This window comes from Diceros bicornis, chromosome 19 (genome assembly GCF_020826845.1).
Source record: "Diceros bicornis minor isolate mBicDic1 chromosome 19, mDicBic1.mat.cur, whole genome shotgun sequence".
Taxonomy (NCBI): Eukaryota; Metazoa; Chordata; class Mammalia; order Perissodactyla; family Rhinocerotidae; genus Diceros; species Diceros bicornis.
In genome coordinates, this window is record NC_080758.1 from 3,748,170 (window position 1) to 4,324,885 (window position 576,716).

Here is a 576,716-nt window from a genome sequence, read left to right on the forward strand (position 1 = left end):
GGGCCCCAATGACTGGGTTCTCCTGGAGCTTGTATCTCTGAGTTGTCCATGCTGAGCCTCCAGCAATTCACCAATGAAAGTTCTGGTTTCCCCACCCAGGTACGGGCTGCCGCCCAGGTTTTTGCTGGTGGGTTTCTGCTCCAGTAAATTGTGTTTCTCTGTATTTGCCTGTTAGTGTCTCCAATTTGGGGGGCAGTGGTTTGCCCTGTAGCCTCACTTCTCTGATAGATCTAAGAAGAGCTATTGATTTTTCACTTTGTCCAGCTTTTTACTTGTTGTTAGGACGGAGTGGCGTCTTCCAGCTTCTTACATGCCGGAATAGGCCAGAAGTCTCTCATTATATTCTTTACATCATATTTTTTATGGTTCCCTCCCATTCATAGCAAGTGTTATTAGTTTTCCACTTAGAAGAGAATTAGGAGGTTTACTTTTTAAGAACATTTATTTTAAGAGAAAAAAAATTTTTTTAATGAAGTAAATAACAGTACCGGGTTACACAAACATGGCAAAGATCTTGAAGGTGGTATTTGAACAACAGAAGTTGGGGAGGCCAGAGATAATGGACATAATGCAGCAGGAACACGGTAAGTGTGCTGTAAATCAGAGCTCTCGTCATTATTATTATTAGTCCCAGTTAGCCGGCCCAGTGTGAGCAAAGGGGTCGGCTTGTGCTAACCCGCTTCCAGCACCACCCTTTGGAAGAGAGATTGGCTCTGAGGGCAATGGGGATAATTAGACCAGGGATCCATGCCACTGTGTCTGGTGATGAATTGCCTGCTCTCCCTGAAACTGCCCAACAACCCCTGCTGATGGTTGTAATCAAACCCCTCAACTTGGGCTTCCCTCCAGCCACAAAATATGCCCCTTAGGGCTCAAACAACTGCTCCTCGGGTTTTAGACTACGGGAAATTAATGGGCTAATTCATCCCCACTCCTCTGAAGAACAATATTTCAACCCTGTCGATAGCCACAAACTCCCCACTGGCAGATAAGACCGCCCACTGCTCAAGAGACCCCAGGAGGCAAATGACATCCTTTGCCTATGATTGTTCAGTGGAGTCCTGGGGTGCTAGACCCAGAGATGGGACAGCAGGCACATTAATTCTCAACCCCATCTCCAGAGTTGTACTTCCCGCCTGACAGTCTCCATCCTAGCCAGTTAAGGCCTGCAGCCCGTAGCCATGTCAGCCACAAGCAGGAGCTAGAGACAACACTCAAAACACACCGGGATGGGGGATCAACACAGCTGGTTCCTGTGGTACAGGAAAACAAAATGGTCTCGTTTACAGGAAAACAAAAGCGAGTGAGGCAGAAGCCAGCAATGTGAACTGTGGCTTGGACTGGGGCTGAAGGATATCCACCCTGATCCGAAATGTCAATATCGCTGCCCATCGTGCTCCTGAGGGAGCTGTGTACCTGGGAGTCTCGAAAGGATCTTTTCAGTAATTTTTAAATGTCTTGGAGTCAGTATCTCTATTATATGAGGACATCATTGAAATGATGAATGGACAGAAAGATAAGAACAAAACTGGGATCCTGGCTGCGAACTGAGAGGAATGGGGACTCTAGTGAGAGAGAAGGAAGCATGGGAGGAGGGTGAAGGAAGGGAGTAAGACGGGGGAAGAAGGAAGAAAAAGGAAAGAGATCAACAATGTATTAGTCAAGACCCTTTTGATTGGAAGTAATGGAAACCAAAATAAACTGAATTAACAAGAAGTAGAGGAATACTGATTCATGGAATGGAAAAATCAAAAGATGTATAGGCTTCAGGCAAAGCTGGAGGCAGGAGTCTAAACAATGTCTCAGCATGCAACCTCTCTCTGTCTCTCCACTCTGCTGTGCTTTGTATCTCCAGTAGGCACCCATGGAGCAAGGCTGGCCACCAACGTTCCAAGGCTCCATCACCCCACAGCCCAGGGACCCAGGGAAGGAGAGAAACCCAGCATCTCTATCAACTCTCTCGAAAGACTCTCATTGGCTTGCTCGGGTCATGTGCTCACCCCTGGACCAATCACTGGGTCTCAGAACAATGGGATACTCTGATTGGCCAGGTTGAGGCCAATCAGATTAACTGTTCCACCAGACCACGGAGAAAAGAGGAGGGACGTTCCCAAAATGACCAATAAGCACTTTGAAATACTTTTTTCCCCCCAACTTTATCTTTATCATAATCCCACCAGGTAGGTATGTATTTTTATCCCGTTGTGTTGATGATAACATTAAAGCAATGTCATACTTCACTGCCTTCAGTTTTGCAGACATATCGGGTACTGGGGTGGGCCAGTTGTGGATGGACTCACGAAGCCGCACCGTCCACCATGCTACCCATGCATAGTCCTGTTCATGAGCCCCCTGGGCTGCTGGCCAGTCAGGCTTCCGCACCTGTCTTGGCCGGTCAGTCAGGCAGCATTCCGGCTCGAATGCAGCCCTTGGAATCATCAAAGGGCCTTTGTTACTCAGCAATCAGCCATCCACTCATTCACTCATCGTGCAAAAGTACCATCTAGGCCGTACCACGTCCCAGGCACTGTGCTAGGTGCCAGAGATAGGCAAATGAAGGAGACAGTCTCAGCCCTCATGGAAAGTCAGACAGTCTGGAAAACTGGAAACAAAGATTTGTAAAAATATTCTAAAGAGGAAAATCTAGGAAGGTCTCAACTGTGGGGAACCCTCCAGAAATATAGTTAATCCAGGAAGTCAAATTTTCTGGATAGCTAAGGCCTTATCTCTTTAAGAATAAAATACGGGAGGCGGGGTGATCTTTGTCATAGCCTCGGCCTTCTGTGGTGGGAATATTTCTTAACTGCAGCACACACACACGTTTCCTGACTACCTGAGCAGTATCTGCTGCTCACAACTGAAATGTCCTTGATGGCTCAAGGTCACCATGATCAACGTGAGTGACGTAATGATTGAGCTGCCTGACAGTGGGCCTGGCAGCTCAGGAGCAAGTACCAGAAGTATTGAAGGTTCTCACCATGTGCGTATCAAATTGCACCACAGTGTGGAGAGGGAGGAGAGGGAGGGGTGTGATGAAGGTAAATCATGGTGCAGAGCAGAAGACAAACTAGACGTCAGACGAGACCCGCACAGGGCACCCGCCACAGCCCAGCACAGAGCCCGGCCCACCCTCCTGCCCACAACCACACAGGGTCCCATTCTAGAGCCCCCCTGTGCCCTGGTGCCCTGTGCCCTGCCTCAACCCTTCTCTCTCTGGGGCCTACCCAAAAGAATATGTGTGCAGGAGCCACTGCTCAGAGGACTGGGTAGCGTGAAGTACCGTGAGGAACATTTCCATCCCAGAGAGTGGAAACCATTTCACACTGGAACATGGAGGATGCACATTTACCTTATCCTGCAGAATAATGTGGCTTTCTTTGCCAAGATGTCCCCATTCCAGGCAACGCCCAGTACTTTGTCCCTGGTGACACAAAGGCCCAGCAAAGTGTTTCCTTAGACAGAACTGCCATCCTGTCAGGCGATGAACTGTCCTTCCACTTCCTAACGCAACCACATGCGTTACGCGCACTTTTAGACCAGGACCTTCTCCTGGGCCTGTTACGCTCTCAGAGCAGATGCTGTGGCTCTCCACTTTCGTGCTGGGAGCAGTTTGGATGACTGAGGCCAGCCTTTTTTCTGGGAGGCTGCCCAAGAAGCTGCTAATCCTCTTGATCTTGGTCACAAATCCATCATCTGCTAGATTGTCCTTCTTGGCAGATATTCAAAAGGTACTAAATTTTAAAACCACTTTCCCTTTGGTGTCCAGGACCTTGTGGGTTTGGGGGAGCCTCTTCAGAAACCAGTTGGGATGGTTTGTTTACTTTCTTTTCTGCTATTGAAACGTGACTTTGAAGTCTGTCCCCAAAGTAGAGATAAAATTCATATGCGTATTATGCTTTTGGCCCGGAGTGATGTGGCTGGGTGGCGGCATGAGCTGTGGGTCCTCATCCTAACACACGTTATAAACTCAAAATTAACCAGATTGCGACCGCATGGAGAGAAAGCTTAAAAGACAATAGTTCTTGGGATTAAATACAATAAGCTTGGCCCTGCCCTTGAAGTGGAGGAGCGCCGGTTTCCCCAGACTGGAGGTCAAGTTCCCATCTCCCTACAAAAAACTTGTACTGTGGAAATGTATATAAGCTGGAACTACATTTCCCAGAATTCTTTTTGCTGTGTGGTTCCAGGTCGGGGCTGGCCATGAGAGAAATCTGTGGGGGATCTGGAAGGTAGAAATGAAGCAGATCCAATAGACTCTGATGGGCTAGGCGATGTTGAAGCTCCTGCTTATTGTTGCTGATAAGGGCCTCACCTGGTTGTCCTGGGGCAGCAGCCAGACCAGCAGCTCCTCCAGCTCCAGAGAGTCTGGACCAGGTGATGAACAGCTTCATGGTGAAGGTCACCAGCTCCTTCGGGTGTGTTGCCGATTTGGAGGTGGTATGAGGCAGATGCAGGTTCTAGTTCGTCCTTGGGGGCTCCAGCTGTCCCCCATGCTCGCCTACGTCCCGTCCAGCTTTCTTCCCCAGCTATCGGCCATGCTGACCTCTGGTAACTTCAGGCTGACCACCCGATGTGGAGGCAACAGCCTCCCACAGACTCCTTCCCTATCGTCCCTCACTGCATAATGTCCAACCCTGTAATAAGTCTCTTATTCCAAACCACTCACAGGGTTCAATCAAGGAAGCAGAACCATTTATCAACATAGCCCTGAACTAGAGGCCTCTAAGACTAATTAAATACGGGGGGTCACAGGGCAATGTGAGAATCACACGAAAGCCTAGAGCTCCCTCACAGACGTGAGCTTGAATGCAAAACGTTTTGCCCGATAGTGGGTGTTAGACCAGTGGGTTCCAAACCTTAATGTGCACACAGATCACCTGGGGGTCTTGGTCCCTTATTGAAATGCAGATGCTGGTGCGGTAGGTTGGGGTGGGACCCAAGATTCTGCATTTCTAACAAGCTCGTGGGTGCTGCTGGCCCACAGACCACACTTTGAGTAGACAGGTGTTAGAGGGCTCATGAACTCCTCTTGAGGAGAGCTCCACGAAGGTCTCTCTTAACTCGAATGTTCCATAGTTTGCCCAATAGTTTGATTGAATAGTTTGCCCAAAGTTGCACACATCAGGAGAGGCACACAAGTCTGAAGAGGCCTCAGCAATTTCCACTGAACCTCCTAAGGAATTTCCACGTCAACCCACGTATGAAGCTGCGATGAGACAGATTGCAGCCAGAACCATGGGACTTTGCGGCTGCTGCAGGACAGCTCACCCAGCTTTGGTCAGCACGGCCTTGCCAGTGGCACCGGTGGGCTGGAAAGGAGATGTTCATCTACCCTGGGCAGAAAGCAAATTCAGACGGAGACCTTGTCAATGTGAACTCCACTCCCCACCATCCACCTACGGTGGAGCAAGGGCTTCACTGTCTTCACCCTCCCATCAAATGCAGAGCCCACCAGACTGTAAGCTTCTTGCCTTCTTGTCATCACTATTCACCCCTTTTCCCCAGCACCTGGTGCTACCTGAAACACATAGTAGATGCTCGATAAATACGTGCAGAATGGATGAATAAACATGCAATTTTCATCATAATCCGTCTTCAGTTGGTCTCCCTTGGCCATCTGGACCTTCTAGGGCTCCCCATCACACCTCCCACTGTTTATCTGTGAGTGTTCAAAGACCACAGACCCACGCCACTGATATCCTCAACACGGTCTAGTTAGAAAAGTGAGCCTGCGGCTCAGAGGGACAGGCACGGCTTTCAGAGGCAAGAAGAAAGGTGAAAGGCAGAGGCTCTCAAATTTCAGCAGGCATGTGAGAATGCAGATCCCTGTGGCCCCAGCCAGGAGCTGCTGAATGAGCCTCTGCAGGTGGGACACTGGGATCTGCATCTTAACAAGCTCCCCACGAGAGTCTGGCGCACCATAGCTCAGGTTCCATCCGTCCTTACGGTCTGCCCTGCAGCCATCTCTTTAGCGTGAATCAGCAAGGGGCTTTTGTTCTTTCATGTGTTACTTCAGCACACACGGATGAAGCGACTACCTCATGCCGGACACTGTGTAAGTGTGGAGACCACAGAGGAGGATAAGACACGGCACTTTTCCATAAAGAGCTCGCCTGTAGCGGAGAGGAAGAGAGACAAGCCAGGGGGAGGTGTACTTCCCCGGTGCCACGCGAGGGGGCGGTGTGAGGAGCTGTGGGGCCAGAGGAGACACCAGACCTGGACCTGCATGCTGGCCGAGGCCATCCCAGCTGGCACCGGCAGGCTGGGAAGGAGGGAGCCAGGAAAATCTCAGCGTGACTGGGATATAGGATTTCAGGCAGGGCGTGGGAGGGCCAGGCTGGAGGGGCACGTCCAGAACCTGGTCTTCCAGCCGAAAACACAACATATGAACTCTGCAGCTCCGGGCTGAACTCTTATGCAAGGGGTGTGAATTGCCCATATTCTGCGAAGAAGGAGTAAGTGCCCTGGGAAGCGTTGGACTATCACCCTCCCCTCAGAACCTAAATGAATATCGCCCATCTGAAGACAGTTTGCAACAAAACAGTCTTTACAGTTATTGAGAGTTTGCCCTGATCCTGCTAACCCCCATGCTTGACTCAAAATCCCTCCATCTGGAATTATTAGCGAAGGGCAGGCAGTTTATTAAAGTAGAGATGGATGGTGTAAGCAAATTTTGATGCTGGCATTCAGAAAAACATGTTATCTCCCTGCCACTCAGCAAAAGTTCTTTAGTCGTGGTTGATTGAAGGTTACCAGCTTTGAATTATTAGTTAATGGCATCTCTGCAAAGGAATGATTTATTGGGCGAGTAAACTTTGCAAACGAACACAGATCCTGAATGGCTGGGTATTTTGTCGAAGCTGAAATGTGCCTTATTTCGACTATCTGTCTTCATGGTGGAAAGAAAATCCAAAGCAGAGGCTGACATTTAGCCTTGATCTCAGATCACCCTGTGCATTCGAGATGTTAAGACAGAAGCCCAAGGCACAATAGAGTCCCCAAATTTTCTGGTTCACCTACGCCCTGGAGAGCAATTTCTCGCAGTGGGCCTTGCCATCTTGGAGCAGCCCCCCCCCCCCCCCCCCCCGGTTATTGATCACCTTCTGGAGTGAAGCATGCTTTCAGCTGTAACTCGGTCACCCTTCACTAGGGCCCTATGCTGAAACACCAGCTGGGGCCAACACCACTCACTGCCCCAGGGGATCCTGGCTGCCACCTCCTCGGTTCACTTGCTTGAGAGCAATCATTGGTTCCAAAGGAAAAGAATGTGCTGCTTTTGTCACATGCCACACTGTGGGGGACACATCCTCCCTCTCTTCCCTCACAGGGGGCCTGGTTCAGCCTCAAATACTCTGAAGGGCAAGGTCTCACGGGCCCATGGGAGGCACCACGCTCCTTCCTGCCATGCTGGTCCCTCTGCCAGGGGTGCTGCCTCCTTCCCGTTCACTACTCAGCTCAAGCACTGACCCCAGATGAGTTCAAACCCCTTGTGACACACTTTCCTATCATCACAAACCTCCCTTCTGTAGTGTGAACATAGTCATGGTTTCATTTGTGTGAAATTGTGTGTAATTATGTGATGAATTCCCATCTCTCCCCTCAAGTCCCTATGTTCCACTAGGACAGAGGTCATTGGTTTTTCTCCCCTTGACATCCCAGTGTTGGCGTTTTAGTGGGTTACTAGGAACCAGCAGAGATTAGAACCAACTGAGAGAGGGAGAGAGGCCTGGGCGAGGTGTGCAGTGGGGGAGGAAGGCGTCAGCTTTATTAGTACGAAGAAGGAGGCTGCCATGGGTATGCCACCCCATGGGCTCACCAGCCCACCCTGCTCCCTAACCACCTGCAGTCTAGACCCTGGGCAGCCCATGCAAGGTCAAGTTCAGGTCTGCTTGCCCAGGCCTGCTGCCTCCTAGGTGGAGAGGAGAGAAAAGAGAATGCCCAGGGCTCCAGGCTTTCGAATAGGAGGAACTATGGGCTGACTGCAGCCACCAGGTCAATTCTACAGAGAGGCATGAGTAAGGCGTGGACAAGAGGCAAAAGGCGCACTACCAAACTAGTAGTGGTCCCCGTTGTGGAGAAGGGAGGAATTGGAGAAAAGTGCTCCCCCATGACCCAGAGCAAGAGGTGGGTGGGTGGGTGGATGGATGGATGGATGGATGGATGGATGAGTGAGTGAATGGCCCACGAGAGAACAGGAGAAAAGGATGCAGCACTCAGCAGATACAGCGCAGGAAAAGTCACAGATAGAGAACAGCCCCGCCTCTGCTGAGAACTATGAGGAACTGGACCATGTCAAACAGGTTCTGAAGAGTCAGCCAGTAGGGAATCGCTCAGGGCCCTATAGGTCATGTCTGAAACTCTGGGCCTACAAAACCTAAATCATACTCTGTTGCTTCTCTACCTAAAACCTTCAAGTGGTTTTTCATGCCCTGAGAACAAACCCCTGACTCCTGCCGAGAGACATCGGCCCCCACCAGCCTCTCTACTTCCCTCCACCCTCTCCCCGAGCCAGTCCCTTCCACCCTCCTAGGCCTCCTTTCTGGTCTGTTCCTTGAGCCAGTCTAGCCCTTTCCCTGTCACACCTCACTGCTGTTCCTCTGCCCAGAAGCCCCATCCCCCAGCTGGTTCCCACACACCCCTCAGTCCCAGCTCAGCGTCGCCCGCTGACATAGAAGGACCGCTCTCCCTCTCTTTGTCATAGAACTCCCACACACGAGCAGCTTGTGTATCTGTGCATGTTTGCTGTCTTTGCCCCTTAGACCTTGAGCTCCTCAGTGCAAGAACATCCCTGCTCTGCCCAGGGAGCCAGATGGAGCCCTGCATAGAGAGGGGCTCATCATTGCCGGGTCAATGAATGGGAACCCCAAAGATACAACAGAGCAGCACTGGCCATTGGGGAGATATAGCAAAGTGTCTGCCATGGAGAGGGGTGAGTACCGAGAGCCTGGAGGACCGGAGCCCCCACGTGAGCTGGGGAGGAAAAGAAGGCTCCATGGACGAAGGCCATCAGGACGGCCACGGAGGCTGGATGGGGTGTCCACAGGTAGGGATGGGTGACAGGACTCCAGGAGGAGGGAACAGCATAAGCAAAGGCCTGGAGGGAGGGCCAGGGAAGTGTTTGGGGTAACGACCTGTAACTGGGAGTTAGTGGAGCTTCTGGCTGGAGAGGGAGGTCACAGTCAGGATATGGATGCCATTAAATGGAAATCCATAGGCCCTGGGCAGCCAATGAAGGTTTCTGAGGCAGGAAGTATGTGACGGGAGACCTCCTGGGGATGTTAGTACCTGATGGATCAGAGGTACCGGAAGCAAGGAGATTTGTCGGGAGGCCAGGAGGAATGTGGCAGAGGGGACAGGCTCTGGGGAGGTGATGCTGACATTCTGTGTGACATGGCAGCTTAAAGTCTGGAGAGAGAAGGAGGAAGCAGAAGTGATGGTGACCAAGGATCAGAGATACACTGCCTTAGTCTGTCCCGGCTGCTATAACAAAATACCGTAGACTAGGTGGCTTACAAACAACAGAAATTTGTTTCTTACAGTTCTGGAGGCTGGAAGTCTAAGATCAAAGCACCAGCAGATTCAATGTCTAGGAAGGGCCTTCTTCCCGGTTCATAGACAGCTGATCGTTGCTGTGTCTTCATGTGGCAGAAGGGGCGAGGGAACTCTCTGGGATGTCTTTTATAAGGGCACTAATTCCATTCACAAGGACTCTGCCTTCATGACCTAATCACCTCCCAAAGATCCGGCCTCCAAATACCATCACATTGGGAGGTAGGATTTAACACCTGAATTGGGGGGGTGGGGCACAAACGTTCAGTCTACAGCACAGACCATCAAACAAATGCACATGAAACACGTGGCCAGTCAGGCTGATGTGTTCTGAGGCCAAGTTCAGTTTGGCCCATAGTGGGAAGCTAGAGAAATTTCTCTTCACCCCCTTTCCCCCCAACTCAGAAATCAATGCCCTCTTAAAACCATAAAGGAAAAGACTGATATATTTGACTACATAATATTTTAAATTTCCACATGGAAAAAGATACCGAAAAACATATGATAAACTGGGAAAATATTTGTAACACGTATGACTGACAGAGATAATATCCTCACATATAAAAACCTCTTACAAATAAATAAAAAGGACCACCAACTCATTAGAAAAACGTGCAAAGAACAAAAACAGGCAGCTCACAGGAAAATAAATGGCTCATAGACATATTTTCCTATGCTCAAGTCATTTCATTTATAATGAAAGACATGGAAATTAAAACTACAATTACACACATTTTCTTAAATTTTACTTAGACTAGTAAAGACTAAAATATTGATAATAAAGACTATTGATGGGAATGTTGGAGAACAATTTGCCAAAAGGTATTGAAATTTAAAGTGTACGTTCCCAAGGGTCTAGGAATTTCACTTTGAGGACTTCATCTGAACAATATATTTGTACACGTGTACAAAGGAATATGAATAAGAATGCTCTCAGCAGTATTGTTTGTTGTGGCAAAAGGCTGGAAATCACCTGAATATTCTCAGAAGGAAACTGCGTAAGTATATTATAATATAATCATACAAAAGAATGGTATGAAACCTCTAAAAAATGAGATAATAATGCATGAGTTGATAGGGTACAATCTCTGAGGTGGTTAGGTGAATAAATGAGGGTGTGGTACACATTTGTATTGAAATTAAAAAGTGATATACATAAAAACCATAGTCACCTCTGGGGAGAAGGACAAAGGACACTTTGGACCTAGGATCAGGGATGGAAAGGAGACTGACTTTTTATAGATTGTTCTTTTGAAGTGTTCAAGTTTTGATCATGTCCTCATCACTCCTCCTCTTAATTGTTGGCATTCTCCTCTCTCCTGAGTCTTCGCCATGGTGCACAGGGCCCCAACCAGCTTCCATCCAACTTCTAACTCCATTAAAATTTACTCTCAGCAGCCATGACTTAGAAATACTTTTGAAAAATCTATTTCACACTAAAGTGTTAATGACTCCCACAAATATCTTACACAGTAACAAGATTAGTGGCAGCATTTCAGGCACCAGTATCCTGCCAGAGAGAAATGTCAATGGATAGAAGAGAGCTACCTACAGTTTTCAAATCTCACTATGTAGGAGACCACCTGCCTGGTTCTTCTAAGAGGGAGGACAGCCAGGCAGGCGTTGGGAGCTTCAGGAAGACCCATCTATCTGCACTGTTGGGGTCACAACAAAGTGGCCTGCTCCAGGGAATGAAGGACTCCCCATCATTCGAAATGGAATGACTGGAGGTCAAAAGTAGTTGGTCAGCTTTCTCAAGGACAGCTTCACAGCACGTAGCTTAGCCACACGTACCAGAGACCTGAGACAAGCCCCCAGCCCAGCCCTTTCCGTGAGAGACAACTCACCATCTGGAGCCCCCTGCCTGGACCACCTCAACCCTGACGGATGGAGCAGCAGTTCTCAGGGGCTGTGGGAAAGGAAGCGAGGGGGACCTGCCATCTCGCTGGGCTTCGGTTCTCAGCCTTCCCGAGCACCAGAACCCTGAGGAAGGCTTGCTAAAACGTGGAGTGCTGGTCTCCACCCCACAGTTTCTGATTCCGTCAGTCTGGGGCAGGGCCTGAGAACGCGCACGTTAACAAGTTCCCTGGGGAGCTGATGGCCCTGGACCGGGGCACTCCACTTTGAGAACCACTGTTCTAGTCTATGAGTCAGAGGCTTCTGGTCCAGGACAAAGGCCACCAGGAGCCCTGGAGAACACCCCACAGGGGATCAAAAGTGTGGCTTCTAGTTCAGTCTCAGGATCCTGGCCCAATCCTACCATCAAAAATAACCAATCCCAGGATCATGACTCGACATTTTTAATCATGGCCTGGAGAGCTGGTGCCATGAGCACTCGGTCCGCTGAACAAGGGCTACCTGCGTGCGCAGCCCTGCGATCACGAGCCCAGGCAGGTTAGCAGAGTGTCCGAGGAGCCCAGGACCAAATCCCCACTCTCCCCTGACGAGCTGTGTGAGCGTGAGCCGCCCTCGGTACCCCTGAGCTTCAGGGTTGTGGTGGGGAGAGCTGAGGCAGCGATGGCCCTGATCGGTGCACCTGCCGTAAGGATTTCAACAGGACAGTGCACGGAGAAGCACTGTGCGTGGTGCCCAGGCCGTGCTGAGCGCTCAATAAAGCAGCTGCCATGAATAATACTGTTAAAGAGATGCCTGACCCGGCTTTGCCCCTAGCAACGTCCCGTCTGCTTGAGGAGACAGGACTTGTGCGTGTCAATTAGTTACATAATAGTCCTGCGTATCTGTGTGATTTCTCCGTCAAGCACCTTGTTCACAGTTTTGGCATTAATCAGCCCCCACCCCCCCAAGGGCTGATAAGAAGGAAGAATTGGGCAGAATTTCTGCCCACAGCCCCCTCCCCAAAGGAAGAGATCCGTTTCCGGCCCATAGCTGTCCCTCCTCGGAAGCAGGCACAGGAAAGCACGATGCTAGCCTCCAAGTTTGTTGAGTTCCACTTGTGACTTGCAGTGATTTCAAGTGGAGCTGCCCAGAGACGGTGCAGGAGCACTCCTGAAGCCCCGTCAGGTTAGGTCCCATGTCTTCATTCCTGGTGAACCGTCGTTAACTTTCCCGGCACAGACTTACAGTCAAGACAGTGACACAGAGAGAGGGCCCCAGCCGCATGGCTCTGAACATCTCTTAAGCTAAGGAGCTGAAAGTGGCGTTTCGTTTGAGCCTGAACGCTAAGGACATCCTGGCAGAAGCTCAGGTCTGTGAGCGGCCAGGGGCTGGCTGACCTTTGTAGCCGCCGGCCAGCCTGGTGCCCATACCCGTTACCATCGGCTCTCACAGAGGCTGCCTCTGGAAAGTAGTTTTCTAATTGTAAGCCCTAGGCCCAGGACCAAGGTATTTTTAGCCACTCTCCGTGGTGGCCAGGGCGCTGACGCTATGAGCAGGGACTTCAAGGACGGGGCCAGAGAACATTCTTGAACTGTGGGTCCCTGCTCTGGGCTGGGCTGGCTCCCACTGCTAATTGAGGACTTGCGTGGTTTCCCTCCTGACCCTTCCCCCAGAGCGCAGAGCTCTTCCTGACACCGAGGACAGAATTTAGCCCTGCAGTTCTGAACATTCGCAGCACATTCTCTTTTCTCCGTTAACAAGAGCAAAGGGACGCCGTTGCCTCCACGTGAAATAGTGTGGCTTTACAGACAAATGGAGACATGCACACTCTGACAAACTTGAAGAGTGGAGCTTGGAGGCTGGAGTGGACAGAGACACACTGGCCCAGGGTTCCGGAATCTTCAGCCCCCCATAGGCTTTCCACCTTCCCCATTTTTACAATTCCTCTTATGCTGAAACGTCATTTACGTGGATTCACGTTCTTAACCTATGCATTTACTTCAGCTGCATCCTAAGAAATACCATATATTATCTCATGGGTTTGACATACTAGTTATCCTTTTTTTCTGATATGCTTTAAAAGAAATTCGATTAAAATTTGTAGAAAAGAGAAAAAGAAACTCTTCCGTGTGCCTTTGATAAGCAGGGAGGAAACCAGTGGAGAGAAAGTCACACTTGAGAAATGTCTATTTACTGCAATCCCCACCGTTCACAGAGGAAGACTCATCACCAGGCCTTTGCACATGTTATTTCTTCTGCCATGTTCTCTCTCTCTCTCTCTCTCTCTCTCTCTCACACACACACACACACACACACACACACACGCTGTCCTGACTCCGTTTGCTGTGGTCCCTCACCTCCCCTTGCAGCCTTCCTGTGGGACCACCCATCATCAGTCCCCTCCTCGCTCATTCACTCAGAGAGCACTCAATGAACACCTCTACTGTTCCAGACACTGTTCCGGGCACTGGCGGTGCCCTGCCAAAGACAACAGGCAGCACCCTCTGGAAGCTTATACTCTTGCTAAGGGGAGCGTATTAAGTTTTCTGTTGCTGCCGTACAAATTACCACAAGTTTAACAGCTTAAAAACAACACAAATTTAACCCAAGAGTTTCTGTAGGTCAGAAGTCGCGGCCCAGTGTGCTCAGCTGGTTCTCTGCTGAGTCTCAGTTAAGGCCAAAGTCAAGGTGTTGGCTGGGCTGTGTCCCTTTCCACAGGTTCTGGGGAAAAACCCTCTTCCAATCTCCTTCAGATTGTTGGCAGAATTCAGTTCCCTGGGGCTGTAGGACTGAGGCTCTTGTTTCCTTGCCGGCTGTCAGCTGAGGGAACATCCTCAGGTTCTAGAGGCCTCCCACATTCCTTGTCTCCGGGTCCCTTCAAAGCAGCAGTGGCAGGTCGAGTCCTTCTCATGCTTCGAGTCTCTCTGAACACCCCCCTGCCTCTGCTCTCTTCTGCTTCCGTTTCCTGCACCGTCTCTCTCTGACTCCCACGAGAGAACACCCTCTGCTCTCCAGGGCTCCTGTGACTACACTGGGCCCACCCACGTGATCCAGGCTAAGCGCTCTATTTCGAAGTCAGCTGGTTGTTATTTAACCTTAATTTCACAAAAAGTCCCTTCCCAGCAATGCCAGATTAGAGTCCAATGGAGTAAACAGGGGTCAGGAATCTGGGGGACATTTCCCGAATTCTGCCATCCACAGGGAAGCAAATAATAAACCCCAGGGCAATAACAAACTCTGGAAGGCGGTTGAGGGAGCAGTTCCTCTGTGGGACTTTGCCTCCAGATTCCGTATCAGAATGGACCCTCGTTTGGGCCATGCCCCATTGCAGTCCTGCGCCTGGCTCTGGCCTCTGCTCACAGTAAAGATTCCACAGAGATTTCCTGCTAAACATGGTTATTGAGCACCATGAGTTCATTTTGCTGGGTTGTGAGCATTCGACATACTATTCTTTCTGCTCCAGGTTTGTTTTGATCAGGGGCAAGCGACGCCTGCCTAATTATCGTTGTTCTATTTTCAGCCCCCTGCAAGCAGTGGCTTGAGAGTGCTTGGATCGAAGGACACCGTCAACCCAGAGTGAAGGTTGGCAGGCCAGGCACTCGAGACAGTGGCAGCCCTGGCCCAGGGTCAGCGCTCTAAACACACATTTTACTCCACTGCTTAATATCACTTCTCTCAGCCCATCTGAGAGAGCAAATTTGTTAAAACAGAGGTCATTACTTCTCGGCATCTGGACAGTATTTAGAGTGGGTCTGCGTGGGACTATGGCAGGTTTCTCAACCTCAGCACTGCTGGCATTCTGGACTGGATCGGTCTCTGTCGTGGGGGCCGTCCTGTGCACCGCAGGACGGTCGGCAGCATCCCTGCCCTCCAGCCACTCCATGCCGGAGCCCCCTCCCCGAGCTGGAATGTCTCCAGACATGGCCCAGTGTCCTTGGGGCAAAACCCCCTGGTTGGAACCACTGGCTTATGGAATGAGCCTGAAAATCTAGCCTCCTGGAGCTCCCAGTTGATGCTGACTTCAAAGTCATTAAATTGGGCTCCTCCCCACAGGGACTGGAGAATATGGAGAGAATTTGAACTGTCGGAGATGGTTCGTTATGACAACGTGCACGAGGGTGACGACAAAATGATTCTTTTTTCTTTTCCCTCAATCAGTTAACGATTTAGTTAAAATGGAGATGCAGTCTCTGGATCCCATGGAAGAGTGGACCTCAGCGATATCGTTTTACAACCTAGGAACTGCCCGCCAACCCCCCCCCAGGGAAGGCCTCCGTCATGTGTTCAGATTTACGTGTGGATTTTCCCCATCGCCTGACGTAACATCCTGGAGAAACCACCTCTTGGTTAACACCAAGACCCTGGTAACACCGCCTCCCCGGGTATGTGCCCTCATTCAGCCACAGAATCCAATGGGCCTGATTTCAAAGTACAAGGCAACAAGTGGAGAATGAAGCTGGTGGTTTTTAAACACACATATTGGGGACTCCAATAGCCAAATGGGCGCCGTTGGCTCGCCTGGTGCAGCTGCACAGGGATGGCCCCGGGCTCAAAGTTTTCACGGGTCCCCTCAGAAACTGCCTCTGACCCAGATCTGAGCCCCGTCTCTCCGTTCACACCTATTCCCAACACAAAAGAGTATCACTGAGGCTCATCACTCACCCGCTTACCCAGGAAGGCCCTGAGTGACTGGCAGTTTCCAAAAATCAAATCCAAACTCAGAAGGATACTGTGTGGCCAAAGAAAAGAACATTTAAAAGGATCTGCCACAAGGTAGTGACAGCCATTTTTGAAAAAAATTTTAGAAATATATTAAACAATAATGCAGCATTATAAGTACAAAATATTCATTGTACAAGTATTTATTTGAATATAATGGAAAAAATCTGTTCAATGAATAAAATTAACCAAAGTAACTACTCTGAAGCGTTTATATGTCAATGTTTTTTGTATTATTATTATTTTTAAGTCATATACTTGGGTTAATTAGTACTAACTTTGGCTGCGAATGACAGAACACAAACCTCCAATACATAGTGACTTGAGTTTATTTTTCTCCCTTGTAAAAGAGTGGTGACCCAGGCTCTTATGGCCTGCCAGTATGAGGGACTAGGCTCCTTCTAACACACTATTCCACGTGGGGAGCCTCCATTCCCAAGTTCACCTTTCCATACACAGTCCAGCCTTCAGGGAGAGGAAAACGGATGGAAAAAGGCATCCCTGCTCTCCTTAAGGACACTTCTTAGAATTTGCTCATATGCTTCTGCTTCTGCAATGGGAGTCCCATGGCCCAGAACTTACTCACCTGGTCACACCTGTTCAAGGAATGCTGGGAAACGTAGTTTTCATCTGGGGAAGCCATAGCCCTAGCCAAAACTCAGGGATTCTATTTCTTAGGAAGAAGCAAAGAAGGGACAATGGGGGCAAGGGAGATAGTAGTCTCTGCTGCTGTCCACCCTTTGGCCACCCTCATGTCCATGCACGTCCTTCTTCTCACACATGGAACCACTGCCCCCTGCCCCCTGCCCCCTACCCCCAAGGATACAACTGCAAAGCCCCAGCCAATTACTGCATCTGGCTCAAAACCCAGGATCCCAGAGTAAAGCACAGTTCTCTCCATCAGTTATGGATGAGGCTCTTCATGGTTTGACAACGTACAAACTAAATAATAAGTTCCCGATCCCCAATACACCAACATAAGGTAGATGAGTAAGAACAGGATGCCTGCAATAAAAACTCCCATATGGAAAAAAGTAAACTGATAAACACAACCATCATTGGTCCATACACATGAGCAAATCCTGGGAGGCAGGACCAGTGAAGGCTCCCTCTGCAGCATCGCCCCCCGTGGCCCCTACCTTGCGTCCTTGCTATTATCTCCCCTGCCACACCTGACAGACGCGGGTATTGGAAGGCACGCCCTTCCTGGAGGCTGCTGGTTTCACAGTTTGCTTCTTGGTTCTCAGGTTGGTGGTTCCAAGGATTGCTTTGGGGTTGAACAATCCCAGGCTTTTTCAGACCAGGCTGTGGTTTCTTTGGCAAACCATTTTTTTCAAACATGGAAAGACTTCTGGTGTATTTGTTTCCAGTCAGCTCCATCTGTCAAGGCATAGTCTATTACCCTGAAGAGTCTGGCCTTTGCTTGTTGGCCTCCATGCTCGGCCGAGGTCTCCAGTCTCTCAGCATAATGGCGCCCACCCACCTTGAGCCATCTAAGCAATGGGCTTGGGTGGAAGGCAACATTCTTCAAAAGACTTTTGACACATGATTCACAAATTGGTAGGATGGGGTACTAGTTTTATTTTCTGCTAAGTGTGCTGCTTTGCACAAAACTACTCCAATAACTGATATCTTTTGAGAGACACAGCAGTTGCTGTTTTCAACCCTGCAAGGTTCTGAATTACCAAGCTCTTGGTCAACTTAGATTGGAGACCGCAGCCAGAGGGTGTCTCCATTAGCACAGCTGTGCTCCCTTTCATTCCTGCTCCCACACTGGCCGGCAGTAGCCTAAGTCCATCTCTCTCGTAGGGCTTGGCTAAAAGCAGTGAAAAGCAGCTGATGCATTTCTACATTATCAATTTCTCCTATCATTTCCTACTTCAATTCTTGCTCAGAACATGGGCTGCTTTTCAAAAAACACCAGGAGACAGTTGCTACCAAATGCTTTGTTTCTGCATGATAAGGGTCACCAGTCCTCCAACCCACAATATTTGAGCGCCCGCCACCTGACCACATGCATTAAGTCAATGCCACATATTTCAGTTCTGCTGCTTGCACCTTGCCTCTCTTGGTTCTATATTTTGTTTAAGATTAGATTTACCCGTGAGTGACAGAAAATTCGAAATAGCAGTGGCTTAAGCAAGATATATCTAATTCTCCCTTATTTTGAGCCCTGAGTAAGGTGGTCCACTGGGGCTCCATGGTGTCAGAGACCTACATGCCTTCTATCCTGTCGATGCACCATGCATCAGCTCTAATGGCAATGTCCAGGATGGCTGCCCCAGTGCCAGCCATTATATTCTCATTCCAGCCGGTTGAAGAAGAAGAAGAGGGGGAAGAGAGAGACACATCTCCACCCTTCAAGGACACCTCCTGGAAATTGCCTTCCATTGGCCAGAACTTAGTCACATGGCCATACCTGGTTGCAAGGGAGGATGGGAAATGTCACTCCCATCTTGGATGGCTGAAAATTCAGGGTTCTTTATTGAGGAAGGAGAAGCAACACATATTGAGGCAATTAGCAGTCACTGCAGCCTCATGCTTGTGTCAGATTTCAGTAACAGTGTCATTGTGCTGGGAAAAGTGAAAGGACTGTGTTTTTCCCTGTTTTTATAGCTTGAGAATTCTTTATCCTCCTCCTCCTTCTTTATGGCAGATTTGTTTGGCCTCCTACACACATTTCAGAGGAGAATGACTAGAGGAGGTCTGCAGTCTTCTGCCCACCTGTCGTCTTTGAGGGGACTGCTGCTACACCAGCTTCACAGGCACATAAAATGAGGTTTCCCGGGTCAGTGTTCCATTTGGGAAAGTTTTAACAAGTGAGGTAGCTTCTGCGGTCAGTAAATCATAAAAGTAAGCAAAATAAACACCTCTGATGAAGAGCTCCATAAAACCAATGAGATTGTTAACGCAAATGGAAAACCAAAATTGATGAAATGCAAAATAAATATTTAACTTACGAGACTGTGGATATTTTTGGACCGCTAAGTAATTTGGAGGCTAATGTTCTTTAAAAAATCACATTTTCCCAAAAATATTTACGGTTTCTGTTTTATTGCCTTCTTCATTGCCATTAGTAAGACTTGGTTTAGGTCACGTGTATACATAAATTCCACTGGAGGCTAACATTTTCACCAAAACCTCCTGATGCTGACATTTCTAATGGAAATCTTTTTAAGCATGTAGAGAGACTTGAGAATGAACTTGTAGGAAGAGCCAGCCAGCGTCCATGAGCGTTCCCTGCAGGCATCAGGTGGGGAAGGTGATAACATATAATATACACTAGCATCTGAAGGGAAAGGCTGATGTATCCTCTGCCAGGTGTGCTTCATAAACATGCCAACAGGGCTATTTTCTCCACTGGACACTAAACCCTGAAGGCCTGAGACCTATGAAAATAGTCACTGAAAAATATATATATTGGCTTCAAAATGCACAAAGGAAACAGCAAAATCTAAATTAATAAATGTCTAATTAAGTATCTACAAAATGTAACATTTTGTTCTCCTCGTTAACTGCTAATTTGGCGTTTATGAATTTTTTATGAATATAGTATTACTTTTGAAAACAGTTAGCTGGAGAGAGTCTCGTAATGCAAGAATTCACAAATCTGCACAACTGCTGAGATTTCATAACCTGTAGTAAATGAAATGAGTTACCCATAGCCAAAAGAAATTTATTTAAAATCTTTCAAAATTTGTATGTGTTTGTTTCTCACACAGGGGGTGGATATATCTTCACATGTTTGATACAATGTGGAGTTTCCAAAAAGAATGCTTTAAACAAGGGATCAGCACCCTTTTTCTGTAAAGGGCTGGCAAGTAAATACGTCCTGACTACTCAGCTCTGCCGTGGCAGCACAAAGCTGTGGTAGACAGCACATAAACAATGTACGAGCCTGGCTGTGCGCCAATAAAACTTTATTTACAAAAACAGATGGTGGGCCACATCTGCCCCATGGCCGTGGTTTTCTGACCCTTGCCTCAGAGTCGGGATGGTCTATTGACCACCTCCTGACTCATGCCAACAATTCAGACTCAAAAAGTATTCTTTTCTAAAAAATTACTTTTATCCTGAATTACCCAGAAAAGGTCCTAGACTCTCCTCTGAATCATGCCAGCACGAGCACAGCTCTTCTACACATTCACGTGTCAGACTGACATTCCAATGCTTTGGAGATGGTCTTTCTTCTTTTTCAGTCACCCAAAGCACTCGAGGATGAGTGAAGTAACTATGTCCAAACACTTGAGATCTCTTTACAGCAAATATTTGCACAGCTTCTTCAGAAAGAAGAGGAAAGTTTGAACCCTGAGTCAGCTAAAACTTACTGTTTAGTATAATACTTCACTGATTCGACAGCAAATGTGTGTTTCTCCTGATTTATCCCAGGGCATAAGAGGGCATTCACAAAAGTTATGCTCATTTGTTATATAAACTTTTTAGAATTTGGATGTAGACTTATAGATATCCAATATATACATTAAAGTATCCTGATAGCACTTAAAATTTTCCTGAGCCAGTCTCTTATCTATTACTCAGACAAGAAAAGTATTTAGAGGACACATGTCCTACTATTTAAATGTTTTTAAGATTTGTAAAAGAAACTAACCCCTCTCCCACACTTACACTAGCAATAAGTGGACAAATAAAAAATCAATTAAAGTTTGTGGTTTTGTTTAAAGATAAAATCTAAGGGGAACTTATTCATTCAAAGGCTAGTAAATTCTTTTACTTACATAATACACGCAAGTTAAATTATGTCCGTTCATTTTTTTAAGTATGCACTGCTTACAAAATTTTAATCCTAATCATGTCTCTCATGATAACATTATTTATTTATCCACTCAAAAAGTGAAACAGGATCGATATTTATTTTTTTAGATACTGATCACAAATGTTTTAGAAAACATTTCCCTATTTACCTGTTTCTTCACTTAAACTGAAGCAGAATCATAATTATAGAAATGTAAATAATCACTAAAAAAATCTATTTTCATTTTTCCCCAATATTACCTATTGTTGCCAAATTGCTGGGTAATCTATGGATTGTATTTTCATTAACCTCAGAGCTGGGCTGCTAATGGAAGCAAGGAATTACACATTTAAATTCACGTTTCTCTAGAAAATCTATCTGATAAGTCAAAATTTAAAATTTGTGTAACCTGCTATTTTGCTTTGGTTCGAAATGTCTGGTCTGAGAATACCAAAGCATTTGATCCAAACTCATACCTTATCCTCATCCTAGGACTAGGTGGTAATTTTGTGTGTGTGTGTGAGGAAGATTAGCCCTGAGCTAACATCTGATGACAATCCTCCTCTTTTTGCTGAGGAAGATTAATCCTGAGCTAACACCCATGCTCATCTTCCTCTACTTTATACGGGACGCGGCCACAGCATGGCTTGACAAGCAGTGAACCCCAGGCCGCAGAAGCAAAGCACACGAACTTAACCGCTACACCTCCGGGCCAGCCCCTAGGAGGTAATTTCTTTAAAAAAGGAAAAAAAAAACAAAGCCCTTGAATAGTGATTCCCCTCCATGAATTAGTCCACTTCTCCAAAATATGCATTTCTTAGGAAGGAACACCTGACTTGGAATATATTTCTTGAAGGGGAGCAGCCTTTGAACCCAAAGAGTCCAGCAAGTCAGACGGCAGCTCCTGTTCCGAGAAGGTCAGAGAACTGAGGGTTTCGGCTATTTCACACTCTCCCTCCTCAGCGTAGATGAGAGGCGGGTAGCCAGTATCATCTTCCAGCACGTCAACACCACAGAGCTTCTGGAGAAAAGCCAGGTAAGAGAAGGTAAAGAGAAGGTAAATGCCAGGTTCTTCGATACATGGTCAGTTTTCTCCAGGATCCATTTGAAGGACGCCTCCATGCAATATTAACGGCAGCAGGCCCTTTGTCCCCGGCTGCAGCAGAAGTTTCTACAGACTGAGAAACAGCATCCCAGCTGAAGGGAAAGATACCACCTTCATACTTTTCAGCTAATTTCTGAGAGGGAACTATGACAATTATGGCGGTACATGTCCTAGGTGGTGTGACGGGAGCCCCTTAAGAAGACTTGTCACCCCGATCTCAGCCTCTTACAATTCATTCTTTGGGGTTAACCCTTCCACCACCTGTGCCCTGATATCTCCCCTCTTGGTCCTTGCACCTGCTGTCCTCTTCTTGAATGACTGTCCCCACCTGCCAACCTCCACTCAGCAAGCTCCAGCTCATCCTTCAGGGCCCAGGTCATCTCTCTGAAGCCTTTTCTGGCCTGAGGAACTCAATAAATGTTGGTTGGATGGATGGATGGATGGATGGATGGATGGATGGATGGATGGATGGATGCGTGGATGCGTGGATGCGTGGATGGATGCATGGATGGATGGATGCATGGATGAATGGATGGATGCATGGGTGAATGCATGGATGGATGCATGGATGGATGGATGGATGGATGGATGGATGGATGGATGGATGGATAGATGGATGGGTGGATGGATGGGTGGGTGGGTGGGTGGATGCATGGATGCATGGATGGATGGATGGATGAATGGATGGATGGATAAATGGATGGATGGATGAGGTTAAAGGGCTTTTGCATATTTACCCTCAAATACCTCTAGGAGGGTGCTGTTGGAAATCTGAGCCAGTTACATCAACCTAGGTGGGGATGGGTTTAGCAAGAGTCTTCTAACCTGTCACTAGCTAACAGAGTTCCTGAGAGGATGAGCTAGGGCATGAAGACATTGAGAATCAAATGTCTCAGAGCCCAAGGAAGCAGGAGGTGAAGGGAAGGCCCGAAAGAAGAAGCTGAGAAGCCCTGGAGACCACCCACATCCCCAAGCTCTCAGCCATGGCCTCCCCCCGACCCCAGCAGACAGCTGTCTCCAACTTCATCTGTCTCGAAGGAGCCCTTCCTAGGCTCTCCATTTATCAGGAAACACTGTCTCCCAGCCCTGTGTCTACTGGTGCCCACAGGTAAGTGTGGGAATGCTCACCCATACACCCGCCCAGTGCCCGGGTCCACTGATTCAGGGACAGTGGTCACTGTGGCCATATACCACGGGGGCGGGGTGGGGGAGGAAAGGAAGCTCTGCCAGCTAACAAATGAATACACAGCTCTGGCCAAGATGTTATGAGTCTGGTCACGTCCCTTCAGTGAGGCTGAATAGATAATTAATGACGGACGTGGCATGCAGAGCCCAACAGTGGAGTGGAGTCTGTGCTGTGGAGGTTCAACTTCAAAACTCCCGAGGCTGACAGCACAGCAGTGGGTTTCTGCATCCTGATTCAGCAATTTTAGAGGCCTCATAAGATCAATAATTCATCATAAACCCCCAACTAAGTTAGAAGGCCCACAAGGGGAAGAGCTAGGCCTTCTAATCTGTTTTTTTCCTCCTCTCACACCACCAAGCACAGAGCTCCAGGCTTGCACTAAATAAATTCTGCCTGCCTGCCTGCCTGCCTGGTGGACAGAGGAGGATGGTCCTCAGCTGGTCCTTTCAGGCAGGGACCTGCATCCCCGTCCACACGGCCCACTTGGCACAGCTGTATGTGGGGGGTGGGGGGTGTGCATATGTGAATATGGATGGGTGAGTCAGATGCTATGTGATAATAACCATGGACTATATTTCTGCAGCCACTTCATCCGCCTGCGCACAGCATCACCCCTGATATGTAGTGGAGCTGTTCCAGTGCTCCTCTACAGATGGGAAACGGGGGCCCTGACGTTGCTCGAAGATCAGGCAGACAGGTTTGCAGTGGGTGACCTGTGCCCAGCCCTGGCTATGCATCCTCGTAGCTTTGCCACTTGGAGAAACTTCCCTGAGCCTCCTTTTCTGCTCTGTCTACCTCATCTGGCTGGAGTGAAGAATGGTTTGTTCATTCATTCATTCTTCAGCCACCACGTGTCAGGCACCAGTAATGACATGGCATTGGCCCCATGGAGGCTAGAGTCTGCTCAGGAAGAGATGGACAGACACTTCTCTCTGCGTGCCTCATTCCATGACTTCCTTACCAGCCGTTGGGCATGATGGAGCGTCTAGCAGCCGCCGTGACTCTGCAGGGTTTGTGGCCCCTTCCCATAGGTGCCTGGATTGTCTGGTTGTAGGGGAGCTTCTAGACTTGCAGAAAACCTCTATGGTGGTTTTTTGCAGCAGCCGCAAGGCATTGTCCGTCCTGCAGGGCTCAGGAGGGACCAAGCCCCTGGTGGCCTTTGGGCCTCACTGAGGCACGGAGCTCCCACCTGGGGGACTGCGACAGGACCCAAAGGGAGCTGGCACAGAGGAGACCCCAGGCAGTGACTCTAGACCCTGCACAGTCTGGTTCTCACTTCCTCAGGCTGCAGTGCCCGCGGCCCTGTCTGTCATCCACTCTGACAGCCAGAGGAGGGGTCGCCCAGGCGTGTCACCGGGTTTCACAAATGGGGCCACAGGAGGCTCTGATGAGCACCCAGACCCACTAGAGCAAGATCTGCAGGCTTGGGGCCTGGGGATTGGTGCTTTTCAACAAGCTCCCCAAGTGATTCTGACGTCCCCAAGCGCCCAGACCTTGGAGCCCAGCTGCCTGTGCTTGAACTCAGTTCTACTACTTTCTACAGCTGTGACCTTGGACGAGTCACAATTTCTTTGTCCCTGGGTTTCCTCATTTTATAATAAGGAAGATAATAGAACCAGCCCCAGTGGGTGGATGCAAGGACTGAGTGAGTTAATACCTTCCAATCCCTTAGGACAGAGTGTGGCACACAGTGGTTATTATACGCCTGTTTGCCAAATAAGATAAGTCTTGGCAGACGGAGCCCACCTAGCACTGATATGTATACTCCTTTGCGCTTATTATTTCACAGGTCTGAGCCCCAACTTTCCTGCAACATATGAGGTTCCTTCACATCAGAAGCGGCATCTGCAGCTTCTGCGTGCATCGCTCCCTGAGTGGGGGTGCACAGAGCTCGCCCCTCCACGGCACGATGTGTGGACTGCTCTGGCTCCTTCCACTTAAACCCCCCATGGGTTTGCCCAACTCCCAAATCACCTTTCTAATCCTCCCAAGAATACATGGTGGCTGTGTTGAGGGGCCCTTCCAGGAGATATCTGATGTTACTGTCCAATAATCCCCTTCAGCGTAGTCAACCCACATCTCTCATAATTTCACAGAAAGAGACCACTCCCTCTTGTCTTAGGTCGTGTTCTGCAGAAACAGCCCCTGGAATGAGGATTCCCATGCAAGTGCTTGCTATGGACTGAGTTGTGCCGTCTCCCCCAAACTCCTATGTCGAACCCCTAAGCCCCAACATGATGTATTTGGAGATGGGGCCACTGGGAGATGATTAGGGTTGGATGAGGTAGGGCCTTTATGATGGGATTAATGCCCTTATGAGAAGACACACCAGAGAACTTGCTCTCTCTTTCTTCCCCGTGAGAACACATCAAGAAGGCAGCTGTCTGCAAACCAGGAAGAGAGTCCTTACCAGAACCCGACCACGCTGGCTCCCTGATCTTAGACCTCTAGCCTCCGGAACTGTGAGAAATCAATATCCATTGTTTCAGCCCCCCAGTCTGTGATCTTTTGTTACTGCAGCCGAGCTGACTGATACAGCAATTTAGGAGGAAGGGTCCCCAGGTCAAGCCTGGGCTCAGGTGGGGAAGCTCAACCCACAGCTGGCGCACCTGACACAGGGAGGCCTTCCTACCTGACTCAGGGTCTCTGCCATCGTTCCTGCCCTCACTTCCAGGGGTCGTCTGGGCACCATGGGATCCAGGTATACCTGTGAAACAAGCAAGCAGAGTCCTCACACCACTGAGGAGCCCTCCTCACGGCTCTCCTGAGTCGGTGGTGTCTGCCGCCCAGCACAGATGGAGGGCCACCCCCCAGAGGGAGAGCTGTCACAGCTTTCATTGAGGGTGAGTCGGGCCAAGGGCAGTTTGCTCAGGCGTCACCTGTTTGTGTGGTGGGAGAGAGGGGAGGCCCAGCAAGGTCACACCTCAGCTGCCCGGGAAGAAGGAAGCCGGAGCAAGCCCAGCCAGCAGCCGGGAGCTAGGGCGTGGTTGCTGGCCGCTGGCAGCCTCCTCTGTGCCTTGTGCTCCCCTGCCTGCATCTCTTCCCGTGGTGTTAATTGCTCTGCCTCCTAACCTCGCACAGAGTCAGCTGCACCTCATGCTCAGCGGTGGGCCTGCTGCCCTTCACTCATTCACTCAGCGGGTGGTCATGGATCTGGGTCTCTGGATACTGGCTAATGAGTAGGGGTACAGCGGTGAGGAAATGGACTCGGTGTCTACCGTGTGGGGTGGCCACCAGGGAGCCCACGAATCCCACAACTGAATCATGTAAGTCAGGGCCACACTGGGTGAGGCAAGCAAGGCGCCCCCGGCACAGAACGTAAGGCGGCCTCACTCCCGGACTCACGCAGGTGCAGGGCCAGCACCCAGGGGCGAGGAGAAATGAGAGTGATGAGCGAGGGATGTGGAAGAGAGACCTCACTTAGTGGGGGCCAGGGAGGCCTCTCAGGGAGAGGAGGAACATGGGAAGGGAGCAGAAGGGCCACGGACGAGGGGGCTTTCCAGGTAGAAAGACCAGCAAAGGCATGCACCTGGAAGGGAGCTCGACGTGTTCCAGCCTGGCTAGAGCCTGGAGAGGGAGGGGGAGGCCAGAGGTGAGCAGAGGCCAGATGACAGAGGACCTCACAGGCCTTAGGGCTGCAGACTTTATCCCCAGTGCTATCGCAAGCTGTTGGGAAGGTTTAAACTGGAGAGCGAGATGGTAACGTTTGTGTTTTAAAACACTGGTGGCTTTTATGGCTGAAGTGACTTCTGATCCTCCCTGGGTTTAGGGATTACTGCAGTCCCAAAGACATATGTAAAAAATTATAAAGTCTGGGACAATTTTACATGTCCTTGAGGCTATATATCTATATACACACATATACATATATACATATACATACACACACCTATCTATACACATATCTATCTGCCTATCTGCCACATCACACCAAGGTGAATTGAACTAAACACACTTAGCCAAAGGGAGCAAGGTTTGGACCACTACAAATACGACTGGGGACCTGCTGCCCAGGTCCCAATGCAGGGACTGTGTGATTGGAGATGCTGTGCCCTCAGTCGGCCATCTGTTTTGGCTCCCACGGCTTCTCAGAGGAAGATCCTGGAGATGCAGGCCCTTCTTACAATGTGGCCCCTGTGCCAGGTGCTCGCTGGTCAGACTCGGTGGTCCTTCCCAGGCTGGCAGAAGACAGTCTCCTCCAGGAAGTGGGGGTGTGGGGGTAGGGGTGTGCGGCGAGGGTGGATTTTGCCTGGAGCCAACTTTAGGTCCTAAGGCACACCGCAGGTGTCAAGAGCACCACTTCCCATCTCCAGGCCTCCCTGCACTGAGGCACTGGCTTCAGACTGTGTCCCCAGGACCTATGACTCCTCAAAGATACTTCAGTGAGAGTATTTGAATTTCATTTTACTTATTTGCAAATTACTTTAATAATAATATTTAATGTTATTTTTATAATATAATGGGAAATGGTTTACATCTTTTTAATTGAGTCCCCCCAACATGTAAATAAAAGCAAAAATTTCAAAATTTGCTCTTATGAAACTTGAATGAAGTTTTTGTCTGTTTGCATAAGCAAAGAGAATCCTGATATTATAAATTGAGCTACCTAAAAACTTAATATTTGAAACTGCTTGCTGGCATAAATTGAAATTTTCTTGATACTTTAAGAACCAATTTACAACAATGTGAGGCAATGAATTAGGTGCTAGGATAACATAATTTTGCAAAATTCATCTACAACATTCAACTTCTATTTCTTTGTTGTCATCAGAATCAATATTTTTATTGATTTCTTTGGTAGTAAGTATACAGTAGTCCCCCCTTATCTGTGGGGGATACATTCCAAGACCCCCAGTGGGTGCCTGAAACCACGGATGGTCCTGAACCCTGTATAGACTATGTTTTTCCCGTACGTACATACCTAAGATAAAGTTTAATTTATAAATTAGGCGCAGGAAGAGATTAACAATGATCACTAATAATAAAATAGAACAATTATAACAATATACTGTAATAAAAGTTACTACAGATCTTAACAACCTCTGCATATGATTGTTTTTCTTTCCTTATTAAGTCAAGAGCTTTCACCTTTTCGCTTAAAGGAAGCACTTTATGGCTTCTCTTTGGCATCTCCGAATTGCCAGCATCACTAGTTTTGCGCTTTGGGGCCATGATGAAGTAGAATGAGGGCTGCACTGCAGTACTGGAAGGACAGCTACTAAGTGACTAACGCTACTCAGAACAGCTCACAATTTAAAACTTACGAACTGCTTATTTCTGGAATTTTCCATTTAATATTTTTGGGCCTCAGTTGACCACAGGTAACTGAAACCATGGAAAGCAAAACCACAGGTAAGGGGTGGTGACCATATGTTATAAATGTCAGTGCACTCAAAATTGGTACTGATAAAAAGCCACTCTAATATGTTTATTTATAATGGCATTCTTTGTAGGCTCTCACTTGAAAAGAAGGATTTTGCTGCTAAAAATGTTTAGGTAGGGCTGGCCTGGTGGCATAGTGGTTAAGTTTGCGTGCTCCGCTTCGGCAGCCGGGGGTTCGTGGGTTTGGATCCCGGGCATGGACCTGCACATCGGTTGTTGGGCCATGCTGTGGTGGGAGATCCACATAAAATAGAGGAAGACTGGCACACATGTTAGCTCAGGGCCAATCTTCCTCACCAAAAAAAAAAAAAAAAAAGGTTTAGGTAAAAAATGGGCTGGATTGGCCTCTCTGGCTCCCTTAGCTCAAAACTTCTAGAAATCTATAAAGAATCGCAGCAGAAGACTATTCAGACCTTGACCAACTTCTTAGCAACTCAGCAGCAAAAGAAATTTTCCAGGGACTGAAAAACTCACACTTTCAAGTCTAGATGTTTATACTTGAATTACTTATTGTTTTCCATATTCATTTTTCCTTTTAGTTTATTTGGATGTTCAGTACATTTTTTACCACCTCCTCCCTTCCAAACTTCCAGCTGTCCGGGCTCTCCACAGCTAAGACAGTGAGGTCACTCTCATGGTAACATCTCCATCTGTACTTACGACGGCAGTGGAGTACTTGTTCCTCACACCTCTTGGCTCAAAAAGCGCACCATAACCCTGAAATTTAAAAAGGATGAAAAAATAAATAAAGCAAAAAGGATGAAGAGTTTATTGGTTTCATATAAATCACCCAGGGATGCAAATAACTAGAAATTCTTGCAATCATATTGCTTTTTATTTCTGCACTAAAGGTATAATAATTCTAATGATAGCAGTGTAGATATTCACAGCAAAAATCCGTGGGCAAGCTTGATAGTTGCTTTGTGGGGATTGAGCAGGAGAATATGGGATTTTCAAGCCCTGTCTTGGGTCCACAAAAGCCAAGTGATACTCACTTTGGGCCATGGGCACAGCCTCAACATTTGTGAATGAGGGACATCGGCCACTAGGAACCAGGACCATCTACAAAATTTGCAAGACTCAGTGCAAAATGAAAATGTGAGACCCTTTGTCCAAATAGTAAGAATTTCAAGACGGTGACAGTAGATCATTAAACTAAGCACAGCCCTCTGTGCAGGGCCCTGTGTAACTGACCAGGTTCCGTGCCCATGAGGCTGGCCCTACCAGGACCAGAGGGATGTATCTATCAATACACAAGCCCTTTCAAGGGTGGACTCATGGCATCATCTTTGTGCAAAAAAGAACAGCACCTTTTTGTCTTAGCTCAAATGCAGCCTGAGAAAAGATAATGAAATTATAGGGATCTTGAATTCTTTTTTAGAAGCTTTCCATCATAAAAACCTTGGCTCTTTGGACCTTGAATATCTCTTTTAGTTCTCATCAGAAAAGTAAATTTTTTGTTAAACTAATAGCTAGTTACACTAGGGAAGTCCAATGAGGTCCGCCTCAGAGACCCGGATTAGTAATGCTGCACCAGAGTCAGTTTTCTGGTTTTGCTAGTGTACTATGGTTATGTAAGATGTTATCCTCGGGGGAAGCTGTGTGAAGGGTACACAGGAACTCTCTGAACTATTTTTACAACTTCTTGTGAGTCTAAAGTTATTTCGGAAAAATCATTTTAAAAAGCAAAGCAATGGTTCTAGAATTTGTACATAAAGTCTGTAAAGACGTGCTGCAGAAGGAAGTCAGGGCACAGCTGGGCAGGAGGGAAGGAGTCGCTGGGCTGGAATTTGGTCAGGGCCAAAGCCACGCGCTCTTCAGCTCATAGATTATCTCTGGTGCCTTAGGTGGACACAAGAAAGGGTATTTATTTGTGAGTGTTCTAAAAAGTGTCATATTTGATCAGGACTATCAAATAACAACTCATCAAATAATAACAACAACAGCTAGATAGAGAAGAAGATTTTCATTGATGATGCGTTTGTTCCACCAGTATCACAGAATCTTCTAGACGGGCTGCCACTCATGGGAAGCAACTGTCAATTATTACTGAGGTTACTGCAGCAGGGAGTGAACTTCCGTGACTCACCGGAGTCCCCAGGACAAAGTGTGCTTGGTCTGACGCACTCGCTGGAGGTGGTGGCATATCATTCATATCCTAGAGGGAAAATGCTGACTTACTCAAAAGATAATGCGTCTCCCTCCACTTGAAAACAAAGCAGGTATGTGTGTCCTTTGCTTGCTCATATGCTCATATGCAAATAAAAATTATCACTATGATGAGGGGGAGGGAAAGTGGGAGTGGAAAAGGAAAGATGGAGAGATGCTAGAAAAAAAAGACTGTATCGAAATGGAACTGTGTGGCCTAGCGCAACCTGAAGATGTGGATTATAACATTCTATCGATAATATTACAGATACCCAGACACTGAACATGCACATAGGCAAGATCTAGAGGTGACACAGACAAACGAAACTGCGTAGATTTAGGGGTGGGATTCTGGGCAATTTCTCCTTTGGCTGTCTATTATCTTAATATGGGCCCTTCAAAAATGAAATAAAATTTCAAAGAAAATAAAGCAGCAATGGACCTTAGCAATGGTTTTATTTGAGACAGTTCATGCCTTGCAGCAGATTTTAAAATAGCGGGTTACCCAATAAATCCTAAGTGATGACTTAACTTAGGGAAGGTGTGTGAATGGCAGTTTATTTAACCAGCCCCCACAGGTGCAATTACTATTTGCAGGATACCGTGAAGGAACTGAGAGAGACACCAAGAAATAGAAGCTGCAGGCCTTGGTTTCCTCTCCTGTAAATGGGGAAACAAGATATCCTCCCCCACGGGTTCTGGTGAAAATTCAGTGGGATTGTGCTTGCAGAGTGTATACGCCATACCCCAGGCCATGGTCAGTAAGTCAGAGCTATTACTGTGCTTATCTGGAGCAATGCTTCTGGCCTCCAGAAGCTTATAGACCAGTAAAGGAGGAAGGAAAGAGAAGGCCACCATCAGCCTACATACCGTCTGTGTGCAAATTGAAAGGGCAGCCCGTCCCCCAGCAGCATGGATTGGTGGACAGAATGCCCACTGGACCTGGCCTTGCTCACCCCCAGCCAGGCACCTGCTCAATAATTTATGGCAGCCCTGGATTAACTTGCTGTTTTCCTAAGTGGGGAAAACCTACCACTTAAAGACAGGAAGATTTAGCCAGTTTGGCAACAGGGTTTTAAATGACATTGAATTGCACAATAATTGTGAGAAAATTATTCCCCTTCTAATTTGTCTTCCATACTCCTACTGACAAGGAGAAAGCCTCTGTCTGGTGCCAGCATGGTTTTGATACTTCTCCCTTGTCACAGAGAGAGAGGCAGGCAGCACTTGCCACCTAGAATTATTGGGTTCTATTTCTATTCTGTCTGTTTTCCATATCTGCTCTTTACACAAGTACAAGTGGTTTTTCATTTACAATCGAAATATAAAATTTCCTATTTAAAGAAATGTGCTTAGTTTGGACGTGAATCCATTTAAAGAAAAAAATATTTTAAAAGTACACTAGTACTAGTGGCGTATGCATACAGCAAAAAGTCATGAAGGTGGTACTGGACAGACTGAAATGTGGGCGCTGAGTCACGTGACATTGTTGCCCTGAGAGGCGAGGGTGTGTTAGGTTGAGTGGAATCATGGGGGCTTTGCAGGTGGGGCCGGGGTGGAGGGAGGTGTGGAGGGGGCTTACAAAGGCACATCACTAGGATGTGGGTCTGGGGAGCAGCCAGGGTGTTCCCTGCCATGGAAGCCACCAGCAAAGCCACCTCTGTGATTAAACCCAAGCAGCAAATATGTTGAGGGTTACCTTAGCACCCAGCGTGGCGCCTGCCTCGGTTGTGTTGATCGACAGGGCTGTCATCTGATCCCCTACATCTGACGTTCCCTGTGGAACCCGGGGAAAGAAATACGACAGGGGCTGAAGTTACAGATGGCAGAAATAGAAGCAGAGAGCAAGGAGTAACATCTCAAACCCGTTGTATCTATGTCATCACAGAAATCACCCAGACTCTAGAAAAGATGCCTATCCTAGAAACCTAGACAACTCATTTGGGGAGGGGATGGTTTTGTAATTGCTGGTCAGGAAGCTGAGTTTCTTGTTGTTCAGCGTTTTGTGTCAAGTGGTGGTAAAAGACCCTCATTTCAATAGGCCTCCGAATCTAGAAGCTCGCCCTCTTCTAAGGCTCGAAATGAAGGCTCTTGGTGTCACCGAGGTTGGCAGTGCTGTGTGCACTGTCTCATTCATTCCTCATTCAACAAATATTCACTGAGGGACTCAAATGTTGACAGGTGCTGGGTTTCTGTTGGCTAAGGGCACACCAGCTTTCCCATGGAGATGGGAGGCATCTATGCAATCCTGTAAACCATCTTGAGTGGAAAGCAGCAGCATATGACAAGGCAGGTGGAATCAACCACGGCATCTTGGGTGAAGGGAGTCTTCCCAAGAGCACAGAATGTCCCCGGTGAGTGTGTGCAGGTTTGTAGGCTGGTACATTCGTGTGAGACAGATGGACGGAGAAGTGTATGCACTTTGAGATGGCATTATTTACCAATGGCTACAAAGACATAATTAGTAATTACTGTTACTAATACTAACATTGGCAGCCACTGTTTATCGCATGCCTGCCAATGCCCTAGCCTGTGTTAAAAACTTTATATGTGTTATTTGATTGAATTGTTCAATAAACCTAAGAGAGAGAACATTATTAATCTCACTTTATATTTGAAAGCCAAAGTTCAGTTAGATTATGTGTCTGATAAACCACAGTTTTGGAATCTAAACCCAGGTTTTTGGATCCCGGTTCTCAGAGCCCTAAAGATACTGTGGCAGAAATGGGGGTATGTCCTGAGATGCAAGTGGGAGATGAGGAGAAGGACATCTTGAAGTACAAGAAGAGGACAGTGACCCCTTGTCCTGGATGGGGCTCTCGTCCCTCTCACAGCTGGTCCTTGACCACTGCCATCTTGCCACCAGATCCCCTCCAACCTACCTGGCCTCAGCCCTGCAATGACCAATCTTCCCTTCCACACACTCTGCTTCTGCAGCTGCTTCCTCCCTCCCGAGAGACAAGCGCTGAGCTGCCGGCCAGGCCAGCAAGAACAGCACCGGGGCCCCAGCACCACCTCTTCTACCCTGGCTGTGCCTGCAGCCAGAGCCTGGGGAGGCGCCTTCCCCACTGGTCTCCTCCAAGCTTGCTAACCTCAGCCCCAGCCCACCAAGGTGGAAGCTAAGCACAGCCTCTGGGCCTAGGAGCTGTTCCTGTTTTCCTGGACGGTTGAGCATTTGAGCAGAGAGGAACTGCCTAAGGCCAGGGATTCTATCTGTTACACAAAACACTGTCGTTTGTCAAGATGGCTTTCTTTTAAAATTACACAAACAAATCAAAACAGCCAGCTGCTGCTCTCATGGCTGGGGCGAGGGGATTCCTTCCGGGGATCCAGCTGTCTAGATAGTTTGGACCATCCTGCCTTCTCATTCCCACCCAGGAGGGGCTCAGAGCAGGCCTGTGTGGTCGTACAGGCATGTACATCTACAACATGACCTAAGGCTGTTAATTCCCTCTTCCTTCACATCAGTAGGGAAGAGACAATGTGGGAAGAATCCTAGGAGTCTTGGTCAACCGCCGGTTTCTCCAACCACCAATCATTTTTTAGAGTATCTCCCTGTTTACTTGAGCATAATACCAAACTTAACCGGACCATCTTCTCCCTAAAGCATCTCACTTGGTGCAATAAGTCTCTTCCTTCCAGGAGAAAACTGTCAGTGGAGGGTCTAAGACAACAGATGAGGCAAGCTGAATCCTCTGTGCACAAAACCTGGTGTTTCCTTTTGTCATTTCTTTGGCTTTCATTTTTGGATCAACCACCCTTAGTTCTGGGTGAAGACAGACAGGAGAGCTCATAATGCTTCCATCCCTTGGCCCTGCTAACCCTAGCCCAGGGTTGCTATGAGGATGACTGAGCTAAGGCAGGGCCAGGGTCAGAAGCAGCAGGTTTGAAAAAGCAGCAGTTACTGGCTGATTACCTCGTGTCGAAGGAAATGTGAGCTGCCTTCATAGGCTTCGTCGTCTTTGATCCACAATCTGTGAGGTTGATTTTATCATCCCTAGTCCACAGATGAGGATGTGGGGTTAAATGACTTGCTCACTACGATGAAGCTAATAATACGCAAAGCCCAGGTCTTGTCCCTGCAAGGCCAGCCTCTGGTGGCAAAGGTGGAGGGGCGGGTTCTGCCTCACTCCACCCAGGCCACGGCCAAGAAGCCAGCATGGACTCATTTGACTAGCGAGAATACACACTTTCCGTTTAGAGAAATGCCACCTAGCAAAAATCATTTTTCCCCTAAACAAGGTTTCTCAACCCTGGCACTGCTGACACTTTGAGCTAGACACTTCTCTGTGGTGGGGCTGTCCTGGGCACTGCAAGAGGTTTAGCCTCATCCCCGGCCTCTACTCACCAGATGCCAAAAGCATCATCATCCCCTCACCATATTCCCACCGAGTGGTGACAATCAAAATTGTCTCCAGACATTGCTACATGTCCCCTGACGGGCAAAATCGCCCCCAGTTGAGAACCACTGACGTAAAACAATAAATAAATTTAGTTGAGTTGGACAACTTTCGCAGGAATTTTTACCCATTTTCTACTCAGATATGAGTGAGAGTAAAGGAATGAGAGGGGACACAATGAAGGAAAACAAATATGCACATGTATCATTGACGTCACTGTCATGAAACATGAAGCATTGTGTTCCACTACCTGGGGAGAAATGGCTTTGCTCTCATCGTTATATGTCATCAAGGTCTGGTGGCCGTCCTCAGATGGGATAGAGCATCTGTGCCTCTCTGCTTCAGACACAAAATAGCATCGCAGCAGGAAAAGCAGAGCCACTGTGAGGAGACAAAGGGAGAAATGGGTTGCACAAGCTCGTCTTTATCCAATGTTGAAACAGGATCATGTTTGTTAACTTAGAACTCAGCCATGAACCGACAAGGTCAAATTGTGTCTTAATCAACTTTGTAAATTTAGCACAGCTCGGGGCAGAAATAGGTGCCAGATACCTATTTGCTGAATTGATTGATTAATACCATGCAACCAGTAACATCGTATTGCTGGTTCAAAAATCTAGCTTCCTTATTAGCCTTCGCCCAGGAGCCCAGGAGCGTAGACATCTGTATATTCCTGCCCCAGCGTTATTACAAACCATAGGGTCATCCTTAGACAGTGTTCCTCTATGGATTCCATGGCTGTTAACTGCTGCTCATTGAGTAGAAGCTGCTTTTGCCAGACGGCAGCATGTCTGACCAGGCTGGCAACCTCTGATCTGAGTCTGGCACTCTGATGAGCCTAGAGGTCCTTCTCCAGGCATCCTACTGATCTCTGCCACCATCTGCTCCCCACCCCAGAGGACTCCACACCCCTGGCTTACAGCCTGGGGAGAAGAGTCACATCCCCAGGACCACTCCCCAGACCACTGACCTGCCAGAGCCATGAACACTGCACAGAGAGGGGCGAGGGGGCCCAGGAGAAGCCCAGCTCCTGCAACTGAGTGCTCCGCACATGTGACTCCACTGTGACAGGAACAGACCCTCACATGGACAGTCTGCTTCTGGGAAAGTCCCTGTTTGTCTCCGATGAAAAGCGGCACTGAGTAGTTACCTCGTGGGAGGCTTCTCAACATTAAAAGCTCAGCTGACCGACCTGCAAAGGGAAAAGGATCTTGCATGCATCAATTCCTCACTTGCTCATCTACTCTGCACACATTCACTAAAGGCCTACCATGTGCCAAGGCTCTGTACGAAAGTTAGCCAACTGTGAAGTTGGAGGGAACAGTCACCAAGATCACCCTCACTTCTGACACCAGCTGCAAGTTCAGGGGTTCCCAAGACCAGGCTTGGGTTTGATAATTTTCTAGGAGCCACAGAACTCACTGAAAGCTATATACTCAGGGCTGTGGTTTATTGCAGCCAAAAGATATGGATTAAAATCAGCCAGGGGAAGAAGCACAGAGGGCAGAGTCCAGAGATGCACCAGACACAGAGCTTCCAGTTCTTCTCTCCAGCAGGGTCAGGACAGCGTTACTTCTCAGCATTGACAAGTGACAACACGCATGGAATACTGCCGACCAGGGAAGCTCCGAGCCTTGCATCCAGAGTCTTTAAGGGGCTTGGTCATGTAAACCTGGTTAGCCGCCCACATGGCTGGCCTCAGTCTCCAGCCCCTCCAGAGATAGACTGATACCCACATGACAAAGGCCCCTCCCTAAATCCCATTGTTCCTATTGATTATCACCCACCCCCGTAAGACCCCCATGTAAATAAAGACACTCCTTCCTATCAGGCAGGACATTCCAAAGGCTTAGAGGTCACCTCCCAGGAGCCAAGGGCAAAGCCCAGAGGTCTTTTGGGGTAAGGTTCAATGCTTTACTACACACTCTGGGTCTGGGAACTGTAAACATGAGTCACAGTTTCAACTAAAAAACACGCTACATTCCCCAGACCCACTGACAGAAGCACAAAGGAGAATGTTGAAGTGGATGCCAGTGGTTCCTCATGGTAATACCACCCCACTTTTCCTTTGGGAGAGCCCACACTTCCTGAACTCTCAGCCCATGTGGATCAGGAGATGCTAAGCCCAGATCCCTACTAGGTCCAGGTGTGGGCTCAGAACCAGCCAACTGGCACATCTGCCCTCTCAACCCTCACCCACAATGATGGGCAGGCGTTTATATCGCCAAGCCACTGGGTGATATAAATCTTCTTGCCAGGTGCCAGGACGAGTCCAGGGCCTCCCAGCAGGCACCTGCTGCTCCCAGCGGAGAGCCTGCCTGAAAGTGAAGGAACCCAGAGGAAGGCAGAGCCAAGGCACCAACAGGCTTCCAGGGATGTCCTCTGAGCACCTAGACCCAGCTCTCCTGGAACACCAGCTTACCTGGCTTCTTTCTCAGTTGCAAAAGCAAATAAATTCCTTTCTTGCCTAAATCTGTTTGAGTCAAGGTTCTGTCATTTTCAGTCCTTTATCCCTGGTCAATACAAATGCTCACCTCTATTTTCCCCCAGTTTCCATGTGTCTTCTGCGTTTCCCCCAGCATCGTCCAATGCAAAGGTAAAGGGGTCCGAGTAGGGCTCCAGGTCGCCATCCTCGGCCTCGATGACGAGGGGCTGGTTCACTGCAGACTCACAGACCTCCACGTACCGGGAACGGGGATGGAGAGTTGGGGCGTTGTCATTGACGTCAGACAGGAAGAGCGTCAGGGTCCCCGTCCCAGTCTGCGGCGGGAGACCTTGTAAGGGGTTCCAGGAAGGATTGCCTATCAATGAGAGAGCCTGGTCCCTGCACACACCCCAGGAAAATGAGCTCTCTCAGCCTCCGAGGAAAAGGACCATTCCACTGAAATACTGAAACCATTTCCCTTTCAAATCCATAAGCTTTACTGTAGGCGCCTGATCTGTTTTCTTGCTTTTTTGAAAATTCAGAATATCTGGCTGGGGTAAGTTAACAAAACACTTGCCACCTCAGATCATGTGTAGAACCAGGTAGAATAAATTAAAACGTCAGTCATGCCAGGTGTTAAGAGGGGGTGGGCCAGGAGGGAAACAGGGCTGATGGGGGTGGAAATGTCCTGCATCCTGACTGTGTCCATGTCAATGTCCTGGTGGTGAGAGGTACCACGGTTTTACGAGGTGTTACCAATGGGGGACACTGGGCACCGGGAACTTGGGATCCCACGATATCATGTCTTAACACTGCATGTGAACCTACAATTCTCTCAAAATAAAAGTTTAACTTTTTAAAAAATGCCAGTTGTGAAACCATCCATAACAGAATCATGGGACCCTGGAAGACAGACCCCACTTTCCTTCTCCTCACTTAAAACTGATTAGGGACACAGATTTAACACCTTCCTAACCAACGTTCTACTAGTTAACTATACAAATGCGAGTATACAGCTACGTATCCTTGGAACCCGGGTTTTAACTCACAGATTTTTCTTAAATATGATTATTAATGTTATTTGAAAGTTTTTATTTATTCAACTTTGTGTTTTGGTAGGTTTAAAAGTTCAGCCTTGGGAGATTGTAGAGGAAAGTGTTGAAACACGGTTATAAAACCACTGATCCTGGTTCATGACAAATTTGTCCCATATAGGCACATTTACCTGAGCTTATAAGCCATTCCAAGTACAGGGAGACTGTGCTAAATATCTATCACACACACTGGCTTTGATGAAGAGCTGAAGGATTATCTTATGAACCGATGAAAAGGACATTGGGTTTGATTGCGACTTCCTCATCAGTTTAGTCGTCTCTTCTGAACAAACACTGCCCTTCTTTCCATGGCATTGGCCCCTCGTTTGCCATTTCAAGAATTATCATCAAAAATAATCACCAGTATGGATGCACAGTGATAAAAAAAGGTTTCTTTTATATTTTTCCCAGTTGTGCTGAAAGACTCTGGTGTTATTTTCACTTAGGAAGCAAGAAAACATATTTTCCCCCCAATTTTGGATAAACACTTACCATCATCAACAGCATGAACGATGATTATGTAAAAGCTATCATTTACATAAGGAGATTCTCGGTCAATTTGCTCTCTGGTGATAACTGCTCCTGAGCACTCATCTATGGTGACCCAATTTGCCGGATCATGAACCAGTTTATATCTTGTAGAAGGAAACACAGGCAATTTTTAAAATTAAAAAGTTACATCAAAAGACAAATCAAAACATATCCTAGCAGATACAATTCCTATCACAAGAGATGTAGGAAATTCTAAGAAGAATTAAGTCAAGAGTGTTTATGAATTTGATGAAGGCACAGGAATGTTTCAGCCCGAAGACTCCATCAGGGTGTCAAATCGATATTCAGTGAATACTGTGTCCAGGCCTTGTGGGGCTTCACCCAACTTTGCCCATCTTAGGGAAAACATTTCACCCTGGAAAAGAACCAAACTTCAGTTGCCTACAGGGCCTGGTAGCTTAGTGTTAAAACCAACCTGCCTTTGAAACAGAAGAGTAGGCCTTGATTACCCCTGGAGCCCAAAGGATTCACACATGGGTAACCCAGTCAGTCTAAGAGGTCTTCTACATCCCCCCTCACCTGTGTGCATGCCTGGTGCCATTTTAATAGGGGGCATGCCAAGCCCTCCAGAATTCCCCCAGACCTGTTGAATCAGATGGCATCCATTGAAACCATGTTGGGCTGCCAAGCACAGCTGCCTGCTGAGAGACCCACAGAGGGAACCTCCTGTACCCAGGGGCAAACAACAGAAAAGGTAGAGACCCCCAAAAGGGCCAGAGAAGGGAAGGTTCCCATGCCTTCTCTTCCTCACTGGGAAAGGCTGTGAAAAGGGTCAGCATCTATCCCTCTCTGATGTTCGACAGGTCACAGTTTTTAAAGGGACCAAAGCTTTTCCATGCACTGCTTCAACTCGCGGAGCAAATTCCAGAAGTGCCTTGGAAGAACAGTGGTTTTGTATGTTTACAAATCAGGGGTAGAAACTCAAGAGTTCTTCTGTGGATCATCTCAGAGCAGAAGACAGCCTCTCCCAGCAAATTGGTGCATGAGAAGTAGCTCCACTGAACGAGACGGAACCGAGCACACTAAACAAAGCCAGCTCACCAGGTCCTGTCTCAGCTCTGTCACAAAGGACACTCAACTCACGTCTTGGAAAAGGTAATATGGGAGGCTAAAGTGAGTAGACTGTTTAGCTCATGACTTCAGTGAAATCCAAGCGTTTTCTGAGATCTACTTATGAGCCAACCATATTAAGAGACAGGAATACAGCAATGGATAAGACACGGGCTCTACATCACTGTTCTCAAAGTGAGGTCGTGGACCAGCAGCATCAGCAACACCTGGGAACTTGTTAGAAATGCAAATCTCAGTCCCCACTGCAGACCTCAGAATCAGAAACCCCAGGAGTGGGGCCCAGCAATGTGCATTTTAACAAGCCCTCATGGCAATTCTGATTCACGCTGTAGTTGGACAACCACTACTTACAGCCTCTGATTTTGAGAGCAAGTGTTGGGAAATTTTTATACTCAATGGCATTGCTGTGATCCCCAAGTACATAATCATTTTTCTAATAATTCATTTTTTAATACTCTATAGAATTATCACTCTGCAGTGAATTGGCAATTAAAAGAAATGAAGTCTGGTTCTTCCCAATGTATAAGTTGAGAAGCTCAAACTCAAGCACTCATGGGGGTCAAGCAGGCGCCAGAAATGAGTGAAGCTGGCCAGATGGGGACTGGGGACAACTGCTGAGCTTGGTCTCTCAAAGGGGCGTGACATACGACCCCCACTGTGCCCTAGATGATCATGGGCCCATGGGACACAGGCCTGGTGATGCCAAATCTTTCTGTTTTTCAAGAACATCCAGATAATTTAGATTGGTAGCACAATCTCTTGATTTTTAAATGCTGGCAACTATATTATTTTTTCTTTTTTTATTGTGGTAAAATACACATAACATGAAATTTATCATCTTAACCATTTTTAAGTGTACAGTTCAGTGGTATTAAATACTTTCACATTGTTGTGCAACAATCATCACCATCCATCCCCATAACTCTTTTCATCTTGTAAAACAGAAACTCTATACCTACTAAACACTAACTCTCCGTTCTCCCCTCCCCCAGCCCCTAGCACCCACCCTTCTACTCTGAATCTGTCTCTATGATTTTGACTACTCTAAGTACCTCATATGAGAGGAATAATATAGTATTTGTCTTTTTGTGACCAGCATATTTCACTTAGCATAATGTCCTCAAGGTTGATCCATGTTGTAGCGTATTGCAAAATTTCCTTCCTTTTTAAGGCTGAATAATATTCCATTACATGTACATACAACATTTTGCTTATCCATTCATCCATTAATGGACACTTGGGTTACTTCCACATTTTAGCTATTGTGAACAATGCAGCTATGAACATGGGTGTACCAATATCTCTTCAGGACCCTGTTTTCAATTCTTTTGGGTATATACCCAGAAGTGGAATTGCTGGATCATATGGTAATTCCATTTGTAATTTTTTGAGGAGCCTGCATACTGTTTTCCACAGCAACTGTACCATTTTACATTCCTACCAACAGAGTACAAGGGTTCCAATGTCTTCACACCCCAACCAACATTTGTTGTTTTCTGTTTTTTTGATTGTACTCATCCTAATGGGTGTGAGGTGGGATTTCACTATAGTTCTGATTTGCATTTCCCTAATGATTAGTGGTGTTGAGCATCCTTTTACATGCTTATTGGCCATTGGTATACCTTCTTTGGAGAAATGTCTATTCAAATCCTTTATTGTTAAATCAGGTTGTTTTTTTGTTGTTGAGTTTTAGAAGTCCTCTATATATTCTGGATATTAATCTCCTATCAAATATATGATTTACAAATATTTTCTCCCATTCTGTGGATTGCCTTTGTACTCTGTGGATAGTGTTTTTGAGGCACAAAATGTTTTAATTTTCATGAAGTCCAATTTCACTATATTTTCTTTTGTGGCGTATGCCTTTGGTGTCATATCCAAGAAATCATTGCCAAATCCAGTATTGTGAAGCTTTTGTCCTATGTTTTCTTCTAAGAGTTTTATTATTTTAGGTTTTACATTTAGGTCCTTGATCTGTTTCAAGTTAACTTTTGTATATGGTGATGGTGTCTTGTTTCTGTCTTTGGAGTTCCAGTGAGTCTCCACAGACAGCATATAGTTGGATCATGTGTTTTTATCCATTCTTGATTGGAGAATTTAATCCATATACATGTAAAGTAATTACTGATGAGAGACTTTCTTCTGTCATTGTAATATTTGTTTTCTACGTGCCCTAACTTTTGTGTTCCTCATTTCCCTCATTACTGCCCTCTTTTGTGTTTAGTTGATTTTCTGTAGTTAAATGTTTAAGTTATTTTCTATTTTCCTTTTGTGTATATTCAACAGCTATTTTCCTTGTGGTTACCTTGGAGATTACGTTTAACATCCTAAAGTTATAACACTCTATAATTTGAATTTATACCAGCTTACTTTCGATAACATACAAAAACCCTGCTCCTTTACAGCTCTGTTCCCACCCCTTTCGATTGTTGGCGTCACAAAATTACATCTTTATACATTGCGTGCCCAGAAACATAAACTAGTAATTCTTTTAAATGCATTAGTCTCCCAAGTTATGTAGAAAACCAGATTTGAAGTTACAAACCAAAGTTACAGTAGTACTAGCTTTTACACTCATAATTTCTTTTTTCTTTAAATGTTTTAGTCTCTTAAATCATGCTCAAAACAAACAAAAAGTACAGTTACAAACCACTCTTATAATAATACTAGCTTTTATAATTGCCCGGGTATTTACCTTCATTGAGATCTTTATTTCTCTATACAGCTTCGAGTTACTGTTTAGTCTCTTTTCTTTTCACCTTACAGGATTCCCTAGAGTATTACTTCCAGGGCAGGTCTAGTGGTCACGAACTCCCTCAAATTTTGTTACCTAGGGATGTCTTAATTTCTCCCTCACTTTTGTGTGTGTGTGGGAAGAAGATTAGCCCTGAGCTAACATCCAATGCCAATCCTCCTTTTTTTGTTTTTTGGTTTTTTTTTTGCTGAGGAAGATTGGCCCTAGGCTAACATCCGTGCCCATCTTCCTCTACTTTATATGGGACACCGCCACAGCATGGCTTGACAAGCAGTGCATCAGTGCGTGCCCAGGATCTAAACCTGCAAACTCCGGGCCACTGAAGCGAAGCATGCAAACTTAACTGCTACGCCACTGGGCCAGCCCCTCTCCCTCACTTTTAAAGGACAGTCTTGCCAGATATAGGATTCTCGGTTGACAGGTTTTTGTCTTTTAGCACTTTGAATATATCAGCGCACTGCCTCCTGGCCTCCAAAGTTTCTGAGGAGAAATCTGGGGATAATCTTATTGAGGATACCATGTATATGATGATTCACTTCCCTCTCACTGCTTTCAAGATTCTCTCTTTTTGTTTGGCTTTTGAAAGTTTGATTATAATATGTCTTGGTGTGCATATTTGAGTTCATCTTACTTGGAGTTCTTTGAGCTTCTTGATGTTTATATTCATGTCTTTCATCAAATTTGGGAAGTTTTCAGCCCCATTATTTCTTCAAATATTCTCTCTGTCCCTTCCTCTCTCTGTTTTCCCTATGAGACTCCCATGATGTGTATTTTGGTCTGCTTGATGGTGTCCCACAGGTCCCTAAGGCTCTGTTCACTTTTCTTCAATCTTTTTTATTTCTGTTCCTCAATCTTGATAATTTCCATTGTCCTATCTTCAAGTTCACTGATTCTTTCTTCTGCCTGCTTAAATCTGCCTTTAAATCCCTCTAGTGAAATTTTCATTTCAGTTATTGCACTTTTTAGCTCCAGAATTTCTTCCTTGTTTTTTTTTAGGTTTTCTATCTCCTTATTGATATTTCCATTTTGTTCACACATTTTCTTAACTTTCTCCATGTCTTCCTTTAGTTCTTTAAGCATCTTTAACACACTTGTTTTCAAGTCTTTGTCTACTAGATCTGCCATTAGGGCTTCTTCAGGGACTGTTTCTGTTGATTTGTTTTTTTCCTCTGAATGGGCTATACTTTCCTCTTTCTTTATATGTGATTTTTTGCTGAACACTGGAAATTTGGATCCAATAATGTGGCAACTCAGGAAATCAGATTCTCTCCCTTCCCCAAGGTTTGCTGTTTTTTCTTATTGTTTTTGTTATTGTTTTTTTGATTGTTGTAGGCTTTCTCAGTGCCAAGGATCAAACTGAGGTGAAAACTTAATATTTTCTCAGATCTTTTCTATTCCTTTCCCTGGGCATGCATGATCACTTTGTAATTTTCCCCACTTATGCAGTCATTTTTGAATGTCCTAGTCTTTAATGGCTGGCTCCTGAAAGGGGAAAGAGTGAAAAATAAAGAGGGGGCGGGGAAAGGCACTGATCCTTTAAATTCACTGGAAGTCACTTCAACCGGAGGGTGAGGGGCTTGCAACAATGGAGGGGAGGTGCAACAACAAGGGCTGCCACCTCTTTGCACCTCTGTGATCGGAAGCAGCAATTAGAGTACAGATCCCAGACATTTGGAGGACAGGGTCCCTTTTGCCCACCCTGGCTCCCACAAACTCTGCAAACTACTCCAGGAACACATGCACAGCTGCCTACTACATGGCTGGAGGTGGGGGATGGGTAGCTGCTAGTGTGCTAAGAGCTGAAATTGACTAAAATTAACTGCAGTTTACCTTCTGAGTCTTCCCTGGAAGTTGCAACCCTTCAACAGACTCCAGAGTTCCAAGGTAGGTACATCAGAGTCTGCTAGAGCAATTGTTGTCTGGGTGGGGAGACCAATTCCTGGTGCTTCCCACGCTGCCAGCTTCATGGGAATTATGGCAACTTTATTTTTAAAAACAAAACTCTAAGCAACTCAAGTATTTTGTTTTTAAAACTAGAGTTGTCATAATCAATCTTCCTGGGGAATATGGCAACTTTATTTTTTAAAACACTAAGCAACCCAAGTGTTCATTGACAGATAAATGAATAAACAAAATGGGGTATATACTTACAGTGAAACATTATTCAGCTTTAAAAAGGAAGGAAATTCTGACATTCTACAGCATAGATGAAACTTAAGGACATTATGCTTAATTAAATAAGCCAGTCACAAAAAATACAAATACTGTATGATTCCACTTATATGAAATACCTAGAGTAGTCAAATTCATAGGGACAGAAAGTAGAATGGTGGTTGCCAGGGGCTGGGGGTGGAGGAAATAAGGGATTGTTGTTTAATGGGTACAGAGTTTCAGTTTTACAAGATGAAAAGAGTTCTGGAGAAGAATGGTGGTGATGATTGCACAACAATGTGAATGTGCTTAATGCCACTGTACTGTGCACTTAAAAATGACAAACTTTATGTATGTATATTTTACCACAATTTAACAAACAACACTTCTGTTGCCCAGAAGCCAGAGGGTTGCCAGTTTACAACCTTTGGTAAAGAGGGAGGTAGAAACACATAACAAATTATTTTCATACAAGAAAAAGACAATAAAAGAGATGTATGCTAAGTGCAGAAGGAAATGAGCAGGTAAATTCCACCTGGTGGGATCAGAGACCACTACAGAAGGAAGAAGGCATTGAACCTGGGCCAGTGGGTATTCTCCTGGTGGCTTCTGGTATTTTCATAACTGAGATCTGAGAAAAACTCAGCCTCATGAGCACATCAAAGGAGCTACTTTTCCAACAGGAATCCTCTTGAGTATGTGGCTAATTCTGCTTAAACAACCCTTCCCCTTCCTCTCTTCTCACCTTATCTGGCTGGCAGTTCTGTCTGGATCCACAGCATTAAATATTCCCAACTGAATTCCAGGCCTGGCGCCATCAACTTCACTGACGATGAAGCTCCTGGGGTGAAAGGCCGGCGGATCGTTGGCATCCGTCACCAGCACACTCACGGTGGCGCTTGCCGCTGCCTTCCTTGGCTTCTGAAGCTTGCCCCCCTCGCAGGAGAAGAGCAGCTCTTCATTTTCCACGGCGACGACAAGGCTTTGCGCTGGGTGGGTTTCATAATCCAAAGGCTGCGAGCCCCAGAGAGAGGATTTCATTAGCACCTGCTGCTCCTCTGGCCGGAGGAAGCTCAGCAGGAATCATCACTGCACACCCAGAGCTTGTGGCTTTTGCACTTCATTTATTATTTACATTGTCTTTGATAATGATCAAAAGACAGTCGTCAGCCCATTTTCAAATCATTTATGGAGTTTTTTTTTCTCCCCCTCTCCCGGTTGAAAAGAGCCACTATCCATCAGAGGGTAATGAAAAATGCAACAAAAACCATAACATAGTGAAACATTAATGTGACAATCCTGCTGCAAAAAAATCAGGGGAGTTCAGGGAAATATAGATATTAATGATCAGAGGTACTCAGGGTACAAAGTGGTCAGTGACTTAAAAGAATTGAAAAGCTAGGAATATTTGGAAAATTCCACCCCAGGCATGTAGTGTAGAGTATCTACAGAGCCTTGCTATCCACAGCACGGTCACAACCCATTGGCATCACCTGGGAGCTTGTTACACTGACAGGCAGAAACTCCGGCCGTGCCCCAGACCGACTAACTCAGGTCTGCCTTTGAACCTGATCCCCAGGTTGAGTCACCTGCACTGCACCAGAGGCTCTGGCCATTCTAGAGGCTAGCTGAGAGCAATTAATACTAAAGACACTGGGGTCAGACTGCCCCAGTCGGAGCCCCTACTCCAGCTGTGTGACTTCGTGAAAATGACTCTCTGGGCTTTGGTTTCCTTATCAGTAAAATGAGAAAATAATACTTTCCCGTAGGGCAAACTCTCCATTAGGCACAGCAGGCAAAGTGCCAGGGGCCCACAATACTTTTACCGGCCCGTGCAAATGTTCTAATTTCTTTTAAACGCAGAAGGAAAAAAATGAACTCTTAGGGTTAGAGAAAATGTTTTAAATATTTTTATCACATCAGAACAAAAGAAACATTTTGCGGCCTATGTAAATCTATTAAATTTTGTCTAAAGCAAAAAAAAAACTAGATGTTGAAGTACTTAAAGTCGTACCAAAAATAATTTTTAATATTGATATTATTTTGGTGGGAGGAGCTACAAAGCAAAAGGGTCAAGGGCCCATGGCAGAAGTCGTGACGCAGCCCTGCCTTCCTCAGTGGGTGCCCTGGGGACTCATGACATACTGCATGCAATGTGCTCAGCACACAGTCAGCATTCACCGAGGCCAGCTCCTGTTTCGTTATTAGGAATCCTGCAGAAAGGGGCCTTAACATCTGTGACCACCTGGCTGGTATGCATTCATTACGGCTGTACCTTGATGACATTTAAAATCCCTTCATTGGTCTCAGGGTCAGTCAAAATGTCAAAATGTCCCTCTTCATTGCCATTCGATATGTTGAACTTTGCTCTCCAAGCTGACGTAAGCGGCGTATCATCATCTTGGACCAGGAGACGCAGCAAGCTCTGGCTGACTTGGCCTTCGGAAATCTGAATCTCATACTGAGAGAGGCAATCATCATTTCCATGTCATAGAGATAAAGAAACACAATTAAAAAAGAAAGCGAAAAAGAGAGAAAATTTCAGCCCATAGCACAACGACCTGATCTTTCTCTTGTTATTGAACTGGACCTCAAGGGATTTGAAAGTCTGCCTGATACAGCAGAACAAGCATCAATAACAAATACCTCATCCCTTTTCCCTGTGACCTCGTGTCTACAGCTGAATGACTTTAAAAGTACTCTTCAATCCAACCCAATGCACTATTTTTCTAAGAATCTTAAAAATAATGATACACATCCCAGTTTATGCTGCCTAAAAAACCTAGCTCTTCTCCTAAAATAGAACTCTTATAGTTATTTAGATTTAGGCGATCATTTTTCTAACACATATAGATCTTTAAAATGGCTTCTCACTCAATACTTTTGGTGACAAGATAATTTCTCTCGACAAGCACATCAAAATAATAGCGTATATTTTTTCCAGCCTACTTTTGAGAGCACAGCTTTTCACCAAGCCAGAGAAGGATTTTGGAACAAGGCTCAAACATAATAAATAGTATTTTTCAGTTATTCTATATTATTTGGTGAAGTACTTTCATTGAAAACATTTCAGCTTTGGTTTATACAATTAAAAATTTTCTTTTAAATGACACTTTTGAAAAATAAGTGTTTGTAGCATTTATTTATTCAACAAAGACTGCTATGTACCAGGTTCCGTTTTAGGTGCTGTGAACGAGACAGGCAAATTCCCACCCCCAGGGAGCTGATGACTGAGTGTGTGTATGTTGAGGGGGTGAGTTGGGGATTTAGCTAGGTTGTCAGGAAAGGCCTCATTGAGAGAGGTCAGGAGAAAGACAGAAATACAATGGATATTTTTCTTTAAAAAATTCATGTGGAATACTAAAAAATAAAACATTGGAGGCAGATCCTGAGTGGCTTTTATCTTCTCTGTTAGCAGTCTAGCATATCTTAAGTGGTGCGGTATTTCCAAACTGGCCTCACACGGTGGATTTCAACACTTTCTTCAAGTCTGGGGGTCTTGCAGAGTGTGAAATCCTATGTGGACCCCCGATATATAAATCAGGTAAGCCGAGGAGGCAAGGCCAGAGCCCACCTGCTCATCTTCCTATGCTAGAGCCCTGAAGGTTGTGTGAAAAGCTCAGGTCTAGACTCTTCACCCAGGGGCGATTCTGCCCCTCAGGGGACATTTGGCAATGTCTGGAGGCATTTTTGGTGTCACAACTGGGGAATACTAGTGAGTAGAGGTCAGGGCTGCACTAAACATCCTATAATACACTGGGCAGCCTCCTCCAACAAAGAATTTTCCAACCCAAATGTCAATAGTGTAGAAGCTGAGAAACCCTGATGCAGAGTGAGCGTGGATTCCCCATCTTCCCTAGGCCTCGGTGTCCTCATCTATAAAACAGAAATCACGTGGTAGTTCCAACAATTAAAAATGAAATAATGCATGTAAAGGTTCTTAGCACAGTTTCTGGCATAAAGTAGTAAAAAATATGAGCTCATGTGACTATTCTCAAATGATTATATATCAATATGGTCAACTTCTTGATTCTAGTTTAAGCTATTTTGCAGAATTACATGTATGTAGGGTCATATGGCGGTTCCCTCAGCAAATGTGAGCCTAGGACTTGGGGGCCATTCATGTCGGGACTGGAATTCGAGGCAGCCCAGGTGCCTTACGTTCTCCTGAGCAAATGTGGGCATGTGGTTGTTGCCATCTTGCACGTTGACATGCACTGTGGCCGTGGATGACAACGGTGGTTCTCCGCAATCCCTCGCTCCAATCAGTAGTGTAAACCGAGGAGCAGTCTATGTGGGGAAAGAAAGGGAAGTTAAGCCCTTCAAATACAGGACAGCGAAATAGTAATAAAGAAATATTCCATTTTACCAATTTCAATAGCAAGTCTAGCCATAGAAGGTTTCTCATTGCAAACGTAAATCCTAAGTCTGAGGCTCAGAGATAGAGAACACATTTCATTTTTTTGAAATAATAAAATCCACATAACCTCATAATCTAAGCATCCTGAGAGTCGTATTTCTCCACTAATACGGTCAATCCGGAAGCCACTTTGTTTCAGTATCGGCGTTTGACAAACAAGGAAATAAAGGACTTGAGAATTTGGAGTATTTTCTTGATCCAAATCAACTGTTAACATCTGAAAAATAGGTTGACCTGGAAAGAATTTTTTTCAATTGTTATTATTGGCCTCAGGCAGCCTATCAAACCAGTAGGAGGATGTTTCTTTGCTAAAGGACATTGGGGCGTACATCAGAATGCATTAAACATTTAAATATAAAATGGAACCTTAGCTATACTCAACAAAATAAAGAGGAATATTTAAGTAGTCATAAGGTCAAGAGGAACTTTCTAACCATGACTGCAAATGCAGAAGACTTAAAGAACAAAATTGATAGATCAGATAGATTTTTAAATGTGTGGCAAAAACTACAGACAAAATCAAAGAGGAAAAGACAAACCAGGAAAACGTATTTGAAATGTAAACGGCAGACACAGACATTCTTAATATAGAATGAGGAGGTTAAAATCAAGGAGAGAAATGGCAAACACGAACAGAAATGGACAAAGAAAGGAAGAAGCAACTGGTAAAAGGAATAGAAATGACCAACAAACCTATAAAAATGTTCAAGCAGTTAATAATCAAAGATGAACAATACACTGGGCCCTCTCACATGTTGCTGGTAGACGAATAAACTGGAATACTTAAATCATGTGTGCAGTTTGAACTAGCAATTCTATTTCTCTGGATTTAGCTAAGTAAATAGTGCTTGAATGGGACACAGATTTAGCTCAAATATATTCACTGAAGCATATTTTGTGAAAATAACAAAATGTGGCAACAAAACATTAATGTCCAACAAAAGGAGATTAGTTAAATACCTTAAAGCAGATCCATAAAATAAAATATTATGCAATAGGGTGCTGTAGGAGAATACTGTTAGGTTACAAACAGTAAAGTTCCGTTTTTTTAAAAAGAAATTTCCTAAACATACACTTATAAAAAAACACGCCCATCTATGTGTAAATATTTCGTATATACATATACACATTTTGTACTCTGATAAAGATGAAAAAAGTATGTAGATACACAAATATGCATTTGTAATTATATATAAAAATCTGTGAATACATACACATATGTAAATATAATATATGGTGTGTGTATACACACATATAAAATGCAAAGAAAATATTGAAAGAATATAAACTAAAACATTGATGGTACTTATCTCTAATTGGTAGTATTGAAGATGCTTTCTATTTCAGTCTTTTCATTTCTTGGAATTTTTCCAAATTATCCAAATACTATTTTACAAAATGAATAATGCTTTTTTGTTATTAAATAGATGCGCATTCTACTAAGAGTGGTTTGGATGTAAAGACTCACAGAATCCGTAACTCAGGAACTTTAGATGCTGTCTTGTTGTCATATTACAGCTGAGAAATTCGCAGAGAGATTCAGGAACTCACCACCCAGCTCTGCCTTTTTCCATCATTGCATTTGGCTTTGTTTTAGATTGGTATTTACATATCAGCTCTTCCAACAGACACAATTTCCACATCATTTTATTGCCAATAGGAGGTGAGGCTTGCAGACCTCAAAGCATTTCGCTCTAAGCCAGGGCCTGTGACCTTTGCGATGTGAACCATGAAATGTCTCCCTGCAGACAACTAGGAGCAAGGGCCCCATCAGTATGGAAGCAGGAAAGCTTTGTGGTACAGAGGGGAAAGGAAACCTGCAGCCCGGCACACACACCTGCAGCGTGGTCCTCTCTCACACTGACGTCAAATTCCTCCTCAGGGAACTGGGGTGCATGGTCATTCACATCACTGATCCTAACGTTGAAAATCAAGGATTTGTCCACAATTTTTCCTGTTAGGCGATTCATCACATCAAAATAAACCTAGGAAGCAGAGAACTATATTAATGTTGCAGAATCATTTACTTGACGACAGATAACCGTTAATGTAATGTAGTGTTTCAGTCTGTCTCCTCCACTAGACTGATAGTTCCTGAGGGCAGGGGTCATATCGCTCTCATTCTCTGTGTGACCCCAGGGATTGAGCACAGTGCTGGCATAGACTAGGTGCTCAATAAACACTTGTAGAACAGAGCAATGCACTGACTTGAATCTCCATTTCTCCACCCGGGTAAACATAAGCCAGTTGCTTACGAGCCTCAGTTTTTTATCTTATTAGTGTTGTAACGAGAAATAAACACACTAATAAATATTGCTGAAACATCACAGACAGCAGAAACTTACAAGTTCTTGGGAAAGTAAATATTTAAAGTAACTAGCACAGCTACAGATACAAGGCGGGTTCTTAAATGGTCACTGCTGTTATTTCTGTCCTTGAATAAGGAAGGTCAATTCATCTCAAACATGCCTGGGAGAAGTCCTTCCTTTCAAAACATCTCAAATCAATAATTTAAGCTTCTATCTTTAGTTTCTTAAGAAAGTTAAAAAAAAAAAAAAAAGAACAAATTAAACTCAGAAGAAAATAATAAAGATAAAAGCATATATCAATAAAATGGAAAATAGCAAAATAGTAAAGTCAATGAAACCACGAGTTGGTTTGCCTTTCCATATAAATTTTAGGATCAGCTTGTGATATCTATAAAAATTTCTGTTAGACTTTTTATTAGGTTTGCACTGAATTTATAGATAAATTTGAGAAGAATTTCCATCTTAATATTTAATCTTTCAATCCATAAACATTTTTCATTCGATTAGGTCTTCTTTGATTGCTTTCACCAGTGTTTTATAGTTTTGAGCAAACAGATCCCACACATATTTTAGATTTATACCTAAGCACTTTGTTTGGTGATACTGTAAATGGCATTGTTTTTAAAATCTTGATTTCGGATTATTCATAGCTGATATACAGAAACACAATTGATTTTTACTTATTAATTTTATTTCCTGTGACCTGTCAAATGTTAAAAATAGGCAAAGGATTTGAACAGACACTTCTTCAAAGAAGATATACAGATGGCAAATAATTCATCATTTGTCATTAGGGAAATCCAAATAAAAACCCCAATGAGATAGTTTTACACATCAATTAGAATGGCTAACATGAAAAACCTGACAAAGATGCAGAGCAATTGGAATTCTTATATGTTGCTAGTGAGAATGCAAAATAGTTCAGTCACTCTGAAAAATAGTTTAGGAGTTTCTGATAAAGTTAAACATAGACTTATCATATGATCCAACAAATGCACTCCTAGGTATTTACCTAAAAGAGAGGAAAACTTATGTTCACATAAAAACCCATATGCTTACATAGCTTTGTTTGTCACCAAAAACTGGGAAGACCTCACATGTCCTTCAACTGATGAGTTGATAAATTGTCATACATCCATAAAATGGAATACTACTCAGCAATAAAAAGGATCAAACTATCAATGCACACAACAACATAGATGAATCTCATATGCATTACGCTAAGTGAAAAAATCCTGACTTAAAAAGTGACATTCTGTGTGCTTCCATTTATATGGCACAGTAAACAAGGTAAAAATGTGGGGATGGAGTACAGTTTACTGGTTATCAAAGGTTAAGGGTTAGAGGAGGGTTTGATTATAAAGGAGAAGCATAAGGAAATATTGGGAGTAACGGAACTGTCCTGTATTTTGATTGTGGTGGTGGTTATACAATGCTGCGCTTGTCAAAACTGGACGCCAAAAGGCATAGATTTTACTTTATGCAAATTTAAAAAATAAAATACTCACAACATGTGGAAGGAGTAAATGCCATTAAGGGTTGCAAAGTCATAGCATTGTCCAAGAAATTATAAAAATACTTTATATTAAATCTGATAAGTGAAGAATGAATGTTGCAATTTCTAGAGTAATCATTAAATGAACAGTAAAAGAATGTATAAGTGACTAATAGAGGAGGAAAAAAATGAATAATAAAAAATAATTAATTTAAAAAAATAAGAAAAGAGAGGGAAAAGAGCCTAGAACAGTTGAACAAAGAGAAAATAAACAATAAGAGGATAAATTTAACACAAATATATCAGTTTTTTTTTTTAATTTAATTTTATGTATTTATTTTCTTCCCCAAAGCCCCAGTAGATAGTTGTATGTCATAGCTGCACATCCTTCTAGTTGCTGTATGTGGGATGCGGCCTCAGCGTGGACGGAGAAGCGGTGCGTCAGTGCGCACCTGGGATCTGAACCCGGGCTGCCAGTAGCGGAGCGTGCGTGCACTTAACCGCTAAGCCATGGGGCCGGCCCTATCAGTTTTTATATTAAACATAAAATACCAAATATACCAATTAAAAAACAAAATTAGACAGAACACAACTATATGCTGCTTACAAGAGATAAGGTCGAAAAGTTGAAGGTAAAAGTATATATATAATGCTTTCTGTATGTATGAGATCCTTTTGGTTAGTCTTTGACGATAGATAGATGATAGATGATAGACAGATAGATAGATTGATTTTCAAAGACTCACCAAAAGAAGCTTATCTAGTTGTCTAGCTACAAATATCAAAATATCAAACTTTAAGGCTAGAAGTCTTACTAGAGATAAATGGGGATGTTTCAAAATCATAAAAAGGGCCGGCCCCATGGCTTAGTGGTTAAGTGCATGTGCTCCGCTACTGGCGGCCCAGGTTCGGATCCCGGGCGCGCACCGTTGCACCGCTTCTCCGGCCATGCTGAGGCCACATCCCACATACAGCAACTAGAAGGATGTGCAACTATGACATACAACTATCTACTGGGGCTTTTGGGGAAAAAAAGGAGGAAGATTGGCAATAGATGTTAGCTCAGAGCTGGTCCTCCTCAGCAAAAAGAGGAGGATTAGCACGGATGTTAGCTCAGGGCTGATCTTTCTCACAAAAAAAAAAAAAGAAAATCATAAAAGGCACAATCTATGAGGAAGATGTGATATAGCAATTCTAAATTTGCATGCACCTGACAATATAGCCTCAACATATATAAAGCTAAAAGGGAACTAAAATGGGAAGTAGAGATTTTAACATACCTCTTTCTGAAACTGATAGAACAAGCAGATAAACAAAAACAGATAATCAGTAAGAATATCAAAGATTTAAACACAATTAACAGATTTGATGTGATTGTTGCCGTAAATAAAAGTGTACTGAACCCTGCAGTGTACACATTCTTTTCAAGAGCATATTGACCATTTACCAAATTGATCATATGCTAGGATACAAAGCAAGTCTTGACAAATTTCAAAAAATCACAACCACATAGAGTATATTAAGCTAGAAATCATTAAGAAAGAGATAACTTAAAACCCCAAGTTAAGTTTGGGGTTCTTACCCCAAATTTAGAAGCAAAACACTTCTAAATAACTTATGGTCAAAAAGAAATCACAATGGAAATCAGGAAACATTTCAAACCAAATGGTAATGAAAACACAGTATATCAAAATACGCTTTGTTCCCATCATTCAAACATCAAATCTAGATATGACGAGCACATTTTGATTCTATGAGGCCTAAGAAGTAAATAAAAGCTTGTGAGATGATAATTTATAGATACCCAATCATTGTTGTATTTGTCAATAACGGATTTTTGAGATTTGCCAAAGCTATGACTCCTAGACCTCAAGTTCCTTGTAGAAAGCATGTTACTAAAAATCTTTTGTCCTGAGAGATATTTCACATATGCAAAATGCTTGGTAATATAAATAAATGTATGATTCCTTTATTTTGTACATGGGCATGAGGAAATAACCAGAAGTCTTTTTAAGTTTGACAGTGTGGTAGTGTAAAAGTTTCTGTTTTGGTAGCTTGCAGGGAGATTTCTGAGTCTCACAAAACTCACCTCATAGTGAATTCGATTCAAGAAATATTTATGGAATGAAAAAGCAGAAAGGAAATGAGCCATGCAATTGCTGTTGACAAAGGAACAATTGTAGTGAAGGCTCTGTTGACGGAGGAATCACGATCACACAAGGCGTTGTTTATGTCCCTTGGTTGTGATCAGAAAGTCACAGAGACCATAACAGAAAGCAGAGAGATAGTGGGCCACATTCATTCTACTTCAGCCAAAACATGACTCTAAGAGATTCAGGAAATGCGTTATCACCCATACTTATACAAAAGAGCCATTATATGTGAAAACAAACAAACAAAAGCTGTCGGAATCACAACAAAAGCCTTGATTGTTTTTTGCAAATAGCAATACCTCGTAGCACTAAGGACTAGTGATTGTTTGCAGAGAAAGAAAAGCGTTCTCTGGAGCTGCTGGAGATGTATCAAAACTGATGCATCTTGAGAGAGCAAGCCTTTCTCACATGATCTCTGCTGCAAAGATGCTTCCATCATTCTGCTCTGAGCAGGTGCTAAAATTGGCGTGCATGCATGCAATGAACGCTGAGATGCCAGTGGGAAACCCAGGGTCATTTTGTCTCCTTGAAAGCCAATTATACCCCCTCATTACCATATATTTTGGTGTGAGGCCATATTTTTTGCAAATGATTATGGGAAGCTACAAGGGCATACAAAAATATTAGAAATAAAAATATATTAGCAAAGGCAACAATCTTAAGTCTACTTCTGAGAATATTCAGAGGCATCTTCTTCAAGTGGATCACTTCATTTCCATCTGTGGGGATGTTTCCATAAGATCACATCAGCACCAGCAATCAGCTCTTTAAGACCAAGATTTTAAGAGGAGAGGCACCACTGTCTCAGTCATTTACCTTAGAGGAGAAGAAACAGCTAAGTCACTCAGTGACCACATCAGAGGGAGCCGAAAATGGCCCTGCTCCTTGGAAAGCGAGCATCTATCTAGGGTTACAAATGCTCATGTCATGTCAGCAGGGGCAACTCAGAGGCTGTCTGTGCAGAGAAATTACTGTTCTTGCACTAGATCAAAATGTTTAAGTTAAATACTTAATTTTCATAAAATTGTAATAAATTTTAAACCTTTATATGTTGGCCATATATAGTAAAAATGCCTGGAAGGATATAGATGTAAGGTGGTCACCTCTGTGGAATCAGACCAGAGGGGAAAGTTGGGGGTGAGGGCAAGGTTTTTAATGCCTGTTTCATAGAACTTTGTATTATTTAAATTTTCGTAAGATGCTTTTATTAATTTTACACCTAAAAAGTGAGATAAGCAACAGAAACTCTCACTCATTGCTGGTGGGAATGCACAATGGTGCAGCCTCTTTGGAAGACAGTTTGGCTGTTTCTTACAAAACTAAACATACTTTTAGCACATGATCCAGCAATAGCACTCTTTAGTATTTACCCAAAGGAGATGAAAACTTATGTCCACACAAAAACCTGCATGTGAATTTTTAAAGGAGCTTATTCATAATTGCCAAAACTTGCAGGCAACCAAGATATCCCTCAGTAGGTGGATGGGTAAACAAATTGTGGTACATCCAGACAACAGTGTATTATACAGCGATAAAAAGACATGCAGGAAACTTCAGTGCATAATGCTAAGAGAAAGCAGCCAATCTGAACATGCTACATATGTAGGATTCCAACCATATGACATTCTGGAAAAGGCAAAACTATGGAGATAGTAAAAGGATCAGCGGTTGCCATGGGCTCAGGGGGAAGGAAGGAATGGATAGGCGGAGCACAGGGGAATTTTAGGACAGTGAAACTATTCTGTACGACAATACAAGTGCGGGCACATGTCTCTACGACAAGCGTGGACACATGTCTCTATACATCTGTCAAAACCCACAGAATGCACAATACCGAGAGTGAACTCTACAGTAAATTATGGGCTTAGTTAATAATATTGTAGCATATTGGCTCATCGATTGTAACAAATGGACTACACTAATGCAAGATGTTAATAATAGGAGAAACTGTGGGGGTAAGTGGGAAACTGTGGGGGTATATAGGAACTCTGTACTTTCCTAAACCTAAAACGATGCTGAAAAATAGTCTATTAATTTTTTTAAAAGTCCCTACTTGTAAAATAAAAAGTGAGCAACTATATACATATTTTTAAAAGTAAGTCTAATCTGACTTGCTATTGAATCTCTCATTGCTTAGGATAAATAGTGATTTTATTTGTTGAAGGCTGAGAAGATTGTGGGGAAAGAGTCCGCAGCCAGGCAGAAGTTCAGAGTTACAGAAAAAGAAGAGAAGGGGATGAATGTTGCCTCAAAGCACTCTCAAGGCAGACGACCCTTTACACTGGGAACGTTGGTTTCTCGGGGGTCAACAGGTTGCCAGGTACAGAGTCCTGCTCAGGTATGCTGAGTAAGCACGAGGTTTATTCCAGGAGCAGAAGCTTCACTGAGGCCCGGGGAAGACACCACGACTGGGCCGAGCCCTTTCTTTCTTGCAGAAGCCCTAGATGGAGGCACCCATATCACTCCGCTCTGCACCACTGAGAGGTTTCATGGCTGTCCAGCTCTCAGCTTGGAGGCAGAGCAGCCTAGATTCAAGTCCTATTAGGTGTAGACTTGGCTGCGCCGTCAGCCAGTTCTTCAGACTTCCCTCTATAGCCACACAGAGCGCAGAGCAGGCAGCTTCACCAGACGGGCATCCCAGGACCTTGATAGCTTCAGGCAGCATCTCTCTACCCCTTTTCCTCAGGGCCCACAAGGTCTTCTCCTCTACTTTGCTGTACACGCCTCCTTGGGCCTCCTTCCCTGCAGACTCGCTGCTCACTCATCGGCATCCACGCTGGTGGTCCCACTAGACATCCTAAAATGGTGGCCTGGCCCCAAGTCTACTCCGGTTCGGCTCTCCCCTCTCCCCCTACAAGACAAAGGATGCTGCAATGCGACTACTACTGAACTGGTCTGCTTTCGGGACTGACTCCAACATACATTTTTAAATTTCTGTGCAAGCAAATTGGCTTTCTCACACACCATTTCTACATGCTCTTCCATAATTTATGACTGTGCTGGCAGCTCTTTGCTCCTTAATCACCCTGACTTTTGGCTCTGAAACCAGGCCAACTGTAATCCTTCCACTTAAAAACAACAACCATATGTTTGTTTTATGTTTATTATTTTATATTCCATTTATTATCTTAAAAGCTACATCTGAGACCTTTAGTTCTGTAAGATGCCTGAGAGGCATAAGTGTTGTTTATTCTTTGGCAAGATGCTAAGAATTTCCAGGGAGCTCAGAATCACAATGGAGAAAGAAAATGTCATGGATATATTCTACAGTTGGAAAGGGTTTTTTAGCATATGGCTATTTGAAATTACATGCGCGAGATCTATACTCTTAAACACAAATGAGCGTACAGAAAGATCCTAAATGCCAAACACAATGCAAAATCACTTATATGCATAGGTTATAAGTAGGCAAAGATGACTGTGTTGGGATAAAGATCAACAAATAATTATTATGAGGAATAAAAAGGATGGATTTTCTTGAGTGTATTTGTATCGTATGAAATTGAGCATATTTTGATATAAATGGATAAGATTGCTATACAGAAAAAAGTCATACATTTTCCCTTTCCAACTCAGTCTTTTTTTTTTTTATTGCTGTAACATTGGTTTATAACAGTGTATAAATTTCAGGTGTACATCATTATGCTTCTATTTCTGCATAGATTACATCATGTTCTCATGTTCACCACCCAGATACTAATTACAATCCTTTACCACACACATGTGCCTAATTATCCCTTTCGCCCTCCTCCCTCCCTACTTCCCCTCTGGTAACCACCAATCCAATCTCTGTCTCTATGTGTTTGTTGTTGTTTTTGTCTACTACTTAATGAGTGAGATCATATGGTATTTGACCTTCTCCCTCTGACTTATTTCACTTAGCATAATACCCTCAATGTCCATCCATGTTGTCACAAATGGCTGGATTTCATCGTTTCTTATGGCTGAGTAATATTCCATTGTGTATATATACCACATCTTCTTTATCCATTCGTCCCTTGATGGGCACTTAGGTTGCTTCCAAGTCTTGGCTATTATGACTAATGTGCAATGAACACAGGGGTGCACGTATCTTTACGCATTGGTGTTTTCACGTTCTTTGGAACTATTCCAGCAGTGGAACAGCTGGATCGTATGGTAGTTCTATCCTTAATTTTTTGAGGAATCTCCATACTGTTTTCCATAGTGGCTGCACCAGTTTGCACTCCCACCAGCAGTGTATGAGAGTTCCCTTCTCTGCACATCCTCTCCAACACTTGTTGTTTCCTGTCTTGTTAATTATAGCCATTCTAACGGGAGTGAGGTGATATCTCATTGTAGTTTTGATTTGCATTTCCCTGATAGTTAATGACGTTGAACAGCTTTTTCATGTGCCTGTTGGTCATCTGTATATCTTCTTTGGAGAAATGTCTGTTCAGATCTTTTGCCCATTTTTTAATTGGGTTGTTGGTTTTTTTGTTGTTGAGATGCATGAGTTCTTTATATATTTTGGAGATTAACCCCTTATCAGATGTATGGTTTGTAAATATCTTCTCCCAATTGTTAGGTTGTCTTTTTGTTTTGTTGATGGTTTCCTTTGCTGTGCAGAAGCTTTTTAGTTTGATGTAGTCACATTTGTTTATTTTTTCTACTGTTTCTCTTGCCCGGTCAGACATGGTGCTTGAAAATATGTTGCTAAGACTGATTCGGAAGAGCATACTGCCTATGTTTTCTTCTAGAAGTTTCACGGTTTCAGCTTGTTAGGAATGCAGAACCTCAGCTGCACCCCCCCCACCCTCACCCACAGACCTACTGAAACAGAATCTGCATTTTAACAAGATCCCTAAGTGATCCGCTTGCTCAATAAAGATTGAGAAGTGCTGCCCCAGGGTTCCACCTATTACCCTTCTTTTTATTCCTTCTTTTTAACAGATCCTGCAAATTCTGGGGAGAGGGGCAAGGGTTTAGTGGATAGAGAAGACCCAGAGAGTCATCTTTGCAAGCCTTTGAGTTTGGGGAGAATTTTTGCCTGCTTAAGAATGAGAGATTCTGAGCCTGTCAGTGAGTTAAGGGTATATATTTTATGATGCACATAAATATTTTGAGATCATTGGAGAAAAGCTATATAAATTATTTCTTTCAGATGTTAAGCAATGTCTTCCCATCCTGAAGGGGTTAATGTATAGCCAAGCAGGCCTGAGAATCAAGCCTAGTTTCCAGCAGAAGTCAAAACAGAACAAAGGCTGACTTGCTAAGAACCCCTGTAAGGCTAGGTTGGTAATGAGATATACCACGTGGTTTGGGGCATTTTCCTTTATAATTTCCTTTCCTGGTTTAGAACCGGAATTTCAGCATAGTAGACCATGGGGTTGGGGTAATGAAATCACAAAGAACCTGGACACACAATAAGAAACTGTCATCAGGTATGTAATTCCTCATTCATCAGTTATTAGGCTACCCATTAAGTCTATTTGTAGTGTCTCTCCATAGGTTCCAACTGTGACTCATCGAAACTAAATAGCCCCTTTTGTAAATATTCTGTAGCTCTATCCCCAAATACTTTCAGACGTCCTTATCGTGTTGCGATATCAAGTCATTAGAAGGAAGCTCATATAGATTGTACAAATCATTACAAAGATTGTAGCAGCTCATATAGATTGTACAAATCATTACAAAGATTGTAGCAGCTCATATAGATTGTACAAATCATTACAAAGTCAAAGTCTAGAACTCTAAAACAACGTTACAAAATTGATCTGTCTCCCATGTGTGCTTCCAAAGCTTGCCACAGTGCATGAGATATCCATCTCCCAGGACCTGGCACACAGCCAGCTTAAATAATGCTTACTGGATACAATATTCCTGCAAGAGCTTTACAGTAAACCCAAGCTTACAATATATCAAATTTTAGGTACCATAAAAGATGGTGTGGTCTCCCGATCCACAGGGCGGTGAACATATATTTTTCCATTCTCATGTTCTTCTAGAGAAAACAAACCAATCTCTGGATATTCATCCACACCAGGTCCACTGATTAAATACATCAACGACATGTTATTAGACATATCATTGAACAGCTGGAAGGAGAAAAAATGAGGATAAAAAGAGGATGAGAGTAAAGCACTGTACATATCAAATACCGAGGCTAAGATTAAAAGGCATTTTTAAAGACTCATACCAAGCAATTGCACATCTGAGGATTTATCCTAAAGAAATAAAGATACGCAAAGATGAAGGAACAAGGAACACGGCTGCAGTTTGCTTTGTAATAGTGAAAAATTGGGAACAACAGAAATGTCCATCAGTATGGAAAGAATCGTATAGTGGTGCCACTCCCTTTGCCTAGCACTGGACTCCAGCCTTCCAGGACTCACAGGGACTGCCCCAGAAAGATAGGCATTGTTAAACAAGAAAGGCTACTGGCAGAAACTCATGCAAGTGTGATCCCACTTACTTAGTACAGACTCACACTAGTAATTCTGCAGAGGAATACCTGAAAGAATACAATCTGACTTGTTGATGTTGGTTATCCCTCCAGGGAAAGAGGAGTAATAATCAAACAGCTAACATCTAGAAAGAGCTGAGAATGAGGCAGCTTATATACGCCTTACCTGCCCTAACCTATTTAATCTTTAAAACCACCCTGTAATAACGTAGGCGCTACCATTGACCCATTGTACGGATAAGGAGACAGAAAGGAGATCTAACTTACAGAGTAAGGATGAGGCACGTCTGGAATATGAACCCACTGAGTCCCCCTGAATCTTGGGATTATACACTTTTAACCACTGAGACTTGAAAACTTTCTGGAGATGTTTTTTATAGTAGGCACGTACTATTTTTATAAATGTTGCAAAAATATGAATTATTTTTTATTTTTTTTCCTAGGAATCATAGAACGTCAATCACTCAGTATATAATTCAAAGGCCCACTGGGGTCAGGAAGGCAGTGGAAATGAACGACATGGGCCAAGTATAAAAACTCTGGCATTCCAACACCACCATGTGACTTCTTTGGTGCCTCAGTTGATACTCAACCTCAGCTGAGGGAGGCAATAGAGAGAGGTGAGAATTATGACGTAACTCAAGCCCCATCTAATTGTTGCCATGTGGGAATGTAGGTTCCATGTAGTCAGGTCTTCCAATTTTTAAAAAGTCTCTAGAAGTGCAGGATTTTACATACAGTCTCGCTTATCTTTTCCAATTTTTTTTATTGTGGTAAAATACACATAACATAAAATTTACCAACTTAACCGTTTTTAAGTGTACAGTTCGGTGGTATTAAGTACATTCATATTGTTATGCAACCATCACCACAATCCATTTCCAGAACTCTTTTCGTCTTGCAAAACTGAAACTCTGTCCCTATTAAACAATAATTCCCCATTCTCCCCTCCCCTTCAGCCTCAGACAACCACTATTCTACTTTCGCTCTCTTTTTTTAAAAATCTCCCTTTTCTCCCACTCTCAGCCTCTGGTAACCGCAATCTTCCTTATTTTTAAATAACGAATTTTTTTTTTTTTTAAACTCTGCATAGGCCAAATAAAACAGGCCTGCAGGCTGGAACCGACCAGCCTGTTGCCATACGTGATTCTGATTTTCTCAGCGCTCACACACACGCAGAAGTGACTTGCCCAAAGTCACATCCTCAGGTGGAGGTAGAGTGGGTTTTAGAACCCAGGCATCTCGAGCCCCAGAGGAGGGTTCCTCCTACCACTTCACTACTGGCCGCACTAGCGCATAGCCTCTCAAGACGTAATCCTCCTGCCAAAAGAGGCACGCTCAATCAGAGACGAGGAGGGGGGCCTTTCCCTGGGAGTAGCTGCCTTACCTCACCAACAAGTTTGGGAAAGCGTCCTGGGTCTTCCTCCTCCAGCTCGAAGGTGGTGAGAACCCATCTTCTCTTGGATCGCTGTAGAGGCCGGTGGCTCTCTCCCTGGAAATTATAGTAGCAGTGAGGAGGAGGAGGATGGGGATGAAGCTAACAGGCACTGTCTAGCACTTGATCCCCTTGTCATCCTCACAACAGTCTCTGGTGCTTAGAAATTGAAAGTCCCTGTTCTGTTAACGACTACAATCTTTCTAAACTGTGGGGCATGTGCCACCCAATGATTTTACATGGCTCATAAGACAATTTTAGGGGCTATGCAGACATAGCATTAAAGATCATTGCCTACTATATGCTAATACCTGTCCTATAGCGAATATGCAAATTGTTGTTGAATGAATGAGAAAGTTATTCCCTCTCTATTTGTTCTCTCATCTTTCTGAAATCGTTGATGAGAAAGTCTCCATTCAGTGCTGATAGGTCTTTAAAAGCTCCCTGTCTACTAATCTCTCTTGTAACAGAGACAGAAAGACTTAAGACTCAGACAGTAGGGTCAGAGATTTGTCAGCAAGAGAATATGGATAGAATTTAACAACATGGTTTTGTTTGTATTACATATATTTTTTACAGTTACCATCTGTTTATTACAAGTGAAGCTGATTTCTAGCCACTGATTTTTATCCACAAAAATGTAAGTTTTTAAAAATTACTTAATTAGAAAGTGAGTTGATCACAAGAACAATAGGAAGGAAATAGTCATAAGGCAGCATGAGGACATGGCAAAACCTCGCGATGGTGGTGGTGCACGACTGCATCCCTGTGCCCTCCCACACTCACACACGGGGAAATATTAAGTCCACCACATTTCAGTTCCATAAAGAAGAAAATAGCATGGGTAAACCTCGAGGCTAGCACTGTAGGTTTGTAGGACTTCTCTGGAAGTCCCTCAAGATTCTAAAAGGCCACATGTAGTTACTAATTTATTTTCTGCCAACCAAACATTGACAGGGCACTAAAAAACTCGAAATGCAATCCAGTCTCTACGTAAAGTGTAGTCTCCCTTGGTTTAATAAGAAACTGACTCCTTGACCCCACCTTTGTTTGATTAGTAAGATCATCATTTCCTTGTTGGAAGCTGTTGACGATGTTGACCTTAAAAATAAAAATGACATTAATTAGTAGGGGATATACTTATCAGAATCAGGTAGAAACTGCCTGAAGTCACACAAATCTTCTAGAATTAGAAAGAAAAATAAAAAAGAACTGCACTTAGTTTTGATAAATACAATTTCTTGTTCTTGGCATCTCAATTCATAATTACCACTTCTCTTCTGTAACTATAGGAGAATTAACCAAAAGAATTCTGATGTAGTATTACCAATGTTAGGGACATTTAAAAGCATAAAATGCTACTGTTATGTTAATTAAGTGGGAAATCAAACTGTCTGTTCAGGATGAGCCTAAATGTATTTGTATGTACACATGTGAAATGGCACCAAACGTTAACTGGTGGTGGGATTCAACTGGGCTTTTTTTCCAGTTTTTTTTCCTTATTTTTAGACTTTATCTTACAATAATCAATAAAAGAATAGAACTTGGTATTTTACATTTATATAATGATTTATACTGAGAACTCTTTACTTATAATTTATAATATATAACTTATAATATATATAACTGTAATTTATATATAAATTATATATAATTATATCTGTAATTTATTATTTCTATATTTATAATTTACATATAAATATATATAATTTATTATTTATATATTTATAATTTATATGTAAATATATAAAAATTATTATTTATATATAAATATATATAAATTATTATTTATAATTTATACATAATTTATATATATGTCAACAACCTTCCTTCCCTTCAAAAAAACACACATGTACAGTAAGATTGTTGAAATAGAAAGAGACAAGCCCTGCAATGTATGTCAAAACTAGCACTAAACACAAGTATGTGTGTGTATGTGTCTGTGTGTGTGTTGACACCTATAATTTTAGTTCATTCATTTTTGCTGCCATAGTGTTTCATTATATGAATAGAGGACAATTTATTTGTCCATTCTCCTGATGATGGTCATTTAGATTATTTCCAGTTGTTTGTTATTACAAAAAAATATGCTGTGGTAATAAACACTCATTATGTATACAGAAAATTTCTCTGGAGCAGCAGTTTTCAAAGTGTGGCTCACCAGGGTCCCTGCCCCTATCAGAGAGTCCACAAGGGCACACACTTTCTTAAGAATACTAAGACATGATTCGCCTATTTTACTGTGTGACATTTGCACTGATGGTTCAAAATACTGGTGGTAAAACTGCTGGTGCCTCAGCACCACGAAGGCAGTGGCCCCACGCTCCACTAGTAGTCATTGTGTTCTTCATCACCAGGCGTGTGCAGGGAAAGAAAAGAAAAAAGAAAGCCTGTTTCATTGAAGAATGAAGTAATTGGTGAATTCACTGAATTACTGAAATCATTTGAGAACTGATGAAGCAGTAAAAATTATTAATTTTATTACCTTGCAACACTCTGAGTGTACATCATTTAAATGCTCTGTGTGACTAGATGAGAAGTGTGTGTGAAACACCACTTCAGAGGAGAAGGTGTGTCTCAAAGAAAAGCACTCGAGTGATTGTAAGAGTTGCCAGCTGAACAGACCACATGTCTATGGAACACGTTTTACTTGAAAGAATGACTGACAAACTATGGCTGTTCAGGATTGGGTATTTGAAAGACAGTTCTTTGATAATGAACAAAGGAAACCTGTCACTTCAAGAAAAACAATGGACCTTGGCCTGTTGCCAATGATAAAATTTAAGCTTTCAAGCAGAAATTAAAATTTTGGAAAACTTGTGTCTGCTACTACAAGTTTGACAGCTTCCCAATACTTAAAGATTTTCCTGATGATATCAGTGGAGATATTAATGACTGTTATTTTTTGATTTCGTAGAATGAAATAGGTCAACATGAAGATCTGCATAACTCAATGATCCAAGAGTTTCCTAATGATTAACATATCACATTCCAAAATCATGCACAGGTGAGAGTCATCCAAGATGCAAGAGAGACCAGGGGTTTTATTGTAACAGTAAGGGCAGTTCACTAATATGCTTTCAGATCCCACATTGCAAGTACCTGTGAAGAAACTACCACTTGCTGAGTTTTAGTGTAATATCAAAGAAGCATATCCACAACGATCTGTTCAAGGCTATGAAAATATTCCTCCCTCTCCATATACATATCCGTGTGAGGCCAGAATTTTCTCATGTACTTTAACCAAACATTTACAACATACTGAATGTAGAATCAGAGAAGAGAATCCGGATATCTTCTTTGAAGCCAGACGTTCAAGAGATTTGCAAAAATATAAAACAATGTCTGTCTTCAAACTAAATGGGATTTTTAAAAATATGGTTATTTTTCATAAAAATATGTGGTTTATATTACGACATAATGGGTTTATTATTGTTATGGTTAACGAATTGAGAAATATGTTTAAAATTTCCCAGTCTTAATTTCTAATATGTAAGTGTCAGTAAATACAACCCACCTAAGCAGAAGGTTTTTGGGTTCGCCATGAGGTTGACAAGTGTAAGGCATCCTGGGAGCACACAATCTGACAACCGCTCTCTAGGATTTATACCCAGAATCTCCGGAGACAAGGCGAGTGGTCGTCAGCCAGATCGCCCTCCTCTGCTGTGGTCACCTCGAACCCGTAAGGCTCTAGCCTCATTCCAGAGCATGTCACTGCACAACGCACTGTGTATCAGATAGTGGTTTCATAGAAAATGAAGAAATGTTCTCCGTATGTTCCTTTCTTGTGGTCAGCCACCCTCACGGTGGGTGGGGAATATTACTGGGTTGTGTTGTTTTGTTAACATCAAAAATAATGACAATATTTTTTTCCTGCCACAGACGACATTTCTACCTATTTACCTAAAGGAAAAGAAGTTTTAAACTCTTTGAGTTCCAAAATCTCAAACATTGATTTATTCATACAACGAATGCTTCTTGATTAATGTTGGTAATTTTAAATTAGAGGCCTAACCAGGTATATAATTTTAAAATGGAGAAAATTGCAGTTCTTGCAAAAGAATGAAGAATTCATTCTGTTTCTAAAGCAGGTGTATTTCCAGTGGCCTAGACCATTAATAAGGAATACATGGAGGTTTCATCTCCTCCCTGGTCTCAGTTTCCCCTTCTGTAAGTAAGGGTATGAGACAAGGTGTCTTGAAGGGCCTTTTTAACACAAAAGCTCTGTAAGTTCATTTGACTCTGAAAGCACATAAATGGTGCAGCTGACAGTCATGTAAGAGCCGGCTAAATTGCTGAAAAAGAGGTTTGAAATGGTGAACGTTTACACTTTGCAGAGAGATGCCTGAAATTCCACACCATTGTGTGTGTGCCTGTGAGTGATTTATCCTCTCTTTATGCACGCCTTAGAAATTAACTCGAGATATCTTGTCTGGGCAACGCAGGAAGACGAGAAACTGTTCTATTTGCTGAAATGATTTGTAAGTATGCTTATTATATTTCTCATCCCCACCAATTTTAGGCAGTTGGTGCAAAGAGGATACCATTCAAAAGATTTACATAATGCTTCGATAATGTGAGGGGGGAGAAAATTTTCTAGAGGCTAGTGTCTCTGGCTGCAGTGTCCACCTCACTATTTTATCGGATCCTGGCAGGTGAGCATTTTATTGTGAGGTCCACCCTGCACATCATTTGACAGACAGTGCTGGACTACGGGGCATGTAACCAGTGTTGTTCAGGCTGGCCTGGTTGAGTAGTCATGGCATCTTTAGGGGAAAATTATCTGAGTAAATGAAGGCTTTGTGTCTATAGAGGGTACTAAAGAACTAAGAAGCCTGTATGGAAATAATTCTTTCCTGAAAATATTTCATTTTTGATTGCAAACTTGCATTCAAGGAGAATTTTTTTAATTGAGGTATAATCGACATACACTGTTATATTAGTTTCAGGTGTACAACATAATAATCTGATATGTGTATATATTGCAAAATCATCACCACAGTAAGTCGAGTTAACATCTGTCACCATAGTTATTTTTTTTCTTGTGATGAAAACTTTTAAGATTTACTCTGTTAGTTATTTTCAAATATTCAATACAGCATTATTAACTATAGCCATCATGTTATACCTTTCTGTTGTTTTAAGCCCCCAGTTTGTGGTGCTTTGTTACAGCAGCCCTGGGAGATGAAGACACTTGCCAAATACATTCTCTACACGGAAGCTTGGGTGATCTCTTAACAGTGCAGATCTCATCATGTCGCAGCATAAAACTGGGTTCCCAGGGCTCTTAGGACAGAGTCCAGTCTGCTCTGCCCCCTGCTGAGTACTCAGTTTCCCCTAGGACCACACTGTCCCTCACCTTGTGCCATCCACCTGCTCTGTTGTCCTTGAACGAGGAGGTTGAGTGAATTAATCAGCAGAGCAGAAACGCTAACAATCTTTTTAAAGATAATTCAGAATTTCCCAGGTTAAAAAACAGCAAAACATAACAGATTTTGCTCACTGTCCAATTTTATTCTCTTCAACTCTCCCTCCTCTCTGGTCTTGGAAGCCACCACAGCCCAAAGCTGAGGATGCACAGGCTCTCAGGACGAGAAATGACCAAAGAGGGGAGCAGGACTCCCCTTCCATGGCTTGTCGTTGAATCTGGAACAAAGCTGTAAACCTGCAGAGGAATCACAACTTTGTTGTTTGCTTCACGTCAGAATGACAAAGCAAGTATGTGGGGATTTCAGAAGAAAACTGTAGCAGACACAATGGCTCTCCAGCAGAATGGGCACCAGTTTTAAATCTGCAGATCAGAGGAGGAGGGAGTGGGCACCTGTTATGGGTGTCAGAGGTGTTTATAAGCCAACTTGGGGGAAAAGGAGAGAAGTGGAAAGTGATTCCTATTGCATCACATTCTCTTCATCCGTCTTGATCCCCTGGAATCTACATAAAGCTACTTTCACCAAACACTGAATTACTATCCAAAGTCCAATCCCCACAGCCCATCCCCACCCAACACACCCTCAGACTTGAACTAACTTGCTTGGGCTCTGTGCTAATACAATGGAGAGGAGAATACACTTCTGTTGTCTCATGAGACCAGTTAGGGGGAAGGGCAGGGGCAAGAGAAAGATGAGGACAGGGTGTGATTTGCAAAATATTCAAATCCAAGCTAACATGGACTACTAAAACAGGATTCTACAGAGTATTGGAGATAAAATGAATGTGCTGTCTGGTTAAGAACATTAACAACTCACTACAGCAAAAAGTGACCAAGAAAATTCTCAAACACCAAGCAACGTGTGAAGCAAGGCATCCACTTTCAGAGGCCGAGTGCTACTAGAGTGCATGTGCTGTGGACGGGGATTTTTCCTATTTTGTTTGCTGTTACATCCCCAGCAGCTATGAAAGTGCCTGGCCCAGAGCAAGCGTCCGATAAATAGTTGCAGTGTGGGCACTGAATGAATGTAGCCGACCATGTCACAGGCCAGAAAAACAGCAGGACGCAGACACAGGACACATTGGCTGAGCCCTTACTGTGCAGGCACTTCTGTGCATTTCCTCTTTCACTCTCAGAACCCCCAGGTCAGGTAAGTACAAATATTAGATCCACTTTCAGGTGAAGAAAATGAGGCTTAAGTTAAAACTCCAATGCCTGGGCCACATGCCCAGATTAGCTCAATCAGAACCTCGGGGGGTGGCATCCAGGCATGGGGATTTCTGCAGCTCCCTAGAAGAGTCCAACTTGAGCCCAAGTGAGGACCAAGGTGGGGTAATGAGCCCAGATCCCCAGCCAGAAGTGGACGAGCCTGGGGCAAGACCTTAAACAACCCAATCCAGATCCACAACCTTTACTCCCAACCACTGCACTGCCTGCTGCCCTCAGCCGGGTTTACAAGAGTGAATGCGACAGCAATATAATAGCCTCATGATTCTCCCCCCCGTCTATAGAAAGCAGATTAAGCGGGTTATAAGCAACAAGCATATGCAACATTAACTCCATCCACTGTTAAGTGCAAAAGGAACAAGCCCGTATTTTTCTAATCTTGATTCCACTGTTGGTATTCCCATTTGAGCAGTGGCAACTGGTGGGGGACAGAGGCATTTAGCACCCACATCCCCATCGGTTTGCTCAAATTGTCTTTGACATACGCAGTTGAGATGTTCTTCATCTTATGTAAAGTGTGAATAGAAGTATCATTAGGAAACGTGTGTGTGTTGATATAAACCTAAATAAGAATGGTGTGTGCTATATAAACCAGTTTTAAGACAAGTTCCCTTATCCTACCCCCATCAGTCCCCCAAACAGATTGTGACCCTAAACCCCTCCTTTGTGTAAATTCTGGAGCCCCTGCTGCCTACACCATCCTGAAGATACCCAGCAGCCTCACTCCCAGCTGCACATGTACCCTCCTCACCAGCCTCACCCAAATTACACTCAATTCCTCTCCTCCCTCCCTTGATCCCAAAAGGAGCAAAGGCTACTTGAGCTGTGCTTTCAGTTCTGAGCACTGGGTGTGCAGATCCCAAGCGCCAAGTTCTGGGCACCAGTCCCGGCTCACCTGCAGCACCAACAGCAGCAGCCCTAGAAGGAGCGGCAGCGAGGTGTGGCCGCTGGAGCTCATGCCCGCACGGGGATGCCCAAGATGCACAGAGAGCCTGCAGGTGATGGCAAGTCCTCCTGGGCTGGTGGTCTCACCCAGAGCCAGGCCCTGTCCTTCCCAGCAGGGCCTTTGCCAGTGACTCGTGGGTCACTTTGTCCCAGACGGTCTCATCTCAACTTTCTCCTCCCCTCTCCTTGGCCGTTCTTGAATTTTTCTGAGTGGGGTTCTTGTGTTCGTCAGAGAGGGGCGGGCTAAGCTTTAAGCTTAACCCCATTAGTGACAAGCAGAGTTCCTAGGAAGGGAGTGGAGGAAGATAAACCACCATAGCTACAAGTGCGCACAGGCTGGGGATGTGACCCCAGCGGATTAGAGCTCAGTCAGAGGAACCTGAAACCAGCCTTTAAGGGAATGTGGAGGTTTTGTTTCTTTATTTGTTTTAGTTCCAAATCGAATGTCCAATGATCTCTCTCTGTAGCAGGATATTTTAACGACTATTTCCTACAACCCCTATCCTTTGAAACAAAAGAACTAGAAAAGGATTCCAGGAAAGAATAACTTCATTAAGGAGGAAAAAAAGAAAGAAAGAAAAAAAAGCACCTTTTACTTTCCAAAGCACTAAGTCTTTATCCCAACCATGTCTCAGGGTTCTGGGGTTTATAGACTTTTTCTACCAAAATCTCTTTTAAGCTTAGACGAATCTGTCTTTTTGAGTTTGAGATTAAAGTAGGAGGGAGGAGAGATGGGAAAGAGACTCCCTCTGGGTAGGAGTCTTTGCATCAGAATTCCAAAAAAAAGGACAAGTTGGGATTCTACCACATCAATACTTCAGGTTGCAATGATCAAGTTTAAAACAAAATCTGAGATGCATTAACCTGATTATCTTAACATGTGGCCTTGTTATCACACTACCTTGTTTAAAACGGTAAGCAGTTCTTTAGCAGATGAAATAGAAGGTAAACTTTCTTGTCTCACTGTACATTTATAGCCCTATGAGATGCTGCTGAACAATTTAATTTGAATAGTTTATTACCTTAATCCAAATTAATAGCTTATTACTGAAAAGAGTAATGAATGCAGTTTGAAGGTCTCTCCGTATTTCCTGTGCATAAAGAGAAACAGAATAATTATTAAATTTACAGCATTGGCTGTAAATATCAAAGCAGATATTTTTGTTCCATGGTAGTCCATTGAAAAACTTGATTAAGTTAGAATCACTAATTCATAATTTAGAGGTCAGGTAAGTGAAACCACTTTGAATGTTTGTGGGGGGGGGAAGATGCAGGTCGAGCACCCCTAATGCTAGAATAATGCTGAGGATGATACTATCAAGCGAGACAGACAGTGTTGAGCTCCAGAGATCTGGAGAGGGGCCGGGGGATGCTAGCGAAGGTTTCCACTTTCCAGTTTGCTTTCAGTTGAAAGAAACTGGTATTTTAATATATTAAACACAACCATATTTTCAACATCCTCATACATTTGAAATAACGGAGCAAGACGCCAGCTTCCCATAAAGCATCCATTCTCAGTTAGGCTGTAGGTCCTCACTCAGCTGGTGACTCTGGCTTCACCTGATACACATCTTAGGTGAGTCTGAGCTGGAAGATGTCACGGGTCCCTTTCTGTTCTGAGTATCTATGACTCCAGTGAAGATGGTCTTGTGTTCCTTTCTGGGTCCTTAAAAGTGCAGTAATACCTTACAGCCACAAGGTGGCAGCGCCAAGCCCAATGGGAACTGGTAAATGAAGAAATGTGATTGCTTGTGAGATAAAAGTTACATGATGACTAAAAGGAAGGTATGAGCAACAATTAATGATCTAGATTCAACAGTCTCACCTTGGGTGTTGAGGGGTGCCCAACTCACCTCAAGTTCTCAGTATTTTTTTTTTTTTTAATTTTTTGTTTATTGCAGTAACATTGGTTTATAACATTGTAAAAGTTTCAGGTGTACATCATTGTACTTCTATTTCTGCATAGATTACATCATGTTCACCACCAAAATACTAATTACAACCCATCACCACACACATGTACCGAATTATCCCTTTCACCCTCCTCCCTCCCCCCTTCCCCTCTGGTAACCACCAATCTCAGTATTTTTTAATAATGATAAACGCATCATGAGTGCTTCTAAGAAAGGATTAATTTGTCTTGAATTATCCCTGTCAACAAAGATTCCTGCAAATGCCAGGCACTCGTTGGGTTTCATTTTCAGGGTTGTTAGTCAAGACACCTTGAACACGTTCATTTGCCATCTTTTCAGGGAAAAGCATGTTGCATTGAAGGTTTCTACATGCCCAGGAATTGGTGAGGAGGGCCCTGAACTGAGAATAAAGAAGCATAAAAATCACGACATTCTAAAAAGAGCCACCAACAATTGGGCCCAGACACCTCAAGACTCCCAAAAATATTGCAGAACTGATCCTGTCATCCCTACCCTGCATTGCAGCCTAGTGTCCCCTCTCCCACCGCCACCTGTCGGTCGGGAGTCCGAGGAGGAAGGGGGTGTCAGCTGCCTTCTGCAGGCCCCATTTGAGTAAGACCTGATCGCCCCCCACCCTGCTGGGGAGGGATGGGGTGCTTTCTTTCCACTGATCCTCACTGATTTGGGAAATCAATGGACTGGACTTTCCCAGTGAGTAGAATGGCCGCATCAAGAGAATCACTGGTAACAGTAATGGTGACTACAAGATGGAGAACCTGGCATCCTATCTGGGCTCTGACTTCTGCCTGGATGATGGTCTGGCTGACCAGGCCCTGTGCCCAGCTGAGAGGAAGGGAATTGTGGTAGACAGCAGGGCTTAGAGAAGAGTAACAGAAAAGTACCCAACACTTCCTCCATTTGGCATGATAAGGAGACCTCATTTCTCAAACAGGCCAAGTAAATGTCAAAGAAGGGAAGTGGTTGTCATGAGCCTTCTTCCTGCCTCCCTAGAGGGATGCTGGGGGGTGGGGAGGTGGACGGCACAGCACAGGCATGGAGAGAGGCACAGCATTTGGACACTTGGACGCCTTCTCCACAGAGGGTGAACCATCCTGAGTGAAATCCTGGAAGAGTGGCCTGTAAGAGAGGAAACACAGATGCTTTTCCCTGACCTTTTTCTCTGTTCCCGGCACTGGAGGATCCAGAGCCTAGAAGAGGGAGGGAGGGGAGGCGTCCCAGTGGTGAACCGCAGCCAGGCCCTCCTCTCTGTGTTGGCATGGGAGGTGGAGAGGAAGGGCAGGCTGAGCCCCGCACTGTTTGCACACTGACCAGGAGGAGAGCTGCCCTGGGAGGGCAGGGAGGAGATCTGATTTAAATCAAGATTGACATTGACATTTTAAACGGGATGGTTTCACTAACTGAAGAGCCTAGGAAATGTATCCAGGATGGAATTTGGGGATGAAGAGCATGGTGGAAAACTCAGATTAGGAAAAACTAAATGGACCATGTTTAGACCTCCACTGGGTTGAGACCTCTCCACGTATGCCCACTCATATAAAATTTATTTTGCAAATGATTCTGAATTCAAGGTCCTGTTTCTTCATAGTCACAAGAAAACTTGAATTTCTCAGAACAGTCTCCAGTAGAGTGAAGGAAAAAAAACCCCAAAAACCTCAAGGAAGGACCGTGCTTCCAGTAATGGGGAAGTGGTTCCCAGAAGCCCAGACCTGCTATACAGAATGGTCACTTTTCAGGAAAATATAAAACTATGACTTGGAGGCACTGGAGTGTGACCAAAGGCAGGCAGAAACCAGAGCGCCAGGTGCCTGGCAGAGGCGGGCGGATCGAGGGAGGGACAGGGCAGAGAGAGCAAGATGCTAACTGTAGGATCTAGACAGTGAGCATGGGGGTAGTCACTGTACAATTCCTTCAACTTTTCTGTATGTTTGAAAATTTTTATAATACAATGTTGGGGAAGAAATCAGAATAGTGAATTTGACTCCAGCAGTGAAAAATCAAAGTTATTATTAAGTGTAGTTTCACCCCAATATTTAACACTGTATAGCTAGTTGTACCCCAATACCTAGTATGTGCAAGCGCTGAAGGTTGTTAGACTTCATGTAAGAATAAAATAATTCATCATTTGTATTTTGATTTATTTCCATGACTAAGAAGTTTTTGTCTCTTCTGTTTGATGCTGTAGCAGTCACGTAGGTTGCTCAGAAAAGGGTGTTTCCTGATGTGTCAGTGTTTTGAGTCAGCCAACAAAAGCTGGCCAGAAAATCTCCTTTGAGAAATTTTAATCTCTTGCCCCTATTTGTTCAACTAGTAGTCGTAGATGAGCAATTAGTAAAAAACGCTGCCAAATATAACAGATTGGAATGTTTCTGCTTTTTGCAAGTATATTCTAATACTGATAACACTGATAGTAGAATTACCAAGCTCTTTCTTCATTTATGTAAATAAACGTTTTCATGCTTTTTTAGAAAAGGAGAAAGAAGATAAGAAGGAGAGAAAGATTTGGGTCTCTTTAGTTTATCTTCCCACATCAAAACCACCCTGTAGAGGTAAAAATATGTATTTCTTTTTTTAATTAGAATACCTTCAATTAAACTTGGCAGATCCTTCATTTCATTATTGTATAAAACCTATAGGTGAAAAGCATTTCATTCTAGTATTTAGAGAATTGAACAACATAGGAAAAAAGCAAAGCCTTCCTTTTCTTTCTCCTCCTTTATTAAGGCAGACATCTCAAGAGAGATGATTTTAAGGAAAAGCTTGGTGACAGGTAGGGTGACCCTTCTAAACCTGGCCAAAATGATGACGTGAGTGAAAAGGTCAGCTGAAGGCAGATGGAGTTTTCCATACCTGGAGGTTAAAAACAGACGATTATGAATGTAAGAAAAATGTGCTCGAGGTGGATGTGCTCTAAGAAACCTAAACTCCTCAGCACTGACTTGTGGCACAGATGACAGAGGCCATAAATCACTCATCTTAGTGACCTCTTCTTGAGGCAAAGAGCCAGTCAAGTGCCTTTAAGCCCTGGAGAAAACAGACAGAGATCAGCAAAGACTTGGTTAGTGGTCAAAGCACAGAGAAGAGACCGGTCTCGCCAGTGAAATGCTGTCAAAGCAGTCAATTCAAACTTGCAGACTTTTAAGAGCCATAAAAGCGGGTTTCTCAAACTTGACTGGACAAGGATCTAGTTGAAATGCAGACTTTAATTCTGTTGGGGAGGCAAACTTTTACCTCACCCCGTTAGGGTTCTTTCTGGCTGGGCCTGAGAATTAAATTGACATAAGACAGATCAACAGGAGAAAAGCATACCGATGTACTGAATACAAGTTTTACATGACCCGGGAGCCTTCATAAGGAATGAAGACCCAAGGAAATGTGGAAACCTACTTGCTTTTGTATGAGGTTGAACAAAGAGAAGCAACTGTAGAAACGTGAACTATGTGGGGGGCTAGAGGAAGATAATTATTTTAACCAATAAAACTTACAGAGAATGCTCTTGGTCTCAACTTCTCATCTTTGATGATAAGAATGTTACTTTCCTTCTGGTCTAGGGAGGGCATCTTTCCTATAATAATTTCATCTCCTCCTTTTAAGAAAAAGAAGAAAGGTAAGACTGTTTTTCTTGTGTTTTCTGTTTTTCAAGTGCCTTTAACTCAAAATAGTCAACATGGCAGAGTGGCACATTTTGGGGTGGCATGTTCTGAACTCCTTCACGTTCAGTAAGTCTGAGGTGGGGCTCACAATTTGAGTAGCAAGGCATAAAACGGTGCTTGCTGGATATAATCTAAAATTAAATATGCCTCATTAGTTTTCTCTAAAATACCATTCAACCTAGAACAGTTATATTCATGACTATCCCATTTTTTAAATTCCATATATATTTTCCAGTGTTATCACTGTTAATTCCTTAAATGTCAAATTGCTGAGCACAGGGATATGCAAATCGTATTTTTTGAAATAAGTGTCTCTGTGAACATTTTAATAAATTAATGATTTATGTTCCTTCGTTGAGCATTATTCTGCTCAACAAAGCAGACTGTTTTATGAAGTTAAAGTAATCAAACAAGGAGACCATTAGATGAGGTGGTAGCCTATGCAAGCAAACCAAAACTTAAACCCGAGTCAACTCCTGTCAATGCGTCAAGGATATGAAGAGGCACCAATCACAAACAGCCAAGTAAGCTTTCCCAAATAAGGCAACCACTTAAGCTACAGCCAATGAAATCACCTACTTGCTTCTGCATCTTCTCTACAAGATCCTTGCCCCCAGCTCCTGTCTGTGGAGTGCTCCTAACCACTTCTGGTTTGGTGCTGCCCAATTCGAATCGATTTTTGCTCAAATAAACTCTAAAATTTTTAATATGCCTCAGTTTATCTTTTAACAATGATAATGGGAGCCTACTCCACAGCACCTGACAACACTGAACAGACCATTTAATTCTCTGACGGCAGAGCGAAGCTCAACAAAGAACGCGCCTTGTGTCTGAAGTCAAACAGTCCTTTTCTCTCCCATTTCTTTTTGATTACAATGAAAACCTTTTCATTTGATTAGAAAGCACTAACAGAACAAGTTCGGCGTTATGTGAAAAGGTTGAGTCGCCACCTCGTGGATAATAAAATAGCAACATCCAAAAACAATCTTCCTTCCATTTTCTATACAAACTAGTGACTTAAAACCTCCAACATGGTTAATTTTCAAACTACCGAAAAATTATTTTTAACCACCCTGCTAAAAACAAGACAACAGGCCCAAAATGGCGCTGCCTATGCTAAGCTCCACTTCACCAAATCGAGACTTACAGTTTCAGCTCTCCCATAGTGAGACTCCCATGGAGTCTTAAACCAGTCAATGGGGAATCTGCTTGATCAGCACTAGTCAGGTAACCTGCCTGATAAGACCCCTGGCTTCTCGTAGAGGAAATAACCTTGCAATATTAACCCACTTTTTTGTCTAGTATAACTTCCTTTTTCCTGCTCCCTTCTGCCTATAAAAGCCTTTAATTTAGTATAGCTCCTCAGAGCTCCTTTCTATCTACTAGATTGGATGCTGCCCGATTCATGAATCATTGAATAAAACCAATCAGATCTTTAAAATTTAATCAGTTGAATTTTGTCTAATACTCTCCAATTATTTTTTAAATTGCAGCTATTTGGTAGACTCAAAAGAACACACCTCATTGTCAGACGTGAGTTTAGAAAGAGGAGCAAAGGGCCTTTCAGAATGTCTGCAGCAGAAGCTGCTCAAAGCTACCATCTCCCAACCAGGTGACTTCCTTGGAAGACACGATGCTCATTTCTGAACATGTAACCTAAGGTTTGAGTTACTTATATCACGTGTTACTTGAATTTTACTGAATTTCATCCTGCTTCCTTAACCACTCAACACCTTTTGGGGGGAATAAGAGGGACTCAAGAAATGTTTGGCCAGCGATGCTTCGCTGATACATCTAGTAATGTTGTCATGGATGTTGCTTAGTAAGAAGAAAGGAGTTGGGACAGAATTTCCTCCTCAGCAGTTCTTTGTAATAACCAGGGAGAAATAAGACAAATTCCAAAAGAGAACTGCATAAAAACTATAACAGAAATATCCAGACAATGGTTTTCTACTGTTTAATTGATCTCAAGGAAAGAAAAATCCAGATTCACAAAAACTTATATGTATTGTTTTATTATATACAAAACCAAGCATACAATAATTATAATAGCAAATAGTGGACATGCTGAATATTTTCAGGCCATTTTGAGTGGTGCTCTGTACATGTACATGAATAAACAATAAATACTGCTTCTCTATTACCTTGAAATACAGTATCACTGAGAGTTTTATATTTTTATGTAACTACTCAGGTAAACAAGCATGAAGGAAACAGGAAATCAGCAATATGTAAATCACGTAAAATAGAAATTTTTATGTCTTTCTGGAAACTAACCTAATAGGCCTAAGAACCACTACAAACCATCTTCCTTTTAGCTATTAGTTATCATAAGATCAAGGATGTCCTCTCCCCCATCTTTTTGTCAAAGGCCACTAATCCCACCTACTCAAGTTAGTTACAAATCTTGTCAGTTTAGTCATTAAAGATTTGAGAAATAGTCTAAACCCAAACAATTGTAGCTAATACTGATATATTTTTATAGTTTATTTTTGTACGTTTTTACAACTTTTCCTACTAACTTATTCTAAGCCTGAAGTTCTTCTTACATTCTCTAAACTTTTGGACTGTTTTAAATACAACATTATGTAAACAATCCCCCAGAAATGAGAGGCACTTCTTAGAAATACAATGACTCATGTCACTAGACTAGGAGGAGACTCAATGGCCCAGACTTGATGGACTGAATGAGTTCATGAATCAACTTTCCAATGTTGTCCACTTTTTCAAGTGGACATTTTCATGGCAAGATTCTTGTCTACAGCATTTAGTGCATTAAGATGTGTTAGATGTGTGTATCAGAAATCATAAAATTAAAAGTGTGCTTGAGAACCTTATGAACCTCTACTATTCATTAGGAGCTTTGATCCAATTACACTAATACTGGGTAAAATAAACCACCAACCTGAGGCAGAAAAGTAAACAAGCAAAGTCACTTTTTCAGGCTTTTAAAACTGACTTAACATGTGATGTTACGACTATTTCCCAAATTAAGCAACTAACTTCAATTCAAAGAGCAAGGAACAAATGTAACATCTGAGGCCTTACCTCTAAATTTCTTAATCATGATTGTTTTCAGCTCAGACATACACAAGGCAAGGAAAAGTAAACCATGTCACCCTTACCCTTCAAGATCTCCCAGAGCACCCACGTGGATGCATTACTAGGAAGGGCAACAATTCGGTGTAAACCCTTCAGAATTAATATCAGGAGTATGTCTACGTAATATAATGTGCTTACAGAGATTTATAGGCCCTGAAACTTCATAAAGAGTTACATGAAAATCTAGCAGAGAAAGAATCACGTGTGAGGTGCCAGCTGTGTTTCAAGGACTAATCCATCAGCACTCACAAGGAGGAGGGCAGGCAAGGAATACATGGGGTGCCACTCAGGAACCACAGGAAGGAAAGGTAAGAGCAGCACTGTTTTCAAAATACAATACATGCACTGAGTACAAAAGTTATAGTATATTGAGAACTACGGAAGTAATACCTACTAGACGTACATCTTTTGTTCCTATAAAAGGTTTAAAATCCTAGTGTAAGAGCATGCCTTCTCCAGTAGGGTGGTGTGAGAGAGAAAGAATGTAAGAGGGAATCTGCAAAAATCTAGAAATAAAGTCTTGGAAGAAAAAGACTCCCATAAAAAATTTTATATGTTGTTTAATATGATTAAAATCACATTTTAAGATGGGACTTTAATATTTAACTTTTGCCCATTATTTCAATTATAAATGCATCTTGTCCTTATGCCGTTAACTTACAAAATGCCTTGGACAATATTGACTGTTGTGTGAAAAATCTGCAAGCTATTATATATTTTCAGATGAAAAGTGCCAAGTTTTTCATTTGCCCCAAAGGTGAAAAAATAGAAACATGTATGTAAAAAAACAAATACAATAATCATTTAAAGGGATAAAATCAGCTATAGTCATTAAAACATACTGCATATCAAGAGGTAGTCAACCAAAAGTTTTAAAGATATTCACATTAATATCCACAGAAATCACACAGCACAACTATGGGAACAAGTAGATGTTACTTAACTGCAGTTAAATAAGCATTTAGGAGAGCCAGGAAGCCATAGGACCAGATGAGGACGTTCAGGAGATATTCAGTAACTTTATTTATATTCCACTCCCCGCTCCAACTTGAAATGTGTCCTCTTCCCCTAACCTCCAGCAAGATTATAAAATCCTGCTCTTGCGAATTAAAACACAACACTATTTGGACTACAGACAGCAGGATCCAGGTCCCAAATCAGTAATGTCGTAACTACTAAATTCAAAGTGGTTCCGTGTGCATCCATCTGATTACAGGCCCTCCTTTACAAACTCTAAAAGATGGTTTTTCCTGTGGCACTTTTTCAGAGAAGCCACACACGCCAGAAACTCTAGGGGGCCAAATATTTCACTCTGACCTCCCAGCCAACAGTAACAATCATGCTGAAACCCACTGCCTTCCGCCTGGACAAAGCCTGCACGCTATTTTAACCTCAGTTTAGAGAACCCCCAAAGTGGACTTCACCACCACCTCTAAATTTAAAATTCTTTCTTTTTTGAACCCATGTTAGGGAAAATGTATGGAAACACTAGATTCCATTGTCTTAAAAGAGCAAGCAGCTTAGTGATAAATGACTTTGCTCCAGATAGATGCTCTGTAACTTGAGGACGAAACTTCCGCTTGAATCACTTATGAGGAGGACACTGAGAGTCCTGTTTCAAACGTCTGGGATTCTACACCATTTATAACAGTACGCACTATTTTATATACTTACGTGCAGCGAAAATGGGGAGCTCCATCCTACATGGGCTGGCTGCTGTTGCAGAAGTTTAGTTCACTCCTCCCCTGGAGAGTTTGCATTTTATTTCTTTATATGGCATAGACCTTTGTTAATTTTCTTCTAAAGGGCTCTCATTTGCTTAAGGCTGTCAATACAAAGGAAGACACTTTTCTTTGAAAATAACCCTAGCGAGGCTGGGGTGGGGTAGGGGTGGACTAAAGAACCAATCAACCACTTAAATGTCAGTAATCATAAAGTTTCTTAAAATTCACAAAACTGTCACTTTTGCAAGAGCTCTAACATTTAGGTATCCGCAGGCCTCTGCAATTCATCATTTCAGTTATTATTTGAATTTATGTGTGTTTTGCTTTACTCCATTTGTTTTGAGTTTTCTCTCACTGGATATAGTGGCATGACCACAGTTATTTGCTTTTCCCTTTTTCTTAAGATTTGCATGTGCTTGTGTTCTGGAGGCCTTGTAGGAGTCCACGGAGCCCAGAATCATCACTGACTGTGTGGGCACTCGGGTGTTGCCACTGCTGTCAATCTTGGGGCTGCTGTCAGCACAGGACAAACCCCAGTGCTGCAGCTTGGAACTCTTATTTGATTTCTTTTTCTTCTCCTCTGTCCTCATGTCAAAGGTTTGCTCCTGAGAACATAATCTGCTACTACTCAGCACCTCCAGGGGCTTGGGGGAAGTCTCCAATGTGTAATTTGATGGATGGACTTCTTCACGGTGCAAGTCTTTCCTTCGTGAAGGGCCTGACTGTGGACCCCCTTCCTGGTGAGCCTTCGACAGAGCACTAGCAACGAGCTTGCTTCTCCCGGGGCTTTTCAGAGCCCCTGACGTCCCAGGGGCAGTGGGGGGCCTTGCTTTGGCCCCCTTTCCTTTTTCGCTCTGTACAGTCTGGATCTGCAGCCACTCGAGCTGAATAAGTCTATCGACATACTTCCCCAGAAGCCCTCCGGTGTGTGGCACGGCTCCGGTTCTATACTCCGTGTTCAGAAGCACAGCCATGTCCCGCAGGTCCCAGGAGTTAAAAGGGGATGGGAGGAAATCAGGATAGTGGTATTCAGGCTTTGCCTGACCCTGACCTGGGTGCAGATCAAAGTAAACTGGATCAATTTCCTCAGCTCGAAGATTAAGATCTGGAGGTGTGAGGGGCGAAGGAGGAATGGGAATTCTTTCCGAATCAGAGAGATCACTGGCACTGTCCTCATCAGCATCTTCTTTAATAATTTTCAGTGACTTAAAGTCGAGAAACAGCTTGTTCCCGGAGGCCCCCTGACATCTGGAACTGAGTGGACTCCTTTCTGGCTTTCCTTTGGGGGAAATGCTTTCTTTATGTTTATCCTCAGTGAGTTGGGAGACACCGACGAGGCTGCCCTTCAGCTGGGAAGAAACATGGGGGACTTGGGGTTCACTCTGCCTTTTTCCAGAAGCATTCTTTGAACGTTGTACTTTATTCCGAGATGGGCCAGCATTCATATTGCTGTGAGAAATGAAACTGCAATTCTTAGTATATATGACAAACACTGGCTCGCTATGATTAAAACAAACAAAAAGAATCCTCCAGTTGTACATTTCAGCTATTACTAGGCATTAGAAAACGTACGGCCTCTCAACTCCTTACACAACAAGCAGTTCTCGTAGAACAAGTGACAGAACAATTTTCCACGTAACACTCTATTAAAGAAACATTATATAATGCAGGTGCCAAAAGTAAATGCCTGGAATCTATTTTATAGCAAATATAAGCATTTAAGAAAAACATTAACATTTCTTAAACTGGTTATATTATAATTTTAGACCAATTGTGTGTACTCTGAAAAACATTAGTTTGGAAAAAATCTGTCATGGAATTCTCAATCTGTTCTGTTAATGATGAGCAGTGTTTAATAACATTAATGAGTAAAATCCACACCTTTCATATGCCTATATTAAATTAAATGTAAATAAGATGTAAAACGCAAGTTTTATAGAACTTAATCACTGATTGGTGATGATTCTGAGCCAACTAAAATCTTAATATGAAAAAGTGTAGCGTATACAACCTGTACCTCAAATCAAAAGCTTATTAAAGCGTTTTCAAATAGGAAACACTGTGTTTAAAAGGATAGAAATAAAATCATATGGTGCCTTCTAACATAATATGAATGAAAAAATAGAGTTAATGCTATCTCATGAATGGCAGCTAAATGGGAATAATGAAGACTCTGCTCATCACTAGCATAGCAACTGATTCTCTCCGGGGTAATTTATCCTGAGGCAGGATCTCATATCACAGTCGAAAATATTTTCTTTTCAATTTATTTATCAGGAACATAGCATTTTACTAAGATTAATAATACTTCTCAGTCACATAAGTCAGGTGGAGTAAAAGAAATGGGTGGTAAACATGCTTTCTGGAAACCTCAGAGGTTCATTTGTCCAGTGGTTTCCACCACACTAAGCAATTATTTGAAAATGTGTTATCTCTTAATTAATAAATATGGAGAATGTTAAATCATTGCCAATAGCATAATGTGTGCTCTATAAAGGTTGAAGAAATGAATGAAGAAATGGATGAAGGAACTGCTATTATTTAGAACTCATAATAACACTTAAAACTTTTGCTTACCTCTAGCTGTCAGTGTGAATCCATAAAAGTTATTATTAGTATCCTTTTTATAGAAAAGGAAACTAACATGGAAAGATGATTAATAAGCTTACCCAAAATTGTAGATTCTATTAAGAGTGCCAGAATTATGACTGCTGTAATATTTACCAACTAGTCAAAGTGGTTTAAAACCACTTTGCCCACTCATTTCTGCTAGATAAAAAATATAAGTGTATATTTCTTACCCACAGTCATATTTTTTTTCCAACCACACATATTCAATCTGGAGAAGTGAGATAATATAATTTTACAAGATAAAGCAATAATACGAAAACTATTTACCTGCTTTTCTGATGAGATTCATTCACCCTATTCCCTTTCTTGAAAAAATCACATGGGTGATCATCATCTAGTGTTTGATGGACTGTCTAAAAACAGACATGCAGTAATAAATACCATGAATACACACACAGGAAACAAAAAAAAAACAGAACAAATCGAAGTAACATTTTCCTTCAGAATTTACATCACCTTTTCTGTAGTGCTTGAAATATTCTTGCTCAATCTGTTGGAGGATGATGACAGCTGGGGAAGTGACTTCTTTATTCCTCTTATATTTGGAAAGGACTCCTCACCACCGGAACTAAAAGCAACAGAACACTGCCCGTAAGGACTGATTGCGAATGGTCCCATCACCAGCACTGGGCTGGTTATATTTGCATAGTATGGAAACATTGGTGGGGGATATTGCCTAGTGTTTACAGTTTAATCTTTTTGGCCTGATTGTTTTTCACAGTGGATACAAGATCACACTAGTGTAAATGCTGCGAATGGATTCCCTCCCTCCCTCCCTCTCTCTCTCTCTCTGCTTACACACACACACACCCTCCTGGGAAATAACACGTTGAGGAAATTTGTGAGGCTAATTACTGTCAGGCATTACTCCAAAGCTCCCATGTCCATTCATTCATTCTTTCATTCATTCACAGTAATCGCAGGAGTGCCTAGAAAATGGCAGGGACGGTGCACATGTCCCTGCTCTCACAGGGTGTAAACTCTGTTGGGGAAGCTCCCTTTCAGTTCTCCTGCCTTCACTACCACATCAAACCATTAGAAGATTACCAATATATTAATACATATCATGTTATCTCTTTGTGAAACTGTTGACTCATACCACAGACCGCTGCTATTCCCCTCTTATTTTCAGTGGCCTACTAAAAGTGCCCGGATTTGAAAGTGCATACTTTTTTCTTCTGGAATATCCCCTGCCTCTGTAAAATGGAAAAGAGGCGGGATTATAGAAGATTCTTATTTTCTTCCTGAAACTTTGCTGTATTATTTTTCACAATGAGCATGTATGACTTTTTAGCCAGTTTACATATGATAGTAATAAAAATCCCATATGGGCTCTCACAATTAATAAATTACACCATAATCAGCAGGCTGGATTCATTTTAGATGTAGAATATGTTCTTTACTTTACCAGCCCTCTTTCATTAGTTTGGTTTTCTTTCTGCTTCGTCCCTCTGGACAGTAAAAAAGAACCCTCTAGAATGCCTGGCCCCAAACTGCTTTCTACAAAGTGCACTTCCCCCTTTTTCACTACATTTCACCTGGCAAGCTTTACACCGCAGGCTGCGGCGCTTCCTCCGCAAAGTTAGTGAAACGAGAGAAGAACGCCTGGAGGCTCCTAAGGATGCAGAGAAGCAGCTCCCGTTTTCCTGATGGTTCAGGCTTGCACCGGAAAAAAGCTAAAAGTCTGAGATTCTGGCTACAAAAAAAGCTTCCCAAGCGCCAGAGGCTTATTAAGGGCAGCTGTATAATTCATCACAGGGTCTTAACTCTCGTTCCCACATTTTTCTCTCTGGCCTGGCGCCCAGAGACAGACAGAAGCAGCACCGCCCCCTCCCCACCCTCCGGGAATTGGCAGGCGGTCCGGGGCGGCAAAGCATTGTGGGTAATGTGTGGCGAAGACGCTTCTCTGCTACCCAGCGAGGCTCCCTCGGTCTGGCCGAGGGTCCAGGCTGCAGTGCATGTGTGTCCAAAGAGCTGGCTAGCCTAGATGCCTAAAATTAGCCTGGGGACCAGCTCCTGGAAAGGCCAGTTTTTGCACCCTCCCCCGGCCCCCATTAACCCAGAAATCCAAGGAGCGGCAGCATGCATTTTCCGCGTCCTCCGTTTGTGCAGACACAGAGCTATGATCGATAGGCGCACGGGCCAGGCAGACGCAGACAGAAATTGATCAGACCTGTTTCGCGATCGTCGAGGACACGTGACGAGGCCGCCGGCCTTCCTTCCCGGCGCCGGGGCGGGGGGGCCGGCCTGCGGCGCGCTGCGGCAGGGGCGCGCGAGGAGGCGGCGCGGCGGCGGCGGCGCGCAGCTCGGCCGGGCTCCCCGGCTGCGCTCGGGCCGGCGGGAGCCCGCGCGCGGGCGGCGTCACGAGGGGCGGGGCGGCGGCTCGCCGGGAAGTTGCGCCCAGAGAAGTTGCAGCCATGTAAGTAACGCCCCGGACCGGGAAGGTGGGAGGGGCCGCGCCAGGAACGCAGCCTTCCCCTAAGAACATCCAAGGAAGGAAAAAGGAGGCGCCGCCCTGCGCTCCCGGGGTGGCCCCGAAAAGCTTCCACTGGGGAAAGCACTCATCTTTTTGGAAACAAGCTCTTTTTACGCTGCAAGAAGCAGAAGACTAGGGCGAGGACTGGAGGACGAGGTGGCAGACTAGGGGAGGGCGCAGCGGGCCCAAAAGTTTCCCGGCAGGCTGCAGTTCCGGCGGAGAGTCGGGGGCTTCTGAGCACTGCCGGGGACACCGAGGTAGCGGACGCGTGGTCCGAAGGCTGCCCCTCGGTTCCACCTCCCCATTGCCCGACGGCCGCCTGGGCCATGTCCAGAGGCCCGGGCTCAGCGGGCCTACCCGGCGCCCCGGGGTCCCGGAGGCCCGCCCCGCGGAGCCTCAGCTGCCTCTCGGACCTGGACGGCGGTGCAGCCCCGGAGCCGCGGCCCGGCCGGCCCCCCGGGAGCCCGGGCCGCGCGCCCCCGCCGCGGGCGGCGCCGTCCGGCTGCGAGCCCCGCCTGCGGCCCATCATCCTGCGGCGGGCGCGCTCGCTGCCCAGCTCGCTCGAGCGCCGCCAGAAGGCCGCGGGCGCGCCGGGCGCTGCGTGCGGGCCGGGCTGCAGCCGGCCGCACCGCGTGCGCTTCGCCGACGCGCTGGGCCTGGAGCTGACGCAGGTCAAGGTGTTCAACGCGGGCGACGACCCGTCCGTGCCGCTGCACGTGCTATCGCGGCTCGCCATCAACTCGGACCTGTGCTGCAGCAGCCAGGACCTGGAGTTCAACCTGCAGTGCCTCGTGCCCGACTTCCTGCCGCCTGTGGAGGCCGCAGACTTCGGGGAGCGCCTGGGGCGGCAGCTTGTGTGCCTGGAGCGCGTCACCTGCTCGGACCTGGGCATCAGCGGTACCGTGCGCGTGCGCAACGTGGCCTTCGAGAAGCACGTGGCGGTGCGCTACACCTTCTCGGACTGGCGCAGCACACACGAGGCGGTGGCGCGGTGGCGCGGGCCGGCGGGCACCGAGGGTACCGAGGACGTGTTCGCCTTTGGCTTCCCAGTGCCGCCCTTCCTGCTGGAGCTCGGCTCCCGCGTGCACTTCGCGCTGCGCTACCGAGTGGCCGGCACCGAGTACTGGGACAACAACGACGGCCGCGACTACAGCCTCACGTGCCGCAGCCACGCGCTGCACATGCCACGTGGCGAGTGCGAAGAGAGCTGGATCCACTTCATCTGAGGCTTCTTCGGAGGGAACCTGGCGCCTCTACTCCTCAGCTGCACCTGCACGCACTTCCTAGCTGGGCTCTCACATCTGGGTGGCTGCTCTTCCCCGCGCCCCACTCCACCCCACCCCTACGGCTCTGACCTCATTTCCCGCTGCAAGGTCCCCTGGCAGTGGCCCATCCTGTCTTCTACTTGAAACGTCTGTGTCACTTGATCTAAAAAGTAGCCTCAGGTGGCCAGAAGGCCGAGTTGTTTAACGTGCTGGGGGAGGGTGCTGGGTGCGTAGATGAGTGGGAGTGTTGGCCCCTCTGGAGAGGGCCCAGGCAGGGGTGTTTTGGAAAGGCCTGCATCCTCCTGCTAGGAAGGCCTGTGGTTTTTGCATGTGTCCTGATTGGGTCTCTGTAAACGTAGTTATTTATTATCATTGTGATGCTGGGACCTTTAATCCTTAGGAGAGGCCTTCTCAGGAACATTCTGCACTTAATAAGCTTTAAAAAAGTCAGTCTTGTGTTTGTGTCCACTGTAAACAGAATATATGGTATGACCCCCATCATGATCCCTTGAGGCGTTCCTGCCCTGGGACAAGGAAAACCTGAGACCATGTTAGCTTGCCAATGTCTGTAGACTTCTAACAGTGGGAAACTATTAATAGGCAAGAAATGTATGCCTCATCAGTCATCACACAACCATTCTTGAGAGTTCAGGCTGCCCTGGTTAGGCTGCGAGTCTCCTACATCAACAGCTGAGAAAGAGGAAAAAGCTTTAAAAGTTTAAACTAGCAAATCAGCCCCTTCTCTGCAGTCTCTCTTCTTGCTTCATCTGTTTCTCTTGTACATGTTTGCTAATTATGTATCTGCACATTATCAGGCCATTCTGTTTAGGTTTGAAACTACCTGACCATTTTCAGAAATTCTGCCTTAAGTTACTTCAATTTTCAGGCAACTCTATAGAATTTCAGGCAACAATGCCCTTTGCAATTACCTTTTGATGATTAAGGTGACTCTTTTTGTGTCTTCTTGAGTATCAGAAGATTCCAGCAGTCATCTTTGAAAGTCAAGTTACCAAGTGGAACTAGAAGGTGTTTTCAGCAACAGCCAGAGCACTGGAGGAAAAATAATTCACAGATATTTATACCCTTTAATTGTTTTAAGTTGTACTTATATATGCCTGGTTTTATCAGCTACCTGCCAAGTTTATTCTTTGTGCCTTTGGATAGGAGAGTTTCTAACATTGTCTGGACTTGTTTCCCAGTTTTAAAATGTTAAATGCCTTTCTTTCCTTTTTTTTAAAATCTCCAACCAAGAAGGCAAGGCCATTGTCCCCTGCAGAGTTCCACAATGACTTAAAACTCCCAGCAAGGTGCTGATGAATTAGGTGCTGAATGGTAGTCTGTCTGACAGCAGGTGCTAGCACTGAGGTCTGAAAACCCAGCCAAGATGGACAAGGCCTCCAACTTGTGAAGTTCAGTTATGATACAATTGAAACCAGTGTGATCTCTTTTGTGATAGCTGTCATCAATGAATTAACTCTAAGTCTTTGAATGTTCGTTGACATTTGTCAGATCAATCCACAAGGATGCATTTTGCCTTTTAAACAATTTGTTATAATTGCAACTTCTGTGTTTTTAAAATTCCAAGAAGAGAGATGGCTTTCTTTGGTACTTTTAGATCTAAAAACACTGAATTTTGATTTAAAATGTGATTACAATGAACGACCTTTGGCTATTAGCTCTGTGCACTACATTGGCATGCAAGAGAGAGAGAAGCCTGGTTGCATTTCCTGCTGTTTAACTGTCCAGTTAGGTCAGCAAGCCTGTGTGGGCCTTGGCTGCTATGCCCTTGGCCCCAGCCCAGAGTGCAAGACAATTGTCCAGAGTATTCAGGTGTACGAGTTAGAGCTACCAAACGTATGTTGTGTAAAGGCGTGTAGAGAACCTGGAATCCATGTGAAAGTCACTTGCCAGAAAGGTTCTGGTCATAGAATATAAAGCAAATGTTATATCTTTGATAGTAAGAGAACCTCAATGTGCCTTTTAAAAAATATCAACGTTTTAAAATTTAAAAACTTAAATATACCTGCCTGGTTGATAAAAGTTCAGCTTAAGGAGAAATTTCAGACCCTAAAACACAATTATATTGCTTAGATGTTAAAATTTTGTAGTGGATTGTGCGATTGTTGGGTTATCTTCCCAAACATATTGTAATGTCTGTCATTTAAGATGATTTCACTCAAGCCTGAATATTAAAGTATATGTGCACAAATTGTTAGCTGGAGTGTGTTTTTCTTGTGGTCTAGTTACAGAAACAAGGCTTTAGAAACATCTTGATGTTTAAATCATTTCACACGTAAGTTTTATCTTTCCTAAAACACTGGAATTTTAGTGCCTTGCCAAAAAAAAAAAAAATGTATGATGGTACCTCAGCTTTGGTGGCACGGTTGTGTGTCTTTGAGAAACTGAAATACGATCTTTTATGCCAGGTCAGTATTACATATGAAGAAAGCTCTAGGGGAATGTGGGGGATGGGACAGTTATTCTGCTTCTCTTACAGTGCTTATTGGATCCCGTGTATGGAGTAATTAGTGTGTGTCTGCCTCCCCGAGGATTGTGACCCTCACCCAAGTACAGAGCCTTGCACACAAGGGAAGGAAACTAGTATTTATTGTGTCCTCTTTTACTTGCTTTCCCACAGTGCTAGATGCTGTACGTATTTGATTTCATTTCATTCTGAAAATCACACTACCTGGTAGATAATATCCCCATTTTCTTAGCTGAAGAGAATGAAGCTCAGAGAGGTTTAAGTAATTCACCTGAAGTCCCACAGCTGGTAAGCAGCAGAGTCCATGCAAACCTACACCGTGCGCTTTGCCATGTGATAGGAGGCTCCCAATGAGTGCTTGTTAAATTTGACTGGAAGCCCAATTCTGACGATGGTTGATAAGGTTTTTAATCTAACACCATGTGGTAGTTTACTGACGTTTAATAAATAATCACTATGCTTTCTGAACATGTGAGATGGTAATAAGGGCTCTAACATTTTTCTTCTCTCTACTAAAAAGTGGCAAGGTGAGAAATCGCTACTTCTAATTTGTGAAGTGCTTGTTTGCTGTGTCATTTCTGAATTGCTTGCAGATTTTACACAACAAGCATCCATCGCTTTTACCATTTAAACTGATACTTTAAATAGAAACATTCTAAAAAGCCTGGGAATACATTGTTGATGATTCTGCTCAGTGCCACGCCTAGATGGCCTCATCTTTCTGTTCCCCGGAGGTCTGGGGTCCTGTCTGATGGGGGCAGCACCAGCTTCAAGGAAACCCGGCGGCTGGGTAGAGGGTTGGGCGTGACGGGGCGTGGCAGTTTGGTGGGCGGGGCCGGGGCGGGGCGAGTCCAGGGAGGGGCGTGGCGAGCCTAGAGAGGGGCGTGGCGTGGCCGCACGCAGCGGGCGCCTCTCTCAACAGAGTGGGACCCTCGAGTCCTCGCAGGTTCGGCCGCGTCCCGGGTCTCTGCGGCCCCGTCCAGCCCTCCCGGGTGGTTGTGGAGAACACGGGGGTCTCTCTGGGCGCGCCGGCGCCCTCCGGCCCTTCCGGCTCGCGTTCTTCGAGCAGGCAGGCCGGGCCCCCTCAGGCTCGGCTGCTCCACAGGAAGGCGGGGCAGGGGAGGGCAGGGCGGGGACGCCGGCCTTCGCGGCGGGGCCTCCGCCCTGGCGAGCTCAGGGGTCGGGGTCGGGGTCGGGTCGCGGCGGGGCGGCAGCGCGCTTACCTGAGGCCCGAGCCTCGGGCGGCCCCGGCGCCGGAGACCGGAGCGAGGGGCGGGGCCTGGCCGCCGGCGGCGCTGATTGGACGCGGCGCTGACCGCACGCGGCGCCGATTGGACGCGCGCTTCCCGCCTTCCGTTGGGCGCCTGAAGCGCGGCGGCGGTGGCTGAGGCTGGGGGACGCGGCGGTGTGGGCGGCCCGGGGCTCGACGCAGAGGCGCCTCCAGCGGGCAGGTTGAGCCGGCGCCGGGCGGGCTTCTCTGACGGCGGGGCGCGGACGGAGGCGGCGGCGTCGGGCGGGCGAGCGGGCGGTCTACCGTTGTGCAAACAGCCGGGCGGCCGCGGCGGCGCTGAGGGGGCGGACTCGGGCCGGGCCGTGCGGGCCCCGCGCCGATCGCGGGCGAGGGGCGGGGGGGCCGGGGGCGGTCAGGAGACGCCGGCCGGGGCGGGGACGGCAGGGCGGCCGACGGGAGCGCGGGCGGCGGTCGCGGTCTCAGAGCCGACGCGGCCGCTCCGCCGGCCCCTCCCGCGCTCCCGGCTCAGCGCTGGACACCGGTCGCCGCCGAGAGGGGGCCGTGGCGTTCGGCCTCGCCGGCGCCCTGCGGCCGTAGGGAGAACTGGGTGCCGCACGTGTGCCCCCGCGGTGTGTGGTCGTCTGCCTGTGTCCCTGCTGCCCGCGGTCCCGGCGCGGCGAGCAGAGTGCGGCGGGTCCGTGCCGAGTCTCAGGGGCGGAGCCGTTACAGGCGTTCGGTGACAGTTGTGTCAACACGTTGGCCGTGGCGGGGGAAGGCGGCGTTGCTGGCGCTGACGCTAGGAGAGGTTAGAGCTCTGAGGGCGCGGAGGGTCTTGGCGCTGATCCTTGCTGCCTGCAGCCGTTCGGCTGCGGGGAAGAAGGGTGCGCCTCCCGGTCCAGCAAGTCCTTGGGTGTCTTGTGAACCGTAGTCGTTTTATCCGCCCGCGTGCACACGGTCTTCTTCCCCGGGGTCTCCGTTTTCCTGTGGTAGACCAGGGCTCCAAGCCTGCTTGGCGGACACGAAACCCCACTCTTCTCGAAGAATCCTCATTGCGTGCTGCTCTCCTGGTCGTTCTCCTGTTCCTTGTTCTGTTGCGGAGGGCTGCATAAGCACGTGTGAACCTGCTCACTCGCGGTGGTGGAAGGATGAGTGTGTCGCCTCTGTTTCCGTCTGGACTTAGCCTTCCCTTTCAGTTGCAAACGTGCGGCTTGTTTCATGGACGGAGCTCAGTTTGGGCTCTCTTGAAGCCAGCCTGCATCCAGCCTTGCAGGGAGGGAGGAGTCGTTGGGTGGCTTCCTTTAAAAAATCTGCCCGTGTAGGTGCCAATTAGTTTTCCTTTTCCTTGGCTGACTTCTTGCACAAAAGTAGGCTAGGAACTAAACCATCTTGTTAGTTCTCTGTGCCTCCTGGCCGTAAGTCAGTCTTCGTGCTCTGTTTCATGTCCCAGAGTACTTGGTAAAATACATTTAAATTCAAATTGTCTTGTTGTGAGGGCAGAAAAGCATAATGTAATAGGCGGGCCTGCCCCACCACATGCTGGCCCTAGGGAAAGAGTACAAACGGAGACCCTACAATGTATTTTCGGTATTTAAACTTTATCAAGTTTTCAAATTGTGAATTAAAATGTTTAGCCTTCAATTTCACAAATATATCTTCATTGCAACAAAATGGAAAAATATGTGTAAAGCTGTTATTTTTATGACTGAGAGTTGGCAGATTATCAAAGATAACTGAGTGCATTTATTGTGGATATTTGATGATGGACTGGTGAATTTTGGATAAATAATAAAATAACCTATTTAATTTATAAATTAGTATATAGTCCATAAAAGTTTTTTTCATTTTAGCAAAATCAGTAAATATATTATAATCAAGACTTTTACTTATTTTGTGTTTTATTGATAGTGTGATTTAATGATTAAAACAATATGTAATTGTATTCCAGATATACTAACGAGCATATATTCATCCAAAACATGAAATAAGTGTAAAAAATAAAGTATTTTTCCTTTAAAATTTTCTGAAATGTTAAAATTCTCTTGAAATTAAGGTAAAATACAAATTATTAATGAATATTAATCTTAAAAACTGTTTTAACAAACTAAAATTATTTATTTTAGAATAATTAGATCTTATTAAATATTTTTATAAAAATGAACTTAGTCACCATTCTAGTATTTGCTTGCCATCTAACTACCATTGTCAAGAGTCCATGTCATGTTCATGCAGTTTATGTCTAGATCTACATATGTACAAATTAAAGAATAATATGTGTTGCCTAGAACTACAGAATGTTCCTCAGTCACCATGTGCAACTGTTGCAAATACTCTGCACTAAATTGAGAGTACTTCCAGAGCCACAAGTTGGAATACAAAGAGAAACAAGAAAATAGACATTTGGCACTATTAGGAAGCAGTTCTTCATTATACAAGGGTCAACTGTATTCTTGCTCTGCTAAAGGAAGGATTTGACAGTTAGTGGCATTGCTCCTACCTGGGCACTTAGATTGCTCAAATTCTACCTCCATTCTGAAGCAGAGACTAAAATGTTTGTATCAGCACAACTTACAACCTTCTCTGCATTGTTTCGGCCTCCCCTTGAATTCTTTAAACTTTTTCTTTTTTTGTGGGAGATTTCTAACATATACAAAATAAACAGAATAGTGTAATTAACTGCAGTTTCCTTTCAAAAGTATATGCAAGGAAAGTGTTTCTCCGGGGTCTGAAGGGTGTGAGTTATGAGAGTGAATGTGTTCACAGTAATAGGATTTGCTGGATCAGTACTGAGTGCTGGATTCTGAGTGAATAGATTCTCATGTGTTCCTTAGTAAAATTATGTGTGTGTGTGTAAGACAGAGAGAGACAATGTACAAAAAGTTCACATCTTTTTATTCTTTGTGCTTTTATGTATTAAATCCCTCTGTATTGCAAAGTCATAGAGATATCCTCCTGTATTTCCTTCTAATAGTTTTTAAACATTTATATTAGGTAGTTAACTCATCTAGAGTTTATTTTTGTGAATGGTAGGAGATAGAGATCTAATCTTATTTTTTTCCATATGATGAATCGATTTTCCCAATGCCACGTATCAACTAATTTACCTTTCCCCCTCTGATCTGCAACATCTTCTTACTCATATATGAACTTCCAATATATGCTAGGGTATGCATTTGGGTTCTGTTTTGTTTTATTGATCCATTTGTCTATTTCCTTTTATTAATACTGGTTTTTTTAGTAATTGTGACTTTGTAATATGTTTTAACATCAAATAGTATGGTTCTTCCCTTTGTTTTCGAATAGTATTTTTGCTGGCTGTGGAATTCCAGTGTGCAGTTTTTTTCTTTCAGCACTTTGTAATTTCTTTTTTGGTAGTGTCCTTGTCTGGCTTTGGTATCAGGGTAATCCTGGCTTGTAAAATGAGTTTGGAAGTGTTCCTTCCTCTTCTACTTTTTGGAAGAGTTTAAGAAGGATCAGTGTTCTTCAAATGTCTAATAGAATTCACCAGTGAAACCATCTGATCCTGGACTTTTCTTTGCTGGGGGGGTTTTGATTAGTGATTCAGTCTCCTTACTAGTAGTTGATCTGTGTAGACTTTCTATTTTTTCATCATTCAGTCTTGGTAGGTTGCATGTTTCCTCTAGGTTCCATTTCTTCTATGTTATCCAATTTGTTGGCGTATAATCATTCTTAGTAGTCTCTTATGATCCTTTGTATTTCTGTGATATCAGTTGTAATGTCTCCTCTTTCATTTATGATTTTATTTAAGTCCTCTCTCTTTTTCTCTTGGTAACTCTACCTAAAGGTTTGTCTGTTTTATCTATCTTTTAAAAAAAACCCGCTCTTAGTTTTATTGATCTTTTCTATTGTCTTTTTAGTCTCTATATCATTTATTTCACTCTGATCTTTGTTAGTTTTTTCCTTCTACTAACTTGGGGCTTAGTTTCTTCTTCTTTTTCTGGTTCCTTGAGGTGTAAAGTTAGGTTGTTTATTTGAGATCTTTCTTTTTTCTTAATGCAGGCATTTATTGCTGTAAACTTCCCTCTTAGAACTTCTGTTGCTGCATGCCATGTGTTTTTGTTTCTATTTTCATTTGTCCCAAGATATTTTTTGATTTGTCCTTTGATCTGTCAGTTGTTTGGGAACATGTTGTTTAGTCTCCACATACTTGTGAATTTTTCGGTTTTCTTCTTGTAATTGACTTCTTTCATACCATTGTGGTTGGAAAAGATGCTTATATGATTTCAGTCTTCTTAAATTCATTAGGACTTATTTTGTGGCCTAACCTATGATCTATCCTGGAGAGTGTTCCATGTCTGCTTGAGAGGAATGTGTAGTTTGCTATTGTTGGATGAAATGTTCTGTATATGTCTGTTAGGTCCATCTGGTCCAATGTGTAGTTTTAAGTCCACTCTTGCAGCACTTTAAAGAAGATATTTTTCTAAGTATTCTGGCTTTTGTAGTTTCTATTGGTCAGCTATCAGTCTTATTGATGCTGCTTTAAAAAGTAACCTGTCTTTTACTCTCTGACAGCTTTTAATATTTTTGTCTTTGATTTTCAGCAGTTTTCTATGGGGCATCTAGGTATGGTTTTCTTTTTCTCCTCCTTCTGGAGCTCATAGAGCTTTTTGAATCTCTAGTTTGCTGTCTTTTATTGGTTTTTGGAAATTCTCAGTCATCATTGCTTAGATATGGCTGCTTCTGCCTCATTCACTGTCTCCTCTCCTGGGATTCCAGTTACACATATATAGGGCTTCATAATTTATCCTCTGTGTTCTTGCTCTCTTCTGATCTCCTCCCCCCGCATATTTTTGTTTCTCTTTGCTTCATTCTGGATATTTTCTTCTGATATAGCTCCTGTTTCTCTAATTTTCACTTCGTCTGTATCTCATCTGCTATAAAGCCCATTCATTTTGTTCTCAATTTTATTATTGACTATTTTTGTTTCTGGAATTATTTGGTTCTTTTTCAAGTTTTCTGTGGCCTTCCTTACCCCCCACCCCAGTTTCCAGTTCTCTGCCAAAATTCTCAGTCTTGTTTTGTAATCTTTATGTACTCAGTACTCATAGTTACTTTAAAACATTTGTCTGATAACTCTACCTTCCGGAGGTCCTGTGGGTTGGTTTCTTTTGGCTAGTTCTGCTGTTTCTCACCTTTTAATAAATTTATCCAAGTCTATGAATTGCACTTTAAGTATTGCTTTGGTTGCGTCCTATAGATTTTTATATGTACACATTTTGTTATTCACTTAAATATTTTGTCATTTCCATCTTTTTATAGCCCACGGACTATTCAAATATATATATTTTAGTTTCCAAATGTATAGGAAGTTTGAAGCTACCTTTGTAGCGGATTTCTACATTTAATGAATTCTGAGAACAGGGTATTGATTATGTTGATTCTTTTGCATGATTTTATTTGTTTTTGTTTTTGCTTTGGTGACTTAAGATTTTCTCTTTTATTCTTATTCAGAAATGTCCTCACAATGTGTCTAGATGTACTTTTTCTTATTTATCTTCTTTGGGATTCAGTGGACTCTTTCAGTTTTGGGATATTTATATTTTAGGAAAGTTTTATTTTAGGAAAGTTTTTGGCTACTATTCAACTTGCCACCTCACTTCTCTTTTTTAGTTTCTGGAAGTTTCTGGAATTCTTATTGGCTAGATGTTGGAATGTCTGCATCTCTCCTTCATATCTCAACTTTTTCTTCTGTATATTTTATCATTTCATTCCTTTGTGATATTCTGGATCATATCCTCAACCTGGTCGTTATATTCTAAGGAATGTTCCCTCCTGAAGACAGCCACCCCTCTAAGCTTTCAGGCCTATGATAGCGGCAGTGGTGGATGCTCAGGGTTCTCTAGTCTACATTGTTCCTATTATGGTTTCTCATTAATACCCCTGTTGGTTGCTGACCTCCAATACTTATTTCTTACCTCCATATTGAATTAATACTTTTCCTTTTTTTTTTCTGTTTTATATCTATGATCAAGCTTTTATATATACATATATATATATATATATATATATATATATATATATATGATGTAACATTCTCAAACAGGACCAGGCTAAACTTCCATCTTCTGAGGTTAATGAAAGGAAGAGTGAAGCCAAGTAGAAAACAGACAAACCCCTTCGTGGGAATTGGGGAGACAAAGAATGGGTCCCTGCATTTCCAGTATTTTCTGGGTCAAATCTCTCTGAGTCAGGCAAAATGATGAAATTACTACCAACTATCTAGAGATCCTGTAATCATTGCTGGTGTACTGGAATTCCCAGCTAGCCACAGATCTAGAATCACCCCTTTAATATTTAAACCAGAACACACAAACACAACCGGATGGGGCAAAAACCACAGCTAGGCCCTGGGTATATTTGGATGGAGCAGCTGGACTCCTAGCTGCCAACTGCAAAGGTTGGCCTTGGTCATTTCATTTCCCTCACAATAACCCAAGCCCACATTTTACTGATGCCATGTTTTAGACCCCACTTACCTGCATTTTGGCAAGAATTTACTGTACTTTTTAGAAGGTATATAAGTATAAATTACAAATAAAACTAAAGTCTCCCTTTGAGAAATAGCCAATTACAGTTCTTTGTAACTCCCTACTCCTCCTCCCCAGTGAGGTGACAAACACTCCAACTTCCTGAGTGGTGTAAGTGAATGTCTCTCTCTCTACACACAGACACATAAATATGTATATACTTATATACACCTAGAGATAGAATCACAGTTTCTTTCTTTCACGTAAATGACGTTATACTGTATCATTTGACATTACGTTTTTAATGACTTAAAATGATTTGACTGCAAATATCTAAAATTCTGGTTCATTTTATTTAACTGTTATGTTCACAAAATTATATACCACATATTATTTATTCATGCTTCACCCTCCCTCCCATTCCCAACTCCCATCTAAGTGCTTTTGAATTTTGCCAAACAACACTGCAAAGACATCTGTAGACTTGGCTCCTTATGCACATAGAGCAAATCTTTCTCTGGGCATCAGATTTTTTTTTCCCCTAGAGTTAATCTTTGGAAATGCAAGAGATTTTTTTTACTCATCCCTTTTGTATGCCTTATATGTATGTCCTCATTGGCAATTAAGTTTCTATACTAGCACGTCTGCAAGAAAGTAGGCTATGAATAATGCTTCTTGTTGTCTTATGGATACACAGTCCTATATTCCTCTTGGATTAATTAATTAATTGCCTCTCTATGTTGGATTCCCTGGTGATTCTTTCACAAAGGTCTTCATAGTACGGATTATTTTTAAATTATACTAGTCATGATGTATAGGAAAGATGGTATTATTTCTTTTCCTTTATAGAGCGAACCTCCAGATTGCATTTGGAAATGTTAATGCTTTTGTTAAGATTGTAGATGGTGCTTAATGTAACCCTATTATTTCCTGTTTCCATTCTCCTCTGAAGGGAAAATGTGCTTAGGTTATCTTTTCCTTGCTCCTTTCATTGCATATTTGTATGTACTCATATATACTGTTTTTGATAATATGCTTGCACATTCTTCCCTTCTTAAATATTGTATTATTAGCCTGAATTTCATTTAGACATTAATTCAAGATTAGTTTTCTTTGTGTTCCCAAAGTTGGAACAAATAGAGCAGGAATGTCTGATGAGGGAGTTCCAGGTTTGTATTCTTTCACTAACTAGTTTTGTGACCTTTTGGCAGGACTTTTGACATTTCTTTAAGTAATCTATGAAAAGAGAAGGCTTGAGTAAATGATCTTCCGGCTTTCCTGCAGAAACTTCTTTGGCCAGATTCAAATGAGTAATTTCATAAACCGTGAGGAACTTGAAGAAACAATATTTATTGCCTTTGGTATAAGCAGCAATGCTTATTTATGTGTAAGATTTTTAAGCTGTAAACATATAGAAAATACAGAAAGTATATGTTTTCTTTTACAGGTGTTTCTTTTGTCCTACTTTTTTAAAATTAAGTCAAAATGCCAATAAGACCAGATCTCCAGGTATGTAGTCCTAGACCAAAAGGAAGTATTTTAATTCCTAAAATCACTTTTTGTTTATTTGTAGGTACTAAGTGCTATACTTTTAAGAAAGACAAAACTTACTTATTTTTATGAAATGGTCAAGAGTAGAATAATTTAAATAAAAATGTTTTCCTTTCATTCTTTTCAATAGATTTGTTTTCAAAAGCTGTATTAAGAATATTTAAAAAGTATTAAAGATGCTGATTATTAGACTTACCTTTTACATAGAAAAGAATTATGCTGTAATTCATGTATAACTTATGCCTGGATATTTTTATATTGAGGTTTAAAATTGTAAGATACTTGCATGTAGGTAAATAGTAAATTTTAATATATCTATTTAACCATGTATACAATTCACCATCAAGTCTGGTGATCAGACTGTAGTATGAAATTCCTTGTTAATGGTGTTGTACTTTAATAACAGGGATGGCATATTTTGTAAAGCTTATAAATATATAATAATAAATTTTATATATGTAGTGCTTAAGTTATATTAGTTGGTATAGTTTCTAAAAAGTGCTTTTACCTGTCTTGATGCATTTTTTTTGTTGTTTTTACTATGTAAACCTCATTAAGATGTTGATAGATATGTTAGGGCTTTATCCATGGTATTAAGTATTAGTTACTATAAAGTTGATTTTACTTCTTTCATTAACAGAATTTTGTTGATTTCGACATAATGATGGCTTTCCAATAAAAGAAATGATGGAGAAAATTAGTAAAATATGTTTTTCCTATATAGAGTCTTGTTATTATCAAAGAAACTTAATCTCTAACTCCATTACTCCAAATTTAATAGTGGACGGATATTTTTTAATAAGTGAATTGATATTTTATAAACTCTTTTGAGAATTTGCATGTGAAAACAATTCTCAAGTTACTAGGATGCATAAGGTGACTAATTTTGGTTTTGATTCAAAATATTTGTCATTAACTATATTTCTCTAGCAGTTGGAAAAATGCATTGATGATGCTTTAAGAAAAAATGATTTCAGACCTTTGAAAACACTTTTACAAATTGATATTTGTGAAGATGTGAAGATTAAGTGCAGCAAACAATTTTTCCACAAGTTGGATGACCTTATGTGCAGGGTAAATATTCATTTTTGTTGAATGATTGTTAAAATTATTAGCTAGCACTCTACTTTCTAGGAAGAAGTATTCCGTTGGAAGAAATAAATAAAAAGGCTTTGGTAAACTCGCTTATAATTATATAAATAAATGCTTATTTCACTGCTTGCTAATTTTTTTTTTTGAAGAGTTCCACGTAAAATATTAGACTTGTTTTCTGAATAAAATATGCAAAAAGCTGTGTTTATGCAGTGTTACCGTTATTAACTGTTTATCTAAACTGGAGAAAAATAGTTTACCTGTTTGAAGTTTAAACAACTTGCTCTATTTTTTAAAAACCTATCAGCATATTCTTTATGTTATGTGGACAATGCTTGGTGCTTGCAAAAATAAAACAAACAAATAAACAAAAATCATCCAAAACGTTGGACTTGATTTATCATATGTAAGGCATTTTTATACATGAGAAAAAGTGATTATTGACAATTTCCTCCAGTATCTGAGATTTGTGATGAATCTAAAAGATTGAGTAAAAATTTCTTGTATTCGTTAGTTGAATACATGGAGCTTTTTAGAATGGAAGGTAACTGATTCATTATATCATAGCCTAAAATTTCTTAAATTTATACAGATCTCCATTTTTGTACTGAGTTTGTCATTCACTGGCTGGGCGGCTTTAGGCAAGTTGTTTTTTTAAACCACACTTTTTTCTTTTGCAATATGGAGATTATGATAACAGCTAACTTTCAGGGTTTGTGAGGATTATAAAGCTCCTAGCACAATGCCAATTCCATACTATTTTGTGTTTACAGTTGTTTAAATGTATACTTTTCATTTCAGGAGCTTAATAAGAGGGATATACAAGCTGTTTCAATAATTTTGGTTACTCTTGGAAGATGTGGCAAAAATATCAGTGTATTGGGGCAAGCTGGACTTCTGGCTATGATAAAACAAGGACTAGTCCAAAAGATAAGTATAGAATATGTACCATATTCATATGAGGGAAATATGATTGAAGGTATACTTTCTAATAAATGATTCAAACTGTTGAAAAATAAATATGAGAACTTTATATAAAACTTTGAGATAAAATAAATATTTTTATAATCTGTGGTATATGTTACAAAGATAAAGATCACAAGGAAACTCTCTACACAGGCTCCTTGATGGTCATGTGAATGTAAGGTCACAAGACTCCTAAGACCTTTAGTTGCTTTATTTTCTCTTTAGCTCATGTTAATCACTATTTAACTTTTTATATTGTTTATTGTCGGTCTCCCATGCTTGAATGTAGGATGTTGATTTTTGTCTGTTTTGTTCATTGTTGTATGCCCAGCACTGAGAACAGTGCCTGGGACATAGTATGCACTCAAATATCTGAGTTAATTAATTCAAGTAAAATAATACCAAAACTTTTCAAATAGTAACGATGCCAGAATAATATAACTTGTGATGATAATTTATTTTCATTTATTATATGAATGTTTCTGAACTAGGAATTTGAAGGGGGAAATAAAGATATTCTACCTGGAATTAGGATTAACATCATCCATTCCCATCTAAACAATGGGAAAATATAGTGAGTTACCAAAAAACAAAAACAATGAAAATGTTTAAAAGCATAAGTTTATTTTAATATAATACTGGAATTTTTATCTTTGGTGTTTCTTTATTCCTAGGTTTACTGTTAATACAAAGATAGATAAATACATTCTTAAAATTATTAAAATTTAATTCAAAGTAACTAATATATACATTTCTTTTTTTTACATGGTTGCTTGGTTTGAAAAATCCAAGGAAATTATTCTGAGTCAAGGAAATTCAAAAGATGAAGCTGTTATAAATATGATAGAAGACTTATTTGATCTTTTGATGGTAAAACTCACATTAATTAACTGATGTTGTAAAGCATGTGTTTATTTAAAAAACAATTTGTATTCTTTATGCCCTGAGCCTAAAAGTCACTAATAGATTGGTTAATCACTTGGTTGAATTAGTCTGTTCAGATTGAATAAAGTATGTATCCTGATTAATATAATTAAATAATTAATAAATAAAAGTTAAATGATAATAATAAATGGTGAGTTAATAAAAGTTAAATGGTGCATTTAAATGTAATCTGTTATATTAATACTATTTGTAATGGTTTATAATATAAGATAGTAAATTATAAATCAGATATTCACTTTCTTTTCAGGTCATACATGACATCAATGATGAAGGTATAATAAACATTTTATTTCTATTGGAACAATAATTTGCTGTTAGAGTTTTAGAATAATTTTGCAATTCTCATAGTATTGTCCTAATATGAGGAATTCATTATCTAATTCAGGAATTGACAAATTTTTTCTGTAAAGGGCCAAACAGTAAAATTTTAGGCTTTGTGGGCCAAGAAAAAAAAAAAAATCGAGGATATTATGTAGGTACTTACATTAACAAGAAAGAAAACAAATTTACACAAATGTTTTATTGACATAATTCAAAATATAATAATTGAGTGCAGTGTTTTTGTAATACAGGTCTACTAATGTGGAGAGTAGCACTCTTTTTTGAGGGGGTGACATTTCACTTAAAGTTCAAAGTTAGTGTTTGCTGTTATCAAAATTGATTGCAAATGTTCTTTTGTTCATGCTTATCTGTAATGAGATTTTATGTATATTGCATTTAAAAATGTCTTTTCATGCAGATAATGCCAAATACTGATATCACTTCATGAGCATGATTTTTAATTGAGCATATTCATCACTTGGAAAGCATTTATGGAATTATATTAGCTTCTTAATATTTGCCTTTTAGAATGTCATTGCATTGCAGATTGATCACTTTCAATTGAAGGTTAGATGGAAGCTCCTCAATTGCACAGTAAAATAGATTTTGAAATATGGAAATTTCCTTTGCACTTACATCCATGTCCAAAAATTCTGCTGGACCTGTAGTTGGAGCTTGGAAAAAAATATATACTTAGTTCCATTAAAGTGACCCCCCCAAAGTATAAGTTTCTCATATAGGCACTATTTTGCCTTGTAATTTTGGATTGAATTCATTAAGAAACATTATCGACTCTGCAGCCCAACCTAATTACCAAAGCCATTCTGTGGTAGCTGATGATGGCTAAATTCATGAGAGTGAATGAAATTCACCTTGACACTTCTGGCTCAATAAAGCATGATAGATTCAAATATTTCCATACAGTACCTGATGATGAATAATACAGCCTTACAGAAATGGGCAGTGGGTCAGATTTGGTTCGTGGGCCATAGTTTGCCAACCCTTAATTTAATGGAATAAAATCTTCAACAATACACTGAGAACATAGAACATGTTACAACTCATCCTTTCGCTGTGTCTAGCCAGTGTCTTGTGCCAAGCAATCAATCCAGGTTATTTTATCTCCTTGTGGGTTGAGGAAGAATTACCTACGAATTGTTTATAAATAAAGGAACAGCTATTTGCTGCCTTCAAAGCCAAAAAATTTTAAAAGATCCATTGCTGTTTATTTCAGTAATAGTTAATGCTACCTTTTCATTGATTTCTTTGGAATTAACATAACAATCGAGTCTAAGTTCTTAAGTTTTTAGAGGAGAAAACAGTCCTAAAGCACCAATGATTATAAAGTGATCCGGCTAGTTTTTTTTTTTTTAAGTAAATCTTTATATCTTTTCACTTAATTGAGTGATTTTTTTTTTCTTTTGATGTAGTCACTTTGGAAAGTTGTACATTTCTGTTGCAGTAGTGCCATTATTTAAAATTATTTTTAAAATTTGCTTTACGTAATAGCATATGGAAAATTCCTCTGAGTATATTTAGTATTGAGAAGGCTTGTCTTTTGAGAATAGGGTTAACTTGTAGAAATAGATAAAGTCATTTACATCTTCATGAGGTTGAGTGGTGTTTGATGGCCATTATGGAATTGTTGAGGTATGACTATAAATTAATGAGACCAGTTTTCGTAAAAACCTCAAAATAGAAGTTTCCACTTTTGGGCTGTATTTATTTCATCCAAAAAAGTAATACTGCCTTATATGCTTGAAAGCTGAAGCTGGATCTGGGGTTATTCTTTTGCCAGAATTAAGATCTCCCACATCTGTTGAATGGTGTGTTTTCAAAGCCATATGGCGTGTTAGTGACAGAACCAGCACTGAATTTCATGCTTCCTGAGCCCAGGCCAGTTAGTGGGACTTCTGAACTGAACTAGTACATCCTTTCCGTTAGCTCATATATGAAGATTGCCATTTAAAAGAATTTAAAATACACATTTATCAATAATTTAACACTTTTATCCAGGTAAAAGACAAGTAGTGGAAAGTTTCGTACCTCGAATTTGTGCCCTGGTTATTGACTCAAGAGTGAATATTTGTATTCAGCAGGAGGTAAAGTCATTTGTTAGATTCTCTTTTAAAATCTAAAAATGAGAAAGTGAAGAAAATTTGGTAGCAATTGATCAAATTGAATAGTTATTTTATTTTGGCATTAAATTATCATACAGTATATTTCTGTTGTCTTAATTTATTACCTGATATAATGAATATATTACCTAAACATTTATTGAAAATTCATAACCATATGGGTTTATGTGTACATATAGTTCATATGAAAATAAATTATAGGGCCGGCCCCGTGGCTTAGCGGTTAAGTGCGCGCGCTCCGCTGCTGGCGGCCTGGGTTCGGATCCCGGGCGCGCACCAATGCACCGCTTGTCCGGCCATGCTGGGGCCGTGTCCCACATACAGCAACTAGAAAGATGTGAAACTATGACATACAACTATCTCCTGGGGCTTTGGGGGAAAAATAAATAAATTAAATTAAATTTAAAAAAAGAAAATATATCATCCAGATATTAGGAGTTCTTAAGTATTTAAATACTAAAAATAACCTGTATTAGTGTATATTTGTGTGTACATGTGTATAACTATAAGAAAAATATTAAAAGGAATATTTTTTTGCTTCCTTAGTTCTTATAATAGAGTAATAATAAACATAGGTCATTGCAAAGAGTATAACTTCTTTAAGTACAGGAATCATAGTATATTCTATTTTTGATAATCCTATGTTTTATGTTTTTTTGTATTCACTATTTTACACTTTGTATTCTTTCATCCATCCTTCTCCATTTCTTGCATAAAATGCTGTGATTAAGAAAAACTAAGGCTTCCAAGTTTATGTACCTACAATATTTCTCTAAATATTTAATGTTTCACTGAATATATAAAGTTAATGGGTTATCTTCTTTTTCTTTTCTAGACTCTAAAAAGAATGAATGCTATGCTTGACAAAATGCCTGAAGATGCCAGGAAAATACTCTGTAACCAAGAAATGTTAATTCTCATGTAATAATTTGTACTATATTGCTTTAATTAGTGGTTCAAGTCAAGAATTTAAAGGATGTTTTATAAGGCAATAAGGCAACCATGAGTTGCATTAATAGTTAAAACTGAGAAACAGTTGTAGGTTTCTAACATGATGTATGGATATATTTTCTGCAAAAGTGATGGTAGCCAATTGTAAATTTTAGTGAAGTTTTTTTCCCCCAAACATATGGGCTTTCTATTTAATTGATACTAGTCTAGTATATAATCTGTTATTTTGATTCACAGGAGTAGTATGGGAGAAAGGATTTTAGATGCTGGAGGTAAGTATGTTTTTCAAAATGTTCGTATTTGAAATTATTCCAAATTTATTAATAGAATATAATATCTCTTTAGTCAAAATAGTATTAACATTGTAATGTAGTGAGATTAGTGAAGGAATTATAAATGGCACAATCAAGCAATTTTAATTACTTTAATAAGTAATTAAATGATAAATATCTGTGGGACTAAAATAATAATTAAGAATGACAATAGGAGTTGTCAAAAATAATTTGTGCCTAATGGTAGATTTATGAATAATAACTTAATTTTCCAATAGTTGTGAATTACTTTTGCTAAGAAATTCTCAAATGGTATTTTATGAAATTATGAGGTTTAATATTCTTGGGATTGAAAGATTCTTTTTAAATAAACGTTTATTAAAAGAACTCAAATTTTCTTTCCTAAGTTTCATATGAGAAAATTTTGATGTAGTGATTTACATATAGAATAAACCACGGGTTTAAAGTTCTTTGGAATAACTGTAAACATCATATTACACAAAAGGAAAACAAAGATTCTGTGATTTATAGACTATTGTATGAGTTATTTTGCAATTCACAACTCTAATAATAGTGGAATGGCAGAGCTTTGAATATTTAGGAGTTTCTTTTAAATATCCTTTTTTAAAAAAATTTTCACTACTTCTATTTTATTAAACTTGTTATTTGGGCTGTATTCATTCCTGTAATGATGAGATATTTCTAATCCATAGGAAGAAAATGGCAAAAAATCAGTAAATTACACTAATATTTTCCTTATTTCTCTTGCTTATTCTAAAACCTTATAAAATATATTGACTTTTATAAACCCTTAATTTTCATAATTTCAAATAATACATTAACAATTTTTTTTTAAGATTATGATTTACAAGTAGGTATCGTAGAAGCTTTATGTAGAATGACCACAGAAAAACAAAGACAAGAACTGGAATGTCAGTGGTTTTCAATGGATTTCATTGCTAATGCATTTAAAGGAATTAAAGACTCTGAATTTGAAACAGTAAGTAGTATAAAAATAAATTCATAACAATTTCTTTAAGTTACTATGCTTTTTTAAAGTCTCTTTTTTTAAATTAGGATTGCAGGATATTTCTCAACCTTGTAAACGGCATGCTTGGAGACAAGAGAAGGTAAATGTAATGCAGCATACAACTATTTACTAATACAGAAATGAGCCCAAGAGGGAGCACACAATGTTGAACCTTTAATAATGTAACTTTATGCTGTTATGTTGGAGCGTAAATGTACATGGATATTGAAAACAATATCTTACCGTAACACCATTTAGTAAATTACTGCACTGGTAGGCTGAAATAATCTTCCACTGGTCGTATTTTGCTTTGTACTTTTTAGAGGAAAAAGTGTATTTTTATTTAATATTAATTAATAACTTTGAATGTCTGAAGTTGGTTTACCATATTTCAGAATTGCATATATGTTATCATAAGTTTAGTCTTTGAAGAATAATAAAAATCTAGGTATAAATATTACTTGAACTACCTCCTTTATCCACATACTGGAAAAAAATATATAGCAAATAAAAATCATGTTCTTTTATAATTAACATACTGTATAGATGTTCTTTCTGAGCTCCTTTAATCTCAGGAATGGGCATAAAAGGATGGGTAATGTAAATTTTTATCACTTTTGATAATGCCAAAAGAACAGTATTTGCAGTGCAGTGCCTGGTACCTTATTGATGCTCAGGACACATTGGATGAATGAGTTCACTTTTACTTTACTTACTAAGAAAATAAAAGATAGGGTGAAGGTTAAGTGTAAGCAGTCATACTATTTGGATTTGAATCATAAGTTTCCCTCTTCCTATTCTAACATTGGGCAATTTATTGAACCTTACTTGACTCAGTTTCCCTAGCTGTAAAATAATACTAATAATACCTACCTCATATATTTAGTTGTGAAGATTAAATGAGATAGTTATATGCTGAGTGCTTATAATGGTATCTGACCAAGAAAGCATTCAGTGAACTCAACCATTTTTATTAGCAATATTATTGACTTCTACTCTTTTTTTCCCCAAGTCCTATGGGAATTTCCATTGTACTAATAGTATAAGCTAAATTAGGAATCTCTGCTCGTAGTCAATAGCACAAAAAGTAGTTTGGTACAATCACTTTAGTTAAAATGGTAGGTTGAGTAGTATCCTTAGAGTAATATGCTTTTTCCTACAGAAACAAATTTCCCTTAAACTCTTATTTTTAAAAAATAATAAAGAAGGAGATATGATTTTATCTAAATTGTTATGACCACTGCCTGATTTCCTTTTGATCCTGGGCATGATTTCTGTGGCTAGTCAAGTTTATGCTATAAAGTCTTATTAATTTTTTCTTTAACTCAAGCTATTTTTAATTTCAGGGTCTTTACATTTCCTTGTTTATCAGCATTTCTTGATAAATATGAGGTAAGTTTTAAATTAAACATATGTTGTTTTAGTTATTGGATGAATTTTGGTAGAAGGGTCAAGTGAATTATAAGTTACAAATTGACAAGAACATTAAAAATAGTGATAATTAGATCACAAATACAGCTGGTGTAGTGTTCTGTATCTAAGAAACATTTAATGAAGTGGCATATTTGTAGCCAAGGATAACTGAAATACAAAACTTGTACTTGAAATTTTCTTCTGTTTCCTTAATCAAGCCCATTATTGATTTATCACTCATGAATATATTCCAGGTAATATTTTCAATCTTTATTTGCACTTTAAATATTTCTGATTCCTTGGAGCTAGATAATTTCTGTGTAAAATATTAAAGCAGCATTTATTCTGATTGTTTCTAAATTGACTTAAATGTTATACTTCCCTGTTCTTTATCTTCTCTCACCTTCCAGCTATACTCTTTTCTTTAAAAAAAAACACTTCAATGATGACTATAACATCATTTTTCTCTTGTCACTCTTAAAAGCATAGTGTATGCTTGTTTTATATGTTTATTTTATTAGCTGCAAATACCATCAGATGAAAAACTTGAGGAATTTTGGATAGATTTTAATCTTGGGAGCCGGAGTCTATCATTCTACATTGCTGGAGATAATGATGTAAGTTTTATTCCCTCTGTGCCGTTTTATATGTATGTATATGTATATATAAAATGTCTTAATTCAATTTAAGAATGTAGGCTTCTTTGTATATTTATTTTTCTAGCTGGTTTAGTAGATTTCAGTGTTAGCTCTAGTAGTTTTGATTAGCGTGGTAACCTGTCAAACTAACTGGAAATGAAAATTTTCTGATGTTTTATTGCAGCAGAAAAATTAATGTTAAATTTTAATACTCATTTTTTAACATAAGCTCTTCAGAAATAAATTACATGTTAATGACAGATAAATTTTAACATTCATGTGGACATTCACTTCATTCACATGAAGTGAATTGAATCTAGAAAAGACAACAGTTACTCAAATACAGAGGCACTCAGTTAAAAATAACATTAACAAATAATAACAAATGGTCTTAACTTATTCATTCATAAAACCTTCTGTTTGAAAATAGTGAAGGATTGATTCTTATGATAGTATTTGGAAGTGAATTTTAATTCTTTTCTGTCTGTGCTGTATTATAGCTATATTTAAACCTTCCAACCAGATGGTATATTTTCTACTGACCTCTTTTTAACCTGAGGAAAATTCTTGAGCCATTGTTTCCAAATAGCTACCACTTAATATTTTGTACGTTGGCATACTTCTAGCTCAAACTGTGTAGTGACTTTGCCAAAATCTGAGTAAGAGTTGGCCTTTATTTACTAATCTAATTGTGGTTGGTGATATTATAATGAGGCTTTGGTCTCTTTAGTCTGTCTCTTGTAAAATCCTGCTTTTTTGTTCCAGGTAAACTATAGATGAACATTAACCAAATATCTCTTAGGATTTCTGCATACCTTTATTTATTTTTACTTTAGGATACCTTTTTAGAATGCCTAATTAAAATTGAGTTCCAGATACTCGCGCTGTTTCTCAGGGGCAGTGACAGTTTTCATTAGTGTATTTATTCCTTCAGGGTTTGTAGGAGTATTTTTAACTGGATTTTCTTCAGGAACTGGACTTTCATTTTGGGAGAAGAGGATAGAACACGATTGATGTAGTTCCTGATTTCATTCAGTTTGGTCTAATGGATGATTCAGACAAGAAAATAAGCAATTATAGTATTATAAATGATAGGGATAGTATCAAATGCATTTGTAAATATTAAATGCCTACTATGTTCCAGATACTGATCTAGAAATGCTGGGAGATTCTTCTTCCCAAAAAATGTATTTAATCCCCTGGATTTCCATAGCCGTAATATATTCTCCCTATATTCTCTCTTACTCTCCTAGAAGCCATTCTCCATATGGTGGCTGCTTAAAACCCTTCTTTTGCCTCTTCAATATGGCATATGAGGGTCTTTATGATCTGGCCCCTGGCTGTTTCTCTGACATCTCAGACCATTCTCTATGCTGACTATGTTCCAGCCACATTCAGTTTTTTCTATTCTTCTAACAAAGATCATGCCCATTTCAGGGCTTTTTACTTGCTGGTTATTCTGCCTGGAAACCTCCTGCAGATCTTTGCATCTTTAGTCCTTCCCATTTGGATTTCAGCACAAATATCGCCTCTTTATAGAGTAACCTCCCAGCCACATTATATCACATTGTCCTGTTTTATTTCCTTTATATTAGTTATTGCTACTTAAAATCGTTTTGTTTATTTGTTGTTTGTTGTCTGGTTTCCCCTCACAGAGTATAAGATTTATGAAATCAAGAGCCTGTCTTTTCTCATTTATAGCTATTCAAGGGCTCATATTTATTACAAGAATGAATAAATAGACTATTTAAAGGACTTAAAGATATAGCAGTATGGTTAGTGCATAGAGTGCAAAGGAGATTGGAAAGAAATAAGGCAGTGTGGAGCCAAAGAAGGATTATAAGTAGGAGGTAACATCAATTTAATGAATATTTATTAAGAACTTACTATGTGCCAGATATATGCTAGGCACTGAGGATCACATTCATGTAAAAGATTCTTCTGGTGAGGAGAATGGATTAAAAAGGGACGAGACCAGAGGCAGTTAAGAGACTTTTGCAGTAATGCAGGTCAGAAATGATGGTGGTATGGTTTTGGAAAGTGACGGTGGGGATGGATGGAAATGGATAGATTACAGAAAAACTTGAAAGGAGGTAGAAATGAGCAGACTTGATGATCTGTTTGTAGTAAATAGAGAAAGGATTTATAAAACTTGTGTAACTGGATGAATGGGGGGATGCTGTCACAGGAGATAAGTTTTATATGGGAAAAATGATGAGTTCAGCTTTGAATTTTTTGACTTGGAGATACTTGTAGGTTATTCAGCTGAAGATATCTGGTAGGCAGTTAGATATATTGGTCTGAAGTTCAGGTAAGAGAACTGAGCCATAGATAGAGATTTAGAAGCTATCTGTATATAGATTATAAAGAAAACCATGGGATTTAATGACTGCCTAGATGACAGAACTGTGAAAACACAAATTTATACAGGATAGGTAGACCAGACTCTAGCCTAAAGGATACTTGAAGAATCAGCTAAAAGAGAACAAATTAAAAGGATATCATGTTATGGAGAGCAAAGGAAGGGTGTTTTTATGAGAGGAAATGATCAACACTGTCAAAACAAATGTTAAAATAAAAACTGATGATCCGTGAAAGAGCATTTTGACTTAAGCAGTGAGGGTTTAGGCATTCCTGGAAAGTTGAAATATTTGTAGAGGAACTAAAGACATCAAGTTAAGGGAAAGAGCACAATAGTAGCCAAAGTGAGATGTGAATTCAAGGGAGGGTTTATGTTAGGTACTTTATTTTAAGAATAAGAACTTTTTAAAATTGATGGCTGGGGTGATGGAGAGATTGCATAAAAGATTGAGGTCAAGAGGAAGAGACTATAATGGAGGGAGAGTAGAGGGTGAAGATGAAACAAGATGGACACAATATGTCAGTAACTGTTGAAGCTGGGTAAGGGTATATTTTGGGTTTGCTATACTATGATTTTTTACTTTAAAAAAATCTGTGAAAATTTATATAATATAAAAAATTTTTTAAAAGAAGTGCAGTGAACCAGGTGCCTCCATGGATGAGGAAGAGTCACTTCGAAGTTAGTAGGTGATAACAACCAGTAGGGATAGAGTATGCCAACTGGCATATGCCTCAAGGGAGCAAATTTTTTACACACAGAGAAATGTGAAGCTGCTTAAAGCATTGGGGAGAGAAGAGGATACTAATCCTTCCCTCCTGACCCTGAGGTTTTGAAGTGTGGGAGAATTAGCACCTTAACAGGTGAGGGCTATAGTGGTAGTGGTACCCTCAGAGTATAGTCTTGTTTCAATTAAGGCAAAGAAGTGGAGGGAGTTAGTGAGCAGATTGAGGAGTTAGGGGAATTCCTATGGAATGAGTTGTCCTTAAATAACAAAAGAATTACATCTATTTTCCTCACAAGATTACGGGAAGATTTTAGGATCCTATCTTTTAGAAATGGTGTCTAATTTTTACTATGACTTTTTTGTGAATTCAGTATTATTTTATTCAGTTATACAAATTTTCAATGAAAATACTTGGAAGTGGAAAACGTTTTAGATTATTATTTATGTGCGTTCAATGTTTGAATCTAAGGACAATCAATCAATGAGTGAAAATTAAGGAGTGAGTATGATTTCACAAAACATTTCAAAGGAAGAAATGACAGGATTTGGTAACATTTAAAAAAAGGATATCCTCTAATAAATGGATAGTCATTCTTTTTTTGGTTAAGAATAGGAAACCATAAAATTACTCAATACCACCATTTCCTTTTAAGAGTGAACAAGTAGATTAAATGTGACATGTTTAGTACATTATGCAGTCAATTGATGGAGCAAGAAAAGTGTTATATCAACTGGTTAGTTAGGGATACTTAGTAAAAAATAACCTATATTGTTTGTATAACTTAAAAATGGTATTTAAAGAGACTTTAAAGCAGGGTTAAATTATTATTTATTTATGGTCAAAACCTGTTTTTAAATTTAAGGATCATCAGTGGGAAGCAGTCACTGTGCCTGAGGAAAAAGTACAGTTATACAGCATTGAAGGTATTAAACTTGTTTTCTATAATTCTCTTCTTGATTCTTATATGGAGTATAAGTTGCATGCTCTCAGGGAAAATAAAATAGAGTAATGAAAGCAAAATCAACATTTTCATATGGTCACATTCATAAATTTGATACTTCAAAATCATCAAATTCCCTGACCTCACATTTCCCCCCCATATCCCAGCTCCATCCTATACTTATTTCCTTCTCTATCTAGCCTAAAACCCATGATCAGTCACTTTCTTGTAAATATGTTCAAGACTCTTGCCATCCCATCCTCTTTGTTTGATGAGATCCAAACATCTAGTTTCTCCACTCCTATAGGTGGAATTGCATAACACTGCAGGACAAAATCATACAACTTGGCAGACTGGTACCACTACAAATTCAGATATCAAGACATATTTAGTCAGTTCAGTGGGTATATAGCTTATGATAGGTTTTATATGCATTTTCCTAATGGCCAGTGAAGTTGAACACTTTCTCATATGCTCAGTGGCCATTCATGTGTCTTCCTTTGTGAAGTGTCTGTTTAAATATTTTGTCCATTTTTTACTGGAATGTCTTTTATTATTAAGTTTTTGTGTTCCTACATATCCTGGATACCAATTCTTTGACAGATATGTATTCTGTGAGTATTTTCTCCCAGTCTGTAACTTCCTTATTCATTTTCTTAATGGTATCTTTAATGAGAAGTTTTTAAATTTGAAGTCCACTTGATCAATTTTTTTCTTTTATGGTTATTGCTTTGTGTAACCTAAGAAATTTTTTGCTACTACCAAGTCACAAAAATGTTCTCCTATTTTTTCTTTAAAAACTTTGTGGTTTTAGCTTTTATGTTTAGGATTATGACCCATCTCAAATTAATATTTGGTCATAGTGGATATAGGAGTTGAGGTTCATTTTTTCATATGGATATGCAGTTATTCTAGGACTATTTGATGAAAAGACTTTCCTTTCCCCACTGGATTTCATTGGTTCCCTTGTTGAAAATCAAATAACAGATATAAATACAGGTCTATTTCTTGATGCTGTAGTCCATTCCATTGACCCATTTGCCAGTCCCTGATCCCGTATCACACTCTTTTAATTATTGTAGATTTATAGTTAGTTTTGAAGTCTGGTAGTGTAAGTCTTCCAACACTGTGGTTTTTTCAAGACTGTTTTGGAAATTCTAGATCTTTTTAATTTCTGTATGAATTTTAGAATTGGCTTATCAGTTGCTGCAAAAAGCCTGGTAGAATTATGATTGAGATTGTATTCTGATATGGGGAGAAATAACATTGTAACAATAGTATTTAAGTCCATGAACATGGTATATCTTTCCGTTTATTTAGGTCTTTAATTTCTCTCAACAATGTTTTGTAGTTCTCAGTGTAGAAGTCTTATACATAACTTTGGTGAACTTATTCCCAGGGCTTCAATCTTACATTATATGACTGTAAATAGAATTGATCTTTAATTTCATTTTCCAGATTTTTTCTACTGGTATATAAAAATACAATTGACTTTGAAATACTTGTCTTGTATCCTACAATCTTGCCAAAGTCACTATTTAGTTCTGGTAGTTGTAGTATGGCTTCCTGAGGGTATTCTTGGTAGTCAGTCATGCTGTCTGCAAACAGACATATGGTTTTACTGTTTCTTTTCTGATTTTTATGCCCTCCCTTATTAACTAACTTCCTTCCTTCTTTCTTTCCTTCCTTACTTCCCTTTTCTGTCCTCTCTCCTTTCCTTTATTCTTTCCTCCCTTTATTCTTTCCTCTCTCCCTTCCTTTATTTCTACCTTTGCCTTATTGCAATGGCTAGAACCTCCTGTACAATATTGAATAGAAGTGGCAAAAGTGGTCATCTTTGTCTGCTTTGTAATCTTTGCTTAGGGAAGAACGTTCAATATTTGACCATTAAGCATGATGTTAGCTGTAGGTTTTTTGTAGATACCTTTCATCATACATGAAACCATCATGGCAATCAAGTTAATTAACATATCCATCACCTGCAAGTGTTCTTTTTGCTCTTATTAATCTATCCATCCCTTGTCCTACCCCATCTCCAGGCAATCACTAATGATTTCTCTACCATGGATAAGTTTACATTTTCTAGAATTTATGTAAATGGAGCCATATAGCACGTAGCGATTTTTGTCTGGCTACTTGCTTTCAGCACTGTGTGTGTGTGTGTGTGTGTATTTTAGATTCAGCCATGTTACATATGTCAGTAGTTTATTCCTTTTATTGCTGGGTAGTATTCCTTTATATTTGTTTATCCATTCACCTGCTGATGAGTATTTGCAATGTTCCCAGTTTTTAGCTATTATAAAATGCTGCTGTGAATATCCGTGTGTAATTATCTGTGTGGATATATGCTTTTGTTTCTCTTGGATAAATACTAAGGAGTGTAATGGCTGTGTCATACCATAGATATATGTTTACCTTTTTCAAAAACTTCGAAACTGTTGTCCAAAGTGGTTTTATCGTTTTACATTTTCACCACCAGTGTGTAAGAGTTCCAGTTGTTCTACATCCTTGCCAACACTCCATATCGTCAATCTTAACCTTCTTGCCTTATTGCACTGCTTAGAACTTTCTGTACATTGTTGAATAGAAGAGAGCAGACGTCTTTGCCTAGTTTCTGATGTTAGAGGAGAAAGCATTCATTTTTTTTTGTCACCATGAAGAATTTATGGTGACTGCTTTTCATATATGTCCTCCATCAGATGGAGGAAATTCTCTTTATTCCTGGTTTGCTGCTGAGAGTCCTCCTTGAGCATAACCAATGTTGGATTTGGAGAAATGCTTTTCCTGCATGTATTGATATCATATATGGTTCCTTAATAGAAATATATTGATTTTCAAATGTTAGACAAACTTTGAATTCTTGGGATAAACCCCAGTTGGTTGTGATATATTATCCTTTTATATATGATTGGAGTTAATTAGCAAAATTTAGTTAGGAATTTGGTATTTCTATGTTCTAGAAGGTCTGTAGTTTTCTTGTAATGTCTTTCTTTCTCTCTTTTATAGTTTAAGAATCAGGGCTATGTTGCCCTCATAGAATGAATTGGGAAAGTATTCCCTAGTCTTCAGTTTTCGACAAGAGTGTATATAGAATTTATGTTGTTTCTTAAGTGCTTGACGGTATTTACCAAAGCAGCAGTCTGGGCTTGCACTTTTCTTTGTTGAGAGCTCTTAACTACAAACTCAATTTACTTAATAGATAAGGGATTTTTCAGGTTGTGTATTTCTTCTTGAGTAAACTTTGGTAATTTGTGTCTTTCGAGTAATTTGTCCATTTCATCCATGTTGTCAAATTATTGGCTTTATAAAGTAGTTTATAATGATTCTTTATTCTGTTGTTACTGTCTGTAGACTGTAGTGATGGCCCCTCTGTCACTACTGATATTGATAACTTGTGTCTTATCTTTTTTTCCTGACTAGTCTGATGAGAAGTTTATCAATTTTATCGATATTCTCAAAGAACCAGCCTTTGGTTTCATTCACTTTTCTGTGTTGTTTTTCTATTTTCAATTTAATTGATCTTTGCTCTTATATTTATTATTTATTTTCTTCTGCTTGCTTTAGTTTTAATTTGCTGTTCTGTTTCTAGTGTCTTGGGGTGGAAGCTGAGGTTGTTCATCTGAGACCTTTCTTCTTTTCTAATAAGGGCATTTAGTGCTTTAAATTCTTCTCCTAAGTACTTCCTCAGCAGTATCCTGCAAATTGTGTGTTGTGTTTCCACTTGCATTAATTTGATTTTTAAATTTCTCTTGATTTCTTCCTTTTATATTTAAAAGTGTTTTATTTAGTTTTTATATATTTGATATTTCAGCGATATCTTCCTATTATTGATTTCTACCTTAATTTCATTGTTATCAGAGAGCATACTTTGTTTGATTTGAGAATCCTTTTAAATATATTGACACTTATTTTATGACCCAGAATATGGTCTATCTTGGTAAATGTTCTCTGTGCACTTGAAAGGAATACATATTCTGCTTTTGTTGGGTGGAAGGTTGGGTTGATTGTGTAGTTCAAGTCTTTTATATCCTCACTGATTGTCTGATTACTTGCTCTCTCAGTTATTGAGAGATGGTATTGAACTCACCACTGTAATTGTGCAGTTTTTTCTGTTCTTTCAGTTCTGTCATCTTTTGCTTCAGGTATTTTGAATTTCTATTATTAGTTGTATAAACATTTAGTCATATTATCTTTTTTTGATAAATTGAGCCCTTAATCATTATGAAATGACCCTGTTTTTCCTATGGTAATATTCTTTGCTCTGTAATCTACTTTATGTATTGTTAATATACCCTCTCTAGGTTTCTTTGCTTAGTTATATAGCATGACATATCTTTTCTTTATTTTTAACTTGTTTGTGTCTATATATTTAAACTGAATTTCTTATAGGCATCATATACTGAGTCTTGTTTTTTAAATATAATTTGACAATCTCTGCCTTTTAATTGTGGTGTTTAATGTGATTATTGATATGCTTTAAATTTACCATCTAGTTCTTGTTTTTAATACCTGCCATTCCATCTGCCATGTTTCTTTACTTTTCCTCTTTGTCTTATTTTGTATTAATTGATTTTTCAGTGATTTCATTGTATCTCTTCTCTTGGCTTTATACCCCTTTTTTTAGTGAGTGATTTAGGGTTTATTTTATACATCTTTAACTTAATAGTGGGTGAGTTCAAGTAATATACACCTTTATGTATAATATAAGAACCTTGTAACAGTATACTTCCATATTTGCTTTCCTGGCCTTTGTGCCCTTGCTGTCAATAGTACAAAAAATTTTTTTTGCTTCTGCATGTGTCAGAAGCCTCACAATATGGTATAGTGATTTTTTTCTATATACAGCCAATTAGCTTTAAAAGAGATTTAAAAAGTGGATTAAAAAGTATTTTATATTTACGTACATATTTACCATTTCCAATGTTTATCTTTCCTTTGTGTACACCCAGATTTCCATCTGGTATTATTTTCCTTCTGCCTGAGTGACTTCTCTAATATTTCTTGTGTTGTAGATGCACTGTTGATGGATTCTTTCAGGTTTTATATGTCATAAAATGTTTATTTCATTTTTAGATTTGAAAAGTATTTTTGATACATATAGAATTCTAGATTGCCTATTGTTTTTCTTTCAGTTTACTTTAAAGATGTTACTCGATTGTCTCCTGGCTTGCATTGTTTCTGATGAGAAGTCTACTGTCATTCTCATGTTTGTTCCATTTTATTTAAAGTCTTTTTCCCTCTGGCTGCTGTTAAGATTTTATCTTCATCACTAGTTTTAGACAATTTGATTGTACAGTCATATGCTGCATAATGGTGGTTCGGTCAACAACAGACCACATATATGACAGTGGTCCCATAAGATTAGTACCATATAGCCTGGGTGTGTAGTAGGCTATACCATCTAGGTTTGTGTGAGTACACTCTGTGATGTTTGCACAACAAAATCACCTAACAATGCATTTTTCAAAATGTATCCCCATCTTTAAATGTTACATGACTATAGTGGTTTAGTGTGATTTTCTTCATGTTATTTGTTGGAGTTCATTGAGCTTCTTGGTTCTGTGGGTTTATAGTTTTCATTTATTATTCTTCAAATAATTTTTCCTGCTCCTTCTTTTTTCTTCTCTCCTCTGGAGACTCTGATTAGACATGTACTAAGCTACTTGAAGTTTTCCCACAGCTTAGTGGTTCTCTGGGTTCATCACACTCCCATCCTAGACGTTTTCCCCCTCTCTTTTTGCATTTGAATAGCTTCATGTTGCTGTGTTTCATGCTCCTTAGTATTTTCTTCTGCAGTATCTAATCTGCTTCCAGTCCTATCCAGTATAATGTTTATATTTTTCATCTTTGAAAGTTTGATTTGGATCTTTTTTAAAGATAAACTTTTATATTAGAATAGTTTAATATTACAGAAAACTTGCCAAAATAGTATAGAAAGTTTCCATACACCCCCTTATCCAGTTTCTCCTGTTTTTTTATTGTAATAAAAAATACATAATATAAAATTCATTATCTTAACCATTTTTTTTTAATTTTATTTATTTATTTCCCCCCAAAGCCCCTGTAGATAGTTGTATGTCATAGCTGCACATCCTTCTAGTTGCTGTATGTGGGACGTGGCCGCAGCATGGCCGGAGAAGCAGTGCATCAGTGCGCGCCTGGGATCCGAACCCGGGCCGCCAGCAGCTGAGCGCGCGCACTTAACCGCTAAGCCACGGGGCCGGCCCTATCTTAACCATTTTTAAGTGTATAGGTCCATAGTGTTAAGTATATTCACATTGTTGTGAAACAGATCTCCAGAACTTTGTCATCTTGCAAAATTGAAACTCTATACCCGTTAAACAACTCTCCTTTTCCCCCTCCACCCAGCCCCTGGTAACCACCATTCTACTTTTTGTTTCTATGAATTTGACTAGTTTAAGTGGAATAATACAGTGTATGTCATTTTGTGACTGGTTTATTTCACTTAGCATAATGTCCTCTCCCGTATTTTTAACATCTTACATTTTTATGGTACAGTTGTCACTGCATCCTAAAATGAAAGGCCCGCTGTGATTCTGTGTCTTCCTCTAGCTATCTCACTCTTTTTCCATTCATAGCCAATTTTGAAAGAATAATTTTTACTAAATCTTTCTTTCTCCTGCTATTCATTCCTGTTCTTACTACATTCTGTTTTATATCCCACTCTATTGAAATTTCAGATGTCAAGATAATTATTTTATTATTATCAGTATACACACTTCAGTGCTTATACTGACCCTTCCCCCACATTTGGCAGTACTTACCACACTTTTTTGTGTGTGTGTGTGAGGAAGATTAGCCCTGAGCTAACATCCGATGCCAAGCCGCCTCTTTTTTATTTTTTTATTTTTTTGTATTTTGCTGAGGAAGATTGGCCCTGGGCTAACATCTGTGCCCATCTTCCTCTACTTTATATGGGACGCCACTACAGCATGGCTTGACAGGTGGTGCATCAGTGCACTCCTGGGATCTGAACCTGTGAACCCCGGGCCACCAAAGCGGAGTGCACGCGCTTAAATGCTGCACCACGGGGCCAGCCCCCACACTTGATTTTTTAATCTTTTTTCCTAATTTCTCACCTGAGCTCTCTGCAAATGTGAGTAATAAAGTATTCACTTGGATATTTTTGCAAATATCTGAAACCGAACTCATAGTTATACTCCCAAGAGCTCCTCCTTTATTTCCTATCTCGTCAAATGGTATGGTACCTTCCAGGTTCCCCAAATACAGAAGCCATTCTTTATTGCTTTCTCTCCCCTAGTTAATCATTTTCCATGTTCATTCATTTCTGTCTCTTAAAATCTCTTGAATTTTTTCTCTCTTCCTCTGTTTCACATAATTTCTTGTGTTAATCACTACCATCACTTCCTAACAGAGTTCTGTCTTTTTTGCATCTTGCCAAATATTTTTTCACATAATTGGGCAAAAGAGTTATTTTCATTTTTTTAATAGTATAACTTAAAGTTGATTTTTAAGATTTGTTTTCCAATAGATAACTCATCCTAATTTTATGAGGACACTTTTATTAAAAATTAAATTTTTTATGCATGGATTAAAAGTGATTTTTTTGGAGCTTCCGGGTTGGTACAAGAATGCATCTATGTGCTGGGAGAGTGGCACACTCCAAACTCCACAGGATCAGGAGCTCTTGTGCTCAAGACCCTTCTAGACCTTGCACTGTGTATCTCTTCTGGCTGTTCATTTGTATCCTTTAATATCTTTTGTAATAAAGTGGTAATCTAGTCTCCCTATATGGAACAGGCAAGATCTAAATTTTTACATGAATGGCACTCATGGAAGTTAAAGAAGTGTGGACCCTGGAGATTAAGCAGTATTTCTAGTGAGAAAGAATTTCTGCAGTTGTGGACTGAGGGGATGGGGAAGCAGCAGCATGAAAGAGTACAGTTAGAACATTTTATGTGCAATTTATAGGAACTTATAAAATATAAAGGCTCCATGGACAATTTTTTTTAAAAGTTTTTTTTGAGTGGCTTTGCAGGAGAAAGCATATTATTTTCATGTAGGTATAGTATACTAGAATCCTATTGAAATATCTAGATAACATTATAAGATCCAAATATGTTGATATCTATAAGCACTTGGATATTATAGCAAGCAACAAAATAGGAAGTTTTTTGGTATTTCATTAATATTGCTAACTAACTAAAAAGCAAGCCATGATGTAGTCCAGGAAGTCAAAGCAAATATCAGAAATTTCAGTGAAGCCAGCAATAAAATATAACAAATATCAATAAATTCCTATATAGTCACAATGTATGTGGAGAATAGTTTATACAATCAGGTACAAAGCATTCAGTGAAGAAATAAATTTGAAGTGATACTAAAACTATGTTCATGTAGGCTGTGAAGCAAATATTGCATTTACAAGTTCACAGCAAGCTTCAGAAAAAAAGATCAAATGCACATTGGAGGGATATAACAATCAGCAAAATATTCATAAGGATTATGAATGTTCCGATGTTCATCACCAGAATCTGAAACATTATCATCTTCAAAGTCACCTGCAATTTCATCTTTAAAGCCTGAAAACTTGTTGCTTTTGAAACTTGTGACTCTTTTTTTCCCCCCCAAAAAAGCTGCTGGCACTCTTTGAGTTAGAAACTGTGTCACCACTATCTTCAAGCAATTGATAATTCTTAATACCATTGAAGGACATTACTGTGGAAGTTTCATGAGCACATAGTTGCAAAAGCAAATGAGACATTTTCTACTTGGGCAAGCCTCATAAGAATTGGAGGATTTTATAGTCAATAAGGACATTTGTCCTTTAGGATAGGTTGTGGAGTGGCCATCAGAGCTTTTCCTGATGTAGAGACAAATTTTTCTACTTGGTGTGGTCCTTCTCCCTCAGGATGTTTTCCTCCTGCCCAAAAGTACAGACTGGGGGCAGGTCTGGAGACTTGTTGGTCAACAACAGGAGCACTGCCAGAGGAAGGACAAGACCATAGTGGCCTTTAGTCTGTAATACAGGCACATTAATTGGGTGCCAGGTAATTTTTTGTAACTTTGTGGAGGAAGGGAGGTGACTCTCTCTTATAAACTGGTACTTAGAGTATTTTATTTTCACTGGATTGATAAATTCATTGAGAATTAGCACTGTATCCTTCTTACCTCACAGTTTCCTGGCACTTGAGGTTTTTTTTTTTTTTTTTTGTGAGGAAGATCAGCCCTGAGCTAACATCCATGCTAATCCTCCTCATGTTTTTTTTTTTTTTTTGCTGAGGAAGACCGCCTCTGAGCTAACATCTATTGCCAATCCTCCTCCTTTTTTTTTAACCCCCCCAAAGCCCCAGTAGATAGTTATATGTCATAGTTGCACATCCTTCTAGTTGCTGTATGTGGGACGCGGCCTCAGCATGGCCGGAGAAGCAGTGCGTCAGTGCGCGCCCGGGATCCGAACGCCGGGCCGCCAGCAGCGGAGTGTGCGCACTTAACCGCTAAGCCACGGGGCTGGCCCGGCACTTGAGTTTTTATCGAATGTTTACTATCAACACCTTTGTAAAAACTGTGGATTTAATAGAAATATTTGAATAAATGCTTATGCCTAGAAATATTTATGGAATTAAAGTTGTTTTCTTTGCCTTTTTTTTTTTTTTTATTGATGTTTTAATGGTTTCTAACATTGTGAAATTTTGGGTTGTACATTTTTGTTTGTCCATCACCCCATATATGACTCCCTTCACCCCTTGTGCCCACCCCCCACCCCCACTTCCCGGGTAACCACAGTCCAGTTTTCTCTGTCCATGTGTTGGTTTATATTCCACATATGAGTGAGATCATACAGTGTTTGTCTTTCTCTTTCTGGCTTATTTCACTTAACATAATACACTCCAGGCCCATCCATGTTGTTGCAAATGGGACGATTTTGTCTTTTTTTATGGCTGAGTAGTATTCCATTGTATATATATACCACATTTTCTTAATCCAGTCGTCAGTCGAGGGACACTTAGGTTGCTTCCACTTCTTGGCTATGGTGAATGATGCTGCAATGAACATAGGGGTGCATAAGCCTCTTTGGATTGTTGATTTCAGGTGCGTTGGATAGATTCCCAGTAATGGGATGGCTGGATCATAGGGCATCTCTATTTTTAATTCTTTGAGGAATCTCCATACCGTTTTCCATAGAGGCTGCACCAATTTGCATTCCCACCAGCTGTGTATGAGGGTTCCTGTTTCTCCACATCCTCTCCAACATTTGTTGTTTTTTGTCTTGGTGATTATAGCCATTCTAACAGGCGTGAGGTGGTATCTTAGTGTTGTTTTGATTTGCATTTCCCTGATGATTAGTGATGTTGAGCATCTTTTCATGTGCCTATTGGCCATCTGTATATCTTCCTTGGAGAAGTGTCTGTTCATTTCCTCTGCCCATTTTTTGATCGGGTTGTTTGTTTTTTTGTTGTTCAATTGTGTGAGTTCTTTATATATTATGGAGATCAACCCCTTGTCAGATGTATGTTTTGCAAATATTCTCTCCCAGCTGGTTGGTTGTTTGTTCATCTTGATTCTGGTTTCATTTGTCTTATAAAAGCTCTTTAGTCTGATAAAGTCCCACTTGTTTATTTTTTCTTTAGTTTCCCTAGTCTGGGTAGGCATGTCATCCGAAAAGATTCCTTTAAAACCAATGTCAAATAGTGTGTTGCCTATATTTTCTTCTATGAGTTTTATAGTTTCAGGTCTCACCTTCAGGTCTTTGATCCATTTTGAGTTAATTTTTGTGAATGGCGATAGCACATGGTCCACTTTCATTCTTTTGCATGTGGCTGTCCAGTTTTCCCAACACCATTTATTGAAGAGACTTTCCTTTCTCCATTGCATGTTCTTAGCACCTTTGTCAAAAATTAGCTGTCCGTATATGTGTGGTTTTATTTCTGGGCTTTCAATTCTGTTCCATTGATCTGTGTGTCTGTTTTTGTACCAGTACCATGCTGTTTTGATTACTATTGCTTTGTAGTATGTTTTGAAGTCAGGAATTGTGATGCCTCCTGCTTTGTTCTTTTTCTTTAGGATTTCTTTAGCTATTCGGGGTCTTTTGTTGCCCCATATAAATTTTAGTATTCTTTTTTCTATTTCTGTGAAGAATGTCATTGGGATTCTGATTGGGATTGCATTGAATCTGTAGATTGCTTTAGGTAATATAGACATTTTAACTATGTTTATTCTTCCAATCCACGTGCATGGGATATCTTTCCATTTCTTTATGTCATCGTGGATTTCCCTCAATAATGTCTTGTAGTTCTCATTGTATAGGTCCTTCACCTCCTTGGTAAGATTTATTCCTAGGTATTTTATTCTTTTTGATGCACTTGTAAATGGTATTATCTTTTTGAGCTCTCTTTCTGTTAGTTCATTATTAGCATATAGAAATGCAACTGATTTTTGTAGATTGATTTTGTACCCTGCAACTTTGCTGTAGTTGTTGATTGTTTCTAACAGTTTTCCAACAGATTCTTTAGGGTTTTCTATATATACAATCATGTCATCTGCAAATAGTGAGAGTTTCACTTCTTCGTTACCTATTTGGATTCCTTTTATTCCTTTTTCTTGCCTAATTGCTCTGGCCAAAACCTCCAGTACTATGTTGAAGAGGAGTGGTGAGAGTGGGCAGCCCTGCCTTGTTCCTGTTCTCAGAGGAATGGCTTTCAGGCTTTCCCCGTTGAGTATGATGTTAGCTGTGGGTTTGTCATATATGGCCTTTATTATGTTGAGGTACTTTCCTTCTATTCCCATTTTATTGAGAGTTTTTATCATAAATGGATGTTGTATCTTGTCAAATGCCTTCTCTGCGTCTATTGAGACGATCATGTGGTTTTTATTCTTTGTTTTGTTGATGTGATGTATCACGTTGATTGATTTGCGGATGTTGAACCATCCCTGCGTCTCTGGTATAAATCCCACTTGATCATGGTGTATGATCTTTTTAATATATTGTTGTATTCGGTTTGCCAATATTTTGTTGAGGATTTTTGCATCAATGTTCATCAGCGATATTGGCCTGTAATTTTCTTTCTTTGTATTGTCTTTGTCTGGTTTTGGTATCAGGGTGATGTTGGCCTCATAGAATGATTCAGGAAGTGTTCCATCTTCCTCTATTTTTTGGAATAGTTTGAGAAGGATGGGTATTAAATCTTCTTTGAATGTTTGGTAAAATTCACTGGAGAAGCCATCTGGTCCTGGACTTTTATTTTTTGGGAGGTTTTTGATTACTATTTCAATCTCTTTACTTGTGATTGGTCTATTCAGATTCTCCATTTCTTCTTGGTTCAATTTTGGGAGGTTGTATAAGTCTAAGAATTTATCCATTTCTTCTAGATTGTCCAATTTGTTGGCATATAATTTCTCATAGTATTCTCTTATAATCCTCTGTATTTCCATGGTATCCGTTGTAATTTCTCCTCTTTCATTTCTAATTTTATTTACTTGAGCCTTTTTTCTTTTTTTCTTAGTTAGCCTGGCTAAGGGTTTGTCTATTTTGTTTATCTTCTCGAAGAACCAACTCTTTGTTTCATTAATCCTTTCTACTGTTTTTTTGGTCTCAATATCATTTATTTCTGCTCTGATTTTTATTATTTCTCTCCTTCTGCTGGCTTTGGGCTTTGTTTGTTCTTCTTTTTCTAGTTCTGTTAGGTGTAATTTAAGGTTGCCTATTAGGGCTTTTTCTTGTTTGTTAAGGTGGGCTTGTATCGCTATGAGTTTCCCTCTCAGGACCGCTTTTGCTGCATCCCATATGGTTTGATATGGCATGTTATCATTTTCGTTTGTTTCCAGATAGTGTTTGATTTCTCCTTTAATTTCATCAATGATCCATTGGTTGTTCAGTAGCATGTTGTTTAATCTCCACATTTCTGTCACTTTCCCAGTTTTTTTTTCCTGGTTTATTTCCAGTTTCATAGCCTTATGGTCTGAAAAGATGCTTGTTATGATTTCAATCTTCTTAAATTTATTGAGGCTTGCTTTGTTTCCCAACATATGGTCTATCCTAGAGAATGTTCCATGCGTGCTTGAGAAGAATGTGTAGTCAGCTGTTTTTGGGTGGAGTGCTCTGTGTATGTCTACTAGGTCCATCTCGTCCAGTTTTTCATTTAAGTCTAATATTTCTTTATTAACTTTTTGTCTGGATGATCTATCCATTGCTGTAAGTGGGGTGTTAAGATCCCCTACTATTATTGTGTTGTTGTTGATTTCTCCTTTTAGGTTTGTTAATAGTTGTTTTATGTACATTGGTGCTCCTATGTTGGGTGCATATATATTTATAAGTGATATGTCTTCTTGATGGAGTGTCCCTTTTATCATTATATATTTCCCTTCTTTGTCTTTCTTAACCTGTTTTATCTTGAAGTCTACTTTGTCTGATATGAGTATGGCAACACCTGCTTTCTTTTGTTTGCCATTAGCTTGGAGTATTGTCTTCCATCCTTTCACTCTGAGCCTGTGCTTGTCTTTAGTGCTAAGATGTGTTTCCTGAAGGCAGCATATTGTTGGGTCTTGCTTTTTAATCCATCCTGCCACTCTGTATCTTTTGATTGGAGAGTTCAATCCATTTACATTTAGGGTAATTATTGAAATATGAGGGCTGAATTTTGCTGTTTTGTCACTTATTTTCTGGTTCTTTTGCATTTCCTTTGTTTCTTGTCCCATTTGTTTTGGACTGCCAATTCAGTTTGGTTGTTCTGTCTTATGATTCTTCTAGTTTTCTCTTTGTTTATCATATGTGGTTTTAATTTGATTATTTGTTTAGTGGTTACCTTGAGGTTTGGGCAAAAAATCTTCTGTATGAGATAGTCCATTATCTGATAGCCTCCTATTTCCTTATACTAAGTCAATTCAGTCACTTTCCTCTTCCCCTTCTAAGTTGCTCTTGTTATACCTTATTCTATCTTGTGTTGTGGCTGTGTGTTTACAGTGATGAGGTTAAATTTATTTTTGGTGAATTTCTTCCTTTGATCTTTGAGTTTAGTTTTTAAGTGGTTGCTAACCTATTCCGGTAAAGATCTACTATTTCTCTGATTTTGTCTACCTACTTTTCTCCTTACTCCAAGCTTTGTGTTCCCTTTCTCTTCTTGTTTTCAGGCCTGAGGGCCTTCTTGAGTATTTCTTGTAGTGGGGGTCTCATGGCCATGAACTCCCTTAGCTTTTGTTTATCTGGGAGAGTTACTATTTCTCCATCATATTTGAAGGATATTTTTGCTGGATAGAGTATTCTTGGCTGAAAGTTTTTGTCTTTTAGTATTTTGAATATATCATTCCAGTCTCTTCTAGCCTGTAAAGTTTCTGTTGAGAAATCCGCTGAGAGCCTGATGGGAGTTCCTTTGTACGTTATTTTTTGTTTTTGTCTAGCTGCCCTTAATATTGTTTCTTTGTCGTTGACCCTGGCTAGCCTTACCACTAGGTGTCGTGGTGAAGGCCTTTGTCTGTTAATATATATAGGCGTCCTGTTGGCTTCGCTTACTGGTATTTCCTGCTCCTTCCCCAGATTTGGGAAATTTTCAGCTATTATTTCCTTGAATAGGCTCTCTGTTCCTCTTTCCCTCTCCTCTCCCTCAGGAATACCTATAATTCTTATGTTACATTTTCTAATAGAGTCCGATATTTCTCGGAGTCTTTCTTCATTTCTTTTTAGTCTTAGTTCTCTCTCTTCTTCCATCTGGAGTATATCTGTATTCCTATCCTCTAAAGTACTAATTCTTTCCTCCATATTGTCAGCTCTGTTCTTTAAAGATTCCAGATTCTCCTTTATCTCCTCCATTGTGTTCTTCATCTCCATCAGCACTGATAGGTTTTTCTTTATGATTTCAATCTCTTTTGCGAAGAAACTCCTAATCTCATTTAATTGTTTGTCTGTGTTGTCTCGTATTTCGTTGAGTGTTTTTATGATAGCTATTTTGAAATCTCTGTCATTTAGTTTATGGATTTCTGTGTCTTCGGGGTTGATTTCTGGGTGCTTGTCATTTTGTTTCTGGTCTGGTGATTTCATATATTTTTGCATTGTGGTTCCTGTGTTGGTTTTGTTTTTCCTCATCCTGGAAGTCTCTGGTTGCAATTTCCACCTGCCGCCACTGTCTGGTGGTAAAGGGCTGTGTAGTCTAAGCCCCCTGCGCTCTGCCCCAGTTTTTCTGCTGCGATCCGCAGTTTTGTTTTGTTTTGTTTTGTTTTTTTTCCCCACTGCGATCCACGGGTCCAGTCCAGTTTGATCAGGTCTGCCTCGGACCGCTAGATCTGGTCGAGCTGCAGACTCCGGGTTGCGGGGAGGGGGGAGCTCTCTCTTTTGCCCTCTGGGTCCCTGACGTGGGAGGCTTCTCGTTTGCCCCTCTTTATCCGCTCTCTGGGGTGCTCAGATGTTGATGGTAGCCCTGTGGCTCCTCTGAGCCCTCTGTGCGGGAGTTTCCCACTGGCTGAGAGAGCCCGAAGAGCTACAGTTTCCCGCCAAGGGCCACCCCTCCCCCCTCTCTGGGAGCCGCTTGGACCGGATCGCTGATCTGATGGGGAGGGAGCGGAGTTCTCCTTACCTCTCCCCACTTCCTCTGGGGGCCCAGCACGTTCCGCTCTCAGATGTGCGGCAGTGTGGATCCCTCTGCTCTAGCTTTTCACTGTCTAGGATTCCGTTGTTGGTCTGTGGCTGTTGCTTTTATTGTATCTTGTGGGTGAAGAATTCACGGGAAAGCTCACTCCGCCATGATGCTGACGTCACTCCCACTCCTGGTCTCTTTGCCTCTTTTAAATTAAGAAATTCATTTTTCATATGTATTCAAGGAATATTTATTAAGAACCTCTTAGTGTCCAGAATGTATTCAGGGCCTTAGGTCATTAGTTATTGTATTCCCCTGTAATTTATAGATTAGTAAACTGAGACTCTGGAAAATAAATTGATTTATTTACATAGGTAGTTAGTACTAGAATTAATTAAATATTTTTAAATCCTAAAAGTTAATTTTATTTTAATTCATTTTAATTAATATGCTCCATGCTTTTCTTATTTATAGTGTAGCTATAGAGTATCATAGAAATGAATAGAAACTAATCAGTGTCATGTGTTTGTGTACAGTGAGAGAAGCAAAGAAGATACTGACCATAATTCTGAAAAATACTGTAGAAATTAGTAAAAGAGAAGGGAAAGAATTGTTTTTGTATTTTGATGCATCATTAGACATCACTAATGTGACACAAAAAATTTTTGGTGCAAATAAATACAGGGTAAGTGCTTAAACTCTTTTTAATAAATATTTATTATTTTCATAATTCTGGAAACTTTCAGTTACTTGGGGCTATAAGTTTCATTGATTTTTTTTCTAGTCTTTTTAAATGACATGTAGGTTTTTGGTTCTTTAAATTTGTATTGTAGAATGGCCATCAGATTGTTAGCCATACCCTTTGGGATACCTATTAGAAAGAATCTCAGATGACAAAATCAGCAACGGCTGCTCAAAACATTTAGTGAATTTCTGCCAGGTGTTTAAATAGTGAAATGAGACAAAGCCTTGTTTTCAAGATATTAAACATTGTTTGTGAGAATTACAGAATATACCTCAGAAGAAGTAAATAAGTGGCATAGGAAAAATGAAGTATAAAAGTTAAGGGAAAAGAATGCCCATTAAGAGTCAGATTTGAAGGAAAGGATGTAGAGATGGTGCTTGAAATGGAAGTTGATGGATGAAATTTAGATAAGATGCTTCCTAGGATTGTGGAAGATGTTATGAGTAGCATATTGTTTAACTGGGAATCTAAAGTGACAATTCATGTTATGTTTGGGAGAGATATTCTGTTGACAAGTTTAGATAGTGCATGTCTTAGTCTGTTCTGGCTGCTGTAACAAAAATACCATAGACTGGGTGGCTTAAACGACAAACATTTATTTCTCATAGTTCTGGAGACGGGGAAGTCTAAGATCAAGATACCAGCAGATTTGGTGTCTGGTGAGGGCCCACTTGCTGGGTTCATAGTAGCCATGTTTTCACTGTGTCCTCACATGGCAAAATGGGTGAAGGACCTCTCTGGCGGTCTCTCTCTATCTCTTTTTTTTTGCTGAGGAAGCTTGACCCTGAGCTAACATCTGTTGCCAATCTTCCTCTTTTTGCTTGAGGAAGCTTTGCCCTGAGCTGACATCTGTGCCAGTCTTCCCCTATTTTGTGTGTGGGTCACCTCCGCAGCATGGCCACCGACGAGTGATGTAGGTTCGTGCACAGAAACTGAACCCAGACCGCTGAAGTGGAGTGTGCCAAACTTAACTGGTAGACCATGGGGCCAGCCCCACTGGGGTCTTTTTTTAAAGGGCACTAATCCCATTCGTGAGAGCTCTGCCCTCATGACCCTAATCACCTCCCAAAGGCCCCACCTCCTAATACCATCACCTTGGGAATTAGGTTTCAACATATGAATTTGGTGAGGGACACTTTCAATCTATAGCAGTACAAAAGATTCATGGTAAAGAATAGCAGAGAATAGGTTTGTGAGGAACCCTTACCAAAATGACAATCTAAGAAGACTGGTTCGTGGGGAGTCAAGCCGAGAAGAGTATTTATGTATACAAAATAATGATTTGAGATAATTTGGCAATTTTTGAAGGAAATAGGTAGGAAATAATTGCATTAAAATGGAAAAAACTGGGAGAAAATGACATCCCATTGAATTGATTTAATTTTAGGAATTTACCAGAAAACAAGGTATTTCAGTTGCCAAAACATCTGTGCATATACTTTTTGATGCGAGTGGATCACAGGTATGTGTCTAACTTACTTGATTTTTATCATTAGGCTAAATTTATCCCTAAATAATAGCACAGTAATAAAGTTCATGTTGGAGGGTGAATATCTAAAAAATAAATTGTCTTAATACAGATAGTGCCTCAAGATGTATATGATTTTTTAAATATGTTATTAATGATCATTTATTTTAGTACAGAAGATAGTCGTTAATACCAGTTTTGGTAACTTTAACAATTAGAAGTATATGTCTTTCCAATGATGCCAAAGCTTGTTTTACATCTATTAACATTTTAAGAAGTGGATGCTTCTTCTTGTGTCCTTTTGTAGGACTAAAAATTATAACAGTACGTATAAGACAGAAAGAATTGACCTTTGTAAGTGTGAGATAAATGGGCACTTTATTAAGACATCCAGTGATTTTTGAGAACTTCCGATAGTTTGCAGTTTTAAAAACTTTTTTCCACATTCTTCAACAGATTCTAGTGCCAGAGAGTCAAATCTCACCAGTCGAAGAAGAACTCGTTAGTTTGAAAGAAAAACCTAACCCCCAAAAGGAATTTGCTATACCTCCAAAATATGTCAAAAATAGTAATCAAGGGGACAGAAAAAATAGTCAGCTTGAGGTAAATATGGGATCAATATAGTTGTTTATAAAACAACATAGATCAAATCATTGCTATATAAAATTACATAAAAAAGCATGTAAAATTTATGTGTTAAATGGCCTTCATGGATAACATTTCAGAGCATTTTCTCTGCCCTTTACAAATGCAAAGGATAGTGTTTTAGCAAACTGTTTTTATATGTAAGGTTTAGGGGGTTAGAACAAGGTATACTATACACTTGTAAATTCCAAATTAAAGGTATATAGGAAAGTAACTACCACTTTTTGCATTTATCCTGTCTGTTCTATCTTTGCATTTGGCTGTAATGTAACATTCTGTTTATTTGCATGAGGAAAGAAAGAAAAGTATTAGGTTCTTTTTTGTCTTCCTCTTCCTGCCCCGTTGAAGATCTCCTTTAGGCCACATCCAGGAGAACCATTTCTCAGCCTTCTCTGTATCTTGCTGTGACTCTTGACATTGCTAACAGCCCTCTTTCTCAATGTCCTCTCCTTCTTTGACTTCTATATTAGCATTTTAATTCTCTTTCATCTTCTATTACTACATCAGAGATACTTGAGATTTGCTCTAAAAGCTTGATACACAGCCTTCTGAACAGCTCTATGCCTTCTCCCCTAGAGAGCTTCCTTCATGTGCATAATTTAAGCTTTTAAAATGTACATACCAGACTTCTCTTCAAGTTCTATGTCTCCACTTACTCTTCCATTTCCTTTTGTATGTCTCTTCAAGTCCTTTCCTGAAGTCTAACCTGAAACTCTTTATTTTTTGCCTCAAATTTGCATCTGCCTCCATGCTTCAATAATGCTAACCCATAATTTTTCTGATGATATCCTTGATTCCAGCCTCTTCTCCCGCCCATGCGTAGAACCAAGGTGCTAGTGATTGTTCTTTCGTAGTATATTTCACATCCTTTCCTCCTTGTTCCCTTTACCATTACTCATTTTAGCATAGCTGGGTTAATACAGTAACCTCCTCATTGGTCTTTGATACCATTGCTTCATCCAGCAAGCTACGCTATATGGTATACCACCGATTTTTCTTAATACCGGTATCCTCGTGGCATTCTTCTACTCAGAAAGCTTTGTGATCTCTGTGTTTATCCTACTGAATCTAAATTTGACTCAGCTCTGAGACCTTCTGTAATTTAATTTTACTCTATCAAAATACCCTCACTTGAGTAAGGCCAGTTGCTTTACTGTCTCTTTTTATGTCATGCTCATTCTTGCCTCTATACCTTTATTCATGTTATTTGTTCTTTACCTTTATTCATCTAAAGCATATTTATATTTATCAAGTCTTGGTTCATTTTCACTTTCTTCATGGAGTTTTTTCTGATTATTTCAGTTTTTACTAATCTCTCATCTTTAGGCAACTGTAACTCCACAGGCTCTTCCATACATTTTGGCAGTTTATTTTACTGTTTTTTCCCTTTAGTCTTGTGTCCTTCGTTAAATTTAAAATGTCATCTTATATTTCCCATAAACATTTGATCCTAATAGTTATTTTCTGTGTCTTTATATCAGAATCATAACTTGAGTACTTATTAAAAATGCAGATTCTTAGATGCCCCCATCTTAAACCTATTGAATCATAAACTCTGGGAAAGATTTTAAGCACACTAAATTTGGAAAACATTGCACTATTGTTAAATATCCCTCGTGTTTTCAATAAGGATTAACTTTTTGAAGGATTTATAGGAATAAGTAACTTTTCAGACCCATTCACTATCTACTACTAGGAACGGTAATTTCTTTAAGAAGAATTTACTGGTTTGGTAGCTTGTTTTCTTTGTTAATCTTAGAATTCTCTTGTCTCCTCCCCTACCTTCCCGCCACACCCCATATACATACCTACTCAAAACTCTATCAATATTTTTTTCTGTCTTAGGGCCAGGTCCCTTTTTGAAAACAGCTTTCCTCTGCCTCTTTACAGTTTGTCATCATATACTCCTTTGTATGGCACCCTCTGAAACTCCTGTCCCTTGTAGTCCCTGCCTCTGCTTATCTCTTTCTTTTGCTCTTATCAGTCATTCTAGGATGAAGTTAGAAAATGCAGATATTTATTGGAACCACTAGCTTGTGTGCCACTGAGTCTCTGAATTCCTGTAGCTACCTTTTACTCCAAAGGCAGTTTAGTCTTCACAGAATATTAATACAATTTTTTAAAATGTGTGAAAGTTTTGAAGAATGCTTAACATTATGAAGGCATTCACAGATATACATAAATATGTATCCAAACATCATCTGCATGAAGTAGAATAGGAAATTGTGAGCCATTGGTTAACTAGATGAATCCAGTATCAATAAAATATTTTCAGTTAGTATTTAAAGGTACTGTATTTCATAAGTTGATAGTCTATAAATATTCTTTAAAACATTCCTTACTTGTTTTGGCTACCAATTCAGTACCAAATATTAGGATAAAACCCTTCATGTGAGCCTAAAACACAGACATTTCTGGATATCGTGTTGTTTATATAATAGCATATCTCTTTTGTGTGTAGTCAAGGTAAAATGTTATGAATAAAATTGTAGGATATTTAATTTCAAAAGAGAATGTGTGTTTACTCTGGTTGTTTCTCATGGTTTAAGATAATTACTCCTAGCAAAAGAAAAATGTCTGAAGCATCAATGATTGTTCCTGGTGCAGATAGATACACTGTGAGAAGCCCAATACTTTTAATCAACACATGTAAGTTTTATAGTCTCAAAAGATTTCTAAAATGTATATTATATTTTAAAACAGGCATTTTTTAATTCAGGGATATTCTGGACATAATTTACCTAGAGGATAAGTTGGGGATATAAAAATTGATAAAATATGAATCACAAATGTCTTCTAATTGTCAAGAAATTTCAAATGTCTGAGAAAGGTATAATGGGTATTGACATATAAACAGTATTCAAAATATTAATATTCAGCATTAATAATTTATTATAATTTAAGCAGGAGTCAGCGTAACAGTAGTTAAAACATTGAATTAATCAGGCCTCTTGGGCTTATTTCCCCACTTATAAGTGTGTGCTTCATACGGATTATCCTCTAGCTAAATTTAGAACCAGTTTCCTTTCTATAAAATGGGACTAAAGTGTCTACCTCATCAAATTGTTTAGAGGATTAAATAAAAATCATTCATTCAACAAGGAATGTTGTAAACATTTAGACAGTGCCTGGTACATTCTGAGAGCTAAATAAAAATTAAAAAATAAACTGATACTGTGTACTAGTTGCTATAAAAACACAGTCTTATTTAATCTTTATGGCAATTTAATAGTGACCTTCTGTTCCCAAAATCCAGTTGCCTACTGGGCAATTGTCTAATGTCTGACAGCCTCCCCAAACTTCACAGGTCCAGGATAAATTCATCCTCTACCCTCTGTGCCAACTTTTTCTCCGTTTCTTACCTTGGTAAACGGCATCCATATCTACTTATTAATCTAAACCAGAAACCTGGGCCCGTTCTAGAAGCTTCCTTTTTTATCTTCCTCATCTAAAAAGTACCTCAGTAATAGAAATATGTAATTTTAAAAACCCCACAAATTTAGCAGTCTTTTGTCCTCCTTTTTAGCAACACCACGAAGAGGAAGAGTTAAACCACCACTGCAAATGATGAGTTCTGCAGAAAAACCTGGTGTTTCTAAAACATCAGAAAATGGAGCAGATAATGCTGTATCACTTAAATCGAGACCATCTGAAGGAAGAAATAGAGGAGATAATACAGACAAAGTAACTTTACTTTTAAAGCGTTTTTTAAATAAATTTTTATCAAGTTAGTCAGTGTCTCACTTTGTTTAAAGTATTGCTTTTTTTTTTTTTTTTTTTAAGATATTTACTGTCCTTGAAAGTAAGATCCTTCTGACATATGACTCACTGTGCTAACAATGAAATTTAGGAATATCCATTCAATATAACTCTGATTTATGTGTTCAGTAGGAGAAAGGGACTTGCTATCTTTCTTTAGTTTATCATACAAACTAGGGTCTGCTATGGGGAAACCTCAGGTATAGAAATGTAAGACACAAGTTTAAGTATCTCAAAGTCTAGCATGGGAATTAGACAAATTAATAAGATAATTATAATATTATCTAAGTATTCTCAGATGTACATATAGGATGCAATAGGAACATAGTGGAGGGGCAAGTGCCTAACCCCAGAGCTGGAGGGGAAGGTGACGATCAGGAGATGCTGTTTAAGGAGATGGAGAGTGTGTTGATGTTTGAAGGGTCGATAAAGATTAGTCAAATGGACATCGAGGACAAGGGCATTCATTCAAGGTAGTTGAAGAGATAGAGCAGAAAATAGATAAGAGAAAGTTGTTTCTTAGAGAAATAGGTTGTAATTAGTGGTACAGATAAATGTAGATGAGGAACACCTAGTAGCTTTTGTTTTCTCTGAAGTGTGACGATGGTAAGTTTCTCTTGGGAATGTGTTGAAGTAAAAGGCTCAGGGACACATAAAGTTGAGGAATAGCTACTGAGAGGTAATGAAAAAGGTTAAGAATAAGTATAAGTGTTAGGCAATGTTGAGGGCTCAGTTTAAATTTAAAACTATGAGTTTTGTCATGGCATTAGTTCAGAAATATGTGTAATTTTCTTGAAGCTTAGCAGCCTTGGTGTTACAGTAAAAAAGAATAGATGGTGGACTTAAAGAAAATTTTAAATGGTTATGTGGCAGAAAGATAAAGGGTGTAAGAGTTGAAGACATTAGGAAAAAATAGTCAAAGTAATGGCTCAAATGGTGTAGCTGAGTGTTTGTTTAAATAGGGGAACTATTCTTTAGTTGTGCCTGTTGTAGGAGGATAAGCATTCTGTGCCTGTGCTTACTTATTGTCAAGAGAACCCTTCTGTCATTGTGACAACCAAAAACACACCTGCACGTTTTCATACTGCTCCTCTCCCAGTGTTGAGAACCATTGGCTAGGTTAAGCAGGGAAGATAGCCAGGATGAGGCAAAATATCTTAGTATAGAGGGTATATTTTTCTGGTAGTGATGGCAGATTTTTATTGAATCGAAGTAAGTGTGTATCTGTGGCTATGGAAAGAGGGAAGCTTGCTGTAGGCAAGAAGTTACTTGTATTGTAGTGTATTGTATTTGGTCTTTTGTAAACTTTACAAACTTTAGAAAAGACCAAAACTTTACAAAATCATTTAATATTTCATAATTTTAACTCTTTTATGTATGTTAGGGAAAGACATTCAGAATACATGCAGACTATGAGATCAATGGCAATTGGAGATATGCCTTGGAGGTTCTAGAAACTCAGTTGCAGATGAAAATTGAATTATTATACTAGCTGTAGATGAGATAAGAAAATTTGTAGGATCTTCTGCTTCCTTATCTTCAATGAAAGTTATTTTCTTGTGTTTTAGGATAGGCAGTGTTTTAGAATGAGCATAACCTTTATGAAATACATAGAAATACTATCCAACTTTTAATAGCGAGACAAATTTATTTTAAAAGTTTTAAACTGTAATACTCTGACTTTTAAAAGTTGTTTTCACATAATGTCTAAATTCAAATTTAGATTAACATGTCTCCTGTGTTTATAGCATATCAAAACTGCTAAAGTTGTAGAAAAGACAGAAAATAAGGACATTGAATTCCCAAACCAAAATTTTAGTAAGTACTTCTTGGTTTAATTTCAGTCTCTCTTTTAAAAAAATATATTCTTCTCTCCATACTTCCCTTTAACCCCACTGGCTTTCATTGATTTGCTTTATGCAATGAACTTAGAGGTACAAGGAAATATAATACAGTATCAGTTCCCTAGAAGTTTGGGTCTGAGAGAGGGAAGACAAGATCAATCAATTTCTCCATCCCAATATGTGATCCTTGATCAAACTATACCAACTCCCATTTTACCCTGCCAACTGTACAAAAAAATGAAAATACCATAATTTTTGTTTCATTTAGATGAACTCCAGGATATTGTTCCTGATTCACAGGCAGTGGGAAAAGTAGATAAACCTGTGTAAGTATGAGAAAACCCATCAAGTCATTGAGCGTATATTAATGTTACTTTTAGATGAATGTAACAAATTTAAAGGAAAAGGCCTTTATATATTTAAAATGTAGTATCATCTCTCAAGTATTATTATGATAGCAGAATGAGGAATAGTCTATATATTTTTCCATATCAACCAACATAACTCTTTGTAAATTGAGAGATTTAAAATGAGTGATATTTTTAAAATAATAAAGTATGAATGGGAAGAAATTTAACCAGGTTTAAATACACAGTAGAACATGTAAGATATATGAAGTATATTTAGGTAGATACAAAAATAGTAACAACAATGGAACTTTTTAATAATCTTTAATCCAATCAATTCTGTAGTAAATTTTAACTTTCATCCTGACTTATGAAAATATTTTCATACTTGACTGTTAACAAATTGCTATCAATAAACATTGACTAAATAATAACAATCAACGTCTTACGTCAGAGTCATTGGCTAACGTTTTGTAATATATTAAGCAAATGAATTTATTTTCCAGGCTACCTTGTGTTTTAGACAACATCGATGGAAATAAAATGCACTCCAAATGGTCATGTTGGACACCTGTAACAAATATTAAGCTATGTAATAAACTGATAGCAAGTACTTCATCAGAAGACACATTAAATCAAGGTGGAACATATAATTTTCTCTGTATATATTAGAGTTCAGGGAAACATTCCTTTCTTGAAATGTCTAACAGATATCTTTGGTTTTAACACTTTATGTATTATCAGTTTATTAATTTAATAAGGATTAATTTCTCATTTTCCCACTAGATATTATTATCAACAAAAAACTTACTAAGCAAAAGTCATCCTCTTCAATATCTGGTGATAATTCTGAAGAAACAGAAGGAGTGCAATATAAGAAAGAAATCATGCAGCATAACAAAATAGATAAAGCAGAAGTAGAAGTTTACAAAAGAAACAATCAACGACAGCTAAATCATCCTAAACATTTGGAACAGAAAAATACTGAAAATACGGAGCAGAGTGATTGGCGTATTGAATCTGAAACTACTTTTAAATCAGTTCTCCTAAATAAGACAGTTGAAGAATCTCTAATCTATAGGAAGAAATACATATTGTCAAAAGATGGGGAGACTGCTATTTGTGACCAAAGCCCTTCTCCTAGAAACAATGTGAAAAGTCATAGAAAATCAGGAAAAAGATTGACATCTGAACTTAATTCCCGAGATTTGAAACAAAAAAAAATTGTGAGCTTTCAGTGTGTTTTATTTCTGCATACCCATAATATGCCTACTTAATAACATAAGGAAGTGAAAGAAGCTTGATTGATTGCTGTAAATTTAACATTTGTAGTACCTTGTTCTTTAATTCATTCAACTTTAAACTATTTTCTTTGGAATTTAGAATCATTCCACAGAATTTCCTTGAACTACTAGTGATTCCTTTTTCCTGGGAGCACAGAAGCTTGATCCTCTCTTCTAAGCTGTGCTCTGATTTTTTAAAAATCAACTTTCTGTTTTCAGAAGTTCTCTTCTTTCATAGTGTCACTGCCTGTATTATTACACAGAATTTCCTACCACTTGCATGCATGGATGCCTCTCCTCTAAGGTCATCATCTGTCTGATCCTGTCTTTCTGTTCACTGGATAAACTGAGAGAAATACAACCTCTGTAATTCAATGGTACAGAGTTCCCAAGTGGAATCCAGTTATATACCAGTAGTTCTTAAACCATATACTATTTTAGGGGAGGTTCATTTTTGCTACATTTTTATCAAGCCAAGTAAGCCCTGTCTTCATTCTGGTAATCTCAAGAAGGGATAGTAACTAATAACTTATTATCATTATATATAAAAACATATCAACTTAAAAATGATTAAAATAGTACATTTTATTTTATGTTATATTTGTGGTTATGTTGTATTTTACCATAATTTTAAAAACCCATATGCCTGTTTCCCAGAAAAAAGTAAAACTAAAATCAGGAGTACTCATATCTTTAGAGTATCATTGAAGTTTTCTTTTAACCAAATTATCTAAAATTAATAGATATTTTTTCAGAGCAGTTTCAGGTGTATAGGTGTACAGAGTGTTCCTATATACTCCTTCACCCCACCCCAGTTTCCCCTATCATTAACATCATACATTAGTATGGTCATTTGTTACAAATGGTGAGCCAATATTGATACGTTATTATTAACTAAAGTCCATAGTTTTACATTAGAGTTCACTCTTCATGTTGTATAGTCTGTGTGTCTTGACAGATGTATAGCAACGTGTATCTACCATTACAGTATCATACATAATAGTTTCACTGCCCTAAAATTCCCCTGTGCTCCATCCCTCCCTTTTTCCCTTCCTCCTCTCTAAAATTGTGGCAATCACTGATCTTTTACTGTTTCCATTGTTTTGCGTTTTCCAGAATACTGCATAGCTGGAATCAAACAGTATGTAGTCTTTTCAGTTTGGCTTCTTTCACTAAGCAATGTACATTGAAGGTTCCTCCATGTCTTTTCATGGTTTGACAGCCTATTTCTTTTTACTGCTGAATAGTATCCCGTTGTATGGATTTACCAAGATTTGTTTATTCATTCACCTATTGAAAAACATCTTGGTTGCTTCCACATTTTGACAATTAGGAATAAAGCTTCTATAAACATTCATGTGCAGGTTTTGTGTGGACATAAGCTTTCAACTCATTTCGGAAAATATGCTGGATGCTATGGTAAGAGTATGTTTAGTTTTGTAAGAAACTGCCTGTCTTTCCAAAATTGGAAAAAGTGGCTGTACTGTCTTTGCATTCCAGCATCAATGAATGAGAGAGTTCCTGTTGATCTACATCCTTGCCAGTATTGAATGTTGTCAGTGTTGCGGATTTCAGCTATTGTTATAGGTGCTTAATTGTATCTCGTTGTTTTAATTTGAAATTCCCTAATGATGTGTGATGTTGAGCATCTTTTCATATTTTTATTTACCATCTGTATATCTTCTTTGGTGAGTTGTCTATTCAGATCTTTTGCCCATTTTTTAATTGGGTTCTTTGTTTTCTTATTGTTGAGTTTTAACAGTTCTTTGTGTATTTTGGATACAAATTCTTTATCAGATGTGTGGTTTTTTTTTTATTGATGTTTTAATGGTTTTTAACATTGTGAAATTTTGGGTTGTGCATTTTTGTTTGTCCATCACCATATATATGACTCCCTTCACCCCTTGTGCCCACCCCCCACCCTCACTGCCCCTGGTAACCACAGTACAGTTTTCTCTGTCCATGTGTTGGTTTATATTCCACACATGAGTGAGATCATACAGTGTTTGTCTTTCTCTTTCTGGCTTATTTCACTTAACATAATACACTCCAGGCCCATCCATGTTGTTGCAAATGGGACGATTTTGTCTTTTTTTATGGCTGAGTAGTATTCCATTGTATACATATACCACATTTTCTTAATCCAGTCGTCAGTCGAGGGGCACTTAGGTTGCTTCCACTTCTTGGCTATGGTGAATAATGCTGCAGTGAACATAGGGGTGCATAAGCCTCTTTGGATTGTTGATTTCAGGTTCATTGGATAGATTCCCAGTAGGATGGGATGGGTCATAGGGCATCCCACCCAGTGGGATGGCTGGGTCATAGGGCATCTCTATTTTTAATTCTTTAAGAAATCTCCATACCGTTTTCCATAGAGGCTGCACCAGTTTGCATTCCCACCAGCTGTCTATGAGGGTTCCTGTTTCTCCACATCCTCTCCAACACTTGTTGTTTTTTGTCTTGGTGATTATAGCCATTCTAACGGACGTGAGGTGGTATCTTAGTGTTGCTTTGATTTGCATTTCCCTGATGATTAGTGATGTTGAACATCTTTTCATGTGCCTATTGGCCATCTGTATATCTTTGGAGAAGTGTCTGTTCATTTCCTCTGCACATTTTTTGATCGGGTTGTTTGTTTTTTTGTTGTTCAGTTGTGTGAGTTCTTTATATATTATGGAGATGAACCCCTTGTCAGATGTATGTTTTGCAAATATTCTCTCCCAGCTGGTGGGTTGTCTGTTCATCTTGATTCTGGTTTCGTTTGTCTTATAGAAGCTCTTTAATCTGATAAAGTCCCACTTGTTTATTTTTTCTTTAGTTTCCCTAGTCTGGGTAGGCATGTCATCCGAAAAGATTCCTTTATGACCAATGTCAAATAGTGTGTTGCCTATATTTTCTTCTATGAGTTTTATAGTTTCAGGTCTCACCTTCAGGTCTTTGATCCATTTTGAGTTAATTTTTGTGAATGGCGATAGCAGATGGTCCACTTTCATTCTTTTGCATGTGGCTGTCCAGTTTTCCCAACATCATTTATTGAAGAAACTTTCCTTTCTCCATTGTATGTTCTTAGCACCTTTGTTGAAAATTAGCTGTCCGTATATGTGTGGTTTTATTTCTGGGCTTTCAGTTCTGTTCCATTGATCTATGTGTCTGTTTCTGTACCAGTACCATGCTGTTTTGATTACTATTGCTTTGTAATATGTTTTGAAGTCAGGGATTGTGATGCCTCCTGCTTTGTTCTTTTTTCTTAGGATTTCTTTAACTATTCGGGGTCTTTTGTTGCCCCAAATAAATTTTAGTATTCTTTTTTCTATTTCTGTGAAGAATGTCATTGGGATTCTGATTGGGATTGCATTGAATCTGTAGATTGCTTTAGGTAATATAGACATTTTAACTATGTTTATTCTTCCAATCCACGTGCATGGGATATCTTTCCATTTCTTTATGTCATTATGGATTTCTTTCAATAATGTCTTGTAGTTCTCATTGTATAGGTCCTTCACCTCCTTGGTAAGATTTATTCCTAGGTATTTTATTCTTTTTGATGCAATTGTAAATGGTATTATCTTTTTGAGCTCTCTTTCTGTTAGTTCATTATTAGCATACAGAAATGCAATTGATTTTTGTAGATTGATTATGTACCCTGCAACTTTGCTGTAGTTGTTGATTGTTTCTAATAGTTTTCCAACAGATTCTTTAGGGTTTTCTATATATACAATCATGTCATCTGCAAATAGTGAGAGTTTCACTTCTTGGTTACCTATTTGGATTCCTTTTATTCCTTTTTCTTGCCTAATTGCTCTGGCCAAAACCTCCGGTACTATGTTGAACAGGAGTGGTGAGAGTGGGCAGCCCTGCCTCCTTCCTGTTCTCAGAGGAACGGCTTTCAGTCTTTCCCCATTGAGTATGATGTTGGCTGTGGGTTTGTCATAAATAGCCTTTATTATGTTGAGGTACTGTCCTTCTATTCCCATTTTGTTGAGAGTTTTTATCATAAATGGATGTTGTATCCTGTCAAATGCCTTCTCTGCGTCTATTGAAATGATCATGTGGTTTTTATTCTTTGTTTTGTTGATGTGATGTATCACGTTGATTGATTTGCAGATGTTGAACCATCCCTGTGTCCCTGGTATAAATCCCACTTGATCATGGTCTATGATCTTTTTAATGTATTGTTGTATTTGGTTTGCCAATATTTTGTTGAGGATTTTTGCATCAATGTTCATCAGTGATATTGGCCTGTAATTTTCTTTCTTTGTATTGTCTTTGTCTGTCTTTGGTATCAGGGTGATGTTGGCCTCGTAGAATGATTTAGGAAGTGTTCCATCTTCCTCTATTTTTTGGAATAGTTTGAGAAGGATGGGTATTAAATCTTCTTTGAATGTTTGGTAAAATTCACCAGAGGAGTCATCTGGTCCTGGACTTTTATTTTTTGGGAGGTTTTTGATTACTGTTTCAATCTCTTTACTTGTGATTGGTCTATTCAGATTCTCCATTTCTTCTTGGTTCAGTTTTGGGAGGTTGTATGAGTCTAAGAATTTATCCATTTCTTCTAGATTGTCTAATTTGTTGGCATATAATTTCTCATAGTATTCTCTTACAATCCTCTGTATTTCCGTGGTATCCATTGTAATTTCTCCTCTTTCATTTCTAAATTTATTTACTTGAGCCTTTTCTTTTTTTTTCTTAGTAAGCCTGGCTAAGGGTTTGTCTATTTTGTTTATCTTCTCGAAGAACCAACTCTTTGTTTCATTAATCCTTTCTACTGTTTTTTTGGTCTCAATTTCATTTATTTCTGCTCTGATTTTTATTATTTCTCTCCTTCTGCTGGCTTTGGGCTTTGTTTGTTCTTCTTTTTCTAGTTCTATTAGGTGTAATTTAAGGTTGCCTATTTGGGCTTTTTCTTGTTTGTTAAGGTAGGCTTGTATCACTATGAGTTTCCCTCTCAGGACCGCTTTTGCTGCATCCCATATGGTTTGATATGGCATATTATCATTTTCGTTTGTTTCCAGATAGTTTTTGGTTTCTCCTTTAATTTCATCAATGATCCATTGGTTGTTCAGTAGCATGTTGTTTAATCTCCACATTTCTGTCACTTTCCCAGTTTTTTTTTTTCATGGTTCATTTCCAGTTTCATAGCCTTATGGTCTGAAAAGATGCTTGTTATGATTTCAATCTTCTTAAATTTATTGAGGCTTGCTTTGTTTCCCAACATATGGTCTATCCTAGAGAATGTTCCATGCGCACTTGAGAAGAATGTGTAGTCAGCTATTTTTGGATGGAGTGCTCTGTATACGTCTACTAGGTCCATCTCGTCCAGTTTTTCATTTAAGTCTACTATTTCTTTATTGACTTTTTGTCTGGATGATCTATCCTTTGATGTAAGTGGGGTGTTAAGATCCCCTACTATTATTGTGTTGTTGTTGATTTCTCCTTTTAGGTTTGTTAATAGTTGCTTTATGTACATTGGTGATCCTATGTTGGGTGCATATATATTTATAAGTGATATGTCTTCTTGGTGGAGTGTCCCTTTTATCATTATATATTTCCCTTCTTTGTCTTTCTTAACCTGTTTTATCTTGAAGTCTACTTTGTCTGATATGAGTATGGCAACACCTGCTTTCTTTTGTTTGCCATTAGCTTGGAGTATTGTCTTCCATCCTTTCACTCTGAGCCTGTGCTTGTCTTTAGTGCTAAGATGTGTTTCCTGAAGGCAGCATATTGTTGGGTCTTGCTTTTTAATCCATCCTGCTGCTCTGTATCTTGTGATTGGAGAGTTCAATCCATTTACATTTAGGGTAATTATTGATATATGAGGGCTTAATGTTGCTGTTTTGTCACTTATTTTCTGGTTCTTTTGCGTTTCCTTTGTTTCTTGTCCCATTTGTTTCGGACTGCCAATTCAGTTTGGTTGTTCTGTCTTATGACTCTTCTAGTTTTCCCTTTGTTTATCATGTGTGGTTTTGTTTTGATTATTTGTTTAGTGGTTACCTTGAGGTTTGGGTAAAAAATCTTGTGTATGAGATAGTCCATTATCTGATGGCCTCCTATTTCCTTATACTAAGTCAGTTCAATCACTTTCCTCTTCCCCTTCTAAGTTGTTCTTGTTATACCTTATTCTATCTTGTGTTGTGGCTGTGTGTTTACAGTGATGAGGTTAAATTTATTTTTGGTGAGTTTCTTCCTTTGATCTTTGATTTTAGTATTTAAGTGGTTGCTAACCTATTCTGGTAAAGATCTACTATTTTTCTGAGTTTATCTACCTATTTTTCTGCTTGCTCCAAGCTTTGTATTCCCTTTCTCTTCTTTTTTTCAGGCCTGAGGGCCTTCTTGAGTATTTCTTGTAGTGGGGGTCTTGTGGCCATGAACTCCCTTAGCTTTTGTTTATCTGGGAGAGTTACTATTTCTCCATCATATTTGAAGGATATTTTTGCTGGATAGAGTATTCTTGGCTGAAAGTTTTTGTCTTTCAGTATTTTGAATATATCATTCCAGTCTCTCCTAGCCTGTAAAATTTCTGTTGAGAAATCCGCTGAGAGCCTGATGGGAGTTCCTTTGTACGTTATTTTTTGTTTTTTTCTAGCTGCCCTTAATATTGTTTCTTTGTCATTGACTCTGGCTAGCCTTACCACTAGGTGTCATGGAGAGGGCCTTTGTCTGTTAATATATTTAGGTGACCTCTTGGCTTCGCTTACTGGTATTTCCTGCTCCCTCTCCAGGTTTGGGAAATTCTCAGCTATTATTTCCTTGAATAGGCTCTCTGTTCCTCTTTCCCTCTCTTCTCCCTCAGGCATACCTATAATTCTTATATTACATTTCCTAATAGAGTCAGATATTTCTCAGAGTCTTTCTTCATTTCTTTTTAGTCTTAATTCTCTCTCCTCTTCCATCTGGAGCATATCTGTATTCCTATCCTCTAAAGTGCTATTTCTTTCCTCCATATTGTCAGCTCTGTTCTTTAAAGATTCCAGATTCTCCTTTATCTCCTCCATTGTGTTCTTCATCTCCATCAGCACTGATAGGTTTTTCTTTATGATTTCAATCTCTCTTGTGAAGAAACTCCTGATCTCATTGAATTGTTTTTCTGTGTTGTCTCGTATTTCATTGAGTGTTTTTATGATAGCTATTTTGAAATCTCTGTCATTTAGATTATGGATTTCTGTGTCTTTGGGGTTGATTTCTGGGTGCTTGTCATTTTGCTTCTGGTCTGGTGATTTCATATATCTTTGCATTGTGGTTCCTGTGTTGGTTTTGTTTTTCCTCATCCTGGAAATCTCTGGTTGCAATTTCCACCCTCCGCCACTGTGTGGTGGTAAAGGGCTGTGTAGTCTAAACCCCCTGTGCTCTGCTGTGGTTTTTCTGCTGCGGTTTTTCTGCTGCGATCTGTGTTTTTTTTTTTTTTTTCCACTGCTATCCGAGGGTCGGGTCACTTGATCTGGTCTGCCGCGGATCGCTTGGTCTGGTCTCGTCGGTTGAGCTGCAGGGTCTGGTTTGGGGAAGGGGTGGGCTCTCTCTTTTGCTCTCTGGGTCCCTGACGTGGGGGGCTTCTCATTCGCCACTCGTTATCCGCTCTCTGGGGTGCTCAGATGTTGATGGTAGCCCTGTGGCTCTTCTGAGTCCTCTGTGCGGGAGTTTCCCACTGGCTGAGAGAGCCCGAAGAGCTACCGGTTCCCTGCGGAGGGCCACCCCTCCCCCCTCTTTGGGAGCCGCACAGACTGGGATCGCTGATCTGATGAGGAGGGAGAGGAGTTCTCCTTACCTCTCCCCACTTCCTCCGGGGGCCCAGCACGTTCCACTCTCACATGTGCGGTAGTGTGGATCTTTCCGATCTAGCTTTTCACTGTCTGGGATTCGTTGTTGGTCTGTGACTGTTCTTTTTGTTGTTGTCTTATCAGGAGGAGTTCACGGGAAAGCTCACTCCGCCATGACGCTGACGTCACTCCTCCAGATGTGTGTTTTACAAATATTTTTTCCCAGTCTATGACTTGTCTTTTGATTCTCTAAACACTGTCTTTTGCAGAGCAGAAGTTTTTTATTTTAATGAAGTACTACTTATCATTTTTTTCTTTCATAGATTGTACTTTTGGTGTTGTACATAAAAAGGCATTGCCAATCCAGGTCATCTAGATTTTCTCCTATGTTACCTTCTAGGAGTTTTAAAGTTCTCATTTACATTGAGGTCTATGATCCATTTTGAGTTAATTTTTGTGAAGGGTGTAAGATTGGTGTCTACGTTAATTTTTTTAGCATGCGGATGTCCAGTTGTTCTAACACCATTTGTTGAAAAGACTGTCCTTTCTCCATTGTATTGCGTTTGCTCCTTTGTCAAAGATCAGTTGACTATATTTATGTGGGCCTATTTCTGAGCTCTCTGTTTTGTTCCGTTATTCTATTTTTCTATTCTTTCACCAATACCACACTATGTATAAGTATATATACACTACACTTTAGTAAGTCTTAAAGTAGGGTAATGTCCTCCAACTTTGTTCTTCTTCAATATTGTGTCAGCCATTCTGAGTCATCTCTTGCTTCTCCATGTAAGCTTTAGAATCATTTTGTCAATATCCACAAAATAACTTGCTGGGATTTTTGATTGGAATTATGTTGAATCTATAGATCAAGTTGGAAAGAACTGACATCTTGACAATATTGAGCTTCCTATCCATGAACATGGAATCTCTCTCCATTTATTTAGATGGTATTTGATTTTTTTCATCAGTCATATAGTTTTCCTCGTAGATCTTGTATATGTTTTGTTAGATTTATATCTAAGTATTTCATTTTTGGGGGGCGCTAATGTAAATAGAATGTAATTTCAAATTCCACTTGTTCAGTGCTGGTTTATAAGAAAGAGATTGACTTGTGTATATTAATCTTATATCCTTCAACCATGCTATAGTTGCTTTTTAGTTCCAGTATTTTTGTTGATTCTTTGAGATTTTCTACATAGAAAATGATGTCATCTGTGAACAAAGACAGTTTTATTTCTCCCTTCCCAGTCTGTATACCGTTTGTTTCCTTTTTGTGTCTTATTGCATTAGGACGACTTCCAGTATGATGTTGAATAGGAGTGGTGAGAGCAGACTTCCTTTCCGTTTTTCTGATCTTAGTGGGAAAGCATCTAGCTTCTCTCCATTAAGTATGATCTTAGTTATAATTTTTTTTGGTAGATGTTCTTTATCAAGTTGAGGATGTTCTCTATAGCTTTTTGAGAGATGTTATCATGAATGGGTATTGGATTTTGTCAAATGTTTTTTGTGCATCTATTGATATGATCATACGATTTTTCTCCTTTAGCCTGTTGAAAAGATGGATTACATTAATTGATTTTCAAATGTTGAATCAGCTTTGCATACCTGGAATAAATTCTACTTGGTTGTAGTGCATAATTCTTTTTTGTACATTTTTGGATTCGATTTGCTAATATTTTGTTGAGGATTTTTGCATCTGTGTTCATGAGAGAAATTGATCCTCTAGCGTTCCTTTCTTATGTCTTTGATTTTGGTATTAGGATGGTAGTGGCTTCATAGAATGACTTAGGAAATATTCCCTCTCCTTCTATCTTCTGTAAGATTGTGGAAAATTGGTATAATTCTTCCTGAAGTGTTTATAGAACTCAAGTGAACCCATTTGGGCCTGGTGCTTTCTGTTTGGAAAGGTATTAATTATTGACTCCATTTCTTTAATAGATATAGGCCTATTCAGATGATCTGTTTCTCCCTATGTGAGTTTTGATAGAATTTGTCTTTCAAGAAATTGGTCCATTTAATTGAGATTATCAAATTTGTAGGCACACAGTTGTTCATAATATTCCTTTATTAGCCTTTTAATGTTCATGTGATCAGCAGTAATAGCTTCTCTTTCATTTCTGGTATTAGTAATTTCTTTCTTCTCTTTCTCATTTTGTTTCTTAGTTAACTTGGCTAGAGGCTTATTAATTTTATTGATCTTTTCAAAGAACCAGCTTTTAGTTTCTTTCAGTTTTTTATATGGTTTCTTGTTTGTCCATGGATAGAAACTTTTTTTATCTCTACAGAGCACTCTGCACAGTTCTATATGTTAAAAGACTTATCTGAGTTGTTTTAGTGCCTAACAAAGCTCAAACTTATTAAACAATTTCTGACTCCTTTATCTCTCTTTGTAGCTATACTGTCATGCATCACTTAATGACAGAGATACGTTCTGAGTGATGCGTTGTTAGGTGATTTCGTCAGGTGAACATCTTAGAGTGTACTTACACAAAACTAGGTGGTATGGTTTACTACACGCCTAGGCTAAATGGTACTAATCTTATGGGACGGTCATCATATATGCAGTCTGTTGTTGACTGAAATGTCATTATGTGGCTCATGACTGTACATAGAACCAGGTTTTCTTAAATTTTATTTTCAGCCTTTATTTTCCTTTGAAAGTTAACTGGTAGAGTTTTTAAGTAACTTATAAATTGTTTCAGAGGCAAAAGTCAAAAGGGAAAGGATTTACTGATGCAGCAGAATCCTTGATAAGCGAAATTAATAAGAAATACAAACCAAAGGATGACATAAAGTCTACAAGAAAATTAAAGGAGTCTTTGATTGATGGGTATGTTCTTAAATTTTAGACATAAATATTTTCCTGATAGATACAACTAAATTATTTTACACAGTTTTAAGATTAGTTTTAATCAGGTTTTAAATAATGTAACTTTCTCATAGAAAACGCATAGTTAACTTATGTACTTTTATAAATAGTAGCTGTTTAAATTATACAGGAAGGGAACTAAATTTGAAATTAGTTATTCTAGTATCTGATTACATTTTATTAAGTATCAAAAACACCATATCAATACAGTATACCATTTCAGAAATCTTTAGGATATAGACATTTTAGGATTTTATTTATTGAGCCTAGTAATGAGTAAAACTAAATATGTTTAATGAAATATGAAATTTAAATGAGCTGAAATGAGTTATTTTTATACAGTAAATATGTGTTTCTTGTTGGCAGTCTTTCTGACGGTTAGTTTTTTTCTTATTACAAAATATCTCTTTATAGGCTGCCAGGTGGTTAATTCACATTTAAATTAATTCTGGCCTTATTATAGGGCATGAAAAAAGTTACTCTCATGGCAGAACCATTCATTTTAAATTGCTTGGCACCTCCTGCTGCATGAATGATTCAGCTTAGAATGGACTGTTATTGTTGCTGTTTAGTATGAGTGAAGCTACAAAAATATCAGACTCATGTTATCGTATTTCAGTTATTTATAGCACATTGAATATAGATTTAGTGACCCAAATATGTTTTACCTTATATAAAATGGCTTTTATGAAAAATATTCTGAGATTTAATTGCTTTTTTAATTTTGACAAAATCTTTTTTATAGTGGTCTTTCTAACAAATCTGATCTACAGCTCAGTAAGGTAGGTTTCATTTATTTAACTACACCAAATGTATAGTAAACACTAAAGTAGAATAGTAGTAGGATGGAATTAGATTTAATTTTTTCACTGTTTTGATAAATGGATTAAACAACTGACAAGTGTAGTAGCAATTACTCAAAATAGCCCCCTAACTTTCTGTTCTGCTTTTCAAAGAAAATACTTCTTTTACATTTCTGAGTGTCATATTTTTACTTTTTGGTACATGGTTCAGTTTATCTTCATCTGCATTTTCTTTTGTTCAAAATCCTTATTTGGTCTCTGTTGTTTATCGAATTAAGTGGAGACTTAGGGTAGCTCCCTATTCCCTTTAGAAGTCTGTCTTATTTCCTAATATTATTTCCCTAGACATGTCTTGTTTAGCTGGAACATAATAACGAGATTCCCTGAAGTCTCTTTCCTAGGTGTTTATTCTCTTTTTCTAAGCCCTTTAGAAGGAACTTCAAACTGAGTCAGCAGGCTCTCTCACTCTCTTTTCTGATTGTCAAAACTTTATTCCTTCTTGTAAGCCCTACTTCAGAGTCTGACTTTTTAATGAAAACTTTCCAAGGTGCCCTGACTCAAAATCCAAATGGGCAAGAATTCTGAATCTGCACAATAATTTATTTGTACCTTTCTTTGATATTTTATTCACTATTGCAGTTCTTTTTTTCTGTCTTCTACTAGAGTGTAACTGTTTAGAATTATTTTTATATCCTATATAACACCTTTGCTCACATTTGTATCCTCTTTAATATCTTTGCTCATTTTGTATCGTCTGTAATACCTAGCACACACTGGCATGCAAAAGATAAATTGAACAAATGTATCCAAACACTGTTAAAGATCATATTGGAGCAGCTAGCCTGGTGGCGTAGCGGTTAAGTGAGCGTGCTCCCCTGCGGCGGCCTGGGGTTCGGATCCCGGGTGTGTACCGATGCCCCGCTTGTCAAGCCATGCTATGGCGGTGTCCCGTATAAAGTAGAGGAAGATGGGCACGGATGTTAGCCCACAGCCTATCGTCCTAGGCAAAAAGAGGAGGATTGGCATCCGATGTTAGCTCAGGGCTGATCTTCCTCACAAAAAATAAAAAAAATAAAAAATAAAAATCATATTGGAAAGGATAAGTCACATACGTGATTAGAGGAGTAATATATTAAGGGATAAACTTTTTGGAGTAATGCAAATAATTCTATGTAACATAGCCAAAAGAAATTAAAAAATTGAAGATAAATAATAACTAAAATGAATATTTTAGTTTTAATATTTCTAATTTACTGCCTATTAAATGAGACTTCTGATTATTTCTGATCAGTAATAAATCATTTAGTGATATTAATTATTGGTGTAATTATAGTTAAATTACTTTAATAAAACATAATTATTCATTTAACTTATTAAAATTTATTTAATTTCTTTTCTGCCCTCACCACTTTCTGATTGGGTTGAATATGTTTTGAGCAGTAGGCTATAGGAATAATCTGACACATATTTTTCCCTAACAATACCAGTTGACTGATACAATTGTGACTCTTTCACATGAGATTTTACATAAACCTTAGCCTCTCCCAAAGTTTTTCTATTTAAGAATTTAAAGCATGAGAGTTAGGAAAATAAGTAGAAGCATGCTTGTTTTGTGATTCTAGAATCACTAGAATTCAGTTTGTTCAATACCAGTGAGAAAGTCATTTACCCGTATACAATAATGTTAGTAAATATTAAAGATATAAGAATCTTCTATTTTGTATTTGATTTACAATACTCTCTATTATGTTCTTAGTTAATAGCTGTGTTCAATATTTTTAAAAGTGTGAATGTTTTTTCAATTTACATTAAGGAAATATTACAAATGTAAAATTTGTATTAGTGGAAACACAGCTAGAAAATACATGAAACTTTAATTGCATATGTCATTTGTTTGCCAAGTAGAGTAATGTGCAAGTTTGAATGGTTTTATGTAAACTTCTTTTGTATTTAGGGAAAGGTTCAGAAAAAAAGTTATAGACAACTGAAGACTACTTTTGTTAATGTTACTTCTGAATGCCCATTGTAAGTAATTTTTCATAAATCTTATGGTTTTCTTCATATTTGAAGAAAATAAATTTTTTATTGTATAGTGGAGTTAATATTTCTCTTTTTCTTTTCAGGAATGATGTTTACAATTTTAATGTGAATGGAGCTGATGAGCCTATTATAAAACTTGGAGTAAGCTAGAAATCACTAGTTATTTTGTATTTACCATGCAGTTATTAGCATGTATTTTTTTATTTCCATCCTCTTAAAGATATGCTCTAAAATATTTTTAAATATATTTTTAAATATTTTAAAATTTATTTGATACCAACCTAGATGTATTTAGTTTCTTTTCAAATCCTTTGGACTGAAATAGAGAAAAATAAGTAATTGGAGCATGGGGGAACTCAGACTACTCTATCAAGAAAATCACTCCTTATTGATGCAAGAAATTTAAAACAATTCCTCTTATTTATTTTCTTTTTAGTATATTTTTGTAGTATTAGCTGTCTTCTTAAATATAAAAATATTTTAGTAAATTTAATTTTATTATCACATCTAATGATTATGTGAAGTGATAGAAACTAGATTTTATGTTTCTTTCTTTTAATTTTTGTTTACCTTATTTTGACACTAAGAAAAAATTTTTGATGCTTATTCACAATATAGATCGAGGAGTTTCAAGCTACAACTAGAGAAGCCTGCGTGGATAATTCAATAAAATTGTAGGTGTTTTTATTATAATTAGATGGATCAGATTAAAATACACTTATCTCAGTTGTTCTTTTTCTTAAATATTTCCTCCCAGTTTGTCTGAGAGTTTTTAACATGAAAAGAGTGAATAAAAATGCTGCTGTCATGATTACTCCCATTATGATTCTATTATTTCAGCATTTACTTCTAAAATTAATATGCATATTCTGTGCGCTGTTAATATTAGTTGTATATCTTAGATGATAAAGCTGAAAAATTTAGCAGTCCTTTCATCTAACCTTGTAATTTTATAAATAACTGAGGTCAGAGAGGATAAGTGACTTTGCCAGAATTACATAATGAAGTAGTAAAAGAATAAGGCTGAAAAGTGAGATCTAACTGTACAGTGCATGCTACCTTAAGAAAACAAGTAATTAAAATTAATGCATATTTTTGTTTTAAGGGTAGGTTTAAGGAATCATGATGAATTTGAACCGTCTCTCAAAACAAAAGATAAAAGAGTAAGTTATAATATCCTAATGTGTCTATTAAAAGCAATATTTCTTTTAATAATTTTCCAATTCCAAAGATTATCACATAACTAGAAAAGAAAAATATTTGGATCATTTTTTTTTCCTCTGAGATTATCCATGTTTCCATTATAATTTATGGTCTCTGAGCTATTTGTAATCATCTAGTAATAGAAGATATGACAACTTTACTTACTTTCTTTGATGGCATTAGGTTATGTCTCTATAAAAGTAAGCTGCTTTGATGTAACTTTTAATTAACAACACCACCGATACAGAATACAAATCTCGATCTCTGATCTGGTTTTCCAAGTGACTTTCTTGGGTAGGTCCTTAATGCCAGGTAGATTAGTACGGTAAAAAATGAGAAGTTAGTTTTTCTGTTTTGGGGGGTTTTGGGGGCTTAACTTAGCTTGCATGACATATAATAAGACACATTTCTTCATCTATTACAAGGATTCTTTTTTTTTTTATAGATTGTAACAAATCATAAAAAGAAAAATCTCTTTAGTGATACTGACACAGAATACAGATGTGATGACAGCAAGACTGATATTAGCTGGCTAAGAGAATCAAAATCAAAACCACAGCTAATAGACTATAGCAGAAATAAAAATGTGAAGAAACATAAAAGTGGGAAATCGAGTAAGAAATCACTTTGTGGAGAAATGTTGCAAATGATTTTACCGTTTCAACTATATAAAATGCTTTGTTGGTTAAGTATGTATATTTTTGTATGTAGATAGTGTTTATAACTATATGCCCTCATGAATAGAAAAAAAGAGGCCTACTATTATTCAGTTATTTAGCTAATTATTGTGAATAATGTATTAAATACTAGTGAACTCAACGCCCTAAACAAAATCAAAGTTTAGACAACATCCCATTCCCTGCCACACCCAACATGTATACTTTTTAGGACTTCAAATAGATGCAACAAAAATATACTGAAAGGAAAACAATTTTCTTACAGAAATATTTTTGCCTAAATCTTCTGCAAAATGTTTTCCCAGCATATGGCTTCTGCTTTCTGTAGTGAATCTCTTGAAGTAGTTGGATAAGAGTTTGAGGTATGGGTTTTTGGCTGGACATAATGACCATTTTCATAACTTAATGTCAATTTCGATGTTTACTAAAACGCAAAGATTTTATATATTTTTAAAAGAAGACAACATAACTCTGAGCTTTTAAATTAAATTTATATTTATTTTAAGAGAATCAGCTTTTATTTTATTTCAGGATAAACATAAGCAGTAGTGACCTGTGTGTGTGAGGGGGTATGGTGATGGCTTAAAAAGAAGTAAAAATAGAGAGATGGAAACGAACATTGGCATGTGTTCATAAATGAGGCTGAGTCCTGAGAACAGATGAGAGGCTCCTAACATGCGTGGAAGAGAAGCAGCAGGGCTGGCATATGTAGAAGAGGACTGTACGAAGTAGCACAGTGTGCTCGGAGTGCAGGATTGCGGTAGTTGGGGTATAGGTCAGACTTCAGGGAAAATGTTGAAGGATGCTGCTGGAACGAGTCACAGTGTCTGCACTTTGAAGCAGTGTATTATAAGCCAAGGAGAAACCAGTGAGATTAACATGCTCTCAGGGAGCACACAGTCTAGTGGGAAGATGTACAAATAAAGACATTTATAAAGTAGAAGGTTAGAGATCTTGGGGAAACATTAAAGGTTAGAATACTGTAATCAGTAAATACTTTTAAAATTGAACTTCTGAGTGAATTGTTTTGTTTAAATGGCTGAATGACTACAAGTCAATATATATGAGCCGGTTTATTGCCAGAATTGGAGGACATGTCTTCTAGAACTTCATTGCTTCCTTGGCTTGGATAATCCCATTTCTTAGGCTTCAGAGAATATTTAGAAAGTTGAAATTGTGCTTGAAAGGCAAAAACGGGAACAGGGACTAAAGCTACTCCCAATAATATGGATAGATCTTAGAAATATAATGATGGGTGAAAAATAAAGCAAATCATAGAATATTACATATGACATGATACTATTTTATAAAGTTTATTATATTGCTTAGGGATGCATATCTGTGAAATAAAGCTTTTTTAAAGATCAAGTGAATAAGAAACATGGATTTCAGGATAGTGATTATCTTGGCAGAGGGGATATGGAGGATCATACCAGAGAGCACACATAAGTAGATTCAGCATTATTCATCATCTAGTTCTTAAGTTGAATGGTAGATTCATGGTTGTTAATGTTATAACTCATGTTACATATTCTCTTGTATGTTTAAAAAGTTTTATAATATAAAATTTAAAGGAGGAGAAGAGAAATTGGTAATTCGTATCTTACCAAACACTATACAGTAAAAGTTATCAATGGCAGTTTAGCTTCAAATATATTTCAAGCCTCATCTTGAAATATAAATTTTTGAATGAGTTTAAAGATGTATTCTTATTGTTTTTATGATTTTTAACTTATATGCAGAAATATTCGGAAAAATTTTAATGTCAGTTCTTATTTTCTTGAATTGCAGGACCATCTTTGGAAAGGGAACAACCAAGATCTAAAATGGTAAAACCAAGAAATTTGTGTTCAAACATCCTTTAAAATTAGTTTTCCCCTTGTCATGTAAAAAATTCACTTGTCATTTCATACATAATTTTATCCTTATTATCAGTTACTTGTTTTCCATAATTGTTCCACCCTTTGCGTGCTTACTTCTACCTTCTGCCTTTTTGAATCATATTGGCCTGTAGTAGGTCTATTTTATTCTGTAATTATAGGTATTTTTGATATCTCTCTCTCTCTTCCTCTCTCTCTCTCTCTCTCCCTTTTACTTAAGTTAGATAATATATATCAGTCCTCTCAGAGTGTTAATGATAGGGATAAAAAGGTGATAAGATATTTGGAATGGAAAGATAAAATCCAGCCATTTTAAAATTATTAATCAAGAATCTTTTTATTTCTACAAATATTTTATGTATGTCTTGTCACAGTGCCAATTTTATAGCAAATAGCTTGTATTTCTTGTATCTCAAATATTGATCTAATAATATTCAGGAATTTTTCTCCTAAAGACACCCAACAAAAACATCACCAAAAAGATAAAGGAGACAGTTCCAGTTGGGAGAACCAGACTTCCACGAAGAGCGACAAAAACCAAAAAAAATTATAAAGATCTCTCAAATTCAGAATCAGAGAGTGAGCAAGAATTTTCACATTCATTTAAAGAAAAATTGCTGGTAAAGGTAAATAGAATTCAGATTAGTAATTTCTGTAAATATATTTTTGTAAAAATGTCAAATTTATCTTGTCACTTCTTTTTTAAGATTTAACCTTCTATATGAGAAAACTAATGTTAAAATTTGTAATAAATTGGCATTAGTGTTACAAACAGATGTTTGACTCTAGTAAAATTATAACCAAGATAATATCTTTGAGTTAGAGAAGTACTTGATCTTTCCAAAATTATGCTTCAAGAAGGTACAGACTGTTGGGTATTTGTGGATTTTTCTCTTGAATGAAAGCAAAAATATTGGATCCGAGGTTCTTCCTATATGCTACCCACCTGTGTGCATCCCTGACTTCTTTATGTCTCACAATGTTACTTACAGACATATCCCTAGCCACCTGTGCTTGAAAGCTCTTTTTTTTTTAACAAAGTGAAAAAAGAATATAGTGCTTACTATGTGCCAGGTGCTATTCTAAGTACTTTATGGATTTAACTTCTTAAAATCTCATAAGTACCATAGATGACTAATACTATTATGGATGTCTCATTTTACAAATGAGAAAATTGAGGCTCAAAGAGGTGAAGGAATTTGCCCAGGGTCACACAGCTAGGAAGTGGTAAAACAAAGGTTTGAGCCCAAAGAGTCTGGCACTAAAGGTGGGTCTCTGACCATTCATTACAATGTGCTAATTTTAAATCATTAAACTTCCATCTCCTTTTGTTTGTAAGCTTGTTATCTCTTACCTGGAACACCTTCAGGACTTCATAACTTATCTCCATATTTTCTTGTCACTTCACATATGGTCAGATAAGTCTTCCCAAGCCACCTCTCATCTTATCTTTTTTCAAAGAAAAACCCTGAAAATCTCTGTTTAGTCATTCATTCAAAGCATCAAAGTACCTTGCCAAACTTATTTCCTCTCTTCCCCAGTATACACCCAGGGCTGTAACAGTCAAATAGAATAACCTGTAATGCCCAAACAACACCTGTGTGCTTCTCGACTCCCTTTGCTTGTGTCAGCAGTCCTCCTTATTCTCAGTATGCCTTCCCTTGTCATCTTTTACAAACTCCTGAGCATGTCAAGTCCCATGAAATCTAGGACCTCTTTCTGGTTTCCCTAACCTGGATATAATCTTTGAGTGCTTATGGCATTTTATTTGTATCTCTTATGATATTTATTGTAATCTATGTATTACATTTCCCTGTAAATTTGTCACTTGCCTTCTATTATATTAGAAAGTCTTCCACTAATGATGTTGAGGACCCTGTTATGCCTGTATGTATTAATATAAAACATTTAATAAATATTTCAGTGTAATTGTTTTATGTATCCAAGTATAATTATTTGTATTCAAGTGTAATTTGAAATTTATCAATACATTTAGGAGGAGAATATCCGTTCCAGAAGCAAAACCATGAAGCTGCGGAAGAAGCAACAGAATGCCTTCTCTTCTGAAACACAAAAGGACACATCAAAAGAATGGAAAAACTCATCTCTACTAAAAGATACTGTCAGAGATAATAGCCATGACTTAGCTCCTATATCTTTATCTGGGAGTCCATCATCTATAGAAGTAATGAGATGTCAGTATCATATTTTTTCCTTTAGTTGAATATTCAATGATTTTCTATTATAACTCAAATTATGTGAAAATATAATTCAAAGACTAATTTTGAGGGGTGTATTCAAGATTATAGGTAGTCAAAACTTCACTTTTAAGTTAGTTAATGCTAGTAACTTGGTCTTGGCTGAGTAGACTTGGGAAAAATGTTACTACAACACTGAAGTTTTTCATGTTAGAGAGTTAAAAGACAAAATGCTTCAATATGGAAGATATTTAATGTGTATTTACAAATTATAATGTGAAAACTTGAATAAATGTTTAATTTTAATTTGTTTTTCGAAATATATTTAATAACATGAAAATAATGGTGGGGATTTCTATTTTTTCTTTTTTACATTTCATTGGCAAAAGTCTCCAAGGCACATCAGGGTCATTCTGTTGACCCATTGTGGATTATCTTCATAAACAATAGAGATTTTGCTTTTAAAAATAATTGGCAAAGAAAAATTCATATTCTTTGGGGCTCTGGCATATGTATGTATACTTTTCTAGTATAGAAACTATAAGAATAAGTTTGTACTTTTTATATCTTTTTCAGTTCCTTTTAAGGATATTTTAAAACATTTCTAAGTGTCCACCATTTCAGTTGAAATTCAAGACTTAAATAAGTTAACATACCCTTCCTCTTAAGTAGCTAGTTTGTTCTTTTCTAGAATATTTTCATAATGCTCAGGACCATTGTCATCTCAGATAAGCATATGCTCAGAAGACAGATGCCTATGCCCTGATTTGATCTGAAAATTGTCTGTCTGAAAATTCATTTATACTAAGATTTATTTGAAGAATAAATAAAGAAGGATTTAGACCAGATGATTTCCCAAGCTATTTCCAACCTTAAAATTCTGTGACTTTAGTATGTAACAGTACTGGCTATGATGTCAGAATACTCAAGATAATACTTAGGTTGATCATTATAGTGCAGCTCATACTATGGATATTTTTGTTTGAAAATGTTTTGAAAGTTCTTATGGTTATATTTTAAATTGAATGATTAATATTTTTCAAAGTCATAAAATATTTTAAACATAATTTGGTCTTGATTTATTGAAAGTTTATCCTTTATAAATGCAGCTAAGATTTGAAGATTTGAGAAATTATTATATTCTTAGAATTTAAATTAATCATACTATTTCTAAAGCAGACATCAGTGATAACACCTGCCATCTTTTTGTGTTTCGTGAGGCAATATAGGTATAGAGAAAATAACAGAAAAGAATTTTACTCAGGATGATGACTGTATAACAAAATCCATATCACCTTATCCAAAATCTTCATCACCTGAATCCTTAAACAGTAAATATGGAGCTGGAGGTCCAATAAAGTCACCCAAAAACAGTGAGAAAAATTTACTGTATACAAGAGAAAGTTGCTCACCAATTCCACGATCATACTTTTTGGTAAGAATGTATGTTATTTTTTTCCTTTATCAGATATATCTGAAGGGGGTAAATCATTTGCCTCTAATCTTAATCAAATATACATTGCTTGTCTACTTAAGGTTTGGGGTTTGGTCTGGGGGAAGAGGAGGAACCTACTGATAAGTAAAATAGCCTCAGTGAGCCTAACAGACTGATACATTAGCTACATAGAAGGAAGAATGTGGTGGTAGGAGACGGACGGAGTGCTGATAAGAGTTTTGTAATAGGAATGACCACTTCCAAAGAGGTACTACTTACTCGGAAGAGGTCGACACATCAAAACTACATAGTTTGTTTTCTAAATTTGAACAGGCTTATTCCTACAACACAGGCGCTTCTTTCAGATCTCACCATAACTCAAAGTCTGTAACCTCTAGTTACTAAATCACAAGTTGACAAAGCAAATTGACAAGAATGTAATTGAAAACAATATGACTATAGCATTTGCTTTAGAGTTTTGTAAGGAACTTTAAAATCAGTAGGTATATGGTATGAATATTAAAATGAACAAATTTAATGATATATTTAAAATTCTTTATTCTTCCTCTTTCATATATTGTTATATGTACCAGTCCTTCTTAATATGTAGGTATGCTCAAAGGTCTTTTAAAAAGACAGAAATAGGAATCAATTATGGGTCACAGTGAGGGAGGTAGCTAAAAATGTAATGTCTACAAGGAGTAGTTTTTGTATTTTGAGTTCTGCTTTTTTCTTTTTTTTTTTTTTAAGTTGTGGAAACTTGAGCACCAATTTACAAACCCCACTCCACCTCTACCCCCCTTTTTTGTTTGAGTTGTAGAGATGGCTTAATCTGGAGAATTTTGAAGTAGTAATAAAGTTACAGAACTGATTACCAAGATAATAGTGTTCACTGTAGCTGGGTATAGCTGAAAGAGTTTTGAGTCAGACAGAACTGCACTTAAATCCCAGATCCCCTATTTGCTAGCTTTGTAACGTTTTACAAGTTAATGAATTCCTCTGCACCTCAGTTTTCTCATCTGTAAAATGAGGCTGTGAAAAATTAAATAGGCTGATTATGCAAGCATAATACCTCATACATAGTAAATACTCAAATATATTATTTATATTATTCTCTTGATATGTGTTAACTTCTGTATACAAAGATGGAATTAATAACAGTTCACCACACCTATAGCCAAGATCTAAAACCTCTGATAAAACCAACTTTCTCTCCTACCACTTTGAACTGAATGTTTTTATTCCTAGAGGGTTTTAAGGTCCTTTTATTCTGCTTAACCAGTAGTCTTCACAGAGCATATTTTTCAAACAAAATCTTACATAAAAATGAAACTATGCTGTTTAAAGCAGATAGGAGGACTAAACCCTAGGCTACTCATCCTCCCTCCCTGATAACCCCCAAAGCACCTTTGCCAGACTCTCAGTTTCTACAGTCCACAATTTGAAAACCAATTTCCCACTTGACTATCATCCCATGGTCCTTTGCCAGTATTGCTCTATCATCCTTAGTTTCCCTGAATCCTTTATCCCCTCAGTATCCCATCTTGCAAATCTCCAAACCTAGGTAATCACCATCTACCTTCTTTGATGCTACTCTGTGCTGTATGGAATTTTAATTGTTACATATTATTGGCTGGACATTTTGTTTCCCATTTACTGTTGGCGCTTAATTAGGTATTGGAAATTTGCTATATAAATTGGTTGTACGAGCTCATACTCGCCAATAGTGCTTTGTGACACTGCCCATTTCTCTACATTTTAATTAACTGATTGTTATCAGATGTTTCTATTTTTGCCAATCTGAGGAGTGTAAAGTGTGCCTCATTTTATTTTGCGTTTTCCCGATTAACAGCATCAATGAGTATTTTCATGTGTTTCTTAGCCATTTTGTGAATTGCCTGTTTTCTCCTAATTTTTTAATTGCATTGTTTGATTTTTCTTATACATTTGTAGGAGTTCTTAATATATTTTGGGTATTAATTCTTTATCTATTGTTAATTTATTAATTCTTTACTCGTTATATACAATGCAAACATTGTTTTTCCAGTATGTATCTTGTCTTTTCACTTAGTTAAATGTAAAAGTTTCATATGACAAAAAATATGATGTAATGAAATTTAACAGTCTTTTTTGTTGTTCAAGAAATCCATCCCTCAGCTATTGTCATAAAAATATTTTCCTTTCTTTTCTTGTAAAAATGTAAGTTTTGATTTTAACTTTTAGGTTTTCAATCTTTCTAGGTTTTCTCTTTGCATATGGATAGTGAATTAGTGCAACATCATACATGGGATACCCCTCCTTTCTCCATCATTTCTAATGCTAACTTGGTCAAAGCCTTGGCAACCATATGGGTCAGCTATTGGGCACTATTCTATTTATTGACCCATCTATCTCTGCTAATACCACATTGCTTTAATTAGTGTAGTTTTATACTTACAGGGTGTTTTACCACAGCTACCCCCATCTCATTCTTTTACCTCAAAATTCTCTTGGCCCGTTACTTGTCCATGGAAATGTTAGAATTAGCTTGTCTAAGGGAAGAATTGCCATTTCTCAATATTGATATTGAGCTTTCTCATCTACATATTTCATTTTTCTTTCTACTTTTTGGTCTTATTTCCAACAAAGGTGTGCCAAATCTTCCACAAAGAAAATTATATTTCTCTTTAGATTAGTTCTTGTGTTTTGTGGGTTTTCTTTTTGCTGTATTAAAAAAGAAAAACTTTTAAAAAATTTTCTAGGTTTTTAATTTTTTTGCTTTTATTTAGAAACACAATTGATTTTTATATCTCCAACAACCTTGACCAATTCTGTCATAATTGCCTGCCTAGATTTTCTTGGATTTTGAATATAGACAATCACAAACTGGTATTCATGATAATTTTTGCATTTTTGTTCCAGTCCTTATACTTCATGGTCTTTTTATTGTTAAAGTGACTGTGACCTCTGGAGCAATGTTAAAATAGATACCATATTAGCAGGCATGCTTATCCATAGTTTTTGGTAGATACTTGTTATCAAATTAATGTTCTAATTGTCTAAGGGCTTTTTTTTCCTTTTAATTATGAATGGGTGTTGAATTTTAGCAGCAAATGAATTATTCCCTCAAACTTGGAGTAGTTTTGTTAAAAAATTTTTTGGGGGGCTTTAAATAATTTTCTAACTTCCTCTCGGTTTCTGTATTTCTTATTCATTCATATCAGAGGCATACTCCAGTTAAGAAGAATACTATTGTGAATAGAAAAAACATAAATTCTGTGGTACTTACACAAGAAACACAAAATCGCAACAGCTATTTAGATATAAGTAGTTATAGTTCATAAAAATAGTTTATAGAAATTGAGCCTCCAAATATCAATGAAAATCATATACAAAGCAGAGGAGAGGTATATATGGTAGCATAGCCATCAAATTTTCCTTAAACTAAGATGGTTCTTATGAGAATTGGATTACTGGCCTTTAATAATAATTATAACATTTTAATATTTTTCAACTGTTACTTGCAAATTGGATGTTTAAAGTATATAAGATGGTTTGATCATAGAAAAAAGTTGAAAATTTTAAAATGAGAAGTAATAAGATCTTAAATAGTGAGGCTATAGCTGCTGTTTCTATATATATGCTATATATGCTGACTTACATATTTATAATGTAAATATATTGACTTACATATTTATAATTAGGACTTTCTGGTTTCATGGTTATATAGGAATTTGGTTGAGCTTTTTGCCACTATAAAAGTCCATCGATCCATCAACAAAAATATTTTAATAACCTGTAAAATACAGAAAGTTACAGAATTTTGCAGCTTGGAGAGGACTGGGATTCAACCTAGACCTAAGTGGATCAGTATATGTACAGACTAAGTGGAGAAGGAACAGTAACCTAAGTAAAGGAAGGGAACTGGAAGTAGACACGCATGTTCCTGAAATGGGGAAAAGACTAATTTGACTGGAACAAAGAAACCTGTGTACTGGAACAGTAAAACATAAGGTTAGATGAAAAAGATGTGGATTAAAGATATAGCTTAGAAGAAGAGTTCAGACTTATTTTTTGTGGCTCCCCAATTCCTGACTCAGAAAGAAATCAAAATCCTAATAAGGAAGAATTGAAAAGAAGGAGTAGTCAAAAAAGGCAGCTCAAAACAATTGCTAAAATTTAAGATTGAAGTCAACATAAGAATTTAGTTTAATGCATGGTTAATGTTAGAGATGAAAAGGAAGGGACAGAAACAAAACAATCTGAAAAAAGAATTGACAGCATTTACAATTTACTGGCTTTAGGGTTTGAGAAAGATGGTCAAAGGTGAATCCAAGAGTACTAAAATACTTTTTTTCCAATTTCTAATACATATTTTAGGAAAGTCATTCAGCATCTCCATTATCCATGTCTAGCGAAGGAAGAGAGAAAATATGGTGTGACATGCCCTCTGACTCTACTCATGTATCAGGTTTGTAGTCATAACCTTGCTTTTTTAAAACAAATTATTAATTACTGAAATACTACTATGAAATTTCAAGTAAAGGAATTATATATTTTAAGTCACACTATTATTCAGTTTAGTTAATGTCAAAATGAAAATAAGGGGCTGGGCCCGTGGCCTAGCGGTTAAGTGCGCGCGCTCCGCTACTGGCGGGCTGGGTTTGGATCCCGAGCGCGCACCGACGCACCGCTTCTCCGGCCATGCTGAGGCCGCGTCCCACATACAGCAACTAGAAGGATGTGCAACTACAACAATCAACTATCTACTGGGGCTTTGGGGAGAAAGGGAAAAAAAGGAGGATGGGCAATAGATGTTAGCTCAGAGCCGGTCTTCCTCAGCAAAAAAGAGGAGTATTGGCATGGATGTTAGCTCAGGGCTGATCTTCCTCACACACACACAAAAAAAGAAAAGTAAACTAGATAGGATTTCAGGCACAGTTACCTAAAACAATGCAAATAACTCAAACAAAGGCTTTTTTAAATAAAAGCAAGAAAATATTAGGTATTTGAAATCAAGATTGGAGCACTATTATTTTTTGACTGTTCCTAAGGCCCTACACAACATCTGAGTCGCAAACGAATGCACATAGAAGATAATCTAAGTAATTCCTCCGATGACGTAGAACTGGAAGGGGAAACGCAAGAGAGAGCAGATCTGCTTCCCAAAAAACTATCTAAAACCAAAGATGCAGACCACCACGCTTACAAAGGTAGGTAGGTCAAATGCATGTGTCAAATATGCAATTATTTTGGAAGGTGGTTTCTTGGATCTTGAATGACTCCATCCACAAAACAAATCCCTTTGTAAAGACAACTTTGGATAAGTCCCAGAAGGATGATGGCTTTGTCACAAAGTTCACTTTATGTAAATAATATTGTAGTAAGGGTCTTTTTTACTTTAAATCTCCCTTATTATTCTATCACAGATTACAACATATGTTTTACTAGAGTATGAATTTACTGATTAGTGTGTCACTAAATACTTTGGTTAATAACGTGGAAGTAGTTAAAACCAGTTAAAAAATAATCCAAATATGTTCCATTTTAATGTTACCATTTCTGCTTTAATACTCATGCCAAAAGGTTTTTTTTATAAACCAAAATAGTATTTTTAAATTAAAAAATATGATGAGGTCTGCCTTTGATTTCATAATCCTTAGATTATACATAGAATCTGAAAATTAGATTTTGTTCTCAGCCTCATGACAAGAAGGCTAAATTTGTAATAATGCATATTTTAACTTTAGCTGATTGTCTTCATTTTTTAGTGTCTGAAAGTGTATCTCCATTATCAACAAATGTTTTTTCTATTCCTGGGGAGAACTGGGAAACTGAAATTTCAGGTGTAGGGATGATGTGTGAGCAGCTCAACACAGAATTTAGGAGGAAAATTCAGGTGAGTTAACATTCTTCAAATTATGATTTATACCCAATAATATGATAAATATGCCACACTTTTTACTAGACTATCAGCTTGTTTGATCCTTTGGCAACAAAACACCCATTCATAAATTCAGCTTCCCTCGCCTACTGGTGAAAAACTGGAATGATTCCTAGGTGAAAAACTTTATTATCTCATGAGCTGAGTTTCTCTTCTAAAATCTGTGCATTATCTGTATTCTTTCTTTTTCTACGGGTTCTTTCTCTTTGTCCTATTTTCCTTTTCAATTTTTTTAACATTTAACTCTTCCATGATTTTTCTTTTTTTTTTCCTAAACAGTTTTCTTTTCATGTTTCTTTTCAATACATTTTTTATCTCACAGAGGTGACTGCTGGTGAGGGCACTATAATATAGTATAAAGGATGAGCAACCTCAGTCAGAGAAATCCCATTTCGTTTTGTTTCACCAGCTCTCTACTTACGTATCCTTAGCTACTGAGGCTCCAATGAGGTGATGTTTGTTTGCAAAAATACTTCTAAAACAATTTTTAATTATTATTAATGTGTTTTCTACCCATCTCTTTTTCTCACATGCTTTTATTTAGAATAGGTAGTTCTTTTTGCACTTCTCTTAATAAGAGATGTTTTTCTGCGGGGTTTATTAGCCCCATCTCTTCCTTGCCTTTTTCTTCTATTTGGGGGTAAAATCTGAAATTATTTAAGATTCTGTGTATTTATTTTGTTTTGATTCGATTTATCCAAGGTTAACCTAGTCTAAACAGAGAAGCCCTGATTCATATATTCTGTTATGCATCTATGGCCACATGTGAATATATGTTTTTGTGAAAAATGGTGATAACTGATTCTGAGTGTGACTTTTAGCCTGTGTTCCTGAATTATAATCATTAGCATTTTTGTAAATATTGTAGACTGTGGTTTCCTTAGGAAAATCGTTAATTACCATTTCAACCCTTAGTCAAAGCCTTCTTGATGGAACTTGACACTGCTCTGAGCTTATTTATTAACACTTCAGCTTAAATCACTGAGTTTTAAATTTTTCACTTTTCTAAGTTTTTCTTAGTCATTTACATTTCATGGAAAAGCCTTTGTTTGTAATATAGTCTTGGTTAGATTATTATTTTGTAAAGATTTTTCTGGTTAAAAATGAGTATTTTTCAGATCCGTTACAAAATGATGGATTATTTTACTAAGCAGTCTTGGAAAATAGCTCAACAACATCTGAAAACAATGAACCATCAGATTCAGGAGTATAGGTCTGTAATAAAAATCTCTTCTGAAATCTTTTGAATGCTATATATTCCAAGTGCTCCAGTTTTTAAAAATAGTCTTATTTTTTTTTCTTGAATAGGATCAAAAAACTTGATAAATTCCAATTCATCATCATAGAGGAGCTAGAGAATTTTGAAAAAGATTCACAGTCTTTAAAAGATTTGGAGAAGGAATTTGTGGTTTGTACTTTTACGAATTTAAAAATAATTTTAACTCCTCATTTTTAAAGAACTGCTTCTATTAACCTGCTTTTAGCGCACACTGTAAAGATTTTTGTTCTTTAGAACAGGATTTATTTTTATCTTAGATTTTTATTGAGTTTCATGTACATATACTTAAATTACAGACTTAAGCTTATGATAAATACCTTTTATAAGAAGAGAGAAATCCTTCTTTTGTCACTTTTCATGATATAACAAATCTAATAAACTATAGCATTTCATGTGATTACCAATCTTGAGTAATCGCTTTCCATGAAAATGGCAATTTGGAAATGTGTATCTGGGCTTGAGTTCATTTTGAAATAAAATTAATACCCCCCCCCCCCAAAAAAAAAAAGAAGAGAGAAATCCTGAGATACTTTGCTTTCAATTTTTTTTATCTGAAAGAGTATATGACATCTGGAATATTCTTAGCATGTAGCCAAGTTATTTATTTAAATTATAAATAATAGAAGTATAGTAATTCTACTGTCAAATTTTCATTTTTAATCATATTAAGGTATAACTAGTTTTTGTATTGTAAAATTTAGGACTTTTGGGAAAAGCTATATCAGAAGTTCAATGCCTATCAAAAAAGTGAACAGCAGAGGTTAGTGTGACATCTTTAATGACTTGACTCTATAAAATTAGATTTTTAAGTTAATAAGTTTATATTATAAAAAATTTAAATTATATATGCTACATTTTAGCAATTTAATTTGAATTTCTGATAAATACAAGGGTAATTGTAATTATTTTACTTATTAGGCTTCACCTTTTGAAAGCTTCATTGGACAAAAATGTCTTCTACCACACTGATTATGAAGAAACTATTTTTACATCTGAGGTATAAATTTTATATTTTTATATATAATTTCTCAATATTGGTGAGTCTAACTTGTCTTTAAGCTGTGAAATTTTATAGTAAGTTTCATGGGGGAAATTATTTATTTACAGATGTGTTTGATGAAAGAAAACATGAAAATGCTGCAAGACAGGCTTCTTAAGGAAATGGTAAATCAGCTCTCTAGTTTGGGTTTTTCAAATGGAATAATCAGTCATGCTTTTATATCTTTTAATGGGAAATGCTTTGACAGGTTTTTCTTCTTTCTTTCTTTTAGAGAGGAAGGAATTGTAGCCCAGTGACTTTCAGTTCTTTAAATTAGAATAATGAGAGCAAATTTATAGTAAAATAATAGACGTGATTTAAATAATGAGTCCCTCCTAAGGAAAGAAAGAGAATATCAATTTGCAAATTTAAAAATTAGCTAAAAGAATGATTTCTTTGTACTGTATCTAAGCACTGTGCACTGCAGCAGACCTCTATCCTGCTATACCTTCTGAAGGAGAAGGTATGTCAGGACAGAGCTACCCAGGAAGAATTGTTGTCTATTTTGAACACAAGACTTCATTTAATTAGATTTGGGAATAAAATTAGTTGACTTTCCAAAGGTCTAGTAGACCACCAGCTGCATTCTGGGAAAGGTACACCTGAGGGGGTCTAAAGGCACTGCTCCAAGTGAACATGTGTTTTCTTACAGATGGTAGGCATTTTTATGTACACTTTAGTAAATCTTTGTATACAGGATATATTAATGTACTTATTAAATTTTAATAGAACCTCAATATGCTGAAATAGTAGAGGATCAGGATGTTGTAGCTAAGCCAGTTGAGCTTGAAGCAAGCAAGCTAACTAGATTGATCCTTACTGAGATTTTTTTCTAGATTATATTTAGATTACTTTCTTTCTTTAAATATTAAATCTAAATTTCATTGATTTGGGATTTAAAAGAGTAGAGGTCTTCTCTGAACTGATCATCTAGAATATCAGTGATTATCACAGAATTCTGTAGATATCTAGGAATAGACCCTGGGGGACTGGATAAAATTAGCACTGATACAAAAATCTTCAGGAAAGGGGTTGTTTTAAAATGAATACCTAGTAATAGCTTGATTTTTTTTCTATTTTATTTGATGGTTTTACAGAGATAATTTAAAATCTAAGTGTGAGGTTTTTTTTTTCTCGGCCATAGCAAGAAGAGGAGCTTCTTAATGTACGCAGAGGACTGATGTCATTATTCATGGCTCATGAGAGAAATGTTAATGTGTGACATCTAGTTGTTATCAACGAGTTTTATGTAATTATTCCTTTTTGTGTATAACTAACTGAGGAAATACCAGAATAGCCCTATAAAGAGAAAGATACACATGTCACTCAGGCAAGAGTACCTTTGTAGGAACCTCCACATTCAAAGAAATGTCATCTTATGGATGAGAAAGAACCACTAAAACATGAGTCCAAGCCTAAAAGACTTTCATCTGTACAATACTACTTTTTTGTTATTTTTTTTAGAGAGAAAGTTTTGGGAAACCAAACAGTAAAAGGAATTGGCTTGTTTTTGTAGTAATATTTCCCATTAGACAAATATTACTGAGTTAACTGCACTCACAAAACTAGTTTCTTTAATAAACTAAAATTTATCATATAAAATGTATTTTTAAATGAATACAGTTTGGACTAAATAAAATATTATTAAAATTTGTTTACTAGTTCAGAATATACTACAAGTGATTAAAATTTAGCTATGCTTAGAAGGCAGAGAAGTCTCTGATGTGAAATATTTACCTGAGTGTAAATCAGTACTATTGGAGACTATATTTATTCAGCTATGGCTCCAATGCATTAGAAGTCACTAAATAGCCTAAAATAGTTACTATATTGTCCAAACATTTCTTAACTCATAAGCAGTCTGTTCTGACAAGTACTTTTTAAGCTCCTAGTGTTCATTGTAATAATATTTTGCCAGATGAATTTATAAAAATGAATACATTTAGTTTGCTTTAATTGTATAATAAAATTGAAATAAATGCTATCACTTGGATAAATATTATAAAATTATTTTTATTTTAGAAATCATTGTTTTCCTATTTTAGGAACACTGGATCAAACAAATGATCCTTCTCCAATCAGACATCCAAAGTATAATACCAAACAGCCTCACTCACTATCGCTTGCCTGCTTAATGGTAGCAGGGTATTTGAGTACTACCAGTATTTAAATACAGTGGTAAAAGTGGTTTCTTAGTCTAGATAAGCAAAAGAAAATCCTTCACATCTTAGCTGATGCTAATAATTGAATAAAGCTGACTAAGACTTATTGATAGGGTAACAGGGATTCTATTTCAAGAGACAGTGACAACTCTGCTATGATATTAACTACTACTCAAGAGTTGTAACTCCATGTTGCCCTGTGAGACTTTAGAACTAAATACCATCATGACACACCCCCCTGTTTACCTCAGCCTTGGCCAGACTTACAAGACCCCTAAATCGTATGTCATACGTCTTCCCATACTGCACTGTAGGTGTAACCCAGCCCAAATGCCTACTTCCTCTCTGCTCTTCCAAACCTTTCTGCTATGACCTTGTCATTACCATTACTTGTACCCCTCTGAATCTCAGTTTCCAACCTTATCACCCCAACCTTTCTATCTTTCCAACTTGGTTTGTAGAGTAGTCCAAGGTGTTTGTTTACTCTACCACTGTTGTGCTACGCCTGTTACCCTTCTTGTCCTTCCTTCCTTCCCCATTCTAGATTCCTTAGTCCAAAATAATACTCTCTTGCCCTGTCTCCTCTCCTCGACTTTATCCACTAATTCACACCCCTCATTCCACAACCTGAACATCACTGGAGCAAAATCATATAATCAAGCTTTAAATTTATGACCATATATTTCAAATGGCTACTCAGTGTTGCTGATCCTTACTCTGCTCTGTTTAATTGACTTGACCACATTTCCAGAGTATTATTGCATATTGATACCTTTCTCCTTAATTCTTTACCTTTCAGCTGATGTCTCACCTCATATTTTCCTCATCTCTTCTCCCTAAAATATACCTGCATCAATACTAGAATTTTCTGATTTCTCACATGTTCAAATGGCAGATTTGCCTCTTTATTTAAGGACAATCCCCCTACTAGTGCTCTGAATCCTATTGTGTTTGGCTTCTCTCTACGGGTGTGTATAGCCCACGCTTATATTAAAAAAAAGAAAAAAGGCCCTTGACATCAAGTTCAAGTTCCCCTCTAACTGCCCTGTGTAATTCTCCACTCACCTTTACACAGAATATATTTAAAGAATTTTCTGTAGTTACTGTCTCAACTTACACATTTCCTCTTTGCTCTTTACCTTCCCTCAGTCCAGCTTCTCCCTACTATTTCACTAAAACTGCTTTTATCAAAATCACCAGTAATTTATTTTACCAAATCTAGTCTCCATCTTCTTCTTAGCTTCTCAATGCCATTTCACTCTTAAAACCCTTGGCTGGCACGTATTTTCCACTCCTTGTCTCTTTCCTGGCTTCCCTTTACCTCTTAATGTGGGGCTTATTCCTAGTCTGTCACTTTTCCTCAATCTATACTTTCTCTGTAGGTAATTTCATCTGGTCCCGTGTAATAACTATCTTTGTGCTGACAACTTCCAAATGTATGAAGTTCTGACCTTTACTTTGGACATCAGAGTGTCTCATACACTGCTTTATTGACAGTTCAAATAAGCATCTCAATTCTCAAAACAACTCTTGATTTCTCTCCCTCAGCATTCTTTCTCTCCACCAAAGAAAAGAAAAAATAAACCTTGTTCTTCCATTTCAGTAAAAGTCACTTTTATCCTCCCAACTATTTAAGCCAAAACCTAAAAGTAATTCCTGATTTCTCTTTTTCCCTTGGCCAAACAGTGGATCAACAGGTCCTGCAGATTTTACTGCCAAAATATGTTCACTTGCCGTCACTTCCACTGTCACTACTTTTGACAATGTCAAAGTCCTTTCTCACATAGACGCCTGCAACAGGCTCCTCAATGGCTTTCCAGCATTCATAATTGCCTTTCCACAACGTTTATTTACTTAGAAGCCAATATATTCTTGCTAAATCATAAATCATACCGTGCCATTCCCTTACGTAAAATTTTCCAGTAACGACACTCTTAAATAACCAATGAGTCCAAGAAGAAATCACAAGGGAAATTAGAAAATACTTTGGGACAAATGAAAATGCATCATACTGAAACTTATGTGATGCAGTGAAAACAGTGCTCAGAGGGGAAATTTATAGCCATAAATTTACATATATTGAAGAACGATCTCAAATCAATAACCTAACTTTATACTTTGAACTAGAAAAAGAGCAAACTACACCCAAAGCTGTCATAAGTAAGGAAATAATAAAGATTAGAATGGAGATTTAAAAAAAAAAGAAAAAAACAGAAAATAAAACCAAAAGTTCGTTCTTGGAAGAGATCAAGAAAATTGACAAAGCATTAGTTAGACTGACTAAGAAAAACAGAAGACTAAAATTTCTAGAGTCAGAAATGAAAATTGGGGACATTACTACGGACCTTACAGAAATAGAAAGGATTATTAAAAAATTCTGTGAACAGTTATATGCCAACAAATTAGATATCTCAGATGAAATGGATCAATTCCTAGAAACACAAACTACCAAAACTGACTCAAGAAGAAGCAGAAAATCTGAACAGATCTATAACAAGTGAAGAGATTGAATCAGTAATCAAAAACCTCACAACAAAGAATTCTACCAAACGTTTAAAGAATTAACACCAGTCATTCTTAAACTTTTCCAGAAAATAGAAGAGGGAACATTCCTAACTCATTTTATGAGGCCAGCATTACCTTACCAGCAAAGCCAGATAAAGACATTACAAGAAAAGAAAATTATAGACCAATATCCCTTATGAATATACATGTAAAAATCCTCAAAAAAATACTAGCGAACTGAATCCAGCAGCATATTAAAAGGAATAAATTTAATGAAAGTGGTGCAAGATTTATACACTGAAAACTACAAATCATTACTGAAAGAAATTAAAGAAGACCTAAATAAGTAGAAAGACATCTCAATGCAATCCCTATCAAAATCCCAATGGCCTTTTGGAGAAATGAAAAAGCCTATCCTAAAAATCATACAGAAATGGAAGGGACCCCCACATAAGCAAAACATTCATGAAAAAATAATAATAAAGTTGGAGGACTCAGACTTCCCAACTTCATACTTACTACAAAGCTATGTTATATCAAAACAGTGAGGTACCTATATAAGGATAGACATATAGACCAATGGAATAGAATTAGAGAGTCCAGAAATAAGCCTATTCATCTTTGGTCAATTAAGTTTCAAGGGTGCCAAGACCATTTGGTGGGGAAAAAATAGTCTCTTCAATAAATGTTTGGGGACAACTGGATAGCCACATGCAAAACAATAAAGTTGGACCCTTACCTCATACCATATATAAAAACTAGCTCTAAATGGATCAAAAACCTAAAAGAGCTAAAACTATAGAACTCTTAGGAAAAAAACATGGGAGTCAATCTTCATGACCCTGGATTTGGCAATGGATTCTTAGATATGGCAGCAAAAGGCACCAGCAACAGGAAAAAAAGAAAAAGAAAGGCAAATTGGACTGCATCAAAAAATACTTTCATAACAGTGAGAAAACAACCTATAGAATGGGAGAAAATATTTGCAAATCATATATCTGATTAGGGTCTAGTATCCAGAACATATAAAGAATTTTTACAACTCAACAACAAAATAACAAACAACTCAGTTAAACAAGGGGGCAAAGGACTTGCAGAAACATGTCTCCAGAGGAGACATACAAATGGCCAACAAGCACATGAACATATACTAAACATCATTAGTCATTAGGAAAATGCAAATCAAAACCATAATTAGATGCCATTTCACACCTACTACCATGGCTAGAATCAAAAAACAGAAAATAAGTGTTGGTGAGGATATGCAGGAACTGGAACCCTTGTGCATTTCTAGGCAAATGTAAAATAATGCAGCCACAATGGAAAACAGTTTGGTGGTTCCTCAAAAACTTAAACATGGAATTACCACATGGCTCAACAATTCCACACTTAAAATACCCAAAGCAGGAATTGGCAGACTGTCTTAAAGGGCCATGTGGTATATGTTTTAAGCTTTTTGGGCCAAAAGGTAAATTTGAGGATATCATGTTGGTACTTGTATAAACATGTCAAATGTAAGCATTTAAAAATGTAAGAACTATTCTTAGCTTGCAGGCTATTGGAAAAAAAAAAACAAAGGCAGGCCAGATTTGGTCTGTGGGCTGGAGTTTGCAAGACTCCTAGTTTAGAAGAAAAATTTTAAAGATCAAATCTGTCTTCATTATAAAATTTATTCCTCAATTTATCTTCCTATTTAACAGAAATAATGATTTAAACCAATTTTGCATTAGCCAAAGCTAATGATTTTGTTAATTAACTAATATAGCTAAAACTTCTTGATTTTCCTATTTCAAACACTTTAAAAATAGAGGATCATTGTAGCTAATGACTTATATTTCTTACCTGGACCAAAATTTAACACCATGTTGGTGCAAGTTTACCGCACTTCCTCAACCAAGTGAAGCTGTTAAGTGGTAACTGTTCCAGAAGAATTCATGGAAAAGGACAGAGAGAGAAAATTTTGCAGCATTTGTGTATTCAGGCAGAAACAAATACTAAACTCTACAGACATTACTGCAGAGACCATGATACCATGGACGCCCAGCAGATCCTGTGAGTGGGTAGTAGACTGTGTGGCTTTCATCTAGCATTTAACTCCATGTTAAATTGGCAGTCTATGGTGACACATTCTGCCAACTCTGACTTCAGCCTAGTGTGAAACTCCACCATTGCTGGAGGTAGTTCTTTAGCCATTCTATCACCACCACCCATTAACACTTAATCCAGTCATGGTTATTGTATGTGAATTCATACTTATTTCTAAGTTCCTTAACATATCAAATTAAAAGCTGAAGTGAGCAAGCATAGAAGGAATAATAAATGCTATGAATAAACAACTAAAGTAGAATTTTGAGCAAAATAACATACCAGGAAATAATAGCACAGACAAATCTAACTTGGAATGTAAAAATTGGAGCAAGATGTTAGGTGGTTCCTGAGACTGTGCTTTGTGCCACACCAGGAGTCACTACTATAACCAGGAAGTTCTCTGGTTGGAAAGCAGGGAATACACTGGCTGGTGTATACCAGTCTTTCAGAGCACACACCCATATTGTAGTAACATTTTCAGAACGTGTATCTTTGAAACGGGAGAATAAACTGCATTTAGAAAGTAATGATGCATACATAATATATAATAGCATGTTTTCAACTTTAAAAATTATTAGCATGTATACCATATCCAGATTTCTCTACCATTACTTATTGTCAAGAAATTGTGATTTTTAGAATTTCCATTTGTTCATCCCTTAAGGAGATCTACAGTTGAGTTTAAATACTTAGAAGTTGTTTTTTATTACTCTTAACGTAAAATACCATTCTGTTTTCATAGAGCTATGGAACTGATAAGTGGTAGCTTTCCCATTGTTCATTCTAACAAACACTGTTTGCCTAAATACAAACTAGTGACGCATTCCTAATATCATCAATAAGTTTACAGAAAAATAAATGTAATTTATAGTAATTCACTGTTTAAAAATATTTTCACATATTCAGTGTGAATTTCAATAAATGCAGTTGCTTATGAGCATCTTTGAGATTTTTCTTGTATATGAAAAACTGAAAAAAAAACTCGAAAACAACTGGGTAAATGGGTATTGGAAGCATGTGGGACTAAACCTTATAATTTGAATTTTGCATTTCTGGACTTGAATTTGCTATTGAAGAACTGTGGATATGTAGCTAAAAACTGACTTCCACCTCCTGTATATAATAGAATAAATTTAGACGTGTAATTACCATATAGTTCCACAAGGTGGACCTCTTGATGTTAGGTGTTTTTTTAATCCATGTCAGTTGTCCAAAATTACTCACATAATTTCGAAGTTCCTTTAAATTTTTAAAAATATACTTTTTACAAAGTCATATGATGTACTATTCCTCCTATCAGATTGGCTTAAAACTTGATGCTTCTAGAAGTTATTTAATTTCCTCTCACAAAATTACCAAATTTTTTTAATCTTTTAAACTGTTTAAAAACAATTTAATGACTTAATATTCATTGTTACTTTAATAGTTAATCATACTTTATGAAAATGAGAAAAAGTTATTTGTAAAATCAAAGCATAAAAACTTCATTAATGACTACTACTAGTAATGAAGAATTCCGATAATTCAGATACTATATCTAATTGTTATTGAATAGGAAGGCAGACATTGTTTTTCCTAAGTCTTCAGGCTGTTAAGTATATAAACAAAATTTCTCTTCAAATTTATAACATATGTAAATTTATATACACATGCATATATATCACTGGTACCATGTGATTTATGAATTGCTTTTTAATTTTATTCCTCCAACTAACTAGGATGAGAGATTTGAGACACCATGTCATATACTTATTTAGTGCAGGATTACGTATACTAGTAGATGCAGAGTAAATATGCTTGCTTCACAGTTTTAGTTTATCTCTTAACCTCTATAATATCTGATAAGAACATGAAATATAGAAATACAATTTAGAGTAATAGTTTATGATTGATTAATAAAAACACAATGGTAGAAGTTAGACACTATTGCTAAAAATTCTGATTACAATAAAAATGTCTTCTGGTTTTATATCTAGATCCCTTGAGTCTGGACCAAACCAAACCCTCCTTTGAGTACCTAGCACGTTATCTTAATTTGTAATTGTACTTGCCCGTTAGTTATGGGACTTAGGCAAAAAACCTACACATGTGTCCTACCTACCAGGTTCTCTCTAATCATAGACAGTTATTTTCTAAGCAGTACTGATCCTTCCAGGATGGTTTCTAGAACAGAAGCACCTTATTCCTTTCTTTGTTTCATAGTAAGTATATGGATATTTCTATGTGAGGGAAATTGAAATCTTAGTTTTAAATAATTTGGGCTCCAATTAATATTTTAAATCAAAATATAAAATAGGGAGCTGCTAATATGTAACTTAAAATAGAAAAAAACTAGTTTTTTGGTGGTTGGCCAAAAATAACGGATTATGAATAAAATAGAGTACATATATATATATTAAATATACAATATATATACATACACATAAATGCTTATAAAATTAAGGAACTGGCTTCCAGTTAGAAAGGGTTTAGATATCATCTCAGTTCATAGACAAAGAAATTGAGGCTCAGAGAAGTCAAGAAATTCACAGAAGTTCACATAGCAAGTAAGAGGTAGGGCTGGAATTCTTCTACCATAACAGTGATTTCTTATAAAGACTCTAATTCAACTAGCAGTATGTTTGCTAGCATCTAGGCTTGATCACAAGTCCCTTAGGACAAAGTGCTACCACAGAGCTGAGCAGTTTCCATGGGTGCCCGATCCACTGCAGTCTTAGAAGCAGCAGAACAGGAGAGGCTGTGGGAAGCAGTGAGGTAGCATGTGTGGTAAGAAGCCACAGAGGACAGTCAGCTGCCCTGGGAGCTACCTGGCAACCTTACCAATGGCTAACATTTTTTGGATGCTTAGAATGTGCCAGGCACTGTGCCAGCACTTTAGCTATGTTCTCTCCTTTAGAAATTACAGCACTGTTGTGTGTGAGAGAGATGATCTTCCTACAGAGAAAATAAATATCTTGCTGAATAGCAGAGCTGGGATTTGAACACAGGTTCTGCAAGCTCCTAAAGCCATGCTCCAAGCCACTGTGCTTCCTGCCTCACCACTGTACCAGGGGGGAGGGAAGGAGGGTCGTTTCTGTGAGGACACTTATTCACAGGCCAAGTAAAAAGATCTTTCAGGGAACATTTATTTTTATTTAACTTATTTTCCCCCTTTGTGCCAGGATTACTTTTTACTTTTGTGCCGGGGTAAGTTTCCTGTTTATAATCTTCTCTCCATCTAAACCTTTGTCTCTTATAACCAAGTTTTAATAATGCTTGCAAATGTGAACTTAAAAATTCTCTTAAAGAAGGTGTAATTTTCATCTTGGTAGAATTTTTCAACAAGTTCTTACTTACTTCTGGGTTCATTACTCAATGATAACATAAACTTAAATTAACTTGAAAAAGGTAATTTGATTTTCCAAGGCACAAACCACATATACTAACAGAATTTATAAAACAAAGCACACAAAAAGTTGGCATTCTCTTTTATGTGTTTGGATTCTGATGGCTCAAAAGTAATAAAATTTGACTTATTTCACAGATCCTTATTCTAACAAATCTCTTATCCCAACCCCAAGAAAATGTAAAACCCAGGTTAATTTCCTGCAATAAGTAGTCATTTAATTAAAGGACAAAATTAACAGGAATCAAAATGTTGCAGCTGTATTTTTTTGTTAGACATTATATAAAAAAAGAAAAAGTATAATACAGTAAATCATTTGTATAACATGAACTTAAAGAGTTCTCAAATTAATTGTGATCAGAATAAAAATGTCTTTTCAACATAATACTGAATGACACTGCGTCACACATCCCTCATGTCAGAGGCCTTGGAGTGATGAGCCTGCACATGCACGTTGCCCGTCCTCCGTTACACTGCAGAACCGTAAAGCAAGGTTGAAAGGCAGACAGTTTTCTTCTGGTACAGTTACTTTGGGTCTTAACTGACCCCAACAGTTCACACTCCTCAGACAACAAGAGTGAAGCGTGTCCTCTGGTTTCTCCTCTTACAGGTAAGTGCGGCCAAGATTTCACCTGTGTATGTGATCCTGCTCCTCTCACAAACACAGCAAGTAGTCTTGAGCTGAACTTCAGGAAAGTTCCCTGATGATTGTTCAGTGTTGGTATCAAAAATTAAACACAAATTCTTCTCAGAAGAAAATCTCTATGGCCTGTGGAATCTAGAAATTATAAAAAGACAAGGTTATACGTCTCTAAGTTAAAATTGCCAAAACCTTCCACAAATAAATTGATTGCTATTAAAAGCTTCTCAGAAGTCCAACATGTAGAACATGAGGATGGACCTGCTTTGGTTAAAGTAGTGTAGAGCCACAAAGGGCTCCCAACTCCTCGCCCCTCTCATACCTCAAAAGGAATTATATGATGAATTCTTAAGACTACCTACAATTTAGTTTGAAAGCTGCTAGTTAAGCCCTTGAAGTACAAAGAAAGGCCAGGGCTCTGCTAAATCAGTAGAAGTAATGAACTGATTGATAAAACAAATTATTGGAAATTATAGTAGAGTTATGCTTTTGTTTTTGTAGAATTGGTAATGTATTTGTGGTAATGTTTAATACACTTAAGAAAATCTCGAGCCAGCCCTGATGGCCTAGTGGTTCAAGTTCGGTGCTCACTGCGTCAGCAGCCCAGGTTCGTTTCCTGGTCGTGGAACCATGCCACCTGTCAGTTGCCATGCTGTGGCGGCAGGTTACATAGAAGAACTAGAATGACTTACAACTAGGATATACAACCATGCACTGAGGCTTTGGGGAGGGGGAAAAAAATCTCATATGACTAAAAATATTGTTCTGACTTTAAAAAATTAACATCAAGTGCTAAAATGTGGTGGTATACAAATTTCATTATTATTTCCTGATGTCCAAGTTTTGGACTCACTCTTAAAATTCTGTCATCTAAGAAAGCTATGAAGGACTTACGAGAGAAAATACATATTTTTAGTAAACATCTCTTTTAATAATGTATAATGGGAAAACGTATTAAATATTTTGACATTACCATACATAGAATATGCAGTAATTGTATCTTGTTTCATAGACTATGCAGTAATTGTATCCTGTTTCTTTAACAGGGTGAACATTAAAAATAACTTTGAATGTTTTACTAGAGAATGTTTATTTCCTAAACATTTTTGAGTGTTTTGAACAATCAAAAATAAGATGATCTATTCCTGCCCAAATGTATGCCAGTTATGGCGGGAACCTTAAAAATTTTTTAAACAAACCATTTACTTGTGTCATTTTCTCCTGCCCTTCCAACCTCCGCTTCCTCCCTTGATATATTCATCCTAAAGTGTCTTGTAGGATGGAATTCTGTCTCACCTGGTTTCTCTTCTTCAGCCACACTGAGCTTACAGAGTAAATCTTTTAAATAATAATTGCAGTGGCCACTTTGTGACAAACAGAAAATAAAAGGAATCCATTATTTTAGTTTAAGGCAATTATCTATACTTAGGGGTTCCTTTCTCTTTGTATCTGGGGCTTGAGCATCTTTAGACCAAAGGAGAAATGACAGAGCCACTGCTACAGCTAAAGGCTCACTGAATCACGGTCACCCCCTTAAGGGTCAATGGTCTAGAAGAACTTCAAACACTATGACTTGCCATGGCCACGGAAAAGGAGGAGGGAAAATGCTGCAAGAATATGTAGCCAAATGAGCAAAGAGAAGTAAGTCTTTTCCCATTTCATCATCAGTCAGAAACCCCAAGTTATCTCTGTTTAGGATAACATGGACAGAGAATACAATTCATCTTCACGAGAAAAGTCTTAATTATGGAAGAATCAGCCAATATATTCCTACTGGAATATAAGCTCCATGAAGAAGGGAACCTCCTTTTCTTATTCATAGTTGCATTCTCAGCACCTAGAGTGGTGCATGGCACACAGTTTTTTGCTGAGGAAACAAATGCTCTTTGAGCTTTGGGGAAGCATCAGCTTGTGAATATAAATTTAAATAAAATAGGAAAAAGTAAATGGGAGGGTGGGGAGTAATTTCACAGCACTCCTTTGAGGATAAATAAATTGGGCGCTCTATAAACTGGGAAAGTTCTGAATACCAGAGAAGGAGAGTTAAAAATATAGGTAAATTACTTTCATTGCTTTGAGACTAATTTTCTTAAATATATATTAGCTACTTAAATCAATCAATCACCTGTATAATACTGTTCTACATATCACCTTTCACCAAGCCCTATAAGAAACCATGGGAGCAAACAGCACTTTTTATTGAGGTGCATTCTGTCTGTTCCATACAGTTCTCTGTAGAAATACTGAATTTGTTTATCTGAATACATAGGTCTTTGTGGTGTTTTTCTTTTTCATACCATGTTATAAGTATCATGAAATTCATACAGACAGAAATCTGACCTTGTCAAATGCTTGCTTGATGCATGTACCTCCATTTCATTACTTTTGTATTCATTTAGTTCTTTACGAATTGCTGCCTGAAATTTAAAAACAGGACATTGTTTCTCAGGACATTAAAAAGTTAACAGGAAATTAGTATCATGGTTATGAAGTAACGGCCTTTCCTAATACTTGCTGACTTTTGTTGTTTTGTAATATATTCAAAAAAAAAAAAAACTTTTGTTCAGCATTTAGACTCTTACTCATCTTTATAGTCCTACCAAGCTAGTACATAGCTGGTGTTCTGGAAGTGTTTAGGGAAGTTAGTTGCTGTGCTGGAGTAGGAAGATAACTGCCCTCTGTTCCACGATACAGAGATGGACCAGGCACATGCTTAGGACACTTATAAGATAGGAATACCAAAATAATGAGTAAAGTTCAGCTTTTGGTGAACTTACTTGGAATTTTGCAGTTAGATAATCTAGAAAGAATCATTCTAACTTCAGCATACATTTATATTTTGTGTAATTTGAAAAATTTGATTGTCACTCCATGGGGGTGATTATATTATAGGTGTGTCATTCCATGGGGTGAGGTATGGATCATTGTCCTTTCAGGGCCTCTCACCTGGCCCTCCTCTAGCTTTTCTCTCAGATAAACCCTCCAGGTGGACACAAACAGACACGGCCTCTGGGACAAGGAAGGGCTTTGAGTCAAAAATTTCAGCGGAGTATTATTCCCATACTCAAACAGGTCTGTGGCCAAAGATACTTTTCTTCTCCCCTTATGACTGCACTCCTCTGAGCGCATCGACCGGGGGTAACCAAGAGAGTCAGTCCAACTACAGGAGGTCTGCACCTCCAAGATAACGTAATGCCCACGTGCAGTTATTTATAACCTCACATACTCCTACTTAGCATATAAAGGAGCAAATTCAGCAAACTCACTGGCTGAATGTATTATTTTCTTCTTCCTAAAGGCTTTAAGAGTTCTGAAAATCACTAGAGGCAGGAAGATATGCTAGAAAGACTCTGTAGACAGACACTTCTGGGTTTAAATCCTTGCAGTCAATAGCATTTGACCACAGACAAGAACTGACCCTCTCCAAGCCTTTCCAAGTCATCTGTTCAATAGCATGTCTATAGGGATAATAACACCTCTTTCATAGGGATTTTTTTGAGGACTCAATGAAATAATACCCGACAGGCTGGGTTCACTACAGGGCAGAGTAAGTGCTCAGTGAATGTTAATTCCCTCTGCTTCACCCCTTAGCCTCTGTGACCCACTGCCTCCTTGCTGCCTTCCTGCCTCTCTAACCATTCAGTTCACACTGCTCAGGAGCTTCCCAAAGACACCTCAAACTGGACCAGTCCAGGACAGAATCCAGAGCCACCTCTGTCTATACTGTAGAGGCTTTCCGGAATGCCTGTTGGATCTCTTCCATTCCTCTTTGTCCCCACTGTAGCTCATTTTGTTTAAACCTATGTCGTCTAGTCTCTTTTAGGCCAGCCTTACCTACTTTTGATTCATCCCCCAGACCAAAGTTTCTCAACTTCCACATTCTTGACATTTGGGACTAGATAATTCTCTGTTGCGGGGGCTGTCCTCTGCATTGTGAGATGTTTAGCAGCATCCCTGGGCTCCAGCCACCACATAGTAGTAGCATCCCCATTTGTGACAACCAACAATGCCTCCAAACGTTGCCAAATGTCCCTAGAGGCAAAACTGCCCCTAGCTGAAAACACAGCCCTAACCCTGGATTGTCTTTGCGAAACCAACATCTAGTTAAGGCATAGGCTTAATTTCAATAGCTGACAGCACCCACTGTCTGAGAATAAACTCCCTGGCATGACGGGATCTGCCCTCATTACATGATACTGTCCCCTTGCCCGGCACAGACAGGTCTGTTCTGTACCTTATCTGCTGCTGACAGTCTCGTCCAGGGTTTGTCTGCCCGTCTGTCATAATCTTGTGCTTTCGCCACTTCCACATAATCACTGAATCGTATCAGAATTTTTCTGTCTCTTAGTTCATCAACTGTGGGTCTCTGGTTAAGCTAAAATAAAAGATCATCATAGTTAGGTATGCCAAACAAGCTTTCTTAAAGTACTCTGAACAAACAGCACACTTCTATAAATAAAGATAAAACTCTGAAACTGTGAAATATAACCCTAATGCAAACAATCTGTAATGTAAAGGGCTTAAATTATACACTCTTAATTACAACCCCCTTCCCTTAACATAGTTCATCAGGACACACACCCCCAGTAGCCCAGCAGTGCCCTATATAGAGCACAGACTCGAGGAAAGGTTGATGAATTAACTTAGAGTAAATTTTATGGCAGCAGCTTCTTGGTTTCAACTATCATTAGATAAGCTTTAAAAAAAAGTTACTGATAAAGTTAAAATGCTAACTACTGCTGGTACTCATAAGTCAAACTCAGGAAGGATGAGATTTCATTAATTATTACGGAGCACAGTGGAGACAGGGAACACCAGAACACTTGAATTCAGAGACGGGCAAAGCTTTAAAAGTAGATCAGGTTTATGGAGCTGCTACCTAAAATGGCCATAGGAAACTTAAACTATCTGAGTCCCAGATACAAACCCTTAAGGCTAATAAGGTTTTCAGCAATCTGGAGCCTCTAGACAAACTGAAGGTAATCAGAGTCTGAAAGGTAACCGAAACACTGCTATCCAGCTATGCTTTTCTCAGGCACTGTGTAAAGATCTCAAATAAATGAAGAAAATGCCCAGTCAACATCTGGCTTCCTAGAAATAAACAGAAATGTCATCTGGATTGTCCTGCCACACCACGCTGCTTCTGTGCTGGGTAAGGACCTCATCCCTAGGCATGTCAGAGTCATACCCTGGGATGCGGCAAAAGCACTGCTCTGAGTTGTCTGGTGAGTGAACTCACTGCTGCCCAGGAAATCCTCATTCACGATCACAGAGTGATGTCTTGCATCATCCATTCCAAGTGCTACAGAAGCAGCTTTTCTCTAGTCCACCTTTTTCCCTTTGATATTCAGGAAATAAAATACTTAAATTATAGTACCTTTCTTGTCAATCTTTGCTTGATTTCTCTTCTTTCTTCCTGCTCAGTCTGATCGTTCCTTTCTGTGCAAGATTAAAAAAGAAAAAGAAAGGAAAGAAACAAATTGAGACTCTTCTCTTTGGCATGGAAGTGTACTCAAGATCTCCACATTTGTAGTAGCTGAAGGAGGAATATCAAGGACACATTGTAGGTGACACTTTTTTCCATATAACTTTGTTTTTCTTTACTTTGCCAGTCGCTGCTCAGGACATCATGGTCTCGTTACACAGAAACACTTGTATAAGGGAGCTTTGCCATCATCCCAGCCTGGTTCTCCTTGGCCCTTGTCCATGTCAGAAATAACCTCACATATTGCTGCTGTGCATTTAGATGCAGGAGAAATGGGAAACGGATCTCTCTCTCTCCCTGCTCTAATCAAATATCTCTATCTGTATATTTATATCTAGGAACATAGATGGCAAACAAAAATAGCTTTAGTAGGATAATTTATATTTTATATACATATATATATAAATGAATGTACGAGTATGAATAGAACTGTCACTGTTTGCTTTTTTTTTTTTTTTTCCATTTAATAGGTATACATACTTGTAGCCAACCAACCTAAGACAAGGAACACCCTCTTCAGTTTCTGGGCAATGTATGCTTGCCTAGAATTTATATTTTCAAGGTATACTTCAAATCCAAACATACTCATGAACCCAGCTGACTCTCCATTGCAGAAGCGAGCACACTTACATGACATGCCTTTTAAAGGATCCTGAGTCCCTCGCCAAAATTGGCTTTGCTTGGTGAGTTGTGACTATTAACATTCAAGCTGTGCTCACACCTACACATGGGAGCTAAAAATAGAGCAGAATGCTAAGATGTAGTGTAAAATGTATGCCTTGCCCTGGGATATGAGATAATGGATGTCCTATTTCTGGCTCTCTGTTGCTAAATAAAGCCTCAGGTCCCTGACCTGAACAGAGTTCCAGTCCTAGGAAAGGGACCTCATCCATCAGCACTCCTAGAAGCACTGCCAGCTTCAAGAAAGGGAAATCCTGCCACTTGCAGTTAACATAACTTCACATTATCTGCCTTTATTTAAAACATTCCAAACACTTTTGCATTTGGGGGCTTGGGTATATGGAGTTTAGTACATTAGCGATTGCAGTTTTCAGTAATTTTTTTTTAAAAAAGGAAGATTCATCTTGCATTTAGGTGTTTTAGAAAAGGAAATGAAACCCTGTTATGTTCCTGGTTCTTGATCCAAGTGATAAACAAGAAGAAACCACTTATAAGCTCTAATCAGAAAGCTGGCAATACAATTATAAAAAAAAATTGTGATAGTATCACATATAAGGCCAATCATGAGGGATTTAAATGATATGAAACTAATTCTTTAGATTTCTTAAATATAGGCCATGGACAAATCTCAAGTGCAGCCTCCATGTGAAAACACTGAAAACAAATCAGATCTTTCCTTTTTTTTTTAATCGTGAACAACATCAGCATCATTACCAAGGCCATATGAGCACAGCACGTGCTCTGGAGAGCTGGTCTTTGAAAGTGCCCGGCAGGGTCCTTCTCGACCAGGTGCTCTGTAGGGCACCAATTCCAGGAAGTCCTTCCTCAGAGCCTAAGCCACAGCCTCACTCTCTGAGCTCGACTCAGCAATGGGTTTGTGGATCTCTTATTCCTAGACCCAGAAAACCTGTGCCTTATACAAAATGAGGGAGCCATGATCAGAGCCTCCACACCCAAGTTTTCTGGAAATAACGTCAGTAGCGTGGACAGTCCCACACAAGTCTTCCTAAGTAATCAGAGATGTATTACTGCTCCTAATGCAGCAGTTAGACCATGCACGATGGAGCTAGGCCACCTGGGTGTGAACTTGAGCTCTACCCTCTTGTCAAGATTCATGTTAAAGTCTTCTTACCTCCCTGAGTCTTAGCTTCCTCACTAGGGAAATGCGGACAGCAGGGCAAACCTCACAACCACGTTGTAATGATTAAATGAGGGAAAACAGGCAGGCACTGAGTACAATGCCTGGCACACTGGGTGGGCCTAATGTAGATTTATCATTTTTAGTACCATCATATATAAAGGGGCCACTGTGTCTTATGTTCTTATATCCATGAATACACAGGCCAAATTCTGAGTGTTCCTCAGACATGATGGCAATTAGTCATGAGCTCCTCACTTGAAGGGGGCAAATACAGCGTGATGATATTCTAAGAACTGATTATAGGCAGAAAATGCAATATAGTATGAGCGTTCAAGGCCGGTGTTAAGGGCTTGTGGGTATGATGTTCTACACTGGACTATATTTGGTTACCTATTCTCACCTCCACAGAACAAAACAAAACAAACACCCCCACAAACGAGAAGTGAATTCTCAGATGCTCCCACCCAGGGCGTGAGAAGCTTCCAAGCTAGGACACACCCGACTGGTGCAGTAGTGAAGAAGGGATTGCCACAGCCACAGTGGCGGAAGCCCATTTCTGCCCCTTTGTGCACTGAAGGTGAATGCACACGGTTCAGTCACCCACTTGCCATCTCTATTCACCAAGCACAGATCTATTAAACGGCCTCCACGTTTATTTACAAAGACTAACACAACGAGAAGCACTTGCTGGTGAGAGGACCTGGCCATCCACAATAGCGGGAAAGAGGTCACAACCGACAGGAGAAACGGTTCCCAGGAGAGAAGCCTCTGCCTCCTGTGGGCAGGAGGCCACTCCGGGGTGGCACAGCCTGAGTCTTGAACTTGCCCCATTCACATCTTGGATTACTGCTTTCAGGAGCATCTGTGACTTACAAGCTTTATAAAAATTCAAATATTTGGTAACAAATGGCTTGACTTTTCTATCTGCCCACTTGACGAAGCATGTTATCAATGAAAAGCTTTTCTTTAAATCCTCAGACGGGGCCTGGTTCACATAATATAAAATAGCAGTTGCCCTATCTTAAGTTTAAAAAATAAAATGAAGAATTCTTAATCTTAGGGTTAAATATTTCCAACAGTCCATAAAGAAGGGAATTTTTTAGGCAGTTAACGAAGGCATTGAGATAAAGCAAGGGGAGAGGAATCAGGTAGGACCCAGCACCCAGACCAACCAGAGGCTCCGCGGTCTGCTATCTGACAGGAAGTCAGCCTCGGCGCTGTTGCAACTTTGTAAAAAGATGTTCAAGGAATAAACAACTAAACTCAAAGGATGTCTGCAGTGTTCATCACATAAAGAGAAAAAAAAATTAAAATACTCTAAAAATCCAGGCCCTTAGAAGACACTCTTTAGAAAATGTTTTGAAAACTAAAGCCCATTGGCCAGATATGTAAAAACTATCTGAGAAGGATTTTACCTCCCCAAATCATCAGTGACTCTAATGAGACGGAATGGTGTCCTCCACAGTGTGGAGGCTACTCCTGGACACCAATGCTCAGCATGTGTTTTAATTACACACCAGACTGTGGCAACCCAGGGGTGTGGGGCCGGCAGGGGGGCCCTGGGGTCACAGTTTCCAGCCACAGAAGATGTTCCCACCTTCACTGTTCCTTTGAGCTGTCTGCTTTACTCCTCAGGTGGACCAACCAAGAGGCTGTTCTTCTCTGGTGGGATTCATGACCCCTCCACATCTTGCCTGTGATGTCTGCGCCCATCAGGAGCCCCCACCCAAAGCCGCCAGAGAAACCTGCTTGAAACCCAGCACGCACAAAAAGATATTCATTCATTTCCCTTAGTTCTATAGGGCTGACTACTTAACTCTGAAAATAGGGATTTAATCATGCTAGGGGGAGAGTTTTGTTTTTTTTTTTATTTTAAAGGGGGATATTTCTGGGTGTATCAACTTTCCTCCAGGGGCTTGCTTTCGGAATTCCTCAGTTGCTCAGATGTAATGGGAACACGGAGCGTTCAGCCCGCAGAGGCGGGCTGGGTTTGGAACACGGGAGAAAGGCAGCGAGTTAGCCCCTGCCCCGCACGCCGGGCTCCCGCGCCGGCCTCAGCGCACCCACGTGAGGGGAGCCTCTGGAGGGATCACCAGCTACTCACGTTTCAAGATATTTCTCCTCTCCAGTTCCTCCACAGCAGGTCTTTGGCTCAGCCGTCTGCGGAAAAACACTAGAATTACATTTTGCACCATGGTGGCCGCCTGCAAATTCCACCTAGGGTCTGCGAGGGTCGGAGGTGGCCGGCACACCCCCTAGAGCTCGCTCCCCAAAAGCTGGAGGAGAGGAAGGGGACCTCTGCTGGCCGCCTCTTGCTGGCAAATCGAGTCGGGCCCCCACGCGGGAGGGAGGTGGCCCGCCGTCACGGGGCGGCCGGGGCAGTGCGCGCTCCGCCTCGGGACGTGCGGCTGCAGCTCTTCATCTCCGGCGCCCGCCCGAGCCTGGCCGTCCGGGCGGCGGGTGCAAGCGGCGCGGACGCCCGTTCGCGAGACCGTGTCCCGGCCGCCGGCTGCGGGCGGGTGGGGAGCACCAGCGTCTGCAGCCTCCGCCCGGCGCTCCGGCCGCGCCCCCGGGTGGCCGCACACCACGCCGGCCCCTCCGCTCCTCCGCGGCGCGCCCGCGGCAGGGCAGCGACTGCGAGCTGCCGCCTCTCCTCCCCGCCCCCGCCAGGGAGCCCGCGGCGGGGGGAGCGGAGCCAAACTGGGGGTCTCCTCCCGCACCTCCGCGCACGAGCCCGGCGCCCCCGCGCCTCCCGCCGCCGGCACCGGCCACGACCCAGACACCGCGATTGTGCCATGAAGGCAAATCATTATTCCTTACACATGGCTCCTCCCCGAGGGAGTTGGGGGAGGCAGCCGGAAAAAACACCCGTAAGTAAATAAAAGGCTTGTCAGGAGAGAGAGGCATAATTAGCCAAAATTAATGCCAAGCACCAATTATTATTGTGACTCCAATAATGCTGTCCTTGGGTCAGAGCCAGAAACCTTCCCACTTCCGGATCCCGGAGCCACTGCGGGGAGGCGACAGGCCTGAGCATTTGAATGCCCAGAATTTGGGGCCATAATACTTTGCCCCAAAGAAGATGTTGCCTCTAGAGATATTTGTCTCCTATTTATAATCCCTGTCCCAGCACAAAGCCCAGGGCGTCCCCGGGGCTCAGCTGTTCCTCCCTCCACTCTGAACACTGACAGTGTGCTGTGCGGTTCCCCTCGGGCTTTGTGTGTCTGCTGGCTCTGTGGGTGGTTGCTTCAACATCTTGTCTCCATGTTGGTGAGACTTGAACCTGCCCCCAAGAACTCCTGGCTGGGACCCAGGGGCGAGGGCCTCCCGATCTATCCCAAGCAATGCATGCAAACCCTAGCTCACTGGATGGCGCTCCCTGCAGCCGGGTCAAAATACCCCAAGTGCCATTCATTCACTCACTCAGTAAATGACTATGGAATATTTGCTCTGTGCCAGGCACTGTTCCAAACCCCAGAAAACTGTGGTGAACAAGAGGAGCCTTCCCTGCCCCTGGAGAGCTCACAGTCTAGAGAGGAAAGCAGACAAATGGTAAACAAACGAACAAGATCATTCCAGAGAGCCGTCAATGTCGTGGAGGAAATAAAACGTGGGGATGCGATGGATGAGCGATGGAGCAAGGGAATTTCGGGGAGATCCATTTCCGCTGAGCCCCACTGCATGAAGAGAAGGAGTCAGCCGTGGGAAGACCACACCTCTCTGGACACAGTGTCTCCTAACTGCTTACCTGCTGGGCTTGAGGGCTGAGGGCGAGAGGAGAGGAGGGATCAAGGCAGGCTTCATGGAAGAGGAAACTTTGGGCAGAGTTGTGGGGTAGGGGGGAGGGGAAGCATGTGTGAGAGCCTGGGGATGGAGGGAGATGAAGGAAGAGAACTCTTCAGGAACTCAGAGTAGTCCTGGTGGCTGGGGGGACAGGGGGGGTGATGGGAGCAGGCACACCAGGGGAGAGGGCTGGAAAGAGTTCAGTTAAACCTTGCAGGGCCTTGAAAGACGTGCTACGTGATTACGCTTCGTGTATTTGTGGGTAATGGGGAGCCAGCGAAGGTTCTGAGCAGGGCAATGACATGGTCAGCTCTGCAGTGTCTGGACGTCTGAGCTTTCCCATCCCTGTCTCAGGAAGCCCAGGCCCCCTGCCGGCCTGCTCATAGAAAGGGCCACCCCCAAGGGCATCCAGGGGGTCCTGACCAGGAAGGTGGTGCCACAGAGCGTGAGGGGATGGGACATGGAACCAGGAAGACAAAAGCTTGAGACCTGACTTTGAAACCTGTCATCTTCTAGCTGTGTGTTCTCAGGCAGATTATTTAACATCTCTGAGCCTTGTCTTCTCATGCAAAATGAAGACTAATAATAGATCTTCAGAGTCATGAGAATTAAGTGAGATAACGCACAAAAGCGTTTTATAACCATGTTTGCTTGGAATATAGTAGCTTCTCAAGAAATCATCATCACTACTGTTTCAAGTGTAAGTAAAGGACATCGAGTTTATCTTTTCAAAAGCCTTTCTAGATGTCATGTCTGGTGCCTTCAATCCACACTTGTTCTCTGACATTTACAAGCAAACCCTGTTTTCAGAAAAGCAATCGCGCAGAGATTTGTTCCCTGGCCTGGAGATTGCTCCTCCCTGTGTGCCTTCGCTCTGCGGCCAGGAACTTTCTGCTGTAGCCCATCCACAGCCCTCAAGTCCACTTCCAAGTCCAGGCGCTGCAGGGACCACACGTGACTCAGTGGGGCAGGTTCTGCTCCATCATGAGTGACTGTGGAAAGGCACTGCATCAGTCAGACCCCACCTCTTCTCTCACTTGCGCGCGTCCCAGGCATCCTACCTCTCCCTCTGACCTACTATACACTTGAGGCTGGCACGCCAGTGCAGCTGGTTTTGCAACCTGGCGCCTCAGCTGGCTTTTCTAGGAATTTCACAGGGTTCAGGTATCTGCCGGGATCACACCCTGGCTCCAGTGCTGGCCAACCTTGTGGCTTTGGGTAAGCCACAGAGCCTGATCCGTATATCCTCACTTCCCAGGGGTGCCGTGCAGAGTAATTGAGATGATGCAAGAAAAGGTTCAGCTCAAGGGTTGCGCCGTCGTGACTGCACAGTAAACGTGAGCTGTCTTTACTGCTTTCGTTGTCATCATTATCACCATCGTTATTACGACTACCATTATTATTAGGTTCTCAATAAAAACTGTGGAATCGTACGGAGGCATTTAAAATATACCAGCACGTACTCTCCCAATTCCACGTATGAAAACCCGGGAAGGGCAGATAAACACTGGTGTGGGAAGACCTGTCAGGTCTCACCTTCAGAACTGGGCACCCAGGGGTTAGATCCTCAATGAATCCGAGTCTCCATAAAACGGGAACAGCAAGAGAGCCTACATGGGCCAGGGCCAGGTTAAACGAAATCAAAGCCTTTACTCAGCACACCCTGCCTTTCACACGCTCGTTGTCCCTGCTGCCACCCGTCCGCTGTCTTCCTCAGCCCTGGTCTCTGCTGCTTCACCTCAGTGTCCACCAGACACACACACCCACACGGACACACACCCACTCACACCTACGCTAGCACACTGCCTCACACACAGAGCCTGGTGCCTAGTGACCGCCGGCTGCTCAGCCGGGGCGCCCGCAGGGATCGCAGAGGGAGGGGGCCACGCACTTCCTCAAACCTGAAAAGCACCCCAGACCTCCTGCGACACTGCCCGGCAGAGGCCGCTTCTCCGTGAAGCCTTGTCTTTTCCTCCAAAATGAGGACTAGAATAGACCTTCTTCAGGTGTGAGAACTGAATGAGATGATGCACAGAAGTGTCTACACCAGTGCTGGCCTGGAATACAGTCACGTCTCAAGAAACATCTCGAGAAAACCCAACCTGGGAGTTGGTCATGGGCTGAATTCCCAGAAGGGCATTTCATCTAATTCACGTGTCTCAGGAAAGCGTGGACATCTCGCCACCAAAATCTACACCATCGGCCCGAAGGGTGAAGGCGGTGGGTCCTCCCACTCCCCTCAGGGCCTCGCCGGCTGCTAGTGTCCCAGAAGGCTGTCAGGTTGGGAGCCAAAGCCGGCCCCAGGGAGCCTCTGAATGAACTAGAACAGGCAGTCCTCTGGGTGGACGCAGCCCCGCAGGCACACAGCTGCGAGCAGAACACAGTGCAGCCTGCTGGCCTGTCACTCACCTACCCCTCTACCCAGGGGGGACCCGGGAGCCCACGGCTGGCAGAAGACCCTGGGCCCCAGGCAGCACTGCCAGCCCAAGCCCCCCGCCGCCCCCGTGTGGTTCTTACCGGGAGAGAGGACCCTGATCAGCGGGGGGGAGGCAGTGGAGCAGGCCCCAAGGCGGTACTACAGGTCCCGAGTCCCAATCTGGACTCGCTCCTACGCAGGAAGACCATCCCGCACGGGGACCCACCTCATGACACTGTGAACCCCTCCCTCAGCTTAACCCGACTTTCCTTCCTTTGTCAGAGGTTTAGTGAGTATGGACGACCCGCCCGGCCCTGGGAGGCAATGGTGAGAAGTCACACCCAGCCCTGCTGTCAGGGAATGCAGGCTCGAGTGGGGGGCAAACATTCACTCCATTATCACACAAACAACTGTGCATTTCAGCAGTGACCGGTGCTAGGAGCAGAACCCGACAACGCCATAAAAGCCTGACCTGGCCAGGGACCGCTCCCAGGAAGATGACGCTTGAGTCGAGATCCAGAGGATCAGTGGGCATCATTAAGCAAGGAGGTGAGGGGAGAGCCCTGGAGGTAGGGGGAGGAGCATGTGCAAAGGTCCTGAGATGGGAAGGAATCCTGCACATGCCGTTTAGACTGAATGGAGGTGTGTGCACATTCATGGGGCAGGAGAGCTGGAGTGGGGCCGGGCAGGACCCACATGACCTGGAGCCTGTGGTGAGGAGTCTGGATTATTCCTGGAGCCTGGGCAGGTGCTGCAGGGTTTGAAGCAAGCAGGGGTGGGATGTAGGTGAGGGATGCCAGGATTGGCTTTGCATTCGGAAGCACTCTCTGGACTCTGCCAGACTGCTGTCCAAGGAAGGACAGAGCAGAACCCGCCACCAGGAGACTTGACCTTCTCAGGGCCGGGACCCCCATCAGATAGGAAGGACAGGCACCCCGGCCCACGAGGGGTCGAGGGCTCCACAAAATGCTGAGGACGTGGGGAATATATTGGCTCTACTGTAAGAACATTGCAAATTCCAAATTAATACACATTAGACTAAACATATATAAGACATAATATTTCATCGATTTGCTGCCTGAAACAGCTCAACTCTCCATGCAGGGGTGGGGCTTCCAACAGCAAGAGCGACGACAACCGTGATCTCAAGTCACACAGAGTGACGATGCCCACTTCACAGATGGAGCCCTCGAGGCTCAGAGGAGCAAGTGTGATCAGATCACATAGACCTCAGAGCCGGCAGAGGCAGAGAGAGTGGCGTAAACGAAGGAGCAAATGAATGGGTGCTGGCTCCCCTCCCTCACTGTGAAGCGCGCTCCGTGGCCCAGGGGAAGGATGCTGCCAGAGCATCCTCGCTTTGGAGCTACCGCAGCTAGGGGGTGGCTGGGCTTCGGGAGCTGAGGGGGCCGAGGCTTCGGGGCGGGCGGGATTCCCCAGCTCCCTCCTGATTCAGAACCGGCTGCTGCTGCGGACGACGAGCAGGTGCCGCCTGGAGCTGGGGAAGCCGCAGTCTATTTCTGACTCGCCCCACTCAGAAAGCTGGAGTATAGCAGCTAATTACAGCGCCGTAGAGGGGTGGGGGCAGCACCGAGAAAAGAAATGCCAGGCTAGAGAGAGGCACCTGTCTGTCTCCTGCCTGCTCCCCGCCTGTGCACACCGGAGAGGCGGGGATGCTGGGGGACCAGAAGCACACTGGGCAGGCCTGGGGGACCCGAGCAGGAGGTAAAGGTATGGAGCCCCTGGCAAAGAGCAGGGGGAGGGGTGTGGCACCTCGGGGGTCAGTGTGCAAGTGTGGGTGTGTCATCGGGAGGGCCCCGGGGCTGTCGGGACCCGGGAACCAGCCCCAGTACTGACCCCACAGGGGCTCCTGGCCCTCCTGCCTCCCCACTGAACAGATCTGTAGTGAATACCTACCCCACACCTGGCCCTGAGCTGTGAACACGGGAAACGACTGAGGCAGAGGGGACCTGTCAGGGAGCAGGTGACGAATGACGGAGAGGAACGGGTGGAGGAGGTGTAGCGACGAGACCACTGACAGCTGGGTGACCAGGACGCCCAGAATGGGCTTTAGAACAAATGACGCGGATGTACCATCCACATTCCCCAGGCTCTGTAGAGGGCTGTCATGTTTCCATTCCCTGGGAACCAGCACCGAGGGCCACGGCATGGGCACAGAGTCTGAACTCAAGTCCCAGCTCTGCCACTTGCCAGTGGGGTGACAGGGGCTAACGCGCTCCCCTACATGAGCCTCCAATTCCCTAGCCCGCCCCTGAACCCACGGGGTACCAAGGGGGTTGAGACAAGGAGGAGGCTGCAACACAAACAGGTTGTGGTGGTATTATTCGCATCAATATTGCTCACCGGGTCTGGTGAGCCCAGGCCTCCCAGCCTCAGCCAACACAGCTGCATTCTCCACCCTGCTGGCCAGGAACCCCAGGATCCCCAGTGGAAACACTCCTCCCTCAGACACTCACTCAGACCTCCCTGTGTCAGACACTTACTCACACCCTCCTCTGTCAACCTCCCTCCATCAGACACTCCCTCCCTCCTCCATCAGACACTCACTCACCCTCTCCTCCATCAGACACTCACTCACCCTCCTCCTCCATCACTCACTCACCCTCTCCTCCATCACACACTCACTCACCCTCCTCCTCCCTCACTCACTCACCCTCTCCTCCATCAGACACTCACTCACCCTCTCCTCCATCAGACACTCACTCACCCTCCTCCTCCATCACTCACTCACCCTCTCCTCCATCAGACACTTCCTCCCTCCTCCATCAGACACTCACTCACCCTCCTCCTCCATCACTCACTCACCCTCTCCTCCATCAGACACTCCCTCCTTCCTCCATCAGACTGTCGCAGTGACAGGCTCCACCAGGCAGAGGGATACAGTGGTGACCAATCCGCTGCTCTCATAGAGCTCAGCCCCACTGCACCATCGCACCAGCCTCCACCCCATCTGCCGCTGCCAGTGGCCCTGGGATCGAGAAGCTGACCTGGGCCAGCGGTGCAGAAATACCCACTGCTCACCAGACGGTCCAGGACCCCCTACACTTCCCGGCCCCCTTGCAGCCAGGCAGGGCTGTGTGGCTTTCTGACCGACAGCTGGGAGCAGGAGAGATGTCACTTCTGGGCTGAGCCCAAGAAAAGCGGGTGGGAATCTTCCATGTACGCCCTTCCCCCCTCCACGGCAACCTGGGGCCTTGTGCAAGATGGCAGAGCCCCAGAGCTGGGCAGCCCAGGCCAGCCTTGGCAGGGGGACAGCTGCCCTGGACAGGCACCCAGACACCCAGTGGACTTGGTGAGCAAGAAATAAAGCTGCTCTTGGTAAGGGCGCCACGATGCGGAGGTTATTACTGCAGCACAGCCTAGTCTAACCTAATACACCAGATGTACAGCTCAGGCGCAGGCCATGGCTGGCCGTGACACTGGCCCTGCCCAGGGCACCGTGCCCCTAGGGCCAGGGGCTGCCTCCCACCTCTGTCTCCAGCCAGGCAGCCCAGCAGGGAGTCTCGGCAGGCCAGGCGGGGCCAGGGGTGTGCAAGTGCTCCACCCGCTGACAGCACCGGGGGGACGGGCAGCCTGGCCGCAGACCACAGTGCACCATGGCCCAAAGCCAGCCAGCAGTTGCATTTTTGGCTCACACAGTACTTTTAAAAATGTGGTCGTGAAGCAAACATTAATCAATTGGGAGTTTTCACTTTAAAAAATATGTACCTTGAAGATACAGAAGAACTGACTCCTCCAGGCCCAGACTTTCCAGGGCAGCACGGGTGGAGGCCGGCAGCGGCCGGGCTGAGGGCACCTCAGCTCCTCACAGTCCCTGCAGCTCCCGCCTCGTGGCCTCACGCCCATCGTCTGGGCTCTCCTCTGTTACCTGCGGGACCAGCTCCTGAGTGAGCTGGGTCCTAGGGACTTGCCCCTCCCTCTCCTGAGGACCCCCTTCTGCCTCCCCGACTCGTGCGGGGCGAGGGCGGCCAGGGGTGAGTGGCCCACGTTCCTGGGAGCGCCTGGCATGGCAGGACGGTGGCTTTGCTGCTCGGAGGCCCAGGGACAGCAGGTCCGAACCCAGGCTCTGAGGCCGGGGGTGAACAGGAGGCCCCTGGCTGAGTACCCAGTGGGAGCATCCAGCTGCACAGCGCCTTCCGTCAGGGAGAAACGGGGCACAGACGGACCTCCTTCCACGCCAGCGTGTCTCCATAAATCAGCATGGCCGCAGCAATGGTCTTTCTGCTCTGACTCAGAACCACGCGGTGCACGTCTGCAGCGTGACACCAGCCCTCTCCACGGGTGATCGCCGGGCTGCCCTGGGAGCCTCTCACAACGTGGCTCGTGGAGACGAGCCCCGACATCAATCGAGGGAAGGGGAAAGTAACCCGGCTGCAAAGTGATCTAGTGTAGATGCCTCAGGGACCAGAAGGAAACAGAGAGGGGCTGCACAGCGCTGGGGTTAGAGGGGAGGCGGTTTTTCTCCTTTTTGTTAAAAGTCCCTCAGACGTCATTATTACATACATATTTTAAACAATAAAAAGGCCATGCTTGATAATCAAGACGCAGCCCGCCTGCAGTGCACCTGTCATGGGCTCTTCAGCCCCCACGGGAAGGACAGGCTGGTCAAAGAGCAGGCTGCCCACCGTGGGGTCAGACCTCCCAGGACCCAGCCTCCTGGCCTGCAGAGGAAGGGGGTGCGGGGGCCCACCTTCTGGATCACAGGCTCGGGGCGAGCTGCGGCCAGCTCAGCAGCTGACAGCGCAGCCCTTTCATCAGCCACACCGGAGTGGAGACTGCAGTGGCCGAGGGGAAGGGCTGGCCTTCCCTAAGGCCTAGATTCCCGACTCGGGCACCACCACCTGCTCCCACGGGGGCCTGTGAAGACTGAGACCTGCAGACGGTGCTGGGCGTGGGGTCAGCCACGGGGACGACTGTTGCTTAGGGGGCCCCAACCTTTCCTGGTGAATCCAGGAAAACAGCCACTTTCTCCCAAACCCAAGGAGAGCTGCTGCCACAGAGGCCTCTCCTCCTGCCATGGCCTGGTCAGTGGACCCGCCCAGGGCTTAGTGAGACCCTGAGACCAGGGTCCAAGAGTTGTCTAAGGAGAAGGGGCCATGAAGTGGGCCAGACCCTGCCCAGCCCAGCGGGGAGGCAGGTGGAGGGACCATGTGGGGAGTGCTGCGAGCTTCGGAGAAAAAAGTGCTGTCAGCCACCGCTCCTGGGTGACCTGGGCCTGCACGCCCACCCCCAGGCCATGTTCCAGGGGCTGTGCACACTGGGGCCAGCCGGCCTGCTGCTGCTGAGGGCTCGTGCAAGGAAGGCAGCTGGGGAACAGCACCCCTCTCCCCGGCATGCACATCACGGAGTTTCGACAAGGCCTGTGAACCCCGACTCTGTGACTTGTTCTGGTCCCTGCTGACCATCTTGTGCCCTCTCATCTGCCAAGTGGGAAACTGAGTCACAGGAATCAAAATTTCATTGTCACCCTAATCCCCATAAAAAGCCCCACACTTGCTATGTGTTTTCTTTTAACCCGCTAACAGCTCTATAAGATGGGTACCATTAATATGCCCATTCTACAGAGGAGGAGACTGAGGCTCCACGAAGCTAAGCACTCCGGGGTCACACAGCTCGAGGGTGGAGGGGAGAGCCGAGCCCAGCTCTCTCCATCCCCAAAGCCCAAGCTCTCAGCCACCATGAAACTCTCCGAGCCTCTTCCTCAGGCCTCTGACGCTGCCCACTGATGAGCACACCTAGCCAGAAAAGCCACAAAACCCCCAAAGTGAGGTCCCTACAAAGGAGTTAATGAGATACCAGGGAAGCCTTAGAAATGATGTTCTGTGGTGCTGAGCTATCACACTGTGTGCTCGCCTGACTCACCTAGAGAAACGCCGCCTTTCTCTGCACAGCAGGGCACCAAGAGACAAGGAGGCTGCCGGGACTCAGGTCTGGCCCCGCCACGTCCCCCTGTGACGCTGGGTGAGCCCCCGACCCTCTGAGCCTCAGTTCCTCACCTGCCCAGTGAAGTTTACACGGGGCCAGCCCCGCGGGGTGTCGGGAGGACCCCGCTGGCACACTCACTGCCTGCCCTGGCCTGCGATGGCTCCCCATCCCCCTGGCGCCTTCTGGAAGCCTCTCCAGCAGGAACAAATCCCTCCGTCTCTGGCACTACCTCCTGCCCGGTGACGATCTCCCGTCCCGGCCAGGGCTTACGTGAGCTTTCCTGCCTCCTTTTCTAGACTCACAGCCTCCTGAGCGCAGGCTCCGGGTTGATCCACCCTCGTCTGGAGAAGCGCTCTGGTGGCAAGGCAGCCGCTAGGGAGTAAAGAGCAGGCGTCCTGGCCCAAGTCACTCCAGACCTCAGTGCTGCCTGACCCTGCCACCTGAGAGCTACAGGCAAGTCACTCCCTCTGATCTCCCGTTCTCTCTCCCAAAACACACTGATGACTACCCCCGCCTCTCGGGACTGCTGCGAGTTAAGTGCAGCGCCCAGAAGCATGGAGGAGCCCGGAGCCCAGCCCACAGCGGGCCTGCAGTCAGGGGCCTCTTCTGAATCGCCCTTTGCACACGACTCCCCCTCCTCACAAGACGACCACAGCAGCCGGCACGGCTCTAGGGGCTGCAGGTAATTCCGAGAAGCGGAAGGAGCAGCCCCTGTGTCGTGGGGAAGGACACACTGGGCCCCCACCGGCCAGCAGTGCCCGTCGGTGCATGCGCCCCCAATCTCTACTCCATCCACGGCTGGGCTTCGCATAAACGTCTGCAGTCACCTCAGCACGGAACAAGAGCTGAGAAGCTGTTCCTCCCAACAGGCAGGAAGCCTTGCTGGAGAGCGGAGCGGCAGCTGCAGAGCAGACAGCTCTCCGCCCACGGGGACGCCCGGCTGTTTTGGGAGCTCCTTCCTGGGAACACCGATCCTGCTCCACCGCCAGCCTTGAGTCACCGAGGAACGCTGGCGGGCCCCGCCTGGACCGGGATTCCCCCAGCGGGGCGGCGAAGATTCCTCGTGCCAGACGTGTAGCCCTGCGCTGGGCGTGGGGTTTGGGGGACCGTGAATGAGAGCCTCTCTGCTCCCACAGTTCCCACGGGTGCTGTCAGGGTGGAGAGACCACAGGGGCAGGTGGGTGGCCTGGGAGAGAGGGTCAGGGAGGGGAGGCCTCTCCAGGGGGAGACATGAAGCAAGTCCAAGGGACAGGCTGCAGGCTGAGGGGGCGGAGCTCGTCCACATTGGAGAACAGCAGTATGCCCCAAACCTTAGCACCTTGTCCTCACAGTGACCCCACAACGATGGATCATCGCCCGTTGAGGGCTCACCTGGGGAGGCACTGGCTGCTGGACCCTCACCAGGGGCAATCCCCCTCACAGCATCTTGTGACCCCCAGGCCCCCCAAGACACACACGGCCAAAGCTGGAGTCACACTTGCTCATCGTCTGGTGTCCCTGTCTCAGAGGCTGGTGGCAGCCATCATCCAGACACTCGCCCCAGACCCCTGGGTGACTCTCTGCCCCTCTTGCTCCCTACTTCCTGCCCCTAGGAGTCTCCAAGTCCACTGGGCTCCATGAGCCAACACTTCACACGTCCATCTGCCTCTCCAACCCCCTGGCCACCTGACCCAGGCCCCCAGCCTCCGAAGGCCCCCAGCTTCCCTGCTGCCCCTTGTGCCAGCGCCCACAGCAGGCTGACCCTCACTCCACCATGAGCTTGAACCCTGGGTCCCCACTGAACTCAGGACAAAGCTCAAGCTCCATGAGGTCGGCGAGTTCCTGGGGACCCCTCTCCAAACTCTGTGCCCAATGACCCCCACACCGAGCAGCTCACGCTGCCCCCCTCAGGGACAGACATCCTTCTCCAAACACAGGGGTCCTCAACCCCCAGTGAGGGGCAACACCCCCTTACTCCAACTCACCCACACACATGATTTTAAAAACCACTGTAATGTCCTAGCTGTAATGTAAAAGAGGAAGGCAGGTGAATTTTGATCTGATGATATTCACTCAACACGTAATTGTTCAGACACGAGCACACTATGTGTCGTGGCGAAGGCATCAGATGCTCACATGTCCACACAACACTCACCACAACAACATCGGCCACAAACGCAGGGGCCCCAGGAGTCCCCTACTGATCACTCGCACACTCCGAGTGACGCTGCCATGGAGGAGGAGCCATATCCCGAAACGAACGATCCGTGGTAAAGTTCTGGATGAATGAAACCAAGTGTGCTCTTGCGTCAATTTCCAAGGCATTCACATTCTGGGAAAACTCAGTCTGACAAAACTCCGCCAACTCACTGTGCGTGTCTCCAGCGCACGAGGTGGCAGGTTCAGGTGACTGTAGGAGGCTCTGAACCCGCACGAGTGCCTGAGGGATGTGCAAAGTCAGGTGGTGCCGGGGGTGACTCTTCACCGCTCAGGAAGTGCCCTGGACTGCAGGACGCTGACCCCACAGGGCTAGCCCCAAAAATGCAGAAGTCCCTATCACTGTGACAACCCACAAAGCCTTCCCAAGTTTGCCAAGGGCCACAGGGAATGGCTGGCCTAACCCCTGTGCTCTCAGGCAGCCACCTCACCTCCTCTGGGAAGCCCCCAGGCTTGGATTGGAGGCCCGTCCTGCGCCACCAACTGTGGACTTCCCGATGTCCAGGAAGGTCCCATGCCAGGAGAGCTGGTGAAATGCCTTCTGGCCAGCCAGGGGCTCTCCCCTCTGCCCTCGGGGCCAGCGTCCTGCAGGAGGGACCCGCCCCTCACACCCAGGCCCACTCCTAGGGCAGGGGGACAGCTCTGGGGCCCAGGGTCCGCCTCCCTCTCTTCCACTTCCTCCAGGGTGGCGGTCCCTCTCCACACCTCGAGGTGGGGGTGACAATGGCTCCACCTCACAGGTTTATGGTGGGAATTACAGAGCGATGTACGCGAAGCCTCCACGGGCACGGGGCTGGCCACACTTGAGCACAGAGTAAACGCCCCTAAGCTTCGCTGTTGCCATGACCACTGCCAGCTGGGGTCCGCCAGCCTGTGCAGTGGACAGCGGCGGGCCGTCCCAGCCCCGAGGGTGACCCCACGGGAGGAGGACCAGGCCGCTGACTTTCAGGACCAGACACTCTACCTGGTGAGAGGCACTCTCTCTCTTTTCTCTCAGCCCAGGTAGAGGAAATTATTCAAAACGACACCGAGCCCTGTCAGCTGCTATTTTTGAAAGGAGGAATCGGGAGTGTGGAAGAGACACCAGGACATGTGTGAGTGCGTGAGAGAGGAGAGCAAGCGAGCGAGCGTGCACGAGGAACTGAGTGTACAAGAGAGGGAGACAGAAATAGTGTGTGTGAACAAGAGGCACAGACCAGTAGAGCATGCACGCGAGTGTGAGAAGGGAGTAAGGGAGATGTGCTGGAGAGAGAATGTGCCAGAGAGAGATTGAGAGGCAGGGCAGGAGCTGCAGAGGGCGGAGTCTGAGAGGGGGCCAGTACAGGAAAGGCCCCGGTGGTCCCCACCGCTGCCTGGCCTACTCTAGTCCCAGCCGAGCTCAGGCCCAGCCAGGAAGGAGCAGGACACTGGCCCCACTCATCTGCTGACCTGTCCCTACCTCACTCCCCAGCCCTCCTTCCCCTCCCCCCATTTCCTCTCACCATGGCTTCTTTTCCTCCTCCTACCATATATGCTGTTCCCTCTGTCTAAAAGGCTGTTCCCCAAGATCTTCCCATGGCTCAGCTTAAATGTTTCCTCCTCTAGGAAGCCAACCCTGACTACTCTAGCTGAAGTAACCAACACCTCTCTGCACCAGGTGCTCTCAAGTGCCTGTTTTCTGTTTTAATAATCAGGGCCATACTGTCCATTATCAGGCTGCAGGAGGGAAGTCAGGCTGGAGCGCCAGTGGCCTTCGTGGCCTGAACGCATTTATTTACATGTTTATTCTCTGCATGGCCCCCCACTCAACTAGGTTCTTTGTGAACACCCTGATGGTAAGAACCACATTGACAGTATCCAGTGCTGTGTAGTCAGAGCCTAGAACTAGGCCTGGTCCATGATGGGGAGGGGCGGGGAGGGAGAACAAGAGCGGGAGGGAAGAAGGAAGAAAAGGAAGAAGGGAGGAAAGGCAAGATACCAGGTTCATGACAGGAGACCTGAGCCCAAAGCCTGGTTCTGACGCAGCAGTGGGGCAGCCTGGAGGAAGCCATCGTCGGAGCCTGTGAATGACACCCCACACCTCCCCCACCCGGGGATCGCCATGGGAGCAAAGAAGGCAGTGCGTGTGCAAACCCCAGGACTCAAACCGGCTGACCACTGCTACAATCCCAGCACCTCGCACAGTGTTGGCCACTCAGCCACAGGTCCTGGGCACGTGGGACATGCTAAAAGCCTTATGGGGTTCCTGGGCTGCAACTGTAGCGAAAGTGTGGAGCCCAAAGCCATCATCACCCCAGACCCCACTGAAGTGCCCCATTATTCAGTCAAACAGTAATTTAGGTGTGGCTGGTAAGGAACATTGTAGATGTGATTACTGTCCATAATCAGGTGACTTTACGTAAGGGAGACTGTCCCAGAGGGTCTGGGCGGGCCTGGTCCAAGCAGTTGAAAGGCTAGTGTTCAGGCTCCCTGAAGAAGAAAAAATTTGGCCTGTGGACAGCAGCCTCGGCCCACGCCTGAGGGTTCCAGCCCTTCCCGACGGCTGCCCCACGGGTTCCGGACCTGCCTAGCCAGCCCCACAGTCGCATAAGCCCACGCCTTGCAAGTAATGTCTTATCTCCTACAAGCTCTGCCTCTGGTGTCCAACTGTCACAGCCTCCTTGTCTACACACGAGGATGACAACACCAGGGAGAGGCTCTCTCGAGTTATCTCCACTTATCTGACTCCGGGTTAACCGAGATCTTCCGGAAAACCGGAACCCGCTGACCATGCTCAGCAGACAGCCCTGTCTCGCATCTGTTCCCACTGGTGAGACCACCAGGGACTGGTTCTTCTGTTCCCTAACCTACGTGTGCCAGGTGTCCTTGTGTCTATAATTAGGTAATTTAATTAAACTTTATGCACGTTGATTAAATGATCTAATATGGATATAAAAAGAAAATGTTATTTCTATCAGAACTGAGTTGAATGCTTTGGAGTCAGGAAAGGCAAGACGCTAAAAATACTGCTGTCAGCTCCTGTGGCAGAGAAAAGTGTAAATGATGGGGAGGGGACAAAGACTCTGGAAGGAGTCTGCACTTAGATTGCTTCCAAGTGTCTTTAAATTCCCACTCTTCTTCAAAGAAATCACTCTAGAGGTTGTAGGAGACGCATCCAATGTTTGTTCCACACACGAACTCCAATTATAGATCCTTCCTCAATGAAATGTCCTGATTCCATCCCAAAAGATGGCCACACACACACACACACCTGTATGATTTCTTTTTTTTTTTTTTTTTTTTTTTTTTTGTGAGGAGATCAGCCCTGAGCTAACATCCGCCAATCCTCCTCCTTTTTTTTTTTTTTGCTGAGGAAGACGGCCCTGGGCTAACATCGGTGCCTACCTTCCTCCACTTTATATGGGACGCCGCCACAGCATGGCTTACCAAGCAGTGCGTCGGTGCGCGCCCGGGATCCGAACCAGCGAACCCCGGGCCGCCGCAGCGGAGCGCGCGCACTTAACCGCTTGCGCCACCGGGCCGGCCCCATATGATTTCTTCTTTTAACTGGCTTTTTCATTTATCACCCAGTGCTGAGTGCTGAGGAGGGGGCCCTGTCCCACCTCCCCAGGGACTGTGATCTCCTGCAGGTGACAGGCTCCTCCCCAGGTAGGGCACATGGGATCCACTCAGCAAACAGGAGTCAGTGCACGCTAACACCGTCGGGGCATCACTACTCGTGCAGACCTGCTTCTGAGAGGTTACAAACCGCCCATGGGCAAGGGGATGGGGTGGGAATGAGAGGTACTGTGTAGTTTTCACCCCGTATATGAGTCCTTTATTCAGATTGTAAAAATTAAAATAATATGCAATGCTTCCCACTGCCTGCTCCCTGGCATTAAGATCCTTTGTCCATCTTGTCCACAAACATTTGTGGGGTTCCTGCTGGGCGTGAGGCCCTGCCCTCCTTTCTAGCTCCCTGCCCCAATGGCACCTGACCCCCTTTCCTCCTCTGAGCCTTTGCTCAGGCAGTTCCCTCGCCAGGCCTTCCTGTCCCTTCTCTGCTTTCCGGGGAAGGTCTCCCAGGCATTCTAGAGTCGGCCCCACTGCGCTCCTATCTTTAGCCTCCGACTCAGGCGGCCTGAGCAGCCTGCTCACTCCCCGGGCCCCTGGACCCCAGGCTACCCCTTGGCGGAGAGGTTCGTCCACTGGGCCGCATCTCCTGGTTCCTGCCCCTCCCTCCTCAGCAGGACTGGGAGCTGAAGGCCCGTCTAGCGCAGGGCCTGGCCACTCAGCAACACTGCAGTAGACAAGCGAAGGCCGGACAGGGTAACGCCAAGACAGAGAAACACAAACTCCACTTCAAACCGTCCTAGATGGTAAAAAAGAAACCGCACCACCCTACACACCAAATAATTTTACAGGACCCAGAACTTCGTCCAGGCCACAAAGGAGCATCTGACCCTCATCAGCCCAGAGAGGGGAGCCAGTGACCACCTGGGGTGGGGCTGGGGAGGGGACACAGGACCCCAGAGGACCCTGTGCACTGTGGCAGGCTAGGAGCACCTCCTGTGTCCCCTGCCCATGCTGCGTGTCCCAGTACGTGTCACGCTCTCTTACTTGACCCCCTCTGTGTCCCCTCGCCCCGAAGGCAGCGCCTGCATCTCTTTCGTTCCTTCCTCCATCCCCAGCGCCCAGTGCACACAGAGGATGCTCAGGAGGTGTCTGTCTTTGAACTGCAATGTTGTGGGGGTGGGGACAGCAGTATCTGTCCACGTCACCCCAGGCCCCCTCAGGGTTCCCCTTTCCCTCCTCCTCCTTCCCAGCTTTCTGCCACCTGCCGAAACCCCCTGGCCCAGCGTTGGGCTGTCCGGAATGCGGGGCACTGATAATGTGCCAGGTGGCTCTCTCCTGAGCCCACGGGGCTCCATGTAGATGCCTCCAACCAAACTACTTTAGAAATCGCTGCTCCGTAACAGACAGAATGTTGTTCATTCACTCGTCCATCTGTTTGTTCACTCCTAACTTTCTTCCTTCAATCTGTCTACACAACAAAATTAATCTGAACACCTACAGTAGCAGAGGCTGCCACTTTCGTATCCAGTCTCCATTCTCCCTTCTTGCATAGCATCAGACAGCTGGTTCTATTCAGGACGGCCTCTTTTCCAGCTAGGCACGGCCATGCGAAGAGGTTCTGACCAAGGAGCAGGAGGCAGAGGTGGGCTAAGGAGCTTCTGGGAGAGCCCCCCTGAAGAGCTGACTCAGCTGGGATGTATGCGCCTTTGAGACTTGAATGTGACGTCTGGGGCTCCTGAAGACATGTTGGACCACGGAGGAGACATGCCAGCATGACGATAATCAAGTAGGAAGAAAGAAGGAGGCCGGGTCCTTAGCGACTGTGGAACACCCATGCCAGGCCTGACTGTCTGCAACTACTCCATGGAGTTGGGTGGCTCCAGGCCCGGCATCCAGAGCCAGCCTGCCTGGGTCAAATCTCAGTCCATTGCATACTTGCTGTGTGACTTTGAACATCTTACCTAACCTCTCTGAGCTGCCATTTCCTTAACTGTGAAATACAGATAATAAGAGCATTTACATCTTAGGCAAAACACAGTCCCTGGAACATGACATGAGTCTAATAAACATCAGCGAGCTACCATTGCACTAATATTACCCAGACTACTACTCGCACAGGATAGGCCTGATCGAGGGTAGAGCAGGGCCGGGTGTAGACAGTCCCTGGAGCACCTGAGGGGCAGGCATCACACCCCCATTTCACAGGCTCGGACAGGTCCAGTGACTCACCTGGGCTCACGTGGTCCTCGACTCCTGGCCAGCCGACCTCCAAACCCACAAGACCCCCTGCTCCCCCCGGGTCCAGGAATTGTGCATTATTGACACTGAAGGGGGATTAACGTTGCTTTGCATTTTCTTACAAAACATGCTGTACCTTCCTCAACAGACTCCAAGCAACCAAGGAAACACACAGCAGCTGACCCCACGGGAGACTCAAAGCTACGGGGTCACCCCACAGTGATACCCAACCAGGGGCCCGGAGCCCTACCCAGGGGGATCACCAAGCCCTCCTAGACTGGCTCTCCCTCCCTGAGCCCCACCCGTGGGGACGCCGATCTCCCCCACACTGGCTCCCCTCCCTGAGCCCCACCCGTGAGGATGCCGAGCCTCCCACACTGGCTCCCCCTCCCCGAGTACCACCCGCGGGGACGCCGAGCCCCCCAACACCGGCTTTTCCTCCCCGAGCCCACCTACAGGGATCACCGAGCACCCCCGCACTTGCTCTCCAGCCCTGCACACCGTGAGGTCTACCCAAAAGACCAAGATACGTGTGTCCTCTGAGGCTTAGATTTTGTCAAACTTTTCCCGATTTGGAAGCACTGTTTCCTGTTGCTTAGCTACCTCCATCTAAAAGCGGAAGGTGCAGGATCCACACTTTACAGCCACTGCTTTGCCAGGACCGCGCTGGCCTCGCCTGCCTCCCAGGTCCTCCAGGACCACCTCCCTCCAGGGCTGAGGTCTCGTCACCGTCCCCACAACACCCCACAGGGCCTGTTCACAGCCCTGCCTCTTGAGTCCCTTTTGCATGTTAGCAATAAATCCTTGGAAGTGCCCTAATAAATCCCGGCATTCCTCTGAAGGCCATGTCGTACCGCGGGCAGGCCCTCAGCACAGCGGTGAGCTGGCAGGTGGGGCCAAGGTAAGGGCCCAGGAGGGCTGATCTGGATAGAGCAGACCTGACCTCGGTTTACCCTGAGGTTTCTAAACAAAGAGACACTGAAAGCCCCAGTAACACACCCAAGACTCCTTGGAAGGCTGAGGAAGCAAGTCTGGTAAACCCGCTTCATCAAAAAAGGAAGAAAAGCAGAAAAATCGCTAAACACAAAGTCTTTGTTCTTGGGATCTCAAAATCTAAAGAGGAGGGCAGAGCCGGGCCCTGCACGCCCCAGCCCAGAGGGGGCGGCACCTCGAGATGGCTATCCCTACCAGGTCTCTGCACGGGCGCTGTCCTGAGCTGCACCTGCGGGGTCTGCGACGTCCTGGCCCTGCCCCACACTCAACCTTCCCCCACTTTCAAGTCTCTTTTTCTCTCCAGAGAGGAGTCAGCAGGAGGCTCCTGACCCAGCTTTAGACGTGGGCTTCACTCCCCGGAAAGATGGAGCCTCTGAGCATCAAGGGGGTTGAGAGCCAGTGTTTCCTGAGGGCTTCCTATGTATCCAAGACTGGACACATTAATGGTCATGCTGGAGACAAGGATGAAGGGAATGATGAAGATGACGAAGATGATGGTGATAAAGAGGCTGATGAAGACGTTGCTAAAGACGATGACAAAGATCAAGATGATGAAGAAGATAAAGATGATTAAGACATTGATGAAAATGATGATGATGAACAAGATGAACAAGATGGTGAAGAGAGTGACAAAGATAAGGAGGATGACAATGATGAGGATTCCGAGGAAGAGGATAAAGATTTGATGAAGAAAAAGATGATGGTGATGTTAATGCCTGGTAACGTTTAGGACCAGCCTTACACGTCACATCCCCTCAACCCTTGTGCTGGTCACTGCAAAGTCACTAAGCGCCCATGGGGCCCAGGTGCTGCTCTAGGGACTGGGGTTACAGCTGAGGGGTGAGGGGCTTCTTTGGGGGTAACCGAAATGTTCTAAAAGTTATTGTGGCGATGGACACACAACTCTATAAACATACTATAAACACTGAATTGTGCACTTGAAAAAAGTGAATTATATGGTAGGAACATTATATCCCAACAAACTGTTAAAACAAAACGAGACAAATTCCCACCCCCGCGCAGCTCATATTTATTTATTTCATTCCTGGGTGTTTCCTCCCTGCCAGGCACAATTCTAGGCATTTTACGTGTCCTGTCTCATCGCATCATTTCCACAGCCCTATGAGACGGGCTCTGTTGTAATCATCTCCATTTTACAGATGAGGAAAGTGAGGCACACGCCAGGGACGTAGCCTGCCCGTGGTCAGACAGCTGGAAAACAGCGGAGCCTGGCGGGAACCAGGCATTCTGTCCAGAGCTCAGTCTTTCACCCGCGAGCCGAGCTGCTGCCTCCGATCGAGACCAGAGCTGAGATGCAGCTCCTCACTGGCCAGAGGAAGGAAACGATTCCCCGGCTCCACAGGTCGGTGGTGGTTACAGTGTGGTGGTCACTGCTGCTGCCAGTCAGTCAACTTCAATGCTGACTCAATATGTTCCCTAAATTAACTCAACAGTCAAAAATCCCCTAATCTCATCACAAACAAGAATGAGCTTCTCATAAAACGTGCATATGCATATGTGTTTCACATCAGAGCGGCTAATGGTGTCCCCCAGGCCCAAATATGGCCTGCAAATGTGTTTTCTGAGGTCCACACTTTCCTCTTTTAAAATGCAAATAGGCTCCCAACACGTAAATGAAGGAAATTTCACCTAAAAATAAACATTTCCAGTTTCTCTTGAAAGATGGCGCCCACACTGGTCTGGCATTCCCAGGGGTGACATCCACAGTTGCTGGGTGGCGGCTGCCCCCTTCAGCAAGGACACGCACTCCCCAACCTGCCACAGTTCCCACCGGGCCCAAGTCACCCCCGGGGCATTTGGGCTTGTGACTCCTACCCTGTGAGATGAGCCATGAAGACACAGTCTGACCTCCTCTCTGGAGAGTCACGGGTTAATGTTAGTCACTGTCACCCAGGAAAGCTGTTCCTTTTTCCTCCTGAAGGTGCTCGGAAGCTGTCAGAGCAGCCCTGCTGTCCAGCAGCCTTCCAGTGATGGTGACGGGGGAGTTCTGGGGCACCCCCACCAGAGGACCTGCAGCCCAGAAGTCGTCCAGTCTGGTCATCCGGCCAGAGAGCAGCAGAGCAGCAGGAGACATATCCAGTCCCTGGCCTGGACACACCCCCAGGATGGAACCGAACTCCAAAATTGGCGATGCCCATTGTGGATCTGAAGGCTCACATTCTCCACAAATATGCTTCTGAATGTGTTGGTTACACATCAGATTGGTAAATGGAATCACTGCGTAAAGGGATCTGGAGACCCCACTACATAAAGGAAGACATTCGCTCAGTGCACATTTACTTTGTTGAGCTGAATTCTTACTGAATTGCATCCTATCCACTGTGCCTGGTGCACCTTGATATTCATCCATCCATTCATTCATTCATCCAACTATCTAACTTTCTATCTACCTACCCATCCATTTAACTACGCAACCATCTAACCATCTGTCTGTCTGTCTACCCATTCCTCCACCCACCTACCCAACTATGCAACCACTTAACTGTCCATCCATCTAGCCCTCTCTCCATCCACCTACACATCCATGTAACCATGCAACCACCCATCCCCCACCTATCCAACCCTCCATCTATCCATCCAACTACCCACCCATTCAATGGTTATTAGTTGAGAGCCTATTTTGTACCAGGCATGGGGTAAGCACTGAGGAGTCTTCTGTCTAGGTGGAGAACCATATAAGCACTTCAGTGGTTCTGAACCAGGGCATGGCCCACAGACAAGCTGCAGGGTGCTGTGAAGCAGGCTAGTGCTGTGGGTGCTGAAGGAGGACTGTGAGCTGGAAGGACTCAAACTCATGTCCTCACAGTACTCAGTGGCTATTAACAACTCTGAGCCTCTGTGTCCTCACAGGCAAAATGGAGATTGCAAGACCTACCATGTAGGAATTAATGCCACAATGTCACAAAGTCCTTAGCACATGCAGACTGCACTAGACAGATGGTGGCTATGAAACGTGAAATTCCGGAAATCATAGGAGATGTTCCTATTCCCAGTATGCTTAAAGCTTTCATCAAATTCTTAAATCCATGGCCCTGAAAGGTTAATCATCACAGGCCTAACCACCCGTTTTGCAAATTTGGGGTTCACTGTAAAATGTGGGGCCCATTAGATCTAAATGGCACCCCTCCCCACCCCAACTCCATTTCTTTCTGCTGAGATGCCCAGCTGTTAGTTCTGTTCAAGAAATTATCTGGGGCATAATGAGTTCTTTATTAGTCTACTCATCTACCTTCTTTCCTCTATTTTCTAAAATCCCTTTGGAAAGTGGCCCCCTGGCAGTTTCAAAGACCGAGCAGACGAACGTGCTGTCGTATCTCAGGAAGCCAAGCGCAGCCCTCTGAGATTTCTCATCGTGCAATTGAGCTGGTGCTGGGAGAACGTTCTGTGCTTTCCTGGTGGAGGCTGTTCATCAATGAGGAGCCTTCGACTCGAGACTTCCCCGGCTCTCAGTGCAGCTGGGCCCCACCAGGCTGCACCTCCCAAGTCTGAGAGCTCAGGCCCCAGCCCTCCTCAGCGGAGGGAGGAAGATCTGAGCCTCCTTCCCCCACGCCCTGTTCCACCCCAACAGAGACCCCAGTTCCCGACGCGCCCAACCTAAAACCCCAAATTCCTCAGCAGGTCCGACAGCGCAAGCCCTGCAGGTTTCTAGAAGAAAGGCAAGTAGATTTCAAGTGTCCCTGTCCCCCTTGGATTGCAGTTATGCTGCCCCGTTTCAGGACACGGACAGGGCTTATTAAACCTGAGCACACAGACGCCTGTTCTGTCCCCGGCCGGCAGTGAAAATCCACCTCCCGCTCGCTCTCCACCTGTAGACGTGAGGCGAGGTCAGAGGGAAGACACGGTGGGAGGACACACAGCCCTATAAGTGCCACGCCGTCCGTCAGCGCCCTGATCTCAGGCTGGCGCTGCTCTAACTGCGACCCAACTAGCTCAAAACCGCCTGTGGAGTCTCTTCTATGCGGTCCATATGCTCCTTGTGCCAGCTCACCCGCGCTCGGGGATTTAACCACCGCAAGAAGTGCCAGGGACCTGGATGTACCAGATACACCGCCAACTTTGAGTCCAAGTCCAGAACCTTCTTCCTGCGTCTCCCTTCCTTCTTCCTGTCTCCCCTGCCCCAGTGCAGGGCGGCAGAATCCATCCCAGCTGGGCATCTCCTCAAGCCTTGACCCCCAGTCCTGCTCTTCACCGTCCCTCTCCCTCTCAAATCCATCCCTCTGCAGCCCCACGGCCGGTGAAGATGTCCATCGGCCCAGACCTCACTCCCCCAACCCAACCCCTGCGTGTAGGCAGAGTGGTCTTCCCTAGACACGCCCTTGCCCTGCCACACCCCTGCTCATGACCCCTCAGGGGCCCTCACTGCTCCTCAGTAAAGGCAGACATCTCCATCCCCCATTTAACACCGATTTATCAAGCGCCTACTGCATGCATTGGGGAACGTCAGTGAACAAGATGGGCGGGATCCCCACAACCTAGAGGGGAGACAGACCCTAGAGAGGCAAATGCACGAACACAAGGTCATTCCAGGCAGCTGTCAGTGCGATGAAGAAAACAGAATGGGATGACGTGATGGGGAGTGAGAGGGAGTGAGGCCACGTCACTTGGGGGGGCATCAAGGAAGGTCCCTCTGGAGAGGTGACATTCGAACTGAGCCCTGAATGACCAGAGGCAGCTGTGAGTGGATTGGGAGCATGGAAGGCCCGACCACTTGGCCCTGCCGAGCCCTCGAGCCTTCTCACCCTCACCCCCCACACCTGCTCCCTCCCTTAACCCTCAGAGCAACACCACACTCTCCCACGGGCAACACGGTTTCAGGCTTTTGTACTTTTCTGTGCGGCTGCTCTCTGCCTGGGACACCCTCACGCTCCAGTCTGCCAGGAGAACTGACACCTATCGACCCATCAAAACCATGCTCCGCGTCACCCACTCTCTGATGCCTGCACCCCAGCTCTGCGGCCCTCCTGCCGAATTAACCTCTCCCTCCCAGACCCTCCACTTCTGTAGCTGGCTCACAGTCTATCCTTGTACATAGACAGTCCCCAAGTTACGATGGTTCGACTTATGATATTTTCACTTTAGGATAGTTCAAAAGCGATACGCATTCAGTAGAAACCACACTTCAAATTCTGAATTTTGCTCTTCGATCCTCTTGCATAATGCGGGGCAGCGGCAGCCCCGCAGCTCCCAGTCAGCCCCACGATCACGAGGGTGAACAACTGATACACTTACAAACTTACAACCATTCTGCACCCAGACAACCATGCTGTTCCTTCACTTGCAGTACAGTATTCAATCAATTACAGGCAATATTTGACACTTTATTATATAATAGGCTTTATGTTAGATGATTCTGCCCAACTGTAACCTAACATAAGTGTTCTGAGCACGTTTAAGGCAGGCGAGGCTAAGCTAGGATGTTCGGGAGGTTAGGTGGATTAAATGCATTTTCGACTTAAGGATATTTTCAATTTACAGTGGGTTTATCAGGATGTAATCCCATTGTAAGTCGAGAAAGATTTGTATTTTATGACATGCAATGATTCATTACACATCTCTGAGCGTGTCTTCTCATCTCTGCACCCCAGCACCTACCACCTGCACGTTGCAAGAAACTGAAATTTCTGTGACTGGGGGGTGTGCACCCTGGCAGATGTATGAGGGGACTTGATGCTACGGGAGAAATCAGGTCTGTTTTCCTGCAATCTCAACTCTTCCCTGTAAGTAGTTGGAAACATTATCTTATATCACAGCAGCCATGGATAAACCGTGGGGTAGGAGGCAAAATCTACAAGAATTTTTAAGGATGACAATAATACTTGACATAAGAGTGACATTCGGTGCTGGCTGTGCGGCTGGCCTATTCTAGGAGCGTCTGTGCAGGCATTCTCAGCGAGGCTGTGGTGTGGGCATTAAAGGGCTGATCTAAGGACCCAGGCAGTGACACGGGTACAGCATCCTACAGCACAGGGGACGCAGAGCAAAGGTTCCAGGGCTGCTGGTGCTGAAGCAGGCAAAGACTCAGCCTGGCGGGCCTGGAGGTTAACCGCTCCATTAACACCACCACGCGCCAGAAACCAGACGTTAGCCATCGTACGTCAGTCACCATCTGTACTTGTGTGCAAGAGGAGAGCGTGACGCCAGGCATCAGGCGGCGAGGCCAAGCGGTTAGGGACAAGGCTCTGGGACCTACAGTCTACCTGCTCACTAATCATGAGACGCTGGGACACAACTTCACCTCTCTGTGCCGAGAGCGGGGATGACAGTCCCTGCCCAGGACCGCAGTCACGCTTGCAAAGCAATCAGCTGGATGCCCCACCAGCAGTCAGGGGTCAATCTTTCCAATTCGCTGCTGCTGCTGTTGTTGATGTTGTCGTGAAATCTGGCATCAGAAGCTGGTGCTCCCCCTTCCACCCGTCTCAAATTTCCCAAAGGGCACTCCTGCAGAAGTGAGAGTCACTGTCCACACAGGTTCAGGTACAAACCCAGCGCAGGACAAAGGCCTGGGGAGACCACGCTCACCCCAGGGTGGCTCAGCACAATCTCCGCTTGACGGCCTGAACGGCAGCTTCTAGAGGAACACCGTCTCCACACTCCGGGGCCTAAAACAGACCTGCCTCCCTGCAGCACATCCGGAGGACGGAGAGGCTCTGCACTCGGCTGACGCGCTGTGTCCTGCTCCTTTGCTCCCACAGACAGCAGGGCACGGCTGCGGGGCTGAGGCCACACCATGGCTTTGTCCCCACGAGGCCATGAATCACAGGAAGCGCAGGGAAGGTGGAGGGAGAAGATAGCACCCAGGCCTCGGGCCATGTGCGCTCTGGGCACTCTGTGTCCACGGCACCGGCCAAGATGCAGAGGGGCAGGAACTGTTAGGACTCCCACGAGGTAGGCGGAAGAGGCTGGAGTGAACGACCTACCCATGGCCACACAGCCCAGCAGGGCCCAGGTCAGCCTGACTCCGGGAACCCTGCTCTGGGGCAGGGCTGGATCCTGAACCCCACACAGGAGTGGCTGACTTGTGCCAAGTCATTAACATTTGCTCCCTCTGCTTCCGTTCAGGTCGGGTGTGACGGTGTCGACCTCATTGGCTTGAGGTGTGTGACGTGCTGGGAACAGTGTCTCTGGGCAGAAGCAGCCCAGGGGCGTCTGGTACTCATGGGACTATCCATCTCTCTCCACAGTCCCGAAAGCCAAGAACCAGGAAAGATGTGGAAAGTCAATCGGTCCATGCGTCTGCTCCTGGAGTGGCCTCACCAACCACCCCCCACCAACAGCAGAACCGAACCTGCTGACTGTGTGTGAGCAAAACTCATCACTGTCGCCTCTAGGACTAGATGTTAATCACCACAACGCTCTCCTTCCCCTTCCCCTTCTTTTCCTTCTTCTAAATTCCTTAACATCAACTCCCAGAAGTGGAATGTTCAGTTAAAATGTGCAAATTGTCACCCTGGCTCTGCTCACGCACTGCTCAACTATTTTTGAGTCCCGTGGCTGCCGGCAGTGGGATGGGCATGTAAACCACCACCTCACCAAGGCTGGGTATTGTTATTCAGTTCATTGTTATTCACATTAATAATCATATTATTAAAAAGTAATACTTAAAAATAATATTATTTAAAAGTGTTACTGTCATTTTAATTAGGGATGAAATGTTCTTTGTTATCATGAATTTTTATGTCTGCAGTTACCAGTGAGGCTGAATTATTTTCCATATATTTGTTTGGAAATTTTGCCCCCTCCCTCCTGAGCCATGCATTCCGGGCTTTACCCACCGATCTGGGGGGGGTCCTGCTGTATTCTCTGACAACTGGTCTTCAGTCTTGAACAACGACATTGTCTCATTCAATGCATTTTTTTCTCCTCCTCCCTCTCTCCTCTTTTTTCATTTCCAGAAATGCTGCTTATGTAAATAACCCATAAAAAGAAAAAAAACACTGACGTGTGAAAATGAGCATTGTGGTTTTATTTTAAAAGTAAAGATTTTGAGGCAAACTAGAACTCTACTGATGGCAGGAGGGAAAAGCAAAGCTGGCAGATGTGTCTCCTTCTTAGATACTAAATACTGCTGAAGATACTAAATATCTTCAATCTAAGATACTTCTAAGATACTAAATGTTAAAAAGGAACAATTGAATGCCACGTAGCAGTATGGAAAACCCTTCTGATATGATGTTAGGTGGCAAAATCTCATGTATGCTAAGAGGGCCTCCATAAAAAAGACATATTTTTATTTACATTTTTCTAGTTAAAATCTAGAAATGCATTTGAAATCATGTATAGAAAAATATACCCCATAAAGATAAAATGAAAAGTTGAGGAAACTGAGGCAAAGGGCATACAACAGAAGGTCAAACACAGACATACACCCCAAATGATACAACACCCTTGCCACAGATAACTGCACACTTGGTTCTGAGCTTCCTGGTTGCCAAAGCAAAAAGGGAAACACAATTAATTGCAAAATGTACATTCTCCTTAAGATACTAACAGGCAGCTGTTACACAGAAGCACAACTTATTTTGATCCTGAGGCCTCAGAGGTCAGTCTTCCAAAGGTTCTGAGGAAGAGGACACAGTGTAGCATAACATGCAGTGACACTTGGGAGAAAGAGGCTCTGTTAAAATATAGATTCCTATTCAAGAGATCTGGAGTGAGGCCTGGGAATCTGTGTTTCCATAAAGCTCCCTGGTGATTTGGATGCATAGGCAGATGTGGGAACTGGCGTGGACTGGATGACCAATCACCCAGCCCTTGTTTCCTGCTGTGTGAGCATGGGCAAGTGACTGTACGGTTTGTAGGCAGTTTTCCTCATCTGAGAAACAGGACCATTAATAGTACCGACCCCAGATAGTTCTTGCGAGACTCAAGGACATAGTATGCATGAAGCACTCAGCAGGAAGCTGCTATATAGAAGACACCTAGTAAATGCTGGCAACAACCATTATGCATAACTACGCTTCTCTGTCCCGCACCCTGGACGATGCCCCCGGGACTGGATTCCAGTCACTCAGGATGAGGGGGGCGCCCACTCAGCACCACAGGTGGAGAGGAGGGAAATCAGCAAATATTTATCAATATCCGTCTGTTATTACGCAATCCACCACCCCTCGCAATAGAGCTTCAACACTTGGGAAAGGAGTGGCTTCCTTTCCAGCAATTAAAAGTCATTACTTTCTGCTAAGCCCCCCAAAAGCAAGGTTTCTGTATTTTCAAAACTCTGTGTGCACCGAACTGAGACCCCGCACGGTGACGCGCCTCTCCTCGCAGCTTCAGCAGGAAGAAAGTACCAAGGCTAATGCTCGGGTCCAGCCGCCCCCACAATTAAGCTGCGCCAGTCTCCATCCCTAGCCTTAAAAGCATCAAGCACCCACCTTACAATTCTGCAGATTTCAAGGCGAGTAAGGCAGTGGGAGCAGTGGTGCACAACATTTTTTTTTCCCGGGAACTTGTGTTTTCCTGGAGGCCCGAGTGGCAGCAGCCTGTTCTGGATGCGGCAGAACAAAATGTACAAAGGGACCAGCTCGAGGATCATTTAATGCCTATGTTAACATGCTAAGTACCAACTCCTGAAGGACGCCACCGAGCCTTAATCAGCTCCTCACGCTGCAGTCCCAGGGTGGAAGACCCCCCAAGGGACAGTTAATAGAAGGTTCGTGCATCACTCAGACGGCGCCTGCCCAGCTCCTCGGTCTCCGGGAAAATTACACAACAGTCACAAAGAAGAACAATCATCACACCATCAACAACGACGCCAACACCACTACTGGGCCTGCTAGCTTCTTAGGCCTCCAGGTGCTGTCTATACAGCAGACAGAGCTCACCTAATCCTCACATAAGGCCTGCTGCCCAGTCCCCCTGCACAGGGGACAAGAGCTCAGGAGTGTGCCCAGCGTGCCCATAACAGCAGCAGCTCCATCCCTCTGAGCATCTCCTGCTGGGAACACGTTTTTATGTGTTTTTACAGGGACTAACCTGGAACCTTCCAAACGGCCCCAGGAGGAACGTGCTGCTGCTGTCTCCATGTCTTAAACCGGGAGGGAGATTCAGAGATGGTGGTGCTTGCCCAAACTCACACGGCAGTGACGGGGAGGCTGGGATTCCAACTGGCCTGTCTACGTTTCTCCAAAGCCTGCGCTCGACCAAGAACCTCCTTCTGGATATTTTCACTAACTCCCCACTGCTCCAGGTTGGGGCATTCTGCATCATCTCCCACTGCCCCCCACCAGAGCACAGGCAGGAAGTACTTTGCACCCAGAGGCCCAGTGTGTTGGCTGGAGGCCTGAATGTGCTCTGATGGAAGCCAAGCCAACATAAGAAAATGCAAAGCTGTGACCAAGATAAACGAGCCACAGCAGAGCCTTCCCTTCCAGAATATGCCTCACAGAGGCCCAGGCTTGGTGATATACGGGGCGCCCATCTGCTTCCTCCCCACCTCCCCCCCAGGTGTGGGCTGTGGGCAAGTTCCTTCACCTCTCTGAAGGATTAGTTTTCTCATCTGTAAAATGGAGATGATGATAACACCGCCCTTATTGGCTTCCTGTGAGGATTAAATTAAATGAGGGAAAGTAAGCAAAACTTAGTGCATGGGGTTGGCACCTAAGAAATGAACGCTCTCAGGCATCCTGATTGCCAGGTCCCCTTAACTGATGTGTGCACGATAGGACGGAAACAATACGATCTGTGCCCTTGTGCGTAATCTCCAGAACACGCCTACTGTGTGAAGCTCGGGAACCGTGGGTCTTTCCTCTGCCAATTTATTTGCATGCAGTTTACAGGTAAGCGGGGCTCGTACAGAAGGATGACCCGGACTTCACTCTAGTCCCCAGACCCAGCACATGGTGTGTGTCAGGGGTGAGGGGTGGGTGGAGACAGGGACCACTTCATCCAGAAAGGCCCAGGAGCACCCAGAAGATAAAATATGAAGAGTCTGTAAATGAAAAAACAAAACAAAAAAACCAACTGCACTTCAGGGTACAGTGGATGGCATGTTGCCATGGCAACAGAGGCTGAATTATTCAGCAAGTGATGGCAGAAGCATCTCTAAAGGGAGGCGAAGCAAAGACAAAGGGATCCAATTAAACCACTTCTGTAAGGGAAACAAACTGGGCGGCCGGAAGCCTACGTCTGACCTCCCGGGATGCGGTTTCTCAATTGCTGTTCCTCTGTGTCTAATTCTGGGGGATGCTTTTCCATTTTTAAACATGGTGACAAATATCCATGGTTTAAAATTAGTTACAGAGTCAGTGAGTAATGGAGTAAACCCAGTCCAGAGCCTGTTTTGGGGCCTCTTACTTAGGGGGCCTTGAGACCCCGGGGCGTGGTTTCTCGGCATCCATTTTTCCCACCTGCCCTCTGCACCTGGAGGCAGTGGTGGGGCCCCAGACTCTCTTACTGTGAGCATCACCACCATAATTTTGTCCTATTTTTGAATCACACGTACTATCAGTGTTTACTTACTATTTTTTTCTTTAAATTAATTCACTTAATACTCTATTTTGAAGAACTTGGTTTATCAAATAGAAACCACTATCAATTGGCAGAATTTTAGACGGCAGTTGCAAAAATAATAGGTGTAAATATAATTTTTTGACCTCTGGGTAGGAAAGGATTTTTTAAACACAGCACAAATAGTATGAACCATAGAGTATATCAGAGGTCGGCAAACTTTGTCCCACGGGCTGCTGCCTATGTTTGTGAATAAAGTTTTATTGGCACACAGCCATGCCCATTCATCACATATCGGCCACGGGCGCATTAGTGCTACAATAGCAGAGCTGTGAGTTCCAATAGACACCGTCAGGTCTACAAAGCCAAAAACATTCACCATCTGGCCCTTCACAAAAAAGCCTGCTGACGCCTGGAGTATATGATTGGTAATCTGACGATCTTAAAAATGAAAAACTTCTGTACAGCAAAGGAAAGCAGGAACAAAATGAAAACACAAGCCCCAAACAGGGAGAAGGGCTGTGTAACTCACAAAACTGGGAAAGGATTGGAAGCCACAATTTCCAAAGTAAACTCCTAAAATCATTAGGATAAAGAAAACTGCAGGTAAAGTGCATGTAAAGAAAAAACCAAAAAGCTGATAAACAATGAAAAGAATGTTCACTCTTACTAGAAATAAGAGAAATAAAAACCAAACTTCGTGCAATCGCACATCCCATCAATGAGACCGGCAGCAATGAACGCCGAGCTTGATCAATTCACAAATTCCCTTTGCCACAGTGACTGGTTCACGGATGTGCCAGGATCCAAACGAGCAATTAGCCTCTTCCATCCCCTTGATCATCCCCTTGATCATCCCCTTGATCAAGGTGACTGGTTCAGGAATGGGTACCTGACCCAAGGCAAACCAATGAGACTCAACCTGGGGCTTTTCCTGAGTTGGAGGAAGAAGACCTCGTCTTTTAGCTGCTCCTGCAGAGATGTAAGCCTGGAGCTTCCTGGGCCAGGATGTGGAGTGAGATGGCCAGAGAATAAATCCACACAGAGCACAGAAGAGTTAAGAAACAGAAACAGACCAACTCCTTTCAATGCCATGTGAGCACCTAGATCCAGCCATGCCTGCAGCACACTCAGATGCTGTAAGCCCCACGAGGGCAGACAGCACCGTTATCTTGTTCATGGTGGTAACTAGTATCTCGCATAGTGTTTGGTACGTCGTAGGTATTCAGCAAAGAGCTGTTGAAAATACAACTGGATGAATATGGCCTGTCTACCAATGAAAAGAAAGGAGAAGTTTGCAAAGAGATGGAGGGGGCAGAGAGAGGATCGAGAGCGATCATCCTATCACAACTCCAGCAGGTGAGCAGGAGGCTTTATTAACAAGGTGCCTTCTCCCTGTGGCTTCTCATCTGAGCCTCAGAACACCCTGACGGATGAGAGGAAGGGAGTCTCTTCTCCTTTATTCAAAAAGAACATGTACCTAGAACCTCAGACCACAGTCCAGTGGCTATCATCGGTCAGGACGAGGCAACGCTGACCTAAAGGGAAATGAACACCATCTGCTCCCAGGGCTCTGCGGACCCAGACGCTTCCCTCGCAGCAATGCTCCACGGTGACGGCAGCGTGGGAAGCACTGATTCTCCCCTGCTCTTCGCTTTACGTGCTGGGAACTGGACGTCCAGAGAGAGGCAGGGCCCTGCCTGTGGTCAGTCAGTGCTGGGCCTGCCCACCTGGCCAGGAGCCGGATCACGGTAGCCTGTGGTCAGTGCAGGGCTGGGAGCCTCCCTCACAGGCGGAGGCTGTCAGGGAGACCCTGAAGCGATAGCCGTCAAAGTCCTGATCGTGGTGGTGGCACCGAGTCCCTCACGTCATCCCAGGACGATGAGGTCTCCTCGTCACCTCCCCACCCACAGTCTGACATTCCTTCCACTGCTCGAGTAACTCCCCAGAGGTCCAAGAACTGCCCCCCCCTCACTGTGGGCGAGGTCTGGGCACGTGGGTCTGGGTGGACAACCCACAGCCCACCAAGAACACCTCCAGCCGCAGCTGAGGCCAGGGCCAATGCTGGGCGTGGCACACCCCATGTGGCCGTGAATGTGGCCGTCCCAGCGCCCTCAGGTTTCCCTGCACTCCAGCTCGGGCCCCCAGCACAGCTTCATGATCACAGCTGCATTCCCCAGGAGGGGCCCTGACATGCGTCTGCGATGCCCCGGGAGGAGAGGCCTCCTGGTTGCATACACCAGGACAAAGACACGCTGTCCCCTCCCGCAGAGCTGCACCCTCGCATTAAAGGCTCGGACGAGTGCAGTGGCAAATAACCACTTGTGTCATGGTTTCCCAAACTTACCTGGTCGTGGAGAACTCGCATACACCTAACGCCTGTCATCTTTTCAGGGGACCTCTGAGGGATCACGCCAGTGACAGGGGCTGACCTGAGTCTCGGGTGTCCCTGTCCTGCCTCACCCTGCGCACTGTCCTGGGATGTGCATGCCTGAGGTCAAGCCTCCTCTTCCTCTGTGACTGTTGGATCCCTTCTGAGGGACGGAGGCACCATGTTTCCCGCTCTCCCTCCCACAGCGTTTACTGAGCATCTTGTCTGTACCGAGCACCTGAGTGGGTTCAGCCACACAGGACGAGGCCTGAGGCAGCCGCTGCTCTCCAGGGATGCACGAGCTAATGGGAGGGGTCTCCTTCATCACCCATGGCGGTACCTCTAGCAACTGCAACAGCATCTGCTCCCATATGAGTGAAACACACATGTCGCATGACAACGTTTTGGTCAACGACGGATGGATGGCATACACCACGGTGGTCCCATAAGATTAGTACCACAGAGCCTAGGTGCGAGCAGGCTGTACCACCCAGGTTTGTGTGAGTACACTCTATGATATTCACACAACAACAGAATCGCCTAACGACGCATTTCTCAGAATGTCTCCCCATTGTTAAGAGACACGTGACTGTAAGTACTGAATGACCAGACAGAGTGACAAACGCTTGACGGTCTGACAGTCTCGCTCCAACGTGAGGACGTTCCCTCAACCCGTCAATATCAGGGAATTGGCTAAAATGCCCCCCTCCCCCGCCCCGCCCAGACAGTGAACTGTGGGTCTGGGTGGGGCTCAGCAATCTGTATTTTAAAAAGCTTCTCCATGGGAGCCCTCCTCTGGGTTCGGGAGCCCCGGTCACCACCAGGTACGGTGACAGTGATCTGTGACTCGGGCAGCCTCGGCCACACAGCTTAGAGCTGACGTAGGAAGAGGGGCTGCGGGAACCCGGCTGCCAGCCTCACCAGCCAAACGGTGACTCCCTGAGCACCTACCGCATGGCAGGGGCTCTGCAACACACCTTCCTTCAGGACCTCCCCGAAAACTCACAATGACCTTGAACATGTCGGCACCCCACTTTACAGATGAGAAAACCAAGAGGAGGGGTAAGGTCACTTGCCCAAGGTCACCCAGCACGTCAGCACAGAGCGGGGATTCAAACCCAGGTCTGTGAGATTTCAAGCCCTCCATGACACCGCTCGGGACCCCCACGGCCTGCGGGCATGTGTGCCTCGCTGAACCCGCCCCTCTGCCATGAGCCTGGCAGCTGGTATCACCCCATTTTACAGGCAAGACAACCGAGGCCCCTGAGAATCACAGGCCCTGGGGTCTGGGCTTCTGCACACACTCACTGCCTTCCACCCTGGGCGGGGCAGGGGTGAGAACACTGAGGCCCAGGGCCCCTGGCAGGGAGCAGGAACCAGGTCCACCACCTGGGAGGAAGAGCCCTGCGCCTCAGGCAGAAGAAAGACTGCCCAGAGGAGAAGTCCAAGGGACCTTCAGATCAGTGATTCTGACCTGTGATTCCGTCCCCCCAGGGGACACTTGGCAACGACTGGAGACATTTTTAGTTGTCACAGCTGCGGGCAGGGTGCTATGAGCATCTCGAGGGTAGAGCCCAGGGATGCTACTGAATGTCCTACCATGCACAGGACGGCCGCACAGGACAGTTATCCGGCCCCACATGTCAAGAGTGACCGAGTTGAGAGACCCTGCTCCAGACCCTCACTGCTCCCAGCGTGGCCCACAGACAGCAGCACTGGCGTTCCCCGGGAGCCTGTCCACACACGGACCCTCAGGCCCCACCACAGACCTGCTGAATCAGAATGTGGATTTCGCAAGGTCCCTCCAGGTGACCTGGATGCAGGCGACAGGGAGGAGCGCTGACCGAGAGCACATCCACGGGACTCAGGGACAGCGCTGCTCTCGGGGCGGGCCAGCTCACCTTCAGGGCGCCGTCTCTCCCTGCCGTGCAGGGCCTGCGTCTGGGGTTTAAAGAGGGAAGCGGAGGGCCGGAGAGTATCCAGGACACCGGTCCCCCCCAAGCCCAGTCCTGCACAGACAGACTCATACCCCACAAGCAGGAAGAGGGAGGTGGGGAAGATCCCAGCCTGAGGGTGGCTGTGTGCCAGGATCATGTGCCCCAACCCCGTTAATATTTCTTCTCCCAACACCCACACACGAAACTTGGGGCTACCGTCTGGCCCCACTCTTTGGGGATCAGGGGAAACGGAGACGCTCCCTACTGAAGGGTCTGCTTCCCCTTCTAAAAGCCTGCTGGCGCATGCTCAGCCGCTCTCAGCTGTCTTTGTGGCAGGAATGCTGCTGAGGGCTGGGAGGCAGAAGAGGCTCTGGGTTCCGGATCCCAGCTCCTCTGGTTCTGGAAAAGCAACCTAGAGGGTCGTCAACACTTGAAAGCCGCCAGATTTTATGTTCCTGCCCCTCACTCACTGTCAAGGCGTCCATGTCAGGGCATGACCGGATCCCGACAGAGCTGGGCCATGGAGACGCACAGCTCGGCGTGGTCCTGTTCCGTAGCACAGCAGATCCTAGCCAGTGACCGCCTGGGGGACCCTCGGGGGCTGTAAGGCAGAGGGCGCTCCCTCGTAGCTCTGGGTCACAGCCAGGCAGCAGATGGGTTCGACTTGGTGCACATGTAGTCCCCCCTTAATACACAGACTTCCAGCTTTTCTTGAAAAACTTAGAGGATTTGGCAATACTGGGTGCACACTCTTGCAGGAAAATGATCAGGTGGAAGTAAATAGGGACTTCCCCCCCACCTAGCCCCTGACAAGGCATGTCGTCACCACTCTGCCACTGTCCCTCCCAACCGCAACCCCTTCACTCCTTTGGGGGCCTCGCTTGGCTTCTATAGAACAGTGTTCTCCACAGGAGTGATGTGCCCCACAGGGGGCATTTGGCAATGTCTGGGGACAGCGTTGGTTGTCACAGGGGGATGTAACATGCAGAGGCCAAGGATGCTGCTAAGCATCTAACAGTGCACCAGACGGCCCCCGACGACAGAGACCTATCTGGTCCCAAGCGCTGACAGCAGCGAGGGTGAGAAACACTGCTGCACGCATGGTGTCTGGGAGCCCTAGGAGAGAGCAGCGGGGGAAGGCGAGGTCTCAGAGGGGTTCGGCCGCCAGGCTGGGACACGGCCTTCACTCGTGTCTACACACTGCTACTTACTTGGAGAGCTTCATTTCAATCTGCTGCCGAATTTCCTGCCTTTCTTCATCAGTCCTCCTGGGGAAAATATTCCGGTCTTCCAATTCCTGCTTGCTGGGCCGGTTCCTCAGTTTCACTGCCAAGAGCTCCTTCTTGCATTTCCTGGGCAGTGTTCCTGGGGGAGCCGTCGGAGGGAGGGAGAGAGAAGGCAAGAACACAGGTGTTAGTGTGGCGCTGGCTTGTCAATGCAGCCGCCCACCTGCTGCAGGAAGGACGGTGGACCAGAGGGGTGGGGCCCTCTCTCAGCTTGCGGTGCCTTCCCGCAGACGGTGGGCCACGCAGGGCGAGCGAGATGCCACCACCTCCCTTCTCTGAGGCCCCTCAGCCGTGGCCACGTGTTCCATGGGTGGAGATGGATCATACGTCCCGGGTCTCCAGGGACAGTCCTGGTTGACACTGTTATCCCAGGGTAATTACCAACAGAACCCACTTTTTCTTTCAAAAGTGTCTGAGTTTGGGTCATAACTTACAGTAACTTGACGCGCGGCAGCCCTTGCTCCCATCTCTATGTGGTCCCACTCTCCTGCTGCCCGCTGCCCACTGGCCACATGCGTCTCCTTTCAGCTCCTAGAGTGTCCCACCTCAGAGTCACTGCGCCACATCTTTCCTCTGCCTACCTCCCTGCTCTGCTGGACCGTCCAGGGCTGGCCCTGAACCGTCTCCGCAAAGAGGCCCAACGGCCTCCAATCACCATCGCAGGACCCTATCAATTCCTCCTTTATCTAATCTCTTGCTTGTTATTAGTTTCTCATCTGTATCCTCCACTAGACTTTAAATTCAACAACAGTCTGCTGTCCTGGGTCCTAGAATAGTGTTGACGTAGTAGGTTATCAATGAATACTGCTGGGAGAACGAACGGGTGGGTTGATTCAGGGTCTACGAGGCTGAGACTGACCCTTGTATTCTGCATGTCCAGAATCAGCTGAGTGAATGCAGGGCACAAGTAAGATCTTAGGGAACAAAATGTTTATTTATTTATTTTTTCTTTTATCATTTTTTGTGTGTGTGAGGAAGATCAGCCCTGAGCTAACAACCAATGCCAATCCTCCTCTTTTTTGCTGAGGAAGACTGGCCCTGGGCTAACATACGTGCCCATCTTTCTCCACTTTATATGGGACGCCGCCACAGCATGGCTTGCCAAGCAGTGCATCGATGCGTGCCCGGGATCCGAACCTGCAAACCCTGGGCCGCCGAAGCAGAGCATGTGCTCTTAACTGCTACACCACCGGGCTGGCCCCAACAAAATGTTTAAATTGACCTAAGAGCAGAAATGGGGTTTGGCTGCATTCACGGGCAGAGAAGGGCACTCATCAGAGCGCTAGGGATTGGTGGTGTTCTGGTTAACTGAGCGTTCTGAATAATGGAGTCCCCACCCGCCCCTGGCAATTGCAGATGGTGACTGCAGGCAGGTAACCACAGAGTACAGTGCAGACTGCGGTTCTGAGTGTGTGGTTTTGCAGTTTTACTAGGGCATGGATTTAAATCCTGGGGGCTCAGACCATCAGCCAACACGGTCACCCCCACAGATGGAGGCAAACTTTATTTCTTAAGAAAAATGGCTCCCAAAGAAAGTTAACTCCTAGTGTGGGAGATGGAAACAAAGGAAGAAATAAGTCTAATAACATGATAGTTTAACAGAAGTTTGGGAGAAAGCAAGACACAAAAAGTTGAATTCAGCTGAGGCTTGAATTTCTAATATGAACTTGTTTGCTATGTTTTATAGAGAAAGAGAAAAACAATGACTCCAGCCTGAGTTGGTTTTAATAGCTTTATAAATGACTAGAGTCCTGTAGTTATAGAATCATAAAGAGCCTCAAGGAGTCACATACATTTTTAAGTTGGTCTTTACAGCGTGTTCTGGGGGAAACTGAAAGCTAGAGTGGCATTTACGAATTGAGGGCGTCTCAAAGGTCTCTAGACCAATCCTTCGTGAATGTCAAGGGCCTAATACAAGGCAAGAAGGGATTGCCATTTTCAGAGAACCAGAATATGCTTAACCATAAAACTACACTGAATGTGGTTTAATCGTGTTAGCTTTTGATCAAGTCTTTAAGCCTGGTGCAAATGTCTCAAGCTTGTCATTACAAATTTTAATTATATTTTTTCCTTAACTGAGAAAAAGAGCCCTTCATCAGATTTCTAGATGTAAATGAGAATTCGCTCCACACGAAATCTCTGTGCTGGGAGCAAGTCATTCTCCTCTGCTTGTCCATCCCACCTCTGTGCTCACAACCTGGGCACACACACAGTAGGGCCCCAACAAAGACTTACGGGCTGACGTCAGGTCTTCCCCAAAGTATCAGGAGGTAACCAGGGTTCGCAATTTAAAAGTCAGAAAGGGAAATTTCCAGACAAATAGCCTAAAATGAGGGCTTTTCATGAATGAGTGGCGCGTCTATACAACTGTCAGAATTAATCTGAGAGAGCACGCGTTGCCCGAGTACGCCGGCTAACCTGAGCGGGTGTGAGGCTGGGAAACAGAGGCCGGGAAACCCTTCTGTCCAGCGTGGGGAGCAAGCGATCCTCCCCCAGAGCCCCCAACACGCTCACTTTCCTATCTTTTGACCCAGAAATCCCAATTTTGGGAGTCTGCCTCCCACAACGAAGGGAACAAGCACATAAAAACACACAAAAGGGTGTCCATCCAGCCCTAGTTATGCAAGTAAGAAATTAAACATAGCCTAACTATCCAACTTGCTAAATTATGGTGCTTCTATACCATCTGCATATTGTGAACCTAATAAAAATGATGGCGTGTGTGTTACTGAGGAAGAAAAAAACATTCATGATAACGTTGCTAAGAAAAGCAACTTAGAAAAGTAGTATGCATGTTATACACAGAAACATATTCATGTGTGTGTCTAATTTTGTAAGTGTATACAATCTTATTATCAATTGGCAGGGAAATGCCAGGAATCGATCGTTTTACTTATTAATTTTGGTTCTCTGTATTTTATTTTTTATCATAAACGTAGTTCTTTATATAAAAATAAATAATTGTTTAAAAATAAAGAACTTTGTCAGTGACATTGGTGAAGATGGCGGAAAATTCTCTCCTTCATAAAAGGAACAAGAAAACTGGCAAAAATGGTCGGTATCAACTTTTTCAGAACTCTGTAAATTAACCAAATGGCTATAGCAACGCAGAGAGTGTTTATCCAAGAAAAACTGGCTGACTCTCGGTGAGAATGTTTTATTCTGTCCAGCCCTGTGCCCCTCTCCAGCTCTGCAGTGGCCTTGAAACACAACAGCTTTGCATTCTGGATGAAGACCAGCCACTCAGGGAGCAGAAGGGCCTCATTCCCAAAGCACGGTCACCATTTGACCTGTCCGCTGGCTCCCTGAAGTCCCCACTTGCAAGGCTGTCTGTGTTGGCTCTGACGCAGAGCTGGCCCTGCCTTTTCCCCAGGGTGCATTTGTCGACAACAATATTGTCTTTCCAAGTGCAAGACTTGTTTATCTTCAGATCGGTCCTGCTCGATGGCCTGTGGAGCTCCCTAGGGGCAAAAGCCCATAAAAATCAATGCCTACGCCAGAAAATTAAGTAAATTAAAAGTAAAACCCTGATGTAAGCAGATCCAGTCCAACCCCAGCAAAGGTCGGGGGTGCCTTTCCAACGCACGGCTGACAGACGGAGCTTAGGAGGCAGGATGGGCAAGGCCAGCTCTTTCTCCCCAGTTACCAGGGTGGCCCAGACAGCCGCCGAAGGACAAAGCTCCGGGCTCCCCCTCACCACGCAGGGGGCAGCCTCCCGTGCTCGGTGCACACTGACACCCCAGCACGGGTGGGACTCAGAACAGTCCCCCAGCCCCGTCTTAGCAGCTCCCATGATCTACCCCAGAGGAGCACAGGATGCTCATGGAGGATCTCAGGCTGCCAATCACTCCCTTCTTTGTAGAAGACTCTCTGCTCTCCCTGCAAGTCACCACACTAGCCTGCGATCCTCCCACCTCGATGGCCACGTCTCAGTCTCCTTGATGCTTCCTCGTCATCCCCCCACCTCGAAATGTGGGTGTGCCCCAGGACTCAATCCTCAAACCCCTCTGTCCGCACTTGCTTCCTACATGACCTCCTCTGTCCCACGACACTAAGGGCCAAATGCTAATGGCTCGGGATCTCCCTCTCCAGCCACTCCCTCTCCCTGAACTCTAGGTTTGCATATTCAGCTCCCTTCTGGGGTCTCCACTTGCCCCTATCAGGCATCTCAATCTCAACAAGTCCACAACCAAGCTCCTGTTTTCCTACTGAAGAGCCCAGAAGTTAAGTGACAGAACCAAGATCTGAACCCAGGCCCGACCCCAGAGTCCATGCTCTTAACCCTGACATTCACGGATCTGCTCAGTTCAGTAGGCACCCACCATACACCCGGCCCTGAAGAGCAGAAATGAGGACCACGTGCCGTGCCCCGCTGGGCTCAGTCAGCTGAAGGAGGGAGAAGGGAAGACAGGCACCGGTAATGACCTGAAACACGCCACGTGTGTTTCTGTCTATTGTGTGTGTGTCTATTGTGCATCTTCACAACGTATCCTAATTATCTGTTTGTGTGGCTCTTTCCCTAACCATAGTCATTATAAGAGCTTGAAACACATCACTCAATGGAGAAAAACAAATCTGGTGAGCATCCATGGAGAGGACTCTGCCTTGTTCCCTTGTTTCCACACACAAACTCGGAAAATGTCTGAATTATGCAGGGCAGGGCAGAGTCAGTAACCCACACCAGGAAGAGTGTGTGAGGTCGAGACGAAGGAAGGATTTCTGAAGGAAGCAGCATCCGAGCTGGACCCTGAAAGGTGAGATGGATTCACACCGAGGGATACGCAGCATCAGAACCTGACTTGGTTCCATAGAAACTTGGAAACTGAAAACTTGTCTCAGGCTCCAAAGCAAAAGCAACTACATTAACTTCTGCTTCTGAGCAAGATGGAGTACCATGGACTGAATTCTCTTTCCCACTCAAAAATAAAGTCAAAATATACGAAATTATGGTTTTCAGGACACTAGAAAGGATGTGATCCTTGAGAGATGGGACTCAAATAAAGTGAGCCCTAGGCCGCCCAGCTTACTGCCTCTGGAGGGTTTCTAGCTCATGGATGGCAGAGAGGAACCAGGAAGAGCCTGGGAAACTCCCTGAGGTGAGAAGATGAAGTTGAGAGACCAAGGAGACCACGGCAGCTCGAGTCTGCAGGACAGAGAATTGGAGAGGAGACAGTCGCACACAGAGAACCCAACAGTCCTGCAGAGCCACATGGTGAATTTAAGCCTAAAAACATCAATAACAACATTAAGTGTAAACAGTCTGAATACCCTAATTAAAGGCAAAAATTCTCAGAATGGATAAAAAAGCAAGACCAAACTATATCCTGCCTACAAAACATGCACTTTAAATGAAAGACACAAATAAATTAAACGTACAAGGGGAAAAGATGTACCATTCTGAGACTAACTGAAAGAAAGCTGAAGGGGTAGATTAATATTAGGCAAGGTAGAGTTCAGAGCAGAGGACCTCATCGGGGATAAAGAGGGTTGTCTCACAACGACAAAGGGACAACTTCATCAGGAGGGCAGAACAACCCTAAATATTTATGAACCTATTGAGAGGTTCAAATACATAAAGCAAAAACTTATAGAACTGAGGGAAGAAATAGATAAATCTATAATTACAGTTGGAGATTTCAAAACCCCTAAGTAATTGATAGAACACGTGGACAGGAAATGTGTAAGGATATGGAAGACATGAACAACACTTTCAAGCAATTTGATCTGGTTAACATTTATAAAAACACTCTGCCTCACAACAGAAGAACACACATTCTTTCCAAGTGCACATGCAACATTTACCAAGACAGCCCACATTCTGGGCGATAAAACAAATCTCAACAAATTTAAAAGCACTGAAGTCATACAAAATATGTTCTCTGATCAGAGTGGAATTAAATTGGAAATCAATAACAAAAAGATCTCTAGAAAAACACCCAAATCTTTGGAAACTAAATAAAAAACTTCTGAATAACCTATAGTTCCAAGAAGGAATCAAAAGGGAAATTAGAAAGTATTTTGAAGTAAATAAAAATACAACCTATCAAAATGACATTGAGGCAAAATTTACAGCATTAAATGCCTGTACTAGAAAAGAAGCAAGGTCTCAAACCAATGACCTCAGATTCCATCTTAAGAAACCAGAAAAAGAAGAGCAAATTAAATCCAATGAAGTAGAAAGAAAGGAAGAATGATCAGAGTAGAAGCCAGTGAAATCAAAACTAGAAAAACAATAAAGAAAATAATTGAAACCAAAAGCTGGTTCTTTGAGAAGGGCAATAAAATTGATAAAACTCTAGCCAGACATATCAGGTGAGGGACAGACAGACAGACATATCACCAACATCAGGAATTCAAGGGGTGATATCTCCACCTGATTCTACATAAACTACCAGGGCCCACTCAAGAAGAAACACATAACCAGAATAGACCCGTATCTATTAAAAAAATAGAATTTATAGTTAAAAACCTTCCCCCACATCCCAAAAACTCCTGCAGGCCCAAATGGATGCATTGATGAATTCTATGAAACATGTAAGAATAAATAATATCAGTTCTATACAAATTATTTCAGAACATTAAAAAGAACGGAATTCTTTAAAACTCATGCTATAAGGCTAGAATTTACTGTGGTGTCAAAACCAGAAAAGATATTAGAAGGAAAAAAACCTAAGACTAATAGCCCTCATGAACATGGATGTAAAATTCTAGACAAAATTCTGGCAAATCAAATTTGACAATTTATAAAAATGATAATACATCATGACCACCTGGGGCGCAAGGTGGTTTATCATGTGAAAAGCAATCAATGTAATTTGCCAAATAACAAACTTAAAAAAGTAAAAAACATATGATTACCTCAATAGACCACGCTTTGACTATAGAGTGCTCGCCCTGACTATCAGAGCTGAAAGGGGCCCACCAGGCTCTCCCCGACTCCCCTCACCAGTGAATTAATGAGAGGGACAGTGAAGTTCATGGAGACGTGTGATGTCCCAGGTCACAGCTGACAGCAGAGAGCAAGTTGGCTGCTCTCTGGTTCAGAGAAGTATGTTCTCTCACTCGGCTACAAAAATAATGCACACTCATTGCAAACAACTTCAGCCTGACAGCAGCACTAAGAGGAGACAGGTCCCCTTTCCCCACTCACATCTCCCCTCCAGGAGAAACCACCACTAATGCTTTGCGACATCCATTTCCCCACCTAGTTCTATACAATGAACAACGTACAGACTCCCACTTAACTCTGACGTGTTACAAAAGTGGGTTCCTACTGTACACAGTAGCCTGCAAGGGGCTGTCTCGCTCACCCCACGTCTGGCTCTGGTTCCAACTCAGGATGAGCTGATCCAGCTCTTTCCTTCGAATGGCTGCAAGTGATCCCGGAGTGGGGATGCTACGTAATCTCATCACCTGTTGATCTGGCCCACCATGAATGGACATCTCGGTTAGTGTTTGTTTCTGCTCTTTTAACCAAAGCTGCAGGGACTGTGCTCATTCCCGTATTTCCCCGCACATACATGAATATTCCCATCAGCTGGTCCCTGGAGAGGGGAGAATTCCTGAGCCACGGCTGCTGTTCATTGTAGGTTTTCACAGGCACTCCTTTCGCCACTCCACCCTGATTCCTTGGCTCACTGTTGATTCCAGAACCACAGTCTTGGGTGCCCTCTTGGGGAGGAGGAGGAAACGTAAATGGGGTCGTGTATAAATAAGAACATAAGGCTGAGAGGCTCTGGAGTTAAAAATAAACTTGCCGTGAGTATCGTTTCCTCAATTAGACACACTTTGGAATTTATCCTAAGGACATAACTACGGAGATGCACAAAGTCTGAGCTACGAGAAGGCGCGTCCCCATGTTACCAATGCAGCCGATTCCCATCCCAAACTGCACGTCCAGACTGGCAATCTGGACTCAGGGGGCTCAGGCCGCATGAGTTGATGTGCATGAGGCTTTGGCGTTTGAAGGAAGAGGAGGAACGGATGGGTGCAGGAGAGCAAGGAGGAGGGCAGGGCTTCCCCCGCCTGCCCACGTCCTGGCTGCACAAGCCCCGTATGAGAGCAGCCTGGAGCCTGTCTCGGCACAGGCAGTGACACGCTGGGGCCACCTGTCATCTGCCGTGAAGTTTTCATTTCAGATATTATACTTTTTAATTCTAGAATTTGCATTTGGTTCTCTTTTATAGTTTCTGTTTCTCTGCTAAGATTCTCCATCTGTTCATTCATCTTGTCCTTTAAGATCCTGAACATACTCATAACAACCACGGGTCTATTTTGGTTCTGAACATGGTCCTTTACTCCACGACATGCTCCTCCCTCCTAAGGCTTGGTCTTCCTGGGGTTTCAAGAGACTGTCTGCGGGACTCATCGGGGTCTCTCGATGGTCTGAATTGGACTAGATCCCCCAGTACCCCTGACCTCTAGTATCACGGTTCAGCTCTCACTCCCACAGGTGACCCTTGCTAAGCCTCGGGGGTCCTGCCAGCACAGGCACACCCCAGCCCTCGGCCAACTGAATCTGCACACAAATTTCTGGGGCCCCCTTTACACAACTCCCTCTTCTCCAGTCCCCTGTCCTACAATTCCCGCTGTTTCAGCAGTCCAGAAGTGCAACCTCCACCTGCTCATCCCAGTGAGACCACCACCCTGCTTGGAGGCCAGCTCCTTGCACCCCCACAGGGAGACGCTCCAGGCAGAAAGCCAGACAATCAGTTGTGGGGCTCACTCTGTGTCTCCCGTCTTCCAAGGGTGACAGTCCTGCATTGCTTGCTGTTCAGTGCCCCCAACAGTGGCCTCCTACACTGTGTCCAGTTTCGTAGCTGGTTTTAGGGGGAGGACAGCCGACTTTGCTCTGTCAAGGCCAAAAACAGCAGTGGCTGACCCCTCCTAAAAACAATAGTGACACTGTTATAACTGCTGCTGCCAGACCCTCGGAGTCTTGAGGGCATGGACTCTCTCTGCCCATCTCTCCCCTCCATGCCTGACACATGGTGTGTGACCAATATTTTCTGAATGAATAAATAAGAGCGTGACGGGGGGACGGCAGGGGATTGTTGTGGCTTGAATGTCTGGAAGCATGGCAAGAACATTAACTAAGACTGGGGACCTGGGAGGTTGAACAGGTTTCCTGGGCAAAGGAACGGCACAGGCTTTGGTTCTTGTGGAGTTGGGGCCTCAACAGGGACACAAGCAATGGACAGATGGATGCACGGGGCTTCTGCATCAGAGAGCCCTGGAGCCAGGGATGAAGATTTGAGACTGTCCACTTATAGGGAGAAGCTGTGGGGACAGCATGTGAGGATGAGCTGGGAGAGAGAGCATGGAGCTGGGAAAGGGAGAGGCAGGGGTGGTGGCACATCCATGTGAGGGGCCAGTCGGGAAGAGAACCATGAGCGGAGAGGGGAGGGAGCCACAGTGAGGGCAGGGAGCCAAGAACGGAGGAGAGGCTGCCAGGGAGCCCAGCCCCTGCCCCAGGGGCCTCAGGGAAGGGAAGTCACCCTTCCTCCTGCCTGTCGGGGTTCCTGAATTCCCGCAGTCTGCTGTTCTAAGATCACTGCTCCATCGCTTCCAGGAAACCACACCGTGGGTCAATGCGGCTTCTAAAATCATTTCAGCCTCATCTTTCTCATCAATCCTGTTCAGAAAAAAGACATCGGGCCCCGCACTTCGTAAGAAATCTCAAATAACCTGAAAGGGGAATGCTGAGGCAGGCGTTCTGTGCTGACAACTTTCTCCAGGGAAGGACACACCTTTTGGTATGTACTTCAAATGTGAGCTAGGACTGCAATTTTACTAAATAATTCTCTGGATCCCTGTTAATTCCACATCCCCCAAGTTCTCTGGAATCTGGTTTCTGGAAAAAGCATTGCTGCCTGTCACCAAAAGGAAAGCCAGGGTGCTCTCCTTTGTCTAGTAGCTGTGTACAGACGGGGAGGGTGTGGAAGGCAGGGCCTGTGTCTGGGGTGCTGAGTTCCAGCCCAGACCCACACACACTGGCCGTGGAGTCCAAACCAGCCATTTAATCTCCTGGGCCTCCATTTTGTCATCTGTGAAATGGGGTGACAGAACCCAGCCCAGGTCATACCACTTCACTCATCGCTGAGGACCTATTATGGTGCCGGGCACTGTCTTGAGAATGATACAGAAGTGAGCCACAGTGCCTGACCCAAAGGAACTAAGAATCTGAGATAGGGACAAAGCACGTCATCTGAAACCTGGGCCCCTCCCAGAGGACGGGAGGTACCTGTGGCCACTCAGCCACCCCAGGCAAAAGAAAGGGTGGCTTTTAGACCAGGGCTCTGCTCCTCCTCTGAGACACAGAGCACCTGGGGTCCCATTACAACGCAGACCCTGATTCAGTGCGTCGGGGTGGAACCTGAGACTGCATTTCTAAGCTCCGAGGGGATGCTGATGCTGCTGGCTGAGGCTTGGGACCCTTCTCTCCTCCTCAGCTCCTCCTGGGCAGGGGTCTCTGGTGCCACTGAGGTCAGCCCCCAAAGGTGTCCATGTCCTGATCCCAGAACCTGTGAGTACATCACCTTACACAGCAAAAGGACTTTGCAGGTGTGACTAAGGACCTTGAGATGAGGAGATGATCCTGGATTAACCAGGGGACCCAATGTAATCAACAAGGATCTTTATAAGTGAAAGAGGGCGGCAGGAGAGTCAGCGTCAGAGCGATGTGGTGTGAGCAAGACACCACTAGCCACTGCCAGCTTTGAAGATGGAAGGGGCCAGGAGCCTCCAAGTAGGCAGCATGGAGAGACGTAAAAGGCAAGGAAACAAACTTTCCCCTAGTCCTTAGGAGGAACACAGCCCTGCTGACAGCTTTATTTTATCCCAGTGAGACTGTCCAGGATTATAAAATTATAAATTTGTCTTGTTTTAAGCCACCAAGTTTGTGGCAATTTGTAACAGCAGCAAGAAAGACTATTACAGTCCCCGAAACCTCCCACATCTGACCTGTACCCTCCCCATGTCTGTGTGGCCCCCATCATCCTTCTCCCAGCCGCTGCTGCCCCCTAACCCCCGTCTGCCCTTACTCCCTCCCTCTCGTTCTCGCCACGGCAGACGGAGCCATCGTCCTAAAACGCAAATAAAAGCCTATCGAGGCCTGGCTTAGAAACCTTCACCTCTTAAATATTTTCTTTAGGTGAAGAGTGAAATTGCCGGTGAGGTAGACAAGGCCCTGCGTAGCCCAGGCCCTGCTAGCCGTCTCTCTGTGCTCTGGCCCCATCTTCTTCCTGTGAGTCCCCTGAAAGCCAGCTTCCTTTCACCCCAGGACCCCTTGCTCCCTGGGCCTGGAACACGCCTACCTTCTCAGCTCCCCCTCCTCTGGACCGCAGTTCAGTTTCCCTCACCCAAGGAAGCCGTCCACTGCACCTTGTCCTGGCGTCCTACACCTCTGTCACGGGCCCGCGGGGGGCGCCCTCTCCATCAGGGCACTTGTGTCTGCAGGTGTACTTCACATGCTCATCATGAGGTTATTTAACATCAACTCTCTATGGTGCATCGACTGCAAAGTGGCCACTATTCTCCTCTTTTCCTACAGAAAGGTGGCATCCAGGGCCGGCCGTGGCTTAGCGGTTAAGTGCACGTGCTCCGCTGCTGGCGGCCCGGGTTCGGATCCCGGGCGCGCACAGATGCACCGCTTCTCCGGCCTCGGCCGCGTCCCACATACAGCAACTAGAAGGACGTGCAGCTATGACATACAACTATCTACTGGGGCTTTGGGGGGAAAAAATAAATAAATAAAAATCTTTAAAAAAAAAAAAGAAAGGTGGCATCCATTTCCCACCCACTGAATCTGTGACAGCCTCAGGACTTGGTTTTGCTAATAGAAGGGGCGTGAGTGACGTGAGCAGACAGGAGAGACGCGTGTCTTCTGCTTGCTTTCACTCTCGCGAGGTTCGGTACTGCCGCCATCATAACGGTGAATTATAAAAATAACGTGTGTTTGATTATAAAAGTCCTGCATACTTCCTTTAAATACAGACAGGTGACCATACCGATGGCCGCAGCCTATGAGGACATCTATGTGGGGCACACAGAGGGACCCCCATCAGCACCTGTTAACTGTATAGAGCGGGACCTCCATCAGCACCTATACGCTGCGTAGACTCCATAAACACCTGTTAACCACATAGGACGACCCCCATCAGCACCTGTTAACTGCATAGAGAGGGACCTCCATCAGTACCTATACACTGCATAGACTCCATAAACACCTGTTAACCACATAGGACGACCCCCATCAGCACCTGTTAACTGCATAGAGCGGGACCTCCATCAGCACCTATACACTGCGTAGACTCCATAAACACCTGTTAACCACATAGGACGACCCCCATCAGCACCTGTTAACTGCATAGAGAGGGACCTCCATCAGCACCTATACACTGCGTAGACTCCATAAACACCTGTTAACCACATAGGACGACCCCCATCAGCACCTGTTAACTGCATAGAGAGGGACCTCCATCAGCACCTATACACTGCGTAGACTCCATAAACACCTGTTAACCACATAGGACGACCCCCATCAGCACCTGTTAACTGCATAGAGAGGGACCTCCATCAGTACCTATACACCGCGTAGACTCCATAAACACCTGTTAACCACATAGGACAACCCCCATCAGCACCTGTTAACTGCATAGAGAGGGACCTCCATCAGCACCTATACACCGCGTAGACTCCATAAACACCTGTTAACCACATAGGACGACCCCCATCAGCACCTGTTAACTGCATAGAGAGGGACCTCCATCAGTACCTATACACCGCGTAGACTCCATAAACACCTGTTAACCACATAGGACGACCCCCATCAGCACCTGTTAACTGCATAGAGAGGGACCTCCATCAGCACCTATACACTGCGTAGACTCCATAAACACCTGTTAACCACATAGGACGACCTCCATCAGCACCTGTTAACTGCATAGAGAGGGACCTCCATCAGTACTTGTTAACTGCATAGAGACAGACCTCCATCAGCACCTGTTAACTGCATAGAGAGGGGACCTCCATCAGCACCTGTTAACTGCACAGAGAGACTCCATAAATACCTGTCCGCTGCACAGAGGGGCCTCCAGCAGCACCTGGCCACTGCTGGGCGGTGCTCAGCCCCATGCCGAGCACGCCGCCCACCTCCTCTTGTTTCATCCTCATGCCAAGTCCATCTGCCCTAGAACACTTTTGCCCCGAGGTGGCCTCCTGGGCCAGCACAGGTCCCCCTGTTCATCAGAAGGACAGACATGAGCAGGAGGCCAGGTGCAGCCCTTGAGGGGCCAGGGGCGATCTCATATAATTGAGTCCTCAGGTTCTCAAAGTAATTCTCCAAGGGAGGCTACCACATCCTTTTCTGAGGGGAAACTGAGGCTCCAGGAGAAGAGAGAGCCCCAAGGCTATGCTGGGGCCTGAGTGGGTAAACTGAGCGGCCAGGGAGAGCTGAGAGCCCAGAGCCAGGTCAGGGCCCCCCTAGAGGCCAAGAAGCCTCCGCTCCACAGCGGGCATGGCCCCAGCTGGGGGATGAGCAGGACGAGGAGACAGAGGCCCCTTCCTGGCCCCTGCTGTGGAGGGTCTCAGTGTGGGGAGAGGGCAGATGAAACAGTGAGTCAACGAGAAGTCTTGACTACCACGGGGAAGGATATTCTGATTTCAGAATCAAATAGCATTTGTGACTTCGAGGCTATGAGACGTGTGGTTACCTCTGTGAACAGCAATGTCACGTGTTCCCTGGGTTTCACCAGAGCAGGGGATGAAGAGGGAGGGTGGGACACAAGACGTGGCTCTGAGATCATCCCAGAACACACGCTCATCTGACCCACACTCGGACCACTGACTGTCTCCCTCACAGACACGACTAAGCTTTGCTCACCACGTATGCAGGAGGTGCTCAATAAATGCTCCTGTGGACTGTGGGGCCCCTGGTTGACGGTGAGCCAGGCAGGGCTCCCCTCGTGAGCTCACAGCACCAGCACAGGGCTCCCCCTTCCTCTCTCCTGCATTCTCTCTCTCAGCCAGCAGCCCCATCGCCCCCGGCACAGGCCCCGCGGCAGCACCCACACCCAGCTCCTGCTAGTTCCTCCTCTCTCAGCCTCCCAGACCCCAGTGTCACAGACTGAACTGTGTCTCCCCAAAATTCACATGTTGAAGCCCTAACGACAGTGTGACTGTATGTGGAGACGGGGCTGTAGGGAGGGGAATCAGGGTAAAAGAGGTCACAGGGTGGGGCTCTGATCCCATAGGACTGGTGTCCTTAGAAGGAGAGGAGAGGATGCAGAGCTCGCTGGAGCTCTCCTCGGACCCACACAGGAGAGGCCACGTGAGGACAGCGAGAAGGCTGCCGTCTACAAGCCAGGAAGAGAGATCTCCGCAGAAACCCGCCCCAAGGCACCCTGATCTCAGACTTCCAGCCTCTAGAACTGCAAGAAATAAATGTCTGTGCTCTCAGCTGCCCAGTCTGTGCTGCCCTGTCACGGCAGCCCGAGCCGACGGCGACGCCCATCAGCCGTGCTCGGCAGCCCCCACCCACCTCCCAGGCCGGGCCAGGCCAGGGCCCTCCTCACGGCCCTCTCCCGGCTTCCTCTGGGAGCCCACCCTCCCACCACGGCCGGGGCCCCTTTCTGAAGCAGGAGTCAGGAGCAGCAGCATCAGACCTGCACCCTAGAAACATCCCTGTGGGTCTTTGGCTGCAGTGGCTCCTTGCACTGCTTCCCGCCGACAAGAGCAGCCAGAGCAGCCAACACTTAATGACCGCCTGCTGTATGCCAGGCACAGGGCTGAGCCCTGGTTTGCATGCTTTTCTCTGTCACCCCCCACAGCCCAATGAGGCAGGCATGAGGATTTGCTTTTCCTGTTTGCAGATGAGGACATCGAGGCACAGAGACATTAACTCCCTGCCCCAGGTCACACAGCTAGGAGGTGGGGGACTCGGGCCCGCCCTCAGAGGCTCCGCATTTTGACACCTTTTGAATGCCAAAGTTCTTCTTATCCTGATACAACAAGTCTCTCTCCCTGGCCATTCCCAGGTCCCAGGTGGGGTTCCATAATAACCACACTACGTTGTGTGTCTCATGTGTCTTTGCTCAAGCTGGGCTCCACTTGGAAGGCCCATCGCCTTTCACCTCAGCAATCACACACCTCCTTTGAAGACTCTGATTCTCAACCCTGACCGCAAGTTAGGATCAGCTGGTGTGTTGGTCAAGGTTCTCCAGAAAAAGAGAACCAGGATATAGACACACATAACACACATACACATATGACATATAACATATATGTGTGCGTGGTGCATGTGTGTATACATATATGTGTATAATGCATATACACATATGTATACATGTGTATATTGTATGTTTTAAGAGGTTCATTTTAAGGAACTGGCTCATGCAATTATGGGTCTGGCAAGTCTACACTCTGCAGGGCAGGCCGGCAGGCTGGAGACTCAGGCAGGAGCTGAGGATGCCGTCTTGAGGCAGAATTTCTTCTTCACTGGGAAACCTCAGATTTTGCTCTTGAGGCCTTTCAATATATTGAATGAGGCCCACCCACACTATTGAGGAAAATCCCCTTTTATGGAAAGTCACTGATTGCAGATGTTAACCACCTCTACCAAACACCTTCACAGCGACCCTTAGATTGGTGTTTGACTAACTAGCTGGGTTCGCCCGCCCAGCCCTGTGGACACATAAGATAGCACACACCCGGGACGCTGTAAAGGGCTGAGGCCCGGACCTGATGCCCCAAGATTTTGATGGAATTCCTCCAAGCTGGGACGTGCATCTGTGCTTTTAAAGTAAGCAACTGGCCTGAGAGCTGCTACTTTTAGATGTAGAAATCACGTCTTCTTTGCTGGTGCCCACCCTGGGACTCGCCCCTCAATCCTGAAATCGCCTCTTTGGGGGTCCAGCCTCCCCTACATGCTGTGGGCACCTGCAGGCTGGGGTCCTGGCTTGTACCCCTGTGTTCACTGCACCAGCGCAGCGCCTAGCACCCAGGAGGCACCCAAAAATGTTTGCTGGTGAACGGTGGGGTTGCACCCACGGCTGCAAAGCTAGAGAGACCTGTGGTCAAAATGGGCAAGTTCCTTCCCCTCTCTTTGCCTTGACGTCCTCAACTGTAAAAAGGGACAAGAGTCCCTGCCTCGTCAGGCTGTCACGGGGAGCGGGTGAGAGAACGCAGGAGACACGCTCAGCAAAGAACCTGGTACGCAGTCACAGCTGAAGAAAAAGTAGCTCTGTTGCGGCAGATTAGCACTGGGTCTGTGACTCCCACTCCCACAGCCCTGCTGCTTGGTGCTCAGCGAGAACCACCCAGACCCTCACAGGCTCCACCAGGGAGGGCCCACCAGCTTGTCCCAGTGGCCGGGTCTCCAGAGCATCCTGCATCCCACTGACCGTCTACGGCGCCACCTAGCGTCCACAGCGGATATAGCTGGGTTTCCAAGTAATTTCACCCTCAGAGCCCCGCGGGCAAGCACAGGCAGTAACTGCACCCTATGATGAGGACAGGTGAGCCCTCACCTCACTACAGGTGACTCTCCACTTCACAGGAGGAGTCACTGCACGGGGACTTTCAGTGCACCCTCCAACGCATTTAAAACAGGATTCAAATAATACAATGCGTTCAGCTTTCACTTTTCACAAGTGTGTCCCCAGGGAAAGGACCCCGGAGCCTGCCAAGAGGGCCACATTTCTCTCAGTTCAGGCAACTCATCTTTCAGTGGCCCCGCGTGGCCACTCCCCACGCTAACGTTCCTTGGGTTATCCAACACCTGAGTCACCACATCCGCCCAGCCCGACCTGTCGGGACTTCTCCCCCAGACACGGCCCCCCTTTCGCCTCCAAGCCTTTATGCTGAAAGGCAGCTTTTTAACGTTAGCCAGGAGCTCCTACAGAGTGGGCTAGTCTTTCCTTAGACTCCTCAAGACCAGAAGCTGGGACACAGAGTACTTGCTGAATAAATAACAAAGGCCTTTTGAAAAAGCTTTTTAAAAACCCTAGCTTTTATACTATTTTACACCAACAATGAACTCTGGACCAGGTGCATCAGAATCACCCCAACACACACCTGTGCGTGCTTGCTGAAATGCCAATTTCTGGGCCTCACACCGAGGAGTCAGTAGGTCAGGCTGGGGTAGAAAATATTAATACTTATACAGTGGCTATGTCATGTCATCCTTCTTTCATTACTATTTTTGTGCATTTTACGATGTTCACAATATATTAGTATATTCATGTATATGGTTTATAATTAAAAAATGTACAAATACCTGGTGTGGATATACATTTATATTTGCCACTGGGATGCACCATCAGGAAACTTGGTGAACTTCTCTTTAGGCTGTTGGTTCTAAATGCCAATCTGGTCGCACCCTCAGAGTCATTTGATAGGTTCCTTGTCCTCAGGGTCCTGAGTGTTACCAGCTGTAGAACCCACAGGGGGGTTCTATTTAGGTTCAAGTAAACACTTCGGTTCACAAGACTATCACGGACCCAAGGTGTGGAAACCACCATAAAGCCGTGCAGGGATCACTTCCTCCCCCTGGGATGAGCTGCCGAAATCCCTCCAAGAAACACTGCACTCAGAGTCTCAGATGTTTCTCGTTATTTATAGTCTTCCCCAAACAGATGCAGTTTGCCAATCAGGGGTGTTTTTTTTTCCATTAGCAATATTGGCTAGTGACACCACAGCTGGTATTCTTAACCTTTTCAGGTTACCTGGGAAACTGGGAAAAGTGATGGAGAATGAGATTCTCACGTGAACCCTTTGCCCACACCAACAGAGACCCTTGGAATTGGGGCCCTTCCCGCACGCACATGCTGGGCCCCAGGTGGTCCACGCCAGCTTTACTTCCTAAGCGTGCCTACCTCTGCTGTGCCTCTGAGACTTTACCCACCTGGAAAACTCTTATACATTCTTCAAAACCCTACTGAAACCTCCTCTGTGCTCCCCTGACATTCACCCATCACCTGTCTTGTTCCCAGCCCAGGCGTCCACTCCTCTGTCATAGGCTTTGCCAAGTCATGTTAGTCTCATCTACTTGTGCATTTGTAAGACTGAGAACTCCTCAAAGCAGGAATGGGTCTTTTCAAAAAATGTCTGTCCTAATTGATTTGCTAATGATAAAAGTAAGACATGTTCATTAAATCCAAAGTAAGCAACGAAATAATAAAAATTAAAACAGAAATCAGTGAAATTAAAATCAGGAAATCAGGGGCCGGCCCGGTGGTGCAGTGGTTAAGTGCATGCGTCCCGCTTCGGCGGCCTGGAGTTCACAGGTTTGGATCCCAGGTGCACACCAACGCACCACTTGTCAAGCCATGCTGTGGCAGCATCCCACATAAAGTAGAGGAAGATGGGCACAGGTGTTAGCTCAGGGCTGATCTTCCTCATAAAAAAAAAAAAATAGGAAATCAATAGAGAAAAATCAACAAAACCAAAAGCTGGTTCCTTGAAAGATCAATAAAATTGATAAGCATCTAGCCAGAACAGCTAAGGAAAAAAGATAAAGGACACAAATTACTACATCAGAAATGAAAGAGGGGGGCCGGCCCCGTGGCTTAGCAGTTAGGTGCGCGCGCTCCGCTGCTGGCAGTCCGGGTTCGGATCCCGGGCGCGCACCGACGCACCGCTTCTCCGGCCATGCTGAGGCCGCGTCCCACATACAGCAACTAGAAGGCTGTGCAACTATGACATACAACTATCTACTGGGCTTTGGGGGAAAAAATAAATAAAATTATTAAAAAAAAAATGAAAGAGGGAACATCATTCATATAGACATAGTAAAAATAATCAGATTCTATGGATGTTAAAAGGATAATAAAGGAATACTATGAACAACCCTATGCCCACAAATTGGATACTTTATTTATTTATTTTTTTATTTTTTTGTGAGGAAGATCAGCCCTGAGCTAACATCCATGCCAATCCTCCTCTTTTTGCTGAGGAAGACTGGCCCTGGGATAACACCTGTGCCCATCTTCCTCCACTTTATGTGGGACGCCGCCACAGCATGGCCTGGCAAGCGGTGCGTCCGTGTGCACCCAGGATCCCAACCCAGGACGCCAGCAGCAGAGCGCGAGCACTTAACCACTACGCCACAGGGCTGGCCCCCAAATTGGATACTTTAGATGAAATAGAGCAATTCCTTAAAAGACACAATCTGTCAAAAGTCACACAAGAAATAGATGATTTGAATAGGCTTATATCTAGTACAGAAATTGAATCAATAATTAATAACCTTCCAAAACAGAAAGCACCAGGCCGACATGGGTTCACTGGTGAATTCTACGAAACTTTTAAGGAAGAAAGTATATCGATTTTCTACAATCTCTTTCAGAGGATAGAAGCAGAGGGAACACTTCCTAACTCACTCTATGAGGCCAGCATTACCCTAATAACAAAACCAAAGACATTACAAGAAAATAAAATCACAGACCAGTATCTCTCATGAACACAGATGCAAAAATTCTCAACACAGTATTAGCAAATTGAATCCAAAAATGTATAAAGAATTATACATCATAACCAATAGAATTTATACCAAATATGCAAGGCTGGTTCAGCATTCAAAAACCAATTAATGTAATCCATCACATCAACAGGGTAAAAAAAAAGTCACATGATCATATCAATAGATACAGAAAAAGCATTTGACAAAATCCAACACTGATTTATGATTAAAAAACTCTCAGTAAACTGTTAATAGAGAGGAATTTCCTCAACTTGATAAAGAATATCCAGAAAAACTTACAGCTAACATCATACTTAATAGTGAAAAATTCAAAGCTTTCCCACTAAGATCAGGAACAAGGCAAGAATGTCTCCTCTACCATCCCTTTCAACCTCATACTGGAAGTACCAGCTAATGCAATAATGTAAGGAAAGGAAATAAAAGGAATACAGATTGAGAAGGAAGACATAAAACTGTCTTTGTTTGCAGATGACATAATTGTCAATGTACAAAATCCAAAAGAATCAACAAAAAAAACCCTGGAACTAATCAGTGATTATGGCAAGATTGCAGGATACAAGGTTAATATATAAAAGTCAATCACTTTCCTATATATCAGCAAGGAACGAGTGGAATTTGAAATTAAAAAAACGAAACCATTTATTTATATTAGCACCCCCAAAAATGAGACACATGTATAAATCCAACAAAATATGTCCAACATTTATATGAGGAAAACTACAAAACTCCAATGAACAAATCAAAGAACAACTAAATAAAAGAAGAGATATTCCATGTTCATGGATAGAAAGACTCAATACAGTCAAGATGTCAGTTCTTCCCAATGTGATCTATAGATTCGATGTAATCCCAATCAAATTCCCAACAAGGCATTTTGTGGATATCAACAAAGTGATTCTAAAGTTTATATGGAGAGGAAAAAGACTCAGGATAGCTAACATGATATTGAAGGAAAAGACTTCAGTTGGAAAACAGACACTACTCAATTTCAAGACTTACTTCATGGTGTGGTACTGGTGAAAGAATAGACAAATACGTCAATAGAACAGAACAGAGAGTCCATAAATAGACCCACATAAATACAGTATACTAATCTTTGACAAAGGAGAAAAGGCAATACAATGGAGCACAGATAAACTTTTCAACAAATGGTGCTGGAATAACTGACATCCACATGCAGAAAAAATGAATCTAGACACAGACCTTACACCCTTTAGAAAAATTAACTCAAAATGGATCATAGACCTAAATGTAAAACGTAAACTAAAAAAGCCCAAGAAGATAGGAGAAAACCTAGGTGATCTTGAGTATGGTGAGGACATTTCAGATACATCACCAAAGGCACGATCCATGAAAGAAATAATAGGCTGGACTTTATTAAGATTAAAAACTTCTGCTCTGGGAAAGACAATGTCAGGAGAAAGAGGAAATGAGCCATGGACTGGGAGTAAAGATTTGCAAAAGACACCTCTGATAAAGGACTGTCATCCAAAATATACAAAGAACCCTTAAAACTCAACAATAAAAAAACAAAAAACCCAATTAAAAAATGGGCCAAAAACTTTGACACCTCACCAAAGGCAATATACAGATGGCAAGTAAGCATATGAAATGATGCTCCACATCGTATGTCATCAGGGAAATGCAAATTAAAACAATAAGGAGATATCGCTACACTCCTATTAGAATGGCCAAAATCCAGAACACTGACAACACCAAATGCTGGTGAGGATTCAGAGCAACAGGAACGCTCATTCATTGCTGGGGGGAATGCAGAATGGTGCAGCCACTCTGGAAGAGAGTTTGGCGGCTTCTTACAAAATTCAACATACAAAATCCAGCAATCATACTCCTTGGTACTTACCCAAAGGAGCTGAAAACTTATGTCCACACAAAACCTGCACACGGATGTTTATAGCAGATTTATTCATAATTACTAAAACTTGGAAGCAACCAAGATGTCCTGCAGAAGGTGAATGGATAAATAAACTGTGGTCCATCAGACAAGGGGATATTATTCAGAGCTTAAAAGAAATGAGCTATCCAGCCATGAAAAGACACAGCAGAAATGTAAACGCATATTACTAAGTGAAAGAGGCCAATCTGCAAAAACTACATCCTGTATGATTCCAACTATATGACATTCTGGAAAAGGTAAAACTACGGAGACAATAAAAAGATCAGTGGTTGCCAGGATTTAGGGGGTGGGGGAGCGAGATGAATAGGTGGAGCACAGAGGATGTTCAGGGCAGGGAAAATTCTCTGTATGATTCCTTAAAGATGGACACATGTCATTATACATTTGTCCAAGTCCATAGAACATACAACACCTAGAGTGAACCCTCATATAAACTGTGGACTCTGGGTGGTGATCTATCAATGTAGGTTCATCAGTTGTAACAAATGTATCATTCTGGTGGGAATGCTGATATGGGGGAGGCTATGCAGGTGTGGGACAGGGGGTATACAGGAAATCTCTGCACCTTTCTGTTAATTTTGCTGTGCATCTAAAACTACTCTAAAACACAAAATCTTCAACAACAAAAAAATTCTCCTTTGATGACTTAAGAATGCTCCCAATGTCCTGCCTTCTACCTGGCACCAACTGCACATGCCCACAAAGGTGTCCACGTGTGCAGACATGTGCCTGTGCAAGCGTATTGTGGGAGTGTGTGTACACACTGTGAGCTGTGGCATCCAGCACAAGGCATAAGCACGCAGCCTGTAACATACCTTTCTGCGCTGATCAAGACATCGTATTAGCGCTGCATGGACATCCAAGTGTTAGACCCAGAGTAAAACAATGACATTTTCCACTACGATCAAGAAGGATGGCCTTCCAGCTCGTTCACGTGCAGGCCTGCCTCAGGTGGGGCCTCCGCCATCTCCAGGAATTAAATTCTAATGTAGAAGCATGTGATGCTGACTATCAGAGAATACAGGTAGACAAGACGTTTGATACAGAAATTCCCTTGGGGTGTTCTCATTGGACAAGACGACACCTGCAAAGCCTCCATCAACAGCACGTTAAATGGATAAATAAATAAATATCACTGCAGTTTTTACGATTAATAATTGATGAATCTAGTGCCCGGTGCTTCTCTGCTTCAGCACCACAGAGATCTATAAACAACAAGCCGGCAGTGACGGTGGGAGTGGGGCTTGAACTCGAGAGAGGCAAACAACAACTGATCCTTGCTGCCATCCTATCGGGCAAAGCACGATCCTTTTATGGGCCTTTCCTACTGTGAATAATTTTCCCCTTAAAGGTAACATTTTATTTATAGGCTTTTTCTAGAACCAATATTGAATTTTTTCCTCCAAGCATTTTATCTCAGACTCATAACTTTGGGAGAGTTATGGCCACATATGAGAATGTGATCAAAGCAAAGAGCCTGCTTTCTGCACTCGACTGCAGGGGTTCAGGGACCCCAGACTATGTCCCCTGGTACTAGCAACAGGGGCCCTATTTGCAGACGGCAGAAATCTCCAGACGTGCCTGACGGTGTGTGTAACGGGCCCAGCCCTCAACAGGATGTTCTTAGGGCTGAACGTGAGGCCTTGAACTTGAGCCCCAAAGGCTGGTGCCCACAAAAACCCCATGGCAGGGAGGGGGCGCACTCGGGGTTTGCAAATACAGCAAGTGCAGACGTCCAAAGGTGGCATGGCACCAGCCTGGGCGCGTTTATGACAGCAGAGCTTCTAGAATGACTTCTATCCTCCCTGCTCCTGTCAGGCCACCGTCAAACTGTGTTCACTTAAGGACACTAGGTTTTAAGAGATAAATAACAAGAGACTTGGGTTTGACAAAGCCCTGGGAGAACCTTCGGAAGAGGAGAAAGTGCTAATCTTCCACAGGCCCGCCAGGCTGAGGACGGGGCGCTCTGGGCGGGCCGGCCAGCACCCATGAACTCCTTTAATCCCCCGACAGCCTATTCCTTCACTCAACTGGCACTTATTGCGTACTTAGCACCCCAGGGCCGCAGACACAGCAGGAACTATCGGATGAAGGCCTTGACCTCATGGTATCTACATGTGGGTGGGGACACGCGTAAGCCAAGTCAGGTGGGGGTTGTGCGGTGGGGAGAACGAGGCCAAGTGAAAAGCCAGCAGAGCCGCGGTGGGGAGGGGTCACCCGTTTATGCAGGGCCGGCTTCCTGGACAAAGCGGTGTTTTAAACACAGCAGAGCTACTCACACCTCCTGGGCACAGTGAGAGTCCTGTGGTCGCTGGATCTTGGTTGGTGCATGTGAGAAGCAGTGAGGGCCTGCGTGCAGCTGGGTCCCAGGGAGCACGGGGAGGAGATGAGCCCAGGAGTGACGGGGACAGGCCACACGGGTCCTGGTGAGGATGTGGTGTTTAACCCCCAGAGAAGCCACTGGAGGGATGTGAGCAGGGGTGATGTTATCCAACATCTGGCTGTGTGAACAACAGACTAGAAAAGGGGTGACGGCAGTGACGAGGAGACCCATCAGGAGGCTGGGTCCTGGCAGGAAGGAAGGGCAATACAGCAGAGAGGAGGAGAAATGGCCGGACCCCGGGTCAGCTCCAGAGGAGCCAAGAGGACTTATGGCCATCTGGACAGATGTCAGGTGCCCAGTCAAGAGAGCGGCCAGGTGGCTCCACCCACAGGAAGGCCAAAGACACCATTTACAGGGACGGGGAACAGTCCCGGTTTGGAAGCAAAGATCATAATGTCAGCGACACCTACAAGACCCCAGGTGCAGGTGCTGAGTCAACAGAGAGGCAGCCTGGAGCTCAGGGGACTCGGGCTGGAGGAATGAACCCAATGAATGGGAGCTGCAGACAGTATTTAAAGCCATTCATGCAGCAGCGACTTACTGACTTTTACCTAGAACCAGGCACTCTGTGGACAAGGGGTATCACGGTGCACAAATGGATGCTAGCACTGTCCCTCGTGAAGACAACAGTCAAACATATAAGTTAGATAATCAATAATAATTGATTAATTGATGGGTTAGTGGGGAAACAGGCAATAGTCAGATAATAACAAAAATCAGTGTAAAATTGTAACCTTGTCGGAGCTATGAAGGAAAGGTCACAGTGTTGTCACAGGAGCCGAGGATGAGGGGGTTTGATCTGATCAATGAGGAAACGGGGGCCGAGACAGGAGGGGGATCTGCCAGGGCTGCAGGGGCCGGGCACCAGTGCCTTCTTACGACAGGTCCCGTCTCAGGCAGGTGGGCCGGTGCCGCTGCAGAGGGCACCAGGGACGGGTGGGGGTGGGGGGTAGGGATGAAAGACCCTGAGGGCTGACTTTAGCTCAACGAGGAGAGGAACACGTTACACCATGAAGGGCAGCTGTAGTGGGTGGAATCGTGACCCCCAAAGACACGTGCACCCGGAAACCTGTGAATGTGACCTTATTTGGGAAAAGATGTAATTTGTTTTTTCAGATGTAATTAAGGGTCTCAAAATGAGGAGATCATCCAGGATTATCCAGATGGGCCCTAAATCCAATGACCAGTATCCTTATAAGGGAAGGAGGGGACACAGGGAGGAGAAGAGAAGGTGAGGTGAAGATGAGGCAGAGATCAGAGGGATGTGGCCTCAAGCCCAGGAACGCCTGGAGCCACCAGAAGTGAAGGAGGCAAGGACCCTCCCCTAGAGCTGGAGGGAAATGGTTTAGTGGGTGGAGGTCAGGGATGCTGCTCCACACTCTACAGTGCAGAGAGAAGCCCCACCAAAGAGAATCAGCCAGCCCCCAGCGTCCCCGGTGCTGAGGTTGAGGGACCCTGCTCCAACCTGTGACCCCTGCTGACACCAGCCGTTCTCAGACACGTCCCATGTAACCCCATCCTGCGGGAGGCTGATGGGTGTGTCACGGAGCGAGTTCCCAGGCCAGATAAATTTGGGAAACCCTGCAAGCTTTAGCCTCCTCTGAGCTTTCCAGGGCCCTTTGGCCAAGAACTGGCTCCAGGTTTCTGCCACGAAGACAGTGGCTCAACTATCAGAGTCAGCTTCTTCCACACACATGGGTGCCGGTGCCCCTCACACACTGCAGCATGCACACCCAGAAATGCGCCACTAGACCAGGGTGGAAGAGGCTCAGAGGTAGGCAAGGTGACGGGAAGGGGTGACAGCCAAGGCCGCTGTCTAACCCTGGCTCCTGGTGTGTCCACCTGGTCACGGTGCCCACTACCCATACCCGCTTAGTACCAGCCAGGAGCAGAATCAACACCAGCCCCCGCTCCTTTCCCACCCAACACCCAAGGAAGAACGACTTGCTGGGCCAGGTCCCCAGTGCCTCTACCCAGAGCTCTGCCTGTGGCCATACAGCCACCATGAGATGCTCCAGGAAGCACAATAACCCTTCACTCAATAACAATAACCGTTCCTCCAAGGCCTACAGCCACGTCCACCCTCGGCCATCCCATGAACCACAGGGGCTCAGCGCAGCCTGCGCCAGGGGCACGGTAAACCCTCTCAGTGTTGCCCAACCCTGGCCTGCGCCTCCTGGTACCTTTGTTATGGGGGTGCCTCCGATGCTCTGTCTCCCCGAGCCCGAGTCCTCAAGGTAGGGTAGGACAGAGCAATTTCTCTGACCTCGAGAACACGTTGTGAGGCAGATACGGAGGTGGTGGTCCCAAACAAGGAGGCACTGTCACGGGTACCCCACTCCTGAGACGGCCATTGGAATCAACCCCCCTCCCTCCCTCTCTCCCCCTCCCACCTCATCTCACTTTCCCATCAGCGTTTCTCACTGTATTTTCCTAATACTGGGCATGTGAGTACCATCTTTACCGCTTTCTGCCATGTCATGCCAAGCAGAGATATTCTCAAAGTCACCTGCTGAGTCACTTTTATGTTTTTTCAAATACACATGAAAATTAATATGCAACTATCAAAATAAAACAAGTTCCCTCGGTGCCTCCTGAACGGTGCCTGAACTGTCTGCACGCACCCCTGCTCGTCTTCAGAGGTGAGTCTCCCTCCATTACTGGGGGGGCAGGCCCGCGACGCTGTCCCCCCTCCCTGCTCGCAGCAGACGCGCCAAGTCGAGCATGGGCTCTGTGCCCCGCCCGGAGACACCACCTCCGGCGGGAGATTCCCACGCGCCGGGACCCGCCCTCTCCTCACCAGAGATGATGGAGTCGTTTAGCGCCTCCTCGTCCTGATACAGAAGCAGGTCGTCCTTGAGTTCGGAGTTCATGATCAAGTTCTCCTTGTTCTCCTCGGACTCTTGAGCTGCAGTCCGCTTGTTCTCCGAGGCCCCGTCGAAGCTCCAAGCCTCCTCCCGCTCCTTGCCCCGCTCCACGCTGGACGTTCTCGACAGTCGGACATCTACCCGCTTCTTCGGGGACCCTTTACTGTCCCTTCCTGGAAAACTGAATCGGAAAGACAGCTCAGGTTGTACGTTGTCCCCTTCAGGTGGAAACCCAGCAAACCGCCTTAGGGGCTTACAATGGGTATTGCAAAGACGGCCCCCAAATACATGCGACTTCTCAGCTTCCGTCCCAAACACACAGGACGAGAAACACCAGAAGGCACACACGACTTTGAGGCTCAGGCACACGGCCGTTCAGAATGCACCGTTTTAAAGGGCACAGACATGCACATAATAAAACTTGCCAAAACTCAGTGCAACGTAGACCAAGGATTTCCCGAGAACAGAGAAGGGCATTTGTTTGTGTAATATTTCTGCCAAACTATACATGTGTTCCATTATCTGCTTTGCCCTCCAACGATTCACTCTCCTTCACACTTTATGACCCACAGGAGATCAAGAATAAAAGAGTGGGTTTAGGAACAGGCTTTCTTACACTCTGGCATAATGGAAACTGGAAGCCATCAGAATCCTGGGACAAGGGGACAGCTGCTTCCTTCTCACGACTCTCCTGTGAGGCTCCCACCCCACCCGGGGGAAAGGCAGGGGCTCTGTGGCCGGGTTCCCACAGTGCACACCTCCCGCCTGTCCCCTCCCGGAACATGGCAACCAAGGCCAGCTACGTAACTTGCGGAGCCCAGTGCAAAGTGAAAACACGGGGCTCCTTGTTCCACAATTATGAAAAATTTCAAAATGGTGACAGCAGAGCACTGAGCCCAGCCTGGGGCCCATGGTGACTGCACAGGTGCACCCCCGAGGCTAGCCCAGATGGGAATTCAGGTGCACGGGTCTCCCCTGCCAGGGCAAAGGCCGCACCTGTCCTGGCGGTGCTTGGTGGCCAGCGCCCTGTGCAGCTCCTCGATGACGCGGCTGGGGGGCAGCGGCCGGTGGACAGTGGTGAGATGTGGAGACCCTGTGGGCGTGGAAAGCTGTCCTCGGAGGAGAGGGTCAGTACTCTTCCCACCAGAGCCTTGGAAGAGCGCGGGCTGGCCTGCAGGTGCGAGAGAAACCGACAAGAACGTAAGTCTCTGGGAGCAGGGAGGAAAGGCCTTGCTGACAGACAAGAGCTGGTGAGCAGACAGGACCCAGGCCTCTGGCCAGGCGAACCCACTAACGCCCCCTCCGAGATGCTGCACCAGGCCCCCTGCCCCCAACGCCAGAGACAGGGTGTGCCTCTGTCCAGTGCTGCTCCATCCATGGACCCCTCTGCCAGGGGCCGAGCTCCACAGACATCAGTGCCAACAGGCCCCCTGCAGGGTCTCAGGCACAGAAAACCCTCCTTCCTGTTTCTCTGCTACGAGCTCAGCTTCCTGAAGCCACACTTCCTTTTGTGGAACCTGGAAGAACTTCCCAAGCTCTGCAGCCATCGCTCAGCCTGGAAGACCGACACAGCCCCTCTCTGCTTCCCCACATCACCACTCACCTCTGCCTCCAGCCCGCTCCCCGTAACTCACCCACTGGGAGCTTTCTGGAAGGTGAATCTGATCACAGCTCTCCAAATTTCTTTAAGATGTGATCGGGGCTCATGGCCCAGTCCCAGGGCCCCACAGGCTGGCCCTGCTCAGCCCTCCGGCTTTACACCCTCCACTGGCTCCATGTTCTTTTCCTTCCAGCACATGAGGCTCTTTCCAGTCCTTGAAGGGACCATGTTCTCTCTCTACTCTGAGCCTTCACACAGGCTATTCCCACTGCCTGAAATGCTTTTCCCCTCCTCTGCCCCAATGTCACTTCCTCAGGGGAACTTCCATGAATCTCCACCCTCATTTAGAGCCCCCTGTACCTGCCGTATGGACCCAGCCCCGACACCCTTCTCCTCCCACTAGGAATGAGCTGCTTCCTCGGGTCTGTCCTTCTCACCCAACTTGGAGCCTCCAGGCAGGGCCTGTGTCTCCCTTTCTTACCGCTGCATCCCCAGGCCTGGCATGTAATAAATAACATTTATTTACCTGGGATGAGTTTGAAGATGATTCAGAACAGACGCTCAAAGCCAACCTAAGAAGGCGAGCCCCCCTCCCTTCCTTCAACAGGCGCGTCCTGAATGTGAACGCCCCATCCTGCATGGCGTTAGGTGCTTAGGGCAGCAGGAAGCGTGGGTTTTGTCGTTGCACAGATCTGGCCTCCGGTCTCAATCTGCTACTTCCCAGCTGTGAGACCCGGGCACGTCCTCTAAGCTCTGGAAGGCTCAGCCTTCTTGACTGTAAAATGGGCCCACAGCTCCCTGGCAGGGGCTGCAGGAGCCCAGCAGGAGGCGTGCTGTCTGGCATCCAGGAGGTTTTCAGACACAGATTCTCCTTCCCAAACGTGTCTCAGCAGAAGCAGGCTCCCGCTGGACCAGCACAAACAAATCAACTCCCTTTTTTAAACACCAACAGGAAAAAACAGAAAAGAGATCTAAACCACTCCTACTTCCTAAAACCCAGAACCAAAACCTCTCTGATGCAAGCCTGGAATGCAGACGGCCTCAACGAAAAGGATAACTCAAAGCTCGAAGGGAACCTGTGAGGCCCGCTGAGGACTGCCACGCAGCTTTCTTCATGAGCACCCGCTGCACACGCCAGGTAAGAGGCAAACAGCCCAGGCCCCCAGGCCCCCAGGCCAGCTGGGTGCAGCCAGGCAGAGGACAGGCAGACAGAAAGGGAACAAAGTGATTTCAGGGAGAGAGAGCCATGCGGGTGGCTGGGGGGACGGGGCCAGGGAGGGCCAGTTGAGGCTTCTCCGCAGAGGGGACATGTGAGCTGAGACCCCAGGGATGAAATGGTGCCAGCCGCGCACGATGTCGCCAGACATGGGCAGGGCAGAGCACGGTCGGGGCTCCACTCCAAGTGTGGCCCCCAAGATACCCCGCCAGCTCATCCCCCACCAGCCTCAGCCCCTCCAGGGGCTGTCCCTGCTCATCACAGTGACCACCTCCCAAGCAGGTGACGCTCTAACCACCACTGCCTCTAATCCTCACCCTAGTCCTACCAGGAAGGCACTACTAGCCTGCCGTACAGATGGGAAAACCGAGGCACAGGCTTGCCTGTGCTCACTCAGCTGGGACTCCCCCCAGGGTCTCCCACTGTCAATCATAGACACACCGAACACGTGTCTCCCACTTACCGCTCTGCTGAGCAATTTACCTGCCCGGAGGACCTCTTATCGCTCCCATTTCTCAGATGAGGAAACTGAGGGTCAGAAGCCAACTCAAGGACATACCTCCAGGGGCTGGTGGGGCAGGATCGGAACCCAGGAGCATGATGCCAAGTGTAGCTGGCAGAGGCCACGAGACCCCCATACAGGGAGCTGACTGTCACCCAGCTGGATCTGAGCAGGGAAGGCTTTGCCTGAGGGGGTAACTCACATGTCTCCAGGGTCCAGGCAGGTGAAACACAGGTGAGCCAAGGTGACTCGTGCAAGTCACATGACAGGGATGGGCGGGGACTGCGGCAGACAGAGGACCACCTGCCCTTAGTGGGGCTCCAGCAACTCGGGGGGCTGCCAGACGTTAAGACTTTTAAAGAAAAGCCAGAAATGTGGATTACAGGTAAAAATTTTCCTGTTTCTATATGTATTAATATTTAAAACTTAAACATACTTTATGTTTAAAATGTTAGCAATTTTTTAAAAAATATATTTTTTTAATTTAAAAAAAAAATTTTTTTTTAAAATATTAAAACACCATGCAGACCCAGCCAAGCAAGCCTGTGGGTGACTCTGACGTCTGGCGGAGGGCGGCGGGCTGGGGGCTGCTGCGCAGGCCTTCTCAGACAAGGAAGCATCCAGTGGGGACTCAGCTTGTGCATGCTGTCCCCTTGTGGCCTAGTTAAGCCCAGGTGAGGGGCCTTCCCCCTCCTCTGCTGCCACCTGGTGTTCACATGCTGAAGCAAACATTTCCCCCAAAAGAAAAGGAAAAAGGGAGAGCCGAGAAAATTAAGACAAAGTCACCAAACCGTAGTCTCAGCTGTTAGAGATCCTGTTGCCGAAGTGCAAAGCCCGTAACTACCCTCTTGTCTATTCCTGCTCTAATCCAGTCCCCAGATTAACTGGTGATGTGTTAGAAAATGTCCCCTGACGTTCCAGAGTTCCTTGCAACTGAGGGGCAGGTGGAAGTCAGAGGCCCCTGGGGACCCAGAATTTAGGACGTGGGAACAAAGCAGAGGAGTCACCGTGGATGAAACTCGTGCGGTCGGAGGTCTGATGTTTCTCGAGCTTGGTGCAAGCAGAGTCTCTGGGCTACTGAGTGACTGAGGGTCCGTACAAATGACACACGAGCCAGACGGAAGCGCAGTGAGCGTGCCCAACCAAATGGAGTTCCCATCGTTTCAGGTTTCGATGGATGGAGAAGGGGACTATCACAGAGACAGTAACAAGATGCAAGACAGCATTATTTTGCCTCAAAACTGTCAAAATTGGCGCCAGCCCAGAGGCGTAGTGGTTACATGTGCGCACTCTGCTTCGGTGACCCAGGGTTTGCAGGTTCAGATCCTGGGCATGGACCTATGCACTGCTCAACAAGCCATGCTGTGGCATCATCCCACATGCAAAATAGAGGAAGATGGGCACAGATGTTAGCCAAGATGGGCCAATCTTTCTCAGCAAAAAAACAGACAAAAGAAAAAACTGTCAAAATTGACTATAGTGGAGCCATTTTAAAATAAAGTTGGAGCTGCCTTTCTAGAGAAACTGCTCTGCTGTTCTGAACCTTTGGACTGGGCCAAAAGGGCAGCTGTTTTACAAGCCATTGTTTGAGATGTCAGCAGGAGAACAGACATCTTGATCACAAAGACTGAGGACTTTCTAAAGATGGAATCAATAGTCAATCAATGTTTAGCCAGGACTAGCTCTCAGCCTCCAACTCCAATTAACATTCTTTGTACTATAACCTCCCTTCTTTGCCTTTAAGAGCCCCTGACTTTTACTCCCTAGCAGGACACTATTTGCATTTCTACCCAAATCTGTGCCCCCGAATCGCAATTCTTGAGATTCCAAATAAACTTTTTGCTTCTCTTGCAGTTTGTTGACAAAACTTTTACTCCAATCTGTGTGGCCACGTCACCCAAGGACTGAATACTTCGACTCATTCCCAGAGACGGAGAAAGATGGAGAAAGCAGACAGGGGTTCAGAACATCCATTTGTTCCTCCAATCACAGTCATTCACACCTGCCAAGCACTGCTGTGTGCCAGGCACTGGGACGTGATGGTGAACCAGAGACGTGGTGGCTCTTGTGGGGCTAGTATCCGGGGAGGGCGGTGGAGACAGACGAATAATCCTACAGACAAGGAGTATCTGGTTCCTGGGCTGCTGTAACAAGGTGAGTAACAACAGAAGATTACTCTCTTAACAGTTCTAGAGGCCAGAAGTCCAAACTCAAGTGTCGGCAGGGCTGGTTCCTTCTGGGGGCGTGAGGGAGAAACCGCCCCAGGCCTCTACCCAGCGTATGGTGGCTGCTGGCAATCCTTGCCGTTCCGTCCCTTGTAGACGTCACTTCCATCTCTGCCTCCATCTTCACATCTTCTCTGTGTGTCCTTTTGTGTCTTTTACAAGGACGCTCTCGCTGGATTTAGAGCCCACCCTAACCCAGGATCATCTCGCTTGATCCCTATCTAATTACATCTGCAAAGACCCTTTTCCAATTAAGGCCACGTTCTAAGGTTCTGGGTGGACGTGAATTCCGGGAGGATACCATTCAGCCCACCACGCACAGTGAAGCGATATGGTCAACGCTGGACGGTGAGGTGCATGTTGCTGTGGGGTCGGGGTCAGGGAAGGCTCCCCTGAAGGAGGGCCTGGGACGCACAGGCACTGACCAGGTGAAGTGAGGGGAAGAATGCTCCAGCAGGGAAGCAGTGCAGGGATTACAAGCTTTGGGCCCAGATCTGAGTTCGAGTCTCCATCAGCTGCGGGACCTGGGACAAGTTGCTGGAGCCCCCTGAGCCTTGGTTTCTTCAACTGTAAATTGGGCACATGTGCCCTCCCTCGGGGGCTGGCCCAAGGATTCTGAATGGGCTGTGTGTACTCAGCCTCCCTGGAGTGCTGGCTGGTAAGTGGTGGTATTACGGCTGGTGGTCAAGGGCTTAGAGCAAAACTACTGAACTCTGCTAATCGTTGTCATCTTCACGTCCACCTCTGCCACCGAGGGTAACATGTAAGGATTTACTCTTATAAACAACCACCTCTTAGCGAAGGCCCTGCCTTTTCCCTGTGACCAGCAGTGTCTCCTGTTTCCAGCAGAGATGGGACAAGAGAAATCCAAGCTGCGAGAGTAAATGTCCCGACTCCCTGGGATTATTCAGGCAGGGTGGCCAAGGCTACAGAAGTGGACGCCTTCTGGGGCCTCTGCCCAGCCGTGCTCCCCTCTCTGACCACCACCCTACAGTCTGGTGTTTATTCCAGGCTCTGTCTTGCTGGACAGAGCTCACTGGAGAGACAATCAGTGAAACAGAGATGAGCAGAGCAAGTGAGAGAGACTGAGGGGTGGGGGAGGAGAATGAGAGAGAGATTGACTCAGAGAGAAGCGGAAATAGGAGGACAGACACCTGAACATCCAGACAGACAGAAAGTCCTCATCCTGGGGGCTGGCTGCATTTCCTCCATTCAGGTTCTAGAGGACACCTTTGACTCCTGCAAATAGACTTCTCCATTTGCTTGAGGGAGCCCTAGTGGTCTGCTCCTGACAACCCTTAGAGATTCTCACTAAGAACAGCCCTCCTGCCTCCAGCTCTGCTCCTCTGGATCTGCCCATAGCCCCTATCGCAGAAGCAAAGGGTGAGAACCAGCCCACAGGGGCAGCCCCATCAGGACTGGTTGAAGGCATGGATGGACGAATGGAAGGAAGGGAGGATGGACGGGTGGATGGAGGATGCATGCGGACCCACCTGTGACACTTTTCGTGGTTTTGGAGCCTGCCTTGGGCGGTGGGGTGGGCAGCAGCGGAGGGCTGGGGAGCTGGCCCATGGATCTCTCCAGAGGTCTGGAAGGACTGTCCAGGGACTCGGACCCAGCTAAGGCTTGAGGGTGCTCATCCGTGGTAGGCGGAAGGCTGCTGGCGGTGTCTGCTTCTTCACCTCTGGATGCTGATGGCATCTTGGCTGGTTCAAAGGCAAAACAGAGAGTTCACAAACCACGGTTCCTCCGACTGGGGTGAATGTGAGCAAGGGGCTTTGGCTGGGTGGGACTGTTAACATGGAGCAGAGCACAGAGGGGTCCCTTCACACAGAGACTTGACTTCCTGCGAGTTCAGCTATCAATAGAAACATCAGAAGTGGGGAGAGGAGGAGGGGGAAGGAAGGACGGAAAGAACTTCAAGAGCCCGGATGATTCTGTCCCTTTTTCCGCTCCATCGGTGGCGCCAAAGCTCCCACCTCACCTAAGGGTGCTGGTCACGATCACAGGTTTTAGAAGGAGACACATCTGGCTCTAGTCGGCCCCTGTACTTACTCTGTGATCTTGGATAAGTTACTAAACCTCCTGCACCTCCACTGACCCACGAATGTGAGGGGGAGTGGAATTTGTCACCCCAAAATCCGTCTCTTTGGCATAAGGGTTATTTTAGGCTGATTATCTTTAATAAGCAGCAGACATCGGAGAAGCTCTGCAAACCCAATAGAAGTTGCCCTTTGTAAAAAACATTTATAAGAGAAATCTCCATTTGTAAGGGTGTCTCCCTCAATGTACCAGGAAGAGGGCGATGACCTTATGTCTAAAAACTCTTATCAATGCAGAAAGCAAGGACTTAAACCTGCATAACCACCTCACCCTCGTTTACTGTGCTTCTCTTGGTCACCTCCTATACCTGACTCCCCACCCCCCACATCCTCTTTTGTCTTTAGCTGAAGATGGCGTATAAGGTGGTGGCTTTGGCCATTTGGCAAGTTACTCAGTTTTCCTGGATCTCTCCCACATACACAGGAGGCATACATGGTATTAAACTTTTGTTTTTCTCCTGTAATCTGTCTTTTATTACGGGGATGTCTCAGCTAAGAACCCAGAAGGGTTAAAAGAAAATTATTCTCCTCCCCAACATACGACATCAGACTAATAACAAGAGTCCCTCACAGGATTGTTATGAGGTTTAAACAAGAAGTGACAATGAGAAGTGTGCCTGGCACACTGTAGACCCTCAGAGTCTGCAGCTATTGATTTTGGGGTTTTTTTGCTGAGAAAGATTTGCCCTGAGCTAACATCTGTGCCAATCTTCCTCCATTTTGTATGTGGGTCATTGCCACAGCATGGTCACCGATAAGTGGTATAGGTCCTTACCCAGGAACCAAACCCAGGCTGCCGAAGCAGAGCACGCAGACCTTAACCACTAGGCCATGGGGCTGGCCCCCAGCAGCTACTGATTTTACATGTTCAGCTTTTAGCAGCCCTGTCCCCAAGGCATGCCAGCCAAGACCAGTGCGGGGAGAGGGGCAGAGTCAGCCCTTAAGGAAGGGTCAGCCTGCCCAGAGCCCCCTTCCTCTCTTCTCCAGCTGCTGGTTCAGGCTCCCCCAGAACCACTCCCCCACCGCCTTGAGCCCTGCCTTCTGAGCCCGTCCACCCCTCTGCTTTCTCCCAATCCATCAACCCTCTTCTTTCTCACTTCTTTCTTTATCTAGCTCAAGCCCCACCATCCATCACTGCAACGACCATCACACGAGTCCTCTGCCTCACTTCCTTCTCATTTAACTCTCTGGAAAAATCCCATCTCTGGAAAAGCCTCTGTTTGCCCATCCCACCCCTATCAAGTGCCACAGGAGAAAGTGACACAGAAGCCCCATCACAGCCATCTCAGGACCGACCCCCTCCAGGGCCCTCAGCTCTGCCTCCATTGCAGTCTCCTGCTTCAAACCTATTCTGTCCCTTTCCTACCTCCAGCTTCTCACCTCCCTCCCTCTTCCTCCCATGCAGCCTCACCTCTGGCTTTACAGGGGAAACTGAGGCCATCAGATTGGGGGACTCTAATCACATTCCTAACTTAAACAGGAACCTACTGTCCCTGAACCCCCTTTCTTCCTCTTCCCTGATACAAGAGAGGCAGCCTCCCATCCCACCTCAGGACCCCAGCACTCCTGCCTTCCCAGAGCACACCCCCAGTGCCCAGCCCTGGGCAAGGGCCTTGCCGCAAATCGTCTCGTTTCATCTTTACAACCAGCGAAGGAGGAAGACACTAACACTCCCCGGGAACAGCCTGACTGGTCCTAAAGCCCCTGTGTGGGATCCTTCCATCCATCAGGGAACGTCTCTGGAGGGCCTACCATGGGCGGGCGCTGTCCATGGTGCTGAAAACACAGTGCTGACCGAGGCACGCCAGCTCCCTGCCCCTAGAGAGCTTCCAGGGACACTTTTGAAGCAAACACTGCACGTCCCATTGTTGTCACCACCTCTATTCTTTTACTGTCCATGTTGGAAGTTGAAAACCTGTCAGCCCAGTCCCTTACTCTTGTGAAGCTCATGGAAATGTAGGCTTTGCCTTAGAAGGGCTCGCCCTTCTAACTTCTGATGTTCAAAATCTGAGAAACGAAATGCCCCCTTCCCCACCCACTGCAGAGGGCAGACTCAGTTCTGTATCACGAAGTTAGTCTGAACTGAGAACAACCACTACAGTGTCCTCCTCACTCCTCTGTCCTGTATGGGTACCCACGCTGTTGTTGTTGTTATTATTATTTATAAAACTATCCTCGAAAGCGTTATTTGTTAATAGTTTTTTTTTTTTTTTGAGGAAGATCAGCCCCGAGCTAACATCCGTGCCAATCCTCCTCTTTTTGCTGAGGAAGACCGGCCCTAAGCTAATGTCTATTGCCAATCCTCCTCCGTTTTTTTCTCCTTTTTCTCCCCAAAGCCCCAGTAGATAGTTGTATGTCATAGGTGCACATCCTTCTAGTTGCTGCATGTGGGACGCGGCCTCAGCATGGCCGGACAAGCAGTGCGTGGGTGCACACCTGGGATCCAAACCCGGGCTGCCAGTAGTGGAGCGTGTGCACTCAACTGCTAAGCCACGGGGCCAGCCCCCCGTTAATAGTTTTTAAAAGACTCCTAGACTTCAAGACTATTGTTATGTCCTATGAACTGTAACCTATAACTTCTAAGAGTCTACAATTCTGATTTTTTATTTAATAAGTTTTCCACTAATAATAACACTAAAATAAACATTTTGTGTTTTCCTGGTAAAAACAGTTGTGCGGTTTCCTTGTTAAGCCACAGGTAAGCACAGAAATGTACTTCTTCTCCATGTGTGCACCTGTCCGATGACTTCGTTGGGGTTCCTGTCTCATGTAAATCAGAGCAGGGCAGTGGACACTAACTCTGGGGAGACGATGCCCCAGAGCCAGGCCCTCAGCGGCCAAGCTTGCAGCTGGAAGCACCAGGCCTGGGGCCGGCATGAGCTCACAGTGCTCCATACAGGCTCAGATTCTGTCCTCTGGGCACCCAGCATGTTCCCAAAGTCACGGTTTCGGGGGGACAAATGGCACAGGGATGGCTCACCTGGCCTCAGGCACATCAGTCTCCCACCTCCATCCCTTCCTCTGTTGTGTTGGACTCATTTCCAGACATGTGACCTTGGTCTCTAACTCTCTGAGCCTCTGTTTCCTCATCTGTACAAATATCTGTATAAAATACCCGATTCTGCCCCCTACAATGGAGGGGAGGCTGACGTGAGGTCCCAGAGGGGAGGTCTGGAGCTGGGCATCACTCGTCCGACTTTGGACAGTTAAGAGCCACACTGCCAGAGAGAAAGGTGACTTGAGAGCAGAGATGAGTGTCCCTCTCATTCCAGGTTAGGGGTCCTCAACCCTGGCACTCCTGACATTTGAGGCCAGATAACTCTTTGTCAAGAGAGGCTGTCCTGTAAGATGTTTAGCAGCATCCCTGGGCTCCGCCTGCCAGATGCCAGTTGTGACAACCAAAAATGTCTCCAGACACTGCCCAATGTCCCCTGCGGGGGAGGGATTGCCCATGGTTGAGAACCATTGCTTGAGGTAGACACTATTTAGACTTCTGAAGGGACGCACTATGGTGTCTACTTGGGAGGGAGGCCCACAGCAAGCTCATGGCTGTGACATACTCTCACAGCACAAGCCTGGGTCCTGCCACCATAGAAACAGACAGGCCAGTTTCTCCCCATGGGATACGGTCTCCTTCCACAGGCCCAGGAGTCTGGATGAGGTGAGCAGTGCCTAAACTGGACTCCATGGTTCTCTTGGCAGCGTCGCCAAGGGAAGGGTTAATGGGAGATAGAGCAGCCGGGGTCAGGGTTCTCACCCCAGGTCAGCCAGAGCAGGTCCACTTGGATCTGTCTCAGCACAGTCCTTTCAGTCTCTCCACCTTGAACACTTCTCTTTGGCTTCTGGACACCACATTCTCCTGGTTCTGCCCCGGTTCCCTCTTGCCACGCTGGCCACTCCTGCTCAGCCTCTCACAGGCTCCACCTGGACTGTCCCAGAATCCAGCCCTTGGTCCTCATCTCCATCTAACTCTCTCATTGGGTGGTCCCATCCAGTCCTCTGGCCTCAGAATCAATCCCACCTCTGTTGACCCTGTCCTTTCCTCAGAGCTCCAGACTCGTACATTATCAGCCACTTTGACCTCTCCATCTGGAGGTCAAATAGGCAAAATAAACCTATCTCTTGATTTCCCATGGGAAATCCCTTCCCAGTCTTCCCCTTCTCTCTCACTCATCCATCCATCCATCTTGCAAATGTTCTTAAGCAATTATGGGGCCCAGGCACCCTTTTAGGAGCTGCAGACATGGCACTGACCAAGACAGAGCCCCACCTTCACCAGGCTTACTACACGGCCCTCCATCCCCAACTGTCCAGCCAGACTGGACACAACACTCGATCCCTCTCTTGTCCTCTCCACCCTGTACATCGCCCCTTATATCTAATTCATGGATACATCCTGTGCACTTTCCTTCCAAAATATTTCTCAGAAGCGTCCACTTGTCCTCCCAGTGTCCACTGCCATGGCCTCTGAGCTCCTATCCTTGCTCTTCACCCTGTCCCACATCCATTCTCCAAATTACCCATTCTCCACATTCTGCCAAAGGGGTTGGAAAACATTTTCCGTAAAGGGCTTTGGCTTTTTGGGTCACAGGGTCTCTGCTGGTGCAGAAAACTCTGGAAGGGATGGCCAATCCAAACAGCAAAAACTCTCCTGGCTGTGCACCCAAGTGGACACGCAGCCACCTCGCACACTCAGGGCTGCTCAACAGAACTTTCTGAGATGATGGAAATGTTTCCACCCTGCCCCTTACAGTAGCCACTAGCCACGTGTGGCCAATGAGCACCTGACAAGAGGCTGGTGTGACCGGGGAGCTGAATTCTTAACTTTATTTGGTTTTAATTAATTTAACTAACCATGCAGCTAGTGGCTACTGTACTAGATAAGACAGCTCTGGATTTTCTGGGAGTGAGTCAGTGGTCACAGCCCACAGTTCCTCAACCAGAGAGATCCCAAGGGAAGCTTCTAACAGCCCCGTGAAGGTTCCCCCACCCCACTAGCCCAAGGTGGAAGTGTGGGTCCCCCAACCTCTGCTCTGAGGACCCTGGGACTCAACCAGCAACTCTCACCAAAAACCCTCCTCCAACATCTCCCCACAAAACCCATCCATGCTCATCACACCCTGACCGCTCGTGTCCCTGAGGTGTCTGAGGGGTCCACAGGCTGGGTAACCAGTTTTTCAACATCTCTCTAAGCCTACATCTTCCTCTGCATCTTATGTGAGCCTGTAGCTACCATTATAGTTCAGAATCTTGTCAAAACAGAAATTTTAACATTAAGTCTCAAGTGCTGTTTCAAATTTAAAAAAAAAACACGCAGAAGCCAATATCAGCTTTGCATGTGCCCTGCACCTGGGGTCCCTTCCTCAGGGCTATCCCTGTCCCACCCGGACCAGCAGAGGTCTCTTCTCACTGACTCAACCCCTAGCTGAGGCTCCTGTGTTGCTATACGAACCCCAACGTAGGGCTCACATCTAGGAGCAGAAGTAACTGACGCTCAACCACGCATGCACATCCATGACCTACTGTACGTCTTGACGGAACACGTTTGATTGACATACTTCTGTATGGCCCTCTCCTCACTTATTTTCTAGAACAGGAGCTGGTGAACTTTTTATCAACAGGGCAGATAGTAAACATTTCAGGCTTTGCAGGACAAGAAGCAATATCAAGATTCCCCCAAAAGGAACGACCCCTTCTCAGCTCCCAGCGATGGTCGCTGGGTGGGGACACCAGCCCAGTGGGGCCCGAACTTTGAAGGCTGAAAAGAAGCTAGCTACAGGTGCGGATTTTTGCAAACACTCTCAATTTTTAAACGTTGACTTCCAATTTTTTAAGGAGTGAGTTTAATGTCCTTGCGTTAAATTATGATCTGCTCCCTCACTGAAGGGCTGCGCCGAGGCCAGGCTTGTCCACAGACACTGGGAGCTGCAGTGGTGGTCAGTGTCCCTGGTGCAGGATTCCAGGCCTGCAGGGCTGCAAGTGACCCCACGGGGTCCCAGCTTACAGTAAAATGCAGGTGGACCCACACCCCTAAAGACACGTGCTGCTCAAGACAGGGCCTCAGGGGCATTTGCCGGCAGCCAAATATGAGTGTGAATGTACCACTCTCCAAGGGCTGCTTTTCCACGATGATGATGATAAAATGAAGATGATGACACAAACGATGAGGATGATGACAATGGTGACGGTGGCAATCACTAGCAGCAGCAGCAAACACTTTCCGAGGACTCACTGTGTGTTAGGACTGAGCTAAGTGATTCCTGGGGATTACTTACTTTAATTTTAGTAACCCTGAGAGGTTGGTGCGACGATTACCCTCATTTATGGTTGATGACACAGGCTCAGAGAGGTTGAGTGACTTGTCCACGGCCACACAGCTTAGTGAGTAGTTCAGTCACATCTCAGACCTGGGTCAGCCTGATTCACAGGCGTTGCTCTCAATTCCCTAATTCTTTACTCTTGGATGAGTTACTTACCCTGTGCACCTCCATTTCATCATGAGTAAGAGGGGGCAACAGTAGTGCTGATCTCTGAGTGGTGTTTCCAAGGCTAAACGAGCTAATATGTGCACAGCACCCTGTACACTGGCCGAGGATGTCAGCGCTTATCGTCTCGGCCTTATGACAAAGATCACCAGCTGCTACTACGGGGTAAGGAACGAACAGGGCTTTCTCCAGCCAGGCTTCGGGCTGCTTCAGAGTGGACGTTTCTCTGCAGTTCCCATACTTCTGCTTGCTGCATTTACTTATGTGAACACACGCTTTTTAACTTACCACGAAAAGAAAATCTCTACCACTACCCCAAATGAGAAATCCACACCGCTTGCCCCAATTAATGAAAATAAACGTCACTATTAAAATATTCTCTAACCGTGTGCCTGTGCCACCCACGTAAAATCATCCCCCATCCCCAGGGGCCTGGGACTGCACTGGGGCAGGCAGAATGAAGAGCCCGGCCACGGGATGAGGCTGCGCCGTGTGGATCACACAGTGACCAGGCCCAGTGGGTCTCACGCCCCAGGCCGTGCCCCACCCTGAGGCCCAGGGCTCCTCCTATCCTGCAAACCTCATTGTCATTCCATCCCCATCCCTATCCCAGGGGCTCCAACTACCTGCACAGAAGGGCTGCCTGTCTGACCCCCTCTATCCTACCCCAGCTCTGGCCACCCTTGCAAGCCTTCAGCCCTGCCAAAGTCCTTTGGTCTTTCCTGCTCCCAGGCCAACCACACCCGCCAAAATCGGGCCTGTGGGCTGCTTTTGTACATACAGTTTGCTGGCACATAGTCATCGCCTTCCATCTGCACCTCTCTATGGCTGCTTTTGTGCTACCAGGGAAAAGGCAAGTGGTTGCACAGAGGCCTTCTGACCCACATAGCCAACATTATTTACACTTGGCCCTTGAGCCCGTTCTCAGTCTCCACAAACATCCTTCCTCCTGTCCAGGATGGTCTCTCCACTCTCTGCCCGGCCAACTCCTACTCATCCCTCAGGCCCCAGCTCAGCTGCCCGGGCCTCAAACCTGGGGAAGAGGCTCTGTGCGTGTGCCTGCTGCCACGAACTTAACTCAGGAGGCCATCAGGTTTATGATCCCCAGACACAACAGCACGTCTCACTCAGGAAAAGGTCCTTAATGCAAATTTATCGTCTCAACAAACCAACTGTGCTCTCAAGAATCCAACCCCAAACCAAGCATCTGGCTAGAGAGAGTGCCCGAGGTTGGAGGGGCGTTGATGGGAGCACGCACATTCCTCAGAGCTGAGCAAACACAAAGAACCCGCCGAGGAGAAGTGCCAGGTGCCAGCAGGAGGCTCCGTGGCCAAGGGCAGGGTGTGGCTACAAGAACCACAGATGGGAGGCAATGGATGCTTCACTCAGCCATCAAAGTCACGACAACCAGCAACCTGAAGTCTGATGCCAGGGGACATGTGGACAGGGGGATGCCAAGAGGGCCTCTGGGAGAGGCCACAACTGTCCCAAGGGCCAGAACTTTTCAGACCCCAAACATCTATCGCTTCCCAAGACAGGGGGAACTGAAGAGGCACAGCCACCCCCAGGGAGGGCAGCATATGCCTCTTGGCAGGTGCCTGCTGACGCTGGAGGGACACTGTGGACGGGGCAGCCAGCGACAAGTGTAGGCGTGAGACTTCTCTGTCAGAAGGAAGCAGCAGAGAACAGATGCCCACTGGCTCTGAAGCAGAAGACCTGCCGGCCACAGAAGCCCCAGCAGGCTTGTCCACACGGCCTGGACTTCCAACCTCCCACACTTGTGGAGACACAGCTGAAGTTCCAGCCCCTACGCCGGGCCTGTCCCAGTCATGCTTGCAATTTACGAGGGAACAGGCTTCCAGCTCGACAGTGAGCTCTCCCGGAAGATATCTATAAAAACACTCCGAACGGGTCAGAGAGAGCGGGTGGCGTGGATCTCTCAAAGCTCCCAGAGGCTTCTTTGGTGAGTTCATGCTTCTCTTCCTTTCCGTCCTTCTTTTCTTCCTTTCTCCTCCCCTTCCCCACAGCTGGCAACTGTCCTGGCCTATTCTATTAGAATAACAACAGTAAGAACCACCACCACCAATAATCACTCAACGTGGCAGGCACTGTGCTAAGCTCCTCCCACCCTCCAAACAACGCTGATACAGACCCCACTGTTTCCCCATTTAACAGACGGGGAAAACGAGGCTTAGAGCAAGGCACCAGGCACAGCGGGCAGAGACGCAGTGAGGAGCGCCCTGGCACACAAGCAGTGGGGCACACCGCGCCTTTCCCTGCACCCAGCAGCTCCGGGGCGCCGCGTGCAGGCACCGAGGCACTCCGCCAGGGGAAGAGGCCATCCTCCGCGGAGGAGGCAGCCACCTGCTGCAGGACTTGGGCCACCAGGAAGGTCCCTCTCCCTCTGTCCTGCCCTACTGTCTTGGGGTCAGCTAAGATGCTCCCACAGGACACCGGCTCCTTTGGAGAGAATGTTCCTGCTCAGAGGTTCCCAGTGAACAAGCAAAGATATCCTGGGAGGAGGGTACATGGGAAGGCCACCTCTGAACATCTTTAACAAGGCTGTGCCAGACTTAGGAAGACGCTGGAGAAAATAAATGCTCCAGCAAACGTTTAAATTCAGCCACGTGGCGGAGTGTAGCAGGGCTCAGAGCCCGGGGCACGGCTGTGCCTCTGAGGACAGTCTTCTAGGAGCCATTGCCCAGGCCCTGACTGGGGACCCCCTTTACCAACCCAGCCGACGGCCATCCTGGCAGCAGTTCAACCCCACACCATCTCCCGCCAATACCTGCATCGTCCGAATGAGCGTCCGAGGACAGCAGCTCCTCCAGGGAAGCCTGGTCTGTCCCGGGGGCCGAGGGGCTTCCCGGCTGGGCTTCTCCCGAAGTCAGAGCCTCCTGCTTGGGAGTGGACGGCTCGCTCTGTGCAGCTCCGGGGCCTCCGTCAGGGGGGCACGCTTTGCTTTCAGCATCTGCAAGGAGATTCTGCTGTCAGCTGAGCCTGTCCTCTCTGTCTACAGGCTTTCATTCCTACGAAGTGTCCTCCTGGGAAGTATGCCACCCCGGGCCCTGGAGGGTACCCTACACCCCTCCCACACACCCGGGAGCCCCTCCCCACAGCCTGTCTTCGCATTGCAACACCCACTGGCCTCTGCTCTGTGCACACCACTGCCTGCCTGTGCACTCTCTTACTCCCACACCCTCGGGAGACTGCACAATGCCCCCACCCTAACCCCGGCTCTGCCTTGCGGCTTGCTTCGGTCAATGGGACATCAGCAGCTTTGATGCAGGAGCTTCAAAGGCGCCTGCACGCTCCTGCTTGCTCCCCCTGTGGACCCCGGCCCTCGCCCCGAGGACACACCCAGGCCAACGTGCTGGGGGATGAGAGGAAGGTGGGGCAGAGCCGAGCTGCCCCCGTCCTGCCAGCCAAGGCGGGCCCAGACAGACGACAACCAACACTGTTGCTGTACGCCTCTGAGGTACTGGGGTTGTTTGTCACATGACACTTTCATGGCTGCACATAACCAACTCTCCTCTGCACCCACCATCCCACCACTGATGCCCCATTATGCAAACGTTTCTCAATCACCCACTACGCGTCTGGCACGGTGCCGACTCTGGGAAGGCAGAGATTAACAAAATGCAAGCTTCGTCCCCTAGGGGCTCACACTCTGAGGCATGGTGAGCCCAGGAATGCACAGCCAAGGACTGAGCGGGGGAGCAAGGAGTCTCAAGGACCAGACAGGTGGCCGTCCCAGAAAGGATGACACCAGGCTCCTAGTTGGGCTGAAAGGAGGATGTGGTGCCTCCCTTGCTTGGGGTTCAGCTGCTGGGGCCTTTGAGGGTCCGGCCCTTGACTGATCGATCACCACCAGGGTCATCTTACTGATGAGGGGCTCAGCGCTCAGCAGCGTAACAACTGGTCTGGGTCACACAGCCACAATGTGGCAGGTCCAGGCTGGGAGACGCAGCCAGCTTCTGAGAGACAGATCACAGCCCAATGCACAGCACGCCCACATGGTCCCCGGAATGCCCCTTAGTCCCCACAGCCGGTTCGTCGAGGCCACCACTGCACAGAGCAGCAGCGAGACCGGCACATGTTCACACAGCCGGGAGGCAGCAGTGGGGGACCAGCCCGGCTCGGATTCTGGACAGTGTCCTCCCACGTTGCTCCCATCATGGCAGCAGGAGGAGGAGGAAAGGTTGATTTCAGAGTCGGGGGCCCCCTGTGCCCAGGTCGGTCCTGATTCCTACCTGCTGTCCTTGTGACCTTCAATAGTCCTTTCACTCCCAAAGGTGTCCTGGGTGGACACGGGCAGGTCACCCTACCCATGCACCCCACGCCACTGCCAACGGGACTACCTGTGCCCACACAGCAAACGTTTCTGGGCCTCAGTTTCCTCATCTATTAGATGGGGATGATAATCTTACTACGTGCTTCACAGTGTCACTTGGGGAATTGAGTTAATACAGATAACGTGTCCAGGACAGAGTAAACACTGTATGTGCGCTGGCAATTATTGTTATTGCTGTTGATGATGACCGGTTTTTGATGAGGAAGAAGATGATAAGGGTGATGCTCTGGCCACTCGGCCTGGGCCCTGTGCCCACGTGATAACAACAGGCTCAGGAGAGAGTTTCACAGGCTCCCTTAACAGGGTCCTCGCCGCGCCCAGGACTCAGGCCAGGCCCCTGGCATGCGGCCCTCTAAGGGATTTGAGCCTGTAATCATTGCTCATCATGTTCCCTCGACTGCACATCTGTCTCCTGGGAAGAAGGGCAGAAAGGTTGGTCACACCAGAGGTCTAGAGATTTGGGGCTAGGAAGATCTCATCTACGCAGCCATGTCATCTGACCAGGGGGTCCAGGCCAGGGGCCGGCAACCTTTCCAGAAAGGGGCAGATGGCCGGTATTTTAGACTTTGTGGGCCACATGCCATATGGCCCGTGCTGCATATTCTTAAATTTTTTACTTTTACAAAAACCCTTTAGGTTTACAAACCAGGTCCTGCCCCAGGTGAGACTCTCAGCTAGATTTTGCCAACTGACTCCTAAGCTAAAAAGAGACTCACACGCAAGCCAAGAGAACCCACCCAGCAGAGAAAGTTAGATATCACAAAGCTCAGAACTACAGTTTCTTGGATCCTCTCTCATGACTGGTTTACTCATACCTGGCACACAGTTGTCATGGTCTCTGCCACCAGCTAACCTGGCCCTGGGTGACAGAGATGACAGCCAGCACTCACTGAGGGTGTGCGCTCTGCAACACCATCTCACCTGAACTCCATGACCATGCAAGGTGAGGCTGCTGCCCGCCGTTTACAGATGTGGACACAGACCCTTGGAAGGGGCATGCCATTTGCTGCCGTGACTATCATTGTTGATAATAATAATGATGTCTCCATCATCAGCAGCAGCAAAATAGTCAGAACATTGAATCAGGAAGCCCCAAAGGTCTCCAGCCTCTCACCGGGCTCAGCAAAGGCTCCAACCCCAACGCGCCATCCTGGAATTCCTCCACCTGCTTCCGCAGCTCAGCAGACTCGCAGGACTTTTCTGGGCCGTGCTCAGAGCCCCGGCTCATAACCATGTTCAATGAAAAGTTACAGTTCCCAAAATAGCCCTGGTAGCAGGGCTGTTGCTAAGAAACGCTGGTGGAGGCGGGGGAAGCCATGGGTGGCTGGTCCCCTGCTCCTCTCACCGTACAGTCGGCCCTCCCTCCTGGCCGTTTGCCATCGGACGCCATTCTCCTTCTGAGCTGCAGAGAGGAGCACACATTCGGGCGCCTGTGTTACCTACAGAGTAGTCACAGTGCAGGGGAAAGTGCCACAAACACACACACACGCAGGCACACATGTACACAGTGAAAGTGCATACAAGCACACACATGCATGCAGACACACACATGCACACACATACATGCAGACACACACTGCCCCCGGCGTTCCTGCCACACAAGCACCAGATAGACTTCACTTGTCACTGCCCAGTTCCCCTGAGGAAAGAAACCTCGTGTCTCTCAGGTCACTGAACACAGCACCAGGGTAACAACCCTCTCTTTCTTACATCCAATGATGGAGAATGGCATTCCTTCAATTATTGAAGAAAATGCCAAATGGACACGTACTGGAAGATGGAGGGAAGTCATTCAGGAACATACACAGCGTCTGGCTGAGAGAAATGAGCAGGCTCCTGTCCGCAGTGAATTTGGGCTGGGGACCGGGCGGAAGGGCTGGGGACCGGGTGGAAGGGCTGGGATGCTGGCCGGCCCTTGCTTGCTCACAGACGCTTCAGAGGAGGATGGCCAGAGCAGTGAAGCGGGAGTGTGGGGAAGGGTCACCTCCTCCCCTCCCCATGCAGAACTGGTCCCATCTCACACGGCTCATAACAGCACAAACGGGTCCTTCTGAGGTTCCAGAAGACTACCAGACTTCCAGGAACGAGAGTAGAGCAGGGGGTCAGAGTGGGTCATAAAGTGCACGTGTTAATAGTATCATAAAATAACACACCCCCGAAAGAGTGAGGGCAAACCCGTGCCCTGCACACAGTCCTGGGGACTCACAGGCTCTCACCTGCAGGCCCTGTCCAGCGGCCAACTCTCCCGTCACACTGCTGACTGCTTTGTGGGCAAACTCCAGGGTAACTGACTCTGGGGGCAAGGGGGTATTCACATGCGTGTGTGTGTGCAGGCCAGAGGGCCCTCCCGGGGTTTGTCCTGGCCAAGGAAGCTCAAATGCGAGGTCTTGGGGCTGCTCAGGACTCCGGGCAGCTCTGCAAGGGTCTGTAGCCTGAGCCATGGAGGCCTCTCTGGGCCCCTCCATCACTGTCACCCACTCAGCCTTCCAGGTGCCCCCTGGGTGTGAAGTCTTGGGTACAGTGTGGCCAGATTCAGCGGGGCAGCTGGCCACCAGGGGGCGCTCCTGGCTGCACATCCCGCTGGGCTGGGAGCAGGTGGTGGCGGCTCAATGATTCCTTATTCCAAACCCAGGAAACTGCTCTGCCCTCCTGCGGAGGCCCCAGGAAGGGAGGAGGCGCTGCGTTCCCACGGGGGAGCCTCAGTGCTCACTTTCTAGCCCTTCTGGGCTCAGGGCCCCAGCCAACCCTGAGCTGGGAGGGAGCGGCTCTACACTCATGGATTCCTATCCACGGGGCAGGAAGCCTCGTTATCCCAACGCCAGGATGAATTAGGGGCAGAAAGGCCCTGACCTGGGCTTGACTTTCCCCCAGTGAGAAAAGGCATTTTCCCAGCAAGTCTCAGCAGGACTGAAACAATAGTGCAGGAGGTATGTACCCCGGGGGCCTGTTGCCAAACATCTTCCCGTGTCCCGTTATCACTGTGCGTTCATCAGAGGTCAGACATGCAGCAAAGAATTCCAGCGTACAGGAGTTGATGGTGAAACATACCTCTCCTCCTTTCCCTGACCCCAGGCCCTTCCCAGAGGCCACCCGTTACCTGCTTCCAACATGCCCTTCCAGAGACACCCTGGGCAGGCTCACGGCAGACCCGCTCAGCCCACCCACCCCGTCTGCCCTGGGCCCGCACGCCTGCTCGGAGGTGTCTTTGTCACTCAGCCGCTTCTTGAGAAGTCTAATGTTCTTAACTCCGTCCACGTTGGAGAGAGGGGCAGGGAAGACACAGGCCCTGTGGGACCCAGGACCCTCTCCTAACCACCCTGCACCCTGCCTTCCTTCACGGGGCGCCCCGCTCCCTTCCACACGGGGCCCTGCACGTGCTGCTCCCCAGGCTGGAAGACGCCCTCGCTCCCTCGTATCTCTCGGCTTCTCGACCTTGGAGCACCAAAGGAAGAAGCGGCCAGGGAGGATTATCAACTCTGCGTCCCACCCCCAGGTGTTTAATTTACGAGCTCCCTGGGTGATCCTAATGTGCAGCAAACTGAGAACCAGCCTGTTCTACTCCTGCGGCCTCTGAATCCCGCTCAAACATCACCCCCCGACCAGGTCAGGTCCCCCGTGTCATGTCCTCAGGGCGCTACCTGCCTTTCCTTCACCACACTCATCTCAGACATGATATTACACTTATTTGTGGGATTATCTAATGCTTGTTCCCCCAACCTTGAGTTCTGGGTAGATGCTATTCTGCTCACCTGTATCCCCAGCAGCTAACACAGACCCCAGCACATAGCAAGTGCTCAGGAAAATGTTGTGTGACAAGTATAAGTGCATTTTCCACTCTTGAGGAAAGACTGTTTCAGGGCCCTCTGGCTCCTGGTCCATAATCACTTAGCGAGAGAGAGAGTAATCTAAAGTACGGTTGGTAACAACACCATGGGGGCCAAATCCAGCCCACCTGTTCTGTAGAGTCCCGAGCTAAGAGTGGGTTTCACATCTTTAAACAGTTGAAAAAAATCAAAAGAAATATCATAGTTCATGACACATGAAAATTACAGGAAATTCAAATTTCAATGTCCATAAAGTTCTATTGGAACACAGCCACGCCTGCCCCTGTCTGTGTGGTCCAGGGCCGCCCGGCCACACAACAGCAGAGCCAAGTAGTCGCCACAGAGACCGTACGGCCCCCGAAGCCGAACATATTTCCTATCTGACACTTGCCAGAAACGGTTCACTGACCCAACCTAGAGTGACACTGGAGGAGGGCTGGTGGGCGACATCCCAGCGAACACACGGAGCCAGGGGAGCAGCTCCCGCAGCAACCCTGTCAACTCGGCCGCTGCCACGCTGACAGTGGACGACTCGGCAGGGTTTGTCCCCGCGTCTCTGTTCTCCGTCCATCACAAAGTCGTTTTACAAAGATTCAGAGTTTAGGAAAGGCAAACCACTTCTCCCTGAAGTTTTCCCCTTTAGTTATTCAACCATCACTTCATTTTTGACGGGAATCAAAACCACACCTTTACTGATTCTTCATTCAACAATATTTTTTAGGACCTATGATGAACAGGTCTTAGTCCTGTTTCTACTTCCCCTTCCCCTCCTCCAAGATCCGGAGTAAGGTTTGTCGGCAACATGTTCAAAATGCCCGAGTTTGGAGCTGCTTTGTCCCATCCAAATTGAAAGAGCCCAGATTTCTAGCTCACCAACAACATTCTTCCAAATCCGAGAGTCAGACTAGAACATTCAACATCTGACCACAGGACTGATTCCAAGCTCCCTTTCACATGCGAAGTCTGATTATTAGGATTTGATCAGTGGTAGTATTTACTAGAATAACATATTAATTATTTGAGTATTATACAATGGCCAATGTAGGTTGCCCCTGAAAATAGCATCATCAGAATATTTCACTCTTTGAATCTAAAGAACGGAAGTGATGACAAAGGCTTCAGACCATGTTGGGCCTGTGAGCCATTAGGCCCGGCCAGGCTCAGAGCATTTTATAAATCTGATTCACGGACCTCATGAGCAACCTCCCTAATTCCTCATACCTGGGCCCAATTACAAAGACACCCGTAGTATTTTAAGGCTGAAAGGGGGAGATGGGAATCTTGATACACCCTCGGGGAACTGGCTCCTAAGGCTGGTCCTTCAATCGGGAGGCAGGAGTTGGTCCAGCTCCAGAGAGACTTCTAAGCGGCAGTGAGGGTTTGTGAAATGCCCTCCCTAAGCTGTAGCATCTCAGAGAACTAGAGAGCATGCAGGGTTAGCGTCAGGATCCACGTCCTGGGCCTCACGCCTCACACTGTCTCCGCGGCGCAGACAGAGGAACGCAAGAATTTTGTGAATTAATTGTGCTAGCGATAATAACCGGTGTTTCTGAAGGATGCAAACAAAGGCGGCCACGCAGACACCACCTGATTAAGATCTCCAGGCCAGAGTCTGAACAGCGTCTTGGCCTCCGGCTGTGTGACCCGGGGCAGCTGCCTTCGGGACCCTCACAGTCTTCATCTGCAAACTGGGGATAACAACCACGTCTGCTCCTGGGGATGCTGTGAGGGCGAAAGGGATAAGGCGGGTCCAATGCCTAGCACAGCACCAGCATTTCATTGATGCGTAATAAATGGGAGCAGCAGTAGTGGGTGGTAGTGGAAGTAAAAATAACCTGCCCTAATGAAGGATGAAATGTGAAGATTAAAAAAATGAAAGCCACTGCTACCACTTCAGGGGAATCAGAGCTAACCACTAACTTAATCCACACCCAGCTCAGGCGGGCAGCCACAGACATTCCCCAGGGAAATGACTGCTCTCAGCTCCGAGCCCCAGGAGGAGGCGGCCTTAAACTCACTGACAGGTTCTTGGAGGTCGCGAGGGCTGGGCCCATGGGTCTTGACTCTGGGAGAATTCCTCCAACTGTGGAGGCCTCATTTGGCTCCAGCCACCACATCTGGACACCGGACTCCTCCAGTTCCCATCCCGCCCTGACAGGCTTCCTGGGCCCACACGAGATGCCCAGGTCTGCACTCCCGGGCCCAGCACCCCACCCGGGCGGTGGTCCCACTTACCCTGCTCCATCATCTCCAGCAGCCCCTTCTTGATGAGCTCCTCCCGACCTTGCCTGCCAGCCATCTTCTTCTCCAGCGCTGCACAACACACAACACCCAGGTGAGTCACGGGCAAGGACGTCGCGTGGCCCCGGCTGAGCCTCGGCCAACGCCGGCCTCCAGTTGACAGAATGGAACAGCGAGGCAGCAGGTGACTTCGGGGTTGGGGGCCTGGCCCACGGGGAGGGGCTGTCTGTTCAGGAATCTCAAGCTTCCTTACTGAGCAATCTGCTGGGCAATGTGCTCGAAGCACAGCAGAATGGCAGCACACTGAGTGGATTTTTTAAGGCGATAATTTCTGTGATTCATCTGAAAAGCAACACCTCGTATAACACCCTTCTCTAAGCTGGCTCCCACTGCCCATTCCTACCCCCTGCCAGATGCTCCTTAATTTACCAGCTCAGGAACGCGTCCTCTCTCTGCCCCCGAGACCCCGGGGCACTTTTCTGCAGTTCCTATTATCATTTGCTAAACACATCCTGACCACTCGTCGTGTCGGTTCACAGACCAGACTTCTGAGCAACTGTCCCACCAAAGGGTTATCCAATAAACCCCACGTTAATGCTTTCAGAGAATTCACCAGATGAACAGCGAGGGAGGAGGCCGGGCCCCCATTCTCCTCCACCACCCCTAACCTGCCAATTCTTGTCAATTCCTCCTTTGGAATAGCCCTTCCCACCTCCCCACCCCAGAGCAAAACACTCCAGCAACCTGCCCCCAAGTTCTCCCTGCCTCTGCCTCTCCCCTCACGGGGGGCGGGGGGCTCACTCCACCTGACAGTCTCTACCTTTTCTCTAACTGCCCAGAAAACGATGTGCCTACAGTAGAACTCAGTTTCCAAATACAAAGCTATGTAATCCCGCAGACCCTGTCTTTGCAAGATGCAAACAAAGTGCCGGCTATTAAGCCTGGATGACAAGGGCCCACGGGTCACCTGGTCACCGTATCTGCAATCACTCTGCCCGATGAGTGAGGGCTGCAGTGGGGACACAGCAGCCGCACACCTGTCGGGGCTGAAAGTCTAGTGGGAGACAGACAACAAACAGGTAATGACGATGAAGTGACTTAATTTATTCCAAACTACTTACTGAGCACCTACTGTGTGCCCGCGGGGGATACAGCTGTGAGCAGGCCAGGCGTGGACTCTGCCTGAGGGCCAGCACACTGGGGCAGAGGACAAACATCTAAAAACAGGCGAGTGAATAATCCAGAACTGGAGGGCACTGGGGCGGGAGTCGGTGGGCCGGGCTGGGACATCAGCGGGCTCCCCTGAGGGTGTTTACGCTGAGAGCGAAGGATGAACAGGGAAACCCAAACAGTTCAGAGAGAAGACATTTTCGGGCAAAGGGGACATAATTTCCCTTCTGCAGCCCAATGTCCAATCTAGTTTCCAGGTGCCGGACGCGTGGATGAAACTGAGAACTTGAACTCTGACTTTGGGAGGTGTAGGTAAAGAGGCTGCCGTCCATCTGAAAAACAGGGACGAGCAGAACGAGGGAAGAACCGAGGGACCCCGTGGTCCCACCAGCACTGCACGGTGCTCACAGGGACCAGCTCGGATTCAGGCCATCACCTGTACTGACTCGTGAGTCCTCCCAGTGGCCCGAAGAGGCAGCTGCGAGGGTCTGCTGTCCCCAGCTCAGGGCACTGCCCCCACTGCCCGGGCCACCCCCAGAGCAGGCACGGGCTCAGATGAGAGCCATTGTCATGGTGCTGCCCACTCCTCGCCCCGCCCAAGCCACTGTTGGCTTCGTTTTTTTTCTTTAAATCATCTTTATTTTTACTTTATCTCAACCGAACCAATGACGCCTGTGAAATCAGGGTTTGATATACTGAAATAAATAACATCCCACACTTAGGGGGAAAGAACAGTTTAAAATAAATAAACGAAATGCAGTCCTGTTCCCCAGATTTCCAAATGTTCATAAAGGGCCCGAAGGTGGGGACACTACAGGTATTAACCTGGAGACCCTCAATGCCCCATGGGGTCGCCTCAGCACCCTGATGACCTTACAGGTCACTCGCCCACTATGACAAGGGGGCCTGGGGACATGGAGTCCTCAGAGCATGCAGCTCAACCCTCTAATCCCACGACCTGGAAAATATCAGGTGCTCCCCCAAGGTCATAGAGGTTACTCTGCTCTGGTCCCCTCGGCCTTCACTGATGCACAGACAAGCCTTCCCCAACTTAGTGCCTTTGCATGGCCTGTTCCCACTGCCACAATGCCCTTCCCTGCTTTCCTCAAGGGAGTCAATGAAGTTAGCTCAATGCTGCCTCCTCACCTGGGTCTTCTCAGACCACCCAACGGAAAGCAATGCCTACCACTGCCCACTTCCTCCCCAGCACCTACTCGGCTCCTTTGGGGCCCACCACAGTCGTGACTGTGACTGTCTCGCATGTTGGTTCACTGCTCACTTGTCTGTCGCCCGACTCCCCACTCGCGGTAAGCTCTAAGCAGGCAGGGCCCGCGTCTACCTTGCGCCTGGCACACAGGAGGCGCTCAAGATTCACTGAATAATGGTGTTTGTTCTGCTCTGATTCTTGACAAGGAGAATTCATCAATCAACTTCTTGGGAGGTTAACAAAATAAGTTCGTAAAACGTAAAAAAGTGTGAGTGGGGGACCTGCTGCTGTGGCAGCCCTGCACTGGCTCTGTCTCCGCCATCCTGAGCCCCGCTGTCTGCGCCTCTTCAAGGCTGGGAAGGAAACAGGCACCCAGGGGACCACCAGAGGCAACAGCCTGAGACGGCCACTTACCAGGCCGGTCCCCAGGGCCCAGGACTAACTCCACGTGAGCAGCTCCCACACTAATTGTTTCCCGCCGTAGCTAACAGGCGTGTGGCTCATCCAGAGGCCTGTGGGAGCTGAGATGCTGTCTCCCCCTGGGGTTTGCTTCTCAGAGCACCGACCTCCCCTCCACCAAGGACTCCAGGGACACCCTGTCATCCAAGAGCCAGACCCGCCCCGGCCCCACAACCTGCTAACTGCCTGACCCTAGGAGTAGCTTCCCCTCTCTGAGCCCCTTCCCATCCCTGAGACGGGCAGGGTCACAGGACGAGACTGGCTGACAGGAGTGGTCCTGAGGATTCAGGTGGTTAGAAACGTGCTCTGTGGCTATTCCATCACTGTCAGTTGCTTTACTGTCACCACACGCATCTCCAGCGGTTCAGTCTCACGGCCATAGTTTCCAGGGTGGATTTCGAGGGAGCAGGGGCAATGGTACAACATGTCCCGACCCAACTTCCCACAGAGCTGGGACTGGCAGGGTATGAGGATGCAGCCACAGGTGAGTGGGGAAGCTCCTGGATCCTCTGGCGGGAGGGTGTGGGGACAGGAGCACCAGGTAGGAAGCCTCTCCAGAATGAGAGTTAGGAGCCAGGCAGCGGCTGGCTCTGGCCTCCAGGAGGAGAAGCCACGAGGCATCAAGCCCAAACCGAGGGCCTTAACCCTCCGAATCACCAGGCGGCTCTCAGGGACCGCAGGATCCGGACCCAACCCAGGCCAACTGACCCCGAATCTCTGGAGAGGGGCCCAGGCCCCAGGGTTGTCAAAGTGAGGTTCCAGGTGCAGGAGGGCTGGGTGCTTGCTACTCGGGTGTGGTCAGCAAGTGAGGGACTGTTATAAGTCAGGTTCTTGGCCCAGCCCCGCTCTGCACTGACTTGGAGTCTACAATTTTAACAAGGTCCCTGGTGACTTGTGTGTCCCCCAGGGTCTGGGCAGTGAATGGGTTAGAGGCGTGCCCGGTGCTGACCCGTCCCCAGCCAGGTGGGACCTGGAAGGGCCAGTGGAAGGAGGTGACCCAGAGGAGGCTGAGCAGCTCCTGCCAACAGAGGCCACAGAGCACAGCCTGCCTCTCCCGTGTGGGGCCTGGGAAGACAACATCGGCCACGGAAAGCAAGGTGACAATGACGCCGGGTCCCCTCTCCCCGGTGCTCACCGGACGTCGTCTGCTTCAGTTTCTCGTTTTTCTTTTTCCTCCATTTCCAGGGTTTGAAGATCCTGCCCAGAGTGGCCAGTTTGCTGTTCCTCCTCACGGGGGGAGTTCGAATCCCTGAGACCAGATATTCGGAGCGTGCTGAGGGCGTTTGGTCCATCTCATCTGCAAGATGAAAACCAAGGGAGGGCTCAAGTGACCGCCAATCCTGCGTGACTCCTGGGGGGGGCCTGAGGTGATTCCCCTCACCCCGAGGGGCCACCAGTGATTGTCCAAAGCCTAGGGCCCAAGAGGGTCCTCAGAGCAATGGAGACTCGCTGGGGCCCATTCCAAACGCGTGTGCCTACAGGTGGCACCTGCCAGCTCATGAGTCCGTGTGCTCCACATCCCATCTGTGGAGACCCTGCCTCCTGCAACCCTCTCAAGCCCACTGGAGCCATAGGGGTTTGAAGACAGCGAATTCCACCATGAAGCCTCTCCCACCCCAGAACCTTTGCTCCCACTACACCCTCCCACTGTGCTGCTCTCCCCTCAGCTTCATCTCTACCGCATAAACTTCAGCTACTCAGCTCAACCTGACTTCCTCCAGGAAGCCCCTGCCTTTTCCTGTCCCAGACGAGGGTCAGTCCCTTGCCCTGTGCTCCCAAAGCCACTGTGCAGGCCCCAAGGAGCTGTAATGATCCCCGGGTACCTGCCCCTCCCGCACAGCTGTCAGCGCTCCGCCGTGGACCCCAGCACAGACCTGGCTGTGCTCCTCAGTGCACAGCTGCAGAACAAGTCAGTCCATGAATGGACAAAGGGAAGCAGCTCCCCCTGGATCCCTTCCTTGTTCAGAAAACCAGGCCACTTTTGTACACTCTGTGGGCTGCATAAAGATGGATGCCCGAGGAAGCTCATGGCACTGTTGTTTGTCATACAAGAGACTGGTAGCCACATACCCACCCATCGATAGGGCACTGGTTAAGTCATCATCCTTCCTCTCAATGACCCGGGTACAGACTCGGAAAAGAATAAAGCAGATCTCTGTGTGCAGACAGGAAACCTGGCCAAGACAAACTGCTAGGTCAAAAAAAGTCAGCATGCAAAGTCACACAGCATATGCCACCAACGAGCAAAAGGGGGCCAAAGCCACGCACGTGCCAGTACATGCAGAGAAAACGTCTGCAGGGGGCCCCAAGAAATGGGGAGCACTGGCCTGGGAGAGAGGGAGATGTGGGCTTCACCACAGGCCACTTTGTAGTATATGATGTGTATTATTTTTTAGAAAGAAGATTAGTTAGAATGGAAAGCAAAATGCAGCTACCAAAATGGTGCAGCTGGAGAGCCGTGGGCAACAGCAGTGCCGTCTCCACCAGCTCACCGGGCCCCCAGCTGACCGGCACACCTTAGACCCGAGTCCAGGCCATCACCATGGCAGGACCAAGAAAAAATGCCTGAGTTGCCTCAAATCCCTCCTGGGACAGGGAAGGGATGTTTCTTCCAGCAGTGACATTGACCTGAGTCCCCTCTGGGCTCTCTGACTTAACCTCCCAGTGTCACGTGGGTGGAAGTTCGCAGGCCCGCCAGTGTTCCCCAGCACAGCTGCTGGCACATGAGCCTGGACCTCAGCCAGGACACCCTGCACCCACACACAGACACACACAGCGGCGAGCACATGCCAATTCCACACCTAGGGGGTTAGTTTGCCTCACTGCTGCCTATGGGAAGGGGCTGGGAGCCCGAGTTCATACAAAGCCAGAAGCTCCAGAGAGACTCGAAGATACCGGAGGAGGAGGCTGGAGTGAGCAAGTTCCAGGAGGGTGCACAGAGGAAGGAGGCCACGCACAGTCGGAGGGGCCGGGACCTGTGATGGGCCAGTCACTGTCAGACCCAGTGAAGGGTTTTCAGCTCCCACCTTTCCTACCTGAGGTGTCCCTGTGCCACCTACTCCCCACTGAGGCCCGTTGTGGCCTGCTCCGAATCCGGGCCCTGCCGAGTTCAGCCTGGAGAAGAGCTCGGTGGTGTCTGAACACCCAAGGCCCCAGTGACGGGTGCCCCAGTGATGGGCAGCCCTGGCTAGCAGCCCCTGGAGCCACCCCTCAAGTTCCAAAGGACTGTGCCCGTCAGTAGCCCAGGGCTGTGGGCAAGCCACTCAGCCCTCTGAGCTCAGTTTCCACATTTGTAAAATAAAGATAATAATCATCTGCATACCTGGGGTTGAGAGGAAGGTTCAGTGTGGCCACAGGGAGGCCACGAAGTCTGGAAACATAGGTAAATATACATAATACACAAGTGATTGATAGTATGTTACAATCTGTGTAAAATAATATTATCTATGTTTCTAGACTTCATGGCCATTCTGATTAACATACCATGCTAGCATGGGTGGTTTTGGCAGAAATTTAAAAAAAAATTTTTTTTATTGAAATATAGTTGACATAATTATATTAGTTTCAGGTGTAAACACAGTGATTCAACATTTATATACATTATGAATTGATCACCACAAATCTAGTAACCATCTGTCACAAAGTTATTACAATATTATTGATTGTATTCCCTATGCTGTACATTACATCTCCGTGACATTTATTTTATGACTGGAAGTTTGTACCTCTTAATCCCCTTCACCTATTTCACCCATCTCCCCACGCCCCTCCCCTCTGGCTCGGTAGAAATTTTCACGATAACAATTTATATAAGTAATACAATAATTATTATGGAGTGAAAGTTAGCCACTGCTTGCTCAGGGCCAGGTACTGTCCTAAGGCATTATCTTATTTTACCCTCACAGTGAGTCTACGAGTAGAGACTGTTATTATATACATTGTACAGATGAGTAAACTGAGTCTCAGGGCACTGAGCCATTTTGTGGACTGACATAGGCGAGGAAATGCTGGGGATGGGGCATGACCTCGAGCAGCCTGACTCCGGAGACCCCTCTCAAATCTCTAAGCTGCTTTTAGGCTGACTATATAAATTTATCACCCAGAGAGGACACAAATGGATGGCACACCAAGACAAGAGGCATAAACCAGCACTGTCCCAGCCAACCACTCTCTCTAGCTGTCATTAATTGAGCGTTAACTGTGTACCAGAGGCTGTGGCCACAGGCTGCCTGTGCAGAGGATGAGCCCAGGGGTGTCTTGTTTGAGAATTTCTCCCTGCAGGCTCAGCAAACCAAAGGCACCTAAGGCAGCGACATCCTCTGCCCTGTTTTCAGCTGAAACTCCAGCAGCCAGAGCCCAGCACCCAGGAGAGGCCCAGGAAATTCGGGTGTGGGAGTGATCAAGCCAGGGAGACCAAAGCGCACGGGTCAGGGATCCCTCCCGCCACCATCTCCCCAGCTCCATGCTCTAGGCGTGCGGGGTGCAGATGGGTCCTTCTCTTCCCAGAGGCAGCTGATTCCATGTTATTATCCTCTCCTTTCCTTCCTCCGCCCACGAACGCCAGATGGGAGTAGAACCACCAGTGCCACGTGGCCCCAGGAAAGCTGGCTGTCCTGGAGGCATTTCTGGCACAACAGGAAAAGAACTGGACAGGTCTCCCCAAGCCTCTAGGCTTGTTTGAAGATGAAGACGAAGATCCCCAGAGATGAGCATGGGGACGATGGAGCATTGTGATTGCTTTGTTTATACCTTGCCTCATTCCACAAAGGATGGGTGGCAGTTACCAGAAACACACACACCCAACAAGATAAAATGCATTTGAGGGGCCGGCCCCATGGCCGAGTGGTTAAAAAGTTCTGCACTCTGCTTCGGCAGCCCAGGTTCATGAGTTTGGACCCCGGGCGTGGACCTACTCCACTCATCAGCCATGCTGTGGAGGAGTCCCATATACAAAACAAAGACTGGCACAGATGTTAGCTCAGAGCTAATTTTCCTCAAGCAAAAAAAAACAAAAAACAAAAAAGGAAGACTGGCAATGGATGTTAGCTCAGGGCGAATCTTCCTCATCAAAAAAAAAAAGAATGGGGCCTGCCCCGTGGCTTAGCGGTTAAGTGTGCGCGCTCCGCTGCTGGCGGCCCGGCCTGGGTTCGGATCCCGGGCACGCACCGACACACCGCTTCTCCGGCCATGCTGAGGCCACGTCCCACATACAGCAACTAGAAGGATGTGCAACTATGACATACAACTATCTACTGGGGCTTTGGGGTTAAAAAAAGGAGGAGGATTGGCAATAGATGTTAGCTCAGAGCCGGTCTTCCTCCGCAAAAAAAAAAAAAAGAGGAGGATTAGCATGGATGTTAGGGCTGATCTTCCTCACAAAAAAAAAAAAAAAAAAAGAATGAGCATTTGAGGAAATTGGAGGAAAGGGGAGTCTGGACCGGACCACAGCATCAAAGGAGTATAGATACCTCGTGGGTGTCAGAAGAGGGCACACATGTGGCTCTGAGCTTCCTAGCAGCCAAAGCAAAAGGGAGCATCACATAGAATAAACTACATTCAGACCCCAAATCCCACTCTGTTTGCACCTGCATTGCTGAGACCCTGGTCCAGGGAGCCAGCATCTCTACGCCAGATGCTCACACAGGCCTCTAATTGGTCTCCCCATGACCTCTTACAAATATAACTCTAATTGTATCACTTTCCTGCTCACCTACACCCTACCCCCACCCCCACTCCTAGAGGCTTCTCTTCTCATTTAGGACAAAATGCAAATTAATCACCAAGCCTGTACAGCTCTCCAAGATCTGCTCCAGCTCCCCTACCCACCTCATCTCTGCCCATTTGTTATCATCATTACTGTGCATTAACATTTAGGGCATGTTATGAAAACCAATATGGCGTAGTTGTTAAGAACACAGGTGCTGGAACCAGGCATCTGGGTCCACAGCCTGGCTGTCACTCACCAGCAGAGGCTGAAGCGTTGGCGCCCTTCTCCTCTTACCTGCATCCTCACCCTTGCCATGTCCTCGCTGGGGGTCGGGGAGATGGGGGACCTCCCAAATCCTTGCCTGGGGCCTTGGCCATGTGGCTTGCCTGACCCGATGGAAGGTGGGCAGAAGGGACAGCGCGTCCCCCTCCTCAGCATCCCTTTCCTCCCCAGCCTCCTCCTCCTCACCACCATCACCACCAGCACTATTTTAACCCCCTGACTCCCCGTTCCCCCTGCCACCTCTGCCCCTAGTGGCTGCAGCAGGCACTGGGGTTCCCACCCCAAGGCTGACACACAGGGCTCCTCACAGCACAGCCTGGGGCGTGCGCTGGGCACTTTGGCCACGGAGCAGACTGCACACCTCTCTCCCCTCAAGAATTCATTCATTCGTTCAACAAACACATACTGACACCAGCCATGCGCCAGGAATTGCACCAGGCATGGAACGCACAGAGGTGAGCAGAAAGAAATTCCTGCCTTCACGGGGCTTCTCGTCGCCTGAGGGAGACAGTCGCCAGATGAAGACGTTAAGAACCCGTGCCTGCTCATCCCACGCAAGACTGCACCCCATCCTTCTCTGCTGCCTCCCTCTCCTCACTTTTCCTTACTGCATTTATCACCTGGTGTGTGTGTACGTCTGTGTGCGTGTACACACACACATGTACACACACGTACACACAATTATTTGTCTGCCTGGGGTTGTCTCCACTCCTCGCTCCATCCCCAATTTGAGGGCAGGGTCTTTGGTGGTTGGTTTACAGCTGAGTCCCCGGTGCCCAGAACAGGGTGGGCACATGAGGTAGGAGCCCATATGCTGAAGAAGATCTTTACAGACACGAGGACGGACGTACCCTAGGGCCTGCTCAGGGAGCTGGGGGACGGGGGGCCGACTGTAAACAGACGGTTAGGAAAGCTTGCTCTGAGTGGGGCTGTTGGAGCAGAAGCCTGAGTATGAATGGGTGCCAGCCATGTAGACAAGGGGCTGGGCCAGGGAAGAGGGTCCCAGACAGAGGAAGAGCGAGGTCAAGGGCTTGGAGGAAGAACACAGCAGGTGAGAGCCGTGGATGTGGCTGGGGAGCTGGGCAGGGGTTTGAACTTGATTCAAAATTCAGCAAGGAGCCACCGGGGGATCTTTAGCTCAGAAGATCTGATTTGTTCATTTACCAAATGACCAGGACAGACACTCCAGTCTGAGTGACTCCTTGGGGAGCCTGCTGTCATCGGGGGAATGAAGACCCCCAAGCCCAGGTGGCGACAGGCTCCAGAGGTCTGAAGACCATGCCTCCAGTGTCCCCTTGGGAGGAAGTGCCCTGTCCCCCTCTGCCATCCCCCAGCTGGCTCAGGCCCACGGCCAGGCTGGGTGAGGGTGTGACTTGCAACCTAAGAACACAAACCTCAGAAGAGATGCTGTGCCGTTCAATGAAGGAATTACTTATAAACCGCCTCACCGGCAGAAAGGGCACGAATGTGTCACTGCCTGTGTGCACGGGGGTCTGAGTGAGCAAGAGGTGGGGGTGGGTCCTCCTGGTATGTGGCCCACACACTCGAGGGTGGGTGTGAACGTGGATGAGCGTGCATGTAGGAGAGTGGGTGTGTGCGAATGTGCATATGTGTGCACCTACACGGGTGCGCATGTACACACAGGGTGAGCGTGTGTGCACCGTACGCAGGTGTTCACAGAGAGAAGGGAGGGCTGGGTGCACCTGCCAGCTTCCCTGTGTCCCCAGCCCACGAATTCTCAGTGTCTCTCTGGAGCTGCTGAGGAACCTCCCTCCCACATGGGGGAGGATTCGGAGGTGCAAACACATTAGCAGGTCCCTCCAGCCTCTCAACGACACAGCAGCGCTAAGTTCCAGGGGCACCTTTGCCGCCTGTGAGGCATTAGCAATTAATTAATGAAAACCGTTCCCCACATCTGCCTGGGGAAGTACAACGTGAGCTACAGGGCAGGAGGGAGGCCTCGGGAGGTTCCCAGTGGTGGGCGGGGCAGGCGCCCCGCTGACATCAGACCTGGAGCTGCAGGTGCTCCCTCCAGCCCTTCCCACCTCTGGTCACTTAGGCAACTGCAACCCTCTCCCGGCCCCCTCTCAGGCTCAGAGCAGTGGGTGCACTTGTCCCCCAGTACCCAACCCCACCCACCTGCCCCGTCGATGGATCACACAAACCTACAGGCCAGGCACTGTTCTAGAACAACACAGTGAAGGACACCGATGCCGTGGCTGAGCTCACCGAGCTTACGGGCTAACCTCCTCACCTGGTGCAGGGCCAAATCCTTTACTCATAACAGCCCCGATCACTCTCAGATATCATCCTGGGATGTACTACTGTTTATTGTTGTCATCTGTCTTTCCCACTGGAACCAACGCACGCTCCAGGAGAACAGGATCTGTGACCGTCTTGTTCATCACAGGTCCCTGGCATCTTTCCTGGTGCCTGGCACCCAGGAGGTGCTCAAATAAACACCTGCTCGACCTGTGAATCTGGGATGCGGAACTGCCAGTGCTGGAGCCAGGACCCGGCCCCCGCCGTCTGACTCCAAAGTCCACCCCCCTTAGTGACATCAGGCACTTCTGCTTCCTCGGCTTCTATCCACTGACCTATCCCCGTCTCCTTCCACTTCACCAGGACACTTTGCCCCCAAAACACAATAGAAGGGAAGCCCCATCTCACTGGGGGAGTGAGGTCAGGTACCAGGTGCCTCGTAGGGAAGACAAGCACCGTCTGTATCAGACAATATTGGGACACGACTTTGTTTCATTCATTCATTCATTCATTCACAAACTCATTCATCGAGTATCAGCAGAGGCCTACCATGTGCCAGGGTTGCTCTGAGTTTGAGACAGAGCAGTAAACACAATCGACATGCTATCTCACTCTGCATGAAGCTCACCTGCTTATGGAGGAGGAAGAAAACAAACAAGGAAACAACAAGATAACTCTGGAATGTGATGTGAGCTATGAAAGGGGCAAACACGAAGCTGGAATGTGGACCAACAGAGTGTGGCCTCGACTTCTTTGGTGAGTCTTCCCTGCCCAAAAGAATCCATCTGGCAATACTTAGCGACCATCCTCTGTGAACAAAGCACCGTGCCAGGCCTGAGGCGGAATGAAGAGGTGCAGGACACACCCCTGCCCTGGTGGGCTCGCTGGCCGCAGAGAAAACCAAAGTGCATGGGGTCACCAGGAAGAAGCAGGACGGAGGATCACAACTGCAGAGGAAGTAATTCTTCCTTCCTGGGGGTGGGAAACTCTGGGAAGGCTACTGGGGGCAGAGGATATTAGAGCTGGGCCTTGGAGGTTGAGTAGGAGTTGAATAAAAGGTACAAGTCCATAAAAGCATGACAGTATGTGGTGTTTGAGGGATGGAGAACAACACAGGGAAGCAAGATCTGATCTCTAAGTTCTGATCCCTAAGTCCCTAATCTCTGAGGTTCAGAAGCACAGGAAAACTTCCACATATAAAATTGGGATCCACACAGAGATGCTAACTTTTTATGGTGCCAACTAATGCCCAACACATGCCCACAAATACACATACACAAAACTATCACCTATTACCGTCACCACTGACTATAAATAATTAGGAAGAACATAATCTCAACATAAGAAAAGAATCTTTTAATTAAATATATATTGATAAATGAAAAGATAACAATGCTGTGTTGTCCTTAGTGTTCCTAACTTGCTGGCATGGGTCTGTGTACTTAAATCTGAGAACTCTTGGGCTGGAGTTCATGGTTTCTGGATCGGAGGGGATGGAGAGGATGGAGGGGAGGCTGGGGCCTACTCAAGAAGAGCTGTGAGTGGCCGTGATAGGAGCCGTGAGGGCATGGGAATCCCTGAGGGACCTGGTGTGAGGTCAACGTTGAGGAAAGACCACAGAGGATGCTGATGTGAACAGCAGACTGCAGGGAAACGAGGCTGGACGCAGAGAGCCCACTGAAAGGGGACAGGCAGGGTGAGGGCAATGGGGCCAGCAGAGAAAGGAGGGAGGACTCCAGAGATTCGTCATTAGAGCCAGGTGAGAAACCAGCGCGGCGCATTAACATATGGAAGAGTCCAGGAAACCAAGGTTTGTTTTGTTGTCATTGTCACCAGCAACAGCAGCATCTATTGAGCGCCTGCTGTGTGACTAACTCTGTCCTAAGCATTTAACATGAATTAGCTCATCCCATTCCCATCCAGACCCTGAAGGCAGGTCACTATTTTCATCACCCACACTACAAGGACGCAAATGGAGGCACAGAGATGTGAAATAATTTTCCCAGGTCATGCAGCTAAAGCGACAGAGTGGCCTTGGAAGTCAGGGCACCTGCTCCAAAAGCGCTCATCCTAACCCCTGTGTTAGACCCCGCAGAGCAGATGATAACAGCACTGTTATCGGGGATACGGGAAGAAGGAGGAGAAACGGGGCCGGGGCCGAGATAATCATTCAAGCAGCATATACTAAAATCATGGCAGTTAGGGTCAAAAGACTAACAGCTTGTGTCCAGGCTGCAAGAGATGTGGCTTGACGGCCACCTACAAAGAAAGTGCTGGGTGTTTTAAATCACCCACCACCAGGATGGGCCTGAACGTCCAAAACCAAATTTTCAAAATGGACTTTGCGTCTCCTAGATGTGCAAGTACTCTTGGTTTGCCCTTCTTCACTCCTCCTGGAAAATGATTGTGTAACGACTGAAGAGTGGGGTATCTGAGAGTACTGAGCATAGGAGCAGAACCAGGGCCACACTTCCAGGGAGGAGCGAGCCCACTCCACACGATCCCGCTGCTCAGACGGAGGAAGAAACGGTCACTGGCGTGGAGTCGGGGCAGGGACAGATACAGGAAGAAGGGCGAATTTATTTAAAGGGGGGAAAAAGAACTCCTACAGGCCTATGGCTCTATTCCCAGAAACCCTGCAGACCTTTCCCCAGAGCTCTGCGAGCGCAACTCTCTGAATCTGTGATCTACTGCAGCCCCTGCAGTGAGAACGCTGCAGCCTTTCCAGTTTGGAGGAAACAGGGACCCAACAGCAGGCTCTCCCTCCTCCGGCGCCCAGCACAGCCCTGGACACACGGAGTGAATGAATGAAGGAGTGCGTGAGTGAATGAATGAGAGAGATTGATCCTGCAATACGAAAACTTTAGTGGAATCAAAATGCAGGTCAATGGTTATTAACAACCACCTGGAGCCATCTCTGCCCCTTAGCGGGAGGTAACTGCGATTCCTAAGTAACTTCCAGGCCTCGTGCTGGGCCATCCTTTCCCCCCACTGCCACCTGAGCAGCCTTTTCTCTCCCTTGCTCGTTAGCCGAGGTGCTAAGAAACACAGAGAAGCAAGTACAAGAGCCTCACTAAGCTTCATAGTGAATAATGGGCCCCTGGAATATTGTGAATTGAATGAATGCTTAATCACAGGAGAACATAGTTTTGAATGCTCAAGGGGAAGCCACCAAATTCTTTTGGGTGTTCATCCCAAGAAAACAATCCCAGGAGGCAGGGACTACATTTTCAGCTCCATTTTACATTTAGGAAGTGGAGGCTCTGGGGAGAGGCCATGTGCGAAGGCACATAGCTACTAACTGGCAGGTCTGCCATTAGCGCCCAGGCTCTCTGATCTAAAGTTCACCATCTGGGCACGACACCAGTGTTTCCTAAAGCGTGTTCCATGGAACCCTAGCACGGGAGATGCTTTGTGGATGAAGATAGTTGGGAAAACACTGTCTACGCTAAAAGCCCTCCCTGAAGAGCCCCACCACATATGACCATAGTAAAGGCTCTGAGAAGTTCTGGACAGGTCAGGCAAGTCCTACTTACATCTTGCTGCCAGGCAGCAATAACCACACAAAAGCCATCAGACGGAGTCTGAGCAATAACCTGAGATTAAGCAGTCTGAATGTACTCCTGGTAAGTAGCGTTAATGACAATTTATTTTTGGAATATCAAAGTCTTTTCTTCAATATCTATATTCCAAAGATAACAGAGTTCTCTAAGACCTTAGCAGAAGTTGGGCCTCAAAATTTCCCAAGTCGCCAAGCTTCTGCCAGCTGTCTGAGGCCCCCTACACAGCAATGATGCTGAAATTAAGACTAGATAAACGGGCGTCATTTATGCCTCTGACACCAGTGGAAAAATCAAGACATTGTTAAAGCGGCTTCTTTTTTCCCCATGTGTATTGCAGAAAACACAGCACATAAAAAAGCAAGCCCATCTGTTTCGTATCAACCCCATAATTCTGCCAATGGTCACGGGTGCCTGCCAGACGTAGGGCCAGTTCTCCAAATAAAATCAGCTCAAATCTTTAAATCAAGTGGATCTGAAAACGCTGCCTGGCGTTTGGAACCAGGAGTTAAAGCATGAATATGATGGGGTGGGGGGAGAACAGTGGAATCTGGAAAACCAGCTCTGTCGTCGTCATCGTCCTCTGCTGTTTGCAGGCCTAGCGGGATGCTCTGTATTTGCACATAAGCAGACTCATAAAAATTCTTTTGCAAGAAGCCCAAAGACTTTGCAAAGACTAAAAGCTGCTCTTGGACATCCTCCTAAAGATCCTATTTGACAGAGACGAGAAAGATAAGTGTTTCCGAGAGAGGATAAACAGTAAAATAATGCATAGGGAGACTGGCGTTGTGGCACAAATTTAGACAAATAATATTGCCCAACATCTTCAAAGTCCGAGTTCCAACCCTGACTTTCTAAAGCTAGAGTGTAAAGTGAGGTTCTTGTACAATGTCAGTCAAAGCTTAAGGAAAATGTTAATTTTTGAAATATGCATACTTTAGCATTTTTCAGAGGAATTAAACGCATTTTAAATGCTGGGAAGATTCCGAGCCAACAGATTTGTATTTTGAAAATGTGTCCCACACTCATTTTGCTTAGGTCAGAGACAGGCAAAGGTTTTCTGAAATGGGCCAGTTAGTAACTATCTTAGGCTCCATGGGCCCCACAAGCTCTGTTGCAACCACTCAACTCTGCCACTGTAGCAGGAAAGCAGCAGTGAGTGGTATGTAAATTAATGGGCATGGCTATATTTCAATAAAACTTTATTTACAAAAAGCAGTGGCAGGCGGATTTGGTCCATGGGCTGTTGTTTGCCAACTCCTGCCTTAAGTGGTGCCTTTGGAAATGTCTTCAGGGAAAAAGTACTACAGGACGCTCTCAGAAAGAGGGAGAGAAGGAATGGTCTTGATCCTGAGTCCTTACCTTCCCTCCTACCTCTAAGCCCAGGGGTCCAGGCCAGCATCATGCTCCCCCCACCAACCCTGCAGCCTCCCCCTTGGTTTCCAGCATCCGCTAATCCTGCCCTGCTAAGCAAACAGAGCCTTGCATCACGTCCCTGCCTGACATCATAGTGGCTTCTAGGATGAAATATAAAAGCCCAACTATGACCACAGAGTCCTGGCCCCTGTGTTCTTAAGGTTATCTCAGGCCACGCCCCTCCTCCCCTATGCTCCAGTGTATCTGTCTCTTTTCAGAACCTCACTCACCAAGCTCTCTCCCACCACAGGGCTGCCTCCCATGCCGATCCCTCTGGAGACAACACTTTTCCCCTAATGACACCTACTCATCTCTCATGGTCCCACTCTCCATACCTACCTATTAGGTTTCCTAGCTCTTTTTTCCACCATAGCCTTCAGCACGAGGTATAATTAGCTATTGATTTTCGTGTTCGTTAGTTTAATGTCCATCTTGGCTATTTGACCCTGAGAGCTGAGAGCAAGTGTATCCCGCGTAACTGCCTCCACAGGCCCTAAAAGAAAGCCCAGGAGGGTCCCAGCAAGGGCCCAACAAGTATGTGAGAACCAAAAGGAAAGGAGCTGTAGATCTTCCGTGCTCGAGTTCACAGCCCCTACCCACGGGGAGGTGGTCTGGGCACAGACAAAGCTTACGATCCTAGCAGAACAGGGCCCGGTTCTCAGGATTTCCCGAGTTGGGCTCCGTCGTGAATCTGATGGGTTTTTCTGCCACATGACATTTTTGCCCGGCTCTGCCTCCTTCTGGCATCTCAAGAGTGGATTTCCAGCTGCTCACTGAGAACTTTCACCTGAGAGCAAAGGATCTTATGCCTGCAAGTGTCTGTGTTCTTGTCATCGTGGCTACTTGCTTTACCACAGGCCCTGTCCTGGCCCTGGGTCCCCTGGTGACTGCCACAGAAGCAACAGAGCAAGACGGAGACAGCCCAACAAGCCAGCAAATCTATACAGTGCACGCCTTCCGGGAACAATCAACAGCGGGTGACACGGGCCAGTCCTGGGAGGATGCTCCTGCAGGTGACACCTGTCTGTTCAGAGCGTCCGTAAAGACCTTTCACTGCTGTTGGGAGACAGCTCCCTTGGTACCCCCTAGGGAGGGCCCACCCCAGTTGGCAGATGCACGGCTAACTGCCCCCGGCCCCAGCCATCATTCTCGTCATTCTGGGGCACCAGGGAGCCACGCTGGTGAGGCAGCCAGCTCTATCGACTCCCCACTGGACCAACTGGCTCACGCCTCAGTCCACTTTCCTGGGCATCTACTCCGTGCCTGAGACCTGGCCCCCTCCCAGTCCGAGGGTCTGGAGGTGGGGGTGTGGTGACAGTGAAGTGAATGGGCAATTAGGACAGTGTAACTTGACTCCTTCCCCACTCCCCTGCCCATCCGCCCTGGCCCTGGTCACCCTGAGTGCTCCCAGGTTCCTGCCATGTCTCACCCCTGGGTCATGTCACACCACGTCCCCTGTCCCCATCTTACTCTGCTTAAACCCCTCCAGTGGCTTCCATCTGCATCTGGAAACAAACCCCACCTCATTGTCTTGGTCCTCAAAGCCCCGTGACCTATCCCCTCACCAGCAGCTCCCACGCCCAGGTCTCTTTAGCTCCCCAAGCTTGGAACACTGCCCTTGGCCGGCCCTGGAGAATCCCTCTCCCTCCCACCTTTGCAAAGCCACCTCCTTCTTGTCTCTCGGTTTTGGTGCAAAGTCTCCTCTGCGGGGAGGTCCTCCGAGCTACAAGGAGACCCGGCGCCATCGCAGCACACCTCACTCTTGGCAGGGCACGCGTGCCTCTCGGAGGTGTGCTTATTTCACGGGCTCTCCTCCCTGGAGAGACCTTGCAGGCTCGGCCCCCAGCAGGATCCTGAGAGATACTCTGGAAGGAATCAGTGAACGAACTGATGAATGGAAGAGGCACTGAGATCAAGATCAAGACAGGGTTCTTGGAAAAAGGTGAAAAAAGGATTGGTCTCTGGACTCAGGTGAGACTTTCTGGGAAAGTGATGGCACCTGAGGTGAGTTCTGAAGACTCAGCAGGAGTTAAGTGAGCTGCAATAAACACACAAAAAAAGGTACTATTCCATCGTCTGGATGTATCACATTTTGTTTCTCCATTCATCCACTGACGACCATTTGGGTTGTTTCCACCTTTGGGCTATTGTGAATATGATGCTATGAATATTCAGGTCTAAGTTTTTGTTTGAATATCTGTTCTCAAGTCCTTTGGTATATGCCTGGGAGTGGAACTGCCGGGTCATATGGTAGCTCTGTTTAACTTTTCGAGGAAAAGCCAGGCTGTTTTCCACAGTGGCTGCACCGTTTTACATTCCCAGCAGGAATGAAGCACCGATACATGCTACAACACAGGTGAACGCTGAAAACACAATGCTGAGTGCAAGAAGCCAGGACAAAAGACCACATATTGTATGAGTCCATTTATATGGAATGCTCAGAATAGGATAACCTACAGAGACAGAATATAGCTCAGCGGTTGTCAGGGCTGGGGGAGGGGAGAATGGAGAGTGACTGCTGATGGGCATAGAGTGATGAGAAAGTTCCAGAATTAGATCGTGGTGGTGGTTGCACAACAACGTGAATGTATTTAACACCATGGACTTGTACCCTTTAAAATGGTTAAAATGTTAAATTTTATGTTATGTGTACTTTATCTCAATTAAAACAAAACGTAGGGGCCAGCCCAAGGGCGTAGTGGTTAAGTTCACGCTCTCAGCTTCAGCGGCCTGGGGTTCGTGGGTTCAGATCCCGGGCGCAGACCTACACACCACTTGTCAAGCCATGCTGTGGCAGCATCCCAAATGCAAAGTGGAGGAAGAGTGGCACAGATGTTAGCTGAGGGCCAATCTTCCTCACCAAAAAAAAAAAAAAGGTATATTCCAACCCAGTGGAACTCCCTGTCATGTCATGAAGCTGGGGTGAGACCAACAAAATTGATCAAAAAGAGCAGTGGTGTCCAGGCAGAATGTGGAGCAAATGGCTCTCCATTTTCCGTTGGCCTGCGTCTTGATTGTGGCATGGCCAGGGGCTCAGGAAACCCGGTGTCCGGGGAACAAAGGATGCAATTACTCTAACAGCAGCAGGCCTGCACCGAGCAGCCCAGCCTCCCTGTGTTCTTAACGCCAGCTCACTGCCAGGCTCGCTTCCAGGCCTGGCCTCTTCCTTCACACAAGTCAATCCAGCGCTCTGCAGGATGAGGACTGCGGGCTGCAGAAGAAAGCGGGTCAGCACGTCACACGAGAACCCATACGTACGTCATGACGGATTCACGCAGATCTGAAAGAGCCAGAAAGACCCCAAGTCTCACGCAAGGCGCACACTTTGCAATCACTGTAAATCAGAAACTTTGTAAGGGTCCCATATCTCAAAGCCTTCTGGCTGTGGGAACCGTAAACTGGGCTCACACGATTGCCACATGGAGGAATCTCTTTAGCGGACGAGCAGGACCATTCTCCTTCTTGTGTCAGAGCACACCAGAAATTGTGCAAATTCTGGATTAGGTGGCAGCCTTGTTTTTCCAGGCAGGTCCAGGAGGCCCCGGGCTGGACACCGGCTGTGTGCTGGCCCCACAGCAGGCACTGTCAGCGTGCTCCTGGGTCCCTGCGCCCTTCTCCTTTTGTGAAAGAGAACACAGTGCTGGGGGTCGCTGCGGTCCCGCTGGCCGGAGCCAAGGGCTGACTTGACACAAGTAACGCCCAGTCCCCTGGCCTCCATTAGGGACAAGCTCTGAGGAGCTGATTACACACGAGTGTGTACCCCGGCAGGCTCAGGCTGCAGCTGCGGACCGCACCCCTGCTTGGCCTCCTCCCCCATGCTGTGCAGCTTCCCCACTTGTTACCAGTCTCTCCTGGGAGCACTTTCTTATAAGTTACTTGCCCTCAAACCCTCATCCCAGGGTCACCCTGCAACCATCTACTCTGTGCAGGGTGCTGGGCTGACATCGATGAACAAAACTAGACATGGCACCTGCCTTCACTGAGCTCACGGCCCCCTGGGCTCATGCCCTCCCTGGGCTCATGGCCTACCTGGGCTCACGGCCTAGCTGGGCTCACGGCCTCCCTGGGCTCATGGCCTCCCTGGGCTCATGGCCTACCTGGGTTCACGGCCTCCCCAGGCTCACAGCCTCCCTGGGCTCACGGCCTAGCTGGGCTCACGGCCTCCCTGGGCTCATGGCCTCCCTGGGTTCATGGCCTAGTTGGGCTCACGGCCTCCCTGGGCACACAAGTATCAGTCAATGACTCCAATGCATAGCTGCACCATGACAGCCCAAATAAGCGTTTTGAGGGAGAAGGAGAGAGCTGTACAAAAGCACGTAGTGGGGAGTGGACACATTTCCTAGAGGAGGTGACTCAAGCTCAGATGAGGATGAGCTGGACTGAGAACTTTCCATTCAGAAAAAAACAATGTTCAAAACCACCTGGAAAAACAGCTTGGAATATTCAATTCACACTTTTCTCCAAAAATCTCCCCTTCCCGTCTATCTTGCCTTCATTTCCATCAGAAGCCATGTGGCAAAGAGATAAGTACAGTCCAGAAGGGTTAAGCAACTGGCCCAGGATCACACAGCACTGGGTGACGGTCCTGGATATGAACACCAGGCTTCCAGTCTTCCCAGGTGAAGCGGATCTCTGCAGGTCTCCGCTGCTCGCCCATCCTGGAGGACGCCCAGACCAGAACACTATCAAGTGCCATCTCGTCCAGCCGCCTCCTGCAAACTTCAGAGAGACTTGGGCACCAAATGATCTCAGGCCTCCCCACTGAAACGCCTTTTTAAAAGTCATTACTCTCCAACTCTCTCTATAAATATAAAATGTTGAAAGGCCCTTGGTCACAGTTCCAGCCTAATGAGCCAATTCCCAAGTGGAAGTTTAAATGCTTTGTAGAAACTGAGTCCTTGGGGACCACTCGGGTCTCGGCCTCAGAACCATTTCCTTCCTCGTCCATTAAGTAAATGAAGTTAAGCCTGAGAGCACCAGCCCTTCCAGCAGGTTGCCATGAATATGGGAGAGGAGAGAACACGAAGACACTGCTCCTAAAGGCATCCTGACCCTTGGGAGCAGATAAACGCTGGACGGCACGGCCTCTCTGCAGCCGGGGAGCGTGGCGGGCCCTATGGTCAGGTACCTGTTTCTTAAATCGACAGGCAACTGCTCAGGGCAAGTGTGACCGAGTGTGTCAAAGATGTTCAGCGACAATCACAAGTGTGGGTGAGGATACGGGGAATCAGAACCCTCAACACACTGCTGGTGGGAATGGGGCAGCCACTGTGGAAAACAGTCTGGCAGTTTCTCAAGCAGTTAAACATGGAGTTACCAATGAGTTATTCCTAGGAAAATACCCCAAACAACTGAAAACATATGTCCACACAAAAACTTGTACATGAATGTTCGTAGCAGCGTTATTCATGATAACCAAAAAGTGGGAAGAAAAACCAAATGTCCATCAACTGATGAATGGATAAATAAATATGTTATATCCGTCCAACGGAATATTATTTGGCCATAAACAGGAATGAAGTACTGACACCTGCCACAACACAGCTGGACCTGAGAACGTACGCTAAGTGAAGTAATCCAGTCACAAAAGACCACGTATTGTATGATTCCACTTACAGGAAACGTCCAGAATAGGTAAATCCATAAAGACAGAAAATAGCTTAGTGGATGCCAAGGGCTGGGGGAGGGAGAGATGGGGAGAGCCCACTTAATGGGTATGGTTTCTTTTTGGGGTAATGAAAATGTTCTAACATTAGATTGTGGTGATGGTTGCACAACCCCATGAATATATGAAAAGCCATCGAATTGTATACTCTCTACAGGTGAACTGTATGGTATGTGAATTACAGCTCAATAAAGCAGTTGAAGAAAACAAAAACACAAGATGGTTGAGGCCTGTCCACATCCTCTCACGTCCTTCTCTGAGCTGGTTGAGAGCCATGGGGGTCTTTCCTAACCTCTCTGGGTAGGAGTCTCTTTGATAACAGGTAGGAACCCAGGACCCAGGACTGACTCCCATAAGCTGTGGTCCTCACCGCCCCCCAGCATAAGTTCCACAGCAAAGCAAGCATGAGCATCTGCCAACATCTCCCAAACCTGCCTGGGTTCCTCCCCCGACGGTGACTGCTCAAGTCAACTCACCCACTGCTACAGCATGGATGATGGCAAGAGCTCACCCACCTCCCCCCTTACCAACCTCCATTCCCGCTGCTCCCCAATCCAGTGACCACACAGAAGCAGAGTGACAGTCAAAAGTACAAATCAGGCCCTGCCATCCCCTGCTTAAACGCTCTAGTGGCTTCCTCACATTTAGGATCAAACCCAAACTACTTGAGGACCCTCTGGCTCCACTTGGTACCTTCTCCACCTTGTTCCCTCCATTCCAGCCACACTGACCAGACTCTGCATTCCTTGAGCATGCCCAGTCGATGCTGCCTCGGGGCCTTTGCACCACTGTCCTCTCTACCTGGAATGCTTTCCCCCAACACTGCCGCATAGCTGAGTCATCATTCCCAAATCTCTACTGTACCAAGGGCCATCCTCCTCACCCACCCTCTCTATATGGCTTTCCTGTACCTTTCACAGCTCACTCGGAGATTTCATCTTGTTTCACCTTCCTTGGGGCACATATGGCTCTGTGATGTGGTCTTGTGTATTTATCTGTTTGCTTTTCCACTGGAATACATGCTCGTTGAGAACAAGGACTCTGCCCTTCTGTCCACTACTGCACACCGAGGGCAGCAGGGGCTCAGTAAACTTCTCTTGGATGCAAGTCGCCCCTGCTCAAATCCAGCTGCCCTCAGGATGGGAGCCCAACAGGCCCTCAGTGTCCTCCCCATGGGGTCTGGTCCTGCCTGCTCTCCAGCCTCTTCACTCATCACCCCAACCAGACTGGCCACTTCTTGGTTCGACAGGGTCTCTTTTCTTTTACTTCAAGAACTTTACACCTGCCTTTCCTTATAAAACCCTTCTCCCCCTCCTCTTGGCCTGGCCAACTCCACCTCTGGGTCACAGATTCAATTTCACTTTTCCTCAAGAGCCATCCCCAGTCAGGGCTCGGGCCCTGCTCGTGCACCCACAGCCCCTCTATCATCGCCCTCTTTCACTGTGTCTCACACAGAGCACTGGAATTGCTGGTTTCACTGGATTTCTTGCTGGAAGGACTCTACCAAGTGGAGAGAGAGGTGTGACTTGCCCACCACCGTCAATCAGGGCAGAATCTCGCACTAAGTCCTCAGGAAGGACCTCTGGAGAGAACAGCGGCCGTGGTGGGTTTCTCCTGCACAGCATGGTGTAGCATTGCCACGCTGGGTTCCACAGGCCAGAATGGACTGGCTGTGAATGCAAGCTCTTGTTAACTGTTGAGACTGGGACAAGATATCAACCTCTCTGAGCCTCAGTTTCCTGACATCTGTGGAAGGGGGTTGACACAAATGGCCACTGTGAGGATTAAATACATATGAAAGGCTTCATACGGTATCTGGCACACAGCAATGTTTAATGAACGTTAGCTCCCATCACCACCTTCTCGTCGTCAGTTTTTCTAGGCTCTTGAGTGGCCTTCCTGTATCACAGTCTCTGGCACACGGTAGGTACTCGATAAATATTTGTTGAATGAGACACCACAGAGCTCCTGGGCAAAAGCGCACAATTTCCAAGGGAATCATGAAAATCAAACACTTTTATCAAGTCTTTAATTTCCAACAGAATGGATGTTCCTTTCCAAAAGCAAAACAACAAAAATGAATGAAAAAAAAAAATCAGTGATTCCCTTTGGAATCTGCAAGGACAGGGTTGCTCTTAGGAGAAGTGGCCACTATGGCAAGACTCTCAAGATACTTGGAAGAAGCACAATCCTTTCCCAAGATCTGAAAAGAAATGCACAGCAATCAAAATTCAGAAGAGCCACTGCCCTCAGATCAAAGGAGCTGCAGAGAAGTGAGCGCAGCTCCTGCTCCTTGTTGGGAGGGAGGATCAGGCTGAATGAGGAAGATTGGCCCAAATGCACAGACAGAGGGGAGCCCGGCAGAGTGCTGAGGGATGCAATCAGCCGTGTGTCCCTGGTGGGCCCGCCAGAGACAACATTCCTGGACGACACTCATTGAGTGTCCCCCAATAAGCAAAGGGGACAGGAACTGAGAGACGTAAGAGGCCATGGCCTCTGTCTCTTTCAGTCTCCACGTGCCTGTCCACATGAGCCCATGGACTCCTCGTGGGTGGTTTTAATGTCTACTGATATGTACGTGTATACAACATGGGGCCTCCAGGAGCCGGCAGGCCATGTTATGTGGTGTGGGCCACTCTGTGTGGGGCTCACCCAAAGAAATGGCAACCTTTTGGCCCGAAGTGTTAGCCTCCTGAGAGAAGATGATCAGGTCCTCAACAAGGTGCCCTCCGAAGGGTAATTCGGTCGTGATGCCCCTTCCTCACTTCAGAAGACCACCCCACACGAGACGCCTTTCCTCCGACTCACCACATGCCTCTTAGGAGAGAGGTGGTGGGAAAATTGAGAAACACAGCACAGGGCGCTGCTTTCAAGGAGTTTACAATCTCATCTGGAAAACAAAATGCAACCAACAGGCATTTTGACAACGTGGAAAGAATCTGGGCTTCAGAACAAAACCTGGGCCCTCGGGCTGGCTTCACTTCACACCAGCTCTGTGACCTCTCCAGGTCATCAGGGTCCTCAACTGTGACATGTGACAATATTGATGTTAACATTGGTCACATCCATGACGAAACTGGGAGAGGAACCAGCCACGAAAACAGGTGCTTCAGCAAGCCAGACTAATTCCCCAAAGCCTGTTTAAATTCCTCCAAAACTGAGGCTCAGTTGGGGACTACGTTTGATTCCACCATTTCTCTGGGGGAAGGTGGGCTGCATCCTTCAGGCTAAAAGCACAAAATCCAGTTAAAACCCCATAGAAACTGGCAAACTTGAAATCACCTCAGGAAGAAAAATCAAAGGCAGGAAATTCCCCCGAAGAATAAGCTACAAATAAGAAAAAGTGAATTTCGCCCCTGTGTGCTGTCGGTCAGCCGACAGCCCCTGGGGAAGGCCCGTTATTAATTTATTCATCTGGCATTACCAAGAGCTACGAATTTATTAAAAAAAAAAACCCACCTTCATACAACTGTACAGTTTGACACATTAAATTTTCATGAGATCTGACAGGTTCTTATCTAGACAAGCAATGGCCCCTCGATGAGATCCCTGCCACTTGGAGAGGTGGAAAGACTTTCTGGTGACAACAGGAGGCCATGCGTAGGCCAACCAGAATGACTGAACCACTAACAGCTGCTCACAACACATGACAGAAATACGGCTGAAATGTGTTGACATCCTTTTTAAAACAGAGCCACGCAAAGTGCTAATTTGCATATTCCTCAAGGTTTAATTTAATTTGTGGTATAGATTGAACCATTCGAAATGGCCAATATTCGGCCGTCTTTGACCTACAGAAATGGCAATTTCATACAGATCAACCTCATATAGTTCAAAACCAGGTCTCATTTTATAACGAAATAAACAAAGACAGGGACATCATTAGAACTGTTTGGGGGAGAGTTTTTTCTAGACCACTATAGGGGCCATACCAAAGTTTGAGTAATGTGCCTTTCATCATGCTGTAACTGACAGCCCTTTTCTTCTACTTTCAGAGCACGCACACATAAGGAGTGATCCTCGCAGACGGTCCAGGCAGGTGGAACCACTGACCCTGAGGGTGGGGTCCTGGGGGAGCTCAGCCACAAACACAGAATCCACACTTTCCCCTTCCCTGATGGGACCAGAGAGAAATGCTGGGTAGCAAGAGGCATCTTGATCCAGGATCATTCACAGCCACACAGCGACCAGGAAGAAAGACAGAAAGGGAGAATCATCTTGCTGTTGGCCACCTAACTTCTAGGCTGCCCCAGCCACCTAGCTTCTAAGAACACAGGGAAATATTGCAAACCCAGGTTTCTTACCACCTGGGCCCTTTTCCCAAGCCTCACAGGAACATCTACAAACCTGGATGGAGACCTATCCCAAGACATGAAGCCACTGCCAGAGATGTCATAAGTCCGCTTACCATGAAATTGAAAGATGATGAATCATACATGCGTAAATTCAAGAGCTTCTTCAGAGACTTGGGTGTCTTGAATATTTGCGGAGTTTTCCACAAACTTCAGACTTCTAGAAAATACGATTCCGGATGAATACTCAAAAAACACACTTTTACAACAAAATTCTTTTTGTTACCCAGGTAATTTTCTTCTTTATTTATTTATTTATTTATTTTTTGTGAGGAAGATCAGCCCTGAGCTAACATCCATGCTAATCCTCCTCTTTTTGCTGAGGAAGACTGGCTCTGAGCTAACATCTATTGCCAATCCTCCTCCTTTGTTTTTTTTCCCCCAAAGCCCCAGTAGATAGTTGTATGTCATAGTTGCACATCCTTATAGTTGCTGCATGTGGGATGCGGCCTCAGCATGGCCGGAGAAGCCATGCGTCGGTGTGCGCCCGGGATCCGAACCCGGGCCGCCAGTAGCGGAGCGCACGCACTTAACTGCTAAGCCACGGGCCCAGCCCCTAATTTTCTTCTTTAAAAATCTCTAGTGAGGGACAGATCCACAGGTTGTGGTTCACATCAACGTGGTAAGGAGCACAGGCTGGGATACTGGTCTTCCCAGTGAATTCAGCATCACCATTTAGTATCTGCAAGGCTGTGGGCAAGTCTTTACCTCTCTGAGCATGGGTGGCCCCAGGCTCTAGAAAACGAATAATAATACCATCTATCTTATGGGGTTGTTGTAACAATTAAATGAGATGAAGCCCTCAGCACAGTGCCTCAAATATAAATTAAAAGTTGCCAATGTGCTAAGTCCAGTGGACTGCATCCATGTCAGTATCCCAGGTGGGTTGTTCCACTCTAGTTTTGCACTGGGGGAAAACTGGGTGAAGGCTACAGGGATCTCTCTGTATTATTTCTTACACTGCATGTACATTTGCAATTATCTCAATAAAAATTTCAATTAAAAAAAGTTAGCCAGCTATTTTCACTATTAAGATCATTAATCCTGCCAAAAGGGATACACTGAATAAATACTCAAGGGTCCTTTTAATTTTTCATGAAAACAAAAAATAATTGTCTCTATGTCTCGTTTGTGATGAAAACAAAATGAGCGTAGGAATAAAGTCACTTCTCAAAATAGCTTACTGTGATGACTCTATTTAATCTTTGCCTTCCTTATGAGCACAATAAACTTACATTACACTTCATTCATTCATTCATTCATTCACTCCACCAATACTGATAGAGCAACCAGTGCTGGGTGTGGGGCCCCATCAGGAGCAAGCTGGATTTGGTCTTAATCTGCATGTGGGTTTTTTCCTACTAATGGCCTTTCAGAACCCTTTAGAAAGGAAAGGAAGGGATGCACATTTATTGAGCACCTACCGTGTGCCTGGCCATACACTGGCACAAGGGCTTCCTTGTCGAGCAGAACTTGTACAGCTTTTGTCCTTAGGAAGCCCCACAAGTTGGTGCCCAGTGACATCAACATAGAAATAATCACAAGCTTAAATTGCATGTTTATAAACTGCAAGCGTGGTAAGGGCGAAGAGGGAAGAGGATGGGGGCTCTGAGCCTGTGAGCCTGGACAACCTCATTTAGCCCTCATTTAGTGGCTGTATCACCAGGGATCACCCCTCCCCAGCTAGCCAATTCCCAGAGACAATACACAACTTGCCCATGAGCATGGTTTCCAAATACAAAGCAACCAACCCAGAGCCATGCCCCAAACTCCTCCCTTATCAGGGTTTCACACTCAAGGCCACTATCCACGTGCCCTAATCACCCTAGAACCAGGGACCGGACAACAAGAGGCAGCCCCGCACCCCAGGGTCCAGTGGAACTATTCAAAATGGCCCACCCTAAGCCTGCTTACCCTGCCTCACTACTCCTTCCCTCAGAAACCACAATAAAGACTTCTGCCCACGTTCTCGCCTCCCTCTGCCTCCTGACCAACCCCAGCACGTCCCCATGGGGCCCCACGGCTTCCCATGGCGTGATGTGCCCCTGCTCTTGGGAACTGTAACAAACTACCTTTCCAACAGCAATCGGCTCCTCATCTGTTGGTCTTATTATACCTCAAATTCTCTACTGAAGAACTATATTTTAAAACAGTGGCCAGAGAAGTCCTCACTGAAGAAGTGACATCTAAGAATGCACAGGGTTTACAGGTGAAGAGTGAACAGAAGAGCACAGCAGGAAGAGGGAACCACATCTGGGCGGCCCTGAGGCAACATGGTGGGGGCACACCCAAGAGCCTGAAAACAGGGGGTAGAGTCATGGAGGGAAATGAGCTAGGAGAGGTGGAGAAGAGGCAGGGCCAGCATACACGGCCAAGGGCGGGGCGAGGGGTCCTAGGTGCCTGGACACACTCTCAACCCTGAATTGAAAACCCTCCTTTGTCCTGAATGTAAAGTCTGGCCAGGACAGGGCGTCTGTGTTTGGCTCCTTTGAATCCTTAATGCCCAGCAGTGCCTGGTGTGGTCCAGACATTCAGGATGTTCTTGTTGAATGAATGAATCCTTCCCACTAACGGGAATCTGGACAGGCATCTTTCCCCTACCTTTCTTGTTGTTTTTCTGAGTTCGCAACCGACTAAGAAGGATGTCACCTCTTCTAAACATTCAAATATCTGTTGAAGGATGAGTTGACAGTGAATCCCTCTCAGCTCTTAAGGAAGAAATAACATCAGTCTTACATATCCCTTGGAGAGAATCAAAACAGAGGGAACCTGCTTTATGAGGCCAGGGTCACCTTAATGCCAGAACGAGAAAAGGGCATCGCTGGACGTGACGGTGACAGCCATCTCTTTCATGAACACAGATACAGAAATCCTACACAAGTGTTAGCGCATCAGAGGCAGAGGCATGTAGAAAGACAAATATCACAAACCAGTTGGGCTTATTCCAGAAATGTAAGCTTAGTTCAACATTCAAAAATCAACCAGCAGAAATGACCACATTAACAGAATAAAGGGGAAAAGTCATCTGATCACTTCAGTAAAATCAGAAATAGCACTTGCTAAAACTCCACACCCATTCATGATGAAAATCTATCAGCAAATTAGGAATAGAAGGGAACTTCCCTAATCTCATAAAGAATATATACAAATACCTGTCGCAAACTCATACTTGATGAAATACCGAAAGCTTTCTCTCTGAGTTTGGGAATGACAGAAAAATGTCTTTGTCTAAAATTGTACTAGAGCTTTTAACCAGTACAATAAGGAACAAAAAAAAAGCTTAAGGATTGGATAGGAAGAAACGAAGCTATCTTTTTTTCCCTAGGTAAATGTTTTTAGAAAACCCAAAAGAATCTCTAAAATTAGAATAAGTTAATTTAGCAAGCTTATTACAAGAAGGTCTATTTTCAAAAATAAATTGTATTTTTATATGCCAGAACCAAAGATTTAGAAAATGATATTTAAATAATGATATCATTAAAGAGTCATCATAAAAGCATAAAATCTCCTAGAATAAATCTAGTGAAAGCTGTGCATGAGACTGCTACACAGAAAGCATTATTGAGAGAAAATGGAAATAATCTAAATATAAAGTGAGATATACCATGCTCATAGATTGAAAGACAATGTTTGAAGGATCTCATTTCTTCCCAAATTCATTCACAGGGTCAACGCAATCCCAATCAAAATCACAACAGATCGGGTGCGCGTGTGCGTGTGCGTGGTGTGTGTGTAAATTAATTCAAAATTTTATATAGAAATGCACAGGAGCAAGAATGGCGAAGACAATCTGAAGAAGAAAAATAAAGTGGGAGAATTTACACTACCAGATATTCCAACTGATTATAAATGCACAATAATTTGACAATGTGCTAGTGGTGTGGGGACAAAGAGACCAATGGAACAGAACATGGAGTGCCGAGACAGACCCCACAGAACACAGTGACGGAATCAGGAGAAAGGAAACAAGCTGTGCACTGGAGAGGGATGATCCTCTCTACAAATGGTGCTGAATCCACAGGAGATCCATACGGAAACACTGATTCTTCATCCCTCCCTCACAGCAAATCAAAATCCATTCTGATTCTAAATGTCAGAGAGAAAACAATAACCCTTCCAGAAGAAAACGTAGAAGAAAATCTTCGTGGTTTGGGGACAAGCGAATATTCCTTGAACAAGATAGAAAAAGTGAGAAAAAAGATAAATTGATCAATATTAAATTTAAATATTTCTTTTCATCAAAAAATACCACTAAGTGAATGAAAAGGCAAGTCACACCAAGGAGGAATATTTGAGATATGTATCTCTAACTAAACACTCTTATCCAGAATATGCTTTTTTAAATTTCTAGAAATCAATTTTTAAAAGACTGGCAAAACCCTCCTCATTCAATTAGTGAACAAGAACCTGAAGAGACACTTCATAAACAAGACATACAAATAGCCAATGAGAACATGAAAAGGAGCTCAAACTCATTAGTTTTCAAGGAAATGCCAATTAAACTACAATGCAGTATTTCCACACATACCACAAGGACTAAAATTTTTAAAAAATAGCTGATAGTATTTATCGTTGGTGAGACTACAGAGCAGCTAGAACTCCCACGCTGATGGGGGGCTGGACACAAGTGGAGAGTGGTTCAACCACTTTGGAAAACTGACAGTATCTGCTAATGTTGAATGTATACAGGCCACACGACCCAGCAAATCCTCACCAAGGAAGGAAAAGAAACAAATCAACAAATAAACAAAAACAAGCACAAGAATATTCCTAGCAGCACTATTCACAACAGCCAAACACTAGAAACAACCCAAATGTTATTCATAGTAGAATGAATAAATGGTGGTAGAGTCACCTAATGGAATACTATACAGCAAAGAGAATGAATGAAATACCACTACATCCATCAAGAGGGACCATTCCCAGAAACACAATGTAGAACAAAAGAAGTCAGACACAAAACAGTACCTCTTGTACAGTTCCACTTGTATAAGGTTCAAAACCAAGCAAAGCTAACCCGTGATATTGTAAGTCATGACAGTGATTCTCTTTGGGGGTTAGTGACCAGGGGACAGGGCCTCTGGGCTGCTGAGTGCTCAGTGTCCTGATGTGATGGCAGATTATAGAATCGTGTTCACTTTCCTGGTTTGCACACTTATGAGTTTTGCATTTTAATGTGAGTGCTACATATCAATAAAATGTCTCCGAATTTTTTAAGTTAAAAAATCTGTCTTTTGAACATCTCTTCTATGCAGAAAAGGACCAGACATATCCAGGAATCTATTTAAGTGTTAAAATGTAAATAAAAAATAAACACGAATGACTGAGATTACTCTGGGCCTCTGCTGACCCCCACGGATGTAAACAGATGCCTGGGATGGCATGCATTCAAAGAGCCCTCCGGAGAGCCTGGAAAGTAATGTGATTTCCCCACATCCGTTGGGACGCAAACTGGGAATTCAAACCCAGACCTTGATGTGAGAAAAGGAAGCAACTTGGCTTTGTTCAGCAAGATCCCCTTTCAACATCATTTTATATCTCAATGCAATGTTTTGATTTGAAAATAGAAATAAGGGAACACAAAAATTAAAATGATAATGTTTTGGTTTGAAACTAAAGTAAATATATATTCCAGAGTAAATAAAAATGACTGCTAGAAAAAGTAGTCATTAATGTACTAAATGTCTAGTCATTACTAATAGCACTGAAAGTTAAAACAGCGTGGGTTGGAGCTGAGAAACAAAAGCCTTTTAAATACAGCATATATTTGCTTCCCAAATTTAATCAAAGAATACACCTGATTGTAGGTTGTCTAAAAATACAAGTAAACCAGAAAACGACCCGAAAGAAACTGCATACTCGTTGTGACAAATAGGTATTCCGGGAGTTCTATTTGGCCAGCGCCGTGGTGGGCTATGCTATGGGGGATGCAAAGTTGATGAAGACACAGCCCCTGACCTCAAGGAGTGGCCAGTCAACTGATGAAGCAAAGGCACATCCACAAGTCAGCACCACCCCCTGAAATGTGGGAAATCCTCCTGAGAGGGGACCCAGGTGAAAAGAAATGACAATGAGAGGTGCTGAACAGATTGAGAAATGCACCTCAAAGCCGAAAGCCCCAGTGCAAGCATTCCTATTCCAATACTGGGGCCTATTCTGACCCCCCGGACCCCCTGCAGTTAGGTTACTCATGTCAGGAGGAAGCATCACAAAGCTATGGAGACTCATGCATTCCTCAACAACGCTACACGCGGCAGAATCACAACCAGATGTTTGGGAAAAGGCCACGCTGGAGATTTACTGCACGCCTACACTAAGATAAACTCCAGTTTAATTCAAAAAGTACAACTGTAGAAAATCTAGAAAAAAGTAAAACTGATTCAGAATTAAGATGAACTTTTTAAACCTAAGAGAAATAGAAGTAATCAAGAAAAAAGAAAGTCCAAATTACGTAAGAATTTTAAAACTTTTAATTCAAAACCCGTATAAAACAAAGCCAAATGATGAACTCTAGAATATATTCACAATAAATGACAAAGGGTAAAATCTTTAATATATAAAAACCTCTTTAAAACTGACAATAAAAACAAAAGCCTCCCTTCCTCCACTCCCAGTTAAAAAGTGTACAGAAAACTTACTCTTTTGAAGAAACAAAATAAGCAAACGGTAAAAAAATGAAAAGAAAATTCAGTTCTACAAGTCACCCAAAAGAAGCAAATAAATAACGAGTTTCCATTTTTGCCAAACTGGTAGTGGACTTTGAAAAATATCAACTTGTCAGGTTTGGAAAGATTTGGAAAGACAAGCGTACAGTACAGATGGGGGTGTAAGTTGATACCACCTTCCTGAGGAGCAGTTTGGCAACGTGTATCAAATTTAAAAGAGTTTATACCCCTTGAACATATATGACTAAAGAGATAATCAGGGATATAGACAAAGCTTTATGCACAAGAAAACAATCTAAATAGTCCAACAGTAAGAGGAATGTTTAGATATATCACAGAAGAGGGGTAGGACAGAATTTCAAGCATCCAATAACAATCATGGATCTGAAAAATATTTAATGATACTGAAAAATTTCCAACATAAAATGCTATATTTAAAATTAGGATATGAAATTATATGAACACTATGGTATCCATATTATAAAATATTTTGTGTGTATGTATGCATTAAAAAAGATGAACTGAATATATGCAAATATTTGAAGTGATTAACTTTGGGTGATATGATTGCGGGTGATTTTCATTTTACTTATAAATATTCTACAGTAAGTATGTAATACAGTAATGTGCTGCATAATGATATTTCGGTCAATGATGGACCACGTATACAACAGTAGTCCCATAAGATGAGTACTATATAGTCTAGGCGAGTATAGGCTGTACCATCTAGGTTTGTGTAAGTACACTCTACGATGTTCGCACAATGGCGAAATAGCCTAATGACACATTTCTCAGAATGTATCCCTGTCATTAAGTGGCACATGACTATACTCTCAGATGGAGAAAAAAAAAATTGCATTTTTTTTCCCCAAAGTCTTCCTAAAGGTGTAGCATTTGACTTGGGCCTTGCAGGGTGGGTAGGATCCTGATGGGCGGGGAAGAGCTTTCAGATAAGGAGAAAGCTGTTTTGCAGGCACAGCAAGATGTTGGACTGGGGGCTGAGGGAAGGAAGGGTAGGAGAGGGGGGAAAGGAGAGGCGGGAGCAGCCCCTGCAGGGATGCGAATGCCCAGCTAACAGCTAACGAGCATGAAAGGATATACCTGAGAATTAGGAAGTCCGTGATGGAGCTGTTTGTGAAACTGCCAGAGCTGAAGGCTCTACTGAAAGGGGTCAAGTATTTTTAGGAACCACACAAGAATGGAAAAAGAATTTAAAAGGCTAGCTGGAGACTGTGGGGAAATCAGAGTGTGTGCATTTGCCTAAAGGGGGTGACGAAGAACTCAGCTGTTACTCTGTCCATTTTGCAGGTTCAGATTATGCTTTGAGCCCTAACTTGATCCCATCACTATTTCCCAAAGAACAAACCAAGCTCCAAAAATCAGGGCCCAGTCACGATCCAAGAAGGATCATTACCATCCAGTGTCTCACAGACTCATCCCTCCTAGGTCCACTGAGACCCCAGGAGCATCTAGCCTGGGACCAAAAGTGGGAGAACAGGATGGATAAACGGGGCCTCTTCTATCTTTTCCATTCTTGCCCACGATACCCAAATAAATAGGACTCTCTGTGCTTGCGAGGCTAAGTCTATTGAATCAAGGGGGTGAACTAGGGAGGATTTAAAGAAATCTTTCCAGAAACCAACATGAAAAAGTAGAGAGAAGAAAAACTCTAAGCCAAGACGGCTGGATCACCAATCCAGACTGTGCCCCTTACCCATGCTTTCCTAAAACTGAATTGATTCTCCTCCCAAATGGGGAAAAGCTGAACTCAGCAAGTTCTGCAAAGGACCAGGGGATATAATATACATGACAGGACCCCATAAAACACCATGTCCCAGTGACTACAAGTCCTCCCTAAACTTCACTTCAGAGATGCCACAGACAGCTTTGCACACTCGAGGAAGGCACTGGGACTCTGACTCGGGGGGAGTGGAAGTGCTGAGTCAACCTCAGTAAACTAGTGCCCCACCTGCACCAACACCCCACCCAGAATTCCACTTGTTGCCTAACTGCATCCTGGACAAACGAGAGGCTCAAGGCATGAAACATCCAATCGCTTATTAAAACATGCTAAGGATCATGCTAACTCCCGAGTAGATGCTAACTCTCAGATTAGAAGCCACCAAATTGCCCTTCCCAAGATGGTGGTAACAAACCACTCTCTTTACTCCACAATAAAACCACCATACGTGGGGAAATGCCCATGTAGGTAACCTGGCCCCAGCAATGAACGAGAATCCAGAAATTCAAGGGTTTGCCGGGTTGTATCCCTGTTCCACCATTAAGTCTTGTATATTTGGGGGTCAACTTGTCATAGGTCTCTGAACCAAAAAGAGCCACATCCACACATAATGTAAAGACAACAATTCATCGCCCAAAGATCCCGGACAATGAGCTGTAAGGAGTGACTGGCTGGGACTTTGGGGCCGTCTCTCTTGGGAAGCGGGGAGGAATGGACTATCTGGGGCCCAGCAGGCCAGCCTAGAGTATGATTACTGTTCACAGATGCTCATGCGTCTCCTTGGGAGAGAATTACTCACTCTACCTTGTTGGACTCAGGCTTGTACAGGTGACTTGCTTTGACCAAATGAGTGGAAGTAACATGTGCCACTCTGGGCGGACACTTTAGGAGCCACGACCTGGTACTCCATGTTCCTTTTTCCTGCCTCTATGGTCAGGGAGGCACATGATGAGATGGGGCCTCTGTCAAGCTGGGTCCCAGAGAACTATGAAAGGCAGAGTCCCTTTGCTGTCCCATAATCAACGTGTTGAATCAGAGAGGAGTAAACGTCATGGTGGTGAGCCCCCCAGATGTTCATGTTGTCATAGCAGCATGAGGCCAGCTAATACTGACTAATGCCGCCCTCCCACCCACCCACCCCCCAAGACCCCGCTCCAGTGTACAGACACATGACCCAGGCCTGGGCGATCAAATCAGAGTGTCACTTCTCAGTGGCCATAGTGACTGGCCCAGGGATGGACACATGACTGGGGTGGGGCCATGAGAATCAATTCCACGACTTTTTACGGCACTGTTGAGATGAACATTTGTTTTCCCAAGTAAGGATCGCTAAGCTTTGAAAATATGAGCCTGGGGCTCTAAACAGCCATTTGCTACCTCATAGGGAGAGCCTGCTGGAGGATGAAGCCAAACCAGATGGACGCAGAGCAGACATGAGAGAGAAGGTTTCTGCCGACACGGGCTGCACCACCAGACGCAGCCACCTGATCGACACCCCAGACGTTTCAGTTCTGTGAAGCCACCAGTGCCCTTTTTCATTGACACCTCTCCAAGTCAGACTTTCTTCCCCTGCACCTGTTACTAAACACAAATATATTTTGCATTCTCTTTAGAAAGAAAACAAGATGCTTCGAGGGAAGCACTGAGGAAAAGGCCCACAAACGACGTGAGGTCCAGAGCAGTGTGAGTGTTTTAAATCCAGGAGAGAATGCCTGCTGGCTTCTCCTCAGATCAAAATGGAAAGAGCCAAGGGCCTGGGCCCCAGGGAGCCAGGCTGGGGACGGTTCTCCTTCTGTCTGTCGAGCTTGGGTTCTCAAACAGAAGGGCCTCTGGTTGTTCTGGCTTTTCAAATATGTGTGTGATCGTGCATGTTCGCACTCTAAGCAAAAACACAAGATTAGAACAAGCAAAGCAGAACAAACACTTCTTTCCCCAATTAACAGCTCTTGGGGAAATGGCTCAATTATCTTTCCAGGCCCAGGCGTAATGTCCATTAGCGCTAATGGGATCCAGGCAGGAGCCCGAGGAGCACTGGCTTCTGGGAGCCGGAAATGCCTGGTCTCTGCTCTGGGAGCGGCGCTGACGAGCATCCTGCACCTGGGTGGGGTCAGAATGCCATTTGTTACTATTCCCATGTTCCCCACAGCCTCAGAAAAGGCCGTCCATACAGTCAGAGAGACACAGGAGGAGTAAATATCTGAAACATGCCACAGATTTGCAACCTCTCTGGGTCATTTCCTCATTTGTTAATGAAGAGTCCCAGATCTCACCTGCTCTCAGCACACAGCTTCTCCCCATTACCTGGGACATAAACTCACAGTCTGAAACTCCCAAAGCAAACGGCACTGTCTTTTGCAGATGACCAAATGCTGCAGGCTGGCACCTTCAGCTGCCTGACTGTTGGGCAGGTGGCCCAGACTCAGATAACAAACAGACCTGGGTGGCACCCTAAATTCTCTCAGTGGCACCCCGTCATTCCCTTGACACCTGCCAGGTGGATGCTTCATGCATAGAGTGCTCACTACATACCAGGCCCCATCAGTGGGCAAGACAGAAGGGCCCCTGCCTCGGGAGCCTAGAATCCTATGGGAGAGAAAGGAAAGTGCCCCTCACAGGAGCAGGGACCAAGGGGACCAGCTTAGTGGGAAGGTCCAAAAAGTATTCCTGGAGGAGGTGGTTCTGAATGCACTGCAGTGAGCAAGATGGGGACGGGAAAAGGATGTTTGTCCTGGCAGAGGGAACAGCAAAAGAAGAGGTGTGGAGGGAGGAGCTCTCACTGGATCAGAACAAGAGCCAGTACAGGGACAAGTGGTACGGCATCCCAAAAAGGCAGGATGGGGCCACAGGATGGGCCCAGCCATCAGATGGCTGGATCCCAGCCCTGCGTGGCCACTTGCCAACCAACTGTTGGCCACAAGTGAGCTGCTTAACCTTTCCTTATTTATTCTGGGGCTTACCACCTACAGGAAGAAAAGGACAGAAAAGGCTTGTCAGGGGATCCTTCCCAGAAGACGGAGCAGGAGCCATGGAGCAGACCTGCCCTTGAACCAGGGCCATCGCGGTCCGGGCGGACAACGGGGGCCATATCTGGACATCCCACAGAAAGCAGCCACTCCTTGCATTATTACCAATCAATCAAATCTATACTCAGAGAACTTAAGAGAACCAACTGGAAAATTACTGTAAATACTAAGCGAGTTTCTAAGGTAACTTGTTACAAAATGAATGGACCCAAATCAGTATTTTTTCCTAATTAGTTAGCAACAATCACCTAGATAATTTAATAGGAAAATTAAAATCCCATTTGCAATAACAAACACAAAACATTAAACACAGAAATAAAACTCATAAGCGATTGATGAACTTCTCAGGAGGAAACTATAAAATTTAAACCTAGAATTACATTGATTTTAAGAAAGACACAAATAACAGAGCGATGTGCCAGGTTCTTGAATGGGATGACTCAATTTGGTAAAGATATAATTCTCCAAAATTATTTTATAAATCTCATGCAATTCTAACTGTATATTATAATCTAGTGATATAAATCATAATACTCTTTTTATAGAATACATATAGTAGAATGGCCAAAAAATTTGAGAAATATATAATGAGGGAGGCCTCATAGTAATATGTAATAAATATGTAATAAATACATTTTAATTAATATATAATTATAATTAATATATAGTATATAAATATATATTAAGGGAAGCTGGAAATTAAAGTATATAATAAAACCATAGTTATTAAAAGGACAGATCCAGGTAAATAAAAGAAAATTGGATGTCCAGAAGGAGAACTTAGTATAAATATGAGAAGTGCGTATATTATAAAACTTGCATCTCAAATCAGTGGCAAAAATGGACAACTCAAAGATGGTGCTGAGTCTCTGACCTAACTCAGGTCAGGACGTCACATCTCACACTTAAATGCATTTCCCATGAGCTGAAGGTTAAATATGAAGAAAAGGAACCTAGAAAAGAGCCAGAAAAAAATAATGAGTAGCTATTTATCTGACTTGGCGATGAGGATGACCTTCTTAAATAATTAACGAAGGCTTAAAGAAAAAATTCTAGTACATTCGACCTGATAATTTTTAAAACTTCTGAACATGAAAACACACCATAAAACAAAACAAACCAAAGAACCAGAATCCACTAAGTCACGGGGAAAGGTACTTTTATCATACACAACAGGAAGCATGAGCACAGTCAGAGTGCCCCCAAAGCTGCCCTTCACGGGGGCATACGCAGAGGAGCCACATCATTCTTGGCTGCTGAGCGTGAAGTGTGGCACCTCCTCTCTGGAGAATTACTTAGCAAAAATGTATAAAAGCCTCAAAAATGTCCAGGCCCTTTAACCCAGGAATTCCACTTCTAAAGACTAATTGTAAGGAAATGAAATGAAGGTGGTCTCAAACGTTCCTGTCTGAAGGGATCTGCCAACACAACTCTTCATACAACAAAATAACATTCCGCTATTAAAAATCCTGTTTTCAAAGACAGCTTTTTTAAATGAGGAATTGTTGGTGTCAAATTAAAAAAAGCAGGATGCAAAACTAAATACAGAGAACTATCCAAATTTTGCTTTGAAAGATGTGACAGACATAGACTTAACTTTCATTCATTAAGTAAACTGGCACTGAGCATCTTCTCAGGGGCAGACACTAGAGAATGAACAAGACAGACAAGGAGGCTGCCTGGTTGGAGTTCACAGCCTAATGCGATCACTCACACACACACACGCCGCCCAAGGAAATACACCAAAATGTAAATGATATTTAGAGGGACTTGGGTAATAATTATTTTCTTTCTTACACTTAACTGAAAATGTTTCTATCACACATACGTCTTATTTTCATAACTGGAAATAAGACTTTGATTAAAAACCTCACCACTTCCCACCTAGCACACAATCCTTCCGCCGTCAAAAGATGCGAGTACCTCACCAATGTGTGTGTAAAGCTACATCCCTCCTGGGCTGGTTGTGCATCATCTAAATCTTCTTTCCCTGAAAATAATCTCCTTTGTTAAAATCAAGAATGGTTGAGGAGAAAGAATATGAGGCAATGATCCACCTACTATATTTGAAAAATCTAAATGACCTTTCAAAAGACTTGGACTTAAAATAAACGCATGACTCAGGAACAAGTGATCCTGGTGACTAAACGTCCTCATAAAAATACCTGCAAACCGTCCCCAACGGGAGATAATTCACCACACCAAAAAAAAAGGCCATTCGTGCTCATAAGCACTGACAAGGAAATGGACACTATGTGAGTAAATTTCAGGACCTGTTCAAAAGGAACATTTTTATGATGTTTATCTACACCTCAGGAATGGAGAATGGCAGAATCAACAAATACCTTTTAAAGGCTAAGAGAGGAGGAGGAAAAGGAGAGAAGGAGCATTTAAAAAGGATCTCTTTGAAATCGATTCTTGCAACATGTTTGTTTAGAATGATACAACACTAATGTTCTATCCCTTCTGTTCCAGAGTGGAGGGGATGTGGACTGACCTCCAGCAGAAACTGCATGAAACATGTCATGGTCGCCCCCAAGCTGCCCGAGACACAACACACGTCCTGAAGATGCACTCTTCCCCTACCTCTGTTTCTAATGGATAAATGTGATCAGTGTGGAGGTTGGGCTATCCACCTGGGGAGCATCAGAGTGGTCAGACTAACCAACGAATCATTTGTTCATCCCACAGATACTCTGCGAGCCCCTGCACTGTGCCCCACGCACCATGCTAGGGCTGGGATGTAGCCAGGGATGAGTCAGATATGGTCCCTCCCTCTGTGGGAAGACAGATAACAAACAAGCAAACAGACAGGACCATTTCAGGGAGTGAAAAATGCACGAAAGGAAACCAAAACAGGAGTCTGTGAAGGAGGATTTCTGGGCAGTGTGGATTCCTTTCAGTAAGGGGTCAGGGAGGGCTTCTCAGAGGAGGTGTCATTTGAGCTGGGATCTGGACAGTGAGAAGACTTGGGGGAAGAGCTTTCTGGACAGAGGGAAGAATAAGCATGAAGGTGCTGAGGTGGGTCCAGTGTGGCATGTGGAAGACCAGGAAGAAGGCTGTAGTGGCTGCAGAGTGAGAGGGAGGGGACACGGTAGGAGATGAGGCCAGACAGGGCGGTGAGGGCAGCAGAGTCCAGGCCATTTGTGCCTCAGGTCATGGGGAGCATCTGGATGATGTCCCATGAGCAATGAGATTCACATGTGAAATCTAACAATATTGAAAATAGAAAAAAAGACTGTGTACCCCAGACTGGAAATGACAAAGATGTCCTTTAATAGGTAAATGGACAAACTCTGGTGTATCTATACAATGGAATATTATTCAATGATAAAAAGAAATGAGCTATCAAGATACAAAAGGACACAGAGGAAACTTACAGGCATACTGCTAAAAATCCAGTCTGAAAAGGGCACATACTGTATAATTCCAGCTGTACGACATCCTGGAAAAGGCAAAACTACGGTGACATCAAATAAAGCAGCTCCCGGGGGTTCAGAGAGAGGGAGGGACAGATGAGGTGGAGCACAAGGGACTTTTAGACCAGTGAAACTATTCTGCCTGATACTATAATGTCGGATACGTGACATTATACCTTTGTCAAAACCCACAGAATGTGAAAAACCAAGAGTGAACCCTAAAGTAAACTGTGGACTTGATGTATCAGTATCGATTTATCAATTGTAACAAAAGTACCACACTAATGCAAGACGTCAACAACAGGAGAAACTGGGGGCAGGGGACAGAGTGTACATGGGAACTCTGTGCTTTCTGTACAATTTTTCCATAAACCTAAAACTGCTCTAAAAAACAAAGTCTATCAAAAAAGAATTGCTGGTGTAATGTTCATATAATCCATTTGTGTTTGTCCTGGTCTCTCCCATCCCACCAGGGCCTGTCTACTAACTAGACCCTCAGGGTTACTAGTGCCCCCAGAGCCTGGCAGACAGGTGGCATCTAGGGGGTGGCCACCAGGCAAAGGGACAGCCAGTCACACACAGTGTGATACTTTGTTAGATGTCTGGGTTCCCTGGTTCTGCCACCTACTTAATCTCTCAGAACCTCTGTTTTCTCATTTGTAAAACAGAAACAAAATCGTCGCCTCCCAATTTCATAGGAATCCCACGAGGAGTGAGAGGACAGTGCAGGGCACTTAGCCTGCTGCCCAGCTCACAGTGGGCTTTTACTAAATGAAGGTGGAAAAATAAAAATTCACGATACTTTATTGCTCAAATTTTTATTGTGTGTGTCAGATGGTGAAACTGTTTCACATCTGACTTGAAAATTTCTGTTTTGTATAAAGAAATGCAACACCTACAAAAGTACAGAGCATGGAAAAATGACCTGCCACGTACCTATCACTCAGCTTGAACAACTCCCAATACGTAGCTGATCTCTGTTCATATAAACCCTCACCGACTCCCTCTCACCTCCCCCTCACTGCATTATTTTGAAGCAAATGCAAGACATTATATCATTTCAACTGTCAATATGGCTTGAATTTAAACCAAAATTTACTTCTGTTTTCAAGCACTACTCTTGTCGACACATCTTTTATAAATTTCAATGACCTGGCTTGGTGAGGGGGTCAGGAAATAGCATCCCTACTAATTTTTCTGTGCTTATACATTGGTATAATATCTTTGCAGGTCAATTTTTCATACCTATCCAAACTTAAAATGCACATATCATTTGACTCAGCAGTTATAATCATCAGAACATATGTTACAAGTAAACCTGAACTGAGAATAAAGATGCACACACAGGAAAAAGACTGTTCATGGCAGTGCTGAGTTTATCAACAAATGTTAGGAAACAACCTCAGTATCCACCCATAGGTCCCTGGAGGAGAACATTTTGCTATATATTCTTCTTAGAATATCAGGCAGCACGTAAAAAGAACGAAGAAGACTGACGTACTGATATGGGATGATGTACAAGAAATACTGGCAGGTAAGAAAAGCCACAAAACAGCGTGTATAGAACACCATCATTAGCATGAAAATGCAGGGACACACAAACACATACACACATGCATGTATACGATTTAAGACTTGAGTATATGTGCAAGGAGTCACCAAGAAGAAACTCATGACAGAGGTTGCCTCAGGGGAGGAGAACTGAACAACTAGAGAGCAAGAACAAGAGGGAGACTTCTCACTGTCGAATAAAAGTGATGAGGACAATGACAATAGTAATCAAGAGAGCAACGTGCACCTGTTCATGCTGGTTTTTAATCATATGCATGTATTATCTATTCAAATATTTTTGAAATAAATGTAAGGAGGAAGGGAAAAAAAGAAAAACATTTGCCAGACCAAACATAATAGCCAGCCCCTTCAGAGATTTGAAAGCAATCATAACATAAAGGAGACTGGAATCAACAAAACTAATAGCCTTCTTTTTAATAGCATAAGAAGGAATGTTGGGTCTTTATGGGTCACAAGGGGTAAACGAGGGATCAGCATGTTCCTCAAGACTCAGTGACTTCTGGATTTGAAGTTGTTGGTGTGGGCCATGTTTCCCATAGTTCTTGGCCCTAAATCTAGAGGATGCCATTTTGGTCCCAGCCCAAGACTTACAACAACATAAGAAGTGTTGCTGTCTCCTTGGAAACCACACCCCCAACCCCACCACTTGGAAGAAGATAAAGACAGCAGGCAATGGGTTTGGCACATCTGTCTTTTCCTGACTTGGTTTGAGATGCTTCTCTGCTCCTGGAGTCCTCTGGGCCCATAAAAAATAAGAAGTGACATCCCTTTCCACTTAATTCTCTGGCAATTTGCTGATGTTTTTATAGCTCAGACATGATCTTTGGACTTATTTTGGCCTTGAGAATTTTGGATCAGCGAAAACACTGGAACATCTGGGGAAAGTCTTGTTTCTGAATGTACTTCCCAGGGACTGTTGATCCGCTTTCAACATTCTGTGGTGTAGATGGGCCAGAGTGTGGCAATTTGAATTCTTATCAAACGGAGAGAAAAAAGTCATCAAAGATGAAGTCACTTAATTAGAGGATTTATTCATGTGCCTAGCAGTTAAAGAACTAGCACCATGGACAGCAAGGTGGACTGTGTACACAACAAGCAATTAATAAGTGTCTGCTTAAAACACTGTCTAGGAATAAACAAAATTATAAAAGTAAGTCAAATTAGACCTTGAGCTTAAAATATGAATCTTCAACTTTCCAGCCTTTTTCCCTCCAAGCTCCTCCCCAAATAAATTTCTTATCTTTCTTTTAAAATTGTTTCTCTAATTTCTCTGAATAATGATTTTAAAAAAACTAATTACTTCCTAGTGTCCCATGGTAAGAACATACCACGTTTGATATATGCAGCCCCTTACTGATGGCCATTTAGGCTGCTTTTGGTTTTTCATTATTACACACAATGTCCTAATTGTAATGATCTCTCTGGCATACGCTTCCTTGCCCATCTACTTGCCAGAAACAGACACGGGGAGTATGCACAGCTCCAGTTTTACCTGATATTGCCAAACTGCCTCTCCCAAGTGGCCATACCAATTTACATCTGAAACGTGTGAGAGCCATTTCCCTATATTTTTGCCAACACTTGACATCGTCAATTTAAAAAAATTTTTGGTCGATCTCTTAGGTGAAAGATGTCCTGCCCTTTCTTTTTTCTCCCCTCTTCCTTCTAATCTTCTCCATTCCTTTCTTGGCGTGCGAACTGCCTAGAACATCACGCACAATGACTACTTCCTAGGTCCTCATGGGTAACTAAGAGCAACAGCTGCTACCTGAGGCTGAGGAAGGGTGACTGACTTGCCAGTGGTCCCGTGGCTAAGAAATGGTGGACTGGGTCTAGAGCCAAGTCTCCTGGCTTCCAAAGTCCCCTTCCCCACTGCTTGATATTTGTTAGGGGCCTGAGTGTGTAAGGACAGGGATAAAGAAGGAGGTCTGAGCCACTATGAAAATTGAGTGTCCTTTTCCTATTTCCACCAAGTCACGACATGGATCTATGAGGATTCTGAATTCAGTCTCCCAGCAGCAATCCATAAAATATGATGAGATCACACACTGAGAAGAAAGTAGACAGAAGATACCCACTGGGACACACATGTGCCTACATCCTTTGTAGAAGGCTCTAGAGAAGGTCCAAGCCTGGGGTGATTTATCTCAACCCTCTAAGCCTTAGTTTCATAACGTGTGAAGTGGGCCAGTACTAACCTCAGAGGGGCCCGGTCCTCCCCTCTGCCCAAACATGTGGGATGAATCCTAGCACACTCTGTTCAACTCTGAGACTCTTTGCTGGATTATTGCCAATAGATTCAGCATCCATCCACCTGGTGAGCCAGAGACACACAACAGGAAAGCTTGACACATTCCAATGTCTCAATATTGACTCAAGTAAAGTAAGAATGAGGCTGGGAAGGCAACTCATTGGCCTTCAAGTTCTCCCAAAAGCAGATCCAGGAATCCTGTGGGGCTGCTCTGGGTCCCATCAACTCCAAGTGGTCAAATGCTGGCCGGCCCCTCTTCAAAGTCCCTTGGCTTGCATTCTCCATGGGGAGCTGCCCAGGACGCTGGGCCCAGGTAGAGCCAGAGTCGGGAAGCTCCTTAGTATTTGCCAAGTCGCTCCTGGGCCTTCTCAGCAAAGTGGGCTAGAACATAAAGGCCCCAGGTCCGAATGCACAAATTCTGCTTAGGTGTGAAGAGCATCCCCATGGGGCAAGGGAGCAAAAAAGACTGGCCGGAGGCAGACTCCCACCACACTCAGCCACTTAGGAAGAATGGACAGGTCCCTTCCTCTAAATGGGTCAACCCACATATAAGGAGGCATCTCTGGTCATCACTCCAACCTCACTCTCCATTGTTGCCACTCTTTACAGGCTCTCAGTAAAGCCCTGAAAGAGGCTGGCTATCCACTGCTCGGTGCTAATCGATGCTGTCTTAAAAGCAGCATCATTAGACTATTTCTGTAACTGACAGCCAGCCACTGTTGTTCTGGACACTATGGGAATCCACAAGTGCTCTCTGCTTTGACCCGCATGTAATTTTATTTTGCGCTAGTACCAAAGCATTCAAAGCGTTGCTCTCTACGTATGACCTTCCAAATCACCTAACACGCCGCTTGCTTCCCAAATAAATGTACATATATAAAAGTTTTGAGTTGAAGGTTACAGAACAGGGCTAAGTGCATTAGCTTATTGAATCCTCCCCAAATCAAAGCAAAATAAACACCCCATATGAGTACATACTGTTATTATCCCCATTTTCCAGATAGAAATCGAGTTCAAGAGGTAAAATGAGAAATGCCTGACCCAAAAATGCTCAGTCAATAATCTATTCATGTGAAAATGTTCACAAAATAGCAATGGTTAAAAACACAGGATACAGCATAAACAGCATGCTTCCAATTTTGTTTACAGAATCTATATTTACACACATATGAATAGGGAAAAATACTGTAATGAGTTCGACGAGGATGTTGGCAGTGTTCATCTCTGGGTAGCAGGATTATGCCTGATGCTGTTTTTATTGTCACGTATCTACATCCTAGAGGGAAGCTGTGGGCAATAGTTGGCTCTGCCATCACCTCCCTGGGGCTCAGTTTCCTCATCTGTAATATGGGGATAAAAATAGCACCCGCCTCAAAGGGTTGTTTGAAGACCAAAGGGTTAATTCATGGAGCATGCAGAGAATGGTATTGGGCATGTTGTCCAAAAATGTGAGTTGCTAATACCAGCAGCATCCACCATTGTCTACCTTCCTCCTCTTTGAGGTCACAGAGACCCACGCCAGAATCACGACGAAGCCACCAGTCCAGGCCTCTGGCAAGGGACAGTCAAACTCATCATTGGGCAGTTGGCCAGATGCTATTTATAAGCTGCTGCTAACTCAGAGTGAGCACAAACAAGGACACTTCCAGAGCCAAGCCGCGTGTGATCTTCTGGATTGTCACCCAACTCTGTTTATTATGATTCCAGTCCCGTGGCCCTGCTGGGTAAATGCTCGCAAGGCCTTTGTTCCTCAGGCTCCATTTCACACCACTCTCTTCCTTGCTGAATGCCGCCTCGGTACATGTAAGATTTTGCCCACAAGTTCAATGGCACCAACCCCTCTGAAAGAACTTCCTTCTGACACTGAAATAAAGCAGTGCTGGCTACACCATAGCTTTTCTCAGAACGCTGATAGAAAAATGAACATCAAGATTCAATTCCTTAGCTCCGTCCTATCCTCTAAAATCAACACTGCAGAAGGAGGTTCTTTGACTCAAAAGATCAAATTTGAATCACAGGGAGTGCACCAGCTTGAGTATTGATTAGGTGCCCCCTCGGGAAAGACCAGCTGTAGAGCTGGAGGCTCTTGCTGGGGAGTGGGGATTAGGGGTGAGGAACAGGAATGTGGGGTTTCCCGCTGTATCGCCACCGCTAACTCATAGCACTACCTCCATAAAAATCACTGTAGTCACCAAAAAATGAGAGAGTTAGACAGAAGGCTCTCCACATCTTTCCAGGTTTAAATCCATAATTCCTATATGACTAAAATCTTGATAAAGTTATCAGAGATTTAAAAGATATAGAGTAGATAAGCTAAAATGTAAATGAAAAAAATAAACAAGAAGAACCAGAAAAAGCCAAAAAGAGGTATGAGACGAGGGGAACAGATTTTTCTGTCATTGAAATATATGATCCAGTGATAATAATTTAAACAATGTGGTTTTGTTGCAAGAATAGACAGATTCCAGTGGAATGAAATGCAAAGTCCAAGTGCAGATCTCAAATCACTTGGGAATTTAATATGTTTATACAGAAGGCAATGAAACCAGAGGACAGTGGCACTGAGTCAGGGCAACTGGTGGCAATCTGGAACAAAAGGAGGTTGGACCCGTCCCTCACATTTTACATCCAAATAAATTCCAGATTTATCAAAGCTTTAAATATAAAAAAACAAAAGCATAAAAAGAGTAAAACATTTAAAAAGTAATCTTGGAGTAGAGAAGACCTTTCTAACTATGACACAAAACCCAGAAGCCATCAAAGAAAGAAAACCTTGATAAATTCATCTACATAAAAGCGAAAGTTCCTGTATGACAAAAATCACTGTAAGCAAAGTAGAAAGACTGCATCAAACCAAGGAAAAATACTCGTGACTCATACCTCAGACAAGGAACTGAACTCCCTAATATTGAGTGTACAGAAAGAGAAGGAAAATGAACAAACAATAGAGAAGCGAGCAGGGTGGACATGGTCCTTGTTGACAACCAGAGGAGGATTCCAACAGCAGAGACAAGGTTCCCACCAGGCCACACACAAGGCCATATGGCAGCCGCAAATGACCCCTCCGTGTGAGTGAATCTGCTTTCTTACCCATGACACCCCGACCCCAAATTGTTTTCCCACCTCCTGAACAACGACCACTGAGGTGCCCCACAGTGGAAGGCCACCCTTTCTTGTCAATATCCAATCCACAGCTGGCCTTTGCTTCCTTCATTCCTTCTAGAAGCATTCAGCTCATGCCCCGCCCAGCCCTCTGTACTAGGATGCTGCTAACGCCCCTGGGCAGGACATCCTTCTGCGCTGCAGCAAGTTCAATCAACCTAACTTCTGTGACTACAGGAGCGTCACTGGCAGCCTTTGAGGGCCTGGCTTCGGCAGTATGACAGACAGCAAATAACTAGCTAAGTATTGATTATTAGAAGTAGTATCACCAGAGACCATTCTAGGATACAAAAGGCAGGGGGCTCTGGGGATGGTGAACTGCAGACGGTTCCCTTTCCTGGGAACCCTAAATCTGAAACTACTCCACAACACGATGCCTCAGCGACCCAGTGAAGAAGGGTTTACTAGGAGGACGAGGAGGAGAGAGAAGACTTCTCCTGCCTGGACCTCAGACTTCTGTGTACGGCAACCTAACTGTACCCTGGGAAGGGACCATGCCAAAGACCTGGGACACAGGGGCACAACGTGAGCTCTGCTCTCATGGAACAGAGAGCCCAGTGGGTGAGAGAGAGACAGAACCCCAACTGAGACGGTGACAGTCAGTTCTGGGTGTCCCAGAGGACCAGGAAGACGTGACTGGGCCTAGTGAGGAAGTGTTGCTTGAACTAGGATGGGAAGGGAGAGCAGGAGTCAGGCAGGCAAAGACCTGTGTTTGGACACGTTATGGGGGGTGGAGCTCACAGATTAGAGTTCCAGCACAGGTTATAGCATGTGCCAAGGTCCTGAGGTCGGAAGGATCGGCTTGCCATCATGAGGTCAGAGGGGCAGGGCAGGGCCAGAGCAGGCAGGCCAGATGGGCATGGTGAGGAGTTTGGGTGCTTTTTTTTAATTTTACAAGTCATGGAGAGCCACTGAGGAATTTTAAGCAAGATGGGAACATGGAGGGGTAGGTAATACTGCCATAAGGAGACTGAGGTTTAAAAAGATCACTGCAGTTACCCAGCAGAAACGCAATTAGATGGACCTATCTGAGGAAGCAAGAGGTGGGCCTGGATGCAGCTGCAACCTCCCAGAGGAGAGGAGAGGAGGCCTGGACCTCGGTGGTGGTGGAGGTGCTGAGAAGCAGACGGGTTGGAGAGGTGTTCAGCGGTGGAGTCTGCAGGTCGCAGGCATGCAGCAGGGATAGGGGGCCAGGAGGTAAATGGCGGAGGCAGGCTGACTCCCAGGTTTCCGGCTTTAGCAGCCAGGTAGAAAGCACTGTCCTCCCCTGGGAACGCCACAAGAGGACAAGGGTTTGTGGCTTGGGGATCCCTTTCTGATCCTTGGTTTCCCCTACTGTCAAGTGAGGGGACTGGACCACTGCACGGCTTTCCGCCTTGTTCACCAGCAAGTATGGACTCCAAACCCATCCACACAGCGCCCCAGCATCCAGACAAATCAGATGAGAGCGGACAGGTGATGGTGCACTCAGCCTGGACAGTATGGCGTGCCCCTCAATTCTGAGTGGGCCCCTGGGGCACCCCACAAAAGTCTGAACGATCCCCAGACAAGTGTGGAAAAAACACAAGACTCAATGACTTCGCAAGCCCCTGCTGTCTCTGTCCCACTCCACTATTTGACAAACCATCTTTCTCCTGTCTGAGTCATCCTCCCTACCTGGCCTCACCCCTGCCCTTCAGTCCATCTGGACTCCTGGCCATTCCAGCAACCGTAATGACAGCCGCCAGAGACAGAGTTCTGCCCTTCTTGGGGGTCAGTCTCGGGGCAGCCCTACCATGGCTGCAAGGAGAAGGGCTCTCCCCACAGGGAGTCAATGTCTTTGCCCTCAACCCTTGCAAACCCACATGGCAACTCTCCTGGCACAATGATAAGCCTGCACCCTGCAGAAAAGTCGGCTCTTAAGATCTGCATTTAAAAATACCCATGGGATGGTGCGGGTATATATAGAGAGAATGAAGGCACCTCAGCCCACACAGAATGCAAATATGTGCCTTGAAGAAATCTATGTTGTATCTTAAATAGAGGCCTGAGATATGAGCACCAGCAAACAACAGAAATTAGTGTTCAGAACAACCGTGACGTCACCCAGCCCAAGCCTCCAAGAACAAAGGCTCGCATCCTACCATGCTCTGCTTGCCTGCTGGTCCTGATCACTTCTGAATATCTCCAATAATGGAGCTGCCCCCAATCTCGCAGTTTGAGGAAAGAGTTTCATCATTATTTATTTATTCAGCATTTATTCATTATCCCACGTTGTTCCAAAAAGGAGGTGAGGTAGCTTACAAAAAAGCTTGTGGCAATTAAAAAAAAGATAAAACAAGTGGAGGAAAGAAAATACATGATTCCATGGCTTAAATACACAAAACACATACTTATAGGACTCTGTGCAGAGATTGGAGGTTTGAATTGAAGTTGGATTCCTAGCAACCCCAGTGAGGAGGGAAATACGATCAGTTACAACAGTCTCAGGACCCAAAATATAAAGCAAACCATGCTTCTCCAGTATTAAGAATAATGTCTTCCTGTGGTATCTCACAAAGCAGATGTTTGAGATGGAGAGGAGCATATCCTTAATGCTGTCCCACCAGAGAGCAGGGGGAGGAGCCTACACGGCCCCAAATGACGCCCAACTTCCATTCCATCTGTTCCCCCCCCCTTCCCCTGCTTCCACTAGTCTTCTGCAAATTTGTCAAGAATCCTTCTTGTTCCACTGCCATGACTGTTATCATATATGCCCAATCAGCTGCATGATCATTTATATTTTAAGTCCACTCACTTTTTGCACCTAAATAAACTTATCTATTAAAGAGACTTTACAGCTCTGCTTTAATAAAAAAATCAGAATCAATTTCCAGAAATGTTAAGTGGCCACAAAAATAACTACGACGGAAACAAGTCAATGTAACTATATTCTGGCAGACACTGTACCCTTCAAGGGCTCCATGCCCGAGGCTTTTCTCTGCTTGTTAGAAAAGGGAGATCAGCCAGTGTTGGGTGTCAAAGGCGCACCAGCCACAAACTAAAACTTTCTCCTTGATACACACAACCAGAAGACTGAAAGAGAATTGAGAGGGAATAGCCATCTGATCATGGGATCCCGTGATGGTCAAAGCCCCATCCGAGTCACACAGAAAACAGTGGTGCTCACAGGGCATCCGCGACCACTGCCCACCTGGGAAGTGTGTACAGCCAGTGGCAACCAGGTCAGTATCTGTCCCAGGCACCAATCCACTCCTCCCTCATCCCTTAATGGTGAAGTGTCACAAGGTTTCTCTCCACAGTAAAGAAAATATCAGTTTGCAACAGATTGGAAATTTCAAAACAGGTCCTATTCCACAGAGAGTGTGAGATGTCCTGCTGGAAAATCATCTCTGATACCTGCTGGGGGCTGCGTCCACACTCTGGGAAACAGGGATCCGGCCATCAGCTTCAGTGTATTTCAGTTTCAGTAAAGTTCATGAGTCTAAATCCATCTGATACTGTGAACAGGACTCATTAATTCCCTGGCAAACATTTCCTGTATCCTAGCTTCCTCTCACCAACTCACTAGTCTTTTCTTTAATTCTGCTCTACTCCATATTTTGAAATCTGCTACCAAATATCATTGTCATCATCACCACCACCACTGTCACCACCTCTACCACCATCATCATCACCACCACCATCATCACCACCTCTACCACCACCATCATCATCATCACCACCACCATCATCATCACCACCATCATCATCATCACCACCACCATTGTCACCACCTCTACCACCATCATCATCACCACCACCACCATCGTCACCACCTCTACCACCACCATCATCACCATCACTACCACCGTCACCACCTCTACACCACCACCACCACCACCACCACCACCACATCATCACCACCATCATCATCATCACCACCATCATCACCACCACCACCATCACCACCTCTACCACCACCACCTTCATCATCAGCACCACCACCACCATCATCATCATCACCACCACCATCACCACCTCTACCACTGCCACCATCACCACCACCACCATCACCACTACCACCATCATCATCACCACCACCATCACCACCTCTACCACCACCACCACCATCACCATCATCACCACCACCACCATCATCACCACCATCATCATCATCACCACCTCTACCACCACCATCATCACCACAACCATCATCACCACCACCACCACCATCACCACCTCTACCACCACCACCTTCATCATCATCACCACCACCACCATCATCATCATCACCACCACCATTACCACCTCTACCACTGCCACCATCACCACCACCACCATCACCACTACCACCATCATCATCACCACCTCTACCACCACCACCATCACCATCATCATCATCATCACCACCACCCCCACCACCACCCCATCATCACAGCAGCTTCCATTTACACAGCAGTTACCATATGTCAAGCACCGACACTGTTCTAGGACCTTTAAATATAAGTAACTCATTTAATCCTCCCCACAACCCTTCAGACAGGTACTATTATTTCTCCCATTTTACAGACGAGGTACCGAGGGATAACGCAGAGTTGGCCAAGGTCACTTGGCTCACGAATCGCAGGAGTCAGGATCACAGTGGGCAGTCAGGCTCCAGGCCCACGCTCCTGACCACTCCTCTCACCCCCTTTAGTCTCATTCACAACATTACACTGTGCCCTATGACACGGACACCTTGCGGGGGGTCTCCCACATGGTATAAGTGGCATTCCTGCTCTGCACCTCAGAATCCAGAAGGAGAACACACACAGGGAGAGGTAGGCACAGGGTGCAGCCCACACCCCATGCCATGTGAATGATATGCCCTTCACACTACAGTTCAGTGTGCTCATGCCTTCATTTATTCACGCCTTCATTCATTCATGCCTTCATTCATTCAGCCTACTAAGGGTTATTGGTGGCCTTCTGATCTAGGCACTAACAGTACAGGTGACAACAGGCAAGGTCCCCACCCTTGGGATGGAGCAAATAACACACCAGCAAACAGAAGCATTAGGGGTTGTGACAGAGAATGTGAGAATGGGGGACCCACTTTAAGCGGGGTGTCAGAGAGGGCTGCTCGGAGGAGGTGACATTCAACCTGAGACCCAAAGAATAATGAGTTGACAAGTGACAAGCCAGGGGACAAGTGTTCTTAGTGAAGGAACAAGAGGAGCAACCACGAGAAAGTCTGCCAAGTTCCAGGGAAGTGGAGAAAGGCCAAAGAGGCGGCAACACCGTGCAGTAGGGAGAGAAACGACGCAGAGCACCCACCGACGCAGCACCAACCGTGTGCCGTGACCTCAGCGCATTCCCATCCTACTCGTGCGTCCTCAGAACCACCTCTGGGGTGGGTGCTGTCACTCTTGCCAGTTTACAGACAAAGAAAACGAGGAACGTAGTCACGAAGCACGCAGGTGGCAAGCCAGGGTTCGAACCCAGGCAGCGTGGGCTCCGAGTCCACGCTCCCGACCACCAGGCCAGGTGGCCACCACGCCCCAGGGACAGAAGATGAGGGCAGATCTCGGGGCCACGGGTGGGAGTCTGGGTTTTTTCCTAGAGCAACGGGAAGCAGGGACAAGGTCTGATCTGCACCTTGAGCTCCAGCTATGGGCAGAAAATGGCCCCCAGAGGGCCGGCGTGGAAGCAAGCAGGGAGCCCCCCAGGAGGCTGGTGCGGGTGCCCAGAAGCCAAGCGACAGTGGGTCGGAGCAGGACGGTAGCAGAGAAGCCATAAAGGTCACCACGAGCTGGGGACAAAGGTGGAGGTGGTGAGTCAAGATTTCATAAAACGGGAGCCTGGATGCATGGGCAGGATTAGGGGAGCTAGGGAAGAGCAGAGAGGACATTCCAGCAGAGACGTGGGGGCTGGACCTTGGGGCCGAGCTGGGCTCAGTGGCCTCGCGTCTAGCAGTTTTCCTCTGCGGCAGATTCCTTTATCCTCCCGTCCATTCACTCAACATTTCAGAGCATCCCCCAAATGCCTGAACAGAGCTGGGAGTGACAACAGGTCAGCAGATCCTACTCTCCAGGGGCTCCCAGCCCAGGGAAGGTGTCAGACACTTCAGGAGTCCTGCAGGAGAGGTCACAGAGGCAAAACTAGGCAAACGCACAACAGGAAGAACTTCAGAGAGCCAAAATCCCTTCTGTCACCGAGAAAAGCCTAATCGTGTTTATATACTTCCCATGACAGTGAACTGTCCGTCAGCCGGAGGGTGAACAGCAGATAACTCGGAGAGCTCCCATCTCCACGGACAAAATACTGGGCCACCTGTGCCTGTCCCCAGACCACCCATAAAGAGGAGACCTGCAAGTGTCCCTCAGCACAAAGGCCAGCTCCGGGCCAGAATGCCCTGAAGCAAATTCCTCTGATGGGAGCAAGACCCATGTGCATACACAGCTCTTTGCTACTTCATTCTGAAGCAGAAAAGGTCAACCATGGCATTCGAGGAAAGCCTGCAACGTGAAAAGGAGACCACAATAAACAGAGAGAAAAAAGAAGAAAGAGATGAGTCAGGAAGAAGATTATTTAATTTAAAAATACAAACTCCAGTGAGAATTCTCACAGAGGAAGTTGTGCTCAGAGGGAAGTGACAGCTGTCTGCCTGCATCCTCCTGCATGTCCTGGGCCTCCCTCCGAACCACGCGGGACAAATCTCACCCTTTCTTTCCAAGGTTGTCGTCCCCCAATCTATTCTAGGATAAACAGCCACAGTCCCTCTCAGCATTCTTGCAAACTCCAGTTTGCCAAAATCCTTCAGAAAACACATGGCCCTAAAGTGAACCCAAGGGTCAAGCTAGACCCCAAGCTCCCTTACCCTATGCCCTCTCCATCCATCAGCTGCTCGGCTCACATCTCCCCAAGGGCCAGGAGCAGATCCGAGGGGGATAAGGTGATTTTAGGGGGTTCATGGACCCAGCACAAAGCAGCAGAAGTTAGTCCCTTTTCAATTCTCCTCTGATCTCTCCAAGAACATTTAGGGAGAGTCCAGCTGGGTACCACAATGACTCTGACCCACGACACTCGCAGATCTCAGTGTTTTAACAAGGAAAGAGGGTCCTCTGGGTCAGGACCCTTGCAGAAGACCATGTCTAGTCTGAACTAAATGCTGTTTTATAGTCACTGTTTTATTTTTATGGTTACCTTTTATCAAAGGCAAGCAATATTGGTTTCCCACTTGAAGTCGCAACAAAAGATTTCCTTTCAAAATGAGTTTAGGTAAAAAGAAATAGTCTTGGATTAAAAGAAACTATTCACCAAATTATCCTGACGGTGGCAGACACATCAGTAAGCTGGTGGAGGGCGCATTAGCACTGCCCGTGCACCGTCTCCGCGTGGGGGTCCAACAGAGGCCTCAGCTCAATACGCAAAACCGAGCTTCTCTCCCCGGACCCTGCTCCACTCACGCCGTCCCGTCCCAGGGCACGCTGTCCTCCTGATGCTCAGGACAAAAGCTGAGAGTCACTCTGGGCCCTCGCTGTCCCTCCTTCTCCCAGCCACTCCATCAGGCACTCCCGCTGGCTCCACCTTCCACCTGCACCCGGGCCTGCCCTCGCTGTGGCCAGTCACCACCATCTTCCCCGGACTGCAGCAGTGACCTCCACATTGCCCGCTTCTACACTGGCCTGCTCTCACACAGCGGCCTGAGGGGTCCCTGAACCCTACATCCAATCGTGAGTCTCTGATTTCTAACGCTCCCGGTGCCCAGCACACGGGGAGCAAAAGCTAAGACCCCTCGCAGACCTCCGGCCTCTCTCCTGCACAACGGCTCCCTCCTGTTCCCAGACCACCAGGGGTCCCACTCCGGGCTTCGCATGGCACAGCCCCTCCACCCTGAAGGCTCCTCCCCCCACATCCACATGGCTAACTTCCTCATCGCCTTCCAGTCCTTGCCCAAATGTCAGCTCCTCAGTGACACCTACCCTGACACTCTATTCAATACTCAATTGTCTACCGCTCACCGCACGTTCGGGTCCCCTCACCCTGCCCGCCCTCCCTGTGTGTTTCCCACAACACTTGTTACCAACCTGTGGGACGATTATCTCCTGGTTATAGCGCTGTTTATCGTTTGTCTGCATTCTCCCCACCCCTGCACAATGCAGGCCCCAGGGGGCCACGATCACATCAGCTTTGCTCACCGATGTCCCAACAGCCAGAACAGTGCACGCACACTCTAGGGACCCAACACACACCAGTTCAGCTAAATTAAGAGGTCTGATTCCTACCCAAGTCTACTCCACGCAGGGCCTGGGCAGCGAGCTTTGTGAATCCAAGCTGGGTACTTGAAGCTTATCAACATTAAATTTCTCCTTGTTGGCTGAGCCTCTCAAGCAGTCTTTCGAGATATATTTTGACTCTTGAGTACGTTGGCCACACTGTTAATGCTTTTCTCGATTTCTATCATCTATCCAGTTGATTAACCTGCCAATTTATTAAGGCAAACGTTGATGGTTCAGGACCTGGGATGGAGCCCTGTGGCATTCGTTTAGAGACCCTGGGGGTGGTCATTACTCCAGTTATCAAAATGTTTCATAAATTTTTTGAACATACAGAAAAGTAGGAAAAAACAGTACCTAGACTCCACATGTTAACATCTTGCTGCACTTCCTTCGTGTGTGTGTGTGTGTGCAATCACCATGCAGAGAACAACCCTATAGGAAAAATCAGGGGTCAGCAAACTTTTTCTGCACCAGGCCAGACAGCAAATATTTTCAGCTGTGTGGGCGTATGGCCTCTGTCTCAGCTACTTAGCTCTGCCGGAAAGCAATCACAGAACACGTGCAATGGGTGTGCTTGTGATCCAATAAAACTTTATTTACAACACCAGGCAGTAGCCCACAAGTCCTGGGAAAAGAGTGACTTGCACATGATGAAACTTACTTCTGAGCAGATGCAGCCACATCCCCACACGCAGTCCTGGATGGGAGCTCTGCCAAAGTGGCCAGGAGGCATCAGCAGCCCACAGGACAAACGAGCGAAGCAGAGGCCTGAGCGGGGCTGCTCACCGTGAGATAACCCCGGCCAGTCTGCCTCCAAGCCCCAGGCTGAGCACCAGGCCACGCTGCCTAGCGAGAGTGAGGAGCCAGGGCCGGGGCAGGGGCGAGCCAGAAGAGACCGGAGGACTCCCCACCCTGCCAGCTGCCTCCACCGCAGGGGTGAGCCAGAAGAGACCGGAGGACTCCCCACCCTGCCAGCTGCCTCCACCGCAGGGGTGAGGAAGAAGAGACCGGAGGACTCCCCACCCTGCCAGCTGCCTCCACCGCAGGGGTGAGCCAGAAGAGACCGGAGGACTCCCCACCCTGCCAGCTGCCTCCACCGCAGGGGTGAGGAAGAAGAGACCGGAGGACTCCCCACCCTGCCAACTGCCTCCACCGCAGGGGTGAGGAAGAAGAGACCGGAGGACTCCCCACCCTGCCAGCTGCCTCCACCGCAGGGGTGAGCCAGAAGAGACCGGAGGACTCCCCACCCTGCCAGCTGCCTCCACCGCAGGGGCGAGCCAGAAGAGACCGGAGGACTCCCCACCCTGCCAGCTGCCTCCACCGCAGGGGTGAGGAAGAAGAGACCGGAGGACTCCCCACCCTGCCAGCTGCCTCCACCGCAGGGGCGAGCCAGAAGAGACCGGAGGACTCCCCACCCTGCCAGCTGCCTCCACCGCAGGGGTGAGCCAGAAGAGACCGGAGGACTCCCCACCCTGCCAGCTGCCTCCACCGCAGGGGGAGGAAGAAGAGACCGGAGGACTCCCCACCCTGCCAGCTGCCTCCACCGCAGGGGTGAGCCAGAAGAGACCGGAGGACTCCCCACCCTGCCAGCTGCCTCCACCGCAGGGGTGAGCCAGAAGAGACCGGAGGACTCCCCACCCTGCCAGCTGCCTCCACCGCAGGGGTGAGGAAGAAGAGACCGGAGGACTCCCCACCCTGCCAGCTGCCTCCACCGCAGGGGCGAGCCAGAAGAGACCGGAGGACTCCCCACCCTGCCAGCTGCCTCCACCGCAGGGGCGAGCCAGAAGAGACCGGAGGACTCCCCACCCTGCCAGCTGCCTCCACCGCAGGGGTGAGCCAGAAGAGACCGGAGGACTCCCCACCCTGCCAGCTGCCTCCACCGCAGGGGTGAGCCAGAAGAGACCGGAGGACTCCCCACCCTGCCAGCTGCCTCCACCGCAGGGGTGAGCCAGAAGAGACCGGAGGACTCCCCACCCTGCCAGCTGCCTCCACCGCAGGGGTGAGCCAGAAGAGACCGGAGGACTCCCCACCCTGCCAGCTGCCTCCACCGCAGGGGTGAGGAAGAAGAGACCGGAGGACTCCCCACCCTGCCAGCTGCCTCCACCGCAGGGGCGAGCCAGAAGAGACCGGAGGACTCCCCACCCTGCCAGCTGCCTCCACCGCAGGGGTGAGCCAGAAGAGACCGGAGGACTCCCCACCCTGCCAGCTGCCTCCACCGCAGGGGTGAGCCAGAAGAGACCGGAGGACTCCCCACCCTGCCAGCTGCCTCCACCGCAGGGGTGAGGAAGAACGTGGCTCAAGACTGGGGTGAGGGGCAAGTTATTTCAACTCCTACCCCTCACGTTGCCCACCTGTAAAAGAGCACTGACAGGATCTGCCTCCCCAGGTGAGGACTAGGGGATACGTGCAAAGTGCCAGCACGGTGAGGCACGCTCACCCCATGGGGGGCTGCTCGGAAGTAAAAGATGAAAGGTTTTACTTCAAAGAGTGAAATTTAACAACTCCAAATGCCTACCGTACTTTTTACCCGGACCAGAAGCCATGTGGAAAATGAAGGAAAGAAACAAGGAGAGAAGGGAGTGGGAGGAAGGATGGAAACGAGAACTTCGTAAGTGGCCTGGTGGCAGTGACTCCCAGGGCTGCGATGGGCTGCCACAGGACGGTGCGCTGTTCCATAAATATGAGCCCTGCAGCCTCACCTCCAGGCCACACTTGCCCTCCAGCGGCAGAACTCGACAGCTAGAACCAACCCTATCCATCTCTTTGTCCCCAGCCAGGCTCTAGGAGGTTCTCTCCCTAGGGTCCCAGGCCCTGCATTTATGGAATTCTCGTGTTACCAACTGTTAATTCACAGGGAGACAACTGAAGTAGGGAGCATGCATGTCAGGGAAGAGCCGACACAGTTTTAGACCTAGCTCCAGGAGAGAACTTCATACCAGCAGTAGGAAGACAACCCCAAAGAGACATGGGCCAGGCACATAATCGTACCCCAATGACTAACTGTAACTACGACGGACATCATTTCAGTCTGTGTGTGTTCGTGTGTGTGTGTGTCCACATATACGCCTGATACGCCCAGAGCAACTTAGCTCTAAACACGCATGCCATCACGATGTACCCACTATTATGCACACACACAAAAGAAAGGCTGCGTGCTAAGCCCTATTATTGTTTCTAACACGGTAACATGATTTTTGAGCTTACAGAAAAGGATTAAGAATAGTACAACGAACACCCCGGGGTTCAGCACTTGATAATATTTAGCTGTATGTGCCTCATATGTTCACACACATGCTTCTATTAGAGACTGTGGGCACCACTGAACCATCTCAGAGTAAGTTGTGGAAAGTCCCAAAACTTCACCCCAAACAGTTCAGCTCTCATCCCCCTAAAATAACATTACCACATCTAACCCATCAAGAATAATTCCCTCGTTCATCTAATACCCAGCGCCTATTATTAAATAAAGTTTTTATTTAACCTCAAGTTCTTTTCCCATCAAGTTCATCTTCAACCACGTGACCAGGATACACAACCCACAGAAAATCTCCTGTTCTGCCATCTGAGTGGCTCTCTGGATTCAGGCCTCTCCCACCCCTAAATATTTACTGACCTCCACTGTGACCTACATGAGTGATTCCCAGAGTGGCACCTGACCCGCAGCCTCACCTGGGAACATGTTAGAGACGCAATTCGCACGCCCACCCGAGACGTGCAGAATCAGAAACTCTGCAGGGGGGCCCTGCAATGGCTGGTGTGACGGGGATTCTGATGCGGAAAAATCTGAACCCCACTGCTCTCTGCTCTCTGGGCTAGCAGCTGGAAGAAAGTTCTTCCCCTCCAGGTGCTCATGGCCAGGGAAATTAGCACAGAAACAAAATAAAACGATAGATTTTATTTTGTATGCATCTTTTGACGCTAATTGGTAATATCTTAACTTCCCGCCTGAGTAATAACAATGCAATACGCTCAGGTAAAGACTATTTCCGCCCCACAAAACACAGATTGCAGAACACAGTAACCTCTGCAGATACATGGGATTCAGCTGTGACATGTCAAATTATGTCAAGAGGCACTGAAGAAAGGGAGCTAAAAATAGCACCACAAGGCTGAGCACTAAGGGCTCCGGTTCATCAACTCCAGGACCAGAAAGAGACCGCCTCTGGCCACTCCTCAGGCCCCAGGCGGCCCTGGACAGGAGGAGCCCGCTCTGTCCATATGTCGTGTGCCTTAATGCCCGCAACTCGATGGATGCAAAGCACAGGACTCCAGGGGAGGCAGGAGTGAGCAGGTTGCTCCTGAGGATGATCTTTTATAGTTTAAAAATAGAATGTTCTGAGCATACACGAAATGAACAGTCACCCCACAAGCAAAGCTATTGCATTATGTAACAACAATGTGATTAAAAACCCCATAAGTCACAGCCTGTGAGTCGATAATATTGACTCAGGGCTGAACTGCTTGGTAATCAAAGAGTTAATTTAAAAAAAATACAGAAAAAAAGTCTATATCTATTCCAAGTAGACAGAGAACTTCAAACTGCCAAGATACCGATGGGTGTGGCTCAGTCAGGGAAGATAATTTATGGTAAAGAAACAGTGCATTTTCATAAGAGCTTCTTAATTTAGCTTGCCTGGTAAGTTGTGAACTTAAACAGCAGCAAATTTGCAGAATGTCTTACTGAGAATGTTTGCTTCTGCTGCGAGTCACACTTAGGTGACAAACGAAATGATGGCCCCAGGAAAACAGTTCCCTGCGCCTCTCCTTAATCAAACAATATACCCTTGATTATTTCTGAATGAACTTCAAACGTGGTGTTTTTTATGATTTGTTATTCTTAGATTTTGTAAGTGGTTACCATCATTACACATCTGCATAATTTCGTAATTCATCCTCTCAGAATAACACACCAAGAACACTCCACAAAAGGACTGCTAAATTACCATTTTTCCTTTCCCCCTAAGAAGAAAGCAAGCATTCCAGGGGAGGGGGTTTGGCACTGAGACAACCACCCTCTCCTGAAGTCCTTGGGATCCAGAACCACCATTTCCCTCTAGGTCCAAAAACTTGCAGCTTAGAAACACAGCAGGGCACCACCGAGAACCAATTTTGCTTCCAAGAACTTCACATGACCCATATTAACACTCAGAATCAGTCTCCCCATCTCTCTCTCTGGCCCCAACTCCACATATCCAACCTCACTTGCAAGCCATTTTTCAGAACCAAAAATCCACAATTGATACTAAATGCAAAATCACAGAAAAGCAAAGTGTACTCTCCTCCCCACCCCCACCCTTCAAGCCAGGATTCTGTGGAGATTCTCGAGGGATAATGACCCCTGATAGTGCAATATCTATTCCAGACACTAAATGAAGGTTTAAAACTCCACTGTCGGAGACCTCTCCTACTTTGAATTTTTACAAAACCTGGCTGTAGAATAAATAGGACTCTGTGAGTCAAATGCACATCAATGATGATCTATTATTTCCTGGAAATCATCTTACAAGCTGGAGATGAAAAGGCATCCAGGTGGAAGTTTTATTTTTAGCCAAGAGGTAATAGGTTAGAATAACATTCATGTGGAAACAAAACACTCTCTCTGGGCTCTGTGGCTGAAGCGCAGGGCTGCTGGCTAACCCCAGCCTGACCGACCAGACGCATAAAAATGACCCATCTGTGGGGAGAGGGGCAGCACCTATCCCTCATCCCAGGCTCCAAATGTGGCTATTTGATTCAAGGGGGGAAAAGGCCATTGGCCTTCGGCAGGCCTGCTGCTAACATATGCAAAGCCTTTGCCTTTAAGAGGTTCCCCCCAAAAGGATGCCCACTCCCTCCCTCCCCTAGAGGTGTCTGAGGAAATTCCACCTACCTTATGGTCACAGATTGGTTCTGAATTAAGGTCCCCTTCCTCCCAGGAAACTCTGCCTCCCTGCAGGCTCCCAGGTCCTGTCTCCCCAAACCTCCCTCAGAGGTAGTGACTGGCAAAGAGCTCCCGCGGTGCTCAGGACTCGCTTAGCTCCCCAGAAAACCTCCAAGCCAGCGCAGCACTGCAATTGTCAGGAAGCTCCTGTCTGCCTTCTAGGGCTGAACACCATTATTATCTGTAAACATTTTTAAATATAGACGTTGCAGGAGTGCAGGTAGGGGGTGGGGGTGAGGAGGGCGGCCCAGGGCCTGAGGAATCAGCTCAGTGGACCAAGCACCCCACACAAGGCCCCGCCAAGCCCCCGGCTCTGCTCAGCGCCCACCCAACGCTGTCACCCAGCACTGTCAGGACACGGCCCAGGCCGGCAGCTGGCCGGAGCCCAGCAGAAATTGTCAGAATCAAAGCCCTCAACGCCACGCACAAGACCCACTGCGCCAGCAGCCTCTCCTGGCCTTAGGCAAGGCCCACTGACTATAGGGGTGCTCTCCCCTCTCCTTGCCCTGACCCCACTGCTGCCATGCTGACCTTGGGGAGAGGGCACCTTGGCCACGCACAGTCGTGAGGCGGATGCTGCAGTCTTAGATCAGGGAGGCTGCAGGGAGCCAAGCCCTGGGGAACCACAGAGGGAGAACGGGATTCTGACCCCCAACGTCAGGACAAAAGATGCTGAAGGCCGGGACTCTCACTGCACCTATTATTCCAGGCCCAGGATTGGCAGCAGACAGAGGGGCAGGTTAGCCCCAGAGGCTCAGCTGAAGCCCCAACATCTACTCCAGCTACCTCTACTGCTGGCTTAGGAGTGGGAGCACATGATCACCCCGTGAACGCCCAGTGAGCAGGGGGCCCAGAGCAGGGCTCCTCAGCCTCAGCACTGTTGACATCTGGGGCCACATATTTCTTGTCGTGGGCCTGTCCTGTGCATCGTAGGATGTTGGCAGCAACTCTGATCTCTCCCCACTAGGAGCCAGACGCACCCCACCGCAAGTTGTGATAGCCAAAGTGTCTCCAGACATTGGCGCCGTCCCCTGGAGGGCAGAGCTGCCCCTGGGTGAGAACCTCTGCTCTGGAGAAAGGCAGCTGAGGGTCTGCATCATGCCCCCACCACTTCAGGACTGTCAATTCGGGTGAGCGACTCTACTTCCCTGAGCCTCAGTGTTCTCATCTGCAAAGGCGGGTAATAAGGCCATACAGAGCTTAGTCCAGGGCCAGGAACTGACTGACGAGGCTCTGGCTATCAGGAGTCAGCTTCACTGTGCACCCAGAGGGGCCCAGATCCTTCCTGCTAGTGGAGGTAAACTCAGGTGACGGGCTGGACTCAGGAGCAAGGCCGACCCCAGTCTGACTTCTGCTTCCACCACATCGCAGCCAGGGCATCACCCCCCTCTGCACGTCCGTTTACCCCACCGTACAGTGGGGATACCCCTCCCCAGGGCTGGTGTGAGATGAGCTGAGACAAGGTATGCAAAGTGCTTACCACACAGTCAAGGCTTAAAACCAGGAGCTGGGGGGTGGAGGGGTGACAAGGAAGACGTGGAGTGGGGAGGGGGACAAGGGGCGCAATCCCAAGAGCCGGGCTCAGAGGAGAGCCAGGCCTCGCCCGAACAATCCCCAGCGTAAGCACCCTAACTCTGAGCATTTTTCAGGAGTTATTTCACATTTGGAGTCCCTCTGGAAACCTCTAATTCCAGCAGCCACTGACAGGGTGCTCCTCCTTTTAGAAAAGAGGCCTTGCCCTGCTAATGGCACCCCAACGCTGTCCCACCTGGGAGAGGGGGAGGGGCGAGCCCAGGCCCAGAGGAGCCAGCCCGGGCACTTACAGCCGAGCTTGGTGGCCGATTTCTGCCCCTTTTCCGCATAAGGAGAACGGAGGTCTGGCATCTCGACTGAGAGCAGAGCATGGAGGTTTCAACAGTTTACTTTCCCTTGATTCACGTTCAAGGCAGTTCTGCAGGCAGCACGAGGCTCCCAGGCCACTGAGGTGCAGAGCTCTCTCTGCCAGGCACTGCCAGACCTTGCAGCTTCTCCTGGTCTCACCCTCACTCAGGACGGTCCCAAGGGCAGGCCCTTCTATGACCCCTCTGTCCAGTAGGGAAACTGAGGCTCAGAGAGGTAGAGTGAGCTGCCCAAGGCCACCCATTGGGAGGTGGCTGGGGAGGGCGACAGAAACCCCCTCTGTCTGACCCCAGGCCTGGGTGTGACCATCTGCAGCTCTGAGGTGCCAACATCCGGGGGCCCTGAGTCACTGTCCCAGCTCAGAGACAGTCCCAAGGGAGCAGCAAGCAAGGCCGGGTGCAAGTCCTGATCCTCCCAGCAGCGCCATCGCAGCCGCCTGGTTCGGGGAACCCCCAAACCAACTGAGTGCTCGCCACGTGCAGAGCCTCAGAACCCAGCTGGGAGCAGGTATGACAGAACCCAGGCTGTGACCCCCAGCCAAGTCACTGAGCCACAGGGGGTCAACCACAGGCACTCTGCTTAGCACAGGGCCAGGGGCCCAGGAGGCAGTCAGCGCCCGGACTAGCCTTCATGAAGACGACCATTAGCAGAGTCCTCCCATCTGTATTTTAGGAGCCCACCACGTTGCTGGGGACTTCCAACATCAGGTCTCTCTGAATTCTCACAAGAGGCCAAGGAGGGAGAGATTCTATCCCCATGCTACAGATGGGGAAACTGAGGCCCAAAGAGGCTCAGCAAGGCAGCAGGTGGAGAGTGGAACCCAGTCTTGGGACATTCCTGCCACACTGACACATAAATCATGAGAAGACGACAAATGAATTAGGATTGTCCCAGAAAGATGCCCCAAAAGCTCCAAGTTTATTTAAATCCACAAACCATATTGATTCAGACGTTGGAGACATAAGTGAAGTGAGCTGCCCTCAGATACCTCACAATTTGCTGGAACAGCCACATCTGATCTACGGGCAGCTCCTCTCAGCTCTACCTCCAGGATCTCTCTCAATGTCACCCCCTCCTCACCAACCCCATCGACACCAGCCTAAACCAAGCCACGCTCCCCTCTCACCTGGAAACCCACAGCAGCCCCCAGCTGTCTCCCCACTGCCCTGCAAGCCACTCTGGGGTCCACCCACCAGCGGTCAGACACAGGGAACTTCCTAAATCCTGCTGGAGTGTGTGGGTCAGGCAGTGGATTTACCCGACTCACGTTAGGAACAGAGATGGTGGAGCGGGTGGGGGGAGGCCGGGAGCTGTAGTTCAAAGTGCAGTTGTATCTGTGGAGAGCCAGGATCCTTGGGGAGGAGAGGCAGCATGGCGCTGCTCACACGGATCATCACGTTCCATGTGCCAAGTACAGGCACGGTCCCATGTAATCCTCACATCCCAGGGGGTGCACTCCTCACCCCAGGTGAGGAAACTGAGGCTCAGCGAGGACAGGTCACGCGCCTGAGGTCACAGTTAACATGCAGCAGAGCGCTAGATTCCATGCGCAAGGTCTTAACCTCAATGACTACTGCCTCCCTGAAAGTCAGAGCTACACTCCCCGACTGCCCTATGCAGGTTATCTCCTTTACAACCCCACATCGCGTGCCAGGTGGGCATCACCATCATCCAAATTTTGGAGACAGGAAACTGAGGCTCAGGGAGGCGACAGGTCAATGGCATACTGTGACAAAGCACAGAGCTGGGACTAGCACCCAGGGCACTGTGGCTCTAGAGCAGGGCTTCTCAGCCTCGGCAACCACAAACATTTGAGGCCAAGTGATTCTCTAGTGGGGCCGTCCCGTGCACTGGGGGTGTTTAGCAGCATCCCTGCTCTCTACCCACTTGATGCCAACAGAACTTCCCCTCTCAGTTGTGACAACCAAAAATGTCTCCAGACATCGCCACAGCCACCCCCATGGGAGAACCGCTGCTCCAGACGGAAGAATACAGTGGTGTCTGGAAGTGGCTGTGTGCCTTTGCCACTTACTGGGGTCTCTGTGTAACAAAGGAGAACTGCTGCCCACCGAGCATCCCTTCTTGTTCACACCGCACAGACATTTACGCTGTGGGCACTCCCCTGGGAGAGGGCAGCAAATAACATCGCCTGACCCCTCTAGACTGTGGGCACTCCTCAAAGCCGTGGTCACAGGCACGCAGGCTTCCTCATGGCAGAATCTCAGGAAGCATTTACATCTGAGGGGCCACATTTTAGAATAGAAGAGGATACTTTATGGCCACACCTGATGCCTACGGTGTTACTGAGAGGCCAGGCTGGGTCCACAGGTGAGCAAAGGTGAACCAGCTGTGAGTTCTCCATGCAGCTGGTGGGGGGGGCTGGGGGCTTTGCCGAACTGGACAGGGCAGGTCCCGCCCAACGTGGGCGACCACCACTCAGCCATCTGTTCTTCCGTTTACACGCATAGCCCCACACCTCCAAGCGCGGCTTTAGGCCCTGGAGACAAAGCAGTGAACACACAGACGGACGACCTCATCCCCCTGGAACGTACAGTCTGGCAGCCCAGCACTGCCAGAGGCGCTGCGGTGTGCACGCCACGCCAGAAAATGTGGATGTTTGTGTGAAATCCCCCAACTTCTAAATGTTCGTTCAATTACACACACACATACACACACACCCCGTTCAAGCCAAACCAACCAAGACTATGGGCTAAACTCGGCCCACAGACTACTGTTTTGGACCTCGGGGTTCTGTCCTTCCTTTCCACGATTTAGAGAGGAGCAGGGCTGAGCCGTGTCCCTGGGCCGCCTCTAGACTCTGTGGCTTCCCCCAGGCGTGAGAGACAGGAGGAATCAGAGCCCATGGAAACTGCCAGTCTCCCTTTGACCCTCCCTGGCAAGGAGGGGAGGTGCTCCCGGCACGGAGCGGCCCCTGACCATATCATGAAACGTGCGGACGGCCAAGGCTCCCACTGGCCCAGGCCAAGGAAGCCACTTAAGGAAGGCCCAAGGAAGCCCAAATATTCTGGAAATGCCCCACGCCCCCATAAGTTGGCACTTATGATTTTTCATGTTGGAAATTGAAGCTAAATGAAAAAAGCTCGGAGTAAATAAAATGAGAACCACGTGGCTACCCCTGGAACCAAATGTTCTCTCCGACTGGACCGAGGGAGGAGCTGCCGGGTGGCGGGGCAGCCCCTCAAGGTCACCCAGAAAGCAAGGGCACAGGGATGCGCAAAGTACACCTTCCATCTGCGGCCTGGGAGCAAGAATACGAGACTGCAGAGTAGACGCAGAAGAACAGGCGGGCAGCCGCTGCCCTTCTGCAGGCACAGGAGCTGGTGGGCTAGGCGGGGAGAGGGCAGCGAGGATGGGAATAACTGGACAGATGTGGGTGGTATCTTGGAGATAGGAACCACAAGACCATCCGGGGCTACGGACCTGTAAACAACTAATCACAACAGAAGACGGTGTGTGGGGCAGGCCCTAAACACACGCGTCATGCGCTGTCGGAGCCCCAACAAACAAAGGCCCTGAGCACGCATTTGGAGACTGTGCTCCCCAACGTCAGGAAGGTATCCTTAACACCAGCCCCCCAGGATGCGGGCCTGAAAGTGCTCACACCAGCAAATGCCCATCCTCATTTCCTCGCTCCTGACAAGGCCAAATGCAGAGGAAACATGGAGGCATCCACACCATCGAGAACACAAGGTGGTGGAAGCGTGTGTCTAAGTTGTTGCCCTTTATACTTGACAGTGTTAAGGACACTTGATATAGACCACACAGGAGGCTGTTTAACAGGGGTCAAAGGGCCTTCTGCCTCAAAATTCTGCCCCATGTCCAGCCCTTTGAAGGCTCAACATAATCCACCCATCTCTGAACTTGACCCAGACCAGTGAACTCCACTGGTGTGGCTCTGGTCACACCCCCTCCTCCGAGAGGCCTTCCCTAACAACCACGTGGGAAACAGACCTTTTCACTCTCGCTTCCCTTAGCCGGCTTGACCTTCCTCCCGGCATTCATCACCATCTGACACTGTACCACACATCTGTTTGTATACTGGTCACTAAAACGTGCCTCCCCATTACAGGAGGGTCTCATCTGTCTAGTTGACAGCAAAAGTGCCTCTCAGAGCACTCAGAACGTACCACGTGCTCCATAAATATTTGCTGGACATACAGAGATGAACTAATGAACCTTACAATTGAGGCTGACAGAGATATCAAAATGAGAATGTTGTGAAAGGCAACTCAGGTTGAAAAACTTAATAGGAACAACCCAAATGTCCACCAACTGATGGATGAATAAACAAAATATGGTGCATCCATACAATGGAATATTACTCAGCCATGAAAAAGAATGAAGTTCTGATACATGCCACAACATGGACGAACCTCAAAAATCATTATGCGAGATGAAAGAAGCCAATCATAACAGCTACATATTGTATGATTCCATTTATAGGAAATGTCCAGAATAGACAAATCTATAGAGACAGAAAGAGGATTAGTGATTGCAAGGGGCTGGAGGGAGGGGGATGGGGAGTGATTCCTAACGGGCCCAGGGTTCCTTTCTGGGGGGGCAGGGGGGCGGGGGTGATAAAAATGTTCTAAAATTGATTATGGTGATGGTTGCACAACTCTGTGAATTCTAAAAACCATGGAACTGGACACTTTCAATGGGTGAATTTTATGGTATGTGAACTATATTTCAATAAAGCTGTTAATACAAAAAAAAAGAAAAGGAAAATTTCAAGGCAGCTCATCCACGGGTCAGATTCTCCCAATCTGGAAGCTACATCTTGAGTATAAATTAGGCAACAAGGAAAGCAGTACTAATTATTTTACATCCCCAAGTAATTAACCCCATCATCAGTTGTTAAAAAAGCAAAACGTTTTGAGACGTGGAATGCTGGGAAATCTCAGGGTCATCCATGCTGTCATCATTAGTTTTTACTGAACACCTGCTCTGCACAGGTGCCACACCCTGCAGCCCTAGGCAGTAGACAGTCTGTGTCCCCATTTTACAGATGTGGGAAGCGAGGCTCAGAGAGGTTGAGCCACCAGGCTGAAGTCACACAGCGAGCCCATGGGAGAGGCAGAATTTGAAAACACATCTGTCTTATACCAAAGCTTAAGCTTTATTACTCAGTTGAATTATCCATCTCTCTCAGCATTCAAGTCATTTCCAGAGTTGCCTACAGGAAGGTCTAAGACGGAAGAGGGATCCTCCATACAAGGGAAGGCATATATGTCTGATGGGAGAGAGCTTTGTGTTCCCAGGAACAAATCAAAATGGCCACTGAGCAATGGGTTGCACAAGCGCAGCCCCGCATCCCGTGAGAAAGACCGATGACCCTGCCGAGCATCACTGCTGCCGGTAGCGGGAACCTGCCCCTCCTGTCCACCTGTCTGCCCGCCTCCTCAAAACCAACAACCCCGCCCGTGACTGAGGAAGGAGCCCAACCTCCCCAGCACACGCTGTGGCCGGCTCAGCAGAACCCACTAGTTATTTCCAGCTGGTAATTTAGTGGAAGATCCCAACTCTGAAGCAAGAGCGGGTCTGAATGACTCACACAAAGCTAACCTTCCCAGGACACACTCCTGGTTAGACAGAGGCAATCTGCAGCATGAGAGAAATGAAGCCTTGCACGAAGGCTGGGCAACGCAGCCAACTCTGTACTCCAGCCTCCTGTGGTCGAGGAGACCTAAACCCAAGACACAGGCTGACCTGAAAGAAAAACCTGGTGAGTAACAGGAAATCAGGATTCCACGTGCACTTCTGGATAGAGAGGAAGGTCACAGGCCCTCTCCTGCCATCCCTTTGTGATGAAGAGGGCTGAATTCATTGCAGAAGGGCTGGCTCTTTCCCACCACGTGTCCTGTCACATTTAGGAGCATCTATCACTGGTTCTCGTGATCTGGCCTCACTGCCTGGACCAGGGGTTGCCAAGTCCCAGGCTGGGAGAAGGCAAGCAGGAAATGTACGTGAAAGAGACGGGCTGGGTGTGGGGTAGCAGAGACTGGCGGGCACAGCACACACCAGAGCAAAGCGCCCCCACGGAAGGCATTCCTGGTGGCCGCTGTTGTGGGTGCTGGTAGCGTGTGAGCCCAACATCCACTGGGCAGCTATGCTCTTCAGGGCTTCTGTTGGGTGGCTGGCTGGTTTTTGATGTTCGCTTCTGACTTGGGTTCACATCTCAGCCTCACCTTCCCCGTGCTCTGTGGTTAGCCCATCCCGAGGCAGGAGAGAGAGCTCTAAACGACAACTTGGAGCCTTCTTAATGATAGAATATTGTCACCTGAGCTACTGAGGCTCTTCTGCTGAGCCCAATTCTCCAAGTGGTCTGTGTCCATTTTACTTGTCCGAACCATCAGCACTGTTTATGCCTTCGCTGGGCAACCTCAGGCATCACTCCCCAGGAGTGGGTTTCCACAGTGGTCAATGGATGCGGCTCAACAGTAACTGTAAGTGTGATGATAAAGTGTGATTTTGTGTGATAGTAACAGGAGTTGTTATTTTAGAGGTCACATCACGTAAGGACCAGAAACCCACTCAGACCAGCTCAAGTGGACAGGGGGTGATGGGAGAAGGACAACCAGATCTCACAGGACCTGGCCACCCAGGCTTACCCCTTCACATCCTCTCTGGGCACAATGGCTCCTTGCCCTGCCTCAGTCTACACTTGGGATTCAGGTCTGTATCTCTCTCTGTTTCTTTCTCACTCTGTCTGTCTCTGTGCCTGTTTCTCTGTCTCCCTGTCTCTGTGTCTGTCTCTCTGTCTCTTTCTCTCTCACTCTGTCTCCATATGTCTCTCTGTCCCTCTCTCTGCCTCTCTGCAATCCAGCCCCTTCTATTCTACCTGCCATAGCTCAACGTACCTGTCACAAAATGGCGGCCTCAGACCCTGAATCCTCCTGACCTTCCCACTCTGCACACTTCGATTATCCCTGGGACCCTACACCCACCTCTATATTCCTGTGAAATAGAACCAGGAGGCCCTGTTCAGTCAGGGGTGGGAGAGGGCAGGAACGTGCGGCACGTGGGGCTGTGGCTGTGGCAGATCATTAAGGGGCAGGTCTAGGGTAGGGAAGAGATGCGGAATGTCCAACACAGGAACGCTCAGTATCTGCACGGTGCTTTACTCGTATGAGGCACCTTCACACACGAGCACATTCGAGCCCACCTCTGCATGTTTCCATGGGTTTAGGGTGATCTGATAGAAAGCTCTCCAGTCTCTGCAGCCAGAGAAAGCCCAGGTGAGAGAGAATCAGCTCAGACTGTTCCAGGAGGCGTGTCCAGTGGGTGGCTGGAAGCTAAGCAGACCCACACAACCCCCTCCACCCCAGGGTCCAGGCCTTCATCCTCACTCCGACTACCTCTGCTGAGCCCCCTCTAGACCTGGTTCCACTGGGCCCCAAGAACCTCCAAACTTCCAACAACAACACCCCCACAGCAGGTCCATTTTATCTACGTCCACACTTGAACTGTCAGAGATTTCCTTCTCCTCTCACAGTGGAGGCCCTCCTCCCTGCTCCCTCAGCCCTGTGTTCAGAGCCACTGTGCATCGGATTCGTCTTTGTGATCCTCTACCCAGGTCACCCCATGTCCCCACCACCTTTGTTCAACATTCCTCCTCTTTGGAAGCTCAGGACCTGCAGTTAGTCCTACCAGTCCTCACCTCTGCCCATCATCGCCCTCACCCTGGCCACTCCCCCAGGCCCACTGGCCCCCACCAGCCAGCTTCAGTCTCTTCCCAACCATCACCCAGACAGCCCCGAGCCCACGTGAGGACCAGCCCAGCCCCTGGGCATCATGAGTCCTTGATGTTCTCAACACCAACCCCACCTCCAATCACCGTGACCATGGCCAACATGCAGATGGCTTGCCCCTAGATCTGCCCCCCAACTGAAAATGTGAAGCCCCCATGTCTCACCTCCACCCAAACCTCCCATCCTTCCATCTACGGCCCTCAAGTCCACCCAGGCTCTCCTCGCTGCTCTCAGCCCCTCAGCCAGCTCCTCCCAGGTGTTATTTTCCATCCAGTTCAACCTGGGCCCCCACGGTCAGCGTGTCCAGCTAACACTTGAACCGGTGACTCCCCTGACCTCCCCCACAACCTCCTTGTTCCTGCCATCTGCTTTTCTCATTTCTGCTCCCAAGCAGATAGCTTAAAAGCCGCTGTAGAAAAATCACAATACCACGCTCCATGGCAAATTCATTTTGACTTCAGCTGGGCACGAAGCACTTTCAGGTTCTCTGCTCGTCCCCAGTTGATTTTCTATCCTGTTTCCCAGACCTCGTGGGGGTTCGGGGAAATCAGACACCTTTGTGTATTGCTAGTAACACTGTAAATCAGCACACCCTTCAGAATGGCAATTCTGCATTATTTTTCAAGAGGCATAAAACAGTTAACTTCTTAAATTCACGTCTCAGAATCTGTCCTGAAGAAAGAATTCTAAATACAGAGAACACCACATGCACAAAGGCTTTATTGCTTTATTAGTAATCATACCAAAAATCTTGAAGCATTAAAAATATCCAAAAGAAGGAGGACCAGTTAAGTAAATTTTTCTAGAGTGGGTATTCTATTGAAACACTGCTAATACCTGCAATTTTGGAAATGGAACTTCAATTCAGACTACTTGAAATAAATCCTTTTATTTGATTATAAAATAAAACAAAATGAACCAGGTGCAAAGTAAGCGTATTATACTCTTAGGACAGGAGGTGAGAGCAAGCACATAATGCACACGTGAGGATTGAGAATGTGGAAGTGGCCAGGGGAACTCTACATCCAGACTGCGACGGTTAACAGAGGGACATTCACTCTCCTCTGATGAATCGGGGCAGAAGGCTTCACAGAGAAGGTTAGATTCTGGAAGCTGACGTGTGAAAGATGGCATCCAGATGGTTGGCAGAAGATGTGTGGTGCTTCCAGTAAGTGATGGAGGTGAGACTTGAACGAAAGTCTTAACAACTTTGCGATGCTGGGATATACAAGAGGATAGGGGAGCAGGCCTTTGGCCTTGGCTGAGGGTTGGGGGATGGATAAGCATGGTCATGTGATTTCTGCCATCAACAAGGAGCCAGCTCCCTGGAACCAGGAGAGAAGGATTTTCAGAGGTTTGGGACGGGGGCCATGGGTCAAGGCCATGATCCAATGGAGAGTGAGGCCAGGCCTGGTTGGGGACAGGCAGGACTGTACCTGAGAGCTGGCTGCTTGAGTTTAATTCTGGAGGAAGAGCCATTCTGCCTGACACAGGGGTCAAGGGTACGGCCTTGGAGGTGGGTTGCTGAAGGAAGAAAGATAACAACTGTACTGCCGACATCTCTCAAAATTAAAGTTCTTCCTTATCATTGCTCCTTTTGTGGATTTTTCACGTCCTTGCCCTCTTTCTGTGGGGAAAGCTTATTGTTTTTCTTACCCATCTGCTTATTACTTATCCATCAACCACTGTTTTCCCAGTCTACTAATAAAGTATATGCTTAATAAATAAGAATCTACAATTAAGTTGGATTTTTCTCTCCCGAGTGTTTAGGAAAGGAAGAAAATCACAAGAAAACAAGTACTTGTCAATAACTTACACTAAACAGTAAGGTGGAAGTTTCAAGAAGCATCATATAACCATGGACACTATCCTGTGATGTATTTGGTAGAATATAAAATAATCCTTCAACATAATTCCTTGTCTTAAAAGTAAAAACAAAACTTAAAAAAGACTGGTTCTTTGTCAAGCACTTTCAAGCATTCTGTGATTCTTTCCAGAGCCCTGTTCGTAACTGTTTTCATCCCCACTGTACAAAGGAAGCAACTGAAGCTCAGAGAAGCTCAGAGGCCTCCCCAAGGCCACACAGCTAGAAAGTGTTAGCAGAGCTGGTTAGCACTGAGAGCCCAGGTCAGCCGGGCCACAGAGCCAAGGCCCTCCCAGCACACAACATTGAGCTCGGCACTGTGCAAGGTCTCAGTGGTCATCACACTATTAAAGTATACAACAGACACACAGATCAAGGGAACAGGATTGAGAGCCCAGAAATAAACCCTCACATCTATGGACAGCTAATTTTCAAGAAACGAGCCAAGAACATACAATGGAGAAACTCTCGTCTCTTCAATAAATGGTGCTGGGAAAACTGGACAGCCACATGCAAAAGAATGAAAGTAGACCATTGTCTTACACCATACACAAAAATTAACTCCAAATGGAGCAAATATTTGAATGTAAGACCTGAAACCACAACACTCCAAAAGAAAATACGCAGTATACTCTTTAACATAGTTCTTAGCAGTATCTTTTTGAATATCATGTCTCCTCAGGCAAGGGAAACAAAAGATAAAATTAACAAATGGAGCTACATCAAACTAAAAAGCTTCTGTAGGGCATAGGAAACCATCAACAAAATGAAAAGAAAACCTACCAACTGGGAGAAGATATTTGCAAATCATATATCTGATAAGGCGTTAATATCCAAACTATATAAAGAATTCACACAACTCAACAACAAAGAAAACAACCTGATTAAAAACTGGACAGAGGAGGGGCTGGCCTGGCGGCGTAGCAGTTAAGGGCGCACTCTGCTTCAGCGGCCCAGGGTTCACAGGTTCAGACCCCGGGTGCGTACTGATGTACTGCTTGTCAAGCCATGCTGTGGCGGCGTCCCACACAAAGTAGAGGAAGATGGGCACAGATGTTAGCCCAGGGCCAATTGTCCTCAGCAAAAAAGAGGAGGATTGGCAACAGATGTTAGCTCAGGGCTAATCTTTCTCACAAAAAAAGGACAGAGGATATGAATAGACATATTTCCAAAGATATACAGACGGCCAACAGGCACATAAGATGTTCAGCATCACTAACTAATAGAGAAATGTAAATCAATATCACAATGAGATATCATCTCATGCCCATCAGAATGGCTATTATTTAAAAAAAAAAACAAGAAATAACAAGTGTTGGAGAAGATGTGGAGAAAAGGGAACCTCATACACTGCTAGCAGGAATGTAAAATGGTGCAGTCACTACGGAAAAGAATATGGAAATTCCTGAAAAAATTAAAAATAGAACTACCATATGATCCAGTTATTCCATTCCTGAGTATTTATCCAAAGAACACAAAAACACTAATTTGAAAAGATATATGCTCCCCTCTGTTCACTGCAGTATTATTCACAATAGCCAAGACTGGGAAACAACCTAAGCGCCCCTCAATGGATGACGGGAGAAAGAAAGTATGGAATACAATGGAATACTACTCAGCCATAAAGAAAAATGACATCTTGCCATTTGTGACAACATGGATGGACCTTGAAGGTACTAAGTGAAATAAGTCAGATGGACAAAGTCAAATACCATATGATTTCATTCCTATGTGGAAGCTAAAACAACAACCACAAACACACACATAGACATGGAGAACAGATTGGTGGTTACCAGAGGAGAAAGGAGGTGCGGGAGGGTAAAAGGGGTAAAAGGGCACATTTGTACGGTGACAGATGGCAACTAGACTTGTGGTGGTGGAGGGCCCTGAGGAGTCTTTACAGAAGGCAAAATATAATGATGCACACATGAAATTTATGTTATAAACCAATGTGACCTCAATAAAATAATAAATTTTTTAAAAAGTACACAGCCTTTACTAAGTTGAGCCAACAGTCCACACGTCAGTTTAACAGAACAGCTTCACTAAGAAAGGGTGAGCTGAAAGGCTGTCAGGCTCACTTGTGTAAAAAAAAAAAAGTTAACCTGAGGTGAACCAAGGCTCTCACTAGGTCCTGTCACATCACCTACGCACACATCAATGTGTGTTCCCAGGTCAGCAGTCCTGATGGCTATATGCCAGTGTCCCTCTGTCCTACATATGCACCCAGTTGCTCAAGCAGGAAATCTGGAGCCATCCTTAACAACTCCTTCTCCCTCTCTGTAGGGGGTTGAATAATGTCCCCCAAAATTCATGTCTACCTGGAACCTCAGAATGAGACCTTATTTAGAAAGAGAGTCTTTGCAGACACAAAATGAGATCATCCTGCATTATGGTGGGCTCTAAATCCAATGACTAGTGTCCTTCTTAAGAGGAGGAGGCACACAGAGACACACAAAGAGAAGCAATGTAAAGATGGAGGCAGAGACTGGAGTGATACAGCTACAAGCGAAGGAACAACAAACATTGCCAGGAGCCACCAGTACCTGGAAGAGGCAAGGAAGGATCCTTCCCTAGAGCCATCAGAGGGAGCACGGTCCTGCCAACACCTTGATTTTGGAATTCTGGCCTCCAGGACTATGGGACCATACATTTCTGTTGTTTTAAGCCACTAGTTTGTGCTTATTTGTCATGGCAGCTCCAGGAAACTCATACAGTCTCCTTCACCCTCCCTATCAATTCCATCACCAAGTCACATGAAGTTTACCTCTTAAATAACTCGAGGTTACTCCAGATCCCTCCACCCCACGTCCCACTCCCAGGCCAGGACCCCATGCCCAGCACCTCCTGGCTGGGTGTCTGCAAGCAAGTCTCCCTTCCCTCCACCCACCTGGCCCCATCTAGCCCTTTCTGCACCAGAGGGATCTCTTAAAAACGCAGATCTAACTGTCTCACTCCCCTACTTAACACCTTTCAACATCCTCTCCCTTGTTTTTAGGATAAAATCCAGATTCCTTCACATAGCTACAAAGCGCCCATGATGTGGCCCCACCTGCTTCTCCACATCATCCACCTCCCCACCCTCCAGACGCATGGCCTCAGTTTCACAGAAACGCCCTGCTCGCTCCCCTCAGGACCCCGCACACACTGTTCCCTCTGCCTGAACACTCTCCCACCCCTTCTTTCATTTCCCAGCTCTCACTCCACATCTGGGGAATATTACTTCTCCCAGGGGTCTCAGGGTAAAAGCTGCTTCCCTGCAAAACCACCTCTGCCCTGCCCCCACCCCAGGCGAGGTCAAGTCTCCCTGCTAAGTGCCCCACCACCTCCTGAGCTCCTTCACACACTCCTGTGTGTCATTTCTTGTTCAGTGTCTGTCTCTCCCTCTAGACTGCAAGGCCCCCAAGGGCGGAACTGTCTCCTAGTCACCCCATAACCCCACTGCCTTGCACAGTTCCTGGCACACAGTAAATGAAAAATAGGTATGGGGTGAGAGAAGGAATGAATGAATGAATGATCCACAGATGCACATAGAAAGCCCCTGGAGTACAAGGTTTATGTCTCCAAATGGTCTCCTATGCAGCACTGAGTACAATACACCACCATGATTTCCTTTTTGGGGTCAAGAGAAACTGATCCAACCCAAAGCAATCCAACCAGAAGACAATGGGCTCACAGCAAGCAAGATGCTGCTGGTGGTCACCCTGTAGACAAGAGAAGCCCAGGCAGATCTGGTTTTCTGCACCATCTAACTGCCAAAGCCAGTCGTGCACACAGGTGAGATTTCCATCTGATTAGACATCCTGCAAATTCCCACAGAGAGGCAGGTCTGTCACTCCGTGGCCTGCCTGAAGTCCGAGGGAGCCAAGGCCTCAAGCATGTAGAAAATAACACGTATTGGCTTCTTTGGCCACAGAAAGAGCACCCTATGGAAGGCAAAGCCGGCCAAGTTTCCAACCTGGTTAAGAAGATTTGGCCAAACACATTCACTGACATGGTTGCAGCCATGGGGGCCAAAGAACCAAGTCCTAAAATAGGGACCCTGGCAATCGTCTAGGCAGCATCACAATCGGAATGACACTTGGACTTGTCTTAGAAAGGGGAATAACTTTGGAATCACACACCTAACACACAGCAATAAAAGAACAGCCTAGCTGGAAATGACCACTTTCTCTGGCTGAAACTTCCTTAATTCAGAGCAAAGACACGGTAGCTGGGTGTGCCCTTCTGCTGATTATGCTCCCAACTCTGAGCCCAATTTTCCTTTCGCTATCAGGTAGAAGGAGGCTTTGAAAACTCAGACAATCCACTGTCCACTTTAAAATTCTGCAATTTGACATTAGGAAAACAAGAATCATAGTGTTAAGAGATCCAGTCCAACAGGCATTCGAGCTGCCACATTCTCTTCCATGGCCATCACAATTTTGAAAAAATAAAGAACATTAGTAAGGGCAAATAGAGTTTCCCAGAGGTGAAGAACGGTCTCTTGATTTCCTTTCTCTACAATTTTCACAGGCAAAGAAATGACTATTGTAGAGTTTCCCTGTTTAAAAAGAAAATTTACTAAATTAGAGATGTTTCATAAAACAACTCACTTTCTGGCTCTCCAAGAGAACGACGTCCTTACTGTGGATACACAGTGTTTACATATGACTAACATTTGTATGAAATCCAGAGTATGGAAATGGAGTGACAGAAGATATTTAAGGAGTTTTCCAGCTGACTGCTCTCATCTCTGAAAGAGTGGTGAGAGAAGACTAGGAGGAAAGAGAAAATTGACGATATTTTAACAAATTTCTGATGACCAAGTGACAGATGAGAGTGTAAAGAAGTCCCAGCCACAGAGTAAGCTTTTACCACTGGCTACTCTTTCCCACAGTTAAAGCAAGAAAACTGAAAGATGCTTGAGACATGCAGTGCCTCCCCCAAGTGAAAGGCAGTAGCTCTCTGAAAGTAGGGGGCTGAGGAAGAAACTCAAGAGAAATCCATCCTGGAAACTCTAGGCTTTCACCTGTTGAAATCCTGGGGCAGAAGGAGAGTGGGAGGAAACCCTTCAAGGCATGGCAGGCCATCACTGAACATAAGACAGTTGACCTCCAAAGTCTGGAAGCAGAGCAGCAGGGCAGAGAGAGCTCTCTAGGAGGCCTGGAGAGCAAAGATAACTCTCTGTGACCCCTCCATCTGCTAGCCATGCTGTAAAATGGAGAAAGAACTCTCAAGGTTCAGAAAGCTGGCACCTCAGATGTATAGCACAAAAAGAGACCTCTCAGTGCTCAGAGCCTAAGCTATGCTGAGGGAAAATCCTGACCCTTCTTTCAAAGCACTTGAAGCCAGTGGTGAACTGAATCAAACTAAAGCTACAAAAAAGCCCACACTCAGCTCAACTATGAACAAGACTGACTCAGGGCTCCAACTCTGATAGCCTGAAAGAATACAATGAAATTTAATATAAAATGTCTGACACGTGGTAAAAAATAAGATGCATAAAGAAGAAAATTTGATCCACGATTAAGAGAGGAAAGAGACAATAGGAGGAGACCCAAAAATAGCCCAGCTAATGAAATTACCAGATAGGGACTTTAAAATAATTATGATAAAAATTCTAAAAGTAGTATGTGAAAGGTAGATAACATGTCTGAAGAGATGGAGAATTGAAACACATAGAAACTATAAGAACAATCCAAATGTAAATGTTACAGTGAAAAATACAATATCATAAACAAGAAATTCATTAGAAGGGTTTAGTGAAAGACTACGCAAAGCAATGGAAATGATGAGTCGACTTGAAGACAGCTAGAGGAGGCTGGTAGCTCCATATTAGCAACAAGCTAAACTGTAAATAAACTATTTTATCAAAGAAAGAGACAGCTAGGAATAGCACTCTTGGTCAAAGATCGGCCTGAAGAAAGAATTTTACAAAGGAATCCAAATTTAATTGAATCTGACTGTAGAGGAATTTAAGTCCCTGGGCATTGTTGAAAATACTACAGTGATCAGCTGGCAATTAGTGGAGCCTAACAGCTTGGTGTGATACCAACAGAGGCAAACAGACTAACAGAGAAATTAGGGAATGAGACCATCAAAGACTTGCTTGCTAAAACTACTGTCATCTCAGGGTGATGGTGCGCATACACAAGGCTGCATCCTCTCAGAAGCAACACCAAAGGTTCCATATTGTGGGGAAAAATAAACACTAAAACAGCCCGTCTAAGTCACAAAACATATAAACAAGCAAACAACAACCCAGAGGAAGGAGGAAATCAGTATCCAGAGTTTCTAAAATACATTACCTAAAACATCTAGTTTTCAAAAGAAAATTACAAGATGTGTAAACAAACAGGAAAATGCAACTGATACCTAAGGAAAAAAGCAGACAACAGAGCCTATGAAAGGACCCAGATGTCAGAACTAGCAGATAAAGACTTCAAAACAGCCACTATAAATATATTCAAAGAACTAAAGGAAACCATTCTTAAAGAGGAAATGGAAGATATGATGACAACGTACTGTCAGAAAGAAAATACCAAAAAGACATAGAAATTATTAAAAAGAATCAAGTGGAATTTCTGGAGTAGAAAATTACAATAAATAAAATTTAAAAATTCACTAAAGGGGATCAACAATAACTTTGAACTTGCAGAAGAAAGAATTCTCAAACTTGAAGATAGAGATTATTCAATTCTGAAGAACAAAGAGAAAAAGAATGAAGAAAAATAAACAGAGGCTCAAAGAATTTGGGGTCACCATTAAGTGCACCAACATATGCATAATGAGTACCAGAATGAGAGGAGAGTGAAAAAAGGGCAGAAAAATACTAGAAGAAAAACTGAAACTTCCCAAATTTGATTTTTTAAAAATTAATCTATACATCCAAGAAGTTCAACAAACTCCAAATAGGATAAAGGCAAAGAGATCCACATGCAGACACAAACAGTGAAAGATCAAGACAAAGAGAAAACCTTGAAAGTAGCAAGAGGAAAACAACTAGTCAAATACAAGGAAACCTCAAGAAGCTTAACGCCTGACTTCTCATGAGAAACAATGGAAGCCAGAAGGCAGTGGGATGACATATCAAACTGATGAAAGAGAAAAAGCTGTCAACCAAGAATCTTATATCCAGCCAAACTATCTTTCAAAAATGAAGGTAATTAAAGACATTCCCAAATAAATAAAAGAGAAAATTCATTGCTTGCCTTATAAGAAATGCTAGGAAAGTTTTTCAGGCTGAAAGCAAGTGACACTGATAGTAATTCAAATACACACACACACACACACACACACACACACACACACAAAGAACACCAGTATAAGTGATTATATAATTATAAAAGACAGCATGAATACATATTTCTTCTACTTTTTTCTGTTAACTGATTTAAAATCTAATTTCATAAAATGACACAAACACACACAAACACACATGTATTACTGGGCCTATAACATACAGAAATGTAATAGGTTTGACAATAACAATACAAAGGAAGTGTGTGGGAACAAAGCTGTATCAGGGTAAGGAAATCACATCAGATGGTAACTTGAATCCACAGGAACAAATGAAGAGAACCAGAAATGATAAATAAGAAGGTTATCAATATAACAAATTCTATAAATGTATACTTGCTATATTTATTCTCTTTGCTTCTTTAAAAGACATAAATTCATATAAAGTAATAATTATAACAATGTATTGCAGGCTTTGTAACATATATAGATGTAATACGTACAAGAATTATAGCACAAGGCCAACTTGGTGGTGTAGTGCTTAAGTTTGCATGCTCTGCTTCGGCAACCCAGGGTTTGACGTTTGGATCCTGGGCATGGACCAACGCACCGCTTGTCAAGCCATGCTATGGTGGTGTCCCATATAAAGTAGGGGGAGATGGGCACAGATGTTAGCCCAGGGCCAATCTTCCTCAGCAAAAAGAGGAGGATTGGCAACAGGTATTAGCTCAGGGCTAATCTTCCTCAGACACAAAAAAACAATTGTAGCACAAAAAGAGAGAAAATGGAATAGAGCTACATAGGACTAATGTTTCCATATCTGACTGAAATTAAGTTACTATAAATCTAAAGTATTGTGATAAGATGTAAATGGTAAACACCCTAGAGTAACCATAAGAAACTAACTCAAAAAATCATTAAAGAAATAAAAATATTACACTCAAAATATTCACTAATACAAAAGCAAGTAGGTAAGGAGGAAGAGAGGAATAAAAAAGACACAAGACATAGAAAACGAAAAGTAAAATGGCAGATGCAAATCCAACAATATTAATAACATTAAAAGTGGGGGCCGGCCCCGTGGCTTGGCGGTTAAGTGCGCGCACTCTGCTACTGGCGGCCCAGGTTCGGATCCCGGGCGCGCACCGACACACCACTTGTCCGGCCATGCTGAGGCCGCGTCCCACATACAGCAACTAGAAGGATGTGCAGCTATGACATACAACTATCTACTGGGGCTTTGGGGAGAAAAAGGGGAAAAAAAAAAAGGAGGAGGACTGGCAATAGATGTTAGCTCAGAGCCCGTCTTCCTCAGCAAAAAAAGAGGAGGATTGGCATGGATGTTATCTCAGGGCCAATCTTCCTCACAAAAAAAAAAAAAGTCATTTTAAAAGTGAATGGATTAGACCATACAACAGAAGGCAGAGATTGTCAGAGTGAATAAGAAATCAGATCCAACTATACAGTATCCGTAAGATATACACTTTAGATTCAGGATACAAACAGGTTGAACATAAAAGGATGCAAAAAGACATATCATACACACATACACAGCAAACAGCAACCATAAGAAAGCTAGAGAGGTTATACTGATATCAGATAAAATAACTTTAGAACAATGTTACCAGAGACAAAGAGAGACATTTTATAAAGATAAAAGCATCAATCCATCAGGAAGGCATAACAATTATAAATATATATGTACCTAACCACAGAGCTCCCAAGTACATGAAGCTAAAATTAATAGAGTTGAAGGGGAAATAAATAATAATGGTTGGAGACTTCAATATCCCACTTTCAGTGATGAACAGAACAACCAGGCAGAAGATAAAGAAGGAAACAGAAGAACTGAACAACACTATAAACCACCTATACCATGTACTACATGGCACACATCTGTAGAACACTCTACCCAGCAACAGCAGAATATACATTCTTCTCAAATGCACATGGAACATTCTCTAGGATAGATCATATGCTAATTCATAAAATAAGCCTCAATAAACTTAAAAGGATTGAAATCATAAAAAGTATGATTTCTGATCACAAAGGAACGAAACTAGAAATCAATAACAAAGAAATCTGGAGAATTCACAAATATGTGGAAATTAAACAATATTATCCTAAACAACCAATGACTCAAAGAAGAAATCACAAGGGAAATCAGAAAATACTTTGAGATAAATGAAAATGAAGAAACAACAGACCAACATTTCTAGGATACAGCTAAAGACACACTTAAAGGGAAGTTGATAGCTATAAATGCCCGCACTAAAAAAGAAGAATAATCTCGACAATAACCCAATGCTCCACCTTAAGACAGTAGAAAAAGAAGAGTAAACTAAACCTAATGCAAACAAAATGGAGGAATGGATAAACATTAGAGCAGAAATTAATGAAATAGAGAATAAAATAACAGAGCCAATCAATGAAACCAAGACTTGGTTCTTTGAAGGATCAACAAGATTTACAAATCTTTAGCTGGACTGATGAAGAAAAAGAGAGAAGACTCAAATTACTAAAATAAGGAATGCAAGAGTAGCCCTCACTATCAACATTACAGAAATAAAAGAATCAAAAGGGAACACTATGAGCAACAGCATGCTAATAAATTAGGTAAACAGGTGAAAGAGGCAGATTCCTAGAAAGTCACAAACTACTGATTGTGGTGATGGTGGCACAACTCTTCGAAGATATTAAAAACTGTTAAAGTGTACGCTTGAGACGTGTGAACTGTATGGTATATGAATTACAGCTCAATGAAGAGTTTTGTAAAAAATAAATTTTAAAAAATCATAATGAGATACCATTTCATACCCACCTGAATGACAAAATTAAAATGACAGACAACACCCACTTTTGGAAGGGTATGAAGCAACTGGAACTCACATCACTTAGAACTACTTGGAAGTTCCTTATAATGTCAATTATACACCCACTCTATGCTACAGCAGTCTCACCACCTGCAGTTCACTCAAGAGATATAAAAACATATATCCACAAAGACTTGTACAAGAATGCTCATACGCAGCTTTGCGCACATCAGCCAAAAACTGGAAACAACACACATGTCCACCAACAGAGAATCGACAAATTATGGGATATTCATACAATGGAGTACTCTTCAATGATAAAAAGGAACAAACCAATTATATATATAAACACACAGATACCCACACAATATGGAAGAATTTCTAAAACATTATGTTTAATGAAAGAAGCCAGACACACACACAGATGCATACTGTATGACTCACTTATGTGATAATCTATGGTGAGATCTATGGAAAATAATTGTACCTGTGAGTAAAGCTAGAGTTGACTGGAAGAGGAAACTAGGAAAATTTCTGGAGTGATGGAACACTTCCATATCTTGTTTAAGAAGATGGTTAACTTGTTAACATGTTCCTTTAGCCCCCATATTTCCTTTAAACTGGTAGTAAGATCTAGAAGTTTGATCACATTCAGGTTTAATTTTTTTAGGCAAGAACCCTTTCCAGGTGGTGATGTGTCTCCAATTACATATCAGGAGGCATATCATGTCTGGCTGTCCTACTTTTAGAGAGGCGAAATGAGATCAGGTGATTCAGGTTATATCTGCCTGAACCATCCATTATAAAATTCCCCCTTGACATACACCAAAGCATGTTAACACTCACTGATGATAATTGCCTAGACCTGTTATTTCACTAGGGCTGTCAAATGATAATGTTCTAATTCTATCTTTCCTTTTACATTTATTAATTAGAATTTTTATATAAAGGAAAAATTTCCATCATCAACTATTTGGTTACCCTGAAACACAAGTCAAACAGAAGGCAGAATCAATGTTTGATTCTTTTCCTTTATTCAGTGACTTTCAGAATAGTGATCTTGTGCCCTAGCAACATATAATAGTGACCAATTATTTTTTTTGAAGTATTATTCTGAAGACATGGACTTTTATAATTTTGATGTATTTCAATCAGTGCTAGTCATTATTCAGTTTGTTATGCAAGTACATCATTTTAGCCAATAGAAAATCATTTAATTTAATTCCTACATTCCTTTGACATAATCCCATTAATCGTTGATAGCTTCCATGCTTTCTGGTATGATAAAGTATCCCAGACCAGGAACAGTCATTTCTCTAAGGAATTCTGGTTCCTCTTAATGGGAAATGGTATTTAGTGAGCAAAATCTGCCTAGTAGCTGGTGTTCTTTGCCACAGGGTTATCATTGCTTCTAGGTCTTTTCAGTGGACAGAGTACGAAACAGATATCTTTAAGAGCAAAGAATATTATGAATTCATATTGATATTTCCAATTCAAATGTAAGATTATAGAACTTGTAACTTAAAAAAAATATCACACCTTATCTCTTTTCTATCCTGCTAAGAATCGTGATTCCTAACATTAACATATTGCTTATTTTCTTTCTCCAAAGTTATTCCTATAATAATTTCAAAGTAACAATATCAATATTATAGTTAATAAAAAGACTAATGAATGCAGTTTATGATTGTTTTTTGTATTTATACAGGCAGGTGTGTCCTTAAACTATACCCCACTAGGGATGAACAGTTAAAATACTGGGTTTTAAAGTCACCTGAAGACATTATTTTCTCAAAGGTTAAGCCACCAACTTGATACACAGTTAGGTTCAATTATTAGATCGGTTTCAATTTTGCCCCTTTTTAATTTAATTTTTTGAATATGTAAAATATTTACATGTTTAAAAACTCAAAATTATATAACAAAGTACACTCACAGAGGTGTCCTAGATCTGTCTTCTCCGTCCTGTGGACTCCCTCCCTCCCCTACACGCAACCATTTTTCTTAGTTTTGCTGTGTGCTTCCAGCCCTTCTTTTGGATAATCTAAGCACACACACACATACACACACATGCATGCGTGCATGCGCACACACGCACACTCCCCCCTTCTCCCCACTTCTCACACAAAAGGGAGTAAACTATAAACACTGCTCTATATCGTGATGTTTTCCCCACTTACTGATGTATCCTGGAGATCACTGCATAGTGGTAGAGAGAGCATCCTCACTTCTCTAAAGCCATCCAACACTCCTTTGTGTGGATACCATTGTTTATCCAACCAATCCACTATTCATGAATATGTGGGTTGTTTCCAACATTTTGCGCTAACGAATAATGACAAAATGAATAGCCTTGCATATGTGCTATTTTATATTTTGCCAAGATATTTTGGGATAGGTTCCTAGAAGTGGGATTACTGGTTCAAAGGGTAACTGCATATGTAATTTTGCTAAATATAGCCAAATTTCCTTCCATAAGGTTTATATGGCTAGTTTGTAATGACAATATAACAGTGTTCCAATTTTTTTAATTCCTATTTTTATATTTTTTATTAATTAATACACCCTGGCAGGATATTTTGGCAACCAACTATAGAGGCAATAGTTCATGATGTACCACGTATCTCAGTGGCTTGATTTATTCTAGTTTCTGATATAAAAAATTCCACTACTTTAAAAAATGCAATATGAATGGGTTGATTTCTTTTGAATAATACACACACACCCAGAAAATAAACATGTATGTATCCAACAGCCAAAATTAGCAAAGATTAACATCTTGACATAGTTGCTTAAGATGGGTGTTCTTTTTATTAGAAGAAACAAACATTACGGCCGGAGTCCAAGCCCCTGCAGGGTTGGGGGCAACCCCGCCATCACTGCGGAGGGAACGACTAGAGCGACTGAAGTGTGCGTTCTTCCTGCTCATGATCTCCCATTCCTCCATTATGGCTCCTCCCTTTTTTTCTGCCGTGGAATCAAGGCCGTGATAACATCCATGGATAACTCTCCTGCTACTCATGGATGCCATGTTCTCCAGGGCAAAGGCCTGGACAGGCATTGTTGGGTGTTAGTGTTCTGAATTCAAGGAGATGTGCCATATTGCTCTCCAAAGTGGTCAAACCCATTTACGCTAACATCAGTAGTGCGTAAAAGTTCCTGTTTTTCCAAAGTTCGCCCCCACCTTGCCATTGCTATGTGTTCTGACTTTTGCCAGTCTCATGGGTAGAAACAGTGTCTCACTGTTTTAATTTCCATTGAATGGGATAGCGCTTTAAAACAACAGTATCTTTCTTCAATAGGAAAATTTACTTTCAACTGGCTTTTTAAAATTAATTTTTCCCCCACAAGAACAATTGACATAATGCAAAAGACAGAGAACAGCTTTATATATTTATTCTCATCTGCAAGAACTTAGTATCTTTATATCAGCAATCCTTTATGTAAATCTTAGATATGTGCAGATACATAAGGCATACACTTTATTAATTTTAGAGAAAAATGCAAGCATAATCATGCAGATTCACTTGGAATTTCTCTTTATTTGTTTTTGAATTGATGGTTCTGCTGATGTTTAACTATTTCTTTGTTTTCTGTGTTTCACAGCAAAAAGACAGATTTCTAAGAACTCTGTCTTAGAAAATATGACCAAAAACTCCCCACATTTCATATTATGAATATTATTCTGCACTCAGAGCCTAGTATTTCATTGTTTATAGTTTGATATTTTTTATGCTTATTTGCCAAAAGGAAATCATTCCCAGGTCTGTTTGTATCTATTTCTATACCTGTAAAAATAAAATATGTGCACATCTATAAATTATTCATCTATATTTTCACAGATGTGTGAAAGTTACCTTTTGACCTGCAAGGGAAAAAAACATATACAGAAAAATACCCCTTGACTTTCAACAGTGAAAAAGTTGGAAACCTAGCAATTAGCAAGTGTGCGATAATAGCTCTAAAATAAGTCAAGTAAGTCAAATAAAAGCTAATTTGTGAAAGCATATTATCACTGTGAACAAAGATAATGAAGAAAGCCACAGTATGAGGCTTTTGTCTCTTACTTTTAACACGAGAAGGTAAACAGTGAAAGGGCACCTATGGGACAATTTCTATCTTATATGGAAGGCACGTTCAAAGTTATCAGTGATGGGGCCGGCCCGGTGGCGCAAGCGGTTAAGTGCGCGCGCTCCGCTGCGGCGGCCCGGGGTTCGCTGGTTCAGATCCCGGGCGCGCACCAACGCACTGCTTGGCAAGCCATGCTGTGGCGGCGTCCCATATAAAGTGGAGGAAGATGGGCACAGACGTTAGCCCAGGGCCGTCTTCCTCAGCAAAAAAAAAAAGAGGAGGATTGGCGGATGTTAGCACAGGGCTGATCTCCTCACAAAAAAAAAAAAAAAAAAAAAAAGTTATCAGTGATACTTTCATACTACAGGAGAGACACTGCTGAATATTACTGAGTCATGAACTGGTAAAACATCTTCAACATAATCAATCTACACTGGCATCTGAGTTCTTCACAGGAATAGCATTTCTAACTGTGATTCTAACAGAAGGATGCATTTTAACAGGTTGAGGTACAGATAAGTTCTTTAAAACCAAATAAAATAAGCAGAAACTCAACAAAACCCCAAATATCCATTATATTACCACAAAATTCATCTTGTATAATTTAGCCCCTAACTTACAACATGAAATATATACTATATCTAAAGAAAGAAAGCAGGAGGCTGCTGCACGTAGTTAACTCTTTGTTGAATTTACTTCATTAAAACATGTGGCCATGTATGATAGAGAACATATTGAAGTGTGTGCCTCGCGGGGCCGGCCCGGCGGCATAGTGGTTAGGTCTGCGCGCCCCACTTTGGCAGCCCAGGGTTCGCAGGTTTGGATCCCGGGCGCACACCGACACACCACTCATCAAGCCATGCTGTGGCGGCTTCGCATATACAAAATAGAGGAAGATGGGCACAGATGTTAGCTCAGGGCTAATCTTCCTCAGCAAAAAGAGGAGGATTGGCAATGCATGTTAGCTCAGAGCCGTCTTCCCCCCACAAAAAAAAAAAAAAGTGTGCCTTGCAAAATCTCTTAAGAAAATACATTTCTATATCTTGGCTAGAATCCCTATAACAATCAAGCATTAAATAGAGTTGTTTTGCTCTAACCATTACCGTAATAACTTTTCTTATAACAATTTCATAGATGGGTTACTTGCTATTTGCTTTTCACCATGCTTTCCATAAAATTTCACTCTCATTAGCCTTTTTTTTTTAATGTGAGGTTAAGTCATAGAAAGAAAACTCAGAAATTAACTCAACTAAGTACACAACTACCCAGCACATAAACTCTGGGGGAAAAAAATCATGTCTCTATCATACTGCTAAGTCAACAACATTGAGCTGGATGCAGCAAGGGAAACCAAAGTGCCAATGTTCATACTTCATGTCTTATCATTTCAAGAGGTGTTTCCAAATGAGGAACACGAAGTCTCCCCAATCCTAGCAAGCCTTTTGGAGGAGGCAGTTACCAAGTCATCCCCAACCCCTCCCATGGGTGAAGCAGGCCGTCTGCTGCTACTCTGGCGTGGTAGAGCAAGGGCGAGCTTCTCTCTCTTTCACTCACCCCCACTCTCAATCACATCAACCCAATCCATCATTTTGCTCATCCAACGTGTCCTCTTTAATTAGTGCCAACAGGACGTGACAGTGATGGATGCTGGTGAGCTCAGGAAAGGACAGACCCCAACTTAAGCACCAAGGTCAGTGCAAGCCTGTTACTGGGAAGGAAAACAAATCCTATCATCAACCCCAGAAGATCACGTCCCAATTCCTTCTTCCCTCCGTCCCACCCCGGTTTCTGGGATAACCAGATTCAAACCATCCTCTTGCTGGTTAAGGAATCACTAGGAAACTTTAAAGGAGAACTTTTTTGAAGACTCTGAGATGGTCTTTTTTTCCCCTACCCAACAGCCATTACACCCTTTTCTGGTTACAGCCCCCAGATTTCCCCTGGGGGGCCCTCCCCTTGCCCACTCAGTCCATACGATTTCAAAGAGGCTGACAGGCCAACAAGACACAATTCCCTAGAGTTTTATTTTGTTTTGTTTTTGAACTAGTAGGAAAGAGAAGCTCTCCTCTTTCTCTGAGTTGGCTGGAGCCTATGAGGGCCTCCAGAAGAAGGAAGAGCTGGCCTAAGAGCAGGCCAGGAGATGGAGAGGGGAGCCAACGCTGATGATATAAGGAGATCCTCTGGAACCAAGGGCCTGAAGTCAAACTCCTCCTGGACTAATCAAATTTGTCAGTCAACAAACATCTTTTATGGTGAAGCCAATGAGGTTGGGTTTCTTAATGGCAACTAAAGCCATGCACAAGTAAAAGATTCTTGACTGATAAGATGAAGAACCTTCTGAAGGGAGGCACCTAGCCTACACCATCCAACGCTTAATGAAAAGAATGTGTTCTAATATCAATAGTCTACATGACAGAATCACATGGAGGGTTTCAAAGCTGGAAGGAAATGGAGAAAAGAAATAATCCAAATCCTGGACATTGAGGGGATTATGCTAAGTGAGATAAGTCAGAGGGAGAAGGTCAAATACCATATGATCTCATTCATAAGTAGAAGATAAAAACAACAACGAACAAGCACATAGAGACCGAGATTGGATTGGTGCTTACTAGAGGGGAAGAGGGGAGGGAGGAGGGCAAAAGGGATGATTAGGCACATGTGTGTGGTGATGGATTGTAATTAGTATTTGGGTGGTGAACATGATGTAATCTATGCAGAAATAGAAGTATAATGATGTATGCCTGAAATTTATACAATGTTATAAACCTACGTTACCGCAATAAAAAAAAACTAAAAAAGAAATAATCCAAATCCCAGATTTTCACAGGTGAAGAAACTGAGCCAAGATAGGCCATTGAGGGTGCCAAGCATGTCAGTGGCTGGACTGGGACCCGGATTCCGGAACCCTAATTCTTATCACATTCAGGAAACCAGGTTAGGAATCTGGGCATTGTGGGAGATGACTTTCCACAGGGCGTGTGTACCCACACATGGATGTGTGCAATGATAACCTATTCCTTTCCTTCCAAAAATGTGGAGCTCGTCTGTCACAGGGATACAAGGGATTCGTGGGAGAGGGGGAAGGGAAGGGATGAAAAATAAAAAGGGAGTTGGCCTGATACTGTCTCTAGGTCAGGGTTTCTGTCGGAGACACGCCATGGGGTCTTCTCAGGAAATCAGGGGTGTTAAGATCCTGGAATGGCCCACAGAACTCTGAAAGAGCTTCCACCCCCTCGAGGCCTCCGGACTGTGGGTCCCGCTGGGTGGGCCCGAGCACTACTGGTGGCCAGCAGTGGGCAGGGGTCCCGGGTTCAAGAGCCTCATGAAAAATACAACAAAGTAGAGAGGAAAAGGGAAACTCTTTCATTCATTAATTCCAGTTATATTTGAGCCTTCACTACGTGCCAGGCACTGAGCTGGGGGGTGGGAAAGACTGTTTCATTTAAATTATATTCCGGTGGGGAATATACACAAGAATGTATACCATATATATTTGTATTTTATATGTAATTAACATAAGCAATATTTAATCGTGCATAAACAATATATTTCCAGATGCTGCTAAGTGTGCTCAGAAGAAAATACAGTGGGATGAGGAAAGGCAGTGAAGGTGTGAGTGAGGAGGGTCAGCATTTGAGCCACGGTGGCCAGGGAGGGCCATCTGGAGCTGAGCGGTGAATGATGAGAAGGAGCCAGTGCTACTAAGATCTGAGGGAGGGTTGTTCCAGGCAAAGGTCTTCCCTCCTTTCTTCCCTCCCTCCCTCCCTCCCGAGTCTACAACAGGACTTTTGTTGGTTTTAAAATACTGAGCACCTGGGCATGTGGAGGTGGCCTTGGTAAAAAGACCACCAGAAAGCCCTGCCAACAAAGCAGTCCCAGCCAGGCGGGGTAAGTGGCGTGAAGGGAAGGTGCAGGCGGGGAGGCAGTAAAGGGATGGGCCCAGCTGGAAAAGCTCAAGGAAGCCTCCTGGGGTGGTGTGGGGGTGGCCCGGGCCACAATCAGCTCTGGGGACGCTTCAGCTCTGAGGACACTGGGACAAACGTGCCCCTGCCCTACAGCCCCTTCTCCAGGTGCTCAGGCCATACAGCAGCACAGGACAAGCCGTGTCTTGTAGAGTGTACTGTGCACGTCCATCCACCCAGCACACACTACCCGCTACTAAGTGCCAGGCCTGGCGCCAGACCCCAGAGTCCCAGGTGGGAGAAAGCAGGTGCAGTCCCACCCTTTGGAGGTTTACAATTTAGCCTGTGTGGTGGGGGGTAGGACCAGGAAAAGAGAAGATAGCACTGAAACCGAACAACTGATGTCTCAGTCATCGTTCATTTCATTTTATAGCATAACAATTAGAAGTTAATTCTAAACTGTTTTCATCTCAAAATGCAACACGTATACATTTCTCCAGATACACAGCACACTTAGCTCCCTTTTTCACTACAAACTTGCTGGTGATTAATTGATTAGCGGCTGCCTTCTCCATCACATGGTCAGCTCCATTAAAGAGGACGTCGAGTCCCTTTTCCTCATCAGGGAGCCACAGCCCCTAGCTCTGCGCCTGCACATAGTAGGCATCTGATGAACCGTGACTTACTAAAGGAGTCTTTCCACCTCACGAGGCTGTAAGCTCCCCACTGCATCCATGACCTAGTTGTGCAATAGATATTTGCAGGGTAGAAAGGTGGATGGAGGGATTGCTCTGGAAAGTTCCAGGTCAGCTGATGTCATTGAAGTTTTGAAAAGCTGTGCAAGCCCTGAGCTCTCTGATCCACCTCTTTCCTCGAGTGCAGCCAGGAATGTTCTCTAACAAGCTCATAGAGCAACATGAAGTGGGTCTTGATACCTCCTAAGGGGCATCCTCACAGGATCTGCAAACTGTGACTACGGGAGATGTAACTGGAAGGTTTTCCACACCCCTCCTCCTTTTCATTTAGAACCAAGTATTTTTAGACAAAGTGAAGGGATTGCGTCAGCAGCATCTCTGCATTTGCCCTGAATACTCCACAAGCTCAGCCCGCAGCCCTCCCTTTTAGCCTCTTGCTGCTCCGTCAGGCGTGCACCACAGTTCGCCTGCACTGCCAGGAAAGCTGAATTCTCCCACTGGGACTTGATCTAGACACATTTTAACATGCACTGTTTGCCTTCCAATTTTAGAGTCTAATTACCCTGTGAAGATCCAGGCAAATATCTGCTCTCCTCTTGGAGTAAGGACACAGTTTTGTGCAGAATTACTCAAAAAATAGGCAAAACTGAGCAAAACTGGGAGGATCACATTCAATCAAGATGTTTAAAATAATCATGTGCATGTGCATATCACATGTGCATATTGAATTCCTCCAATGCTTCGCAGCTAAGGCCAATTCAAGGAGAGAAAGAAAGCAGGTATAAACTTAATTTTCACAGATGGGAAAAATTACTATAAACGACTCAGAGGAAGAGCATTTCATTTACTGCACACTGTGTGCTGTGCTAGATACTTTCTCACCTTCCTCTGATGCCCAGCTTTCAGGAGTAGAATTAAATCAGGTAAAGCTATTTGATACAATTAAACAGCTCCTTCTCTCCATGAATACCCCACCCTCATCAGGAGAACAAGCTGGTAACAGTGTATCTGAATACTTTCAACCTTCATTCCCTTTGACTCAAGAATCCTGCTTCCAGCAATTTAGCCTAAAGAAATTATCAAAGATATACACAAAAAGATATGTAGCCTGAAGCCCATCACAGAGTTATTTATTATAGGAAGAAACAAAAAACAAACAAAAGCCTTAAGCCAGACTAAGTTTCTGATGAAAGAGAAATGAGCAAATAAATTTTGGCAAATTCCTATTCTGGAGCATTATGAAACTATTATAGACCATGGTTCCAAGTATACCGAGAGATGTAGAGAAATGCTTATGATATATTCATTTAATAAAGGATATACTGAAGGATCCTAATAAGTAAAAAGAAAATTTTAACATAGAAAAATGAGTGGAAGGAAACAAAAAAAAAGTTGCCATAAGAGTTATCTCTGGGGGGGGTGGGGAGCATGTGAACAGTTTTTATTTCCTTCTCAATATTTTTCTGTTTTCTGAGTTTTCAATAATGAATATAATTTTCTTTCTAATCAGAAAAAAGCCTAAAAAGAAAAAAATGAAGAGACATTAGATAGACAAGTGAGAAACAGCGAAATAACCCAACAGCCACCAAAACCCAGGCGGCCAGAGAAGGAGGAATCTGGGCGGCATATGCCCGAGTCCAAGTCCTTTCTCTATTTGATTCAGACCTCTTCTCCCCCGAGTCCAGTTCTCAGCACGGAGGTGGTCTTCTCTACATCCAGACAGCAGCAGCCCCCGCCCACTGCCAGTCACAGGACAACAAAATCACCCAGAGACCCAGGGAGTTCGTTACAAAGGAAGTTGTCTACGTTCTCCCTGAGAGCCAGAATAGCCGTCGGTCATCCACTCAGATTTCCTAAGCGGCAGGGACCCGATTTTCATGAGAGAAACTGGGGATCTGTGAAGTTTCATTGACTTTAAACAGAAGAGTAATTTATTAAAGAGGACCTGCACATCATTGCTGCATAATTTATTTGTACATAAAGAGACAATGGAAACCACCAGGTCAGAGCTAATCGTTCCCTCAAGGCTGTGGGTCATCCTTGACGAGATAATTATATATTATATACGTATGTACACAGAGATCTACAGATATCTATATACCTACCTGCATCTATCTATCTACCTATCTATCTATCAACAGAAGGACAGAGAGACAAAGAGAGATGGGGGGAGGAGGGGGAGGGAGACAGAGAGAGGTATAAAGACAATGCCATACTCTTGGTTACATGTCCCTCCTGCTGGTCCCTTTTTGGTCCATCTTTACAACTTAAAAGCCACGTGCTTGATTTCCAAAGATGCATTCATGACCCTTTTGCAATGTTGAGTGTATTGGTCAGTATTCTCCGTACAGTTTCTTACATTTGCAACATCGCTAATCTAGAGTTGCACTGCATTTCTCCAAGATGCAAGGTAAAAGTTTCCAACTACAAAACCGTCATCCATGCGATCTCTCTCTAGAAACAAGACTCATGTCCTCCCACGGCCGCCTTCTCTCCTGTCTGGTGCACTCGTCACTCTGGCCATTCATATTTTCCCTTTCTTTCTGTCATTTGACTTGGCATTTCTATTCTCATCTCTGACTTCTACAATGCTAGGTCAAGAAATACACTGTTTGGTGTGCATCGTGTTTTTAAACAATACAAGTCAAAGGCAAGCATTTTTAAAGAGTCAAAAATTTCACATGAAAATCTAGACTTTCAAGTTCTCTTAAAAACCAAAGAGCTGGCACCCTTGAGCCCATATTCCCACGTAATCACAACTAGCTGGGCCGCGCAGCAGCATCCTCCTCGGGCATGGTAGGGGCTCCCAGTGTCTCCCCACCCTGAGCCTCGGGCTGGTTGCTATTGTCTCACCATGGCTGGTTGATGCTTGCCTGGTCCGGGGGGCATCTGTCCTCCACCCTTGCTCTGAGCCCAGCCCACATTCAAGGCTCTCTGGGAAAGTCTTTCATGCTAAGTCTGTACCACATGCTAAGCCTTTCCCATAGTTACTGCATTTGATCCTACGCACCCTCCGAGGCTGGCACTATGGGGGGTTAAAACCTTTCCCAAGATTGCTCAGCAGGTGAGTGGCTGACCCAGGTAGGTCTGAATCCAGACCAGCACCATCAACCTGTCTGCTGCGCTCTACTCTCCCACTGCACACCCCACTCTCCTGCTGCACATCCCATGGGCTCAAGCCTGCATGCACAGGACCAAGGATGCCCCTTTCCACTGTTCCACAAGAGTTCCTCTCACAGAGCCAGGGCTGCAACCAGGAAAGCCTCCATCAGCCTAGTGGGCATCATGGCTGGTGTGTCCTCTTTTTTTGCATTCTTATAGAGAACGTGGAGGAGGGAAGAGAATAGATTTAGAGAAATTTAATTCCAGCACAGTACATCTCTTCCAAGACTCTAAGAAAAAGGAAACAGAGAGAGTGAAATGGAAAGTGAGATAATGGAAATTAACACCTGCCAGACATCCATTCAGTGCTGGCTTCCCTCCTAGCACAACCACAAGGTTGGCATTATGATGTGGAAACTGAGGTTCAGAGAGGTAAAGTGATGTGCCCGAAACCACACAGCAAGTAAGTGGTGGAGCTGGGATCCAAACCTAAGTCTTTCTAATGCTGATACTCTTTGTGGCTGCCTCCCAAGATCCTTCAAAGTCAGCTTTGTGAATATTCTCACTTCAATTGGCTGTCCCAAAAGCAGCCCAGGACAGCAAGGTGGGGGAGGATGAGGTTCGAGTTGAGAGATTCAAATTAGCTGGAGGCCAGAAATGTGCCTGATCCCCTCTTGGAGTTTTATGTGGCCAGGAGAACCTTCTCCTGAGTGTAACCAGGACACTGCTGTGAGGGAGTCCTGGCCAAAACAAAAGAACAGACAGACATACAAAGCTCTTCCTCCAGATGCATCTTTCTCCAGCAGCTGATGACAACAAAATTGGGGACCATAAGAGAAATCCTCCCACTCCAGAGTATGTCTCTGTTTCTTCTTTAAGCATCTGTCCTTTCCAGCTATCCATCCTTCCACTGCCGTCCTCCAATCTACCTGTCCATCCACATCCCATCCTTCCACTCACTCACTCATCCATCCATCACCCACCCATCCATCCATCCATCATTCACCCATCCATCCATCTGTCCATCCATCCACCCATCTATCATCTATCCACTCACCCATCTGTCAATCCATCCATCACCTATCACTCATCTACTCATCCATCATCTATCCACCCACCTACCCATCTATCTGTCTATCCATCTATCCATCCATCATCTATCTACCTGTCCATCCATCCACCCATCTATCATCTATCCACCCACCCGCTCATCCATCCATCATCCATCTATCCATCCATCATCTATCCACCCATCCATCCATCCATCCATCCATCCATCCATCCATCCATTTACCCAGCACTTAAGACCCCACTGTGTGTGCAGCATTGTATAGGGACCGGGAGAGAGAAGAATCTGGACACTGACTCTGCCCTCACAAGTCTATGGCTTTGCCTGTATAACAACTACTAAGTACCCAAATAACAATTAATTTTATTTATTTATTTATTTATTTTTCCCCCAAAGCCCCAGTAGATAGTTGTATGTCATAGCTGCACATCCTTCTAGTTGCCGTATGTGGGACGCGGCCTCAGCATGGCCGGAGAAGCCGTGCAAGGGTGCGCGCCCAGGATCCGAACCCGGGCTGCCAGCAGCGGAGCACGTGCACTTAACCGCTAAGCCACGGGGCCGGCCCCCAAATAACAATTAAATGACAGTTTTGGTGAGTGCTACAAAGGCGCTTTCAATATGCTAAAAGAGCATAACCCAGAGGACCCCACTTGGTTGGGGACAGGTGGGAGGGAGGTGCCAAGGAACCCAGGCAGCATCTAGAACAGAAGTGGGGCTACCCTGCTCTGTGGATACACAGCCTCATCTCCCTGGGCCTCAGTTTCCTCATGTTCAAAATGGGGATACCAATAGTGGGAATCTCCTAGAGCTGTCATGAGACTTCAGGGAGGCGAAGTGTGTCAAGACTTAAGTGTGGGGCCTGGCAGATAAGAGCAGTTCGTTCGCCAATAAAGACGTTAGCTGCCACCACAGAACCATCCCTGACACTACCTTCTAGCAACTTCTCTGCAAGCAAGAAAATACACCCAAACCAACTGAAATAAGGAGGATGGTCCTGCTAAAAGAATGAAAGTCAGTGCTGTGCAGGCACAGGGACAGATGGATCTGCCAAACAAACGACTTTTTTTCCTGCTGTTTGTTGGGATATTTTTTTTCATTTTTTTCATGGTGGTATGATTGTTGGTCTTAAGGATCATTTCCAATCTGTTCAAGCTGGGCACAACGGTTGGGAGGAGGACAGGGATAGTCAGGAGTTAATGATGTGGTCATCGTCCTCCAGAAGGGAACTCACTTTCCAAGAGAGATGCATCCATTATGAACATAAATTTCCAAGGAGAGTTTAATCCACGGAATTTTTACCAGCAGTGAACTTGGAACAAATGGGAGCTAAGACGCCGTGGCCTGGCCAAATCCGTAACCCCAGGAGAGGGGGGAAGGCACAGCTGAATTGGAAACGAAGGTCACTCTAGGACGTGCTCACAGACCAGGCCACTTGTCCATGTTGTGATGTCTCTATCCTGCAATAGTAAGGCCAGAACCGTCCCAGACACAGCTGGTCAGGCGCTGCAGGACAACATCGGGAACCTGCAGGCTCCAGTTTCGGCAGCCCCGAGTCCTCCCTGTTACACAGAACAGATTGCCCATGATTAGACCTCACCCCGCAAACATACCCACCAGCCTGCGAAGGTGTGACAAGCCAGGCAGGACAGCAATAGCCCCTGGGGAGCCTGGGGGAGCCAGCTGCTTCTGAAGCCTGGTGACTTTCTTGCCTAGATCCATCTAAAAGGCTACTGGCCACCGTGGATCAGAGGTCTGTGTTTGTGAGGAGATGGTCTGGGGCCCATCGGGGGCTTTCAACAGTGTCCTTGGGCGGGCAAAGGTTTTGTTGTTGGCTATGTTACAGAATGCGGAAATATATACAGTGTAACATGTTAACAAAATCAATCATGGCTAACACTCAGGGAGCTGCTCTGTTCTAGACACTTTCTATTTATCATCTTCACTCCATGTTTTTCATCATTGTGTTAATAATCGTTGCTGATAATACAGATAACAGCCACCATTTACCATTGGCAGGATGCAAGGAATGGTGCCAGGCCCTACACACTTCTCCACGTATCCTTGAAACAGCCCTGCAAGGTAAATATCATGGGATCTGTTTGGGAGGTGAGGAATCTAAGGCTCTGAGAGGCTATCACCTAACTTTGTCTAGAGCCACAGAGCCAGTCCTGGAGTCCTACTCCAGTGCGGTCTGCCCTGCCCCACCTCCCACACCTTTCTCCCCCAGTGCACCTCCCACTGTGTGCTGTGAGAACGTGAGCCCAGATGTCAATCATCTGTTCAAGTCCAGACCATGTCACTCACTCGCCTAGGACTGGATGGAGTTCTCAGTTTCCGCATCTGTAAAATGTGGATAATAGTGCCCGGCTCATCAGGTGGTTATGAGCAATGGCTGAGCCGACACCTGAAAAGCACAATGGGGCCCCTCACTAAACACAAGCCACTATTCAAGTCTGCTACCTGCGGACCCGATCCATGCCCCATGAACCTGCCCAAAGATTCAGGAACTGGTTCATAACCACTGACCCGACCCAGAAATTAAAAGCAGCAAGAAAATGACCAGAGATATTTCCAAGCAGTCACTACTGGGGACATATCTTCAAAATCAAAGTGATGCAATTACAGAGGAGTAATTTTTCACTATTAGACTGACAGAGCTGAGAAAGGTGGGCAAGATCCAGCATTAACTAATGTGTGAGGGAGCAGAAGCTTCTAACACCTTCTGCAGGAACATACATTGACAAAGTCTCTTAGGAGGATGGGCAACTCTGTAAAAACACGAAAAACACAAAGACGCTTTACAGCAAGGGCACTGGTCACTGCACTGCTTATAAAGTTACTGACTGTGAGCAGCCCGAGGAGCCATCCGGAGAGGCTCCTACAGCCACTAGTCATGATTACACGCCCCATGGACAGAGTGGGCTGGCACCATACGAACGTTCTCACCCCCTCTCGTGCAGCAAACAAAGATAAGGAAGTGAGACCAACGTGCAGACCAAAATGGTTACAGGCTTCATCTCTAAACCATGGGATTAGATATCTTAATTTTTTCCTTCATGCTTTTCTATGTTTAGCAAATATTTCACAGAAAAAGTTTTATTTTTGTAACTAAAAATGTTTTAATAAAAAAAGACAAAGTAGGCAGCCTTCCTCCCTCCTCCTCACTTCAGCCAAAGGCAGCACCCTCCCCCTCGGCGCTCTCCATAAAGGATTCTGGCATGGGAACCGCGCAGGACGCCACCTGTCCCACACTCTGAGACTAGAGAGGGAGTATGTCACTGCAGTGCCCAAAGTGCTAGCCTCTAGCCACAGGCAGCTATTTAGACTTAAATTAATTAAAGCTAAATAAAATGTCGAATTCAGTTCCACAGTTGCACTAGTCACATTTTAAGCACTCAGCAGCCACTTGCGGCCAGCGGCTGCAACACTGGGCAGCGGAGCACAGACACAGAACATTTCCACTCTCACAGAAAGTGGCTGGACAGCTCTCGTCTATAAGGAAACCTCTGAAGTGCTCCAGAGAAGACAAAAGCGTGAGAGGATGTCTCTAGCGCAGGGGGCAGCATATTTTTTCCAGTAAAGGGCCAGAGAGTAAATATTTTAGACTTTGTGGACCAGACGTCTCTGGGTAACTACCCAATTCCGCCACTGTGTGCAAGCAGCCACAGACAGTACGTAAATGAATGAGCCTGGCTGTGTTCCGATAAAACTTGATTTACAAACACAGGAGGCGGGCTCAAGGGACACAGCTTGCTGATCCTTGCTCTAAGGAGTACTGGCATTACCATCGTCAACACCCACTCTTAACCTACTACCCTGTGTTGGGAACCACCTTAAGTGCTGTACCTGCAGTTTCTCATTTAATCTTCACTACGACCCAACCAGGTTATTACCATTACTATCTCCATTGTACAAAGGGGGAAAGTCAGTCAGAGAGGTGAAGTAACCAACCCAAGTGGAAGCGCTGAGATCTACATCCAGGTCACCCCGACCCTAGAGGCTGCACTTGTAACCACAGCACACAGTCCCTCATGAGAATGAAATGAAACCTCACTATCAAATTTCTGGCCTCTAGAGCATTAAAATATCACCTTGTGTTGCAAAACCTTCCATGGGCTTCATAAAGTCTGAGTCCACTGTATGTATTTCACTGGCAATAAAATGAAGACCAAAAGCTTTGAACTGAATAGCTATGGAGTCATAAGATCATTAGTATTTAAACCTAGCAAAGAAAAAACGTAAAAATTACACATTTTCCAATAACTTTATATAGTTGTGTGGTTTTGGAGAAAATATTCTTTGGAAAATTCAAAATGATAATTAGGTTAGGAACCTATTAGTTAATCTGTTACAAAGTCTTCGGTTTTGTAAGAAACTCCTGTCTCTATGTTCTAAGTAATTAATCGTGTTAGCCATTAACCTTGAACCCTTACTCAGCTCAAGGATCCAGAGTCTAAGCCACAGCGGGTAAGAAATGGTGAGTATGGGTGTCTCATTATTAAAATTAAATACGTTATTAGCAGCTCCTCAGAATACCTTTTTCAGCGACTTACAGAGCCCTCCATGACACGCAAACCTAGGCAAACTAAAAGTGTCCAAGCAAAACCCCACTTTCATGAAATAAACCTGAACCCCTGGCAGCCCCTAAGTCATCAGGAGTCACATAGGTCCTCCCAGCAGCAGAGGCCACCAACAGATGTCTCCTCTCATGCCCCGTCAACTCCCACAGTCCTCCAAGGACACTCTTTTGAAAAACCGCAGGAACCTTCAGCTAGCCCTGCAGACTGATGGGAAGATGGGTCATCTTCTGGAGTCTCCCCGGGACCGGATAGGAGCATGGAAGGAGGAGAGAGAGCGCGATGTGCGGGAGGTGGGTGGTGTCTGGATTCCAGCCCGGGCACTTCCATTCCTCTAAGCCACTTCCTTCTTCTAAGTGCCTGTGTGGTCAGAGCTCTTAGTTGCAAGTGGTAGAACCCCAGTTCAAACCAGCTTACGCATAAAAGGGAATCAGTGTGTAACTGAGAAGTCCAGGGGCACCAGCCTCACACACAAGTGGATCAGGCGCCAAAATGACGCCATCAGGAAGTCAGCCGTCACCTCCTGGCTCAGCCTTCCCGTGCTCTGGCTCCATTCTCAGGCAGGCCCCACCTGGGCAGGGTGGGAAAAAGGCCACCACTACTCCTGGCTCACATCCTACCAGCTCAGGGACCTCTCAGTGGAGAGAAAACACCTCTTTCCAAAAGTTCCAACTGAAGTCCTAGAATAGATTCTCAGTGGTCAAACAAGTCATGCATCTTCCAAGAACTACAGAGGGACACAGTGGAGGATGATGGTCAATTCCACGTGGATGAAATAGGTGTGCCCCCTCATGACCAGACGGCAGGGAGGCCATTTGAGAAAAAGGAGAGGACTCCTAGGATCTCCCCAGCTTTGGGACTCGACCTCAACACATGCCAGGACAGTGTCCTGTCCTATGTGTCCAACACATAGTCTCAGGACAGGTGAAACCGAGTCAGTGATGCCTGTGGCTTACTGTGGCCTACAAGGGCCACACAGGTGAGAGCTGGAGCTGACGCAGCATCCCAGGACGAAGCAGGGGGAGGGAGTGCGGAAGGAAGGGCACTCTGGCTCATCTCTGCTCGCCCCAGGCTATTTCTCTGGGAAAGGACAGAGCTGCCCCTGAGGTACCACAGAGGAGCTCCTGGGAACACGCCCACAGCTCCAAGGACCATGAGAGCCCCCCTCCTTACAGCCACGGCCCACACCCTCAGCCCGTCAATCCCTGCCAGCCTGTGGTGACATCTCCCAAGTCCCCCCAAAACAAGGACAACGCAGGGAGGCGTTCCTGAGGCTCGCTCCTACACTGGAGCAGGTAGTCTTCCTGATTCTTTGGACTTGAGATTCCATTTCTTTTAGGAAATAATGGTGATAATAGTTGGATGTTTTGTTTTTTCTCCATTGTTGTCCTTTTGTTTTAAAACATCCCTATCTGGCCAAAATTGAAAGCTGGCAAACCACACCCAGCCTTCCTTTCTCGGTCAAGTCACCTCTAACAACCAGATCAAGACAAAGGGCTCCCATCCCCTCTCTGCCCTCACGGCTCTCCAAGGACCCCGGCCTCTGCTGAGCAGACCTTCTCCTGTCACTGGAGAGAGGACGGCAGCTTCCACGGGTTGGGGGGTGGGAGTCAGCAGAGGAGGGCACTAGAGCAGCAGCCTCCCTGGAAGTTGGTTGGAAATGCAGAGTCTCAGGCCCCACCCCAGACCTGCTGAGTCGAAATGCACATTCTAACAAGATCCCCAGGGAATTCATGTGCACATGGAAGTCTGAGAAGCTGGACCAGGCTTTGTCCAAGGACCTCTTCTTGCTCATCATGCCACTAGAGGGCCCCATGATCTTTAGCTCAAGACCATACTTCCCTCTCCCAGCACGGGAGAGTTACGCTACGCTTAGCTCTCCTTACCTTGACTTCGTTCAACGATGACAGCCAACAGTCACAAAGCCTGCACCACGTGCCAGCTTCTGCACTGGCTGTCACCTCACCTCCAGAATCCCCACAGAGCCGTCTCCTGTCCTTCATGAGCCTTCTGCCAAATCCCTCCACCCACCCCTGTCTACACTGTGTACGTAACCTTCCTCCCTGCATCCCCCAGAGCGCCAAGGAGCTTCCATGACAGGCTTAACAACCCCCATCCCTGTGTCAACATCTCACATGCTGCCCCATCCCTCTTCTGGACTACAGGCTCCTTGAGGGTGTGCTGGGACTGTGTCCCGGCCTCCATGTCCCCCTGGACCTCCAGTGGCTCTTCTGCCAGAGAGGTGCTTCGTAACTTCGCACAACACACTGCAGCGTCTTCCTAACTCCACTAGCTCAGCCGCCACTCTCAAATGTTTTGCCATAATAGAACCACCTGATCTAGAAACATATTTTTTAATCTCTTCTTAAATAAAAGCAACATTTGGCATCTATTTTAATGGAAACAGTATTTTTCAAATAGAAAAATTAAACAAATATACACCTAATGAGACATTCTTTATATAATAGTTTATTACCTTCTAAAATCACCTTGTGGACTGCCAGGAGATCCGTATCCTAAAGGGCTGATCAGAAAGTGAGCGGCCATGGAAACATCCCCACAGTGGCCAGGACACAATCACTGCCCAGGTTCTTAAATTCCGCACGAGCGTCTCTTTTTTCCTTCGGCCGCACGAAGGTCTCGGTCTACGGCCACACCCGTGGGCGTCATTTATCACCACTGTCGTCAGAGCTGCAGTGCTCCCTGCCAATGACTTTCCATCAGTCACAGGCGTGAAGACAAGTCCACAGCAGCTGTCCTGACGGGCGAGACACTCATTCAGTGTCACCCACTGGGACTCTCACCCAGCTAGTAAGTGGAAAAGCTGGATTTGAACCCGTGCACTTGCCCCCTGGAGTCTAACCACCTCTCATGGTCATGCCAGCTGCACGAGCCAGAGTGTTTATAACAAGTTATGTGATTGTGAAGATTGTTTTCTTTTTATGTTTTGAAGAGCTCACACAGAATCAGAAGAACTGATCTCCGACCCCAGAGAAGCAACTGTGTTTATTCTGCCCCATTTTCTGACACGGAACAGAAGCTGCCCCCCGAAGGTGCCCTCTGCGGCTGCTGGCAGCAGCCTGAGCCATGGGATCTCTTTGGGGCGGGCGAGTAGCTCACACGCCCACGGGACCTCTTGGCAAAGACCACAGAGACGGGGCGAGGGCTCAGGTAGTAAACACGGGAGCTCACTGCACCTCTCGGGTGAATGATGACACACGTCAACGTGAACAGGGGAAACGGATGACAGGGGAGGGTGACGGTCGATTCTTTGGGGATTAATAACAAAGCGTAATAACACGACCTGGAGAAACGGAAGCCAGATCACAACACTTTGCTCATTTCTTGAAGGATCTTATAAACTCGCCTCTAAGCAGCTGGCTCCAGAGAAGTGACAGTTGTGACATGACAGTGACAAACACCTCCACTTCTACAGGTGTGCCTGAGCCAGGCACGGGTGTGAGTGCTTTGCTCATAAGTAATGCCTGCAGGTTGGTGTCATTTGCTACTCTCACTTTACAGATGAGGAAACTGAGGCACCGAAAGGTTAAAGAACTTCCCAAGGTCACCCAGCTAGTAAGTGGAAAAGCTGGATTTGAACCCAGGCACTTGCCCCCCGGAGTCTAACCACCTCTCATGGTCACGCCAGCTGCACCAGCCAGAGTGTTTATAATAATAGGACCGATGTGTTCAGCTCTTCCTAAATGCCAAGCCCCGAGTGCTTTTCCATAGGCTGTCTCAAAAAATTGTCACAACAAACCTGTGAAGTGAGAACCATTATCAATAGGCAATAACTAAAGAAACCCAAGGCCAGAGAGGTTAAGCAACTTGTCCAAGGCAGTACAGCTAGTTGAGACTATGCTAGTCGCTGTCCCAGGTGCTGGCCGATGCAGAGGGAACAACACAGCAGGATCTCTTCCTCCCTGGAGCTCATAATGGGGTCGGGGTAGAGGGAGAGGGAAATCATAAACAAATAATCCCTAAAAGTATGGAAGAATTACAAATGCAACAAGTACAATGGGAGGAAAAGAACAGGATGTTAGGACAGAACGCCCACAAGCTTTGAGAGAGAGAGAATGGAAGAGGGGGGTCCAGGAGGTGGGGGGTCCGCTCAGAATCCAAGGCAGAGAAGATGGAAGTGGCTGATGGCACAAAAGCCACAACAAACACAGCCGAGGAGAAGCCCCTGGAAACAAAGGCTGGGCATTTGCCCTCGAAAGCTCACCCCCTTCACTCCACCGGGTGGCTACCGCGGGCAGCTCTCGTTTTTGCCTGCCCTGCCTCCACTCTCCCTGCATCTTGCAGCATCCCAGCTTTCCTTTGGGGACCCCTCTCTCTCATCCAGTCCATGGGCTTCAATGGAGCTGACCTACCTGGGGTGCTAGAGGCAGGCATGTAACCTAACTGGCCAATCAGATCCCTGCATCTTCACTCTCCCTTCAATGATTGGTCAGGACTGGACACATGACTCAGGCAAGGTGAATCAGCATCCCCAGCTGCCTTCCTGGGGAACTTCCTTTTCACAGAGATTCCTAACTTTTAAGGAGGTTATAAGTTTGGAACTGCCAAGAGCCATCCTGTGGAGACCGCCTGCCAGAGAAGGAATCCAACACAGAGCAAAACAGAGAGGAGTGAGGGAAAGAAAGAGATTCCCAATGACATAGTTTGAATGCTTGGCTCCTACCATGTGGAAACCCAGGGAGCAGGAGGCCAGGCTTACTTCTCACTTGCAACAATAAATTCCCCTCCCAGGATAAGACAATGTGAATTGGGTTGTTTGTCACTTGCAACCAAAAGCCAACTGGTCCAGCTTTGGGGACAAGTGCTGGGAAGCAGACTCTGGGAAGCAGACCCCGTGTGGCACAAGTGGCTGCAAGGTTCACAGGTCACTTTCGCCAAGGTACGGAATCCCTGAGCATGTCTGCATCAGGGGAGAAGGAGGGAGAAAGGAGGCCTGAGATGCAACTCGGGGCGGGGGGTCCTAGTAGAGGTCGGAGGAGGTGATGGTGCAGGAAGGAAATGGGCTGCCTCTTCCCTCAGAAGGACCGGAAGGAGGGCCACTGTTACGGGTTGAAATGTGGCCCCTTGAAGTTCGTATGTTGAAGTGCTAATCCCTAGTACTCAGAATGTGACCTTATTTGGAGATAGGGTCTTTACAGTGGTGACCCAGTTAAAATGAGGTCATGCGAGTGGGCCCTGATGCACCACAACTGGACGCAGGGACAGATGTGCACAGAGGGAAGATGATGTGAAGAGACACGGGAGAAGACGGCCATCTGCAAGCCAGGGAGAGAGGCCTGTAACAGGCCCTCCCCCAGCTGTCAGAAGGAACCAAGCCTGCTCACACCTTGATCCCGGACGTCCAGCCTCCAGAACCATGAGAATCAATTTCTGTTCCTTAAGCCACCCAGTCTGTGGTGCTCTGTTACGGTCGCCCCAGGAAACCACTGCAGCCCCATGAGGGGAGGGGACAGAGGAAGACGAATCTGCTCGGGCAGCCAGCCTTTCCTATGCAGAAGGGGGCAGGGGTCTGGAGCCCCAGGGGGAACCAGGGAAGCAGGGGCCTGGGGTTGAGAGGACGTGGTCACCGGCCCTGGGGTACGGCGGGGACAAGCATGGACTCAAGAAGCCAGGTGGCGGCAGGGCCTGAGTCCTGCTGCGCAGCGCCAAAGTCAGTCCCACACCGCCAGCGTCATCTCAGGAGCCAAAAAGGTTTTCATCTAAAAGTAAAGTCTCACCTGATGGTGGTGAATCCATAGGTGTAATAAATCGTCATTCAACTTACAGCAAAAAAGTGCATGTAAAGTCTGGTGACATTCGCTACAGCGCTGGTCTACAGGTTGGTGCCAGGTCAGACTCCCAGTGGCCGTCAGTGTACCATGTGAGCTAAGGTGTTATCACTGAGGGAAGCTTGGGGGGCTCTCTGTACTATATTTTGCAACTTCCATGTGAGTTTAAAATTATTTCAAAATAAAAAGTTTAGAAAATGTAAAAAGATTTAAAAAGCAAAGTCTCGCCTCCTCCGCCCACCTTCTTCTTGGCTCACGCCTCCGCTTTCCTTTGTCTTATTAACACACCCTTCAGTCGTCCTCAAAGCCAGCCTCCATTTGGCCCATCTGAATACGAGTGTGGGGAACCTTCCAGAACACTCATTCACCCACAGGCAGGTTTGGAGACCGACTAGGAGCCAGGAGAAAATGAACCAATCCTGTCGCCACTTCGCGTTTCTTTGTGTTTTGTTCATTCGGTCAGACAGAGCCCCAGGAGAGGACAGGCCAGCTTCCTTCCTGGGGGGAGAAGCCCTGCTCAGAGCTGCAGGCCGAGAGCAAAGGGCTCATTCACACGCAGGCATGCAGAAGCTTGTCTGGGGAGACCGGGGTGCAGAGTTTGCTTTCTGCGAAATGCCTAATTTTAGTTTCTAGCCACCATTTGCTGTTCCACAGTGTCCCCCGGCCTGCCTCAATGGCAGGCCTTGTCCACGAGGAGCACAAAGCCGCCTTTGCCAGGGGAGCCAAGAGGAGGGGAGCTGCAGCTGAGACGGGGGCGTCTCCCCCACCGTGACTGGCCCCATTCTTCCCCAGCACACTGAGGGCCAACCCTGCCAGGGAACGCGCACAGCTCTGAACTCCTAAGTGCCTCTCTCCTGGCAAGAGGAGAGTGTAAATAAATCTTGTGGAGAGGAAACGGGAGAGAAGCACAGTCCGCAGACGACGGTGTTCTAAAGTGGGCATGTGAGTTGGAAACTTCTGAGCAGAAGCCTTAAGAGGTAGGGACTTCCCTGTCACCGGGGGCATTCAAGCAGGGGTACGACTCTAACTGGACAGGAATGCTACAGAAGGGATGGAGGCATCAAGCAATAAATGGAGGCACACATGACTGACAGACAGCTAGTAGACAGATAGATAGTTACGTAGGTAGGTAGATTGACAGATGATAAACAGAAGATAGATCATAGGTGACTGACAGATGATAGAGACAACATGATTGATAGATACAAACAGACAAAGAAAGGAAGGGAGGGAGGGGGGAGGAAGGAAGGAAGGTAAGAAGTTAGTTTTCTAAACAGGAAGGCACAGCTGAATCACGGATGCAAGGTGGGGACCCTGACTTATCAACGCCATCTACACACACCTCCCCCCAACTCCACACACCATTTCCACTCGGGCATCTGATGGGCCTCTGGATCAGAAGCAGTCCAGAACTGAAAACAGTATTGATTTGCCCAGACTTCCAACCTGCTCATCTCCATGTCTCCCCTTCGCCATCCAGGACAACTTCCTTCTCCTAGGTGCTCAGGCCAAAACCCTCGGGGTCATCCGTGACTCCTCTCTCTCATCCCCATATCTGGTCCCTCAGCAAACCCAGTGGACTCTACCTTCAAACTATACCCAGGATGCGGCCACTTCTCAGCACTTCTGGCTCTACCCCATCTGGGTTTGATTTCCCCTGAAAGCAGAGCTGGAGGTGGGATTAGGAGCAAGCAGGTTACTCGGAAGATGATTCCAGAAAGCTGGAGTGAGGGAGCAGGGGAAGGAGGAAAAATCAACACACAGGTACATTCTCAAGGTCTCTGCTGTTGACGGCAGGGAACTGATTCTGCAAGAGCTCTAAGAAATGCCCACGTGACGGAGGGGAGGCTGGGACATCCCCCATCCCATCAGCTGAGAACTACCCCTCAGGCATTAACTCCCCGGATGTTCCGGCTGCACTTTGCTGCACGGGAGAAGGTCCTGGGATACCCAGCTCATGCCTGGTGAGGGCCTGGCAGTAGTGTGCTGGTAAATGTTTAACCACCACCTGGCTGAGAGAGGGAAGCGAGTGAGTAGCCTCTGCCAGTTTCCCTGGTGTAAACAGTCCCACCACGGCCAATTTCAAGCTACCAACACGATACCCACCAACTCCCCACATTCCTGAAGATGTAACCACGGCTCTTCTGTACCTATGAGCTTGTTCCAGCACGTCGCTCGCCGCCTGCTGTGCAGGCTGCGTTGGAACCACAGCTGAGGACAGAGGCAGAGGTGGTCCAAGGGAATGTGACGCAGGCACAGAGACGTCCGCTGCAAACAGCGTGCTCCGCGTCACAACAGTCTCCGATAAACGACCTCCTCTCCTGCCTTGCCTGACACAGTCTACTTTCTCCACTGCAGCCAGACCAACCCCTTTCAAGTGTTAGCTCTGAAAACAAAGCCCAGGTTGCCACCTGGGCCTGAGCAGCCCCCCAGCATCCTAACCTCCGGCCGCCTCTGGTCTCATTGGCTTCAGCACTCCCACTCCCCCACCACTGACTGCACTTGAGCCTCCTGGTCTCCCTGTTCACCAACACCCAAAGCGCACACCTACCTCAGGGCCTTTGCACTTGCTGTTCCCTCTGCCTGGAAGGCTGTTCTCCAAGGTACCTACACGACCTATTCCCTCACTTCTGCCTTGTCTCTCTGCAGAAGCCCTTGCTCAGAGGCCCTCTTGACCACTCGATCTCAAATAGACTCTCCTCCCTCCCAGCCTGGCCTTAGGGCATTTATAACTACCTAGTATCACATCACACATCTATTTCTTTCTTACTCGTTTCCCCTCATCCCACTAGACTCTTCAGTCTATGAAGGCAGGGATGTCAGTCTTTACCGCTTTACCCCCAACCCCCAAACAGTCACAGGCACAGAACAGGTGCCCAGTGAATACTTGTTGACGGCTGGAATCACAAATTCCAGGAAGAAAGTTCAGATTCATTTCGTTTTTAAGCTCCCCACAGGGGACTGCAAAGAATCCTCCCGGCTCAGAACTCCAGGGTAGAATGCACTTGAAAATCCAGCCCAGCCCTGGTGCCCTTGGATGGGCTGGCCTCTCCCCAGCACAACATAAGCACTAAGATCTCCCAGTTACCGGCTCTCAGGACAGAAACCTTCACATCCGTCACCACAAACCCTGCAGGGTGCACATGGTCACAGATGCAACTGGCACATCCTCCAAATTCAACACAGACCCAGAACCAGCCAGAAACAAACAGAGAAACCTCAGGTAAAAGTCAGCACCTGTCCAGCAGGTCTGAACAGAGGCCACAGGGTAACTCAGGGTGAGCACAGCCCCAGGCTCTTCCGTGTCCCGGCTAGAGTCTGTATCAGTTCTCTACCGCTGCGTAACAAACCACCCCACACCTCAGTGGCCCAAAAGGTTTCACTGCTCACGTGCTGTGGCCAGAAAGGTGGGCAGGGCTCACCCGCTCCGCGTGGCGAGGGCTGGCTCGCTCGTGCAGCTGCGTTCAGCTGGAAGCACCAGGACAGCTCTGCTCACAAGTCTGACAGCCGGTGCCGGCTGTGGGCTGGGGCACCCCAGCTCCCCCGCAGCAGGATAGCCCACAGCACTTCCCATGGCGCTGACAGGGCTAAAACAGAGGCCGCAGAGCTTTTCCGTTCTGGGCCCAGAAGTCACCCTGCGTCACTTCTGCTGCATTCTATTGGTCAGAACAAGTCACAGGGGATGCAAGAGGGCAAGAGACAGCCTCCCACCGCCGAAGGGAGAGGTGGCAAAGTCACACTGCAAAAGGGAGGTTGGACTCAGAGGTCACGGTTGTGGCCACTTTAGAAACAACTGGAATACCATTGTTGTCCCCTTTGTACAGGTGGGGGGGCACAGAGAGGGCAAGTAACTCACCTGAGGTCACACAGCCTCAGGACTTGAAGCCACAGTCTAACCCAGCATCCCCCTCTGACCCAGCCCTCCCGCAGCTCCAGCTCTGACTCTGACACAGCCACCTGTGTGGCCAGCACAGGTCACTCAGCCTCACTCCATGAGGACAAGGAACTCTGTCCTCGGCAGCCAGCACTATGCCTGCACTGTGAGTGGGTGGGTGGGCGGATAGCTGGCTGGATGGTCAGGGTCCCCTGGTATAATCCCAGACAGGGGAGAGTCTGGGTGACATTTAAAGTCACTCCCAGAGTCCCACGAACCTGACTGAGAAGAAGCACGGAGCCTCCACTGTGTATGTTGATGCGATTTCTTTCTTTCCAGTCCAGGTACCTGGCTTATAGTCCCAATTCCTGACTGGCATCTCCCCTTGACTGTCTCCTAAGACTGGACTCTTCCCGTCCCCCCAAGCGGGCTCTCCTCCCATCCTCCCCACGCAGTTGCACAAGTCACACACCTGAGTGTGTCCTCTCTCCCCGCCCCCCAGGCCCCACTCCCAATGCATGCCCTGTGCACCTCACCTCCGCCTACTCCTCTCCATTCCTTCCTCCACCCTCCGGACCACCTTCTCTCTCGAGGGTGACTGCAACAACCTCCCTCCCACACACACACCACCCATTTGACCCCAAAGCAGCAGCAGGGTGATCTTTCCCAGTCCCAAATGGATTGGTCATCCTCCCTCATACACCTTCAATGGCTCCCCACTGCTCCTAGGATAAAGACCAATATCCTCAGTGAGGTCTTCAACACTCTGCCTGGGCTGGACCCTCCAGTCTCCCCATCCCCAGCCACCAGCTGTCTGGCCGTGCTCAACACAATGCCCCCTCCCACCACAGGGCCACCAGACATGCTGTTCCCTCTGCCTGGAACAGTCACTACCCTCACCACCCCCAGCACACTTCCTCTGCTTCACGCCTGCATATTCACACCTCTATCGCCAAGATACAGTTTTAACAGGAAAAAGCAAGGTAGGGAACCGGGGAAAGTGTGCTTCCTTTTGAGTTAAAAACTAAAGAGGAAGGATACAACACACAGACATTTTCTGGAAGCAGCTCATCAGCGGCGGCCCCTGGTAAGAGGCTGGGAGCACAGGCCGAGAGGCCGTTTGCACTAACGATAAAGACAGTCAATATTCATGAACACACACTGTGCCACAGAATGCACACCGTGACAGATCGTATCATCTAATCCCGACCACAACCACACGGTGTGGATACTATTATTGTGTACCCACTTTACAGAGGAGGAAACTGAGGCCCAAAGAAGAGACACAGGCAGCTGGCAAGTAATAGAACAAGACCCCAACCCAGGCCTGATTACACCGCACCAACGAACCTGACCCTACGCTATCCCGCCTCCTGCCAGCACAGAATTTTCTCAACAGGTGCATGTACTACTCTTCCAGTTTTAAAAAATCTGTTTACTTTTTAAAAAGAATGATGCCCGCCACCTCCCATGAAAGCATTTCCTTCTGTCCCTGCCTATATTTCCAAGTGGGGGGATTATTTCTGAAGGCTACACCTCATACAGAAACATGGTTCTAAGTGTTTGCTGAAGATTCTTTTTGGTTGAAGCTGCTGTAAATTAGAACCTGTGCGGAAGCCTTCCCCAAAATAAATTTAACAATGGGACTCCGTATCAGCCAAGCGTTCTCCTCCAGCAGCATAAGCTCAGACTTCTCTAGATGGCAGTTCATGGCTTCCAGGAGAAATGTGCATCTCCTGCGGGGGCCAGGACTACCCAGTGCCTGGCCAGAGATGGCTCTAGCTGCGGGCATCCTCCTCTCCATGGGACCGGCACCTGGCTCAGCTCATGAGACATCTCTGATCCTGCTCGTCCTGGAGCTGGAGGGGCAAGAAACACACGAGCCCTTTCTGTGCGCAGCGAGATGGTTACCTGTGTGGAGCAATCTCTGAGGTCTCCCAGCAAACACAGAGCATCGCCCTCCACAGTCAGGGTGGGCTCCTCACCAGACTCACCGCCCAGCGAACCAGGAGAAGGGTGCTGTTCCACAGAGGGAGTGCTTCCTACCTACCCGCCAACATTCACGGGGCATGTGCCTGGAGGCAAGTCACAGGTAACTTACATTTAGCTCTAGGCGCCGGGTTGAGGCCGCAGGCCTCATCAGAGCCTCACCACCACCCCAGGAGGCAGGAACTATCACTGCCCCCAGTCCACAGAGGAGGAAACCGAGGCACTGCCTGATGAAGGGACTTGCTGAGACTGGTTAGGTGCAGTCAGCAGGGCTGGGGTTCAAGTCTGACAGGAAGGCCAGCTCCTAGGCACCCAGGCGCACTGGCTCCAGAAGCTGCAGGAGGGACGACGTGCCATGGACCCTGACCCGGGTCCCTTCCAGCCCGCGGCCTTTATAAGAGATGAGGAGAAGGTACAGCAGGGCACAGACACATGCACTCACGTACACACACGCACACACACACACATACATGCACACACATGCAATGACTCATTCTTCCAATGACTTTTGACAAAAATAAGCACAAAAAGCTATAATGAAGGTTATCGCCTAAAAGACAGATGGAGAAGTTGACCTTAAAAGAGCTGCCAGATAGTCTCAGGAGCTCTGCCTCCCCCAGCGGCTGCCTCTTCTTTTTAGGAAGGAGGAGGAGCACGGAGAGGAGGGCGGGAGGAGACCAGAAAGAAGAAGGTGAAGGAGGAAAACAAAGGGAAGAAGGGAAAGAGGAGAGAGGGAAGGAAGCCGGACTTAAAACCCCAAGTGACCCTGTAAAGGAGACCTCATTGTTCCGTCCTCTGAGGCACCCAGTGTCTTTTCCACTTAGCGCATAGTGTAGGTGCCCACCCGTCCCCCTGACCTCAGGGTGCAACGGTCTGTGCTCAGCATCACCACACCCCCGCAGTACCAGGCACTGAGGCAGGCTCTCCACAGGCCCCGAGAGCGGCCTCTCACTCTCTTCCTCACACCTGCACATGCACTTACACACGTGCACTTACACACGTGCACACACAGAAAGGCACACACGCACGCCCCTCTCTCGAGGCTTCCCATTGTTTCTGCAGGTGCAGACAAGCTCCCCCTCTGCCCAGGGGCCCCCGCTGGCCGGCTCCTGGCCCCTCCCCAACCCCACCCACCACACTCCCCACTCTGCTCCTCCAGCCACAGGCTGACTTCAGTTCCTTGAACTCCTCCAAGCTCCCTCCCCTCTCCTGGCCTTGGAACAGGCCATTCACTCTGTCCAGCACACCTTTCCCTTCCCACTTGAGCTGGTTCACTCCAAGCCACCTTTTGGCTCTCAACTAAAGTGACATTGTTCTAGACACCTTTCCTCAGCTCCCCAGCTTGTCAGGCCCCTTCTAAATGCCTTCGCAGCCCCAGGGCAGCCCTCACCCCAGCATGATGGGCATTCGCCTGGGGGATAATATGGTCCGAGTACATCCCACTAGACTGCTCCATGGGGATGGGGCAACGCCTCTGCTCTGTGGTGTCCCCTGCCTGGCATCATGTCTGGCCTAAAAGAAGGCATCAGTTTGCTGGAGGGGAAGGAGAGGAGGGGATGGAGGAAGGGAAGAAGCACACTCGCAGTGAGCTTCGGCATCCTCATCCATCTTCCCTGGGACTCTGTTTCTTTCCACTCTCGACTCCTTATGGGGAGAAGCCATGTAACATGCCCTCTCTCCAGTCACCCCCATGAAATGTCAACTGGACCCCCAGGTGCTAACAGGAGAAATGACCTCACAGCCTCCTGGCCAAAGAGTTCACCAAGCAAGATGCAACCATGCGTTCTGCCCAGGGTCAGAAAAAGGAAACAGGAAAAAACAAGAGATTGGAAGCTATATTTTCCTATGAGAGAACAGCTGCTCCCTGCTAATATCCTCCCGGAATAAACTGTTATTAGTTAATTTTAAAAATCGCACAGAGACCAATTATTAACAAATCTGTAGGCCTATTTTTAGCAAGGCATATTACTGGTAAGTTGTGCTCTGAGCTCCTGCCCCTTCTGCTCATTTACTCCAGGAATCGCCAGCAGGGAGCCACCCTTCACCTGAAGTCATCATGCTCCATAACGGTGGTGTGCGGGATCTCTCCCTTCAATTTTACTTTTCCTTATGGGACCTGGGAACAGGGATGAAAAGCGACTGCTGGGTGTCATTACCACGCACGCAAGACAAAACCAGGGTTTACAGAGCACCTACTATGAGCAAGACGCTGTTCCGCAGCTGAGGACAGAACAGCGGACAACACGAATCTTTAAAGACAAGGGGTACAAACATACTTCCCAGAGAATGGGAAAGAGTCGGAAAAACAGAAGAAAGTAATCAGGTTAAAATGCCAACGCTGTTTGCAACAAAGACTGCAACGACTAGTTCTGTTAGATTCCGGGGGAGACAAACGGGATGCAGCCCTGTGCCCCCCACAGAGAGCCTGCCCAGGCAAATGGGAGCACCAGGCAGCGCTTTCAGATTGCTCCATGTCCTATATCACTAATGATCCCCTGTTACTTACCCTTCCCACTAAAAAAACGAGGTAAAATAATAAATTATCCCTAAATCTTTCGTTATATCATATGAAGGTAGAACCAGCTACTTGCAAAGATTAAGGGAAAGAAAGAACAGAAATGGAGCGCAGGAGGCTGTCGGCTCCACTAGCCACATGGACGCTCCTTCCTGAGCCCAAAGCCAAACCCAAGGAGCCAGGGGATCATGTGCTCAGCTCAGCACAGTCACAGCTTCGAGTCCCAGCTGGGGCTGTGACTCAGCCTTCGACCTTGTCTTCTGACTTGGGCCTGTTACACAACCTTCACGTTCTGGCTCTTCTAGCCCAGCTCCCTGGCTAGGAAGACGGGCATGGTGCCTCCAGAGGAACCCCCACTGTGCACCAGTGACCCCATGAACTGGCTCCAGGGCTGTTCAGGGGGAAGGGGAGAAGGCCCTACAGGGATGCTCAATTTCCCCCAGCAGTAGTGACCTCAGGTCAGGAAGGTTCCTTCTTTCAACATCGCGAGGGCACCAGCGGGACATGTGGGCATCTGGGAGCCTCAAAACTGCACAGGGTCAGAGCTTCCCACTATCATCAGCCAAAACATGCAGGACCCTCCAAGAGGCCTTTGGGGGAAGTGTCTCCACAAGGACAGGAGGAGGCCAACATCAGCTCACGGTTACTGGGATCTTCCTGCGTACGTCCCAGGCACTTTGCTGAACGCTCTACGGAAATCAACCCATCTAATCCTCACGACCGCCCTTCTAGGAAGGTACTGCTTTAAGTAATCCTCATTCTACAGATAGGGAAACCAAGGCTCAGAGATGTTAGGTTGGTCTGTCAAAGTCATGCAGACTCAGGCAGTCTGGCACCAAAGCATCCATGTACCCGGCAGTTCCCCTCAAGACCTTGTCTGTTGGCCTCCCAATGTCAAGGCCCTGCCGTGTCAGAAGTAGCAGGAGATTCCAACACGAATCTGACAGAGCCTCTCCTCTCTACAAGCTCGCAGTCTATGAGAGAAATAAGCCTGCTGTGTGGACTGCCCCACAGCCCCAATTCTCCACCCCTCCTGTGTCTACGTGGGACTCGCCTGCTCCTCCCACCAAGGGGAGGAGTGTATTTCCTTCCCCTTGACCTTAAACTGACCCATGTGCCCAGTCTAATAGAATTAGGCAGAAATGAAGGCCCTAGACCCTAAGAGGCTCCATGCATTTCCACCACTGCCAAGGGAAAAACCTCGCTGGATCCAAGGAGGATAAGGCTCACATGGAGAAGAGCCACCCCGCTGAGCCCAGCCTAGATCGTGGACCCTGCCAGCCTGAGGACACTCAAGCAGTGAGCACTCACTGCCACAGCCCACTGAGGTCCGCAGGTTCCCTTACAGTAGCCTGAGATGCCTGGTAGAGAAAGAACTGGATACAACACAGAAGGGGACAAATTTGAGCTGTCTGGCACTTATTACATATGCATCCTGTCATTTCACTTGTCAAAACGGTATGCCCCTAGGCAGCCCATGAGCTTCCCAGATGGGCAACAATCTTTACATCACCGCCCACACCATGCTCCTTGCACACCGCAGTGCTTAATGTGTCAGCAGATAAACAAATAACGAGAGTCAAAGACCAAGATGATAACGTACTACAGCCTTTCTCCATTTCTTTGAAACCTACACCACCTTTGTGATTTTTGCCATGCCTGTGTCTTCTCATGTTTCAGTGTATTACCACCACTACTTTACTAATATTTTAAGTCCATCTTCTTTTGTATGTAAATAAATTTGATTTAAAGGAAGACCATATACTACCACTCTCTGTGGAGAACCTGTATCCCTGGTCATATGTGAGTATAACAGGGAAATAAAGAAAGTGAGGCAGGGCCAGGTGGACCCCAGCAGAGCAGCGCCCGGGCGCTGAGCCGGGCCTGATGCCGCCAAGTACTCAGGAGCTTTGCACGGAAGACCCCGCTGACACATGTGCCAAGGTCAGCAACAACTTGACTCCTGTGACTGCAGAAACACAGTCATCCCAGAATTAATGTTGCCTGAGACAATGTTTTCCTGCCAAAGGTAAGTGGAGAGAGAATTTCTGGCACATTTTCCTGACTTTATTTAAATCCCCTGAGCTAGTGATTACAACAAGGCAAAAATTTTGTCTGCACCCGAATACAAACTTCCAAGAAGTAATGGAACCAAAAAACAAAGTAATAACACAAGTAACTAGAAGAGTATTGAGACCAATACTCTTTGACTTTAACAAAGCGTTACATTTAAAACAACCGCGTACCAGTGTGTAATAAATATATTTATTAAGTCGTGTAGCCACAGCTCCCACCCTCTGCTCAGGTCTTGGCAGATTACTGTCATGCCTGCTGAGCAACCAGTGTCAAAGCCTACTTATGCCGTGCCCATTAGATGAGGTGCACTGCCAAGCTACCCATCCAAATGCCTCCCTTTAATAAACAGGGACACCGGCCCTAGCCCATTAAAGACGGGACTTTCAACAACTCTGCCGCCGGCTGATTCTCGGCCATCACCTTGCCTGACTTTGAATAAATAAATCTTGTCCTAGTGGCCATTCTGGTTAAATGTACTGGGAAATGGAAGAGTACGTCTGTGTCTGTGTGTTTATGTGACTACAGACGCCTATACATCTGTCCGACGGATTGCTTGAACCAGGATTGGGATGAAACATGTCTATCTGTTCCATCTAAGGAACAGATGACCTTCCAGTAAGATGCGTGATGAGGCCAAAGGGTTGGAGGGGCAGAGACTGGGCTGGGCCAGCTGGTGGGTGGGGCAGGCTGGGATGGGTGGGGGAGAGAGTAGGTGGGGCAGAGAGTGGGTGAGGCAGAGTGGGCGGGGCACGGAGTGGGCGGGGCATGGAGTGGGTGGGGCAGAGAGGGCGGGCAGGTGTGGGTGGGGCAGGCTGGAGTGGGTGGGGCAGGCGTGGGTGGGGCAGGCAAGGTGGACCATAATCTGACTCACCTGCATTCAAACTCCTCTTCCAGCCACCTCCTCATTCATATGTGCCATGGGTGAGGTCCTCAGCCCCCCTGGCCCTCTGAGCTACCTCAAGGGTTTAGAGGAAGATCAGATAAGAAGAAGTATGATGGCCCCATGGGTAACAGAGTTGGCAACAAGCACATTTCACTCCAGCTACTGATAATTTACCGGACTGCTAGCTCCATGAGCACCAGTGACCTTGTCAGTCTTGTTCCCTGGATAAATATTATTAAATAAAATTTGGTGGAGGTAATGTTCAGGCTTAGATCACACATCTTGGTCCAGCCTTTAATTTCTTAGTAACGAAATGTCATGAAACATAAAAATTGCTTCAGCCTTCGGGAGATTCTTTCTACATGAGATTTCAAAGGGCAGCCTGCAGGCCAAATGCAGCCCCAGATGTGTTTGGTTTGGGCACGTGTCTGTTAGTTTTTAAGTTGATGTGGCAGGGACTCTGCCTGACTACCCAGTAGCCACTTTTGTTCTCCCCTTCTTTTGCACCTGCTCCAGTGAGGGGTAGCCATGCACATAGCTAAAACAACCAAAAAACACATGAACAAAACCCTACATTTCCCAGCCCCCCTGCTGCTGGCGGTGGTCATCTGATGCCACTCTGGCCAAGGAGCTGTAAGTAGATGTCACTGGGTGGGACTCCCAGGAAAGCAAGGTCCTGACTCAGCAGGTGGACACCCCTGGACCTGTCACCACTCCCTCCTTCCTGCCTACCAAGTGTCCTTGCTGCTGGAGGTGCAGCCACCATTTTGTAACCAGGAACTGGCAAGGACATCACAGAGCCCTCGACCCTGCGACACGGAAGCCATTGTGCTGCCTGCGCTCCTGTGAAAGAAAAACCCCTATCTTCTTTTAGCCAGTGCTATTTAGGTTTTCATATCACATGAAGCCAAACCAATCCCTAACTGACAAACTTGCCAATATTTAAAAATCACATTTCGCATAAAAATGTGGATTTCCAGCCTATCTCTTAAAATAGGATGGTCTAGCCGCCTGGGCCCACGTTCCAGCACGGCGATAACCGGCTGTGAAGCAGTCTCGCTCCCTGACTCACTCGTGTGCAAGAGGGCCAGCCCCGTGGACCCTGCAGTGGGGGGCCCTGTGTTAAGCACGTTTATACTACACAGAATAGATTCCAGCTCTCAGATCCAGTAATAACAAGTCTCTAATCCTCGGACTACACTGGTTACATTCAACGTTTCCCTTTTGCCTCTACTCCTGGGACATTTCACATCCACCCCATAAATGACGCTCTAGTGTAAGCACAGGTGAGGTGCCTGGAATATTCCCACCCTCCACACCTCACGGCCTGCTGCAGGTGGTGTGGCCACTCTGTAGGCCTAGTGCTAAAATGGCTCACCTGTGTCTTTCAAGAAGGCATCCTTCCCTAAAAGAGCTCACCAAACAAACTCACAAAAGGGAAGCAATCCCCCAAATACACATTCAAATCCTATTTCAAGACCACCAGTGTGCCATCGCATAACAGTGCCAGAGTCGATAACGTGGAGAAGGCAGGGGGACTCTGGAAGGACTGCAGTCATGGAGGGAGGAAGCAGGAAGGGGGCTGGGGAGCCGCATCTGAGGATGGACCTGGGGCTGGACAGGGAGGGAAGCAGTGGGGTAGAAATGGCCCTAGAAAAATGGGGCTTGTGGGAAAGCGTGGGTGAGGACAGGAACCCACAGCCGGGCCAGGAGAGATGGCTGGAGCCAGCCCGTCCTCACAGCAGGCTCCTGCTGTCCAGGTCAGCGGAAGCAGAATCGGACCCAGAATCCTCCTCCTCCTCCTCCTCATCCCCCCTGTCTGAGAACAGACACTGAGGGGTGAGGTCCCTCGAGTCCTCACTGGCCCCTGGCCGGGTCAGTACAGTACTTACCCCCATTTCACCAGTGGAGGAAATGAAGCACAGAGAGGCTAACGAGCTTGGCCCTGACACAGAGCCAGTCAGAGGCTTCGCGGGCCATCCCTCTTACGCTCCCCACTCTCTTCACCACGGGGTCCACTGCCTCCCTGACTTCAACAGAAGATTGAATTATCTCAAGGTGATCAGAGGATGTCTGAGGAGTCCCTGCCTCCTCATAGCTGTGAAACCAACAGCCAGTGTCTCAGAATTTACCCTCTGTTATGGACAAGAATGCAGTAATCCTCCCCCACCTAGAGGCAGGGACAATAACTATCACCATGTTATATAAAGGAAACGGAGGCTCAGAGAGGTGAGGTGACTTGCCCAAGGTCACACAGCTTATATGTGGCAGAGCCAAGACCCGGACCCATCCATCCAGCTCCAAGCAGAGAATCTCTTTGGATGTCATTGTTCTCTTAGTCAGAGACCCATCTGGCTAGGGCCAGGCAGGGCACATTTTAGGTTCTCTGGAGACGCTTACTGAATTGAAATAACTCAACCTTGTGTGGATAAGAAACGACCTCTGCTTGGGCGTCCTCCCCTTAAGAGCGTGAGATGATGAGACTGAGGGAGGCAAGGGGCCCTCTAGCAGGAGAGTTCTAAGACATGCCAACTGCACTCTGGCGCATCCATTCAATCAACAAACATTCACTGGGGCGCAGCTAAGTGCAGAAGAGCCAAGAGGACAACAGACAAGGCCCTGCCCTCAGTCCAGAGCAGTGCTGTCCAACAGAGCTGTCTGCGAGGATGGAATGTTCTAGATCTGCACTATCCAATATGGCAGCCACCAGCCACATGGGGCTATTGGAAATGTGGCTCATGCAACTGAGGAAAGGATATTTTCACTTTAATTTGTTTAATTTAGGTTTAAATTGCCACAGGTAGCTAGTAGCTACTGTATTGGACGGTGCTATCTTGACAGAGAGACAGATAATAAGCAAGTTTGTCAAATAAACAAGTGAGATCATTTCACAGACTGACAAGTGAGGTGAAGGAAACTGGCTAATGTGATCAAGAGGAGCATGGGGTGCGGAGGTTGGGTGAACCTGGGACCCTGACTGTTGGCTGACCTTCTCATGCCAAACAGCCATGCCTGGCACCTGGGAAGGTCCCAGGGACAAAGCTGTCCCTTGTCACTGCCTTCTGGGTCACATTAGGGTGAGGAGGGGGTTGCGAACAGAAATTTCAGAAGCATCCAATCATTTTCTATAATGAATGTGCAGTGCTTTCATAATAAGAAAAGACTCTAAGTTTTTAAACTCTGTATTTTTTTAAGCATCTGGTTTTTATTTTTAATAACCCCAAAGAAGCTGACCAGGTAATGACTACATAGTTTTGCTCCTAATTAAGCCATGCAGACACTCTGCAAGGGGCCAGAAAGAGATCCCCAGAACTCAGGACCCGGAGTAAGAGAAGGTTCAAGGAATGAAACTAGGAAGAACCACACTACCGAGAAAGGAGGCTGGTGGCTCCCTTCATCTCCCACGCCCGGGCAGGGGCACCATTGAAGGGTTGAGGCAAAGGAGAGACTGGACCAGGTTTACACTTTGGAAAACCTCTCCCTCCCGGGCTTGAAACAAGCGGGTGGGCCCCACGCGGCCAGTGACCAGCCGGACACAGGGCTGCAGGAGAGGGAGGCATGAAGAGCGCTGCTCCCGTGATGCAGATGCGCTGGTGACAAAGGCAGCAGCCATGCGAGCATGCAACGCGCCCTTTGCAGGAGGGTGATGCAAGGAAGCAAGGGGCCAGCGTGGAACACCCGAGCCCTGAGTTTGTGGCGGGGATGTGTCTGTGTGCCTGTCTGCGGCTCAGGAGGGGAGCGGATGCTCTCAGAGTCTTCTCCCTCTCCAGGCAATAAGGCAGAGGTGGATCTGCCCCTGCAGAAAGATGCGACTGCAGGCTCGCCCATGCTCGCCTCCAAGCCACCCTCTCGCTGTAAGGAGCTGCTTTTCCACAGAGGCCCTGTCCAGTTGGTAGGAGCGGCCAGCCGCCTGGCCAGCCCCAAGCCTCGTCAGCTAGACACTGGCGTCTGGTGCTTGCGCCCATTTGTTCCACAAATGCTTACTGAAGCCTCCCACGTGTGAGATCTGTGCTGGGCTCCCGGCCTAGAGGAGGACAGTCCACAGAGAAGGAGAGAGACAAGAATCCCAGGTAGTGATGGGCGCCATGGGCAAACCCGCACAGAGGAGCAGGGTCAGGCTGGCTGGGGCAGGCAGCTACTTGAATCAGGTGGACAGGAGGGCCTTCGGAGGAGGGAACGTTAGCCTGAGCCTGAAGGGCAGGAAGGGGTCAGCAGCACACAGAGGTCTGGAGCTCAGGAGCCAGAGATCGGGGCAGGACCCGCAGGGACACACACACAAGTTGTCAGCAGAGAGACTGAGCCCTTGGCTGAGGGCTAGACTCTGGTTCCCCAGGTGTGGTCACCTGACCGGCACCATTAGCATCACCTGCTAACTTGTTAGAAATGCACATTATCGGGACCCGCCACAGACATGCTGACTCAGCAACAAGGCTGCCAGGTGATTCTGAGACACACTCAGGTTTGAGAATGAATGATCTACATCAGCAGTTCTCCAGGGAGACTTTGCCCCCAGGGGACATCTGGCAATGTCTGATGACCTTCTTATTGTCCCAGCTAGGGGCTGGGGTGCCACTGGCATCTAGTGGATAGATGCCAGGGATGCTGCTAAGCACCCTGCAATGCACAGGACAGCCCAAAAAAGAGAGTAGGATCTGGGCACAAATGTCAACGATGCCAAGCTGAGAAACCCTGTGCCAGATCAAAGGCGCTCCCACCTGGATGCGCACCAGACCCTCCTGAGCAGAATCTTTAAAAAGGCAAATCGCAAGGCCCTAGGGAAATATTTTGGAAAGCTGTCCCAGGTGACTCTGGCATCTGGGAACCACGGAGATACCCCAGGGAGAGAGCTGAGAGTGGAGGAAGGAGGAAGTAAAGAACGGCACTGCAGGAACCCGGTGTGATGGACTGGGAAAAGGAGAGGGAACCGGATAGGCAGACAGCCAGGAGAGAGTGACGTAGCACAACCAAGGGAGGAGAGAGCGTCAGAAACGGGGCAGTGAAGGGACAAGACAGAGAAGGCCGAGGAGGTGGCACAGGACTGGACAAGAAGGAGGTCGTGAGGGGCCAAGGCTGGGCAGGCCCCTAGGCGCGGAGGAGCAGACGCCCTTCCCATGGCCTGAGAGCGAATGGAAGGAGAGGAGGCAAAACTCCTCATGAGTTCGAACTCCTCAGAAGGAGAAGAGATTATGGGAATCCTGCCTCACCTGTCCTAAACTCTAATCTGGGGAGAAAAACTAACCATGCTGTGGCAGAGAGTAAGGATTTACAAACAGGAGCCTCATAAGATGCAGACAGCATCATTAATGGAGCAGGGATGCAGAGCGAGTGGACAGGTGGCCCTCGGGGAAAGTCTTTCATCCCTGCCACGCAGTTCGTGCCACTGAGAGATTTAATGCGCTAATAAGGCCACAAAAAGATGCCGCAGCTCACCAGCAGCCAAGGAGCCACAAATTAACGCAATGAGCCATGACCTGCCTCCCTCCGGGGAGAAACGCACACTGATGGCTTCAGGTGTTGGCAAGGCTTGGGAGAAACAGCATGCTCAGATTCTGGAAGAAGCGTCAACCGGTACACTTCCCAGGAGGGTGCAATATCATAAAAATAAAAAATGTGAGTCCCCTGTGACCCAGACATGCCACAGAAAAGAAAGTCACACGCGAGCACAAGCAGGCTCTGCCGGGGCGATCACCGCTGTGCGGCCTATAATGGGTAATAACTGGAAACAACACAAACATCTAATAGCTAAACCGTGAGAAATACATTCCTTGGAATACTACGTCGCTATTAAAAGAAAGAAGGAGACAGACCATGTGGTGAGACCTCCAAGACCCAGTGTTGGGTAAAAACACAAATGGAAGAACCTCATGTGGTATATCACTCCTGTGTTCTCTTACAAGCCTTTTTCCAAGAACTTGTAGATATAAACATGGAGGAAAAGGTCCAGGATCTCCACTAAGCTCATCACAGAGATCACCTTTGGAGAGGGAGAGATGGGCAGTCATGGTTTACCTTTCCAACAATGTTTTGAGTTTTTACTAAGAGAATATTGATGCATTCAAAATGCATTTGGGGGTAAATGCAACCTTAGGCTGTTTTATAAAAATACAGACTCTAGACGGAAGGAGGCAACTCTCCTACTTGACTTTGTACAGGGTTAGTCCACAGCTGGCACATCGGCTTCAATTTTCAGGAGCAGCTCTTTAGAGCAGCTGGCGGACAAATGAAGAGGACTGAAAGGGGGAGCGAGATGAGGGCTGGGACTTTTCAGCCTAGCGAAGAAATGACTCAGGTGGGTGCATTAACTGGCCTACAACACCGGACTCGCTGAAAGCCCCTCGTAACACCCAGCACACGAAGATCACATCAAGACTGATGGGTAGCAGACCCTTTCAAAACATCTGAAAAAGAATTTTAAAATAGATCTGGCCAAAGACAAGCATGCACTGCATTAGAAAGAAGTGAGTCCCCCATCAAACGAGGTGTGGAAGCACATGCCAAGCCAACCAGGCTAGGCAGCTGTAGAAAATGCTCCCCTAGTCCATCCTGCCTGCTTCGAGCTCCCAGGTTGCTTTCAACTTGAAGACTGTGATTCTCTTTCTGCCAGAACTCCTCTGCTTAACACAATCCATAAATGCTTGATTGCTTGATGCTTTTCAGTAAGGTTCTACCACTTACTTACAGAATTATACAGACTGTAGACTTTTCACTTCAGATATCTGTTCTCTGGCTCCCCTTCTGACCATCTAAACCAGAGAAGAACTCAGGCGTTTGTCCTCCCATGGCATAACTTAATCACGGGCATCAAGCCCCTCCACCTCTCTCCCTGGTGGACCAGCACCCACCACCTGCCGAGCCCTCTGTTCCCACCCACAGAGGCATCAACTTACAGACAGCCAAAAAGCTAAATCCTCCATAATTTCCGTTGCAAGTTTGCTTCCTTTTACTGCCAGGGAGACAAAAGGAGCTGGGAAGGATTCTCTTGTGACGAGCCACTCAACTTCCATAATTGGAACAATCATGGATGTGCATCTCCAACACAGAGGAAACCCATCCATCATGGAGTGCTGAACGCTTAATCCCCGATTTCTAATAAAAGGATTAATTAAAGCCTTACAGGTCCGCTTATGGCAGCCTGTGCTTGAAGCTCCAAGGAAATTAACTTGCCCTCCCAGATATAGAAAAGCCAGGGATTTCCTCCACTGGTACCGTAGTTTGACCGAATGACATAGTGTCAATGGTCCTAACAAAGAAATCTTACAAGCCTTGCATGGGTTTATTGTTTAAAATTTCAAATTGGGCCCTGGTGCCCACAGAGCTGCCTTTAATAGGTCTTTCTTCACAGTTAGATAGTAAAGCTCCTGGGTGTTCCAGCAAAGTGAAGGAATCCTCCCCACAAAGCCAGTGTGCACCGAGGCGCCAGGGGTTATCCTGACTCTGATGCCCACCATTTAATGTGAGCAAGTCCCCATTTGGGGTCGGTGCATTTAGAGAGAACAGGTCTTCAAAGGAAGGTAAGGGCAACTTATTGTCAAAACAGAATCTATGAGGGGATTGCGCTTCTCTAAGATAGGAAATTGAGTCCTGTGGCTTGATACCAAAACACCAGCTTTGATTCTTTTTTTGAACCCTACATTTCAGAAGCTCAGACTTCTCCCTGTGAAGTGAAAATTGCCTTCTGGTGGAGAAAGGTTTTAATGATCACTTTGCTTCCTGCGTCTCCATGGTGACAGGGCGCACACGGCCCACCCCCCTCCTGCTTTATTAGGCCTTTCTTCCTCTCTGGAAAGTAATCAATCAAGTCATATAAACGCCTTTGTGACCGGATTTATCACCTAAACAATCGACACTGCCGTGGGGGTGGGAGGGCGGACGAAGTCCACATAATTTAGTGAAATCGGGCTCCGCCGTCCCGGCGCAGGCCCTTCATCGCCCTGCTGGCAGCTCTGGCAAGCACACCTGTCCCGGGAGGTGGGTGGCGCGCCCAGGTGCGCCAGGCCCCGCCGGAGCTCGGCGCCCAGCGGAAGCCCCTCTGCGTGGTGGCCGCAGGAGCGCTGCCCTACCCGGGCGGGGACGCCCAACCCGGGCCGCTGGGGCCACCGGAGCTGCGGCCCGGGGGAGAGAGGCAGAGCTCCGAGCCAGCACTGGCGGAGGCAGCCACAGGTCTGACTCTCTTCCCCAAGCTGGTCAGCACCCAAGTAAGGGAAGCCCCTTGGCGCGGACAGCAGAGCCCACCAGCCGGCAAGGAGGGCCGATGCGGAGCGCCTAGCTCTACCCGGGAAACCGGTTCCTTTCCGGACAAAGGGCTCCGCGGCGCCCCAGCCTCGTTATTGGGGATGTGAACTGCGGCGCCTGAGCGCCCGGGTCCTGCCGCGGTCCCCAAATGCAGACCCGGGCGCAGAGCAGTGCCGCCTGCCCCTGACCTCCCCCACCCGCCAGCCCGCCCCCGCCCGGCCCCGTTACCTGGGTTCTCCCCGGCGTCCGCGGAAGAGGTGGCCGAGGAGTCGGTGAGGACGCTGGGGTCACTCTGCGAGCGGCCCCGCGACACGAGGCAGCCGCTCCCGTCCTCAGACGCGGCCATGGGCCCGGCCGGCGAGGGGGCAAGTTGGACGGAGCCGCGTGGAATCAGAGCATCCGAGGAGGCCAAGGTCACTGGCCAAGGGTCTAGAGGGGCCGTCTTTTTAAAAAGGAAAATCCAAAAGAACAGGAAAAGGGAAGGAGCCGGAGGACGCCGCCGGGGCTGCTTCGGGGCGCTGAGACAATAGCCTCGCGGCTGCAGCCAGGCGCATCCCGGCGCGCGCGGCCTCGCTCTGTTATTTATTCGTGTTTATTCCCATTCTTCAGTCTATATTCCAGGAAAAAAAAAAAGTTGAACCAGGAAATAAAAACTTTTTCTTGTCAGTGTTTATTGCGTGCTTGGGGCAGGGGTGATGTCCAAGAATTTCTGGGGGCGCTCCCTCCCCCCACCCCACCCCCCACCCCCCCCGGAAAAAAAGGGAAAAAGAATCTTTGCTCTTGCAATTGCTTTAATCTGAAAGCTGTTCTTGGAGCATCTGTTGGAAAACATTAGGATTCTCCCATCATGCCGCGCGAGAGGAGCATGACGTCACGAAAGAGGGGAGTGAGTGCCAGCGTGGTGATGGGGAGGGGTCTCAAATACCTGGGCTGCAAGCCACCGTCCAGCGGAGGTGGGGGCTGAATACTGAGTTATGAACCGCCCACCCCCACCCCAGCAGCGCTCCAGAAACAGGAATGCTTCCCTGTCCCTCTCTCTTCCTCCCCCCCTAGCTCCCCAACAGGAGGGGTGGAGACCCTGAGCGCGCCTCCCTTGGAGGCAGGGCTGAACCTCCCCAGCAGCTTCAGGCAGCTGGTTTCCCAGCCTTTTCTCTCTTGGGGATATGGAGCCAGTGGGTCCTGCTGCCCGGGCTCCACTGCAGCGGGCGGAGGCAGCTTTATCCCCGCCCACCTCAACCCCCCCACCGCCCCCCCTCCTTCCTGCAGGCCAGGAGGGAGGGTAGGAGGGGCACCTGGTGCCTTCCAGGGAGGCTTCCCCGGGACGCCCTTGATGAAGTTGATGGGGCCAGGGAAGGGAGGTGACACCCCCGAGGGCTTGTCACAGCACACAGAGGTGTCCTCCAAGGTGCAAATGAGCAATTCTCACCATTCTAGATGATGGGGGAGGGGGAGCCCACGCAACTCCCTCCTCTCCAGCTAAGGCACAGGGACAAGAAGGGTAGTGAAGAAAAGGAAAGCCCAGTAAAGGGACAGAGAGAGAGGGACGGGTGTGGTGCTGCGTCACATAGCCTGGTCTGGGAAGGTGCCCAGAGGAGGGGGCATTTCACCAGACGCCCGGATGGCAGGGCCACAGGGACACTGGGGAGGGTGCTCCCTCCCAGGACTTGCTGTGTGCAGACATGGAGCAGAGAAACTCCGATGGGCACCATCCCGTCTCAGCCCCTCAAACAACCCCAGGCAGCGGGCGCGGCTCTTAGTCTCCAACTGCAGATGATGGAACTGAGGCTCAGAGAAGGAGCTGGCCAGTGATCCTGCAGCTGGCGACAGCAGAGCAGGACCGGGGACATTCCTGAGGCTGTTCCTTCATAGCCACCAGCACCTAAAGCAGGGCTGGGGTGCAGGGGGAGCACCCTGGCAGTGTTGGATGAACCCCAATGAAGGGCCAAGGACGGAACCGAGACGTGGGGATGCTCATCCACACGGAGCTTTGGGCTCTGTGCAGCAGTCGCCTCCAGAGAAAGCATTCGTTCATTCATTCATTCATTCAAAATATACACAGAGAGCCTAGTGTGTGCCAGGCACCAGGCCAGGCATTAGGGATCAACAGTGAACAAATGCAGAAACACTCCCCATGGGGCTTCGAGGATTGGAGAGGAGGAAGGAGCTGAAATGGTCACCAATAAACCAGTAGATGCCCCCCCAAATTTCATTACAGTTGACAATTAATACTGTGAAACAACAAGGAAACCGGTAGGACATTTTACTAAATACTTTTCACCCACATAAAAATGTGCTGGATAGTGACAAGCCCAGTTCTGGGCTGAGGGCTTTACTGGAGGGTGTCATTTCTTCTTCACAAGGCCCTAGGTGGTACGAGCTGCTACAGTCCCCACCTTAGACATGAGGGCAACTCAGAGGGGTCAGTGCACCTGCCCAGATCACCAGCCAGGACGTAGGAGGGCCAATGCTCCTGGCCCCGGGTCAATCGGAGTGGGTCCTCAGAGAGCCCTGGACAGCTACGCTGAGTCCCTGCCCCAGAGGCAGGCTTCAGAACAACCCCCCACCCCCAACCACACCATCGGGGCCTCCCACATCTAGATGAGAAAGCCTGCTGCTGGCCCAGCCAGCAGCACAGACAGAGATGGACTAGCAGGGATGTGGGAAGGATGGCAGCCCAGGGGCGTGTGCTGGAGGAGAAGAGAAGAAAGGTCACACCAGACGCTTCCAGCTGTCTGCCACTCACCCACCACCCTCACACTTTTGGCCCTCCCTACTCAGAACTTGTATTGCTACTGACTTGAGATTTTCTTTAACTCAACTCTGCACTTAAATGCATTTCAAAGGAAAGCATCAATACAGCATCAGAAGTGCAGCCTCCCAGTCGAAGCAAAGGCCCACAGTTCTGACGGGGTCCCACCGCCGGAGTCTACCCTGGGCTCCCACGTTGTTCAAAACGGAGATGAGCAAGAGGGAGGCACCCAGGCACCAAACAGAGACGCTCTCCTTAATGTTATCAGAAGGACAAAGAACAGAACGAATTTTCCATCAAAGCCAACATTCCTTACTGCCTTATCCGTGCACCACCTAAAATCATTTCTAGTCCCTTCAGATGGTCTACACTGCAGTGCCCATTCACCTGCTCCCCCAAAATGCATGGGCGGGCTTAAAACACAGAAAAGGATAAGACTTCGTGTTCCTTCTGGAGCTCACGTGGAGTGGGGAGGCAGAAGACAAGAGTGACCACCAGGCTTTATTTCTTAAAAAATATACTTCAGCAAAGTATTATAATTTTGTTAGAGCTGGGTAGGTATGGAGCTGGTCATTATGTTTTTCTCTGATTTTGAAACGTTCTATAATAAAAATAGTTTTAAATTTAAAATAATTAGCAACACCACCTCTACTGACCAACAGAAAATAAAGTCTCCTGATGAACTGCCTGCAGGAGAGACTGGTCTTCCAAGTCCTTCACTCCCAGACCAGGAGCAGCGGGCAGCCTGTGAAGATCTGGCCCACATGGTGTGCCGAAGGCAGCTGTCCACAGGAGGGTCCCAGGCTCGAGGATCCGCAAGGGGTCTTTGTGAAAGTCACCAACTGTCCCTCCTCAACAAGATCCCTGGCAAGGGTGGGGTTGATCTGGAAGCCCACTCTGGAAACCTACAGAAAGCAACAAGGCTTCATAATAGCCCCCCCAAAATAGAAACAACCCAAATGTCCATCAACCGATAAACAAATAAATACAATGTGGAATATCCATCCAATGTAACATTATTCAGCCATAAAAAGAATAAAATACTGACACCTGCTACAGCGTGGATGGACCCTGAAACATTATTCTGAGTGAAAGAAGCCAGACACAGAAGACCACAAATGACCTGATTCCATTTATGTGAAATGTCCTTCCAGCTGGGGAGTGGGGGGTGGGGGGGACGGGAGTGACTGCTCATGAGTACGAGGTTTCTTCTTGGGGTGACAAAAGTGTTCTAAACGTTCTCAAACTAGATTATGGTGATGGTTTCACAACTCTGTAACTATACTAAAAACCACCGAATTTTATACTTTAAACTGGTGAGCTTTATGGTATGTAAATTATTTCAATAAAGGTGTTTAATACAAAACAAAACAAGGAGCATAGAGGCGCCCAGGCTGAGCTTTGATCTGAAGGATGCCTGGCTTCCACCCCTCACCTCTGCTGAGTATAATCACACTTAAAACCTCTCCTGTCCCTGCCTGGGGCTCCAAATCAGACTGAAGCCCTCCCTTCCCGCCCTTAACCAGAAAACCCAAAGCCGTTTCCTCACTCCGGGCAGCCCTGATAAGGCCCACGTGGTTGCCTCAAAGAACGACAAAAAGCCAGACGTGTGTCCTTCCAAAAACACGATGTGGTGAAGGAAAGGGAGAGTGTTCCTTTGCCCAGGGCAGTCAGGAGGGACATCCCGGCGGAGGTGACCCTGAGGCTGGCAGAGCCGCCCACACTTGTAAGAAGTGCCCGCATCAGCAGGGAGTGGAGGAAAAGGGGTCACACGGAGGCCCACTTCTACCCACCCACATCTCCAGAGTTGCTTTTTTCCTTACAAAGTGCAGATTAATGATGCAGATTATTATCAGCTGTCAAATATTTCCTGAGCATCTATTTTGTGCCAAAACACCTGATTTGCTGGGAATACCACAATGAACAAGATATGATCGGGCCCTGGCTTCAGGGAACTCATGGTCTGGCAGAGAAGGCAGGATTAACAATTAAGCAATCAATCAATCCATTGATTTCAATGAGCACAGCGCGAGGGACGCCCAGCCTGGGCAGGGAGGAGCCTGGTCTGAGGAAGCGATGCTGTTCCTAAACTAGAGGCTGGATGGGGAATAACCAGACAAGTCACGGAGGGAGGGACCCAGGCAGAGAGAACAGTCTGGGCAAAGGCTGTGAGGTGGGGCAGCACGGAGCTCTGCAGTCCCTGAAAAGAGGCAGAGTGGGGGCCAGACCACGCAGCATCTTGTGGTTCTCATTGTGAGTTTGGATTTTGTTCCAAGGATGGTGAAAGCCGCTGGAGGCAGAAGTGAGTCTCCAAAGGCTCCCTCTGGCTGCTGATGGAGAAGGGACCCCAGGCAAGGGAAGAAGCAGGGAGACAGATTAGCAGGCTGGCAACCATCCAGGCAGGAGGTGGGGGCGCTGAGCAGGCAGATTCAGTGTATTCCCAAGGTGGTTCCAGGGGCTCTGTGACGGATTGGCTGTGGAGTGATGAGAGGAAGAGAGGAGCCAGAGGCGCCTCCCAGATTTGTGCTCTTTGATGATTAACTGGATATGGAAGGCGCGGGGAGTCTGATATTGACAGCGGGATAGGTGTGATGCCATTTCCTGGGTGGGGAGGATCAGGGAAGGGGCAGGATGGGGCAGAAAGGGGAGGAGCCCCATTTGGACATGCTGCATTAGACGTGATGCAGAAAAGCCTGTTGCCTTGGCTCAATACCCACCAAGACCCACAAACACCGTCTGGTCTGTTGGGGGGGGATGGAAAAGGCACAAGCTCTGGGGTCCCACAGACCCTCTGAAGCCTCTCTGGGCCTCTGATTCCTCACCTTAGAATGAGCATGGTCACTCCTGCCCAGCCATTCCATGATGGCCATTCCAGGGGTCAAGTGGCGAGTGCTGAGCCAACCCTGGTGGCCGCTCTCACAAGACCACCCCAAGGGGCTTCAGCTCCTCCAGCTTCTGAAGGCCCCGTCCACTTTGACCAAACACACTTGAAAGGCACCCAGAGTGCATAGCAGGAGGATTATGAATCAGTCGACCACCAACATAAGGCTACAGTTTGCAGACACATGGACAGTTATTTCAATTTTGTCTTCTTCTGCTAGAGCCTACTAACTTCTTTCCCAGGACCCTTGCATGTTCGACGACCCTAGAGTGCTGATGGCCCAAGGATCTGGGCCGCTGCGATGTCAGCGCCATGAGTTCAGGGATCTTTGTAAAGTTTGTTCACCCAAGAACATGCCTGGCACGTCGTGGGAGCCCAGGAACAAATATTTGTTGACTGAATCAATGAACGAATGCATACAGTGGGCAGCTAGTCATACAAATCCCTGCTCCAGGAGGGACAGCTCAGCCTCCCTCTGGCCCAAGTCAGCTCCACGGCGGACAGAAGTGGCCGCCTCTCCCCCCTTAGTCCACAGGCCATGCGGTTTCTCCTCGAGGCTCCAGAGACCCTTCATCACCCATCTTAGGAACAGAATTAAACCAGCAAATACAATCGCTTAAAAAGAACTGCTCAAGCTGCTGCCATCTCTGTCCAAGCTCTTAGGGAAACAACTGAAGAGGGACAAGAGGGCAAAACCCCAGGGTGGGAATTCGAGGCCAAAGGAAAGAGAAGGATGAAGACAAAGCCGCTCCCAACAGAGCCAGTGGCAAGGTGGGGAGCCGCGCCCTCTGCTGGCCACCCGAGAAACTGCGCCCAGGGCGGTCACCTGTGGGAGCTTCCTCTGACCTGGCTTGGAGACCTAGCCTCGAACGTGGCTTCTTTGGCCCTTTGACCACATCCTTAATGGGGTCTCAACCTAGAGCTGTGCCCATAAGGCTACCCAGGGTGGTGTTCAATGCAATGCCAGCTATGGCTCTTTTCTAAACAGGCCCAACTCTTTCTAAAACAAAATCCTCCACTTCACCCATCGTGGTCTCCATCCTGAAAGGCATCGGCAGCCAGAGCTGGCCTGAAAATGTGCTGTGGGTGTCCCATGGCTTCCTTGAGATGCCCCCAGCTCTCCTCACAGTGGCATCCACTCTCAGGCTGTCCAGAGAAGCCCTTCTGAGCATGAGATGGGGATGGATCACTTCCTAGCTGTGTGGCTATCCTCTAAGCCTGATGTGTAAGCGAGGGGAGGGAGAGCCTCCCTCACGGGGTCCAGGCATTCGGAAGAGCACCCAGCACACAGGACGCCTCCATATGTGCCCCCTGTTATCAGTACAGAAAGTTCTCTGGTGCAAGACATCTGCTTTCTGATATCGTCTTACATGCCCCAGGCACATCCAGGCGACCAGGGAAGGGGCATATACGATGGAGGCAGAAGAATGTGGAGCGAGAAGCACGAGAGGGGAGGGATGGGAGCACCCCTCTACGGGAAATACAGAGCACAGCCCCAGCCAGCTCCTGCTTGTCTGTGTCAGGGGTGTGCTGTCAGCACAAAGCTACAAACCTCGGGGACCTTTTCTCCCGTCCCGGGTACCTCCTCTATGCCTCCCTTGTAGGAGGGTGCCCCATGCCTGGGTTCCAGCTGTTGAGGGGAGAGGGGCTGGCTTATGCAGCCTCTGGGAAACACTGCTGCCCCATGGACAGCCACTTATAGAAAAGCAGTCTGCTGGCTGCACACCTGCTTCCTGCCTTTGAGTGTCCAGTGGGGTCTGGAGCTGCAGCAGCCACCCTGTGACCCTGGAGTGACACACGTGAGGACAGAACGCCAGCAACAGTGGACGGAGTCCTTGCACCTGCCTCCCTCCAAGATCTCTTGTAAAGGGAGCAGACGTCCTGCAGCTTAAGCCTCTGTTGGTTGGGTTCTCATTTGTTAACATGTAGCTTTTGCTATGTGCCAGACACCGTTCTAAGAACTTAACAATTATTAACGTGGCTAATGCTAAAAATAACCAAACAAGGTAGGTACTATTATATTCCCATTTTGCAAGTGAGACGCTCCGGGTAGCAGAGCCAGGATTTGAAGCCAGGTCCTCCGCTCCAGAGCTCAGGCTGTTATTGCATCAAACATATATTCTAAGTGGCACAGGCAGGGACCTCAGGCTTTTTTGGATCCCCCCAAAAGTCACTGACTTGACGGTGATGATGATGGAAGAGGAGGCAGCAGTGGTGGCAGGATGTAACAATGACAGCATTTTTGCAGCCATACAGTGTACCAAGGACCTGGCATGCGCCAATTAACACTCCTGTGAAGTTGGAATAATTGTTCTCTTTTTACAAACAATGAAGTTGAGGGTTCAAGAGGGTATGTGCCTTACTGAAGTTCCCACAGGTACCAAGTGACAGCAACAGGACAGGAAAGGAGTTCTACATTCCTTCCACCATACCAGCCCATCCCTCGTGCTTCCCATCCCACCAAGATCTCTACCAGCAACCCCAGCTTACGACGCGACCCCACCCCAGGCCCTGTCCTGCCTGCTGCGGAGAACAGCAGATGTACAACAGGAACTGCGAATGCTGGGGCGGGACAACTGGCTGCCTCTGCTAGAACAGAAAATACCCTGTCCCAGCGGCCCAGCACAGCCATCCTCTGTCACCTACTCTGCAGAAACCCAAGTACCAAGTGGAAACAGCCTAACGTCCCCCAAAGCCGAATGGCTGATCTACAGTATATCCACTCTAAGGAGTATTACACAGCGGCTTCTTTTTAATGAAATAAATCTATGTATTCTAACATCACTGGGACTGTATTCCTTCTGGGTGAGTGAGCGCACTGCAGAATAACATAATGACACCATAACCACTCACATATACACACCCCCCCAGACACCACACACTTTCCACTGGCTCCTATTCTGTGAGGTAGAGGGGAGGAGTTCCAGGCGGCTCTGTCCTCAGCTGAGGAAGTGGCTGCCTCCAGAACCCGGTGGCCGGCCCAGCTCCCACCAAGATGCTTTCATTTTTACCAGGAGAAAGAGATCGTGAAATACTTACATGATCAGAATGTTAAAAATAAAGAAAAGGGCAAACCTGTGATCCTCTCCTACAAGGATACTTGTTGTCATTTTACTCCTTTTCAAAGAAGATAATTCATGTTTAAATAACGGTCTTTGTCACCCAAACATGATCTCCTTCCTCCAATTCGACGTGTACATTTTCATGTGTTTACTGGATTTATATTCTAAAGAGACATGTTTCTTGTCCCGGGGAAGACTGCAGAGCTGGGCTTAGTGACATACCAGAGTGCGGATTTATGTCGCCGACACCACATTGCCGAAACAGCAGACTAAGGATTTTACAATGTAACAGTCCAAACCCAGCACCGAGCCTGATCTATAAATTACAGAAAATCCATAGCTCTAGGTTTATAGGTAGTACTTTAAAAACACATCATAAGTTCCGCAGCTGCAGTGATAACTCCAAGAATCCACTTGTACAAACCTATAAATAATGACGATGCGCCCGTACTGTCATAGAAGCTGTGATCTCTTTCAGAGCCCATTGTTCATTAAAACTGATGTGCACTTTAAGGCTGGTGGGTCCCCTGGGATTTCGTATTTGGGGGAGCAATTATTTAGGCAATTAGACTCTGGCACCTTCACAGTCTCTGCTCTAGTGTATTAATAATAGCGCCGGAGATTTCCATCGCCAACCGGGGGTAACATTCCTTTCTGTGTTTAGCAGAAGCCACCTCAGTCCAGCGACTTGAGGTGCAACAGAGATTACTCCTGGCATTTCAAGCTGCAGTTCCTGGGGCTCCCTGACCTTCTAGGTTCTTTTCTAGGGCTACTTGGAGAACCTGTGTGTCCACTCACACCTTGGCATAAAAGGGAGAGCCTCAGGATTTTAGGGGAACCGGCCCCAGGGGAGCTGTCAGCAGGAGGGAGAGGAGGTGCAGAAATCTAGAGGGGGGTGGGCTCTGGCTCCCACCAGAACCTGCCACACACAGCAAAGATGAGAAGCTGATCCTTCATTCAGGAAGGCACAGGCTGCAGAACACACAGATCCACCAGGTCTGATCCAAGAGGAACGTCCTAGAGAACGTAAGGCTCTGTTTGGGGTTTGATTGATCGATTCACCCATTCATCGCCTCATCTGTCCACTCATTCACAGTATGTGCCAGGCATTGTGCAGGGGGCAGGAAGGGAGGGAAGAGTGCTCCTGACAACAGCACATACAAAGGCCCTGGGGTGAGGAAGCAATGGGAAGTTTGGGGAGCTGGGAAGGGGCTGGGTGGCTGGAGTGCTGGGGGCGGGGAGATATGTGGTGAAGGTAGAGGGCAGGCCCCAGAACTCAAGGGGCCTCCTGACCCATGGGGTGGAGTATGGACTTTATCCTGGGAGGAATGGAAAACCCAGGAGGGTCTCCAGCCAGGACAGAGAAGGGATTTACTTTCTCTCTTGGAAGGTTATGGGGCCACTGGGTGGGAAATAAGGTGGAAGGAAGCAAGAAGTGGCCAGGAAACTGGGGTGGGGGCACTGCATTCCACAGGGAGAGACATGGAGGCGGCCTGGGCTAGGGCGGTGACAGTGGAAATGCAGAGCGGTGCACAGAACCCAGATACACTGTGACCATACCCACCCAGCTCCTGTTCAAAGGTACCCTGAAGCTGAAACTTTATAAAGAAAAAAGTTCCTATGCACGATGACTGTTAAAATTCGGATAAGTACCAACTGCTTTATGTGCTCTGTAAGTTAGGAGGAGGTTTTTGTTTCAATGCTAGGGTTCCCCAAAGCAGCACTCGGCTGCCCTGCCACAAACTCCTGCAGCTGATGCAGCGCGGTCGCATCACTCCATCCACACTGAGCAGCTCACTGTGGGCCAGAGCCTGGGCTCATCCACCTACCCACAGTGTGGACGGAGGAATTCGAATCCCTCAGGATTCCTGACCCCTGGTTGCTGATTCAAACACTACTCTAGGCACCACTGTGAAGGCTTCTGCAGACAGAGTCAGGGTTCTAATCAGCTGACCTGAAGACAGGGAGATTGCCCTGGATGATCCGGATGGGCCCGTGTCATCACAGGAGCCCTTCGAGGCAGAGGGGAGGCAGAGAGGAGAGAGAGATGGGGCAGGAGGGAGGGACGAGAGATTGGAAGTGTGAGAAGACTCGGCCCACCACTGCTGGCCTTGACAGGGCCACAAGCCAGGGAATGCAGCGGCCTCTAGAAGCCGAGAATGGCCCCACAACAGCCAGCAAGAAAATGGGGACTTTGGTCCTCGAGCCCGTGGAACTGAAATCTGCCAACAACCTGCTTCTCTCCCAGAGCTCCAGGAAGGAGCACAGACCTGCTGATACCTTGATTTCGGCTCATGGGACCCAGAGCAGGGGACCAGTTGATCCCACACCTCTGACCCACGGAACAGATGTGAAAGTTAATGGCTATTGCTCTAGGCTGCTAAGTCCATGGTCATCTGTTTCAGCAGCCATAGAAAATGAATACACGTGTCTTCTCTTTAATTCTCCCAAGTGGCCGAGGATGCCGGTTCTGGTGTCATCCTCCACAGATGGGGAGAGCGAGACTCTGAGGGCAGAGGTCATGCACACTAGGTCATGCACTGAACCAGTGGTGGCACTGGGAACCAGCCATCTGCCAGACTCCAAGGGTCCTTCTCCCACCTCTGCATGATCCTGCACCCTCTCCACCCTGCACAGACGATCCGCAGAAGACGGATGTGCTCACGTCTCAGGTCAACCCAAGACTTGAATAAAGAGAACAAACCATAGAGGAGGACAGGTGCAGAACCACCATGGTGTACCACCTGCAGAGTACACGGTGTCCCACCCTCGGGGCGCAGGGCTCTTTCCTGCCACCAGCCTCCTTGTTCCCAAGGCAGGCACCTCCAAGGTGCAGCTGGAGTTGGGGCACCCAGTCCCCAAATTAGGCACTCGGAAGTAGCGCTGCCTGCCAGAAAAAAAGGTAGAGAACGCAATTAAGGTGAGTGAGAGGCAGGAGAGCAAAACAGCTAAGAATGTAGAGTCTGCCAAAGCAGATTGCCCAGGTTCAAGTTCAGCTCCACCAGCTGTGCGACCTCGGGCAAGTCACTCCATCTCTCTGAGCCTCGTTTTCCTCATCTGTCAGATGGCGTCATCTTTCCTACACAAACACGCAGAGGGAGCATACCTGAGGACGGGGCTTGCCCGGGTCTGACACCGGGTGGTGAGTTATCACTGTCCCTGCAGAGGACATTTCCGGTGGCTGCTCTCAGTCCCACCCTGCGGTGACTCCCACGCAAACCCAACGCAAACGATGACTGTGGAATATTTTGCACTTCCGCCCGTGACCGCAATTCTCCAGGCTGGAAATCCACTTCACTCTACAAATAAAAGGGGTATCTCCTCCTATTTTTATTATCTCAATGTTTAACCAAGAAGTAAAACATTGGAGCTAATTTACCATGATTTTTTGTGGATTATAAGAAAAAGCACAGACAGCAAAGCCATTAAAAGAAAAATAGAAATAGAAATTTGCAGCAAGCCTTTGACGTACTGGCATCCTCATTATCTGGGTGTGAATTACGGGAGTTACAGAGACTTAGTCACAGACAACGGAGACTGTTCAGTTCACACAGCTGTCCGGACGCTCAGAGTGGAGAGATGGGGGCCTTAACTTATATTAGGAACCCCATCTAGTGCAGAGTCTATTTCAGTTCTCTCCTTCCGGGTAAGCGGCAGCAAAGCTCCCATCCAAATGCGTAACGCAGATTCCTCGGGACCTCACAGAGACCTCGCTGGTGGCGGGACGAATGGGACAGGGACCAACTGGAGGGCGCGGAAAGGCAGGACACTTCAATTAAGATGAAGATGATGGTCAAGGGCGCCCACCGGGTACCTCATACAAAGAGCATGAGGTCAGTGATGGAGCGGAGGGCCCAGTCCAAGTTTTGTTATAGAAACAGTGTGTGAACAACTCAGAACAGTCCAAAACTATGATGTCCTTTCAGGAGAACGTTGGAGCCCCTCAAACAGAGACGTGTGCGAAGAGGCTGCAAGCCTACTGCCCGCAACGCGGGCGGGAACGTGCCACAGAATTTGGGGATTCGTCTGCTAAGTGGTTCCCCTTTAGGGAGAAGCCAGGGGCTCTGTGTTAGAACAGACGCCGCCTGAAGGAAGCAAGTCCCATGAGCCGCGAAGATGGCTGTCTCCATGGGGTGAGGAAACAAGCACCACTGACCTGCTGCTCATGCACTCAGTAAGGCCACAGAATTTACAAAGCACCTACTACGTGCCAGGCACTGGGCTACAAGCTGTGCACATGAAAATGAGCAAGTACTTGCGGCACTGCTTTTTATTTGGCGGGAAGACGGAGCCTTAACAAGAGAGTAAACAGACAACTGTTGTGCAGGGTCTCCAGGACCACCTCCAGGCTTGGGGATTCGCTAGGAGTCGTCCCAGGACTCAGATGCAGTCGTGCTCACAGCTCTGATGTATTTAGCGAAAGGACGCAAAGCACAATCGACACACAGAAAAGGCACATGGGGTGAAGTCTGGGGGGAACCAGGCACAAGCTTCCAGAATCTTCTCCCAGTGGAGTTGCACAGTATGCACCTAATCCTCCAGCAACAAGTGTGTGGAGTGTTGTCCCGCAGGGAAGCTCACTGGAGACTCAGCACCCAGGGTTTGTACTGGTGGCTGGTCCCGCAGGCGCCCTCTGCCTGACACGGACCAAGACTCCAGAGCCCCAGAAGGAAGGCAGGTGCTCAGCACAAGCTATATTACTGTCTGCGTGAACAGTTCAGGCGCAGTGAGCCACTCTCAGCAGTCGTAGAGTGGTGGGAGACCCCCGAAGTCCCAGTTCTCAGACGCCAGCTGAAGGCCGGCCTTGCAGGCAGGCCTCTCTAAGGAGAGCAGACAGGCTGGCTGGGTTAACTCTTGTTTGCACAATTACACACGGTGGTGAGGGCTGCACAGGACTAAACGGGGGCCTGTGTGAGGATCCATGCAGCAAGAGCAAGGGTCGTTCAGCGTGGCAGGTGGTGCTTTCAAATGTGGCCACAGCATCACCTCCACTCTCATGCATCCTTCTCATCACGTGACTCTGCACCTCCCCCACTGAGAGATGGGTGACTGTGCCCCACCTCCCAAATCTGGGTGGGCCGATTCTAGGGCAGAAGTGATGGATTGTGACTTCCAAGGCCAGAGCCTAAAAGGTGACACAACTTGACTCTGTGTCTCTTGGGATGCTGCCTCTTGGAACCCAAGTCCCTGTGCGAAGCCCAGGTGGAGAGGATCTGAGGCCCGGCCCACAGCCCCGGCTGAGCTCCCAGCTGACAGCGGCACCAATTCGCCAACTGTTCTGGACTGAACTGTGTCCCCTCAAAATTCACATGTTGAAGCCCTAAATCTTAGTACCTCAGAATGTGACTGTATTTGGAGACACAGCCTGTAAAGAGCTGACTAAGTTAAAATGAGGCCATCAGGGTGGGCCCTAGTCCACTTGACTGGTGTCCTCAGAAGACGAGGACATCGGACACACAGAGAGACGCCAGGGGCATACACAGCGAGACGCCAGGGGCATGCACAGAGGGAGGCCATGTGATGTGAGGAGGCAGCCGTCTGCAAGCCAAGGAGAGCGGCCTCAGAAGAGACCAACCCTGCCAACACCTTGATCTTGGACTTGCAGCCTCCAGAACTGGAAAGTGAGAAAGTTCATTTCTGTGCTTTCAGCCCCAGTGTGGGTATTTTATTACGGCAACCCTAGCAAACTAATGCGCCAGCTCTATTAGTCAGATTCTCCAAGGAAACAGGACCGACAGGAGACAGACAGACAGACAGACAGAGATTTATGCTGAGGGACTGGCTCACGTGGTTACGGAGGCTGAGAAGTCCAGTGATCCGCCGTCTGCAAGCTGGAGGCCCAGGAGAGCCAGTGGCGTAAGGTCCAGTCCAAACCTGAAGGACCCAGACCCAGGAGTATCAATGCCCAAGGGCAGGAAAAGATGGACGTCTCAGCTCCGAGGACCCAGGACTATGGAACTCTGCTCCCGAAAAGGCCTTATGAAGATATACATATTCACTCGTACCAGTGACCGGTGTAACCAGCCCCCTTCCTTGAAAATACTGCAATTACTCAAAATCAACATCATCCCTGGTAATCTAGGTCACCGGTCTCCAAAGGGCAACACACACCCCACCCCGTCCTCCCTGCCCCCAACTGCAGAGCACACAGTGCAGACCCGAGCCCAGCGGGAAATGGCCAGGGCCTGCCATACCCCTCTTGTCACCACAATCCCAGCCAGCCCCCCTCGTCCAGCTGGGAGAAGTCTGATGCAGGGGCTGTGTGCTGTTGGTGTTGTTTTTCCTTAAAATGAACTGCAACCAAATTTTGGTAGAAATCCCAAACGTGGCAGGTTGCCTTGATGACACTCAAACAGGGGGGATCTGGGAGCCCAGGCTTGTTAAGTGTAAGTCGTGAGGTCTAGGTGGGCACACGGCGAGGGTGACCTTCCAGAGGACCAGGCCTCTGAAAGCAGCCTGGGCAGCGAGGAGAAGCACCGGGAGTTCCCCAAACAGCTGTCCCCTGCGAGCCACCGCTTCTCAGTAACAGGGATTTATTAAATGCAAAACAAAACGTTAATCGTATCAATGAAATCACATACATTACCAAATCAGAAAACAAACTCTTGCCCAAAACCTGCTTCAACTTCTGGTTCAGGAGACATGGTCCTCTTCACGGTCATCTGCCCGAAGCCTGCCCCCCAGCCCTCCTGTCCACCCTGTGCCGACGCGGAGTGGGACATTTCCACCAGAATCGCTAGTTCCCTGGGTTAAACATCTTGACTCCTGAAATCTCTATTAAAAATCTGTACTCTCCCTTACACTATTCACGAAAGGAAATTATGGTGGATTAGAAAAATACATGTAAAGAAAAGAGCTATATGCTCACTAAAAGGAAACATAGATGGATGCATTTGTGACCAACTGTCCTGGCGTGCCCTGGGGACTCAGGGGTTCTCGGGACAGGGGACTTTCAGTGCTGAAACCAGGACCATCCCGGGCAAACTACGACAAAGTGTTCACTCTGAACTTGAGGCAGAAAAAGATTTCTTCAAGAAGACACAAAAAGCAAAGACAAAAAGAAAAAGCTTGATAAATTTTACTACATCAAAACTAAAGACGTAGGGATGTCATGTACAGCATAGTGACTATAGTTAATGATACTGTATTGGGGGCCAGCCCGGCAGCGTAGTGGTTAAGTGTGGCGCTCCGCTACGGCGGCCTGGGGTTCGCAGGTTTGGATCCTGGGCGCGCACAAGATGCACCGCTTGTCAAGCCATGCTGTGGCGGCGTCCCATGTAAAGCAGAGGAAGATGGGCACGGATGTTAGCCCAGGGCCAATCTCCCTCAGCCAAAAGAGGAGGACTGGCAACAGATGTCAGCTCAGGGCTGGTCTTCCTCACACACACAAAAAATAATAATAATAATAATACTGTAGTGTATGAAAGTTGCTAAGAGAGTAGATCTTAAAAGCTTTCATCACAAGAAAAAAAATTGTGTTTGTGGTGATGGATGTTAACTAGACTTATTGTAGTGATCATTTTGCAATATATACATATATCAAATCATTACGTTGTACACCTGAAACTAACATAACGTTATACGTCAGTTATATCTTTAAAAAAACCCAAAAAACTAAAAACTTCTACTCAACCAAAGACACTACAAACAAAGTTAAAAGACACAGAGAGAGCAAAACATATCTGCAGCAAACAGAGGATTCAAATCCAAAAAACATAAATACTCTTACAACCCAATTAGGAAAAGACTAACAACCCCATAGAAAGATGAGCGAAATGCACGGAGAATTGACTCAGAACGTGAAACTCAAACGGTCAGTGAACATGAAAAACCTCTCTCAAGCAATCAAGGGAATGCAAATTTAACCAAGGAAGTTCCACTTTTCTTCTGCAGGATTGACAAAATCTAAGAATCCGAACATTTCAAGGAACCTGGAGAAACAGGTACCCCCTCACTGCTGTGGGGAGTGACACAGCCACTTTGGAAAACAATTTAGCAATACCAAATAAAACTTAAAACGTGCTCATCCTGTGCCCCAGGAATTCCACTTCTCGGAACGCGCCCTATAGAGAAACGCTTGTACAGATGCACCGAGAGGCACATACGGGATGCTCACCGGGGCACCGCCCCTAAGAGAAAATCTGAGAATGACCTCCTCGGGCATCGGCAGCAGAAAGGTTGAAAGGACACTGGAATATTCTGACGCAATTAGAAAGACTCTGTTAACCCAGATAAATCTCCAAGACACACTGTTGAGGGAAAACAATAAGTTTCAGAACAAGACGTGCCGTTTTCAAATGCCATTTCTTTAAAATACTTACAGGAAACAATCTTCTACATTTTCTACTGAGACCCACAGGCACATGGCAAGACAGCCTGGTGGGAAAAGAGCTAAATGTCAACAGGGGTCACCCCTGGGGAGGAAGGGAGGAGAAGAGGAAGGAGTGTTGTTCTAAGGACATTTGACCCCTATTTGTAATGTTTTCATTTCTCATTTAGAGAAGGTAGTCACAAAACACTAGTGTAATTATATTTTTTCCCAAACAAACCTGTTGCCTGCATTGAAGAACACATTATCCATTCATCTGACAAATATTTACTGTATGCCAACTACAGGCCAGACCTGTTCCAAAGCCTGAGGATCACTCATTTCCCCTAAAACAAAAATGGAGCGATCAACTAAGTCCTCGATCAACTAAGTACACGAGCAGACAGCAGTCTTTAAGGTCATGGGGCGGCAGATACATACGGATGAGGGAGAAGTGGTGACACAGATGCCCTGGGCACCTGGGCAGGTGACAGAAGAGAGGGACGATCTTTGGCTGGATCGCAAACACTCTCAGGGCCCTCTGCTGCTGCCTGGACCTCACAGACCCTGCCTTTTGTCTCCAAGCACACACCTGTCACAGGAGAGAAGGCTGAGGCCAGCAGGATGATTCTACACCCACAGCGGGTTTTGCAGGTCAGGTGAGCACAGGATGGGGTTCCCTCGCTGCTGGGGCGGCAGCTGGAAATGTGCCGGTGTTTGCAATCCTGGCACCCACTCTCCTTCTGCTTGCATCCCCCTGATTTTTTTCCGGGAATCTCAAGCCTGGCTATTGAGGGGACACAGGTTCGACCCCCGGCCTGGGGGGCGTGCAGCTGGGCCTCAGCCATCCAGCTCCTCCCACTCCAGGCCACGGTGATGGGTTCAAGGGCAGGCGGTGCGACCCAGCCCGAGCCCTGGAGCTACTGAGGCCGCCACGCCTTGAACCTCCAGTGTCCTGAACTGACAAATGTTCCCATTGCTTGCACAGGTCTAGTCACTCGCTACCAGAAAAGCCTGCTAAGCGCGGCTGGTTGTCATCACGATTTCAAAAGAACTGGGCAGCTCAGACCCAATCTGGGCCTTCGGAGTTCCTGCCTTCGGGGAGCCTGGCCCAGCCCTAACTCGGAGCCCTGAGCTGAGCCAGGGAAACAAGGCATCTCATTTCCCACTGCCTTCACAGCCCCTAAAGCCACAACTTTTAATGCACATCAGCTGGGACGTGCCATGATGTCATCCATCACGCCTTTCCCTTCAAAAACTCACTTGGTGCAGAAATATCCCAGTACGAGTCAGCGCTTCCAAATCAGACTTGGAAGTCTGGAAGAATGAGTGGCTAATTTGTTCCTAAATTAAAGCAGCACGGGCCACAGAAATAGCATGTTATCCCTTTAAGGTTGGGAATTAGGACCCGCCCAACACCAGCTCAGGGAAGTAGCCACGAAAATCAAGGGGGCCAAGCTACAGGTGGCAGCTGGACAGATCCTCTGGTGCCAGCCATAGAGAGGACAGGGGACCTTCCCAAGGTCTGGCCATTAGAATACCCAGAGTTGTGGGCACACAGCCTGGCTCTGCCCTGCATCCCTGAACCCTTCCCCAAACCAAAGGCTGGTATCTGGACTAGGGTCCTATGTGACACACACCGAAATGCAACATCGAAACCCAGAAACTCAGCCCCACTTGGCCTCAGGCCCCTCCCAGGTGACCTAGAGGTGCCAGCCCCACACTGATGAATCTCAGATTGGAGGCTCCAGGCCGACCACTGCGCGAGCTCCAGACTCAGATGTGCAACAGCCCACTCCGCACAACCTCGGGGATGTCAAGAGGCCTCTCCAAACCAGCACTGCCTCTCCCGCCAACCCACTCCTCCTCCACCAAGCCTTGGACAGCTCCATAAATGGTACCCCCCTATGCTGAGACACAAAACCTATAGGGCATCCTGGATTTCGGGCCCAAGGCACCAGCAGGGCCTATCGGCTCTACCACCTAAAGGTCCCAGCACCGCCCACTTTCCCCACCTCTGCCCTCTGAGCAGCAGGCATCTCCCTCTCCACTAAGGGCCTGCTGCAGCGGGACGGCCAGAAAGCACTTTCTCCGGGATGCAGGAGGTCATAAAACACCTCAGCCTAAAGCCTGCCAACGGCCTCAGACTGCACACGCGAAACCCCCACAGCCCACCACGGAGTCCAGGGTCCACCTGCCCACCTCGCCAAGCGTGGCTCCCTTACCTCCTCCTGCTCATGGGTCTCCAGCCTCAATGACCCTCTCTGTTCCCCAATTCCACGACCTCAGAGCCTCTGCCACCGCTTCTCCTCCTGCTGGGAATGCTCTTACCCCCTATCCTCACATGGCTCCCTGCTTCTCCCCATTTAAGTCTGCAGCCAAACATGCCTCCTTGGGAAGCTTCCCCGGCCCCCAGCTAAAGCAGCTGCCATCCTCAAACACTGCCTCCCTCTCCCCATCTTCTTCCCAACAGCCTGCAGGCAGAGATTATCTTTTTGTTTTGTTTTATTCGCTTCCGCGTCCATGTCTTTCTCCCCCCAGCAGAGTGAAGCTCCCTGAGGACAGGAAGCTGGGCTCCTTCCGCTCGCAGCATCCCTGGCATCGAGGGCAGCGCCTGAACCACTCTCTGAGATTAATCAACATCTGCTGACCTGCCGCCTAAAGAGTCGGCTTTCTCCTCGCAAAAGTGGGTTAGCAATGACTGAGCCCTGCCATCCTTCAAGGCTGAGACAGAAGCCACAGAACTATTTTAAAAATGCCCAACAACTGAAACGAGCACGTGGGGCAGGAGTTGCGTAAGGTCCACAGGCAGACCATACACTTGTGACGGCTCTGAGCGCACTGCCAAGCTGCTGGAGGTCAGGACTGGAAACGCCCTTTCTCAAAATCCAAGCCCAAACTCGCCTGGCTACAAACTCGGTACCCAAGTACTGCAGAGGTGGGGGGTGCTTTCGGGGGAGGAAGCCGGCACTCATGTGCACCTACTGTGTGCAGGCACCACGGGGTGAGGGAGCTTCTGCCCCATGAGAGCATGAGTGTCCTGGGGGGCCGCGTCCCCCTCTTGGTCACTGCTGTAGCCCCAGAGCTCAGCACAGGGCCTCACGCTTAGTGGGTGCTCCACACTCAGGATGGACGGGCTCAGCCACAGAAGGGCTGCCCATCCTCTCTGCTGGGGCTCCAGGTGTTCCACTCACCACAGTCAGCGCTCCAGAGCTGCTGGGCCACGAGCTCCTCACCCTCAGGGCAGCCGGTGCATAGCAGCCTCTCAAATGACACCTGCTGGTCCCAACAACCCCAGCGTCCCTCCCTTGTCCCTCCCTTCTCGACCCTGTGACGTGGGGTATCGCAGTTTCCCAACCTCCGCACTACTGACACTGTGGACTAGATCATCTTCTTTTTCTTTTTCTGGGGGAGGGGGAGGCTGTCCTGGGCATCTTGGGGTGTTCAGCAGCATCCCTGGCTTCTCCCCACTAGATGCCAGTAGTATGGGGGGTGGGTAACAACCAAAAATGGGGGGTGGGGAGAGGAAGACTCAGCCCTGTTGACAGTGACTGGTAAGAGCCACTGATGTGTCTAAACTAGTTTCCAGACCGGCTTGATCCCAGAATCACCTGGGGGCACTGGTTAAAAATACAGATTCCAGGAGACTCTGAGAGGCAGGCCTGGGGTAGGAGCTGGGGAAGCTGTTTGTAATAAGTGTCCCCAGGGAATTCTTACCAAGGGGCCAGTCTGGAAACACTGGCCCAATTCTCCTGGCCCCATCAGTGTTCAGCCTCCCAGTCACCCCCTGTACCAACAGCCACCGAGTACAGGCAAGGCTCTCTGGCCTCCTCACCAGGACATCTGAGCGCCCCCCCACCCCCCGCCCACTCCCAGCTTTTCTTCCCCGGGCCAGGAGGGAACCTCACCGTTTTCCAGCTTCCTCAGCCTCTCTCCTGAGCTCCTGCCCCTTTAACTGCGCTGGACTGGCTCCAGGACCAGGAGTCTGCCTGCAGGGGCCCCTGCTACTCCCGCCCACAGGTGGAAGCCTGCTGTCCTCCCTGGGGGGGACAGCGGAACAGGTTGGAGATCTCACTGGGTGACCAGCACTGTTCACGTGATCCCAACTACTGCCCCAAGACTCAAGTATTGGATCGCCCCCATTTTACAGATGCGGAAACTGAGGCACAGAGAAGTTAAGTGCCATGCGCACAGGGTCACGCAGCTAACAGAGGGGGCCTCCAATCCCGGGACCGCCGACCCCAAGGCCAGCGCTCAGGACCACTGCGTGCTCTGCCCGTTTGGGGACAGAGTCGCCCGCCTTGACTGCAGAGACAGCCCGAGCCAAGAGGCGCCCACCTCTGTGCTGCGGGCGCAGCGGGCGTCCTGGCCACCCTGCAGCGGCCAAGGGCAGAGCGCGGGCTCCCGGCGGGGCCGCCCCCAGTCCCGCGCCCCCACTCCGCGGCGCGCGCCTACCTTGCGCCGGGCCTCGGGCGACGGCAGCGGCGTCCCGGGTCCCGAAGGCGCGCAGCAGCGAGCGCACCGGCGCCGGCCAGGAGGCGCGCCCCGCACCCCGGCCGCGCATCCCACCGAAGGGCCGCTCGGGGCTGCGTCCGCGGGGGCCGCCCAGCGCCGCGCAGAGCCGGGGGCTGCGGGAGGCGGCGCGGGGCGGGGCGGGGCGGGGGCGGGGCCGCCTCGCCAGGCCGGCCCCTCCGCCGGGCGGGGGCGCCGAGGGGCGCCGCCGTGACCTTGATTTCCCAGGACCGGACCTGCGCCGCAGCCCGGGGATGCGGGACCTCAGCGCCAGGCACGCCTTGGAAACGTTAAAGGGACAGCGGGCTGGAGGTGAAGCCTCCCGGCTAATTACGTCGTAAAGAGGCCGCCGAGTTAGAGCTGCTGTGGCACCCGGGGCGAGTTGCTTGACCTCTCTGAGTGCCAGTGTTCTCGTGTGTAAAATGGGTTTGTGGAGGGTGAAATGAGATGACAGTGGGCCAAGAAGTGCGCGAGGGTCTGCCTCTCCCAATGTGGGGGACATGTTGGCTGCCTTTAATGTAACTGCTATCAGATGCAGGAGTCATGGTTGCGCTTCTAATAACCCCAGTGAGCGATATCTTTACTTTTTTTAATAACGTAAAACATATTTAGCTTCATGAGTACTGTATGTGGAACACCTTTGGCGCCACCAACCAGGTCGAGAACTAGAACTGTGCCAGGCTCCCTCCCAGGTCCCTCCCCTCACAGCCCCTCCTCCATCCACAAGACCCTAGGGGGTTTCCGTCTTGAAAGAGCTCCACAGCCTCCGCTGACTTGGGAGTTTCTGCCTTTGAGGAAAGGTCTGTGGCCTGAGATGGGATCAGGGCCCTCGTCAGCACCAAGGTCACCTGGAGAGATCCAGGTACCATCAGACTGACCAGCTTAGTCTACCAGACACAGGTCCTCAGAGTCGCAAAGGGGCAGCATCCTCCTCCATCCTTGAGAGTTGTCCAAGGGCAGCTCTGCTCAGGGCCCCAGTGGTCCTCCTTGTCAACCCCAGGAACACAGCAGGTGCAATCGTATCGTCCATTTTACAAACGCAGAAGCGCAGGCGGCAGAGAGGAAGGAATTGTGCACGGCCACATGGCTGCTGAGTGCAGCGCTGGGACTCGGACGTAGCCGGGCATCTTACCCACCTGCATCCTCCCTGGGGTGCACGCCTGCCTGCTTCCAGCGTCTCCCGCCCAGACCTCTCAGCTTTAGAACTTCGTAACAGTAGTAACAACAATGGAAGCTAACACTAGGTGGCGCTGTGCCGAGCACGTATTCGTTTAATCTTTATGACAACTCCTCCAGGAAGACGCGAGTATCATCCCCACTTGACAGAAGAGAGAATACGAGCCCCGGGGGGGAGCCGGCACTTTGTCATGTCTATTGCTTCATTCCCAGCTTCATCCTATTTCCTCCTCCATCAGCTCTCATAGGGAGGCACTATGATCGTCCCCCAATTTTTAGAGGGGGAAACTGAGGCTCAGAGAGATGAAGTAACTTGCCCTAGGAAGTTAGGAAGGGGCAGAATCAGGATCCAAACCCCAGTCAATGTGTCAGTGTCTTTGCTCTCTGCCCAGCCCATTGGGCATGCCCTGGCAAACTCCTACTCATCCTTCAAGACCCAGCTTAAGCATTGCCTCTGCGCTGAAGCCTTTCCTTCAGCCCCCCTCCTTCTCCCCACGGATTTAGTTCTCCCGTGTCCATGCCCCCAGCACTGTGTGCACCTTCTCTGGGCGTGCATGACATCACAGTGCAGGCCCGTATCCACACATCGGCCACATCCCCCACTGGGCTGGGATTTTTACGGGACAGGCATTGGCCCTGGTCGCTGCCTTCCCAGCCCACTCACAGTCAGTGAGCATCTGTTTTGCAGCCTCTGCCCCCCTCTGCTGGTACCAAAAGTTCCATTTTCCTCTGGGCAGCTCTCTCCCCAGCCTTGGTGGAGCCAAGGCGGCTCTTGAATGCCAGAGATGGGCTCATGACCCAGTTTGACCAATCAGCATAATCCATCCATCTGGCCTCAATGATCGGTTCAGGAAAGTTTGTCCACGGAGGTGCACCCTTGGGACTTTTACTGGTCTGGGAGAAAGAAGCCCTTTTAATCCACTGTCCTGATGGGGACGGTCAGGGCTTCTGGGAGCCACCACATGCTTCAGAATTGAGACAACATGGAAGAGGGAGGATTCCAGAAACGGAGGTATGCTGGGGCTGCCAGCGTTGTCTGAGCACCTGGTTCCAGCTGTGCCTGAAGGCAGAGCAATAGGAGATTGGAATTTTCACACTCTCCCTGCTATTTCCTTTCCCCGTCAGCATCGGTGGGAAAGAGGTCATTGTAAAGAGAGAGTAAGGAGACAGACGTGTTAGCATAATCACAAATCAGAGGTGTACTGTGGGCAACCCACAGAATGGGTGAAAATATCTGCAAATCAAGCATCTGATAGAGGATTAATATCCAGAATATATAGAGAACTCCTAAAACTCAACAACAGAAAAACAACCTGATTCAAAAATGGCAAAGGTGGGGGCCGACCTCGTGGCTTAGCAGTTAAGTGTGCGAGCTCCGCTACTGGCGGCCTGGGTTCAGATCCCGGGTGCACACTGGCATACCGCTTGTCAGGCCATGCTGAGGCGGCGTCCCACATACAGCAACTAGCAGGATGTGCAGTTATGACATACAACTATCTACTGGGGACTTGGGCAGAAAAAGGGGGGAAAAAATGGCAAAGGACTTGAATAAACATTTTCTCCAAAGAAGATATACAAATGATCAATAAATACAGGAAAAGATGCTGAACATCAGTGATCATTAGGAAATACAAATCAAAACAACAGTGCAATACCACCCCACACCCATTAGGATGGCTACTATAAAAAAAAAACAAACAGAAAATAACAAGTGTTGATGAGGATGTGGAGACACTGGAACTCTTGTGCACTGTTGATGGCATGTAAAGTGGTGCAGCCTCTGTGCAAAACAGTATGGAGCTTCCTCAAAAAATTAAAAATAGAATTACCATATGATCTAGCAATTCTACCTCTGCATCTATACCCAAAAGAATTGAAAGCAGTGTCTTGAAGAGATATTTGTACGCCCATGTTCATAGCTGCGTTATTCACAATAGCCAAAACGTGGAAGCAACCTAGGTGTCCATTGATGGATGAATAGATAAGCAAAATATGGTCTATCCAGACAACAGAATATTATTCAGCCTTAAAAAGGAAGGAAATTCTGACACATGCTAGAACATGGATGAAAGTTGAGGACATTATGCTAAGTGCAATAAGCCCCCAAAAGACAAATACTGTGTGATTCCACTTACATGAGGTCCCTAGAGGAATGAGATTCATAGAGACAGAAAGTAGAATGGTGGGTGCCAGGGGCTGAGGGAGGAGGGATGGGGAGTTAGTGTTTATTGGGTACAGGGTTTCCATTTTACAAGATGAAAAGGGTTCTGGAGATGAATGGTGGTGATGGCAGCACAACAATGTGAATGTATTTAATACACTGATCAGCAGACTTAAAAATGGGTAAGATGGTAAATTTTATGCTATGTCTATTTTATCACAATAAAAAAGCCTGGAAAAAATAGTGATGGCATGTCACATCTGAGATCAGGTAACAAAAAGACAGTGGCATCCGTCCTGGGCACTGTCCTGCTTGCACTCTCCGATGGAGGTTGGCTGCCATGTGAGCTGTGAGCTGCCCCATGCAGAGCCCAGGGGTCAAGGACCGGAGGGTGCCCTGCAGCCAACAGCCATGAGCAACCGAGTCCTGAAGGCAGCATGTTCGTGAGCTCCAGGTGGAGCCGCCCCCGGCAGAGCCTCCAGATGAAACTGTGCCCCGGGCAGCGCCTTGAACTAACGAGGGGCCTTGAATCAGGGGCGTCCAGCTGTGCTACATCCAGAGTCCTGACCCGTAGAGACTGTGACACAAGAAAGCTCACATTTTAAAAAATAGGTGTACCATCAAAGGTCTCTTGCTCTCTCTCTCTCTTTCTCTCTCTCTCTCCCGGCTTCTTGGCTCAGCTATGACAACAGCAGCCCCCAAAATGGGGCCTCACACAACAGGGCTACACAGCCTTCCCAAGTCCACGCTACCAGGAGAGAATGACGAGCCCTGCCCCGGCCGGCAGACGCTACTGTGCTGGTTGCTGTGGTCTGGGGTGGGGTCACTGGTCCCTTTGGGAGCTGAGCAGCTTCTTTCAGAAGAGAATTCAGAAGAAGGGGAAGGAAATATGATAATAATTCACATTTATGGAACACTTCCTGCTGCCAGGCCCTGCACTAAACACTTTATCCCAGTTAATCTTTACAACAGGCCAAATAAGAAGGGATTATTAATTATCCCCGCTTGCAAAGAGGAAACGGAAGCTCTCAGAGGTTACCTGAGGCCCTGTGGCTAATATGCGGATGAGCCAAGTTCAAACCCTGGTAACTGGACTTCAAGACCCGGGCTCTTAGCCGCTGGCCACGTTACTTCTAGGCAGTCCTGGCACAGATGACAGGCTGGCCAAGCCAGCCCCTGCAAGGAATCCAGAAGGGCTAAAGACCCCACCAGCTGCTCCCCGGGGCCCTGCGGGCCCTCAAGGTCAGCCCTACGTGACATCTCCTGCCCATGAGGGCCCCTCAATGGGCTTGACTTAGACCAGAGCAGGCTCTGGGCAGGCTGGCAGCAGATCCACCAGCACAGACCCTGGCTGATACAGTGGACAGCTGTCCTAGGACCTCCCACAGTCTAGAGTGGCAGGAGTGTCCTGAATGTCCACGGATTTGTCCATACCATGGAACAGAGAGGGGGCCGCAGGAGCCCCTGCTGATGGGTCCACCCTCAGCAGGGGTGGGTCTGGGACACAGCCAGGGCCATGAGGAGCTGCTAACGGCTCTCCCTCCAGCCACGTGCAAATGGGCATCTGCTTGGCCAAGCTGTGCAGCCCCACGCTTGAGCCCATTCACCCCAGCGACTCTTTCAGCTCCAATGGGCTGAAATCCAAGTGCATCTGGCTGAGGCAGAAAGGGGATGTGCAGGCTCACGAGAGTCCAGGAGGAGGGCTTGTGGGGTACACAGCTGGATCCAAGACTTCATCAAGGGACCTTCTCCTTCCCTGACGCAGCTCCCTAAAGCCCCAAGTCTGGTCTCATGCACCCCCTCCCCCACTCCCGACTCTGAGCCCATCAGTATCACCAGTGGATGCAAGATGCTGATTGGCTAGGGCTGGTGGCCTGGAGGAGGGATGGAAGTGGGGTAGACTCTGCTCACCAAACCTCACTGCCTGGATGGGGAGGGGAGGCTCTCCCAAACTGCCGTGTTGCAGCTACCCAGAGAGAGTGTGGGGCGGGAGAGGACACCAGCGCTCACCCCCTCACTGCGCTTCCAAGCTGGCTCCTCTTGCTTGTAAAAGTGTGCACTAGACCTGCCACTCCAAGCCACGTGTCAGAGGCAGAAGTGGGGCAGCGTGGCTGTGACCAGAGCCAGCCTCAGGGCGTGCGACGTGTGCCTGGGGTCACACAGGGCCCCATGCTCAGAAGGGCCTCGTGCTCGGTTTAATGCTCTACTGTCACCATCTTGAAGCTCTTGATAATTTTTTAATAAGGGCATTGCATTTTGCACTTGCATTTTTATTTCCCACTTATGTAGCAGGTCATGGCTGTGAGCAGCCTCCCCATCACACACACACACAGCCCCAAAGCAGTGATTTGACAAGTTCATTGTCTGTGCCAGGAATTCCTTCACATCCTCCTGCCCTGAAGGAATCAGATGTGATAACTTCACAAGCTTTTCCTGGACACATGGGAAGGGGCAGAGGGAGATTTTCTATAAGACTATAAAACCCAATTGCCCTGCAATTTATGGACAAGTCAGGTGTGGGTTCATGGGCTCTAGTGTGTGCGTGTGTGTACACGTAGAACATCACAGCTCAAAGTTTTCTCTCTTGTGGAGATCCCAGTGGCACCTGAGTTCACCAGGGTCACTACTAGGCTGCCCAGTATCGGTAAGAGTGTACTGTGATTGATTAGCAATGTCTGGCCAGGGCACAGGCAGGCAGAGTGGGGTATTCGTGCTGCATATATACAGACCCTGCTCTAGGCAGACAACCGCTCTGCTGCGGGACGTAGTGAGGATGCTGCTCGTGGGAGCTGAAACACCGCAACGACACAGCAGAAGCCAAGGCTGGAGATCCTGGGGGCAGAGGCCGCATCTTGTCACCATTAAAAATCCCCAGCACCACCCAGACTTTGGCTCACGGTAGACATTCAATAAATAGTTAATAAACAAGGGTTAAAAAGTTACCACAATGTTGAGGGGTTTTACTCCAGAGCAATGAAAATGTTTTGGAGCTAGACAGAAATGACACTGAATTGTTCACTTTAAACATGTTTAATTTATATTATGCAAATTTCACTTCAATAAATTCTTTTTTAAAGAAGAAAAGCAATCTCTCTTTTAAAAAAAAGGCACCACAGATTACTCAGTGACTGGGATGATGAAGAAGATAGAATCTGGAGAAGGCGTACCGAGAAATAGTTGTGTGTTTGTATGAGTGTGTGTGTGAGTGTATGTGTGTGTGTGTGCTTGCTTCTCTCCTGGCCACTGAGAATCTATTTTCCCTCCAGAAAGCTAATAACGGAAATTCTCAATGTCCAAACTAAGTCAGAAGAAAATCAATGTGTGCCCTGCAGTGGTCTGGGACCAAAACGATTAATTTCTTTTAAGTCTTTTATTGTAAAAATCCATGAGACTTTTGCAGCATCTCCACACACATAAAATGTCCCTCCAAATCTTCCGGTGAAACTGACGCTCAGAGGAACAGGCACCCAGCCCCTTGTACTCCCCAGGCTGCACCCACGGCTCCAGGAGGATGAGGAGCCCAGAGCTGTGACCAGCCTGGAGATGACTTCTCCCAGAGCAGTCTATGCCTCTCCTGTACCCCAGCCCCATCGTGGATGGCCCTGCTCTTGATTTCCTTTCTCTTTGCAATGTCCTTGTCTCTCTGGGTCATCATGAACCCTGAGGCCCCACCAAGAGTCATGTTTCTTCTGCTGAATCTTGTGAATCACTCTCAACTGCCCCAGACCCTCTTTGAGTCAAACACAAATATACAGACAACGATGGTGGCCATTTCTGGGGCCCCTACTGTGGCTGTGTGCTGGCCCTATGCCCTCCCTCATGTACCCCTCACGCCTTCACTTCTCAGCACCTTACAGGGGTGGACATGGGTTCAAGGTCACTGAGTGGTCTGCAGAATGGGGGTTTCAAGGCCAGACTGCCCTGGAGGGAGCTTTGCCTCCAGCTTTCAGATTCTCTCTCTCTCTTTCGTCCATGTGCTGGTTCAGGTTAAGAATCTGGGCCTGTCACCATCCCCTTGGGAAGTTTTGGGGTGAGCACTGTGAATCTGCTCTGCTGGCAACATTGGGAAGAAATTTTCAGAAACCACGTGCATTTCTGGGAATCTGCGACTCAGGGCGTGGTCCAGACGTCCTCTAGTGGCCACTAGGAAGCGAGCAGGCGAGCTTGTCCAGAATTCCCCAGTTCCCAAAGATACCCCTTAATAGATATCTGATGCTGAAGGTGGGGCTGGCAAGAGCCTACAGTGGCTACGTGCAGGCACTGGATCCCTTTGGGTTCTCTAAAATTCACCCAATTTGGCATTCTACTTAACATGTGTCCATATTTCTTTCCATATACAATCAACGTTTCCTTCTCTCTCCCATTTTCTGCTGTATTTTGGTATGAATATAAGCTCCTTCAAAACCTCTGCAGAGGTCCGGTATATACCAAACTCCTGGATGTATACCCAAGAGAACTGGAAACATATGTAGCCAGAAAAACTTGTAATGGCTGTTCATAGCAGGTTAATTATAACAGCCAAAAAGTGGATACAACCCAAATGTCCATCAACTGATGAATGGATAAAGAAAATGTAGCATATGCATACAAGGGAACATTATTAGACAATAAAAAAAGAATGATATGCTGATGCATGCTACTGTGTGGATGAACCTTGAAAACACTGTGCTAAGTGGAAGAAGCCAGACGCAAAGAGCCACACAGTGTGTGATTCCGTCTGTACAAAATGTCCAGAATAGAAACAGGAAGTAGGTTAGTGGTTGCCAGGGGCTGGGGAGGAGGGAAATGGGGAGTGACTGTTAATGGGCACAAGGTGTCTTTATATGGTGACAAAAATACTATGGAATTGGATAGCGGTGATTATTGCACAACTTTGTGAATATGTTAAAAATCATTGAATCATATACTTTAAAACGGTGAATTTAGAGTATGTAAATTATATTCCAATTAAAAATACAGTCATCCACATAGCCACCTGGTTTAGGGCCTACCACATGCCAGATGTTTAGAAGTAATCAGTTAATACATCTGGCAGTTGGGAAAATGAACCCATTTTACAGCAAGAACACTGAGTCAAGAAAGCTGCAGTAGTGGGATTGGAACATTCCATTTGTGTGTGGAGGAGGCAGGGAGATGGGGGGAGCAGCATGAGGCCATGGTCCCTCAGAATCCAACTTTGTGACCAGCCAGGCCCCTTGGAGCTGATACAGTGAGATAAGGACACTCATTGGAATCCATTCATCCATCCATCCATCCATCCATCCATCCATCCATCCGTCCGTCCGTCCACCCATCCATCCAACCATTTGTGCATCCATCCATCCATCCACACACCCATCCGTACACCTGTGCATTCATTCCTTATCTGTCTCTGTCCCACTCTTTTCCCTGCTACCTTTGGGTCTCTATCAGATTTAATCTCTCTGACTCTTTCTTCCTGTCTCTCCACCTCTCTCTGTCTGTTCCAGCCTTCCTCCTACCTCTCTCCCCTGCAGATGTAGTCAGGGGGCTTCTCCCCCGCCAACCCCCTCCCCCCATGGAAGGGTTCTCCCAGACAAGGTGTGGATGGATGAGATAGTCCAGTTCCCCTCTAGGTCTGTCTTCCCTCAGTTTACCTGGGGCCCCTCTCCTTGGACTTGCTTCTCCTCCTTCTTTGCCACTGACAGGAAGACACCAAGTCTGGGATTTGGGGTGAGCAGCAGCAGTGGGGGCACTCTTTCCGGCCTTTCCCTGGAACTTGGAATTCAGCAATTTCCACCAGAGGCCCCCCTGCACATGCTATTCCTGCTGCCTGGGGTGCCCCCAGCTCTTCCCGTGACTTGTTCTTCCCCATCCCCCAGTGTCCCCTCCTCAGACCCCACCACCAGCCCATGTGAAATGCCCCCTCATTTCTGTGCCATTGCTCCTGTGGATGTCCCCCCTGGAACTGAGTCTCTGGGACTCAGATGTGCCCTGGCATTCCCCTTCCTAACACCTCCAAAGGCTCCTGCCTCGTCCCTCAGAAGCTGGGCTGAGGCAGGGCGGACCCAGGAGCAGGAGCAGGGGAAAGCGCAGGGAGGCAGGGAGGGAGGGGGCCACCACCTCATCATCACACCCATTGCCGTGTCAGGGAGTCACCCCGAGAGGCTGAATAAGGAGGGCGAGCAGATCATTTATCCTACAAACTGGACACTCGCAAGAGCGAGAGGGGGAGCTATCTCAATGACACTGAGCCAACAGGTGTGCCTGGGACTGTCTCGGGCAAACTAGGACGCAGGGCACCCTGTGGATAAACGACTCCCTCAGGATGCTCCCTCTGGAGGCAGAAAAGGGAAAGGACTCATGGACTCATCCCCGCCTCCCCTCTCCTGCTGGGCAGGTTTACCCAGTGCGGCTGGCTCCCCTCCACTCTCCCTGCGTCTGGGCACAGAGTGGGGTCCCACGCAATTCCTGGTATCTACAGGAGGCCTGGGCAGCAGGTGAGAAGTCAGGGACTTGAACCCTCGGAGCTGCTGGGGCTCCGAGATGTGCGAGGACAAGTGCCCTCCAGGCAAGACCTCTGCTGCACGGGGAGGAGGGGGTGCCCCAGAACCCAGCCCCACTACGTGTGGAACGCACATGGTTTAGGGAGCACATACTGCACGCCCGGCCAGGCTCTGGCTGCCTCTGCTGTGGGTCCCCCTCCCTGAGACCTGCCCATCATGAAGGACCATAGCCAAAGAGTAAGTCCTGGGGGTAAATGGTCTTCCTGCCGAGGCCATTGATGACGGCAGAGATGTGACTGTGCTCACTTTTAGTGCTGATGACTGTAGAGTTGGGGACTGTTGTCCTTTCAACAACCATTTGCCTCTTTTACTGGGGTATGTGAGTGACGGCACTGATGAGGTGTCCCTCTAGTGGCTGCCAGGAAGGTTACAGCAGAGCCCCAGCATTTCTGCCAGGGCCTCAGGAAGGGGAGGGGGAGACCCTCTCTGACAGGGATGAAGGGGCACTGCAGCTGAGCAGTGGAAGCAAGACCAAGTGTCTTAAATGTTTTGTTTCATCTTTAAAATCACATGAATTTTTCACTCTGTCCTATGTTAATCTGAAAACAACCGGGTATAGCCCCTTGAATAGCTGTGTTCCTTGCGGGGGTTCATGTCCGCGCAGCGTGACTTTGTGCAGCCTGGCATGGACAGATGATGGCCCACCACGTCGGGCTCCTCTCCTCCGCCAGCCCCACCAGGGCTCCTTTCTCACCAGCCTCTCCTCTCTCTTCCGCTGCTGGACTCGGAAGATGTTTGTTCAGTGGGCTTTGGAACAGGACAATCGTCAGCTCTGTGACCTGAGCCCCAGTTCACAGGGGACCGTCCTTTCTGTGCTCATTGTCCTGGTATCATTATGAATAGCACACTTGTCACTCTCAAAAGTACCCTTGTTTGGGTGATAAAGTCTCCCTGGAGTGATGGTTAATCGTATGTGTCAACTTGACCAGGCCATGCAACCATGGGACGTGAATTCTGGGGGTGTCAGTGAGGGTGTCTCCGGGAGAGATCAGGATCTGAATCAGGAGACTGAGTGGACGCCCTCCCCAGTGCGGGGGGTGGGGGGTGTCAACCATCCCCTGAGGGCCTGAATAGAAGAAAAAGGCGGAGGAGGCGTGTTCCTTGTCCCTGCTGAGCTGAGACGTCCATCTTCTGCCCTCGGACATCGGCGCTCCTGGTTCTCAGGCTTTTGGACACAGACCGGGACTTCCTCCATCGGTCCTCTGGTTCTCAGGCCTTTGGACTGAATTACACAGCTGGCTTTCCTGGGTCTCCAGGTTGCAGGGGGCAGATCATGGGACTTCTTGGTCTCCATAATCACATGAGCCAATTCCTGTAACAAGTCTCCTCTTATGTATATCTATGTACATCCTCTTGGTTCTTTTCATCTGGAGAACCTTGACTAATACAGATTTTGGTACTGAGAGTGTTCTAGAGGAACAGAATTTTTTTGATGTTTGTTTTTGGTGAGGAAGATCAGCCCTGAGCTAACATCCATGCCAATCCTCCTCTTTGTGCTGAGGAAGACTGGCCCTGAGCTAACATCCATGCCGATCTTCCTCCATTTTATGTGGGACGCTGCCACAGCATGGGCTAACAAGTGGTGCATTGGTGCGCGCCCAGGATCCGAACCCGGGCTGCCGGCAGCGGAGTGCACACACTTAACCGCTATGCCACAGGGCCAGCCCATAGAGGAACAGAATTTTAAGGATTAACTAACTCAGAAGTGCTCTGTGGATTTTATGGCCCCTCCCAGCTGCTGTAAATAGGGCATTGCTCTGGTCTCTGATGCATGTCCAGTAAAACCAATGACTATCAGGAACTAAGACCAGTTGTCTGCCTCCACCCAGAGACCAGTCCTGTATATAACTGACCTGTAGTCTATGTTCTGTAAGATGGTTCTTTTGGACATGAGTCAGCCATCTTCCCTCTTGCTAGCAAGCTGTAATAAAAAGTCTTTTCTCTCCTACCTCCTTGCCTCTTGACTATTGGCATGTCTTGCCGTGGGCAGACAACTCCCCCCTGCCCCCACCTTGGGTGGTAACACATGGGGTGAACTGCTACAGAGATACACAAAATATATATTTGCACTGGATGCCCTAATCAACTCCTTATAAGAAGCAAGGAGCTAAGTGACTCTGTATACGATCCTTTTGAACATTTTGGGAAAACTAAGGAATATAATGATGTTGGTTCACTGCTGTTAACATCACTGGAAAAAGTTGTGAAAGAAAAGGAGGAGCTCAGGGGTTCAGATTCCCAGCTCCAGCTCCCCATAGACGTTGTTACCGCACGAGGGCACCATCTGCTCACTGCGAGACAAAGCCAATCGCCAAGAGGCACGATGGTGGAAAAGAAAGGGCAGTTTAATACAGCTTGCTAGCAAGGGGGAAGATGGCCGACTAACGTCTCAAAGAACCGTCTTACAGAACAAAGACTACAGGCCAGTTATACAGAGGGCTGGTCTCCGAGTGGGGGAGGCATCTGGTCCCAGGGTGGGGACATCCGTCTGATCACTGGGTGGAGGTACCTGGTCTCAGGGTGGGGGCATCAGTCTAGTCTTAGTTCCTGGCAGTCCTTTGTTTCACTTGATACACATCAGAGACCAGAGCAACGCCCTACACCCTGATCTTTCAGTTGTCATTGATGATGGCTATCAGCGTAGACATTCTGCCCAGGGGTTATCACATCACATTCCTAAGGAACTCAAAAGAACAAAGTTATCAATTTATAGCAGCTAGGAGGGGCCATAAAGTCCAGAGTTAGTCAGAGGTCATTCCAAGTCACAACATGGTTTCCCCTCTACAATATGGCTTTCCGTATGTCAACCCTGTATTGAGCTGGTATCAACCTCAGAGCTTCAAGGTGTGCCCTAAAAGAGACCTCATCTCCTGGAGCCCCAGGGCTGAAATTGTTGAAAATCAAATGCAGATCCTCATCCTGAGATTGGCTGAATTCCATGCAAGATGAGCTCCAGCCTCTCAGGGTGTCTACTGTTAAAGTGAGGGCACTGACTGGAAAAGAACGGGATTCTGTGGCTGGGGTGGAGGTGTGATGGAAGACCCTGAGGACATGGGTGGAGCAGGGCAGGAGGCCCCCTCATGTCCGTCGGCCCCGTCAGGCCCGTCACATGCTGGCATGTGGCATGGGGCAGGTGTGGGCTGAGCTGTGGGACCAGCAGCCCTTCTGTGAGAGACTCTCTGTCTCTCTGTGTGTCTCTGAATTCTGTTCCATATCTCCACCTCTCTGTCCTGTCTCTCTCTGTCTCTGTCTGTCTGTCTCTGCACGTCTGATTTTGCTCCATAGTTCTCGAGTCTGCCTGCCTCTCCCTCCCTATCTGGCCCTCTTTCTCTCTGCTGATGTGACAAGAAAGCCCTTTTATCGCACCACCTTGTCCTCTCTGCCACATGCCCAGCTTGGGGCCAGGAAGAGAAGGCCAGCTCTGCCCTTGCCCTCAGGTGGACACTGCTGGCCTCCTCTTCCTGGGGTGTTTGGACTCATCTGCATCCGGGTTGGGGGTTGAAGTTCAGAGCTCTGGGCCTGGACTCGGGGAGAGAAGAAGGCCTCTTGGTCACCCCTTGGTACCAAGGCCCTGGGGCCCATGGCCTCGTGGTGCCCCAGCTGGTGGTGGCCTCAGGGCCCAGCCAGTTCCCCAGCTTCCTGCAACACAGGGGAAACGCTTGTGGGAACCGAAGCTGCCCTGACCGAGGACATTTCATTGACACTGGATCTGGTTCCCTCTCGGGACTAGAGACAATTCATAGCATTGAGTCTGCAAGTTTTTCATCAAATTATTTTTAAAGACAGAGACAGAAGGATCCCACCCCCGCCCCACCCCGGGCAGCTCCCGGGGACCCGGGCTGAGGAGGGTGAAATTCCTGCTACAACTTTCTCAATTGTCTAAAAGTTCCTGTGAATCTACTGGTCTATTCTACACTCTATCCTCATTGACTTTGCTAAAGCAGAATTTTTTTTAAAGGTAAGATTGTGACTTTCATATACAGATATAAGTAAACACGTGTCAAAGATTTCACCGTAGTCCTTGGGTAACGGAGGGACTGGTAAGGCGCTAACCACTGGTTCCGGGAGAATCCGAGGAACGGCATCGGGACGCTGAGGGACTGTGCTTCACGGGGACGCGTGGGCTGCTGGACCCTGGAGGGCTCAACCGTGCCTCCAGGGTCAGCTGCTCGTCTGTGGACCAAGAATAACTCGCAGCGCGTCGGTTTTCCACAACTTGCGGAGCTGTAAAATAGCTCAAAGACAGTGAAAGGCACAGAGAGTCAGATGACCCGGGTTGGTGGCCTGGAAATCTCATTTTCACTGAAGAGATACCCAGCAAGGTTCCCAACACTTTTAACATAAAATATTTGGTTTCTTTTGCCCCTTATCCCTGCAAAGCTTTCTGTGAAATGCTCCCATTTATTCCCGGTGCCTCCTGGACAGGCTGTTGTCAACTTCTGGGGGCTGCGCTCCCACGACTTGGAAGCAAGGACCGGCCACCTCAGCCACAACGGAGGCTTCTTGTGGCACACAGGCCCCGTTCCTGACTCATCCCTGTCCTGTCCTGGAGTCCCTCCCCTTCATCTTGTCTTTGCCTTCTCCTCCTCCTCCTTCTTCTTTAGTTTAGGTTTTTAAAAATTGTGTTAAAATACACATAACAGAAAATTTACCATCTTAAAAATTTGTAAGTGTACAGTTGAGTGGCACTAAGTACATTCACATTGTTGTGCAGCCATCACCACCATCCATCTCCAGAACTTTTTCATCTTATAAAACTGAAACTCTGTCCTCACTAACCAATCACTCCCCACCCCCTCCCCCGACCCCTGGCACCCAGGGTCCTACTCGCTGATGGCCAGGCCCTTGCGGGTCAGCCTCCATGCACCAACCTGGCCCCTGGGCCCTGTCACCACTCCTCCCTGTCTCTCTAGCCAGGCTCACGGCTTCCGGCTCTTCTAAGTCCCTGGGCTTGGCTCCCAGCAATGCCACGCTGGCAGCCAGCCCCTTGCCCGAAACGCCTTCTGGGGTAGATGTTGATGTGGTTACTGTGTCCTGACTGGCACCCAACGCAGAGCTCTTCACCGTGCCTGGCACACGGGGAAAGCTGACGATGAAAGTGGCGGCTCTCATTATGAACGAGCAGGCAACCCACTGTTGGCTCAAAGGTCACAGAGAGGATGCCAATTAGATGGACAGCAGGGACACAAGTACAGTTTAACAAGGGACAGAAAACTCAGAGTGGCAGAAGGGAGGGAGGCGGGAGACAGCAAGGAGGAGAAAGACAATAACATTTATAGTAACAAGAGAAACAACAACAAAACGATAGCATCTGAGTTACTTGTTCTTGCCCCAGAAGATGTTTTTCTTTTTAAGGTTGGGAACTATGAAAAATGTAAAAAGAGAAGCTGTGAGTCATGACTCTGTCAGGTTGCCCTCTCGTGGCCATTTGAAGGATTGCAGCTGAATCTCAATTTTTCCTCCGCGTATCCTGGGATCTAAAACTCAGGGATACAATAAATATATATATATATATATATATATATATTTATTGATGTCTTAATAGTTTATAACATTGTGAAATTTTGGTTGTACATTTTTGTTTCTAAATCACCATATACATGTCTCCCTTCACCCCTTGTGCCCACCGCCCACCCCCATTGCCCCTGGTAACCACAATATAGTTTTCTCTGTCCATGTGTTGGTTTATATTCCACATATGAGTGAGATCATACAGTGTTTGTCTTTGTTTTTCTGGCTTATTTCACTTAACATAATGCCTCCAGGTCCACCCATGTTGTTGTAAATGGGATGATTTTGTCTTTTTTCATGGCTGAGTAGTATTCCATTGTATATATATATATATATATACCACGTTTTCTTAATCCAATCGTCAGTCGAGGGACACTTAGCTTGCTTCCACTTCTTGGCTATGGTGAATAATGCTGCAGTGAACATAGGGGTGCATAAGCCTCTTTGGATTGTTGATTTCAGGTTTGTTGGATAGATTCCCAGTAGTGGGATGGCTGGGTCATAGGGCATCTCTATTTCTAATTCTTTGAGGAATCTCCATACCGTTTTCCATAGAGGCTGCACCAGTTTGCATTCCCACCAGCTGTGTATGAGGGTTCCTGTTTGTCCACATCATCTCCATCATTTGTTGTTTTTTGTCTCGGTGATTATAGCCATTCTAACAGGCGTGAGGTGATATCTTAGTGTTCCTTTGATTTGCATTTCCCTGATGATTAGTGATGTTGAACATCTTTTCATGTGCCTATTGGCCATCTGTATATCTTCTTTGGAGAAGTGTCTGTTCATTTCCTCTGCCCATTTTTTGATCGAGTTGTTTGTTTTTTTGTTGTTCAGTTGTGTGAGTTCTTTATATATTATGGAGATGAACCCCTTGTCAGATGTATGTTTTGCAAATATTTTCTCCCAGCTGGTGGGTTGTTTATTCATTTTCATCCTGGTTTCATTTGTCTTGTAGAAGCTCTTTAATCTGATGAAGTCCCACTTGTTTATTTTTTCTTTAGTTTCCCTAGTCTGGGTGGGCATGTCATCCGAAAAGATTCCTTTATGACCAATGTCAACTAGTGTGTTGCCTATATTTTCTTCTATGAGTTTTATAGTTTCAGGTCTCACCTTCAGGTCTTTGATCCATTTTGAGTTAATTTTTGTGAATGGTGATAGCAGATGGTCCACTTTCATTCTTTTGCATGTGGCTGTCCTGTTTTCCCAACACCATTTATTGAAGAAACTTTCCTTTCTCCATCGTATGTTCTTAGCTCCTTTGTCGAAAATTAGCTGTGCGTATATGTGTGGTTTTATTTCTGGGCTTTCAATTCTGTTCCATTGATCTATGTGTCTGTTTTTGTACCAGTATCATGCTGTTTTGATTACTATTCTTTTGTAGTATGTTTTGAAGTCAGGGATTGTGATGCCTCCAGCTTTGTTCTTTTTTCTTAGGATTGCTTTAGCTATTCGTGGTCTTTTGTTGCCCCATATGAATTTTAGTACTCTTTTTTCTGTTTCAGTGAAGAATGTCCTTGAGCTTCTGATTGGGACTGCATTGAATCTGTGGATTGTTTTAGGTAATATAGACGTTTTAACTATGTTTATTCTTCCAATCCATGTACATGGGATATCTTTCCATTTCTTTATGTCATCATTGATTTCTTTCAATAATGTCTTGGAGTTTTCATTGTATAGGTATTTCACCTCCGTGGTAAGATTTATTCCTAGATGTTTTATTCTTTTTGATGCAATTGTAAATGGTATTATATTTTTGAGCTCTCTTTCTGTTAGTTCATTATTAGCATACAGAAATGCAACTGATTTTTGTAGGTTGATTTTGTACCCTGCGACTTTGCTGTGGTCGTTGATTATTTCTAATAGTTTTCCAATGGATTCTTTAGGGTTTTCTATATATAAAATCATGTCATCTGCAAATAGTGAGAGTTTCACTTCTTCTTTGCCTGTTTAGGTTCCATTTATTCCTTTTTCTTGCCTAATTGCTCTGGCCAAAACCTCCAGTACTATGTTGAATAAGAATGGCGAGAGTGGACAGCCTTGTCTTGTTCCTGTTCTCAGAAGAATGGCTTTCAGACTTTCCCCATGAGTATGATGCTGGCTGTGAGTTTGTCATAAATAGGCTTTATTATGTTGAGATACTTTCCTTCTATATCCATTTTGTTGAGAGTTTTTATCATAAATGGATGTTGGATCTTGTCAAATGCCTTCTCTCCATCTATTGAGATGACCATGTGGTTTTTATTCCTCATTTTGTTGATGTGGTGTATCACGTTGATTGATTGATTTGTGGATGTTGAACCATCCCTGCATCCCTGATATAAAGCTCGCCTGATCATGGTGTATGATCTTTTTAATATATTGCTGCATTTGGTTTGCCAATATTTTGTTGAGGATTTTTGCATCTATGTTCATCAGCGATATTGGCCTGTAATTTTTCTTCTTTGTATTATCTTTGTCTGGCTTTGGTATCAGAATGATGTTGGCTTTGTAGAATGAGTTAGGAAGTGTTCCATCTTCCTCTATTTTTGGAATAGTTTGGGAAGGGTGGGTATTAAATCTTCTTTGACTGTTTGGTAAAATTCACCAAACAGAGAAGCCATCTGGTCCCGCACTTTTATTTTTTGGGAGGTTTTTGATTACTATTTCAATCTCTCTACTTGTGATTGGTCTATTCAGATTCTCTATTTCGTCTTGGTTCAGTTTCAGGAGGTTGTATGAGTCTAAGAATTTATCCATTTCTTCTAGATTGCCCAATTTGTTGGCGTATAGTTTCTCATAGTATTCTCTTATAATCCTTTGTATTTCCATGGTGTCCATTGTAATTTCTCCTCTTTCATTTCTACCTTTATTTATTTGAGCCTTTTCTCTTTTTTCTTAGTAAGTCTGGCTAAAGGTTTGTCAATTTTGTTTATCTTCTCAAAGAACCAGCTCTTTGTTTCGTTAATCCTTTCTACTGGTTTTTTTTTGGTCTCAATTTCATTTATTTCTGCTCTGATTTTTATTATTTCTCTCCTTCTTCTGACTTTGGGCTTCATTAGTTCTTCTTTTTCTAGTTCTGTTAGGTGTAATTTAAGGTTGCTTATTTGGGCTTTTTCTTGTTTGTGAAGGTGGGCCTGTATTGCTATGAATTTCCCTCTCAGGACTGCTTTTGCCGCATCCCATATGAGTTGGTATGGCATATTTTCATTTTCATTAGTTTCCAGATATTTTTTGATTTCTCTTTTAATTTCATCAATGATCCATTGGTTGTTCAGTAGCATATTGTTTAATCTCCACATCTTTGTCACTTTCCCACTTTTTTTCTTATAGTTGATTTCCAGTTTCATAGCATTGTGGTCTGAAAAGATGTTTTTTATGATTTCAATCTTCTTAAATTTATTGAGGCTTGCCTTGTTTCCCAACATATGGTCTATCCTCGAGAATGTTCCATGCACAGTTGAGAAGAATGTGTAGTCAGCTGTTTTTGGATGGAGTGATCTGTATATGTCTACTAGGTCCATCTCGTCCAGTTTTTCATTTAAGTCCACTGTTTCTTTATTGACTTTTTGTCTGGATGATCTATCCATTGATGTAAGTAGGGTGTTAAGATCCCCTACTATTATTGTGTTGCTGTTGATTTCTCCTTTTAGGTTTGTTAATAGTTGCTTTATGTACATTGGTGCTCCTATGTTGGGTGCATATATATTTATAATTGATATGTCTTCTTGCTGAAGTGTAGCTTTTGTCACTATGTATTGCCCCTCTTTGTCTCTCTTAACCTGTTTTATCTTGAAGTCTCCTTTGTCTGATATGAATATGGCAACACCTGCTTTCTTTTGTTTGCCATTAGCTTGGAATATTGTCTTCCATCCTTTCACTCTGAGCCTGTGTTTGTCTTTAGAGCTGAGATGTGTTTCCTGAAGGCACCATATTGTTGGGTCTTGCTTTTTAATCCATCCTGCCACTCTATATCTTTTGATTGGAGAGTTCAATCCAATTACATTTAGAGTAATTATTGATATATGAGGGCTTAATGTTGCTGTTTTATTGATTATTTTCCAGTTCTTTTGCAATTCCTTTGTTTCTTGTCCTGTGTGTTTCAGACTGCCAATTCAGTTTGGTTGTTCTGTCTTATGACTCTTTTTAGTTTTCTCTTTATTTATCATATGTGATTTTGTTGTGATTATTTGTTTAGTGGTTACCTTGAGATTTGTATAAAAAATCTTGTGTATGAGATAGTCCATTATCTGATGGCCTCTTATTTCCTTATACTAAGTCAATTAGATCTCTTTCCTCTTCCCCTTCTCAGTTATTCTTGTCACAACTTATTCTATCTTGTGTTGTGCGTGAGTGTTTAAAGTGATGAAGTTATATTTATTTTTGGTGTTTTCCTTCCTCTGATCTTTGATCTTGGTATTTAAGTGGTTGCTAAGCTATTCCGGTAAAGATCCACTATTTTTCTGATTTTGTCTACCTATTTTCCTCCTTGCTCCTAGCTTCATATTCCCTTTCTCTTCTTTTTTTCAGGCCTCAGGCCTTTCTTGAGCATTTCTTGTAGTGGGGGTCTCGTGGCCATGAACTCCCTTAGCTTTTATTTATCTGGTAAAGTTATTATTTCTCCATCATATTTGAAGGATATTTTTGCTGGATAGAGTATTCTTGGCTGAAAGTTTTTGTCTTGCACTATTTTGAATATATCATTCCAGTCTCTCGTAGCCTGTAAAGTTTCTGTTGAGAAATCCACTGAGAGCCTGATGGGAGTTCCTTTGTACATTATTTTTTGTTTTTGTCTAGGTGCCCTTAATATTGTTTCTTTGTCATTGGCTTTTGCCAGCTTTACTACTATATGCCTTGGAGTGGGCCTTTGCCTGTAGACATATTTAAGAGAACTGTTGGCTTCACTTACTGGTATTTCCTGCTCCTTTCCCAGATTTGGGAAGTTCTCAGCTATTATTTCCTTGAATAGGCTCTCTGTTCCTCTTTCCCTCTCTTCTCTCAGGAATACCTATAATTCTTGTGTTACATTTCCTAATTGAGTCAGATATTTCTCGGAGACTTTCATTTCCTTTTAGTCTTAGTTCTCTCTCCTCCTCCATCTGGAGCATATCTGTATTCCTATCCTCTATAATGCTAATTCTTTCCTCCATATTGTCAGCTCTGTTCTTTAAAGATTCCAGATTCTCCTTTATCTCCTCCATTGTGTTCTTCATCTCCATCAGCACTGATTGGTTTTTCTGTGTGATTTCAATCTCTTTTGTGAAGAAATTCCTTAAGTCATTGAATTGTTTATCTGTGTTTTCTTGTATTTCATTGAGCTTTTTTATGATAGCTATTTTGAATTCTCTGTCTTTTAGGTTATGGATTTCTATGCCTTCAGGGTTGATTTCCGGGTGTTTGTCATTTTCCTTCTGGTCTGGCAATTTAATGTACTTTTGCATTGTGCTTGCTGTATTTGCTTTGTTTTTCCTCATCCTGGAAATATCTGGCTGCAGTTTCCACCTGCCACCACAGTGTGGGGGTCAATGGCTGTGTAATCTGAGCCCCCTGTGCTCTGCCACGGCCACCTGAGCTCTGCTGCAGCTGCTCTGACTGGTTGGCTGAGCTGCAGTGTTGGGCATGTGGGGGCGAGGGGCTTTCTCTTTTGCCCACCGGGTCCCTGGGGGGGGCGGTTCTCACTCGCCCCTCATTATCCACTCTCCTGGGGTGCTCAAATGCTGATGGCACCCCTGCAGCAGTTCTCAGTCCTCTGTGTGGGAGTTTCCCACTGGCTGAGAGAGCCCAAAGAGCTACAGTTTCCCTGCAGAGGAAGCAGTGTGGGAGCTGTGTGGACCCAAATTGCCAATCTGATAGGGAGGGAGAGGATTTCTCCTTACCTCTCCCCACTTCCTCTGGGGGCCCCAGCATGTCCACTCTCAGATGTGCGGCAGTGTGGGTCTTTCTGATGTCCCTTTGTGCTATGTGAGTGTCCCTTGTTGGTCTATGAATGTCCCTATTGTTGTATCTTATCAGGGGAAGAGTTTATGGGAAAGCTCACTCCATCACGATGCTGACCTCCACAATAAATATATTTTTTAAAATTGCTTTATATTTTTAATTTTTTTTTTTTTTTGCTGAGGAAGATTAGCCCTGAGCTAACATCTGTGCCCATCTTCCTCTACTTTATATGTGGGATGCTGCCACAGCATGATAAGCGGTGCATAGGTCTGCGCCCAGGATCCGAACCTATGAATCCTGGGCCACTGAAGTAGAGTGTGTGTACTTAACCACTATGCCACCGGGCCATCTTATAAGTTTTATTTTAATTCTGTATGTTAAAATATATTTTAATATACTTTATACTAAATAACTATACAACAAAGTATAACTATGTTGGTTTTAACATAAAACACTATTTTTTTTATTCTGTTTGAATAAAACTCCATGTTGCCAGTGTGGTCCCTAAGGGAGTGCACAGTCCCCTACGAGAGCAGGAGTCCCCTTCTCAGAGCTGAATTCCTGGCCCTTCTCTAGCAAGTGGAGAGGACCTCATTGTGTAGGATCGCCAGATGTAATACAGGACACTCAGGTAAATTTGAACTTCAGATAAACAACAAACACTTTTCCCAACAATTACCATATGACCCAGCAGTACCATTCCTGGGTGTGTCCAAAATAATTGAAAACAGGGTCTCGAAGAGATATTTGCACACACACGTTCACTGCAGTATTATTCACAATAGCCAAAAAGTGGAAGCAACCTAAATGTCCATTGGTGGATGACTGGATTAAAAAAGATGTCATATATGCATAGTGGAACATTATTCAGCCCAAAAGGGAAAGAAACACTATGATATGCTCCAATATGGCTGAATTATGAGGACATTATGCTAAGTAAAATGAGCCAGTCACGAAAAGACAGATACTGCGTGATACCACTTCTATGAGGTATCTAAAGTAGTCACATGCTTCAAAAGTGGAGTGGTGGCTGCCAGGGGTGGGGGTGGGGGGAGGAGTTGCTGTTCAGCGGGGACAGAGTTCAATTTTGGGAGGTGAAAAAGCTCTAGAGATCTGTTGTACAACAATGTGCATAGAGTTAATGCTACTGTACTGTACACTTAAAAATGGTAGGATGGTAAATTCTGTGTTATGTGTTTTGATCACAACAAAGACAAAGGAGTAATTCTGTTTATTTGTCCTAAAATTGCTGCTGTCAGACCTCAGGGTTTGACTAGTTCCTTTTGTATACTGTGGTTGGCAGAATAATGGCCTCTCAAAGATGTCCATGTCCTAATCCTCAGAACCTGCTGTTGTGGCCCAGGGCAAACTACCCCAAAATACCCCACAACAGCATATTGATTATTGAGAATTAAAGTTACTTGAGAAGCAAAGAAGGGCATTCTGACCCTCCTGTCTCTGTTCCCCTAGAAAGCAGGAAGTAAATCTCCCATGTGAAAGGTGTTCTCCCTGAATCCTCACCACCAGAGCTGGGGGACTCAGGACCGAGAAGGCCAAATAAACAAAACTTGCTAATTTACCTCCTCAAGCCTAAACTCTGCTTAAATTCCTCACTATTTACATACCGCAAACCTAAGTTTCTTTTCTGTCAATTCTTCACAAATTTATTATTTCTTTGTATAAAAGATATATATACTGCCTGCTTTGTTCATTTTCAAAGAGCACCATTTCTTTATGATCTCCATTACATATGTAATAAACTGAGTTTTTCTTCTGTTAATCTGGTCTTGTGTCACTTTTATTATTAGTCCAGCCATAAGAACACAAGAAGAGAAGAAAGAGGGTATTCCCCCACCCTGACACTGTAAATAAATTAAGTTACATGGCAAAGAGCATTTAAGGTTGTAGATGGAATTAAGGTGGTTATTCAGGAAAGACTGTCCTGGATTATCTGGGTTAGCCCAATGTAATCACAAGGGTCCTTAAAATTGGAAGAGGGAGGCTGAAGAGGAGGTCAGAGGGATTCATGATATGAGAAGGAATTATCTCGTGCTATGGACTGAATTGTGCCCCCTCCAAAATTCTGAAGTTGAAGCCCTAACTCCGGATGTGGCTGTAACTGGATATTGGGACTTTAGGAGGTAATTAAGGTTAAATGAGGTCATAAGGGTGGGGCCCTAATCCCGTAGGACTATGGCTCTATGAGAAGAGGAAGAGAGGGGGACCTCACTCTCCATCACAAGAGGACCATTGAGAATGTGGCTGTCTACAGCCAGGACGAGGGGCCTCACCAGAAACCAACCCTGACAACACCTTGATTTTCCGCTTCCAGCCTCCGGAATTGTGGGAAAATAAACGTCTATTGCTTAAGTCCCCAGTCGATGGGTTTGTGTTATTCCAGCCTGAGCTGACTAAGAAAGCCTGCTATCCTTGGCTTTGAAGACGGAGGAAGGGGCCAGGAACCAGGAAATGTAGCTGGACTCCAGCAACTGGATAGAGCAGGGAAAGGATTCTCCCCGAGAACCTCCAGAAGGATCACAGCCCTGCCAACACCTTGATTTTAGCCCCGTGACACCCACGTCAGACACATTTGCTATAGAAGTATAAGATAATGGGTGTGTGTTATTTTAAGACAGTAACGTTGTGGTAATTTGTTATGGCAACAATACAGTGAAGAAGTCTGCACTGTTCCTAATCCCAGCTTCTGTGGTTTTATAGCTTCTATCATATTCTCTTAACTTTTATAGAACTTTGCAGACTAGTTAGTCCAATTGTTTTTAAAGTCTTTTATAATAGCCCCAATTGTTTTAGATCTCTTTCCCTAGGTCTTTTTTCTCTTCCCTGCCTGTGGACATCTAGTGATGGAAGCTATCCGTGGAACTAGGATCCAGCTGTACAGTGATTTTGGATGAGGTCATAATTTTTTTTGCTTTGTTCCTAAAATTGACTTCAGTATGGTGCTTACTCAGCTGTTGTTAGCTGTATTAGTTGTGGCAGCAGATTAAGCCAATGTCTGTGGGAACAATATACAATGGCTCTTTATTGCCTCTATAGCTGACTTCTCATAGCTGTCATTGCATATGTAGAGTTTGGGTTATGATTCCCTAAATGTAAAACATAACGGAGGCTCATCTGCCATCTTTTAATTAGCTCACAGTGCCCGGAAGAATTGGCATGCATTTTGCCACCTGGAAAAACTTTACATCACCTGTGAAGTTGGGTGTTTACCAGCACGCTCTTTATTTAGCCACACTGTAATACAATTTTTAATAGACACCAGCCCTTCCACTTAACACTTAATTATTTTTCATGTGACACAAAATCTGTTCGTATCTATTGAGTTGTCTGGCCCTAATCCAGTTCCAGTTTCTGACAGAGCACCTCCCCTTTCTCCAGCTCCTCACCAATACCCCACCCCATCACCACCAAAGGTAACTTTGAAATAATCTCCTTGGGACCTTGTGTGAGCTCTTTGTTTTACACATATTGAATCTATGTTATTGGGTGCACACACATTCATATTGTTAGGCCTTCCTTTTATCACAGTGAAATAACCCTCTTTGTCTCTAGTAATGTGTCTTAACTTCAAGTCTACCCTGTTTGATAATTAGTATCAGTATAGATAAACTAACTTTCTTTTGGTTAGTGATTGCATTTACCTTTTTCCAACAGTTCACGTCACACTTTTTCTGACTTTAGGTTTAAGTATGTGTTATGAAAGGTTTGGGGATTCGATCGGAGATGTAAAAGAAACTTTCCACTCCAAACAAATGGACTGAAGGTATATTTTATTATATAGAGGATAGTAAAGGTGACAGTCCGCAAACAGATCCGAATAGGTCAAATATTAAGAGGGAAAAACATCAGCTCGACTGGAAAGGGAAAACATCCACATCTGCTGAGATAGCAGCAGATTCGAATAGGTCACATAATGAGAGGGAAAAGTATCAGATCGATTGGAAAGGGAAAACATCCACATCGACTGAAGGCAAATGACACAAATCAACCAGAAAGAGAAACACCAGGTTGACCGAAAAGAGAACACATCAGATGGGTTACTCACAACATGCGCGCCCCACTGCCGGGAGAGTCCCTTCAATTGACACGGCTGGGCGGGAATCGATCATCAGAGGTCCTGGGCTGGCCGTCCCCTCCACAGGTGAGTGTCTCACCAGGCCTTGATTTCCAGCAGTTTATATAAGCAGTTACAGAGCTCACAGAGTAAGCATTCAGTGTTCCCATGCACAAATGGTTATCAGTGGCATACGTGCTCTGAGCCTCCTGGCTATCACCCCAGCCTGGCAGTTGTGTATGTGCATTGTCTTCCCCTGGTTATCCTCCCAGCCCAGCACAGATGGCCAGTCTGCCCCAGGCTTGTGTTGTGAGGGAAGTGATATTGTAGAAAAGAAACCATACTGTAACTTTGAATGACCTCTGATTAACTAACCCAGCTGGATATGCACTCTCCAGGAGATCTACATGCTCTGTGGATTTTATGGCCCCTCCCAGCTGCGATAAGTTGATAACTTTGTTCTTTTGAGTTCCTTAGGAATGTGGTAACCTCTAGGCAGAGGGTCTATGCTGATAGCCATCATCTATGACAACTGAAAGATGTGGTGTGGCGACTCTGGTTATTCCTCATAATTAAATTGGGGATTAAATGTGTTTCTAAACTGTCTGCGTCAGTGACTCAACAACTCCCTCTCCAGAGTCACGGTGGCAAAACAGAGCAACTCTGTCTCATTCCATGGTTCCCTTATGCCAACCCCTTCAGCGGGAAGTAGCCAGACAGGCAACGACGATGCCCCTATTTGTCACCGACTAGTGCCCAGAGGAACTCAAGGGTGGGTTTGGAAGCATTTAACAGTTGTTATGTTAAGGAGACAACCAGTAGCCACCCTGACGCTAACCAAGCCTCCCTACAAGAGCTGCGCCCATGACCTTGCCTTATTTTTAATGTGAAGATCTCTTCAAGAGATTAAGCCTCATTACCATAATCTGCAGTCTACCTGTCTCTCTCTTTTGAATATTCATTCTCCAACCACATAAAAGATCTTCCTTCCCTTTGCTTGGGGACTCCATGACTTTAGAAATGATTCCTCATGGCCTCCTATTTGCTGCAAATATGCTTTATTTTGTGAGACAACTTCCACTGGTGTAGAGTCTTATTTAACCAGGAGGTGAGCCCACTTGGTTCGGTAACATGTTCCTGTTACCAGCATATGATTATGCTGGATTACGACTGGCAATGGGGGGTTGTTGGCGCCATTCACTTAAACAGTAATCTTTACTATACATATTGAGGATTTTGCTCTTATTACCCTTAAACTAAATCAGGGTACAGGGCATCGCTCTGGTCTCTGATGCATATTCAGTAGAACAAAGATTATCAGGAACTAAGACCAGATGTCTGCCCCACCTGGAGACCAGCCCCTATATAACCAGCCTCTAGTCTTTATTCTGAAAGATGATTCTGTCAGACATTTGTCAGCCATCTTCCCCCTTGCTGGCAAGATGTAATAAAACCCATTCTCTCCTACTGCCTTGCCTCTTGACTATTGGATGTCATGCTGCAGGCAGACGACCCTCCTTGGGTGGTAACACCTTTCTGTTTAGTTTCTTTGCTTTCTGCCTACACATCTTAAACATTGGGCAAACTCCCTGCACCTTCTCTCCAGGGTCTGGCCCTTAGACCTCGCTGACTTGGCCCTCCTGAATTCCAGTTTTTGTCTCTCCAGACCTCTGGGATTTCCAAAAACTGGTGGCCTCTCTGCCTCTTCGCAGGGACCTGGGGCTCATTCTCTCCTTTGTGTTAAGAATCAGCAAATGCCTGGAGGGAAAAGTGGCAGCAGAGAGCGGGCTCCCATTTCTTTGAGATTTTCACCCCCGAAGTCCTGGCACCTTACAGCTCTCTAGCACATCACACGGATTTTCTTACCTTTTCCTGTGATTTTCAGGCAGAGTGTCAGTCTTGCATATCTATTCCATCAAACCCAGAAACAGAAATCTCCCGGATCCTTTATTCTTCACCTCCTGCTACACCCCCTCCTGAATAAGATAAGAAATACAGTGCAAAGTCGGAGTAGTTGTGGGGCTTCTGGTAACTGTTTTGTTTTTATTATCTGACTTCTGTAGATTCTGAAGCTCAGTGTTTCTCATCTGGTGTCTGCAGATACCACAAAAGTGTTCCAGAAGGTCTCAGAGTCCTCAGAGGATGTTTCACACTTTTTGTTCTCATTTCCAAAATAGTGTTTAAAAATCTATCACCAGTTATAAAAACAAAGCTCCTAGCGGCGCTAATTTGCAGTGGAGAACATATGCATGAGAGACTTCAGACTTTTCCACCGTAATTTCTCAGCCGGGGGCCACATGTACCCCTAGGGGACCAAGGACCCTTTTCGGGGCTCAGAGAGAACATTTTTTCCTTTAGAGGGAATCCCAACATTAGTCGAGAGGGACAAAAGCAGGTCTCTTTTCTTAAAATTGCTCCGTGCTGCTCCAGCTGCTGCGAGAAGTCTGACTGAGGACTTCTCTCGTTTTCACGCTGAATTTCCTGTAAAGAGACGTGGACCCTAACAGATGCTCTGAAGGATCTGGAAGGGCGTAGGTAGTTAAATATGATGCAACGTTATAGCCAAATATTAATGATGCAAACAATAATATTTTGGGTGCCCCTTGTCTATTCTTTAAAAACATTTGAATTTGCCATCTACTCAATATCTCTGTTCTTGTTTTAGTGTAAAAATAATCATCCACACCTCTAAAGTCTTGGGAAAGGCATGATTTTTGTATTGGGGATCTGGATAAGACCCCAGGGTGCACGTGACCCTGGAGTGACCTTGTTCTGGCAGCAGCTGGGATAGACAGCAGCTTCTGGCCTTCACAGATGGAGTCCCCAGACTCGGGGCAAACCCATGTTGCCACCTGAAACTCTTGGTGTCACGGCCCTCTGCTGCTGGGACAAGGCACAGGTTCCTAGGAGAGGGTCCCCGGCTCTTCCTGGTGGCAACAGACACCTTCATTTCTGTTTCCCCTCCCAACTACCTCACTCCACCCAGCGCCCTGCAGTCACCCACCCAAGTCTCAGGCCTTGTCATCTCTCATTTCTGCCTCTTGAATGCTTGTTGATACCCGTTTGGTACTCAGCATCAGACATTGGTGCTTTCTGGGCACTTGTCTGTGTGGGCTCTGTGCTGGGGATTGCTCTGACAATAAGCAGCATGGACTCAGAGTGTTACCTCCCAACGTGGGGCCTTCTGCTCGCCGCAAGGCATACCAATAGTCAAGAGGCAAGGTGGTAGGAGAAAAGGGACTTTTTTATCACAGCTTGCTAGCAAGAGGGAAGATGGCCGACTCATGTCCAAAAGAACCATCTTAAGGGGGCACAAAATCTTACAGCAGTTATATAGGCTGGTGGGCTGTAGGGGCGGGGGTTAAGAATGTTGACCTTCTGGTGTTACAGACTGGGAGTGCCACACCAGATCTTTCAGTTTTCACTGATGATGGCTATCAGCATAGACTCTCTGTTCCGGGGTCATCACATTTCTAAGGAACTCAAAAAAATAAAGTTATCATCTTATTGCAGCTGGGAGGTACATGCACAAGTGGGGGGTCGTAAAATCTACAGAGCAGTTAGATCTCCTGGAGGGTACAGATCCAGCTTGGTTAGTTTGTCAGAGGTCATTCAAAGTTACAATAGAGCTTTTCTTTTCTATGGTATGGCTTCCCTCATGTCAACCTTGGCTTGAGCTGGTATCAAGAGTAGGGCCCCCATCACACTGGCCCATGGTGGCAGTGACAGCCCCATGAGAGCAGTTAGCTTAGGGGGCAGCAGGAGCACCTGACTTAGATGATCGTTTGGGGCGGTACAGAGTTTTGTGATTGTCATAAAAGAGAATTCCGCAAGTCCATCACCGGGGTGGGGCTCAGCGGGCGTGGTAACTGTTATCTCCGTGCTCCTTGGCACAGATCCCATCGCCTGCGATCCCAGGAACCGACCCTGTCCTTGATATCGACAGATGCTTCTGACAGGAGCGCAAGGAGTGGGGGGCCTGGAGTGGGGGGGCCGGGAGCGCCACCTAGAGGCCGCCAGCAAACTCCACTTGACGGGCGGCAAAGCCTGTCTGATCCTGCGGTCCTGCTCTTTTCCTTCTCATATTGTGGTTTTCACATGCTTTTACAGCCCGTCTTCTTCTAAAGATAACTGAATGTGGGTCATACAGACGCAGCAAATGCAGCAGTGGCATAGGCATTGGAGGTAGACGGATGAGAACCACAAGGCCGAGAGGGAGAGGACGGCGCTGTGGAAAGGGCCGGCGCTCAGGCGCGCACGCCCCTGTCACTCGAGAGTTTATCCTCTCAAACTAGGGCCCGTCGTCAGCACCGGGCCCTGGGCTCAGGCGTTAGTGAAGCCCTTGGATAAAATGCATGCATTTTCCAGGGACATCCATTTTACTCAGTTTTCAGCAGAATTCATTACTTTTACACTAAAACAAAAGCTAAGAACTGAGGATAAGGCAAAATTCAAACGATTTATGATTTTTAAGAGCTTGCAGGGGGCGCCATCACTAATCAAGGGGCTTGCGTCATTAACACCTCATGCCATGCCCCTCTCCTCCATCCAGAGCCTGTGGGGAACCTGTGTTTGAGGGATTTCTCCCATTAAGCGGTTTTGTCTAGGGGGTCGGCCCCGTGGCGCAAGCGGTTAAGTGCTCGCGCTCCGCTGCAGTGGCCCGGGGTTCGCCAGTTCGGATCTCCGGCGTCCACTGATGGACCCCGTTGTCAAGCCATGCTGTGGCGGCGTGCCATATATAAAGCGGAGGAAGATAGGCATGGATGTTAGCCCAGGGCCAGTCTTCCTCAACAAAAAGAGGAGGATTGGCAGATGTTAGCTCAGGGCCGATCTTCCTCACACACACAAAAAAAGGTTTTGTCTAAGTTGAAGTCCCGTGCAATTCTTCTGTCAGCCACTAGAGGGCCGCAGAGCAGAATGAGCAGCAGAGACACCTGTCTGAGTTTCCGGGAGCTGCCGGCCCTGAGCTGGATCCTGTCTCACCCCGCCTGGGGCTCCCGGGAGAGCAGATCTGGGGTGTAAACACGCATCTAGGTGTCTAGGTGCGAGATAGCAAGAAGCGCCTTCTCAGATGCCACCTCCAGTCCGTGGCAGGAAACACTGAAGACCATGAGTCTTCCCGACGCTCAGGGGCAAGAGGTTTGAGGTTGATTGGTCGGGTGTCTGATGAAGGTGAGGGAGGGCACGGGGTGCCCAGCGCCGAGCCGCGCGGTGCGCAGTGCCCGGGGCTGTTGCACAGTGCCCGGGGAGCACAGACTATGCGGAAAATGGAGCTCCCTGGGGTGGGGCCAGGCGGCGGCCCCACACGCGCACTGCTTGCGGTGGGATTTGGGGTAGTATAAGGGGGCGGTGGTCAAGGCGGATGCGTTTTGTAGGTGCTGAACACAGCGGGGATGCTGCAGGGACAATGCCACTGATGGACCTGAACTTAGGACTTAGAGGTGAGAGGTGAGCCCCCATGGGGAGGGGGCAGTCTCTCCATTTATCCTGATTCTTTTGCTTTGCCCTTCAAAACAGGGTTTCACAATTTACTCCCTAACATAGGGATGTTTGTGGTGATAAAACAAAATATTCCTGTTAGTTTCCTATTTCAAGTTAAGAGAAGCCCTGAGGTTTGTCCTGTGCACAGCCTCACACGTGCCCGGCACCAGGTCGAGTTCCCCCGAGGGTGAGGGGTCTAGGCTGAGAGGTTGGGCTCACAGCCCAGTGAATGGCCCCAGGACAGGGGGCTGGGCAGGCTGCCTTCCTGCCCTGACTCTTGTGTTTGCTCTGTACACGTCCCATTTCTCACCCACTGTGGTCTCCGTCCTGCTGCTTGAATCTGTGGGCCATGGTGAGCCCCCCAGGGCTTCTCTGAATAGAGAAGGAGTTTGAGCAGATATGTACCAGTAAGAACTGAGTGACACGTGGCTTCCCTCTGTAGAGATCTGTCTTGTGCAGCGACTTCGGGGGTGCAGGTGTCTCACACAGTCTCTCCCACTCCATCTTCCCTGAACCCACTGGACAGGACCAGGGTTCCTGGAAGAAAGGGCTGATTCCACTTCTGGGGCAGGAAATGCATAAGCTGAGCCAGGAACATCTTGTCACCCTAGAAGGCAAGGGTGCTCTCAAAGTCTCTGGGGTCCTGTCCAGAGGATGCGGGGGCAACCTGAAGAGGATCCCACTGGCCTCCATGAGGCAATTGGACCACCCAGAAGAATAATGGCAGCAGCTGACCGAATACATCAAGTTAATAAAAGTCCATGAGTTTATAATGGGGGAAAAAACCCTTTCAAATTGCGAGGACACCCCCTCTGCATTATGAAGGTAGATAAAGGAAAAAAAATAAAGCATTCATCTTGCGGTCCCTATACAAACCATACTCCAGGATAACCAAAGAATCAATGAGGAAGAGTTCTCACTGTTCTTATTAATGGAAGAATTCCAGTTTAAAAATGCCGAGGAAATGATACAATTAGAAAATCACCATTTTTCGATTTCTAGTGAAATGAAGGATCTGGACAATATTCATGAGTGCCTGCTCACACCATCAGTGACAGGTGGATGGGGAACTTACAATGAAAGGACCCGATTCCACCGACCAAAAGTAACAGCCCAGAAAGAGACACCCTGATCTTTTTTGCCTCTGGCCGGAGGCAACAGAAATTCTTACCTGACCATCCGGAAGTCCTCCCCGAAGAATTGGACCTGGCATTACTAAAGCTTCTCACTCTAAGGGGCAGGTCCCAGGAAATGCAAGGGAGTGGGTCAGCGAAACACCTGGGGGTGCCCCAGAATGTGACAAGGATTCAGCTTCTTCAATGGATAAATGTCATGACCCCCCAAACCCCGACAACTAACAAATAAAAATGAAGAAAGAAAGGAACTCCACAAGGGAAAAGACCCTTTAGAGACATATTATCCAACACAAATGTGTCTTCCTTGTTTAGATGTGGGTTTGAACAAATCAAAGCAAAGAGGCATTTATGAGATCATACGAAATTGTAACAGCTGGACTGGCTATGACATGAGATGAAGGGATTGGTGGTCATCTTGTCAGGTGTGATGATGATGCTGTGGCTATGGTAAAGGATTTAAAAAGTCGTCTTCTGGAAGAGACACAGATTGGATGACTTACAGGTGAAACCATACAATCTCTGGGATTTGCTCTAAGATAATTCAAGGGAACGGGGTATAGGCGGAATGGCTATAACAAAATTGGCCAAATATTGGACACCGATGGGGCTTTGAGGAGGGTACACGGAGGTTCATTTTCCTATTCTCTTTACTCCTATGAGGCTTGAACTTTTCCAGAACAAACAGGAATATTTATACTCCTGTGCTTTTCTCTTGGAGACACGAGGAATCCAGGCCGTGATCAGGGTTCCCTCCAGCATCGGCTGGAAAGACTGCAGCCGAGAACCTGAGTCAGCTCCTTGCAGAAGAAACGCGCCCGGGTGCCGGCAGAGGGCGTGGCGGGCCAGCCAGAGAGCGGATGCTTTGGCTTAATCTTTTAAAAGTCATGGAACTTTATGTATTAATTGCTACATAGTGATTCCAAATTAAATGCTTATGTAAAGGTGTTTGGTTAAAAAAAATTGAAGTGGAGTTTTATATTTTAAAATGTTCAAGGTCAATGATGCACCAGATTTGCACCCCGACTTCACATAACTCCCAGGCCCGGCCAAGGACCCTGAGGTTGGTGAGCGACCCATACGCTGAGAGCCAGGAGCTCAGAGCCCACGTGGACCAGCCCCTGTGGCCGGGCTGGGACTGGCTGGGTGACCTGAGCCTCACTCAGGGCCATTTCATACCCATACCTTTGTTTTTATTATTCTCTGCCCCTCCCCCATCTCTGTCCCTCTTCTCTCATTTACGTGCCGTTCTGAGCCCCTGTACCTCTCTGTGACACGGAAGGAGCAGGAACAAGCACCTAAGAATGACGGCACGGTTATCAATTAGCTTCCATTTACTGAAGATCCTGCGCGCTGTGCACACTCCAGCCTTCAATGTCATGGCCACGCTGAAGGTCATGCTCTCCACTTGTGACAGGAACACAGTGCTCAGATGGGTCACAGGGCTACAGAGCTCACGAGCTGCACCGGATCCAGGTACAGTCTGACCTGAGGTCGGCCCACCTGGGCATGAAGGCACCAGCGCATCCTCTGCTCCCACTCGGCTTGGAGTGCTGACCTGCCCCAGGCCCCTGGGGAGGACGGTTATGATCCTCTAGTGAGGGCCAAGGAGGTAGAGAAGAGACTGACGCCACCGTCGTCCTCACATACAGAAAAGCTGTATTTCTCTAGAGCAATGAGGCTGATTTTACCGTATGGTTCCTGAATTGGGTAACTCAGTCTTTCTCAATTTCGCATTTGCAGACCCAGTGGGGACGTGGCGGGAGTGTTTGGGATGAAAAAGCTGGGGCACTTCCTGAAAAAGTTTTCATATGGCAGTTTTTTTTTTTTTTTGGTGATGAAACATGTAAAACAGCAACAATAACAAAACCAGTTCTAGCAGCCTACTGACAACCCGCTGATGCAGCGCTGGTGGCTATCGAAAGAGTGTTTCATGGTCCGGCATTTTAGACTCTTAAGTCCATGTTCTTTGACCTCGTGTGCTCAGACGTGGTCTGGGGGACTTCGAGAATGTGTTTCCCTTAAAATGAACTTGGCTAAAGTTAGAGAAGAGATCACTTACTGAAGTAAGTAATCAGGGTTCCCCCTTGTGGCTGCTAGAAAACAGATACATTCCATTTCTCAATTTTTCTCTAAAACAACAGTTCTCAAATGTTTTGGTCTTGTGACCCCTCTGCCTTTTAAAAAATGTTGAAGGTCCTAAAGAGCTTTGGCTTATGCAGAGAAGAAAGAGAGAGACTTACTGCATTTGATAGAAAGACTTATGATTTAAAAATGTTTATATATTAATTTTTTTTAAAAATTAATAGACCAATACACTGCTGGTGAGAGTGTAAATGGTGCAGCCTCTTTGGAAAGCAGTATGGCAGCACCGTAAAGAGTTAAACAGACACTGATCACAGCAGTTCCACTCCTAGGTGTTTATCCAGGAGAAATGAAAACGTACATACACACAAAAAATGCAGGAGTATTCTTCATATTCAGCATTATTCATAATAGCCAAAAATTGGGAAGTGGATAAACAAATTGTGGCATACCCAAATCGACTCAGCAATAAAAATAAACAAAATATTAATTCACACACTAACATGAAGGAATCTCAGAAACATCACATCCCTAATATATAGAGAAGTCCTAAAATCTGAGAAGAGTTCAAGCAAAACCTGATGTTTAAGAAACAAGCTAAAGACAGAGGCCAGCCCGGCGGCAGAGCGGTTGGGTTTGTGCACTCTGCTTTGGTGGCCCGGGGTTTGCAGGTTCGGATCCCGGGGCGGCCAGGCGCACCGCTTGTCGGGCCATGCTGTGGCGGTGTCCCGTATAAAGTAGAGGAAGATGGACACAGATGTTAGCCCAGGGCCAATCTTCCTCAGCAAAAAAGAGGAGGATTGGCAACGGATGTTAGCTCAGGGCTAATCTTCCTCAGACACACACACACACACACACACACAAGAAACAAGCTTAAGATAGAAACAGAATTCACAGAAAAAGAAATGCAAATTGTCCTTACTCATATGAAAGACACTCAGCCTCATTTATAATATGACAAATACAAATTAAAATTGTGCTGAGATATTGTCACTTACATTGAAAAAAATTTGTAGTGCGCCCTGTTGTTGAAGCTGTGGAGAAACAGACGCTCCAGTGTTGCAAGTGGGAACCAGATCCCCAGCAGAGGGCAGTGTGGCAAAATGTGGGACAGTTCCAAGTCCGTGTGCCTTTACCCTGCCACCGATTCATCTTACTTCCAGGACTCTCCACAAAGAGACACAGGAAAAAATATCAAAAGAGGCATGCAAAATGGACACACAAATATATCCACATATATACTTATATTATCAAAATGAAACAAGAGAAATGCAAGCCAGAATCTAGTCAACTTAGTGACCTGTGGTGGAAGCACTAGGATGGAGGAGGCAGGGAGGATGCACAACGTCTCTGGATGTAATTTTTATACAGTTTTGATTTTGGAACCATGTAAATGTCTTGCATAATTAAAAAAGGATTAAATTTAAAAAGAAAAAAGCAATCCCTATAATTTAGGGAAAGAAAAAGGAAACAAGCCTAAAATTCTATCAGATTAGTAGCATCACCCCACGGAGAAAATCATTGGTTCAGTTGACTTTTGGATACGTATTCCTAATAAGATGTACTCTAAGCACAAAAACGCCTCAGAGAAATTTAAATCTGAGTTCATTATTGGTATGGTTATTTTGAAACTATTATGGATATATTATGGAATAAATCAAATGATTAAGTTAATGTTGTTAGGAGCCATGATTTCCAGCCTGAGAGAAAAATTTGAAATCAAATAAGTTAAGTAACTCCCTGTAATCTTAATGACTTGAAAATATCAGTATAAACTTATAAATATTCCTTAAAAAATATTTTCTTTCTCTGTCTACTAAAAAGATTTAGAAGAATACGGCCCAGTAGTATTTAAAAACAAGCATGCCTAGTATGCACACTGTACTCCCTAAATGCTGTCTCCATCTTATTATTCTGGAAAATTGATAAATAGCAGGAAAGAACAAAACTCATCTTGACTATCTTGTATTGACTGGACTGTATTTCTGAGTAACCAAATAGGTGGTGAGGGAAAGTCTTCTTTAGAGGAAAGTGCCCCCTAATAAATTCAGGAGGAATGACAGATTTGTAAAACTCACCCTTTGATCCCCTAATAATAGTGGATTTAGGCAATAGTTATAGATGGGCACTAAAACCATGAAGAGCAGTATTGGAGAGACCATTCTACTGGTTCAATCAGGCTGACAATGGTGAACCACTTGTTCAAGTTCACCATCACGAAAGTGAGACAATGGAACATACACCACGTGGCACAATGCCCATCTCTAAAAGATTCTTGCCTTATAAATTGAAGCTGAATCTAATGATACTTCTGGATATAGATATCTATTTGTATAAACTACAACATATAAAGGAAAAGTTTAAATTATAGCACAAGGAAGCCTTTAACCAGATCCAGAATGAGAGTCATTCTGACAACTAGATGGCAGGATGTGCACTGGAGTGGGATGGGGTCTGGGTGTGGAGCAGGGGCTGGTTATGCAATAGAAGGCAGTTGAGAATAGTGCACCAAAACAGAAATACAAATGGCCCTAAGTAAATATGAAGAGGCTCAACTTGGCTTGTAACAAAAGACATGCTGATTGAAATTAGTTGATATGCCATTTCTCTTCAGTCATTTGCCTCATGTCCAAAAGTGTGACTCCCTTCTCTGTTGGCAAGACTGTGGAATGTGCATTCTCATAGTCGCTGGTTGGAAAGAAAAATAGGACAACTCCTATGAAGGGAATTGGACGTTTCATTGTTCAATAAAACAATCCATGCATTTATCCTTTAACCCAGCAATCCACCCTCTAAGAATTTATCCTCAAGATTCACGGGCAAAAATGCAAAAAAGTATTTGCATAAGGCTAATCGTTGCAGCTTTTTTTGCACCACCAAACATCTGGAAACAATTCAGATGCCCATCAGGAGGGGACTGGTGGGTATACTGTGACACATCCAGGCAATGGAGTGTCATCAGCTGAAAAAGGCATGAGGGGCATTTTTACTGCTATGGAGTGATTCAGGATGTGTTATTAATCCAAAAATGCAAGTGGAGAAATGTGTGTATAGTATGTTACTGTTTATCTAAGGGGGGGCCCCACAAATCTACATGTATGTGTTTGTGTGCGTGTGTGTACGTACTCGCCTATATTTTAAAAAGGAAGGAAAACCAAAAGCGTTACAAATATAAGTCCACTTATATTATAAGTCCCTGTATTATAAGGGACCCAGGGTGGAGGGGACAAGAACAGGAGTTAAATTTATCAGGATATATCCTGTGTGTCGATATGACTCTGAAACCATGCAAATTTTTTATAATTATATAAAATTAACAATTAATAAGTGATAATAAAATTATATAACTACATATTAAAATTATACAATTAAATATAATTATTATTATTTATTTTTTGGGGGAGGAAGATCGGGTCTGAGCTAACATCTGTTGCCAATCTTCCTCCTTTGGCTGAGGAAGGTTAGCCCTGAGCCGACATCTGAGCCCGTCTTGCTCTATTTGTATGCGAGATGCCACTGCACGTGGCTTGATGAATGGTGTGTAAGTCCACACCAGGGATCCGAACCTGCGAACCCTGGGCGCCAAAGTGTAGCACACGAACTTAACCGCTATGCCACTGGGCCGGCTCCTAAATATACTCATTGTTAAAAAGTCAATCCCTAATAACTGCAGTGAAGAAGAGACAACTATACCTGTTTACAGAGTCGGTAGACTAGCTACTCAAAGGAGCTCTCTTCACTGACTTTAAAACACAGTTATTTGACTGTAAATCCTCAGTAAATTATACCAAAAAGAAAAAAACTTGGAAAGAATCTTAAACTGATTTTTGTAACCCTAATTTTGCTGGTAGTGTTGTATTTTTATTCTGAGAGTGTTTGTGTATATTGTAGGAGAGAGCAATAGAGTGGTTGCTTTGCCTTGGGAGCTGGAAGTTTTAGAATGGGAGAAAGACGATTAAGATGTAAGGTCAGCGAGACGAGGTCAGTCACATTCCTGGAAGTCTGAATTTGATCTGAAAGTATCAGTGGGAATTCAAAACATATTTTATCTTTAAAAATATGTATATATCCTAGTTCTGTCCACTGACAAGGCCTAGAAACAATAGCCTGGACAATGAACAGAAGTGATGAACACCCCCAGCACACAGACTGTGGTCTCTATATCATTTTCCTCTAAAATGGACCAGGACTCCCTGGACAAAGACCTGATTCCAGGTCTGGGGTGAGAAATCTCCCAGATAATCCTAGAATAAGTATATTTTCAAAGCCTACTAAGGTTGTATAAAAAAGGCTCAGGTGCCAACCTGAATAAGCTCTACCCAAAAATGGGCTAATTTAAGCATCAATAAGAATAATAACTGCAATGAATTGAAACACACAAACAACGTTTAAATCAACAAAATTATAATGTTACTAAACAAAACCTAATTGGTCATGTTTTAAGAAGCCTAGGAAAACAACTCAATATTTTGAAAATTGGTTTAAAAAAGGAGAGAAAAGATCAAGTCTTTTCTTGCCTTCCTATCTCAGCCACCACAAGGTAAGCAAAGAGTTGGTGAGGAAAATCTATCTTTATAAAGTATTTCAGCTCCAAGTAACAAATGAAGAAGAAATGATGGAATTAGAATATTACTATGCTGCAACCCCTAATGAAATAACAGATTTAGGCAACAGCCATAAAGGACTCCAAACATCATAAAATGAGGGACAGACATTACACGCTCCTGATGCGTGAAGACAGCTTCTCCTATGAAATACCCTTGTTCCCCATGTCCTTCCAAAACCAAACTTGAACCTAATCAAGCCTCTAGGTCTAATTATCAATTTACAGAAAATACAGAAATATGAAGGACAGAGGAAGGTGTTAAAAGACTATCCAGGAATGCAACCAGCAAAATCCAAATTGTGGGAAACTTTCCAGACAAATGACCTGATTTGTTAACAGATTGCAAGAGGTTATGGATCACAGATTATGAGACTGAAAAGACATATCAACCAATTGCAATGAAAGCATCTTATTTGGGTCCTGATTTGAATCAACAACTGCTCAAAAAAAACAATTGGGGAATCAGAGGAATACATCAGAGGAATACAACCATTGACTGGCAGAATAATCCCACACACACACCTCCCAAAAATGTCTGCGTCCTAATCCCCAAAACCTTGAGTATGTTGCGTTACTTGGCAAAAAAGAATCGAGCCTTAAAATAGATTATCCTGGATCATCAGGTGGGCCCAATGTCATCACAAGGGTCCTTTAGAATGGAAGAGGAAGACAGAAGAAGAGCCCTCGTCAGAGTGATGAGATGTGAGAGAGATTACACTGGCCATTGCCAGCTTTGAAGAGCCAAGGAGTGCAGGCAGCCTGGAAGCTGGAAAAAGCATGGAAATGGAATGTCCCCCAGAGCCTCCAGAAGGAACCAGCCCTACTGAGTCTTTGATTTTAGCCCAGTGAGACCCATGTCAGGCTTCTAACCTCCAGAACCATAAGATAATAAATTGGTGCTGTTTAAGCCACTAAGTTTGTGATAATTTGCTATAGTAGCGACAGAGAACTAACACAAATGGCAACAGGTTTCACCTCAGAGGCCACATCTGCCTGGGTGGTAACGGCTTCCTAGATCCCAGTCCCGAAGACAGCAAGGCCTCATCCATCTTGGGTGAAGATGTTCATGACCGGGTCAGTTTTCCATGCTGAATACAAATTACCACAAATTCAGGGAATCTGGGCACAGCTTAGTTGGGTCCCTGCTCAGGGTCTCACAAAGCTGCAAACAGGGTGGGGCTGGGCTGGGTTCTCAGCCGGAGGCTCAACCAGGGAAGAACCATGTCCAAGCTCACTGCTGTGGCTGTGGGCAGCATTCATATGACTGAGGCTCTGGTTCCTCACTGGTTGTCAGCCCTCAAGTCCTGGAGGCACCGGCAGGTCTCTGCCACGTGGCCTGCTCCATAAGCAGTTCACAACATGGCTGCTTGTTTCTGCGAGGGAGAGTCTCTCTCCAGTTTGCTGAGACAGAGTCTTATATAATGTAACCCAATCAAAGGAGTGACATCCCACCACCTGCCATATTCTGTTGGCCAGAAGCATGTCACAGGTGCCACCCACACTCAAGGAGAGGGGTATAAAACCAAGCGACAGAGACCATGGGACTGTTGTAGAGTTCTGCCTGTTGCAACTATTGCTGAGAGATCTCTGTCTGACAAGAGGGGTTGGGGGTTGTGGCACATGAGCTGCTTATTTGTACATTTTGACCTGTGTTAGTAGCTCTCAACCCAGGCTATCAATTAAAATTGTTACCACACCAGGTCCATTTTTGCCCGCCGCCCAGAAAGCCAATCACTGAGACGACGCGATTGCAGAGAGAGAGGGTTTAATCACAAGGCAGCCAAGTGAGGAAACTGGAGAACAAGTCTCAAATCCACCTCCCCGAAAACAGGGACTCAGGGGTATTTGTGGGGAAGGGGGCAAGGTGGTCTGAAATGATTGGAGGTGAGGAGAGATGAGGTAACTGATGATCTGCGCAAGGTAGTCAGGCTTCATGTCTCTTCGTAGGACACATCTTCACAGAATGGCGACATTAGCATGCCCTGAGGGTGAGTTCCAACCTCCTGTGGTCAAAAGGGCCCAGTTGATGGGTGGGTGGTCTCAATCCAGCCCAAGTGGACAACGGGTTCAGTTCCTGAAAAAAATAGCTCAAACACCCATTACCATGGTGACCCAGGCTCCAGGGAGATGTCATCTACAGGAACCTAGTGGGAGTCAGATAGCATATTGCCCAAACAGCACAGTTAACAATGAGTAAGTTTATCCCACAGATTTAAGTCCTCGCCTTCCATTCTGATAAGTTTCTAGGTAAGGCCATCCCCCCTTCTTCCTGGTGCAGGGAAGAAGAGACCTTTACAAATGGAGATTTTCTTTGCAAATATAAATGTCTCTCATAAAGGGTAACTAGAACTAAGAATGGGCTTAGCACGACCCACCCAGGTACGCAGAGATGTTTATGATAATGGCCTTTTCGGGCTCCAGGCCTCCCATCCCAAACTCCTTTGGTCAGTTAGTGGGGGTGGGGTCAAAATGTCATTCAGGCAGAGACATATTTTGAGTTCGCAAATTCCAATCCCCCATAGTTACCAGCTGCTTAATCATCAACGACTGTTTGCCGGTTTCAGAATCAACTGGGTTGATTTTCTTTTTAAATGTAGAAGCCCAGTTAACACTGGAACAATTAAATTAGAATAACTGAGCATCAATGTATTTAAAAGCCTCCTCCCACCACACCCGTATAGCTCTCACAGGCAGCCTAGGTTGCATCGTGGTTTCCTGGAGGAAAGAACCATTGCTTGTCTCCCAGAGGCTGGATCACAGTGGGGGACAGGGCTAAGGCGCAAGATGGCACCAAAGCTGGTGGAGTGGATGAGCAGAAGGAGAAGGAAGAGTGGCCCAGGGACAGAGATGACAAAATTCATGCAAATTGATCAGGAAGAGCTGTGCTCAGACCAGTTGCTTTTCTTTTCTCTTCTGGGCATGGAGGCCTCCAGGGAGTGCGGCCTCTGTGAGCAAGATCTCAGAGCAGGGCTGTCCCATCCCCACTCCCAGTCCCACTAAGGTGGACAGAGCACCCTCACCAGGAACTGTTACCGAACCAGGTTCCTCTTGCCCACTGCCCAGAAAGCCAATCAGCGAGACAACGAGATTGCAGAGAGAGAGAGTTTGATCACAAGGCAGCCACGTGAGGAAACAGGAGAATGAGTCTCAAATCCACTTCAGGGATATTTATCTGGAAGGGGGTAAGGTGGTCTGAAATGTGGAGACAGATGATTGGAGGTGAGGAGAGGTGAGGTAACTGATGATCTGCGCAGGCGTAGTCAGACTTCATGCCTTTTCATAGGATGCATGTTCACACAACGGCGGCGTTGACATGACCCGAGGGTGGAGTTTTTAGCCTCTTGACGTCAAAAGGTCGCTTATCAGACATCTGCGAGGGCCCATTTGATGAGTGGGTGGTCTCAACCAGCCTGAAGTGGACAAGTGGTTCTAATTCTGCAAAACAGCTCAAATGTCCATTACCATGGTGACCCAGGCTTCAAGGAGATGTTATCTATAGGAATCTAGTGGGAGTCGGATAGCATGTTGCCTAAATAGCACAGTTAACAATGGGCAGGTAAACAGCTAAAAGCTATAGCCAGTAATTGCAAAAAGGAAAAAAAAAACTTTAGTTCCTAGTTACTTAATCATCAATGGCTAACCGTTTGCGGTTTCAGAACCCACAGAAGACCCGGCCACAGCGTCAAGGGTGTTGATAAATAAATGGCAAGCAATAGGATATATTGGAGCATATGAGGAAGCCATTTGGGGTAAAACTAATTTGGCCTGAGTTTGTTTTTCCAAAAGGGCCTGTCGCCTGCATTGTGTATCTGCTTTGCCATGTCCCAAAGAGAAGAGTAAATGCCCTTAAGGATGCAACTTCCCCCACATTGGCATTTCCTTAAGGATAAGCATTTCTCCCTAGGCTAGGATTTGATTGCTGCACCCATCCTGTGACCACCCAGCTTGAGACCACAGACCTGACACCAGCTATGCCCATCGAGACAGCAGACCTGCTCCCTGCTGTGTCCATCAATAGCTATTCTGGCAGGGCGATCTGGCAGGACGATCTTATGGCTATTGTAAAAGGGACATTGCAATCATATGTGATACATGCTCTTTGATGGTATATAACCGCTCTGTACACCCCACTTCTTTGGTGCCCTTCCTTCCTTAGGGAAGGAATGCCCCGGGCTATGGTCCTCAAATGTTGGCTCATAATAAATTCACCCCACTTTTGATTTATAGATTGATTATGGATTATTTACATTGACAGTGTGATGCAAGCATTATGTTTCTTAGGATTGTTTTCAGCGTGTTTTAATTTTAAGGGATTTTCACACTGTACTCCTTATTAGAGGTATGCTCCTTTCAATATAAATAGTGGTAGACAGACAGACAGATAGACAGAGAGACAGACAGACAGAGAGATAGAGAGATTATTTTATTTAAGAGCTTTGATGTGAAAGATGTATCCATTTACTCTGGAGGTTACATGAGCCTAGAACACGGCCAAATACCAGGGAGCACACGGGGGCCCCAGGTCCCAAGGCTGGAGCTCTAAGCCCATGTGTGTCCTACCCTTGCCACGTGCTCTAGCCTCACCCGGGTCGCTGTCACATCCTGACCCTTGTTTTCATTCCCGTTGCCTCCCCTTTCTCAGCCTCTCTAGTTCTCTGCCCCGCTGCTCTAATTTCGTGCCATTGTGGGCCTCTGAAACTCTCTTTGAAAGAGGAGGGAGCCTAGAAGATGCATAACCAAGGTGGCTCCGTTAGCTAGGAGCTTGAGTTACACGGGGGCCCATGGGGGCTATTATGTGCCGGACTGCGAAGGTCTTCACACCCTCCCCTTCACTCCATACCAACAGCGTAGGTGTTACTCTGATTTGATAAAGGACAGAGAGGCCAGAAGGTTGATGTATATATGCCTGTGCACTTGCGCAGTGACATGATCCGGTCGGACCCAACATGAGTGCAGAGCCACAAGAGTGTCATCTAACTTTGGAGACACCCAGGCAGTTTAGAGCGCATGCGTGGAGGCGGCGGGCCCGCCACATTGGGCAGGAAGGCCTTGAGTGGTTAGTGATTGATTAGTGATGCTGTGATTGGTGATGCTGGCATGGCAACCAAGGGGGAAGCGCAGGGAAGGTGGTCACAGCATCAGACCCTTTCCCGAGTTAGGGCAAGGGCAGCGCAAGCGTGTGGCCTGGGGCAGAGAGACAGTGAAAAAACCGCAACCACAATAATAATAATACTACAATAAAAGCAACAGTCGTACCTGGTGAGGTGCCGCTTTTCCTGGGCTTGTGTCTGCTTGCTTGTTTCCCTTTTATCCTCCTTGAACTTCCTTGTATTTCTCCATAGATGTCTGCAGACCCTTGGAAATGCGGCATGTGGTGATTCCAAGAGGAATTTTTTAAAACTGTCAGAATTGGATTTAGTGGATCCATTTTAAGATGGAGTCAGAGCTGCCTTTCCAGAGAAACTGCCTTGCTGTTCTGAACCTTGCACAGGGCCAAACCTCTGGACTGGGCCAAAATGGCAACTGTTTTAGAAGCCGTTATTTGAGACGTCAGCAGGAGAACGGACGTCCTGATCACAAAGACTGAGGACTTTCAGAAGATAGAATCAATAGTCAATTGATGTTTAGCCGGGACTAGCTCTCTGCCTCCAACTCCAATTAGAATTCTTTTACTATAACCTCCCTTCTTTGCCTTTAAGACCCCCTGACTTTTACTCCCTAGCGGGACACTATTTGGGTTTCTACCTAAATCTGTGCTCCCGAATTGCAGTTCTTGAGACCCCAAATATACTTTTTGCTTTTCTTGCAGTTTATGCCTCTTATTTGTTGACAAAACTAATATTTTGCCAGATAGAAAAATGCCAGTCCTCATTGCAGTGTAAAATGACAATTCAAAGACTATTTTGTAGTCTAAAACTTCAAGGTTTAAAGTTAGAATTACTTGACTCTAACACCTTTCCTGAAGTCTTCCTAAAGGCCCAGGAGACCACGGGGCTCCTGAGAGAGCCTGAGGTGACCCCAGGCACCGAGCCTTTCAAAGCTTCTTGCTTTCTCTTAGAAGGGCATTCTCAATTTTTCTTAAAAACGCCTTAAGATTTGTCTTCTACCAAACAATATGACTGCATTTGTTTTAACATTAAAAGTATCAATTTTCTGGAGCTGGCCTGGTGGCGTAGTGGTTAAATATGCGCGCTCCACTTCGGTGGCCTGGGGTTTGCATTTTCGGATCCTGGGCACTGACCTACACACCGCTCATCAAGCCATGCTGTGGTGGCATCCCATATACAAAACAGAGGAAGATGGGCACAGATGTTAGCACAGGGCTAATCTTCCTCAAGCAAAAAAAGAGAAAGATTGGGAACAGATGTTAGCTCAGGGCCAATCTTCTTCACCAAAAAAAAAAGTATCAATTTTGTATATATTTCAGTAAAGAGCAAAGAACATGGTAACATCTAGGTTAAACCACTCTGCATGGGCCGTAGTCTCCTCATGTGTAAAATTGTTGTGGTAAAAAGAACCAGACACACAGGATTGTTTGGAAGATTAGATGCGGAAACTCAAGCAAAGGACAGAGCATAATTCCTGGCACAGCGTAAGGACACCACGGATATTATCCTCCAGGGAGTGGCACCACTGCTATCCCCTGACATCACATCATCCCGTGACGTGGTGAGGACCCCACGCTGTGGCAAACTCTGGGTGAAGAGAAGAGAGCTGAGAGAGAAATGGCTGGGTGGGCACATCCTGCGTCAGCCCCGGTGCTGGGTCACCTCTGTCTACACTTCAGTAGGTGTCCCATTTCACTCATCTTTCTCACCACTTCTTTTTTTTTTTTAATTTTATTTATTTATTTTCCCCCCCCAAAGATAGTTGTACATCATAGTTGCACATCCTTCTAGTTGCTGTATGTGGGACGCGGCCCCAGCATGGCCGGAGAAGCGGTGCGTCGGTGCGCGCCTGGGATCCGAACCCCGGGCCGCCAGCAGCAGAGCGCGCGCACTTAACCGCTAAGCCACAGGGCCGGCCCCTCTCACCACTTCTAATTCCTGTGCTGTTGCTTTATTTTATGTTCCTGCACAGGCCCTCATGATGCATGTTAGAAGAAGGTGGGGATAAAAATAAATTAGAATTACAGTGAAAGTCAAGAAGAATAAAGGATTCCCCGTGTTGAGGGTCTCATTCATTCAGTCAGTCGCTCCACCCACTCACGCGCTCCACAGGTGTGTACTGAGCACCGACCGCGTGTGGGGTGAGGAGCTGGGGACGCAGCAGTGAACACAACAGACACAGTTCTGCCCTCATGGAGCTCGCAGCCCCACTGGGCAGGCAGACAATCAAATAGTCACTCAAATCAAGAGAAAGCAAAGAGAGAAATGCACACTTTTTTTGAGAGCATCAAGCAAAGCAATCTGACCTCAGGAGGCTTCTTTGAGTGAAGGACACTTGAGCTGAGGCCTGAAGATGAGAAGACCGACGAGAGAACCAAAAGTGCGTTGCTGCCTGCTCCTTTGTAGCACTGGGTGTACACCACTGTACGCTATCCCGTGACCTGTAGGTCCATCCACCAGTTGATGGATTGTTTCCACGGTCTCAAAAGTGTTTATAATTTTATAGGTTACCCAGTTTAAGGTGAGCATGACCATCTCGTGTGGCTTTCTACAGCCCGAGCAGAAATGGACCTCCTTGGCATTGGGTATTTTTAAAGGCTGCCTGGCTAACTGTAAAGTCCAGGCAAGGCAGGGAATGGTACCCAAATTGAAGAGGGAAGTAACCGTGATGATATTAACAATTAAAATACAAACAGGAGTGGTTTGGCTGCTGTGCGATAGTACTGTTTTGCCTCACAGGCAAGTGTCGATCCGGGAGGCAATCGTGTCTCCCTGGTGAATGCTGTGAGATCGCAGCCCCACTTCTCCAGCTTCCGGGTCTATCGCTCCTGTTGGAAGAGACTCTCCAGGTGCCCTGCAGAGGTGGGGCATCTAGGATGAAGGGATTTAGTGCATTGCCTAAATGTCTTTGAATTATTTTGCTTTATCTTTCAAAATCATGGAAACTTTCTATTTTAGCTACCATAACCTAGATATGTTTGTGATGAGTAAAGGGATGATATTTTTAATTTCCTTGTTTTTTAAAGTTATTTTATTTTATTTTACTTTTTTTGTAAGGAAGATTAGCCCTGAGCTAATATCCGATGCCAGTCCTCCTCTTTTTGCTGAGGAAGATTGGCCCTGAGCTACCATCTGTGCCCATCTTCCTCTACTTTATATGGGACGCCACCAAAGCATGGCTTGACAAGAGGTGCATCAGTGCGAGCCTGGGATCCGAACTTGCGAACCCCAAGCCACCGCATCAGAGCGCGCACACTTAATCGTTATGCCACTGGGCCGGCCCCGTAATTTCCTAATTGGAAGGTATAAGGAACATCAGGTGTGTCTTTTCACTGCACACAGTTCCAGCACATGGACAGGGACCCCTGAGGGTGAGAGACCCCAGCCTGAGAGGCCTGGGCTCAGAGCCAACGTGCAGCCCTCCCGCCGAGGGCACATGCCCAGGCCTGGAGTTGGTGGGTGTGCACAGCGTCATCCCGTCTGTTTCACGTCCTGACCCAGTCCCCATTTCTGTCCTGCTCTAATTCGCTCGTCATTGAGACTCTCTGAAACCCTCCCTGAGACAAGAGGGCGTATGAATAAACAGGCAACAAAGGTGATCTGACTAAATATGAGCTCCCACTTCTCCGGTGGTATTGTGTGCCAGGTCTGTGCGAGGCACTTGTCACACTCTCTGCCATGTAATCCTGCAAAGTAGACATGCTCATTAGACAGAGGACACTGTGGCCAGGAAGTTTAATTAATTTACAAGTGGTCACGCAGCTGCCCCCGTGTCATTGATCCAGCATTGTTCTGACCCCGGGTCACATCATATTTGGGGCAAAGGTTTGGAGGGTAATTACTCTCATCTCATGTGCACTGGGAAAATAACCGACTTATAGGTTTTTATACCACTCTCTTAGGGAGCCACCTCACCACAAGGAGAAATAAACCCAATTATTCAACGATAAGTGTGTTCCTGGATAGAGACACAGGCTTCAGTGGCCTGTTCTAATGGTGACCCACACCCCTGACCTGCACACTGCAGAGGCTGTGGCTGGGCACCAGAACAGCCAGGACTGTTGCATGGACCAAAGGGAAGATGATGATCAAATAACAAGTAATGATAATATTAATGAGCACAAGAATAGCAGACACGGAGAAGTTACATTTCTCAGAAAAACTTTTTTCTTTTATTCGATGGACATAGTAAAACTTGTCTCAAGAATACCTGATAAAGGAGTCTTCTGGTAGGGGTTGAATTGTGTTCCCCTCCAAGTTCATATGTTGAAGTCCTAAAACCCCAGTACCTCAGAATGTGAGCTTATTTGGAAATAGGATCATTGCTAAGATGAGGTCATACTAGAGTAGGTTGGCCCCCTAATTTAATAAGACTAGTGTCCTTTAAAAAGCGGAAATTTGGACACGGCCCACACAGAGGGGGGATGATATGGAGATGCATGGGGAACGCCATGAAATATGAAGACCCACCAACAAGCCAGGAATGCCTGAGGCTCCCAGAATCCAGGAGAGAGGCTGGAACAGATCCTTCTCACGCCCTCAGAAGGAACCACCCCTGCTGACACCTTGGTCTCGGGACTTCTGGCTCCAGAACCGTGAGATAATGCATTTCTGTTGTTCTGAGCCACCCAGTTTGTGGTCCTTCGTTACGGCAGCCCTAGCAACGCAGTCCATCTGTGGACCCACGGCAGTGTGCAAAGAATTCTAGAAGAAAATTCCCAACAAATCATGTATTTAAAGAAAAATTCATATCAGTGTTAACTTTTAAATTCTTACCAAACATATAAAAAAATTATCCTCAAAATCCCAATGGAAAGATATTTTCACAATTTAATACTTTTGATTCTTAAATGCAGGTTTTTAACCCTGGGGTCTCCAGATCTGTCCTGAGGGTTTTGATTTTTATTTTCATTTGAGAGTGAAGTTTTTTAGGTTTGAGGGGCACAAGTGCCACTCTGTGGGGTCCTCTAAGATGGTTTAGAGCTGGAGAAGCAACTCAGGTTGGTGGCCGAGAAGATGGATTCCGGGACCAGGTGGCCTGGCTTCCAGTCTCAGCCCCATCACTGAGTGGCTTACCCAACCTTTCTATGCCTCAGTTATCCCATCTGGAAACAGGGCTATGAACAGTAGTTTACCTCATAGTGCGCTGGTGAGGATTAAATGTGTTGATATATGTGTGGTTGGCTGAGTAATGCCCCCTCCAAATACACCCACGTCCTAATCCTGGGAACCTGTGAGTGTGACCACAGGAAAAAGCATCTTTGTAGACATGAGTAAGTTAAGGATCTTGAGATGGGGAGATGATCCGGGTGGACCCTCAAGGCAGCCACATGTATCGTTTTAAGAGGGAGGCGGAGGGAGATTTGACACAGAGGAGAAGATGATCTGAAGACAAGGCAGAGAGACTTGAAGACGCTGGCCTTGAAGGTTGGAGTTGTGGACGGGGCCACAGGCCAAGGAATGCTGCAGCCACCAGGAACCAGGAGGGTCAGGGAACGGATTCTGCCCTGGGGCCTCCAGAGGGGGCGCAGCCCTGCCGACACCATGATTTCAGACTTCAGCTCCAGAACTGTGAGACGATAATTTTCTGTTGTTTTAAGCCACCTGGTTTGTAGTAATTTGTTATGGTGGCTGCAGGAATTATTACCACTTGAAGAGGCTTTAGTGCAGGGTTTCTCGATCTTGACAATATTGACATTGGGGTTACTCTCTGTGGTGAGGTGTCCTGTGCACTGTAGGGCATTTAGCAGCACCCCTGCCTCTACCGAGTAGATGCCAGTAGGATGCACCCCTTTGATGTGACAACCAGAAATGTCTCCTGATGTTGCCAAATGTCCCCAGGGGGCAGAACTGCCCCTGTTTGAGAACCACAGAGCTAGGACGGTGCCTGGAACTTGGTGAGCACTCGGGATGACCACTGGGTATTATTTTCATCATCACTGTCTCTCCTCTTGGCAGAGCTGAAGGCTGCTCTTTCCCACAAAGACTCCCTGGGTCAGAGGAGACCTCAGGATCCCACCTGCGAGGACATGGTTGGGGGGACATGGTGGTGGGGACATGGTGGTGGGGGAGAAGGAGAGAGACTGAATGCTCTGAAAGCAAACACCAATTCCTAGGGAATCCTTCTGTTTTCCTAAGAAAAACGCATTCGAATTGAGTATTCTACAGGATGTTACAACTGCATTGGTGCTCATATGAAAAGAATTTCTTTAAATCCTTGAAAGAAATTCCCACCCGGGGCACTGAAGGGCGGCACAGGGGAGGATGATGGTGGGGCCGCTGTCACCACACGGGGGGCTTTACAGACCCATAGCATGTGCCTTGGTCTTTGAGTCTCAGCTCCCTTGGGGGACAATGGGGACACAGGGCTGCTGTGTGAGTAGAAGGAGGTAATTCCCAAATAGTGGCAGGAACACAGTAAGTCCTTCCACAAAGGTCAGCTGATATCATCGGCACTGAGGAAAATGCACTATTTTCACCCAAACTCTAAACGACAGGACCAAATGCTCAGGGAAGTGGGAAACCCCTCTTTGAGAAATTAGAGTCCAGTTAGCAACGCTCACAGGCTGAGAAGGTGTGAGCTCAGGCTAGAGCGGGATGAAGGGGGTTTGCGCGTCTCAGTCCAGAGAGAATTGAGCCCCCTCCTCTAAACGCGTCATGCAGGAACGGGCAGAGGCTGTCTGTGTGTGCACAGAGGGCTCCCGGCCTCCACGCTCACTTGCTGGACTCGGAGGGACAGAAGGACCAGGGTCCCTGCAGCTGGCCCAGCCCAGTCAGTGAACAGGGGTGCAGAGAGCTCTCCTAGGAGCGCCCCAAGCTCCTCTCCACCTCCTCGCTCACGCCCCTCAGCCCCAGTCTGCGTCAAGGGTAACATCCTTCCGGGAGCATGTAGGCTGTTGGGGTTCAAGGTCTCAGCCAGAGGGTGAGCTTTTTAAATTCTCCTTTTGTGTCCCTCATCTCTGTGCCTCAACCCATAAAGTGTGGGTGGGGTGCCCCATTTCTGCACCTTAGAGCCATCTACAGTGGTTGTATTGGGGGGCTGGTCACACGCCAGTGGAATGACTAAGTGCACGGCCTGTTAAGTTGGATGGTCGGTTCATCCAGTTGGCTGATATAGCCCCACCCCTAACCCAGGACCCAGGCTGAGGAGGTGCCCACATGTGAATATTGGGGGTCTGAAGAGGAGGCAAAGAACATGTCATTGCAAGAAGCTAGAGGAACATTCAGAGTTGGGTTTGAAGTGAGGAGGAGTCAGTGTTTGGTTGGAACTGGACAGAGGAGGGAAAGTATTTGAGAGAGAAAGCAGGAAGCAGAGATGGAGAACTGCGCTGTGGTCCTCAGGACAAGACCAGTCTGCCCCTGTGGTCCCTGGTGTGTCCTCATGGTCCCCAGTCTGTCCCCGTGGTTCCCATCTGCCCCATGGTGCCCACGACAGGGACACCTCAGGACCGTGCTCACTTTGGTTTTCATCCAGATCTCCAGGGGGAATAAAACAAGTTACCCTGACTTAACACAAGAGCTTACAACACCACTTTCTGAACCTGTGCGTGGGGAGACAGTAGCCCTGAATTAGACCCTGCCTGGTTCAAGTTTCAGTTCGTGGATGACCACATCTGGACTGGCAAATGATTCACTATGTGAGGGTGAGGCATGGCGAATGGGTCCTTCTCACAATGCATGTGGCCCCTGGTAACAGCTGCCGGGAGTGCAATGTTGACCATAAGATGCTTCCTTCTGGCTCAGAGGGAAGGCGGTGATGCTGGCTGTCCACTCCAGGTGGTGGAGCAGTTCTTTCACACTCTTGGGTCTAGGGCAGTGGCTCGATACATTAGGACCACCTGAGACTGTGAATCACTCCATGCTTGGCCCCACTCTGTCTGCTTAAGTCAGGCTCTCAGGGAGTAAAACTTAGCACCAATATGTTCTCAAATCCATCCCATGGGAGACTGACAAGCAGCCAGGCTGCAGAACACTGGCAGGAGGACAGCCCCTCCGGCACAAGAAACCACAGAACCCCAGAATCACAGAAGCGTGGAAACGGGAGGGAGGAAGCAGGGCTCCAAACTGACTTGAGACCAAGGAGGGGGTGAGGGGGAATAACAGCAACAATCCTAATGTCAAAAAACATCCAGAACAGTCACGCTACCGCACAGCTGCCTTGCATCCGCGAGCGCTGTGAACTGTGGAGCTGATTGTTTCTAAAGGCTGCTGGGCAAAGCTTGACCGATTTTCCCATCAAAGTCCTCCTGAGTCAGACAACTAGACCTCACCAGCTTCCCTGCTGAGTTCTGGAGTAACAGAACGAAAGCCTTCAATTTCCTTCATTTTTTCCCATGAGCTCTAAAATTAATGGAAATTTCATGTTTTACTTCCTCATAAGGGCATGTTTCTTTGGGTATAAAATAATGGCATTTTTTTAATCTTCCAAGTTTCAAGTTAGAAGATGCACCAGGTTTGTCCTGGGGTTTTATATCACCCCAGCCTGACACCAAGTGACCTGAGGGTAAGGGGACCCTCGTCTGAAAAGCACAGGCTCAAAGCCCATCCCCCTCTGGCAGGGACCCACGAAGGGAGGAGGGAGGGTGATTGATGCTCCTGCCCCTCTGGTCACCTGGGTCCTCACCTTTGAGTTCATTCCTGTTGCTTCACTTTCTTGCTCATCCCACCTTTCGAATTTACATCCATGGTACGCATCCAGACCCCGCTCTGAGTGGAGAGGGGAGAGAAACAAATATAACAACGGTGGTTTGATTAAAACAGCTCCCACTTATGAAGGGCTTCTCATTGGCTCTCCCGCTGAGCCCACCCAGCACTCACTGGGGGTGTTCATCCCCATTTGAGAGAGGACCCCGACATCAGAGAGGTTAACTCGTTTACGTGAGATCGTGTGGCTGGTGGAGGTGCACTGATCCGGACACCTTTGCCAGCAGGTCAGACAGGGACCAGCGTAGAAATCTGAGTCCATGGTGTAGGTGGGGCGGGAAACAGGCTCCATCTACAGGGAGCACACAATGGAGAACGGTGGACTTCTTTCAGGCCCACTGGGTAAATGGGGTGTGATTGATTAGTGATGTCTGACAAGAGTAGGCGAGGGGGGAGTGGCTGCACTTCCACTTTTATTATCGACTCGGCTCTAAATAGACTCATGCTGTCCAATCAACCGGAAAGAGGGAGTGGCCAGGCCAAAGAGTTTGAGTCAGCAGTATCAACCTTGACTAGGGACACTGTGTTTATTTTTCCTGAGCAATAGTTTTGCTTTATCCTGAAGGATACTGTCAGTCACGCGTCACAGTGTTTCTCAAACTGGTGACTGCAGACCCAAGAGATGTGTGCATGTACTCCAGGGGGCAGTTTCATGATATGCTTTGTAATTTTCTGGCTTCATTTTGGTAGTAATCTTTTAAAGTATTTTTTTTTTTTTTAGATTTTATTTATTTATTTTCTCCCCCCAAAGCCCCAGTAGATAGTTGTGTGTCATAGCTGCACATCCTTCCAGTTGCTGCACGTGGGACGCGGCCTCAGCACGGCCAGAGAAGCAGCGCGTCGGTGCGAGCCTGGGATCCGAACCCGGGTCGCCAGCAGCGGAGCGCACTCACTTAACCACTAAGCCACGGGGCCGGCCCTGGTAGTAATCTTTTAACAGCTTTTTTTTTTTTTTAAACAAGTTGAAAGATAAATCTGTTCTGTTGAATTGTTCATTTACAATTGAAGGGCATTTTCCATCCTCTAAAACTTGAGATTCTTAAATCAGTAGATTTTAGCCTGGGGTCCTGAGATATGTTTAAGGCTCTTTGCAACTTCTTTTCCTCTAAAAGAAAATTTGCTCAAGTTTCAGAAATATCAATGGAACTGATCAAATTACACCATAATGGCTGAGAGAAAACTGACAGTTTTGTATTTCTGTGTTCTCCATTAAGGTGTCCCAGAGGCACAGGAACACCTTCCCCCCACTTCCTGCTAGCAGGTCTGGATGGAAGGAAGGAGCCTGACACAATGATACAAAGTCACAAATTTTTGATGTTTCTTCAAAATGCATTCAAAGTTTGTATTCCATTACACAACTCAACTGCATTTATTTAAATGGAAAATTTGTTTTTTATAAGACTTCATATAAAATAGGTTCTCAATAAAATCAAGACAGTAGAGTATATATTAGTTGAGAGCACTGGTCTGGGAGATACACATCAGGGGTTAAATCCTGGCTCTGCTTTTCATTAGTTCTATTGTTAAAGCCATAAGAAGGGCCTTTAACTTCATTGTGCCTCAGTCTACCCACATCAGTAACATCAGGGTAATAGTTGCATCTATATCACAGGACCATTGTTAGGATTAAAAGACATAATCCATAGAATCAAGCTAGACAGAGTAAACACTGTGTAGAACTGTTAGTGACTCTGTTAACTGCGCAAAGGTCATGATCTCCTTGCTACAAGACAAAAGCCAATCGTTAAGAGGCAAGATGGTGGCAGAGAAAGGGCATTTATTGAGCGATAAACTAGCAAATCAGAAGATAGTGGACTAGTGTCCTAAAGAACCAGCTTAAGGGGGGGGCACAGAATCTTGAAGCAGTTATATAGGCCAGTGGGTTACAGGGGAGAGGGTTAGGACAATGGGTTATAGGGGAGAGGTTTAGGAATGTTGACCCTCTGGTGTTACAGACTGGGAGTCGCCACATCAATGATCTTTCAGTTGTCATTGATGATGGCTAGCGACATAGACTCTCTGTTCAGGGGTCATCACATCCCTAAGGAACTCAAAAGAACAAAGTTATCATCTTATCGCAGCTGGGAGGTACGTACACAAGCAGGGATCATAAAATCTACAGAGCAGGTAGGTCTCCTGGAGGGTGCAGACCCAGCCGGGTTAGTTAGTCAGAGGTCATTCAAAGTTACAATAGGGCTTCTTTTCTACAATATGGCTTCCCTTATGTCAACCTTGTGTTGAGCCAGTAACAATTCCCGTATTCTCGGGAGATGCACCGTATCATTCGACAGCTTCCCCAGCCCTCGGCATGTGGCCAGTGCTCCTTGCAGGACAAACCCCAATTTGATAAGAATGAGTTTAGAAAGAAATCAGCGGTCCCTTCTGGCAAGTATGTATTTCTCATTCCTGGTGTCAGTTGATGGTACTGTCCATTTCTCCCCTTTGCCTCATTTCTAATGGTCTTTATCACCCATTTCTAATTTTTGGTTTTTTTGCTATATTTTATATTTCTATATGACCATTTAAGCCAGCTTTAAATGGCTTACCTTTATTGATGGTCTATCTGGCACTCGGCTAGATGTGTTCCATTCATTCCATTGCATCTTCAAGACAATAGTCTTAGGTAGAAATTATTGCCCATATTTTACAGCAGCGATCCGTGTGCCCAAAGAGTTTATGTAAGCTGCCCTCAACCATATGACTAATAAGCACTAGAGGTGAAAAACAGAGTGGAGAAAAAATCCATTAATTCCTGTATTCACATAAGAAACAAAACAACATGACACAGATAAGAGGGAGAGAAAGAGACAAAGAGAGAGAGCACAAACATCCAACATCAGGAAAGAAAAATAGAACATTTTTGTCATACAGACATTGAGAAGGTGAGAGACCCGGAATAGCCAAAGCAATTCTGAGAAAAAAGATCAAAGCTTGAGGTATCACGCTCCCTGATTTCTAAATATACTACAAAGCTATAATAATCAAAACAGCATGGTACTGGCAGAGAAACACACACACAGATCAATGGATCAGAATTGAACCCAGAAATAAACCCACACATCTATGGATGTGTGTAATTTTCAACAAAGAAGCCAAGAACATGCAATGGAGAGAAAAAAGTCTCTTCAATAAATGGTGCTGGGAAAACTGGACAGCTACATGCACAAGAATGAGAATAGACCATTATCTTACATCACACACAAAAATTAACTCAAGAGGGATTAAAGACATGAATGTAAGACCTGAAACCAGAAAACTCCTAGAAGAAAACATAGGCAGTGTGCTCTTTGACATCGGTCTTAGCAGTATCTTTTTGAATACCATGTCTCACCAGGCAAGGGAAACAAAAGATAAAGTAAACAAATGGGACTACATGAGACTAAAAAGCTTCTCCACAGCAAAGGAAACCATGAACAAAACGGAAAGACAACCTAACAATTGAGAGAAAATGTTTGCAAATCATATATCCAATAAGGGGTTAATATCCAAAATATATAAGGAACTCATACAACTCAACAACAAAAAAACAAATGACCTGATCAAAAAATGGGCAGAGGATATGAACAGACATTTGTCCAAAGAAGATACACAGATGGCCGAAAGGCACATGAAATGATGTGCAACATCACTAATTATTAGGGAAATACAAATCAAAACTACAATGAGATATCACCTCACACCCATCAGAATGGCTATTATTAACAACACAAGAAATAACAAGCGTTGGAGAGAATGTGGAGAAAAGGGAGCCCTCATATACTGCTGGTGGGAATGTAACTGGTACAGCCACTAAAGAAAACAGTATAGAGATTTCTCAAAAAATTAAGAATAGAACTACCATGTGATCCAGCTATTCCATCTCTGGGTATTTATCCAAAGAACACAAAAACGCTCATTCGAAAAGGTACATGCACCCCAATGTTCATTGCAGCATTATTCACAATAGCCAAGACTTTGAAGCAACCTAAGTGCCAATCAGTGGATGAATGGATAAAGAAGATGTGGTATATATACACAATGGAATACTCAACCATAAAAAAGGATGACATCTTGCCATTTGTGACAACACGGATGGACCTTGAAGGTATTATGCTAACTGAAATAAGTCAGACAGAGAAATACAACTACCATATGACTTCAATTGTGTGTAAGATAAACAAACAAACACATAAATATGGAGAACAGGTTGGTGGTTAACAGAGGGAAAGGGAGCAGGGGGAGGGTGAAAGGGGTAAAGGGGCACATTTGTTCGGTGAAAGATGGAAACTAGACTTTTGGTGGTGAACACGACGTAGTCTCTACAGAAGTCAAAATATAATGATATACACCTGAAATTTATGTAATGTTATAAACCAATGTGACCGCAATAGAAAAAAATTTAAAAAAGAAGAAGATGAGAGGATAATATGAAAACCGCTGTGCCAAGAAGATTGAAAATTCTGATAATGGGCAAATTTTAAAAAATAGCCACACGTTATTAAAACTGACATAAGAAGAACCAAAAATCTGAATAACTCTACAACCTTTCTAGAAAGAAAATCCCAGACCCAGGTGGTTTCATTAATGAAATTTACCAAACTCATAAAGAGGAAATAATGCCAATATTGCATAGACTTCTGGAGAGAATTAAAAAGAATTATTTGCCATCTTGTTTTATGTAGCCAGTATAACATTTATACTAAACCTGACATGGCCTTAAGGATGGGCCAATCTCACTTGGAAACAAAAATGCAAAAACTCCAAATAAAATATTAGCAACCTGAATCCAGTGATACACGAACAGGAGACTGTATCACGCTGAGCAGAAAGAGTTAACACAGCGGCCGAAACTGCTGTCCTTGAAAAGCCCTGCTTCAAGGTGCCCTGGGCTGGCATGTGGGAGCTTGGGTTTCGGGAGGGTTCTCACTGTTAACTGACAGTGGCTCTCTGCACCGACACTATTCATACAAACAATGTGGTCTATGCTGAGCACCTGCCTTCCCTCTGGGAGTCTGCAATTTGGCCTTTGCTGGACAGAGGGTGCCTGCCTGACCAGGCTCCAGTGAAAACCCTGGGCGCCGAGTCTCCAGCAATCTTCCCCGGCTGGCAGCACTTCACACTCGTCGTCACCACTCGTTGCTGGAGCTGAGCGTGTCCTGTGTGACTCCACCAGGAGAGACCCTTGGATGCTCGTGTCTGCTTCCCCAGACTTCACCCCATGCGTCTTTTCCCTTTGCCAGCTCTGCTCTGAGTCTTTTCGCTGTAATACATCACAGCTGTGAGGACGATGACATTCTGAGTCCTCCTAGCAATCCTGGGGGTGGTCTTGGGGACCCCCACACACACCCAAGTTGGTTTTATTCCAGAAATGCAAGGCTGGCTCACCATTTGAAAATCAAGAGTGGAATTCCCCTCATCTTCAGGATAAAAATCATACGCTTCTTTCAATAAAGCAGAAAAAGGTTTTGATAAAAGTCAAAATCTAGTCACCCTAAAATTCCTTAGAAAATTAAGAATAGAAAGAAATCTTTGTCTGATGAAAAGTATCACAAACAATAACAACAACAACAAAGACCACCACGCGGCAAACGTCACACTGCAGCATGGAATGTGGACAGCCTTTCTTTGATGTGGGGCGTGAGCCGAGGATGCCCACCTCATCACCACTTCTGTTCAACGCTGTCCTGGGGATTCTGGCCAGTGGACAAAGATGGGAAATGAAGTATAATATAAGAATTGGAAAGGTGGAAACAAAGGCCATGTTCTCAGACCACATGATCGTTGGCAAGCTGACTCCACCACATGGAAATGCCATGAACAGTGAAGTCAATCAGGAAGAAGAACAATGAGGCAGTGGCCTTGCTGTACTGGACCTCCAGACTAATGATAAAGCTCCAGTAATTCATACAGTAGGGTATCGAGAGGAGGAGAAGTAACTGGGTCTATGAAAGAGAAGAGAGGATCAGAAACAGACCCCCATATTTACGGATATATGACTTACGATAAAAGTGATACTGCAAAGCAGCATGTAATGACATCCTTTTTAATAAATTGTGCTGCATCCGTTAGATATCCAACATAAAAAATAAATAAGAATCTCCACCACTACTTCATACGATACGCAAAGATCAATTCCAGCAAAAATGTGTGAACAGTGCACCAAGAGACATGGTACATAAGAGAAAACAAAGCTTCTAAAAGATCATAAAAGAGACTTTCTTCATGATCTTGAAGTAGGAAAAGTTTTCTAAAATCAGGACACAAAAAGCACTAACTGAAGAAGAAAAAGACTGATAAACTCTTCTGCATGAATTAGGAACTTTTGATCATTAGAAAGCACCATTAAGAGATTAAAATGTCAAGTGAGGGAAGGTATTTGTGCTGCATGTAAGTGGTAAAGGGCTTGCACATAAAATATATCGTAACTGCTACAAATCACTAATTTTCAGAAACCAGACAATCAAAAAAAAGAGAAGATGGGGGCTTTGCTAGATGCTTGATAGGTAATTTACAAAAGAAGATATCCAAAGAGCCATTAAACTTATGTGAATATACTTAACTTTATTAGTAATCAGGGAAATACAAATAAAAACCAGAATGAGACAAACATCACACACCCACCAGGAAGGTTAAAACTGAAAACACTAACCAGGATGTGGAACAATTGGAACGCTCACACCGGTGTGAGGGAGAGCAGACGGGGACAACCTCTTTAGAAAACTGGCCTCATCCACCAAAGGTGAAGAGACCTGTCACCCTGGATCCTGCAGTCCCGTCCCGAGGCGTGTGCCCAATAGACACTCACACATGTGCCCGAGAGACAGGCTCCTTCCTGCTTACATCCGTGTTAGTCATAATAGCCGAAATCTACCAACAACCCCAATTTCCTTCAATAGGAGAATGGACAGATAAGTGCATATACTCATACAATGGAAACATGCAAAAATGAAAATGAATAAACGAGTGCAGGTGGTCAACGAATTATAGCCTGAGGCCGGTTTTTGTATAGCCTTTGAGCTAAGAATGGTCTCTACATGTGTAAAGAGTTATAAAAACAAAGCAAAGAAGACTGTGCAACTGAGATAGTATGTGGCTGGCAAAGCATTCACTCTCTGGCCCTCTACGAAAAGAGTTAGCCCACCCCTGAACTAGAACGACAGGCATACCGTGAACGAAATTCTCAGTTATAATGTTGAGTGGATATATCATATTTCATCCTATTTACATAAAATTTAAAAACATACAGAGAACATGAAGTTAGGGTGTTTGGGGATGCAAACTAACCAATGCTGCACCCTTGCAAACTTTGGTCCAGGTACATGTTTCTCAAACCCGGTTGTGCCTCAGCATCGCCTGAGCTGGTTTTAGAATGCACTCGTGCACGGCCCATCCCCACCCCACTACATCCCACTCCCTGGTGGTGGCTCCAAGCAGCACGTATTGCCAAAGCTTCCCAGGACGTTCTAATGAGCAGCTGGTGTAGAGCCAGTGTGGGAAAAGGCAGCCCTTCTCCGGTGGAGGAAGTCACGGGAAGCATTATTTCAGAAATGCTAACACATGGTGGGATATTGCTAATTAGTGGAACTGAGCGGGAAGAGCGGAATTACAACAATAATATTAATTAAGAAAAAAAGATGATGAAAAATCGTTAAGCTTCTGAGCAGCTCTCTCGATTTTCCTCTGAGCCACCATGAAACCTACAGGTGACGGCATTTCCTTTGAGCGGCTGCTAGCGGATTACAGCGGGGCTTCCCAGACTGTCTGTCCAAGGCCTCCTAAGGTGGGCAGAGGGCTCCCCGGAGCCAGGCACAGCCTCAGGCTCCAAGGTGCAGGGCGAGTGCCAGAGGGTTTTGCTTGTGTGTTTATTTTTTATTCTTCTGCTTCATTTTAAAAAATGTATGAGGTTCCAAACGTCATTCCCTAATAGGCATGCTTCTCTTTTTTTTTTTTTTTTTTACCATTTTAACCATTTTTTTCCCCCTCCTCAAAGTCCCAGTGTATGGTTGTACATTCTAGTTGTAAGTCCTTCTAGTTCTTCTATGTGAGCCGCCACCACAGCATGGCTGCTGACGGACAGGTGGTGTGGTTCCATGACCAGGAACCGAACCCAGCCCACCGAAGTGGAGTGTGCCAACATTTAACCACTAGGACATCAGGCCTAGCTCAACACACTTCTTTTACTATAAAAGAAATGATGTTTTCCTTTTCCAAGCTTTTGAATCAGAAGACACACAGGTGCATTGGCTTTCACAACCTCAGCACAAGAACGAGTCCCCATGGGTAAGTGGGCCTCTGTCCAGGAGGTCCCGGGGGAGGCAGGAACTGCTGTGCGTCCCTCTGACCCTAGGTCAGGGTCATCTGGTTCCATGCCCTCTCTGGGGCCTCATCTAGATTCCCAGGATAGGAGAGAGCATGCCCCAGGATGTACCCCCAGCTGCCAGGACTTGGAGATGTATTTGCATGCCTTGGATCTGGCCTCATTAACACCTGAGGGTCATGGGGCACAAGCCTTGCAGGGTGAGTAAACACATTGTCTCGGTATGGGTGGGGGACTAGCTTCGCCTCAGAGGCCATGCCTCACCCAGCAGCAGGGGCTGCCTGGACACAATGGTGAAGACCACCAGGCTCATCTTGGGCATCTGTGATTGACTGGTAATGTCTGTGTGGCAAAGGGGTGTGGGTGGCGGGACCACAGAGGCTCTTTCCCACACTTTGATCTAGAAAAACTGATTCTTGGCTCTGGCTTCAAAGAACCATATATATTTTGATAGTGAAAATGCAGCCCAGGCCCCTCCCGAGAGCTATTAAATCAGACTCTCTGGATGTGAGGCCAGAGCACCAGTGTTTGCAAACTCGTCCTGGGTGATCATCAGATGCAGCCCCTGGCTGAGAACCCTGGGTGTGGAGGGCAGCCCTTCTCCCGTGTAAAAGATCATGTGCATCATAGGCCTTACAACTAGAGGGCCCACCCTCCAGTCTTGCCAGCACCGAGGGTTTTCCAAGACAAGGGACTTTTGGGCTAAAACCAGGGACGTCCTGGGCAGACTGGGACACCTGGTCATCCCATTTATAGCAAGGCAGAGAGACTGCAGGGGTCAGAGGATGGGATGGTCCTAGGGTGACCAGCATGTCCTCATTTGCCCAGGACTTTCCCGATATTAGCAATGAAAGTCCATGCACCAGGCAACTCTCCAGTCCCAGGCAAACCGGACTGTTGGTCACCCTAGCGAGCACCCATGCTGGTGGGAGTGGGAGAGGAGGAAGGGAACAATAAAAATGACAATGACAAGAACAAGAAAGGGGCACAAGATTGATCACTTTCCTCTCTCATACAGAGATCCTGGAAGGGACCCCATCTCCCTCTGCGCATTTCTTCCTAGCCTGCCTTTGTGTTGGAATCACGAGACGGGGGAGGGAGGGCTGTAGAAATCCCCGATGCTTGGGTCCCAGCCCCAGAGGTTAGCTCCGTGTTCGTTTCCTACACGTCCGAAGGACCATAACCTGAGTGGCTTAAAACAACGGGAGTTTATTCTCTCACAGTCTGGAGGCCAGAAATCTGAAATCAAGGTGTCAGCAGCGCTGTGCCCCCTCTGAGACTCTGGGTGGCATCTGATGCCACCCTCCAGCCTCTGGTGGTGGCCAGCAATCCTTGGCGCCCTTGGCTCGCAGCTGCATCACTCCTGTCTCTGTCTGCATCGTCACAGGGCTTCTCCCCTGTGTGTCTGTCTCTTTTCCTCTTCCTGTAAGAACACTAGTCATGTTGAATTTAGGGCCCACCCTACTCCAGTGTGACCTCATATTAACTGGAAAGACCACATTTCCAAACAAGGTCACCTTCACAGGGCCATATCTTTTGAGGGGACACAGTTCAGCCCATAGCAGGCTCTCACTGGTCCGGGTGTCACTGGAGCACCTGGACTCTCAGAAGCTTCCAGGTGATTCTCACGTGCAGTGGCAGCCAGGGCGAGCCCACTCTGCGCTCCTGGCTGCCGGCCAGGCCACTGCAGGGCGCCCGCAGATCTCTGCGGCAGAGCTCTCCTATCTGGGCAGAAGGAGCCCGCCCAGAGCCTGCAGAGGGCAGCAGTGCGACCGAACGTTGGACGCTTTTGTTTCCATTTTAAAATCATGAATATTTCATGTTTATCGACTATGCATCATTGAAAAAAATTGTAGTAAAGTACACCTAACATAAAATTTACTGTCTTAACCATTTTAAGTGTACGGCTCAATGGCATGAAGTAAATTTCCGTTGTCGTGTAACCACCACCACCATCCATCTTCAGAACTTTTTCATCTTCTCAAATGGAAGCTCTGTCCCCATTAAAAACTAACTCCCATCTCCCCCTCCCTGGCCCTGGTAACCACATTCTACTTTCTGTCTCTATGAATCTGACTCCTCTAGGGACCTCCTATAAGTGGAATCATACAGTATTTGTCTTTTTGTGCCTGGCTTATTTCACAACATAATGTCCACAAGCTTGCAGCTTTTAATATAAATATACTTTTCACATCCAAATTCTTAATGAAAAGATGCCCCACGTTTGTCCTGTGGCTTTACATGGCCCCCAGCCCATGCACACGGACTCCTGGGAGTTAGGGGCCCAGGATGCGCAGCTGTGGAGCCCAGTGTATGGCCCAGGCCCCGGGCATGGACTGGGGACAGTGGCTGTCCTGTGCACCAGCCCCACCCAGGGCCCATTTCCCATCTTGGCTCTGTGCTCATTCCCTGGGCAGCCCCTTCCACTCCTATTCCAAACCACAGCCATGGGCCTGCTGCTCTAATTTATGAGCCATTGTGAGCCCAAGAAGCCCTCTTTGAAATGAAGAGAGTGTGTTAATAAACCCACAACAATGGGGATTTGGTTAAAACAGGAGTGTTATGGAGGGCCCTTCAGGTCCTTGGAGGGACTTCACACACTTTCTCCTACTCCATCCCACACCAATGCAAAAGGTGAAGGTTTATTACTCTCATTTGATAGAGGCCATTATGGCCCAAAAAGGTTAATTAGTTTTCACAGGGTCACACCACCTGGTTGAGATGAATCATTCTGGCCATATCCGGGGTGGAAAGACACAAGTGTCACCCGGGTTTGGATGGTAAATCATTTGTCCCCACTTGTCAGCTGGGATCCAAACTCACGGCTCTTGGGGTGTGGGGAGAATGTCTGCATCCTGCCTCCAGGAGCCCAGGGAAAGATGGCTGAAATGGAATAAAGATGCTGTTCAAGGGCAAGGGAGGGGAGATGGGGCCCTAACAGATGACCAACTATACTGGTTTGTCCAGCACTGGGGGTTTCCCGGGTACAGGTGGCTGAATAAGGGCTCCTCAAGGTGTCCACAGCCTCATCCCTAGAACTTGTGAAAATGTTACCTTATATGGCAGAAGGGACTTTACAAATGATTGAGTTAATGATCTTGAGATGGGGAGGTTATCCTGGATTATTCTGGTTGGCCCAATGGAATCACAAAAGTTCCTGTAAGAGGGAGGCAGGAGGATCTGAGTCAGAGAGAGATTGGAAGATGCTCTGCCGCTGGCTTTGAAGATGGAGAAAGGGGCTAGGAGCTAAGGAATGAAGGCAGTTTCCAGAAGCCAAAAAAGGCCAGGAAATGAATTCTCCCCTAAAGCTTCCAGAAGGAATGCAGCGCTGCCGAAACTATGATTTTAGCCCTGATTTGAGACCTTCCGACCTCCAAAACTATAAGAGAATACACTTGTGTTTAAGTCACTAAGTTTATAATTTGTTACAGCAGCAACAGGAAATGAATACACTGGGACATGGGACATTCATCTAAAATCAGGAAAGTCCCAGGCACACTGGGATACACTGGTCACCCTAGACCCCAGAGACCTGCAGGTAGTTGAGGGTGATTTAGAAAGACAGCCACTGTCCTTCCAGGGCTCACGGGGGACGCTGTGCATGTGGCAGCAGAGCAGAAGACGACAGGTGCCGAAATGGCAGGAATAACAATGCTGAGATGAAGAGCTGCCCTTCTGTCTTCCCCTGAGCATCTCCCTCCTGGACACCGTGACCCTGTGATCCAGTGTTTCCTAGACTGGCCCTTGGACCTGAGTGGATGGGTAGACTTTTCTGGAGGGAACGGAAACACTTTTATAGTCTAAGCTTCAGATTTGTACATCAATGTTCTCCCAACTGGACTCCCCAGACATGTTCTTGGAGTCCTGGAGAATCCTGTTTCCTTAGGGTGCAATTTGCTCAGGTTTGAGAAACACAGAAGTAGCTACTCAGGTTTGCCCTGGCGGCTACCACAAGTCTCAGGGCCGCGCTCTCCATGTTTTCTCCTGCACCTTCCTAGAGCCACCAGAAGTTGACAGCCCACTGTGAGCTCTGGAGCAGGGCAGGAGCAGTAACGTGCTGGCAGATGCTTAACAACTGGCTTTCCAGAAAATAAAAATATGTGCACATATACGTACATATGTTTATTATAAATTTTACTGACATAGAGGGATTGTAGCTAACAACCCACAAATGATAAGTGACGATACTCTATTGTAAATTTAATACAATTATAACTTCAGTATAACCTGTATTCCTTGAAAAATCCACTGTTAGCTTTTAAAATTCTATTGCCAACAATAGAGTCACATTAGTAGGCTGTGAATGAATGCTTGATTGATAGCTGATTCAGCAAAGAATGTGGCTCACAGCACTGACAAACAATTATAGTTCTGACCTGAATGTTGGCTGGTATTTTCATTTCTGTAAACTGGTAATACAAAAATGAGATAACAAAGACATATGTCAAAACTTCACTCGTTTGACAATGATGTAACGTCCTTGCTGAATTAGATAATAGTTTTCAAATACTGGAAGAATATTTTCTCAATGTTTTTGTGCTATTCACAATGTAACAGCTACAGACACGACGCATATTTAAGGTTAATTTGCATTATTAACATTTCTCCACCACTTTCTTAAGTCTAGACGATCAACAGAAGAATATAACGAGGACTGATTTCCATGGTGTAAATACTCCAATCGTAGACGATTTCAAGCCGCTAATGTGGCATCGCTGAAACTGAGTTGGGAAGAGACGTGTACCACATACAGTATTTCTAACATGCGGATGCAGTAGACATACATAACCCTAAGAACACAGATAACAGTAACAATACCGTGCGGATGCAGTAGACATACATAACCCTAAGAACACAGATAACAGTAACAATACCGTGCGGATGCAGTAGACATACATAACCCTAAGAACACAGATAACAGTAACAACACCGTGCGGATGCAGTAGACATACATAACCCTAAGAACACAGATAACAGTAACAACACCGCGCGGATGCAGTAGACATACATAACCCTAAGAACACAGATAACAGTAACAACACCGCGCGGATGCAGTAGACATACATAACCCTAAGAACACAGATAACAGTAACAACACCGCGCGGATGCAGTAGACATACATAACCCTAAGAACACAGATAACAGTAACAACACCGCGCGGATGCAGTAGACATACATAACCCTAAGAACACAGATAACAGTAACAACACCGCGCGGATGCAGTAGACATACATAACCCTAAGAACACAGATAACAGTAACAACACCGCGCGGATGCAGTAGACATACATAACCCTAAGAACACAGATAACAGTAACAACACCGCGCGGATGCAGTAGACATACATAACCCTAAGAACACAGATAACAGTAACAACACCGCGCGGATGCAGTAGACATACATAACCCTAAGAACACAGATAACAGTAACAACACCGCGCGGATGCAGTAGACATACATAACCCTAAGAACACAGATAACAGTAACAACACCGCGCGGATGCAGTAGACATACATAACCCTAAGAACACAGATAACAGTAACAACACCGCGCGGATGCAGTAGACATACATAACCCTAAGAACACAGATAACAGTAACAACACCGCGCGGATGCAGTAGACATACATAACCCTAAGAACACAGATAACAGTAACAACACCGCGCGGATGCAGTAGACATACATAACCCTAAGAACACAGATAACAGTAACAACACCGCGCGGATGCAGTAGACATACATAACCCTAAGAACACAGATAACAGTAACAACACCGCGCGGATGCAGTAGACATACATAACCCTAAGAACACAGATAACAGTAACAACACCGCGCGGATGCAGTAGACATACATAACCCTAAGAACACAGATAACAGTAACAACACCGCGCGGATGCAGTAGACATACATAACCCTAAGAACACAGATAACAGTAACAACACCGCGCGGATGCAGTAGACATACATAACCCTAAGAACACAGATAACAGTAACAACACCGCGCGGATGCAGTAGACATACATAACCCTAAGAACACAGATAACAGTAACAACACCGCGCGGATGCAGTAGACATACATAACCCTAAGAACACAGATAACAGTAACAACACCGCGCGGATGCAGTAGACATACATAACCCTAAGAACACAGATAACAGTAACAACACCGCGCGGATGCAGTAGACATACATAACCCTAAGAACACAGATAACAGTAACAACACCGCGCGGATGCAGTAGACATACATAACCCTAAGAACACAGATAACAGTAACAACACCGCGCGGATGCAGTAGACATACATAACCCTAAGAACACAGATAACAGTAACAACACCGCGCGGATGCAGTAGACATACATAACCCTAAGAACACAGATAACAGTAACAACACCGCGCGGATGCAGTAGACATACATAACCCTAAGAACACAGATAACAGTAACAACACCGCGCGGATGCAGTAGACATACATAACCCTAAGAACACAGATAACAGTAACAACACCGCGCGGATGCAGTAGACATACATAACCCTAAGAACACAGATAACAGTAACAACACCGCGCGGATGCAGTAGACATACATAACCCTAAGAACACAGATAACAGTAACAACACCGCGCGGATGCAGTAGACATACATAACCCTAAGAACACAGATAACAGTAACAACACCGCGCGGATGCAGTAGACATACATAACCCTAAGAACACAGATAACAGTAACAACACCGCGCGGATGCAGTAGACATACATAACCCTAAGAACACAGATAACAGTAACAACACCGCGCGGATGCAGTAGACATACATAACCCTAAGAACACAGATAACAGTAACAACACCGCGCGGATGCAGTAGACATACATAACCCTAAGAACACAGATAACAGTAACAACACCGCGCGGATGCAGTAGACATACATAACCCTAAGAACACAGATAACAGTAACAACACCGCGCGGATGCAGTAGACATACATAACCCTAAGAACACAGATAACAGTAACAACACCGCGCGGATGCAGTAGACATACATAACCCTAAGAACACAGATAACAGTAACAACACCGCGCGGATGCAGTAGACATACATAACCCTAAGAACACAGATAACAGTAACAACACCGCGCGGATGCAGTAGACATACATAACCCTAAGAACACAGATAACAGTAACAACACCGCGCGGATGCAGTAGACATACATAACCCTAAGAACACAGATAACAGTAACAACACCGCGCGGATGCAGTAGACATACATAACCCTAAGAACACAGATAACAGTAACAACACCGCGCGGATGCAGTAGACATACATAACCCTAAGAACACAGATAACAGTAACAACACCGCGCGGATGCAGTAGACATACATAACCCTAAGAACACAGATAACAGTAACAACACCGCGCGGATGCAGTAGACATACATAACCCTAAGAACACAGATAACAGTAACAACACCGCGCGGATGCAGTAGACATACATAACCCTAAGAACACAGATAACAGTAACAACACCGCGCGGATGCAGTAGACATACATAACCCTAAGAACACAGATAACAGTAACAACACCGCGCGGATGCAGTAGACATACATAACCCTAAGAACACAGATAACAGTAACAACACCGCGCGGATGCAGTAGACATACATAACCCTAAGAACACAGATAACAGTAACAACACCGCGCGGATGCAGTAGACATACATAACCCTAAGAACACAGATAACAGTAACAACACCGCGCGGATGCAGTAGACATACATAACCCTAAGAACACAGATAACAGTAACAACACCGCGCGGATGCAGTAGACATACATAACCCTAAGAACACAGATAACAGTAACAACACCGCGCGGATGCAGTAGACATACATAACCCTAAGAACACAGATAACAGTAACAACACCGCGCGGATGCAGTAGACATACATAACCCTAAGAACACAGATAACAGTAACAACACCGCGCGGATGCAGTAGACATACATAACCCTAAGAACACAGATAACAGTAACAACACCGCGCGGATGCAGTAGACATACATAACCCTAAGAACACAGATAACAGTAACAACACCGCGCGGATGCAGTAGACATACATAACCCTAAGAACACAGATAACAGTAACAACACCGCGCGGATGCAGTAGACATACATAACCCTAAGAACACAGATAACAGTAACAACACCGCGCGGATGCAGTAGACATACATAACCCTAAGAACACAGATAACAGTAACAACACCGCGCGGATGCAGTAGACATACATAACCCTAAGAACACAGATAACAGTAACAACACCGCGCGGATGCAGTAGACATACATAACCCTAAGAACACAGATAACAGTAACAACACCGCGCGGATGCAGTAGACATACATAACCCTAAGAACACAGATAACAGTAACAACACCGCGCGGATGCAGTAGACATACATAACCCTAAGAACACAGATAACAGTAACAACACCGCGCGGATGCAGTAGACATACATAACCCTAAGAACACAGATAACAGTAACAACACCGCGCGGATGCAGTAGACATACATAACCCTAAGAACACAGATAACAGTAACAACACCGCGCGGATGCAGTAGACATACATAACCCTAAGAACACAGATAACAGTAACAACACCGCGCGGATGCAGTAGACATACATAACCCTAAGAACACAGATAACAGTAACAACACCGCGCGGATGCAGTAGACATACATAACCCTAAGAACACAGATAACAGTAACAACACCGCGCGGATGCAGTAGACATACATAACCCTAAGAACACAGATAACAGTAACAACACCGCGCGGATGCAGTAGACATACATAACCCTAAGAACACAGATAACAGTAACAACACCGCGCGGATGCAGTAGACATACATAACCCTAAGAACACAGATAACAGTAACAACACCGCGCGGATGCAGTAGACATACATAACCCTAAGAACACAGATAACAGTAACAACACCATGCGGATGCAGTAGACATACATAACCCTAAGAACACAGATACAGTAACAATACCATACAGATGCAATAGACATAAATAACCCTAAGAACATAGATAATAGTAAAATGTAGTTAAGTAATTAGGAAGTGATGGCTTTTAAGCAATTACTTGCTTTGTTTTTTATATAATTTATTTAATTATAAGTTTGAAAGTTTTAACTTTTAACAACGTTAACTAGCACCTTATGAAATTCCTGAGATTTAACCATGGCTCTGATGAGCCATTTCTAAGCAGCTCTTGTACAATGCTAGAGGAAGTAGCCTACAGTGGTTTAACTTAAGCATCATTTCTTTCTGAAATGCCTTGTATTCCCTTATAAAATATATTTAAGGTTTGTAACTATTAAATGGTAAAATCATTTGTTTTAATATAAAGATTGTTTTTCCAAATCTTTAGTGAAATTGAACCTCAATAAAATTGTGTGGCAGAGTATAATGGTGAAGAATATTATCCTAAGCTTCCAGCCTAAGAAGCTATAAAAATAAAAATTAAATTAAGCTGACAACAATGACATATCACTTTATACCCTTTAAGATGGCTATTATTAAACAAACAAACAAACAAACAGAAATAAGTATTGGTGAGGATGTGGAGAAACTGGAACGCTTGTGCATTGCTGATGGGGATGTAAAATGGTGCAGCTGCTGGGGAAAATGGTATGGCGATTCCTCAAAATATTAAACATAGAATTGCCATATGATCCAGCAATTCCACCTTTGGCTATATACCCAAAGGAAGTAAAAGCAGGTTCTCAAAGAGATGTTTGTACATCCATATTCATAGCAGCACTACTTACAATAGTCCAAAAGTGGAAGCCACCCAAGTGTCCACGGATGGATGAGTGGATAAACAAAATGTGGTATTTACATGCCATGGAGTATTATTCAGCTTTAAAAGGAAGGAAATTCTGGCACATGCTCCACCATGGGTGAATTTTTTGAGGACATTATTCTTCCTAAGTGAAATAAGCTATCACAAAAGGGCAAATGCTGTGTGATTCCACTTACGTGAGGTCCTTAGAGCAGTCAAATTCATAGACACAGAGAGTAGAATAGTGGTTACCAGGGGCTGGGGGTGGGAAGAACAGGAACAGAGTTTCAGTTGGAGAAGATGAAAAAGTTCTAGAGACGGATGGCGGTGATGGTAACACGACAATGTGAATGTACTTAATGCTACTGAACTGTACACTTGAAAATGCTAAAAATGGTAAATTTTCTGTTGTGTTTACCATAATTAAAAAATTAAATTAAACTCAAAGTAGATAAAATAATAAAAATAAGAGTGGAAATTAAGGAAAAAAGAAAACCTAAAAACAATATATAAAAATTAATTAAACCAAAAACTAGTTCTTTGAAAAGATCAATAAAGTTGGTAAACATTTAGCTAGACTGATCAAGAAAAAGAGAGAAGACATAAATTACCAACAAGAGGAATGAAAGAAGAGAAAATACAGGATTGTGCACTTCAAAACGTGTTGAGAAGGTAGATCTCAAGTTGAGTGTTTTCATACAAAAAACAAAAATAAAAACAAAAACAAAATGGAGACAAGGAAAGTCTGGGGAGTGAGGAGTCTGTCTGTTACCTTGATTGTGGGGATGGGTCACAAGGGTCTGCTTATGTCCAAACTCACCACGTTGTCACAAGACATATGTGCGGTTCTTTCTATACCAATTATACCTCAATAGAGATGTTTTAAAAAAGAGAGATACCACCATGGATGTTCTAGACATTCAAGGGATAATAAAGGAAAACGACAAGCATCTTTATGCCAATAAATTTGACAAATTAGATGAAATGAACAAATTCCTTGAAAGACAAAAGTATAAAAATGAACTTAAAAGGAAGTAGAAAAACTAAACAGCTCTAACTCAATTAAGAAGTTGAACTCATAGTTGACCATTTCATAAAGATAACACAACGGTGTATGTTAGAAAATTCCAAGGAATCAGAAAAAGATCTATTTTTTTTCAGTGAGGAAGATTGGCCCTGGGCTAACATCTGTGCCAATCATCCTCTATTTTGTATGTGGGATGCCATCACAGCATGGCCTGATGAGCAGTGTAGGTCCGAGCCCTGGATCTGAACCCGAGCAGAGTGTGTGAACTTAACCACTATGCTACTAGTCCGGCCCCAAAAAGCTCTATTTTTAAAAAGCACTCTATTAGTCGTAGTAACTAACAAATGAATTTATCGTAGTTGCTAATTTTTATTAAAAAAAGTCTGCTGAAGGGCTGGCCCAGTGGCATAGTGGTTAAGTTTGTGTGCTCCACTTCGGCAGCCTGGGGTTCGCAGGTTCGGATCCCAGGCATGGACATATGCACCGCATATCAAGCTATGCTGTGGCAGGCATCCCATATAAAGTAGAGGAAGATGGGCACAGATGTTAGCCCAGGGCCAGTCTTCCTTAGCAAAAAGAGGAAGATTGGCAACAGACGTTAGCTCAGGGCTAATCTTCCTCACCAAAAACAAACAAACGTCTGCTGAAATTTTTGTTGGGATTGCTTTGAATCAATATACAAAACCAATTGTATTGATACATATTAACAAACAATTGGAAAAAGGAATTTTAAAATATTTTCAAAGCATTAAAAACCATGAAATACTTAGTGATAAATTTAACAACATGGATTCACAATTTATATACTGGAAACTACAGAACTTTTCTGAGAGAAATTAAAAAGGACCTCAATAAATAGAGAGATACACTGTGTTCATAGATTGGAAGATTTGATATTTGTCTGTAGATTCAAAACAACCTCAATCAAAATCTCAGCAGGCTTTTTTTTTGGTAAATTTAACAAACTGGTTCTAAAATTTACGTGGAAATACCAAGGACCTAGAATAGCCCAAATGACTTGGAAACAGAAAAACAAATTTGGTGGGCTTACACTGCCTGACTTCACGACTTTTTATAAAGCAAGAATCAAGACAGTGTGGTATTGCATTAAGACAGACAAATAGATCAGTGAAAAGAGTGAGTTCAGGAATGGATCCTCACATATGTGATCAAGCGATTGTCCGTGAAGTGCAAAGGGAATTCCATGGGAAAGGACAGCCTTCAGAGAATGGAGCTGGAAACACTGAACATCAGTTTGGGGGAAAAAAATCCTTGATCCTTAACACACAATATATACAAAAAGTAACTTGAATTTGATCACAGACCTAAATATAAAAGCCATTACCAAGCGCCTAAAAGAAACAAAGGAGAAAATCTTTACCATCTCAGCATAGATCTTAGATCTGATACAAAGATGGGCCATAAATAAAAAATTGATACATTTTTAATTTTAAGAATGAGGTCTAATTTAAGTGTTCACCTAAGAAAAATGCAAGCATAGGTCAACGGACAGACAAGTGCACGAATGTCCATAAGTTCTATCCATAAGAGCCCAGTCTGGAGACAACCCTCACGTCCCTCCGCAGATGAACAGATGGTCTCATGTCCACACACCAGAATACTGCTTAGCAATAACAAACAGAACCGAGTACAGACACACGCAGAACATGACTGGATCGCAAAAACATCTTGCAGGGTAGAAGAAGCCAGACGCCAAAAAGTCTGCAGGATTCCATTTATGCAAAAAGTCAAGGAAAAGCAAAATCACCAATAGCGACAAAAAGGGGCAAGAGGGAACATTCTGGAGGAGATGGAAATATTTGTTACCTGGACTGTTGTGGTGGTTACCCAGGTGCATACATTTGCTAAAACTCGTTGAACTATATACTTTAAATGGATGATTTTCACTGTATATAAATTGATTTAAAAGGTGGGGGTGGGAAGAGCTTTTGTGTTAGAACAGTCCAATCTGAATGGAGAGTGCGTCCTTGGGAGGATGAACAAGAGCAAAGTCAGAAACAGCCCCAATAGTCACTTAGAGGCAAAGACAGGGACCCTTTCCATGTGCAGGGAGGGGTCTGCTAAGGGCCCCGGCTGTTTCAAATGGAAATGTGGGCTTTGCTCTGAGTCTGGATCTCAATCCCCAAAGGCATGGAATTGCTGTCTGGCTGCCTTAAGACAAGGCCACCCTAGGGCCATGCTCCCTCGGGGGCTGTCTCTAGCTTCTGCAGAAGGAGAGTGTGTGCCCCAGAAACACGGCATCTAAGCCTGCAGTGGGCTCAGGGGTTGCTCGCTGCAGACTCCTGTGGGCAGGTGACCATTCTCTGACGCAGTGTTTATGGAAGGTGTGGTGCTGTCACACGGCAGGTGTGTGTGTGTGTGTCAGTGGCAGGGACAATCAGCAAGAAATGGTGCCCAAATTGGTCAAACCAAGGAGAGGGGGGAGGTAGAAAAAGCACTATCAACAATCAGAAATAAACAGGCCTGGTTCTACACCTGAGCAAAGGTTTCACTTCTGTCCCCTGGACACTGAAGTGACCGCCCGTCCCTCTAGTGGCTGCGGGGAAGATTGCAGTGCATGGTCCAGGCCCCCACAGTTGGGAGCGCCCTGGGTGCCCTGCAGGGGTCCAGGGGCTCACCTCCATGGGGCGGAAGGCCATGCCTCCACTTCTCTGAATTCTTTTGCTTTGTCTGTCACCATTCTTGGGAATTTCCATTAAAATTCATGAGAAGTTTACCTTTTATTTTCTAATACAGTGAAAAAGTTTTAAATATAAAAGTAATTGCATTTTTAATTTTCAAATTGTCAAGTTAAAAGATGCCCCGGGTTTGTCCTACAGCTTCACATAGACCCATGCACACGCCACACACCCCTGAGGTCTCGGGCCCAACGTGTGGCCCACCCACCAGCCTGGACCCACTCCTGGGTCAACGTGGAGCTCCCCTCCTGCATTCACCTCAGCTCTCACTCCCTCCGAATCCCTGCCCCGGGCCCTGACTGCTGTGCCATTGTGAGCTCTCTTTACGGGGGGCACATGTGAACATGCACCTCACAAAGGCAGTAGGATTAGAATCAGCTCCCATTTACAGGGCACCTATGATGGCGGCCACACACCCCCAACACTGGAAGGGGGTGTTTGTTACTCAACTTGACAGAGGACATAAAGGAGGCCCCAAAGGATAGTCGGTCTACAGAGGGTCCCACAACTAGTGGACAATTCTCTTCACTGCCTGGGGAGCTAGCACCACCTCACAGGGCCCCGGGCAGGCCCTCCTGCCAGCCCCTGCTCCCAACCACACAGGACACTCCCTGTATACACCCACCCTGACACACAGGCACACCCTCCCACACACACACACATACTCTACAGCGTTCCTTTCCCACAACGCATCTGCCTGGGCACTTTCCAGACCCCAGTGTGACCCTAACCTGGTGTCAGGCAGGGACCAGCCTCCCACCTCTGACCCACACCCCCCTCCTTCCTTTTCCCTCCCCTCTCTTCAGCATTCTCCTCTGTCTATCCCATCCTGGTCCTAGGTGTGGGGTGGGAGCGGGTGGGCATCTGGGGCGCCCAGGTCCCAGCCCCCCTGCAGCAGGGAGACCCCTTCCGCTCTGCATAGTTTACTCCTGCCCCAGGATCCAAGTGGGGGTGCGGTGCAAGACAAAACACAGGCTGTTTCTCTGGTGGGCTCGTCTGGGGACATGGTGCCACCAAGGATGTTGGGGGTCAGAGGGAGGCGAATCAGTAAGGCAAGCGCAGCAAGGACCCGCACAGCTTGCGCGGCACACACGGTACTCAAACCACAGCGCATTAGCAAAAGTCAGAAACACGGGTGAGGAGTAACCACTTTTGCTTTTTCCCTTGGAACCTAGGAGTCTTGAAACTCGTGATATCGCCCTCTAGTGGCCACAAGAAAGCACGCAGCTGGCGCCTCCAGCCCTTCCGTCTGAAGGCAGAGGCCACCCAGCCGACACCTGCAGGGGTCCTGGGGCACAGCCGAGAGGGGAGAGCAGATGCCAGACGCTTCTGAAGCCCCCTGTTGATCTTAGAAAGCAAGTGACTTTGCAGTCTACTGCAAACTGTGTGTGCTTGTCTAAACATGAAAATCCTATTTCCCTTCAAATCTTTCCGTGATGGTGACGCTCCAGGAGACACACTTGGCTTTGCCTGGAGCGTCCTGCACCCTGGGTCCTGAGGCTGTGATTTGACAGCGTGGGCCTTGGGCCTGCTCCCTGCTCCCTTCTGGGAATCACGGGGGACTTCGGGGTGGGTATTCCACGCACAAGACGCATTCCTGAGTCCGCTGTGAGTCCCTACTCTGGTCTCGCCCTCCCTGTTAATTCCCACCTAATCTCAATGCTGCCGTGCTGCCGGCCTTCATAATGATTACGGCCAACATTTACCAAGTCCCTACAACTGACTTACCTTCCTTTGAGGTGAGGACGATTATCATCCTTTGTAAAGAGAGCAAACTGAGGCACAGAGAAACCACGCAATGGCCCAAGGCCACACAGTGAGTGAGAAGCAAACCAGAGACTAGAATGCCAGCTATCTGAGACAAAGCCCACGTTCTTAACTGTTGGGCCATTGTACCGCTCACATAACGTGTGTCAAGAGAACCCACCTTCAAACTCTTTGTAACAAAGAATATTCATGTCAGCACTATTCACAAGTGCCCCAAACCCATAACAAACCCAATCAACTATAGTTTATTCATGCAATGGAATATTATACAGCAATGAAAAATAATAAATTACTGCTACATGCAGTAACATGGGTGAATCTCACAGACATAATGTTATGTGGAAGAAACCAGAAATAAAGATATACATACTATATGATTCCTCTAAAAAAACTTCAAAAACAGTTAATGCAGTTTAGAATAGTGGGTACCTTTGGGAGGTGGGGAAGTACAGAGGAACAGGTGAGGGCACAGGGAGCCTCCTGGGCCCTGGAAAGTTTCTACATGCTGACCTGGGTGGTGGTGAATATAGGCATGGAAAAATTCATCAGGCTGTGTGCTAAGATTTCTGCACTGGGCTGTCATGCGCTTCATAATGACGTTTCAGTCAACGGTGGACCACATATGTGACGGTGGTGGTCCCATAGATTAGTACCACAGCCTGGGTGTGTAGTAGGTTATACCATCTAGGTTTGTGTAAGTTCACTCTATGATGTTTGCACAATAACAAAATCACCTAACAATGCAGTTCTCAGAATGTATCCCCGTGGTTAAGCGACACGACTGTGCACGTCTGTGGTCACCATAATGGCCCCAAAGATGGCCACACCCTAATCTCTGGAACCTGTGAATATGGTATGTGACGTGGCAAAAGGGACCTTGCAGGAGTGATTTAGGTTACAGACTTTAACACAGAGGGGTCATCCTGCATTATCCGGGTGGGCCCAGCGTAATTCCATGAGCCCTAAGAAGCAGAGAACTCTCTCTGGCTGGATTGAGAAGATGAGACAGAAGAAGTCAGAGAGATCCGAAGTGTGTCTTCATTTTCTACCGCTGCTGTAAGGAGTTACCACAAACCCAGCAGCTTCAGACACACGACCTTACTATTTCCCTGTTTCTTTGGTCAGAAGGCCGGGTGGGCTCCGGGTCCTCTCACAAGGTCTCACAAGGTCAAAATGAAGGCATCGGCTGGGAGTTTCTTGCTGGAGGCTCTGGCGGGTGGTCTCCATTCTCCCCAGTGCCCAGAATCCTCCCCCGCCCCTAAGGGCTCTTTCCCCAGATAAACCGAAGGCTGTGCCCCTCAGAGAAAGCTGCAGAGAAGCCCATCTGCTCAGCAGGGCTGGAGCTGGGGGCGGGGGGAGGCTGGGCGAGGGAAGTACCTCGGGCCCAGAGGTTGAGGAGGGGTCCCTGAGAGCGAGCGCCTCCTGTTTACACCCTGGGGCTCTCCCCACCTCACCCCTGCCCTGGCCATGCTGAGCAGAGCCCTGGGGATCTCACTGAGAGAATCAACGTCCCTGCCTCACACCGATGCTCCTAGCGCTTGGTCAGATGAGTAAATACGCCTTCATTCATTCCTTCACTCATTTCCTCATTCACTCACTCCTGAGTTCTGTCCCTGGGGGGGAGGAAGTGCCCCCTTAGTGCCAGGTGCTGTGCTGGAGGCTGGGACCCCCGCTCCCGAAGAGTTACCGCTTGTGCTGAGGTCCCTCTTCTGAGGGGGCGTCCTGTATGGAGTTGCCACATTTAGCCAATAAAAATACAGAACACTCAGCTCAATTTGGATTTCAGATAAACAACAAATAATTTTTTTAGTAGACTTATGCTCCATGTAATCTTTGGGGCATACTTGTAGTAAAATATATATATATATTTGCTCTGTACTTGAAATTCAAATCTGCCTGGTCATTGTGTATTTTATCTGACAACCCTAGCTGGGCCTCTTTCCCACTGTCACCATCTGAGACAGTCACCCTTTTCTCCATCACCCTGGTCACCATGGGGCCCCAGCCTCCCCCAGGGCCCCTCCAGGGCCCAGCAGAGCACACAAGGACTGCTGTCTGCTGGGTGGCGGTCGGCTCCTGCACGCCCCTGCTGCATCCCGCCCTGCTTTGCTGCGAAGGCTCCTCTGGGGTCCCCTGCGGCCCAGGGCCCCAGGGTGGCTGCACAGGGGAACTCCCCAGAACTGAAGGACCACCTGCTACCCCGGTGCCCCCACAGGGGTTCGGATTTAATTGGTCTGGGGCAGCTCCAGCATCAAAAAATGTCAAAGCTTACAGGGGATTCAACATGCAGTCAGGTCTGAGACCCCAGCCCCTACGAGGCTGCCCTGACTCAGGACCCCTGTCTGAGGATGGGCCCTGAAGTGAGAAGCCGGTACCTGGCTGTGGTTAGTGGGTTCCATGATCAGCTGGGCCCGGGGTCTGGTCCTGCCTTTGTCAGTCTCTAGCTGTGCTGCCTCGGGCAGGTCGCCTCTGTTCTCTGAGTTTCAGTTTCTTCCTGGGTCTCTCATTCGGCTGCTGTGAACAGCAATCAAGACAGCAGTTCTCAAATTGTGGTCCTTGGTCCAGCAGCACCTGGAAATCTGTGAGAAATGCACATTCTCCCCCATCCCAGATCTCCTAAATCAGAAACTCGGGGGTGTAGCCAGCAATCTGTGTTTTAAGGAGCCCCCCTGGTGACTCAGATGTGTGCCCACCCACAGGGATAAAGTGACAAGTGTCAAGGGCAAGACGGAGAAAGGTGGATACATGAAAGCCAGTTCCTAAGCTCCCAGGACGACTCCTGAATTGTGGGCTCTCACCTCTCGCCTCCAGGAGCCCGGATTTTACCCTTGCCTCCTGCCTGCAAGAGTCCAAGGCTGCTCAGTATTCCAGAACTTGCAGGCAGCCTCAAGGTCCAGGTGTCTGCTCTCGCTGGTCCAGGAGCGCTCACCTGTGACCTCTGAGAGATTCAAGCTCCATCAGGCACCTGCCCCTCTCGCTCTCTCCAGGCCGACAGTTCTGCAGCTGTGCCCATGGCAGGGTCCCCCTGCTCTCTTCCCCCAGCCCCCAGGGCGAGAACGTCCTGTTCCGACTGCATTTTGTAGCCTCCGGGCTCCACTGAATTGCTCCAGAATATGGAATTTGGAACACTTAAGGGGGAAAGCTTTTAATTCACCTCCCAATTCTTTAAACTGCCTGCTGCTTGAAAAATAAAACTGTAAAGTGATTGCTGATTATGGACCAGAACAGAAATAATGCACATTTTCTTACTTTGACTAAGTTAAAATAGCTTCCATTTTGGCACGGGGCTTTGAATCCCAGAAACCCAGGTGCTCAGCCCAGATTGGCTGTGCCAGTTGACTCCTTTGAGCTCCAATTTTCTCACCTCAAATAATAGTAATAATTGCTGTGACGATTATCAGGATAATAGCAGAATTGGTAAGCGCTTTATCCTCCTAGCCACTCTCAGAGGTAGGGTCATGCAGCGGTTTGCCAACTTGGGGGCTCATTAGAGTCACCTGGGGAGAGTTTTGGATCCAGGTTCCCGTGCAATGCAAGGAGCAAGAGAACCTCGGGTGGCCGTGCCATCTGCATTTTTCCAATGCCCCCACAATTCCAAAGTGCAGCCAAGTTGGAGGGTCTGTGCCTGGTGGACGGCCAGGATTACTGCCCCGGGCCTACGTTCCCCTTCTTCAGGAAATGGCGCCTCTGTTTTCCTCTGTGGACCCCCCTCCTTCAGACACACACAGCTCAGGCTGACACAGGCACACTTTGGGGACTTGGCCCTCAAACTTGGGTCACATGAACCCAAAGGGATCTAACCAAAGTCAACATATGGTGACTTAAAAAACTATTAACTTCATTTGGGAAGGAAAAAAGACGACTTTTTGTTGAGTTAAAAAAAATAAAGGAGCAAAGCTGTGTCATTAATTGGAAGCAGATGGGCAGCCTCTTTGCAGACGGCCTGCGAGGCAAGTCCATCCATCTTCCTTCTCCATCCCACCCGCGCACTGACGGCTTCATGGGAAACAGGCTGGGCCCAGCCGCCAGAGGTGCAGAGCCACAGGCTCTGGAGCGTCTGCCTGCCTCAATTTCCTCGTAATCATGGAACATCTGCTGTGCTGAGCCTGCCCTGTGTCCCTGGGGCCTGACAAGTCCATTAGTCACTGCCTCATCTGGCAATGTCACAACTGCCTTCTCACTCTCTTTTCTCCAGCTGGTCCATGGGGCCTGGGGGCCTGAGGGGTAGGGCTGGCTCCAAGCTACGTGGGCCCCAAAGCCAGGACCCTGAGTGACAGCCCAGTGGCATAGCCAGGGCCACATGCATGGGACCCTGAGTGACAGCCCACTGGCACAGCCAGGGCCACGTGCATGGGACCCTGAGTGACAGACAGCCCATTGGCACAACCAGGGCCATGCACATGAGTGAGGCTCTTCCATGATGGAGGAGCGGGGACAGCTGTGACACTGGCTTTCTGAATTTCCCTGTGGGCCCTCAGCCCTCTCGGGGTGTCTGCAGATGGCCTCTCTCCCTTCCCACATGGCCCCATAGATGGGCCGGGGCAGCCCCTTAGCCCGGAAGGCCAGGGTGGGGAACCAGCAGGTGTAGGAACAGGTTCTTTGCCCTCCTTTCTTCGGGTCACTGTTCCTCACCCCCGAGGATAAGGCCTAGAGCAGGGCGGCTTCCCAGGCGTGCGGCCTGTGCAGTCACAGGGCGCCCCGAGCTCCATTCAGTGCTCACTGTCGCCGTTTGAGACTCTTAATACTTTTGAACCAGGGGCCCTGCACTTGCCTGGTGCGTTGGGCACGGAAAATTCTGTGGCCGCCCCGACCTACAGGGTGGAGGTGCAGAGGCCCGATAAAGCCAGGTTGAGATAATCAGGTCTGCAGTTAGCATTGCTCCGGCCTTGCACCTGCCTGAAGCAGAGGCCTGGGTCCCCCGAGATCCACCCACCGACCCGGCCAAGGACTGACCACATCAGGATCTTGGGGGCTTTCACGCAGGAGCCCCCATCTCTGGTCACCAGCGGGACAGCCCGTGGGGGAGGCAGGCCACATGCTCCTGCTCCCGCCTCATTCACCACCTTTCAGATCCTGAGTCGGTTCCCGTGTGTCCCCTAACGGTGGTAGTGTCATTGTGAACTCATGAATTTAAACGTTTGATAGGTTTTGATCCAGTGCAGCAAATTGCAATGCACAGATCTTAAACGGCTCCTCTTTCAAACAAACTGTATATATATACACACACAAATATACATGTATATATATCCCTTGAAAATTGAAGCACTGTCTGGATATTTGCTGATATCAGAGAACTATCGTTACTACTTTAACTGTGCTAATAGTAATATATGTGACCACCTTTATTTTTAAGATTTCTCCTTATTTCTTAGTGCTGTATACTGGAATATTTATGGATTAAATGAAAACAAAAACTAAAAACACAGCACGCCTCCTCGGACCCCAGCCCCAGCCTCAGGAACCGGGTTTTCTGGTGTGTGTTCTGGCCCCGGCACCACCAGCATCAGCAGAAAGAGGCCTCGAGGCCCCTCTGTGTGACCTCAGGGGACTTGGGGACACATGACTTCTGAGCACCCAAGGCTCATCTCCCGTCAAACCTCGGGTAGGCGGGGCTGTCTAGGATGGAGGGTTGGAGACGCTGGTCCCAGCACCCGTTTGGCTGCAAAAGAGAGGGCTGGGTGGGCCCTGCTGATGGCGCAGGCAGGACCGTGCAGGCCCTGGGCTGCAGTCAGGTGGGCAGGAGTTCTGAAGAAGGAAGGAGACGGAGGAGCAGGAGCAGGTGCTGTGACCTGGAAGTCCGGTCAGGTGTGACCTGCCATGTCCCTGCCTCATGGCCAGGTAGCCCCAGAGAGAGAACACCGGCTCTGAGTCAGGCTGACCCAGCGCAAATCCTGGCTCAGGCCCTTGAGAGCCCTGCAACCTTGAAGAGTTACTTTCTCTCCAAGGGCGGGGACCTTGTCTGTCTCATTCACTGTCGTATCTCCTGGGCCAGGCACAAAGTTGGTGCTCAATAAACATTTATAAATCAATGGTGGTGTCTCCAAACCTTGGCTTCCCCATCTGCAAAATACTGCAGGACCCGTCTCAACAGGAGGTAATGCCCATGAGAAGGTCATTGCCAGGCCTGGCCACCAGGGGGCAGCAGTAAACCTGAGGCTGTAATTCTTCCCCCGTTTGAGGGCAAAGGGAGGCGTTTCATAGGGCTCCATGGAAAGGATGCTCAGGGTGAGGCTCCTTTCGGCATCAGTTTCCATAAGAAAATGTCGCATGAAGATGGCTTCTTAGGCTACCATTATCACTATCATTAACGATATCCTTTCCAACTATCATCAATTAGAACAATATGACAATGTAACTATATATTTACCTATACCTGTATGGACCTCTGTATCTGTATCCATATACTTATCAATATCTGTTTCTGTATCATATGCATGTCCATATATATCTATATATGGTAAGTATCACTTACTGAGCAGTTACCATGGGCCCAGCATTCTGCACACATCATTGGATTTTATCTTCATAACGACCTGTGAAGCAGCCATATTATTGTGCCCATGTCTCAGACAGGAAACTGGGGTGACTTGTCTGAGGACGCAGACCAGCAGAAGGAGATCTGGGGTGTGAACCACGGAGTCTGCCTCCAGGTTCTCCTGGTTCCCACCAAAGCCAACAGAGGCCAGGATGTGGGGTGGGATGTGGGCCAGGCAGGGTGCTCGGTGTATAGCCCTGACCTGAGCATTTGCGGAGGCAGTGGAGGGAAGACCAAGGTTCTGGGGTAAGGCCATGGGCAAGAGGTACCCAGGAGAAGGAAGGAAGGAGGTGAGCTCCTCACCCCTCCAGGTAGGAAGGAGAAGCTGTGAGGCAGACCCAGGCTTCTCTGCACACGAGCCCACTGACTCAGGGGAACCCTAGGAGCTGAGGAGGAGGGTACAGGTTCACCCAGGGATGGGGGCCTGGTGGTGAAACAGGGGAGCTCTGGCTTTGTAGCCAGACAGGATGACTATGTCAGTGAGTTCTGCTGTGTAACAAACCCAAAACTTAATGGCTAAAACCCACAATCATTTATTTACCTCCTGATGCTGCGGGTTGGTAGTTTGTCTGGGCTTCTCTGGGTGGCTCTGGCCTCGGCTGGCTTCCTTCAGAGTCTTTGGTCAGCTGTCGGGCTGGCTGTCGGGCTGGCTGGGGGCTGGCTGGGGGCTGGCTGGGGGCTGGCTGGTCTAGGCTGGCTTCAGCTGGCCCAGCTTGTCTCTGGGCTTCCTGCAGGCTCGCCTGGGTTTCACGTGGCAGAGGCTAGAGAGAGTGCAAGATCACAGTGCCTCATGGGACCGGGGCTCAGAGCGGGCACGCTCCCCTTGCTGCCTGCATTCTTTCTGCGGAAGCAAGTCCCAGGCCAGCCCAGAGCCAAAGGAGGGGAATCTACCTCTGACTCCACCGCTGACGGGAGGAACAGCAAAGCCACGCTGCAAAGGGTGTGTGAACAGGGGGCAGAGAACTGGGCAGTTTGCAATCCGCCGGAGTGGGCATGAACCTTGACTCCTCCACTAACCTTGAACAGGCCGGTTGACCTTACAGAGCCTCCCTCTTCTCATCTGTTACATGGGGCTCTCATGAGGACGAGATGATGTGACTCCTGGAGAGCTGGGCCTTCCTCTTCGTCACTTCTGGGCCCCTTGCCCCTCCTCTCATCTGTCCACCTCACATTCCAAAAAGCCCAGGCCCCGTGTGAGGAACTGCAGTCCGAGACAGGCCGTGAGAGGGGACGTTGCCCTGCAGTGAATGAGAATACGTCTGGGCTTTTGTCATCAGCTCCCCTCCAATGGCATCATCACACAATCTGAATAAAACCCAACTGCTCACCATGGTCCACGAAGCTGGTCCCTGCCGTCCCGTCTGTTCCTTGACCACACTCAGTTTGTTCCCACCTCAGGGCCTTTGCAGTGGCTTTGCCCTCTGCAGGAGAGGCACTCCCCTAGCTCCTTGCAAGACTGCTCACTCTCAGTACATGCGTCTCACACATTCTTTGACACCCCCGGCCTCATCTAGCCCTCCTCCCTCCCGGTGATTTTTAGTATCATGTCAACTTGCTTTATGACCATTTTTCTTTTCTTTTTTTTTTTTTTGAGGAAGATCAGCCCTGAGCTAACATCCATGCTAATCCTCCTCTTTTTGCTGAGGAAGACTGGCCCTGAGCTAACATCTATTGCCAATCCTCCTCTTTTTTTTTTCCCCCAAAGCCCCAGTAGATAGTTGTGTGTCATAGTTGCACGTCCTTCTAGTTGCTGTATGTGGGATGCGGCCTCAGCATGGCCGGACAAGCGGTGCGTGGGTGCGCGCCCGGGATCTGAACCTGGGCTGCCAGTAGCAGAGCGTGTGCACTTAACCGCTAAGCCATGGGGCTGGCCCTATGATCATTTTTCCAAGCATTCACACTGTGGATGTCTTCTTCCTCGTTTGTTTTGGTATCATCTGTCTCCCCCAGGATGCAAGGCCCCGTGAGCAGGGACCTCTGTTTTGGTCACAGTTGCAGCCCAAGCTTCTAGTGTGGTACCTACCCATAGTAGTACTCAAGAAATATTCAGATGTTATCCGGCTGGAGTAGCTCCACCTCCCGAGCTCCATGTGTCCATCTATGGGCGGGGATATGAGAACCCCACCCCGGTCATTGGATGCTGTGGGAACGCGCAGAGTCGGCCAAGGAGAAGGGCTCGGGGCAGTGCCAGCTCAGTGTGTGGGGGCGGATACCGACGGCTCTTCCCTGGGGGTGAAACAAGGCCCGAGAACCCCGTGACTCACGAGGGGGATCTTGGACGTTCGATGGGTGCAGCAGCGCTGACCTCTCCTCCCAGGGGCTCCCGTCCACTGCACAAAGGTGTACACCCTGTTGTTTCTTTTAACGAATCCTGCTCAGACTCACCTGTACTGGGAGATGGAGCCGGCTCCGTGACTCCGACACTGATCCGCGAGCCTGCGGTACCAGCACAGGCCGTTTTAAACATACATGAGGACGAGTGGTCAGCGGGACACTGGAGGCTCCGGCGGGGCTTCTGTGGAGCTTCCCTTGACGCATTTGGCGTTGACGCAAAGCCGGGTTCAGATACGTGTCGGGGTGGAAGGCAGCCTGGAGCTCGGCTTTCAAGAAGATGCAGCCTACGCCAGAACGGGGGTCTCGGGACGCTGCTGGCTTTCGGAGGGTGGAGGAAGAAAGGCCGTCAGCCCGGGGCTCCGCACTCTGCCTCCCAGGAGCCCAGGCCAGGGCCGACTCCATCGGGTTCTGATGGTCTCGACACCAGCGCTCAGACCACGAGCCACAGCGCGCCTCCACCTGCTCCCAGCTCAGGGGAGGGTGATGCATCCACCGGGTCGCCCATACCAGAGACTCTCGCCTCATCCCGGAGCCCTGCCCTCTGCACTCCCCCATCCTATCAGTACTGTGTCCACTTCTCTCCCTCCCCACCCCACCATCACCATCTCCACCTCGATGACTCTAGCAGCTTGAACTCTAGTCCCAGATGCCAGGGTCTCCCCTCAACCCCAGGCCAGCTTCATGAGTCTGTCTGAGCCCTCAGTTTCCTCATCTGTGAAAAGGGGATAATAACTGGACCGAGCCCCAAAGTCAATGTGAGTGTTGCCTGAGGCGAGGGCCGTGCCTGGGCGTGTGCAGGCACTGGAGAAGCATTCACTATGATGGTGTCTCATGCTTTCTCTTTCTGGACAGGTGTAAGCCTGCCCGCAGAGAGGCAATGTCACCTAGTAGCTAAGTCCCAGATAAAGGGTCAGTCAAGCCTTGGTTTGAAAACCGTCTCCGCCATTTCTAGCTGGGTAGACATCTCTGTGCCTCAGTTTCCGTATTTATAAAATGGGCACGAGACAACTTGCTCCTTGCAACGATGAGTAGGAGAGAGAACACACACAAACCATCCTGCATAGTCGTTAAAGACATTGTGAGCCACGTAATGAACAGAGCAATTATCACCGCAAGGCATGGAGGTTCAAAGCTGGGACTCAGAGCCCGCTGCCTGAGTTCAAATCCCGGTTGCTGTGTGACCTGGCAAATTGCCCACCCTCTCTGAACCTTTGTTTTCCAAACTGTGAGACGGAGACAGTGTTACCTGCCTTGGGTCGCTGCGAGCATTCCAGATGGGGCTCCGTGTGTTGAGCGACGGGAGTGCTGGCTGTCTGTTGCGATTATTGGCTTTGCCGTCACGCGTGGTTTTCAGGTCCCGTGTGGTGGAGTAGAGACTAGATTGCCCTCATTCCCTTCACAAAATTCAGGCGGCCGTTTTCAACAGACTCCACGTGGGATCCACCCTGGGATAATTACCGAAGGTGCCACTTAATAGTCATCAGTGAAGAACTAAGGAGGCCTCTGTCTGACGGCGTCACTGGGAGCTTGAGAGAGAGCGGGAGCAGAGCTGTGGGGGGCTTCGTGGTGTCCCGCCACGCCAGGGCCCAGAGGCAAGGCCGGGGAGCGAGCCCGGGAAGGCCGCCGGGCACTCCTCCTCGCTCACTCGCATCTCCAAGCACCTCGGAGACTGAGCGAAGGGCCCAGTAGCGGCACCGAGGTCCCAGCGAGGCGACTCGGCCTGCCCATGTCACCCCACTCTGCTGCCCCCTTTAGTGACAGACCACTGAAGACACTCTGCGGGCTCCAGGGGGCTGGGGGCGGCTCTGAAAGGGAAGAACTCACCCTTCTCTATCCTTCAGACGTTGCCCAGGGAGTCTCTTGACAAATAAACAGACTCCAGAAGAGCCTGGCTCTCTGGAATTTTCCAAATCAGACAGCACACAGGTTTCCATGGGTTGGGGGGTGCTGGAGGCGTTAGAGCAAGCTGGGATCCACTCAGCCCCTAGGACTGAAAAAGGCCAGAAAAAACACACACCAGATTGTGTGAAGTGAGTGCTGCCCAGAGGGAACCGGGGATGGAGCTGGGGGAGGGTCACAAGGGGTGAATTGTGGGCTCCTTTAGAGGAGGACACTGCTGTCCCCATCGTCCCCATCACCAGAGTTCAGAAGGAGTGAGTTGGTGCCAGAGGTGAAAGGCATGGATGCGATGACCCACAAGTATGAGAAAGGGAAACTGAGGCTGCCTTTATTTCCCTGGGTGAATCCTGCTCTTGGCGGGACACACATTGTCTTAGCACACCCTCTTACTCTTTGGGTGCAGGTTCTCTGAAACCCAGAAAGTTCTAGAGGCAATACTGCTTTCTGACTAGAGGGGGTGCTGTTGCCTCGCAAATGAGCTGCCCAAGGTGGCTGACTGGAAAAAAACTTCTATCTGCAGTCCAGACTCGGAGAAGTTTCCATCTGCAGAGGGCTCTGGAACAGGGCCTGAATCATGACAAATCCTGGGTCTTTCTCCTGCTGGTACCCACTTTCCCAGGGAAGGCCTCCTCCACACTCCTGCAGGTTGGTGTGAGGAGAAGAGAATTTCAGAGCTAGGGAGCCCTGACCACAGTGGCTACAACATGCCACAACGTGCAACACCCCACTACACTGTCCCAGAGCTGGGGCCTGGGAGCTGCCAAGGATCACAAAGAGCTATAATGTGTCACAATGTTGCAAAGCCGGACTCTGTGCTGACCGCTTTACAAGCACTTTCCCTAAGCCCCACGATCACCCTAATGGGGTCGATATGCACGTTGCAGAATCTCTGAGTGGTTGGTCACTCGCCCAAGGTCGTAGCCATGCAGTCAGTGAGAGAGCTGACATGTGGATCTGGGTCTCTGTGGCTCCAGGGCGAACGCTCTTCACTACTCCTTATATTATTTGGGGGCTGGTGGCAGTTGGGCCTGAAGCTTTGGAGTGGCATTTCTACTCCCCAACTGCAAGTCTTGTTCTGTTAAGGGGGTACGTGTCTGACTCCCCCGACTGGGGGTGTGGCTTGAACTGGACCTGAAGTCTGGGTCCTGGTCGGTCCCCCCTCCCCCGGCGGAGAGGCTGCAAGGGTCTCTTAGTGTCCGAGCTGCCCTGGAGGGGTCTGGCACTCTGAGAACCTTTGGAGGAGTTTCCATTAAACAGTCAGCTCTGGCCAGATGTTCTCAGCTTTTAAGCCATATTTTTTTATGACCTAAGAGGGACCCTTTCCCCATTTTCGGGAAAGGAAAAACATAAGGAGAGAATGCAGCACAGGCCGCCTGGTTTCCATCGCAGTGCTCAAAAGGAGGCCAAGGTCCGGGCCCCCAGCTTCAGCTGAGCCAGCAATCAGCAGTGTTCAAGCCCATGAGTCAGGCAGGGGGAGATAGGAGAGGAAAAATGTGTTTTCTTTTCACATTTACACATTAAAAAGAGAGAGCGTGAGATGGAAAAAGGACAGGGCAGCCATTAGCCTGACTCCTCCCACGCCTGGGTTTATGGAAAAGCATACGTCAATTCAATGTCCACAAAAACTGAATTTTTTCCAGCGAGGACTGCTCTGCCAGCTAATCTAGCCCATTTCTTGGGGCCACTCTGAGTTTTTGTAAATAAAACCAATGAGGACAACTTGCAAAAATGAACGTTGTTAGGCAAAACCTGATAATTTGGCGCCAACTGGAATTAATTGGGCATACTGAAATCCTGGGAGGCTTAAGATGACTCTCAGGATGGGTTTTTTCTAAATGACTTGACATCTGTCCAGTGGTGCTTGCTCGACTCCAAACAGGGCCGGTCGTCAGGGAGCCCTGGCCCCCGTCCTGGATCTCGAAAAGGTGGGCAAGATGGCAGCCGAGAAGTTCTCAGCACAGCCGCCTCACGGGTTCCCAGAGGGCCTCAGCGGGGTCTGTGCAGCACACTTGAAATGTATATGGGAAACACATCTGTTCTGGACCCTTTTTCTCACGTCATCAGCTTTTCTCAATGCTTCTTATTGCAACTGCGGAGCCAACCTGCCCAGGGGACATTGTACAGAGGTGGCCTCCATCTCTGCTCCCTGCTGGTGATTTTGCAGGTTGTTGCCTCTTCTGCCCCCAGATCCAACCAGGGCTGCCTGGGAGTTCTTCCCACGGAGCTGCTGACTTCAAGGGAGGGGGCTCCTTCTGGGTCTGCTTGGGTTTCAAATCAGTAAAGGCTTTTTCCCTTCTTTGGGGGCTGTGTAATATGGCCTAGGCTAAATGCAGCATAATCCAGGGGTTCTCAACAGAGGGACGATTCTGCCCTCCAGCGGATATTTGGTAACATCTGGAAACATTTCTGGTTGCCACAGCTGGGGATGGGGGGCTCCTGGCATCGAGTGGGTAGAGGCCAGGGATGCTGCTAAACATCCTGCAGTGCCTAGGGCAGCCCCCAGAGCAAAGAATTACTCAATTCCAAACGTCAATCACGCCAGAGTTGAGAACCTTGCCGGAACCCACTCAGCCCGTGCCCTACCGATGGGCATGTATGTTGTTCCAAATATTTTGCTGCTATAAACATTGATGCAAAAACTACTTTTCTACCTAAGTTACTCTGCCACCAGTGAATATAACTCCATCCTTTCATGGAATCTTGACAACACGTGTGAGCAATATTAATCCACTTTATAAGCGAGGACACTGAGGCCTACAGGTGGTTTAGCTTTGCCCTCTGAATCATAAAGCCAGTAAATAGTGGGGCGTTTTTCCACCTGAGGCCTCTGGCTCCGCATTCAACTGCCTTTTGAAAAGTTTTTGGTGGCCAGAGGGTGAATCCCAGCATCTGTTTGAGGAGTCCAGTGCTAACAGCCCATGTGTACATGTGTCCCACTTTGTGTGAGCTGAAGTCATACATTCGTCCCTTCCCTCCCCAGCTGGATGTTTATTCCAACTCAGTCTAAGCATAACTGTGTCCTCGCGAGAGAAAGGGGATCCAAATGTCTTCATGCCAAGAGTCATCATCATTTCCTCTGAAATTTGAAAAACACTCAACTTCTAAGTGTCATTCCATCATCTGGCATCATACACCACGGTGTAGCTGATCCCATTTGTCGGGCGGCCCCGGGGCCCCTGTCCGTGATCGGAATGCGTCAATGTCCCATCAATGCTGGCTGGTGGACGGGGGCACTTTGTCACGATCAGCAGCTTTGTTGCTGTTGTTGTTTTGGAAGCTGTTGATTTGTTTTATATTTCGGATATTGTTGAAATTTTAAATCTTAGGTATTTCAGAGGACACATGGCAAGTATGTGTTCGGGCTTTGCTTGTTCAAAAAGAAGAAGGGAGAGAGAGAGTGAGAGAGAAACAATATCAGCTATTAAGCTGAGCAGGTGTTGGAGGCAAATATTTGTGCAGCGCGGGGAGCCCGAGTCGGAGAGCGAACTAATCGTCCCCCTGATGTACTAGGGGAAGAAACCTTTACTCAGCGCTTGGTTGTAAGAATCTTGATAATAAAACACTTGTGCCTGACAACCGTGTTATCTACAGCCAACTTTTTAATTTCACATTGCCAGGTTACTCATTCCTGAAATGTGCGTTCTTTACACCCAGGGGAATATTTTCTATTTTCCGAACTTCAAGAAAGCTGTTTGAATAGAAAAACAGGGATCTTTGAGCCAGGCCATCAATAGCTTTTTAAATTAAAGTAGAAGCAGAAGCAAGAGGAACAGGGATAGGGATGTTTCCGAGACTACCCGTGGATGTTTGAGGTTTATGACCTCCTTGAGGTTGCTGGAGATGCTCACGCAATCTTTTTCCATATCAGCTCCTTATTTCCAATAATGCATATCAATGAGGAATTTATGCATCCCTCCATGTGCTCCTCTGTCAATTAATTTATTTGGCGTGAATTGAATTGCTCAGTGTTCATTACGGGCAGCCATGCCATCCGGGGCGATGAGATGATGTTCCTAGGACCATCAAGGCGGTCCTGCGAGGGATGCTGCTTCATCTTGCGTCTCATCCCGGGGAAATCACAGGGCTTCTTCACCCTTTTCTTCATTTCCAGAAAGTCAAGCCCAGAGGAGGGAAGGAAGGGGCTACAGACCCTCTCTTGTTCCTCAGTCTCCTCCCTCACAAATAAGCCTCAGTCTCCTCGTCTCCACGTTATGCCTTTTCCTTGGGTTTCCCAGCACAGCACAGTCTCGAATGCTGAGGATGGGGGGCAGCCCATTCCTGAATTGCCCTTCTGCGCTCTCTCATCCAAGGACGAGGGACGTGCGCTGCCACGTGCTAAAGTGGGACGTTGTGGCACTTCATCCAGGTCAAGGGCAGCCAATCTGATGATGTCTTGCTGAAACCTCTAATACCTGCTCAGGGCCTCGTGCCTCGGTCTCTCCCTTTTCTGGTCCAAACTTCACACCCCCTGGAGTGAGCACCCAACAGCGAGAGTAGCTCACATCCTGTCCAAGTTTAGAGCCTCCCTTTACTGCTCGCTGCCTCCGTGTGAGATCGGAGAACTTAGCAGGTGTTCCAGGCTCCTTTGGGGTGTGCCCCTCCCCCCTCCTCCTCTCCCGCCTCCCTACTCATAGGAGTTAGCCATGCTCCGTGCTCCTTGCTCTGCCCCGACTGGGCTGACCCCTTCCTCTGTCTGGTCAAAACTCCTTCTCCAGCTCTGACTCTGTCCCAACGACCCTCTTCCCTTCCATCCAAGAAGCCCATCACCCCTCCTCTGGGCTCCCAGCCTTTGACGTACGTAGCACGTTGCTTTGTTGTCACTCTCTCCTGGGAAGATCAAGGGCGACTCTCTCACAGGTGGCCCCACTACGCTTAGCAAGGACTTCACACACAGCAGGAGCTCAGCAAATGTTGACTTCTAAATGAACGAATGAGAGTTTTCTGCTTGTTTCTTTATTGTGAAACTGCAGAGATAGACACGTCCATTAGCCATACACTTATTGGAGAGTAAAAACTCATTTGTTCCAACTTTTGTGGGAATTACATGTTGTTTTTAAAATTACATCACTGACACAATTTTTAATTGTTGTCCTTCGGGATTTATTTCAGGGCCCTCAGAAGCTCTAACAAGGTCCTGTGACTTTATGGATATCCATTGCGTCCCTCTCAGAGAGAAAAGGACACTCTGTTTTTCACTTTCCTTTTCAACCAAGCATTAATTACTAATAGTAATATTGAGAAGCACTATTCTAAGCACTTCATATTAATTCACTTTATATTCACTACAATCCTATGAGACTGATATTACTATTATCTTCACTTTATAAATAAGGAATTCGAGGCACAGAGAGGTTAAGTAACTTGTTAAAGGTCACAGCTGGTACAGGGAAGAGCTGGGACTCTTTGTTTGCAATCTGCTTTACACTTTACCCTTTGCTTTCACATCTCCCATGTCCACTGAATTCCGCAAGAACCTGGAAAGCAGATAGAACAGGAGCAATCATCCTCATTTTATAGCTAAAGAAATGGAGGTTCAGAGAGGCGCAGTGACTTTGGCCAAGATCGTGCAGCTGGTTGGTGTCAGAGTTGAACTCAACCCGGGTCTGTCTGCTCCTTTGCTACTATCTCAACACATCGCCAAGCTCGCCTGGTGCCTGGGGTCTCATTGTGGGGCACAGTCCTGCCGTGGTGGGCATGGGTTTGTGTGTGTGATGCAAACCAGCCTTTCAAAGGTGACATCCTTCACCCAAACGGAGCCCTCTGTCTGAATGATGGTTCAGCAATTTCATCTGGAAAATGCTGCTGGCCTTGGGTTATTTTAAGCCATCTTTAAAAGCCTCTAGTACACCATTCAACACATATCAAACCCTCATTCAATGAAATGTTGTTGCCCAACTAGCTGGAAGGCATTAAAGGAAAAAGTACAGTAAATCACAAACAGAAGATCCTCCAGAGCTAAGGAAAGTCTGACTTTGGGCCACAGCATTCCGAGACGTAGCATGTTCAAGCAGGCACAGACAAGACCCTGGATTTCTTTTCCCAACCCCCTTCAAGGGAGACTCTTAATTGGACTTTTAAAATACGATGCTTATACACTGTTTGACTCCTGTTTATATCTCTGAAGATAGACTCTAATTGAGTCTATTACTTTTATTGTAAGTATTACTGTTTTCATTACTCCGTGTTCTAAAAATAATGGCGCTGCGTTGTGATCTGTGCATTCGAGCTGACTTCATTTCCTTCAGTGTCAGAGTTCAGGGTTCAGATGATGGGTGTTTGAGGAGTGTTTCAGCATGAGCAGAGCGACATTTTTCTGACGAACAGGCAAAACAAGTGATCACAGTTGGAGGGCAATTTGGGTTTTTCAAGTTTATGTTAATAGCACGTATTCTCAAGTCTACAGTGTGTTCAGTTAAAGGGCCCAAGGAGAAGATGATGAGGACCACACCAGGCATTTTTGGAATTTGTCCTCATTCAACTCATTTTCTCTGTCAGTGCAGACTTTGATGGTTTTTCAAGCGGAAAGTAAGCTAGAGATGGTTGAGCGGGGCCGAGTCTCTTCTCCTGCCTCAGAAGACCTTTGCTCTCACATCACAGGCACAGATCTTAATGGGCTTCTCTTTTCCCAGTATCAGTATGTGCTCATCATTGCTGGTTCATGCTAAGACCTAACCACTGAGCCCATAAGCCCTACATCCCATTTTCCTCCATTTTATATCTCATCCTTCTTGGAAGTTAAGAGAGAAAGGACTTTTGGTAAAGCCCTTTGTCACTTCCTTTCTTCCATGATCTTTGTTGATGGCACTCGCCTCCTTCAACTCAGAATTCTGTCGTATTCCAGCATTTGGCAGAGACACAAAAAGCAAATAAATCAATATTGCCATGGAGACTATTATTTCTGAGCCAGACTTAATTATGAATTATTAAGAATGGTTCAGTTGAATTAGAAGAATTAGGAGGGCTCCTCTGTTTAATACAGGCTTCAGTGATGCGTGTTAAGTAGCAACTAGGTTCATTACCAAAAGTTAGATTCATTAGGTTACATAATTTGCAAGTTTCTATTCTTAAATTCTTCTATCCAACTCCAATTATTTTCTTGAAATAGCATAATTAGTGGCAGGGAAAAAAACACATTAACATGACACGAAAATAACACATTTTTCTTTCCATTTGGTTACAAAAATCTTTTGAATGTATTTTTGGCTCGTATGCAATAGCACTTTTACGCATACAGACGTATGCCACAGAGGTGTCTCTTCACATTCATATACACGACCCACCGCTCACCTTGGTAAGTTTTATCAGCAACAGGTATTCTGGGTAAGCAATTTCATCTTAGCTTTTGGAAAAATCTGAATTTGCGTTTGCCTTTTGGTACCTAATTAAAATTTCCACAGAATGTCTTGGTGCCTTTTTTTTAACCCTCTTTTCCTTTCACGAGAAAGTAATTGAGGCTTCAAGTGAGCCCGCTGTTCTGACCTTTGAAAACATCCACATTTTGCATGTTGTGATGGAAATTTGAAGGAGGAGGTGGCAGCTGCGTGTCAAGAGAAAGAATGCAGAACCTTTCGGAAATGATTTTAACTGAGAGTTCCTAATAGGCAATTTTATAACCTGTTTGTCTTCTAAATGCTTCCGTGCTTTTCTGTATTTCTTATTATCCTGCGTGAGTAAGCACTTAGCTCAGGTAAGACACTGCTTACTGTGAAGCAGAGAGAAAAACTGACAATTAGCCAGTTGATTTCAGCTATATAAACAACTGAACTGGAATGTTCCAGCCAAGAAATGAAGGAAGGAGGAAAAAAGTGAAGGAAGGAAGGAGTAGGGAGGGAGAAAGGAAGGGAGGGAGGGAGAAAGGAAGAGAGAGAGGGAAAGAAGGGAGGAAGGATTGAGTGAAGGGAGGGGAAAGGAGGGAAGGAGAGAGGGAGGGAAGGAGGGAAGGGGAAGAGGAGGAAAAAACCCACCTCATGGATCTAGCAACCAATTTGTGTAGAGTCAGAGGGACAGATGTCGTCTTATCTCTATCAGACTTCTCTTCATTTGGGTCAGACATGCTCAAAGTGGCATCCTTAGTCTCTATAGCTTTGCCCATTCCAGACATTATGGGCTCTGGATCATGATGATCGAGGGGGGACTTGATGTGTGGGTTATATCTATTTATCTGGGAACTTTTTCATGCTGGGGACATCATATTTCTAAACAGCTTGGCTCTGCATCCGAGAATAGCTTTGCCAAGAGCCATCTTCCCTGGGATGGAGGTGCCCCAGTGAGCACACCCCTGGAATTCCAAGCGGATACCACCACGGCTTCGCCCAGTTGCATGGAGTCATTTACCCACAGCAGGGATGGGAGAACTATTAGGTCCACTCCACAGAAGTCAGGAATGGGTAATAAGACGCGCCGAGGTAGTCTTTCCCCCAAACTCAAAGAGAAGCATGAGTGCCCATTTCCTGTGAATTGTATCATTCTAATATTCTGCCTTTATTAATTTCAGAAGCCTTTACAAACTTTCTGACTCCAAGGGAAGACAAGGATCTGGCGGGGGAAACGTGAATTAAAAAGCCTACCTTCCCAGGTTTCTTCCTACTTTTAGAAATTCTAATGACATCTCCTCTGTTTCAAACCAGGCTCTGGGTCAGCCTTCCTTGGCACTGGAACCTGCTGGAACCTCTGCTTAATTAGTTACACTTACAGCCGTGTAGCCCCCCAGCCCAAGCCTGGTTAAGTCGAAAAGATCGTGATCCATCCTGTTCTCTGAATTAGAGCAGCTTTGAAAATATTTCATCTACTATAAGAGACGAACACTCATTGTGCCATGTTTCAACAAGGTACCTGAGCTCAAGAGACATGTGGTTGAACCAAGTCGTTTGGTCCATTAGATGGGTGTCTGGAAGTGTTTTTAGTGACCTTTTCCTTCTGGCAAGTGAGTTATATAGGTCAGTAGGACAGAAGCATGGGACGTGGGGGACTTCTGTAGTGACAGCGGAAGCTCTTCCTTTTTTTTTTCCAGCTTTATTGAGGTACCTTTGATGAATAAACATGGTATACATTTAAGGTGTACAAGGCGATGTTTTGGTCTACATACACATCGTGAAATGACTTCACTAATCGAGCTAACTGACCTAGCCATCACCGTATGTATTTTTTGTTTTTCATTTTTTTTTTGTGGTGAGAACACAAGATCTACTCTCTTCGCAAGTCTTGAGTGTACAATCCACCATTATTAACCAGAGTCCCCCTGTGGAAACTCTCCTAGCAGGGAAAATCCTTTCACCAGTGAGCCCCCACTCCTTGGAGGCATCTCCCCGCTTTGCTCTTTCGGCTCGCTTTGTCTTTTGGCCATATCCCACCATGCATACTCGGGACCCTCAGGGAAACAGATGTGCCACGAATCCCAGGTGATCAAGACTCGCATGCAAGTGTGGTTTCTGTCTTCCTTGATTTCTGTGCTCATTTTCTTCATCTGCCAAAGAGGGTGGTGAATCACGGACGTTTCATCCTAATTAAACCCATGCAAACATATGTGAGCTGAGAAGCAAGATAGAAACAAGTCCAAAGATGGAAGAAATTTAACTTAAGAAAGAGAAAAGTCAGGGTTATTTTATCTTCTAAGTCCTACAGGCTCCAGCATTTGGGAGAGAAACTGCTTTGCGTGGGAATTCTCTTTAACCCCTATCTCTAGAAATTTTTTACATCCATTTACATCTTATCAGCAGGAGGATCAGAGTCCAAGAATTCTGTGCTCTGAGGTCACCAACTGACCTACACTCTTAAATTCTTAGCCTTTTTGCCTTCCGGAAAAGTACACGAAAGCTCTCTTGGCGTCTGTGTGGCTCTCAGCTGCCCACCTCCAGGGAGAGGGCTGCGTTTCCATGAAGAAAGCTGGGTTGGCCCCCCTAAATCACCACACACTCTCCCAAGTAGGAGACACACAAGCCCAATGCCTAGGTGGGGTCTTCCCACCCACGGCTCTGCTCCGAGGTTAAGACTAGAAGACGAAATGTCAATATCCTCTGATGAGAAAGTTCACATGAGATACATGTGAAATAAACTGCTCTCCAGGAAGAAGGATCGTCTTTTCAGGCCTTTGCTTTTGAGCCCCATGGGAACCATAGGCCAGTAATATTATTGTCATTGACAATAATAATAGCTAAAATTTATTAAGCATTCATGCTGCACATTTAATAATTCTCACAATAATGCTGAAGATTGATATTATTATTCCCATTTTACAAATGACAATATTGAGGCTTAGAGCTTAAGCACTATCAACCTTTTGAGACGGTTACCCAGAGTCCCACAGCCTTTGGGATTTTGAATTCAGGTCCATCTGAACTCTTGACTTACGGTCTACCTTCTGGCTGTTCCAGCACCACTGCTGCAGTGTCTGTGCTACAGTCTTAAGAGGCCAGGTGGGCTCAGCCCTAACTCCAGCCTTTGACCAAGAGGCACGTGCTGTCAGGCTAATTCTCGTCATCATTGTCATATTTAATTTGGCTGCTGCAAGGCTGCTGAGGATATCTGAGGCCTCGAAGATGGAGGCTTCTCTCAGATGTTAAGACACAGATACAAGTGTACTTGCACCGTCAAAGACAAGAGCAACTCTTTTAAAACATTCCCTTTCCTTCTAGTCTGGCAAGAAAAGACCGCTTTCCAACCTCCCAGCCTGCCTTGCCTTGTTGGTAGGGAATAGTTCGACTAATCAGAAAAGTATTGCACGTAAACGGGCAAGAGGTTTGCGTCGATCAGTGGAGAAGTTTGTGTAAGGGCAAGTGCAGTTTTCATGGGCCTTTGTCTTTCAGGGACACTTAAATTTCAAAGCTTGCAAAACACGTTGGTGGTCCGGGCAATTGAGAGTCTCTTTTCCTGCTTCCAGATGGCCAAACGTTCTGCCACAGCCTCACGCTGAATGAAAATATTTCTAATTATTGCAGCCCCTTTGGGGTGGATTGTTTCAGAACATGTGAGGACACACTTTGTTAATGAGGCAGATTTCCACTGTCTGAGCTGCCTGGAACCTTTGAGCTGTCATTTATCACGGCAGGCTAACTAGAGACAGGGCCTGAGGGCTTCATTTCTTCCTGGGGAGGACACAGCAGCGGTATTTCAGGGACCCCCAGAAATACTCCAAGGGATCAAAACACACTTTTACTTGAAAAAAGTTCAACAAGTGTAAACGGAATGCCCTTTCTTCTCTTTCAGTGATCAGAGATCATGGACACGAAGATGCTAGAGCTGTGTAGGGGAAGCTGTGGGTGCCCCACTTAGATCCCCTTTGTCTGGCTGATGCACGGACCTGCAGCTGCTAACAGCTCAACTTGAGACTTCTTTTGGAAAACGGCCACTGGCCCATGGGAGCCCCCTTGCCTGGAGGTGCCTGAGAGGCCACAGCCCTCCCTCACTAGGGGCATCAAATATTGAACTATTGAATGAATGAATGAATGAATGAACATAGTCAGTGACTGTCTGATGTGGGGGTCTGACAGCCTGGGTCTTTCATTTTTGGGGGTCAGGGGGTGGAGAGCAAACTTTGAGGAGTAACTCAAGCTCCAGAGTTCCCATGGGATCAGGTTGAGACTAGTTCACCTAAACTCCTCTTTGATTAGCCCCGTCCCTGACTCTGCAACAGGTGTCTCCAGAAAGCAAGCCTTCGTTGCAAGAAGCCCCGACACAGGCTCTGCTTCTGGGGACTGCATCCTAGGAGAGACTCAACAGCTCAGTCATCCAGTGCGTCAGTCACCCCCTTATTCAACGTTGAGTTTGCTTCGAGAACTTGGTGTGTGGTAGGAGTGTCAACAAATGTTTAATGAACCGACTGTGGCTGTCTTGTTCACGCTTGGAACACTGCCCTCACCTCACATGAATAGTGACTGACCGGGCCAAGTTAGGAAAGCAAATTTGAAGGATGCAACGTGGCTGTCCCCCTTTCCCATCCACACGGGAGGAGGCAGAGGCACAGCAAGTCAGAGGCCCTGCTCGAGGTCACACGGCAAGTTGGTGGCTGAGCCAGGATAAGAAGTCGAATGGGGAGAGGAAGGGAATCTTCAAAGTGAACCTTCCAGGCTCACTGTAGGCCTGCCCTGTGAAGCTGGGCACCCCATTTTTAAGACCAAAATCCAACTGGAGGAAGAGACTGAGCAGGTGACCTGGAACCTGCTGACTTGGTGGCATCCGCTTCAAATTAGGACTCTGCCCGTCTTCATTTCTAATCACTCCTTGGTGGAAAGCATCTCCCATCATTGGAGAACATTCTCTAGCTCCTAGTCACCAACCCCTCCCCTTTCCCCACACAGCCTCATCTGTCAAGCAGTTAATGATCTGTAAATAGACATTTCAATCCTCTGGTTAATGGAAATCATTTGGGCAGCTCCTTTGGGGAGCCCACATGCAAATAATCACTATCAAATTTGCCCTGTTTCACAAGCCGTCTGTCCCTGGATTGGGATATAAACGGAAGCACTTGAGCCGTCAGTGGAGATTTCCACAGTGATGGTGATGTCCTACGTCCGCACTGGCCAGTATGGGAGCCGCTGGCCGTGAGTGGCTACTGAGCCCTTGAAGAATGGAGTTTTCAATTCAACTGTAGTTAACTTAAATTGAAGTAGTCCTCTCTGGCTGGTGGCTGCTGCAGGGGCAGTGCCATTTTTGGCAGTAGGGCTAAACCATCTGGGCTCATACCCCCTTTCCTGGGGTGTAATCTTCCAATGCCTTTATGGGTTAGTTTCCCAATCCACAACTTGAAGAGGATGTGGCCCCTACCTCATTGCAAGGATTCAAGAAGATAATGCCTGTGAAGTGCTTAGCACAGGAGTTAGTGCCTTAGTAACCGTCAGCAATTGTTTGGTTGGTTCACAAATACCCTGGCTTCTAGAACTGGCCTGGTCGGGACAGGTGTACACGAAAGAGACAAGCAGTTCCCGAGGCATGAGGTGCGGGGTGGTTCAAATCATCGCAGTGATCGCTAAGAAGACTAATTTCTCTAAAACATATTTCACACACTTTCTCTGTAATCCTCACCGCAAGCTGGAAAAGTAGGCATCGTTTTCCCCACTCAGAGTGAAGGTAACTCAACTCAAAGGGAAGGAGAGAGGCAGAGTCTGGAGCCAGACTGCAGACCACCAGGTCCCCGACCCCAGTAGACGGCCACTGCTCCCCCAGGTCACGCAGCCTGCCCTTCCGAATGTGAGCCCACCGAGAGGCTCCCTCCTGATCTGTGTCCAGTCCAAACTTTGAAAACCGCTCCTTCCCCTCTTGTGGCCACAAGCATTCATCACGATGGACTTTTGCCTGGTGGCAAAGCACACAGCAGAGACCACTATCGTTCTGACATGGGGATTATCAAGATTAGATGAAAAGAAAACCTACAAAGCAACATTGCAACACCGCAGATTAAAAAAAAAGTCCTGCCCTCTCCCACTCAGCTGGACTCAAATACTCTACATTCTTCTGTCGGGGCAGTGGCTGTCCCTCACTGGGGACCCCCCCACCTCCTGGGAAGATGAATCGCCTTCCCAAACTTGCCCCAGCCTGAAGCTGCCCTAGGTCTCTTGGGTTTGGCTTTTTCCAAATTTCACCTAATTGTCTTCATCATATATTTGAGTTTCCACTTTAGAAGTTCTGAAGAAAACATGTTTCGGCATATGGTCTCCGGGATGACATTTTTGTGGTTTACGAAATCTGGATTCGATATATTGGATAAACTGTGGCCTTTGCTACAGCTTGAAACTTTCATGCTAAAGGGGCTAAGTCTGCAGGACTGTCACAACATCGCCTGAGTCCTGAACTTACTTTCCTTGCATTTATTTGCCTGCAAAACTTTAAAAGTGCAATTTGATGTGGAAAGGATTTGGTACCAATTTGTGTGTGTGTCCTTAAAATGTTTTTTCTATCATATAACTTTAAGTCAAATGCTTGAAAGGAGAGGGATGAGGGTTTTCTTTTTTGTCCTTTTTTTCATCCCCATAGGCCTCCCCTGAAATCAAGGCACCTGGAGCCAGGCCAGTTCACAGGGAGATAGGGAGGGAAAAGCTGGTGGTGGTTTTTTTTTCAGTTTCCCTGAGAAGTTTCCAGCGATGGTTCTGACGGAGGTGGTGAGCCAAATGAAAGGAGATTGAAGAGATAAAACACGTAGCTGCTTTCACGTGGCACATAAACATTTACCTTCTCAGACACTGGAACTAATAGCAGAGAACCACATCTGCATCAAGAAGACAATTAAGAGCCCACTGCTGACTGGAGAGCAGGGGCTTTCCCTGTGTGCCCTTGGAAATGATGAGGGATAATGTGTCTCGGCGGCAGGGTTGCATGTATGCATCTGAAGGGGAGAGGAGAGGCAGAGGGAGGGAGTCTTCTAAGAAAATATGGAAATGAGCTGCATATGGCTTTCAAATGCATGGGAGATGAGATGGAAGGAAAAATAATTCAGGAGTATTTCTCTGGTAACCTTTTCTGTACAGGAAATAAGAACCTCTCTCTTGCCTTTTATGTGTACTCATGTGCCGCTTGTATTTAGTGAGGTAATTAATTCATTTCTAACATTTCTCGACTTGTAAATCTGTTTTGAAGGTTAGGCAAGGGAAAGAGTCCCTGGGGCTTTCACAAAACTGTTATTAAAGTTGGAGGGAAGATTGGCTGTGTTTGCGTTTGAGAGGCAGAAGTCTCTTGAAAGGCAAGGAAAATCACTCTTCCAGGTACCCTGTGATGAACGGGGTTCCCTAGGGCTAAAAAGTGTTACCACATACACACACGCACTTGCACACAGACATACATGAACATGGGCAAGTGATTTCCACTCACGTGTATGCATTTTACTGGATAAACCACAAAAAACCATATTTGGAGATGCCTCGTGTAAAAAGAAAATGTGTATTCTTAACATTCATAGGAAAGTCATCAGTATCCTCTCAGTTCTACGAAATTTACCATTCACTCCAAACTAACTGTCCATCATTCTGCACCAAGCCGAGAAATTTATGAAGGCTCTGACTGAGTCTTTTTCATTGTTAATCCCTGGTGTCTAATATAGGACCTGGGCCATAATGGTACTGAAGGAAGGAAGGGAGGGAAGGATGGAGGGAGGAAAACAGGAAAGAAGAGAAGGAAGAGAGGAAGGGGCACAAATTTCTTTCAAAAGCCCATCTATTTACATGTTTTAAGTGAGTCACTCTGAAGAACAATAATAAGTGATATTTGGCTGTCCTTCCAGACTAGGAGTGTTGGATGCAGAGGCTGTGTGGCCCTCCGGTGCTCACCTCCACACACCGAGCTCTGCTACCTGAGTAACTGCAGCTCTCTGTACAGAGACCACTGGAGTGCCAGAGTTGCTGTCCCTGGAATCAGCCCCAAGCAACAACGGGCAGAGATTGGAGGGTGGACACCCTGGCGTCTTCCCTCTCAGGAGTGATGACCTGGAGGGTTCTACTCTATCTCTCACAGTAACTCAGGGATAAACTCCACTCACGCCAAGTGTCACCTTGCTTGCTAACACAGTTTATTGGCTCCCTTCCCTTCCCTGTCTCAGTCTCCATCCTTCCCCAGGGTTTCCTGGGATCACCTTCCAGATCAACTACCTGCATTCAGTTCCTAGTGTCAAGGTCAGCTTCTGGCAGAACCTGACATGAGACCCAACATAGACACATGGGTAGGTGGCACCCAGCCAGGGCTCCCAGCCTGCCAAGCAGCTGGACATGGCCCTGTGATGTGTGTCACCCCTGGAGTCAGAGCACTTCAGAAGCAGCAGTGTCTCCTCCTCATGTTCTCCACCCTCTGCCCCCCGGGCTGGAAGGGAAGGGACCAGGCTGACCTGGAACCCAAATATTGAAGATGGCAGCACCATTGCCAGCCTGGAAATAAAGCCTTCCCTCCAAACAATTCCCCTGCACAGACCTGTTCTGTTATCTGAGTGAGGAGCAAATTTGTATAGATTTCCGTCACTGATCTATTGCTGGGTCTCTGTCACAGGTTGAGTTCTCTAGAAGCAGATGCTGAAATGGAATTCGAAGCGTGAGATGTTCATCAGGGACCAATACTTGTGAAAGAGGCAGCCCCGAGCAGGGGAAAGTTGCACTATGATCTAGATACAGGCCTCGAAAGCCCTGCTAGTCCAGCGAGGAATGTGAGGAGAAGTGGTGTCCATGAGGGCACCCCTCTGTGTCCGTGCCTTCCCAGGAGCAGAATATTGGCTGCCCCAGGGAAGGAATGACTGGTGAAGCAGCTGAGGTCGCCCTTGAAGGAACGCACAGCTCAAGGCAGTTCTACTGACCACCTTTCCTGCAGCTGGGAGCAAGTCCTTCCTTGAAAGGGACCTGGGAGACTTCCGTCATTAAATGGAGGTGGCATAGCCCGTGCTACCTGCTCATGCTGCTTGCTTCCACCCTCTGGTCCTGCTTGTGTTCACCCTTGTGCCATTTTCATTTTATGATGGCTGATGTTGGGCCAGCTCAACCCCATGGCTTGGTGGGAAGAGGACACAGATCATGATGGACAGTCATGACCTCACGGTCACATGATGTCCCATGGTTAGGTATCCTATCACTACCAGGGCACTCCAGGAGTTGTTTTCACCAGGTATAGAATTCTCCAGTGAAGATGGACCCCAGGGGCCTGCATTGTCAGTCTCCCACGGGGCTTGCCTCCAACTCCACACAGTGCCTTTCCCCACCACTGACCCTCCAACCCCAGGACGCCTGCTGAATCATTCAGTCCACGCAGCAGGGTTGCTTGCATCGTAGCTGAGACCTACCACAGAGCTGGTTCCTGCTCTGGGCCCCAGTCTCAGCTAGCAGCTTTGTGCCATCCAGTAGACGGACAACCGCCGTGCCTAGGTGTGGAATATGCTGCCTCCAGGATCTAAACGGACCCATGAAGAGTTGTGCTTCTCTCACCATCAGAGGTGCAAGATGCAATACTCTGTCTTCTACTTTGGAGAGCATGTCTTGGCATGCCTCTGACCACTAGAGCCCTTTCAGGGTAACAGGCCCCTGAATTTTCACAGGGTCTATCTCAACCCTCTGAAGCATTGTCTTCTCAAGGCCTCCAGCATGCCAGCCGCCTCTTGCTCTTTTGGCCTGATAAACATAACGTAATGGATCCGTGTGATATTCTCCAGACGTCCAGGTGATCCAGATTTTATTATGACAGAGGGTGGGAGAGTTAACTGGCCCTGGGGCAAAGCTGCAAATATGCATTTTAGTCCCTTCTAGACCAATGCAAACCGTTTCTGGACTTCTTTTCTGATTGGGATTGAAAAGAACTCATTTGCCCAGTCAATGGCTACATATATTGCACCTGGAGCTGAATTAACTGGCTTTGGCAAAGATAACACAGCTAGCACAGAAACTGATCAGGGACTCCACATTATGGGGTGGGCTTATAGTAGTCTACAGCCACCTTCCAGGACCCATTCTGTTTCTGCAAGGGCCAATAGATGCATCACACAGAGACACGATGGGTCCCTTATCCCTGGATCTTTCAGTTCTTTGTGAGTGGTGCTGATCACTACCCCCTCCTGGGGTGTGATATATGGGCTGGAGGGATGAAGTTTGAGCTTCCACTTGACTTTCTTCATGGTTCTTACTTCACAGAACAAGGACCCCACATGGGGCTGCACAGGCTGCCCAGCCTGTCAAGCCTAAATATGCATCCCGAATCAGAGAAATGACTCCTGGGTGAGTAGACCCACAATAGACCACAGTAGACCCACAATAAGCCAGAGTTTGGCCAGGACTCCGTTTATGATCAGGGACTCATATCCCTCCCCTCTGAGAAGGAAACCATGATAAGGCTTCTCTGTTCTGAGCATCAACTTAAATGCTGATAAAACATAATAATTGAAGGGTTTTCTAGAGTGCCACTGACTGATGCTACAGCAGGGGACACTGACAAAGTAAGCAGCTTGTTATGAAGCAAGTGCCTAGGCTGGGGGATAAAATTAATGCTTCATATTCTCAGTGTTCCATGCTGTGCCAGATTCTCCCAGCCAACGTCCCTCTCTGGATGTCTGCCATCGAACTCTGGGCAGCGCCCTATGCTGGTGGTCTAAAATGTAACCAGCAAGTTTGGAACAAGAGATTTATGTGCTCAGGGCTTGGAAAATTGGAGGCAAAGGTATTTTCCAACCCTGGAGGGAAAAAGGACCCAGCTAGCCAGTTGGGATCAGGTCAGAGTCATAGAAGGAGGCAACTGTTGATTGGGAACAGGGGTTGCTAAAACATTGTGGAAGATATGAACATCAAAAGATGTAGCATTCTCTTTTCTCAGAGAAAGAACACAGCTAACCACTTATACCTTTTCAGGCTGTTAAACCCAATATTTTTCTCCCTGCATGAAAGACAAATGAAATTGTTTTTGTGATTATCTCTGAAGAGGAAAGGAAAAATGAGAGCAAAGCTTGACAACCAGAAGGCCCTTCAAATTGGGCTCTAGCTACAGACACGTGGTACCTGCAATGACTCTTCCCAGGAGCTCCTAATCTCAGGGTTGGCTGTTTGATTACAGAGCCGGGCTGCTGGAATGCACCAGACAGTTACAATTGCTGCAAAATCAGCTCTCAGAATGACAGCTCACACACTCCATGTGTGTTTGACAAAGCCTATTATTTAGATAAACCGAGCATCCTTGTAGTTCTGGTTCTTAAACCAAGCCCTCCACTGCCTGGGGCCAAGTCCTCAAGATCTTATAATTAGCCATGAGATAAGCGCAGTGAAAGTGACAGCCCAAGGTGGTGTTTTTTTTGTTTTTTTTCTTTCCATTTCCCTGTGGAATTCCACCTTCCTCCACCTTCCAGCACCAACCTCATACAGGGAGTTTTACCAGAGCTTCCCCACTCCCTTCTCTTTGAAAGCTGAGACTAATTTCTTTTTCCAGGCAAGCTTCTCGGGAAACTTCGCATTTGCCGTTATTAAAAGAAATGGAAATACACAGACATTTCATTTTCGTTTAATTGTCTTACAACCTGGTTAAATGCTATTGCCCGGGCTGCCTGTCAAAGGCCCCAGCAGTGGCCCCAGCCAACAGCAGCCATCCTACCTGCACACAGGCCCATACTGAACCGCCTGGGAAGAGACAAGCTCAGGGTCTGCTGTCTAATGTCTACTCTACCGTGCCACCCCTCACGAGCCCCTTCCCTCCATCTGTGTGTCATTTTATGTCAGAATATATTACTACACTCAACAGTCGAGCTAAGCTGTTCTTTTTCAGTTTAATTACCAAGCTCAAATTACTGACCCCTTGTCTATTTTATTAAGATGTTGTTACAGATAACGAATAATTTGAGAGGGGAGAAATTCCAATTTCCTGTTTAGCTGCTTTTGAATGAAGCCCTTTCCAGGATGGTAACTGAATTGCTGTGTATCTTGTACCCACCTGAGTTGATGGAATCATTCCAGCTTGAGGCTCACCTCCTGTTTTGTGGGCCAAGATAGAGCACCACCCTGGAAATACGTTTATTGTTTCTGTAAAAACATTGAGGAAACAACTGGAATCAAGTCACTGCTATCAGAATCAAACTCATCACACCAGCTCCCTGGAAAAAGGGGTTGTCCCACTTTTGAAGGTAGGAGTAACTGGTTCTGCCCAGTTTTTGAAAGGAGACTAATTTGTTTGTGGACTCTCAGGAGAGTTTCTCTCTGTTTCTCCTTGTGGGATCCATGCTTCCATTTTGAGGATTATTTTATAACCACCTCAACCTTCTTCCCGACCCCCAGATCAAAGGAAGACACTCTGGACATAGTAAATATTATTAACTTTATAATCCATCCCTCGCAGGGCACTTGGGCTCCATTTTCACACTAATAAAGTTAGTGCGTGAAAATCCGATTAGGAGAGGGAGCAAATGAGATGTGTTTCATGAGGTGAGTCTGTGATGGTCCATTTCAGCCGGGAATAATTGCATCTTCCGGTGCATCTTCAAATAGTTTACCAAAATCTATTCATTTACACAGAAGGCAGGAGGCAGGCATGATTGCTTTTATTTCTCCAATTAAGAAACTGGAAAACCTGATGCAGGGCTCTAGGGAGCTTGTGCACTGTGGATTTTTGTTTTCTTTTTGGTGCCTCTGTTTCAGGAAGCAGGTGAAAGAAGGACGAGGCAGCATGAAGGAAACTGAATAGACACGCACAGAAGTTCTGTTGAAATTTCTACCCCATGTGATTTCAGAGAACTTTCTCTGGGGCATTGGAGTAGCTGTCCATTGGGGAGAAACCTGGCATCCTTCGGGGTTTTCTGGGTCCATGGAGAATTCTCTGAGCCCACGCTTCTCCCTCCTTCTCCCTCATCAGCTCCATCTCTCTGAGTCTCGCCCCCTCCCAGCTCCTCACCTGTCTCTCCTGATATCCTGCTTTGCACTTGCCTGAACCTCTTCTCTACTAGTCCTCCTCCACCCAACGTGGCCCTGTAGCGGCTAACAGAGTAGACGCTCAATAAACATCCACCAAACACAGCTGAGCTGGTAAAGCAAAAGAGGTTAGCTTCTTCCAGCCCGGCGGCCAGCCTGCGTCCAGAGCAGGAAGAGGCTGGAGTCTGCTCACCCCTAATCCATATTTCAATACACTTGGCCTAAGGTTAGAGTTTAAGCTTCCATTAAAAAAACAAATTGGTTGTTTGCTTGCCTAAAATAGAGCCAAAAGACACTAACTAATGAACCCTCAGTAGGGACAATCCTCCCTCCGGCAAAGAGGGAATGAAGCGAAGACGCCTGGCTTCACTTATCAGCAAATCTGTACTCTTGATGCCTGGGGTCCACACCTCCCCTCCTCCTAGTTTTCTAGCATGTTATTTTGTTTATTATGATTTACTAGGTATGGCTGAGTGGAAAAATGGTGCCAGATTAAAGCTGTTTCTCAACCTTGGGCCAGATAACTCTCCCTTGTGCGGGCTGTCCTGTGCATTGTTCACCAGCATCTCTGCCCCCACCCCTCCAAACTCCCCCAGACATCAATAGCACCCCTCCCTTGGTTGTGACAACCCAAAATGTCTCCAGACATTGTCAAATGTCCCCGGACTGAGGATGAGGACAAAATCATCCCGGTTGAGAAACACTATAATGGAGACAGCTAAAATGCCAAGGAATTAAAGCTTCCAATTAATTTGGGCTGTTCACTTAGAGTTGACAAATGTCCACAAACAGCAAAGCACGTTCACTGTGCTTCCATTCACATCTCTATTCTCAGGACCAATCATCTATTTAATTAAATCCTTCTGGCTTCATCAGACTCACTGGCGACTCCAAAGTATTGAGGGAACCCTGACAACCTGGGGGTGAGGTAGGAGGCCTGGGACACTCAGCCAGCCCTGGGGAGCTGAGCCCACACCTCACTCACTAGCCGCTGTTTGATGATTGCCGAGCGGAAGGCTCAACAGAAAGCTCTTGTATCTGAGCAAATCCACCCGAGTTGTGGCTCTGGTTCAAGGAAAGAAGGAGCATTGGGCCACGAAGTGGGACCCTACCACTCAGCAAACAACACAAACCCGGGCAAATCCCTTCACCGTCCACACTTCCGTTTCCCTGTTCCCCAAACGGAGCTGTCACTCCTACTATTTGGTGTCTCCCACATGGTTATGACCAGGCTCTCTGTGGATTATTTACATGAAAGCACCTTGAGGAATAGAACACTTTGAGCAAATGAAAGGCTTTTTATTCTTTGTCTGGGTCCCATCCTTCGCAGCCCCTGGAAGGTTACCAGACTCTGCAGATGGCATTTCCTGTTTAATCAGCGAGAACTCTGTTTCAGACAGCTTAATGGTCTATTAGTAAGGAAGGTGTCGCATTGCAGAAGAGAGTTTATCCTCTGCCACTATTGACATCTCACAGAGGACTGACTCGGGAAACATTGCCCAACACAAATCTTCATAGCTCGATTTTAAAGCGATTTTTATGCATTGAACTTATTGGCATGGTTTAGAGAAAGGAAATATGGAGCTTAAGCTTTGTATTTATTTAAATAAGGCAATTCTTAGGAAAATGAGTTCACTCTGAGCCCTTTGAAAAAAATGCACCAACCCCATTAAGTCCGAATTAGTTGTATGTGCGAGCAAGGATATTTCTCCTGAACTGTTTATTGGTCTCATTGCTCTAAAATGCAATAGGGCAGAGGTTCTCAAACTTGAGCATGCATCAGAACCCTCTGGAAGACTTGTCAAAATCCACATGGCTGGGCCTCACCCCAGAGTTTCTGATTCAGTAGGTCTGGGGTGGGGCCAGAGAATGTGCATTTCTAACAAGTTCCCAGGGGATGCTGATGCTGCTGGTTCGGGTACCACACTTTGAGAACTGTGGGAATGGAGCTAAGATGAAGCAAAAAGATTTCCAGGTAGCATTGACATTGGTGTCCTGTCCACATCTCCTTAGCACTCACTTCTCCACCTGAAGACTGTCACAGCATCTCCTGCGACTCTCCACTGCAGGGGCGCACTAGGCCTGCAAAGGATGCATGGACTGCTGGAGAGTTAATGCCCCTGGAAGCAGCCCTTTGTCAATGCAGGCAGGATGGTGGTGGATAAATACCCCAGGTTCCCTAGTCCTTGGATAGGAGCATTCTGCGCTGTGGGCTGCACCAGTCCTGTGACTCCAAGTGTGGTCCCAGCACCAGTGCCGGCTGGTTTCCTGAGCTGTTTGTTACCAGTCTGTGATGGGCCAAGTACTGAAACTGAGCATGAGTGTTTAGAAACTTTTATAGCAATCTGATACTTTAATTTTATGACTGTTGAAGCTAATAATAAAAAAATGAGGCTTATATTTTGTATGTCTTTGTTCACATTTTTATTGTATTTTACAAAAATGTCAATCCTCCATGGTTTGGCAAGACAAAGAATTCTGCACCACAGAAAGTTTGAAAAGCACTGTTTTGCACCGTCTCTAAGCAGACCGGCAGGCCGTGCCTCTGCTGCCCATGGCAGGGACCTGTTCATCCGAGGACCTGCTATTGGCCTCCTTCCCTTCCCTGTCTCTCTTCCCACTCTCCTCTGGGTATTTCCTGAGACTCCCTCACAAATCCTTGCTTGCCCTCCATCCTTATCTCAGGGTCTGCTTCTGGGGAAACCCAAACCAAGACACTTAACTGATGGGATTTCCTGAAATTCTTTAAAATGAAACTCACTCTCTCTCTTTAAACATTAAAATATACTTATTGGGAGATTTTACATATTCAGGGACCCACCTTCTCTTTGAAAACAAGAACATGTAACAACATGAGACCTGCTTTTCCACCTGGCAGCAAGCAGCTGTCACTGAGCTCCTTTGGACGGAATGTTCCAGTTTTGCCGCATCCTCCATCATTCCCTATTATTTCCCCGAAGCTATTTTCCTTGCCAATTATCATTTAGTTGCAGGGTATTTTTCTCAAATTAGATAAATATTTCCCTTTATCATGGTTTCCATCAAAAATGGGTACAGATAAATCAAGAGCACTGAATGTTTTGAGTAAAAAATTAGAGAAAACACATTTCTATGAAGGAATGAAGAGTATTCCAGTGCATTTCACACGTGAACAAAGACTTTCACCCCCAGCTCTGGCCTCTGGCCACTTTGAATTTGCGATCTTGTGGCCTAGAACTAAGATTTCATCTTCCACCTTCAGGGGATAAGCAGGTCAAATACGTGGTAGATATTTTGAGGGATGCCACCAAGACTGAGCACAGCCAATTTTGGGTGAAATTGGGAAGTGTGTGGGATGCATGGATGAGAGAACGTCCTTGTCTTAGAGGACAGAACAGACCAGCATCTCCTCAAGTCCCTTCGCCTCTGATGAGGCTCAGACCGGAAGACAGGGCTCCTCATTTGAAGGCCCATCATGTTGCCTTGGACTCTCAACTAGATCACGAATGGCCTTCTTAGATCCAGTGGCCCCCTTGTCATATGGAGACAGGAACAATATCCTCACTGGCTATGGAACAAAGTGAGTTATTTTACAGAACATTTTTCTGTGACCTTTCCAAAGTTGGTTATTATTGTCAGGAAGTAAGTAAAAAACATATACTTCCACACATCCGTTGCCCCCTTCCACCATGGTGACCTTAAGAGATTATTACACATTCTAGTGACAGCCTCATTGCTCGAAACGCTGTCACTTTTCCCTCAGAATTGTGCTGTACAGGAACCTGCTTGGGTTTTTATTTGTTCCTTTTGCTCATCTTTGTTCTTAGTATTTTATTTATCATAAAGACACAGTTTTAAGCCAAACAAGGGAGAAGTCCTTCCCTCAGAATCCTATGACCCTGGGACAATACCTATTTTCCTTTTTCTCACTGTAGAGGGTACCTACAGTTTTTGGTTCTCGGGTTTTCTCCTACATTATCTCCTAAATGTTTCTGTATATCTGGACAGAGTTTATGATGTCCGTGTGTGGGGTCCTGGTCACAGGAGTTCCCGCAGGCCTGGTCAGAGGCATTTAGGCTGTTTTCGAGTTTATGTGCTTGTTTATTTATTCAGCTATGATTCTTAATGCTCTTAAACGTCTTCATACAGTCAGCATTTTTTCCTTCTTAGATAATCTTTCCTTTGGATAAATAACCAGGAGAAAGGGGACCCCAGGATCAAAGGACATGTGCTTTTGCAGACAGGGAAATCAGCCTCAGGACTTGGGGACTTGCTTCATAGTGCAGAATCTTATCTCAGAGCGTTATCTTCCCAGCTTATCACTAACTTGTTTTGGCTCCAATGACTTACTTCTAAAAATCCAACTCTCCCTCACAGAATGTAAATATGACACTATAAAGGAGATTTTAAAATTCTGCCAAGGCCTCTGGTTCCCGAAAGGAAGGGAGGCATTCAGAGAAGGAGGCTCAGGCTCCCTGGACCTGAAGTTGGGGTGCATTTCTCAAGAAGCCCCACCAGGGCCCTTCTCACTGCCCACCCACGCCCACTCCCACACCTCTGCCTACAAGGCCACGGCCACCTGTCCTATAGCAAGGTGGGCTCTGACATTGAAATATAAATAGAAACCTCGTTCATCTTTACGTTTCCCATTCCCAATCACACCAGTGATCACACCCCCAAATCAACATTAAAACAACAGAAGACTCCAGAAACCCAACTCTTGCTGCAGTAAAAGCCTGGAAATTACATTTTATATAATTAAGAAGACAGCATTTTAAATATAATTCTATCAATTCAGCTAAATGCTCTCAAACTATAAGATTCACTCTCTGAAACAAAGGAATATGTCTTTCTAATCAATATAATTATATTTTTAAGTGAAACTTTTAGAGTACCCTTTCCATGAGGCATGCCAATTGTTTCCAAATGCTTGATTAGGTTATTAATCTCCTTTCCCTCCTTAGCAATGCACTTCAAGAGGCTACTTTATATCAAGTTCACATTAATGAAACAATTAAGATAATTAAGATAATCTATCATTTCAAAAATATATGATTCTGGATCCCTGAAAGCTTCTCGTAAAAGACCCAAGGATCTCAGTGCAGAGATGGACCATCAGAATAGAATTATGTTTTATGCATTATTTGAAGGACTCAGATATTCTTTCAACTTGGGGTGTTTTTTTGCCAGAGTTATTTAAAATAGTTTACCTTTTATTTCTCCCTTTAAGATTTTCTGGATTCCGAAGGACCTGAAGAATCTCCAAGAGAAGTTGGGAAATTAAAGAAGAAAATCTTTCTGAGATAAAATACTGCTGCAAACGTACCTAGGAATTCCTAGTGCTAGGAATCAGGATGGCGGATCCCTGGGTGGGACCTGAGAAGCTGCACCAGAGAACCTTCTGGGGGATGGAAATGTCTAACACCTTACAAGGATTCATCCACACATAAAAATCATTGGTTAAGGTTTTGAGCTTTGCCATTTGCATGTCATACCTTAATTTAAAAGGCCAGATAAATTATAATTAAGAGAAAAAAAGGAAATGCTGCCACAAAATCATCTGCTGGAGAAACAGGGATGGAATATATTGTACATGGGGCAGACATGGAGGGACAGGCCAGGTATGGGAGCCAGATTCTGTCATCAGGTCCAGCTACACAATTGGTGGGCTCAGTGCAATGAAAACGCAGCCCTCTTGTTCAACAATTGTTAAGAATTTCAAGATGGTGGCAGCTCAGAATTAAACCAAGTACAAGTTCTTCCGAGTGCAGGGCCCTGCACTCGCCTAGGAAGCCTGCCCTGCTGTGATCCGTCCCTATGGCCAACAAGGGAATGGTTGGATTTCTTAGGTGTTGTTTTTTTTTCTTCCATTTTTAATTTCAGCCTAATATAATTGAGTGTTGCCATGGTTAGTCATTGCTGCAATTTGTGCCCCTATTAAATGCAAATTAACCTGCTTACGGAGTAATCCCTTGGTTTTCAAGGACCTGCGGGGGTCCGTCTATGTTGCGGGAGGAGTAGGGCAGGGAGTCACTCAACTAGTGTTGAGTTTCTAACTTCTGCTGCTGCCCTGGCTCAGACCACTCCTGACTTCCTGGTGCTTCAGCCATAACACACAGGAGCTGAGCCGCTGGCTTTGAGAAACAGGTCACTTAAGTGTCTCCAGATTCTTCCTGGGACCTGCTGTTGACATTCTTCTTTGTCATAGAGCTGCTTTCGCAAACGGCCACATCTCACAGGGCCCCTCTCTGTGGCAGGACACGATAGAGATGCCCCCAGGGACCCTGAGAACTTCCCTTCTCCATGTGGTTTCTCGTCCTCATCTCTAGTCTCCACAGCAGCATTCCTAAGGGGAGTAAAATCCTCAGAGAGATACTAAGGACATACTTTTCACTCCTCTGGGACTTGGAACTCTCTGGAATGCAGGGGAGGGGTTGGCCAACACTTACCTGTCCAAGCAGGAGAGAAGTGGTTAGAGATGGCTCTAGCTGCCACGGCCCTGAGACCACAGCCAGGTGCCAGTGCTCCCTCAGCTCCCTGCCCTGGCTCTCACGTCACCGCTTCTTCAGTTTCTCAAACCCACTTCCAGCCTCTTGGCTGTTGCCCATCTGTTCCCTCTACCCAGATCACTTCTCTCCTGTGCCTCCAACTTCGCTCCTCTTGCCTGATTAATTCCTCCCGCAGGGAGATCGTGTCTTGTGATGGCCCGAAAGGCAGGTACTGCCAGCACCCCACCAGGGCACCCTCCCCCTCCGCACATACCACACAGCGTTGCTTACTTGTTCTGGTTGCCAGCCCCCGGTGGGCAGTTGGTTCCATGACAGCAGAGACCTATCTTGCTCCACATCATCCAGCATCTACCACTGCAAGGGACGGTTGCTCTATAAATATCAGAGAGTGACTGATGAATGAGTCAGCTACTTAAGTGTCTCCGGTCAGGCGTCTCCATTTACTAATTGGGGAAAGGGCTCCTGTGGATGCAAAGATTAGGTTTACAGATAATTAGGGGTTTGCAGGAGGCATAGGATGTAGATAGAAAACAATTCTAAAGTTTTTCAGCATTCCTTCATGGTTTGATCCCTCTCAATTCCAAAGGATTCTTGAAAAGTGGACCTCGGGGTCACCTCGTAATTATAAAAACAAGGAAGAACTGAATTTCCTAACTCCAGAGATGACAGCTGAGTTCTTTGGAGGCACATTAAGTGTTGTTCTACTCAAGGGAAGTGGACCATGTGGGAAGAGCACGAGCCGTGGCCCCAGACAGGCTGCAGCCATTCGGTCCAGAAGCACTAACTGAGCACCTAGTCTGGAATGCTCAGCCAAGGGCAGTGCATGGGTCTGAGCAAAGGAGCTGAGTATGATCCTCAGTGTTGAACGACAGGGGTTCGAACATCTCCTCCAGGGCCTGTGACTCCATCTCTCCCTGCAGATGTTAGTGCTGAGTGCCCCCATCCCCTCCGCTGACCCTTCGGACACAGCGGGCCAGGCAGCGGTGTCCCTCGGAACCATGCTGGGCAGCAGAGCAACTCCTGCTCTTTCCTGGAATGGGCTCAGACTCAGCTAATTCACTTTGTGGGGCCTTCATCCGTGCTGACTCAGGGGACCACAACTGAATTACGTTTCCTCTGGAGACTGGCAATACGTTGTTTCCAGGGAAAAACTCCAACTCAGTCAGCAAGCCATCCGGGAGGGTTTACTGAGCAACTACTAGGAGTCCCTGAGCCCCGGGCCAGGTGGCTGGTGCTGCTCTGAGCCTCCCCAGAGCACAGACAGCTTCAACTGAGATTTTTTTGCTGCAAAAATCTTTGGAAAGAATTTGATAATCTGGCTTTTTCAGTTATTTGGAATTTTACTCACAAAAAAATCACAAATTACCTTAATTTGTCCTTACAATTTTCTCATGATGTTTTGTTTTATATTTTAAGACACACTGGATTTGCTCATTTGTTCTGGTGACAAGCTTTATTATGAGGGAAGCAACTTGCAGCTGCCTTGCTGCAGTAATGTAAACTTTTAGGTACGTAATCAAACATTCATTCACCCCACTTTTGCTGCTCTCTGTTTACCTTCTAGGGGACTTGGAGGAAAGGAGGTAGGCCTGCGGGAAATGCCTGTGGGGTCTGGGGGATAAATGGCAGATCTAAGGATAAGACCCAGGCAACAGGAAGGACCAATCAGAGAAGGTGCCCAGACTTGGCCCATCGAGTCCCTCTTGCCAGCATTCAGGGGCCAGTTCAAAGGCTGGAGACCCTTGACCTGACTCCAACCTGTCAAGGATCCTATCGATGTCCTTCTGGGCCCCCAACAGCCACGAAGGCCAACCCCGGGTCCCCACTCTACTGTTCCTCAGGCTGGAGCGAATTGTACAGAGAGAAACTAAAAAGTCAAAGCAAAACAGGAAAAACGCTTCTGTCTTTTCTCATCTGACCCTTTAGCCAAAGCAGCTAATAGGAATTATAAAACAATATAAGGATTTAATAATTAGATCCAGGACACATGTGGTCTTCATTATTACAATGATTACTTTTCAGTAATATGAGGAAAAACATGAACCTTAAAGTAATTCTCAATAATTAAGTTAAGGTCAACCTTCCCCTAAAGAGCTGTGTCTTTGTTTTGGGAGGGACTTATGCGAAATCCTGATAATACAGTATTAGGTATTCAGAACAGCCCAGGAAAACCATGCACTTTTCAACAGGAACCAGGGTAGTATGCTTCATTTTTTTTGTTTTGAGAAAGAGAAATACAACTGAGTTGCCGAATATGTTAATTTTATTAAAACCTAGCTGTGGCTGAGCAGGTCAGAACCCATAAGCATTTTCCATTATCCCCTCCGTGTGGAGAGCTTTCTGATTCGTTCACATTTCAGCTGCATTGGGGTATCGGACTGTCCATTCATTCTTAGGTTCCATGAAGCTAAATTAGTTTAATTTAGCCAGAGCTTAAATGAGAAAACGTACCCCATTCTCCCCAGTAAAGGGCAGCAGAGGCAGAGAAAAGACTTGCTCCCTCTCACTCTGCCCCCTTCAGTCCAATCTCCACCCTAAAACGGAAATCAGACTCCTCGGAGGAGCCCCACTCACCAATGCCCAAGCCCACCCGGTCACCCTGACCCAGGCCTGCCCACCTGCCCAGCTTCATTACTCCTCTCCCTCCCTCCAGACCTCTGGCCATCCTTCTGTCTCAGAGGGCCCTGCTCCCTCCTGCTGCTGGACCTTTGCACTAGCTGTTCCCTCCACCTGACTGAAACACGTCCTCCTCTCATGGCTGCCCGCCTTCCTCTGGTCAGCCAGGTCTCAGCTCCAAAGCCACATCCTCCTCAGGGTGCCTTCCTCGACCAACCTGCCAAAAGCACCCCCATCACTCCCTCACGTCATCCTGTGTTCTTTCAGTTGAGCCCCTGGTCACTGCCTATACTTTCTTTTTATTTCTTCCATTGTCTTCCCCCACTGACACAGAAACTCCACAAAGGTCTTGTCTCCTCGGTCAAGGCCATTTCCCCAGCGTGAGGACGGTGCTGGGTGCAGAGGAGACGTTCCACGTACTAGTGGATAGAGTTACCGCAGGACGTGGAGGCCCACTGTGCAAGAGCAGACACCCTCATGCACAAAGGGGACTGTCTTTAAGGTCAGGGTCGAGGGTGTTGCTGTCCCAGGACCCTGGCGCAAGGAGGGTGCGCAGTGCCCAGAGCCCAGGGGAGGGCCGCGGCGCAGGGCCTCTGGGAGGAGAGGCCCAGGGCTGCAGTCAGCAGGCGGGCATGGCGGAACAGTTCCCCGACCTCACCTTCAGAGCTCTGGCCCTGGTGTCCCAAATCTTTGCCCTGTCCCTATGAGGTGGACACTGTGATCATCCCTCTTCCCATACGAGGAACTGTGCCTTGGAGAAGTTGAGTACCTTTCAAGGCTGCTACGCTAGCAAGTGGCAGAGATGGGACCTGAGCCCTGGTTTATGTCTGACCTGAGTCCCTTCTCCTAAAGTCTTCTCAGGGGGATTGGGCGGGCGGTTGGGACAGGCCAGGGAGATGGTGTGGGGAGCTGGAGTCTGGGAGCTCATGGACAGGTTAGAGCTAGGGCCAACACTTCGGGCCTTGAAAGGGTGGGTCCAACAGGCCACAACCCCCCACTTTGCAGCCAGGCCAGACAACCCTGAGACCACGGGACTCTAAGGCTGCAGAGAGTCTGGGGAGAGGCGCTCGTCCAGGCCTGCTGACTGTGAGCCTACAGGGGAAAGGGGCCCTTCCTGCTCCCGCCTCCAAGCCAGTTGCTCAGCCTCTCCAGATCCTTCTTTGCTCTCCGTCCAGGCCTTTCAGCAGCTGGCAGCCCACCCAGCCCACCTGCCACAACTGCAGTGATCATGTGCCACGTCCAAGGTCATCTGACTTTCGAGAAATCTAAGGACAAAGGCTGGGGCCCCTGGCCCTCTCCCAGCCCCCTGACCCCACAGCCCAGCAGGCAGAGGCCCCCAGAGGTGCCTGATCTCCTCAAGGTCACCAAGTTCTTTGCTGCACAGCCCGGCCAAGAGCAGAGGGCTTACCGGCCAGGCACGCCCTGCCAAGTCACAAAGACTTGACTGTATGTATTCCAGACAGAGGAGGAAGAAATTCAGGTTTTTCCACTCTCACAAAGTACTGTGGATTATTTGCAAGAAGTCTGGGAAATTCCAGAAGTCTGTTTTCAAAAGACGCCCACTTGGCTGCCCAGCGTTTTGTGAATAATCCCTCATTCAGGTATGGAAGAGGATGTATTCTGCTGAAATTTCCAGACCCCATGCTCAACTTCTTGGGTGGAAAGATCCAGAGGTGGAATGTCTGTAGACCCCAAATCCTGCTGCCCGTCCATTGGCCCTCAAGTTGCCCACAACCTCCCCTGGGAGCAGGACCCATGCTTTCCAAGTCACCTGCCCAAATCCAGCACCTGGCTTTACTTGGCCTCCGTCAGAGTCCTGGCATCTGTTTTCCATTACTTTAATTCCAATTCTTCTCAACTTCGTCAGCCCCCCTTCCACTCCCCCCTGTAATGTGCCTTGGCCCCTACATGTAAACTCTGCGATCAAATCGAAATTCCAATTCATGGACGTAAATTGTCCGTGTGATTTAAGTGGGACAAGGCCCCTGGCTGGTTATTTTTCCTGGATTCCTAGACGGGCTTATTTACATGTTGGAAGGCACTGGCTGCATAATTGGGCTGTTACTCTTGGATGAGTCTATACATTGCTTCTGTGTTGAGGGAAAATAAAACAGGACCATGAGGGGAAAATTGGTGCCTGGATTAAGTGGATTTGTTGATTGTACCTAGAAACTATTTATAAAGATATAGAAGGGAATTCATAAAATATACAAGCATAAGAAAACATGAAACTGAAATCCTTTCTCCCCAAATAATTCAGACTAAAACGGAGGATAATACATTGAATATTTAAGACGATAACTATTGTAGATCATTTGAAACATATAATTATAATGTCACTCTCAGAGTTTTATAATGTAGATGTAATGATTCCATTCCTAAAACTTTTTTGTTCTTTTATGAAATAATTTGTATTTAAAACATTTTAAATACAGAAAAGTTCAAAGACTAATAAAACAAACACCTGTGAACCCTCAACTAAAATTTGACAGCTGTTAACATTTTTTCGTATTGCTCCAAAAATTTTTTAACTATAGAAATGGAATTTTAGGATCATAAAATTTTATGTTACTTATTCCCTGTCTTTGGACTCCCACTCAGAGACAACCTCTGCCATGAACTTAAATATCTTTCCAATCAAATATCTATATATGAAATATTTGGGATATATATATATATATGTTTATATTTATATATATCCCAAAATAATGTAGAGCAAGGGAGAGGAAATTTTTCCTGTAAATGGCCTGCTAATAAACATTTTTGGCTTGGCGGACCATATGGTCTCCATTGCAGCTACTCAGCTCTGCCGTCATAGTGTGAAAGCAGCCACAGGCTGTATGTAAACAAATGGGCATGGATGTGTGCCAATAAAACTTTATTTACAAAAACAGGCGGTGGGTGGGACTTTGCCAAGTCCTGTTATACAGTATTATGTTGTGTGTGTATTTAAATATATATCAATGGAGCTGTATTTTGTTCATTTTAACTGCTAATTAGAACTCTATCCTATGCACTCTCTTGTTTTATTTAGCCAGTTTTCTACTGATAGGCATCTATATTTCCATTAGTATTTTTTTAAAGACCTTCCACATAATCAAACAGGCCAGCTGGATTTGACATAGTCTAGTTGGCCTCTTGAATTGTTCAGTGTGAATTCAAGCTTTGGAGGCGATGGTGGCAATATGATTAGACTGTGCTCTACTGTGGACACTTTTGCATAGTGCCCACCAAGTTCCCACAAGAACTAAAACATACCCCCTTCAATTATCCAGACAATTCTTTCAGTCTCCTTTTTCCATTTGCCATGAAGACTTGGGAGAGCGCTTGCCCCAAATAGATGGGTGCTGGCAGAGAAGAGGGGTCACACACTCAGACACCTAGAAAGGGCAGGCCAGAGATGTGGCCAGAGGCCAGGTCCTAAATGAGGGACGTGGGCTGGGGGTGGCTGTGCCAATTGGGAAGCACACGTCCCACCCAGTCCAGTCTAAGTGGCAGCACCACATGGGAACACAGCAATTGTTGCCAGATCTTCTAACCCTTTAAGAGAAGTTGTGTACGTGGGCGGCAACATGAATCCCCCCAATTTTCAAATGCAACAAATTCAATGGAAGGAAGGGAGGAAGGTAGGTAGGAAGAGAGAGAGGGAGTGAGGAAGGGACCACTCTGGCATGCCATGGAACAGATCTGGCCCCAGTTTTCAACCTCCAGAGGAGAATAGGGACAAGGAATTGTTGCATGGAAGGCATAGAAAAGCCTTCGTCCAGGGAACTCAGGAGCCCTTGGCTCTGTGCCTGCTTCTACCTCCATCCATCTGGGCAAGTCTTTCGGCCTCGTGGGCTAAGCCTGGAGTTTCCCATCTAGAAAGTGGAGGCTGAGGGTCCGAATGGTGCTGACCTATTTACAAGGACGGGGCGCTTGGGGAAAAGCAGAAAGGAAGATGTTATCATCATTACCCTACAAAACCTCTGAAACGTAATAGAAGCAGCAGCTCTTTCCTCCAACAAATCCCCATCTGCTCGCTTTAGGGCGTGTGCTGGTTCACTCCTGCCACGCCATATGCTGATAGCATCCGGATTCCTTTGCTAATTCTTCTGGGCCTATCCCTGGAGCTTGCTGAGTGTGCGATCTGTTACAGTTCCAAGAAAGACACTCCTCAGTTAGCTTTCTTGCAAGATGTTTATTAGAGCAAATCCTGCCCTTTTCCCAACCTCCAATAAATTATTTTTTCTCTTCTCCCCATCCCCTCTCCTCAATTTGGAGGAAATATTTTTGTAATAATTTCCTATCATTTCTCTTTCTTTATTTTTTTAATCTCAATTAGGGTCCTGGCCAGCTGTGCAGCCCAGGCGTCTTCCCAGCCTTTTGTGAGCATCATTTTCTACATTTCCTCTAAGATCCAAAAAAACAAAACAAAACAAAAAAAATTCTCTTATAGAATGTCAGGCTTCCCAACAGACTGGAAGAGATGTTTTCCTGTGGGCCTTCTGGCTGCTCTGAGCCTTCTTGAAGAAGTCGGGGCTGTCCAGGACTGATCGTGTTCAGAGAAAGCCTGAAACATCTCCCTTTCCTCAGAGCTGACCAAAACACCTTCTTCCAAGGATCCTGGACAGTTGGTCCAAGCCACAGGGTCAGCTGATCTTCAGAAAGACCCAGGTGGAGTCACCACAAGGATAATTACAACCTAATGTTAGAAAAATAGAAAGCTGGAACATGTCACAGCAATGGACAGACTATTAAAGCTTCCCTTCCCATCACTGCAACCACCTTCTTCTAAAATCCTGGCCCTGCCTCCCCTCCTCTTTCCCCTCTGCAGCTGCCCTTCCTAGGGTCCATATAGACCGATCAGACAGAATAAGAGGAAAAGCAAATGTGTAGCAGAAATAAACTCGATTTTCATTGCAGTATCTAAAACTAACCCAGTAGATATAACTTCTCCAGATATGGGCCCTCTCCTTACTAAGGAGAGGAGAGGAAAGGGTAGGACAGAGAGGTGGAATGTAGAAGCCGGCCTCTCCTTTTCTGAGTTCTGTAGTTTTGTCTCCAAGACAGGGGTAACTAATGTGGAAGGGCTTGATAGGCGAGTCAGCGAGGTGAAAGGTGAGATGTTTTTCGTTCCATTCACAGTGATGTCCTGTGTTCTATCAAAGGGGAAAGGACAGTCACAGACCTCAGAACTGAGATTTCACTTGGGACGTGAGAACACTCGAGTGGAGGAGGTGCACGGCTACAGAACTCAGCGATCCTAGGTTTGACTCCTATCTGACACTACCTGGCTGGCCTTGGGCAAGTGACTTACTGTACCTCTTGAATCTTCAATTTCCCCATCTGTAAAACAAGAATCCTAATAGCATCCACCACAAAGTGTGGCCCAATGATGAGAGAATAAAAGAATGAAGGAGACTGAACACTGCCTCTGGGTAGTGCCTGCCTGTGGTAACAGATGCTGCCATTCCTGGCAGAATTCAGGGCGCAAAATGACTTCCCCATTCACACAGGAGTTGGATCAGACCCAGATTCACAGACACCCACAGCAGGGCTGATGCTTGGATGTTCACTGAGTCCATCCTGCATGGTGCATCGTGGGGAGGGGCGCAATAGACAGACTTCATTCCCACTCTTGAGGAGCACAGAACAAGTTGGGATGAGACAGTAAGACCAGGAGCTCTCCCCTACAAAGACAACAGCCGATGTGATGTCAGGAAACATAAGTGATGGATGGGCAAAGGGGAAAAAGTATCCCTGAAGCTTCTTGCTAAAGCCCCCCACTGCCTGTGGATCAGAGCCTGACTGCCCCAGGCAGAGCTTAGCACATGCTGGGGGCTCAACAGATGTGGGTGGAGGGGTTGGATAAATGGCATTCTCTGGTTGGCTGTCCAGACCCGGATCATCTACCCAAACTTGCCGCCACAGGAAGACCCTCAATGATGCCTGCTCTACTGCCTTACTGGGAGCTTCTCCCCTCCCTAAGACCCTCACCCTATTCTCCTGCCCTGGACCAAACCAGTGCCAAGCATTTCTCTCTCCCCTGAAATCCACGGGCAGTGTTGTCCAGCTCCTCTATTTCAGATGGATTACACTTCACGTGTGCACGATCCCTGGGTCTCCAAACACATGGAAAGCTCCCCCAGGGTGGAGACTCATCTTATACTTATGACTGCCTCTGCCCCGGGCACAGCAAAGAGCCTTGGACTTCTCCAGGATCCCCTTCTTACTTTTCCCTCTTTGAGCATCTTTATTGGGGGTTTCTGTAATTGGGATTCTTCAATCTATACTGTCATTTTTTCTCATTTTCTCACTTTCTTCCCTAAGTCTATCCACAAAGTTCCCCCTTCTTCTCTCATTAGTTCCCCAACTCCCCGCTGGTCTGGTACCATCTTGACCCTGATGGAAGCCGCAGGTCAAGGTCAGATCGCCTGTAGGAGCCCTGGTGGGTCACAGGGCCATACGGTGGGATAAGCACCTTCCAAGGCACAAAACCAGCAGCAGCCAAAGCCACAGGGAACAGCCGAGCAAACGGTGAGACAAGTTGGTTCTGCAGATGACTTCATGGTTGACCTTGGACTTAGCTCTGCCATTTCTCAGCCTCTGACACCATCTGTAGAGCATTTGATGGAAAAAGAATAGCCTTTGAAACCTTCAGACAAGAGGCGCCATCTAAATCCTGTGTGACTTTTATTCTTAAATGTTTAATTGTAGCTCCTTCTGGGATAATATGGCCAATTTCAGAAATACAACCTTAGCAATAAATTTCCTGTAAGAATTTACTGCCTGATTAATAGTTATGGTAGGGCAGCTATTATTGTTTTAATAAGGAAAAAAAGCATTAGAAAAGGCTCTGCACACAATATATGTATATTCCAGGGTGAGCTCATAAAGGCAGGCAGCCAAGGGGACCTGTCAGCCAGGGAAACCAGCAGGCAGGGTTGAGGATGGTGGGACCATGTCAGTTTCACGGGGGAGGAAGGACAAGGACACTCGGCTAAGTGTTCACTATCTACCCTCAACCCCCAGGAGCACTTCCAAACACAGAGGTCTCAAGAGCTGCTTGACATAAGACTCTCTAGACGTAAGAAACTGGAGAGATTTCTTCTGAGCATAAGTCCTAGCCCATGAAAGCGTGTCACCACGGTCCTCTGGGAAATTCTACCTGCCTTTGGGCTCACCACTAGACAAGAACATTAGCATGTGACACATCGTGATGTTGCCCTCTCTAGAACTGGGCAAGAGTTTCCAGAAGCAGAACTGGGACAGGGTGTGGGGTCCAAGCCCTTGGTTGACAAACACTTTGCTCATTTGATGACTTGTCTGGTGCCTATGGCTTCCTCCAGCATCCTTCCATCTTAGACTTGACAACCATCATGCTAACACGATGCCGTAAAAATTCAAAGACCCAGCAAGCTACAAAAAGACATAGAAGGAACCTTAAAAGCATATTGCTAAGTGAAAGAAGCCAGCCTGAAAAGGCTACTACTGTATGATTCCAACTACATGACATTTTAGAAAATGCAAAACTATGGAGACAGTGAAAAGATCAGTGGTTGCCTGAGGTTGGGAGTAGATGCCCTGGCCTACCTGAACCTAAACTCTAGCACTAAACATAATGTATCACAAACTGTTTAGTTTGCCATCTGTCCCCCCATAGACAGTGAGCTCCAATAATAACTGGTCTGGTTACTCTTGTATTCCAGCCCTAACCCCCATCCCAGCCTCTGAGCCTTGGTGCTTGGCCCCAAGTCTGACTCCAGTACTGGATAAAGGAGAAAAAGTGTGAATGTTTGCAACTTGCCATCCTTAAACCTATCCTTCTAGACTATGGGGCAGCCAAGCCCGCATCACCCTCATCGAGCAGGACTATTTGTATACTAGTACCAGGGGCTTAAAAAACTGTATTAAGCCTCTTAAAAATTCCACCATAATTTGCTCCTCTGCGAACATATTTAATTACTGGCACTGGCATTCTATCCCCCTGCTCCTCTCCCCCACCGCCCTCCTCTTCCATGATTAATGTGAATCTCTGGCTATAAAATAACCACTTTTCACTCTAATTCAGTTCTGGTCTTTTCTAAGCTAGATTCAAATGTTCAACCTAAGAATTTCCCTGCAGCTTTCTAGGGATCCAGTATTGGGATTCTTTCATAATTGTATTAACATTTCACATGTAGATTTAATAAAGAGAGATTTTCTCTAAAAATCATTAATCCTAAAAAAACCCAAAATTTTCTTTGGTGATAGAAGTCAGAATAGTGCTGGGAGAAGGTACTGAGAGGAAGGGGCACGTGGGAGCCTTCTGGATCATGGGAGCGGTCTTCATTTTGATCTGAGTATATGTGATAGGCTGAATAATGGCCCCCAAAGAGGTCCACGTCCAAATCCCCGGAACCTGTGAAAATGCTACCTTACATGGCAAAGGGGACTCTGCAGATGGGAGGAAGTTACGGATCTTGAAATGGGGAGATTATCCTGGGTTTACTGGGTGGACTCAATATCATCACAAGGGTCTTTATTAAGAGGGATACAAGATGATCAGAGACAGAAAAAGACACTGGAAGATGCTAAGTTGCTGGCTTTGAAGATGGAGGAAGGGTCATGGGCCAAGGGATGCAGCAGCCTCTGGAAACTGGAAAATGCACGGAAATGGATTCTTTCCTAGAGCCTCCAGAAAGAAAACAGTCCTGTCGACACCTGGATTTTAGGAGTTCTGACCTTTATGTGAAATCATAAATGTGTGTTGTTTTAAGCCACTATGTTTATGGTAACTAGGAGACTAATAGAGTGTGTCTACATGCAAAAATTCATTGACATATACACTTAAGATTTGCACAATGTGCTGTATGTCAGGTCAGATCTCCACCTCAGCACTGCGGATGCTTCGGGCCAGATTACTCTGTCGTGGGGCTGTCTTGTGCATTGCAGAGTGTTTGGCAGCATCTTGGGCCTATATCCACTAGGTGCCAATAGCACCCTCCACCGCCAAATGTGATACCCAGAATCACTCTGGACATTGCCAAGTGTCCCCTTCGTTGAGGAGCTGCCATATGAATATTATACTTCAATATTAGAAAAATTTAATAAATCCCACATAAAATAAAATAAAACAAACCAAACCATTTATCCTATCCTAACCAGAACTACGGAATCACCCGCTTGATTCAAGGCACAACAATTCCTTTTGAGGAAAGCTTTTGGAAGATCCCCGGGCTCTGTCTTAGAGGAGCCTTCTGAAGACACCCTGGTTTTCTGGTGTGTGTGCGGCGTGAGGGTGGATGGTGGCACTTGGTGAGAACAGGCCAGCCTCTAAGGGGACTCTAGCACCCGGGCTGAGGCCCCACAGGGCTGGGAGTGGATGGAGCAGCAGAGGTCATGGAGCTCCCCGGGCCCTGGGCCCCTTCCCCCCTTCCCGCATTCATTGGAGTTGCAGGAGTTAGCCAGAAACCTGCCTTGGGGCTGCGAAACCCGAGCCCTTTGCAGAGGGCTGATGAGTCTGCACAACGTGAGGAACGTGTGGGGCTTTGAAAGTTCCCAGGTGGCACTTGGAGGGAGGGTACCGGGGGCTGATTAGTTGGAAGGAAAACAGGGGTGAGAAGGGACAGATTTCATAAACAAGAAGTCTCTGCCTGGCAATTTCTCTCTTACCCCCAGCCTTGGACTAATTGTCAGGAAATCTACCTTCCCGAATTACCTAATTGCTGCTAAGTGACATTTGAAGAGCTCAAAGATGCCGGGCCTGGGGGGCTGCAGTCAGCCCCAGGTCCTCAGGGAGGCTGAGGGGGGCATGCACGTGTGGCTGGCTTGGCTCGAAGGCCACCTGCGGAGGCCTCAGATGTTCTCACTTGATGAGGGGTCGGCAGGTCACCTGGGAATTCCAAGGGGAGCAGACGCCAAAAGGCTGGAAACCAGGAGACAGAGAACAGCGTAATGCTTTGGGGGACAGCTCTTGTAAACAGGGACCAGCAGTTTCTGGATGGTTCTGATACTTCCCGAAAAGCAGCTCAAGGTGGCACTAGAACGCTTTCTTAGGCTGAGAGTGTTCCGAGCTGGAGGGGAGATTAAACTCTTGCGTCGTTTTTGAGGGCAAGAGTACTGTTTTTCAGGGTTTAGGGTGTGAGCAAAGTGCTGAAAAGAGAGGACTGTGGCCCCAGATCTTTCCTGAATTAGGGGGATCCCATTTCTCCCTTCTATTAGTGGGGTCTGTCCTCACACAATTCAAAAAGTCCATAAAATGCTGCAAGGAGACAGCAATCCCCTCATTTCTGTTCCCTGGCACTTTAAACTTGAGCTCTAATGGAGAAATAAAATATCCATTCCTCTCAAAGGAGCTTGGGGAACGGGGAGCTCCAGGAGAGGGGTGGGGGGTCAGAGTCTCACAGGACATATCAGCAGCAGCTGGTGGCCTGCCGGTGTTTACCAGCGAGGCTGTTTCTCCCTCCTCCTTCTGGGCTGAGATTAAACGTAAAGAACAGCCCAGCTGTTGGGAAGGCTTTTTGCAAGGTATCTAACAGACTGTGGTCACCGTCCAGCTTAGCGGACTAAAGGAGAAATAAAACAGACCCTGCACTTATAAAACATACAGCACCCTTGGTAACTAGCACAGAATTTTGCAATCCACGCCTCACGTCTGTGGACCAGCTTGGTGCCCAGCCGGGCTCCTGGCCACCATTTGTTCCTTTTGCGAGAGATGCCCAGCAGATCCTCACAGCAACAGCATCCAGAGTCATGGAGCCAGGTTCTGTCTGGGGGGATAGGAGAAGGGAAGAACTTCGCCCTATCTAAATGTTTATGATCCAGACTCCTTGGATTATTAAATGATAAAATATATGAAAATGCAGATGATGCTCATTTTATGATCCAAGAATGTGAGGTTTAGGCAAAAAGCCTTCGATGAGTTTGGCACCAGCTCCTGTGACGTTGATTCTGCAGGGTGGGTTTTTCTCTGACGACTGCTTTTGATGGTTTTCCTAAATCGCTTGATTCAGGGAACCAAGAGGTCACAACACCAGGTGCTGTACATCTAGCCTTTCCATAAGAAAGCTCCTGAGTCAGCAGCTCACGCGGTGGTCTCTGGCCCGTGTGGAGAAACGGGGGTCATGGGTGGTGGACAGGCACACACTGCAGGCGCAGTAAACGTGGCCTTTCCTTGTAGCTGAGAAGCAGCCCAGTCTAGGGGTTCCAGCACAGACACGCTGCCTGTCTATGAGCTGTGTGCCCTTGGGCAAGTCACTTTCCCTCTCTGTGTATTTGTTTTCTCACCTGTAAAATGGAGCTGATGATACAATTCTACCTCGGAGAGCCTCAGCTTTGGCACCACAGTCATCTGAGGCCTGGGGGCCACCTAGGGGCCATCCTGGGGGCCATCCTGGGCACTATAGGGTCTGTAGCAGCATCCCTGGTCTCTACCCACTAGACTGTGGCGCCCCCGCCATTGTGACAAACAAAAGTGTCTCTAGATGTTGTCAGACGCCCCTTCCTTGCCTGTAAGGGCCATTGTGAGGAGTCAACAAGTCACTATGTACAAAGCCCTCAGAACAGTGCCTTGTACGGGAAGTGCTAGCTTAAAAAAAATGCCTTGGAATTGGAAGCAAGAGAAACTTGGAAACTGCCTGCACAGGCTCTGGCTCCGTGGGGCGAGCGCCTCACCTTCCCAGGGGCTGGGAGGCACCTCGCCCCAGTTACCGTCTGGGCCTGTGCTGGGCCCAAGCTTTGTGCCACGTCCATTATGTCCGCCAGTGAGGGTGTCATGACACAGGCCACTTTCTCATTTTCTCTGGGTCCCCAGTGCAAAGTTCTTTCTCCTTGTCAGACTCTAGGTTTTGGAGTATCTGATGGGGGCTTTAAGTTCGGGCCGTTTCCTCTCCCTTTGCTGATTTACATCCAGGGGAAGCAAGGCTCTTCCCTGGGCACTCATCAGTTCCCTCAGGAGAGCTGATGGCACTCTCCTCCCAGGGGCTGGATGATGGAACCGCAGAAACGCTGAGTCTCCTTAACCAGGGGAGTGACCAGGCAGCCGCCAGCCAAGGGCACGCAGTGGCCCTTTGCAGAGTATGCGTCATTCTAATGCAACATGACCTCCCTTTGCAATAACAGTTACTCAGGAACAAAATTCTCCCAAATTGGGAACGTCAAGCCATTTTCTACAGACCCTTGGAAGACGCAAAGTTGGTGGCAATGGGCCCAGAAAGTACGTAGACTGGAAGGATCCAAAATGGCAGCTGGATCCAAGGCCCTGGGGGCCCAGCTGCACCTTGGGAAGTGAGCAGGTGAAGGAGGAAGGGCAGTGAGGGAAGGAAGGGGGGAGAAGACTCCTTGGCTGGGCCAGTCGGTTCTCACACGTGTTCATGAGCACCCACAGCCGTCTGTGGGCAAAGACTTTTGTGGGCCATTCCAGGAGAGGGTGGCTGCATTGAGCACCCATTTGGCAAGGCTGAACTGTGAGGCCCCAGATGGAGCTACAATTTGTGATATATATCTTCTCTTGAAAAGTCAAAGGATCTGGTAACCCTTCCATGTTCCCAAATGGTGGAAGGTGAGGGTGGGGTGAGCTGACAGCAGCTGGTGCGGCTCTGGCCCTGGGGCCAGGACCCAACCGGGGGCCCTCGATCCGGGCAACAGTGGATGTGCAGCTGATTTCTCCACAAACAAGGAGAAATCAGTCGTGACAAGGCACACACTTTGAGGCGTCAATTCCCCACCATAATTTCAAAGCGAATAAATGAACCGGGGGTAATAAGGTGACAGCCGGGGAAGATGGCAGGTCCTTAATGAGTGGGCCCTGAATGCTTATCTCAGCTGGCCTGCTGTGGTCACCAGAGCCCGTACATTGGGGTGGATGTAAATAAACATTAGTCAGCTTCTTCAGGGGTAGTTGTTTTGCTGAGCCAACATGAAACCTCTTGGCAATTTTTTCTAGATCACTCTTGATGGAGACTCTCAAGGCTTTTCAAACAACTGCCCATTAAATCTACTTTCAAACGTCTCTCTCTCTGTCTCTTTCTTATTTTTCTGCAATAACCTCATTAAAAGGATTTGAAAATAGATGCTAAGTTATTGTATTTTTAATAATGACTATATTCAATGGTGAGATACTAATTTTATGGAAAAAAAAAGAGACCCCCAACATTTCATAAAGACACTATTTAGGGTTTATAACCCCAAAAGTCCTTCCTTCCTTCCTGGATTCATTTTGTAATTATCACCAGTCAGACATTTTCTTTCCTAATTCATCACATCATTAATTTGCTTGTTTCTCACAAAGGGAAAAGATAACGCACCCATTTATGGTTTCTTCCCAAGCCTGTGGGGTCCTCTCAGTGGTATGTATGATCTTAAAAGGTTCTGCCTGTTGCTTACAAACTTTCTGTGCTAACAAGGACCCGGACTCTGGACTCTGTGTACCTGGAAGTCAACGTGCTTTGGATCGTTTCTGCTTGCCATCTGAATGAGCTCCCTCACACTGCCTTACACCTAATCAAGGAGATTATTCATCCACAAAATATACGGCTGCTCATGTGTGTGAATGAACTTCCTGGACCACCATTTTCAGAGATGCATCATTTTTAAAGCATGTCACGGAGCACAAGGAATATGACAGTTCAAGTTACAAATGTGTGTCAAGGAAACCCAATCAAGAGACATAGATTGCTCCTTGGGTAAATGTAACTCCATGTTTGTGCTTCTGAATGGGGATCCACTTCCATCTTCTGTCTTGTCTCTTCTTCCTTTGCTCCCTCCCTTCCAAGACACAGTGCCTGAAGATCACCAAGATATTGAGACTTAGAAGGTTTACCCCCGGAACGGTGGGTACCAACTGGCCCCCTGGGGCCAGGAAGCAACATGAGAAGAGCAGAATCCCTTTCCAGCTCCTTTTTGCAGCCTGCAGCCCTAAGTCATTCACTCATTGTTTCTTGTTGACAATGAAAAATCGTGATCTTTTTGGTTCTGTTCTTATTGACAGCAAAGAGACGAATCTGCCTAGACAGAAAATAAGACTTACCAAGAAGATTTTATGCCACTTGAGAAAGGTGAAGCTAGAGGGACTTTCCCAACCAACGAAGCCTTTCTCCAGCTCCTGCCACTATTTGTCATTCACTCGTCCATACAGTAAACAGTCTGAGCGCCGTACTGCCCTTGATCTAAATTGTGATCTCATCTGAGCTCTATCCCAGGATCCTCGAAAAAGGCCTACTTTTCTAGGTGGTTTTCTGAGCCTACATGTTTGAGATTCAAATTGGTCCTCCAAAAATGTGGCCGATGGAACTTTGAGTCTTCTTCTGGGAGGCACAATAGGCACACCCCTAAATTTGAGGACCAGAACTTTTTCCATCAAGACTCCCAGATGCCACGAAGCAAACGAAGGCTGTGGTGGGGAGAGCGGTTCAATGCACGGCACCATCATCGCCTCTAAATTAAAGAAGGCATGTGATAAACTCAGTGCAGACGTTCAATGAATGAGAACGTACTTGTGCGCCGTGGTCAGACAGAGACGGAGAGCAGTGCTAGGAAGGGAAAAGCCAGATGCAGAGCCAGAGCCAGGGAAACAGAGGAGGGACTAATGAGGAAACGAGAAGGAAAGTCAAAAATAGGTGGCAAGCGAGAAACGGCTCCCACTGTTTCCACAACCTGAGCGTAGGCGTCCCACGGGGAACTGGGCCTCCCTGATGACAGAACCAAGCCTGGCGCATCCTTGTGACCTTGGGATGTAGCGCAGCACCTAGTACACAGGAGGCACTCAATAACTGCTTGAACACTGGACAAGAGGCAGAAGGAATCTGACTTTCATGGAAAATCTTCCCTCATTTTGTGGCTTAAATGAACTCAACTCAACTCAATTCTCTCCTCCCTTCTTTTTCTTTCATTTCTTACTTTTTTCCCTTCTTTCTTTCTTTTCTTCTCATCTTGAAGACAGGATACTAAATTGTTTTCAGTTCTTCTTGGATTGTGGCAACCAGGGGGCGCCACACCTCCAGGGATGTCTAACATCCAGGTCTGAGGTCCTGAGAGCCGAAGCGCAGACCAGGGACGTATTGCAGCTCTTCACATGCATTTCCTCATTTCCGATGAAATACAATGGAGAGATTTGCCACTGTCCTTTCTCCAGCTCTCCCAGGGGACAGGTGACTTTGGATCGGAAGGAAGGCTTGGCCCACTCACACAACTGTGAGGAAGAAGGTCCCGTGGGTTTACGCTGAGGCTCAGAAAGGAAAACTTGTGCAGGCAACCTGGCAGGGCCCTCTTTCACTAGCCCCAGTCTTCTCATCTGAGAAGTGAAAGATTCGGAACAAGCATTCAGACCATCCCTCTATGGGCCTAGAACTTGGCTGAGGCCACACGGTTAGCAAGAGGGAGAGCCAAGATTCAAATTTAGGGCCTCTGCTTCCTAAGCAGGTCTTCTCTCTCTACTTTAGGGAATTCTTGCTTGTTAGGACCAAACCCTGCATTGCACTGGATGGCTTTCCAGACCCCAAGTGCAGATTTCTCAAAGATCCTCAAAAACCTTGGAAGACCCTCATGGTCCAGAGCATGTCTTGCCTCCAAAGCTGTCTTCAGGATTTAGCAACCACAAGCCCACTTCTCTGTCATCGGTCATAGTGAATTTGGGAAGAAAAAGGGACCTCATTTCTTGGGGTTCACATGGATTCAGGGTGGAGAGCTGGATCAAGTGCCTCATATTCTAACTATAGAGTGAAGGGTTAACATAATTCCATTTCCAGCACGTGAATGTTGCAGATGGAGGTCCACGACTAGGGCATGTACGTTGTGTGAGGATTCTTCACGAGGAGGTGGGTTTTCCCCAAAATTCTACTTCTATTTCCCTCTCACCTAATGCTCTCAAGTTTCCCCTTAGGGAGTTCCAGCAGAGTCCGACCTGGGGCCAAAGCGTTTCTCATTTGTAAATTATTATGGAACTGGACCTTCTAAAAATAAACATTGTAGGATTTATGGCAAATTGAAGAAGTCTCCTCCTTGAAAGTGACTCTCAAGCGAAACCAAGTGAGAACAATTGTTCTGGGCCATCCAGGAAACACTGGAGTCGGCAGTTGTTTCATAACCATCGTTCCTTCTCGTGACCTCTGAAGAGTGGTAACTGGGGAATCACGTGTTTGTATCAATGACTATTACAGCACACATTTGAGACTATTGCTCCAAACATCATGAGACCGGCTGTTTAAATATTTTATTTCAAAGTTGGAGCCATACCGTGGATCTAGCCCCTCTCCCTCAGAGGCTTCGCAAGAAAGTCGAAGATTTTAAAGTCAACATTTAGGATGTTGAGGAAACAACAGCAACGCCCACAAGGAAAGGGTCTCTCAGGGTTCAACTCAGCCCTCGGAGGAGCAGTGAGAGGGGTTCTGAAGGAAACCCCAAAGCCAGAGGTCTTTGAGAGCCAACACCACTAAGTGGAAGACAGCAGAAAGGGGAAGCTGACCTGGCAAACCTTTGGCCATCTGGTCAACTGTCTATGGACAGAGCAAATCAAGCATTCATTCATTCAACAAATATATACTCAGTGCCAACTACATACATGGCACACAGTATTCTAGGCACAGGGGATACAGCTGTGAACGGAGCAGATACTCAGGAACTGCTCGTGAAAGCTGCTGTGGCCAAGACCTTACCAAGGATGTAAGTCACCAGCCCTGTCCTCAAGGACGTTCCTTATTTAGGAAGAGAGCAGACATAGACCCCAGAGAAGCTCAACACCATCAACCACGTACCTTACTCAAGGCATTGGAGACAAGGTGGTAGATAAATTGCGGCTGACGAGGTAAGGACCCTCCGTGCAATAGGAGGTGGGATCCAGCCGAACCATACATTCTCACTGTGCACTTCAGACTAAACATCTGAAAAATGGGATAACTTGATTACAAATTCCATTGTCTTTACCTCCCAATTCTGACCACGTTTTCCCCTCTCCAACATCTCCAACTATTGTTTCCCACCTGTACCTCAGCGAATGTGTTCTGACTGACCTCCCTGTGCCCACACTTGTTCCCCAGCCCTCAGCTCTCCTCCAGTTCCAGAGGGACTTCATAACCACTAATCAGATTCTGTTATCCCCTGCCTGAAATCCACTGGCTTCTCCCAAACTTAGAATAAACTAAAACCCCAAGCCCTCACCTTGTCTTCATGTCCAGCACCAGCAGGTCCTGCCTGCTTCCCTTACCTCACCTCCTCATACTCACCCCAGGGCCTTTGCATGTGCTGTTCTTTCTATCTAGAACACTCTTAGTGCTAGTCTGCACATGGGTAGCACCTTCTTATTACTCAGAGAAGCCCTCCCTGACCCCTCCTTGTTTAAAGGAGCCCCTCCTGATTACTCTTGATCCTGTTTTGCTTCATTCATAGGCTTTACTATTTGAAATTACCTTGTTTACTTATTCATTTACCGATTTGTTGTCCTCTCCCCCATTAGAACACAAGCTCCCTGGGAGAAGGGGGACTTGCCTTGTTCACGCTGTATCCCCAGCAGCTGGCACTGAAAGACAGAGGACCTCAATAAACATCTATCAAAGAAATGAGGCTCTCTTGGACCTACCACGGTTGGCAGGTTTTGAGGGAGAAGTGGGATAAGACATGGGGAAGTGCTTTTGAGCTGCAAAAATTCATGTTGTTGGATAAAGATGACGCTGTGAGCATGCACCAGCTGTGGAGGACCGGGGCTAAGGAAGGTGGGGGCTTGGCCTCATCTCCCACACGTGATTGAGAAGCCCTGGTGGACCCAGTTCAGTGTGGGTCCATTAGTGACCCGACGAGGATCTCGCTAGGATGACATATTTTATAGTCTGTCTACACGGCTGAGCTAATCCCTGTCGGCGGGAGACAAGGGGATCGTTAGGACAGATTACTGCTGGCCTAGAACCTCTTGGCCAGGACACACCGAACACAAATCGTCCGACTTCCCACCCCCAGCAGGAGCACGGCTTCCCCACCTCCCCGGAGCCGCCCCCCTGGAGTGCAGCAGAGGCCTCGGCCCCACAGCCATCCTCGGGGGGCGGATGCCCCCGAGACCTGATTTCCCCCTGTCTGGGAAAATAACACGGACCCCACCGCAGGAGGAACTGCCGGGTGGGGGGCCTCGCACCTCCCCAGGCTTCATTGCCGCGGTGATCCTCCGCAGGCTGTGTGCTTACATTACGCCCTCCTACAGAGGGGGAAACTGAGGCTCAGAGAGGCAGCGGGCCTTGACCAAGTCCCCCGTCAGCAGGTGAAAGAGCAGGGAGGCGAACTGAAGTCGCTGATCTTCCCGGGTTTTCCCTCTAGTGAAATGCGGTGGACCAGCCGCCTGGAATCCTTCTTTTTTGGGGGGGAGGGGGCTTCGCGGACAAATGCGATAAATACACGAGTAGAGAGCAACATCTTAAGTCCGTAAATTCGAGGAGGGGAGATTGGAGAGAAGCCCCTCTTCCTAAAGTCCCAAATCAGGGCCTCTCGGACCCCTAAAAGGAAAGACAGGTGGAAGCCTCTGGAAACGACTCCTTACAGTCTCGGGACGGAGCATCTACGAGGGGAAAAGGAGCAGGAAGCACTGCGCAGAGAGACGCCGCAGCCGCCCTTGGCGTGAGGGGGCGTCGGTCCCAGAGGACGTGATCCGAATTGCTGGCCGCGGCCGGGCGGGCGGAGGGAGCGGGGCGCACGGCAGCGCGCGCTGGCTGCAGTTCCGCCCGCGGCCGCGTGGGCGCGCTGTTGTGCAGCGAGTGAGCGCGGCGCGTGGGGGCGGCGGCGCCGGGACCGCGCGGTCCGCAGAGCCGGGCGCGCCGGGCGGGGGGCGCCGGGCGGGGGTCGCCGGGCGGCTTCTGCCCCTTCCTCCGGTCCCGCGCCCCCCGCTCAGGTCCCGGGGCAAAGTCAGGGGCGAGTGCCAGGCCTCCCCCTGATGGAGTCCGGATGAGATGCTCTGGGAGGCAAGCCCCTGGGAGAGGGGGCTGGAGGAGGGACCCCCGTGAGGGCTGGGCCTGGAGCACCTGCCTGGACCGAGACCCCGCCCTCCAGGCCGGGTTCGTCCTGATTGCGGGCGGGCGGGAGGCCTCAGGGGGCCTGGCAGGGCTGGGTGCGGTGAAGGGGAGGGCAGGTGGGCATGAGGGGGGCCCAGGTCCCCTCCGGGCGGGGACGTGGGGCAGGCAGGGTGTCACGGGCCCATCGATGCCCAGCTGGGACACTAAGGACCCTGAGCGGTGTGGAGGAAGATAGCAGCCTGCCCGCAGAGGGGAGGCCAGCTCCCACCTGGCCCAGGTGCTGCGGGTGGGAGGAAGACCCCCGAGGGGCCTGGGGCCACAGGGGCACTAGGAGAAAACGCCCGCTCCTTCCGCTCCTTCTCAGTTGCCCAGGTCACCGGCTGGTCTGCCGGGGTGCTGGGTGAACCCACAGAGACTTCGGGCCTGGACAGCGACACGAGCACACTTTTCAGCTTCCCGAGAGTGTGTGTGTGTGTGTGTGACAGACGGCCTGGCTAGAGAGAGAAACAGGCACACATCTAACTGTAAGGAGAACGGGCGAGGCGAGCCGTGCCCCTGTTTCTAAGAGAAGGAGAGAGGGAGCCAGACGGCATGTAGGGGAACCGGCGCGGTTTCCAGCCCTCCTAGGGGTTAACGCAGGGAGGGAGACATTCCTACCGGTGGTCGAGCGCATACACCCTGATTTTTCCACCAGAGGGAGAAGGAGACAAGAGAGAGGTTGATTTTCTTCTTCCTAAAGAAGACACATGCACGCACATACACACACGTTTTCCTGTGAGCAGGAGAGACAGCAACAGACAGGCATTTCCTGCTCGCACTCATGAAGTGTTCTTTCTGGAGAGTGAGTGTGTACTTCTCACATGGTGTGTATTTCTTTGCTGCTGCAGAGGAGACATTTCCAAGAAGGAATGAGAAAAAGAGAGAGGGGACATTTTCTGCCTACTCACACACACGTACACACACACACACAATTTTCTGCAAACTGAGAAATAGTGTTTGTTTCTTAGGGTGTGCACACTTAGTCAGAAAATGGAGACATACTTGCCTAGCAATAGAGACCTTTGTGCCTCAGTGTGCGTGTGTGTGTGTGTGTGTGTGTGAGAGAGAGAGAGAGACAAAACAGAGACAGAGAGATACAGAGACAGAGAGAAAAAAGAGAGAGACAGAAAGTGAGAGAGATAGAAGGAAAGGATTTTTTTTCTATTTGGAAAAATAGCACATATATTTTTCTGCTTACAGGGAAACAAATCAACACAGAGACATTTTCTGCTTGGAAGCACACACGTATGAACACGCACATAATTTTCTTCTTTTCCAATGTGTATTTTTTGTATCTTATTGTGCTTTCTTGGGGAGAGGGGAGTTATTTTGCCCACTGATGGAAAGCTTTAGAAGACAACTTTTCTGAAACGGAAAAAGAAAATTTTCTGCCTGGAGACACACATGTTTCTGTGAGCTGAGTATCACAAAGTGTTGGTATTTCAGGTGATGCACACTTGGTGAGAAAATGAAGACATTCTGCCTGAGTGTGCGTGCGTGTGCGTGTGTGTGTGCGCGCGCGTGCCTGACATAGCCATTCTGCTGCATGGAAAAAGATGCAGATATATATTTTTTTGTCTGCAGGAAGAGACAGTCTAATAAACTGAGTGTTTTTTTCTCCTACACACACACACACACACACAATTTTCTGAGTATGGAAAGAGGGTGAGCACATGTGTTTTTATCTGGTGTGGTCTTTATGGGAGAGAGTACGTTTCTACCTAAAGATGTTTAAAAAGGGACTTTTCTGAGTCAAGATAGAGAAAATATTTTTCCCGGAGACTAGCACACATATAATTTTCTGCAAGCCAAGAAATAGAGTGTGTGTGTGTTTGTTTGTTTGTTCATTTTTCAGGTAGTACAAACATAGAGAAGAGCCACATCGTGTGTTTGTGTGAGTGTGTGTGTGTTGGGAGTATTTTTTCTTCCTGGAAAAAGAACATCCATATTTTTCTGCTTGCAGGGAGTCGGCTCAACACAGAGAGACTTTTCTCTGCTTGTAACCACACACACGAACACACGAATCTTCTTGCTAAGTGTGTGTGTGCATCATTAGTGGGGTGTTTGGGTGTGTAATTTCTGCCCAGGGGCAGAGAGCTTTAGAGAGAGACTCTTTTGAGAGACAGAGAGAATATGCTCTGACTAGGAACACACATTTTTCCATGAGCCGACAATTATAAAGTGTTGGGTTTTCAGGTGGGGCAACATATTAGTGAGAAAAAGAGTGTGTGTGTGAGTGTGCGTATGAGAGACAGACAGACAGACAGAGAGAGACAGGGACAGAGATAGTGAATTTTTCTGCCTAGAAAAAGATACATATTTTTTGGCTTGCAAGAAGACAGACCAAAAACAGTGATTTTGCACACACACGATTTTCAGATCTGGAAAGGGAGTGAGAGGGGGAGAGCGTTGTCCCTCCAGTGCCCTTATTGGGAGGGGTCTTTTCTCTCCCAGAGATAAAGTGCTTTGGAGAAAGCCTTTTCAGAGGAAGAAATCATTTTCTATTTGGAGACAGAATTTTGAGCCGAGAATCAGGAGGAAAGAGTTGATTTTCAGGTAGTGCACCCTTAATGGACAGGGGGCATGTTTCTGCCTGAGTGTGAGTGTGTGCACATGCATGGGGGTGTGTAGAAAGGGTGACAGAGGTGCATGGAAACACGCACACAGTGTTCTTCCTGCCACGAGTCTCCACGTGCTCGCTGGACTCCCATGAGCATGTGTGTGTGTGTGTGTGTGTGTGTGTTGGTGTGTGTAGGAGGGCGTTTCTGCCTAGTGACAGAGGGCTCCAGACATTCTCAATGAGCAAGAGTCTTTTCTTACTGGAGATACTCACAATTTCTTGAGAGCCAAGAATTACAGAGAAAGATGGTTTTTCAACCAACATAAGTGCAAACTTATGGAGAGAAGGGGAGATATTTTTGCGTGTGTGTGGGAGGGAGATGGATCTTTCTACCTAGAAAAAGGCAATTTTGCTGTTTGTAGGAAGAGACAGACCAACAGACACGTTTCTTCTGTACATGCACAAGTTTGTGTGTGTGTGTGTGTGTGTGTGTGCGTGTGAGACAGATCTGCTTGCAGAAAAGGAAGCAGATAAAAACCAGAATGACACTTTCTGCTCGTGCCCCCCGTGCAGATAGATCCCTTCTCACTCTGTGTGTGCGTGCGTGTGTGTGTATGCGTGTGTTCTTGTATCTGATGTGTGCTTTCTTCGGGGGGAGGGCATGTCTGACCTGTGACAGTCTTAAGGAAGGACCCTTTCTGAGGAGAAATTTCCTTGCTACGGATTTCGGCAATTTTCTGTGAACCAAGAAACAGAGGAAAAGAGCGGTGGTTCTCCAGGGGGTGCAGGCTTGGGCGAGCGAGGGAACATTTCTGTCCCAAGTGCCACACACACGTGTGGGTGTGTGGTGGAAAGATAGGGTTTTTTTTCCTTCTATCTGCAAAAAATCCCCGTCTTTTCGAGCCTGCAGGGGACTGGCCCAAACCAGACACTTGTGTTTTGTCTCCACAAGCACGCACGCGCACACAATTTTCTCAGTGTGAAAAAAAGGAGAGTGTGTGAGTGTGTGTCTCTCAGGTGTGCCTTTTATTAAGGGGGAGGTCATTGCTGCCTTGTTACGGGGGCCTTCAGAGGAAGCCTCCTCTGAGTCAGGGGAAATATTTCTGCCTGGAGACATGGACACACGTGGACAATATTCTGAGGCCAGGAAACAAGGGAAGAGGTGGCTTTTCTGGGGGTGCAAACTGAGGCCTTTCTGCCAGAGTGAGTGTGTGTCTGAGTGTGTGTGTGCGTGTTCAAGATAATTTTTTCCGCCTGCAAGATTACACATACATTCCCCCATTTACAGGGAAATTCAGGCCAACGGCAGAGGCTTCCATTTGTTTTGTTTTGTTTGTTTTTGCCTGCACAATGCGCGCGCACACACACACACACAGTATTCTGAGTGTGAAAAGAGAGTGAGCATGGGTATATCTCCAGTGTGTTTCTTTATCTCCCAGGGATAAGAGCCTCAGAGACTTTCTGAGAAAGACAGAATGTGCTCTCTCTGGAGACAAGCACACCGATGGCATCCTGTGAGCCAAAAAGAGTGTGGGCTTTCCGAGTGGTGTGGACCTCGTGAGAGAAGGGAGGATATTTTGCCTGAGTGTGTGTGTGTGTGTGTGTGGGTGTGGGTGTGTGTGTGTGTTTTCAAGACGGATTTTTCTGCCTGGAGAAAAGACACGTGTAGATTTTCCTGCCTGTGGGGAGGGACAAACAGTGCCATGGACAGAGGTTCTTTGCCAGCACACGCACGCGCCTGCACACAGACACACACGGACAATTTTCTTCTTGCCCGGACCGAGAATTTATGTATATATATTTTCTCCCTAGTACATATTTTCTCAAGGGAGCCAGCTTTTCTACCCAGTGAGAATGAGCTTTCAACAGAGACTTCCTGAGAGAGAATAATTTTTGCCCAGCGCGCACACACACACACACAATTTTCTGCATGCTGAGAAATAGAAAGAATGGTTATTTCTCAGGTGATGACTCCCTAAACAAGAGAAGTAATTTCTGTCTAGTTTTAAGAACCAATAGAGAGAACTTTCTGCCTGAGTGTGTGTGTGTGTGTGTGTGTGTGTGTGTGTAAGAGTGTATGTTTTCAAGACAGATTTTTCTGCCTGGAGAAAAGACACGTACAGATTTTCCTGCCTGCAGGCAGGGACAAACAGTGCCACGGACAGAGGTCTTTGCCGGCACACGCACACACGTTTCCGAGTGTGGAAAACAGTGCCTGTGGGAGAGGGGCTTTCTCTGGTGGGCTGTGTTGGGAGGGGCCTTCGCGCTCAGAGACGAAGAGTGCAGGGAGGGAGACGGAACTGTTTCCGCCTGGAGACCCACACCTGGGCAATTTTCTGCCAGTTGGAACACAAAACGAGTGTTGGTTTCTCGGGTGGTGCATCCTGAGAGAAGCAAGACATGGTTTTCTCAGTGCCACGCCTGTGAGGGAGCGAGGATGCCCTGCGTGTGTGTGTGTGTGTGTGTGTGGAGAGACAACACTTTTTCTCCATTTCTGCTTTCAGAGAAAGAGACAGACCAAGACAGAGAGTCATTTTCCTGCACGGGCGTGCACGCGTGCGCGCGCGCGCGCGCACACACACACACACACACACACACACCACACGCAATTTTCTTCCTGCCGTCAGTGTGACTGAGCCTTTCCGTCCTGTGTACATTTTCTTATGGTGTGTGTGTGTACATTTTGCCTAGTGACAGAAACCTTTAGAGAGAGACTTTTCTGAGAGAGAGAGAACACTGTCTGATTTCTGCCTGGAGACACGCACGTATTGTTCTACATCCCGGGAAATAAAGAGTTTGTTTTTCCAATGTACACGCTTAGTGAGAGAAGGGAAGACATTTTTGCTTGTGTGTATGTGTTTCTTTTTGTGTATAAAGAACATACGTTTTTTCTCACTGCATGGAGAGACAAATCAACACAGAAAGACATTTATCTGCTACACATGCATGTGTGTGCACACACCTACACAATTTTCTGTATGCTGAGAAATAGTGTTTTTTCCTCAAATGATACTTTCCTAAATAAAGGAAGTAATTTCTGTCTAGTTTTAAATCCAATAGAGAGAACTTCCCACCTGAGTGTGTGTGTGTGTGTGTGTGTGAGAGAGAGAGACAGAGAGAAACAGAGAGAGACAGAGACAGAGACAGAGAGACAGGCAGAGAGACAGAAAGACAGAGATTTTTTTTCTTCCTGGAAAAAATCACATCCATATTTTTCAGCTTCCGAGGGAAAGAGACCGACAAGCAGAAGCACTCGGTGTTGTCGGTGTTGCGCTCCCGTCTGTGCTTTCTTAAGGAGACGGCTGTCTTATTGCCTAGAGACAGAAATCTTCAGAGAAAGACTTTTGAGAGAGAGAGGGAGCCTTTTCAATAGGGACTTGCACAATGGTCTTTGTGTGGAAAAACAAAGATTATTTTGCATTTCAGATGGTGGGTGCTTAGCAAAAGAAACGGAGACAGCTCAGTACTGAGATGGTCCCTGATGGAGAGGATCTTCCCACCTATTCCCTCACAGATATCAGAGGGACAGCAGCTTTTGATTCCTGGGAAAAGACACAGCTCTCTTTCTGCCTGCGGAGCGAGCCCTCGGAGCTCACACAGATACCCGCGTGTGCAGACACACACGTGTGTCCACGTCCTCCCCCCAGGGCAGGCCAGATTAGGGTGTGTGGTTCTTCTCCTGCTGCCTTGAACATCCGTGTGCACTACCTAGAGACAGGCAGCAGGGAGGAGGGAGAAACAGTTTCTGTCCAGAGAGACACTCACGTGCGCGTGCGCACACACACACACACAAACATGTAGACTTTTTGATAAGCTGAGAAATGGAAAGAGTGTGCATACGAGAGAGAGAGACAGAGACAGAGAGAGAGAGAGGTTTTCTGCCTGCAGAGAGAAATACACAGACTTCAGATCCAGAGGAAATCTCCGAGCAGGTGAGAGACAGAATCAGGCGATCAGGCCTGCGCAGCTGTCTGCTGAGTCCCCCTCCCAGCACCCTGCCTGGACGGCGTCGGCTCCCAAGGGTGTTTTTCAAGCTCCGCTTTCATGGATCAGAAGTAGGTCCCAGTGCCAATACGCTGTTCCCCCCTCCCACTTTCCCTCCATCGGACTCAAATGTGAACTGTCTCCTCCGTTGCCCCATCTCCTTTGGGTGGTCCCTGCTCCATGACCAAGGGGCCCAGACACTCCTGAGGCCCGATGCCTGAAGCCCTTCCCCAATCAAGAGGTCTCAAATGCATGGAGCCTGAAGGGGACCCACAGGAACAGTTGTCACCCGTCACTTTAAGTGCTCTGGGAGGGCAGGGACAAAGGGCACGATCCCTGTGATTAGAAATCGTTGCTTTGGCCTAGAATATTGCAACATCCTGGAAATATGCGATTGAGGAACAGGGGGCATGCCCACGAGTCCTCCTCCAGCCGCTCTGAGGGATGGCCAGGTGGGGTCTCTTCTTGGCTTCTCCCCCGAGACCTGAGCTGGGAGGCATGGAATTCGGGAAGCGGCCTGGGAGTGTGGGGCCGCTGGTGGGTCTCGTGATTTTCATTCCAGCCTTGGCTGACTGATGGGGCACAGTCTGTGAACCCAGGGCAAGCCTCTGGGGCGGCCGGCATGGCGCCAGGTGCCCAAGTGCTCGCCTGCTTCTGCCGTGAGATGGGGACGGGAGATGCGGCTTACTGGAGTGCCGAGAGGTTGAAACGGGGCTGCTGTGAGGAACTGCCATATGCATGCAGAACGTGTCACCCAGTGACCAGCGATAGCAGGCACTCAACCAGTGGAAGCTCCTTCCATCTGCATTGCTATTGCCAGTCGCAGAAATACTGACCATCCAGCCAACAGTCAGTCCTTTTCCCTTTGTTCTTGTGAACAGAACCCCAATTTTGTGTGACAATGTGCCCAGCTCCACAGAAAGAATGCTGATTAGTCTAACCAGTTGCAATCTCATTCTCCTTTGTCTTGATTGATGTGAGGATGGGCATATGACCTACTCTTGGACAGTGAAATGCAAAAGAAAATCTACTGGGGGACTTCTGGAAGAGATTATTCCCCAGAATAAAGAAAGATTCATAAAGAGAAGGTTTTTTGGCTTGCACCCCCTTCTTTCCTGTTTGGGATGTCACTGTGAAAGGACATGATACTTGGAGCTATGGCAACCTTCTTGTGACCACGAGGATGGCAAAGCAGAAAGATGAGAAGAGTGTGAATTTTTGTTTATAGCACTGAGTTTCCGCTCATCTCTAGGCTGCTAGTTATACACCATTAGTCAACTCCTGCTGTTTGAGACACTTAGAGTTGGTTATTTCATCACTGCAACCATAAAGATTTTGACCAGCACATTTTCATAGTAGATTAAAGGCACCATCCTGAAGACTCATAGATGGATGAATGTTTTGAAACAAGCAACAAGCTGGCTTTGGAGATCCCATCTTTGTAAAATTCCTTATGCATTTTCTAGGGGAATGAGCAATCACCTTGTTCTGACCTTCCTTTCCTCAGAAGATAAGGACTAGAAAAAGCTGCAAATCAATCCACCTTTCCTCAAATGAACCCTGTGTGAGAGGAAGTCAACTCCGGGGGCCCTTGTGTCTTTGAGGATCCTGCAGTGGACCCTTTTGGGACATAAACAACCTTCCCCGTGGGTGCTGGTTCTGTAAAAGTAGTTGGCATGTAGGGAGCATTGACTATGCTCTATGAGGTCTAGTCATTAAACCCATTGCACGGACGATGGACGTGAAGGCTACCCGGGCACTCAGCTAGTAGTATTCAAAGAGTTAATCTTCAAATTCAAGTCTGTCTCGTTCCAAAACCCAAGTCTCAACATAGGTTCTTGTGAGGGCCTTGAAAAATTGCAAGTCTTTTCATTCCACTGCCTCTGGGGCTGGAATTTAGAAGCGGTCGGGGGCCGTTTGTAGATGTGGGAGTCTCTACAGTGGATGAGGTAGAAGGGGTGAGGGTCTAGGAAGAGAGGAGAGAAGAGTAGAGCGGGGGCAGCAGGAGCAGGGACCAGAGACCACAGGAGTGACCTCTGCGCTGAGCCTTGTCTGAGTTGGCATTTCTCAGCTCTGGCCGTGGGTGCCTACCTTGGTGCATGCATCTACTGGCTTCAAGCACATGATTCCAATTGATCCTTCGGACAACCTAGAGGATGAGCATCTGCAGATTCGCAGCCCTTGGGCTGCATTCGGTCCACAGATGTGTTTTCTGGGATTTGGAGAGGCTTTTTTTAACTTGGATTTTGAGTGCTTCTGGCCGAGGCCTGTGCCCTGCAGGCTACAGAGCCTGAGTCCCTGGTTGTGTCTCTCAGGCTTCTGTTCCACACACTCCACCATCTACATGGTCCCTGTGGTGGGCAATTTGGGTCACGTCCTCTGAGTTATTCATCATTATACGCACTTTATAGGTGAGAAGGGTGAGTCTCAGAGAGGCAGGGTGATCCATCCAAGGCCACCCTATTCACAAGAGGCAGACTCTCAGGTTGAACACGGGTTTGTCTGTAAGCTTGGGCTTAGGGTCACCAGATTTACCATAAAAAAAAATACCACCAAGAAAAGAAAAGAAAGGAAAACAAGACATGCAGTTAAATTAGAATTTCGGATAATAATTTTTTAGTAAAGTGTGTCCCATGCAATATTTGGGACATACTTATCCTAAAAAATTATTGTTGTTTTTGTGAAGTTCTAATTTAACTGTGCATCATGCATTTTATCTGGCAACCCTCCTCATGCTTCACCCCCACTCCCCTGGAGAATGGCGATGAGAAGAGTCCTTTACGTGTTTACTTCCTTGAATTATGACCTCAGATTTCTTTAAATACCTCTCATTTCTCCTCACCCCCTTTCTTTCCTCCATTCCATTACGTGTTTACTTCCTTCAATTATGGCCTCAGATTTCTTTAAATACCTCTCATTTCTCCTCACCCCCTTTCTTTCCTCCATTCCATTCTCCTGCCTGCGTCCCTCCTCTTGACACAAGCAGGAGACCACTCTCCCCCCACCCACCCCAGATTTCTCATGGGACCAGGGAGGGGGCAAATCTTGGCATTCCCCAAGGGAAGCTGTCCCGGCTCCTTGCTCCTCTGCTCCTTGGCAAGCCCATGGCTCACGGCTCTCCCTGCAGTTTGCCAGTGGTCATTACTCTCCCGAGTGTGCTTAAGTGGGAAACACGCACTTGGGACCTGGGGCAGTGATGGAAACATCTAACGGGAACCCCTCTCTGAGAGAATGCAGAGGTCACCTGCACGCACACCCTATCGGGGACACACTCTGGGACCTGCGATGCCATCTGCAGGGAGCTCAGGGCTCTTGACTGGGTGGCCTCCTCTCAGAAGTGCATCAGCATCGACTGCACCTGGAGAAGCCACGCACGCAGAGCAGAGCGAGGCCAACTCTCGTCAGAGACCCTGCCCTCCTCATTGCCTAATCCTGTCTAATAAGCCTCAGAGGCTGGAGGAGACACGCAGGACAGAGGCTGCCTGGGCTGGCTGGTGAGAGGGGGGGCTTCCCTTCTCACCAGTGGTCTTTTGGACAAAAGTCTGCCCCTCTTGGCCTCAGTTTCTTCATCTGTAAAATGAGCCAGTAGCTCTGATTCAGGGATGATATTCACGTGGACATGCGTGGGAGACGGTGGAGTGTGGAGTGAAGAATGCGGCCTTTACAGGTCACTGCTCTACCCTGCTTCCGCACATACACACACCGCCTAGGAGTCAGTGCTATGGGAACAAATACTCAACATGCCCACGTGTGCACACGTACACACACATGCATGCACACATGCAGGCAGTCTGCCTTCAGGGCAGAGCCATCTGTAGCTTGCCTACCAATCTCCCCTCCTCCTCTCTCTCCCTTTCCATGCCTGCAAACTGGTGGGCCCATGGACACTTGACATCCTTCACCCCATCTTCATCCCACCCAGCCTCCCTGGCTCCTCCAGCCAGGGTCCAGGACTCCTCTGCCTCCCACAGCCTCTCTGTTTGCCTCATCCCGGCACGTACCATATTGAATTGGGATCCTGCTCACCTCCCTTCCTCCCAACTAGACTCTGAGCTCCATAAGGGAGGAACTGCATCTCAGTCTTTCTCTACCCTGGGTAGCTGGCATATGATAGGTGCCCTATGAGTGTTTCTACTTGAATGAATGACCCAGGATTCTTGGTTGCTGGGGGTGTCCAAGATTCCCAGGCTATTTAAGCATCATGAACAGCCACCAAAGGTGTGTCAGGTGCTGTGGGACAGGGGAAGACATGTCCAAGAGATTCCTTCCCTGAGGGACACTTACTATGGAAAAAAGGAAGCAAGAAAAACATCTATAAGATGAGACAGCTGACGAGTCCTATGCGTGGAGCCCCACCTGTAGCAGCAGGTGGAGTTTGGGATCTGAAGAAGTGAGACGTTGGTGTATGCTGCAGTGGGCAAAGGCAGAGATCTAGAACAACGGCAGGGTTCGCCCAGGAGGAAATGAGGGCCTGCTTTGCACACAGTAGGTGCTCTATAAATAGGGGTTGGTTTGATCCAAAAGACCGTGTGGACCTATGTCCAGGAAAACAGTTACTGGTATTCTGTTGTCAGTACATATTTGTGGGATGGATGGAGGAATGGATGGTTGGATGAGTGGATGGTTGGATAATTGGGTGGATAGGTGCATGGATGAATAAATGTTGGCTTGGGAGAAAGAGGGGGCATTTCAAGTTGGTCCCAGCAAATCAGTGGATAAGGCAAGGGTAGTGAGAAGTAGAGGCAAATAAAACCTGGCTCTTCTCAGCTGTCCAAAAGCAAGGGGCCACATCATTCCCTCCCCATATCTCTGTGTCTGGGGGGTGGGTGGGTCTAGTGGTTTATAATTCCCTCCCTGGTATAACCAAGTCCGAAGATGCTGATTGTGGCCTTGCTGAGGGAGTGGAGTGACCTCCAGCCTGGAGTTGGTTCTCCAGGCTACTCAGGTCCACAGACTCCCTGAATTCGCCCCGTGCAAGCTCCGTGGGGAGCAGGACAGCTGGCAGCTGGCAGGGTTTCGGGGAGCCTCAGCAGGGCAGAGAACCGTTAATGGACTTCATCGCTTTGTCAAGAACTTAAAATTGCAGTCATTTACACGACTTCATTTTAATTGCTGCAATAAACAATTTTTGGTTAATTAGGATGCATAAACTTATATGTCATTTATTAACAAAAATAATTTGCAGTAAAAGTTGATGTGTTTTGCCATTGGGCACACTCTGTAGTCTTTGGAAACTCTGAAGAATAAACAGTCACACAAATACCAGAAGGAGACTTCCATAGACACAACGGGGCAGTATTTTTAGGCCTGTTGTGTGTCCGGTGCTGCACTGGTATGGGGAAGCCACAAACAGAAGAAAGCAGAGAACCAAAAATAGCAAAAACTCTTTTTTTGGGTCATAACAAAGAACCTTGCAACTGGATTGGAGTCTTCTTCTCAATTTATCGACCGTGTGCCTTTGGGCAAGTTACTCAACCTCTGTGCCTCACTTCCTCATCTGCAAAATGTGTCATAAGAGGACCTACCTCCTGCAGGTGTTGTTAGGATCTGCATGAAAAGGACCACAGAGGACATATGTTCCTTTATGTGACTCAGCATCCATTTCCCTTTCTTCTGGTAACCATATCCTGATGTTCCTGGAGGAACTAATTCCTCTTTCTCAATCCATGTGGTTTGAGCGGGGCTGACACCCCACATCTTTGGGAAGGGTGTCATGCACTAAATCAGTGAGCATAATCCTGACGTCAGTGATTGGCTGAGAGTTGGGCATGTGACCCAGATTGTCCAATCAGAGCTAATTCTGAGACTTACTGGAGTGACCAGGAGGAAGATATTCTTTTCTGTTGTGAGCCTGGGATGCTGGGAGCCACCAGAAGCAGAGTCTTGGCACCAGCGAGCAGAGCCAAGATATTTCTCAGAGTCCTGTGATGCACTGGAGCTACGGGACCCAGCCATGCCTGAAGCAGACTACCCCTTTGCCTTTCAGATATGTGAGCCAATGATATCCAATTTGAGCTTAAACCAGTTTGAATTTTTCTTTTCATGGGCAACTGAAAGACTCTTAACTAATATAAACGCTTACCACAATGCCAGGCTGGTGGTGGGGCTCACTAATTGTTAGTTAACAATAGAGAAGGCTAAAGAAGCAAAAGCTGACTCTTAAAGTAGTACCCTGGCCTACTTAACCTGATAATCCCATGAGGAAGGAGATGTGGCCCTGAAATTCAGGGAGTTTGTGTCAATTTGGAACAATGAGATGGACACGAAATAGGTGACAATTCAAGGCCCAAATAAAATCAAATACTGAGCCTAAATGAAACCATTTAAGTTGGGTAAGTTGTAAACTGTCTCCCAGGAGGCTATTATTATTAATAATAAACTGATCCAGAGACAGGAGAGGTCAGAATTGGCTAAAGTGACTGAGGGATGTTTCTTGAAGATTGTGGGTTTCTTATTCCCTCAGTCAACAAATATTGATTAAACGTAGTGCATTCCAACCTTCTTACATACTATATCCTTGGAACATTGTAGGGAAGAAGAATCCCATAAAAGAGGTGCTATTTTTATTCCCAACTTATGGATTCAGAAATTGAGGCTCAGAGAGGTTAAGTAAGTGTCTTGGTCAGGACTCTATTGGTTGCAAGTGACAGAAACTCAACTCGAAGGGAGAGATCTATTGCCTCACGTAACTGAAAAGTCCCAGAGAGAGGTCTGGCTTCAGGCATATCTGGATCCAGCTGCTGAATGTCATCAGAACCATGTCTCTCTTGACCTTTCAGCTGCACTGTCCTCTCTGAGACCTTCGTTCTAACCAGAGCCTCAGGCTTGCATCCCTCGGTTAGTGGCCAGAGAAAGAGAGAGCCTCTTGCACAAAGGTTCTATTGAGAGTCCAGAGCTTGACCCTCAGTGACTAGGATTGGCCACGGGGCCTCTCTGACCCAATCGCTGACCCTAATTGCTGAGCTGGGTCTTGTACCCACCGTGGTTCCAGCTGGTGGAATCAGGCCCACCCTGAACCCCGGGGACTGAAAGCAGGGGAGAAATGATGCCTAAAAGAAAACAGAGGAAGCTTTGCTAGAAGCAGGAAGGGTGGATGTGGGCATCAGAGGCCCTTGTGTCCAGCTCAGTAGGCGGCCTGAGCTCACGATCAAGGAAGAACCCTTTCCCTCTGCTGCCCAGTTTCTGCTGGGCGCAATGAAGAAGCAATGGCCATAACTGTCCTGCGCCCCTGGGAGTGCTCCAGAGTGTCCTGCCTCCTCTCTCTGCCCCCTTACCCGCCCCTCTCCAGGCCTGGTAGGAGGGGCCATGTTCTCCAGGTGGCAGAGTTAACTGGGTAAAGCTTGCTGCTCACGGGCAGCCCAGACTCTTGTTTCCCAGGCCCAGCTGCACCGAGGGGAGATGGGTGTCTCTGCTTGCCGTCTCCCCATGGTAGGGAACTCCCTGCCCCCCCGGTTCAGGCTACTTTTCCGCTGGTAGCTGGGGGCCAGTCCAGTTTGAGTTGGAGGGATAAGGCCACATCACTTCCCACAGCCCAGATGAAGCTCCAGCCACCTCTGGCTCTGACACCTGCAGGAGGAGGAGGTGACAGCGAACACGGTCCCTTCAACCTCCGACGGCACCGACTGGCCAGTGACAGCCAGGATGCCATCTCCAGGCCGTCTCCCTAACTCTGAAGCCCATATTCTCAACCTCTGAGGAGCTGCCTCTCTCTGCACGACTCTGGCTTGGCTGCAGGGAGGAAAGGAGCCAAGGGGAGCATTTTATCACCTTGCTGAGTGACTGACCCTGGGAGGAACAGAGACGGGCTCTGACCTGGGAGCCTCTGGCTTCCCTTGCTCAGCTCAGGGATCAGGCCATGCCACTTCCCCTAGGACCAGAGAGGAGATGCTGCTGTGCCTGCCCATCTCCCCTCAGCACTCATTCTGGAACATGCTAACAGTGTCCTTCTGTGAACCCCTGTCCCTCTGGGGGCACAGCTCTGAGGCTGTGGCTGGAGGCACAACGATCTCCTGGAGGTTTGTCTCCTGAGAACCAGCCTCAGTTGCTCACTGCCATGACTTCTGTGCTCTCCTTCCCACCGCTTGTCTGTCTGGCTTCTTCACTTTCCCGGGAGTGCCTCCTGGGGTCACCTCCCAATCCAGCTGCTGGACGCAAAGCCTTGTCTCTGGGTCTGCTTCTGGGAGGTCCGGCCTTACACAACCAGCTTCTGTTATACCCTCGCGTGGGCTGAATGGTGCCCCCACAAGATACGTCCACATCCGAATACCCAGAGTCTGTGAATTGGGGAAAAGGGTCTTTGCAGATGAAATTAAGCCAAGTTTCTTGAGATGAGATGATCCTGGATTATCTGAGTGGACCTAAACCCGATGACGAGTGTCCTTATAGGAGAGAGGCAGAGGGAGATGTGACACACACAGGAGAGGAGGCAGTGGTGTGAAGACGGAGGCAGAGACTAGGGTGACACGGCTCCAAACCAAGGAACACCTGGAGCCACCAGAAGCTGGAAGAGGTGAGGGAGGATCCTCCCCTAGAGCCTCCAGAAGGAGCATGGCCCTACTGACACCTCCAGAACTGTGAGAGAATAAATAACTGCTGTTTTAAACCAGCCAGTTTGTGGTCCTTTGTGACAGCAGCTCCAGGAAACTAATACGTGCATCTTGTGGTAGACTCTGCTACCCTACCTGTTGGGATAAGGGTACAGTCCTGGGGTTACATCTCATTCAGGAGACTGGACTTCATACCTAGGAAGAGCCCATGAGCCGCCAAGAGAGTGCCAGCAAAGGAATGATGTGGCCAATCTGTGCCTTTAAAGGGTTCCTGGCTGTTGTGTGGGATGCAGCCCGGGACTGGGGCCGGGGCGGGCTCTCCAGCTGTGAACCTGGAAAGGCCTAGGATGGCTGAAGGGCTGCCGACATCCTCAAGCCCTGACGGCACAGCCACACCCCAGGGAGGTGCACTTTGACGACCTCCGTGTCCTCACTGCTGCGTCTGTAGAGTCTGACACCCGTTCCAGGCCAGCAGAGGCAGGGGAGGGACATTCGGGCGAGGGCTGTCAGCCCACAGTGACCTCAAGCAGCCCCTGACAGTGACTCCCATCATGGAGGTGACTGTCCCCCACATCTGCTCTGTGCAGCAGGGCCTAGGGGACAGCTTTCCAGAAAACCCCAAACCAAAATGTAATGGGCTTCCCTCCTTGCCCAGGTCACCGTCATCCTGCCAGTGGTATTTCAGAAGAGATGACCCTTCCAGCACCCCCGTTCTTGACCCGAGTTGCTAAAACCTGGGTGATGCCCCTCCTCCCACCACACGCGGTTTTCCCTTGAGGAGAGAGACAGCTTGCTCTCTTTGATGCTGGCAAGTGTCCTTTATGTGTAATGCATGGCCTTCCTGTGACCGCTAAGGTGGTACGTCCAACCTGAATTTATTCTTCTTTTAATATTTCAGCTGACGAGCAACTTCTTCATGTGCCTTATTCTCTTTGACGAAGCTCTTAAAGGATTAGCTGTACCTTCCACAGCCAACCTCAGTGCTTCCCACGAGAGAAAGAAAAGGAGGGGATCCAGTGACCTAATTTCCACGGAACTGATAACTTTGGGGCAGTCTGTCTTCCCTCACTGACCTTCCCCTCTCCACCTGTGCATCCCCACCGCCAAGACCCATTGGGGGAACCGAGTTGCCGGAAGAAAACTGAGAGGCACCACCTGAGAGCCACGAGGGATGGGGTATTGCCGACACATATTTCTTTCTAAGGAAACAAGGAAACTTCGTTATCTCTTCCTTTGCACGAGCTGGGTTAATCGTGCCCTTCTTCACGGCTCCTCTTGAACCAAGACAGGGAACTCTTGCCTGGTGATTCAACATTTCCCTGGACTGTGTCCCTAGCCCCCTCCCAAGGTGGTAAGCTCTCTTTGGAGAAACAGGAAGGCAGCCATGGCCTTCCCCAGCGTCCCGGAGGTCGAATGAGGGGCCAGCGGCTGTTGATGGCAGATGCTGGGATGTTCTTCAAACAGTTTCCCCCTGGACTGTGGAGCCCCTGTTCCCTAGCTCTGTCAGCCTCCTTGCTAGCCCCTTTGTGGTGACAGACCACCGGGTGGTGGTCTGTCTTTCTCTCCCCTGTTGGCACATGAACACTCGCCGACTGTGAGGACAATCAGGAGAGGGAGAGAGAGAAATAAAACCGTCCACGTGCCAAGAAGCCAGGCGGGAGGATTTATTAGGCCAAAGGGAATTTACATTCCTGATGGCGCCACACCCTCCACCCCCAATTCGGCTCCAGTTTAAACATTCCCTTTGGTTTCTGAGGTGGAATCAGTGTAATCTGCATGTTCCCTTTCCACCAACATCGAGCGTCTGGGGACAGGATTGCTGTGTGTTTCTTCGGCAGACATGTGGAGAAAGCCATCGTCAGGCAAAGGAAAAGACCAGACGGGCCCCGGGGACAGCGGGGAGCTCAGGGTGGGGCTCGGTGTTCTTCTCTGACACCTGGTCCCACCGCCTGATCCTGCCAAGGCTGGACGGAGGGAATGGAGAGAAGCTGAGGTACAGAGGAGGGGCGCATGAGGCGGAAAGGTGTGGACACCCCCTCTGACCTAGGGCTACTCCCTTCTCCACTTGGTGCCTCAGTTTCCCCCTCTGGGGCTTGAAGGGCTGCACTGGGTCTGAGTTTGCTCAAGTGTGATGTTGCAACGACAAATCACATAAGAAAACATTTTATTTCCTGCCCAATTCTTTGTCATTTTCTGAACACATCCAGAAAAATCCCAATCTGGTGTATCTGTGACCGCTGAAGCCTCGCAAACCTCCCTGTTGAACAAATCAGGCCTCAGAACCTTCTTTAGGCAAGGTCTACAGCCAGATTTAATAACACGTGTTTCCACTGCCTTTCTTTTCATGGTTTCCACCTATTTAATATGGCAAGGAATAATGATTTTCCACTTCCGATCCTTTGTAAAGAAATCTATTACATTCTTTAGCAAGGTGAATTGATTTAGAAACAAATATCAGAAAATCCCATCAGTGGGAGTCGAAGGGAACGCGCTCATGGAAGTGGGGCCCTCGCATCCAGTGGGCTGACAGGGTGAATGTGTCCCTCTGAGGAGGCCTCAGAATCAGTGGCCACTGGAAGACGCCGCTGTTGTCTGGGTCTGCGATTCTCAAGTTCAATGTCCATCAGACTCCCCTGTTGGAGGAGCTTGTTTCAAAAGCAGATTCCCGGGCCCCACCTGGGAGGTAGTCTGTCAGGGTCCTAGAACTGGCATTTCCAACACAGCTGCTCAGGAGAGAGAGTTGGGAGGCCCCACTTGAGAGACGCGGACCTTGGGGGCTGTAGCCAGCCCCTGCGTCAATGACCAGTCTCCAGGGAGGACCTGTTTCCAGGCATCCGTGAGGTTGGCTTACCCCTTTCTGTGCACTGGGTGTTGTGTGAGATGTGCGTGTGTGGACGTGGAAGGCATGTCACTTGTTTGTCACCTCTTGGGGACACAGAAATACCAGGAGCCAGGCCAAGGCACAAGTGGGAGGTCTTAGT

General features: G+C 46.3%; 6 protein-coding genes across 10 annotated transcripts; 3 read left to right on the top strand and 3 right to left on the bottom strand.

Annotated features, from left to right (window-relative positions):
- Positions 1-19,766: 19,766 nt before the first annotated feature.
- On the bottom strand, positions 19,767-70,985 carry CDH26 (cadherin 26). Its single transcript, XM_058563406.1, has 18 exons — positions 70,913-70,985; positions 64,407-64,463; positions 63,315-63,419; positions 61,398-61,559; positions 51,384-51,531; positions 49,614-49,780; positions 49,288-49,416; positions 47,402-47,587; positions 45,872-46,140; positions 39,090-39,232; positions 37,613-37,852; positions 36,049-36,270; positions 35,329-35,459; positions 32,378-32,455; positions 30,620-30,688; positions 29,191-29,247; positions 25,781-25,855; positions 19,767-21,878 (listed from the first exon to the last, which is right to left on the bottom strand). The coding sequence occupies exons 1-18, from the start codon at positions 70,973-70,975 to the stop codon at positions 21,675-21,677; spliced, it is 2,505 nt and encodes an 834-aa protein (XP_058419389.1). The 5' UTR covers positions 70,976-70,985; the 3' UTR covers positions 19,767-21,674.
- Positions 70,986-80,007: 9,022 nt separating this feature from the next.
- FAM217B (family with sequence similarity 217 member B) lies at positions 80,008-86,357 on the bottom strand. 2 transcript variants are annotated; one of them, XM_058562381.1, is made up of 5 exons: positions 86,177-86,357; positions 85,103-85,199; positions 84,460-84,571; positions 84,271-84,356; positions 80,008-82,821 (listed from the first exon to the last, which is right to left on the bottom strand). In XM_058562381.1, the coding sequence occupies exon 5, from the start codon at positions 82,815-82,817 to the stop codon at positions 81,672-81,674; it is 1,146 nt and encodes a 381-aa protein (XP_058418364.1). In that variant the 5' UTR covers positions 82,818-82,821; positions 84,271-84,356; positions 84,460-84,571; positions 85,103-85,199; positions 86,177-86,357; the 3' UTR covers positions 80,008-81,671. The 2 variants fall into 2 exon arrangements, with proteins under 2 accessions (XP_058418364.1, XP_058418363.1); XM_058562380.1 differs by lacking the exon at positions 85,103-85,199.
- On the top strand, positions 85,906-170,009 carry SYCP2 (synaptonemal complex protein 2). Of its 3 annotated transcripts, XM_058562377.1 has the most exons (43): positions 85,906-86,422; positions 99,393-99,454; positions 100,427-100,570; positions 101,390-101,518; positions 102,320-102,424; positions 102,747-102,771; positions 104,837-104,922; positions 105,794-105,879; positions 106,147-106,181; positions 107,039-107,181; positions 107,259-107,311; positions 108,558-108,603; positions 109,146-109,241; positions 113,212-113,272; positions 129,371-129,519; positions 130,967-131,041; positions 131,504-131,650; positions 134,242-134,341; positions 135,219-135,376; positions 137,200-137,269; positions 137,564-137,621; positions 138,149-138,282; positions 138,429-138,868; positions 149,379-149,506; positions 150,291-150,327; positions 152,303-152,373; positions 152,472-152,529; positions 153,007-153,062; positions 153,494-153,551; positions 154,037-154,205; positions 156,060-156,097; positions 156,604-156,774; positions 158,145-158,343; positions 159,576-159,781; positions 164,141-164,231; positions 164,815-164,973; positions 165,532-165,659; positions 166,823-166,917; positions 167,013-167,112; positions 167,685-167,743; positions 167,902-167,980; positions 168,091-168,147; positions 169,167-170,009. In XM_058562377.1, the coding sequence occupies exons 2-43, from the start codon at positions 99,431-99,433 to the stop codon at positions 169,242-169,244; spliced, it is 4,401 nt and encodes a 1,466-aa protein (XP_058418360.1). In that variant the 5' UTR covers positions 85,906-86,422; positions 99,393-99,430; the 3' UTR covers positions 169,245-170,009. The 3 variants fall into 3 exon arrangements, with proteins under 3 accessions (XP_058418360.1, XP_058418361.1, XP_058418362.1); XM_058562378.1 differs by lacking the exons at positions 129,371-129,519; positions 130,967-131,041; positions 131,504-131,650; positions 134,242-134,341; XM_058562379.1 differs by lacking the exons at positions 85,906-86,422; positions 99,393-99,454; positions 100,427-100,570; positions 101,390-101,518; positions 104,837-104,922 and having other exon boundaries at positions 102,397-102,424.
- Positions 86,414-90,179, top strand: PPP1R3D (protein phosphatase 1 regulatory subunit 3D). Its single transcript, XM_058562382.1, has one exon. The coding sequence runs from the start codon at positions 86,806-86,808 to the stop codon at positions 87,703-87,705; it is 900 nt and encodes a 299-aa protein (XP_058418365.1). The 5' UTR covers positions 86,414-86,805; the 3' UTR covers positions 87,706-90,179.
- An 8,175-nt stretch (positions 170,010-178,184) lies between the features above and the next one.
- On the bottom strand, positions 178,185-423,395 carry PHACTR3 (phosphatase and actin regulator 3). 2 transcript variants are annotated; one of them, XM_058562383.1, is made up of 13 exons: positions 423,323-423,395; positions 279,441-279,602; positions 275,464-275,541; positions 267,839-268,021; positions 257,957-258,169; positions 251,917-252,091; positions 250,854-251,101; positions 224,198-224,351; positions 188,214-188,269; positions 184,180-184,241; positions 183,037-183,177; positions 181,143-181,219; positions 178,185-178,940 (listed from the first exon to the last, which is right to left on the bottom strand). In XM_058562383.1, exons 2-13 carry the CDS (start codon positions 279,595-279,597, stop codon positions 178,925-178,927), a joined length of 1,560 nt encoding a protein of 519 aa, XP_058418366.1. In that variant the 5' UTR covers positions 279,598-279,602; positions 423,323-423,395; the 3' UTR covers positions 178,185-178,924. The 2 variants fall into 2 exon arrangements, with proteins under 2 accessions (XP_058418366.1, XP_058418367.1); XM_058562384.1 differs by lacking the exon at positions 275,464-275,541 and having other exon boundaries at positions 423,323-423,376.
- Positions 332,306-333,831, top strand: LOC131418775 (proline-rich protein HaeIII subfamily 1-like). The gene is made up of 7 exons (XM_058563407.1): positions 332,306-332,391; positions 332,595-332,708; positions 332,819-332,932; positions 332,987-333,211; positions 333,322-333,435; positions 333,490-333,603; positions 333,714-333,831. The coding sequence occupies exons 1-7, from the start codon at positions 332,306-332,308 to the stop codon at positions 333,829-333,831; spliced, it is 885 nt and encodes a 294-aa protein (XP_058419390.1).
- Positions 423,396-576,716: the final 153,321 nt, after the last annotated feature.

Excerpts from the sequence above, each read along its gene's own strand:
- PPP1R3D (XM_058562382.1), top strand. The coding sequence starts at position 86,806 with ATGTCCAGAGGCCCGGGCTCAGCGGGCCTACCCGGCGCCCCGGGGTCC.
- FAM217B (XM_058562380.1), bottom strand. The coding sequence starts at position 82,817 with ATGAATGCTGGCCCATCTCGGAATAAAGTACAACGTTCAAAGAATGCT.
- SYCP2 (XM_058562377.1), top strand. The coding sequence starts at position 99,431 with ATGCCAATAAGACCAGATCTCCAG. Across the intron at positions 107,312-108,557 it reads ATGCTTGGAGACAAGAGAAG|GGTCTTTACATTTCCTTGTT; the intron begins GTAAATGTAATG and ends TTTTAATTTCAG. Across the intron at positions 135,377-137,199 it reads GAGGAGATAATACAGACAAA|CATATCAAAACTGCTAAAGT; the intron begins GTAACTTTACTT and ends CTGTGTTTATAG.
- LOC131418775 (XM_058563407.1), top strand. The coding sequence starts at position 332,306 with ATGGGAGCTCTGCCAAAGTGGCCAGGAGGCATCAGCAGCCCACAGGAC. Across the intron at positions 333,212-333,321 it reads CAGCTGCCTCCACCGCAGGG|GGGCGAGCCAGAAGAGACCG; the intron begins GTGAGCCAGAAG and ends CCTCCACCGCAG. Across the intron at positions 333,436-333,489 it reads CAGCTGCCTCCACCGCAGGG|GGGTGAGCCAGAAGAGACCG; the intron begins GTGAGCCAGAAG and ends CCTCCACCGCAG.
- PHACTR3 (XM_058562383.1), bottom strand. The coding sequence starts at position 279,597 with ATGGACCAAACGCCCTCAGCACGCTCCGAATATCTGGTCTCAGGGATT. Across the intron at positions 184,242-188,213 it reads GAGGAGAAATATCTTGAAAC|AAAGGAACGATCAGACTGAG; the intron begins GTGAGTAGCTGG and ends AATCTTGCACAG. Across the intron at positions 181,220-183,036 it reads GACTGTCAGCAGCAGATAAG|GCAGCAATTCGTAAAGAACT; the intron begins GTACAGAACAGA and ends TTTAAATTTCAG.
- CDH26 (XM_058563406.1), bottom strand. The coding sequence starts at position 70,975 with ATGAGCTCCAGCGGCCACACCTCGCTGCCGCTCCTTCTAGGGCTGCTG. Across the intron at positions 63,420-64,406 it reads ATCTTACTAATCAAACAAAG|GGAGAGAGCCACCGGCCTCT; the intron begins GTGGGGTCAAGG and ends TATAATTTCCAG. Across the intron at positions 25,856-29,190 it reads ACAAGTACTCCACTGCCGTC|GTATACCTGGATCCCATGGT; the intron begins GTAAGTACAGAT and ends CTTGTTTCACAG.